The sequence below is a fragment of the Falco biarmicus genome, chromosome Z (assembly GCF_023638135.1).
Source record: "Falco biarmicus isolate bFalBia1 chromosome Z, bFalBia1.pri, whole genome shotgun sequence".
NCBI lineage: Eukaryota > Metazoa > Chordata > Aves > Falconiformes > Falconidae > Falco > Falco biarmicus.
The window spans coordinates 11,204,513-11,614,207 of record NC_079311.1 but is presented as its reverse complement, the minus strand read 5'-3'; the positions used below and the strand labels follow the sequence as shown (position 1 = coordinate 11,614,207).

The window sequence follows — 409,695 nt, the reverse complement described above, 5'->3', positions numbered from 1 at the left end:
TGACCGTTCGCTTCGGGTTTTAAACGGTGGCTCTGCTTAGTGGTGGCTTGGTGCCTGCAAGGGAGGGGTTCGGGAGCAAGTGAGAGGGTCATGCGTGGATCACGCTAAGGGGCCTTGGGGCATCAGCACAGTTAAACGGCAAAAAGAAAAGTGGAAAGGTTGTGCCACTTCTTCATCGCCGCCGCGCAGTCTGAGTTTGAACACAGCAGGAATGACTCTTCAGCATGAATTCCAGAAGGGGTTGTGCATCCATGTTACTAATGCATGTTTTAGTTTTGAAATGGCAAGTGATGGCTTTTCAAATGAGAGTATCTTTTCTTACATGATCAAGTCTGTCCTGCAGGATAAGCCTTAAATAGCACAATTCGTGATTTTTTATTTATTTTTTTTAGTGTGCTCGTGGTCAAAACACTTAACTTTGACACAACCAAGCTGAGTAGTGATGTGAACTGTGGCCCCTAACAGCTGTACCTCTGATCATAGGTGGGTAAAACCAGTTCTTGAGAACTGCAATGAATAAATAACACAGCAGGCCGCGAACAGATGGGGCCAATCTGGCCAGCCAAGAAACCAGTCACACTGCCTGCTTAATTTTTATACCCAGGGGTGGTTTTAAGGCAGTAAACAATTGTCATGCAATAAAGGCCCTTTTTCTGAACCAAATTTGAAAAGAAGTACAGAGAACCAGTTACTTTTTTCAACGTAATTTGTAGTTCAAGGTGTCTGTAGTTAGAAACGCTTTTACTGCAGGATATTGAACTTCTTAGTACTGAGATTTTGGTGATGTATGTAACAGGTGTTTCTGAACAAATGACACTTCATTATGGCAAGGGTGGTCTTGGAGCAAACATCCTGTACACTGCAGGGCATTTAATTTCATCTGCTTCCTCTTCCATCAACTCTTAAAAGTTCATAACCTCATTGCTCTCCAGGGTTAAAGGAGAAAAACAACTTATTAAAAAACGTTGGTTTTCTTGCGAAAGAATTATCTACCTTGGTAAGGATGTGCGCAGGGTGTACGCAGTGTGAAATGCCACACTAGTCCATTAGCTCGGACAACAAAATATGTACATACTTTTTGAGGACAATTAACAATTAGTAAGATCTGCTGCTGCAGCCAGCTATTCTAGATGATGTAGAAAGAAATTACATTTTTGAGATGGTACGGAATGTATAAGAATCCTATCAGTATCCATAATACTTGATTGATTTGACTTAAACCAGTGTGCACTAGTATTATGCATACAAATTCTGTCACATAGACTTCTGCTAGCCAAATATGCTATCTGTCCATGCATTTATACTTTTTCAAAGCCTCACTAAGTGTGAAATCTGTAAAACTGATCAAATTTCTGTCTAGAGACTTGTAACATCCAGATTTAGAATTTGGTTACCTAGATTGTTTGTCTGGTAAAGCCTATCTCTGTGCATTTGCGTGTGTGTTAATGAGAAAATCCAAAACAGCACTTGAGCAAACAGCAAACTCTGACAATCTCAGGGAGTCTTCTGTTTGCTTTAAAGCCCTGTCAGTTACTGGAAGGCAAACATCTCAGCCTTTCCAAAATAGAGGCATTGTTTTCAACTCTTCTCTTTATCTGAACAGCTGATTGAGCACCTTCTTTCCTTCTGATGTTTTGGTTTTGGGTGGTTTTTCTGTAGGTTGGTTGGTTGAGTTTTTTTCATTTTTGTAATTTCTTAGTGTGACTTGAGAACTGTCATATGTGCTTCCCCCCACCCTGCCACCCCCCCTTATTATTATTCTCTCTTGGATGACCTGAAGTCCATTTTTTCTAGACATCTCGCTCGTAATCCTTGAGTGAAGAGCAGCGCAGTGGTACATTTCCCTGCATTGTCATGCCAGGACTGGGCATGTAAGTGGTTCGGAAGAGCTTCAGTTTGAGACAGACAGGCTTAGTGGCTAAGCTCTTCTTTGACACAGCTAACACTGGCAAGAAGAATTAAGAAGCGGACAGTGGTGCTTGGTTGGGGATTGAGGAAGAAGGTAGAAAAGGAAGAGAAGTCATCAGCAAGAAGACTCAGGTGCAGAAAGGTTGGGACTCATAAATTCTGCAGTTCTATACAAGTGGGATGAAAATTAATCACAGCAGAGCATCTCTATGGAAACATAGTCCTGCCTCAAGTCAAATGACCCTTTGGCTCTTGAAGGAGTGTCATATCAGTACATTAATTTCCTCCTTGGGATGTAGAAATGGGAAAAGAGTGTAGCTCTTGAAAGGAAGAGAGTTTAATCTGTCATGCATTCGAATACTTTGATTTTCCCTGAAATTTTTCCTTCTTGTTCACTATAATCAAATAAAAATTATAAAATACAGCATTTATAGCATGTCTGTTAGAAAGTCATTACAAAATCTTCAGCTTAAAAAAACGCTGTTCTTCAACATTGCCTCACAAATCTGGCCATGCTGCTTCTTGAGGCAGTAAAATGCTATTTTCCAGGCTGGCTGTTCTTATCATCTTGGTGTACAGGGAGCTGTGTATCTCATTAAATAAACAAAAGCTCAGCTGAATTGGATGTGATACTGAATGATCATAGACTGCAATATCTCAAAATGGCCACGGACAGTTCTATTCACCACGGTTTGCTTGCAGTTGACAAAGCTGAGGTAAAACAGTGATTTACTCTCCACCCGCTCCCCTCCAAATGAAAATGGGCTGTGTGGGATGTCTCCTTGGCTTGAGCCAAGATCTTCCAGAATGCTGCTGTTATTTCCAACTGGCAGTGCTACTCATACAGATCCATTCTAAACCCTACCTTCTATTTCTATATTTAATTTGCATGTCACAAAAAAAACTCAAAAACAAACAAACAAACAAAAATAGAATGTTTTGAAGAGTCTTTAAACATTTTACTTGGGTTATTTTTTTATATCCAGTTGCCTCAAGATACTGTGTCCGTAGCTGTACACTTTCTCCACGGTGGGATTTCTGATTTTTCATTTGATAGCCATTTAGGACAGACTTCCACTTTCTATCACAAGTGCCCTATCTTCCCACAATCGTGTTTATTGCTTCCCCATCAAACTTGACAGCTTTGAAGGCTTTTGATGCAGCAAAAGCTCACCCATTAGCTTAAATGTGTGCATCAATAGTGCTGTTCACTTGAAAGTGATCCCATCTCTGTACAGAGTCAATGCAGACGTAAGATTTAACTGGGTCAGGTCAAAAGCCTGCTCTCTTCGGTCACTGTGGTACAAGACATGAACTGTAGCAGCATAGAGAAGGAAGAACTGTTTTCCAAGGGCAGCTGGATTTTATTTTTTTTACATCCTCTAGAATGGTCTTGTTTCATACTAGTTTCATATGCTGTTATGTGCAAACAGACACAAACATTATCCTGTCCAGGTAGAGCATGAGGGAGAGAAGGTAAAGGGGTCAAGGAGAGGCTGTCAACAGCGAGGTAAAAAGCTTTTACTGCCACTGACCTGGTAAACCAGCCAAGCCTGACAGCATCACAGTCTGGCTTGTGTGGCCTCCAGTCTACCTTATTGGTTTTTGTCTGTACTGTGCTATACAGAGTGCTATAGAGAAGAATTCTATAATTTATGCTTTAAATAGAATGAAAATATTAATATATATAAATAAATAGAATAAAAGATAAGTATCTATAAACTGATGAAAAGCAGGTGGGTTTTATGTGTCTGATTGAGTAAATAAACTCAACCTGAAGTTAGCCTTCTGATATTCATTGTAAACTCTATTGCCATTTTATGTCTCACTGTCTGAGCCAGAAGATGAAGATGCATTACAAAAAGAATGTTATGGAACAACTGAGAGTCCTTTTCAGGCTCACTATGAGCACTTACAAAGCCATCTGCCATGATAAAAACATCTTGAGTAGAATTATTGGAGTACCTGGCACTCCAGATCAGAAAAGCCATAAAACCGTGGTGCTGTTTATCTTTAAATTTGTAAATAGGTTTTTTAAGAGGTGATCTTCTGTTAGTATTAAGGAGTTGCTCGAACCCTTGCTTTGAAGAAAAGGACTTTGCCACAACATATTGCTGGCATGTAGTATATTTGCTGCTTTGCTGCTGTCTGTAACATCTGTCAACTTTAAAATTAGGAACTGTATTAAATAAGAAAATGTGGTTTTTTAGGGGATTTAGACAGGCAATAGAGAAAGCACCTGGATCTCAGACCCCACCACCAAACTGCTTCTATACCAAGAACTGTAGGTATGTCGTATATAATGCAACTCAATAGTGCTACATAGAATCTCTTCAAAATCCCTGTTCTTGCTTATGCTGACCTATCCCTCACCCTTGGCAAAAATGACAGGAGAGAGCACATACACTGAATGATTTCCAGTTGCTGTGAGAGATGCTTAATTTTAATATATATCAGCTCTAGTTGAGAAGATACAGCTAACCAGCAGAAGTAATAGGAGTACTTCCTGAACCAACATTGCCATAATGGAGGTGCAAGAGCAGGGGTCCTCAAACTATGGCCTGTGCGCCGGATATGACCCTCTAGGGTCCTCAATCCGGCCCCTGATATTTACAGAACCCCCCCTGCTTCCCCCTCCCCCCCCCCCCGCCCCCGCCAGGGGTTGCAGAGGGGGAAACCAAGCAGCCGCAGATGGCTGCCTGCCACTGCATCCACGCCAGCCCCTGTTTAAACAGTTTGAGGACCCCTGTGCAAGAGTATGATTGAAAAGGCAGGAGAGAAGGCAACCTGTAGATCCTTCCTCTCTCTTTCTATCCTAGCAACGATCCAGAGAGGTAGTCTGTAGGCCTTTCATTTCAGTGATACAGAGGCAGAACTATTTTCTTCAGAAAAAAAAATTGTGAAACTGATGACCTTTGTCTTGAATTGGTGAGATTCTTGATCCCATGGTTGACCATCTGTCGTCTTGCCCAGTTAGTATCATACACACACCTATTCTGTTGTATCTCTTTTCTCAGCTAAAATGATGTAAACATAATAAACAGGATTTTTGCTAGAGGAGCATCCCAGTTTTTTCAGGCTAACTTGGGTTAAGAGGTGGCCATCGAATAGCAGTATCTCTTCAGCCAGTCACTGATTTTGATTCTCATTGTGTATTTTATTCTGCTGGTTTTGTGTTCCATGTGCTGACTGGTTTTAGCAGTCAATGTTTAACAAAAAGAAAACTATAAAAAAAAAGTCAGGGAAAGTACTACAGTCATAAAATTATATCAACCTTATAATTTCTTAGCAGAATTAAGACATTTATTTCAGTGCTGCTACTATTAGAAGAAATGGACACTTCCCTTCCTCAGTTTTTGCTGTACATTCCTGTGCCTGCTGCTGGAGCCAGATGACCCACATGCTGATGCATGTAGAAGTTTTCTATTTGTGCGAGGAAAAAGTTTTCTACAAGAAGTCAGCTACTTAGCATACCTTTTTTCTGTTTTGTTTCATGAACAAAAGATTTGGAGTTGTTTATGACCTCTTAATAATGCAGGACTAGTTGTAATCAAAGTACAATAATTTGCTCCTAACTCTTACTTTTCAAATGCAAATCTTAAAATGTTTTATCTTCTGTGTTTCGGAAGTTACAGCTCTTGAAATCAATTACATAAGATTGTCATCTTCCATGTTAAAAAAAATAAAAATAGGTTTCTGTCATGGCTGAAGAGGAAGCTAGAAACTCGCCTCAGTCTGTGGTACAAACTTGCAAAGACAGCTAAGAAAAGGCCAGCCAGCTGTAGAGATTTTTCAGATTACAAATATAAAGTAAGCTTCATACATTTTGAGGTATGATTCACAATTTTTTAACTCTTCTCTTTCTCCGTATTATAGTTTTGCTTCTGCTACTGATGGTATGTATCATTGTTAAACCTAGGTTGCCGCTTATACAGATATTCACAGACTTAGTATTGACTGAGATCAGAGGAGGACAGACATCTGTCCTTAGTCCTTAAGAGATTTACAGATACCCTAACCCTGTCAGTTTGGTTTCATAAATGCATGTTATTATCAGAAATGGGTTGTAGCGAACATTTATGTTGAAGTGACCTAAGGATCAATATAAGAAAGGAAAACTGAGGGGTCACCTCACATCGCTTCAGAAACTAGACATACTGCTTCCACAGCAACGAACATTATCTGAATCCCTGAATCATTCAGGCTGGAAGGGACCTAGGGAGGTCTCTGGTCCAATCTCTGCTTAAAGGAGGGTCAGAGATGAGATCAGACCACACTGTCTTGAAAATCTCCAAGGGTGGAGGCTATATAACCTCTCTCCACAACCTGCCCCACTGCTTGGCTGTCGCCGGGGGAAAAAGTTCTTCTTAATGTCCATCTGGAATCTCCTGTTTCAATTTATGTCCTTTGTCTCTTGTCCTCCTGCCATGCACTGCCGTGAAGAGCCCAGCTCCGTCTCTTCCATGCCCTCCCTGGGGGCTACTGGGGGCTGCAATTACATGCCCTTGAAGCCATGGTGGCTCCAGGCTGAACAAGCCTTGGCCCTCCAGCTTCTGCTTGCAGGGCAAGTGCTCCAGTCACCAACCATCTTAGTGCCCTGCTCTGAACTTCGTCCAGTTTGTCTGTGTCTTTCTTGTGTTAAGGGGCCCACAACTGGACAAAGTATTTCTGCAGAAATAGTAGAGTGATAAACCCTGCCGTCCATCTGCTGCCTGTGCTGCTTGCTGTTTGGGCAGCCTGGATACCGTTGGTCTTTACTGGAAGGGTGCAGCAGGCTCGCTGTCCCCCAGGCCAGTAGGTTTAATGAGCAGAAGGTCATTTGTATCTGCACAGCGTGGGAACGCCCCGAGGTTTCCAACTGTTGACAGCGTTTGTGTAAGCATCCCTGACAGCCTTCCTTTGGAGAATTGTTCTGAATTGGAACACACTGGGTGGGAATGCTTAAGGGAAAAGACAGCAAGAGCTGTTGGTAAGCTGTAAGCCTTCAAGACACGAGCTTTCACAAAACTGAAGGGAACTGGTTCCTGAGCAGTGCAGCAGATGTGACCCTGCCTGCTGCTTTATCACAACAGTTTCCACTTAAGATTTGAATAGTCTAGAAGAAAGCTGGGGTGTCTATGCTGGCTAATTTGTGTTGTTTCATTTTTCTGAGCAATAGGTTATTGTTTTGGAAGCGTAATGAATGAAGTATATTTCACAGTCTCTTTCTCACTGCAGCCTGGGACTTGGTTGGGACTTTTGGTTGTTACCAGTGTGATAAATTGTGAACAGTTTGTTCATCAAACTTTGGCAGAATAATGGAAATTTACGTGAAGTATGCAAGGTCAGCCACCAGCATCCGGCTATGTAAACCCGATATGCAGGAATGCTAAAGAGACTTGAGAAAGAGAGGGAGTTGGGGTCTGAAACTTGAGAAAGAGAGGGATTTAGGGCCTGAAACTTGAGAAAGAGAGGGGTGGGGGACTCATGAAGACGAGGAGTCTGTGATGTGAGGAAGACAAGGAGCCTTCATCCCCACGACCACCAGGAGGAAGGCAGCGAACGATCCCCTTAGCAACAAGCCGCGCAGATGCAGAATGCACCATTAAAGAAGACACATATACTGGAAGACGAAGAGTATAAAACCAGTGACTTTCGGGAAGTGAGTGCACGCCGTTGGTGGAGCAGGAGACTCCCCAGACACCCAGCGCTGTTTTGCTTACTTGTCGCTTGCTTTAATAAATTATTTTTTTTAATTTGGCCAGTCTCTTGTCATTTAATTGGACAGGTAAACTATAACAACCAGCATTCAAATATTATGTAATACTAGGTATTTATGTATAGTAAGGATTGATTCTTTCATAGCTTTTTCCTATGCTGAACAGAGGTCCACAATGTTGCACTCCCCTGTGCCTGCTGCGTGGCACCTGGCACTGACACTTGTAAAACTTGTGAGCTTAAGCTTCAGGTGGTGGTGCTGCCCTTTTGATTCCCCTTGGAAAAGTTAAACATGAGCAAAAATGTTTACAGCATCCCAGTTCTGTTTGGTCACGTATCTGTATATGCATTTCTGCGCATCTGTATCTGCATTTCTGCATATCTGTATATAGCTGGAAGGGATGACAACAGTCTTACAGTGACCCATCTCTTCCCCCAGTAGCATGCTATTCTATTATGTCTAATTAATGCCGAGCAAATTATTTGCAAAGAGTAACTCATCAGACAAATGCAGTTGCTTTATTTGCTCAGGGAGTATCTTAAACCAGGCTACGATTTCTGTCCTATTTATTAATTATTCAACAGTCATCAACAGTTTTTCACTGTTAGCTGTGGACAGATTGTTGAATTTTTGCAATTGATGCATGCCATTAGACAAATTCATATGTATCATTTTGACAGAACTCAATGTAATCTTTCAGCTCATTTTAGCAAACTGCAAGGGAGCCTGAATTTAAGGTTGCCTGAAAAAATACATTCTGTCCACACAGGGTCAGAGTGAAACTTTTCAGCGCATCTTCTTTAAAATTCGGGTTGTTTTCTTTAAATGTAAAGAGAATTCTCTACCACAAATTCCAGCAGCTTCAGGATGAAACATGACGCTACAAGAATGTGAAACCTCTCAGGCGCGGTGGCAGCGAACACGCGGCAGAGCGCGCCTGCCCGTCCGCAACGCGTCCCGCTGCGCGGTCCCGGGGGCGCCCGCCCGTGCCGGCAGCAGGTCCCGGGGCTGGGCCTCGGGCTGCCCAGCGGGGCGGGGGGAGGTCCCGCCGCCGCCCTGCTGCCACCCCAGCTACCCCACGCCGGCACGGCGACCCGCACGGGGACTCGGTGTGTTTGCAGTTTCCCTTCAAACGTGTGAGCAGTTCGAAACCGGCGAGCTGCGCCTGGAGAGGCCGAGCGGCTGCTTCGCCTTTCTGGCGTTTAACCGCCGTTCGACACGGGCGTTAGCGCGGTACCCGGGGGCCACGCTGCGGCTCACGCAAGGGCGCGGGCGGCGGCGCCTACCAGGCCCGCCCGCAGGCTGCGCCGGGCCCCGCCGCCTCCCCCGCTGGGCTGTCCGGCCAGCGGGCCCGCCCGGGCGGCGGCTGTCACCGGCCGGGCCGGCCGGGGGCGCGGCCTACGCCCGCCTCAGCCCCGCCCGCCGCCGCCGCGCTGGGACGGCCCCGCGCCTTCCGCTCGTGCCCCGGGGTGGGGCGGGGCGGGAGGCTCGGCGGGCGCCGCCGCGCGGGGCGGGGCGGGCGGGGGAGGCAGGTGGCGCGGAGGGCGCTTTGTAAGGGGGCGGGCGGCGGTGGCGCGGGCAGGCGCTGCTCTCGCCCCTCCTCCTCCTCCGCCTCTTCGTACTCGGCCGCTGCTGCTGCCGCCTCCTCCTCCTTCTCCTCCCCTCCTCCTCGTAGTGCGGTGGTGGCGGGCAGGCTCCGGCCGCGGCCCCGCAGCTCCCCGCCGAAGCGGCGCGGCCTCCGCTCCCCCCTCCGCTGGGTCCGCTGCCCAGCGCCGGCGCGATGTCGGGCGGCGCAGCAGGCACCCCCAAGCCTCTCCCGTCCTCCGGGCCCAAGTCGCTGCGGGAGATGCCGCATCCCCTGGCCCCGTCCAGCAGCGAGGAGATGGGGCCGGCGCTCACCCCCAGCCCCGACCTGCTTCTGCCCCGCAGCATCGCCGACAAGGTACGGCCCGAGGAGGGGGCGCGGCATTTGGGGGGGTGTCGCTGCTTCTGAAGGGGAGCACGGAGGGGAGGGAGAAGGGCTGTGCGACTGTTTCCCGCCACGTCCGGGCTGCCTCCCAGGCTCGCCGCGGGAAATGGAGCCCTGGGGTGCTGCTGACATCCATCGCAAGAGCCTGCGGCTGCTCGAGGAGGGGCGGGGGGAGAAGGCACCCGGTGTGGGGTCTGCGGGCACGGTGTCTCTCCCTGCGAGGGAGGGGCCGGGACGCCGGTGCACCCGCTCACACCGGCTGGGTGCGAGGGGTAAGGCTTCGCTGGCCGTCTCCCTTCCCGCGGGCTCGTACCCGTGCGGATGGGTCCGAGTGCTTCAGGAATTACTGCAACTCCCTTGCCATCTCCTTCCTGTCTCCCTCACGGGGAAGGCTTGGAGCTGCCGCTGTTTCCTTACTACTGAGCTTGCCATCAACTTGTCTGTGACTGTTCTTCCCAGACCCGAGCTCCTGCTCGCTTCCTCACGTTGGTGCGATATGGAAAGGATGCTGTTGCAGCAGTTTCTGTGCCTGCTTTTCCTTACCTGGCTCTGGCACGTGCCCACCGGACACCAGCGGGCTTTGTAAAGTGCCTTGCCCATGTGTGGGCCTTGGGTGTGATAATCCCTGAATATTACCGCAGCGGCAGTGCTGCACTGCTGATATGTTAAGTACTCTTTCAGGGACATAGTATCTCTGTGGGCAGACTTCCTGAAATGTTTTAAGGTAGGATTTCCTGGAAGCAAGGGTTGCAAAGGGTGAGACTGGTTTGGAACTTTATAATAAGCAGTTCTGGGCTGGCTGGTGCTTGTGCAGGGTGTTACAGAGCTGCTGGTGGCAGGAGGTGCTTCCTATGGCTGTTGTCCAGGGGAGCGTGGAGCTGCTCCAGGGCAGGACAGATCTGCTAGCCTCCAAAAGCTTTGGGGCTGCCAGCGCTATCTGGTCTGATACACTCCCGTGCTCTAGGGGAATGAGTCAAGGTAGTCTGGCCTCTTCCATGTGTCACCTTCTCTTGCCTTGTAACTGTGCTGTACAGATTTAGTACTTGTTCCTGCCCATGTAAGGAGCCCTCTCTTTAAATGTTTGCCCACTGTTGCTCAAGTGAGAAGCCAGGCTTACCTTCCCTCTGGGATCAAATACCTTCATCTAAGAAAGTTGTCAAAGAGTTGATGGCCCTCCAAGACAAGGGGGTATGTGACTAAGGTTGGAGTAGGACTTGTAGAGTTCTTCTGTCTATGATACAGGTTGGTCAGACAGCAGCCTAGTTAGATTGGATTTACTCATGTATCAATAGCAGAGTTGGCAGCTGCCTTTGGGGGTCTTCTCGCAGCTCAGGAGTGCGGTGGGGGTACTGTACCCATCCTGTTAGTGCTGCCTATCCACACCGCTGTGTGGCAGGTGAGAAGCTCTGTTCTGAGGAGTAGCACACACCCTGTAACTTCTTTGCTTAGCTGTATTTTTTTTTTTTTTTTTGCTTTTGGAGCACAAGCAAGCTCCTCTCTGCTTTCCTGTTTTGAGGTGTCTGAGTGTATCAGCATCCCCGATAACATAGGAACAGAAATACCTCTCTAGCCTTGGGCTGTGGTCAGCTAACTTCTTGCCAGTAGGGAAGTCCCTGCCCAGTTTTTCCACCAGCAGCACAGGTGAAATTCATCTTCTAGTACCTGTATGTAGTATTGGCCTGTTCTAGGCACTTGGCGGTACAGGAGTACTGTAAAGGGGGCTGAATTAAGTGGGTTTTAGACTTGAGAGCAGTTCTGTGGTTGACCTGGAAATGACACTAGGATAATGAGCCTTGATGAATAAAATGATTTCCAGTAGGAAGAGAGCAGCATGCTTTCTTTTTTTCTTTCTAGCTGAATTAGCAGAAAAAGCCCAACATCTGATCCTCCTGATGTCCAGCAGTTCTACTCTGAGGGATGTCCCTTCTTCCACTTAATACCTGATGCACTGGCAAGAAAAAAATAAGTTTACTTCTTTACCACCTCAGGAAAAAACTTCAGCAAACAGATGGGTGTTTCTAGCTTTAAGGCAGTAGTAAACTTCAACTGTTTGCACTGTGTATTGAGTGTTCTGGGGAATGAGTATGGTTAAGTGGAGATGAATAGGTAAAACCACCATTTCGGTGGTTAGTATGTTTCTCGGTCTTAATCTCTGGTGGTGGGTGATTAATCTTTTGAAAGGCTGGCTTACTGTCAGCTACCAGTGTGTGGATAGCTCTGATAGCTGGCTAACAGAGGGAGGTCGGAGTCAAGTCTGACTCCTGGGCTTAAAAGCTCTGCAGCTGTGCTTTATTGATAATAGGAGCTATGCTCATCTGCTCTCTCCAGAGTGGCCAAGAGCCTGGTGGAGATTGACATTGGAGGAGAAGTTTGGATCAAAAAGTCTTCTGCTTCAAAGTGGCTCTGAGTCACCAGGCTTCTCTTAAGGACCCATTGTTCATAACCAGGCCTGTACTAGGACATCCCTCTGGCAGAGAGTTAGTGCCAATGGCTGACCCATCATTGTGAAGTGGACAACTTGCTTTTTCTGGTTTCTTACCTGCGGTGAGTGAATACTTCCTAAATGCTGCTGCAAGGTAAAAGTACCTAAGACTGAAATCCTCTGAGGGGAAAAAGTGCAGAAGTAAGGGATGATGTCTGCCCATAAAGCAGTGCTTCAATTTCCACTGCCACAGATGTGCAGCCTGAAGTGGCTAAACTTCTGCCTTCAGTGCTTTGCATACTTTCCTTGCTTTTTTTGGAGCTGCTGAGTAAGAACACTACTTTATCCTGAGTCAGAGGAACCTTGAGTGTGGGAACATTGCCTGTGTGTGTCCTGTTGGTTTTTGATTCAAACGTGGGAGTAACCTAGTAGCTTAGAACCTGTCTAACTCTGAAGTCTCAAACCCTTGGCTGCTCTTTTAAGAACAGTGGCTAATGCTACTAGAGCAGTAGGTCACTGGAAAGGGAAGGAAGACCTTCTGTGCTGTTTTCTGTGGCTTCCTTTGTTCTAAGGCCGTTTAAATAGATGAGTCTCAAGTTTTCTGTATCTTATGAAGAGGGCTGCAGAGTTTTCATTGTCTGAAAGAGTGTCTTCATCCTCACTAGTAGGAGAGAGCTGTTTTAGGAGCCAGGAAACATTGACTTCTGAGCAGCATCTAACTTCTTAAATGAAATGGATGTTTCTGGCTAAGTACTTGGCTTTCACGGTGATTCTGCAGCAAATATTAAATACTCGAGTTGTAGATTCATGTCTCTGAAGCATTTCTGTATTGCCTGGGTCTTTCTATAAAAAACCTTCTGTTTCTCTCAAGTCTAATTGCAAACATTGTTTGTTCTGATATCTGACCACCGTCAGCTTTTTTGAGCTTATTCTCCCTTTACACTTGCTATATCCTCCAAATAAGCAGACAGCTAAGGCTGAACCGAAGTAGTACTGACACCCCCCCCCCCCTTTTTTTTTTTTTGCCATCAGGTAAGAGGGAAACAGTCCCACAGAATGCATGGCAGGGTCCACTGCAGATTTAGCTATAAAACTGAGTTCTTCCTCTCTTACAGAGCTTTTGGAAGGCATGCAAACTAATTGAGATCTGCTTTTCAGAGCAGATCTCTGCAGAGGAAGGTAAGACAAATGGGGAAGTGTCAGTGTGAGGGGTTTTTTCCTCTCCTTTTCCTTTAAAAAAGTAAGTTCTGCTTGCACGTGACTACTTGACTCCACTAGTTTGTCATGTTAGATAGCAAATCTGGTGTGTGCACTAGGGTAGATACTTTGACAATGAGGAGAAAAGGGATTATTAACGAGTTCAGAGCAGAGGTGAGAAGCAGATGATATTCTGCTGTGTGATTGTACCCAAATGGTTGTAGGAGTATGATAAAACTCGGATGCAGCCCCACTGTGGCTGTACAGATTTAATAGCATGCTGCTAAGTGTTGGGAGTACCAGGCTTCACAGAGTTATAAAGTGTTCTGTATGTCTTGCTCCTGTTCTCCTCTAGTTGTGGTCCTTGTGGTCCCTCTAGACTTGCTGTGAGACTGCCTTCCGAACAAGGTGATGCTGGCTGTTCTTGCTATTGTTCAGCCTTGAGACTGGCAGCTATCTGATGGGATCCTGACTCTCCGTACGGGTTTCTTACCTATCACTCCAAAAATTTTCATATCCCACCTGTCCTAGGGCTTAGATTCCCTTGTCCACTTGCAGACATCTCTGACTACCAGGTACTGTACTTCGGGCCAGCTACCTATAACCTGTTCAGCTTTTCTTTGAAGATGTGCATGCTTTCTGTTTGGCTCTGTTAACACTAGACAGCTGAAGTGAGGTTCAAGGCTCTTCTATAGGTAGTATGTCAAGCAGAGTTGATGTAGAATACCAGGCTTGCAATGAATGCATAGTTTGAATTTGCTGACTCATGGAGATGGACATTAAAACTACTGCGAACTTCTGGTTACTAACTGAAAACTACTCCTTGCATGTGATTCCTTACTCATCTGCTTCCAAGCTACCACCCTGGTGAACCCTTAGGCCTGTATTAGCACCTGATCGAGTGAAAATAACTTGATGTGTTTGCTAGAGTGCTGTTACTTAGCACTCATGTTCTGGAAGTGAGCCTAGTGGCTCTTCAACAAAAAAATGTATTGAGAGTCTGGAGCTCCACTTCCAGCCTCCTTGGTTGCTAGTTTATAATTATTGCTTTTAACTTCATCCACCCACAGATGAAACCAGTTTGCAGTATAATCTGAAAGTTTAAAATAGATCTGCCTGAGCTTCTACGAACATCTTCCTTCTCTGACTAAAGGAGAACTGTTAGACCAGCAGCATGTATGGCTTTTAAAGCAAGCTGGAGGTAAATTCTCAGTCCTGGGAGAGACAAGAGGACTACAGAGTTGGGTAGTGAAGCTAGTGACCTTGTGAAACAGTGTCAGTATGGATCAATTGATCTTGGTTCTAATCTACAAGAACACAAAAACTGACAATAGCAGAGTTGAGGCTGGAAGGCACCTCTGGGTATTTTCTAGTCCAACCCCTTGGCTCAGAGCAGAGTTAGCTAGAGCAGGCTGCCTAGGATGCTGTGAAGATGGTTTTTGAGTGTCTCTGGGCAACCTATTCTGCATCCAGTCACTTGCAAAGTAAGATTCCTTTCTCATCTTCAAGTGAATGTTCCAATATTTCAATTTGTGCCCACTGTCTCTTGTTCTGTTGTTGGATCCACTGAAAAGAGTGTCATCACCTTCTCTACACTCTCCTATCATGTATTTATCCATATTGGTAAGATCCCCTGAGCATTCTCCTCAACAGGCTGTTGACCTTTGCCCTGAGCTATACCTTTTGTTTGCTCATGGTCAGCTTTTCCATCAGTATCTGTTGTGTGGTCGTGTTTCTTTGTGTGTTTTTTTTCCTTTCTGCCAAGCTGCTTTTCAACTGGTCAGCCACCATCACATACTATACGTGGCTATTACTGCCAGGTGCAGGACTTTGCATTTCTTTGTGATGGATTTCATAAGGTACCTGTCAGCCCATCTCTACAGCCTTTTGAGGTCTCTCTGAATGACAGCACAACCATCTAATATATCAAACACTACCCAGTTCTGTACTCTCAGCACAGCTGCTGAGGATGTACCCTGTCTCATCATTTATATCATTAATGTGGGTATTAAATAGTAGTGGCCCTACTACTGCCTGCTGTTGTACTCTACTAATGACTACCCTTTGAGTGCAGCAGTTCTGCAAGTTTTCAGTCAGCTTTGCTGTACATCTGCCTAACTTGTACCTCATCAGCTTGTCTAGAAGGGTGTTATGGGAGACAGCGTTGAGATGGACCACATCGAAGCTCTCCTTTTGTATACCAGTCGTATCTTCATAGCAGGTGTTGGGTTGGTTAAGCATGACTTCCCTTAAGTCCATGCTGACTTCTCATTATGTCCTTCATGTGTTTAGAAATAGTTTTCGCTATTTTCTCAATTGCCTTTCCAGGGACTAGGTGAGGCTGACTGGCCTGTAATTCCCTGCATCTGCCTTCTTAAGTGACACTTGATTTCTTCCAGTCCTCATGAACCTCCCCTCATCACCATAATAAGGCCAAGATAACTGAAAGTGGCATTGCAGTGGCATCATCCAGCTCCCTCGGCACTTGTGAGTCTACCTCATCATGGTTTTTGTCTGTCCTGTTTGCTGAAATGGTCCCTAACCTGGTCCTTCCCCACTGATGGTGAATTTGCCTTGTTCTGTGCTTTCCCTCTGGGTTCAGGAGCCTGGGATTCCTGAAGTCTGGTCATCTCTATAAAGACTGAGGCAAAGAAAGCACCAAGTGCCTCAGCCTTATCTGTGTCATCAGATCTCCTGCCCCATGAGGACTGCATTTCCTTTGTTCTTCATTTTGCTGCTGATGTACCTGTAGAAGCCTTCCTTGTTGCTGTTTTCATCCTTTGCCAGACTTAGCTCCACTCCACTAAACCTATCCCTGCATACTCAGTCTTTCTATTCCTCTTGGGTCAGCCGTGCCTGGTGCTGCTTTTTATGCTTCCTTTTTATATCTGAGTTTAGTCAGGAGCTCTGTGTTCATGCATACAGGTCTCCGGCCACCTCTGCTTAATTTCCTGCTCATTGGGATGGATCTGTCTTGCAGCTGGGGAGGTGTTCCTTGAAAATCAGCTAGTTCTCCTGGATGCCTCTCCAGGACCATGTGCCTGCCTTCTAGCAGATTCCTGAAGAGGCCAGAGTCTGGGGTTGCAATTCTGCTTTTTGCTTTGCTCCCTCCTCTTGGGATCCTGAACTCTACCAGCTCATGGCTCCTGTGGATGAGGCAGACCCCGACCTTCACATGCCTGACCAATTCTTCCTTCTCTGTAAAGTTCAGCAAAGAATTTGCCCTTGTCACCTTATCAGTCATCTGTGTCAGTTGACATCAGTGCACTTCAGAAGCCTTCTGCACTGATGTCACCTCTGCTGTATTGTCCTTCCAGCAAATGTTGTTGTGATTCAAGTTACTTGTAAGGACCTCTGAACATGGGACTTCTTCTAATAAATCTCTCTCCTTGTCTGGAGAAGAATGGCCTGAAGGACACAGGAGTGTTGCTTTCTACCTAGGATAGTAGGATTGCTAGTTTGGTTGAACCGTCTTCTAACTGTTTTGGAATTCACTTATTTATGAAGCTGTTCTCCTGGCTTTTGGGAAATCGTGTGGTTCTTTTCCCCCTGATCACTGCACTGAATGGGGAGGTTAAGTTGCGTAGTGGATATGTGTTATATCACTGAACCCATGATTCTCAGGCCAGGAAGCTTTTGGGTGCAAGCAGTTATCTGCCACATGCTTCATAAGTGGGCTGTCAGCTCTCAAAGGCTGAGCTTAGTTGTATTCCTGTTCAAAGGAGCTGCTGTCTCTTCTGCTGCCGCACTGTGTGCATGTGTGTGCATGCGACTACTTTTTTCCAGGTTCCTAGTTAAAAAGAGCTGACTTAAACCTAGCATGGCTTTCAGTTTGCCATCAGTGCTCTGCCCACAGCCAAGCTGCTGGCTGAATCTAGTTTCCCATCTTTCATAATGGTGGTAACCAGGAACTTGTTTCTCTAGCAGTTTCATCTCTCAAACTCGTGGTATCACTTGGATAGGTTAATACCATGGTATCTTACTGAAAAGGTAGAGTGCTTGTCTCCTTTTTGCTTGTAGCCACTCAGGTTTGATGGTGTAGAAGCACATAAAACAGTAATTTTATTGGTAAGGCTGCTGTAATGATATCTTACAATGTAGGTGCTCTAGTACTGTCATAAAACTGTACTCAGTGGTCTCCTTACGATCCACAACTTCCCAGTACAGGAGTTTCTCTGGAATTGGCAATTCCCATCTCTTCTGAAAAAGATGAAGGATAGCTAACCTTAACGTAGGACAAACACTTGCATCAGCATAACTGTCTTGGTACTGTTACTTTTTTTAATCTTTCCATCTGGTAAAACTGAACATAGCTTCTACTGTATAACAGTATTATTACTTTGTGGTTCTTACTTCAACTTAATGGAGGGAGGGGTATACTTTGAGGTTAAACTCAGTGTTGCACAGCTTTCATAATCCCTTCAATAGGATTGCTTCATACTTAACGAGACAAGTACTGAAAACAGATATTCAAAATGTATGTAGAGAAACGCGGTTCTTCAGCTGGGTTTCAGAAGGGTGAGTCTCGACAATAACTTGTCAGCCATGGTGGAAAAAGTTATGCGTGGTGGTCGGAAAGAATCCTCCAGGCTGCCTGTGCTGGAATGTGTCAAGCCTACCCAAGTTGCTGGAAGCTTTCTGAGCTCCTGCATGAGGAGAAGAGGATAACCAGACTGGTTAAGAAGGTCTTTACAGCTGTGTGGGCACATCATTCTCCTGTTGGTGCCTCAGGGGTTTGTAATAAGCTTCAGGCAGCAGATGACAAAGATGGAGGCATCAGTTCCTAGGTCAATGTGCAAATTGTCCTGGTGTCTTCTAGCATCGTGGACTACTGTGATAATCTCAAACGGACCATCTGGCTGTCACACTACCCAGTCTTTTCCTTGCCTGAGTGGAGAGGCTGATTTCTGTAAAGTACGTCAGGAGACAAGACAGGAGCTCTTCAGTGCAGTGAGAATTAACTCAGTACTGCTTCATGAAAATCTACTTGCAATGCCTAAACTGCAACTTTTAGAGTGTAACTTGCACATGTTTTCAGTCTGTAGGAGACAATATACCATTTAAAAATGGCATTTGATCTTGTGTATTTCTCAGAAGTAACTTGGCTGAGGCTTGTTCTCTACCAGTCTTGAGCAAGATCTTAAATGCTGAGCTGTACTGACTCTTTAAGCTGTGGCCAACTTGACTGCCCAAGCCCAGGGTTGCAGTGCAATGGAGATTCCAAGCTCTTGTGACTGGGGAAAACTACTCCTGTCTCTGGATGAAATGGGGCAGAAAGCTCCAAACTCCACCTTGGAGACGGTGGCAGCTGCAAACCTGAGGTAAAAGGTGAGTGAGTTTACTCTTAGTAAGAATTTGCTCTTAGTAAACCATCAAACTGTCGGGAACCTTTTTCTCTTCCAGTTACAAAGGGCAGTAACTGGCAGCAAGGTAGCTACAAGCAATGCTGCAATGACCAACTGAAGATGGAAAGCAAATCCATTGAGGTGTGACTCTTAATGAATTAACATTTCCAATGCCTGTCCAACTTAAATTGGTTATTGACAGATGAATTTGTGACACGTTTTATTCTGAATTGGGGTGGGAGGGCAGAAAGAGGTGTTGCCTTCAGGTGTAGGTGATGTAGTGCCAAAATTGTTGATTCTCAACCAGATACTTCACAGAAATCATGAAGTATTTATCTGAATAAGCATGTAGGTGATATGGGTTAGTGGAACTAGCTGAAATTGCTCTGAGAATAAAGAAATAATCCAAAATTCATATAACAGACAAGGAAAGAGCTCAGCCAAGAGCTGTATTTAGAGTGGCCCTCGGAGCACTTCTTTGGAGAATGTCACTGCCTTACAGCCATGTTTAAGAGCTTCTACACTGATGCTTCTATGAAGCAGTAAACAGTAGGTGGGAAGTTACTCTGGAAGTGAAAGTGATGGTGTCTCTCAACCTCTAGAGATGGGCTTCTGCTGGACTTGGGTTGTGTTTTATGTATCTTGGGTTGGAGAGAACTACAGTGGCGTGTGGGAGCAAAGGCATCATGAAAATGTGTGGTACTCTGCAGGAAGATGAATAAAGTAAATAGTAACTGGCTTTACTTCTAGATGATACACTCAAATTAAGGAGTGCACACATACTGTGAAGATGACAGCCTTTCAGCCTGTCCTGGAAAGTAATAGTTGCAGTGGTCTGTCATGTCACTGGTGAAGGGATGGCTTACAGCACTGAAGCATAAGCTTTAAACAGAGTGATTCTTAGTCTGTGCTCGAATATCAAGCTGAACCCAAGTCTGAAAAAACAAGCTCTTCTAAACCATCCTAACACTGCCTATCCAATGAGAGCAGGTAGTAGTCTGTCAAAGCCAAAGTACTACCAAGGGATGAAACTTCTCTGTCACATCTACCAGGAAGCTGTTAACTACACTGGTTCAATGCTCTGTCTTATGGGAAAGTGTTGCCTTACACTGCCTGAATAGAACTTGCTATAGCCTTCTGAATGGCCTCTTAGGCTATAAAAAAGCCCCATCTTAAAGTCTGTCTGCACAGTTGGTCTCACTTTTCCATTGAGCTTGAATGTCATGATGTGGTTTTGAAAGGAATATGCTGCAGTGCGGTTGTTGCTCAAGGGCAAAGGAGCCTCTTCCCTCAGTGCTGCAGATGGTGTTAGTTAGCAACAAGCTACTTTTGACTAGCTCAGTGGCAAAGGTGCTGACATGTGGGAAAGGTAAGTGATAAGACTACCCCAGACAATCCTCAAACCTATGCTTATCTGGGTAGAGTTGGCACCTTTGCTGTAGTGTTTTTAGATGCTAGTATAAGGCAAATTGTATGTGAAAATCTTGGATACTGCCAAGACAAAGTTGTGCTTTGGATTGCTGCCAAGAAAATCCCTGGGAAATCTTAGTCTGTACTGTTTATTGCCAGTGATCAGCCTGGCCTCTTTGGATTTGTATGCTGACTTTCAGTGTGCTGACTAGCTCGCTCCTGGATCAGTATATTTCACTTGAAGCCGCCATGTGTGCCCGACACCTGTAACGTGCTGCAGTGGCTGTCAGGGGCCTAAGCCATATAAGTAAGGGGTGATTCTGTAGACTAATTAGTCTGTAGATCTCTTGGCTTGTTTCTTCCCTGCATCGGTTCTGTATGCATATAGTTTTCAAATTGTGAGAAAATAACTGCATGACTGCTTTTCCTCACTTGCTCTCCTTAAAGCAGGGAGTGAAGCAGTTACACTATGTAGTTTTTGGTGTGTTTCTTCTTTTTCCTTCCAACAGTTACACACTGCTTATTTCACCCTTCTGGGAGCAAATTCTTTCTGCTGGAAAGGGTTTGAGCTGAAAACATGCTTTCTTCCCTTTGAATATTTCTCCCTCCTTTAGTTAGTGATGTCTTGTCAGTCTAACTTGCTCTCATGAAACCTCTGCTGATCTTGTGTGGCAAAATGCTAATGCAACTCACTTGAAACAGTGACAATGAGGAAACTGACATTGCAGTGTGATATGGAAGTGTATTCTTGTTTTTTAAACTAAGTAATCATGGGGATACTACAGTGTTTTGCAGCCCTCTATCATCTCTCTCCTTTCTGTTTTTTCTCTCTGCTTCTCCCAAATCCTTTGCATCTGTTCACATTTAAAAATTATGACTGTTTGCTCCCAGAAACATCTCAGCCAAATTGGCACTTTGGTGACACTGGATATCCACATGACTGATGCAGCTAAACCTACTTCTGGAGCATGAACAGGAAAAGAACTGCTACACAGTATGTCTGCAGAGCTTTAACACAAAGCTGTGTGTCTCTAGGAGAAAGTTTAGTTTGGACAAGCTTAACAAACTGTTCCATCTATAGTAGGATATGAATCTGGCTGCTTGGATTGGGAATGACTCCGAGTCATATGCTGGATTCAAGTTTTCCTGCTCATGGGCTGAATCCTGGCTGCTGCTTTGCTATTTAGAAGGTCAGAGCTCAGGTTCTGAAAATAAAGCTTTAAACAAAACACTGGACGTGTTAGGCTCGCTCATAACAAGATGCTCTTTAGCATGTTAAAATGGGTTGTGATGTTCCTGTGCACATAGCTGCAGAGCAATTCAAGTCTCACAACAGTGTTCTTAAAACAAACTCCGTGCAGATGGACATGGAACCTAGCAGAGCTGGAGGAGATTGAGAGACGTGACTCAAAAGATCTGCATTTTTCTAAATGTTTCAGAAGACACCTAGCTTTTGTATTTTGTGGAGATCTTTGAGATATGAAGATAGAGTGGGGTTGATGCCTGTTGCCTTCTGCTGAGAACTGTAGAAAGAAGAACGAACCTTAAGCCCTGCTAAAGGATGCAAATCCAAGTCTGCCCACATGTAAAACTCTCTTTCCTTTGGGTCACAGGCTCTCTTCTGCTGCTTTCTACAGCTTAAGCATAATTGAACCAATCTTGTCTATGCTTGCCAGACTGGCTTTTTGCTTGGGAAGATCGATGAAGCTTCCCGTGAGGACTCTATTGTTTTGTAAACAGATGTAGAAGCTAACCTTGGGTCTGGGATTCTTTCTTCCAAGAGAACAGCTCATCCTGTGGATGTGTTAAAATATCTTTTTGCATTTAAAAATACCTTGCCACAGTAAAGGGGCTATAACATGTGGCAAGCATCCAGTTCCTTCTCACACTTCTCTTCCTGTTCAGAGGATATGGGAAAGTATGTGTCAGGGTGGTGAGAGTTAATAAGACAAAAATATGTCTTGGACTTTCACATTTTGCCTAATTAACATCTGCTCCAAATAACAACCTATTTTATCTGCCAGTTGCCCTGCCCCCAAAGCCTTTTGACCTTCTGTGCACAAAGTAGCACAGTAACATGGTTCCTTACTAATATTGAAGAACTTGTGTTAACTGCTGTAAAACATCTGCGAGATGCCACTCATGCTGCTACTTTTCAGAGTGTAACCGGAACCACATTCAGCTTTACTGTGGTGGTGCATAGTTCCCCTTCTGGACTAGGAAAAGAGGCCACCCCCTTGAGGATTCTGTGAGGAGGTAGACATATATTCAGACTATATGAACAGATGGTCTGATCTGGTACTTGACAACTTCTTGTGACGCCCCCCCTTTACCCGTGTGCACAGGAAGGCTGAAACTGAGCCATACTGTAGCAGAGTCCCTGAAGTCTTTGGCAACAGAGGTAGGAGATGGCTTGTTGCTCTTGCTGCAAATGCTGTTTGCAGGAAATGCTTATATGCCTTCATTCTTGCTCTGGTTAGCCTAACTTTGACTTATGGGAAAACAAACCACGAGGTATAATAATACATCCTATAAAACTTGGCTGTTAGCTTCAGAAAAGAGGTGGGACCTGCATGAGAAGGTATGGAAAGTGCTTGTGTTAATTATGTAGTGTCTCTGTGAAGCTTGTTCCAGGGTTTCTCTGGCCAGCTGAAGTGCAAAGAAACACTGTTCCAAGTATGGTACCTTTTATAAACAAGAATGGTCCCAGGTCTTGAGTAGTACCAAACTGCATGCTGTTATGATCAGCTGCTGCAGATGAAATTGAGTTTTTTTCCAGGGTTATGGAGGAGCCTGCCTCTAGGAAACTCTGACCTACACAGCAGAAATACTAGTTTTGAGTGATGAACTCCAGAACAAAGCCATCAGACTCATAGCTTGGCAGCATGTGGTACTCTGACACTTACTTAAAATGCCCTGAGAACAAATTGATCTAGTCCCTACCTAGTGGGTTTTTTGGTTAGATGGGCAGAATACCAGTGGTGCTGTTGGAACTGTAGAGGTAAGGCTTGGACCAGATGTGGTATGCATGCCCCCTTGGAGTTAGGAGCTTTCCACCCAACCTGTGGGGCCCACAGACTTGCTGCATAATGCCCTCAAGGGCTAGGAAGTAAAAATCTGGGCTTGTCTGTAACACCCAGTACTGTCCTTCCTCTGCTGACATGTTCCCAGGTAAGAGCAAGAATTCCTTCTGATGTGGGCTTATTCTGTACTGCTCTTAAAATAGCCTCAACCTTGCAGTCTGATTCTAGATTATTAATACAGTGGAAAACACTGACCTCTTCTGAGGGTATAATCTTGCTCCTTGTCAGTACACCCCACAAACTGGACTCTTCCCCCCCATTACTGGAGAAAGATGTCAGGAGCTGGTGTATATGTAACAACTTACGCTTTCCCAGGAGGCTAGGTCCAGCCTTAGAAGTCGAAGTTCTCACAGTTCCTGTCAAACTACAACTTAGCGCTGTCTTGTTCGTGGATCAGTGTAGAGAAGTGGTACGTCTTCCTGAGAGTGAATAAGGTTTTCAGTGTTTAACTGTGGGGTGTCGTTTTGTTTTTGTGTGGTTTTTTTCTTTTTAAACCTTGCTGCCTTCTTACTTTTCCTTCCCTACTATGTTTGGAGCGTTCTCCCATCTCTGCAGTGCGGACCCCACTTCAGTCACTCTTGTCTTAAAGTAGCTGCCTCGGACAAGTGCAAGAGGATGAGGCATGCAGTATCTCATATCTGCTTCTGATATGTGTGCAGAAACAAACCTGTAGTAGACTAAGGATGATGCTGATGCCTGGTAGACAATGCAAATGAATGTATATAAAGGGGAGGGAAATGCTTTTTCCTTTGTTTTCTATCTGAAGAGAAGTTCAGGTGTTTGTCTGCAGCTGGTATTGGATAATAGTCTTAGGCAGACTGAGATTTCACTATACAGATGCTCAGTGAGATCTTCGAAGTTACTATACTGTCAGTGACAGATGAACTGATCTACATGGACTGGAGGATGGAAGGGTGCTTCTCTAAGCAGAGCTTAGCTGTACAGGCCAGTGGCAGAGAACTCTGAACAAAAACTACCTGCGTTCAAAACTTCTGGGATGAGACAAGTAGTGCTATGAACAGGTCTGTGAAAGCCAAGTTAAATGCAAGCTTTTGTAGTCTTCTTGGAAATATTTATCTAGACCATTTTAGTTTTCCAATGACCAGCAGCGATTCTGCTATGGCTTGTTGTTGTGTACTGAGGGTATGAAGGTAAGACTGTTCCAGAAACCATCTGCAATAGTTGTGTGGAATTGTTGTCCCCTTGATACAACTCTTATCTGTGGTTGTGTTTCTCTGGGAAATGGATGGCAGAAAAGCAATGGAATGCCTCGGAACACAAGGAGAAAGGTACAGCACTCTTAATTTCAGAACCTAAATAGTGAGTCTCTAAGAGCAGTACAGGCCTGGCTCTAAGGTCCCAGAGTCAGGCAGGGGTACTTGGGGTTAAGTGCACCACTTGCCTCTAAACAGCAACTTTTCTGAATGTCTCTTACTGTCATCTAATACTTGTTGCAAGCACATTGCTGTCATCTAACACTGGATGGTTTCAGGCTAACCTTTCCCAGTCATGAGCTTATGTGTGCTTGGAAGACCTAGCTGAACCATGTCTTCCACTTTCCTTCATGGACTGTTGTTTAAGGTAGCAAAGTTGTCTTGTTAAGCTGTGCACTTGCTAAGGCAGGATAGGTGAAAACTATCATTTTGTAGAAGCTGCAGTATTGATGAGCTGCACTTAACTCAGCAGGAGCCTGTATGATCTACACTTGACAATAAACTAATACCTGCAGAACTTTGGACCCTTTTTTAGCCTTCCAGGTTGAATCCTGGATGCTTTCTCTGATGTATACTACTGCACTAGGGGAGGTGGTTGCCATCCAGAAAACTGAATACCAAACTCCTGAGGCTTACTTCATGTGGATCCAAGGTGTTCTGTCAATCCAGAGTCTTGGAAAATCTCCTGGGAGAATGAAGGAGGGAGTAGATGACATCAGCTGGAAACTCCCCAACCTGTTTAGAGTCTCACATGCAGACTTCAAGTTTATGAAGCTCAGCTGAATTTTAAACTTGGATAAAGTGAACTTCTTGATAGATCTAGTGTCTGTTTCTGGGCAGGCGAACTAGTCAGCATGTTTGGACTGCATAATGCAACAGTAGAGTATGCGGCTGCTTCCTTACCAGGTAGCAGCCTGCATAGTTGGCAGGGCTTATGCGTTTCCAGCACAGGCAGTTAGTTCCTGCTTGCCCTGCACTGTAAGATGCCAAAGATGTGCTCCTAGAATCATCTGGTGTCATGTACCCATAAATTTGGGTGTCTTGAAAAACTTCTTACAAAGTCCATAGGAATGCATGAAGAGTTTGCCTGTAGGTGGTTATACAGCTGTGCGCACAGCCTAGTACTTAACCAGTAGGTCATGATCCTGAAAGTTTGAATGTACTGTTTCTGCTATAGGTTGTGATCCAGACCCTGCTAGACCTTCACCCAGCCTGCTTCAGCAGGTGACAAAGCTCTAAGAGTGGCCTGAGAAGGTGAGGGACAGAGGCTGAGGCTCTTTGCTCCTGACTTCCTCGAGTTTCAAAGCTTTTTCTAAGGTATTCATGGATACTCTTTAAGACTTGGATGTCGACAGACCTGTCCTCCATTCTATCTGCCTGGGTGCCAGAAGCCGCTTCCCCTCCTTTCCACTGTTGGACTGCTCACATTCATGGCAGGCTGGCAGTACTGTGAGGAAGTAACAGGTGCTGTGACAAAAAGGCTTTTCTCTAAAGAGCTTTGTGAGCAGTAGGCACCTGCTGAGACTTGGATTGTGCTCATCGTTAACACAGCGGATGAGCAGCAACTTGGTGCACTAAAGATGAAGCTGATGGATGAGTCCCTGGCACTGAAGTCAGACTTTGTTACATAAAGTGTTTAATACTAGTCAGTATTTCAAATGCTTATGGGTATGATAGCTACACTGACAGGTAGAAGTGCAGATGGCTGCAGATCACTTGCTGTTCTAGGCTCTACAGGACATACTTACCTTTCTGTGGTGAAAGCAGAGTAGAACAGATGGTGCAGTCTTGCTTCCCCAAGTCCCATGGAAGAAAGCCGGTGCCAGTTAACATGATGAGGAGGTGCTCTGCTGAAAGATTACAGCCTGAGACATCTTAGATTGCTAGGCCATCTGCTGTGACACTTCAAAGCCTACCTCTTTCTAGCAATAGCGTAAGACTTCAGCAAACTGATCCTGCTCACTGATAAATGGAGATTCAGCAGTCATAAGCATTGTTCCTTGTGCAGTCAGCTAGGTGGCTCCACCATTAAGAAGGACTAATAGTTAGCTTCTAACTTGGCCTTTAGCTGCTGAAAACTAGCCAAGTAGCAGGGCATGATGCCAGCTGTGATTGCCAGGGGAGGGTTCTGCCATGGCAGATGAGGCAGTATTGCATGATGATGCTTCCAGTGTACGCATCCTCTGTGTGTCGCTCCCCCACCCCAAGCTAACAGTGCTCTGGTGAGTCTAGAAGTTTTACTTAATGTAGACGTGGTTGTTTCATCCAAGGCTAAGATCAGGTAAAACTATCACAGCCTTTAAGACCTGAGACATCCCGCAGGAATTCCAGCCTTCACAAACATCTGCCCTGCTTAAAAGGTGCAAGACATGCTAGTATGATGCTGTTATCCCAACAGAATTGGTGAGAAGTCACTAACTTCATGGAAGTGGCTGGAAGTTTCATCTTTGGTCTTTCTTCCAGTTATTCTGGCACCTTGATGCAACCTTTTCATATTTTAAGTAGATTCCATGATATTTTTTAAGCTCTCTTTCGGAAGGTTTTTGCTACAAGCTTTTGAGATCTGTGCAGCCAGCTTAAGTTGTTTCTGCAAGTTAACTTGTTTCCACATTGGAAGATTAAAATTTGACTGGCTCTAGTTCTGGCACAACTTGTCTTATGCTAATGCTTACTGCACATGGGCAGTGATGAGCTGTTGTTTCCTTTTGGAAACAGGTAAAATTGTCTACAGCTACTGCAGCATCCCAGGGTTTGCTTTGATCCTTACTCAGTCAGCCAAATCCTTCTGTCTAGCTAACAGCAGATTTTATGAAGCCATCTCCTGTTCCTCATCTTACACAAGCAGAATAAGCAGAAGACATGGTAAGTCCAACAGAACTCCTTATCTGCTGAGTTGCTGTAGCATTGCTTTTTCCTGTTGTACACACTCCTGCTATGCTGAGTCTGACCCAGATGTTTGTGTATTTCAAGCTGTCTACTGCATTTGTGAGCTGGCAAGCTGTGTCATGCTCATCCTGCTCTTTTGCCCTCTTAAGAGAAAGAGTGCCAGCCTAGTAATACTTGATCACTTGCTAGTTAAATCTGAAATTTCTCATCTGTTGGCAACCATTTCTGAGCATTAGCTGGCAGAATGCATCTAACCTGTCGGGAGACAATAGTTTAGATCACCCCTTTCCCAAAATGTCTAGGCTAAAGCATTAGTCTCACTAAGACAGTTCTCAAGGTGAAGAGCAGTACTGCCACAGTTCTGCAAACTGCAACAGGCAGAGAGAGGTCTATCTATAAAACCCAGTACTCCCATGATGGGTTTCTGACCAAGACCAGTAGGACTTTATCCCTGTTCTTAGCCATTGTCAAAGACAGACCTTGGTAAACAGCTCTGTCTTGAAGCTCCTGTATGTAATTCTGAACCCTTTAAGCAAAGGAGGACTTTGGTAGACAGGGACTACCCTTGTCCAGCTGCAACATAAACCACAATTGCTTAAGGAATACTGATGGATAAGGAGGATCTTACCCGAACAGGATTGCTTTGCTAAGATTACACATTTCATATAGCCACTTAAAGACTGTGTGGAGCTGGGGCTAAGCAGTCTTTCTGAAACTAAACCACTTCTAGTTAATGTGCTGCTTAGCTGTAGTGATGTCTCTCTGTTTAGCAACCAGAGGAACCTTTGTCCTTACAGGGGAAGCACCGTGGATAAATCCGTTGTTGTGCTACTACTTAAAACAAAAACCCCACCCTGCCTCTCCTCTCTGAAAAGTGCAGCCATGGGTCTTCAGGACTTCCTAATACTGCTGTTGGATGTTCCTATATATTGTACAACTTGTCATGCGCTGTCAGCTCCTTCTGCTACAAAAGCAGAGCAGAGAACACATGTGAAGTTGCTGTGATACTTATGCAAAATGGAGTAACCACTAGCTCTGTGGAGTAGTTAGCTTATATCAAAATGTGGGAATGTACCAGGCTGGCTATAAAGTTGTTTGTGTTTTGTTTGAGGTTTTTTAGCCCCTTGCTGCTGAGTCAGTTTCAAGGAATTGCAGACTTCTGAAACCCCGGTATGTCTCTTCTGAAAATAGCCACTTGCTGGTTCTTTTCGCTTCCCTAGGCACTGGGTGACACTTGTAGAGTTGGGAGGGTGGGAATGAGGACCTCTCCAAGCAAAACAGTGTTCTCATTGGCCTCAAGACTCTAAAAGGGAGGTGTGCGTACACACTGGTACTGGAGTGTATAATCTGAGGTCCTGTAGTCTGGAAGTTAATGGATTGGATGGGAAGCCTCTGATACAAGTTTGCCCCCCTTACTGTACTACGGGCGTCTCCAGAAGCAAAGACTGACTGCATTCCAGTCAGCTGAACTGTTGCTACTTTGCCTGAAGCCTGCCCTGTAAGTAGGTCTCTTGATTTGCCTAGCTGCTTTGTTTTCAGAGTGAGTTGGTTCAGTCTTACCAAGAACTGTTGGTTCAGCAATACTTCTGCTCCCTCATGAATAGAAACAAAGTTGTGCCATACTAAGGGAAGGTGTGGTAGTGCTTTCTCTTCAGTTTGTGGAAGAGCAGAACAACCTAATGCTCAAAGCCCAGACCTTAGAGGATTGCCTAGGTGTGCTGGAAAAGGGTGATCCTCGGAGCTGCTGAAATAAATAGCCCTTGTAATATATCAGTGAAGCTTGTTAGTGGCATCTTTGAGAATACTGTGCTTTACAGTAGATCTGTTGACTTGCTCTTTTTTCCTCTCCAATACAGGATCTCAGTCTACCCAATGGCACACCTGTGGACACTTCTAGTCCAGCCTCCTCCTCATCTCTCCTCAACAGGCTGCAGCTGGATGATGACTTGGATGGGGAAACTAGAGACCTCTTTGTTACAGTTGATGACCCCAAAAAACATGTGTGCACAATGGAGACATACATCACATACAGGGTTACGACAAAGGTACAAAGTGACATTCTCCTTTCCTTCTACTTTTTTTTCTTTGGGAAGTGTGTTTTAGGGCATGTTCTGGATGTCTGTGCCTTGTGTTGTATTTCTTAAGGACAAGAACTTAGTGTCTTTCAGTACCTTGTGAATGTGTTGAAGGTGTGACTCCTTTTAGCAGAAATGTTTCTGCTTCAATTTGTGAAACTAGACAAAACTTTAAATGTGTCAGCTTAGATACTTTTTTCTCTGACTTTTAAACAGAACTGTTTGTAAACTTGCAAGGCCAGTTTCCTTCATTAACTTGAAAATTTGTTCATACAAAGTAATGTGACACCCATTTGGTTTGAGTTACCTCCCCTGAAGGGGAATGTGCCATGCTGATTCACTGTTATGTCATGCTTTGTCTATCTCTTATGAAATGCTTTAAGCTTGTTGCTTTGTTTACCACATTTCCTTTATCAGCCACTTAACTAAACCATAACCTTGATCCTCAACTGTAAACCAGCCTCCGTGAAGTTGGTACAGAAGGCTGTATAGCTGCTCTAAAACTTAAGTAGCCTAAGAATGCTACTGCCTACCAAAAGAAATATGCTAGAGATTTTTTCAGCATGTGTTGTAGTTCAATCATTAATGCAATCTAATTACACTAATAAAAAAAGTGATCTGAAAAGTCCACTGTACTCCCAGCTGGAACATTGCTTTCTGTTAAATAGCTCATTCTCATGAACATCAGCTCCTAGAGGTTGGTATCTGTTTTGGGCACTTGTAGTTACCTAAGGCAAAAAGTGTTCACTAGGAGTATACTTCATCCACTTGTCCGAAAAGATTAACATTCCTCTGGCCTACCTAGATGGCACTATATACTGGAGAGAGTATTTTCCATTAAAATAAGGATGCCTTTACAGCCACAGGTAACTTTTTTCAAAAGGTCTACTCCAAAATTCCACTTTCAGGCTGCATGGGAGAAAATATGGTTTCTCTGAAATAGTAGTTACCTCTTAACTACACACTTACTGTGGGCCTGTCATTCTTTTGTTGCTCTAAGTGTCTAAATCTCGCAAAAAAAAAGCTGTATCTTTACTACAAGAGAATGCTGAGGGGTATTGTAGGAAGCTTTTCTACCTGGAGCAGCCTAACCTTCAGCTGTTGCGTGATCAGAAGGAATAAGAAGCAGAAAAGGAGGCACAACTTCGCCCAGGCAAATAGTTAAATTTGGCTAAAGTTTTTTTCTCTCTTAAGACCTGTGCAGTGGTACCCTAATAACATTTCTCTGGTTGGAAACCTGTGCTCATACAGGGGTTCCCTCCCTTCTTAAAGCAGATCTCAAGAACATGTGTAATGTATTTACTGTAATTGGATGAGATGTAGTACCCAACAGTGTCTTTTTTAAATAAAAAAACCTTATCCTGTACTTATTTTGTGCATCTACCTACCTGTCTGTTAATACTTGTTTTATTTGGGATCTCACTGTAGCACATAAATCCGCTGTAGCACAGTGTTACAGTACCATTGTGAAACAATGTGTAATTTGTTATGATCAGTCACCATGAAAGTCTTGCCTACTTTGATTTGTGATTCTTGTAAACTTCTGGCTAACCTCTAGGGTCTGTACCTCTAGCACTACCTACTATTTTTTAAAAAAAGACTAACAGGATTAATGGTCTGGCTCATCTTGCCATACAAATGGGGCCTCTTTGATGCCAAGCTAATTGCCCAATCAGACACTGTAGCCGAAAGCAGTAATTAAACATGGGGGAAAAAGGAGGAGTAATCCCTAGACAGTGATGAGAATGAGTGTTGATGTCTGCACCTCCAGGTTGTAGGTCAAGGTTCTATAGCAGACCTTGTTCCTATCAGCAGTGTAAGGCCATGCCTTCCCACCAGCTCCCTTGCAGCCTTGCGTGAGTGAGGTTTGAGACCTGTGAAGGGCTGAAAGGGTCTCTGTGGTTTGTCTGGATGAGGAGGCAGGGGTGGCTGCTTTTTTTTTCTTTATCCACTGAAGAATACTTTGGGAACCTTGGAGGTTTGGGTAAACATAGGTCCTAGAATGAGTTGTGCAGAATACTTCTTTGCTGCATCACTAGGAAGAGGGAGAATGTAATTGCTAGTGCTGTAATGTGCCCTTGTGGCTGTGACTGGACACCACTGTAGAGAGGAGTGTAACCTGACCGCAGTATTTTTGTTGTGTGGTTTTTTTCCTTTTTCCTTTAGAAAGGTCCTTCATTGTAACAGCAAAAAAGAGCCTTGCAGTATACCCTAGACTTATCTACTGATATCTTTGTCAGCAGGTGATGGTGGCAGCTGAGAAAGGGTCCAAAACATTTGGTCCAGAACAATAGCTTGCAGGGAAGCTGAGAAGAAAGCTTAGTTTACTTGGCCCTGCTGGTGTGCCTGCTTTCACAGCTTCCTAGTAAGAGTCAGGAAGCGTTCCCCAGCATGTGTTCTGAATGAACACACTTAAAGAATATAATGGGAATCCCCAAAATAATGGGGACAGTGATTCAGGCCTCTTTTGACTCTTTCATATCCTGTTTTATTTCTTGCTAACAGCAGTTTTCTTATATGGGAGGCTAGTGAAACCAGAAAGGTGGGTGAAACTTGTTCTGGAACTTAATTGGTCTTGTCTGTGATGTTGAGGTGTCTCAGATGTCCTTGATAAAATTTATGCTCTTTATATAGACTGAAGGGATTTTATTGAGCAGATCTTTCTGAGGGAGGGGGAAAATAAAGCTTATGTACTCATCTGTCTGGGGGGAAAGATAAGTAACTATACTTCTAACTTTGCTTTTGTTGTACCTTCTGGGATAGTGGAGCCTTCTATGCTTTTCCTGTGGAGGTCTGAGCAGCTGTGTGCCATTCCTCAAAGTCATGCAATTGCTCTGCAGTCTTGAAGGGAGAGGATTTCAAACCAGTCAATACTGAAGTGGAGGTCTTGTTTTCTTTCCCCTGCTTCCAGTGTATGCATGGATTACCTGAGCATGTGAAAACAGTTTGATCCCTAGAGAGGAGCAGGTGTAAGTGCTATGATCTGTTTTTTGAACAGTCTGTACTGTTTGAGGCAAGTGAAACTGAGCTGCTAAGAATGCCAACCTTACACCCTCCCTGCCCCCCCCCCATCTGCCATTCTCCTGTTACTCTAGTTGAAGACTTTGCCCCAAACTGAAATAGTTACATGGAGGGGAATCTACAATCAGGTATAGTAAGAGACTAGAACTAGGGCACAAAAATACTTTCACATGGCCATCACAGGTTAGCTTTAGCCTGGCTGCTGACTCCTTTCAAGAAAGACACAAGAGCCTTAGACAAGACCAAGGCTTGGTGATTGCCTTAATATTGCATCAAGCCAAAACTACTCCAGCAATAGACGTAGAAGTGTCTGTGGTCCTGCCTGTTTTCCAGCAAGTAAAACAGCCCAGAACACTGCAGTGCTGACTTGCTGGAACTGTGCTGGAGTATTCAGTAAATCCTTGGAATTGTCTTGCCTGTTAATTTTGGGAGGTTGAGATCTGCCACTTGAATTTCTCAGCTTCTTTTGGGAGAGACACATGTCCTTGTAAGATGACACTTGTGGATCCTCCTAAGAAAGTAGGAGGAATGTAGCTGTGTCAAAAACAGATACATGTCACTTGCCATCCTTGGACAGTGGCGAGATCCCTTCCCTTTGTGTGCAGTCTGGAAAAAATAACTTGTGCTAAGCTAATGAACAGCTTGATCTGAGATCCAAATTCTTTCAGCATTAGTGAGGGGTCATTAAAACTTTGAAGGGCCCTTATGCTCTGTCTACATTGCCTTTGAAAAGTTTCTTTGCTGTCTAGATTGAAGGCTGTACAGCAAACACTGAAATGCTGATGACTGTGATGTGTTTTCTGCTCCCTCTTAAGGAACAAAACCTTTGCAAATCTTCTAACGTTTGTGCACTGGGACTTACCCTGCTTTCTTATTTCTAGACTAAATAGTACCTATACAGTTTAACTGTTAGCAGAATACTGGTTAATAAGGCTGTCATTGCTAATAGATAGGAAACTGCTTTCATCCTCCTGCTACAGGGTAAGACACTGTAGTGTGTATACATCCTGAATGCCCTCATTCACTCACGGTCTGATCTCTTTTAAGAGGCCTTTGCCCAGTGACAGCCAGTTCACAAAAGCTCTCCCTACTACTAAATCATCACTTTTTTTTTAATTTCAGGTTGTCTCCTGCAAGGCTGAGCTATAGTTAGCCTATTAGCAGAACAAAGCAGTTAGTGTCACTGGCTGGTGAAGGCTTATCTACACGTGTGTGAATTACCTTGTTCTAATGTAACACTGTTCAGTCTCTGACTCAAAACAAGTGAAAATGGTTCGTACAAATTTTCAGAATTTTCATTTATAGTGTGGCACTCAAACATGTTTAATAAGCTGGTTTTAACTCTGGGGTGTAGCTGAATAAAGCATGAATCTGCAGTGGTTGTCTAGGTCTTGGTGGTCCCTCGTCTACAAACACAACTGCTCTGTTGGTGGGCATTCATTATGTTAGTTCATGGACTAACATGTGTCTCTCTTACCACAGCTAGTGGGTCGAAGCGGGGAGGTGAGCTTGATTTCTTCTTTTTGCATGTATTCCTTTTCTAGAAACCAAAATTTCATAGGTAATATCACATTATCATGCTGTTCATAGTATACTAGAGCCACTGTTCCGTTAGTGTCTTAAGGCTGCTGGTTTCCCCTAGAAAGAGATTTCTGGCATAGAACTTGTACAGGATCCTCACTGGGGATCGGTGGGAGTAGCATGCAGTAACTGAAGAGCTGGAGCCATTCAGAGAGCAAGTGGAGAGGTGGATGGCATTTAAAGGCTGCTACTTGTCTCTCTCCAAATATGTGGCCATTGCTTTCGGTCTGGAAGTAAATACGTAATGTCTGCTAGAATTTAGCAGGCAGTTGTGGTGGCTAGGAGCAGCAAGGCAACCTAGCACTGGACTCTGTGTCAGTTCAAAGCTAGGAGAGCTGGTGTGTTCCCCAGAATGCAGTGGTTTTGATGTCTAGGTGTAGACAGGTAGTGTGCTGGTGCTGTAGCATCAGCTTCATTGCAAGATGGTCTTGATGCTGCAAGTAACTAAATATAGCTCTTTAGACTTCTTTATGTCCCAAAGAAAAGTACACAATGAGGGCCATCTACCTTCCTATCAGGGCTATGGCTATCACAATTCCAGGATCTTTGGCAGAGACTCCTAGCTGGTACACGGTTTCAGTAGTACTTTTAGGCAGTTGCAGTATGTGCTGTGCAAACAGACCCATGCAGTCAGCTTTACAGGCTATGGACTGTTTGACAACTGGATAAAATGTTTGTCAGCAGTTTCTCTGCATACTTACCTTCTGTCTCAAGCTTGCAGTGGCAAGTTCAACTCCTTGCCCTAAAGAATGAAAACTATGAATATCTAACAATACTGATATCTCTAATCAGGCATGCATAAACTTACAAACTTGTTTCTTCCTCTCAGAAATCAACAAAAACAGTCCTTTGGCAAACTCGGCAATGTCTTATGTTCTAATCTTTTATCCTTGAAGGAGTGTAGTAAGTGTGCTGCTTCTAGAATACTGGGCAGTGGTGAAACATTTTTTTTTTCACCCAGGGTTAATGGGAATAAACAAGTCATTAAATATCTTCGCTTTTAGTTCTTGATAGCTAAAATAGTCTTGTCTTTGGAATGAAGATTTCATACAGTCTTCCCTGCAGACTTTTAACTGTCAAGAAACACTTGGTGCGTAGTACTCTCTTCTCCACAGGCCTCTCCCATAAACTTTATCTGAGCAGAACATGTAATGAAGTACAAATAGATCTTAAGAACACGTCAGCTCCAAGTGATCATTTTCTTACTGCTGGGTTTCCCACTGCTTGAAAGGCCAGAGGATCTTTCTCTTATGCTGACTGCAAACACCATTTTGGGGATGGATTCCCTGTGCGAGGCTTCTCTGGCCTTGCCCTTGCCAGTGACTGCTGTACTGCATTTGCTGCTAAGTTCTGAAGTGAGAAGTTTTGGTGCATGCTAAGTATATCCTGTTCTTCTTTTCCAGACCACGCGAGCAGAGTTTGATTTGCCAGAGTATTCTGTCCGCCGGCGGTACCAAGACTTTGACTGGTTGAGAAACAAGCTGGAAGAATCTCAGCCAACACATCTCATTCCTGTAGGTAGTAAGCAAGAATCTGCTATTAGAGTCCTGTATATGTCTTCCAGGGGTGATATTTTGGTGATTGTCTGTCTAGATTTAAATACAATACTCATTCTTTTCTAGTGGAGTGGGAAGAGCTTCCCATTCTTGACTCATTATGAAGCTTAGACTTTTCTTGGGTCGCACACGTGAGAGGTGAGCTTTGACAGCCTCCTGTAGGGCATTATGCACAGTGACTACATTTGTTGTGACATAAATGGAACACGCTTAATCTGTTTGCTCAGTTATTACATCTAGATTTTCAAGTATCTAAGGCTTATGAAAAGCCACACAGGTACTTTAAGTCCCAGTTTCAGACAGGTTTCAAGATGACCTTTTGAGCTGGTTTCAAAGAGTATTTTAAAGCTATTTGTGCTAACATTTAATAGCAGACTTACAAATCTCCATGAGAGTAGCTAAACTGCTGCACCCCTTGTTGCTGAGGCTGGCAATGAGACTACCTTAAGTGATATGAAGAGTTGATACTGATCTTCAGCAGTCTGCTTTTTATGTTGTACAAGATGTGAAAGGGTAGGAAGCCTGTGAGATTACCACAATCAGATTTTTCAAACAAAGAAATACAAAAAGGCCTCTAGGAGTTGAATTGTTGGGAGACAGCAACACCGCTAGTGTACCTTAGCTTGCCTGCCTGTGTTGGTGGGGAAGTTTCTCTGTTTTGCCTTCTTTAGCAAGGGCTAGACTATGTGAGAAGTATTCAGTTAGGCTGTGCCAGGGTAGAGAGCTGTTTAAGTCCTTAATTACTCTGGGACTTGCGTCTAAGTGGAATAATGGCTCAGTCTCTCAAAGATAAGAAGTACTTCACAAAATCATGTGACGCTGCTAACTGGCAGCAGATGTTTACTGAGGGCTAGGGAAAAAAGTGAGGGTGAGCTTGCTTGGGTAAGGTGGAGACGTGTTAGCTGCCCAGACCTCTTTTTCTTCTTCCCTATTCTCTGAACAGCTGGAACTATCAAAGTTAAACTCCTACAGATTCTTGAGTGTGCTAACAGGCTGCCAGTCCTGCCAGAAGGCTGCAAGGGAATAAATAATGGTCTAGTAGCAGAAGGTGAGTCACAGCCAGGGAATCAAGCTGCTTTTGCTGTGACCTGGAATTTGTTGCACACAGAATGGCAAATTTGGCATAAGTGGCTCTAATACCAGACATGAAATCAGCTGAAGAGCAAGATAATCTCTTAAGTGCCTCTCTTCTAGAAAACCAGGAAGCGTAAGGATGTGCTGCTGTCTTCTGTCTGTCTATGCGCAAGTTAGCAGTTACAGAATCTCCTATTAATCTCCATGCAGTGGTATGGCAAGGAGATTGCAGAAAGCTTTATGTATTTATTGCCTAGAAGTAGGTGGGGAATAGAAGCAAAAGGCAGTTCTAGGTGCACTGTGACTCAGGTGTATTCTGAGAGGATGTTTCAAGCCAGTTGGAGGGTATCTGTATTTGTAACTGGAGATACTGCAATCCCTGGAGGCCTTCAGTCTAACAAAATACAGAAAGGGGGTTGTCTTCCTCATCTTGGTATAGTGACTCTGCCTAAAATCTTACTGTAACAGATGATGTGTCGTCTTAGTGCAGTGAGTCACGATGGCCTACACTTAGGAGCCCAGACTAAGCTGAATTCCTTTTCATGTCTTTATTTTTTAAAATAATCTGATTAAACTAATCTGTTCTTTCAAACAGTAAAAATGCGTTCACATCTGTCTCTAGATGACAAAGGTAATATTAACATGGTCAAGGATCTTGTCTTTGGATAGTGATGTTTGGATACTTGAAGCCATTTCTGACTGCTGTGAGTTCTGCTCGTGTATCACAGCAGGGAGAAGTAGACTACTAAGCTGGAGGGCTCTAAGGTAGATAAATAACTCACTGTTAGAGCAGGGTATCAGTTGCTAGCTACTCACTACTTGGGATGGACCTCCAAAGGCCTACCTAAAATGTGAATGACTATAACTACTGCGATAGCTAAACCCAGGTTAAATGGCAGAAATATCTGTAATAGAAGTGCATCCTTCTGTGGGTCTCAAATGCTTAAACTTGATTACTGAGTGCCAGTTTGCATCTGTGTGGCTGAACTAGGGTGCTCTTAACTATTTTGCCGTCTTGTCTTTTTCCCTCTGCATGTGGTGCTGAGGTAGTGACTTCCTAAAGTATAGAGTCGCAGCTAAAGTTTACAAAGCAAGGGAAGAGTTTCTTCCTCTCTGAAGACTACTGCACTAAATGTCATTCCTCTGAAGTCTAGAGTGTATGTTATACTAGTTTAACCAGAATGACTGATCTGAATGCTAATTACTTTTTATTACTAATTACAATTACTTTTGTCACAGTTTTCAGGTGACATAATCTTTGCATAGGAGAGCTCGATTCCTGAATGGGGTGAAAATGGCTGTCACTGCTAGCTTGAGAGTGAGCAGATTATCTGTCTGGGTGGACCATTTCGCAAGAATAAAAAGCAAAGCACAATTTCAAAACTGATACTCATTTTGGAGTCCATGTTGTCTGGAGAGAACAAAAGCTGATCTAGTGGCAGAGCCAAGACTAAACATGCTGAGGCTTAAGTAGTTATCTTCCATCTGAAGCTGTACTTTGAGGTCTGTAGACTTAAGTGTAGCAGGAAGAACTGCAGAAGTAGCAAGTCTGGAGGCAGACAGGGTTACATGTTAAACTGAACTCAAGAAATAGACTGGTAGAGTCAAAATAGGAATAAGACTAAAGAGTAGATATGTTGGCAGAGCTTTGTTGCTTACACAAGCATGCTCAGGAAGTCAGCTGTGATAGATGACTGAGTGTGCAAGTGCCTCAGGAAGGCTTCAGCGTGGACTACTCAACCGTTTGCTGTGTTGAATCCACTATTTGTCTTTGCTCAGTGTGGTGCTATTACTAAGACTATCAGCCCTCCACAGAAAGACCCTGCTCAAGAGCTCTAAATTGTTTAGAAGTGGGGTGGGAGTAAGTAGAATTGTAAAATTTTGAGTTTTCTTGGACTGAGCAGCCTTGCTTCAACATCAGTGTGCGTGTGCATTGCTGTAGTGAATAGTGTGCAGCTTTGCTGTCACCTCCTCTAGCTGGTGCTTGAACATGAATAGTGGTAGGGAGAAACACCCTAAGCTATGGTAGAAGTACTTAGTGTATCTGGGCTGTGCTAGTGTGGCTCTCAGCTGAAGCCACTCAGTAAAATTGCTAGCATTAAGCCAGACCAGCTAAAGAGTAATTCCGAGCAGGGATCTGCATCCTATCTAGTGTATTTTTCCTGTTAGCAAACAACACTTCAGTTCCTGTTTAAGACTGGAGTTTGATTGCTTTTTTGTTTCCAAGTAGCAGAAGCAAGTTTTTGGTCTTTTGAATCTTGTGTATTTCGCTTGTCTCTGACAGCCTCTTCCTGAGAAATTTGTGGTGAAAGGTGTTGTCGATCGCTTTTCTGAAGAGTTCGTGGAGACTAGGAGGAAAGCATTAGACAAATTCTTGAAGAGAATAACTGATCACCCGGTGCTTTCTTTTAACGAGCACTTCAATGTGTTTCTCACAGCCAAGGTAAGCCAGTAATTTCCAGACACATTTGACAGGGACAAGACATATGCACCTTTGCAGCCCCTCTTGAAATGAAGGTAAAAAGGCATTAATTAAACTACATGTCAGAACTTCCCCTAAAATGTCAGAGTTATTGGGGACCCCGAATGTTCTGTGGGATAGACCCCCCTGTGTGTGACAAGCATATGGGTTCCCTTTGCTTGGAGTGGTGGTCTGCAGATTTTACAGATTGTTCTCCATACCTGCTTGTTTTGTGTTCTGGTGTCCAGAATATACTCTTCTGATGCCAGAGAGGTTCAGATTAAAAACTGTGGACTCTGTAAACTCTTCCTGTGGGGGAGGAAGATGGATATCTCTCGCACAAAATCTTACAAATGTCTTGACTTTTTTCTTGTCTGTACCTTCTATACTGCTCACATTTGTTGTCTTCAAAACAAAGCATGAAAATCTAATTCTCGTTTATTCTTGGTCAGCAGCTTCATGCTCATCTCCTGTGTGATTCATCCAGCAATTTTCTTTGGCTGTCTTTTAAACTGCATTTTAAATAAGACTAGGAGGACCTACAGTCATGCTTGGGTTTGACCTGATATGTGAGGAGAGCTGTAAAAGCACGTTTTTCCAATGTCACGTTATGCTAGCTCACTCAAATGTGACAGTAAATTTGAGCTCTCATCAGGCTCATGCTGTGCTTGCTGGTAACGTGAGACTTAATCTCCAGTTCCCTTTTATTTCCCCTCTGTGTTGAACTTGACTGCTGAAATAAGTCAGAAATGCAGAATTTGTTTAGCACCTTGATAGTTAAATGTCAGATAGCTTTGTTCTTTTCAGCTGTCCAAGCATGATGTGACTTTCTTAGCTGCTTGTCTTCTCCCACCTCTGTAAAATGAATGGTAAGGGCCTCAGCATCCTCAGCTCTGGCAGGGCTTGCCTTGAGAATAGAGAGCAATCCAGGGAGGCTGAGGAGAAAATGGACATGTTCTTCATTTCTCTCTAGTTGGAACTTGCTGTATTGCAGCAGTGAGGTGTCAGTTCAGTGCGTTAGGACTTCAGAATGTAGCTACAGAAAGTCATGAGACCGCCTCCTGGCTGAAAAGAGAAACCAGCCTTTCTCAAAGTTCCCTGTTTGGACCAGTAATAGACCAGAATGCTTGTAAGAGCCAGTGAGTAATTTTGAGTTAAAGGGTCTTTTTCTGATGCCTGCTTGCAGGTAGCACTTAGGACAGGCAGAAGGCAAGAGTCAAGGAACCACTGCATCTAAATGCAAACAATTAACATTATAGTAGCTGCTAAGATGTCAGGTTCTCTTTAATCAGATTTATGTATGAGTACTTGGACTACACTTGACTTGTAAGTACTTGGAAAGGATATCATAGTACGTGTTTTGAAGATGGCTGTTGTGTTGGGTTTTTTTTAAAGAATGCTTAAGCTTTTGGTCTAGTCTGTAATACTATGTTTAGATTGTGGACCTCTTCGGGTCTGCTTGGTTGGAACACATCTATTCCTCGGGCTGTATAGGATAACCTAGTTACAGCTCTTGAGCCTGCTTTGAGATGTTGCATAGTGACCCCTGCTGGAAGGAGTAAAATATGAAGGGGACGACATTTTGGCTAACTAAACCGAGTTTTTTTCTGATGTGCTGTCAGGGTGAAACCCCCTGAAGATTGTAGGTAAACGACCTTGTTAACATAGGTTGTATGAACGTTGACTTATGTAAACGTTTAAAGTGTTGGTGAGGAAGTTTAAGCTTCTGTGCAGGCAACACAGCTGCACCTGACCCAGCCTGAGCTGCAGTCTGTCTTGCAAAGAAGCTGTCTCCCCAGGCTACACTTCTGTATACATTCTTCCTCTGCCTCCCATTTGACCACAGAACTGGTGTGAGAAGGTTGCTGACCAAATAGGCATGCAGTCTGTAGCTCTTGTACTAGTTCATCAGGGGCAGCTGGTGCATTTGCATAATACTGGTATTGTGGGCTATGACTTAAAAGTATGTGTGGATGAATGGCATGAACAATATTGGTGGAAACAGATCTGTTAATATCACTACTTCCCTGGTGACAGTACAGGAACATGGGAAAGTCTGGCCATGTGCAAAAGTGGGTCACTTTCTTTCTTACGTACTTCTACCATTCTCCTGGCTAGCCTGTTTCCATCTAGAGGTATTCTTGAAACTGTGCTCAGCTATAGAACCTTGTACAAAGTGAAGTTTTGTCCAAGGCTACGGGTAACTTCTGGCCTTCACATGATGTGGTCTTGACTAGAAAGTATTCTTCATTGTATTATTCTTGCATCATGCAAGTGAAATGTTTTCAAACTTTTTTTAACTTCCTAGGATCTTAATGCCTACAAAAAGCAAGGAATGGCATTGCTGTCGAAGGTGGGGGAGTCTGTCAAATACGTCACAGGAGGCTACAAATTAAGAAGTCGGCCACTGGAGTTTGCAGCCATTGGGGAGTATCTAGATACATTCTCTCTAAAGCTTGGTACCATTGATAGAATAGCACAACGGATTATCAAGGAACAGTTGGGTAAGGACACAAGGTGCTCTGTCTCAGTACTTCAGTCTGAGTGCTCTGTATTTTGTTGTGGTTGATAGCATGACCAAGACAACTTGCATCAGTGATTCTGGCCTGTAATGAGCCACATGCAGAGCAAAATCTAATGCCTCTTGCAGATTTAAAATGGGCCCAAAGCCTAACATGGTATTTTATCTTAGCTGAACTCTCAAAAAATTTTTTGAAGTTACTTTTGTTATACCAGTTTTCTTAGTAGCTATTTTTGGACAAACTTCTGGGAGCATCTGTAGATCCCATCTGGAGGAGTACAGCTGAAATTCCTGGACACAGCAAACCTTTACAGACCTGTCTTAGTAGAGCTAACTTTTATATATATTTTTTAAAAAAAGACTTTGGCTACTGCACAGATGGAAGCATCTTTGTATTGGAAGCTTGTAGGAATGGTGAGTTTAGTAGGAAGCAACCTGGACTTGTCACCTGTACAGCCATAGAGACCTGACTGTTAAGCCTTGTGTTGTATTAGAATCTTGACTCTTGGGGAAGTTAATGTTTACTAACTTGGTGCATAGTTTCTCATGTTTAATATTTACATATCCTTGTGCCTTACTTGTACTCTGTTAACCTACTTTACCATGTACCTCTTGCAGAATATTTGGTGGAACTACGAGAATATGGACCTGTTTATTCAACCTGGGGAGGTCTGGAGGTTGAGCTATCGGAGCCACTGGAAGGGGTGTCTGCCTGTATTGGAAACTGCTGCACGGCTCTTGAAGAACTCAGTGAAGACATGACAGAAGACTTCCTGCCTGTGCTTAGGGAATATATATTGTACTCGGAGTCGATGAAGGTAAAGAGAGCCCTGTGGCAGAAGACAGTATTGTATTTATGTGGAATGATGTATCAGTGAGTTCATTATTTCTAACAGCAAGAAGAGTTGATGGTGGGAGAAGGGGTAAGTAAATAATACATTCAGTAGGAGCATGTTGCCAAAACAAAACTAGTTATATTTAGTAGTGGGGTACTGCATGGGTAACATTATTTATCTGCTCTGCTTTTCAGTCAAGCTAAGGGATCAGTAATGTATACAAAGTGTTGAAGAGTTGCTTCTTAATCAGAGTTGTGGGTGGTACTGTATAGGAGACATTTTTTTGACTGCCTAGAATCTTCTGTTTGAATTGTTAGAAAATCAGTTGTGGCTCAGCTCTTTACTACTCGGTCAGTGTCTGGCCCTGTAGCAAAGATAGTGTTGGCAGCTTCTCTCACTTGTGGATAGCAGAGTTGGGTGGCAGCTTTCTAGAATGCTGTGTCCAAACCCTGTGTTCTGAGTTGAGAGGCAATTTTCACAAATGTAGCAAGGGGAAATTTTTTTAAGCTAAAAAGCAAGGGTTTCTTCAGCTGAAGAGGTACTTCAGGCAGTTAAACACCACTTACCACAGGGAGAGCAGCATTAAAGACTTTCAGCTAAACTACCTGTTGGCTTGGAGACTGCACTTTGCATTATCTGACAAGAGCCTTTTAGAATGGGGCTGTCTGCAAGCCAACAGGTCTTCTAGTTGCAAGTCTTTAATGCTGCTCTCCCTGTGGTAAGTGGTGTTTAACTGCCTGAAGTACCTCTTAAGCTAAAAGGCAAAGGTTTCTTCAGCTGAACTTTTAGAGTGACTTGACTTTCTAGTGCCCTAAATGAGTCGCTTTTCCTGTCAGTTATTCTGTGATAATGGACTGAATATACTCATTGTGTTGGTGCTTTGGAGTTGGTTAGATCTAGAAGCCAAGCTTGCAAAGTAGCAGTTAAAAGCAAATAATTATTGCTTGAGTACAGATAGATGTTGCATTCAATATTCTTACAAACCTCAGTCCATGGAAAAATAGGACGTCCAGGTTACACATCTCATTAGTTTTAGTCCCTAAAAATCAAGAATAAAACCTATTGCTAGCCAAGACAGACGGTTCCTGTTTTCCTTCCTTCCCAGTTGCCAAAACTGAAATCTCTCGGGTCATACTGTCATAGTTCTAAGCACCATGCAGCTGTTTATCCACTCCCCCCTCACCCAGAGGCATGGGGAGGAGAATCAGAAAGGAATGTAAAACTCAAGGGTTGAGATAAAAACAATTTAATAATTGAAATAAAACCAGACGAACAATAATAGTAATAATATCAGTTATAATGAAAAGGAAGGCAAAGGGGAGAGGAATGAAAAGAAAGCAAGTGATGCACAGTACAACTGCTCACCACCCACTGATTGATGTCCAGCCAATCCCTGAGCAACAATTGCAGCCCCAGATAACACCCCCAGTTCATATACCAAGGATGATGTCCCATGGTATGGAATATCCCTTTGGCTGGTTCAGGTCACCTGCCCTGGCTGTGTCCCCTCCCAGTTTGCTGTGCCCCTCCAGCCCTCTTGCTGGCAGGGCCTGAGAAACTGAGGAGTCAGTGACTTAGTATTGACATCACCCAGCAACAACCAAACCATCAGTGTGTTATCAACATTGTTCTCACACCAAATCCAAAGCAAGCACTGTACCAGCTACTAAGAAAAAAAATTAACTCTATCCCAGCTGAAACCTGCACACATACAAAGTGTAGTTTTCTTAGGCTAGAAAATACCAGACTGCTGCTATTTCAGCAGCAAACAGCTACGTAAGTATCTTCCCAGACTTCATAAATCAAAGCAAGTAACTGTAAAGGAGGCCACTCGTGGAGTGCAGGAGGCTTTCTGCTGAAAGGGCCCTCGTCACTAGTAGTGCAGTCCTATTCGTCAGCTGCTAGGAAGCCTGTTTGTGAAATTGAAGTCTGTTTCTGTTTTCAGAACAAAGCTTTTAGACAGGTTACTTGATGGAAGGTAAGTTTTTAGGTACTAGGAGTTCAGTGCAACCTGGATAGCTTTCTTCTCTGCACACTGTACCCCAGGTATAGGTGTGGGAACTTGATTTGTAGAGCAGTCTCTAGCTGGGTGAACGTCCCTCAGAGTAAAGAACTGCTGGGTTATGTTCACTGTTTTAGAGATGAATGTTCACTTTAGTGTCTTCAGGGGCACTGTGGTACCTGAGGGAGCCAGCCTGGAGAAACTGCGCTTATGGAGGCAAACCATAAGAAATACCACACAAAAGGTGGTATTTTTGGTTCAAACAAATACTGGCTGACTGCAGGCTAGGCCCTGTCTCTGGATTAATTTGAAAGACTTGCACAGGTGAGGAGAGACAGGCATTGTGGCCTTGAGTTAAAATGCATGCTGGTAGTGCCTAGGAGAGGCCTTGTCTAAAACACAAGCCATGTATGAGATGGCCAGGTGACATCTTGCATCAGATGATGCAGTCCCCAGCTGTGTGCTTGGACATTACTTTTAATGCATATTTAAAGCAAGCACCATATGAATAGCCAACTGTCTCTCTAAAGGCATGCAGTAAATAAGGACCATCTTGTGAGGTCTAGTCATAGCAGGAAGCTATGTGGTGTGCAGATGGTATAGGATTGCAATCTAAGAGAGGAGAAGGACCTGCTTCACTGAAAACAAGCCAAGCCTTGCTTGTACAGGGACTAGTGGTTTAGTTCTGTCCCCAGATAACCGAGATGTGGTGTGTGAGTTTTTGCTGTTTGGTGTTGGTTTCTTCCAACTTTTTTTTTAATTTTTAATTTTTTTTTCCTCTAAGTGAGGCCTTAAGTAGCAGAAGTGTTGCATGTGCTGTGGTAAGTCCAGTGATACTTGGTACAGAGCTTTTCAGAGAGACTGCTAAAGCATTAATGCATTGGTCTAGAACTTGGAAGGGATTGTCTACAGGTGCCAGAGGAAACACTTCCTTTCACATATAGGAGAATTGAAAGGGAAGGAAATATTTTTCTTGTAGCTATAATAAATATTTAGTATTATATTACATATATTTACATATTAATATATAAAATATTTATAACTGTATATTTATGTCTAAACAACTATACATATTTAGTATTATATTAGTATAATACATATTTATGAATACATACTTATTAATAGCTGACCTGTATTATGTATTATAAATGGATGCTTAAAGCTGTATTCAGAAGCATGTTGTAAATGGTCCACAGTGGGTGGACTTGAGCACTTAAGGAGAAATAAGATAAGCGCCCTTTGAATCCAGTCTGCCAATACCTGTTAATCATTGGCTGTTCCTGGCACAGATCCAGTTTACGGGGCTAATCCGGGCTCCTAGAGGCTGAGTGTAATTGCTGGAGGCAGTTGTTGTTCTGAGAAGTTTCAGTTGACTGAAGTTCAAGACACAGTACAAAGTAGAAATACCTGTTAAATCTCTCAGACTTTTGTTGCACTGGGTAACCTCCATCACTTAAGGGCTATTCCACATAGTTGCTTAGATTGCAAAAGGAATGGGAGTACTGTGGTTTTCCAAGTGAGCATGGCCAATGACATGCTTGCTTACATTCCTTTGGGGACAAAAGGGAGGGTTAAGCTGCTGAAATTGAGTTTTTCAGTCTTGCTCCTTTTTTTTTTTTTTTTTGCCTAATCCGATAGCAGCTTTGTGGGTGGGGTGCCATTCCCATTTATCATGGACTGAGGTTGTAAGAATATTGATTGCAACATCTCCTATCTGTACTCAAGCAGCTGCACTGGTGACTTTCCCTTGGTTTAAGAGGGAGGAGGGGGGGACGTGATGATTAGTAGATACAGGGTTTGTACATGTTTAATTAGGAAACAGATTGTGGCTCAACTGACTCTTAAGAGCTCTGAGAACTACTGTTTTTAATCAGGTGTTTCTGTAGGCAGCAGTGCATATGATGTAGTCCTGCTTTACTAGCTTTTGAAGCTGTTAATGACTAGTTACCTCCTTTTGACTTAGTGGGGCAATTTCTTCTGGGTAGCAGAAGGGAAGACAAAGCATAAACTGGTCAAATTGGCTGCAAGAGAAGTTCAGATTTACAGATGCCTCAGCAGTGAGTGTTGGCTGACTTCCCTCTGAGCATTTTTAAGAATAACTTTGCATCAACTAAATTATAAAAAATTACTAGTTGCTTCCTTGTGAAGACTGAAGAATTGAGTTGCTTGCTCTTGCAGACAGAACTGCATGTTTTTTAGTAATACGTTCTTAGAGAGGCTAATTTCTGTGGTTGTTTTTAAATTGTAAGACTGTAGTGTAACCTTGGTGGAGATCTTGTCTTGTGGATGTAGTACCAGATAAAGGTAGCATCTTTTGTTCTCTATTCTGGGAATACTCTCAAAATGTTTACTGCTTTTGAAACTCACCCAGGTAGTTCAGTGCTTTTCATGTCAATTGTGCTTTTCATAATTTCCTCTTTTAATTAAACCAATAACCAAACCCCTGCAACTGATCCAAAAAAAAAAGCTTACTTTTGTTCTGACATGAGAATGTAAACAGCTTGCTGTAAAGGACTTTGAGGAGCCTTTATAAGTGAAAAGGGACATGTAATACCTTCTGTGGTGGCTTCTCTGTCTCTGAGCCCACACTGTTGCCTGGCTGCTGCTTGAGGACATTAAAAGCCTTGTAACAGTCCTTGACAGCTTTGGTGCTTTTGTTTGTATCCTTTTCATGCTAATAATAGGTCAATGGATGAATTGAATTTACTTAGGGTTATACGCATGGTTACATGACAGCTTCTATCTTGCATGCCTCCAGTTTGTCCATAAGTTGAATTATATCTGGCACTGCCAGTTGCTGGAGACAAGTGCTCCTCGTTTTTGAAAGCTGCTCCCTAAAGACTGTAAAACAGGACAAAGTAAGTCTGACAGTCTGACTTTGGACTAAACTAGCACTTGAGCTGTATCACTTTGCAGTTTCTTGCAGGCTGGGAAGGGAATGAACAAGAGGGTCCCTCTCACAACTGTCCTTTCTCTTGCCCACAGAATGTGTTGAAGAAGAGAGACCAAGTTCAAGCAGAGTATGAAGCAAAACTGGAAGCAGTAGCCTTGAAAAAAGAAGACCGTCCAAAGGTTAGCACAAGCTGTTTTATAGAGTAGTTTCAAATGCTTATATTACTTCCTGAGAAGAATGGAGGAACAGAACTTGCTTTGTCTGGGTCTGGCAGCTGCTTTGCAGTATAAGCAGTTCTGGCAGAAGCTTCTTGTTGGCAAGCTGGTATGAAATAGAGGCCTAGGTATGAACATATATAACCTGTCTAGCAACTTCTGAATAGTGGGAGATTAGTAATACAGAGCAGGATGGCTCTGACCTATGTAAAAGTCAGCCAGCAGTCAGCTGGAGTGTTTAGTGACACAGACTAAAGCAGTGGTAGAACAGCCCCTGGTGGTTTAGCCGTATGTCAACTAGCTGAGTTAAGGTCCTAACCCTGGCATTGGAGAACTGTGTTGTGGGACACCTGCTTGACTCTGGAAGACTCCATATTTTGCCCCTTCTGCTAGAGAGCTCTTCCTGTGTGATGCTGAACAGACACAGCAGGTGTTACCGGGTGACAGGTTTTGGGTGGACCTTATGCAGAAGCAAAGCTGCAAACTGGCGTGCTTACACTGCCACCTGCTTTCTGCATGAAGCAATGTGCAGGAGCCCTATCTTAAATCACTGCGACTTTGACCAACGATGACAACAGGTTTTGTTCCCTTCCGCCGCTGGGTTTCATTTTTGTTCTTCTTAGTCTCTGTGTTAACACTGGAGAGTCATCCATTAGTTATTAGGAGTACTGTACAATAATCTTACAGGAGGTTTCCATAATGCCTTTAATCTAAGAAGCTGAAGAGGATCAGAGCATAGAAATGAAAACTATTATTCTAGTATTTTTCTGATCTTGTGTCTGTCATGGACTCTACAGATAGTGGTGTATTGGGTATCTTGTGGTGCTCTGGTATTTTGGTCTTCTGCCTGCTACGCTGCTGGCTGGTGTGGTACGTACTCTTACTTCCTCAGTGTAGCTTTGTATAAGCAGGTATTCTAAAAAGTTTTGTACAGGATGGAGGGAACTGTATGTCACATATCTAGTAAGCCAGTTGAAGGTTTCAGGCATTTGCCTTTATAAAGATGTTGATGCAGTGGAACTGCTGAACTTTGCTAATGTCTTGCCTACTAAAAGGCTTCTGCATCTTACTTTTCAGTGGGATTATTATGTAAAGCACAGCACTTAAATAGCTGTCTTAAAATTTTTTGAATACTTAACATCTCTCCGGAGTGTAAGCATATGTTTTGGCAATTTCTTGTACCTTTTTTCTAATGTAAGTCTTTTGCATTGTTTACAAAATGAAGTTGTGCAAACTAATCTAACTCCTTGCATGTTCATAAAATACTAGCTTGCAGTTTTCAGATCCTTTCTGCCTGGAGGGAGTGTCCTCATCTGTAAGAGCTGGTAGCTTGGAGCTATGACTAGCAGCATACCTTGCCTCCATGAGGTCTGCTGGCTGACTTGCTGGAAACTAAAAGCAGACAGAGGGGTCATGAGCTGGGTTGTGCAGTGAATGGCATATATGTTCTTTTTAGCATATTTAGCTGATATGACAGAAATTATGTAGAGACCAAACAAAACCTTAGGGGAAAAGAGAGCCTACTACAAAACGAGGGGCTGTTGTTAATATCTTCCACTGGAGGGCATTCTGGGACTTGCTGTACACATGAAGCCAATCTGATTACAAAGTTCTGTTGGTGCCGTTAGGCCATTCTTATGTTGAGATGATCAGCTCAGAACTATGGCTGGGCGGCCAAAACCATAAAATGTAGTGGTTTTTAGCACTAACATAACAGTATTAATGTGGAGCCTCCAGCCTTTCTGTTTCTAGTGAGTACAGCGGTGAAGCCCTTTACCCATTCTGGACCCACACTGGAGCTGGTTTTGCCACAGTCCAACCTATGTAGTAAAGTACAGGCAGTTTCCTTATGGTGAGATTAACATCTCTGACCTAATTTATTCTGTTTGCCTCAAGGCTTTGCAGTGTCGTGATCTACAGGTACAGTAAATATGGCAGGACAGAACTTGAAGTTGAAGGTGACCAGGTGTATTTACAGGGGAAAAAAGACTTGTAACAGTACATCTTTCTGGAGAACTAGAAAGGTAGAAATATCATATACAGAGATTAGTTGCTTAATAAATGCTGGATTTGTTGTGCTTCAGGATCATTTGTTACATGGTAATGGTGTGGTATTGCGGACATGGTTATGCTGCAAGTGATGCCATCTGCATTTGACCACATTAAATTCTAGATGTGAGGCATACGTAGACTCTGGTTTCTTTGAGAACTATGAAGAGGAACAGATGTAGGTGTAGAACTTTGTATCATAGAATGAGATGACCAGACTCCTGAATATCCAATTTTATGCTCAGTTCTTGTCTGCATGTACATCTTCTCCGTTTGAGCTACTAAAGTTGTGATGGGCCTTTCCAGAGTGGTGGAGTTTGGGCCAGTTGTCACTTGGTTTGGGAGTTTGGGTTTTTTTGAGCTATACAAGTAGCTGAGAGCAGCCATCAGTGAGAAAGCAGCAACTTCCCCCAAAGTCCAGTCTTCCTCCTCAGTTCCTAGTTGCTAGCTAATATTCAGTATCTCCACTGGTAAAAGCAGATGAAGGCATTAGCATTGAGGTTTCAACTTATGTCCAGATTTGATGTTAGAACTATAACATCTCTTTTTCATTAACCTTACAGTAGATATAAAGTGCTTAAAAGCTGTTCATTAACTGAAAATTGTTTCAGCTCCAGAGTTGCAACTTCTGTTCTGGGAAGCTTCCAGTTTTGGAAGGAAAGGTATTTTCACTCCCCAATAGGAGTGGTGCATGTGCAGACACTGCCTTCATGATGCCTGTGGAAACTTTAGTTGTAGTTCAGTGGTGTTGTTCCTTAATTAGAGCATATGTGACCCATTTGCTGACCACTGGCGTGTCCCTCTAGCTCTAAACTTGTACAGCCCTCTCACCCTGACCTGCAGGAGAGCAGGCTGTGAGAAAGAACAGATTTTTCTTTTTCTGTAGCTTCATTGTGGTTTCAGATCCTGGCAGAAGCAGCAGGAAGCTGGTGAGTGGTTAGAAACTAACTTAATTGGACTGGGAAATCTTATGTGGTTTTGCTTCCCTTGTGACTTGTGACTCTCTCTTGATAGCTTAGCCTTTTCCATTAAGATAGCAGAGTACTTACAAATATGACAGAAGGCATTCTTGCTTTGAGGGGACCATCTTTTAAACCTTCCAGCTAGTGGCTTGGTAGTTAATCTCAAGTGTATGAGAGAACTTCATGTCTGCAGCTGTAGCAGATCTATAGCCAGAAGCGTAGTGCTCAGAGGGTGGGGGAAGTGTGTAGGTACTGAATCCCCAAGCTGCCTGTAGTGTAAATCCAGTTGTGCAAATAAAGGGGTACTCAAATGCTCTAAGTATGAAGAAGGTGCTTCCTATGTCTCAAACAGCTTTATTGGAGAACAGATGTACAATCTCTTCTGAGTCTATGCAATACTGCAGTGATCAGCTCTAATCCACATCCTGGAGAAGACTCAGTCTATATGTTTCTGCCTAAATAGTGTACCTTGCCAGACTGCAAGGTAGTAGCACACCTCTAGCTTCCTCTATTGTTACCCATGAAAAGCTCCTTACAGAGTCTGTTCATCCTCTTCCTTCCTTCATGCCCTTCAAAGAAAAAGGGAATTTCTTGAAAGTATCAAGTATGAGAGGGGCCACAAACTTCTATTACTTCTTCTACCACAAACTTCTGTAAATGTTCTTCATTCTGCCTTTTCCCTTTGTGCAAATCACAGCTTCCAGAGTGGAAGTTAATTTCTTATATTGGTGCTAGAGCTCAGCTAGACCTCTTTTGAGGTCATGGGCTTTAGTCTGCATGTCCTTACAGGCTTCCTGTCTGTATGGACCATGCAACACAAGAAGGGAGATAAAAGTGTTCATGCCTTTCCTGCTTGAAGAAACATTTGTAAATTGTTCCTGTAGTTGCCTGGTAGTATACATGATGTTAGTTAAAACATAAGCAAAGAACACTAACTTCTTTGGCCTAAAGTGCATCTACCTTGGTTTGGTGACTACTGTCATAATCTGTTTAAATCTCTACCTAGACTTGGAATATGCTGTCCTGCAACTCTTCTCCCATTGCTTATGTGTGATTGTGTCCAGTGTTGGGCCCAAAGGCTCATGAGCCCATCCGCAGCAGTGATCATCAGTACTTTGCACTTACCTTTTTTTCAGGCAGCCTGTAAGGTTAGAAGTAGAAGCTAGAAACTAGAGGCTTACGGATTTTATTCTGCAGCTGTAGCTGATCACTGCTGTTTGTATACTACAGTCAAGAGAATCCTGAGGTCTCTTATCCAGCTCTTTGACAGACCTAAATGTTTGTTTCATACACACTAGTGTGAAATGAGAAATGCCTAGTGCAACTGTTAGTCGGAAGAAGGAGAGAAAGCTTGTTCTGGCGCTATAACCAAGCTGCTCAGTTTGAGAACTAAGAACTGAGCCTGGGCACCCAGCACTTACACCAAATGGTTTTCCTCTTCATGTGCCTTCAGCAAGCGCTTCCTCAGTCTGCCTCTGTATCTGGTGTGGAGACGGACAAGCACAACTACCCACTGCCTTAAACAGCAGAGAACAAACTAAGCAGTCCTGCCTCATCACTAATACAGAATTGGGGCTTTTCTCCATATGGCCATAACTGAGTTTATTCAGGGTAGCTACTGGACTGTTAATTTGCCCTTTCCTCTGTAGCTTTGCTCAGTGAGCTTTAAGTTAAATTCATCAGTCTTGCATTCTCAGTGACAGTTTAAATTTTCATTTCTTTTGCTGCAGGTACCCACAGATGTTGAGACATGTCAAGACCGAGTAGAATGTTTCAATGCTGACTTGAAAGCAGATATGGAGAGATGGCAGAACAACAAAAGACAAGACTTTAGGCAGCTACTCATGGGGATGGCAGATAAAAACATCCAGTACTACGAGAAGGTACGTGGCGCTGCTGGAGCATTGACAGGAAAAAAAAAAAATAGTCTGTTTTCCTCTGAGGTGGTGATAACTCTTCAGGAAAGCTTCACACTGTCCTGAAGGAAAGAGTCTTGGGCATCTAAATCAGTTCTCTAGTGCTGTGGAAGCTGCTGTTTGTCAGCAACTTGGTGTAATCTATTGAGTTGCTAGTCACGCTCAAGTGATCTGCATGAGACTAGTAGTCTTTTGCAAGGCAGCCCTGGGACAACATTTCATCCTGGGTGCTTGTCTGTCTTGCATTCTTGAATTGAACAAGCAACTGAGCAGCAGTAGTGGCAGTGAAAGACCAAAATGGCATGTTCTACGGATTCAACTAGACTAGAAAAATCTTGACTCCGCCTTTTGTAAACGAAACTACATGAGTTATTGTACATAAATGGATCCATATATAGATTACACTGTTACACATAAATTAGTCTAATCTCTGTCCCTTTGTGCGTAGTTCTGTCCTTTGTATGCTGGTCTTGGAAATACCTAGTCATGTTCCTCTGCCCTTTTTCAGCTGATGCATTTTTACCTGAGATTCAGTGTCAGACTTTGGGTGAAATACTTTGACATTTAACTGTGTATTCTGCCAGCCTAGTTTTGCTTCATGCTAGGACAGTGCTGCCCAATGCAGTGCTTGATATATTAAACACTAATAGGCTTATGCATGGTGGCATACTCCCATCCTCTTACCTGTTGTATTTTTTCCACATCTACTTTACAAACTTCTTCCTGTGCTAGGTTACCTCTCTATGCAATGTTAATATGCACTTTCTTTGCCCCTTCCAATGTCTGTCTTGTCAGTAATTCATACCTAGTCACACAGAACTTTCTTCACCCTGATGTCCTCTTCTGAGGCTGCTGTGGACGTGTGTGGGGATATAAAAGACTCCACTGAACGTCCAGCAGTGCCTCTGCAATTGATGGTTAAATCTGTACATCTGGCTCTGCTCTTAATTGCAGCAAGGAAGCTTTTTGGTAGGGAAGTGTCTTAACAGCTTCAGCACACACAACTAGAAATACTCCATTCACCTGCAGTACAGTGAGCAAGATTAGAATGAATATGGTTGACAACAGTGACTTGTGGATATAAGATCTGGAGATGTTTGCCCATTCTGAATTTGATTTTGTGTTTCTAATATGTATTCCAGTCTGTATTTGTCCAGTTTTATTTCTGGACTGTACACGGTTGGAGGACAGTAATTATACTTAACTCCAGTCCTTGTGCTGTGTATACATGTCTGGGGAGATGACTCCAAAGCCAGTAGTGACTTTCTCGAATCTAGACTCTGCATTTATTTTACTGTACCAGGCTCTACCAGTTCATCATGTCCCCGAGATGTACTAGAGTGCACTGTGTCTCTGAACTGATTTCCCTAAATGCAAGGGATTTTTCAAGTAAGTTAGCTGGAGGTAGCCTATGATAGCTGTTATGTCCATATCAGCCCTCCTCAGCAGTTATACCACAAAGATGTGAATTTCTACTAGAAACAGTTTGTCTGCTTAGCTGAAAGCTGTGGTGTTCTTCAGCTTAGAAGAATCTAGTTTGATATTTGAAAATCCTGGGTATTCTAATGATCTTTAATTGCTTGGGCCAGCTGGATGAGTTTGGAAAGCTTTAATTTGTTTTCCTTGTTTGGAAATGGTAGCTATTCTTTCTGAACACTTTCTTGCTGTTTGAGTTTCCAGTATTTTTCCCCCTTCTGTAATAATCTATAAAGACCTAGCTAGCCTTTCTTGAACTTGCGTTCTGTTGGTCTGGAAAGGTTGGCCAAAAGTTACAAGAACTAAGGTACAATCCGTTGTTTAAAATGTTTGTTTCTTTCTTCAGTGCCTTACAGCGTGGGAGTCAATTATACCACTATTGCAAGACAAGCCAGAGACCAAATAAGACGTACATTCATGGACAGCCTAGTGCTTCTGTGCTCAGTACCACCAGACATACTGGAACTGTATGAAGGACTCCTTTTGTCAAGTTAACTGAAATGCCAGCTGCACTTAGGCTGGAACAGATGCTCTGAAAACTATTTGAATTTTTCCTCACTTTCTGTGTTTAAATTGGGGTATGTTTCATCTTTTTCAGTTATCTTGAATGGTTCCTTCTTTATCCTATGGAGTGATTGGGGGTTCGTAGTGGAAGTGCACGGGGATCTTGATAAAACTTACCTCTTTAGCCTGGAAGGAACTGATGAGTGGAACACTAAAAAGATGAAAATAAAACTCTACTGCAAGGTGCCAAATGACATCTTTACCATTCTGTTTTGTTTGCTTTAAAAATAAAAGATAATTATTCCTATGATACAGTACTCCCTAACCAATCCTTATCCCTTTTTTTGGATGGGCAGGGAAAGGCTGGAAACAAATATTTTCTGTTTTACAACCACCCATATGCTCCCACCAAATAAAATGGTTTCTGGAGACTTTCTGTGTGGGAGTTGGGCTGGTCCCAGGCAGAACACAGCAACATGACCTGCAGGGAGCCTGTGATGCAAGCATGAACTGTGGTTTTTGTGAGTGTGGCATGCTGTTGGTTCATACTGAGTATCCTTGTTTACCTTGGTGATTATAAAGTAATGTCAGTTGACTGAAGCGTATTTGTGACTGACGTGGGGATCAAAATATGGGCCTAGCTGCAGGAGTGAGTTGAACAGCAGCCTTTCAAGGTGCATGGGAACGGTGGAAGCAAGTACAAGTCTTTAGTGTAGTTTTTTCCTAAAGCTAGCTCTGGAAATTGCGTAGTAGAATTCTCTTGGTCTATGCTTTAAATGCTTTTTGGGATTTTTTTTTTCTGAACTAGAGCCACTTTAGGCTTGGTCACTTAAGGTGCTTGTTGTAGTAAAGGTGGAACTCTGCTTTCTCTCCCCATGTTTTTTTTTGCAGCAGCCGACAGCCAAAGTGTGTCAAACGCTTGCATCCACCAAGCACCATTGTGTGTGAAACTTGCCTTAAATAGGTTGGTGGGGGTAGATTGGTACCCTGTTAGATACAGAGTTCACACCTGTCCCTACTGAATCACGTGGCAAGTCTTTTAAGACTACTTCTGGTACAGATCTATTTTCTCAGTAGTTCTTGCTGGTCTTTAGAAATGTAACTGCTGTTGCAAGTCCCTTTTTTCCCTTTCTCTTGCAGTCCAACCTCAAGTATTGGTGTTAATGGCCTTAGGAATGCTGCTTAGGATTCCCTGGGTCCCAGAGTCTTGATTTAACAGCATGCAGATAAATTCTTTTAACCATCCTAAGTGAGGGGGATTGGGGCTAATATCAGTGTAATATTGGGATCTGAGGGAATAAATAACTCTGAGCACTTACTGCTAAACTTGAATGACTACTTGATTTCTGGCAACTTTCTTGCAAAAAATATGGGCAGCTTTTGTCTTCTCCTTGACAGCCTACAGATACCAGTCTGGTTTGGATTTCGTCCCTTCGTAAACCCCAAGTACACCTGAAGCCCCCTTATTCAGCTTGGTGGCTTTATAACAACTTTCAAGATGAGTTATTGCAGCAATGTGGCAGCTGTCAGGCTAATGAAACAATGCTCTCTGGCTACAAAAGTCAAGTTTAAGGCATTTTTAAAAGGTCTTCCTTTTTGACTCAGCCTCCACTGAAGCTCTGTGGTTCTAAACAAACTATGCTTTTTGGTTTAAGCTCATAGTTTGCCAATACACACTGACGTGGTGTAAATGAGAACTCTGCTTTAAGTTGCTGTTAGGTCCAGAACGACAAACTACTGTTATGAAAAGGAAGCGCTTAAGGGGATCATCTTGAAGCAGTAACCATGTGTTTTCCTCAGTCTTTCCCTTCTAAAATAAGCACTTGCCTACCATTTAACAGTCTGACCTTCATGGTTACAGTCTTTCCAGTTTCCCACAAACTGAGATCAACATGCTTTTTTTTGAGCTGGTTCCTGTGTAGTAAGTGGAATTTTGTCATTGACTCTGTAACATCACTGGGAGCCAAGCAAAATGTAATTTGAACTAATATGTAGACAGTCTACCTATTCTTTTATAAGGTAAAAGTGAAAGATGAGTAGAAAGGATGGTGGGTTTTTTTCCCTACAGCTGAGTAGGTTTCATGTAATGCCTTACACACATTTTTTATGTCAGACTGAAGTGTGGGTATTTGTTCTGGGGGATTTAGGAACTGACATCACAGATGTTCATGAGAAACATAAAAGGCAATGGAAAGTATCAAGTGAAATTCAAATCAACATGTAATGGTTGAGGCTGGAGCTGCTGGAGATTAGCTTAAATTTTCTTTAATCTGATGCCACTGAATCTGTGGCATGGTTCTTATGCTTTGGATGAGGACTAGTTTTTTTAATTTTGGGTAAATCCCTTTCTGGCTAAGCTGTTGGAGTTATGTGGCTCTGTGGCACCTGCAAGTTGATTTGGAGTGGTTGGAATGTGCACCTTGGGTTGTGGCCACCAGTAGGATTTCTTACGTGATCTGGAACACTAAAACCTCTTAAGCCCCTACAAAGGAACGAAAACTTAACATTCAGAAGAGGAGTCCTCTGCAAGAATTGGTGCTGTATAAGAAGGGTGTTTAGTGATGGGTCTCCCAGCTCCGATGGCCTGCGGAGGAGTCTCTTTTTATAAAGAGCTGCTGTAAATCACTAGGTAACTGTGGGAGAGGCTGTGAGGTGTGGGGAGGATCTTAACTGTGAGGTTTGGGGCAGCAATGCCCAACAGGAGAACTACAAAATAGTGGGAAACTCCTGTAAGATGTAGTGACACTTAAAGAGTGTACTTAATTGCTGCTAGTGGGAGGTTGAAATATGAACGGTTAGTGAAACTCCTGATATGTTATCCTGTAATTCTTACAGAATAGGAGTCTCTCCTTTGGATGGCCCAAACCTTGTATGTGGAAAGTAAAAAGGTGTTGGTGAAGTGAAGCAGGAGTAGTGTGGGAATCTCATCTCTGAATAACTTCTTGATTGTTCCATCACTTAAGGTCACTGTCTACACATGCACTAAAATGATGTCAAAAGTCATTAGCTGCACTTTCTATGAGGCTATGTAACATGTGGGTCCTTCAACAGTCCTTAAATTAGCTGAATTTTCCTTGTAATCCATAGCCGGACCAAGTTCCCTCTCAGGATTCACTGCTGTCCTGGTTACTTCTGTGTGATTTCTGGGATGGTTTTTTTTCTCTGAACTGGCACCAGCACAATAAAGAAGCACTGAGATCTTGTTTTCATGCTCAGTAATGAACTGTGCATTGTTCATACCTTATCTTTACCAGGTTCTGACTCTTGCAATAAACACAGATGTTGAAACAATTATTTCAGGTATCTATTGAAAAATGAAAATTTAATAGGTGCAGCCCTAAAGACACGAACTTTTTTGAGTTGTATTGAATTAACTGTATTCTTCACTGGAGTCTACTTGGAGTTTTGTCGCACTGACATGTGCGGAGGATGGAGTGGTGGGTTAAGCAGTAGAAAGAAACATCTGCAAAGCATGAGTTGCAGAGATGTTTCTGCTGGAGGTACTGTGAGGTAGCCTTGCAGCAGTGGCTCTGCATAACCTCTTTGTGATGCATATTGCTTCAGGCGTTGGTCCTGCAGATGACAAGGTACAAAACAATTCCCTCCCAACCCACCAGGGTCTGTTCAGTGTTTTAACAGGAGCCGTGTTTTTGTTAAAACTTGCACAATTTAGCTTGAGTGTGATTAACATTGCAGACTGTTTAAAATCCTGGTGCTGATAACCACTGAGCAAAATTGCATAGACTAAACTAGCTCACTAGATGTTCAGCCTTCTTAAATTCTGAAGGTAGAACAGTCTTTCTGTTGATATGTTAACTTATACTACAACAACCAATAAACAGGGAAAAGGGGATCTTTTTTTAAGGTAGGGGAGTTGCTACCACTTCCCAGATTTATTTTTTTTTTTGTAATTTGAAACTGGGGATCACAGGAATAAACTTGCCTTTTGGCAGTGTGAATGTTGCATTTTAAACTTTCTGGGAGTGCTTTTGAACCAATTTTACAGAATAAAATGGTAATGCTTAATTCTGTGCTTAGCACTTTGAAGTATTGCTGGGTATCTGACTTTTACAAAGTACTCCGTAATGAACTGGGCTGGTTTTTAAGGTTGTGTGGCTAAGGCACAGTACTTGTGCAGAAAATAATGTGCTTCCCAAAAAGGCATAAGTAGATCACCTGTGTGTAAGTGGCATGCTAAAACGTTAAAGGGTAGTCACTGTCCTAGACTACTTTGAAGGCCTTAGTATTCTATGCTTTGCAGCTAAACCCATTTCCTTAACTCTGCTGCTGAGATATGTATCCATACCTTCAGATCAAGCAGCAAGGGTTGGGGCCGGTGCCACATTCCCACAGCACAGGAGGGCAGACAGCAGAGGGACAGTCTCATGGTAGCAAACAGTCAAAGGGCTTTTGTCTTTAGTATATGAAAATAAAGCAGCACCGTCCTTGTTCTCTTTTGCTCTGTGCCTGCATCCCTCTGTCCCTCCTTAAGGTTTGGAGAGTTGGGCCGTGCAGGAGGTAAACTGGCTGTGAGTGGAGGTGGATCTCATCCCCCCTCCTTGTGAAGGTGTCAGTACTGGGGACCAAAATGATGCTGGCTCATTGCCCAGTCTCCTCTGCTTTCAACCTCTTCAAACCCACTCACAGGATCTAGTCACTGTTCATGCCATTAAAAACCAAAATGAAAGCTGTGAAAAGACTTGTCTGTGTGAATTAGCTAGTAAACAATTGAAAAATAGGAAGGAGGCTTTTGTTTCCTGCATTTGACCAAATCTGGCAACTGTGCTCTTGTTCAGACTCGCAGACTAGGAAGTGTTGTCTTGCCTTCTGGTGCTGGCATGTTTCTATACTCTTTCATGTATCTCTGTATAAATATACTTTGTGTGTTTACTATGGAACTAGTATTGATGGACAAAAACACTTTGAGGTAAAACTGTTTGTAATTCTCTATTAGTGTGTACATTTTTTTAAGATGCGCCATTTGTTTACCTCAATTAATTTAATGGAATGGACCAATAAATGTATTAAATGACGACTCCTTTACCTAGAATATAAAGTTTCATTTTTTTTTGCAGCCTTTGCCGTTGAAATGTGTGCACTCATTTTGTTGGGCAGCTCATCATACTGCAGAAATACTTCTCCCTTAAGATTTTGTTCCACTGCTGATTTAATTAAAAAGTAATCTGTTGCTGTAGTACATCTGGTGTTACTCAAAAGTGAAGCCTGGAGCTGAGGAGAGATTGGGGGGGTGGGAGGGGTGGGAGCAGGCCAGTGAAGGAAATGGGTGATAAGGGTGGCAGCAACTTCCTCAGAATAAAGGGTTGCCGAGTGAGCAATCAGCCTCTACTTGTTGCATCCTGGGCTCGAAATGAAGCTGCCTGATTTGCTTCCAGTTTTTCAGTTACTGAAGGGCTTTTAACTTGCCTTTACTTAGCCCAGGATCTTGGAAGCCACTTACATGCTAATTGAAGTAACAAGATTTAAGACAAGAGAGTAAGTCCTGATCCCTCTGGAGCATGCCAGCCTTTTGAATCGTGTTTGACTTTAGCTAACATCATCTCATGCTAGTTGCTGTATTGTATGAGGTTGCCTTTGGTAGGGGTTTCACCCCAGCATAAAGCTGGGGTAACAAGCTGACTGTTAACGGGTGTCAGTATCCCTACATCTTTGTGAAGCCTGTAGAAGTAGTGTGCTGCTGTTACCTGTTCTTAACGTGTTACAGGAGTAGTACATCCTGGTGATGTGAGTTGAAATGCCAGTATCAGCCCTTAAGTTGTAGGTGGCCTCCCATGAACTCTGTTGAAGCACTGCCAGGGACAGTAGGACAATCCTCCAGAAGTCAGGGGCACGAACATCTGTTCAGGAGTGTTTTATTGTAGGGATTACCAAAAATGTCTTAATCTTACATATTTTTTTTACAGTGGTATTTCTGTATTTAGCGGTCTTCTGCATAACATTGATCATCAGCTGGGCTGACACATCTTCCGTAGCACTTGGAGAGCAGGTGTGCCCTGCTGGCAACTGTGCATGTGCAGCACACAGCTTGTGGACCCCTGCTTCATCAGCCAAAGTCAGAACTGCCCTGAGGTTTCTGAATGAACAGACAAAAAGGAACTAATGGAAAACTGATCTTCTGCTTTCCTCTTCCACATTGAATGATGAGTCTAGAAACACTTATTATTTTTCTACCCTGTTCGTGTCCCTCTGCACTACTGCTAACCAGCCTAGCAGGAAAGCAAATGATCTCAAGATTGCTGGTGTGCAGTAGCCAATGCACATACTCTGCAAGACTATGTACTGTAGAAATCTCAAGGCACACTTCTTTGTCCTGGGTGAGCTCGGTGGCTGAGAGGCTGTGGCATGCTGTGAAATGGAAACAAAGTAAGATGCTTCCTGTAATGATGATAACCGTGGGGACTAACGCTTGGCAAACCTTCCACTGTGTGGTAGCTCAGAGAGCTGACAAAAAGCAAAAGATGCTTTAGCTGGTACAGCCTCTGTCACTTGGTCAGAATCTCAAGGGAGCCAGTGGTTGAACGTTGTTTGATGGCCACAATGCTGTAAAGAGCAATAAAAATGCAGGTTACAAGAGAGCTAGCAAGCTGCTTTTTCAAATTAGTTTGCTTTTTTTCCCATCAGTTCTTTAGGTTAAACTTTGCTGAGGCATCTGGATCTAGCTGTGTGCTTGCATGATTCCTCTCAAGGATCTGCCAGCCTCTCTCTAAGTTACTTTTGTGTACAAGCAAGCGCTGTTTGTCATCTTTCAGACTTAAAAGTCTTAAGTTGTGATTGTGCTGATAATCGTGGTAAGTTCTATTTGGAGCCTGTATTAAAAAGCAGTTGAATAGCTAGCAGTGACTTGCTGTTAAAACAGCAGGGTTGTGCCTAAGAAGCAAGTCACTTGTGGCTGGAAAATACAAGGTAAGCAGAGCTGGGGAATGACGAGTGTGACGTAGTCTTTCCCACACTTCACACTTGTAGTACTGCTGACACCAAGTGTCAAATGTGTTCACAAGCCCAGAAAGCCTACGGTGCTCTGGATGAGGCAGAGCTGATGGTATAGGAGCTTTCTGTAGTGTTGCTTTTTCTTTTCCTATCTAAGTGATAACACTGAAGTTGGTATACATAGCAGAAAGTCTAAAAGCACTATTATTTAAGAAAAAATATATAGCAAAACTGGGCAAGAATTTTGCCTCGGATCAGACATCAATCTGTCTAATACCTGCCTTATATATGAATGAAAATGTTGTTGCAGCATGGATTAAATACTGACATTATCCCTATTCATTTTAATATTCATACTAGAGGAGTCTTGCTGTTTCTAGTAATGCAATGAGCTGGAGTGTCTTGGAAGGGGGCGACAGTCGAAGTGGGATATGGAGGGAGATTCTTCAAAAAATCTGGAAGAGTAGGTGGAGCTGCTGTTTCAGCTTTCTCTCTTCAAATAAAGCTGGTTTTGTGCTTAAAACTTGTTCTTGAAATTGCACCTCTCAGTCACTCTGTAGCTGTACAGTTGGGCAAATTCACTGGGATCAGAAAAATAACCATTTCCTTCAGTGTGGTAATGATTTTTCTTTGAAAGAAACACCCGAGGGAGACTCAGATTACTCTTTTCTATCACAATGAGTAAGTAACCTGTAATGGATTTTGTAAAAAATGTTTTACTTTGTGTGGGATTATTCCCTCATTCTACTGATTACTGTTTTCACAATATCAAGCTCTACATTTGTGTGAAGACTTTGTCCCCTGGGGTTATCAGCTCTTAAACTCTGCCAAACATTCCTCCTACAGCAATTCATATTACATTAGACAAAAAAAGATCAAAAACATTGGTTAGATCACTTGCAGGTTTCATTCTTTGAATCTCCTTGATATTTGTCAACTCATTTCTGTGAGATTTTTTTCTACCGATCTTTGTTCCCCTGTTTTTAAATTTAAAGAATGTTTTATTTTTCTTATCTATATTACACACTTTAGACCTAGGATCAGGAAGCAAGGAGAAAATACTGTATGTCCTTTTGGACAAAACCCTTCCTATCCCTTACCTTAAAGGGAGGAGACTCAGGCAGCCAACTAGAAAAGACAAAATGAAACAGAAGCTGCTGTACCAGTTCAGTGTGTTTTGATAGATCTTGTTGTAGACTGTAGATGTCACTACTCCTGTCGTGACTAAAGACAACTGCAGCATGACAAACACCTTACCTGTAAAACATGAAAATAGTTTGTTACCAGGGAGAAAAAACCAGCTCTGGTACCTCCCTGACAAATGCAGGACCACCACTGTGTGGAAGAGCAATGTGGTCATTGCTTCGCAAGTGCCAGATGGCACAAGTTTGTATCTGCTTCTGTTCTACACCAGAATTAAATGACTTTTCTCTCTTTTAAGCATAGAAACTAGAAAATTATCTGCTTAAACAATCTAGATGTAGAGGTGGCTGCTTGGAAGAGCAGCAATGAACTGAACAATAAGTGCTCCTTTTCCTAGGAGGTAGAAAAGCAGTCTTGGGCTAACATCTTTAGGACAGGAGAGGTTTTTAGTTCAGAATCTGCTTCTGCCCAAAGCTGGAAGAGTGGTCCACTGGGTTAATGTGGTAACAATGACTGAAACTGGGAGGTGAATCTGATTTGTATCATGTTCAGGGCAGAGGAAAGACAGAAACTGAATCCTAGTTGCAACAGCCTTTTTTTGCTGAAGTGCACCCTTCCCTTTCTGTGATGGTGAATGGGAGAAGGGGAAGTAACCCAGCTCTGCCAGGACGTGCAAACTGGCAGCAAGGTCAGGGCTGCATGCCAAGCTTGCTGCCCTGGCAGTCTTCTCCAGCTGCAGAGCACTAGTGCAGCGCACCACCTCACTTCAGGAGGCAACACTGCTGTCAGGGAGCAAGGGCTGCTCTGCCGCCTGGGCCTCAAGAGCTGGTCTGCTACTGTGATCAGGTACAGCCTGTATGGCTTGTGGTGGAGATGAAAAACTCTGTTATGATTAATAATCATGATTAATTTGGGGTGTGAGCTATGGTGTTTGTAGAAGGTAGGTGAGACTGCTACAGAGCACACTGGGGAGCTGAAGTACGGAGGCCTAGCAACAGACCCTGAGCCAAAGCTGACTTCTAGGTGAACCCACCAACCTAACATTATCTATATTTAGTATCCAATCATTAGCAAAATAAGCATAATCATTAGTGAAATATGTATGATTATTAGTGAAAGATGTAGCTTAGATAAAATATAATCATTAATGAAGACACAGTGAGTGCGTCCTTGCTTAGAGGCGGGTGGACAAGGCTGTGAAACCAGATGTTTGGCTTTGTTTGGAAACTGGTGGTTAAAATTCAGTAGATAAAGGGAGCTCCCTTTGTTCCTCCCTGAGCCCTGGCCAGTCTTCGGTGGGATCTGAGAGGAGAGTGAAACCAGATGTTTCTGCATTTGGAATGATGTGAGCTTGTTTATTCAACAGTATAAAAGCTGGACCCTCTTGCAGCAACTTTGGAGACCTCACCTATGAAGGGACGCCCTGCGTGGGACCTCCCAGTGCGGGGACAGGCTCTCCAAATCCTCGCTGCAGCAGGGGCTCCCCAGCGACTGCGGATCTGGATCATGGTAATGTATTAGGGCAATTGGCAATGTATGTATCTTAATCACTGTACCTAACCGTGAGTAGTAATGATTGGGCACGTTGCCTCGCTTATCTGTTCTATTGCTTGAATCAGGCTATCGTAGGCTAATCCTTTGTGTGCGTGTATATTGCCTTATTTTCTATGTTAATTTGAAATAAAACAGTAAATCAAGGTTATTTTCTGTATTGGGGTGTGTGTGTGCTATCTATTGACCCCGTTGGTTGGCAGAACAGGAGCACAAGCAGTAGGACTGAACTGGTAACAGAGCAGTGTTGTGTTCGTATGGCAGAAGGGAAAACGATGAAAGGATGGCTGTGGGAGCATGCTTGGAGGAGGCACGAGCAGTCATGGGCCTGAGCTGCTATTTGAATGCATGGCAGTCCCATCTGTTGTGTCTAAACCCAATGCACTGGGATAAAAATGGTAGCCTTCAATATGTTGTAAAATACATACATTTTACGATTTTCTAATATATTTTTAATAGAAAATAATTTCAGCTCCAGTTTACTAAAGAAAGTCAATTTTTATGCAAAGGCTATTTTTTGTTGGTTAAATCATGGTCAGGCTGGAACAAATTGCGAGGTAATGCTTGTAGATGTGTAGAGAACGTAACTGAAAAAAGAATCTATCCCTCCCAAAACTGGAAGTAAGAGCAGCCAAACATAAATGGTGTGAATATCATAGTGCTTCAACCCAACATCATCTTCTCTTGGTTTTCCTTGGAGTACTGTTGTTTTTGAGCAGCACCTCAGACACTTTCCTTACCTTTGAGCTGCATACCGATAGTAATCTGAAGCACGAGCTGAATATTTTGTGTAGATAAATGATGATGATGCAACCAAGGGTGAGAAATTTGGATGTGACAGTCTTGTCCTGCAAGTTTCTTAGCTCTTCCCTTCCCATTTGTGCTACCAGCTGTTCTGGTTTTATTACGCAAAGCACAGATTGCAGCAATAACTTACCTTTTGCTTTGTACCTTAGGCTGAATGGAGGGATTTGGGGTTTTTTTGATCAGTAAGGTAACCAAAGTACTTACCATAGGAGGATCCTTCAACGTGCTTGGATATCATGGACCTGATAGTTGGTAAGGGTATGAGGGCAAAAAGCATCACTGCCCGTGCTGCAATGCAATGAATATGTCATTATCATCTGTACCTTCAACAACCACTGCTTTTGAAGACCACATGCCTCTGGCTTGGGAGGGCCTTTGCTTCACCTTTTCTTGTCTCTTGAGTACCAGAAAGAGGTATAAATTTTTGGTAGGAGCGTAGAGTCTCACTTCATCCAAACGATGGTGGATAAGCCACCTATTGCTCCCACTAGCAGAGGTACTTTGCCCAAACCAGCTGTGGTCTATAGCAGAGTCCTCTGAGACCCTGAGGCTGACTTGAGTCTACCCAGCGGAGGGAGCACCCCATGCTATAGGGCTTTGGCAGATAACTTCATAACACTACAGCTGTTTTCTGTCTCGGTGCTTTTGGCCTGCAGTTTTTTAGGCTTTCTCTAGTATGGAAACTCTTAGGGAGCTGGAATTAACTTCCTGTCGGCAGAACCGGCCTCAGTGAAGACCTGGTCCATGTCTAGCGTACCAAGTTGTTACTGCAATGCAGGGAATAAGCATCCTGCAGTGTAGCAGCACGTATTCGTAGTGGACTCAATATTAAACAAGCATTTTTTATTTTATTTTTTTTATCTTTTGTTCCCTAGCCTGATTGCTTAAACAAAATATCACTCAATGTTTGCTTTAGTACGCAAGTATAATATCCTACCGTCTTTCCCTTTAGAATAATTTCCTTTGATTTTTCAATTTCTCATTCCCTGTAGGAGCAGACAGAAAAATCACTTCAGGCCATTTCTCTTAGATAATTTTCTCACTTGCAGAAGCAAAACCTCAAAGCCACGCAACACATGATACTCTGTCAGATATGAATAATCCATTTCACTGCCACAATGGATGCAGTTCTTGGGGTTTGTTTTCTGTGTTTCTGCAGAGGTTACCTCCCAGCAATAAACTTGCCTTTCCTTTATTGTGGGATGCTGCCTCATCTATTGTTACCTCTGTCATTTATGTAGTGCAAGGTTTGTACATGACATTATTATGATATTTTAGTTGCTAAAGCAGCTCCAGTGTTTCACTGTTAAGTTTCCTATTGGCTGTAAATACCTTAACGTAACAAAAATAAATCATACCTCAAGATGTTTGCTTAATAGGAAACCTTTGCCAATTTATTTCTGTTGTAGCCTTAAGCCTTTCCTCACAAGAAGCAAGTGCTTCCCATTAATGCAGCAGCGTTTTCCAACTAGTACAGGGAGCCAGCAACAATTCCCACTGCCCCGTGGTGTGAGCGTTGTTCCCCTGCTCAGATCCGGGTTATGATCAAGTGATGAATTACAAGTCAACTGACCTTAAACTAAGCCTCAGCAGGAGCGCATGCCTTATCTGGGTATTGTAGGGTGCTGAGTCTAAGAGTACAAAGGGAGATATGGGGAGAGGGGAATGATACTAAAGCTCTTTCGGAAATTGTTCCTGTGATGGTCTGCTTAGCTCCCTGCTCCCAAACTCCTGGTGAAGTAGTGAAAAAGCTCTCCTCCTGACACCAAAACACCCCAGCCCCTTTCTCAGGGTGCATTCACTTGTGCAACTGGCTGTTTGACTCACCGATGTAGAACATGAACGTCCACTGCATGAAGGCCATGATAAGGATGCCAGCGCTGAAGGATGCCACTCCAATCATGACCATAGTAATGTCCCTCAGGTATTTGGAGAACACAAATACCCCTAGGAAGCTGGTGACAAAGATCGCATACCCAGCAGCATTGCCATAGCCAATCTCCACGGCATTCCAACTTAAAGGCTCCCTGAGCAAGACGAGTGGGAGTACATTCATTGCACCAACCACAGCAAGGTCGTAGAGGACTGCTGCCACAAACAACAGGATGATGATGAGTTTTGAGGGGGATACTGAAGTGGAGCTGCCGCTCTCTGAAGGCTGGGAACTGCTTGCTGCTGCTACTCCTGTGTGGACTGGTAGCTGGCTGCCTACCTCCTCTGCACTCTTAGCTTTGGCTGAGCAGGAGGCTGCTGGCTTGGGGACTATCAGGACAAAAATGCTGTAGAGGAGGCAGAAAGCATAGCAAGCGATGCTGCAGCCCACCAGCACAGTGCCCTCTTGATAGTGGTCACTGAAGCCAACAAAGAGGTAGCCAGATGCCATGCTTCCAAGAAAGCCAGCAAGGCCATACACCAGCTCAATAATGGTGAGCCGCAGAGACCTCCTGCTCTCGGAGGACCCCAGGGATCCCAGAGCCATGATGCCTGCCCAGAGTGTGGTGAAACCGCCCATCAGCCCATCGAAGGCAGCAGCCCCATACATCACCTCTATCGGCCAGCCCAGCAGGAGCAGGAGGAGTAGGAGAGTTTTGGAACCCAAATAGCCAAGAAGAGGGAAGCAGATGGGGATCTTCCGATGCATCCTGTCCCCCAACTTGGACAAACCATAGGCTGACATCAAGGGACTCAGGCCCAGGACTATGTTGTAGATGATATAAAAATTAGAGATAGCCTTCTGCTGAGCATCTTCCAATGCATGTGAAGGAGTGGTGGTGTTGGTCTGGTTGTAGTAGTTCTTCACCACCAGCAACAGTGCCGTGTCATAGAAGGCGCTGGCCACTTGGGAACCTGCGACCACTGGCTCAATCCATGTCCTCATCACCGTCACCCCCACCATGCTGCTGGCAACTGCCTCTTCCTGGGAACGGCTGTTGTCAAGTAGAAGCGCGGGAGGAAGGGCTCTTCAGAAGCTCAGCTCTGGACACATGCTTGGAGAGGAGCAGTGGAGGTAAAAACCAAAGTCTGACTGGCTGCACAGAAGCAGAGAGTTGTGCAAGAGATGATCTGGCTGGGAGGGTATTTGCACCTCACCTTGCTACGTATATGCATGCCTGCATATCCTTGTGCTGCTCTGATCTTCGGCCCACACACGAGAGACTTCTGTACAGCTGGAGAACGCCCTGCACTTGCCGACTGCTGCTGCTTCTCTTCCTGGTACAATTTCAAGAGTCAGATGACCCAGGAGGATTTCTCTCTTCCAGTTTAGGAAGTGAAAATGCCATGACCAAGTACTTGCTGCAATTTGGGGTGGTGATTTGTTTGTTTGGGCTTGGTTTTTGGTTGTGGTTTTTTTTTTTCCTTTTGACACCCTTCATATGTCAGAGGACTCTCAAGGTGACTGCAGGGTCGAGGGATGGCTGTGTGCTTTTTTTGTCAGGTAATTTGTGAATTCCCCTTACTGCTAGCTCTTTTTCCTTTCTCCTACATAAATATGTTGTTGGCTCTTCTTGCTTTTACCTGATACTGTCTGCTCTGTTGCTGCATCGTGCCCCTTATGTCATTGTTTCAGTAACACAGTCAGGAAATTACACCAAAAAGAAATTAAAAGGGAAAAAGCCTATTTTGGAAACCAGACTCCCACTGCTGCTACTTTGCCTGCTATGTCCTTTGGCTTTACAATGTGGGAATTTCCAAGAGGAGGAGAAAAGTCCCAATTTACTCAAAGGCATAGGTGACTGCTCCACCCCAGTCATCAGCCAACTGAGCTGGAGGCTGAGGTGGATGGGAGCCCACCTCCAGGGAAGCATTTTCTAGTCTCAGCTTCTCAGGGCCGTGGCTGTGACTCTCTGCAGTTGCTGATGCCACATAAAGCTTTGCAGCTTGAAATCAGCCTCTGATTTTGCTGCTGCCCAAGGGGATCAAGCAAAACAACCCACCTCAAGTGGCTTTGGGTCCTTGCGGGCACAATGGTGTGGCTGGCCAGAGGCACAAGAAGTTCTTGGAGCAGGATATGGTGCAAGCAGGCCACCAGCTCCAAGGAAGATGCTTGTGGTCACAGCTGGAGGAAATACTTGGAGGATATTTGACAACCTCAAAAATGCTAACTTAAATGATAATGATCTCATTCTGCAATGGTTTAGTGAATCATAACAAGCAGGATAACAATCTGTTCTATGGAGAGTTATAATGATTACTTTAAAAAATAAATTAATGATTAATTTGCAAGAGCAATGTTAAAACCTCTAACTGTTGCACTCTTGATTCAGGTGACATTTACCGAGTGCCTGTGAACTCCTGGCTCAAGAGTTTAATTTTTAACACTCTTAGTTCAGTTGCGCAATATTTTTTGGTTTATATTTCAATTCAAGGAAAAAGGGTCCCATGAACTAGGAGGGAAAAGAGTGGTGAATGGACTGCTAGAATGATTTGTGGTTTCACCAGAGAGTTTGGTTTTTTGTCAGGCCAAAAGACTCCAAGTCATCTGTGAAATGTAATATGGCTTGTTCCAACAGCTGGCTTTTTTTCTCCCTGATTTTCTGCAAAATGTGTCTAGTTTCTTTAGTTTTTATTCAGAAGCGGGACAAATCTTTTTCTCCAAACCCTGGAGTATTTCCAGAGGATGAAAATTCCAGACAGCCTTACTGAAAACCCCAAAGCATCAGCCTGTGACCAGTTAAATCAACAAACGCAACTAGAGGAACTGCCACATTTCACTTCACTCAGGGAGCCCCATGTCTTCCACCAGATATTAGAGGCAAAGATAAATGACGTTGTCCCATTTAAGATTCTATTTGGGACATTAGTTATCTTGGAGTGCAGAGGTATGTTACAGGCACTACACTTGAGAGACTGCAGATCTGTTCAGCTCTTAAATAAGGGATATTTCCCCCCTACACTCTGTTGCACGTACAGGCTGCCTGGCCTATTCATCTGACACACCTGACATTTCAGTGGTACTGTGTTATGCTTAATGCTACTCAGGCCCAGATAGCTAATGAACTGTGCTAAAGGCAATTAGTGATCTCATGAATTACATATATATTTCCAGGACATTCTGAGTGTTTGTTCACATTAAATGTATTTTAGAGCTAGTTCTTGTGAAAGCATATAATTCCATGTCAGTAATTGCAGAACAGTGAGTGCTAAAGTAAGAGTTTAACCCAGGCTCCACACTATTTCCCACTGCAAAATACTTTTCATGAATATCATATTCATTTGATGCCACAAAGACTTCAAAATTACTATTCCCTAGCATCAGCTTTTCCATGGGGCCCAGTTCTCATATTACTAATATTTATAGGGACATTTGCATCCACTTTAAAACATGTTTGTGCTCCATAAACACAGTGGAGCCTTAAAAGCCTTAAGAGAGTGGCTCTTGACATTTTAAAAAAATGCACCTACAGAATCACTGAGACTAGCCTAAAAGCAAAAATACACTCGTGTAGCCTGCTGGAAAAGGAACACATTGTTTTAGGACATGCCTCTCTAGACTTGTCCTGTCTGCAGGCTCATTAGAGGCCCAGTCAGCACCATGTTTCACCAGCTATTGGACATTTGTCAGTTTGGCTGAATAAAGGTGTTTAATGTCTCCCTGGGGCAATATTATACATGCCTATACAGTATTGCTTTTTCTTTTTTTATACCATTTATGACAGTTAAACCACTTTTTGCTTAAATCTCAGTTTTGCTGTAGGGATTTCAATATGCTGGGGCAGCCAAGCTTGGCTGGTACCAGCATTGTGGAGCTTGGTCTTCAGCATTCCTTGTCTGAAAAGGTTCTTTTGACATCTAGGACTGCAATCCAACGTGGGTGTGTTAAGCCCTCTTCATCTCCGTTGCCTAAGCCTGCTGATGGGCTCTGTGATTTACAGTCTGTGGCTGGCAAGACAGTTCACCTCCAAGGTGATAAAGCAGCTCTGTAGCTCCTTCTCTTCCTTGGTACGTGCAGATAGTCCTGATGCACGCTGCAGCTTCATGGCAGTAGCAAGGCAGGGAGACACAACTGAGGACTGGGAAGTGCCCAGTCTGAGCCCAGATGGAATTGTGGTTGTGTTATGGCACTGGAGAGAGGGAGAGCTGGTTAAAAACACTGGGGAAAAGCAGTTATTTCAGTGATGACCTGTTTTCCTTTGGAAAATATGTCTTTGTCATAAATGACCACAGACTGCAGTGCTCAAGGCATGCTCTTTCTCTTTGTGGTTTCGGAGGCTGGCTTCCTCACTAGCTGGCGTTTAGTTATATATTGCCCCCGTCCTCACACGGTGCACGGTTCTGCTCACAGAGCAGGGGGAGGTGGAGAAGGACCGGAGGCTGCACAGAAAGCTGAGTGCATGGGGCAGGTGGAGCAGCTCCTGGCAGCCCTGGATCACCACAGGGATGTGACATCCTTGTCCATCAAGGCAGTTGTCCTGTGGGATCCAGACCTGCCAATGGTAGACACTAATGCCTGGATGTAAAAGGCTACCCCAGCAGCCTTGTTGCACTGGCTCTGGAAAACGACATCCAGGCTGTTTGGAAACTCATGATGCTGGTGCCAGTGTCTGTAGCACAAAGCTGTTAATTTCAGCACTGGCATAATAAAATGCAGGACCATGCCCTCAAGGGTGCACCCTGAGGTGTCTCAGATACTGAGATCCCTGGGCCAGCAGTCTGGTGTCAGGAGCTGCAGCACCACCAGACATGTTGGAATCACCTGTGGGGAGATCAGCTCTCCTCTGCTGCTCCTGGGAGGAAGAGGAAGCCCAGGCCACAGGCGGTGTGAGCATGTGGTGCCTCGTTCTCCCATGCCTGGGTGCCGCACTCTCTGTCTCACACGAGCAAACAGGCTGCAGAAAAGCTGGAGAACAGATTTTCTCCATGGAGAAACCTCATGGGGTGCACTGAAGCAAGGTGAGGAGGGGTGACCCTGTGCCAGGGCAGGGGAGGTCAACCAGCCTTCCTTTGGAAGAAGCTGCTGCTCCCTGTCACTTTGAGAACAACATGGGACAGCAGTGAGGAGCTGGAAGCAGCAGCACTGTCCAGTTTCCTTTGGGACAGATGCTGGCTGACCAAGTAGCACCAGAAACCTGTGTTGTCTTGCTTTCACCCTGAGGTGTCACGTTTTTGTCTATGTTTCTCATTTCAGAGTTTGCTGCTTACCTGGTTTGTCTGAGTCTCCTGTGGGCTTCTCCCTCTGCTGGGAAGACAAAACACAGCATCCTTGACACACTTTTTGTTGATCTGGCTTCTTTTTTCTTTAGCTTGAGGAATTTGGGCGATCAACATTGCTGACAGCTGTGTACCTTAACATTAATCCTCTCCATGGAAGCAGGAAAAAAAGCTTCTTGTGGTACCTGGTGTCTGCCTGATCAGCTGGAACACAGAACGAATCCTACTGTTCTTAGATAAGCCCCAGATAATCCTGGTGCTAAATGATATTTTTTGTGTGCATATCCTCCTTTTCATTAATATTCCTGTGTTTTTTAAATTGTTGTCAACATATATGGCTTTGGCATGGAAGCATTGCAAAGTTCAAGAGTGTGCAGGCAGCAATGGAGTTGAGAAATGGGATGAAATAAACCATCCTAGAAGCATAGCTTAAGCAACCCTACGTTGAATAAAGCAAAATTGGACAGTCTGGAAAAAATGAAATAACCATAGCAAAAATATGACTATTAAAAAGTTTTACTACTGGACGAACTACAGTCAATAATCTGTAAAAACTTGGTTCAAAATCAAAAACTGTCCTCGGCTTCCAAAGCGTTCTGCAAAGCTATTTAGAAATAATTTTGGTTGTCTGCATCACATTTTCATTTTTTATGTAGGTCTAGAAACTTTTATGGCAATGGTGAATGGGTACCAAAAAGATTTCAAACAGATTTCAATAATAATAAATCTGTGAAAAGGCATTAAGGGTGATTAAAAGCTCAGTAGAAGAAGGAGTGTGTGAGTAAATTTGACTTGGGATTTATAAGATTGGAGAGAAACTATCTGTTAAGTGTGGGTGTGAATTAGAGGACGCAGAGCATATTGGAAAGGTTAATGTGGCAGAATAAGGGAGGAAAAAGAAATAGTAAGCTACCCATCCATGTGGAGTGAGCAGGGAGGGAGAAGAAAAGAAGAGCAAGGGAAAAAGGAGCACTAATTTTTTCTGAGCTGGTAAGACCTTTGCTAGATAACTCAGCCCTAGCCAGGTATAATTAGAGGGAGTAAGTATCTTTCCATAAGCCTGCAGCTCCATGGAGGTGAGAATAGCAGCTGGCAGAGGACGTCGGGGCAGTGGAGAGAAAAGGGATGAATCCACTCCATTTTCTAGGGTGAGAGATGGAAAAATTCAAAAGCATCATAAATGCTTAAAGGTACAGGCTCTGCTTTGTGCATTGTGTAAGGCATAGTGCTTTTTGAGGAAAGGAGGGAAGATAAGCTATTCCTTTAAATCTTAGTTCTTCTGGAGGCACCTTTGCCTGGTAATCCAGCTGGTTTTACTTGACATATCTCAGATCAGCCCTTTGCATGGCTAAATTTACATTTTGAAGGCAGGTAAACCAAGCGCTGAAGCCATCACCTGCAGTAAGTCCTTAGTGACACTCACCCCAGACATTCAGAGCAGGCAGATGGTAACTCATACTCTGCTAGGCTAGATCCTGAGCACAGGAATTGGCAAGAAAGATTAACTATGGTTTTAGTCACTTGGATCTTTAAATTTTCCAGGCTATTTTATGCACAACGTCCTGACAAACATATTCAGGTCGTTTGTTTAAAAAACCCTAAGAAACCACATGCATGACTGAAAAGCTCCAGATGCTGCAGCACACTCTGGTGACATTTATGAGCCTTGACACCCTTTTTTGCCATGTGGCAAGTCTTCCAGTGAGAAGTGTTTACTGGACCTCTGCAGCTCAGAAATAAAAACCACAAGAAACTTGATAACAAGCTCTCGAAGCACCATCTGTTCAGGGCCACGAAGGTCCTCCACGGGCCACTCACAAGCTGCTCAGTGCAACTGGTGGTGGCTGCTGAGCCCAGCCCAAGCTGGTTTCAGGGTGTGAGGTTGCATGGCAGTACCTATCACTGTTTGTCTCACTCCTCAGTCGATGCTGGGGACTTCCAGGTGACCTGGTGTCACAAGGCACAGCAGGTAACAGGGATAACCCCATTTTTTTAACACGTGCTGCAGCCACGCCTGGCTAATTATCCAGATGGCAGGCTGAGCATGGGGGCACTTGTCTGGGGCTGGCAGGGTGGAGAGATCCCTGGGACAGTAGGGAAAGGTGTCAACATCCTCCATGAGGGTGGCTGGGAGGCTATGGGGGACCATGTCCATACCCACTTTGCTGCAAGGCAGTAATGGAAGAAGACACCAATGGTAATTTTTTTCAAGATGAGGGAGCAGGCAAGGCAAGCTGCAGACCCCGCACTGGAGGACACCTCCCTGGAAAACAGCAAGGGCTGCTGAGGCTCTGCAACCCCATGCAGAGGTGTCGGCACTGCTCGACCCACAAGGAAGATGTGTCTTGGGTTCCCCAGGCCCGCAACTCTGCATCAGACAAGGAGGAAGCTCCAGAGTCTGGAGAAAGTTCATGTAGATAGGGCAATGCAGGTCTCTTTGCATGCTACTCAGGAGAATTTTAGCTAGCACCCTCCTAGGCAGCTAGTGGATGAACAGTCTTGGCAGATTTTGTGTATCCTTAGGACTCTGGTATGTGTATAAAGACATTAATGGGACTTAAATATTGCACATTTTCTCCTTCCTCTGAAGGGTCCCTTTGTATCTGCAGGAAATTTTGGAGTTGAAGAGAGGTATTGGGTAAAATGTACCAGGGAAACAAGAAAGTCCAGGCAGCTTTCCAGCAATATTGTTGCTGCTAAGTTTTTCCAGGCTGCAGTTCTTCAATGTCTAGCAAGCATGAATAAATACATATACAGTTATACATTTTAAGCTACGTGGCAAGACCGCTGCTGTTACTGGTGTTTACTATATTCCGTTGCCCTTTCATTTCAGCACTCTGGGGTATTCAAAGCTTTGCTGAGCTAAGACTACACTTTTATGGCCTGTTGCATAGCCCATTGTTACATTGCCCATACTGTTCAAGAGCAGCACCGCTTCTTCCCACTACAACCTTCGCATTTCCTTGTGAGTTCCTCTGAGTGGTTTTGTAACTCCTGCTAACTGCACACAGTGGGTGGAGAGACATGTCCCAGCCACTTTACCCATTTCAGCATGCCTTTGTGCAGTGCACCTCAGTCACCACCTGAGTGCTACTGATGCCCTTGAAAGGAAGACTGCCAGCGGCAGTCACCTCCAATGGACTGCTAACACCTGATGAACTTCCCAGTTGTTGCAGGACCTGAGACACTTATTTGAGAAGACACAGCTGAGGGCTTTGTCAAGTGCATGCTCTTCCCTCCAGAAGACCTTGTTTTTCTTGTTCTGCTGTAGATGAGGTTGCTTTGCTGTTGCGGGGCTTGGATCATGTGCAGATGTTGTGGCCTTGTGCCTCTCGTTGCCACATGTGATGCACTTCCACACCATCACTTTACAAGGGGCAGTATCTATCACTTTCAGGGATTTTGTGTTGAATGTCACCTCCAAGATGCCAGTGGGAGTTGTTACCAGCTAACAAGTCCTCCTGGTCATAACCTTTCTGGCACCCTCTGCAAGGACACATAACCAGGGCAGCCTAGGGCAAAGCAGGTAGATGCCTACAGAGTAAACCAAGACAGTGACCTCTCTGACACTGATTTCATACTTCTGTCCAGGAAGGGAACAAGCAATTAAGCAAGATTTGAAAAATAAAGCCTTTTGGGGCACTGAAATGCTGTTTTGATCTTTTAGTGCTGGGGCATCCTGATAATAAATTCCTTGGAAACAGCTTGGAAAGCTTAGACAGACTATATTGATTTATCTTTTAATTTATAAACTCAAAAGAATCTTCATGTCGATAAATCACAGGGCTTATGAGCAGTGAAATTGTTCAGCTATTTCCTGGCTCCCTTCTGCTGAAGTCTCAGCAAACAGTGGCCAAGAAGGACAGCTGACCTGAATGTTGTCCTGCACCACCGTAGTCTGGACCCGGCAGCATGAGAGACCCATGCTGTAGCTGGCAGAGTTTTTTGTCTGGTTAGACAGCTTGTGTAAATATGCTTTTTGCCATATACCTTCTCAAACGTCGTCTGAGCGTGCTTTCAGTTGGCTTCAGAAATGCCTCCCTGCATGAAAAATTCCCATCAGCAAGATTTTCCTTTACTTATCTTTCTTTTTTCCACTGTTCGTACCGCTCTTCTCTGACCTGCATTACTTACCCCTCCTTTCCCTCCATTCCTGCCAGAAATTCTTGCTTGCTTTGTACATCAAGTCCTACAATTTGCAATTAACTTACTCTTGAAAAACACCCTCTCCACCTCATGCAAGCTCAGTCTACCTTTCCTGCAGCACTCCATGGCTGGAGCTTGGCTCACTTGTTTTCCTCAAACACAGCATTAAAAAGAAGCTATAGTCATGCCCCTTTTGACATGAATAATGCAACCAAAAGAAGTTTTTTTTTTCACCTGGCCCTCCCCCCAACACCATTTCAAGTCAAGCCCACTAACATACCCGCATCATTTTATAGTGCATTGGCACAAGCTCAATCCATGGGCTTCCAGCTGAGGTCACTGCCAAGTAGCCCTCAAAGAACACAGTCTTTAGAGGTATTTAGGTATCAAAGTGCTTTGGTACATTTGGATCTGGTCCACTTAAGGTTCAGCTCCTGGGTCTTGGTGTATCCATCTTCCATGGGGTGCTTTGGCAAAGAAGTGTAAATCCAGTTGAATACCTGAGGAGATGAAACCGGCCTGGGAGAGACCCCAATTGGAGGCTGATGGGGCCTTGCAGTGGTGGTCAGTCAGGACCTGTGGTTGGGGACTTGGTCTGATAGAGGGTTTTTTCCATCCCTTGAGGCTCAGTGGAAGCAGAGTGAGATACCTGTGCTCATGGAAGTCATCTAGTCTTGCTGCCCAAAACCAGCCATGTTTTGGATGTGAGTAGCCTCATATCAAAATGAGAAGGGAACAGCACAGGGCAAGGAGATGGCAGGGAGCAGGAAACAGTAATACTGTGAAGGTGTGGGTCCACCTTGGGCCGGTGCTGTACCACAAAGCTGCACTCCTAGAAGTAAACAAGCTTTACCAGGGAGGGAGCAAGCGTCCTACTTCAGCACCTCCCTTCTTTTGCTCCAATTAAGTAGGGCTGAATACTTTCTGGCTCCTCTACACAATGTGGGAGTGACAAAGCTCCCTGGCAAGTTAATTCCCACTGTATATCAGGAAAATCCACCTTTCTGCATGGCAATGCTGCTTCGCCGAGACACGCACTCTCACCCTCCTTTCTAATGACTGGTTAATTTGAAGCCTTACACAAGTTCCGTGAAATGCTGCTTCACAAGGGTTATGTCATCATCCATGTGTTTTTGCTAGCATTTTCCTGGCTTCTTGTGTTTCAGTTGCAGCTTGAGGACTTGATGCTCATTTTAAGGTAAGGCTGAGAGAGTTCAGCTTTCCAGATACAACAAGAGGAAGAAGTGCTTGCTGGGGCCCTTTGTACATAAGCGTCCTGCCCGACTCTAAGCCACAGCCTCTTGTCAGTGTCACCCCAAGGGGGAATGCACCACCCTGGTCTGTCTGCTGCAGACCAACATGAAACCCTCCTGTCTTCATGAAGCTGTTTCCAGCTTCCTACTCTTCCCCCTCGCCCTGCACACACCTTCCAGGTCAGCAACAGTCCCCACAGTGAGTGTTTTGCATGCCCAGTCACAGTCCTTCACCAAACTGCCTGCTGAGGCAATAGAGTTTGCAGTTGCTCCCAACAAGGACTGGCTGGGAGGTCTGGTGCACCCCAGGAGCTTGTACAGTAGGAGGAGGCATGCCTGGGGCGCTGAGTGAGCATGCTAAGCACAGCAGCATTTTCTAGGGTCCCCATCCCAGCCGTCTCCCCCTGGGAAGCTCATGAGATGTGCCACGGCTCTTCTCCTGATCCTTTGCTCATCCCGAAGGGCTTGCTGTGTTAGTAACACGGGTGCTATCGTAGCGAGCTTAGCCCTGGTAGGCGCTGTGACTGGTCCATCAGTCAGCACATCTATCCCAGACACTGGCTTCCAGGGGAAGTCCTTGGAAATTAAGGTCTTCCCATGGTCAGTGCGATCCATCCTCCAGATGTCACTGCTGCTGCACAAATCCCTGCCCTGCAATCCTCATGCAGTTTGCTGTAACAGGCTATATAATAAAGTAGCTTTGCACAATTTTTTTTCTTCCTTCGTTAGTTTTTCTCACTGCTACTGCCACATTCTAGGTTGGAACAAGGCCCGAAACATTTCCAGCTTCTGGTGAGACACCACCTTGGATTCACTGCAGAGATGACAGATGCCTGGGACTGGGCTGGAGTGCTCACACTGATGCCACATTCAGTGCTTACTGTAAAAGCCTTCTTCCTGATGACCCCATTGATAAAGCAGTGGGTTACATTTCCAGTTAATCAGGGCTCAGCCAGAGCTAGCAGCAGACCCTGAGATCTGGACGTCCGGATGGCATTTTGGGTATCTTCTGTTGCTTCTTAGGTTTTTTGGTTGTTAGTTTGTTTTTTAATTTGGTGTCCCTGTCCATCCATCTGCCCTGCCCCACCCCCCTCCCCCCGTACTATTGCTGATGTGACAGGATAGCCCCTGCCCCCCTGGTCTTGCACCACTGAAATGCTGGGATGCTGTTCAGTCTTTAACTGACTTGTAACTAACCGTAACTCAGGGGGAGGTTTCCTGGACTGCCTGTCCTAGTCAATTCAATGACTAGGACATAACTGAAAGTCATCTTTAGTGCTAATGTCCACACTAGCATTAATAGCTCTGGTCCTGCCTAGTCCTGTCCTCCCTTGCTACAGTTTGTGGTGCTCTGACTCAGCTTCCTTACACTACAGACCTTGTTTGTAGGTTTTTTTTTAATCTCCTGCTCCCACTCACAACTGAAAACACTGTACTGAGTGCTCTCCCTCCTTTTAAAGCCATTTGTCAGGCCTGCCTCTGCAGAGATCCTTTGCCTCTCCATTTACTTTTCTGTTGTGCTGAGGCCTTTTGAAGCCACCTACATCTATTGGAGGTGCAATATCCTCACCTTATATGGGACTATGCCTGAAATGATGGATAAATGGCTCTTTTATAGTGCTTCACTACTTTGTAGAAATATTCTAAAGCTTGGTGCGTGCCATTTTGATGACAGGGATTTTAGATATCCTACGTGTGTGTTATTAAACAAATACCAACAGCTGGTAACAGCAGAATGCATTGCAAAACTTCCTGAGCTGCTGCCACCCCCTGGTGTCACTGCATTACTTTGGCAACGCCTAAACGCTCCCCTGCACATGTCCCATTTCCACTTTTAATTCTCATAGAACCCAAAGGAGAGGTCTGGAAGGGGTTCCCTTTCCCACTGTGTGCCAGCTAGTCCAATAAGCTATCCCTCTTAGCACAGAGCAAGGAAAGGCAAAGGAAGACAGAAAGCCTCTTCTGTGTTGAGAAGACAATAACCTCTTTTTCTTCTTAGAGACCAGGACTGGGGGGTAAATTTTCAGGCTTGTTTTCTAATCCATTTTCTGACTATCAGCAGGATATTCTAACTGCAAAGGAAATCCACATCTGATGTTGAGATGAGAAATGTAGGCATTTCTTATACTGCTTGCACAAGGGAGAAGAGGGCTCATGGCTACAGAGAGTGCAGGCTGAATTGCTGCACTTGGCTCTAGCCAAGTCCCACCAAATCATCGGAGTCCTGCGCCTCCTCCTGTGGGCTGTGGAGCAGGGTTATATTTTAAATGCCAGGCTATTCCCAGCACAGGGAGGAGCAGTGGCATGAATCTGCCCAGTTCCCAACAGGTCCCTGTGGCTGTTCTGCAACCGCCATGTACCTGGCACCTTTTAGCTCTCACAGCTAAATATGACGGCAGCTTGGTCTAGCTGACGATGAAAGGGTGGTGAGAGGCTGTGATAATGGGCAAGCTGCTGGTTGCTGCAGCTGAGCATGTGAGAAATGGATGACTGGCTGAAATGATGTGCTTTGCCATGTGGGATGGCAGGGCTTCTGCAGATGTTAAGGAAACAAGGTAAGAAATCAGGTGCAATTCATCACAAAGCAGATCTGGCCTCTGCAACCCTCCCCAGGTACATTAATGGGAAAGAAAAACTCAGGGATACTCTTGTATCTGCAGTTGACACCACTGAAGGGAGGAAAAAAGAGATCTCTCCTGCCTCTAGACAGATAGATGGACAGAAGCAGAGTCAAGAACTGGGGCAGAGATCAACCAGCTACCTTGGGAGATGGGACACAGGCCACCCTCCACCAGCTGCATGCTGCTTGTGGGGGTACACCTTTCTGCAAGAACATGAAGAAACAGGCAGCTTTATAGAAACACAACACAGGTTTCTGTTTTAATGAGAAAATAATTATATACTTGCATTGTAGGCCTCACAGTCACTATAAAACAGAAGCAGGATAACATTTAAGTGGTTAACATACAGAAAGCCAGGTATTGTTGAAACTGGTTGATAAGTCATGATAAGGATGCTGACTTGGTTGTCAAACACACCGATGTGACTGTATTTTCCTTCAGATAATGTCAGTATGGAGCAAGATGAAGCCCAAACTGGCAGCTTTTAAAATGAATTGTTCAGAAAACCTGCACTGTAACCCCAAACTGATTATAATCACAAAAGCTAATGCTTAACTATTTCTCAATACACAGTTTCATTAAAACCAGTCTTTGCCAAGGGAAAAGGATCTGAGTGTTTCTTTTGTGGAGACAAAGTTAACTCTGCAATAGTGCTCTTTTGTTGCATTTGATATAGTTATATATAGATAGATATGTATTACTGGCGTATACTTATAAACACCTAAGCTTGGTAGCATGCAAATGAAATAACAGAGGCAGGTAAACTGTATCGCACTCGCGTTACCACAGCACTGAATGTGTGCTGCTGACTATGAGTGTCCATAATTTCTGGAAGAGAAAAACTCTGCTGGATGGAAAGTTTGGCTGTCCTGGACTGATACATGCAAATATTTTTGCCACAGAAACTGCAAGCAAATGCTTCTAGCACAGAGGACTCCTGCCTGGCCTCTCCCCAACAACACATCCCCTTTCTAGAAAAGAAAGGTGCAGGCTCCTGGGAAGGCAGTTTCAGGGAGCAAGTCTGAAGAGCATCCTTTGGTGCAAGACCACATCACTGTAAGTACAGGGGCTGTCTCCTCTGCTTAGGAAACCCCTTTTTCCCAGTCTCACTTAAGCTTTCCTAAAGGATGGACGGAGCCAGGACTCCTCTTGTTACAGATGCACAGAACTCGTGAATCTGGCTACATGAGATATGGTCTCACTAGAGTGCTGCATTAGTGGCGTTGCTTTTCCTAGTCTGATGGTAACGACCTGCCTGCAGACAGGAATCACAGTTCACTGTTGATTGCCATGTCTGGACAATGGGTCTACTTCATCAAGTATGTAATTCCTTCACAGGCATGGTGCCTCCCCATGCACCTGGGTTTAGAGAGCATCCTTGAGCTAAGCTTGCTGCCCTTATCACAGTGAACACTCGGATCAGCAGGGTTTTCATCTGTCCAAGAGCACTTAGGGAGACAATTGACAGAACCGAGTTAACGGGTATATGTAATTGTATTTGCTACAATTCCCTGAAAATAAGCCTCAAAATGATAGTGTCCAGGGACAGAAATCACATGCTGGAGGAACTGAAGTGTGTGTGTGGGGAATAATTTGGTTGCAAGCTCTGTTTAAGAAAAGCACCAGAAATATGTTCACAGTATCGGTACTCATTTTAAATAAGCTCACTGTTTCAGGATCAAACAGCACAGCAGGTCATAAAACCAAGGAAACGCTTAAGGGAGGACCAGTATCCTGGCTGATGACTTTTTAAAAAGATGTCAAAATAAGAATTTTTGTTTATAAAAAAGACAGATTATTTCATATAGAAAAAAGCTCCGTGTCTTTTTTTCTGTCACCTCCCAAACTTGTTGGTTTCTAGTCCAGAAATTATGGTTCCCAGCTGTAAAATACTCTTATTGTATTGCTTGCGTGAAAACAAAGAGTAAACCCGCAGCCTCTATACTACATACAAATACAAAGCACAAGAATAAATACCACATTTCTTTTCCTAATTGTCAGCTTACAAAACTGGTCAATACTTTGCAATTGTGACTCATGCAAATACCATGTTGGGTCAAATTTTAATATCACAAATACTGCATTAACTCAGTGCCTTGTTTTTATATCCCCTTTCAGAAAAAAAAAAAGAAAAAGAAATTAGCACTCATTCCTATAGCTGATACAACAGCTTTGGAGAAAATAATCAGTACATGCACTGCCATACACTTTTTGGTATGCCAGCCTCATGCACACGCCTGCACACACACACACACACACGCGCGCACGCACACGCACACACACGCACACACCCATGCACACGCACACACAGATCCATACTAATCCTTCACTGCTGATCCCAAGCCTAAGCAATAACTAAAGGCTCTATGGTTTGCTTGTAGCACTGAAAACACTGGCTGAACGGCAAAAATTATGTTTTCTTCCCTTGTCTGCTCTTCCTTGTTCACTCCTTCCAACACATTATGCCCTTTAGCTTTTTTTGTTGCCTGGAGACGTGAAGACTTCCATAAAGCACTCTACTTCAAAGGCTTTTTATGTTGTATAAATATAGTTGAAGACGTAACTATCTTTCTTCTTTATTTCATACCTCTTTCTAGGCCACAGGCTGGCTTAGTTCACTTATTGCCTCATTTACAAATTAAATGTCCTTTATTTGTATCCCTTTCCCACTACCTTTCTACTTCAAATTATCCATCTTCATAGAGTTTACACATATGCCATTCTTTTCCCTCCCCACCATCAAAAAATAGTTGTCATCCACTAAATACAGATTTTCTATTTAGAAACTTTGTTATGTAAATATGCTCTGAGAACCTGGAGCTCAGGTGATATTGCAAGCATATAGGATCCTAAAGCTAAGGTAATCCATTTGGCTTAGCTCTCATCCCCATCTATTCCACTCCTAAATTGTGATGGCTTGTGTTTGCAACACAAGGACTGTTGTACTGAGTCTACTAGATTGTACATTTGCAATAACTGTCTCCCTGTTTGCTTTTTTTTTTTTTTCTCCTTTGAAACAGATAAATTACTAGAAAGAGGAGCAGAATCCATCCTGCCCAAAAAACACCCCAGTCCCAAACCCCAACCCTTCAATCCTCTCAAAGAAACAGCAACAGAGGGCAATATCGTTGTTTTGTGGCTGGATAAGAGTATGCCGAAGCAACACTGATGGTCTCAGTGCAGCAACTGTAGGAGGCAAAGGAACTGCAGGAGGGTCCAACAGGAGCGGCTGGGGTGACAGGGGTCCCAGGGGCAAGGCAGGGCTGTCGATTCAGTCAGCAGGACGCACGAGGACAAGCCCTGGCCATAGGCTCCTCCACGTCGACCTCCCACCATGTGCCTGCAGCCTCTCTGGTACATGGGGACAACAGCCCCCTTGTCCCCCACCCCCAGGGTTTCCACCCCCTGCACCCTCTCCATTGCATTATTTCAGACGGGGGATGGAGGGAAGGAGAAGGGGATATTTTCTAGGTGGGCTTTTCCTGTTGTTCTAGGATTGCCAGGAGCTGGATCGTTTCTGTGTCTATGTGCATCGAGTTTGTTGTGTATTTAATAAATACTGGACTAAAATGCTGCTGCTTTCGTGGTGGTTTTTGTGTTGGTTTTTTGTCTTTTTCTTCCTTCCTTTCTCTTTTTTTTGGTTTCGGTGTGCCTGGTCGCTGTCTTCACACTGCGGTGTGGTTATTCGTCCTCCTCCCGGTTGGCATAAATGCCGGCTTCCCAACGCAGTGCCAGAGCACTCTTCCTGCGGTTCACCCTGGTTGCCTCAAGGACCTGGTCAGGAGAGAAAGGGAAAACACATCACATCACTCAGCTACCTGTCTCCCATGCCGGGGTGCCCTGCACTGTGCACCCAGGCAGGCGGGACCAACGGGGCAGGCAGGGACCAGCTGGGCCAGCCCTTCCTGCTGGGCTCCCAGTGCCGCACCTTGTGCAAACTGGGAGGACTCATGCGATGAAGCACTTGCTGATGTGAAGGTGCAGGGGATGGCACATGAGAGCAAAGCCACGCCACGGGAGGACAGAAGTGGTAGGAGCTGTCTGGCAGAATTAGGGAAGCCCCAGCTGCCCCTTACCAGCCTAGCTGCACATTGCCTGGTCCCAGCCTGGGGAAGGCAGATGGCAGAGCCTTGGTCCTCTCCCCAAAAGGCAGCTCCGTACCACCAGCTTGCAACAACCCAGCAGAGGCTGCTTTGGAGCTGCATGTGCAGCCTGGAAAGCGGTCTGCTGCTTATTTCAGCACATCACCCCTGCAAACAGGACTGGGCAGTTCCCGCTGCATCTTCTCGTGGTCTCTGGCTTGCAGCTATGCCAATGGGAAAGCCTATGCACTGCAATCAAAGCGTTCTTGGAGTGAAAAATCACTCCATGCATACGGGAAATGAGGATCTGCCAGCCTACAGAGTCTGGTACAAGATGGGCCCTTAAAAATTTATGTATTTTTCATGCACACACAGAGTCACACACACAAACGCATATAAAAACAGTATACCCACACATGTATACACAGAAACAATTAACGGAAAAAAGTAAAAAAAACCCCAACCAGTTTTAATGAGGTTTAACAACATATGAAAAATAATCAGATTAAACCAAAAGGTGTTATTGTGACATGAATCTGATGTACTCCTCGGCCAATAATGCATGCCACTGGGTGGTTTTCTCCCAGCAGAGTGAGATGACATAAAGAAGTCTGTGGCCTTCTAACAGAAGCACATAGCAATGTTATTTTCTGACCGACACTGAATAACAGTTCTGTGATCAAACTACAAAGCTGCCAACATCCACTGCCCTCAATGTGTTTTAAACCAGCCCTCCCAGAGAAGCAGACTTTTGAAAAGTTTAAACAGTCAGTTAAAAAACATAACTGTAAAAAAAGACCCCCAACAAGTATGTGACTGTTCACTGAAACAATGCCTGCCATCCCTGGTCCCTAATGCTTCCTGCAAGCTGCTCTGCACACTCCTCCGCTGCAGAAGAGTAGCTGGCCTTTTGAGAAAGGATGATGCTATATTATTTTTCTGCATAGAAAGTCAGATGCAGTGAGGACTTAAGCCTTGACTAGAATAAAAATAAATAATATAAGACTAAAGGAACTCTTCTTACAGCTTGTGACAAGCTGTGGTTGGAAAGCTACACAGGTACTAGGGGCTCCTGTGCAAGTTATATTGGGAAATCAGCTCTGAACTGTCAGATGAAATTACAGGGCATAACTTTGCTCACCTTTCTGCATTTACGCTAAGACCCAGACCTCCATTCAGGAGGTGAAGGTAAGGTGGAGTTTTGCCAGCTTTATTATTTCTTTGCCCTCCTAATTTCGACTATGACTGTGAACAAACCAAAGAACTAAGTGGAAAACCCAGCCAACAGAAAGCTAAAGCTCCATCTGCTTCCCAGCAGTGACCAGGGCCACAAAGCTGGTCCAGGTTCACTGGGGGGGATTTTTTTCTGAAATTTTGCCCAAAGTCATATTTCCTGGTTTTGTAGAGTAATCACAGGAAAGGGGGAGCAGAGCTGAGCAATTTCTTTTTTACCCAGTAAGGGCAAACATGCTCACAAACGTAAAAATTAATCAATTTTTTTTAAAAAAAATCAAAATCAGTAAAAAAATTCCTTCTGAGACATCAGCCTGTAAGCAGCATACCAAAGCTACTCCCGCTGCAGGGATGAGGACCAGCAGCTTAAACTGCGTTTGGGATTCTGAGTGCCTGAACCAAGGAAAGACAACCCAAACCCAGCAATTGAAAATGGGACTGGATATTAGTGCATCACCTCATTATCTCCTCAGAATAAGAAATGACAGTGGCTGCTCCAGGGTTAGCAATAGGGGGTGTGGGTTGGGGAGGAACAGTCATTTTGTATTTTTGGATGGCAACAGATGAATGCTGCTAGACAGAAGACTATCAAGACCAGTATGGAGTAATAATTAAGTAAAGCAGGGAAAACTACTGTTCTCCTCACTGGAACTTGAAATTTACATGAAAAATCAGAAAATGTGGCATAAACTTCAAACCCAAATTGCCACAGTCAGAGTAGTGGTATATTCAACTGAGGCCTGCTGAATTTGGCCTGAAGATTTATGCCAGCTGAAAATAAACTGGATTTTACATAATTTACAAGACTCTCCAGTCAGTGTCTTCCTTGCTGGAAATTAAATCATTGCAATGGTCTCTGGTGATGGCTTGCACAGTCAGGACCCTTAAACTTTGAAGATTTCTGCTTTGAATCGGTCAGCTCGTCTTTATCTCAGGGCTTCTTCTGTTTATCCTCTGTCTGCAAACGTGCCTAGAAGCTTGTCTACTTCTGCAAACTTTGCTGGTTGCTCCAAGGAAAACTGCTTCCAGAATTATATCAGAGACACCATGAGGGCACTGCATGCAGACTTAGCCTTTGCTGGAAAACAAATATTAATGTCTGGCTTAGTATTAATAAACAAGCCCTCTAAACAGTAGAGCAGATACTAATAAGCTAAAGGTCCTTTTCAATAGTTACTCTGGAATTATTCTTCTAATCTACTGAAAAGAGTGTTTGACCTAAAATAACCCTCATTTTTACTAGGTTGTGTCAGTTCTACACCCGCTAGAGGAAACAATGGGGTAATTATAGCGTGCAACTAGAATGACTGAGTAGAGAATTGGGACTCCTCAATGGAGCATTGAATTCACAACCCAGGAAGCAGCTTGCCTAAAATAGCAAACAATCTACCTTTTAAAATATTCTTGGCAGGTATCAGGGCTGTCTGTGGGCCCTTCATGAGTCCAGCACCCAGAGGCTCTCCCCAGCACATCAAAGGAGGGAAAGTCTTTTGCTTTTGTTGTTGTGGCTACTTTGGGTGTCTGTAACACACCATATTTTGGACACATTACAAGATGCTACCTCAGTGCTTCGTGAGTGTCCTCCCTCATGATGCTCCAAAATCAGCTCAGCCGGTACAGGCAGAGCAACCCAGGCAGGACCAGGCTTGGGTGGCCACGGCATCCTAAGGTAGCCAAGTTCTTAACTGCTTGCAGAAGGCATATAACAAAGATCAGAAAGATGACGAAGTAGGTGGTTCATTCAAGCTTAGGCTGAAAAACTGAGCTGGCCACATCCTAGTGGTAAGGCCACATCAGTGAAAAAAGCAATGTTGTTTAAAATGTCTTTTTTGGGAGGGGCTGTTTGACTACTAGTTGCAATAGAAGAGGAAGAATTTGGAGAGCAGAAGTAGGTGTGAGGGAAAGACTAATGTACCACGGTATGTAGGGCTGTAAAAACCACTGCTCACCTCTCTTTGCACAAAACTGCTGTGTGGATCTCATGGTTGCAGCTCTGGAGTCTCACTATGAATTGCAGAGGGTTTTTTCCTGACAGATTTCATCTATATTTAAAGATTTTGTGGGGGTGGGGGAAGGAAAAAAAAAGATTGCAACAGCTACCACTATCAGGTGCAAGATTAATTTACCTATCCATCCTAGAGATGGACTAAACTGTCCTGATCTTCCCTTCAACAAATGTAACAATAATTGCTCTCTCACTGGCAACAAGAGAATAAAAAGCAAAATACCGATATGCTTCAGTCCAAAGCATATTTATCCCCACCACCGAATGAAACTGACTGCTATCCAGTACAGGCTAGTTTTTGTTGAAGAACAACAACGGCAAAACTGATGTGGAAGCAACATGATTTTTCTGGAGCTTAATATTTTACTAATTCTTCCCATCCAGACCTGGGAGAACTAAAAGCAACAAAAACAGAGATTGCAAAGTTCTGAGTGTCTAAAATCTACAGGTACCATGCAGGAAAGTTACTGTACAAGACACCTCCATGGAGCACACCATGCACAAAGAGACAGAAGCACAAGGTCAGGGAACAGCTGCCTGGTTCTGCATTCCTGCTCAGGAACGATAAACTAAACACTTTAACATAAAACTGGAACTACTAAGGGACGAAGAACATCTATTCCTCAAGTATAAAGGTATTTACTGTACCTACTTAATGCTATTCACTGAATACACCAGACCTCCAGTGAGCACAGTGAGGAGCTGGGTATCTAAGACAAAAATGTGTTTACCTGAAAAACAGCATTATACTGCTGCTGGTCAGTATTAAAACATAATGTGTTTCCTCTGCCATCAAATCTAGTATATTGGTTTCCTGTTTCGTAACACAAAAACTTTCAGCAGTAGCCTTTAATATCACATCAATGTCACCTTAATGCAGTATCTCCTACAGCATGACTGCTGTTAAGCAAACTCAGGATAATGCCCCATAAATTTGAAGATACGTATAGCTGTAAGGCCAAGAGTGGAAGATTTCGAGGATAAAAACAACCTACACATGTGCAGGCACATAGTTACCTGTGGTTTCTTTAAAACAGTGGATTAATGTGCTTTTAACACAGGCCGCAGGCATTTGAGGGTGATAAACCACAGCGACCTAATGAAGCAGGCTGTGTTTTGCTGCATGTAGCTTAACTTCAGCAGTGACTGTACCCTGCTGGGGGGTTGCTGCTTACCAGAGCGGAGCTGGCAGGCTGGTTGCATGGAAGCCCCGGCTCCCAGCCAGTGCAAGCATGGCTGGGTCAGCTCCAGCGTTGCTGACAATTAGAATTGAACCACCTGCCTGCATCGGAGTGGGTTATGGAAGGCTCTGGTGAACAGGAGACACAGCTCAGCTGTGGGGTCAGTAGAGAGCTGGGGGGCATCATGACTGGAGTTTTGCTGTTCCTTCCAAAACCACTGCCTGGCTTCAGCTCCTGATTTCCAGTGAGGACCAAATGGTTTCTTCAGTCTGAGGCTTAACACTGGGATTAGCCAGATGGCATACTTTCACCTGCATACAGAATCGCTGTGTCCTACAGTCTTTTTCATCTCTACCCCTTTTCCCATCCATGCACATTCATTCCCAGCTCATTGCGTCATTATTATTTCACGGAGTGAACACGCAACCCTTCCCAGCAGAAGGCCAAGGGCTGGGCATGTAACATCTACACCTGAGCTTCTGCCTCTCACACAACATCAAACGCTCTGATTGCTACTTACCGTCCATAAATCATAACTCAGAATACTGTGAAGATATTATGAGGGAGAAGAGGTCTAATCTGTATTTAAACCCACATCTCTGAGAGCACACTGCTTTTATACTGCTTAACTCTTTATACAAAGATCAATCACTGGCTTGTATCAGTGAGATAAAACCCACACTAAATTATTTAATGAATCGGAAATGGAATAAACTTTACTTTCCAGGACAGAAAATATTTATATACTTGCCTTGAGGTAGCTGATGTGGTCAAATATGTCATGGAACAGGGCAATAGTGGAAGGTTCATGTTTATAAGAAAAGATGCTGACGCTGGACAAGAGTGTCAGTCATTACCACAATCTGTTTGTGTCTCTTAGAGATGTCCAGATTTACACTCATTTCTGCACAGAAAATTACAGGCAACTGAAATGTCTGCATCCTGTTTCTAACAAACATTGCAGAAGTATACCTGGTATCAACTCTCTGCTCTTAAAATTGTTGCCTTTGGCAGAGTACGGCTTTGTAGGGAATAAGGACTGTGCAAGTTATTGCCTTGCTAAAATACCAAATGCCACTGTATATGCCCATTCTTTAGTAGGTCTGGGTTTCTTCTACTCTGAGACCAACACTGATGCTATGCTGTGGGACTGTGATCAGTCATCACATCACAACAGAAGACAGGGACAAGGACAGGTTACCAAAATTCACAAGACGGAGGCCACGTGCTTGGATCTGACTCTCTTCTTCCACAGACGAAAGGTTGGTGTGCAGATTCTTTACAAAATACTAGGCATTTTGATAGTGCTAAATACATTGTAATCAGAGACAAAAGAAAGCCACATCAGTTTCGCTCAGCATGTGAGGGTGCTTGGATCCCATGCTTAGCTTTGCCAGCTGAACAGTAATAGGGATTAAGGAGAAGTTCTCATTTCATGCCTCAGGAATGCTCCAGACCTGGGCAACAGCTTCCATCCCTTTAATTACAACCCCTCCTATGCCAGAACTTGTAAGTAGAATCCAAATGTTAGAAAACGAGCCACACAAATATTGTTGATGAGAGATACAAGGGAATATCACACACACACATTTGCATCCCAGTTTTGATATGAAACAGCACTGGCACACAGTATGAAAACGCAAATTGCAGTGACATGCAATTGGAATCACCATGCAAGAAGCAAAAATAAATAAGCAGTTAAAAAGTACCTCAGAAGTAACCTTGCTAGACAGTAATTTACAGGTGTACTGGTAGAAAGGGAAAAGACCAGCATTAGTGCATTGAATAAGCATGTTGTAACTAGGAAACAAAACCAAAATAAACTGCAAGAACTGGCACATCCCAGAGTATAAGAAGTCAAGCAACTTGGTGTCTTAAGGAAACAAAAAAAAAAAAAAAAAGTCAGGCGGTTTTTTAATGGTGTTGCTTGGCCAGTCTCAGTCTTGTTTACTATACGTGCTTGACCCATTTTCTTGCTGCTGCTTTTTCTCTTTTTCTCACCTGTTGAAATCTCTACTGTAATACATGCTCTTTGGAAGAAACTGCCCCCTTGCCTGAGCAGTGAAGTTCTTCCAAAAGCAGATGCACTTGATTTGCCCTCTGGTTCTGAAAGGCAAAGCCTGCAAGCCCTGGCCAGAGTGTCTGCGCTGTAGCCACTGAAGCCAGACATAAAACAGAAGGAGGTGATGTTTGAAGGAGAGACAGTGTAGATGTCCTGCTGAAACCACCCTCCTGTCTTTTAGTATGTCATATGTAGGGAGAAACTGAAGCTCTATACGTCAGTACTGCTGGTGTGCTCAGCATGTGAGGGGGAGTTTCCATGCACATCAAACCTCTCCACAATCCCATTCAGGAGACCGTGGCTGCTGCCTTCTGTCTCGCCAGCAGTGCTGGCTCTGTTCAGCCTTGGCTGCCACAGCACCCTGGCTGCTCCCAGTACCCAAGGAAGTCTCTGGTTCCCCTCACTCACAAAGAGCAATGCTGAGATATGTTCAGCTCTCAGAACTTCATGCTCCAAGTGGCAGCTGCCTGTCTGGTTGTCATTTATGCTCCTCCCCTGCTACATTTAATGTATTTTTAAAAACAAGCCAGTGATGTGGTCTTTTGTTTCATTATTTACAGAAATCTTTTTCCTGAGCACATGGTCAAATGTCCTCTGCTGACAAATGAAAGCTATTTGTTGTTTAAATAATTATTGCTTAGCCTGGCACATAAAATATTAGCTCAAACCAACAGTGGTATGAGTGCAGAATTTGTTATTTGAATTATCTTTCCCCTGCCAATGGTGGGAGCCGTTTACAAAAGGAGAGCAGAAAAAGGCAGGGAAGAGAAACAAAACACTCCTGCTGGTCTGAGGAAGCTCTCCCTGGGCTCTGCAGGACACTGCCCTCTAATAGGATTTTGGGTAGGCAGCATCAAGAATGTAAATCTTGTTTGGCTGTATGCAATGGGCTTACATGAGAAGAGAATGACAACAAAAAGCAATGGGATTTTGGTGTGTGCTGGGGCTCTATAAATTCACTGGAGCCTTGACAATTTGTCCCAGAAAAGGATTCTTTCCGCAAGTTGTCTAACGAGCACTAATCCTCTGGGAGGGCATTTTCGGGCAGTCAGAGACAGGGCAGCTTTAGCAGCAGCGGACAGCTGAGCTGGCATGCAGAGCACACCTCTTCAGTGAGATGTTGCCCAGACCGGGGTTCCAGTCAGGACATCAAGGCTGCCTTCAAACTGCAGAAGACAGTATGTAACTGTGGCCAGCCTGCTTTCTAGGGGACACATGCGCAGCTCTGCAAGTACCTGGGGAGTTGCACTTGGGTAACTAAGCAGAGGGAGTTACGTCTAATGACATCTTAGATGTCTTTTGCCTGCTACAACTTGTATGACAAACAGCACATGACCCTCACAGCTGTGGGAGAAGATTTCAGCCACAAGCCACTGCTTCATGGCCTGGGCAAGTCACCTTCACTCTTCACAGGGGTGGCGGAAAAGCGCAGGCTGAGGACCAGCTCAGTGTAATCTCTTTAGCAGAGCAGCTTCACCACTGTGCCAAGGTTTCAAGCCATCGGACTGACAGATGCTTGCTGTGGGACTCCAGAGGACCAGTTCTGGTTTGCACAGCAGGAGTTTTATAACCGTCTTTTTTTGAAGTTCCTCCTGCCTTCTGCAAAAGGCATGAAGGTGTGACATGTCTCTCCTTTGGGGAGATGCCAAAAGACAACACTCACTGGAGCAGGTGGAGCCACCCCATTTCACTGGGTGCTTTTGGGGGAGGGAGGGGAAACCAGAGACATGGTTCCCAAGGACATGTCTCCTTCCCAAGACATGGCCCCAGGATGCCGCTTCCAGAGCAAGGCATGCTGCCAAGCATGAGCTGACCTCCTGCATGGCAGCAGGAATCTGACAGACAATGAGTTCTTGGTTTTCGACAGCTTCAGTAGAAAAAGGGTACCAGAAAGTTTCTGGTGTGCAATGGAAATTAGTCTATTTACATTTTGAGTCAGGTCTCCTACTATGTTTTAGTTAACCGGCAGAAATACAACAGGACCCCTCCACATTGCATTCCTTCTGATATTAAGTTATCTTTGGCTATTGTGCAATATTTACCAGTAATGATTAAAAGCTGCCAGACTAGGGCAATATTCACATTACAAACCTTCACTCACTCCCATACACCTAATAAAACTGTAACTTTTATGAATATTTGTTTGGAGCATGAACTCCTTGGTGCTGGAGTCATCACTCTGACATCTCTGCGAAATGCCTGGAGAACCGAGGGTGCTTCAGCAAACAGTGTCTATTTAAGAAGTTTTATATCACACTTATATCTCACTACCTTCTGCACTCACTGCCTACAGTAATAATTAGTCTGAATAAGAAATACCTCATGCTTTGTTGGGAAACAGGTTGTAAAACAGTTGCACTGAATTTTGATGCTTCCAGCTATGAATTCATATCTCTTCTTATTAGTGCCTCCAATAAAGAACACCTTAAGTGGATTAAACTCCACTATAGTAATGACTGAAATGCAGGTACTCATTTCACAAACTGAAATTCTGGCTGATTTTCTGTTTGTGTGAAAGACAGATAACAAATCCATCGGGAAAGAGCATGCTGCCCATTGATGGATCCAAGTTAATTTCTGAGATGTTCCAAATCCAGTTCTGCAAGGAGTGGTTTCAGGGGAAGTTACTTATACTGAATCCTGAGCACACTAGGACAGGACTTTGGGGATCTACAAACACAGATGTGAATACATGCTTGATCCACAAAGTTCAAAAAGCCACTGAAATAGCCCACTGGAGGGTCTTGGTGATGTTTGAGTTAACAGAGTCCGCCAACTGCAGGGCAGCCACCCACTGCCCTTGTATTAACTAGCTTAATTAATTAAAATGAAATTTAATTTGAGTTGCCTTTGATATTTGCGGTGACACTCTCTCTTCCTCTCCGCTGGCCCTCATTCTTCCATTTCAAACATACTGGCCCTTACAATGTGTTAAAATCCTTACACACTTGCAAAATGATCTGAGTAGATTCTTGGGAAGTAAATATTTTTGTTATCTGGATGCTGGTCACGGTCTCTCTTGCGGAGCAAAAAGTGAAAAGGAAAAGTGCACTTACACTGCTGTCATCCATCCTTTCTCGTCTCTTTGTTTTGTGTGTTTCATAATCCTCCATGAGTGTCTGCATCAGATTCTTAGGTCGCTGGGCTCCCGTAGGCTCTTCAGGTGGTGGGTCAGACTGTGAGATGGGGCCTTCTGTGGTGGGGGATGGAGGAGGCTTGATCTTCTCTATCTTTCCTGCAATGACATGAAAAAGAATGACCTTTTCTAAGCTGAAGCACTCATGAGTTGTTTCCAAAAGATGGCAGCTAGAGAAGCATTTTCAGTGAGGTTTGAATGAAGAAACAATTTGGAATGAAATCTATGATCTGGTAAATCAGGATGGCCACGGGCTTGTAAAACACTCTCCCTCTTCCTGAAACCCACTACACCAAAACATCACAATATCTTTTTACAAAACCTAAAAGAGTTATCAAATGATACAAGACAAATTGAACCCACCACTCTTTTTTACAGTAGTATCTGGCTGAATTACCCTCATTCCCTTCTACAGGACACATTCCAGTGTTCTGGAAATGTTTGCAAGATTCTGGAAAACTGCATGATATCTTTTTTCTGTATCAGACAGTACAGTGCACAGGATGCTACCACTATATGTCAGGGACCACATGCTCGACATCCACAGAAGGCATCTTGTTAAGTGTTGCTGGCTTCTTCTCTTCTTCCAGTGCTTTTTATCTGCCGTGTAAGCATGAGAGGCTTGGGGTTTGTTGCTGGTACCACTCTTCCCTGCAGCTGTTTCCTGCAAGTCACAGAGGGTGCTCCTGGAGGGACACCTGTGACAGAGCAGGGTGGGGTCTCTGTTCCACACACCCCTTGTTTGGACAGGACCCTTCAAGTCTCCTGGTGGGAGGAAAGTCAGGGAGAAGTCAGGCTGCTCCCTGATTGTGCCCATTTCACCCAGGGAAGGCTGTTTCAGGCAGAGTGACCTCAGCTGAAGAGGTGAGTAGAAGGCAAGGCACAGCAAGACCACTGCACTGAGCTGTGTGACAACACACACTTCTCCAGGGAGGACGGCTTGTGTTTCTCACTACCAGGCATGGATCCAGGTGAGCCTCCCACCTTGTCTTGGTGGGAAGAATGAGCACAACGGTGGCATGGGAGTAAGGTGTGTGTGGGTCCTCAGCTACAACAGGAGAAAGCACTACTCAATCAAAATCAAGTTCCCTTTTCCATAGCACATCAGCTCTTTGAAATAAGATGGTTCAATCGATGGGAAAGAAAAAAAGGAGAAAAAAACCCCACCCCAAACCCCTTACAAATAAGTGAAGTAATACGGAGGATCGTGGAGATTTTCATGGAACTACCTGTTGCTGAGATGAAAACCCTTGCTGCTCCTTCAAAAAGCATCGTGACAGTGGTAGCCACTAGGGAGCAGCCTTGAAACCTCCTGTAAGAAGCAGCAAGATTGATTCCTGAAGGAAGAAGTGAAACCTGAGCCAGCACTGCAGAGGTCTTTTACAAGAAATCCCCTTGCCAGGCTTGTTTCATTTCTGCCCAGTATGGAAAAACCCAGCATCACTAGTTTCTTGTTACAGGCTTGGCTTAAGCTGCCCGGTGCAGGGATCAGGCCAGGAATTCATCCCCCTTAAATCACCCCACCAGAGACCGGAGAGGGACTTTCCATGGGCCCAGGCTCTTCTCTGGGTTGCACCAGCACCAGCTCCGCAGACCATCAGGAGACATGCTGCCAAAGCAGAGAACAACAGCAGGTCCTGAACTGCCCAGCTGCACCCATGTGTGACGGCTTGGACTGCTCAGCAGGAGAGAGTAAGAACAACTGTCACCTTGCCCATTAGGTACAGTGGGTAAAAAAGTCTGCTGAAAATAAAAGGTCTGATTAAGGGTCAGATATCTTGCTGCATTACTTCATTCTTACACTAGTAAGTAACTATCTTGGGTGTATGTAAGTAATGCAGGAAGAATCAGGCTTCTCAGATGTCTGCCCAGCTTTTGCTTTCCCCTGGGGATGCAGAAGCATCACAGGATGCTCAGACCTGTGGACAAACTTCTTGCCTGAAAAGAGCCCTTTGTACTCTGCTTCCCCTGGAAAACAATGTAAACTATAGGCTTTTGGGATCTGCATTTTAGAAAAAGGATACCTCCACGCAGATCTGTCCTCCCTGGGTGCAAGGCACATCGGTTTCCGTATTGTAGCAGTGACCTGCAGCAACACACAACTTGTTCTGTGCACGGCAGGCAGTGTCACTGTGAAGAGTGTCACAGTTCCCTTTTCATAAATAGAGAAGCCAAGGTAGTTAAGGAGATTTGCTCACAGCAGAACAGTGGTTTGTTGGTTTGTATCCACAAGAAATTACACTTATACAACAATTTTCTCTGTGTAAGTGCTTGAATTCCACTAAAAACTCGGGAATTCACAGCATCAACCACTTCTCATAGAGAAGTGTCTCTTTCAAGTTCCTAAAAATTTTGTGAGAACAGGTAGGCAGGTGGAAGAGAGAGATCCTACCAGTGCCAACAGTGACAGAAAGTCAAGCAACCAGCACAACCATCAGTGAAGTTGTAGTTAGAAGATGGGGCTGCAGGGCTCTCAATCACGACAAAAAACCCCTCTGTGAACCCGATGCAGAGCTCCAGTCCAGCTCAGACCTGTTCTGCCAGTTTGGACTGTGTTAGAAATGTTGCTGGGTTAATTGTCTTCTGGCAGATTTTCATCCAGATAAGGTGCTGTTCTCAGGCAGGTACTCAGGCAGAAGGGTCATTCAGCATTAAAAGTACCATAAGACATGATGATCACAGGCACTTTGTATTTCCATGGTCCCATACCCACACCTGATGCACACAGACACCGCTGGTGGTCCTTGCCCAAATCCTAGCTGAGTAACAAAGGAATTGTGTTCTGATTCAAACAGAAATAGGGCCACACTGTGGGATATCAGCAAAACCTGCAGCCTGATGGTCACACTTACAAGTTAACAATAGTTATCATCAGTGCCTTCCCCTCCAGAGGAAGGCAGTCCCCTGAGGTCACATTTAGAGATATTGCAGGATACTGAGTACAGGCTATAGCACCCCAAATCTTCATCTACACATTTACATTTTTCTCCTCCTTCAAAGGGCCTCCAAATAATGTTCTGTTTCTTCAGTTCTGGTGATGGCTTCTGCTACTCTCTGGCTTCAGGGATCTAGTAGGGCACTCCTGCAATTTGGGTTCTCTTAATTAACTGCCTTTCATGCTATTTGGGGCAGGCAGGTCCTGCTTCTATAGAGAAAGCTCTTTCTCAGCCCTGGGGAGGGTAAGGTAAAGCTCAGGGAAAGGGCAGCTGCTGCAATGTCCTGGTCTGAGGGCTGCAAGACGTTGCCTGACATGTCTCTGAAAAATCAAAGACATGTAAGAGCTGGGGACAAATTAATCAAAACCTCTGTACAGCTCTGGGGAGCAAGAGGGGTTGTGATGGTGACTTAACCACCCTGTGGACTTTGTTGGGTGTCCAAGCACTTGCTGCAAGCTGAGGATGGATGGTCAGCTGATTTGCCACAATATCAAGAGGAGTGACCAAGGGGAGGCCCTGGGACAAGGGCCTGAGTCACCACTAAGTAACCAGTAGGTACCAATGGCCATCACATAGTGTTAACTAAGGCACAAAGGAGATGTGAAGAGTGGGGCTTCATGCAAGGAAGAGCAACTGTTTGACAGATGCTGTTGGCATTTTTTTAATACACCTGCACTGCAGAGAAAAAATTTCAAAATAAGATAGTTCAGCAAGAAAAATTGTTTTGGGAGACTAGTCTGTGCTGGATTCAGGGGATAGCTCAAGTATGCCAAAAAATGTCACTCTGGTAATATGGAGCCTCATTACCACTCCAGGTGAAAGGTGGGCTTCTTTGGTCTTCTTTAACACCAGGTGATCAACATGAATATGCAAACACACAAACAAGAAAACATTAAAAAAAAAAACCCACCTCTTGAAGACCCTCTCACTTCATACACATTCTTCACTAGAGAGGGAATAAGAGAGCAAATGACACATGAACGGGGTTAGTATGCTGTGAAGGCACTCTTGGAGGTGTTTGGGGATGAGTGATGAGCACACCAGAGGAATCCTTGAACAGAATGATGAACTTTGCTTTTTTCATACCATTGCTTATGAAGGGGTTAAGGAAACAGTATTTTCCATAAACTCAAAGCCTTCATTTCTGCTCCAGCTTTTCTCAAAATTCTCATTTTAAAAAGAGGTTCATGTATATGTATTAGACCTGATCCTTATTCTTTACATGTATACACGGTGTTAGAAATTTTGTGATGGCTACAAATATGAAAAATACTTTGCAACAAAGTTTCTGCTTCTTCTCCCACCATACAGTACACCATATCTTCAGGCTGCGGTTGAATCTGAGAAATTTCCTTAGTGTAGGTATTTACTAGTGAAAAAAGTAAGTGGAAGATGGTTTTCAGGCTGAAGGGGCTCCTCTGACAGGCTTAAGCTCCACAGCTGTCACTCAGGAAAAGAAAGCAAGGAGAAGAAAGCGAGGAGAAAGCACACACGTGTTCCTTACTATTTGCAGGCAATGTTTAACTGAAATTTAAATGTACCTGATCACTTACATCTCTAAACTGCAACTCCCCTGCTGGGCTTTTGCCATCCACTGAAATTCTCTCATCTAGTTCATCAACTGAGTACAACAGAAGATAACTGCTTGGTGGGCAGCTCTCCCAGATGCATGTGCAGATGGGTCTGAGTACCCTGCAGAATGCTGGGAGTGCAATGTGCCTTCTGCCTCACCTGGCAACGCTTTGGTAACAAACACCAAAAAGGCAGATGTGGCAGCTGCAGGAAAGCTTCTCCCAGGTATGGCTTCTTATGTTAAGGATTTCCCCATGCCTCATCATGAGACAACAATTTTTTACAGAGGGTTTCTCTCCCTGCAACAGGAAAGCCTTCACAGAATCAAGACCTCTCATGTAATGATTTTCACACCTCCTCTGAAGAACAGGATTACTCGAGCCAGACACTACAGGAAGTTAGACAAAAGTTCTTCGTAGTCTAAGTACTGCTAATAAAAGGAACATGGGAACTACACCACCAAGCATACATGGGATCCTCTCTCATGTCACACTCACCACCCTGTTCAAATAAACTATCTAATAGCCCAGCTGCTCTGCTTAGGAGGGATGGTGTACTCCCTGCAGACTGGAGAAAACCACTGGCTTGCTCTGCAGCTGCTCAGCACCTTGCCAAGTGCACCAGGTACTGCAGCAAAACAACACAGGAAATGCTTGAATTTAAATACGGCTCCACAAATATTTTGGGATCCACCATGACTCCATTTAGCCATGTTCAAGCATTTTTTAAGTCTTTCTTGGGTTTCCTCATGCAGGAAACTCAATTTTTTGGGAACGGAGCTGGCATAGGTTCTTCCCTTCAGCTTTCCAGAAGTACTCTGGAGAAGGTCTTGTCTAGCATGCACGCAACACATAGTTGTCATTCCACTGAAATTACTCTATGTCTTGCTCCAGTGATCTGAGATGGGTTAAAAAGCTGCTTCGAAGCATCCCAAACAGCTTTAAAAAATACTTTTTAGCATATGCAAGTTTATTACTAGGATCCATGTTGGCTTGTGTTGGGTGGCTGGCAGACACCAAATTCAGCATTACTGTCAGTTGTATTAAAGTTGTGTGTCAGTCGGGTAAAAACAGCCTGTTTGCTATCTAAAGCAGTTTGAAGTTATTTCACACGTACACCCACATGAATTGTGTTAATCTTCCAAACTTCATTCATATTAGCAGTTCAGTTCACTGCAGTAATTTTCTGTGGTTTGTGTTTATTATCCACAGTGAAGTAGGGCAGGAATAATAAATAACCAGGGACCACCAGGAGCCCTAGTAAAGCTACTCTGCCCAGTCCACCACCAAAAAGCAACCTGACAGGTAGATCATTGTTTTTTAATTACTGTACCTCCTCAAAAAGAGTTACAGTGAGTTTACACTTCTTCACTTAAGGTTTAGCAACAGATTTTTCAAATTTAGACTTGACCCACTAATACCTTTCTGCTGAGGTATCCTGATGTTAAGAGTGCCAATTCTTTCTTTGGGAAGGCAATTCGGTGACAGAAGTACCTCTGTTTCTTCTTTTCAACATTGTCACCAGTAGTTACGATTTTTACTATTATTTTTCTATGTGAAAATAGATATTCAGGTTACAGTATCAGACATGTTCTACAGCATTTTCCTTACTGTACCTACCACAAATAGATTTTCTTTTCTGCTCTGTATATCACGTTTGTAACTGGCTGCTGTGAAGCTTTGCAGCCAGATTTTATTGCCTCTGCTGAATCACCTTTTGCCCCTGTTTTTGTAAATATTGAAAAGATGCTGTAAATATTACAATAAAAGGACAGTTGCTGCAATCTGCCAAGAGATTGCATAGTATCCCTTCTCCCTGTTTTTAGGGTTGTCTGCAAGCTTTAACTGTCACACAGATGGATGAAGGGACAGCAAGGATGAGATGAGGTGAGGGTACGCACCCTGCAATGCTAAGGGTGCCAAGCTCATTTCCGCCAGCTGAGAGCTCTGCTGAGTACATCCGCTGTTTCAAAAACACTGGAAGTAAAAGATTCAAGACTGACTTTGGCAATGCTCTTTGTGGTTTTTTTGATCAATGGCATCCTTACACATTGCCACATATTCATCTTTTCCTAGAAATTAATTCTTTGCCTTGTCACCAGCTGCAAACTGCAGTAGCTTGAGTCATTGGTTAATAGATCCCAATTTTCTTTCTTTAACGTACAGCAGTTGGACATTTAAAGGAAACTGTCTGGAATGATTCATTACAAATGTAAGTTTATCATTCTCACTGGAATGTAATTTACAACAAACATTTTAACATCAGACACAAAGTAAATGCCTTGTCGTGTAGAGAAATAAGAACAAGCAGAAGTACACTGTTTTCCCAGATGCTCCATTAAAACAAGCGTTAGTGTCAGCAGCCCTTCCAATATCACTTGTGAGTAAAAAGCAACCACTACCAGCCTTATTTCGAGCAGCTACAGATGTTGCCATTTTTGAAAGTGGTGATTAGCACACCTTTAGACAACGAGTCTTCCTAGCTGAAGTCTGTGGTGCCATGACTGTGACATCTTGTCAGATGTTGCTTAGAACACCTCAGTTCATGGAGACTCCCTATCAAAAATGCTGTTCTATAGGATAAATAGATATAGATATAATAACAATAGCACTTCAAAGAAATTATCAACACCTGTTACATTTTTTGGCAAGAAACACAGGTTAAAATCATTCTCTTTGCAGAAGAAACAAACCCAAGTATTTAAATGCTGTATAACTCTCCAAGTTCACAATCAGACCTGGTAATGGACTAAATGCAGACCCTATCCAAGTTTGCCATGACTTTCAAAAGAAAAGGATCACCCTGCACAATTATTGGAAGCACCTCTAGCCCAGATTTACATCAGTGGAAATAAGGACAGAATTTAAGTATTCTGGGCAAAACTAATACTTCTTCACAATGATCACTATTAACAAAACCTTCCAAGTACTTGCAAAGCATGTGTAGGTCTATACTCATAAAAAACATTACACAGAAATAAGCCTGGCATGTGTTTCTAATTTTTGTTTTAATTTTTTTTGTGTGTGTTATATTAAGAAGGCATTAATTGATTTATTTTTTGCAAAGGGAAGGAGGAGACAGATAAGCTGTAACTGCCGTGAATGCCACCACAAGGACCCTAAAGCTGATCAGTCAGAGGACTTCTACCGAATCTATTAAGCATTTTGTTTGTGACACCTGTTTAATTCAGCAGTGAATGACACCAGCTGAAATACATGCCAAATCACAGCTCTGGAGATCTTTTCACCAAAGTTCATTAAGACGACCAAGAAATACCTGAAAACAGAAAGCATAATATACACAAAAAGAAATCTGATGCAAACCTCCAAAGTCTGTAAATCTCCATTACCTTTGCACTTCCTCAATGACATGCAAGAGAACAGAAAGCCTGTTAAAAAAGGCTTTGTATATCTGTCTTTCAAATAGTCTTGCAGCTGCAAAGAACACTGCTGTCCTGCCTTACGGTGATCCTAAATTTCAGTGGGTGATCTGAGCAATGCTGCAGTAGATATGTCATGATACAATGTGGCAACGGATGAATAGAGCACAGGGATTCCTAATGATCATGAGTGGGGTATGCAAGTTAGGTCTACCCTACATTTGGGGAAAAAAACCGCACATCCACAGGTGTGCTCACAGACAGAAAGTTAGGTCATCCCATGCCCTCCTTCTGCCTGCCTTTTCCAGGCACACAAAGTCATGACAACGCTCCTGCTCCCTGCAGAACGACATAGTCAGTCACGATGAAATAAAACTGAATCTGACCTGACCCTTCAGTCACACTTCACCTCCCCTCTGACACTCTGGGCTCTTACCTGGTGCAGTTTTATAAGACACAGTTCTGGTGGGCATGGGTGGTGCACTCTTCGTAACAGGGCTTGGTGCCATCTGCAGACCTTGCCTCTGCCTTTTCAGCTCCTCTTCTCGTTCCTGGGCAGCTCTGATCTCTTCTTCTATCATCGACAAAGTCCGCTGCTTCCTTGACCGTAACTTGAAAGGGCCCACAGTCACTTCAGGCTCCTGCATGGCTAGGATGGAGGCAGTGCTCCTCAGCTCAGCTGCCTCTGAATACTTGCTGAAGTAGCTGACTTCGTGCTTGTGTTCCTCCACAAAGAATGGCTGGCTGGCTGAGTACACAGGTGACTGCTGCAAACTCTTCCCTTCCCTGAGTCCTGAGTCTTCCTCTTTTGAAGTCTTTGGTATGCTGTCCCTTTTTTCTTGAACAGGTGAAGACACCTGGGGTGGCTCAAACATTGGGTTCTGCTGCTCCTTGGAGGCTGGAGCTGGCCTGGTGGTGACAGGCTGCTCTTTGACTGAGATCTCCTTCTCTGCTTGGATTTCTTCCTCCTTGCAATTTGCTTTATCCACCTGCTCAGCTATGGCTTGTTGGATGGCATTTTGAACCAGCAGGCCAGCATGGTACTCCAGCTGGTCATCAATCAGCATGGAATCTGCCAAGGCAGAGGAGGGCAAGTCACAGCCCGGGTCACTGAACGACTTGGAGATGTTTTCTTCCCTGCACTCTGCTGGGGTGTCAGCCTGCGGGGTCTGTGGCAGGGAGAAATCAGCCAGTGAGCTTTCCTGCAGGGCGCTCATGGTCTCATTGGAGGCACCACTGTCACTGATGTTATCCATGCTGAAGTCATTGGAAAGGGTCTCCAAGACAGTGGTATCCTGAGACCTGACAGACAAGTCATCCAAACCAGAGTCAAGCTCCTCTGGAGGGGAAGAGGCGCTGCCTGACTTCGGGAACTGGTCTAGCATGCCCTGTCCATCATCCTTCACCACTGTGAAGACTGCTCTTGCACTCATGAATTCTCCATCCTCTGCCCACAGTTTTGAGGCCTGTCCAGCTCTGGGGCTATCACTGCATGGTGACTCTCTTACTGGGTCAGCAGTGGTAGTCTGAGCATTTGTATCATCTTCTATGCTACCAGAGACCTTCTGTGCTTTGACAACAGTGGCATCATTACCTTCAAGCTGTCCTGTTTGCCCACACACTGAAATGGGTCTTGTCACAGAGGACAGCTGCTTGTCTACTTGTGGAGAATTGAGGCTTTTGTAGAAGGGTTTGATGGAGAACATTTTGGGTGTTCCTGACCGCCTTGGTGGGGCCTGACCCTGAGACAGACCTGAATGCTCCATCAGCTGGAACTGCTTTCTGGCAGCTGAGAAGTCAATTTGCTCTGTGACAATATCCTCTTTCTTGATATTGACTGGCTCTGGTGGTACAAAGGAGCAGCTGACCTGTTTGGGGGATGTTGGTATTGCACCTTGCTGCTGCTGTCTCTCCTTGCGCTCCTTGTACTTCTTGTGGGACTCTAGATGCTCTTCATCTAGCTGATCCTCCAGGGACTTCTCCTGGGGAGGGTTCCACCATTTGGCGGCAATGTTAGGGTTTTTCTTGACAGCCTGGCTTTTAATGAGTTCCCTTCTTTCCTTTTCAAGTTCCATCATCTCCTCTGATGGTCTCACTTTACGTACCCTGTATTTTTCCTTTTCTTCTTCATCTTCAAAAAGCTTTGAGGGCTTTTTATCTTCATGGAAGGCTCGTAGTTCAAACTTAGCCTCTTTTTTAAGGGTTGTAAGAGTTGTTTCTCCATCCTTAGAGGACCTTCTAGAACTGTTTGAAGATGTGGGACTTCCTGGCACCTTCAGACTGTCCCTGGTGTCTTCTTTCACTGCACCCAAGGAATGGCCATTAGATTTCAGGTTCTCATCCTTTGCACTAGCTTCACGTGGTTCAACTACCAAGGGTGCCTGCCTGTTGGCTACAATTTCTTCTCTTTCACTGAGTACTGAATCATTACTGACATTATCAGATGCCCCCGAGCCATCCATAATGGAGACTGCACTTGGTTCAGGGGAGGATGTCCCATTAAAGGTATTATCTGCAGCAGAATCACAGCAATTTGCTTCCAGCACTTCATCTAGGTATCTGATCTCTTTAGCAACTTCACTATCCAGAGATTCGTGCCTGTCCTTAAGTCCATTGTGGCTGGCAGCAGGGGAAAAGAAGTGGGTTGGACTGTCTATGGGATGTGGTGAAGCCACTGTGGTGATACTTTTATGTTCAGAAACTGGAACTTCAATTTCCATTTTCTCTTCCTTTGTAGCAAGCACACTAGCTGGCTCCAGGAAATTGGCACAGTTTTGGTCTCTGTTTTTTCTCAACCTGATGTCATCCTCAGGGATTCTGGAAGATTTCTAAAATAAAAGAGAAAAAAACTATGATGAAGTCCTAAAAAGCAATGTTTTATTTTTTGCAAAGTAAACACCATCTGGAAAGCAAATCCAAGCACTGCCTAAATGTGAGATTAAAGCAGCCCCTCAGAGTGTAGGAAGGAAAGCAAGGCAAATCATTAACGCAAAACCCAGAAAGTTACATTACTATAAGCTCGACAAGGCACTAAAACAGCAACAAGGTTTCACATAAGTATCTCGCATCTGCTTACCATCCCCACTTTGTCATTATTTCATGCCTGGCTCCTGATTTGCCACTAAAAATGAGCTTTGGATTTCCAAGTTATTAATGACTTGGCAGTTTACGGTCTTCAAAGGGTTGCACATGCAGCACACACCACCTTATCAACTTGGTATTTTAAAAATGCTTTCCACACCTAAAGGAAATCTCATAATGCTTCTGCAGATGAAAAGTATTACTGCCCCCGCTTTGCCAAAACAGATGCTAACACGCAGGAAGAGTAGGTGATTCATCCCGAGTTAGGAAAAAGGATGTGGCAATAGCAGAGAACGCTCAGTTCTCAGTGGGTCAATCTTGGTCATCAAACAGAGGGTAGAATTACACAGCGCTGGAAAGATGTGGGGTCTTCATGCAGCCCACACGGAAACCCACATGCAACTGGACCTGGGAGACAGGAAGTGTTTGTAACTCCCACGGCATGAAGACCACCACAAGGAGCATGACAGGGACCAGAGTCATGGTCTCCTCCCTCCCACTACTTTGACCTGCAGTGCAGATGGACTGGATTCATATTTCTTACTGATGTGTTGCCACTGCCTTCAAGCAGGGTATTGAAAGAAACACTATTTATGTTCACACATGAACATATTTTATTGGTCAAGCAGCCTAGTGAACTTCCCATGAGTAAAGTCTGAAGGAACTTCTGATTAAGCTGGTAACATGTCAATGAATTTTTCAATAATTCTTTACTGCTGAAAAGCAGAAAAAAGGAAACACCAAAATAAAAGATGAGGGCATTTTCAACATTATTCAATAACAACTTGCTAACTCTTGCTAATTCTTCCTAACACCTGAAAACCAGAACTGACACATCTATTCAGTTTGACTAACATTTCAGAACAGAAGCTGGATACCTGAGGTCTCCGGCTCCCTTTCCACACACAGCGTTTCTATGTGTGAGGCATGGACCTGGGAAGCAAATGGCACTGACCAAACCCTGTGAACTCAGTGGCAACCCAACAAGGGCACCTGTCATCTGCTAGTCACCCCTGCCCTTGCTGTCCCTTATCTTGCATGCTGTTAATACACACAGCAGCAGCAGATGATCAGCTAGGAGCACAATGGTACTTGCCAGTGACCTGAACAACGACATAGCCTCTGGATTTATACAGGCAGTAAAACCCATTTGACAACCTTAAGGAATTATACCCAGCCAGCCAGAAGAGCTCGCTTTCTAAAAGCACTTTGAAAGAGTTTTCTGTCTAACTATGTAGCTGTACACAGTTGAAGACAATGCTGGCTTCAGCTACAAGGTATCTGCTTGTTCGTTGTGCTTAAACACTGGGAAAAACCTTTAAAAACAAACAAAACACCTGCTTTTGTCTATATATTTTACTTTACATACTTGATTGGTTCTGATTGCATTTCACTTTCTCTTGAACCTAGAAATTCTCTACCTGACGTTTCTAGTAGTACTTTTCTTAAAGCATATTACATTTTTCACTATTTAAATATCTAAATGTGGTCAGTTTCTTCTTTAGTCCCATTGGAGATATCTTCAACAAATCAGATCTTCTGCAAACAAATAAAGAACAACCAGTATAAGAAGTCCCTACTTTCTGAGTGGCACAGCAGGAATGAAAGAAAAAAAAAATTAACCTGAAAGGGCAGGAATCACTCTTCAATTCCCTGCAGGGCTCCAGGTATCAAGACGCAATGGGTACTCAGGTGACAGGACTAACCAATACCTTTCTGGTATTTGGGTTTAAATCTCCCCTGCATGACTTGCTGGTGCAAAATGGCAGATGTTGCTACCTGGAGCAGTCTGTGCAAGGAACATAAGCATCAGTGCAGCACTACTGGCTGTCCTTTTCACACAAACCATGAGCATTCCCTCATGCTCCTCTAGCATTTGCTTCTAATCAGATAGATCAAAGCCTCTAGTGACATTGGTAGCTAACTACATGTCTTCTGTCGCCACAAGAACATATCTTTGACACAGCAAATCAGTTAACAAAACTGTGCACCCCAGCCACTGAAATACATCTCCCTGCGGAGCCAAAACAGAGTCAAAGGGCTCCCCAGTCCCCACATTCACTAAAGCATGTCAACTTTCCACCACTGCTTTAATGGACGAACTATTTCAGATCACACCATGTTTGGGTATTCAAGTTAGGGAACAGAACCACAGGTGCAGTCTCTTACCAATTTCTTAATAAGAGCACATCTTATCATAGCTGCAATCTGAATCTCACAGTTAAGGCATCTACATGTAGCTGTCTGATCAGGGCATACATTTATGACAGTATGTATTTCTGAAAGTACGTATGTCTGTGCAATTAGTGTGGCACATGTAATTATGTAGTAAACCAGACAATTATGCAGTAAAAAGTATGAGGAAACATTGCTACTCATGGGCAGGCGCCTTTCTTTGCTGGGAATTAGTAACTGAACAGGGAGAAGGGCTCCCAGCAGCGCTGAGAAGCCAAGGAAGAACGCTAAAGGACACAAAAAAAACCCCCACCCCAAACAATTAAGACACCCCCACCCCCCCCAGTTTTTCTCTCCAGACTTCTGGCAGAACATGGGGACAATTTTGGAATGCCATGTCAATAAGAGTACGCTTCAGATACTCCTGTGAGGACCAGAAGTCAAACTACTGATGAATTACCTGAAGAAGATTACTGAGATCATAAGGATAGAAGCAGCTGACAAAACCAAGCTTTTCAAGACATTCCAGGCCACAGAGCCTGTCCAGGATAACTGGCTAGGTCTGGGAAAATGGCACATATCGGGATAACAATACCATGAGTGGGAGGAGGCTTGGAGGAGAAGGAGGAGGGTGGTGGGGTGCACACAGACCCCCTGCCTCAGTCGCTTGGCAGCAGGAGGCAAGCCTGCCAGGGGGCTGCTTTTGCTCCTTGGTGATAAGTATATACCAACAGCTTTGTATGTGCCGCCTACAGGGAGAAGGCTTTTCAAAGCCTCTGCCATTACAAAGGCCTGTAAATGGGAAAAGGGCTGCATTCAGTTCTGGCTGCAGTCAGCAATACAGCGTTCACAGTAATTCCCATACACTGCTCAGCTAGACCCAGATTTTCCAGAAGTCACCATTACTTTTACACAGTCTCTGAATGTGCATTCATTTCTGTTTAAGTCAAGATGGAACTGGGTAATTACCGTCATTTCTACAATGCTGCTGCACTTTAGTAAACTGCAGTTACTAACAGCTTAGAGAATTATTAGCATATTTCCTCCTTGGTTGAATTCTTTGTCTACAAAAGTGTAAGTGTTTGGGCAACCAACTCTTTTAGAAGGAAAAAAATGTGGGTGTGCTACTAGCAAGACCCAGCAAATGTACTGCCAGTGCTTCCTTTGTCTGATGTGATGCAAAATGCATATGACAACAAGTGGGAGGCAAGCCTTCTGAGCCACGTCAACATTCTTCTGAAACAACAGGGAGGTGGAGGAGAGAAAGGAAAAGATTAAACAACTAAAAACTTCATGGTTTAAAAAACCTAAAACACAGTTTCCTCATTGTGGGCATCTACCAATCCTTACAGCCAAGTTTCAGGACCGCTGTTGATGATGTGGGTCTCCTGGTGTCATCAGCATGCTGACTTCCCATTTCTTCAGGTTTCATCTTCCTTTGGAGATGCCCTGCTTCTCCTCCCACTGCCTGATCACCAAGCCAGTGATTTGTTCAATACTTTCCCCTCTGCTTTTCGATCTGTTCTGCCTGGCACACCTCTAGCAGTTTTAGTACAATAGCGTAACTTAACGTGACATTTGCATTAGGTTGACTGGCTAATCCACAACTCCCTGCTGATGTCAGTCACCTTCTCCCTCTTCACCTGCTGTCTTGGCCTGCCTCTCTAACGTCTCTTTGTAAAGGAGAAGGAACCAAACCATGGATTTTCTAGAGAATTGACTGGCAAACCTTCAAGAGAGCAGCTGCTTTCATTCAATTCACCCATTTGAAGAACACAGTCACCACCTGCGTCACAGATGGAACCAGTCCTAAGCACTGCAAAGATATAGACATCATATATACCTGTGCTTTTAGACGGCCACCCTGTCCAGTGACAAAACCCCTAGCCAACACAGGTATTGCTCTGCTCTTGCCAGCAACAGAAAGTATTTCTTTAGAGAAGTCATCTTCTGTAGAAGAATCGTATGGCATAGAAGTGTTGGAGTTCTTAATAAGCAAGAAAGGCAATTCAGACAAGGTGCTAGCATCCATCCCTTGCAGCTCACATTCACTACCACACAACAGGTGCTCAGAAAGGTGCCACTATCCCATGTCATTCCAGACAGGAATGACAGCCCAGACCACTGTCCCTTCCCATAACAGCTGGTGCACCTCCTCGCTACCACACCAGGCTCTTGTAGGGTGGCTGCCACCCTGTTCACCTCCAGAAATGTGGTGTTCCCCCTTGTCACTGGCATGGTAAGAATGCTCCAGGTGGGAGCCTTTGCAGAAAGCACTCTGAAGAAATGGGTTCAACACTGTGTTTTGGAAATTTTCTGTTCAGGTGAGCTAAGAGAAAGCAGAGGCAGAGAATTAAAAAAGATTCTGGAGCTGGGGAAGAAAAGGGATACTAGTGGATAATGCAGAGCTCAAGAAAAGGAAGGAGATTTCTAGTCCCATTGTCTACAGAAACATGTCCTTTCATTAAAAAAAAAAAGAAAAAAAAAGAAAAAAAAAAAAAAAGAAAAAAAAGAAAAAAAAAAAGAAAAAAAAAAAAGAAAAAAAAAAGAAAAAAAAGTCCCAAACCAAAGCTTAGTCTCCTTGCTTCTGTCTGAACAGGTCCCATTTTCCCATATAGTATTTTCATACTGACTCCTAAGGATTTTAAGAATACTACAGAAAGTGTTGTCCAAAAAATTTACAATTTTTCACTTGATGAAATTGGATAACATTCAAGTTTCAGAAAAGAAAATAAATCCCCAATTCCTGTTGCCGAATTTTGTTGAATTTAAGACATGTGAGGCACTTGCTGGCACCACCTTGAATAGTTCCATTCATAATCCCACTTGCACACAAAAGCAAGACCTGGCCTGTTCCTCTCAGTGTAGTACACAGTGTCTTCAATATGCAAACAGAAACCATTTCTGATGATAATGAGAAATTTTTAGCACTGAGTGTCACAAGTGACAGTCTCCATAAGCAGCTCTCTATGGTCTTCAGTGACTTGTCTGAGGTAGCCAGACAGCACAATAGGCACACTTTCTTTATAAAAAGCTGGTTTATCTTTTTTTATCTCCTTCGAAGCACTTAAGGAATCGGAAGAGTATAGTATAAAAATCAATGCAATTTTATACTACGTCCCCCTAAGAAGCAGTGGGGGACTCTTCTGGAATACAGACAGTAGTAAGGGATGGGGGGATACAGCGCATGAACAAGTGGCTGCTTGGAGAACTTGCTGTGTGACATTTTCTGAGTGTTTTTCTGTATGTCCTTTTTTTTGCCTGTTTTAGAGAAGAAGTTGTGAGTGCATATGCTCAGAAAGCACGTGAAAGTCCTTGCAATATTCTTTTTTCATTCCAGTTGAGCCACAGGCTTCAGCTTCCCCATGTGATACACTATAAAGCTCTTTTATCAAATCAAAGTCCAGTCTTCTTTTGTTGCTGCAATAACTTGATTGCAATAACAAAAATTAAGATTGAGAAAAACGGCTCAAAAATAATGACAAACATATACTATATGGTAGGATATTTTAATGATGTATACCTAATGAATGATACCATATTTTTCTAAACAGCTGAAGTTTTTCCTGGGCAAGCCAGGAAATAATAACCCTTACTGCTTCCCAGTAACTCCAAAGTATATGTATTGTAAGCAGTTTTCTAGAGATAGGAAGCCACTTGTTCTTTTATGCCTGTTATTTTCTCTTGCTCCCTAAAAATATAGACCTGTTCTGTGAAGAATTTACAGCCCTAATGACCGGATTTCAACTATTGCTACAGAAGCAAGAAAACCAGATATCCTCCTTTTTGAATTAAATGCTTGTGCAGCTGTTGTAAAAAACAAAACAAAACAAAAACAACCTAAAAGGCTAACAACTTTTTATTAAATATTTTCATACCCATACCTGCAAAGAATTGTAATTGCATGAAGCACCTTCATGGACAAAATGATTTATACAGAAATGAATATTTAGGGACAAAGGGCTGCTGACTTCTGAATTAAAAGAAATAACACCTCTGATAAAGAAAATTTACCACAGAGGTTATTAGAGGATGAAGATTACATAGCTGGCACCAGGGAAAGCAGTATATGTTCAAGTGGTGTAGACTTGGATACTACAGTGTGTGTGGCTGGTTAGTTTTGCTGTGAAACCTCTGTTCAGTTCTACAGTAATCAAAATGCAAATGTGAAATTACAGTAAGCTGTGATTAAACTTTCATTCAGAAACTGCAGCACCATTTGGTTCAGCCACATTCCCCCCCTCTGATGCCCCCACCCCCACCTCCCCATCCCCCCATTTTCTATCAGCATCCAGATAAGAGGATGCCCTGAAGAGCTCCAGAATTGCAGTTCACACACATAGGGAGAACTGGGAGCTCTTAGTACTCAAGAGATCTGTAAATTGGTGATAATATGATTTCAGGTACAAGAACCTGCATTCAAAAGATCATTCTTTTGTTCTCTGCACTGCTGGCTTCTTGTAATGTAGGTCAGCTTGAAAGTGCAACTGAATTAGAGCAGGAAATGCATGCATAAGAGGTGTTTCATCCAGAAAAATGTGGTTTTCTCATCACTCCCATCAGTTCAAATCCAACTCCTGATGCTCCTTTCATTTCCAAATTGTTTTCCATCTCAAAAGAAAAATGCAGAATTAAGTATTATTTCTTCTATTGCTTCACTAAGTTCCTGAGGACAGAATGACCAGAACAGCACACCCTGTGTGAGGGCATGGGAATGCTGCAAAGAGACAATACTAGACTCAAGGTCAATACAAATGTGTCAGCGTATTAATCAACCACACCACCACAGATACTCTAGTACTTTTTAACTGTGTTAGACACTTTTTCTAAGGCTTGCTTTTCTGCGGCTTGTCTCTAAAATCTGTCTGTGCTTAAAGAATGAATGCATCCAACAGCTGGGACATTTGATTTACAGAGCATGTGGTGCTAAGTCACTTAAAATGGTAAATACAATTTCCTGAAGCAGTCTCCAGTGTTACCTAAGGAAGTGCAACGGTGTGCTGGAGGAAATGAAGAGCATTGGATCCCACTAATGCATGAGGAATATTAGAAATGAGGACGATTAGAAAATTGTCCACTACCTGGCAGGGAATACAAGGTATAATAAAATCCTTAAGGAACAGAAGGAGATTTTCCTCTTCACAGGTGAAGGTCACAGATGAGGTCCAGTACCATGAACCATTGCATGTGCAGAGTCCACTTGGAGAGGCACCCCTCAGTCTGTGCTGCTGGATGTGAGCTCAGAGCTCACGGCTCTGTTGTTAGTAGCACTCTTTCACGTTCTGCCACTGGTTTGATGTTAAGTGAAAGCCAAGAAATCCCAGTTGAATAAAGACAGAAAAATGTTCAACTTAACAAAATGTCCAATATGGATACTGAGCTGAGCAGAATGTGGCTTCTGAATATATGCAGGAAAAATCACTGTTTCACAAAATGCTGCAGCTGAAATCTGCCCAACACATGTTGAGGATAGAACAATTGCTCTGGTAAAGCGTGACCTAATCCCAATGGGGAGGGGAAAGGACGCTAAACTAAGCCTTGCTTTTAATACTCTTTAACCCAGATAGATAATGTCAGCACAAGGAAAGGGTGACCTTTACGGTCACTTGCAAAAAACCAATGAGACAAGGGGATTTCCAAAATTCCTCAGTCTTTTCATCAGGGGTGGGAGATTCCTCTTCCACCTAAAGAACAGAGATACAACCCTCCTCTGTAAATACGAGATCTGGAAAAAAATACTGGCATATTAATAATTTTGGTGCATGAGAAAGGGACGTCCTGAGGAAGGAATCTGGGTTAGGCAGGGACAGGAGGAAGGCTGTAAATGGAGACAAAAGGCCACACAGTTTACTTCTTCTCTGAGCAGATCTTACGGCTGCTAGGAAACTGTTTTAATATATTCAAGGAACCGAGATAAACCTGCCATAAGCACACAAGTAGGCTTTCTAAGATGTATTAGTATTAAATTAAAGTCTTCCAATGATACAGATTCTTTCATTGGCTGATACAGTTCTACAAATCTTTTGTAAGTGGCCTAAACTACAATTTCTGAACAAAGACACATGATCTCTGCTGCAGCACTTTCTCCACTTACTTTCCAGGGCAATACAGTAGAAACTGAATGCTTTAATTGATGCAAGCACCTAGAAACCTTTGAAAACACAGCCTAAACCAGATTATTTTTCACTTCTCTGCTTCACAAACACCAACTGCCAGAGATCATACTACTTTTTCCTAAAGCCTAGTTAATATTTGCTACACTTCTAAAGGGCATTGTTGTTCAAGATCTACTGGAGTTTGACAGTTAGGAATGATGACGCAGACAGGGCTGAAGGAACAAATTCTGCTCAGATATGGGGGGTAAGGGGGAATGCTGAACATCTATTTTTCTTTCAGGGCTGGAGATTAAAAATTATTATTGATGCTTTGCCTCTTGCCAGTAGAACTTCTTACAGCTGCTCTCATGCATTAGCTTAAGACCCATCACAGCAAAATCTCCTTAAACAAAGGTATGCCTAGGTAGCCGTGCATGGTGCAGCACATCTCACCTGATGGTAGCCTGCTCTGCCTGTAGCACCAAGAACAGGACAATGTTTATCTCACTACAAGCAGTGAGCCTTGGGAGGGTCACAGTGCCAGGGCTGTCCAGCCAGTTGGCTTGAGCACTCTATAGATTGCCGCCTTCCCAGTTCTTCAAAGAAATGGTGTTGTTTTAAAGCTAGAGACCCCTAAAACTCACTATAAAGACAGTGCCATAGTGGCTTAAAAAGGCCCCAATTTATATTTAGTTTCACCTAAAATGTGAAAAGGCTCTTACCTCAGGCAAAAGCAGATCACCGGGTCATTTTCAAAGGAAAACTGAGAGGACATCAAGAGGAAATCTAGCTTAGTCCTAGCTCAAAAATCACTTGAATTACATAAGTGGAGAGTGGGAAAATACAACGGTGATCAAAGGATGTCACTGAAGTCTCTGCCAATAGCTGTGTTACACACACAAGTGTGTAGGGGAGAGAAGCCACTTCCAACAAGAGCCTGACACACCACCTCTCCAGAGTCATGCTCTCCAATGTGTCACCACGTTCAGACCCCATCAGAAAACCACCACACAAAAATGCTTTCACTCCAGCCCCCTTTTCCAGAAACATACCACAGTGAAAACTGCATTTGAGATAAAAGCTAGAGGTTTTATGGAAGAGGCAAAACCTTGTAACTCTAGTGGGCTGCAATTCACAGAGCTTTTCCTCTAAGGGCATGCATGTAATTTAACTTTCTGGATGGTTCAGGTAGAGAAATACCCACTCAGAGAAATAAACCCACAAAATGAAAACCGCTGTCATTAAATGATGAGTCCAATGTAGCCAACATGATCTCAGGACTTAATGACACACCATTTCAACAAATGGCCAGTGAATAAGTAGTATTTAATAGGAAAAGAAGTCAAATTATAGGGCCTACAGAACAGTTTTGCTAGTAAGAGGCCAAATGTGTACAGTCTTTAAAAAAGAGGATGTTGCTAAATTCTCCACATGCCACTGCTGTCCCCAGGCTATAAATATGACCTGCCATGTGAGTTAGATGTTGTGAGCAGTTAGCAACTTCATCTAGGCTTTGCTCGTAACACAAACTAAGCACTACAGTCATCTCGCTGTCTCCTGCAGAGTATTTCATTGAAAGTGAGACTTGGACAGGATTTTTTTCTAATTCTTTATTTGGGAAAAAGGCAGTTGAGAAGTCCTGGGGAATAAGCCGTTCCCTTTCAGCACTTACTACTTCCCATCCCTCCGGTCCTGCTCCCCTCCCCTCTTCCAACCAAAGACTCATTATTCCTTCTTTTCCTGCTGAAAAGCTACTGATTAAATGACCTAAAGCACATCTGGACTACATTAGGATATTATTTGATTAAGGCATTCATCACTTGCTCTTTCAGCAAGTGAGGAATTAAGATAATGGTGGCGGGAAATGGTGTTAACTGAACTGGTTATTCCAGCTCAAACTGCTCTGCTTGAAAAGTTTGGTTGCTCCAGTCCCTTGGTTGTGGGTTCTTTTTTTTTTCCTAATTAGAGAAAAATGAAATAAATATCAGTTAATTAATTTAATGTTGGCAAGATCATTAACGCCAAGTAAGCTGTTACATTAAGGGGTGCTGTCATCTGTATCTCTCAGGCAACTTGCTATCTGATAGGAAATGCTTGCTTGGAGGTATTTTAAACAGTTGTAAAAAGGCTCCCCATTAAACTGCAAGCAGCAGCTCACATTTCTGTACATACAGAAGTTTGACACATTCCAGGTCAAGTTGCTTTAGGGGAGAGAGGGAACAGAAAAAAATGGCTTAACTAGATCTGCTCAAAAGAGTATTGTTTACTAGCCCATCACACGAGCAGTAACTCTATTTTCAGCATTTGAAGTGACTGCATGAGACTTCAGCTACGGGGCCTGAACACATAAAACCCAAAGCACAGGCTAGAAGGGAAGATCATGTCATCTTGGCTGTTAGATTCTTTACCGTAAAATGTCATTCCTCATTTCTCACAAGCTAAAGGATGTGCTATCCTGGTGTATGCACAGAGATATGAACTACATGTTACCGTGTGCATCAAATGCCATAGGAACAGGAATGCTGTTGCTGCTAAATTTGACTATGCACAGTACTATGCTTAATTTCCTTCAGTGCTAAACAAGTAAAAGATGAAGCCGAACAGACTCCCTTAAAGCCTTTTTATCAGCTGAAGTTTGCTTTGCAGTGTCAAGAAGCGTAACGCACTCAACTACTGGGAAACATACCCCTCCAGAACAACTAAAAAATTCACCCAAAAGACTTCACAGGTGCTGCCTAAAGAATATAGACACTGAACATGTGGGTGGTTTTCCTAGTTATCACATGCACAGGATATACAAAAGTACATTTTCTCCCTAGGAACAATATTGTCCTGTGTTACACCTAAGTAGAAAGTTGTAAATTCCAGAAAGATCTGCCTAACGTTTACAGTGAACAGACAAGCCAGAAAGTGACAAATTCCACAGACATCATAAGGAAAAATGGTATTTTAAATACTCCTCCACTATCAAACGATAAAGGCTCAATGAAGATAAAAATCGCAAATCAGAAACCTTAGCTTACCCTTTCTCTGTGTTCCCGAAAACTCTAAAGCAAACCCCCAAAATGTTGTTTTTAACAAGAGCCTTTGACTTTTTTTGCTCCTTAAGTCAAATTCCTTCCCCAGCTCCTAACAGGACCACGATGTTAGTCTGAGGGAGAGCTGGTTTAAAAAAAAAAAAAAAAAAGCAGCCCACACCCTCAGCCCATTCACACAGAGGCTGTTTTACAAGGAAAACGTCAGTTCACACTACTCAAAAAGAGCATGACTTCACTTAACCTGTAAGGGAACCACCTCCTTAGAGATCCCTTCAAAATCATCACGTTAGCAAAGGACCTAGAGATCTGCTTTCAGCTAGCTTAAGCAGGGCTTTACTGTTCCAGGTTTTTTGTTTTGTGTTTTTTGTGGGGGAAGGAGGGCACAACTTAGCCACACAGCATGTGGCTGGCTTTCTGCTAGAAAGGAGCAATTACACAAAGGGCTGCTCTGAAATACACAAGCTCCAGCCAGTAATTAGCAGTAATTTTTACCCACTAGGAAACAAAAGAAGGATTTACTATATTCTTTCCACTGGAGAGGCTTAAACGTTAGCTGAAGTGCTTAGAGCACCTTTAGTAACGTTCTGCTTCAGAAGACACAGGTCAGGGCAGTGGTGTCCAGCCTGTATGAAATGTGTTGGCTGCATTGAAAACAACCCAAGACAGGGAACATTAAAAAAAAAAAAAAATTGTAAGGAAGGGTAACTGGGAAAAAAACACAATGTTTTCTACAGCACAGTACCTGCTCATTACTGCTGCCTGTGGGCTAGTGACATTTGAGTACCCCTGGATTAGGTTTCCTGGAGGCTTGATAGTTAAAGCTAAAAACATGGGATATGCTGACAAAGTATACCCTGCGACGGCCCTCTGGACTTTGGGGTAAAATGGCTTGAATTTAGTGCCATCTTACACATGTTGCTATAGATGCCATAGCTTCAGTGTTGAAATAGTTTACTTTAGTCACCTGCAGAATTATGAAGAGATTAATTTGCTTTCTCACTACTTCCAGGGCATCAGCAAAGGGAAGGCATAGCCAGCCTCAACTAGCAGTGATGAAAAAGAACAGCAGTGGTATTTTTGATGCAAGAACCCTTGAAAGCAGTGGTAGCTCACTTCAACCTATGCTTGACCACCTGCCTGAGCCATGTTACATTATGCAAGTCAAGCCTCTACAGTTTAAAAATGGGTAGGTAAGAAGCTCCTTGTCACCTGTTGAATGCATCTATGAAAATAGAATAGAAGTAAGGTTCATACAGGAAAAAAAGAAAAGATAATCAACATCCTTGTCCTAAAATAAAGAGTGGCTTTGGTGAGCCCATAATGACAGCAAATACTGTGTGCTTTCATATACCACCTCTCATACTGGACATGGGGCAGATAATGTAATACACCGTTACAACTTTTCTCATATTAGCTTTTTTTCCCCCTTGGATGATCCAAGAATTCTATACTATGATGAGGAATAAATGCCTCACGGAGAAATTAAATTTTGTATTCAATTGTATGCATTTGAAGTGCAATTTCTTATTGATTAAATATGAAGTTCAAGTAACCCTGCTTCACATGTGGTTACTGAAGGAGCAGAAGGTCACAAGACATTTATCTCATGTACTCTCCCTGCCACCGTCTAAAGCCCCACATGCCCTGGAGGTCACTGGAGGACAGAGCTGTAACTGGAACACTACCCAGGTGTGCAGGAGATGGTGCTCAAGACACTTTTGTGCTACAGACTCACAGGCTTTGCCCACTTGACATGCAAATGCTCAGTTTTCATTGAAACCTGAAAGAGTTGCACTAGAAAACAGCTTTTATAAAAAGTCATTTATTTCTTATATCAATTAGTTTTGGAAAATGGGAATAGCAACATTTCCTTAATATACTTGTATGTTGCAAGAATTAACTGGGCTGTCAGTAATCACAGAATTATAGAACGTTTGGGGTGGGAAGGGACCTCTGGAGATCATCTAGTCCAAGACCCTGCTAAAGCAGGTTCACCTGGAGCAGGGTGCACACAATCACATCCAGGTGGGTTTTGAATGTCTCCAGAGGAGGCCCCACAGCCTCTGGGCAGCCTGTCTCAGTGCTTTGTCACCCTCAAAGTAAAGACATTCTTCCTCAGATTCAGGTGAAACTCCCTGTGCTGCTGTTTGTGACTGTCACCGGGCTCCACTGAAAAGAGCCTGGCCCCATCCTCCTGACACTCACCCTTAAGGTATTTGTAGTCATTGATAAGGTCCCCTCTCAGCGTTCTCTTCTCTAGGCGAAACAGTCCCAGCTCACTCAGCCTCTCCTCATAAGGGAGATGCTCCTGTCCCTTCATCATCTTCGTAGCCCTCTACTGGGCCCTCTCCAGCAGTTCCCTGTCTCTCTTGAACTGGGGAGCCCAGCACTGGGCACAGCACTCCAGATGGGGCCTCACCAGGGCAGGGTAGAGGGGCAGGATCACCTCCCTCCACCTGCTGGCCATGCTCCTCCCAATGCCCCCCGGGATCCCACTGGCTCTATTGGCCACCGGGGCACACTGCTGGCCCACGGGCAACTCGCTGTCCACCTGCACTCCCAGGTCCTGCTCTGCTGAGCTGCCTTCCAGCAGGTCACATCCCAGCCTCTGCTGGTGCATGGGGTTGTTCCTCTCAAGGTGCAGGACCCTCACTTGCCTTTGTTGAGCTTCATCAGGTTCCTCCCCACCCAACTCTCCAGCCTGTCCAGGTCTCGCTGGATGGCAGCGCAGCCTTCTGGTCTGTCAGCCACTCCTCCCGGCTTTGTATCACCTACAGACTTGCTGGGGGTGCGCTCTGCCCCTTCAGCCAGGTCATGGATGAATAAGTAATGAAGGTCTTGTATACATTATAGCAGTGTAGCTTCATAGTAAAAGTAGATACACCCTGTTAAACCCTCTTCTGCTAGAACTGGCCTCAAATAAACCACCTTTTCTCTCCATCAGGAATTCAGACCCACCGTTACTGTCAACTTTAAATAAGTTGGGTTTTGTCAGTTTTGTTGTTTGTTTGGGGTTTTTCCTAAAAGCTTTAGTTCTGTCCAACAGAACCTGAATTTTATTTAAAAAAAATATTTCCAGTACTCTTGGTTGAAGTGAAGAATTTGAACAGAAACTTGAAATGGCTAAATGATCAAGAAATAAAAATGCTAAAGTCTACCTCAAAGTAGTCCAAGAATATTTTCAAATGATTCCTTTTAACTTTTTGAAGTGCAAAGATTCTTGACATTGCCTGCATTTTAAACCACCTCTCGTGCATGACTATCAGCAGTCCCTGGGTCCCGTATATCATGGCATACTGAAAGACAGTAGGAGTACCAAGACTGAAATGTGGTGGAGAATCTGTATGAGTATCACAGACCCACTGAACAATCAGGAAGTGTTGTCCTCTGGAGGCATGAAGGGCAAGATTATAAAAGGCAGAATGATACTGGCCCCAGAAATCTAAGAAAAAAGGTCCATTTCAAAGTCATTTACCTGTTTCAGGCCTCTAATCTTCCAGATTTGCAGCACAAATGCACATTAAAGCAAGGATGCTTGTACATCCTTACGATGTAGCTAAATCTGTGCATATGAAAAGCTAGTGTGAGGCAGGCAACTCCTATTTTTGGCTGCAGATCTAAGGATCCTCAGGTCTGCAGCCAAATTTCTCTCTCAGAACAGCAGGTCATACGCAGTTTTAGTGCTGAATGGCCACAAGACTGCTCTGTTCATGTCAGGAGGCCACCTGTAGAGGCTGATGAGATGTGTAAGCAAGAACTCAACCAGCCAAAGAAAAAGATGTAGGTAGGTAGCACCATGTTCTCTGTAAGGGCCTCATGACTTTGGGAGACTTCTTTAATTCAGAACAGCCCTCCTCTGTGAACCTTCAAGACAAGTGATGAGGGACAGGTTGTGGGGCACAGTCTATGCTGTGTTTCTGAAAGAAGCCATCTCAGATTTTAGCTGCTAGTTGCAACTTTTGGTTATGGTTACACAAAGCAGGGGCCCCAAATTATAATATGGCAGAATCAAAGATCTGCAGTGTTATACCTCCTGATTAAGCAGTAACAAAACTACAGCAGTCATATAAACTCAAGCCCCTTCAGCTACCTCAGGACACAGATGTTTCTCTGTCACCCCAAAGACCTTCCCGTGCTGGAGATAACTGCACCATTTGAACCACAGGGTCATTGTTACAACCTGTTGCAAAGGACTGATTCCATTCTTGAAACATGTGCTCAGAGAGAAGGAAGGAAAAAAAAAATAAAGGGGGGGGGGAGTGCGGGGAGAGAAGCTTCTTTTTATGGAAAGCGTATAGCAAGTTTCAAGTCTGTTCAGGGAATAATCACCCTGCCCGACTTTCTGAGCCTGTTGGGCTAGCACACTTATGTGACCACTACATTCAAGATGTGCAACAGCAGAAGAAAAAACAAATAGCAGAAGTATTCCCTTACGTCCTTCTGTACAAACAGTTTTGTCATGAGACATAGCTCATTAGAGAAAGTTCTCTCTCTCTTCTGTATCACAGCAAAGTTGCCTGCACACAAAGGAAGGTCTTATGGGACCAGAGTCACCATTTCAGCTCGTTATCTTCAAACTATATTATCTCCACAGATATCTGTCTGGGACTGTAAAATGAAAAGTGCCCCATGAGGCTGGCTGTTGGAGGGAAAACTGGTGCTTAAGCATGCAACTGCTGAATTTTGCTAAACATTTTAAGGATGTCCTTCTCATTTTTAATACATCCTTCACAAGCCTACCCTATCAAGCCAGCAGATAGTGAACACTGGAGAATGGCATGAGCAAGGGAGCAGAGTAAAATGACAAAGATACAGGAGATACGGTAAGGCTTTTAATGCTAGCCCTGTCACTGGCTGGTTTGGTGGTTTTTGGCTTTTAAGTTAATTGGCCCATCCTTCAGCTTTCCCTCCAGGTAAAACATTTCTGACTTCTCTGTGTGGTCCCACATGGCAGGAGGAGATTCAGGGAGCACAGGTCAGGAGAGGGAGGCAGTTTTCTGTGCAGGTGCCCATTCACCCAGGATGCTGGTCAGGTCACGCCTGCTCACAAGCCAATTTTCAGTTTTCAGCAGAGAGAGCTCACAGCAGCTAGGGAAGCTGATCTGACAGAATTCTTTCTGGCAACAAACACTTTTTAAAAATAAATAGTTTTCTTGGACACTTGCTAATGTTTAAGTGCCTACTTGGTAACCACCAAAGAATATAATCTGGTGAGCAATCTTAATTGTTCTTCCTCCTCCTTTCGTGGAAATCACATGCTTTAAACCCAAAGGTCACTTCTATTTATTTTATAAGAACAAATTGGCTCTGTCAGTTTAATTTCCCCTGGTGCTGTAACCAGACCTGCTGTTCTCATAAAGACAACTGGGATGAGACAGAAATAAAACCAGTTTCTGAGGATAGGCTGCATGGACAGCTGGTTCACACCTCAAACCTCTGCAGGGCAGAACCCCCACCTGACACCCACGTTTCAAAGTCCTGTCTGCTGCCGCAGCAGTAGGAGAGTAACTGCTCAGCATGAATTACCCAAGGATGGCCACCAAAACAAATTTCCAAGAGGAAACTGTCACATTAAACCTTGATAGGGAAGCACAGGGCTCTTACATTTCACTAGTGCTTTGCATTTTCTGGGAGATTCGCAATGGGACGTGCAGCACAGCTGCTTGCTGCTACCCAGTTTCACAGAGGAAGGGACCAGTGCCAGGCGCTGTCACAGCTTGCTGTCAGGACTGTGTCATCTCATGATGGAGAAGGACTACACCTTCTTCAGAAAGAAAATGCCTTTGGTGTGTACTTGGACTTGCATGAATGTCTAGTCATGCTGGCAGCAAGGACTGGGTAATGTATGTAGGACTCACATCTCAGAAACATTTAACCCTGGTGAAAACAGAGTTTATGTTCAACCCAACTCGAAGAATACCTGGAGGCCCTCTTTTGATGCTGCTTGGGTTGAAATTAATTTCCAAGGCTATAAATGTTCTTTATCCTTCTTATTTCCCATGCTGAACAGGTAAAACTTCTTAAAAGATGTGTTCACACTTGCCTGCTCTGAAAACTGGGGCTTGGGGGCATTCCCCATTCAGAAAGTGGCACATGGCATGGTTACTACTCAGAGCACAGCAAATGTAAAATACTTGGTCAAAATTCCAAGAGCTGAAGCCATAAATGCCTACCAGCTGACAGTGCAACATTTCTCAAGATGATGACAGCTGGAAAAACAAGTGAGAAAAATCACACCGCATCCCACTTGTTTTCCTCATATACTTACAGTTTATGTTTGGCTGTTCATCTCCTTACCTACTTTGGCAAGCAAACAAGGAATTGGAAATGACAAATTACATATGTCTGTTGCAAGCCATATAAAGGGGGAAAAATTTCCTCTCCTCTCTTGTCTTTCCTCTGCTTTTTCAGCACCTCTCAAAAGCACTGGCTTCGGCTGTATGTGCTGAGGTGGGTGAAAACTGCAGTCCACAACCTGTGACAGCAGATGTGATCACCGCCACACAGTGGGGTTCCTGTGGGTGTGTGCTGAAGCCACTTCACAGTAAACTTTTCACCTACACTCTTCCGAGGTTTAAAAGTCTAAAGCTCATTTCATCGTCTCTCGCTGGAGAGGTATGCAAGCAGATAGATGACCTTCTCCTTAGTGTTAAAGGTAAGGTAACTGAATCCGACCCAACCTGCGCTCGCAATAGGAGTAGGAAGCTACTTTGCCCTGCTGCAAGTCATCTTCAGCTGCTTCGTGTTCCCATGTGTTAGGTATGCACACACACCGAAGGGGTAACTAAGCAGTCCCCTATCAGCTGCCTGATGGGAATGGTCCTGTGCAGGCTCTTGCCTCTCCGTAAATGCAAGATGGATTGAAGAAGCCCCCCCAGACTAATTTTAAATATTGTTAGCTCTTGAGATGACCTGTCATTCTACATGCTGAGGCTGTTTCTCTGGCAAACACAAAAAAGACAAAAAAAACCCAAAAACAACATTCCACAACCACCCAAGTTAAAACAAGCTATTTATTGTGGTAGCAAGGAATCTGTGCACAGCATTTGTTTTGATTTGTTTAGACAAGGTGACCGGAAACAAAGATCCTTGGGAATTTTGAAAAAGCTAACAGAAAAATGTTTGTTTTAAAACAGAATAAAATGTTTAGGTAACTCCTAGTTCTGCAAGTTGGGATTATGCCTGTTAATTTCTATTCATACAGCCTAAATCTAAGTGTTTTAACTCTGGTGGTGTCTTGCACCATATCCTGCACAGGCAAAACAGAGAGGATAGTTCAGGTTTATGGGAGTCAGGATTCCTTCAATGGAGTCAAACCTTTTTCCCATGTTCATAGAAAACCTACTGAATTTTGAGGGAGCTAGAAGTCTGAAGTCAGAGTGAAAATCCTTCAGGCTGTCTGCAGTTTCCCTGGGGTTTCAGAATAAAGTCAGGTCTTACCAGAAGAGCCTCCCATTCCCCTCTGTTGAGTGTGTTAAATAAAACAGACTTAGAGTGAGTTCCTCTAAGTGTAACCCAAGAACGTACAGGGTTGTGGCAGATGCAGCATTGCCAGTAGCTTTGAACAGACACAGCACTTTAACTAAACATACCGAGAGAAAATGAGAAAAGAAATCCCAGCAGTCTGGGAAGAAAAGAACACGTGGCTGCAACTATAGCACCCACTGCTATCTGCTGTCTACCTAAAGGAGACTAGTAAGAAGCACAGGGCAACTCATCAACATAAACTGAATATGACTAGCCTATTACAAATGAAGAATCAACAGTACAAAACGTCAAACAGCCCCAAGCTTAGAAAAGTTGTGTATATTTCAAGTTGCATTTAATGGTTCTTTTGCTGTAATTACTCAGCTGTCATTTCTTCTATAGTTAATATTGGCAAATGTCAAAAACATACCACATTTTGTTCTATTACAATTGATTTGTTTTATTAATAGGGTATCTTTTTCTTAATAGGGTAGCTCTGTTTATTAAACAATAATAATAAAAGCACTTTATGGAAGGGAAAAGACCATCCAGGCTCCTTTTCCCTGACCTCCTCTCTCCCACCTCACACTCTAAGCCCCTTCCTACCCCTCACCATCACCCAGCACCAACAGAGTTGGGTGTTCAGAGGGAATCCTGCACAGCAGCAAGATGATGCTGGCTGGTCAAATGACGTTAAGTCTCTCCTGACAGGCAACAGTTTCTGAGGCTAGACTTCATAAGAGTCCAGGATTCAAAGAATTGCATTTTCCTTTAAAAAACATCCATACATAGCTTAGGAGTTATAGGCAGGCTGTTTCTGCTTTACAAACCCAGCTTAATTTTATTTCACTAAAATCTTTCAGAAATCCACAATCTTGCTTTCCTCTGACTCCAGAAAGGTGTGGGAAAAGTAAACTACAAGTAACATGTCTGCTGGTCACAACCTAGATCTTAGACACCAACAGAGCATGATGCTACCCAGCAAGACTCCAGGCATACAGACAAAGACGAGCACTGTGCTACTTATCAAATGAACAAGGACATATCAGGAAAAGTTAAGGTATCTTTAATTACAAAAGAAACATGAACATGCATTCTCAAGTTGCAGTGATTTTCTAGTATTTAGAGGCAATTATTTAAAACTTTCTAGGAGTGTCTTACCAATAAGCTTGTGTTGAGGCACTGGCTTATCTTCCTAGCCATTATAATTTTCTTACAATGCTCCCTGCTATAAAATTGAGCTTCACTGAATTAATGGCTGTGTGCAAAAAGATACAGATATGATAGCAGTACAACATTCTACATAAATTCAGCTTTAAAACTTAGTTCATTCTTCAATTAATTCTTCAGTGCAACTAAACAGTTACTCTCTAAGCAGGTGAAACTGTGATACACCATGAATTCTGGGGTTACAGAATCCCCCTGAAATTCTATTGCCTTCTGAGACACAAGATTCAACTATAAAGCTCAACAGGAGAAAACAGGAATGAGCCTGCCAACAGTGAATGCATTGAAACAAGCACCATGTTCCACTATAAGCATACTCCTCCTGATGCAATAATATTTTCTTACTTTAAAAAATCCTGGGTTGGAAATATCTGAACTGCCTTTCACACTTTGAAGAGGGAGGTGAAGGAGAATGCTGAAGGAGCTTTTCTGTATTGGGGCAGAAAAACCACACAAAGACAAGAATTTTCCAGGCAGCACAACTTGTCCTAGACAAAGCAGATGCTGAATGCTCATATAATTAGAAGGCAAGGCACTCTTGACAGTAAACACATGCATACAGGTTTGCACATCCTGAAATGTATCTGAGACTATGAAAGTCATGTACATTTTAAAGGAAATATCAATTTAAATAAAAGATGTGTAATACCAAAATCTTGTTAAAGAGAGGGCTACAAGTATCTTCTATTTGTGTGCTAATTGGTTAATTCATAGAATATATGGCAGAGCCTATTTTTTACTGTGCAAGAACATTACAAGATGATTTCTCGATGCCATGATTTTTATTATATTGAAATTATTTTCTTGAAAATTTACTTCTCATATAAGGACTGATGTCAAAGAGCTCTCTGTAAATCTGTACTCTTAGGTGAAATGCAGAGAGCTTATAGGCCTGTTGCTGATACTGCATTGTCGTATTTGTCAGTTTCTTTTCACTGGAGATTCAACATAGGCCTTCAAATACTGTGCTGTTTGTTGAAACAGTTTACTAACCTCAGAATTATCTGGGGCAACTGTTTATCTCCGCACCACCACCCCACCCACGCCAACACACACACAGGGTTGATTCTCCTTCACACCAAGACTTGTCTACATCTCTTTGACAAGATAAAAAGACACTGCAGTGGTTGTGAACACAAAATGTTCATTCTGAAGATCTCTCTGTATTCCTAATCCTCATTATCTCTGTTTGCAGGATCTAGCAAATGCAGCTGCAGCACTCTGCCACAGATGAGAAGAAATAAGGTGGCTCTGCAACTACTGAAGTCTGTCCTCCAGGTGCTCTGCCACATCCATGTGGGGCTTGAGCACTGGGTGCACTGTTGTAAGCTACATTTATTAATGAAGATGTTTGCCACTGACAGAAGACTTGCCAACTGTGTTCCAGACCCTGAGATGACAGTCTGTGATACGAGACCTCCCACTATTATGTTACTTAAAAGGAACTTCTTCCCGGGCAGCCGAGCATCACAGTGACTCCGTGGGGGAGGTCTGGCAGAGATCTTCCCTGCTCCAACACTGCTGATAGAGAAAGGAGCTGCTGCTTCTTGGAGATGGGAGAACTGGCAATGATAAATACCCACATAAACCTGTGTGTCCAACATTCCTGAGTTTTTTTCCAGAATGTTTTATCTTCCTTTTATTGGTCTTTGTTTTTTCTCAGACTTTCTTTTGTCAGCTACCCCTCTTCCTCCTCTGGCTTCCTTTATCCACCACCTGTTTGCATCTTGGTAAAAGAGGTCATGATAAGCGCCTCACACCATGTTCCTTCATGCATCATCTTGTAATAATGAGATCCCTGTGGTCTGAGCCCATTCATCCTGCCTCTGCCCAAGCTGACTCTTGCTAAGGTTCTGTGTATGGATCCCATGTTGAATGCAATGCTATAACACAACTCATCAACAGCCCGGCAGTCTTCCTGCTTGGCATTTTCAAGTGTTCAGCTACAATCTGGGGTAACATATCAGTCTCTAAACCAATGTGCTCACACTCCAGGCAAACATCGGCACTGAGACTTCTGTTTTTAAATCCCTCCTCCTATTACAACAATAGCAACAATAAAATCAAACCCATGATGATTTCTTGGGCTCAAACCAGCTGCTCAGCAAATTAAGGCTCTAACAATGACAAGGATGCAGGGTTTTGGAAAGCAATTCCAAAGTCGTACTAGCCTGTGTCCCCTGTCTGCAACTGTCTTTGGGAGCGCTGGAAAGCTCTCTCCAGCAGTGATACACTCAGAAATCAGAGTGATCATACCTACATGGAGAAGGAGCACATCTCTTCCTCTTCCTGGCACTATTATACAGCTGGAGGGAAACAGAGAGGGAGCAGCCCTCACTGTGGGGTCATAGGATGACTTTATGACGAGCTTCATCTCGTGCATCTATGCATACACCAATATATGCTATCTCATTGCAGATTCTAGGTCTGGGAAAGGCTGCCTAACTTAAAGTGTCTTCCCAACCTGTATTCCTATATGATTAATGTAACAGTCTGCACAGAGGCAGCTGGCACAAGAAGAAACCCATAAAGCCCATCTGTATTTCTTTTGCTGTTACAGGGACAATGGACAAAACACCCTGCTTATCTTTAGTCCCACCAAAGACCTCAAACCACATTGTAGGCACCCAGGTGCTTCATAACGTGCCAGGAAATTTTCTCCATTTTACGAAATGATCTAAATCAGTATTTTTTAAAATGTCTTCCTTTCTTAGAGACTGCCCTCCTCGTACAGTTCGGCAAAAGTGTGGAGGTTCAGCCCCCAATTCTTTCCAGTAAGCCAGCCACCATACCGGGACAACCATACTGGGACAACCTAAAACTGGAGAATGCTCGAAAACCAATGAGCGTAAGCAACATGTCAAATGTCTGACTTATGGCAAGGAAACAAACTTGCAAATCAGATGCTTGGGCATTAATGTCTTAGGTATGAGACTACACCCAAGATGCTGTAAAGCCTCTGAGATGTCTCCACTCTGTTTTACCTGGGAGCTACTGGTGAAAAGCTCTATGATTACACCTGCCCTCTCTCTCATGTATTAAGTCCTTTCCTGCAATAGGGTAAACTGGGCCAAAATTTCACCATAAAGTTGCAATAAGATCCAGTGGGAGAGGCAGAGTTGCTTCAGACTCAGGTAGGAAGGGCTGGATTACCATCCTGTGAATTAGTTGTGGAGCACCACCAAGTTAAAGTAGCCATCAAAGGGGGAAACCACATGAATCACACCTCTGTTCTCAGATTTTAACCCTAGCATGAAACTCAAGACAAAATTTGCTCATTTTAAAGACTCCTCCCATGACCCTGCACACAGACAACCATAAGGAGGGCAAGGATGGTTGTCAGCAAGATGCAGTGTGGGACTTATGAGAAATTTCATATGACAGCTGTCCTCTGTCCACCAGAGGAAAACTAAATGCCCGTACTAGCATCAACCCTTTTCAGGGTTTTATATTGATCCTCCTTCCTTCCATAGCTGAACACATACCCATGGAGAAGCACAACAGCGTAACTGTGGAGGACTCCATAGAATCTCTGGCACTGTCTGCCTTTCTAGGATCACAACTTTAGATCTAGTATTAGCTTCGCTTTTATTTCTCATTGCCACTTGTTTGACCAACTGGTTAGTAAGGAGGGGTTTAGCTTGCAGGAAAGGGTTAACACCAAGACTTCTTTTACATTATTAGCAGTTACTGTAAATGTACGGGGACGGTAATCACTTCTAGACTGAAAGCCTGATGTTTGGAGCACAAACTGCATTTGTTTGGTGTTTGCAAAGATCTTGTCTGAACAGGATTGTCCGGTCATACTGAGATTTGGGACAAACCTTAGCTGTTTACTTCCTTAGGAGCAGCCACAGAGCTGAGGGAAGGGGCCAGGGCAGTGGCAGCTGCCTGCTGAAGCAGCTATGTGTGCCTGTGGCATCCTGTTCAAAACTCCCTCCCCTCACCTAAAACTCCTTCCCTTGCCTTAGGCTCCTAAAACATGCTTAAGCACCTGTCTAACTTTATTGCCCCCAGGTGGCTTCTCTGGTTTTGAAGCAGGAGCTCAGGATGCTGGGAAAAATCTCACTTGATTTTCACACAGCAAAAAACATGCAGTGCTGCCCCCCACCCCCAACTGAAAGTAAGTTTGTGTGGTTCCCCTTTCTGACTGACAGGTTAACATGAACCAGCTCATTCAAAAATAAATTTTATAAAGAGAATAAAAAGTGCATTTTAATTTTCTTCTTACGTACTTTACAACTCACTAAATGACAGACAGCAGCCGTGTGTACTCTATCAGCTGAACACCGTTTATCAAAACTGACACATTCAAAATAAGGCAAGGATCTAAATTAGTTGTCATAACTAGAAAAATAAATACAAAGCTAATCTCAGAACTCAATTTGTATTCTTTATGATGACTTAAAGCTGGCAGTCCTCATCATGTGAGATCTGTGAGCTATAAATAAACTTAGCTTAGAACAAGCAAACATTTTTTACATGCAGCACTTAATGCATTACAGTTTTCTGGCAGAACAAAAAATAACACCATACCAAAACCATGTCTCATTTTTAATGAAAAAACAACCCAGTAAAGCAGACCTCTAAAAAAGGAAATCTCTAATCTACAAGTGCAAGTATCCAAGCATGTCTCCAACTCTACTAATTCAGTTTAATAATAGAGGAAACCAGGCCACCAGAAGTTTACAGACTAATGCAATTACAGGGTGGCTCAATAAGCACTCATTTATCTGTTATCTGCGACACGTAACATAAAGCTATGCTACCAGGTATGGTTTTCCTTTCACAAAGCTGAATGCCCACCAATTAATTTATCAGAATGGATGTTTTTCATGGGGTAAAGTAGCAGTCAGTTGCTGGAAAATACATGAATGACCACTTCTTAAAGCTATTTTTAAGATCCATTAACTAACTGAATAATTGGATTTACCTATAAATAACAAATGCATTTTTATCAGACAGCATTTAACATTACTTACATCACAGGTGAAAAAAAAAAAATCCTCTCGGCAGGTCTAGAACTAAACAGCAAATAAAATTAAACCCATAATCATAGCACTACTTCAAAATCACCATGAACTTTCAACAATTCTATGAATACAAGGATACTAATGTACCATTCAAAAGTCATTCACTAAAAAAAAAGCAACTTAAAGAAAATCAAATTGTTTTGCTGTTTGCAAGTGGGATGAACACGGGAATCAGCCTCTCTTCTGCAATGGTGAGCGGCAGACTGCACACGGACAACAGCAGAGAGAGCTGGACAAGCTCCAGATGTATTGAAAGCAGAGCTCATTGGTTTTTGGAACCACAAACACTGCAGGCCAGACTCTGAAAACAAAAATGCTGGAACCCTGCTGCTTAAACTCCCAGATTCAGTTCCTGACACCTTAAAAAAAGTGGTTTCTGGGGCTGATACATCTAGGCATTACTGATTTGTATACATTTAGATTTAAATGCTGAATTTCAGGTATTCAACTTTGCAAATTAGGGATTTGTCAAAGGTCCCATCAAGGGGAAAAATAAAATATGTGCCAGGAGGCCAATGTGATCACTAACATAATTTATAATGCTTGGGAATCTGAGATTCTGACAGTGCTACTTTATTTTCTTCACAACCTCAATAAGAAAGTTACCCAGACTACTTCAAAAGTCTGCTGATGTCAAATTTAAAACACCCACACCACAGTCCAAGAGCTGACATTTCTCCAAACCAAGGACAATCATTATTCACATTGTTGACCAGGAGAGGAAGTACCCAGCTTGCCAAAGGGTAATTCAGCTTGATCTGGGTGGGAGCTGGGTGGGACTTCTGAGCTGTTCCGTCAAGGCATGGAAAGAGCATGTTCTTCCACCCAGAAATGGTTTTCATAGCACTATGGTACTCTGCTCAGTGGGCACCATCTTGCTTGGCTGCACCTTCCAAATCTGAATGCTGTATAGACATGCATACAGTATTTTATACTATGTCAGCTGGTAACTTCCAGAAACACATCTGGACAAAGATTCACTGAGTTAAGTCAGCTAAGCAGAATTTACCCAAAGGTAATATATGCCTTCAATTAGGGAACTGTGAGCATCTCGGCAATTAAGTAACAGCCTGGCTGATACGCTTATTGGTCCATTAGCACTGACATCTCTTCTCACCACCTAAATTAGTGTGTCTCAAAAAAGATAAAGAAAAGATCATAGCTTTCTGAGGTGTGATAGCCAGCTGTTACAGAAGCACTGCCGAAACCTGCAGCGTAATTAAGGGTACGTCTTCAAAGTGGATCTCACCCAGACTCACACCTGCATGTTGCAACCCATCACCACTCTGGTTTGTAGACAAACCTCATTCGTCAGTTTGGCGAAAGTACCATTCTAGGTTAGTAACACAGGCTGGAGTCCACATGGCTCCTGCGTTCACCTCTAAACCTGCCTGTTCTGCAGCGAGGGATGCACGTGATTGCCGATGGTCCTCATCTGATCCAAAGGATAAGGATGCATATCTCTAATGTCAATACACATTTCAATTTTGTAGTGGAAACAGTAACGTAACTACAGCCCCAAACTATGCAGAAACAACAAAAAGAACTCCAAACAAGACACTTCACCTGGACCATGTATTTCATCAGGAAATCTGATTAATGCTCAGAAGCTCTAGGCACAGTCCAGACATAGACCTCAATGTACTAGACACTATTCTACTTTTAACACAGTGATAATAATCTAGTCATAGCCTCCAACCAGAGCCGACAAAGAGGTGGACATGTGAAGGTAGGGTGCAATACCCTGTGACAACAAGGTGGAAGTAGTATGGATAAAAAGTGGAGGCCATGCACACACCATCAACACTACTGTTCCCAGCCACAGGTGCATGTTGGCACCACAACAAGGGTGAGAGTTGAAGGAAGATGTTGAGAAGGTTTTTTGAATGGTTGGACGGACTGTAATTAAAGCCATAAATCAGAACTTCTTCCAAGCCCACAGGTTATGCAAGGAAAAGCAATCACTCAACAATCTTCAGACAAAGCCAACTCCTCAGAGAGGAAAGGAGCACAGGACGTTTCTGTCTGCATGGGGAGTGTTCAGGGAGACCAAGAGTTAAATAATGCATATCTTCTAACAGGAAGCTCTTAGCAGTGAGTATAATTAATGAAGGCACAATTTAATACAGGCTGTGGTGAATGCTCTCTTGCAGGACATGTGGAATCAAAACTGGATGTTTTTCCAGAAGATAAGCTCTAATCCAAACAGAAGTCAATTTAGGGAAATCCAGTGGTCTGTGTCACAATGCCAGTCATAACGGGATCACAGCTGACTGTTTAAACCTTATAACCCAGGAATATAATGAGTCATGAATACCAACAGTACTGTTCCTTCCTCCAATGAAGTGTCTGGTGATATGGTGCCTGGATGTGGGTGGGTTAAGATTAATGATGTATTTTACTGTGACTTTGCTCAAGAACTTTTTTCCCCAATGACTGTCATGGCCTCGGCAAGTTCTTCTTCCAGGAATTATGATAAAAAATTGACGTCAGCAAAAGCTGCATTTTTTGTCCTTAAGTCCAGGTATGCTTTCCCAGCACAAAATCTTTTAATGGGAACTGGAGCCAAGTTTTAATTATTTAGAATGGATACCAAAATGGCTCAGAATAAATTATGAACACATCATCAAAATCTGGTTCTTATTAGTGCCAGAAAATGGCAGTGAAGGCATACAGCTGCATGCTTACACATACAGTTATAATTGTCTGGAGAAGGGGCCCTGAACATCTTTCTCACTGAATAAGGACAGTGAGCATGGTAGCCAGATAAAAACAGATTAAGAGACTTCTGCTGGCCAGCTTCTGGTTACCGGTCAGGGAACCTGCTGATCCATCACTCTCCCTCAGTTGATCATTACTACCTTTCTTCTGCCTTCTCCAGTCTCTTAATACCAAGGGCACCAGGACCTTTATTTCATGTAAGGCCTTCCTATACTTTCTGTTCCCAAATGGATGCGTTTCTTTATCCCTTATGTTCTCCTCCCTTTGACTCAGGTCCTTCCATTCTTCCATCATTTCTAGGGTCTGCTGCCACCATTATTTCCTTTCTGCCCCACTGGTGGACAAGTGATCAGAATGCAGAGTGTTGAAGATTTAAACCCTAAATCCAGGCTGAACTCAGCTGAGATGAATGCATGATATTCTGCAAAATTTTATGAATTTGTTGATGTTTGTAGTAAGTTCTGTAGATGTATGGAGCTCCCTTCTCTTGGCTTCTGGTTTCCTGATTTTTATTAGCATCAGCAAAATTCATGCTTCAGTGTCTAGACTATTCCCTGGATTTGCTCTGATGTCGCATTCAAAAATCACCTAGCAATCTTCAAGCTGACTGATGCTGATATACTGAGGACAGTATTTCTCATTTGGCCAACAATGGTGCTCAGTATCAAAGAAGATACATTTTACAGTGAAGGAAACAGTAAGAAAAGTCAAAGGGCATTTAAGGCCTTGGGAGAATTGCAGATTTAGGTTCTGAAGTGCGCAGTTAAAATTACATTGCTAAAAATTAGCAGGGACTATTATTACAACCTAGAAAGTAAGGAATTCTAAAAAGAATCAGGCCTTCTTATTGTTAGAAGATGCTTCTGTAAATTAGATATTGGGATCCTGTATTAATTATTTCAAATTAATGTGGTTCTGTCATTTGTATTTGTTTAATTTTGGAACAACATTTCTTGGTTTCAGATTGCTGGGCTACTCAGGGACAACCAGGTAAATATCACGAGACCTTATCTCTTCCACTCCATTAGTTTTCTTTCATTTGAAGCATGCTTGATTGTATTTTTGCTTTATAACCCCTAGGGTTTAAGTTCCAAGATATGGAACGTATGAGAAAAGAGCAGCTGTTTAAAATTTTTTAGAAAAATGGAAATGCTTAACAAATAACATTGCAGTTTTCAAGAGTAAACAGAAAATGTCTTCTGCTGAACATGCAGCCTGGAAACAGCATCCCAAAATCCTTAAATGCCAACAATTCAAATCCCATTCCCACAAGCCTTCTCTTCAATCTATTAAAAATTTAATAGTTTGCTCATTGGTCACAAGAAAAAGAAAGGGCAGTGAATACTTCTATAACTTGAGCAGACCTGTGTCGCATGGCGTCAACATTAAAAGGCGAAGACTAAGGGAAAATGGAAGTGGAAGAGAACCTAGAGCACTTTTGAAAGGCACAGTCATGGACCTTATGTAGCAACAGAAACAACAAGCTAGAAGTGGTTTAAGGCACTTTGTAGCTGAGTGACTACGAAGAGCAGAGATAAAATGACCCATCCAAGTATATTAATATGCACAACAGGTACTGCTTGCACTTGATGGTACTAAACATCCTTAATCATATAGCAGTAACACTTATTTCACTTGCTTAGATGTCACTACTGAAGTCCCAGAAAGCCAAGAAGTGCATTTAAAAGCACTACAATGTAGCTAGATAATCCTTTTTATTTTCCTCATGCTTTTTAAGCCCTCAGAGGTCAGTCTTTTTTTAAGCTCTTCTCTGCAACCAGAAAAAGCTAGAAACTTTTCTTTAATTATTTTCAAAGCAAACTGAAATTCTTCTATGCTCCTTCAACTGCATGAACTGAGTTTCAGAGAAATGCCAACTATTCCAACACACAGAACAAAACCAAAAAACCTGGAAGTACGGAGAGGATAGAACCACTTACACACAAGCAACTACCATCCAGCCATGCCGGGCACCCACTGCCATTTCTTCTGTTTACTTTGTAGGAAATGTAGGTGCTTTGCTAGGACCTTGAGAAGAGGACTGGCAGTACCTGACCTGATCTACGCAATCAGAGCCATTTTCGGCTACCACATAATGTTAAGCCTAAGTCAGCTCCTCCTAAGATGTTTTGGGATTTACTTGTTACCAAGATATAGTACTGGTTTGAAAACGCCACTTCAGTTGTAAGACAAGATGATTTTTTTTTTACTGTCTTGGGCTATTTATTTGCCTGGTAACACAGGTTTTTATAAGGGCTGGAGTGTTATGTTAGATAACACTCTCATGAGCCTCCTTCCTGAAAAATGCCAGGAAATTTTATCAGCTCTGTAGTCTGAAGAGAACAAGCCATGAGTTAATTCATCTGAATCACTGAGGACATAAGAATGGTTTTGGTTAGGTATGCAGATTTACTTGATGTCAGTGCTGGAGTTAATAGGTGGTAGCTGGAATCTGGTAACCATCAGCTCAAAGCAGATTATTTGCATGTAATCAAAACTTGTTATTTTTTCCCAAATCTTGCCTTTACCACATCACCTAATAAAGTAATAAAATCTAGAGATGCTAGAACAAATAAATAGCTGTATATATAAAGGATGAACACCACCCAGTCAAGCAAAATACACCCCAATGATATTAAAGGACTGCATCTACCTTTACCGACAAGATCTTTTCATTTTTATCTGATCTTAAATTCAAGATGATTTAGTGCAAACATACAGCATCCAACAGTTCAGCAAAATTCAGAATGCCAAATCTTCCAGAGCAACTGCAGAATTCTAATGATCTACAGTCTTTATTTGCTTCTGGTAAGGCTTATGAGGTCCTTCAGTCACACACCTGGAAAGGCTGTGCCTGTGGTTTAGGGAATTTATGTTCCTGCAGTTCCTCCTTAGTTCCTAAGGGCTGAGCACAGATTACAGCTTTTTAAATGAAAGTATTCATTAAATCAAATTACTAGTAATACCGCACTGCCTGAATGTGCCCCTAATTAGTGTTACAACAGTTTTGCTATTTACCAAGAGACTAGAGGTGGCCCTGTCTTTTCACACATACCTGTGCTAACTACAAAGCCCCTAGCAGTAAAGTTTCAGCAAACCTTCTCCACTTTTGATATCACTATAAATAGTACCTTCAAACTACTGTCACTTTATTTTTGTACATCCAGCCCTGCACCCATTCAAACCAAGGAGAGTTTTGCCGTTGACTTCAGCAGGAGCAGGCTATAAGCCTGAATGTTGACCACAGCTCTCATACAAATCAAAGGTGAGCTGTACAGTCTTCCAAGTATGAAATTGCTGCTAAATGGTGATTTTGGCTGGACCACAGGCTTACCTAAGAGTAGGCATGAAATACTGTAGCCTTCATTCAGAAAGGTCAATGGTATACTCTCATCAGCTGTTTAATTAATATGATTTCATAAATATTAACGTACAACAGTGCCTGCACAGGCAAAAGGTAATGTGAAATTTATCACTGGCTTGACTGAATTAGCTCATTGCAATAGAGAAATGCAAGTAACTTACAAAACCAAATATTTATATTAAACTGTACTTGTCTGTTTTCAACAGGTACAAGGCAGAATTGTAAACCAGGAGGTATGGACAGCTTCCACATCATTGCCATACTTGAAGTTTCAAAGTATCCTAGCACTACTCAGAGAAAGTCCTGTGGAATTTACACTTTCTAAGCACAGCTATATGTAATACTTCCCAGCTTGATGCTGGACAATTGGCCATGCCCACGTGTAATGAACGCATGCTATCTGGACAGCAGGCTATGACTTCATAGCCTGGCATAGCCATAGCAGGCATGACTTCATCCATATGGGGGTGCAGTATCACTTATTAGGGGAAAGCCATCTCTGCCAGTTTTTGAGCAAGCAATGAAAGAAAGCAAGCCGAAGGCACCACTTACTTCAATGAAGTAGCCATCTCCCTGATGGATTTCAATTAGAACAGTAATATAAATTTTCCTGCTTGAGCTAGTATCACAACCACAAGACTGTACTACAAGGACAGTAAAGGCATTTAATCTTTTAACTTTTTTGACAGAAAGTAGGCACCTGACTTCATTTGACGTGAGAGTTCCCCAGGCACCTTATTTAATTTTTGGCTTAGGCAACACCCTGAACTGGAGCCCAGAGACTGAACTGCAGCCAACGCTGGCAATTCTGCTTTCTGACACCTTAATGCGTTTGGATCCAAACATCCAAAATTTATTATCATTGCTCTAGTACTTGAACAGCTCTGCACTGCATACTATTCAATGAAGAATGCCAGCCTTCAGGGATCCGCTGGACACATTGCCAAATTTTCTTTTCATCTACAGCTTCTGGTAATATACTGGGTGTCTCAGATACGCTGTAACTTATGACTGCAGAGCTTCTACATTAAAATAGAACCAGGCCAAAAAAGCACCTCATGGACTTGGTGAGTATTATTTTTCAGCAATGCTTGATTAAGACACCATGGGGAAAAAGAAGGGAGAAGCTTTTGCAAAAACACAGTGTTAAGAGACTTGCTAATTGTGAATGTCAGTACCACATATATTGCAGATTTGTATGTATCCAGAAGTGAGCTTTTATAATGTAGCACAGATTAGTTAAAAAACTAAAATCTTTGCAGAAGGAAATCCCACAACCATTCCAGAAAGGCCATTCTGGGGGCAGGGAAGGGGGAGCGGAATTTGCACAAATACCAGCACTTTGGAAATCCTGGTGCCACCCTTTTGACAGCATGAAATCCTACCTCAATCCCAAAGAAGATTACATAATGACTGATAAATGATCTATACAATCTGCATAGTTTCGATCCTTTAAGATAAAAGGATTAGAAAAGGAATAGTCAAAATGGACTTAGCAACAACAAATGCAAGCTATCCTTGCACAGAAAAACAGCTGTGTAGGCAGACCTTGATCTTTCCATTTCCAAGTATGCACTTTATATAGAGACTGATAAAAGAAATCATTCTTCAAAATCATAAAAAGCTAGTGAGACACAAGTCTTGCAAGTTGTGAAAACAAAATAATAAGATCAGCATATTAATTTTAATTTGCCTTATTTGGGGGGAAGGGGTGGCAGAACAAGGCAGATGAGGGGGTAGTATTTAAAAGCTGTATTTATCAGTATTTCTTTGCAATTTTTGAAGTTAGAAACCTATTTTCAAAAGTTAAAGGTATTTCTGGCATTTGGCATTTCTTGAAAGAAAAAAACTAGCAAATATTTCAAGAGTTGTGATAAAATCCGGAGAGCTTTGGAAATGTTAATTGGTATTTTTGAATTGTAATGTAACTCTTTCATATTAAATGCTGTCAGAGGCTCGTAGACTGCTTTCACAGAAAAGAATACTGCAATGTATTGTGAGAAATAATGACAGGCCAAGTTGATTTAAATTTACACTTTTCAGATGTCAGTCTTGCCCATAGCTATTCTGCTACAGTTAATTGTACTTTCATGAGTCCTCAAGGCTAACAGTCTTGAAGAAAATCCAATTTAGAAGACAACTAACAGATATTAAGCAACTAGAAGGACTTAGAATCAGAAGATCTGGATTTTGTTCTCCTATCTGCTGCTGACTTGCTGCATGACCTTGAATAAAATACTTAAGTTCTCCAGGCTGCAACGCCACCTTAACATCCATTTCCTAAAACTCCTACGAGGTTTACTCCTTCTCACTTGTTCCCTCAAGTAACAGCAACAGGGAAACACACAATGAAGGAATAAACACTGCACATCCCTACAGGTCCTTCATTTTCTATGTAGGTAGCTTTGACGCTGCCTCCCTTTTACAACACACTCTTAAGATTACAAATCATGCTTTTTTAACAATATTATGAAAATAAATGTTTCTTACCCTCAGCCCCTGTTCCATGGACAAGCAGAGGACTTGCCAGGGTGCTGTGTACCTGAACATGTTTGGCCCCTTCTGCAGACAGTCTAAACAGCAAAAGGCACGCAACTCTCTCAGGTCTCCTGGTTGCTTTTCATCTGAGGGATGCTTAAATCAGAGAAATCCTTTAGTTGTACTCTTCAAGGGCCCCCCAAGCAGACTCTAAGACAGCGTTACAGCCATTCCACTGGCCCCCTGAGGAACTGAATAACTAATTCAATAAGAGGCTTTTTTTTCTTGGGAAGAGCTTAGCTCAAACTCAATTAGCATAAATAGCATGGTAGCCTTTGAACCTCCCACTTCTCAGAGGAGCCGATGGTAGACAGCACATCATGGCAGGGTCACTTCCTCCCCTGCAAATCTAGAGTTTGTGTTTCCACTGCTGTCATTCAACTCTGCTTCAGAAGTCCAGAAGCAGCTATCAGAGACCATCTATAGCTTACATTTTTTTATTTCTGCTGTTATGTTGTAGCCTGGCTCAAAGGAAATCCCTTTTCCTCCTGTCAGGAGGGATTCCCTTTCCTCCTGTCAGGCATCCTGATCTCTACGTGGCAACTGGCATGATTTTGTTAAATAAATTCACACCGGAGCTGCTACTCTTATGTTAAAACCATGATATATAGAGTATAAAAAGTTACCACCCTAAATGAGTCTGAAAGGTTTTCTCCCGAATACTCTGAAGTGAGCTGTTTGCAACGCTGGAAATATGGTATGCTGCTGCCTTGCTTGTGGTTAAGTGTTCCTTAACAGATTGTCAGTTTTTCAGTCGAAGACCAAGATCTAGTCTCCAAGAGATTAAACTGATAAAAGAGTAAAGGTCAGTTATTTTCTACATTTATCTGATTTCAGCGATGAACTGAAATGGTACTTCTGTACCCTACTGCTGGTCAGAAAATGGTGGGATGCTGTGTCCACACCATGGTCACATCTGCTTTCCTTTTACGGCAGTTGTACTCACAAACCATCACCAATGTAAATCCAGCCACACAGATCGAGTAACTAACTTAACCTGGCTTCCCCTCCCTGCCCCTGCCTTTGGTAGAGGAAGAAGTAATTTTATGTTTATGTTGACTCAGATCTGACTCAGTGATCCTCAGTATCTTTCACCTCCAGTACCTCTGCTGCTGCAATCCCACCAAAATACATTACAGGGATGCAGGAAGAACTGCACAAGACTTGTCTCTACAGGTACTTCTAGCAGAGAACTGAGGTGGCTGTGCATAGTGCTGCTCCCCCGTCAGTGTACTGAAAACACTCCTAATGCTGCTCTGCGATGCTCCTAATGCTGCAGCACGAGTACCAGCAGAAGCACTCCAACACACTCAGTGTTTGTTAAACAGATTCTCAAAGAAAATGTATCTCTTCATATTTTGTCTTTCTTGACAGTGAAGTGATGGACAGCCACGCAAAAAACCCTAGACAACTAGTGAGGTAATGATTTCACCAAGTACTTGCCAAACACAGATCTGAGCTCTGGCTCAGCTCAGAAGTTTGTTACTATACCCTTATTTTTGTACGTACACAACCAACACAGACATGGCACCAATTCAAAAAATGTAAACCTGCAGATCTGTTTAAAATTATTGAAATTATACACTACACACATCACTTAGCCGTGGCTTTAGCAATGTCTATACAACCTCAACTACACAGCACATAAATCCTTGGCTTGGCTCAGCTTACTGAGGTAGCTTTGCCTGACAACCAGTCATGGGAACAACTCAGTTTTCTTTCATGTTTCTCTGTATTTTGACCTCTTACGTTGACACTTTTGAAGTAAATGTTGGAAGCAACAAATGACTTTGGTCATTTCTTTAGTAACCAAAAGTGATTTAAGCCAGAACAAACATAGGTACCATAGCTAATACCTCACCAATTATGTTTTTTTTAACAACCAGACAAAGATCAAATTACAAACCCTGTTCCTCAGAAAGAATCTGGACATGACTCTAAAATGGATTACAGGAGGACTTAGGTTACAAACATGGAATAGATGAAGTGCCTTCTGCTGAAGTAACATCAAGTTACTTTGGTACAGCCAAGGGTAAAAATGCAGATTCTGGTGAGAAATAACCATTCCACACAGCCTTTGAACACTCCCATGGCCAGATATACAAACAACTGTCATGAAATGCAAACAAACCTGTCTACGTGCATCTTCACCTTGTAGCCTCTTCATATCTTCTTTTTTTTGTTAAAGATCATGTACCTTGCTCATTATCTACATGATGAAATCTGTATCACAGGATGTAATTCTGAAGGTAAATAAAAATATAGGTACAGAAAGGATCAACCTAAGTACTAAGATAAAATTCTGCAGACTTAACAGTGAACTAAGTCTGCCGAAACATCTGAAACCTAAGAGATCCCATGGAACATCCTAACGACAAAACATTTTGGCCCAATACAGAACATTAAACAAGCTTCTTAGAAAGAAGACCTCTGATCTTTGATTTTCCCAGTGAATGAACTAAGTGCTCTTGAATAGCTCAGAAACTGCTAGCAAAAAATACTGTGGTATATCAGCCATATTTAGGATAGTTAATTAACTGGGAACAAGACATTAAAGACACTTCCACATCTTTTGTATTAGGAAATACTCATTGTGGTAAATGGTTAAAAAGACATAATCTGAATTTTTATGACCTTGCACCCATAAAAATATAACCTGCTTATTTTCTACAGAAGCTAGCCTTCTTTTTCACCTCTCATTTTGGGCATTTCCCCCTCTCCTTTTAATTAAAAAAACAGGAATACTGAAACAGCTTTCCCCCATAGCCCATTTCAAATGAGAGATCACAGAGCCACTGATGTCAGGAAATTAACATAAACATTCCCATACCAAGATCAGAAAGTTAATGCAATTGTTGACTTGTCTTCAGGGAGACACTGTGAGCAAACAGATATACTAAATGGAAGCCAGAAAGATGTGACTGTGCCATCCAGGCAGGGTCTATTGAAACATGATATATGCCAATGAATGCTCACTGTGTTGAAAGCCCATCCTTCTTCCCCCTTACTAGAAATCATTAACACCAGGTGAGAGCTTTCCAGGACTCAGTCAGAAGTCAAAATACTAACCCTCAAAGCATTTCTCTCCAGTAGGTTGTTTTCAGAAGAGTTAATGTTGAAATCTTGGAAAGGCATAGGCAGGACTTACTGTACTGATGTAAAATGCAATTGGTCCTTGCAGAAGAATGCAAAGCACATACCAGTAAATAACACAGCCACATTTGTGGTCTGTGTTTCCCAAGCAAGGGTCATTCGACTTCCTGTGAGACTCCTGACGGCACATGATTTACCAGTGCTGCCTTTCTACACCTCCTTTTACTTCCCAATAAATACAAAGCCTTTGGCTAAGGTAAAGAACTTACTCAAGCTGATGAAGCCATAAAAGTTGTTTGTCTTCCAGTGGTCCATGAGTAAAGAAGATGAGACACTGCATCAAAGAGATGAAACCTCTTGCTGTGAAAAATGAATGGGGCTAAAATACTAGACTGGAATTTATGAGATCAATTCCAGTTCCACTGGAATTTATGAGATCAATTCCAGTCCCAGGCTCTGATGTCTTGGGAAAAATCACTTAATCTCACCATGCCTTTTATCAAAAAGGTGTTTACAGCATACTTTACACGTTATTTGCAAAAAGTATGTTTATGAGGACATTTGATAATCATTTATTTCCTTCTTAGAAGAATGCAGAAAAATATAATCTTTTCAGCATGTAAGATAAGTACCCACAGTATCTTTTTTTGTTGTTGGTTTTTTTTTTTACTTCGTATTCAAAGAACCCAAGGTTTTCAATTTTAATTCTACTCCCCATTAAAATGGTTCCCTCCATTTTTTTGGACTCCTAGTGCTCCACTGAAATGCCACATCTCATGCAGCAGAATGTATTGCAGATACAGTCCCAGGAGTGTGAGGAAGACCTCAGCCCCGCTTCCTCTGCTTACCACTTCTGATATCTGACATTTGACACAAAAGATATTTGCAATTTCCTGGAATGCGTTTGGTTTTGACCATGCTGTATGCAATGTGCAAACACAAAACTGGTGTGAGAATGCATCACTGTGCTCTGTCTTTCCCTTACAAAAGGTAGAAAACTGGATTCTTACCTGTTGTACAGAATGTAGCCTGGCTGGCATAGGACACTACTATATAGGAGCCAGAGGCTCTGTCAGTCCTGGAAATGAGCACTCAAAGACTTCAAGTAATTGCAAGGTTTGGCAACAGCAAAATATATGGTTTGATGGTCTGAAATTTAGGCAAAAGTACTCAGGATTCTAATCCTGCCTAGTCTCAATCTGTAATTACTGAACTTTATGTGCAAAATATTGCAATAACAAGAACTGCAGGACTGAATAAGAAAGCCTGAGAATTCAGCCTGGTGAGCTCCTCTAGTACAAATACTAGAAGACAGCTACTTCTAGTATTTGTAGCTTATTTATTATTATTTTTACTACTTTTATTATGGTTCTGCTGTACTGCTCCTCCCTCCCTAGGGGAATAGTCCTCCTACAGGAACCAGACTTGGTTTTCCATTCCTACCTCCTGGATGGAAACAAGCGAGCTAGAAATTTTAAAGTGGCCAGTCTCTAAATCTCTTGGTTTAAATTTATCACTTTGTTCATCTTACCTCTTCTCTTCTGTTGCACATAATTTTATTATCCCCATTTTATAGATGACACAATAGATCACATTTGGAGTTATCTCTACCACCAGACAATTTATGCAAGATCTCAGACAGTTCACCAAAGATATGCAATGTCAGCAATATGAGGAGCCTCTCTTTTCCAATCACGTATCCCAAAGGCCAAACTTATTTCCATACATACATGGAAAAGCTTGGAAAAAACAGCAGAGTTTTATCTGGGGCCTGGATGGGAAGCCTTGGAGCACGCAAATCTGGAAAACATCCTCTTACTTCATGCAAGAAAGTCAAGTTATCATGCACATGAGCTGATGATTGCATGCTGAGCCCAAAACATTGGTCTTTTTTCTTACTTGTTTTGGTCAGTCTAGTAAAAGGTATTGCTTCCTTCTACAAAACCTGTCACCCTTGTTGCCTGGTAAACCTCTGTGGATGCAACACTGCTATTATTAAATGTCTATCCTAACAAAAAAGTGCCATCTCTGGGAGAACACAGTGTGTAGTGATACATCAGCTGATGCTTGGTGCTCCAAGAAGTAATACTGTAAGGAGTATTTCAAGAGACAAGCAGTTGCTCAGTACCAAATAATTTCCTCAATACTTAGAAAAGCTTATCCCATCAGGAAAAAAAAACTTTATTCTGAAAAAGAAAGGTGGTGGTAGGGGAAAAGGCTAACTAGGTGACTACGGACAGGACTAACATTATCTGGAAAGAATAATTCACTTAAATGGCAGATACATGAGGAGCACAATTTTCTACCTTCTGTTTGAAAGGAAAAACAGTAAGAAAAGGTGTAAGAAAAAGGCAGTCCAAATGCTCTGCAACACAGCTTTACATAAGTGTGGCTCTTAACTACATTTTTCACCAGGAATGCATGAAATCATGAAGACTAAGATGTTATCACCCACTGGATGCAAAACTTCTCTTGAATACATCAGCGTACTGCATACAACTAGTGATGATACAGCAGCATGAATTATTTTCACATCATACAGAAAATGACTTGGCTTGGTAGAAGATCTGTAAAAGATTACTAGCATGTTTCAAACAAATCCTGCCACCAAAAATGCAGGAAGACATTTTGGAAGCCACAGACTAGCTCTGGGATCTCAGCAACCCATGCTTTCAAGGCATGGCTCAAAACACATGGAACTAAATGGGTATCTAAATGTAGAGTGCAATGAGCTTCGGACTGTGTTCATTCACCGGTACTCACATGGCTCTCCCTAAGCAGGAAATCCTGAATTCTCACTCATATTCTTTTCAAATCAGATCCAACTGCTGCTTGGCCACCTTTTAACCTCTGAAAGACCAAAAGCCAAACACTTTTACAAGTGGGAAAGATGACAAAAATCCTGAAACAATTAGCAGAGGAAACTTAAATTCTTCACTGTAACCAGGAATTTATATCTATCTATCTATCTGTATCTTCCTAACTCAGCATCTCTGAGACACCCAATATAAAAAGAAAAAGAGGAACACATACACATCAGAAGGTAGTGTGCAATGGATGTAAACTGGCTGTCCTGGAAGATACTGAGTGACTGCCTAAGAATTCTCCTTCTCAGGTTTTCTAGGGTGTCCTTCTGTAGGTAACATGTCAAACTTGTCCCCGGGCTGTCTACATTAGAGATTATGCACTAATCATGAAAGTGCAACCTCTTGTGGTTTGGCAGAAAATATCACAAGCACTTACATAACTGCAGTCAGGATCATGTGTAGCATCACCATGGAAAAACAGCCTTTTCATTAGCCCAACAGCACTTACAATGGTGCTGGCACTGTGGTTTGATAACTGACGCAAGAGCAAGTGGCCACAGTCACACAGCAGTGCAAGCCAGTCCTAAAAGAGTTGCTGTAATCCCTGCTCACCTCCTTCTTAACCGTGCTGGTTTCGGTTGTCTTGTCTGGTGATATGGCTGAAAAGTATTCCCAGTAAAAAGGAAAAAAAAGGGTGATTCATGTCTGGCTGAATTCAGCTTCCAACTGAAAAAGCACAAACATCACCCAGCATAAACTGGCACTGCAGTTTTCTAAGCACCTTGTTTACCTTGGGTGGTCAGTTACCAAGCCACTGCTAGACATCTCCCTCCCAATCCCATGAAACTTGTTCAGCTCATAGTTTGAAATACCGTTTGTGTACACTTCAAATCCATGAACATGTTGTCCATTGGAGGTATCTCAGGCTCCACTGCAAAAGTGCTGCAGGGACTTTAATAAAGCCATGTTGTGAATAGACTGATACAAGGAGCAAACAAGATCTCCTGCGTCATCCAGTCCCATCATCTGTTACAGCAGGAAAGCATGTCAGCCTATCCTCTTCATGAACTTAAGTCAAGCTTTGTCTTTAAAACAGCTAAGAAAATTTGTCACCACTGTTGCCATGGGAGTGTTGCTCTAACACCTAGGGGCTGGCTTCTAGTTTCTAGTCTACGTCTACTAACGGCTAGGTCATCGCTGTTTGTTCTTTTTCCAGTACAGACCATTTGGTGTAGTAACCTACTGCCCTTAATGCTTCCTTCCCTGATGCATATATAAACTTCTGATATATCCTGGTCTGCATTTTCCTAGACTAAACAAGTAAAGCTCCTTTAATCTCAAATTGCATGTCAGGCTTTCATCTCCTTGCTGTCTATGCAGACTCCCGCACTTGCATCCACTGCAATGTCAAGTCGTGTTTTTTGAGCATGAGTGGCTAGAAATGCATACGGTGTTCCAGGTATGGTCTTCCCAGCAGTGTCTACAACACTGTTCATGTGTCCCCCACCCCTTTTGGAAATGGCCTGATTGGTAAGTAATCATTGCTGGAGAGGGGAGAAATCCTCTTTGTATTGCCACATAAGCAAAGACAGCCCTCCAAAGACTCCCTGGGTACATAAGGGAAGTATTTATACAAAAAGTGTAACAACAAAAAGAGTGCATGACACAGGAGCTGCTGGCAGTCAGATGATAGTGCAGGAGATGCTCACAGTTGGGCTACTCTCATCTGACAGGATTACACTAAGTAAAATATGACAAAACCTGCAAGCAGATGGGCACTTCAAATACTGATGTTTTCTCCAAAACTGGTAGCAGCAGCAACAGCTGTGCTGGAGAGGCAATGAGCTAGCACACGAAGAAGCCCAGAAAATGTGTCATCCTTCCTGAACCAGCTTATACCTGCTCCTCTCAGACGAGCTGACACAATTTCTTACCCTCTATTTGTCTTCCAAGCTCAACCGACACTGAGCTAATGAGTGAATGATTAAGCACCAGCCCATGCTACTCTATGCCCTGGATACGATTACCAAAGTTACAGTGCCAGGCTAAACACTTGCAGCTCATTTCCTTTGCATGAAATGGCATCAGAAGAGAAAAATGAAACTGAGGATGCTCACACAACTGGTTTGTTTACACAGGAGAAAGTTTCAACAACCTAGTGGGGAACTCAGGGAGAAAATCCCTTTTCCCTTCACACTGCGCTCTTTCTAACACTTTGTGTCGGAGCAGTCTGTAGCACCACAGCCACAAAATCAATCACCTCTCAGACAACCAGGCACTGTCCTGCCAAGTTTTATTGCAGAGTAAATGCAGATCCAAGCCTCCCTGGATCCAGCACCACACCCCACTCTGCTACCAGCAGCACCCCTGCCACTCCTGCCCTGCTACTAGCCCCAACCATCCTGGCACTCCACTCCCCGCTGTGCTCCAGCCCCTCTGCCACCACCTCCTCTGCATGGCCGAGCACAGCGTGGGCACTGCTGGCACAGCATCATGCGTGGGTGAGCAGCGCTGACGCTGTCTGCAGGCATTCAAAGGCTGTTTGCCATGTTGATTTCAGGGCTGTGAAGCAGAGAAATCCACACTGGCCTTCTGAAGGTTTAAGAGAAGTTATTCATGCATGGTGACACGGGTCTCGGTGCTTGCAGAACAATGCATGTTGTCATGCTTTTTGCTGGGGCTGCGAAGCTGGGTATGAGGAAAACTTCGTATGCTCGCTCAGTCTCCCCCTCCCTCCTACAATTCCTCGTAAAACCTACATCTGGGTCTCACGTGCATTTATTTTTTCACTATAAGAGCTCCAGGAATGCAAAGACGGAAAAGGGAAAGATGCAGTCCCAACTGGAAGGTCTTAAGCAGCCCCGGCCACATTAAGTCATTCCTGTTCACTGGTTGTGTGAAGATCACCAGCTGTATGGTATGGTGTATTACGGCTTCTATGTTACATTTTCTCTTTTTTCCTAGGGGACAGGAATAACACCACACATATTTGTGCCAAATAAAGTGTTAGATCACACAACTCATTGGAGAAAATGCTGGCAGTGTGAAACATGAGCCTGAAACTAATTTGGTTTTCCCTGGAGCAGGTAGATTTTGCATCCATATGCAAAAAGTACAATAAAAAGTAAATAAATCTCTAAACATAATTTGGGTAAATATGGGGAGCGGGGACCAGCTCCACTCAATCCAGAATCTTAGAAACGTGCAGTGTGTTAGCCTCATCCCTCCTAATTCCTTCATGCCTTCTACCTACCTTGTTTCAATCTTTCATTTTATTGCAAAACTGTGTATTTTGTTGCCTAGATCCTGTCCTTCCTGCAGTAAGCTGCTATAGCTAATGGCCTGTGCCCTACTCAGGTCTTTGGAAGAGAATTTCTGACTCCAAAGGATGTATTCAGGTGCTGTATCTTCAGATATCCTCAGGTGCTGCAGAACCACTGGTGGGTAAGGAACAAGGGTCCATGAATTCACCCATAACAAGGCTGTGTGTAGAAATGTGTCTCAAGAAGAAGAGATACGACAACACAATTGCCTTGGCAGGTTGGTTTTCACAGGGGTAAAAATCAGCTGGACACATCAATAAAAATCCAGCTGTGTCAATTTCTCCCACCATTTCAATTAATAACTGTTCCATTTATGGAACTCTGGCAAAACGTCTCTCCAGGTGTGTCAGGCATTTTATGTAGTTTTGATGAATGCTCAGCATTGCCCTACCCCACCCTCTTTACTTCTCAATTTTCTATCAATACAGAAAGTCTCATCCTATTTTAAACCTCAACAGCTACAAGAGCCTCCCAACATGTGCAAAGCACTCAACTGCCTTAGGGCACACTCTTTTCCTCGTTCTCCAGTACAATGGTTCTTTTCTTCTGTGTTTTAGCCCAATCCTTTAAAAAGGGAGAAATTTTGTAACAGGATTTGTATAAATCCCCTCATTTTCTGCCCATTAATTAGTTATAATGAAGCACCATTTATATATAAGCTATGAAAAGTTAATGCACTGCCTCTTGAACCCCTAAAGAAATTCTGACACTGAAGGCTTTCTACTAAAAGACCATCTCTGACCATAATTGCGGACAATTGTTCATATACCTCCTGCTCCCATCCTCTGACTGAGGCTGTGAGACAGCAGCTGCTATTTAAGCACAGCATTTCCAACATGCAGCACAATCTGAGTTTTCTTTATGGCAACTGAAGGTTTCCCTTTATGGCATTAATTGAGCTTAATGAGTGTCTGCCCAGAGCAGATGGAGGCCATGTCAGAGGTTTCTCTTAATGCCAGATGTCGCTGCTGTAGGGCACAATTACAGAAACTAACCTTTGCAGGGGGAAAGAGGAGGCAAAAGGCTGTGTGGGAGCACACACCCAGTAACTTATAGATGTCTGTGTATACTCACACACAGACACAAACATGTATGTATCTATAGTGGTGCACAAAGAAATGTACTATGGCCGTGTGGGCACATGGTGGGTCTCTGGTGTGGCAGTATGCACTTATTGTTACCAATAATTTCATGTTGCTTGCGCAACATTTTACCTTGTCCCTGCCAAGATGGATAAAGGCCACTATTCCACAAGAGTGTCACTTAAGATACGGAGCATTTTCAAGGATGAAAGCACTCCAGGCATTAGCAACTGCCTGGAGACCCTGCAGTGGGACTAATTCCCTGACTAATGCCATGCCATGATGCCTTTGCAGCATTATTAGTTGCATGCTGCTTTTTTGCCCACACTGAGTAGCCGCAATGCATTACGACAAAATATTTGCTACCAGTATTTACATGGTGGCCATATGGTTATTGCACCAGCTTCTCCATCTAGCTGGCTGGGTGTGCTGTATGGGTACTAGGAATGGCTAGTCATTACACAGCCACAAAGGCTGCTTTGCCTCCAGATACCGAGAGCAGCTGTGCCTTCCACAGATGAGTGTTATGGCTGAAACACTGTCATTTGAGTACATGTGAAGAATGATGTTGATAGATTAGTCTGAAATCCCAGATTCAGTTCAAGAGGTTGCTTCTGTGCATGCAACAGTTTTGGGCTGAGGTAAGGTGTTGTTTGCAGGCCTTTTTTATCATTGCTTGCAGCTGCCATTCAGAGTTATGGGCATAACGTAAAAAGATGAAGATCTGCTATATTAGAGCAATTCAGATAGACTGATCTTACCTTTCACAGACAACCACCAACATTCAGCAGGGATCTAAACTTCCCAGAACTGGGTGGTGCTGCTGTTAAGTGGAGAGATAAGTCTTGTCCTTAGAAAACAGCTACATTTCACTTCAAGGTATCTTCTGAAGTGCAACACTGAATAACTGCTACAAACCAATTCATGAAAGTCAAGATTCGTGCACCTAATCATGCAGCTAGCGGTATGCCCTCATTCAAAACCAAACACATGTATTTTAAAATCTGGTAGCTAATACAATAATCATAAAGCATGGCTAAAGTATAAGGTAAGTATGAGGTATATGTGATCTGGTTTTCAAACAAGAAAAAGGTCAATTCACCGATTTCACTTCCTTCATCTTAAATGCAGCACTGCAATTTTGCAGTGGCCCACACATTCCTAGTTCAGACACTCCTGCCCTCATGCAGAGGCACGCTGTGTGCTCCTAATACTACTGCTGTTGGCAAGGAAAGCAAAACATAAACACTATCTCTCTACCCTGCATAGTCTGCAAACAAAAGCAAAGGACAGGTGAGAGGCAAAGATGCATGGAAATGGATGCTTTCACTAACTGTAGCAGCTTTGGATGTAGGGAGACAAGGTGCTGGCTGCAAACAGCAGCCCACCTCTTGAAGAGTCAGAAGCAACATTTAAAAGGAAACCCTGACATTGCTTGATTAGTATTGTTTAAGAGTGCCTTGTTGAGCCAGAAAGGAAGCAGCCATTTGGTTTCTAAGGAGCACCACCAAAAAAATACCATCAAAACAAGATAGACGTTTCAGCCTGAACAAGTTTCTCAGCATGTAACTCCACCTAGGAATTTCTTGTATGAAATCAGGCTCCTGTGCTTTCGGGTCCACTCACTGGGAAAGACCCAGCTTCAGGAGCTCCACTGCTGCATTACTTATTTAAATGGGCTTTGTGGAGGTATGCACGGGTTTGTATTTATTGTAAAGCCTGCACACCAGACTCTGACACCCAGATAGTGCCTGAGCCAGCCCTTGCAAGCTGAAACAGGGCAGAAAGCCTCTCCCTCGACAGAGATCATCTGAAGAATCCTCCTCACAGCAACCCCCCACCACGCCCCGCCCCCACACCCCCCATGCTCCATGGGCACTGTTCCAGAGTGCTGGGTGGGAAGAAAGCATGGGCAGCCCAGTGTTGAGGTGCAAGCCCACACAAAGGCTATCCTGAAAGCACAGCAACATTTTCACCACTTCTCCTGCCCACCCATTGTTATTCCCTGCCTCAGGGTCACAGGCTTCCCTCCCTGGTACCCCTACACTGCTTTCCAGCAAGGTATTCTTCATGAAGCACGTCTTATTATGATGATGCATATGGCCTAGGAGAAATGCAAACTTTTTGTTCCTTACAAATCTCTGGTGGAAGCAGATCCATAGAAGTGAGCTGCAATGCATAGCACAAGTTAACAATGCCAGCCTGTGAACTAGACAGTGAGAGCAAGGAACCACCTGCATATTTACAGACAGTAAAATTACCTTACTGCTATCATCTTCCCTTTCTGAGATGCTGTTCCAGATTTTAATATTGCTCCAACATTTCTCCCCTAAATTAGGAAACAAGACCCTTCCTGAAAGACTGTTCAACCCCATTTTATGTACCCTAAAAGCCTCAGAGATTATGCTTGAACAGTTTTCATGTTTCTCTTTTCCATCTGTATTTACTCTTTAAACAGTTGTGACTTGGTTTTAATAGTGCTTTTACTCCTGCATCTTTTGTATTAAGCGTGGCAAAGGAAAGTCAAGGTCAGTCCAAGCTTCTTCATGCAGTTAATTGAAACACTTTTCTATTACAGTCAAGCAGTAAGGTGTCTCCCTTTAACTGGTACTGGTGAGAAAAAGCCAGAAATGGAGGCACGTGAAACGCAGCCGCTCTAATTTCTCTTGGAGCACTTCTCCATGGCTGTCATTGAACCTGGCTTACTTCCTTATTTCTAGTAGATTAAGCATAGAAATCTTCCTGGGAAGGAAGGTTGCAAGAATGGCTCAAGAGCTTTCTCTTAGGTTTATACCTTACTCCACAGAACAATTTCAAGGGTCTGGGATGCTGTGGATGTTCTGGTGACACCTTTCCCTGCATTCCTCTGGAGGTCCTGATTAATGGGTGGAGGCAGACGGAAGTATTACAGAAAGGTTAAGGTTTAATCTGAAGAATTTAGAAGTAGTCACGTATCCTAGGTTTGAACCGTTAGTGTTAAGGTACCTTGTTTGTTTGAAACTAATCTTTGTATACACGTAAGCAGTAAGTTGAGGTTCTATCAAAGAGGTAGCCCCGGATGATGAAGGAAAACTGGCCTGAGGCCAGCAATTCCAAGCCAAGAAAGAGACCAAGATCACCTGGTTTAAGACATATATGGGCACTACAAAGGAGAACTCTGGCCAACTGAATAGAGGAGTTGGTGAATTTGGAGACCCTTGAGACCACCGAAGACACCCTGCTCTGGACAATTGGGCATGTGTGAGGGCGAGGGCAAACATTAAAATTAGTTTTGGGTAATCTTGTGGATACGTATGTATTTTCTGGGAAATCTGTTCAATATATATACATGTACTGCATAAAAGGAGCTACCTGAAAGAAGGAAGCCATGCACATTAAATGGAGCAATCCACCGTACATCCAGTGCTGCAATAAGAATGCTTGCTTCTTAATGCTACATTAGTGTTAAGGAGCTTGCTTTTTTCTGATTTCGGTGACAGAGGTCACTGAAACTGAGCCAAGCATCACAGGTGTGGAAGAGCCAGATGGGAACAGACACAGCAACTTCCCTTCAGAGATGAAAGCTGATGCTAAGACTGTGGAGGTGTACAAGCAGGCAAAAAGGGAGAAAGATAACTAATCAAAAGACAGCATTCATAACATCCAGTTTTGTCAGTATATGTAGTCTTCACCAAGCTATTAAAGAATTCCAGATAGCTGGAGAGAACCATTTGCCATTGCACAATCAAGCTAAAACCAAATGGAAAAGCGGGGAACATATTTCACTTTGTGTCTCTTGGCTAAGCCTTATGTATTTGTAGTTTTTATATATTTTTCTGACAGTCCCACTGCAGTTTTCCCTGGTAATTGCTTGTGCTGAGGAGATAACTGTTTATGGTCAGCAGGAAAAGAAACGGAAAACAGATTAGCACAAGTGCTTACTCTGAAGGTATTAATGAAGAGTAACCTATTGTGTCTGCCCTTCATACATGTTAGTGGGAAAAGCCCCCACCCCTTGCTTACAACAAACCTTTCCCCCTGAAGTACCAGACTAGATTATTAGCATAACTAGATTATACATTGTGTTACTGTGCAGGTGGAACTGCTTGGCATTCTTTCCTCTCATTAAAAAGCATTGGTCGTCACCCAGCAAACACCACTTTCAGCAAGGCCACCATTTTGGGGTATTCTGTTCCCAGTGCTGGAAAGGACTCAGGGATGATTTAACTGAGCTGATGCAAATGCGGAGCACATCCGTGCTGTAGGCAGACTGGGCACTGCCCAAGTCACTGGAGTAAGGGGGATGTGCTGTTCAGAGGCAGAGCAGGCACTCAGAAGAGAAAGGCAAAGCCTTTAAGAAGGTGCACGCATTGCGAAGAGCTGGGGTGGGAACGTGTTTTGCTTATATCCTCTTCTTCATGATGGCTACTCAGCTGCACACAAATAATAGTACTCTCACACAGCTGCTCTGTGGTTAAGGATGGCCTTGGGGCATCATGCTACAAAGGGCAGGGACTCCTGCAACACTTTACAAGCAGTTCAGCCACCTGCTTAGGAGAGGCTGTAAATACTTGAAATTGTAACCTACCTGCCACATAAAGTAAGTCTTCCAGCTCCTCCTGGCACTCTATTTTTCACACCATTGTTACCTTTTCACAACTGGCTTATCAGGATCAAGGACTTGGAAAGCACTTCATCACACTTGATAATGAGTACTATCACCCCATGTTGAGCACAACCAGGTCTGTCTGCTGAGTCAAAAGGAAAGCCATTCTCTTTCACTCCAAAAGACAATTATCAAAGAAACGTTCATGCAAAGGGAAGACTGGTTATTTGCACTGCATGAAGGTGCAGGACTCTGTCCTGTGTTTATAGACAGCAGCTGGAGGTGTTATTCCCCTTGTCAGGCAAGCTAAATTGTGAGCAAGCACAGAGATTTGTCCCAACTTAATCTGGAATGGCTGGGTGCATCTGGTGTGACAGAGACCTGTCTGAGAAAGAAACAAGAAATGCTGCGTCCCAGGACTCCCAGCCAAGCTCACTGAGAACCTGTCAATCCACCCCATTTTTCTCATTCTTTGCTGCTCTCCCTACCAGGAATGTTAATCCCTCTGATTTCACCAGCTTTTTCTTACTGCTTAGGCAGAGGTCTCTGTCAGAGATAAAGAGATGCTGTCTGGTGCATCTTAGAAGTAATATGGGAGTAATTATTTTCAAAAGCAGCAACACTGGCCAATTTTGCCTAATCCATTAATCACAGTTTGTCTTATCAAAACTGGGTGCAGAACTTCACCTGACTTCAGTGGGAGCGAAGCAAAGGCCTGGCTGATATGTTAAGCACCTTTGCTAAACCCACACCCTGTTTCACACCGGAGAAGCAGACAAAGGCACGACGAATTCCACAGTACCCATTGCACTTCTGAGGCAGATCCACCCCATGTTATTTCCATATGAAAGGAACACTTAAAGCAAGATCCTAAAAGCCCTTTCTGAAGATCTACCAGAAGAACTAGAGGGGATCCAAGCAGCAACCCTACTTCCCCTTGCCTGCCTCTTGTCAGAGGTCAAGTCCTGGAGGATACTGGTTTGTGAACCTTGCAAAAGGACAGGAGGAAAGGCCATCTGTGTTAGATAACAGCATGTACCCATGGCTTTGTCCTTCCCCACATCACCTCCTTATGCTAAACACAGTTGTGTGCACTGAATTCCCCACAATGGCTGTGCAGTGCGCAGTGCAAAACAGCCCTTCCCTCAATCTACAGGCTGTGACTGCCTCAACGGTCAAAAGAAACTAAGAAAGCATTTTTAAAGTGTATTACAACATTTTTATAGGTTAATTACAAAGTAAGTATTTTTCGACTCACAAGGGTTGATCTTAGTGATAACTGCTCTACTGTTCACTGATCTCATGTTGCATTTCACCTTTGGCATCTTCTATGATTCCTTAAGCTCCATTAAAAGCTTAATATGCGTATATTATAGTTATATTAGTTAAAAAGGATGTTGTTGTGTGCCTTTAAGGAAAAAACGTGCTGTTTTTAAAAAGTATATATTCATGGGGGTAATTGGTATGAAAAGAGAAGGGTATTTTGAAAAATTACGTGAAGTAATGTATGAGACAAAAGTTCTTACTTAAAAGAGTAACTGCATAATCTGAATTGTGACTTTGTCTATATTAAACTAATTCATGGACACAGGGCGAAAAATAATCCAGGAAAAGGATGGGTCTTCTTGAGACTGTTATTGCTTTGAAGACACAGAACAGTATGACTAAAATGAAGTAATTCTGCAGAAACATTTATATTCCCAGACATGGTTAGGATCTCGAATCAGTTGAACTATGAAGCCTAAATGGCAAGGTTCACTGTTTCTCACAAACTCATCAGTTGTTCTAGGAAAGCATTTTCCTTTTTCATTTGTTATTTTTTTCTCTCTCCTTTTGGGTGGTATCAATATAATACTTAGGTCCAAGAAAACTTAATCTCATATTCTCTGCCCCACCTCCAATACCTATCTTACCAGCACTACCTCAGGAGAAGCAAGTAAGTAAAGTCCAAGAAAGACAGGAGAAATCTGCCTGTTCTTGAAGTGCACTGCTGGTCCTTCCTGCCTGGCCAGGTGTTTTCATCCACTGTTCCTGAAGCTGAAAGTGGTATGATACAGCTAACGGACTTTTTCCCCCCCAATATCCTTATTTTCCTCCTTGCTCATTTTGCAATCTCACTCTGCCTTAGACTGTACACTTGATAATGGTGTGTCTGCTTCAAAGTAAACACTACTTGGAACTGTAAGGGAAGCAAAAGTGCATGACTGAAGCACAGCACCACCTCCCAGTGAATGGGGTGGAAGACAGGAATGGTCTAAGTATTTGTGTCTCAGAATAACATCCACAAGGACAAACTGATCTATATTCCTCAAAATATCTCTCTTGTTTTGAAAGTCCTTTCAACAAGGCACAAGTAATCAAGGAGGCTCTGAAACTTCCATGCTTTGGTGCTGGTATGTAAGTAGCTTTTGTAAATTATTTCGTACTTCTTCTGGCACACATATTAAAATCCCTTACCTGGAAGGAGGTGAAGTATCTTTTAATACACTTTTAGATCTTGCATAACAATGGGCACATACACATCTCCTGACCAGGAGGAAGTACAGAGCTCAGCTCCAACTTGTACTTGCTGATACATAGATGCTTATGAATATCTCCTTCCTCTAAGATAGCGAGATAACAGAAGCATTTGCTTGCTGATTTTCTATGCAATCTTTTGTATATCTGTAAATGAACCACAATCTTGAAAGCAAAAATGTGGGCTCTGTGCTGAGAACAAAGACTGAAATGAAAGGTTGGTTGTGATCCGGCTGCCTTGCCTTAAAGCTCCCTGGAGAACACCATCCTGTATGAATTAAAAGCCTGATAATTTGGTTTGATAACTCAGCAGGATTATTTTTTTTTGTACTGTCACTTATCTTCTTCTAGAGTCAGATCCACTATAATAAAAAATTTAAAATAATAAGAATAATAAAAAATATATATGGACAATGACAAGAAAGCTATAGATACTCATGTAAGAGATTCCAGAGGACCAAAAGATTGCATCAAGCCATCCAGACAACCTTCTGCCTCTGCCTTGCTTGAGTCCACTGACAGTAATTGAAAGTATTTTTAAAGTTTCTGATATTTCAGTGTCTGATCAGCAGCAGTTATGCTTGTTTGATCTTCACAAGACACAGGAAGATAAGCCTCACTGAACACAATACTCTGAATATGGCAAACTTATGTTTAACTCTGGTGTTACCCAAATTCAGGAAACTTCTTGTTGTATGAAGCACTGCTAGCAAGCTGGCATCTTCCCATAGCTCTCCAGCACACCACCATTCCCTACATCTTCGTACCACTCCCATCCACAAAGAGCACTTTTCTCACCAGCCCATTAGGTGTATTTCAGAAAACCAAATTTGCTTGACAGAGATCTCCAACTGTACCTTGGTGTCTCTTGCACTGCTTATGGTATTATCTTTCCATGAATCTTAGTCCTGGTAGTTGCTTTTCTCTTCCCTAGACCCTGTATCACTCTAACTTACTTTATGCTGCCTCTCACACATGAACAATCACCCAGTGACGTACAATCACCAAAACACTGTTCACTTCAAAAGCTCCTGGAAATTTACAGTGATTCCTGCCATAACAGTCCCTCATTCCACCAAATCGATGAGCAACAAAAACCCACTTCTGCAATGACCATTTGGAATAAAGACACATTTCACTGAAGTTTCTGCCTGTTCTGTGTGAACCTTTAGTGCTGGTAAGCACTATGGTGCGGTGGTTACACCTTTTTTACTGATGTTCTGTCTGGGAAGTAGCTGTAAGTACCTACACACCACACAAACATGCAAAATACAACCGTTAGCCTCAGCTGGCCTGCACCCTCTTCACTTACAAGCCCAGAAGAGTATGCATCACATAATGTGCACTCTGGCACACAGAGGAAATGCATATTTACTCTTACAACAAAGGACATCTAAGTTTTGGTGATGTGATAGATAGACTTGCAGTTATGTGGCGGGATATATATTCTTGCAATCAACAGTAAGCTACTTATCTTAATTAACTTGTCTCACCTCTCCTCATTCTATTCTTACCTGTCATATTTTGGATGTATCTGGGCATGTGAAAGACCGCATAAGCATCCCCTGTCACCTAACTCCAAAAGGCTGAAGTGGCACACGTGCACACAGAACAGAAGGTGAGAGGTCTGCATTATGTTTTATGACTGCCGTGCTTTGAGATATGTGACAGGGAGTCTATGATCCCCCTAGATGGCAGGGTTCAGGCTGTCATTCACCCATCTAAAGGGGAAACGCTGGCTGTACAATGCCATGAGTGCCTCCAAAGGAGGCATCGCACCCCACTCTTGCTTGAACCACCAGTGCTTGGGGGCCAGTCTTGAGCATTCCCCCGGTGAAACTGAAACGGTCAAGCTCTCCCTATTCAATCCACTTTATCTGCCACGAACCCCATCTTTTGCAGAAAGGGTCAACTGTAGGTTAAGTAGATGATACTACCAACTGCTCTAACTGTTGATGGCATTTAGTCAACCCTGAACTCATATGATATTTAAGAGCCCTTTAAAAACGGCTCCACACCCCTGGAAGCAGGCACCAGGAAAGCACTGCTCTTGGTCTGCCAGGAGCAGGTATCGTATTTGTTGAAAACAACTCAAAGGCAAAAGATCCATTAACATTCTTGCACAAATCCAGCAGTTTGCTTTGACAGACTTATAAAACCCTTCTAAAAAAACCCCAATAAATAAAGCAACCCAACCCCACAGGCAATTAAGTCCTGCCTAAGGAGACATTTCCATTGCTGCGTTTTTTAAGCGATGTAAGAGAACACTGAAAAATTTAGTGGACTTTACAATTTCCAGGTGTAAATCTAGTGTAATAACCAGGCCATAAATCCTGGAGGCATACAGAGAAAAAGTAAGAAAATACGTTCCATATGAAAACTCTGAACTTACCTGCTACAACAAAGTACAGGAAGTTTATTTATCTTTAAGGTCAGCTCAATGACAAGTTATTCTGTTCTATTTAAAAATACCCTGTTTGTTCCTAACCAGAAATAAAATCTTCTGCAAGGCATATGCTTCTAGTATGCCTTAAATTAAGAGGAAAATCTTCATGTGCATCAGGACTACTTCATGAACACCAAGAAATCAACAGCATGTAGTTGTCAGTGGTCTCTGTATGGCCAAGTTTAGCTCCCCAAAACCAAAATGTGCAGCTCTCAAGTATGCTGATAACAGCTGAGAATGCTGTATGCAAAAACAGAACATGACCCAGAAGCTGTAAAGGTAATACTATGGAATAAAATCAAGTTTATAATATTAAACATATGCAACCAAATGATTAGTGGAAAACCCGAAGGCAAAACATTTTGTCTTGACCTATTTTTGTTCTCAAATGTATTTCAAGAACCCTTCTGGCTGTATCTTTAAGTAAATTTGGAGATCTTGGTTATGTGCAGTAACTCTGGGTCTCCTATTCCAAAGAACAATACAAAATGTACATGACAGGATTTGTCCTGAAAGTCCCCAACAGCAATTCCCACCTCTAAATGGTGCATAATACTGTTATTTTAACAAAGTTTTCTCCATGGATTGAATAAGACAGAGGTAATGAGCACGAATTACCTGGGAGGGCTATCTCATTGCCTAACATTATGATAATATTTTGCTTCTCAATTCTGCTCCATAAACACAACAAAAACATCCAGTGCATGTTCACCATCTGCCCTATATGACAAGTTGCCCTGAGTTCCTGTATCCTTGAATCAGGAGCATGGTGTGATGTTTTTCTGTTTGAGGGACACTTGCAACAAGACAAACTAGTATTTCACTAAAAGAATGCAAAGAGGGTTAAAAATACTCTGTGCATGCCACATTAATTTTGAATTATTCATTAAAAGTTCTAGGTTTGCTTTCATCTCAGATAGTGGTCACTGCCTTTGCAGCATTTTTCCCTAGTCCATATTTGCAGTCACAACTTCCCCAGGAGGCTCCCCCTGTTGCGCTGAAGGAGCTGAAAGACATATATAGCTATCTTAGTTATCAGGTGTATCAGATGCCAAACTCGCCTCTTCTAAACCTGCCACACACAGCCTGTGCACCGCTTTTCTTGGAGTGTCCCATTGCACAGGGGACTGTTTGGGGGTAGGGTGGGAATGACCGTGCTGTGTTCCACTCTGCAAGCACTGAGAAATGTCAGCAAGCTCATATATGGTCTGCTTGCAATTAAAAGATCAGCCATCGTGGTCAGTGACTTTTCTTGCTCAGGTAAGATTCTGAGTAGATGATGCTGGACTGATTACAGCAATACATAATTACAGCAGCATGCCAGCTTGGCCAAATGTAAACTCTTTCTGCTGCAATGTCTCTTCTGTATCTGTGTGTTTCTGTAAATTCCAACCAAGCCATTAACTGTAGAAGAAATAGGCTGATAAAAAAACCCGAAAAAACAAACCGGTAACTCACAAGGGATTTCCATCATAAAATATGCACTGCTGTGCAAATATCTAAACACACCGAAATGAAAGCCTCTGTCACTTGATTAGTAAGAACATGTTAGCAGCTAGGACTGCAGGAAAATGAGGCATGACTCAGCAATTACTGATTTTGTCCCCCCATCAAATCTGTATTCATTTAAGTTTTTTTAAGGACTGCTGGCATTTTGGTGAAGAAGGAGGTACAGGGACTTTAGATTGGTAAAACCACTAATGGCACATGGAATAGTCATAGTAGTGACAGACAAAAAAAAAAATAAAAATCACAAATTTAGTATTCTCCAAGCCATGAAAGGCATTAATAGAGTTTTTAATTTTGTTCTTGCTACTGAATTAAAAGTGGGATACAGAAAAAAAGATTTGTTTTTCCCTTTGCAGAGCCTCATGGATCAGATTTTAGTTGTTAAAAATTAAAACTGAAGTATATGTCATCTTGCTTCCTCCCTAGACAGACTCCTGAAGTCAATGAGATTCAGAGAGTCATCACTTAATTTTACTCACTTCACCATCAAAGTAATTTACAAATTATTTGAGACTTGCAAAGACTAATCATTTGGAATGCTGCCATACAAGAAAGTCTGACTGCAGATCACTGTATTTCTTAGTTTTGCCACAGTCCCTGAGAAAAAGGACATCTGAGATCAGTATTTCTAGACTTACTTAATCTTTAAATAGTAAAATAAAAATGTTCCAGAAAACATGCATTCTCTAAGTCCTAACCTTTATAAAAAAAGAAAGAAAAAAGATGGCAAGCTGTGCAGGAAGAGAGCAAACTGTTTTGTGTTTGCACAATACAAAACACATTTCTTTGAGCCTAACAAAAAAACATAATATGATTTCCTGTGACAGGTTTTATCTTGCTTTCTCCAATATATGTAAGCTGATTTTTTTCCCTTTTAACTAATAAAAAAAAAATATTTTTTAAACTTAGAATAGGCCTTCTTCTCGGAATCGGAGCTGAACAATCTAAGTGGTGCACAGCACCAGAAAGGCAACATGGTAAGAACAACAAAATACCCAGAGAAATGCAACAGGTGATATTCTGGTCCCAGTGGAGTTGGTGAGGTATCTGTCATTAACTGAACTAGGGTGAGGGCTTTATCCAGTGTTTCTGTCAGTCTCCAGGGTCATGGAGCAGGTCACAGACTCAAGAGTTTGCATGTAGGGAGGCTGGGCAGGTTCCTCTGGCTCAGGGCTCGCCCGTCTCCTGCCTTTCTTCCTCTTCAAAATGAAGTGATGATATTTTTAGGGGTAGGAGGAAAAAAAAAAACCCAATACAGTATTTTGCTTTTAAAACCTGCTTTCTAAGCATTCATTTCTGAAGTTCCCACTCTCAACTTCACACAGACAGACATGTAAGTCCCAGGGACAAGGACGAGAGGCTCAGGCTTGGTACAGGTTTGCATTTAGTTTTGGACTGAAAGGATACCCTGGCACTTAAATTGTCCCAGATAACAAAGATCATTAGCTTTATTTTCTTCCCTCATGAACAGCTGTAGCTTCTGTCCTCACTATATTTAGTTGCCTTTATCTTCTCTCATGAAAGGCACATCAAGATGGAAAAGGGCCTCTCTCAATCTCAAGACATTTTTAGAGCAGGACTGTGCTATTATCGTGCCTTGGTGATAATCCTCAAATCTATTTCTTGCAGCACTGTTAATGGAACAGCATCCTATTTGTATGAAGGCAGTTTTCAACAAAAGCAGAATCTACCCTCTGGGATTCATATGCTCTCGCTTTAATTAAAAAGAAATCCCATTAAAACTTGCCATTGCCACAAGTGAATCAAATTAATTAAAAAAAATAAATTAGAAGACAGGAACAAAACTGTTTTCAGGAGGCAACAATTCAAGCTTAGATCTGTACACTTCTAATAGTATAAACTAGAACTTATGACTTAGTACTATTTTCCTCAGGTCTGAGGAAATCCACTGAAGTGTTGTAACAGTGGGTAACACTTGTGACCACTAAATCTACCCCAGAGAAAGGAATGCTGCTTATTTTTAGGCCCAGTTCACTGAAAACTGCACACATGCTAATGATGGTCATAAAATTTTTACTTCAGATGCAGAAAACATTTAAATATTTACTTCCTTAAAAAAAAAAACCAAAACAATCAAACAAAAAAAACCCCAAACAAACCCAGAAGCAGAACAAAATCAGTCTACTTACAAATGAAATCACATTTGGGACATCTTTGTTTTAAAGCTTTCAATAAATGAGGCACAACATGTTTGCTTTCAGTTTCCTAGTATTAACGAATATGGGCTTAACCTACTGTTGCAGATAAACTTTGTAAGGGCGTGCAAATGAGCTAGGTGAATGATGGCAGAAGATCAGACACAAATTAAGTGTCTGCTGGCTCTGCTGATGCTCAGTTCTTCACCTGTGCTGCAGAGCCAAAGAGACAGGGTAGTGGCTATGCCTTGCTTTGGGGGCTCCTGTATGACTGTAAACAGATATGTTCCAAAAGACCGCAGAAGGAAAGCATTGCACTAGCAATAAAACATCAGGTTTAAAAAACATCCAATGGTCAGGTTAGCAAACCTCTGCACTTGCTGGGGCAGGTGTGCAAGCCGTTTGGGTAAGCAAGAGTAAGCAGTGCTCCCAAGGCCGAGGCAAAATGGAGAACCCAGATGTGTTCCCGGAGAGGAAGGCTTACTTCCCCCTCAGCCCACCCTAACCCCAGCGGCGGCCATCAGGGATGTGGGAGAAGATTCACAGGGTTCCCACTAGAACACAGCCCAGCATGAGATCATGCCAGACTGGGAAGAGGCTTTCCTTTGGCTCCAAGGGCAAACTCAGACTGACATGGGCATGTGTGCACAGGGCTTCAGCCTCTCAGCCGCTGTTTTCTTGCTCATTCCTCCAGCTGCAATGATGGCTGTGCTGCGACAGCTGTAGCCTTGGCACAGGACAAGATACTAACTTAATTGAGCAATGCCTTGACAGTTGTATCTTCAGCGCAGAACAGTGTATTAGCTTAATTAAGCAACATATTACTAAACCAGATGAAAATTCTGATAGTGATCCAAGCTCTGTTGCATTATCAAGCAGCTGAATAAAATCCCCCTCTAACTTTTGTCATGGAGGAGAGAGCACATAGGAGGGGTGGGGACTGTAGGAGTAACCTGTTCCTTTACATTACTGGAAGTGGATGTTTGGAGTGGGAAGATGCTATTTGCACCTTGGCAGAGATGAAAACCTCTGGTTGTGATTTCTGAGCTGGCTCCAGCTTTTGTCAGCTCAAATGTCAACCCTCATTTATGTTCCCACCTCCTTCTTGAAACTCATGGATACCATGACCATGGCTTCATCTTTTCTGCTCTGCCCAGGTAGCCAAAGTATTACCAACCTGCCTCATTTCCAAACTTTTTTGGCCTCTTCCAGTAAGGCAAAAGCAACCATGGGAGCACGCATATTGCCACAACCCAACCACCCCTTCTCTAGCTGTTAAGTTGTCTCCCAGACACTCCTCCCTGGATGATTGTCTGTGTTCAGTTATGTGTCGTGGCCATTTTCATGCTCACTTATGCTTCCCATACATGCTCTTTGTGCTAGATTTCCCTGCAGGCAGAGCGGATGACTTCCAGGGTAAACCTGAGAATCACAGATATTGTCCTTAAAAATATTAGTACACATAAGGGCATTAAAAACCCCACACCATGCAATATATATATATATATGAGGAATGATTCAGTAACACACTGGAACAAAAAAGCCAAGTAGGAGAGGGTGCTACCTCCAATTTTTGTCTTGGCTAAATAGGAAGCACTGTTAAGATTAGCCAGAGGTCATTTGGACTCCCAACTTTTGACAGTTTGCCCAGCTGTCCTTATCTTCAGATGGAAATGTTTTTACTTCTCTTCCAAAATGTATGCAAACTACGGTTCCTCAACACATCACTGAAAACAAGCAAACACTGGCAATAAGCCTTGGTACCAACTCACTGTGGGAAGCAGCAGGCTGCAGACCTCTCAACTCTGCCTCTCCCACCACTGGCCATGCACTCTTGAAACCTCCCACATTTTAGGAAAGCTCCCACCCACTTTGAAAAAAAATAAAAATATGGACTGCTTGCTCTTACCTTCCTCATCATGTCCGTCTGGTTTTGCATCCTTATTCCTGAACACATTCATGGTCAAAACCTGACTGTGACTCTGGCACATACAACATCTGTTAGAATCCCTCTTACCTTAAGAGCTCTGCTCTTGAGGTGAAACAGAGTCATGCCTGCCTCCCTTATGGGGTAAGGAGGATAAAACCCAGAATTCTGGCAGGACAGTGGTTTTCCATGTAGGCTATCACTGTTGCAGCAGCATTCATGACAAAATAGTACAGTTACGTTAGATCTGCTCTTGTCAGTACCTCCCTGACAGGGCTACTCATCTGATTTGGGTGGTGGGGCTGATGCTAGCTGGGTCATGGAAGCACAACCAACAGCAAAATCGGACCTGAATAATCTTCATTATAACTGGCAAAGGATCCTGCCTGCTCCACAAGACCTAGAGAGTGCTTGAAGGGAGAAGAGGCATGTAAACTTACAAAAGTTTGACAGAGCAATGGAAAGGATTCCTATTGGCTCTCAGAGCACATGCCACAGCTTTTTCCTTTCTGACCTTGCATAAAGGCAGCATTAGAGAGGCAGAGGGGAAAGCAGAGGGGGGCTGTTCATGCCTGCCAGAAGGCCCAATCAGAGTCCTATGAACAGCAAAAGAAACATGTTATTATCACTCATTAATGGATCAGGAGACATACATGATCGTTTTTGTAGAGAATGTGGATTATGGACCATCTGTTGATCTGTTTCATCCCGAGCAGCACATGTGAGCATTTCTGATAGATGTAAGGCTGGACAGCGTGCTCAGGCTGCATTCCTTGACTGCCTTGCTCCCCACGGAGATGCAGCTCATCTGGGGTGCGAGACATTCCCTCCCATCCTGTGCAAGTAATTTTTCATTGCTATCAGCTATCCCTTGACTGCTTGAGATGACAAAAAAATGCTTGGGGAAGGTGTGAGCTTCAATCCCAAGGATTAAGACTTGGCAGTGTTGGACCTGTGGGATAAGTTTTCAATATACACAGAAGCGTAAGGAAGCACAACCTCAGTCAAGACATTATTTTCTGCCTTCTGCAGATTTCAAATTATTCTCTCTAGTTCAGTTGGTAAAGAGTATTTGCAAAATACTCTTTGAAGTATTTGCCTTCTGCAGATGAAGAATGAACGATTGCATAGCCCGTTTTGAGAAGAGCTGGCTGTTAGCAACTCACTGCTCTCTTCAGATCATTGACTTGAGCAAGAAAGCATTTCTGTCCTGCTAACGCCTTTCTTTTAGAACTCCTCCTTCTTTCTGTCACCCAGTTGTTAAAGTCTACCCCTACACCACAGGTGAGTTAATTCAGACCCAGAGACCTCAGGCAGCTTGCCAAAGTCATGCTAATTAGTTGGCTGAGCAAGGAGTATGTTAGTTTTATAGCAGCACCCAGAGACTTAAGTTGTACCAACAAAAAAAAAAGCTGTCACATGAAGCTGGAGGGCATACATGGTAAGAAATCTGTGTGTAAAAACGAGCAACAGAAGGTAATTCACTGATCAGAAAGACTCCAATTAATGGTGACCAGACCAAACCAAGCTTTTACTACAAATGGATTCTGACCAAGATACTCTTTACCAACTGAACTAGAGAGAATAATTTGAAATTCAAGTGGACACAAACTCAGATCTTATTTCAAGGAGAATTTCCACATGGAAAAAATGTGAAGAACTATTGATAATTAATGGATGTATTGAGGGCTAGTAAAATTCCGAGCTGGAAAATGTATGCATGACAATGGTGAAATTTCCAAACCGCAGAGGATTAAATCTAATTGGATTTGAAGTTGCTGATAAAAAGCCTTAAGTTTCAAGGCAAATGAAACCTTGAGCATTTGAGTAGAATCCTATTCATGGCTGCATTATTTCCCTAGCTGAGATAACTGCTGAAGCTACATGTTTATGAGCCCTTACTGATTCAAACTTGTGTCATTCACTGCTGTACCCCTGGGATTTTCAATCATTTATGCGCAATGCTGTCCCACATATTTTCCATTTAGCTTCTGTTGACAGATGTCAACCTTTAAGATCCCTTTTTTCCCCTGCATGTTCAATACTGTCCTAGTTCTGCATCACTAGGGAAATTTCAAAAATTTTCCACCAAATTGTCTTAATTGACTAAAAAATAGGAAGGGTCATATAACAATATTTTATCCTGGCTTTAGATTCTTCCTATAAACTTGATCAGCCTTATTTTCTCATCTAGAGCACTGACAGATTGATCAAAAGCAGCAGCACAGTGGCCCTAATCAGATTTTAAACCAGGCCGCTTCTCTCTCTCTCTCTCCCCGCCCCCCCCCAGCCTCTAATTTCAGCTTCTTATCTTGAATCAGTCAGGCCATCTGTAGGGGAATGGCAATTAAATCCAAATCTACCTGAAATCGACAGAAAACTTTTTGCTGGCTTCATTGCTTCTGCACAGCCCCCATTGTGCCCCATTGCCTGGCAAGACTGCTGGGAACACTTCCAGAGTAGGACATACCATGGGAACAGTTTGTTAGGCAACTCTTTCTTTAGTGAGAAGCAGGCTTTAAAGAATACGTTGAAATGGGTATTAAATCAAGGAAACCATAAATGCTGCTAACCAAATGTTTGGCATACACATCCCTTCCCAATTACGTGAGTGTTCTGAAGACCCAGCAAAATGGTGCACACCACACACATGCTTTCAAATCAAAATACTCATCTGCATCTCCCCAATTAAAAAGAAAACAGTCACTACTCAACAGCAGGCATACAAGTAGAAACATCTGTCTGAAAAGAGATGCACTGACATGGAGACCCCTTTACAAACCTGCTTCATGTGGTCCGCTTTATGAAGATGACGAGTGGATGCAGAAGTAAAATGTTTGTGAAAAAGCCAGAAGCCACTCACATTTCAGGACAGTTAGCTTCTAAGAAGAAAAGTAAGGGGAAACTTACTCTGAAATTAAGTAACCCTGTACCCTCCTTCTGCAGACCCCCTTGCAAATTGTTCTAGCTAAATCTCTGAGTCGGATTCAGCCTCAAAATCCCCATGCTTCAGCACTTAAGTCTATTTTAGTCAACCTATCTGTATATGCAATTAAGGTAACTAAAATACACCAATTTGAGAATATAACATGTCTAAAAGGCTAACTTTTGTCTGGTTTTACTTGAATACATTCGTGTTTTTGCAGGATATAGGTGATGTTCTACAACTGCTATACTAAAACCAATGCCTTACAGTTAACATGCCATATTCCTTGAACTTCTCTGCAATAGATCATCTGGCCAGAAAATAGACATGCTTCAGGAAAGCTGTAAGAACTAAGTACAAGGTCTTTTTAAGTCACTTATCTATGTGCCTCTAGAGAGGCTACTGCAGATTTGAAAGTTTGTCCTACCACTGCTCCACTGAAAAGCAATAAGGCCATCAACTCCCATTCTGCTTCAATTATCACCACATACAGCAACTAAGTCACAGGCCAAGCTAAAACCAATAAGCAGGCAGGTGACTACTGCCCCATGAGTCAGTGCAGCTGCAGCACAAGGCATTCTCACCTCCCCACCCATGTCAACTGGGGCTGCATGATTCAAGCTAGCAATTAAAGAGTACAAAACAATTATTCTTCCTGACAACATCCCAGCCTCAGACCGTGAGAGCTTCCTTTTGCTGTGCCCCTGCCTTGCTGTTTCCTTCAAGCACTTCCCAGGCTTCATCTTACATCAGTTTCAGGGTGGAGTGACACAAGTCCAGAACCACCAAATCCACTACACATTTTAAACTACTAATATTTGTTCCACCTATAACCAAGGAATACTAAGTCCTAGCAATGCAAAAGTCTGGATAAGCAATATGTCTGATCCTGCCCTGCTGCAATGGAAAAAAAGCTGGTAACTTTGACGGCTCCTTCTAACTTCTGTGACCACCTGGGTCCTGCTGAGGCAATACAGTATGACTTCTAAAAGTATGTCCAGAAACAGTGAGAGTTAACCTAGGAGACTGGAATTAAGAACCTACCCCACATCCTTCTTCTCTTCATCTGTGGTAGAGGAGCTGACTTGTTACTGAGAGTCAAACCAAGACTTGTAGAAACTTCAGCCTATCAATCACAACAATTAAAAAATGTTTTAGATTTGAATTTTACTGGAACTAGTACGCAAAGAGACAGGATGATTTTGTTCTTTGCTGGAACTTGGCAGCTCTGTGGAGTCTGTTGGTAGCAATGCTGTCTACTGAGCAACGAACTATTATCCACTTTATTGTCTGTTTTGCCTACTTAAGATTTTGGGACAGAAACTATATCTTATAATGGGTTTATATAATTACTTAAATCCAATTTCCAATCTTAATTAGGGATGCAACAAAGAACTATTAATAATATTCAGAGCAGCATTAACTTATCCCTGCTATTTCACTTGAGTGGTAACAGGAACTAGACCATCAGGGAAATAAATTAAAGACAACGTGAGTTTTGAGAGAAATGTCAGAACAAGAGCTTGGGATCTGCATTCCTGCAACAGCTTGTGTCTCTGGGAAATCCCACGAGTACCAAGGAAAACAGGAAAAGGTGGGATGGTGGGCCTACTCACAATCTGATAAAGTAAAATAAATGCACAGGACATCACAGGATTCAGACCTGCTGCTGAGCATGTACTTTAATAAAAGTAACTCCAACACAAACTAAAAAAGACTAGTGTTAAACCTAAGTTTAGGCATCTTGGATGATAAATACAGAAATGGAATATACTTCACCCCACCACCACCACCCCTAAAAAGCATTTCCCCTTCCCTTGATGGGAGTTGGGCTGGACCAGGAATGAACTACTTGCACCAGGTGTCAGAACCCAGTGATGCTTTACTTGGTTAAGAAGCCCCTAATAAAAGCCAAAATGCTAAATACATAATTGCTACTGACTGACAAAGCAAGTTGTAGTCATACTCCTCAGAAAAAAACACAAGACAACTTTGCATGGCTTCAGTGTTTTGCCAGAGCAAATTCAGTTATGTGCTCGAATAATGACCAAACTGATTCATAAAAAGCACTGTAAAAAGATTTTATTCTCACTGAACTATAGAGTTACCCAGAGGAATCTCTGAATCTTCAGAAGGCATGTCTTTTGTGGAAATTAATGGAATTGACTATCCTTTCAAATGAAAAGCAAATAACTACTTTTTCAATTCTGAATGGAATTACAGTGACAGTTCTATCTTTAAAAGTTTTCACTAAAATCACATGGTAATATCCTGAGGAAAACTGAAGCCTTGTTACTTTTTTCCCTCTCACAATAGCAGTTTACAGCTCAACAACACGAGGGTGGAGGAGGAAATTCCTTTATTCTCACCTTCCAAAAAAAAAAAAAAGTTCCTTTTCAACAAGCTTTAGTACAATGACTTTGTCATCAAATGTTTGCAGGAAACATCTCACATTTTTTCCTTCTATGCAATGAGTTTGATCCCAGCAGGTTGACTTCAGTTTATAAAGGGAAAAAAACCAAAGCCACATATAAATGAAAGGCAAAGGACAGGTAAAAGCCAGTGTCATGTAAGAAATCGGACATGCCACCAACCTTAGCAAAAGTACCCACACAATGCCCACAGATTCAAGCAACGTATACACACAAGACCAGAGCAACTGGAATTTAAAAGTGAAAAAAGACATATGTGACTTCACCAAATAACATAACAAAAGAAGCAAGCAGCAAGACCTTACTCCATTCTGACAGAGTGCCAAATTTACTACCACAAGGAAGAAGAAGGTAACAGCAAAAGGGCAGCATTCCCACTATAAGCCTCGACTAACAGGTATTCACAAGTATCTTTTTAATTTTGGTTATTAAAAAGGTGGTGCAAATCAGTTGTTTGGCCTGTAGCAACAATGTTGCAGCACACAAGGGCAAGAACTTAAGAACAAAACCTAAAATCTTTATTCATACTAATTCCCTTCAAGATGTTTTCTCTAATGAAAAGCTATGCGATGCAGCTTTCCTTTGGTAACTTTCACTGATAGTGAAAAAGCTGATTGCTGCTTTTGCTTGGAAAACTCTGCTCTTTCTTTGAAATAATCAATAGTGATGCAGTAGCTCACAGCTCTTTCAGAGAAAGTAACACCCTAGAAGGGAAGGCATGGATGAATTGTGCTTTTGGGCTGCTTGCATTAACCCCTGCAGAAGCTTGTGTCAGGTGAGACCCAGAGGCTTTCCTCCCCAAAACCTGGGCATTGCTCCTGGTCTACCCTTTGTAAGAGGAAGCAGCACTGTGGGAAGACACCAGAAGTAAGGTCAAGCCTTCAAGACCTCCTCCTGACTTCATGTTCTGAACGAGTGTTATGCATGCCATTTAAACATATTTAATGTTGAAAATGCAGATACAGGATGTAGCAGCAAAATGAAAAGCCTTGCCTAGTAATTGCATTCCAGGAAGGCTTTTGTAAAGGTAGGCAGTATCTCAGGAGCAAAAATATCATTCAGTCAAGCTGGTCTAAGGTACAACGCAAATAACTGTGGTTAACCAGACTGATGGACTGTCATGGTGACACGGATCAAAATCTTTTTCGCTGCCACACCACAAGATCTGTATTAATTCTCCAGCAGCTGGGGCAGTTACTTCCATTCGCTGATGCACAGCTGGCAGCAGAATTTGGTTCAGCTGATAATGTCGTGGGTTCTCCTACTGCTCTGGTCACAAACCATGTCACTTTTTGAACACATAGCTTACATGTGCAAGAAACCTCCAGTCTTTCAATTGGACACTTAGAGCACTCCTTTGAAGAAAATGAATAAACATTCCTCTCAAATTCACATAAATCAGACAGTGACTAGAGCTGGGAAGGGTTTAGGATATGTACATTTTAATCTTGTTTAGACACTTGACACCCCATGGCAGCAAACACTTCAAACAGAAACTCATAAAACACTGAAAGAAGAAAAGTTTTGAGGTGGGTGCAAGACAAGAAATAGGTTGAAGGTGGAGGGAGGAGACACCTTGCCCTGCGCAACAAGAGACCGGAGACAGTGCTGTTTGGGAAGGTAAGGGGAGACAGGGCAAAGGTGACTTAGACTGGGAAATATGCTGGTGCAGGAGCTGCTTGCTCCCACTGAGTAAGGATGTGAGACAACACCACAGTCCTGGCCAAGCTGACTCCACCGGTGTGTCCCCTGAGCAGTCACCTGCTCCAGGGGAATGATGTCACCCCCCATCCCTGCACCTCCTTCCCATCACAGACTTCAGGAGAAGTACAACCCTGCCCTGCAACTCCAAGGACAAATTTTGTTGTTGTTACCTTTGCAAGAGCCAAACCAAAGAAACCCTGGCAATGCTGCCACAGACTGCAGGACACACTGAGAGAGACTAATAGCATATTTCTCTGTTCATGTGTTTGTTAGCAGACAGGAAAATCATAGGGTGTTCTCTGGCCAAACCATATCCATTGGCGTTACTGAAAGCTTGGGCCTTGGGTTTGAACAATTTGGTGTTTTGGAGGAGGGGTAGCTTTTATCAGAGCTTTTCAAAGAAGGGTATAAACCTCAGCATTTTGACAAGAACAAAGGCTCCAGAGAAGTCATTCTTTCCGATTCTTCTGATCTTTACAATAGACTTTAATTCTAAATGTTTTTGTTAGTTTTTAACTCTTCAGCCCAGGAGATGTTCTGAAACTTTAAAGATTAAAAAAAAAAAAATAGTTAACAAGCCAAAACTTGTTATCAGTGAAGCTGCTTTTTTAGTTAAATTAAGAAAGGATTTTACTGATTCCTTAGGGCTTCTTGTAAGCTAAAGAAGAAAGTAACTTGATTGTAGTTTCCTTATGAGACTTTTTTTCTGTGGAGAAATTTACATCATCTATAGCAAGCTCCGTATCAAGCCCACATAATCCAAGTAAATCTGAATTTACTGGAACTATGAATACTGTTCTACAGCATGAATTATCAGTTACTGCTGTGTTGCAGCTTACTGATGTCCAGCAACAGAATATACACACAAAATGTTGCACCAGTCCAACGCTTTCCCTGTTGCCCAGCATCTGGTCCCAAATGTGAAATGCAACAGAGCAGCAGAGGCCTGTTCCCATTCTGCCCAGCTACGGAAAATGCCTGAAGCCTTGACCAGGAGAGGCCTATGAAATTTTGTCAGCGTGACCCTCCACAATGGATTTCTTCTGGTGCTGGAGCCCACCACTATGTTCTTGAGGAATGAAACCATCAAGTCGCTACAAAACCCTGGCATCATGCCTAGCAAAGTGAAGTCCTCCTGCTGTGAAAGTGCATTGCCTTTTCTTTAAAAAAATCCTTTATCCTTTTTCAAACTCACATTTGCCACAGTAAGAACTGCAAGCCCTGCAGTGTCTCCTTTTTTATTTCTCCCCCTTCCTTCTGTCTCCCAACGAAATTATAAAGTATTCTTTAGATCCACCAGCTAGAAAGAAGATTTAAACAGCATGATGCATTTGCCAACACAGCTGCTCTCTGACAGACAGCTGATGCCAGTGGGATGTTGGGCTAAGCAGACATGCACCTGCAGGCCTTTCAGCTACAGAGTCAGTCCCCATCCATAACATATAGCTGTCCCACAGTGCACTGCTGCTACACTCCTACTAAACGCACAGGTACTCGCCACCTACAAAGACATAGCCACAAAGGTAACTCTGCATTTTGGTGTTCATATGTTCACTGCTTGCTCCGCCAGTCTGCATCAGCAGCTACACCTGTGCCTGGAGAACACAAACCATCTAAGAGAAGGTATGAGAAGAGACCCTTGGTCTGACTGTGTCATTTTTTTTCTGAAGAACTGTAAGCACCTGCAATGAGTAAAGCAATGAAGAATCAGCATCTCCCAAGAAACTGAGGGGGGCACACCTTCAGTCCAACCTTGCCATCCTCCAGAGACCATGCATCGTAGTGTGAGTGCTGTCCATGTATCACAAGGATAACGTGAAGGCACAGGCAGCATGTGTTACATTGGTAGAAGTGCTTTAGTCTTTAATTATCTTGGATTCTCTGCATCTACAGGTGAATGCTTCTGGGCAATGCAACTTGACCACGGCTTTAAATGCCATCTGGCTCTTGACTTAATGAACACTGGTGTAAGTAACCTCCTCTTACTCACTTTCTTCCACACTCAGCGCTATTTTTAATAAAAACTGAGTTGTTGATGTGACAAGGCTTTTCTACATACTTTTGCTTTTTTTTTTTTTTGCCTCTGGGTTGCTTACCAGTGCCTAACAAGATGACAGACACACCCACTGTAACATCTGCACCTGCAGGATCCCAGTTTATTTTCCATTCTGCAAATACATGTCCCACAGGCATGGGAAGAGGAATGCTTAAAAAATACCAGGCATGCCCCTCTGCTCCTGCAGATCTACACCCCAGGCAGTTGCTGATCAGCTGGCAATATCCTCTCGGGCTGTCTTGGAAAGTCCCTTTTTTGACAGTTAACACTGCTGAGAACGTAGGGTGTTGGCTTCATTTCCCTTCAGAAAGCTTTTGATAATCCAGAGTCTTGGAGCACACAAGAGAACAGTCCTATCATCCCTTTCTTCCAGAAAGAAAACAGGTTTCCAGCAGGAGATGGTTTAATACAAACCCTATCCAGCCCATCACAGAGAAGTCACGTCCTCTACCCAGGCCAGCAGGATACACTGACTTGCCAGAGTCAACAAGAACTGTAGGCAAGGCATGCCTGAGAGCAGAACTTCTGGGTTTCCCGCATATCCCACAAGAAGCAGAGAAGAACAAAGAAATTTTGCTAGTGAATCGTTGCTGCTATACAGATGAGAGCCCTGAATTATGGAGAGGTCTGGGGAATGAATGCGAGGCAGAAGATCCAAAAAACATTTTATTCAGAGCAGAAGGCACCTGATGACATGTGACAGAGACAACTGCAAGAAACCTCCCTACAAGAAACATTAGTTTATCACAGGCTTTTCCTTTCAGCACAGCTTATTCTGAAAGACTGATTTACATACTGGTCAATCCCACTCTGACTCAAGCACCAAACACTATTTGGGATCCAAACATGACACTGGCCACCATCATACCTTCACCCACCTCCAGGAAATCAGCAAAACCTCTGTGGAATAAACTGCTGCTCAATGCTAAATTCTGGCAAGTCTTGCTTATGTGCTAGTAGTTTCACAAACTGATGCCATGACTCTCTAAATATGCCCATAGCTATTGTCAGCTTTGAAGCGACAACTCCAAATGTGAATTTTTTCCCCCAAGGTTGATCCTTCTAGAAATTTCAAAATTACCTGAGCTCCCCATTGCTGTCTCTAAAGTAATTTGATGGAAAAAGATTTGCAAGAAGTTTAAGGGCTTAAAATATAACCTGGTCAAAAATGTCAACTTATTAAAAGGTATTTTTAATTTAAAGTGAGAACTGTTCCTAGATGTCTTTGTCAACATACATACTGATTCATTGTACCATGCCACTTCTGCTCTCATTAACTAAGTTGATAATACACCATGATAAGCATAAATCTGGGCCTCACATATATATCACCCTGGAAAGCCAAACAGGCAGTAGGATAGGGGTGTTGAGAGTGCCCATCAAAAATGCTGTCAAAATGCCTCACTTTCAGAAAGCAAATGGGCACTTCTTCAATCCACACTGGCTCCTGTTCTAAAACATTTCAGGTGGAACAACCCAAATTCCAAACAATTCCCCAGAAATCTGACTGCTGCTCTGCTTTGTCAGAGCTGCTATTCACCAGGGATTTGGAAGGGACTCACGTGAACTCAAGAACTGAAGAGGAAGAACAAGAACATCTTGGCAAGATATGTGAAGGAAGCTAATGTACCTCTGTTGGACATTCTAAATTAAACAAAGTTAGGAATTGAACCAGAAGAGTGTAAGTGGAAGTACAAACTACAGGCAGCCCAAAGATAGTGATCAGAAGCATTGTGGAGAGTAGGGAACATCAAATGGATGCAGGACAGACTCAGGCTCCTATCAGATGAAACAACAGCATCTAAAGCCGGCACAGGTTCTTCTGTGCTACTCTTTCAGATCTGACTAAATGACCAAAAAAGTTGGGTTCAATTAAGCCAATTTCCATAGATTCTATATATCCACTGCTTTCACAACAGAAAAATACAGAATTGCTGTAAATGGTTTTATAGTTGGACCTTAAGGGTCTTTTCCAACCTAAATGATTCCATGATTCTATTAAAATACTGAAAATATGCAGAAGAAGGGAGAAGACTTAAAAGAGTCACACAACAACTTTGGCTGATTTTTTCTTTTTGATGACTGCACCAGTAGGAGCAAGGAACAGTGAAGGACTGGACTAGTCTCACTGCTCTGTCAAGCTCAGCCAAGCTACATAAGACCAATGTACTGCGAACTTGCCCAGGTGTGTCCCTGCCCCAGCTGTGGGCTGTGAACAGTTGAAACAATGCAGTGTTGAGACCTGAACATGTTTGAACTCTTGTGGTTGCATTTCCTCCTCACACACCTGGTCCTCCAGCCACTCCTTGAGACTTTGGCTGGCCAACAGTCCTCTCCCCAGTGAGAACAAGCTGTGCCAGTAAAATGTGTCTTGAAAAACATAGGAACAGCTGGAACATCAAACCATGGCACAAACCACAATGGTCTGTTACCTTGCATGTACTTTAACTGTTTTAAAATCAGGTTAGAATGACTGTACATTTATTGATATTAATTACCATACCAACATATGGGTTCTCAAGAGTATCACCAGCAAAAACCTTTTCTTGTGCTTACTCTTGGGGATGGGTAGCAGCTAATAAGGAACACTAAAATTGGAAATAAAATCATCTATTTACAAGGAAAGATGATAGCATAGTATTTAAAGATTTGAGATTGGCTTCACACTATCTTTCTTTTAAAGCTAGGGGAGCACTGTAATAAATTCCTAATAGAACATAACTAGAGAAGCAAAAGGTTTGTACAAAAATTGCTGGTTAAATTCACCTGCTTTAACAAAAATAACCTTTTCTTCTATACTTGTGGCAAATTCACAACTTTTATTCGTAGTTTTATACTGTTTTAATTAGTTTGACAGTGGGGTTTGGTGCAGGATGCTAATGCAGTTGTACATTTCAGCTGGTTCCTATTTCTGGTCTAATGTCTTCCTGAAGCCTGCCCAAGAAGAGTTATTAAAAAAAAAGGGAACTTCTTAAAAGTGAAATTTTTTTTCAAAGATGGTTAGATCTCGTTTGTGTATTAGCAACCCTATTAGGGCATTATTCTCAGCTGGTGCTGCTAAACTTGCCCCACATTTAACAAGACACAGAAATGGGGCACTCTAAGCATGTATACAGATGGAGCTGCATTTCTCCCCGGAATACTGGGAAAAAACAGCTGCTACTAAGCTCAACTCAAACAATGCTGGTGCCACTCCCCCAAACAATAAGGCACAAGCTGTCCACTTGAACTCTTGGATTTACTACATGAAAAATAACAGCTGTGATGTCAGCTATTAGTCCCTGAGAAGAACTGTTAGGAAGGAAGCTACATATGTCCTCACGTGCATTTGCATTTGCACCCAGGCCCAGTCAACAGAATTGTCATACTTACTAAGTTACTCAGTGATTGAGGCAGTGGTGCTCGTGGTTTTGGTGGGCTGGCATTTTTTTTTGTTCTATTTAAGTCAGCACAATCCTAATGTGTCGTCAATTTAAAGATATTTTGCGATTATCAAGACAGGAGATAGTTTTTCTCACTACTTGAGTAAACCAGTGAACTTTAGCTGCTAGAAAGGGAATAAATGACACATATGTCACCTTTTACTGGTAGTACTACGCTCACTACACTCTTAAAAAGTTTTCTTAATTCATACGTACATTATACAAGCAGATGTTACATAAAGCAATACAGAAACATGTAGAAAAAAGCTAGTAAAACATGGAGAACCTTTCCCATCTGAAGTACATACAGTGAATGTGAAATAAGCAATTTACACACAGGACATTTTCTGCTCTTTCTCCTTTTTAACACCTAGAAAATGGTAGAAGAAGGAAATGTCCAGAGCCACAAAAGACATCAGTAGAATTGACAGATTCTGGAAAAAAAAATCCAGATTGTTAAAAGCACCCTTTTCCCCTGAATCATGATTCATCTCTTAAGTCAGTTAGATAAGCTGGAAGGAAAATTCTAAAATGAACAGAACAGGCTTTCATGATTCAGTGGCACATACCCAAGTTCTCCCAAGTGCTTATACAGTTTTTTTTAAGTAATATTCCTATTCCTTCTGAAGATGTGTGTAAGTTTTAAGTGAATTTGCTCTACTTTGAATGCATCATTGTTTTTTTCTGTTATGAATAAGGGATTAAAGAAATCATTCTGCTAAACAATACCTAGGGAAAATCCTTGTTTTTGCAGTATATTGCATGTAAGTATCATATCAAGTGTTTTAACACTTGAGTCTTGTTACATATCTAAGTATTTTTACCACATTTCTGATAAATTACTCTAAAGGTACAGTTCTGCTTTCTCCTGTAAACACATTATGTTACTGTCATCAAACAAAAAGTGTCTCATTAATTATAAACTTAAGTCAAAGGATCTTTTTTAAAAATTAAGGATGGCATGACTTACAGGTGTAATGAACTACTGAAGATTGCTCATCACCAAAAATTTGTATTGCTAACTCAGAATTTTAATATGAAAAATGTATCCTGTGTTCTGTTCATTTTGTCATAATACCAGAACAACAAGTATCATGTAAACGATTATTTGGGAGATAAGAAAAGGAATGGCAAAATCTGTATTTCTGTGGTATATAATTTTGAACAGTAGTTATGATTTCTTTATAAACTAGAATGATTCTTCCAGTAGCAGCTGAAATTTGAGTTTCAACACACTGTGCTTGAGCAAAGACTGTAAAACAGCCCTTGAAGATCCTCCAATGTAGAGAAGAAAAAGAAAGACACAAGCCTTCCATTTTACATCTGGGAAACTTTTGCACTGAGCATTGAGACTTGTTTTTCAGGAAGGAGTGAGATACACTCATGGTTGCCTAAAGTTACTGTGTGCAATGCATCCTTTTTTTTTTGAAGTGTTCTATACATCTCAGTACTGATTTACCATAATTCTCACTTGATCACAGAGAACAGTATAGGAAGGGCCCTGAGATATTATCTTACTCAACATCTAGGTTCATGCAATCAACCTCAATGGCTACTATGACAAGTTACCATTAGACTATTTTGGGAAAATTTTCCCAGCGTGAGATTTATTAGATGACTGATTCTCTGGAAGCAACTTCCACATTTCTTGGACCACAGAGGTAGTTTACATTACCATCTCAAACTGAACACTCATTTTCAGATGGCTAAGAAGAAGAAAACCAACTCTAATTGACCTACCCCAGGACAGAGGAATATTGCAAGGTTTGCTTCCTCATTGAAGACTAAACTGCAGAATCATTCTCCCAGTCCCACTCCATCAAGCAGTACTGTGAAGTCTATTCTTAGCAGCAGAAGAATCCCGGACAGGACAGTTCAGAGTATGGACTTTGCACAACTGCATTCGTCTTGCCACAAGTCATTAGTATTTATCCTTCACAAGGATGAAAAAGACTGATGTGCAATAGTAATTTACCAGAGCAATGCAACCCAAAGTCTTACAAGTATTTAAGCAGACATAACTTAAAATTTTGGAGATGCAGAAGGTACCATTGTGGAATATGGCTCAAAAAGAATTACATAAATTATAGCTATAACTGAATTTGTTGGCATTCATTCAGTGCTGCTGTTATATTTCATAATGAAAGTTAATTTTATAGAGATGTACTCTAGTGGTCTAGGTCAGCAGTCAATTAAAGAGCAGTGCTTTATGGAACAAACACAATACTTATGTAACTAAGCATTATCATAAATAAGCAGGCCAACTTTTTTTTCTCACATAATTTGAATGTCAAACTATACCTATCAGCTTCAATGGATTTGCTACTAGTGGATGGGAGTATTGGCAAGGACTTTTCCTCAATGAATTTTGAGCCCAGAATTTTGCGAGGGTATCTACCTTCATTAACTCTTGGCATGGTAACAAATACAAAGTATCATCCTAGAAATGGGAAGCAAGCAATGAAAAGTAACAAAGTAACACAGGATTTAGGATGTACTTTAGACAGCCAAACAACAGGGCACACATGAAAACCATCATGTGTCCTTCCAGCACAGACTACCAGGTGAGGCAGCTGCCAAAGCTTTTTATTTTTTTAAGTGGGGCAAGGGGAGGGAAGAGAGAGACACAATTTTGGCAGCTTGAGGAACCCTGTTTACCCCACAACCACAAATGAACTAACTGTCGGTCAGCTGAAGTCAGAACTGCCAGAGAATCGGTAATTGCAGCACGCCAGTGAGAGAAAAATCACGCTGTGAATGGTAATAATGGTGATGGTTCTAGATGTTGCGTTATGCAGCTCTTCATGTCTTGCTATAAATGTAGTATCAATAGCACTTGCTGAATCAGCAAGTGTTTCCAGTAGCAAAAGTGAGTTTTGCAGTTTAGACAAGACAAACCAGGCATGAATTAACTTATCCCATGACCAAAGTATACGTCAAACCGCTCAGGATTCTGCTGTGTATATGATCCTGTATTCTTCACTTAGCCAAAACTCCGGCTGAAGTCAACAGGAGTTTTGAGTAATTCAGAAGGACCGGGAAGTTATGCACACATCCCTTAGTACAGAAGCTGCACATCCACAGAGAAGGAACATAACCATCAGCTGCCACAAAAGCTACTTCTTAGCAGCACTAATATGAGACATCTATAAATATGGCTTAATTTACTTAAGAGCTCACCCGGGGCCTGTACTCTTTGGACAGGAGATTGAAAAGGAACATGAAAAACAAGGTAGCGGTTAAAGCCGATATTGGTATGTAACATTTTACATTTGTGCAAACTTCCTTTGGCAGAGACTATCAAAGGACAGCAAATGGACTGACATTCAGATACAGAACGAAGATAAGAAATAACACTCAATACTAACTGATCAGAAATACTTACAATGAATACACTTCAATGAACACAATTCCAGTATAACTTCATCCTCTGCTGTGTGCAGGGACATAAAAGCTATGATCTAAAAATACAATAAATACCTGGCACTTCTTAGGAAAAAGAAGTCATGTACTACCACAGATATCGATGTATATATACCTTTCTTGGGTTCCTGATGCTGGTGAGACCAGAAAATGTAATTGTGAAAGTGAAATAAATCCCTGTCAGATACGCAAAACCTCTGCAAAACACTTACACAGCATGAATACAAATTGACATACCAGAGCTATGAGACAATGCTAGAATCAGAGGATATCATTACAACATTGAACTGTTAATCGCAGCTCAAAATAAAACAACACGTTTATTTCACTGGTAAAAAAAAATCACAGCTGGGCATCTGCTATACCTCTTCCAGCTGGGTAGGTTGGGCTGGTACTTATTGCCCTAACATACCTCTTCTGAGAGCCGATAGGCAATTCATCTTAAGATGAAAAACAAACTTCAGTATGATGACCACTTTTTATGGCTAATGATTAATGTTATCAGGAACTCAAACACTGATATTCACAGTAGCTGCCTGCCTGCCCACCTCAGTAATAATTTCAGTAACTTTTTAGGAAGAGACACCCGTGTTTGAGAAGTTTACATTGCAGTGATCCTAAGCAGAAGCCAAATAAAAAGAAATAAAATATTTTAAACTCATGCTTCGCTGTTACTGAGGAATCTAAAAATAGAAAGGCTTGAAACAAAGATAAGAGGGAATTTTCGGTTCAAACAGGGGAGTCCAGGAAAAATTGAGATGGCCATGAAAAAAACATGCTGATTAAAAAATAATTACGTCACGGTTTCTCAGGATCTTGCCGACCCCACTCCACGCCGCCCCGCGGGCTCTCAGCCCTCCCCGCGCCCACCGGCCCGGCCGGCTCCCGCGCACGGCGGCCGCCCCCCGGGAGGGCTGCGGAGACCGCCCCGGCCTCGCAAGCCCCAGCCGAGGCGGGGGAAGAGCCGCACCTCCACCTGCGGACCTCGGGGGGATGCGCGCACAGAGACGGCTTTTCCTGCCGGCCCGCCCGCCCTGTCCAGCATCCCCCGGCTGCCCGGGGCTCCCCGCACCCCCGCGTCGCCAGCCCCTCCCGCCCCACGGGAACGTGCACGCCTGGGGGTCCCGCGGGCACACCTCGCGTGGCCGGAGGGCAAGGGCAGGCCCAGCCCCGTAGCGCTCCCCCTTCCCTCTTCCCTTCCCCTCCCCGCATTCTCTTTCTACCTTCCCCTCCCTGCCTTTCCACCCTCCCTCCTCGCCCTTCCCCTGGCCCTCCTCGCCCTTCCCCTGGCCCTCCTCGCATCCCTACCGACCCCCCCCTCACCTCCCCCGCCCCTCTTCGCCCACCCCCCCCGGCCGCAACCCGCCAAGGGCCAACTTGCCGGAGCCGCCGCCGCCTCCCTCCGCTCGGCGCGCGGAGCCGCGCTCACGCGGACGCACGCAGGCAGGAGGGCGCGCGGACACACGCGCAGCCCCGCGCACGGAGCTGCCTCTCCAACGCGCGCACCGTGCGCCGCCAGCCCCGCGCGCAGCCCCGGCACGTCGGGTCCCCCTTCCTCCTCCTCCTCCGCCTCCTCCTCCGCCTCCTCCCCCCCCGCCCCCTATCGCCGACGCCCTCTATCGCCGACGCCGGGGACAGAGGGCCGAAGCCGCCGCCCGCCCCGCCCCGCCCAGCCCCGTCCCGTCCGGTCCCGCGGGGCGACGCGCCCCGCACGGCGGCTCCGCGCATCCCCCGCACCCCCCGCCCCGCCGCGCTCGGGTTACCGGCCGGCTGCGAGCCCTCTCCTGTTACTGGTGCCCGCGCCGGGCGGGCGGGGGGGGAGCCCAGCCCCGGCGGGAGGCGGCCCGCCTCCGGGGGGATGCACGGCGGGAGCTCCCCGCCGCTGGCAGCTGCGGGGGTTTCCTGAGCCCTGGTTGCCGAGGTGGTTTTGCTACGGGTTGGGCGTTTTGTTTTCCTTTCCTTTTCGGTTTGTTGGTGTGGTTTGGCTTTGGGTTTGGTTTGGGGTTTTTTTTCTTTGTCGTCCCGTGTCCCCCCTCTTTTGTTTTTTGGGTTTTTTTTTGTGGTTTGTTGGGTTTTTTGTTTGTTTGGTTTTTGTTGTTGGTTTTTTTCCCCAATATATTTTAGGTGGTGGAACTCGCTTCCATAGGCTTCTTCAGTGTCCCTTGAACCCAAATGTGCTTGCAGCATTCGCAGTAGGCTTTGGCAAGGATTTCCACTGGTCTGCCATGGTTCCCATGAAGATCCTCTTTTTGGTGTCAATACAAACTTACTCATCCCCTCAGATCCCACGCTGGAGGTGAGGAATAGATCCTAACCCTCCCTATGAGCTGCTCATGGGTTTGCAGACCTCCACTGTAATCCTTCTACGTCATTCCTTCTCCTGGCTGAAAAGTTGTAGGCCGCTTATGGGGGCCTTTGTCCATAGACCATTCTGTACCTCTTACCATCCATGATGCCCTCTTGAATATCATCCTGATCTAAGAGATCCGATTTGAGATAAAGAAATACACAATATTTAAGATGTGGACAAAACATGGATTCATACAGTGGCACAATGATGTTTTTCTCTTCACAATATTTTATAAAGAATTTTTGCGCACAGGGCTGATATTTCTGTGTCATAACCCTGAGATTTTACTCATGCAATGGCCAGCTCAGAGCCCCCATTTACATTATTTTTTCTCCATATTCTTTTGCATTTACCTACATTGAATTCCTTACATGGCCCGGTCAGCCTCATAATGTCCTTGTGTAGTTCTTTCTTCTTATTATTGACTTGGGTGAATTAATACCATGGAGGAACTTTGCTATTTCACTCCATTTCCAGGCAAGACACGAGTACCCTGAACAGCATCCCTGCACTGACCCTTGCAGAACCCCACACCATCCAGCACCTCCCTCCATTGTGAGAGCTGGTCATTTATTCCTGTACTTTGCATTTCATCTAAGCAATTACTGAGCTATACCAGGGCTTTCCCTCTTGTTGCCATTGCTGCTTAGTCTCCTTAAAAGCCTTTGTCAAGAACATTTTAGAAACCCAGTGTGATTACGGAAATTAGATCACCCTTATCCACGTTTTTGTTAGCCCTTTCAGAGACCTCCAAAAGGTTTGTTTAAGGAAGGACTTTACAGCAGCACCATGTTGACTCTTCTCAGATAGATTGCATTAATCCAGGTGTCCTTTAGTTCTAACCCAATTAGTATCTCCGTGTTTGCACAGTACAGGCACAAGGTTTGCAAACCTCTAGTTCTCCAGAGTCTGTACTGAAGTTTAGTGTCACATATGCCATCCTCCACTCTAGATGCCCATGTTTTAGATGAGAGGTTACATGCTGCTGTTGATAATTCAGCTGCTGCATCCTGTGGTGAGAATTCAAGGACACAGATGCTCACACATAGGCACATTGCTACCTGAATGCCGTGACAGTGAAAAAGGCTTATAATAAAAGCTAATGGTATAATATACATATATATATATAACTGCAAAGGGGTAAGCTGGTGCTATTAATGTAAGTAAGAAACTATCTGAGTAATTACCTACATGTGGCCATGGCCCTCTTTGCAAACATATGTATCTGAAAGCACACAAGGTATAGTACAGACAAAACCCCTCCAAGGTCTTTCACCCAGGAAATGTGTGCCATTCTCTGTATGTCCAGCCATCTGTTTTCTCTCTTTCATACTTTGCTGTAAATTCTTTGAATCAAGTATGGTCTTTTTTAATGTGCATTTTTTACTTGCTACTAGCATATGGCGCAGAAAGGAGGAAGGGGGACCAGCTCTGAGCAGGGCTTTTTCAGCTACACCATCTAGGAATGTTCCCAGGAATGTCTGCAATTCAGTTAGCTGCTCAAACACAGGACTTTGTCCTTCTAGGATACCATGCTACTGTGTAGGGCATGTGCTAGAACTGCAGTGCAGCTCTGTTCAGCTTATTTGCAGGGGGTAGTCAGGGAGTAAAGGAAAACTGCACCTCCGACACCTGACTGAAGCAACTGTGCATGGATGTGCATTGCTGCTTATGCCCACCAGCCTACTCCACCAGTGTAAGACTGTACTCCCGCAGAGAAGTATGCCATCCAAATGGCCAGGTGGGGCTGCGGAGAAAGGAGAGGAAGAGGAGCATGAGCCTGCATTTCTTTGGGATGTTTCACAGGTCTATAATATGTTATTGGGTTTTAGAAACTTCAGTTGTTAGAAACAGAATAAGCCAATTATCACAAGGAGGGGAGGGAAGAAAATAAATTAGTCTTCTTTTAGTTGCAGAAGTCTTCAGAACCATGCAGAAAGTCCCTTCCAGACCTCAGAAACATAACTAAGATAAGCATAGTCCAGTCTCATGCTTTTTGAAGGCCTCAGGCTTTGGAGGCTGGCAATACTGCATTGGCAACCAAAGATGTTACACTGCCAAAGGGGAAACTTCAGAGGTCTGCTTCCTGGGTTCCCACCCCTCTGTCCTTTTGTTCCAACAAATACCTTTTGCTCCTCTCCTGCTTACTGGCTTTATACAGGATTGGACTGAACTGCATGACTGCAGCACAGATTTTGTTCCGCTAGATAAAGCAATATCACAAATGACACTGATACTGTTCGAATTCTTTTTTTTTTTTATGACAGGGATGCATTTACTTAGTATTAGATAGCACATGACTAAAATACCACAAAGGAAATCACATGTTATTTCACTGTGTATATATTAATGAGATTTGCCTATTGCTTCTAATTTGTATTTTCAACAGTTACAAAAGCAGAAGAAAATTATGTCTTAAAAGTTTTGTTTCAAGGGTGTATTTTGATAATGCTCTGTAATTTTTTTACAGAATTACAGAGGGCTTCAGGTTGGGGGAAGAAGGAATTAATCTTTGCCAGAGTGCAGCCTCCCCTAATTCTTACTGTGAAGTTAAAATACATTTATCTAAATAATGAATTGAAAAATTAGTTGGTATTGTCCTAGAAACTCTGAAAGTAGGAAGAGTATAAAGATCAGCTGCATTAACTCACTGTTTGTCAATGAAAGCAGTTATTTCTAAGAATCAAATGACAGTTCCTTGCCTGTCATTCCCTTTCAGGCCTGCTTTATGTGCCCTGTGAACTGAAATTGGATATGTCACCCCCAGTATTATTACCTCATTCCTCCTCCAATGACTGACCATCATGCATCCCAACCCTGTGCTGAACACATAGGAAAACCCAACAAGAACAGATCCTCAGATCAGTGTGACATCCTTGGGAAAGTTCAAGGAAGTGCGACCATGTATCTGAACTACTGCTTGTAGGGGGCTGCAAAACTGAGGATGTTTTTCTATATGCATAGCCTGTGGATAAGAGGGCTAGTGCCACTGAAGTCATTGGGAACCACCGACATTCAACACCTCTGACAACTGGGCCACATGCCCATGTGAGACCTTGTTATTATATCAAAAGGCTCTTATTTCTACTCTTTTTTTTCTCTGCCACACAAGCTGACCTAGTTTACAATCTGCCTCTGTACAGATGTGTCCTCTTCCATGGGCATAAAGAGGACAGAGCCATGCCAACAAAGAGTGCCTGGAGTTATGAAGGGGAAGAGATACAGAGCAGCTTGGGATGGAGAGATAAAAAGAAGGAAATGAAAGACAAAGATGTTTGGAGGAGAGGAGGGAGAAACAGGGAGAGAAGAGAGTGAAGCCATGTCCGTATCAGCTGCTGCTGCTTTATCCAGGAGACAGAGGAGTTACTCAGACTCTCTGCTGTGGGACCTTGTTGGTATATTGGAGCCTAGTTTCAGTGATGCAGATTTTTATTGTTATGCAGTGAACCTTCAAATGGAGAATAATTCAAAGGGGATACCTCCTCCTATTAAGAAGACATTCTTTCAGGCTGCTGTTTTACAGCCCAGTATACTGTTCTTGTTCTCTGTGTACTCCCAAAGATTCTGAGAGCAGTGCAGAATAAAGAAAGGAAGGAAAATACTGTGATAATGATACTGGATATGCCAAGCACATTTTTAACATTTATAACATGAAATGCAGTCCTGAAAGGTGATGCCTGATTTGGTAGCCTCCACACTGAATTTCACTGAGTATGAAAAATCAGTTTTGCTTGGGATGCAGATTTTTAAGTGCTTAGATTAACTGTCAGAAATTTTGTGATTAGACTCGTTTTCCTTTCCTTGTGGTTCCGAGTATTTCTCTGACTGCAGAATAGCATGCAAATGAGCTGGATGAAGGAATGCACTGGCTTGCAGTAGTGCGTGTGAGATGAAAATGGTACTTCTGTGTATTCTCTGTGCATTTATAAAACTAATGAATGCAGAGATACATCAGTCAGCAGAAGAGCTATGGGAAGTTTGGAGGTCATGTTCATAAATGCTTTATATTCAGTATGGGGATGAAATGTTGAGTGTTATAAAGGCAGGGAGCTGCTGGTAGGGAACTGACTGGAGATCCATGTTCTGTTCCTGCCATTGCTGATGACCTGTGATGTGACTGAAGGCAAATCACTTCCCCTTTATTTGTCTATGTGTGTTGATGAGACAGGGACTGCCTGTTAGTGGGTGTTTGTAGAACGTAATGGGACCTCAGCTGTGGTTAGGGAGTTCATGCACTAAGGTAGTATGAACTTTAAAATTATTTTCTTAAGTTATTCAGCTGACTAACAGACTCATTTACACATCTCTATTATGTGGTGGAGTAGCTTGGCAAGATTTCTATGGGCACCTAGCTACATGACTAATCTCATTGACTTAAACGTGACTCCTTGAGTGAGTAATGTTTTAGTACTGGATCCATAAACTGTTCTAGTCATCATCAGCTTACAAACTATGTGTGTAGCCTTGCCAACACTTACCACACAGTGTAGTGTATTTTACTGCAAGCAGGTCTGTCACAGATATAATATCCAGTAGTAACTGTTTCTGTAATCTACACCCACACGAAGAAGTTACTCTGTTCTGTAACTGCAACAACAGCCGAGTTTCACTGACATCGTGTTCTCTTTGGTTCATGGAAACTGTTAGTTCCCCTTAACAATAAATCCGAAGAAGTAGTCAGTACCTGTGATGCTGTGAGGAGGAATGTTTTTTTATTGCAGCTTGTGAGGATACAACCGCATAAGTGACTCACAGCTCTCCCTCCTTCTTGTGGAAAATGCGGTCATTACAAATCTGGAACTGTAAGGTTTCGCTTAAAACTCTTTACAGTCTTACTCCAACTAATGTTTCTGTTTTGATTACACCTGTCTTATCTTAGTCTTTTTGTACCCTCTTCCACAATAGCCCCTGTTTCTTTCCCCTGCTGTGGGCTTTGTGTTCTCCTTTCATCTGTTCCTTTCCCTCAGCGCAGAAAAAAATCCCTTTCAGTAGTATCCCTCTTTTATTCTACAAATCCCTCTTTCAAGTATGCTTCATCAATAACATCCACATAAGGCAGTCCTGAAAGATGGCTTGCCTGTGTCCAGCTTGTCTGATTGAGCCTGAACATCCGCAGGGGCAGGGAGCATATTTCTATATATTTCCTGAATTACTGCATGCATAGGAAGAGCCATATAAATATAGCACTACTTTTTTACCACAGCATTACGTATTCAACATTTATATCAACTGCTGGGGCAGGATAATCACATACTACAGTACTTCAACAACTATGTACAGTTGCATATTCCTCCAACCAAACAGGCACAGCAAAAGAGGCTTAAAAAACGACCATTATTTCAGAAATAGGGAACCTCTGTAACTCTTCTGAACAACACTTGAATGGCATATTCTTACAAAGAGCATTTGTTTGTGAACTAAAAAGCTTGATCCAAAGCTCAATGGAGACTCTTCCAATGCATTCAATGAGCGTTGGATTAAGTCCTTCCTGAGGAACAGATGCAGGGTTTTATTCACTACCACTAGAACAATAAAAATGACAAGACAAAGAACAAAGTTTTCTACAGAGTATAAAGCAGTGTTGTCCTGCAGCAGCTTAAATATGTTAGGCTCTATAGTTAATGTCCTGTAGAGTTAGCAAAATTGTTTGTGTAGCCCATTCACAAAATAGACGGTGCAGAAATGTTTAAATATCTACACATGAACACCCACAGTATTGAATTTCTTAGTACTTGCAAGGACTGAGTTATAAATGTAACTACAAATTGCAGTTGTGCAAACAAAGATAACACAGAAATAGTTTGCTGCCATTGATCATCAAGACTATGATGGAAAAAAGAGGCTGGAAATTTTTTATGCTATAGTTCTCAGGTGGATCCAAAGTGTTTACTGAGACCTCGACTAAAGGCAGGCTTTCCTTTAGTAAGTTTATCTCATTTAACATAATGATTTCTTATCTGGCTGGTAGATGTTATCAAAATGTAAGCAATAATGAGTGTTAAGGAGCAGAGACATTTGCCCCTGCAGGAAAAACTGGGGCCAGAGTCAGCCCAGGAAAAAAAGTCTGACAAGGGAGATGATAAGCAGCTGTGTGAGACACAAGAGACTAGATTGAAGTAAAAGGGGCAGCAGATGAGAAGAACAATTAGCAGAAACTAAGCCACATGCAACCTGGGACTTGCACCAGAAGCAAAGTATGAAGGGAATCTGATCAGAGGCTTTCAAGATGTCTGGGTAGACCTTGTAAAGAGATCTAGTGGGAGAGGGAGAGTGAAAGCAGCAGTCAAAACAGGCTGTTCTTTTGAAACATCTGCATGTAAAAAGTGGAAATTGGGAAAGCAGCCTGTATTAGAAGAGGCTGCAGTCATAACAAAAAAGACCCTTGTGATGAATATGTGGAGAGAAATGTGGATTTTGAAAGACCTGAGGAACTGGCAGGGTCTGGTGGGAGGAAGTGTGATGAGCAGAGAAGGACCTTACACAAAACTTTTTATACCATGAAAGAAAGAAGAGAATCAAAACCTGACAAATAATAATACACACAACTGTTTCTGTATCCATTAAAAATAATCCCATTTAAATTTTGGTAACTTTTTCAGCTAACGAGTAGCAGCCTCCGAAACAAGTCAGTGTTCTTAAATCCTGCACATTTAATTACCAGGTAAAGCCAACACAGTTCTTACTCCAGTTCCAAACATTAACTAAATGCAGAAAGGCACAATTTGTCACGCCATCTTTTTCTGGAGGGTTGCCACAGGTTTGCTTTGACAATTATGGAGAAGAGAAATCCTTCTGTCTTTACTTTTACTCCCACACGGGGAACCCTATCAGCCTCCAGGGACTGAAATCCCTACTACATAGAACAGTAAGACCCTCTTGCCATATGCCTAACATCTCCGCCTTTATGTTGCTACAGCCTTAGTGAGAGGTCCTGAAAATTCTTGATACCTTCTGAGTTTTGTATGTTGAAGTACAAATCTTCAGCAGTTAACCTGCCTTTTCCACACATTTTAACTGAGCCCTCCCTATATTCAAGGCTAGATGCTCGTTCCCTCCAGCATAATTGCAATGGTGTTAAATGCCTCCAACTGGCATGTGTCATTTGCTGCAGGGTGGATGGCAATACTAGAAATGACTGAGAAAACCAAGCCTACCTGAAAGTCCTCAGGAAGTCAGAGAAGTGGATAATATTCAGAGAAGAAATTCTTAGCCTCATGACAAAATGCTTTTTCCCTCTCCAACAACACAATCACAGTTTCTTAAAGATATGTCTCTTTCTTGAGTTAGGAAGGGAACAGGCCCACTGATGAAACCTGTGGCCAGTCTGAAGGACTGGCTGTCCCTGCACTATGCTGAGCTCTTAGCTTCACTGCCTTTTCTGACCTTCAAAAGTGAAATCAAGGCAAAATGAAACTAATGAGATGACAAGACAAGCTGTTTATAGGCTTGCTAATTAAAAATACACAGTATTCTGTATGGAAATCCAATTCTGCACTACAAAATTGCTGTGCATTTTAAAGTCTAACTCACATGGTTGGAGCAGGGAGTCTTATTTGTCTTTGGATATGAAGATAGATGGACGTGTTTTACACAGGCACCGCAGCTTGACCGTCTTGTTACTTTGCTTTGACAGTTTCCTTGCAGAGCCACAGAAATAAAATTACAATGACGGAGGTCAAACATAATGTCTGTGATCACTTTGAATGACTGAAGATCCTCTGGCTTCCCTGACCAATGTTGCCTGCCTTGGTCATGATACAAAGACACACCTGAGGGCAATTAGCAGAGACCATAACTGGAAATGAACTCTTAACTGTGTGCTGTGACATGCGGTTCAGTAACCCAGATGAATCCCCCTCTCCATTACCCAGCCCAGCTCCACTGACTTCAGCATGAGGTGAACTGTGGCCAGGAACAGGGATGGAGAGTGCGGCCTGGGAAACCAGTGATGAAAGCTGGCAGGAGTCAACTGCGGAAAACGTCAGCTGCAGAAAATAAATTATTTTACTCCTTGAAACTGGATTGTACCTTGCCTTGGATTTTTGCTGCCTATCTGTCTCTGAATTGCAATAGTGTCCCTCCGTGGGTGGCATGGCAGCAAGACATGTCCTAAACTGCCTGAAAAGTCAGGGAGGAGGTGATATATGGCTATCCAGGCTGACACTCCAAAAGATGACCAGGCAATTTTGCTGCCTGGCCTCACAAGCTTCATATACATACACTGTACAGAAAAAGCATCTCCCTTTTAAACCGCTCCAGAGTGCTGAAAACATCAAAGCATCCATCATTCTGAGTTATCTGTAAAGTTTTTGGCCACAATGTATTTATGGCAGCAGGAAAATGAGGAGGATGAGGGGAAGGGGTTGTATCCTGGATCATTTGAATTTTTTTGTTGTTGTTTTTAAGCAGCTGCCCAGTAAATTTAATTAATCTTTCTAGAGATTCCTGGACTCACTTAGGTTCTTCTGTTATACAATCTTTCATAGAACCAATGAAAGAGTAAATGGAAGTTCTATATCTCTGATAAAACATTCCAGCAAAATAGCAGCATCTTTTTGACTGCAAGACAACTTTTTTTCAGCCTACTGCTGATCCTTTTATGACCATAAAAATTTTGCTGAAATTAGAAGTTGTCCACCAAGATAATCTCCCAACCTCCTGTACAGTAGTGTTGCAGAGAAGCCAAATGGTGTATATGTACATCTTCTTCCTTGTTACTAATCTGCAGTAATGATGGTGGGAAAATAAAGAAAAACAGCTGCAGTTTGTGCTACTCCCACACACACGTGTTCTCCTTTTTGCGCAAAAGCTGCAAAAATGGCTCAATAATAGAGTATGCGGTATTCCGAACCTGCACTCCAAAAAGAGCTGCAGGCATAACAGGATGTGTTTTCAATGTAACAATGCAACAAATTCTATTTAGAAAAGAATGAAAACACATTAAAAAATCCAAGATTATTCATAAACTTTGGCTTGTTCAACAGTTGGTCCAGTTTGGCTAGTTCTGAGGACTTTGCCTTTTGGGAGAACCATATTTTTCCTTTCTTGTAAGGCAGATTATTACTTTGCTTCATGACTAGGATCAAGTGTTAACATTCATTTATTGATCCATATCCTATCTTCACTGGTTGTGGATGTCATTACCTATTAGATATAAGAATATTTTATACTGTATTGAAACCTATGCAATTACCATTGACTTGAACCATACAGTCTGGACGTAGGGGTAGCTGGTTTCTTGTTTGTTAAAGCTGAAGGGAACTTTGTGATGGGTCTAGGTCTCCACTTGGAGAAAGTAGGCTGTTGAAAATAACAGAGATATGTGGATTCCTGTTTCCTGATTTCTGTTGAGAATCTTTCTCTTGGTATCATAAAAAAAAAAATAAAATAATTGCAACTAAGTCTGAGTAGATTCTTTCCAGACTTAATCTAAAACTGATGGTTTTCTTATATGAAAATTACGTTGCCCATCTGAATGTTCAGCAATAGAAAGGACAATAGTTTTATGTTTGTCTCTCTTAGCAAATACAAGCTCAGATGAGCTTATATCCAGCTGCCTCATAGAGTTTGCCTCCAATACCAGGCTTCTCCCTTCTACAAACTGTTAGCAAGTTATTACAGAAAATTTCAAGGCTTTTTCATATGCTGTGACTAAATTAATTTTCTTCCATGCTGGTAAGGAGACTTTCATGGACTTTATTGACTTTCCTGTGCTAGCATTTTGCTGATTCTGCTCATGCTGCATCAACGGTAGCACTGAGTCAGCCTCCCTCTTACAATGTTCTACCATTAAACCTCCTCCTTCAGAAGGGGGTGTGTGTGTGATTATTAAAAATATGAGACATCTTTTTTAAAACCAAGGAGAAAACAATGCTAAGTCAGATTTTCTTCTGTATGCTGTTACACTCCCAAGCACTGGAAGTACTGTGTTATTAAAACAAACTGCATTCCACAGTCATTGAACCTTTTTTCCTCTCTTCCTTGAGTATGACCTTAACTTAAGCCAGAGAAAGTTAGGGACTGATTAAACTCTAGCTCAGAGCCTTCACAGCCATCCTACAGGTCCTGCTTGCAAAAGATGACCTGCCACAAAGCGATTCTACACTGAGCAGAACACTGATAGCAACATGTACAAAATGTCTGGGAATGCTTGTGCAAGTCCATTCTCCAGCTGCAATCAGAATGATTTAAATATCTGATTTAATGTTAACATGAAAGTTTCATTTTGACAGTTTTGCATTATCAACTTGAACCTTACTGTTATTGTTTGTGTCGTAAATTATTTGCCTAAAGAAAGGTGGACTGTCACTGACAGATACCTGTGAGGACATGTTTGTTTCCTGCTTTATATAGATTTAACCTCAAATTTGGTCATTGTTTTTAATAGCCAAGTGTATGAAATCCTTGCTATATTGTCATTCTAAATTATTAACCACATTTAGTCAGAATCATATTTGTTGTTTATCAGCAGATCTGTTTCATTATTTTTTTTCTTTAAGCAACAGTTGGTCCAGCGGTCCAGCCACTTTTAGATTTTATTAGCACTTAAATAAAAACTGTGGGAAAACTGGATTTTAAGAAACTTAGTAACTGTTTTTTAATGATAAATGAAACTAGTAAATATGATATGAAAAATCTAAGACAAGGTTTTCAAATCCTGCTTTACATTTACATTTTCTTCATTTAAAAAAGTTTCTGCAGATGCTGGCTTTAACAGATTAGTTACCATAGCCTTTAAGATCTTAAAGTTAGCTGATCTGAGCTTCTCACACCAGTTCTTACTCATAGGCCAGAAGAATATATGAACTTGCTGCATTTTTATCTTTAAATGCTTCTCTAAATGAAAGAGTTAGTTATTAGGCTAAATTTAAGTAAGTGTAATTAAAGAAAAAAACCCTCTGCTTTTATAGAACTCTGAAATGTGCTTCATCAGTTTCATCTGAACCAGTTTAACAGCCTTGATTACTATTATAATTTAATTTAAATTAATGCAAAAGTTTAAAGTAAATTTAGGCATTAATATGGGCTATGTATATCCAAGTTTGCATCTTTATTTAAAAATCCAGTTTTTGATGAAAAGTTGTTGGAGAGGTCTTTAGTTTTTAACGTGGTTCTTTTTGTTGTTAGATATATGTGCTTCACTGTCAGCAGTGTCAGGAGTCCTGAAGATGAGCATCTTGGTCCTGCAGGAATTCTCTTGCTCATTGACTCCCTTTCCACTCCCAACATCTTACTGACAAATATATGTGCTGCTGTTAAGAACACCTGGCTACACACATTCACACCAGGAATGACAAAGAAAAAGGAATATCCCCATCACACCTTCTCCAGCAAAGCATCATGTTTCCATGCACCACCCAACCACACGAGGCAACCAGGTGAGGGTGACATCCCTCAGATGCTTGCCCTCATGCTGACAGCTGCTTGCCTGTGGGTTTCCAGCAGATGAAAGGAGGTGGGGTAGCAGTAACCACAGAGAGGCCTGAGAAGAAGAGAATGTGCAAGGGAAGACATGCAGGGGATTGACTGATGAGGAAGAAGGACTGAGCACTGGTTTAACATCATCCTGCAGTGAGTTGCCAGGGTTATTTAATAAGACCTCCCAAGAGATGCACTTTTATTGAAGATCCTCCTAATCCCAGCTGTTGCATTGGGCTTTCAAATATTTAGGAGGAGACCCTGTGGTAGTCAAGCAAATTCAGTTTACACCAACAGGGTCTGGTGTGCAAACTACTCCCACCACGACAACCTCCTTGCAGCTGAAGATGTGGCCCATCCCACCAAGTGCGAGGTGCCATCAAGCATTATGTCTGAGCACAGCATGGATCCCTGTGCTTCCCACAAGGATGCAGTGGGAGGAGACTTACCCCTGCACCCTCCTTGGCTTCGGGACTTTCACAGGAGCACGGTCCCAGCGGGTCCCTCGGCAACATATCCGATCCTCCTGTGCCTACAAAACCAAAGACATTTTATTGCCCATGGGGGAATACGCATGGCTGAGAGTCTGCTTTGCTTTGCTTGGATCCATTTCTACCAGCCACGCTCTGTTGCCAGCCTCATCAGCATTGTTAGAGAAAGCAGAAAGGATACAAAAACAATGACTGAAAAACATCTTTGCCAGCTGGAGATAGCTTTGCATGCTGTGGAGAGGCAGCCACTGCTGGGAGAAAATGCAGTGGGTGCTTAGCAAGATAAGCATGCCATGGCACAGGAAGGACATATTTAATTTCAGCCCCCACAGCAGCCATCCCTTTTCCTAGGGTGGTGCGCTGTGTCAGGGCTGGGGTTGTCCTGGTCCCTGATGGGGTGGTGGGATGGCCTCGGCTGCCAGGTCTGGCCTTGTCATCCCCCAGGGAGCACCCCAGGCACTGTTTGCTCTGTGCTTGCCTGTGTTGCTGTGCTGAAGGTATGCCTGTGCTCGCATCATCCCTGGGATGAGCTCATCCCATCTCAGGGAGAAGCCAGAGGATTTTTCAGCATTTCTGGGCATCCCAAGTGAAGGGTAACTAAAAGCATCTAGGACCCTAAATAGCATCTCATTAGTGAATTGAGAGCGGAGTAGAGGGGGAGAATCACCTCCCTCAACCTGCTGGCCATGCTTCTTATCATTACTTATGCAAAAGGATCTGTGCATCGGAGATGTCCTTTGCTTATTTGTTGCACCTGTGGAAAGTGGCACGTACTAATAGTGCTAGCTTCAGCTGTAGTGTACCTTTGGATACATGGAGGCACTGACTACACACCTGAATCTTTCTAAAAATATTGGCTGGTGGATTTTGCTGCTTTTTGGCAGCCTCACATAGACATCTTTTGCTGTGGGAGAATAATATGAGAATGTGTCAGTGCGACTTATGGGCCAAAATCATGTAGGTGCTTTTAACTTTTTCCAGGACAGGTTCTTTGGAGCTGATCCCTCCGCTTCCCACATGATGAACCATGGTGTCCATGTAGTCCACAGAGCCAACAGGTAGACTCCAGCAAGGTTTAAAGACTGCATTTACACCACTGGAAGTGCATAATAACAGAACTGGGACCTTTATTCCTTGTCATGCTCTCAGCACTCTGGAGAAGTCCACAAATCCAGAAGTCTGACACTTGGCCACAGGATTGATTCCTCCTCTGCATTCTCATTCATCTTTGCTTGGGTTCCCCTAGAGCATTGCAGCTTTGGAATTGGTGCTGCAGAAAAGGCATCTAGTTTATTCTGCCCTGATTTATTTTTTCTATTGTTTTTTTCTTTCTTTCTAGTTCACTTTGCTAGTGTTATTCATGCTAATCTCAGGCCAAAAAGACCCTCCTCATTATATGTCTGTAAAGCATTTTAGCATAGTGGGCATCTGGTTGTCTCCTCATACCTATATGCTCTCCTGCTATTCAAATACAGATGTAAAATAGAGCTTTGTGCCTTTTTATACCATTTCGCTAAAGCGTCCCTTCATACTCAGGCCATTGTGCACCTTTTTCTGCAATGTATTTGGAATTGTGAAGCTTTCAGCATGTTGTCCTTTGTGGATGTCTCTGCATTAGCAAGTAGCTGTGAAGTAGGGATGGCACAGAGAATGGGAGTAGTTGCTACTGACACCTCTAGATCTATATTGTACATATTTCCAGGATTTATTGTCAGGCTAGATTTAGTCTGATTCCCTGTGCTGAATGTTACCACAGTGTCAGAAGGAGTAGTACTTGATTAGAATATTTGTGTTTCCACTAGTGTCTGAAAAGTATTTCATGTGACCCTGCAGAAAAGTTTCTGGTGGTTTTCTCAAAAAGAACCCTTGCCTGCAACTCAACAGTCTCACCACATAGTGTGAATCACTTCACATCTCAACCAGTTGCAAATGCGGTTGAGGAAAGAGGGATGAGTTCACTAAAACCATACTACAGCTCTCTGCCAAACTGCTGATATATATACAGCCTATGCCCACCAAGAAAGAAATGTCTGGTGACTAGGATGCTAAATGGAGAGGTGGGTTGCCTGATTTCATACCTGTGTTACAATTAGCATTCTGCATAGCCCTTGATAAGTAATGATATTTATCTAAGTTGTCCACCTGTAAATGGTAATTCCCATTGGTGTGGCAACACATGAAAGACTGAGAGCATTACAGCGGTAATACTTAACTGAAACAAAAGTAACGAAAGTACAAAGCCTATAAATTAACATACGTAAGAAAAGGATAAACTTCCCCCAAATCTCACAAACTTATAACTACCATAAGCCTGAACAGATGTCATCTCCACACTGTATTTGGTGTCAGGCCATATATGCTACAGCATTGGCCTCTAACTTGATCTTCAATGAGGACATAGCAACTATATAATCACCCTTGGATTAGAGAAAAAAAAAAATCCAAGCATGTTCACATCCATGGACATGTTGTAAAGGCTGCACATAGTACCAGTTCATGCTGCTATTAACACAGCTGAAGTTTTACATCTATCATTGTCTGTACAGCAACGATGAAGTAACTCAACCAGAACAGCTGCAGGGCAGCCCCATCAGCACTATTGGGGCTCAGTGGCTTTTCATCCATCTCTGTGCCTGCTAGCTTCACTTCTGTGTAGCGCTATGCTGACTTATTTGTTTCCTTTTATTTGCTGTTGATTTCAGCTGTGAATAGAGTTTGATGGATGACAGGAGTTTAACAATAAAGAGGACCAGACAATACAACAGGAATGAAGCTGAGCTAACAGTCTCTTTCCTTAAGAGACTTACCCATGCAGACTTGGGAGACAAACCGAGGTGCAGCTATAAGAAGGAATTTGGACTTTCAGCTTACCAGCATCAGCCAAAAGAGAAAGAAATGGATGTTGTCAGGACAGGAAGGATGAAATTTAACGGCAAGAGGCAGATGCCCAGTTCCTGGTGAGGTAGCTGGCAGTGAAAGTGCAGAATATGGATGAAAAATAGAGGTACTGATGAGGGATCTGTAAAACTGCTGTGCACACCCACTCATTGCTCTTAACAGACAAGGGGAAACTAGCAGTTCATTCTTGAATTACGATTCTCCATGGTCAGCACTGTGACAGTGGGGAAAACACCTCTGCATTGCTTAGCAGTGACCTGGGGCAGTACACTCATCTCAAGGGTGCTTGCTTCATCCATCTCAGTCTGTCAACCCCTTTGGGTTTCTGCTCTACTTCTATAGGTCCTGGACAAAGCCAGGAAGCTAAGGTGCAATTCAGCTACCAAAGAATGTGAACTTTCTACAGGGGCCCACAACTCCTTTAGAAAATACTTCATGTGCAACAATTACCCAGAAACCAAAGACTTAGGGTCTTAATTTTGCTATTTGTTTTAGCAACAGTTCACCATATAGATTCCATTGCTGTATTGTTAAGCTGGTGGGAAACAGCTTTGAGCCCTGTACCACACAACCATTAACACTGGAGTAGACTGTATCCATGTGAAACCTGACAGCCTACATCCTCTGTCAAAAGAAATTGGTGCAGCAAAGGGGCAAACGGTAACATAAGAGGTGCTGAATCAGGAAACATCTTTAGGGTAAGATTTGTCTTCTCGGAGGAAAAGGTAGATAAAGCATTTATGACTATTCACCAGGAAAACTCCTGCAGTGATCAAATCATACTAAATCAAGCCTTCTTCATGTCTCACACGATACTCACACTTGCTACAAAAGGTTAGGGCATAGTCAAATGTTCACTTGCAAGGCAGCTGGAGCAATTTAAGATTTATTACTCTCATCCACTGAGGCAGGTTGTCTGTGGGAGCACTTTTAGTGCTTTTCAGACTTCCTTTCAAGGAAGGTTGCACACATGTGCCAAAAGGACATGTTACTGCTCCCCATTTGGCCCTCTGCCTGCTGGAGGGTGCTGCCATATCAGATCTACCAGCTGGTCTGCTGCTCACCAGAGTGCATCCTGCTCTGTTCAGGCTGGAAGAAAACAGGTCCAACCACATAAATCCTGGATCGTTACTAAGCTTGCATATTTGGTCTTGAACAGGTCAAAGAAGCAATTTATTAGAGCAAGTATTTTCACTTGACTTGAACCACAGAGATCCCTATGTTTCTCAGTCCAGTTTCTTTCAGCTACATGTAACTTGTCAATAAAAATGAAAGCCAAACCATGTCCTTGTGTTGCTATCTTGGCAGTGCCCCGCTGAGCCAGCAGACAGATGCCATGTTAAAGTACAAAGTAGAGTGTGCCACCAATTACTCCTGTGAATAATAAAAGTCCATTCAGAAAAAGAAAATCCTCAAAGAAGGAGAGGGAGAGGGGAAAAAGAGACACAGTCTAGGAAAAAAAAGACCTTTCAGCAAGAGTGCTGACATGTTTATTTACTGAACCACTAAATGGCTTGGTAGCTTCAGGGTATTCAGATTGGGAGAGGTCATGTATCAGGATGAAGACAAAGGCATTACTTAAGTGTTGAAGAAAACCACTCATTTATCTGGTTTTTTGCACTTACTTTTCCTCTAATATATGCTATGTTTAGGTATTGCAGCCTTGCTACATTTTGAAACAGTAAGGAATCTTTCTGATCTTTTTAACCATGCTTTGAAGGCTCACCTTGAAGTGCTAAGAAAATATTCTAGTCTTAGTTTCCAGAGAATCTTCAGTCTTAGAAAAACTATTATGAAGAGTGCTGTAGGTGCCACTTCTGTTGTGATGTGAGTGTCTCTCTGACAGCAATTGTCATTAAGAGCATAAGCTCATTTAATCTGTTTTTCTGCACCTGATAGCAGTTTTATTCACTGAGGTGGATGCACAGGTTATAGAGCTAATGGCACAATTCTCTTTTGCTGATTTATTTTTCTGTTCCAAATGATTAATCTTTTTCAGCTTTCACACTGTGATATAATTTGGAATTTGGACTTAAATACTAACAAGGCAAAAATCTCCCTGCTAGGGCTAGTAGGAGGGAAGTCACGCCTGCTTATGCCCCACTAAAAAGGAGCCTTGGCTGGTGTCATTCCTCAGAGGGTGCTGGCCAGATTGTGGCCATGCCAGAAGCACGGTGTTGTGCCTGTACTAAAAATAGGTGTTGAAGGTTCAGTCTCCAAAATTCAGATGGACATTTTATTTGCAGATGTAGCCTGACACCGTTCTAGGAAACACCTAAACAGACTTGTGCTGTTGGTTGCAGGTGGAGTAGTTAAAGCCATTGCAGATCTCCATCCCTAAGGTAGATTAGCTTTCTTTAGCTCAGTCAGGCTTTCAGGAGTGATTTGAACTAGCCCAGGCTAGCAATACTCTGAGATGGCTTTTGCATGCTTCAGTTGTGTGGAAAGTGTTGGCAGCTTGGGGGAACAGTTATATCTTCAGCTATTCACTACAAGGTCATGTAACACCAGTGTCAAAACTTGTCCCTTATTTGTTCTAATCAGGAATTCTTACCTACCAACATCATTTCTGGTGAGCAGCAGTGGTGAACTAATGTTGGTTCAGACTGTGCATGTATTTTCTCCCGGATTTAACTCTGGGTAAAACCCTTTCAATAGTAGCATAACTAAGCTGCAAGTGTTCTGTGAAGCTCACCATTTCTGCTATGAAGCAGGCAAAAGCCCTCAAAACCATAACCTACAGATATTTTGCAATGAAATCTTAAGTATAGACCAGTCCTAAGGTGAAAGCTATTTTAAGAGATTGCAGTGTTACTTAGAAAATTGCTCCCAATCTCAGCAATCTTGTTCACAGTGAACAGTTCATGAAGAAATTGAGAGAGAAACACTGAAGTTTTTGGAGGAAAAAATGTCTGCAGGAAACAAGCTAAAACTCTGACATGAATTGGGAGGCATAAAAAAGCGAAAAATTGTGACTCTGGTTTCTCCTACTTGTAATACTTTGCCTTGGAGTACATTCTCTTGTTTGGAAATGCCAGGTAATAATTGTGATGTTCCATCATTAAAAGAGCAAATTGCCTCCTAGCTTTGCCTAGAGTTAGTTCCTGTATGTGGCAGCAGTGCAGCCAAACAATGAATTCATTGCCTTGCACAAGGGTTTAGAAATGGCAAAGAACTCCTTGAATGATATAGAGAAGGGAAGCACAAGTGACTCATGCAAATTCTTTTTAATCATGACATATTAAGCTCAACCATAGAAAGAAAGCAGAAGGTAGCAGAAAAATTATCTGCTGCCAATAACCATTTTTTGCCAGAAGAAAGAAAAGCCATCAGTTATACAAACAGTGCTGAAAATGCATGTCTGAAAAGCAGTCAGGGAGACAAATAGCTTGTGGTGCTCCACCTAGATGTTTTCTTGCCCCCAAGAAATGCATGTGCATAAATAACACAAAGATGAACTTCTAATCCTCTCAGCAGAGCCAACTGAGAGAGCTGCAGGAGCTGTGTCCCATTTCCTTAACTGCAAAGTAAGACAGTTTATCCCCTGTCTTCATCACACTAATCTTGCCCACACTGAAGCAGATGAGGCATATTTTTATGTCCTTTTCTGTTACCTGGAGTTAGACCTGTATATGCATGTTCCGACAGTTGGGAGTGCTACAAGTATATGCAGAAGATGCTATGGATGCATCTCCAACAGTGATGTTATACATATCCAGTTGCACCTAATTTCCTCTGGTGGCTTTTAGCAGCAGGCAGGACGTTCTCTGTTAGTGGATGCTACTGCTGAAGTAAGTGGCCATGCCTTTGCAGTGCATCTGGTGTGGATGGGAGGAAAGCAATCTCCATTTTTCAGCAAACTGTGTCTTCAGATGACTCCTCCAATTATGCTTGTCTGTTTTTCCTTGTGGTGAGGAACCAGTCTGGCTCAGCAAGGTATATCCTCATATGCATCAGAATGTATTACTTTGGAAGAGGAGGGACAATCATACACCTCTGACATTTAGCTGTAGGTAATAGTGTGCATATGAGAGAACCTATCACTGTCAATTTTCCTCTCACACCTCACAGTCTGCTTCAGGGGTGACATTTTGGATCTGGTTTTAATTATAATTTAAAAGGCTCACTGAAGGCGCAGTAGAAACAATTGAACCACACACATCCTAGTGGATTTAGGAATAAATAGTTATAGTTTATTCTAAGAAGCCTGCCAAAAAAGCCATATGGGAAGATTTTCACAGTTAACCCAGGAGTTAAACAGATAAAGCAAGGAGGTTTTACAGCATAAGACCCTGAAGAAGTATTTCAGTCCTTGGCAAGGCAAGAGAAAGACCCCTGAATAGACAGAGTGGGCTCATTTGCTTGATAAGATTGTAGCTGTTAAGGGCCAAACTGCAGTGAGGCATTCCTAGCCCAAACCGTCTGGACTGGTCTAAGGTTAGACCACCAGTTTTGCATACCTTTGTGTTAAGATTGTACTGTCAGTTACGTTGAAGAGATGTGCAGTTTTTATATCAGACAAATTCGTATCAACACTCTATTGCCAAGCCAAAATTGCCAGGTTTTGCTTGACAGAAGATGGTATTAATTAATGCCTTGTCTCTATCTTCTTTTGTTGTAAAGAGTAATGTGCCAGGTATGGAAGAACCCACCTCAACCCTGCATTTGTACCAGACACATATGTTAGTGCAAATCCTATAAATTCTGCAACAGTGGAGTCAAATCTTGCTTTTCCCAGGGCAGGCACATGAGAGTTGAAAGGTACAGGTGAGCTGGTGTTACCATGGCATGATCCATGACACAGCTGGAAAGTCATGCAATCCATGAGAGTGGGCACTTTCAGGCCAGATATTTGGTTCCCCTAAAGCTGAGAGTAGATCTGTTATCTGCAAGAAGACATCCAGATCACTGAACAATGTTAGTAACTGTATAGTCAAAGTAAAATCACTGCTTGATGTAAGGTTGATATAATCTGAGTTTTAGCAAAAGGACTAGAGATAAGATCCAGACGTTTAAGGATGAAGACACCTGTCTTCATGTAAATTTAGCTGTGCTGCATGGTAATCAGTTTCAGTCATTTTGGAGGCAGTACTTAAAAAGTAAGTTACTGCTTAATTAGAGAAGATGCATCAGCCTCTGGCCTCTGTGGATAAGGTTGGCAATCTTAAAAAAATCACATATAATTAGAAAAAATTATAGTGTTTGCTTTCAAAATACTGTTTTCTCAAAAAAGCAAACTGACAGGCCAACATAATATCCAGATATAGTGTATCCTCCTCAGTTATTCACACATCACCTCCCCAGAATTAAAATAGGCAGTGAAATGTTTCATTTCCCAGACACAACATTCAAAAGAGTCATGACTTGTTGGTCTAAACTCCAGTGATGTGTCTTATCCAAGCCATATGCTTGAGGAGTTCAATAAAGAATTGCTTGGCTCTCGAAGTAAGAGAACAAGTGCTTTGAAAGCAAAAGCCAAACTAAAAAGAAAATATTTATTATTTTGGTGTCACAGTATTGGGCTATATTTTGCACTTAAAAGGTTTAATGTTTAAGGAAAGATCACAAATTAATGTGCAACGCCAAATGGTCCACATCCATCACCTCCCAGCCAATACTTCAGGCATTATAAGAAGTATAACAAGCTGCGTTTCATAAGTACTTTTTGAGTCCTGCTGCACAGAAATGGGCTAACTGGATATAACTTTTCAGGCTGTCCCACACTTTGGGGACTCATGTAAAGATGGCATCCTGAAAATTAAAACCAGGATTCTGCCTGGGACTCTGACCAAACCTCCACATTAATAAACTTGACAGAAGATTAAAGAGGTGCTTTCTCTCTCTGCTTCCTAAATAATCACAGCCAGCCATGTATTTTCAAGTGGATCCTGGCTTTGTCCTCACCCAGTTCTTCAAAGTCACAACAGTTGCTTCTGAAAGCATGCCCTGCTGATGCAATGCAAAAACTCTGACTTGTGTTTGTGGTATGCTAAACATGGCTCTTCAAGGGTAGAACAAACAGCTATGGCAGAATCCAGTCAGTCAGAAAATGCTCATCAACTTCGGCAGACTTGTGGAAATTATCAGCTGTTTTACTTAGTGCTATACTCTCAGCTTCTTGTCTGTCCCATGATGTGCGTTGTTTAAATTTGAAATTAAAAACATTACTGAGGCAATGAACACCATTAAGCACTTGCATTCCACGGTGCATCAAAGAACAGTTAAAGCTAATGTTTCTCCTTGGATAGCTATGCTTGCACTCAAGTTTTTGGAGCCTCGTGATTTTAGCTTACAGCACCCTTACCTGCTGGGGCAGAACTCATGTGCAAAGGCAGCTGGATGGTGTGATAGGTTTCCCTGCCTTATGAGGCAGTCATCCGTGCAGGCTACACCAAAGTGGAAGCTGTTGCATGGACAGTATATGTGACTGGGCAGTTTTTGCAGAGCTTGAGCCCTGAGTCTAGCTGGGGGCAAGCTAAAGCTGTGATAAACAAAACTGACTTCCTCTTAAAATGTAGCTTCTGTAGTGTACATGCCACTCTCATTATCTATCCTATTTCTTTGCCTCCTCCACTCCTTCTTGGCATGAACAATGAGGAGCGCTGATTCAGTAAAGTGTCTAAGAGAATTAGCTACCCCTGAGAAAAAGCAGAGTAGAGCATGTAGCAGGGTACCAATAAACATTTTTCACAGATCTCATCTTGACAATAGCCCATAATACCAGTGGAATAGAGCATGAAGAAAGCATAACATTGCATTAGGGTTTCAATTGCCTTTTGTATTACCTGTTACTCAAATACTTATTGCTTCTTTGTTGGAGTTATTACTTATTTTTATACGATTTTAAACGGTAGCATTTTAAAGAGGCAGCCTGCCCTGTGGAGAGATTCAAGCTTTGAAAACAAATACAGATCAGGGAACTTCATCATCAGGCTGCACTGCACATTTAGACCTGTCCTGTTGAAATCTAGCAAGCTAAGATTCTTGTGAAATTTCTAGAAATTAGAAAGGTATCAGAAAGCCTCTTTTTGAAAGAACCACTGTACTTTCATGTCAAGTCTTACCTGGAACATGAAATTGTGGGGACATAATGAAAAGATGAGAGGTGGTTTTTGATGGTTTTGGTTGGTTGGTTGGTTTTGTTGTTTGATTTTTGGTTTTGTTTTCTATATATGACAACCAAATTACTTGATCCTCAGCAGCTCTCAATTTGTGAATAGTTCAGCCTGAGTTTAAGTTAAGATCAGTGCTGCTTCTTCATTCAGCCTATTCAAATACTCTCTTCACAACCTGTACTGAGTAACAGATAAAAATAACTGTCATGCTTAATTTATTTCAACTGTGCAGGTAGGTTGTTTGGATTTTCTGCATTCTGTTTCTGAGAACACCAGTGAGTCTTCTCCTAGCTCAGTAAAAGACAGTTTCTAAGAACACAAGAAATGCCCTGCTGGACCAGACCAATGGTCTTTGACAGCAGCAGTAAGACACTTCATATATGGAGAAAGTCTGCACCCAGCCTGTATCTTCAGGCTTTTCCTGTGCTTCCTCCAGCATCCACAATCACTAGATTAGGGATGTCATTGGACATATCTCTGCCGTGTCCCTTTCATATGTTTTCTGGATTTGTTGTCCATTGGTTTGTTAACATGGAGACATTTATCTGCCAGGGTTTATTTGTGTCTTGTCTCTTTTCTTTTTTTCTTTTCTTTTTTCTTTTCTTTTCTTTTTTTTTCTTTTCTTTTCTTTTCTTTTCTTTTCTTTTCTTTTCTTTTCTTTTCTTTTCTTTTCTTTTCTTTTCTTTTCTTTTCTTTTCTTTTCTTTTCTTTTCTTTTCTTTTCTTTTCTTTTCTTTTCTTTTCTTTTCTTTTCTCTTCTCTTTTCTCTTTTCTCTTCTCTTCTCTTCTCTTCTCTTCTCTTCTCTTCTCTTCTCTTCTCTTCTCTTCTCTTCTCTTCTCTTCTCTTCTCTTCTCTTCTCTTCTCTTCTCTTCTCTTCTCTTCTCTTCTCTTCTCTTCTCTTCTCTTCTCTTCTCTTCTCTTCTGTATAAAAACATCATCTTCATGGTGGAAACTACCATGTTTAGTACTGCCAATTAAGAAACCTTTAAGGAGGATGGACAATGAATCCATGTACTATTATAAGTTATGATCTGCTAAATGACTTAGTAATTTTGCATGTCTAAGATATGACTGCAAAGAGATTGAGTGCTCAGGAATTTAAACATTCTTAAGTCTGAATTTCAGGCTACCTTAAAAAAAGCAAAGGCTTCTTTTCCGCATTCTGTTTCTGAGAACATTTTATTGTATCCAGAAGCAAAGGCCGTCAAAGTAGTCATGACTTTCAGGAATCTTAGCCTCTAGCAATGTTTGTTGCACAGAAAGGATGGGCAGAATAGGTTAACATTCACCGTGGACACCCTATTTAATAACAAATTAGGTTAACAAAGAAAGACAGATGGAAAGAGCAGACAAGACAGTTTGAAACCCAAGGCCTAATTCAGTTTTAACACAACTACACTGAACGCCTACTGAAGTCAATGAGATGTTCACATGTTGATATCAGGTCAGAATTTGTTTCCCTGTGTTTAGCAGAAAGATGTGAATAGTTGAATTCAGATAGAATTTTTTTGTTTGGAAAACAGGGATGGTCATATGAAATTTTCAGTGCTACCCTAAAGCCTATACTTTAAAAACTATTAGACTTTATGAGCAGAGATGTTTCCTACATAATGCAAATACAGTTGAGAGACTGTCTGGCCTGAGGCTTTGTATATACATAATGGAAATAAACAGATGGAGGCACAAGCAGAGGCCTGTTTAGTGCAACCTAAATGGAATGGGGTTATGAATCCTTGTTCCCTGAATCTGAGCTAGTTCTCTAATTTTGGGATTTCTACAAGAGTCACTGCTGGGTGCCCAGCTCTGCTTAGAATTATGATGGGAAGTATGTATTCATTCTTTAAATAAACATTTGGAGAAGGAACACTGGAAGCTAGTATTTCACCATTTCTGCTTTTCCCTTCTATCTTGGTGCTTTCAGTGACAGCAGATCTAAGAAACAATGCAGGGAGATCAAAGGGGTACCAAATAGTATCCTTTTGTCTTCTTCTGGGTGGCTGCTCACCTTTTTCTTTTTAATGGATCAATGGTTGCCAAATGGTTCCTGCTTTGTAATTTGCTATTTTATTTTGGCTGTAAGATGAAAAGGCAGTTCTTATCTTGCTAAAATGGGCTATTACTTTGCATTTGTTACTGTATAATGACATCTCTGGCTATGGTGGTTTAAGGCATATTCATTGCGCTGCCTGTCTCTGTCAGGGTGCTCCTGCTGAAAATTGGTGACTGAAGTAATCCTCACCAGAAAAATGTGTACTAGTTGAGAATGAGTTACAGAATGTTGCAGAAAATAAAAAAAGAAAAGAAAAAGAGAAAGGAATACATAGCATTTGTGTTCCTGTGTTTTATTTCTGCCCTCCAAAAACATAGTCAGCATGCTGTTTGTACAAGGCAGCAGTGAAAGATGCCTCTCTGATGGGAACAGTCCTGCTTCTACTATGTAATGCCTATGTAGGCTTTTCTCTCCCATCCCATATCAGTGCACCAGCACAAAGACAGCCATAATGCAATGGCAGGTAATCTTTCTTTGACTCTGTGTAAGCACACCCTCTGGAAAACAGCCTGGTCTATACAATAAAAAGAATTTGCCTCCACACTTAAAAGCTCCCAATGCCAATGATGTACAGTTATGGGGCAGCAGATGCTTTCCTCGTGATGGTTGTTAGGTCATTGCTAGGCAGTGTTATCTGCTGGGATGTAATTGTACACACAGGAGGTTTTGGGTCCATAATTTTTCCCACACTGGGCACAGACTCACCCTGTGAGTGTACAGGTTTATAATAGGGCTCGCTGCAGCTGAGAAGCAGAGTTACCCGCCTGGTAGCTTTTCTGTTCATGACTTGTCCCCACGCAGATGAAATGTGGGTGTATGGTAACAGTGAAGAGCCACATCAGCATCAGAAAATCTTTGTTTCTGAGGAACTGGTTGGGCTTCCACATAGTTTGCAGCCACTTCATTTCCTTCTGCCTCAGTTCCTCATTTTTTGTATAACAATGGTAGCACTTCTCTGCCTTAATGGGATGCTGTAAAATTTCACTACATTGAAACCTATGAAGTGCTCAGACATGGCAGTGTCTCAGGCTGGGTGAAAATGTTGTTAGCTATGCTATACCCATGCACTGGGTTGAGAAGATTAAAACTGGCAATATGACAAGGATGGCTTTCATGTGGTGTAGCTGCATGATCTGTTAGTTATCTTCAGAAATACACCAAAACCAGCCTCCATCAGAGACAGCAAAACTTCAAGCACTAATCCCAGCAAGACCCAGACAGGATGTCCTAGTATGCTTGTCTCTGGAGACAGGTATCCTCTATCTTTATATGCTGTGCAACCATTCTTTGGGTCTTTCAGGGATGAGAAACGGAACTATTTCATTGCTTTCTTACTCTTTTTTGAACAAGCAAACTACATTGTATGACCACAGGAATTTAATCCAGTTCATCTTCCTTTGAAACCTAAGAAAAACTTTAGAACATGAATTATTTTAGTGCAAATATTCAGGAGTGATTTGAAGTGCATTTTAAACTACTCCGACTCTTATTCCACACAATGGTCATAGGCACTAACTCTTATGGTGAGAAGCCATCTACCTTACACTTAAATAATAACGTTGCCTTATCTTAAAATGCACATCAAATTTTAAAATACACATTACAGAATCTTTTGTACTTAATTCAATTCTTCACTGATTGCCTGGAAATAATGAGGGGTGTTCCATAAATACTTAGGTTGTTTGGCACTTTAGTAAAATAAAGTGTATCAAGTCAGTTGCACAAGCCACACATGCTATAATGCAAGATGTTATTACTTTGCTATTAGCCATATTGACATTAAACTTGTTATGATTCTTGAGGGAGGTCTATATTTACACTCTGTCAGCTGCCAAGCTAAGACGTATACATGTAACCACCTTGGATTTATTACTTTATCTGAAAACAAAAATTACAGTGTCTTGGAACCACTTGTTATTTCTAAAATGTAGTCACTTTCATAATGCTAATAGTTTTTGATATAACAGTTTCTGGGAACAGTTCTGATGGTTTTATTTGTCCTATAACCCCTTGAGTTCACTTCTACCAGCAGCCCTACTATGTCTAATACATCAACCCCTTATTCCCAACTATTTTCCTAGATGTTAATCCTGTTTAAGATCTGTATACATTGCAGTTTAGACAATATTGTCCTCTATCTTACTGATACATTCATTCACAGTACTTTATAAAGACAGTTTTGGTTCAAAGACAAATGAAAAAGAGGAACTCTAAAAGAAGAACTTGTACTAAACAACACAGCTTTGCTGGTAATTAGAACTAATCCAAACATTATCTTAATTTCTCTTTGGACAACTTGTATTTTTGGAAGCTTTGGAATTTGAGCTTGCTTATCTCAAGCTGGGCATGCACAGATGTCACTGCAAAATCTTGAAGGTGGGTCAACAATTCACATAGGTGAAAGTCTATATAGGCAGAGTTTTAAGAAGTAAGCAAATGCTAAGTAAAGTTCTCTATGTATCTTCAGTAGGCTATCCCTCATGGCTTTGCTGGAAGTTCTGTTTTTTATATATTTTTCATAAATATTTGATGTCCAGCCTGAACTCTCCTATCTCTTTACTAAGGGAAAGGGGTACACTACACACTGACTATATTCATAGCATTTTAAATGCTTTTTTTTATATTGGGAAGCTTTACAGGATATTCAGGACTTTATGGCAGCAGAGTACTCTTTTCTTTTAAACTTAACCTTGCTCCACAGAATGCAGGTGTTTGTAATACCAGTATATTGATTTGAATTTATGGCTTATGTAAAGTAGTACATCCTTCCATATAAATTTTTTAGGATCCAGGCCTGCAAAGATTTACACACACAGAGTCATTGTGTATCCTGGTCCCAAGAAATCAGAAACAAGACTCCCATTGATTGCAGTGGAGCCAGGACTCCTGCTGCTGCTTCCAGGGAGAGTAGCACTGCACGGCTGAAAGTTTATGAGATTTTGTAAGATGTAGGGTCTGAGGCCAGCTTTTTGGCATGAGATGTCAGAACTTTTCCACCTTTGCTCTATTCTTCCCACATTCTGGGATACTTGTGATTTATTGACAACAACAACAAAAAAATCCTTCTGTCTTAGTGACCTTGAGATTCGATAAATTTGAAAAACCCAAAGGCAAATACTGAGAAAAGGATATGCTATTTAGAATTCATACCAAGTATTTTTTCATAAACTGTAGCCTGTATTTGTTGTGTTAGGAGAGGGGGAAGTTGTCTGCACATACATGAACACACATACACTTATATGCAAGTCAGAATTTCTGCAAGTACAAAACTTCATGACTGTGACATCTGTCATCAGCTCAGTTCTGAGTTTAGCATAAAGCCAATGCAATCTCTGAGACTGATTGAAGCCTTCAAGAAAAAACTGACGAGGGCTGATCCTGCCACAAAGACGATTTTCTGCAGAGACATTATTTTTAAATCTAAACAGCAAATGGGACAGAAGTTCACATCTGGAGACCTGAATGCTGTAATTTTTATTCTGGTTGAAGCTGACCTTTTGCCATGAGGTCTGGGAATTTGTCTAGATCAGGTTTGGTTGTTCTCTGTTTGAAATGAAATTAATGTAACGTAGACATTTATCTCTGTCTGCAGGTCTGGTTAATAGTGGGTATGATGTGGACATAATGCTCTGTACAGCACAGCCCTGCAGAAATGACCCTGATGGATTCATACCAAACCACAGGTGCTGGCTCGCCCATTTTCTGGGGAAGCCGGGACCTAGGTCCAGCTCTAAATCATATGGCTGTCTTTCACCATTGAGCAAAACCTGTGCTTTGCCTAGCCGCGAAGTTTAGGATTGGCTTGGCTCCTGATCTTTGCGGTGTATGCTCCTCTCTGCTCTGAATTACAGAGACAGCAGACCTGTGTTTGGGCTGTGGTTGTTCTGACCCAAGGAAGGCTTGCAATAGGCTGCGTTACAAAACAAAAAAGTATCAAAAGCAAGCTTTCCAGGGTGTTTCCCAAGTTTACATTTGCCTGTTGACTTTTTGTTTTTTGCAGACTAGATGAGGTGTTGGTTGCTCTCAGAAAATAAAGACCCTGATTTGTAAATGGCATGAGGTTTTCCTGATGAACGTGCCAAGCGGGTTGGAGCATAGACCCCATGTTCAGCATTGGTGCTGTGAAGAATTGGCTTTTTGCCCACTTGCAATTTATTGTGCTGCCTGATGCTTCCCTATCTCCTCAGGCTGGAGAAAAGCTACAAATATCCCCCTTTTCTCCTCTCACAGGACTCCCTTCCACCAGTAGGTCTGGTTTCTCCTTGACTGATTTGCCTTCAGCTCAGATGAAGGGGGGATGTCTGCCATGCCTTGCTTAGCTAGGCTTGTCTGTCTTTGCTGACCTTCACTGCAATAGCCAAAGCAGGAATCTAAGTGTGCTGAACTAAAAAAATCACCTATCCTACAGTCTGCTGTGGAATACTGACACCACTTCGCTTCAATAGAAAGGGAATCCCATTCCCTGCCAGTGCCAGGAGCAATTTTCTCATTTAATCCTCTTCATATGACTAATCCACACACGGGCCTTGAATTATCTTGCAGTTGTATCAACACTTACACAGCACTATGTGTTTATACGGACAGAGAGTGCCAGCTTACCTCTGCCAAAACACATAGATTTTGTTAATGAAAGGATTTCTCCTTAAGGGCAAAATTAATTGAACAGAGCTAGCAACTTTGTTTTGGGAACTCTGTTCTATTCAGTGTTAATTATTCATATTGAAACAGGCAGAAACCACCAGAACGGCTTTATAACCTGGAGATAGTCCCTATAAACACTAATTAATGATCACATTGTTATCTTAAGATGCACAGTGTTTCCACCTGAAAAAATAGACAGCAGATATGAGGGAGAGAGCTCAGGTGACTTGAGTAAAAGATGCAGAGACCAGTGTCTCTGAGCAGTGACCACATTCACAGAGTTCCTAGATTTAAGGATGTGTATTCTCTCTGGGGAGTATCTGATTGCTTCTCATCTCTGAGACCTCTCTGGAGGGCTAGGGGATCTGCAAGAAAGATATTTTTTCACCAAGATCTTTTTGGCACACACATATCATATTCTTGCCTCAACCTGTACTACCAGATTTGAGCTTTCCTCACTTTATGCAGTGGACTTAAGAAAGGGAAGGCTTGTTTTGGGATCAGACATTATATCTGGCTTGAAGTCTTTTTTTCCTACAGACATCAGTATTGCCTAGGTTTTTCTTGATGCACAAATGGTACTGGAACAGTGATTTGTGTCCAGGGGAGGATGAGTCCAGTAAAAATGATTGCTCCCCGTCAGATTTTTGTTACTGGGAAGCTTTAGAAGCTGTTAGAGAGCGCACTATTTTTCATAGGCATGACAATGGATGTTAGACCAGAGTCTTTCTGGTCTTAGCATCAAGCTGGATCAGAGTGCTCTTTCACAGACATCCATACAGTGAGCTGTACTCAAAGGAGTGCATATATGCAGGTGCCTAAAGGGAAAGAGGCAGCAGGCAGGAGCTGGCCACAGTCAGCAGAGAAAGGAGCATCATCCAATGCTGACCATGTATAGCTGTGGGTCTGTTGCCCATGGTTAGCTCCTCATTATCACATACACTTGACTTGAAATTGTGGTATCAGCCCTCCAGGCTTTAGCTAGGAGTGCTGTGCTGGCTGGAGCAAAGGGAATTTTTTCTTTGAATCTCAACAGCAAAATTTCTGGAAAAGAAATGAGCTTTAATAGAACAAAATCACATTGAATTCCGCTAATAATAATTTTGGATTGGAAAAGTTGAAGGGAATGTTCTGATAATGTCAAAGCAATATTTTAAAAGTAATCTAAAGGAGATATTTGTGGGGAGTACTTTTGTTTGTTTGTTGGGATTGTTTTTTGTTGTTGGTTTTTGGTTTCCTTTTTTTTTTTTTTTTAAAGGCCTCCAGCTGGCGCTGAAACTTCTGAGTTTGAAAAAAAAAAAAAGGTTTCTTCTTAAACAGTTGGTCAATTCAGAAAGTTTCAGTTTGGATTCAGCATGGTAGAATCCCCTGCTCCACCTTTGATTATTCATTTTCACCAGTGAATCAAAACAGTATTATTTACTCTGCTCTAATGCTGGCAGTGTTCTCAGCCTCTTTCAGATGGAACAACATGCAGCAATAATTTTTGCCTCCTTCCCTTCCCTGGTCAGCACCATTACTGGCCACCCATGGTCTGTAAGGATCATATGTGGCTGGCTTCTAAGCTCACTAGCAGTGGAGGCCCAAGGAAAGTATCACTGAAAAATCAATTAATTTGAAGCACTTGACTTTCATTTTTACCATGCTCTCTGCCTGACACTGTCTAATAACCCCATTGTCCAAAAATGGTGTTATTTCTGGTAGCATTTTTAGTGCTTTGTGGCAAATGTCTGCCCTGACTGACTTCCGACACACACAGTCTGAGTTCACCACGTTGACGCAGGGTGTAAGGTCCTGATCCTGCAAGCACACATGGATTTTTTTCTAAGGGATTGGTGGCCTTGCTTGCAGTATTTGCAGATGTGCTGTGAAAGTTCTCCTTTGACATCAGACTGAATTTATCCCTTTTAGTCTATAGATTAGAAGAGGATCCTTCTTGATGCTGGATGAGAGAAAAGAGTTGCTTTCCTTTTATTTCCACTTTCAATTAGAGCTTTTAAATAATCTGAACACTGTCTACAGCTTTCAGCTCTGACATTTCCTCTGTAGGAGTTGTAACGAGTAGACAAAAGGCAGACAAGCAGGCTACAGCCTCCGTGGTAGGTCCTGCGTTTGTTTCTATTTGGCAAATGTTTGGCACACTGTGAAGACAAATCAATAAAGTAATCACAGTACTTCCAGCTTTGTGAATTCTAAACCCTGATGTATAAAATAAATGAAGAAAATAAACTGTGTGTGATCTTTCAGTACCTCCTCCATATGTCTCATTATAATTTCCTCATTGCATTCAACAGTGCTTAAGAGTAGTGCGTGTAGTCCTTTAAATACTACAGAAAAGGAGACCTAGAGTATCACAGCACTGCAGGGCTTGCACATACAGTTAGAGCAAGTATTTTCCGGATTTCATCCTCAGCCAGGAAGCCCAGAAACTACCGTTTCTCTTCTTGTCTCTTTTAAATGATAGCAAATACTCTCTCCAAATTCTTTGACTCCATGAGCTGGAGATTCAAAAAGGACCCCAAATAGCACTAGATTTACACCACAATCTGTAGCAGCAAAAATCGGAATATTTTTTTATGTTCATTTAAGGGCTATTTTCTTCCCAGGTTGGTGTAAGTGGAAACTATCTATCTTAACTCTCTCAGTTTACTAACCCCTTGACGACCTCCAGCTTCTGTAACAAAAAATACAGACTGAAATAGCAGCAATAGAGAATTTCCAGATGTCAGCCCTGTTCTGGGTGTGCAACTACATGTGGTATTTAACAGCTTCATCACTTTACCCCATCTCACTGGTAAGTTAACAATACCTAACAATATAAAATTTCCTAACCTGGTCAGCAGAAGGAAGCATTTATCCTGTATCCCCACCAATTTGTTTATGAACCCCTATTTCTTCAGTGATAAAGATGCTTCTATAACTTAGTGTAGCATGTTAACATGAAACCTCTTGCAACGTAACAAAAACTGAGCAGCATAACAATGTATTAAAAAAACCTGTCAGTGTTAAGTAACCCCATTTGCTTTAAATCGAACAACAGTTGTACTACCCTCCAGAGAAATATGATGATGAAGACCTTCTGCTGGTACTAAGCAGTATCTTTCCTTTTAAGCCATAGGATGCTTACAAACCACAATGTAATGCTGTCTAGGGTTAATCACACTGGCTAAAGAGCAGTACAGTCATTGTAGTATGGGGTTATGCTTGAGCAAATAGATAGCATCTTTCTCAGCAGGGCTAATTAGCTTAACCAAATCCCTCCTGCCCCCAAAAGGTACCATATTGCTGCCAGTGCCGAAGTAGACTCATCCATAGCCAGAGGGAATCTGTAGCTAGTGATGCATTACACACTACTGGAATACTCAAAAAGGAAGCTGAACTTACTTGTCACGTCTGAGAATGGGACCTGTTTTTGCATTTGCCTCCTCTTTTCCCTCCACCTGTTCTTCTCCCTTTGTTCTCCCACCTACGAACAACCAAATGTTCTACTGCTACACCTTTTTTTCCTAAATCACGGCAAACCTATCATTCCCAGCAAATGCCTGACTGCTGTGAATGGCAGTGCTGTTACAAAGTAGAAACTCTGCAAAAACTGGAACATTAAGAAGACAGTTTGTGATGCTCTGTACCCAGAGTATGGCCCACATTTTTGTAGTTTTGTGACAGACACTAACAGATGCATCACCACAGCCCCATGAAGCAGGGTAATGCTATTTTTCCTAAATTACAGATGTAAAACATACGAAAAAACTTGGACCCACAGTTATTTAGGTAGGTATACTTCCTGTCTAAATCAAGGGGATAACATCTCTGCATACCTTTGTAGATCTGGAGATGAGGGACATTTTGTGCGGTCATGCTCAACCATGTGGAGCAGCACAAATTGGAATACCAGGACTGGAGTGGAATCTTTATTAGTGCTCAGTGAGTCCAGACAGCTTGCGTGCTTACACTGGGATGAATTGCTGTGTATAAAAGACAGAAGCCAATTCCCTTCTTTCTGAGGCCCTAGGTTTGCAGGCCAGTGTCTGAGCAGCAATACAGCTTCTCTCTACCATTGATTGGGAGTGACCCAATCTCTCTCTCTGCCAGATGATTATTCCCTTTATTCTTTTCTGCATTATATGCTGGGAAGTTCCATCCTTCAAGTCTGATATAGCAAACTTCATTTCTATGCAAGTATCTCCTCACAAGTCTCATCTGAGAAGGTGTCTCACTAGACTAGTCACTGTCAACTAGACACTTATGACAATCAAGCAGGTACTTTTTCTGTTACAGGTAAATGTGGATGATGTTTTGCACAGCTATGCCATATTTGGTGTTTTGTAAATTCCTTTAGGGACCAGCCTGTGTGTCCCCCATGAGCAGTTACAGAGGATTCATATGTGACTGTGCACAGTGCAGTGGACATCTGAACAGACCTTTTGCAGCAGATGGGAGCTGAAAATGGAGATCTTGGGACAGCAAAACCTGTTGTTAGTTTCTTGCTCCTTTTTAGTTTTTAACTCCTACAGTTATTAGCCTACAAGGTTTCTTCCTGTAACTCAAAAATACCATAGTGTGAAGTAAAAAGTGTTGCTGAGTTGGTATGAATTCTGAGGGACCAAGGGCAGGTTGCAGAGGTCCTGTGGGAAAGTAAAGGACTGTCTGAAAATGAACTGCTCCTACCCCTCAGTAAACTACTGGCACACCTTCTATTACCAGAAGGGTACAGAACTACTAAAATATAGGGAAAAGACCAAAAACCCTCGAGAGGGCTGGCCTCCCACATGCTGAATACACCCTTAACCCTTTAAGTCATAGACCTCCAGGAAACCATTCCAAAAGAGTTTCAGGGGAGTGTCACACTATCTCACCAGCTGCTAAGAATTTGTTTTCTTCCTACATGCTATGAAGGTGGGTGGGGGGAAGAAAAGCAAAGCATCAACGTTTCATAATTTTCCCTAGAGATTTAAAAAGTGTAGATGCATGGAAATGTTTTGTTTCTGAAACTTTAGTAACAACAGCGGTATCAAAAATGTCTAGTCTGGTTTTGGTGTTTTCTTGGATGACTCAGTTCTGTGCAGTGGAGGAGTTTTCAGCTGAAAACCTCCTCATTGCTATACAATTAAATGAGGTGGAATGAACATAAGAGTATGTCACAGGCCATGGTATGCACCAGGAAATAGAGTATGCACCTGATGTGTCCAAGCACTAAATTAGTCACACATGATAATGCTGTTGTCATTTCATGATCTTCAGACACTTCTGCTAACTCAGGGTTATTATCCTTTCTTTTGCCATGTCAAGACACCTTCTGAATTAGGAAGGTCCTTGAAAAAACAAAGAAATTGAAATAGTTATGATCACTTCTCTCAGCTGAATCAATTCTAGTCCTTCAGTGACAGTAACATACCAGTTCTCCAGCCATTCACAGAGTCTTCTAGAACAGAAAAAACTGCCTTTTGTCAAACGCAAATAGGAAAGAAACAAACGCTGAAGCCCTGCATACTGCAAAACTTTCAGTACTAAATTACAAAGCAGCAAAGCAGGGCACATGGCCGTTTTCCCTTTCTGTGATGCTAAAAAGTACCATACTGCAAAGGCTCAGATACATACGTGTGTGTGCATGTACTTTATTTATCTGTATGGCTACTGGGTGAAAAGAGCAGAGGGAGGGTACTTACATAGCAATGGGCAATTTGTGATGAGTTTCTTAAATGGTTGAGTTTAAACTGAATTTTTAAACTTCCAAGAATGAGGCTTATAATGCCTGGCTATGTTACCCATCCTATCACTGTTCTAAGCTCAGGTAAGTATAATGTCTTGGGAAAAAATTACATGAGGGGGTTTTCTTTTTTTCCTTTTTCCTCTGCAAGTCAGACTACGGCAAGCTGCTTCCAGTCCTCAAATACAGAGGACACTGTCTGTGATAAGCCCTGGAAGAAAACTGCACACTGTTTATTTTGGCAGTCCTTAGATTCTTTAGTGGTTATTTTTCAGGAATTATATATGTCATATAGAATACATTCTTCATTTAGGAAATTAGTTGACCTGGGACATACTGCCTTGCTGAACAAAGCCAATCCTTTATCTTCTGCAAATATGAAAAGATGCCATGTGATCCTAGAGCAACAGGATCCTAGAGCAACAGGTAGTTGGCAAAGTATCACATGAGAAGGAAAAGGAAAAGAGAAATAAGACAGTAACAGATATAAAGAGTTAATATGTGTTGAAGCATCTAATAGAAATAACAATCAGAGTAGCACAGCACAGCACTGGAGGAAAGGAAAAAAAACCCAACTGTGGAGTTAGTACTTTAATTCTTTTAGTGAGAGAGGCAGCTCCAGTGTGGTACGTCGGTGAGATCACAGAGCATCTTGAAGAGTGGTAGTTAGAGAGAAACACAGTAAAAAGACACAGAAGTAGGCGCAGTGAAAAGGCAGATTTATTTACTAGTAATACTGTACAGAGAAAAAAAAAAGAGAGAAGCCACAGTTACAGCATGGCTGTTGCTGGCAGTGTTCTTGGTTTTTTATTTTTGTTGGGGTTTTTTTTGTACCCATTTTTTTAATTTGAAGAAAAAAACATAACAGTCAAAAAAGTACACTTCAGGTTACAAAGTACAGCAGCTATCCCCAGCAATTCTAATTCAGTGTTAGCACAGCAGTTTTTCCCCAACAAAATGGGATTTTATTTACATTAGCTCACAAAGAAAGTGGGAGACTAAAGCTTAAAAAAAATCTCAACCACAACCTACATTCACCATAAAAGCTGCATTTTACACAACATTTTCTTGAACCCCTATGAAGAGTCATTCTTCATCTATGGAATGAACGTAGTCAAGAGGGGCAGGACACCTTTAGAAATGTGTTCTTTGCTTTTGTCTTGACCTGCTCTTTCTTGGCTACCTTTGCTGCACTCAGATTCCAGTGGCTACTGGAAAAGCAAAAAGCTTTTATCTCATAGATTTATCTCCTGTACCTGCTCCGAAGCAGTGCTTACATCCATACTTGCAAAACAACAGGGACAAAATTTGCCCCCATCATCAGTGAAGCACCTTAATCATAGATACAGCCTATCTTAACATCTCCTGAAATCTATCCCTAAGCACAGTGCTTAAGTATGTACTACACTTCAAGCAAGTGCTTAAGATGAGCAAAGCTTACGCACTGCATTTAATTGGGACTTTACACAGCTGCACAAAACTGTCTTTATTTTTGAGTTTGCTTCTCTGACCAGCAGATTTTCTTGGAGGAAGACCAGTAGCTTCTTGGCAGCTGATTTTACTGAGAATGCCTTTGTGTGCTGGATCAGTCTGTGGGGAAGTTCACGTTTTCTCCTGGCTCCATAAACCTGCCAATAGCAACCAGACAATTATGGGGTGGCTTTACTTCTGCTCCTGTAAGTGGCTTCTGGATGCTGGTATTTTATGAACTTGGGTATATCTAGCTCATACAGGCTTAGGGGAATTAGTGTGTCCCCATAGGAATGGGAAGAGGCAGCAGTTTTACCTAAACAGTAAGATTTTAGTGGAACCCACTAAACCCATGGGCAACCCATGGGATGCCGGATCAATAAATAGCGAGAGTGCTCCTCTATGTCCAATCAATCTGCCCTAGGAATCTGGAAAAATGCAGGAAGGTGTCCAGACACTGAGGACAGGATACCATAATTTCTTTTCAGTTGGGAGTCACACCAACAGGCCTGAGGTGAGGTTTTTAACTCCAGTCTCTCTTTTCTTCCCTCTGTCTTTGCTCATAAGAGACTTTAAAAAGGGAAGCAGAGAAAGAAGAGAGAAAGGAGTAGCTAAGCAATGGTGTCCAGAATGAGAGCAAATACAGAGACAGGGAACTGGCAGAGTATGGAGCCGAGGTATGCAGAGGGAAAACTTTGGAAGAAAAACTTACAGTACCTCTTCTATGTTGTGTTCGTGTGCAGGTATGAAATTCAGCCCCCACCCTCTTCAGGCACTGGGAGTTTTGAGAGTTCCCAGAGGGTATTTGTCTACTTTCAAACACAGTCAGCAAAGAGATCATGCTCTAAACCCACCTCTGCAGAAAAGTGCACCAATTTCACAACACTGTTTAAAAATCTATCGAATTAAAGGAATGAGAAGACACAGTTAAAGCAGCAGCATAAGCCTTGCTTGTAGCATATTGTTTAAAGACCAGGCCCTATATAAGCATTTGTGCATGTGCTTAAATTTCAGTTTTCTGGGTCATCCCATTAAACTAACAAGGGCTGCCTGGGTGCTTAGTTTTATGCTCATGGGCAAGTCTTTTGGTCTTATAGACCTACTGAATAGATATGCAAGGTCTAAATTCAGATATGAATCATTAACATACCAATGCAAGTTAAAAATGTACAAATATACCCAAACTGGTGGACTTGGTTACTTAGCTAATTCTAAAAAATAATTAAAAAAAAAAGTTTTTTTCTTTCAGTTGCTAAAGTAAATTAATTCTTAAAACAAACCCCTAAATCCTCCCTTGAAAAGAATTTGAGAAATAATTGCAGGAAAGCTTTGCAATACAGTAACAGCAAACCCCCTCAAAATAAAAGAAGCTTTTGCAAACTAGAGGAAGGGACTCAAAATTCTTCACAAGCTTGCCCTTAAGAAAATTGGCCTATGCTTAATCCACTGAACAACCTAAGTGAAGCCACCACAGGAAAAAAGCTATAGATTTTGCAAGACTCTTTGAACCCATGAGGAAAAAGGCTCAGTTTTATAATGGTTTGATTTTAAGTACAAGTGGGACATTTTTAAGAACTTCATGCACCCTTGTCACTATTTACAAGCTAAGTTATTATTATAAATTTATATTACAAGTTTGATTTATATTCTCTTTGGACTAGATGTCAATCCATTTATTAAACTGAATATATTCAGCCATTTTATACAACTTACTCTTTTACATACAAAAATTACAATCCACATTTTTGTTGGATATTGTCATAGCCTGTGACCTCTGATTAAGCTCAGAACTCGTTTACTCTTGTTACCCAGAAGATTCATGAAACGTCATCTGAGCAAATCCTAAACTTCCTGATAGACAGAAAGAACTGGTTGAAACTGAGTGAGTTCAGAAAAAATAGAGACACCACAGCTCAGCCTGTGGGGAAATCCTCTACTTTGTCTAAATGATTTTGTTCTACTCTTTCCAGTGGCACTGTCTCTTGGATTTTGAAATCTGATGTTGGAGAAAGTAAAACAAAGTGAAAAAACATATAGTTCTCCTATTTAGCCATACCTCTACTGAAAATAGGTAGCTAATGCCTACCACGTTGGCCTTCTAGATAAAGAAGTGTGTCTAGCTATAGAAAGCACAGGTCCACTTTTTTCTGTGAAATACGTTTACTCATTTAGCTGTGTTTGTAGCAGGTATATTGGATTCTACTCTTCTAACTTTACTCTTTAAAAAGTGTTGTGATCCTGCTTCCTAGAGAAAATTGTGGTTAGGTCTACAAAAGATCCCAAGAAGCTGAGCATTGTCATAAACATATGAAAAAGTTCAAAGGCTCAACGTAATGGGAAGGATGATATTCAGAAACTCAATCTCCATTTAGGGTTTGTATCTCATTACAAAAATATTTACTCCTTAAAAAAATACATGAATGTAAAATACTACATTATTATATCCCCACTTACTTTCCAAGTATGCCATTTGGATGTTGGACTAAATAAAAAGGTAGAACACCTTTTATTTCTCTAGCAACTCCGTATGCTATCTATCTTCTCCAATTAATTTGTATCTCTGTAATTTTAAGCACAAAGAATCAGTAATGAACTTAGGTGCTATGGCAGGGGTCTAATATATTAGCTGTCAGGGAAGTGCCACTTAGTATTTGCCTGTGGATACCACTGCCGTGATAGCAATGCTGACTTGGGAACTGATCCTACCAGATGGTAAGCACCATTTCATTTTGTGTTTTTCTCATCAGAAGTAGCAGTGCTCAGAGTTAGCCTCTAGGATTGGAACACCCTGGGCAAACTCAGCAGTGCGTAAAGTTGTTAGAGGTACACAAATAACACCCAGACTACACCCTGTTAATCATTCATGCCCTGGTCTTGCAGACACCTACACACATTCTCCCTGTGAGTAGTCCTGTTGACTGAAATAGGTCTATGCACAGCAGAATTAGGTGTATGCATTTTTGTTTGCAGGGCTGAAGTCTTCTATTGCACCAGTAGAGGTACGCTTCATGGAGAAGGGGCTTCTGCACACTTCTCTTGCTGGGGATTGAAAGATAATGTTGTGTTTATACAGCTTTGGAATACAGCCTGCACTTTTTGGAAAAAAATATATAAAGGAAAGATACAAAAAGAAGAAGGAAACCTAAGAGTGCTAAGGCAAACTGTCAAATGGCACATCATACCTACTTTGTCATTCATTTAGATAACATCACAAAGGCAGACCAGAGGAGTTCTGTAAACATATACCATACAGTACATCAGCCACGGGAAATTAAAAAAAGAAAACAACCCTGTAATTCTTTTCTTTCTGTATTGATGTTCTTGTAATTGAAAGAGATTGCCTAGCCACTAATCATAATGCTGTGTTTTTTGATTTGTATTTTTCTTCTGTTAAAAAAAAAAGAAAGAATGGAAGTACAATGCAGTGGTTTGCAAAAGAAACAGTCCCTGAATGCAAACGAGGGACGACATGGTAAGTGAGTTCATAGAAACTTAGAAAATACAAAATATAAAAAAGTTTTGTAGGTTACTTTTTCCCAGTCTAGGAAAAGATACACTGAAAAGAGGTTTTTTTTTGTTTTTCTTAAAAAAGTTAAGGCGAGCAGTTTGTTGTGGCAAAATGCTATCACTGAACCAGTTTCTGAGTCTACTTTTTTGCATCCCCTCATGCTGAAATTGAAAATGTACATGTGATGGCATAAGTTAAACAGACAGGGAGTTTGCTTAAAACAATAAAAAAAAACCCCGCCTGTAATGATCCTTACAAAAATCTCTCTCTGCTTGACCACAGAGTGGACCTCTTCCTTCATGCCTGATTGTGCATGAATTTCCACAGGCAGCTTCCTATCTGAGGGTGAGGGGAGAACTGACCCCTTCAAAGCCCAAAGCAGCCCTGGAAAACCAGTTTACATTCATAAGCCTAGGCTAACGCATCTGAATTCCCCTGTAACTTGGCTGCTGGTTAATGGCTAGAAGGGACAAGCTGAAGTCCAGGCACGGCTCCTGTGCTTGTGGAGGTGGATGATTGGAGTAAGCGTGTTTCAGCTGACATAGCTAAGGCCCTCTGAGTTCAGACTGATTTGCTCCTGTTTCACATTTTTCCTAACCTCAGACATGGAACTGCCCTTGACCCGTAAAGACAAACCCTATGCAGACAAACCTTAAGCTTTTCTGAATCTATCGGGGCCCATTAACCATGGAGTTCATATGAAGACATAAAAAACACTGGCCTTCCTAGGCACTCAAATGTTAGCTACAAGTATTGAGCAGTAGGTATTCAACAGGTTTAAGGTTTAAGGCTTGTGCTCTACTTCTAACCACTAAAGGGCCACTTCTGGACTCCTGCCTGTCACCATCTCCCCGCCACATTGTGCCTTAGATGTTGCAGTGGTCCCAGACATGTTCTGGTCCCAGTCTCAGCAAACATCTCCCAAAGCTGGCCACTGAGGGAGTCATCCCCAAAATGCTGAGTCTGTGCTGAACCAGAAGGTCATCTGACGGGAGCATGTGGCTGAAGAGGTGCATGGACAGAGTAGGTTAGGGTAAAGACGACACCCCAGATTTCCCGAGCAGAAGTCTTTGGGAAAAAATTTCCATAGGAGAGAGGAGCAGCAGAAGGAAAAAGGTTGGGCTGGGAAGACACTGAGAAGCCAGGGTGACCATGATGGTGACATCACACCTGGAGAGGAAAGGGTGGTAAGCAACGAGATGACTGGCCAGACCTGGAGGAGATGGCTGAAAGGTTTGTTTTGAAGTGTTACCGGTGAAGTGAACAGGCCCCAGAGTGAGAGAACTATTGCAAAGCATGCCCGGCTCCCAGGGTAGAGGCAAGACAGAAAGGGCTTCACCCTTCACATTGCAGTGCTTTGGGGTCCTAAACATGCCTGGGGACAGCCTCGCCAGGCCACCTTAGGGTTGAAAAATCAGGGTCTTGTTTTAAGAAATGTTGCGATTTGTAAATGCTTAGACTTTCTGGGAAAAAAAAGGAAAAAAACATACAAGCCAACCAAAAAAAACCCAAAACATGGGTTGCTATTTTCCAACAAACAGCCATCAGACCTATTGTCACAACATGGGGCTCTGCAGCCATTCCTCTCTTTGATAAAACTTAACCACCTAAGCCTGAGTCAAGAGATGATGTGCAGAGCTTCTGTGGGTGAGTTTGGTCCTTCTCCCATCCGAAAGCCTCCAGAGGAAGTGGAGGGAGTGTGAGGAAGTCTATTAATCTGGCCAGGCCACTGAAGCAGATATGGAGGCCAGCAAAATTTCTGCAGGTGTCGTACAGATTGGCTGTCCTTTCCTGCTCTCTGCTTGCTTTTTTTTCCTGACTGTCATCTGGGCAGTGGTAAAAAGTTACATCGACCAGCTCCATACCGATGGCTGAGTGACCTAACACAGGAACTACTTTTTGCATTTTTTGTCTGTGTATGTTTTCAGTGTGCCTCATATTACCACCACCATGACAAGTGTCTTTTTTACTGGCACAGAAAGAAAAGAGTACAGAGCAAGAACTCTGTTTAATCAGATGCTCTGAACTAACAATGCAGTAAAAGCACCATCGAAGAAAGAACAGAAATACCATAGGAACCACCTCAGACTGAAAAGAGGCTTTTTGTTGTTTTCTCTTTTTTCTTTTCTTTTTTCTTTTCTTTTTTTTTTTGTTTTTCTTTTTTACTTTTTAAATTTTGTTTTTCAGTTGCTGTTACTGGGTTTTGGTCTGATAGTTTCAAAGACACTTCAAAATAATCTTCAGTACTTTTTAGCACTATCAGAAAATATAAATCCTGATTTTTAATCTCACTTTTGTAGTTATAAATCCAGACCAACTCCACTAGAACAAGTGAAGCTACACTTAAGCAAACCTGGTGTGAGACAAGAATCAGGCTCATAATATATTACCATGAAAAAGCTGGCTGCTTTTTCATTGTAGTTAGAAGAATCAAAGGACCAAGGAACAAAGAAACATCTACTGATTCTGGATGCCTTCACCTTTTTACGTTTTCACCTAGAGTTGTTTTTAACGGGCCTGATTTTCAGAGGGCTGATGAGGAAAAAAATACTGGAAATCAGGCCTCTTTGAAGTGTGCCACACCAGAAAATGGAGCATCCAAAACCACCAGCAGTTTCTGAAAATGTTAGCCTTGCAGCAGTAGGATCTTCACCTTAAACAGCTGCTCCAATAAAACTCCAGTGGGCCTCCATGGAAGCTTTACCTGGGTAAGCAGGGCAGGATCAGATCCATTGCCTGTCATTACATAGGTGCACTGGAGGTACACTGTATGAGAAATTATGCTTCCCTAAGAATTACAAAATAAAATTGGCCCTGCCCTCATTCCCAGGACGGAGAATTTTGTCACTGAATCCAGTGGGAACAGGGTCAGACTGTGAGAGAAGTTCATTTATATTCTAAGGAAATAGAAAACACTATCTTTTATCTACTGGAGTTCAGCAGGAAAACTTCATGTATAAACATTGGCAGAGTTACTGAAAGGCAAGTAATTAGATCAGTGACTCCATTTCAGTTGGTGTGACAGCTGCATCTTTTTCATGTCAAGTTAATTTCAACTGTAATTTGGGGAGATGAAGTACACATACAATACTGTAATCTGGAAGATTTATATAAGGCAAAATCATCATTCATACATTTTCTAGAAAGAATAATTAAGGTCCACTTTTGGTATCACCAATAAGCAGAAATGGCTGATGGGTTTTTCTGACACTGCAAACTAAACTGGAAAGTTACTATGAAACAAAACTATGTGAACTTTTTTTGGAAAGACTTGTCTGAATTTTAGCTAATTAAAACAGTGAAATGATCTAAGCCTTCCCCCAAGAAATAAAAAATCGGATCTATAAAATAATGTTTAAATGTGATTTTTCTTAAAAAAGAGAAGCAACATTTTTTAAGGCTCTCATATCTGGCTGCTGTGAAACACTCCCACAAAATCCTAGGAATCTGATCAAGCCCGCCAGATATCCAAAGAAAAATGTAAAAAGTGTTTTCATTATATATATTATATATATTATATATATAAATCAAATAAATATGAAAACATTTGTTCCATTTCCCATTTATCTCTCACTCTGCAATATTAAGGAAAAAAAAACCCCCAAATCAGCAACAACCAAAAAAAACCCCCCAAAACTCCCATCCCCTCCCCAAACCCCGAATAGTACGTCTGATGGGAAAATAACCATGCGTTCCTCTTCCTGAAGAACTAGAAAGCAAAGCAACCCAACTGCAAGGCAATGGAGGCATTCACTTCCAGTTCACAGTATTGCAGTTAGAAGTACAGTGAGGTCTAGGTAAGTGATGGAGCAGGAGCTGCCTGGAGGAGGGAAGGAGGAGGTGTTCACATGACAATACAGCATTGACAGCGCTTTTTCTTTTGTGTACCTGGGGCAGCTTCCAAGGGCAGGCTCTCTTCCTTCCCTTCGGGAGAGGAGGGCTCTGTCGTATCCGACAAGGGCCTACCGGAGACCAGCTCAGCAGCGTTTCCATCCATTGTGGAGACATCTGTCACTGTCTTCTCCCGCAATGACTTCTCATCGTCTTCATCAATCAGGACGAGCTCTGCCTTGATGGTCTCGTCATAGCCCAGCACTTTCTTCGTCTCCTCCTCATCATCAATGTTCTGGTAGCCCATAAATATCATTGTCACTGGCTGCTCTGCACTGGCCTCTGGGGCTTTGCCACCACAGGGTTTATCTTGGGGATGAGGGTTCACAGCATGCCCTTTGCTGGGTTTGTGTACCATTTCCAGCTTTGCCTCCTTGAAGAGCATTTGCTCCTTCATATGGCTAAGGTTTCCATCAGCTACCACATTTCTGTCTGACACAGTCACTGTTTCATACCCTCCTTTTACATTTGATTGTCCAGCTTTTTGCATAAGTTCATCTACGTCCTTTGAGCTTAATTTATGTACTCCATTTTCTACCACTGTGCCACCAGAGTGAACCTCATAGACTACCTTGGTACCATCATCATAGACTTTGAATCCTCTTTGATGGGCCTCATCTGGGCCAATAGGTGAAGCAGAGACAATCTTGGTCTCTCCTGTCTGTTTGTCTTTCTCCACATTAATTTCCATGGTGCACAAAGCTTGAATGAAAACAAGAGAGGAAGTGCATGTTACAACAAAAAAAGCCAGTGAATGGTTAATTGCCAAATAGACAAAGAAAACTACTGTGCCCCTTTTCCTACCTCCTGCTTCTAAAGGGCCAAGCATTCTGCGTTAGAGGTGGGATGCAACTCTGTGGACAGCGATGGTTGTTACACCACAGCTTTTTATGCACCTGGAGGCTAGGCATACCTGTGGCAAACAGGACCTAGTCTTCCAGCTCACACCGTGTGGAGATGTCTGATCAATTAGGAGCGCCAAGAGCACTTGGGTTAGGTGTGTTTTAGGCAAACGGAGGTGACAGCATGCAGGTTGCCCACAACCTTTCCATTCTGAACTTGCCTCAAATTCAGAGAGAAACTCCAAGAGCCTTTCTAGTCTCTTTTCCTTCTCTGCCCTCAAACTGCCAGTTAGGTGGTAATAACTTTTGTTTGTTGCAAGTAACACATGGACTGCTTTATTATCAACGCTCATTCTTGCTTAACTCTTCCACCTGTAGTATTCAAAATGCTTTAGAGAGGTGAAGAAACATTTTTTACCCCTGTTCTACAGGTAGGAAAACAAAATCACACAGGAGTGGAATGATTTCTCCCACAGACGCATGACAAGGCAGCTGTCTCAGCTTCCACACCAAGGCATTAACCATGACCTCTGCTTGCAGATTAAGAGAATGTACAAAACGGCCAAGAAGTGCTCCCTCATTTATTTCAATTAGGCCCTAAGCATCGTTGCCAAAGTTGAAGAAAAAAGTAATAATGAACTGATTTTCAAAGTGTCATGAAAAAACTGGTAAAAAAATGCATGTGAGGGATGCTGCTTTAAGATAGCAAAGAAGCTTTTCTAGTGATTCAGAAGGAAACAATAACAAGATGAAGACTGTGGAGACCACACAGTAGGAATAGACAAGCAGTCTACACCGCCGTAACACCCATTTTAAGATACCGTGTCATCTCACTAGGCAGCTTTTCAAAGAAAAATGTGCAAAGGTGTCACAGATTTTCCAGAAGTAGACATCTGTTTAAGCATTCCTTTTATGCAGATGAAGACATTTTGGCTCCCCGACAGACATCCACAGACACTTAATTACAAATTACCACAGGCAGTGACAAGTGTTTGTGAAACTTAGGGTGACCACATCCACCAATGAACCTCAATGGTATAATCACAATTTGTCTTACCTGCAGACACTACAAACTGACATGTTTTTTCTTTTCCCTGACTTATTTTCAACTGAGTACAGAATATCCTTGCCCGAGAACCGATGTAGCTTGGTATGCTTGTATTTATTAAATCATGATTAAAAATTACTCTTACTTTAATATATTCCCTCAGTCTTATTATTCACACATAGTAGAATTTTTCTTCTGTATCCTTAAAGCAGAGTATTTAATCATCAATGGGAAGTTTATCATGACATACATCATGACCCCCCTTATAGCTCTAGACAGAAAATTCATGTGTTGCTTAGTGGGCAATCTATTGCATGTATTGCAGACTGGCCCTTGAAGTTATCTCCTCTGGCCCCCAGGAATGCAGTCTGGAAGGCAGCCCAGCCAGATGCAGGGTCTGGACATCTACATGCTGTGTGCATCTGCTCAGACCTTGATCAGTCCAGCAGGGCTGTTTAGGTGAAGTGCAATGCCACACAAACACTTGTGTGGAGCAGGAGGATGGAGGTGCCAGTGGTTGAAGGAGCATTGCTACCTCTGAGAGCAAGGCATTGCTGAAGGCTGGAGTGGGCTGCAGAACCAGGGACCTCACCCTGGCCGTTGCAAACTATGGGAATATGCCTAAGGACTGTGTTTTACCACTGCTTTGGGGAGGTTTATGGACCCGCTGTGTCCATAGCTGTCATGACCCTGAGCACAGGATGCCCATTTCCATAATGAAGTAGGGATGTCAGTTTTCTGATCTTCCTCGCCACGCTGGAATTTTCATGCCTGGCTATCCCACAGCAGCCTGAGCAGCCAGGAGGAGGCTTTAGGAGTGAGAGCTGGGCTCTGCTCTCAGCTGTATGGTAGCAGACTGAGGGGCAGCCAGCATGGAATGAAATAGGAGAGATTTATATAGGCTGAAAATAAGGAAAAAAGCTGTCACCCCAGGGCTGGTAGCTATTAAGCCCTGAAGCAGGTTGCTCTGAGAAGTTGTGGCAAGCTGCACCGTGGTGCAGCTCAGAGAGCAGCTAGGATGGATTACTTACTTGGGACCATCCTAGCACAGGAGCTGGTAGACAAGTGCCCTTCAAGTCTCATGCAAGTACCTCTGCCCTGAAACCTTTAATCTAATTTATAGAGGTACTGAAACAAAAAGATGCAGGTGCCACCACTAACACTCTGGAATTGATTCCCTTCTAGGTGCAGTTTCTTGGGTGGATGTTAGGGGAAGGAGGAAAGGAAGAGGAATTTTGTTTATTGCCTTGGCCTCTGGGCTGTGGGTGAGTGGGCTATGAACATCACTTGATCTTGCTAGGGGTGCTCAGGCAGATATTGTTGAATAACTTCCCACATTTCAGAGGTAAAAATAGAGGTTGGCTAGTCTATAGGGAAGATGCTATAACTGCCACACTGGCATGTTTTTGAGTGGTGGACAGCTGAACTGAAGTAAAGCTGAACTATCAGGGAGCAACAGTATGTCCAGAAAATCATCTCTGATGTGCAGTGGTTCTTGATTTGTTCTGAGCACCACAGCCCTGCACAGAGAGCACTGCAAGCCTACTGACTGGCTATCTGCTACCTTCTTGGTGAAAAGCAGCATCCTGAGCAACCCTGGATCTCCTGTGCTTCTCCTCTTTGAAAAGTAAAAATACTATCTGGGGCTTGACTTTTCAATAAAGGCTACTGATTTTCCTGTGAAATAGTTGAATGCCATGTCATTGCACATATTTTTAGTGCAAAAGAGGGTGCAATCTGCCAGACCCTCCTTGTTTTGATGAACGAATTTTATTCAGTAGTGTGCATGAAAAGGCTTGTTTAATGGGCCTTAATTAAGAATTCAGAAGCCAATAGGGAAAATCTGATAGTTAAATCACATGGACCTGGCCATATTTAGGAAGAGTTGTAGGATGCATCTTTTTATCAATGGTATGGAGTACTGACAAGTAACAACATCTTACTTATTAGGCAGACTTTGGGCAAAAAGTTCTAGTATTGCTTGGAAGACTCTGTCCCGCTGGCTGATCTGATCTAGAAAATTAACAGGTCTGGTCCTTGTGTATTTTATGTTTGGCTAATTTGCTTAAGCATTTGCCACTGTCAGTGTTTTCTTTTAGTTTCTTCTACCATGGCTTCAGCAGTAGTGTTTTTAGATACTGGCATTACATGTAGTTTATGACCTGCCCCAGGTATCATATTAAAGTTACTTGTGCAGGTAAATGCTTAAACATACATGAGTGTCTTAGAAAGCTGTTCACTAGTGAAATGCATTGCCATGGGAGGAATAATAGAACATGGCTTATCTGCCTGTATGCATACTGTTTGTTCTCTGCAGAAAAATTTACCAGCCCAGCTTGTCAAAGTAGCTGAAAAATGAACTAATGTTTATTTCTAAAAGGTCTTTAAGCAGAGCTTATTTACTACAAAATGTACTCTATTAACACAATACAAAACTGTCTGACAATGGAGTTGAAACTGAAAGCAGTACTTGAAGATGACAACCTGTATTCATGAGTACAAGTTTTCTGCACAAGCTTTAATTACAGTGTAAAATGATGCAGTGCTTCACAAAAACCAGATCCCAACATGCAGACAAAAGCATCTAGCTTCTGCCTGTTATGTGGATTCAGAGGCTGTTCTTTAAAAAAAATAATCTCAATATACTTTCAGTTTTTTAAAGATGTATGCTTACAGTCTATCTTCGAGCACATACACTGTTACCTTTTGTTTAACCTATTGCACGCACATGATACTCTTACCAAGGACCACATGAACAAGGCTTCTTGGTCAGCTGAAGAATCAAAGAAATTATTGCTTCTTTGGTGTTGACAAAATGGCACAAAACACACAGGGGGAAACTTGCTTTTAAGACAGATGAGGGTAAGCATTCATGGAAGGAAAGCTTTTGGAATGGCTTCTGAACAAAATGACATATTCTGTAGGTGTGCACAGTGTCTTAGCTGCAGACATTGCTTTGCTGTGCTTGTTAACCTGTTCTTCACGTAAGACACCTTTCATTCCCACTCCTTGGGATACCTCTTAAATAGCCACCAGCAATCTGGTCTTGAGATAGGGAATACATTGTTTAGAAAAGAAGGATATTGAAAATAAGAAAAACTTACAACTTTCAACCATCATGTTGTTACATTTAAAACACATACTCAATCTGAAAAATAAGTATTAGAAAATTCTTTGTATGACTTCAAGCACAAAACATGCCACAATTTCCCCACCTTTTCCCCAATAAGAAAATGGCATACAAATCAGTATAAAATTACATAAACATTTGAAGCATGTATGGGGTTTTGTGAGTGTCTCTCTGTTTCATTCATTTTAATGGGAGTTGCATGGCTACAACAGACGAGACAAAACCTTGGCCTAGATACCATGTATTTGTATCAGCAGAGATGGGAAGAGCGGAATGTTTCCACGCAAAAAAACCCAGATGAGTTTCTTATGCTGCTTGTAAGTAGTTCAACTACATTTCTTTGAGAGTACTCATTGCTGCTCAAAAAGCCTTGACTTATTTACAAAATACAAATCAAGCAGCATTTCCTGGCATTTAAATGATATTGGACACCATGCCTATTAAGGTAATATAACAAAAAAAGTTCATGGCTACTGGACTGGTATTATAATACTTTGTTCCTTGAGACTTACCAGCTACTCTGCTTGCTCCGTCCCACCCAGGAACTGGATCTGCTGTTCGTGAATAGAGGGTTGGGAGTTCAGGGATCTGGGAGTAAATGTAATTTACTGCATCTGGTGTCAGAGAACAGGAAACAGTTAGATTCGTGCTACGAGCCCCAGTGGCTTCATTGCTTAGACAGCAGAGTATTGTCAGCCCTGACAATAGTCACTGGAGCTTTGTACTAGATAATTGGATCAAAGCAAACAAAGTGCAAAGTCACCGTCGTGTGATTGGTGTTCAATAGACTAGCTGAGGCAGGAGGGAATGGGTCCAGATGACTCAAACCTTATGTCAGTTGAACACATAAAATTATTTGTCAGGAGGTTCTGGATTTATCAAGTCTGTGACCTTTAAAATGGAGGGGAGAGGCAGGGAAGGTAAGGAACAAATCTAATCTGATACCCAGAATACATGACATTTCAGATAGAGATATAAAAGCCTAAAAATGCTAGTGTTGATTGAATGGGATGAAAGGCCAGCTCTTTTGCGCTGTCTGTTTCCGATATATTTGAACCGGCACTTGGCTTTTTGTTCTTAAAGCTGAAATTTAGCTAATAATGAAATCATGTGTAGATGTTGATAGGGTGGCCTGTCGTGACCTTCAAGTAGGTATTAAGCACCTGTCAGTTCTGCAGTGCCATCATTCATTAACAAACCCTGAACTGGTAAAAAGCAATCTTAAAGGAACTGACTTGTTTTACATATAAGCTTATGGTTGTTTAGCATAAGCTAAGTACGTTCTTTACAAGATACATTAAGATATTTACAGTTATTTACCTGGAGGTGTTTTGGGGCAGGGTTAAATATAACAAGATAGCATATATAACTCTGCAAGGATTCAGGGGCTGAGATAAAAGCAGAGCTCAGAGCAGAGATGTGCAAATAACTGACTGGAAGTTCAGGCACCAGACCAAAACAAAGAAGAAAAAAAAATTAAAATCACATTTTTATCAGCTGGAAGTGTTTTTAGTTTTGTATGGAAGTGGTTAAATTTCTGTTCAAATATAAGATCCTGTCTGGTGTAAAAAAACCTCCATTTTCCTCCAAGGGTACTTTGCTGGTATAATGTATAATTTAAGTCTTTGAGCCCTCAGTACAGCCTGGTCCATGTGTCAGGGTAGGAGGCAGAATCTGCCTTACTTGGTGCCTCTTGCTGTTACATAAGCAGGTGAAAGAAAAATACCAGTGCAGATCACAAAAGTGAACTTGTGAGAGTGAAAATGAAATGTCCTGTTGTAGGCTGCTTTACTGTATCTGGTGAAGGGAGGTGCTTTCATCACATTCCCTATGGGCTAACACCCATACCAGAAAAAACCCTACACCTGGCAGCATCCTCAGCAAAGACATGGTGTGCCACCTCTAATCCCAAATCTGCTCCTTTGGCAGGAAAATTGGGCCTGGTATTAGTGAGATGGTTTTATTGAAATGGCAGCTTTTACTTAATAGCGTGCAGTGGCCACTAGTGCTGCTGGGTGCAGGAAGACAGTAATCACAGTTCTCAAGAAGATATTCCATCCTTCCATGGAGCATTGTAGGTGACTCAAGTAAGGAGGTCTCCTTTCCCCCTTCCTGTGCCAGAGGAGGATGCCACAGAGGCACATGCAAATTCATTCTAGAAAGCCAGGAATTTAGTATAGAAGTTCAGTCTGTAACAGAGGAGTTTGAAAAAAAACACCTTGTTCAAGCAAATATTATTTTATTTCATATTTCAGCGCACAAATGGCAGGCTTGGCAAATGGACTTACATATTTTCAGTGCATACTGTCTCCTCGAAGTGTTTTATTTTTAGAAGTAGAGCCTAGAAGAAATAATTGTTTAGGACACAGCTGACTAAGCAGTGGCCAGCAACTGCTGCTTTCTTTTGCAGGGTTTCTTGCCTCTGATGAGAAACTGGTACAATGTTTGCTGCTGTTATTCTGGGAAATATCACCAGCAAATGATCAGGCCATTATTGAAAACTGAAGTAATTTCTCAGAAGAAAGAAGAAGTGGGGACTGTGTTTCTGGGCCAGAATAAGAACACACTTTGTGCTCTGGAAATGGCAGAAGTTCAGTAATTATTCACTCCGTAGAGTGTACTGCTGTAACAGTAGTTTCAGCACGCACTCCTCCAGCTACTTGAGTGACAGATGTATTTGTACACGCATGGTTGTAATCGATGCAGACTTGTGCTGCTTAAATAGTCATCCTGACTTCTTTTACAGTCCATGAGACTGTGAAAGACCCATGGATAGGGTACAGTTCTCATCCCAGGGCACTTCATGTGGCAAAAAGCCTTTGCAAGTGTTTGTTTTTCCCCAGTGCCTGTACAGGGAACTGAGCTGACCACTCTGTCATCTAGCATTACTGACGTCTAGCAGTAAGCAAGATTGGTTGTACATTTAGATGGTGAAACTCTAATTTTGATGGTGTATGTGTCTGTAGACCTTAGTAAGTTGGGGGTTTTTTTCTGCTTCTGCATCAGGAGACAATACCTAGGTGTTAGGTGTTAACATTGACTCAGTTCAGAAACTTCTCTGGATGTTACTTAGAATAAAATATTAAAAAATTAGTTTCAGGGTTCCTGATAATCTCTCATTATTGTCCTGAGAAGGAAACACCAGGGTGGAGGTGGTGGGGGTGGGATTCTCATGTACTCTTTCTTCTGAAGCAAGTGGTGGTACCCTGTTGTCAGAAATGGGGTATTTGACTAGAAGAAATTGGGGCTTGGTTGATTCTGCCAGTTCCTGTTCCATCTTCCCCGCGCCCCCCCCCCCCCCCCCCCCAATGAACTTGCTTTTTCCCGTTTATCTCACTGGCAACAATGTTTGTTTCATTTAGCACCTTTAAAAAGGATGTAAGAGAACAATTTTACAAGGAGCTGATGAGATACAAATTAGCATTTCATTCTCGTGAGAAGTAAGACATATATAAATTAAAGCATTTGAACTGACTGCATTCAATATCTTCTTTTCAACTTTGGATGAATTATTAATATCTAAGGTTGCCATAAAACATGTCCTGTGGCTCTTTGTACTACTTAGAACTGTGTTTTAGGACCAAGGCACTCTTCCATATTATCAGACAAGTGATTGGGAAAACATAAGAGGCAAAACAATCCTTTGAGGGTGCTTACACAAAACCAGATGTTCAAGTGCTCAGAATAGTTCCCACACAGATGCCTGTGGCCAAATGTCAGACACGCTTATTTTCCAAGGACTGGATTATCTTTACAAATTCTGACTACCAGTAAAATCCGTGGTAATTCTTCTGCAAATAATGGCTCCCAGGGTAGGGTTGTTCCACCTGCAAACCCCCCTGGGGGTCCATGAAGCTACAGAACAGAAATTATGACCCTCCTACCATGTTTGTAAGACCAAGCAGGAAACTTTCCTAAAGGCTGAATAGGCTGGCTCTGACTTAGTGAATCATGCTTTAAACTAATGAACTTGGAGGGTAGGTTCCACAACTGACATCTGTATATCCATAAGCAACATGGTGGATGAGTACACCTGAAAAACCAGTAGGGAATGCTCACCAACCCTTTGCAAAGGCAAGAACCCTAAGTTCAGCCACCTCAAGTGCATGTATACCAATGTATGTAATCTGGGCAACAAGCAGGAGGAACTAGAGCTCTGTGCCCAGCCTGAGAGATGTCAAGAATCACAGAAACTTGATGGGAAAACTCACATGATGGGAAGACTATAATGGATGGGTACAAACAATTTCAGAAAGATAGGAAGGGAAGAAGAGAATGTAGAGTTGCACTTTATGTGAAAGAGAAATTTGAGTGCATAGAGGAGAGCTCTGGAGACTATGCCAGTTCTATTGAATGGAAGCCTTTGGATGAAGATTAGAGGGATCATCACCAAGGGGGATCTTATGTTACGAGTCTGTTACCAACCTCCCAATCAGGATGATGAAGCTGACAAAACCTCACTTTGGCTGCTCAAGGAAGTCTCAGGCCAACAGAACCTGGTCCGCATGGGTGGCTTCAATTGCCCAGACATTTATTGGAAAAAGTAATAAACTGGTGTACAAGCCATCCATCAGGTTCTTGGAATGCACTGAGGATTGTTTCTTACTGTAGATGCTGGGCCTGCTGACTAGGATCAGCACATTCCTAGATTTACTGCTCGCAAACCCAGAAGACTTACTTGACAACAAAACTACCAGTGAGAGCCTTGGATACAGTGACCACAACATTGTGGAGTTTAAGATCCTGCTGAGCTGAAGACTACTACCGAAGACCAGTAGTAGGACAAAGTTCCCAAATTTTAGAAGAACTAGCTTCAGTATGTTCAGAACTTAGCTGTGAGGGATTCCATGGGAAGCATCCATGGAGGGCGAAGGAGCTTTTGAGTGCTGGGAGTTATTCAAGAGCGCTTGCTGAAAGTGCAAAAATGTTTCATCGTCTACAAAGGTAAAGAAAGAAGGCTGAATAAAATACCACTTTGGCTTAACAATGAGCCTTTAGGTGTAATTAAAAGCAGAACAGAAGCATACAGACTATGGAAAGGCAGCCAAATAACTATTGAGGACTACAAGAACCTTGCTAGGGTGTGTGGCAGTCAGAAAGGCTCATCTAGAACTGAAATTGGCCAAAGATGTCAAGTACAACAAGAAAGGGTTCTTCAGATTTGCAAGAGGTAAGGAGAAGCACAGGGAAGACATATGCCATTACTAAACAGGGCAGGGAAACTAGTTACTAACAATGTGGACAAGGTAAATGTTCTCATTACCTTCTTTGCCTCTGTCTTTACTGGTGTAGCTGTATCCCAGATCACGAGACAAAGTAGCTATGATGACCCATGTGTTGACCCACCAGTAGTGGAGGAAGGGCTGGCGTGCAGCCTCTTGCAGGGGCTCATTCTACATAAATCCCTGGGTCTGGTTGAAATCTAGGGCATCAAGAGAAGTGCCTGGCATTGTTGCAAGGAGACTGTCTATAATATTTGAACTTCACAGAGATCAGGGAATCTCCCTGATGACTGGAAGAGGGAAAGTATCATACACATCTATAGGAAGGGACCAAAAGAACGCCCAGGAAAAAAAGAGTCTTATTGGTCTTAATTCAGCCCCTGGGAAACTGATGGAATGAGTCCTCCTAGAAACTATTACAAATCAAATGAAGCAGGTGATGGGGAAATGCCAGCATGGATTTACCAAGGGCAAATCATGACAAACCTGATCACTTTCTACAAAAAAATAATGTCTTCTGTTGACATTGTGAAAGCAGTGGATGCCATTTACTTGGCCTTGAGCAAAGCTTTTGACACTGTTTCCCACAGCCCTCTCCTGGACAAGCTGGCAAGATACAGATTGGATGAGTTGTCTGTGAGATGGGTAGGAAATTGGCTAACAGGCTGCACCCAAAGGATGGTGATCAATGGTTTTTACTCAAGTGATCAGAGGTGCTGTAATTGTGGCAACCATAGATGCAGACCAAATAAAAAAGTTACTTTAAACTCTACAATTGAAAAACAATTGCTGATGAGTTTTTACAGGACATGTGGAAAGTACTCTACAAAGATCTGTACTTGACTCCTCTAAGGACAAGCTCATCTGTTTTGCTGTTGGGCTGCACAGCTGATCAAGATCGGAAGAAGGAAAACCAGAAGAGTCTCTAAGTAATGTGCTGGAAGCTAAACAATCCAGGCCAGGCTAGGTTTCCACAGCCACATCTTTACCAAATATATGCTAATACATACCAAATTCAAACAGAGGCTTATGCAAAATGTAGTTACTCTAATGGTGGCTTCTGTATATTGGCTGAAGTAGCAGCATGTAGTTTGCATACAAATGGCCAAAGATTGCAGAGGATGAATTTACCCCTGAGGCAAATTCAGCAGTCAAGGGATTTATACCAGATCTTAATGTGGCTTTTATTTTATATATACACTGAGCCATAAACACATGCGCACGTGGAGTAAGAGCTCTCTCCATTTATTCATGATGATGTGCATGCAGCATAGCAGTACAGCATGCCTGGTTTTGACTGCAGTCTTGAGCAGTACCAGAGCAGTACCAAATGATGTCATTCCTAGCATCTCTCAGGCCTTATTTAATGAAGAGCTTGTCAGTGACAAACCACCAAGGAGATGGCAGGAGCATGGCTGCAGGTTACAGGGCCACAGCCCACAGCCTCAGCTTTTCTGCTCTGCTTTCTCTCACAGGGTAATCTACAAAGGCAAGGTGTGTTCATACCCTGGAAAACACGGGATTTGTGTTTATTGTGCCTGGATGACTTCAGGCTCAGAAATGCTTATTGCTAAACACAGCTATTTTCTGGGAAGGCTTGGAAGGACTCAAAGAATCACTTGACCAGCCAACAGTGCTCACCACCACTTGTCCCCTTCCCTTGCAGCCTTAATCTGGACCCTTCTGGTTTCTGAACTCCGCATAGCAGTGCTTTCTGCACACTCAAAAGCTCTGTCACTCACATATATATATGGAACAAAACCATGCAGAGGAACACAATGGTAAAATAAATCACTTCCTGTACCATGGTAATGTTTAGAATAAAGGGAGGGATGGACAAAGAGCAAACTAATGTGGTATTTATGGACTCCCAAGTCTTTCAGGATGTGTCAGCAAATGAAGAAATTGCCCCGACAGGTCGATGTTGGTTTTCATCTGTGTTTTACACAGCCTTCCTGTAGTGCCCAATGGCTCCTACCATTTCCCTCCACAGCATGTGTTACAGACAGTTGCTAGACAGATGGCTGATCTGCTGCAACAAAGCAAGTCCTATATGTTTCTAAAAGAAGGAAAAATCTATGGTACCAAAGTGCTCACAGCTAGCTATGTACATGTTTTCTTCCTGCTCTGATCAGCTACCCTCAAGACTCTTGTCAAAGGGCGGAAAACAAAGGACTTGCTCAGCTTTCACCCTGTGAAGATATACAATCACATTGTGCTCACAGTAGGAGGGCTCAGAGGGCAGTTTGCAGCCTTGGTCATCCCTAGAGAAGAAGAGTATGGTACTGCTTAGAGGATGACCAGAGACCACCTCAGCCCACAAGGACCAGCTGCCAAGAGGAAGAGAGAAGATATATAAAGCAAGTGGCCTGGAAAAGAAGAGGTACTGGTTAATTTAGCTATAACCCCTGCTCCCTCTGATTGCACACTTATTCCAGAGGCGCTCTCCTGTCTTTGGCATAGTTTTGCAGTTTTCTGTTACCCTTCAGAAACCATGAGCTATCCTTGTCTGGCTCAGCCTGTGAGGGAGGGAACCCCTGAAAGCAGGCAAAATCTGGAGAGAAGTGAGGTTCTTCTTGAACCCAATGAAATACTACATTGCTACAATAAAATACCTTTGGGGAAACCACCACTTTGTACTTGCTAGGGGCTTCCTTTTGTTCCCATTTAAGACAACGCACTTAAAGAGGCAGACTGTATCTTGCAGGAGTCATAAAAGCTCCTGCACACTTTGGGGGTTAATTTCTGTAGGCATCATCCTTTTTTTTTTGAACTTGCCAACAACCATGGTGAAACTCTTCATAGGTACAAAATATGTGCCATTCTGGATCTTTATTTACTTTGTGGTAGCTGATTTCAAATGCTCCAGGAGGAAGGAAGAGTAAGCAGAGCATCCTATCTGGGACTTTTTTTTTTTTTTTTTCCAGTGGGAGTTAATGTGAAACTTGGATTATATTGCTAACAGAAGTGAAATTTTCAGAACTAGAACTTTGAATTAAGAAGAAAACTCTCTTACTAAGTAATATTATCATCTCAAAAAGAAAATTCCAAGTCAGCTTATATGCTACATATTAACCTTCTTTTGTATCCCAGTGCCTTAATGTTAGGATCATCCTACATATTCCTCATCTATACTCACAGTACAGTTGGGCATAGCTTTGTCAGCAATTGGAGGAGGTAGTCTTGACCTCAAGTATTTTGAATCTTGCCAGTTCAAAGACATGTACTGAGAATGAGAGTGTGGAGCATAGATTTATCTGCAAATGGATCAGCATGATATCCTTCCTGGGTCCTAGGGGTCTTGGAGAGGCACTACAAGGGTCTTTCTAGCTTCCTGTGACTAAACCGTATTATTTGCTCACTCAGAAAACTAGATTTATAGTTCAGTATTTAGACTGATCATACATAGTGTGACGCTGAGTTCATAAACTAGGAGTTATTACATCCTCATCCATCCATGCAAAGTTTTCCTTCTGTAAGAATCTTCATGCAAATAATGTCATTCATCAGTAAAGTAATCTAATTTTAATAGTTGTTCCTGCATGTTAGGAATAGTCCTTATTGTATTTAAGTGTTTATGGGCAGAGCATGAGTGCATAAAATGAAGAAGACTGACTACAGAGAGGTTGAAAGGAGTCTGCAGTGCAGGGCTATCATGTGGTGAAGGGGGTCAATAACGTAGAAGTTGTACAATGTCTGTTTTAAGTAATCCGTGCTGTTCTTTCCCCTTGGTTGCACATAAGAAGAGGTGGAGCTCTGCCAAAGGAGTACTGTTTCACCACAATAGTGACGTTTGTGCTTACAGTTCCAAAGAAAAAAGTAATAGTTCTAGCAATAAATCAGAAGCATACAATGAAGAAACCCCTTACTCTGTAAACCTTTGCAATAAAGCTATAGTAAAATTCTTGTTAAACCCAAAGCTATACAGTAATAAAAAGGCACTTACCCCCATCCTGGTGTGAGAAACTCTGTGAAGGGAAAAAATAAGATGTTTGGTTAAACCTTCTATATTGTGGGTATAATTTGCCTGAAGTATTGATATTTAGGCTAGGCTTGCTTTTATGGTTCTTTGTAATTTTTTAAATGGGTAACTGGGGGTATGGCTCCTCAGATTTAGGTGCCATTACAGGCTAAGGGAGAGGGACATGGTGTAACTAAAAAGAGAACTCTGCTGTTTGTTGCAGGCTGTAATGTTCAGAAGTGGCATTTGTAGTGAATGCCACTATCTCTGGGTGCCACTGGGAGCAGGGAAGTTTGAGATGCCTTTCAGGATCCTGCTGATGTCTTTCAGTGGGGATGAGAGCTCACATTGTTTCCCTGTAGATAAGCTAGGGAGATAGTCTCTGAAATCCCTTTTTTAAAAAAAGCTGGAGTGGAAGGGCACATCCAAATAACCCAACCAAAATAGATCTGACACCTCTACATCTTTTCTAGCCTTGTTCATCCTGGTTTGAGATACATGCTCTGCAACCACGCTCAATCTTCCCGTAAGTGCATGAATTAGAACTGTTGCTTTCAAACAATGCCAGAAGTCTACCTTGGTTTCAAACTGTGCCTGCGTGGTGGTGTGGTATTTCATTTTTTTTTTTTTTCTTAATACCTTTTGCAAGTTGTCGAAGGATTTCTCAGTTTCCTTCAGTTTCTCCAAAATTATTTGTTCTTTGGCAGATATTTGGGATTCCTCACTTTCTAATTTCTGTATTTCTTGTTCCAGCCTGTGGAAGACAAATACAGGACATACACACAAAAATAAAACATGTAAAAATGATTTCAACAAACCATAGTTTCCTAGGTATTAATTAGCATTTCAAATGTCATCAAGAACAACTTTCACTCTTGTTATCCACAACAGCTTTCCTAGCACATGAAGTGCACGTGAATTATTTGTAAAACATACAGATCTATTTAAAAGAGAAACAGTAATTCTCTTACTATCCACTTCTGCAAAAGCAAGTAAAGATTAATGAAAAATATATCTTGATATCCCCTCACCTCGATTCCCCTACCATTTCTCAGATATGGACTTTCATTTTAGAAATTACAGTACAGGATATAACCATAAATATGCAATAACAATTAGAGGACTAAGTGTTTTCTAATCTTTTGTACTCTGGACAATGAAACTGAAAACGGTTGGAAGCTGTCAGTCAACCAGTTGTGTTAGAAGTTTCTCTTGAATGGGTACTTTGCCCACTCCTGCCTATAACACTTTGAGATATCCATCCATGCTTTCTACTGTTATTGCATGATACAATGCAATATCCTCTGGGGGAACCCAGAGGCTTTAGGTAATAAAATACACAGGATACTCAGAAAATAAACTGATTTTGCTAGGTGGTAAGCATTCCGCACTATCGTTTCTCTTGCCAATACTTAATGGCACACACTCCTTAAGATGTGTTGATTGTGATTTGGGATGCACTTTAATCAGGGTTAGATTCTCCATTACTTTAACTCAAACCTCCTTTTACTGACATGATTTATTCTGGTGCAAGCATATTCCCTCTTTTGCTCTCTATTTTTATGTATGTGACCATATTTATTTTCTCACTTTTGATTAAAAAAATAATCTGTGATATGACCTAAGATGAACACTTTTGAACTGGGATAGTTACCTAAAACTGTCTACAGAAAGAGTTGTAGCTGCTCACAGTTTGTTGGACCATATTTCTTGGAATGTGAGAGATCAGCATCGCCCAATACTTTCCTTATGTATGGCTGCTTGACCCCACCTTTCTGCCACCACTTCTTAGGTGGATCCAAGCTGAAGTGACACATTTTCACTCTTTCTGAGTGCTGCACAGCACAGGACTTCATTAATGTGTATTTGATCACAAGGCAGAGCGCAAGAAGAAGATGACAGTGAGCAGGTAGGGAGGAGGGAGGGAGAGATTGCTCCTTTCAGGGGATTGACAGCTTGAGTTGCTTGTGAAATTCATGTTCCTAAATATAGATACAGGGATCTATCTTAAGGCACCCCCCTTAGAAATTTTTCCCCACTTTTTAATTGTGCAAGGATGAAAAGATGTGTGGCACTTGCTGACAATGCTTTTCATTAGATGGAGGCAAAAGTGTCACAGCCTCAAGCTGCTGCAGATAGAAAAATGTAGATTTTGCTCTTGTGAAGTATGTGCATACTTAATAGTCTTTGTTAAAGGCAATCCCATCATTTCCAAGTTGAAATGGCTTAACTGCAGTGATTTTAAAATGAACTTTTGGAAAGTACTTATCCAATCCACTTAATGTTATCTCCAAAGACATATAAAAAAAATGTAAATTGCAAAATATTTTGAAACAAATGTTTGAAACAAAGTGGAACAATTTGATACAGGATATATACCCATCCCCAACCCCCCCCCCCCCCCCCCCCCCCCCGCCCCTTGTGGTTCTGGGAGAAAGACTTCAAAAAATCATGTTTCTTCCCGATTCTTCCCAGGAAAATTTTAAAAATACCTACTGAAATGACAAAATAATTTGTCACTGAGGTCAGACATTGCCATGCTCCTATTTAATTAAATTAGAAGTCAACAGGAAGGTGGCTTCTTTTCCTTCCCTGTCCCTGGGAACGATTAGCAGACCTACATACATTTATATATTGCTGATACAGACATTTGAAATATTCTCCTGTGCTGTCTGGTGAAATGTCTGGTGGAGCTGGGTGAGTTGGGGTTTACTGATATGTTTTCTTTTCTTACCAAGTGAATCACTAAGAAGCATTCTCAGGATACATGTTCTGTAACCTGCTACATTTTGCTCATTAAATGATCCAGAAAGAGACTGTACAAGTCAGCAACAAGTCAGCAACAACAAAATATACAGGAATAAAGAAGTCCTTTTTCTTTCAAATGAACTGGACATCAGTTAATAATTTATGACAATGAAAAGACTGTGAGTATATGTGGTATGAGGCAACTCCCTTGATGTTGGCAAGTTTATAAGCAAGTAAGACTCCTTGTAATTTGGGGTGAATGTAAGTGAAACATTTTTTGCACACCACCTCAAAACTGTGGAAACTTTGCCATTAATTGTTGATCTTTCAGAGAAAGTTTGCTTCTAAGGATGCACATATGCACTTGTACATGCACACCCAGCCATTGATTTGATTTAGATTTTCATATTTTCTGGTTACTTACTCTTTTGTTTTTACATGTTTATGTCTCTTTTTATCCTCCCCTCCTGGTTCACTTCCTCAGTTTCTGCTTCCTTTGTGCCAGCCTGCCCTCACCATTAAAATGCATTTGGCAGATACAACATTAGGTTGCCAAATTTCTACAAGCAGCTTGATATTTTTTTTCCTGAATCCCTTCTTCAGTTCCTTTTGGAAGTGGTATTAACAACAACTTAATGAAGAGGAAAGGGATGGGGGCAGAGCTGCCAGAGTTCAGAAACATGGGTGAAGCTGGTAGGACACCAATTTCTTATGTGACACTGAGTAAGAATGCATACAAACTCATCCAGTAGGTGCAAATTGCCCTTTTTCCACTAAAATCAATGCAGGCAGGTCTCCCAGGACCTGTGTAGAATGGGTCTGAATTCCTAATTGTGTCAGGAAAAATACAGATAATTCAGCCAGAATGTACCCGTTACATAGCACAAGAGTCATATACCAAGCATTAATATCCACAGGAGATTGCTTTATACCTGTTTGGTTTTTACACCACTCATGTCTGAACTTTCTAGGCTTAAAAACTGAGGTAATGCTGCTGAGTTACTGAGGTAACAGAAATACTCAAGGGCAGAGTTGCCATGTAAGCTGTTGTATACATTCATCAGTAAATCACCTGGGCACCACAGACTTCCCTGGAAAATTTGGATCTAGTGTCTTCACCACTTCCTTTGGCTGCCTTTTTACATAAGGGCCAGCAATGCAAAAATTAAAATCTTAATGCAAACCAAAGGTTATTTTGCATGCTTTATTTTTTCAGTGAGCTTCATATCATCAGAATTGCTGAGTGATAATGAGAACTGCTTGCTTTTTTGGTAACAAGATACAACATAGATATGCAAATTTGGTCTGCAAAACAAAATGCACTAACATCACATCTGTTTTGAGCAACATGCTATATAATGGTTTAAAGAGTAATAAATCTTTTCAGAGTGCACATGTACATGTACGTACATATACAAAGTGCTTACATTCTTCCTGTGTAATCCTGTTAAATATTGAATAATGTCCTTTTCTTCTAGCCCGTTTTAAAAAGGATGTGCCTTAATTGTCATTTGACACCTGGCAAGGAAACCTTATAATTCCCTTGTTCCTGGTTTATTAGTGGATTTCAGGCTGGTGTTTGAAAGATGGCCACAACAATAAATCCAGTTAAATAAACAACTACAATATCTGGAGTGCCGTAGGGAAAGGAAATAGGAAAGAAAACAGAGATCCAGATGAAGCAGCAGTGGTGTAAAACAAACCATTTGTATTGCTGCTTACTGGTCCAAGAAGTTACCCGCTAGCTGGGATTTGCTAAACTGTTTATATAAGGAGAAAAAAATTGGTCAGAGAGTCCAGAGTTGCTTTGGCATGGGCATGCCTTTTCAGTGGGTGCACACAGTGCTGTTTCCCCAAATATCAGAGACAAACAGGGGAGATTTTGCCACTCAGAAAGCCAAGCCTGCCTTGCTGCTAGCCTGTCTGTCCCACAGCTTTCTTTAATGGATGACTGCTGTAAACATCTGAGGGTATAACAGGATTTTCAGGGAGGCTGAGAAGAGCTGTCCATGTAAGCAGATGACCCTCCTGCTCATGTTAATGGTGCTGTTCTGCTATGAAGAGAAAGAAAACACAAACAGCCAAACGGATGGTATCTTCCAGACAGCATTTTGCTGTGATTTGGGTGCACCTTGATTCCTTGGTTAGTAAGATTACAGGCTGATAAGATATTTCAGGCTGGAAGTGACCTTGGGAGCTCTCTAGCCCAACCTCCTGCCCAAAGCAGGGTCAGCTGTGAGATCAAACCTGGATACTCATGGCTTCTTCCAGCTGGGGTTTGAAACTCTCCAAAGATGGGAGGCGAAGAATCCATTTTTAAGACTACACACAGGCTTTCTCTTTTATAATCTAGCTATCAGACATCATACCCTGCAAAAACTAGACCAGAACCCTTCAGTAGCGCAGGGCAAGGGGATGCAGTGCACTGCTAAAGGAAGTGTGGTCTGTGTGTTTGCTGGGATTTCAACGTAACCAGGTGGGCACATGAGTGTAGGCAAGGAGGGCAGGGCAGTTTCCAAGAGGACTGGAGGCAGAATCAGCAAATGGACCCTCCTGCAGAGATGCTGGGATCGGGGACCAAAGGAGGTATCAGGCAGCACAGAATACTTAAATTTAGGTGATGAAAGGGAAGTTAAGCAGGGAGATTTAAGTGGTGAAGAGGCAGAAGAGGTTTGCTGCTGTGGTGCATATATATGTGTGTTTACATTTAGCATTTAGCACTCAGTACCCAGCAAACATTATGTTTGAATATAGGGCTCTGTTTTGTGCTCCAGCTTGAAGGTACTTTCTCTATGTAAAGGATTTCCTCTGTTTCCCATGCTAAGATGTTGAAACCCATGGACCTGGGCTGTCATTTTCCTCTGTGTTGAAAGACAGAGGCTGTTCTGGCACAAGGTGCTTTTACCTTGAACTCAGAAGGAACCTTGAGGAGGATCCTGCAGGATATTCATGCAGCTGGTGCAGTCACACTGCTTTTGCAACAGGAGCACACAATCCCAAGTAAGCAGAACTATGCCTGAAGAAAACAACCTCCTCTATCCAGCTAATTAACTCTGGCAGACACATGATTTCTAGAGATGCTTACATTTGGCTCAGCAGTGTTTTGTTTTTCCAGGGTGGGATGGTACCAGCATTATAAACAGGGAGAACAGCAGCAGGTTTATGGACTGGTTGAGAAATAGTCATGTCACTTCTGCAGTGAAGATAGAAATGTAATAGAAATTAAGACTGCAGCATACACACTGACATGTCAGTGGAAAAAAAAAGAACATTCATCAGCATTAATAAGGAAAATATATAAGTATTCAGAACTTAAGAGAAAAACAGGAAAGACCTAATCAGAGTAAACACTCAAAGGGAAAAGGATGCACATGTAGAGTGGGGGATGGCTCAGCTGTAAACTGATTATTTTGCTATTGCTTGACTGATGCCCTAAATCAACCTGATATAAAAGGCACAAAGAAGACATAGGCCTATGTATCAGTAGTTATCTGTCTCAGAGTTGAACATCCTGAGGTGTTACAGCTGGTATTAAAATGGCAGATTCACAAGCAGAGAACTGCAACAAACCCCTCTGATGCTTACTAAACAGAAAGTTAAACAAACACCATGTTTAGGGATTACTGGACTTGTTGATCTCTGCACAAACTATGTACCCATCTCAAGGCTCTGGTCCTCAAAAAGCTTTTCACCACACAGCAAAACCAGAAGCTGTAACTTAAGGGGTTGACACTTCTGCCATACGCCTTTTCCTGCAGTGCAGAAGAGCTGCACCCCATGGGCCTCTCATTCCTACTTGTTCTTGGCCACTGTAAAGGTTTTTGGGGCAGCTGTGTACCTGTTAGGTCTCACAGGTTCAGAATAACCTTGGAAAATGAATTTGCAAGGGGAAAGGGTTCCCCCTGCAAGATATGTAAGTCTTGAATTTTGGTTTTTTAAACCAGCACAACCAAAGAAGATATGGGGAACTGTACCCTAAATCCCAGTCCAGCATCTCAGACCTTGACACGCTTCCTATACCCCTTTATCTACTGCCAAACACCGGTAACCTGGCTGTAAACCAACATGCCTAAGAAACTGGATCTGAAACCTACATACCACAGCTGTGAACAGTTCCCTTCATCTGTTGTAGAGGAGGGGGAGATCACTGACTAATACTTTAGTTTCCACATTGGCTTAGTTTTCTTAGCAAACACCAGCAGTTGTGCCAAAGCCAGTTGGACCATTTGTGCATGTCACTGTATATCGACACACAGCCAGCGCTGATGGCAAAAAACCTGTTGATTTCAGGTCTGTTGCAGGATCTGAAATGGGATTCCAGAGCTGAGTAATTCAATGCCTTTTAGTTTAGTCTTTCTGCAAAGCTCATCCTTTTTGAACGGCTCACCCTGAAAGAGGAAAGCTGGCAGTGCACATCTTATGATTTCCAAAAGGCTGTTGTTTACAGAGTGCAGCTGATAATCAAGAGCAGAAAAGCTAATTAGCATCTTTGAAAAGGCAAAACCTCTGTGACTTGAAAGACTGGGGACACATTATCACCTATCAATGCCTGGAAATGAGATTCAGGCACAATGCTGAATGAGTTTCTCTGGTAATCTATATGAAACTTTTCTGAATACACAGGAAGGGGAACCATCCCCTCCACCAAGCAAAATTTACATTCTAGTGCCAACTGATGAACATGGGAAGAAAGGAAAACCTTTCTATAATTCCCTTTGATATTTAGAGTAAATGCGTGTACACACATGCATAGAAAGAGAGTTGTATGTTGATATTGTACATCTGCCTGGTTTAGGACCAGATTAATCCCTGCTAGGTTAGACAAATCAAGGCCACCAAATCAAGCACTGGCCACAGGTTTCCTTGAGCTAAACATGATGAGGAGTAAAATGCAACAGTCAAGACCCTGAGTTAGTAAAATGTTGCCTGCCCACGTGTAGAAGGCTTAGTGTCAACATAATGCAAATGTTTTGACCTCCAATTGCAGAATTTATATGACTGAGTCCCTTTCCTTGCCAAAGCAACACTGTTTGTGTGTTAATTTTTATCAGTGCTTTGCCTGATGCAGTGTTAAAGCTGCCAAGCAAGGGGACCTTTAGTGCTCATTGGGGTGACTCTTCCTCCAGCTAGAACCACTTTTTCAGGACTGGCTTTTTCTCTACTTTAGAAAGATGTTATCTCATTCCAGTATCAATCGCTCATATCACCTCAACATGCAACTTCTTGCCCCCACAGCATTCCAGGGCCAAGTTCTTCCATTCTTCTTCAAACAGGATATGTCTCCAGACTGGATGAGATTGAAACCTTAAAACCTTCCCATTGCCTCAGGAGAGGGCAGATCACTGACTGGAAATAAGTGAATTACTATGCCTTGGATGCTTGCCCTTACAGCAGAGGAGCACATGGCTTGAACCTCCTTTGGGGAATGAAGGGGAAAAAATAAATTAAAAAAAAAAAGCCCTGGTCTGAATCCAGTCTGCTGGCCAGTGGCCAAAGAGGTTAAAGAGCAGAGTCCATTTATTTTCTCCCTGTCTGCTTATACGGGAGTGTTTGGATCTTAAAGCTTCCAGTTATGCTCCTGAGCAGTGTTCAGGCAGGACCTGGCAGATCTGACCAAGTTTCTTTATTTCCCTGACCAGCTGAGTAAAGATCCTGATAGCTTAACCCGCTCTGGTAGTCAGGCTTTTGAATAATCCAGCTCTTGGAGGACTTTTGTTTAAAACAAATGGCACAAATTTCCTGGTTTCTTGGCTCAGCCCAGTGAGATGAAAATGGATATTCAGGCTCCTCTTGGTGAAGCTGGGTTTTGTCTCCTCTTGGTGAAGCTGGGTTTTGTCTCCTCTTCACTATTGCTATAGTTTTCTTCTTCCCTCCCAGCTCAGAAAGAGGACAAGCCTTCTGCCTCTGGAGCCTCTGGGTCCAGTGTCCAAAACTTTAAAATGAAGTAAACTGAGAGCCACAATTGATGTAAAATGCTCAGACTGCACAAAACCAGACGCACAGCTCTCCATGTTCGGACAGACAGGGAGTTGCACCAGAAAATGTACGGGATTTACACTGCAAGTACAGGGATGCATCGCCTATGGTTCATTGTTTGATATGCACTGGGCTAGCAGGAGAAGGGTAGGGAAAGCAAAATAGCCACCTGAGAGAGGGCACATGTGCTGTATTTTGTAATTAGAAGATGAAGAAGCAAAGACTCAGGGAAGACACTGAACCCTGCAGAAACTTGCTTACTTTCCCATGACTTTAAGTAAACTTGGCAGGACAAGCACCAGGAGAATTGTCCCTAGGATGCCTGAGGACACACAAGAGTACAAGGGACAAACATGCTTGCTGTCATGAAATCCTCTCCACCTCCTACACTGCATTTTGCTCCTATTTCCTACATTAAGGTGTACTTCAGGGAACTGGCTGGGCGGTTTGAGCACTGGAAATAGGCTCCAGAAAGGTCACAACAGTTGTGGTGGGACCTGGGGTCAGAGAGCATGTGTTGCAAGATGTGGTCCAGGTAAAGGAGGGTCGCACGTGCGGTTCCCCCAGCACAAAGTCTCTGTACAGGGCAGCACACCCCCAGAGACTAGAAAAGCAATACAGGTGTGGCCAGACCTGTGAAAAATAGTTTGCTGGCACATTGCAGCTATGCATGTGAAAATTCATTTAAGTTTAGCAACAGATGCCAGCAGTTCAGCTGTACAGTGGACTGTTATTTATATCTTGGGAGAGGTCCAAGAAATAGAGAGAGAGCAACTGGGGGATGGCTGTTGAATGCTCATTTTTCCATAGTGCAGTAGCACTGGCTACTTCACTGTTACCCAGGGTAAGTGTGGATGTACGATCAAAATGAATGTGTGACCTTATGCAGCACCCATACCACAAGCTGCCAAGAAAGGAGGATGCTTTTGTGCAATTCCTGAACGTACTGATATACTGGAGACACACATTCAGTTACCTAACAGCATTTACAGGGAAGGCAGGAAGCCTGGGAAAGGGTTTGAATTTTACCTCCATTTTCGTTTTTAATGAAGAGAAGTGAAAAGAAAGGAAATTACTAAAAGTATTTGCCCTGAAGAGGTTCAGTCTGCTATGTACAGACTGGGAATACATTTTTTGTCCCTGATTTACAATGTCAGCTGAGAGATGAGCTGCCAAGGGTCATGGGGAGCTCGGGGCAGAGCATGAGCCAGGCAAAGCTGCCTCATGGAAAAGGACCCAGGGGTGTTGGTCAGCAGCTGGCTGACTATAAGCCAGCAGTGTGCCCAGGTGGCCAAGAAGGCCAACACCATCCTGGCTTGTATCAGAAACAGTGTGGCCAGCAGGACAAGGGAAGTGATTGTACCCCTGTACCGGCACTGGTGAGAATCCTCTGGTGAGTTTTGGGCTTCTCACTTCAAGAAAGACATTGTGGTGCTGGAGTGCGTCCAGAGCTGAGCAAGGAGGTTGGTGAAGGGTTTAGAGAGCAAATCCTGTAAGAAGTGGCTGAGGGAACTGGGCTGTTCAGTCTGGAGAAAAGGAGACTCAGGGGGGATCTTACTGCTCTCTACAGCTACCTGAAAGAAGTAGTAGGCAGGTGGAGGTCGGTCTCTTTTCCCTGGTAATTAACAATAGGACTAGAGGAAATGGCCTCAAGTTGCACCCGAGGAGGTTTGCATTGGATATTAGGAAAAATTTCTTTACTGAAAGGGTGGTGAAGTGTTGGCACAGGCTGCCCAGGGAGGTGGTGGAATCACCATCCCTGGAGGTATTTGGAAGATGTGCAGATGTGTTGCTTAGGGTCACGGCTTAATGGTGGACTTGGAAGTGTTAGGTTAATGGTTGGGCTTGACAATCTAAAGGTCTTCTTTAACCTAAATGATTCTATGATTCTATGTCACTGAATTTACACCCTTGAGTTGCAGCAAAATGTCCACAACTATATACCCTAGCAGCTGCTGCAAGGTGGGCCCTGTAACCTCCAGGTTAACTGGCTGTACACAGCAGAAACTTCAGGCAGGCATTGGCTGTTCATTTTCTACCCTTATTGAAAACTACAGTTGCTTCTGGAGGGGCTGCAGCAGAAATGCAATGAACTTCTGCAAGCTTGGAGTGAAAGCAGTGCTTCATTGGAAAGTAAAACACATGGAAGGCTGGGTTTAAAGGTAGTGCCGTTGGCTAGGGCTGCAGTGGGCTGTTTTCTGCCTCACTGCAGCTTTTTCTTCAACTGTTTCTTTGCCTTCCTGCCCTTGGACCACAAGACCTGGGGATGTGCTCTTCATGTTCCTGTCTACTCTTCCCAGGGAGCTGATGAGGGTCTTGCACAACAAGTCTTGCCCAGACCAGTGCTCCTGTCTCTCTCGGTCACCCATGGGCCACTGCAGAGGGGACAACACAAGAGAAGTGCCTGGCAGATCTCCAGGACATCAGGACACCAAGCTCTGTGATCTAGAGTAGTGTTTGGGGGACTTGGCACTGCTTGCCTTCTCCTCAGCAGTGGAGCACTCTTGTACCTGAAGTGCCCACAGGACATGCTCAGGCAGCAAGCTAACTGCAGTTATTTCTGTGGAACACAGGAGTGAAGGGCAGACGCTGGATAGTGCCTTAGAAGTATGACAGGTTTTCCCAACTCGCTGTGAATCCAGCTTTGCTTTCTGGAGCTGCTCAGCCCTGACTCCGCTCTGACTTTAATAGTTCTTCCAGTATCTGCCATGCCGCCAACCTTGTCGATCAACCATAGCTGCATTCTTGCACCAGAGAGAAGTGTTGCTGTGACTTGCTTTCAGTTTCAGGCAACCAGAGACCTACAGGTTCCCTTGATCTAAGCTAGCTCCTCAGCCTTGGCACACTGGTAGTACCAGTAATTCTGCTAACACAGTGCAGAAGACCAGAGGACAGGGAAACGTCCTAAACCAGCTGTGTCCATCTCCTTTTCTTTTCTTTTTCTTCCACCTGTTTTCTTTCCTCTTCTACCTCCTCTTCCTGCTGCTTACTGCATCCTCCTTCACTGCTGTGCTGTCATTATTCCTGGTGGCTCCTGTGCCCTCATCACCCTCCCCCATGCCCCATACCTGTCCTTCTGAAACCTCCCGGCCACTCCTGCCTCCCTGAGACTCCCCTGCTCCTTGCAGCCAGTTTCAATTTGTTACTTCTCCAACTTCCTTTACTATTAAAACATGTGTACTGTCTCTTCATTGCCCTTTCTCTTTTCCTCCTCTCCCTCACATAAGCCAAGGGTGTTCACTTTTGACTGTTCAATCAACATTTGTATCTGTGGGCTGACTCTCTTGTTCGCTTCATGAAAGGTTGTACTTCTCAGTAAAGAGGTCTTCAAAGCACAGGGGACCAAGACTTTTCCCAGCTTCTAGGGTGAAGCATGTAAACAGCTTTAGAGCTTCTGTAACCATCACAGAAAGGGGAAAATCTAAACATTAGGTGCAGATGATGGGAACAGTCACACTTCAAAGGATGAAGTCCATGTGTACACACACTGCACAGTGTTAAATATAACATATTATATGTTATTTTATGTATATATATACAAAACATAACATAACATATATTATATAACTATAATTCCCCAAAATATTATCTCTCACCTTCTGGTGCATTTCTGCTTGTCATAACTACCAGGAATGATAATGCACACCACATAAATGCTGCTGTTGATGTTGAGAGATGCCTGACTGTACTACCAACAACGGACATCTTGTTAGTACAATGTAATTTTCAGTCCATGTATAGGAGACTTTTCACCTGAAAGGGCCTGGGAAAACATCTGTGAGTCCACCAGAGTGAAAACAAGCTAATGGGTTTTGGAGACACTTGGCAATATTTTTTCCCCTACATCTTTCCCTGAGCTGTGTCTGCTGCTTTTTTGCTCAGAGAAGAGTGAGCTCAGAGGGACAATGAAGCAAGGGCTATGAGCCCATGCAGTGCGCAGCACTCCCTAGGCTGTGCTGATCTGCAGCTCTGACTACCTAGGGTGAAGCAGTGATGTAGGGTGTGCATTACTCAGCCCCACCACTGAGGTGCTCAGAAAAGCCATTTTGACAGTGCCATAAAATTACTGGCAGAGATACATATGTCCAAACTTCCTGAGGAAAAGTCTGGGAGAAAGCCTGCCATTTTACAGAGCTAGCAACTGACCTAACGAAAAGACTTTCTCTGTAGCCAATCTACATACGGCAGACAAAAGTGTGTGCTGCTGTTCCCTTCTGAATTTTTCTCTGAACTGCATTTTTCCTCTCTTGTTTAGCTTGTAGTGACAATTCTTTCCACTTGTTTTCAGCCAAAGATGGTTTTTTTTTCTTTCCCAATCTCAAGGATATAAATATTTTTTATGTAAATATTATTCATCCTCTGAAGTACCTATTACTTGGATTGCCTGAAATGGATGCTATTACAATGTAGCAGTGGTTACATCAGTATTTGCTTGTTTCTCTATAGTGCCACATGACTCTTAGCAAACTCAAGATCTTGGTTAAAATAACTAGTAAAGCTGTTGAAAAAAAATATCACAGACAATTCTGATTTTTCTGGCTGTGTTGATAAGGTGCAGAAGTTCTTTATTGCCATGAAGTTGTGCACCAAAGTTTCACTCTGGAACTCATTGAAAGTATTGTATTTCTTTTGGAGGAATTATTTGAAATGGTGCAGTGAGCTACATGATAGTATCTGTGATTTTACTATGCACACAAGGTGTCTACCTAAAGACCAGTACCAAAAAGCACAGTATTATCAACCTACTGCAATGCCCATTCAAGTCAATGAGAAAATTAAGGGATGTTTAAGGAAAGTATATACTTGTTAATATATATGTTAGATCTATTACAGTTCAAGCCTAGCCAGGAATACCCGAGAGCACACTTGAAAAGGCTCCAGTTTGTGGATTTCCCCTAATACATAGATATGTAGATACGTGCACACTGAGTGAAAGGCAAGCTTTTTCCTGGTCTAGCCGCCCCCCACCCCCCCCCACCCCCCACCCCCAGTCTTTCTTGTCTTCCTTGAATTTCTGCAAAGGTTATTTTCACACCAGACTCCACATGAGTCTTCTTCCTGTGCTGAGGCAGAGCACTGGCTCCATCCAAAGTCAATGGCAGCTTGTTCCCTACTGCTCACAAACCAGGATTTAAGTCCTTGCAGGTTTCACATTTGGGATATTTTAGATCCTGCCCTGCCCCTGTTCTGTGTGACTTTTAGCAATTTAGAAGAACATACAAATGACTCCTTCATATGGCAGTCTGATCATCACCGAAAAGGTGCTGCAGTTACTTACTAGAAAAGCGATATTGACAAAAATAGCAATTATGATCTAGAGTTGTCTGTTTTATCCCTGCTGTAGCCTTCAGCAAATCACTTCATCTCCATTTCTGTATCTTGATCCAATACATTTTGCCAGTCCTATACAGCCCAATTATACATCAGACTGTGCTTATCCCTGATAGATCTGTTAGGTGTTGTTACTTATTACGCTCACTGTACATGTAAGGTTTCTATGATTTGGGTTTGACTTGAGTCAGTTTTGCTGCTAATGACTGCATGGACTTTGTAATTGACTTCTGGTGCAAACAAGGCATTATCTGTTTCCTTTCTGCAGTGGTGGCTTAAAATGTGCTCTTTCAAGTAGCATGGTACTTACAAACCTACTTGGCATAAGCAAGTGTGCCCAGCACCCAGCACTCTGACCTAAGGTACCTCCTGTAACTGATTGAGTATAGTCTGAGAATAATACTGAAAATTAAAAGGAGCTTCAGAGAATTCAGGCTGTTACACTGAAAATGTGAAAATGCGAAAACGCAACCGAAGTATTATAATTGGTGTGATTACACCTTCCTCTCTCTCCATCCTGGCTGTCACGTGGCTGTTAAAGTACAACTAACCTACTACCATGGAAAGCTGCAATTTACAGGGATCCTGTCTGCCTCTCTTGGACCTTTTTTAACAAAGCTTTCCTTGCCTTTTGTGCTTTAGTCACAACTGCCTGAACATGTAAGTGCCCTCAGAAGCCCTTGACAGAGGACTTAGATGGGTATGTGCAGCTGACAGTCAGCATGCCTCAGGCACTGAGCTTTATTAGGTCCCTTTAAAAATTCTCCATATTATATTCCCCTCACAAATACACAAATGTTGCCCTGTACTGCTTGCCAAAAGTGACTTGGACAGCAGGGACAGAAAAATATCAGCGGGTCAGGAAGGGGAACACCCAGTAGGAGTCATTACTTGTTTTGTTTGTTTCTTGATGCAAACAGTTTCTTGGATTTGAGCTTTGCAAATCTGTCCTCTGCTGTCATTCACTTACAGGAACTCACAGTCCATTTTTCCAGGGTGAAGGCTGATGCATCGACACAAGGAGCGTGTCCTGTGGGAATGGGCAGTCTTTCTACTGGGAGCAAAGGAGGGATGTTACAAGACGCTGCCACTAAGCACAATGACAGCAACATTCTAACCCTGCTTCATCCATCTGATCTACCTTAGAGCTTTTATGTTGTGTTTATTTATTTGTTCTTAGCAGCAAGCATCCCCATGCCAGAAAGCATTGGAACAAATGTGGCTTCACTGGGGAGAGGTTTTGCACTGGTGGGATAACTCCAAGGTTATTCGAAGTGCTCCTGCAGAGGCAAATCAAGCCAATCAGGAAGCCCCCTGAAACATGGGCTGTGCTCAGTTTGTTGTTTCCACCCTTAGACATTTCCTGCTATTGTTCTTGTCATTTTCTCTGAGTGTCCACTGGCTGGTGGGTGGTGCTGCTACCGCCAGCAAGGGTTTTTGGGGAGGCCTCCAGTCCTTTTGGGCACATGGAAAGGTCTGTGCTGTTCCTTTCACAGACTCCCAGCACAAATTTCCGGCATACAAGTGCAGGGGAGGTGAGGCTGTGGTGGTAACTGCATCCCAGTGAGCAAAGCAAATTGCCTTTTCTCACTGGCTGTGCTCAGCTGAGCAAGAATGAAATCATGCCGTAAAATGATGAATGAATTTTAGCTCAAGGAATTAAATGCTTGCCACCCCAGGAGAAGCAGAAGGTGGGTGGATAGAAGCAGCAAATCCACAGCATCCCTGGATTCACTGAATGCTGTAGAAAGCTGAGGAAATACTGACTGTACTCCATAAACTGACTGCTCTAGTTTTGTCTCTGCCACCCAGTGCCTGGTTTTCTCTTGCCAGGAGTACAGGAGGTCACCTGTAATGGTCTAATCCCATCACACCATTAAGAGGGCTGGAGGAGATATAACTATCCAGGTCTCCCAGGGACAATGCCCTTATCTCATCTCCGAGTTTCCTGATTACATTTTTTTTTCATCAGATGCATCTCACAGGTTTCTACCTTCAGTGAGAAGGACTGAGAAGAGCTGGGTGTTGCACTCCATGTGCTCCAGTCTCAGCTGCAAATCACAGCAAACCAGTTCCTAGACCCCCACTACCTGCTCAGGTAATCATGAACACATCTTTAGTTTTCATCTACAACGTAAGACAACTTCCTGGCTGTGGATAAATTGTGAGATCAAATTTGTGCTTGGACAGCATCTGTAATTCTGCAGAGAGATCCCTGGAAGTGCAGTGTCATTTCTGAGCTATACTGGTAAACGGAGCCAGAATACAGAACTGTGTGAATGAAGAGACGGGTGGGAAAAAGTGCTCTGAGTGTGCTTGGGGCTTACTTTTCCAGCCCTTTGCTCCACATTTCCTAACATCAGCCACACTTGAATCATTGCTGTCTAATTCCTCATAGTGCTGGAGTGCAAGTTAAAAAAAAAAAAAAAGAGAGTTTAGTAACACAACAATGCCCTCATTTTTATTTTCCATGATGGATCATAAGCCCTTCTTACTCCCTATAGGAAGTTGGAACGAGGCACAACTTTAATTGTGGGAAGCTGAAAAGTTTGTCTTGATTTTGCACTGCATGTTTGTGGTAGGAGTCAGCTGATGGCTTCTTGCCTGTATGGGTCTTGGACGGGTGAAATTCTTGACCTCTGGGCTTCTGAAGAGCCACAGAGTTTCCAAGTCAGGATAAAGCAGACATCTGGGCTGATTTGGTTCAGGGGAGAAAAAACCACGCAGTAAAGCATTTGCAGCCCAAGGCAGGTTAGAAAAGGGATTATTTTCTTTTTCAAGAGACCCTTTAAAAGCATACCAGGGTCTATGTTTTGATGTTTGGCCTGAAGTTATCCCTAGGGCATAGCAGAGAGGTGGCACGGGACTGCATATCTGAGGGTAAATATTATATAGGAGAACCTCAAAGCCATCTAGCTGTGAGGTAACCTCCTACTTTCTAATACATTACTCTACACTTAGTTAATTGTTCTTTCTGCAGCAAGCTGGTGAAAACTGAACATAGCCTGATGGGTTCCTGGCTACAGTCCCAGGGAGGGGCTGGCTGGTTTCAAGGAGCTGGTTTGCCTTCTGTGGTTTCAGTGGATCCCATGACTATGCAAAATGTCCTCCCAGGGGTCTCCTTGCCTGTGTGAACAATCTCTACACCTTGAACAGTTGTGCTGAAAGATGGGGTAGCAATGGGAGCTGCTCCATGTCATATCTCTGGAAATTCCTGCTCTGTCATTGGGGAAAGAAGCTAGAGTTTTGCAGGACTTTCCTAAAGTCTAAATAGTTTATTTTGTCTTCTCTTGAGTCTCACAGTGATCTTAATGCTCAAGGATCCTGGGCTGGAGAAAACCTCAACTGGGTGCTGGCAAACCGGTGAACATTCTTGGTTTTACCTAACTGACCCCCTTATCTCCTTCCTGTGTCTGTTGTGTTTTTTATGTTGGTATTTGAACTAGGTATTCAAGTAAAATAAGTTATTATAAGAATGGGCAATAATAAATGTGACACCATTGTGAAAGTCTGCTTGGGTTTACAGCACTGACAGAACATTTTAATTTGCCTTCTCTAAAATTTCACTACAACATCAGACCAATGCCAAAGGCTTCACAGATGCCCATGTTATTGAGAAGGCTATATATAATTTCCCATTTTGCTTCATGCAAGTAAATATATACACCCTCAGGGCATGGGAAGTTAAGAAATTACTGACTAGTTTTTAAGTTACGAAAGATGTAAGTAGGCACCTTCAGGGATTTACAAAAAAGCTTAAAAGTGATAGAGGTCCTCCTGAAAATGGGACGTAGGTACATCTGAAAGTTTGTCTCCTGTGATTTCTGTGCCAGTTGGTGTATAGTTATGAATACTTTTCCAGCTTTATTGTTCAAAGGGTCTTCATCTATGGATGTTTATAGTTGAAGTGATAGGGCAGTAGATGATAGAGCAGTGTTCAAAGCCTTGAATTAAAAAAAAGAGAGATAAACAGGCATTAAACTATACGTATGTATATAGTTCCAATCAGACAAACTGACACGCTTGGATATAAGCACATGTTGAAGTGTCTCTCTGATTCAAGGCTTAAAGAGTAACTACATTAATCTTCCAAAGACAGCTTAAATGTAGGAAAGTTGTCCCAGTGCTTTGGAATGCGTAGACTAAAAATGAAATTAAACTAAGAAGACCTTATTTGAAATAACACATAGAAACTGAGAGCAACAACAGTATGCTGGGAGCTGGAATGGCATTAGCTGCATTACGACTACCACTAGGCAAGGGCAGCTGGAAGTGGAGACTGTCAAGATGACTGGCCAAAGGGCTGGCAGGTTAGTCACTAAGCGCCAGATGGACACCACCAACTGTCTAAATGCTTTCTCGCTCATTCGTAATTGGCCTCATGTGTGGCTGATCTCCCTGGCTCTGCTTGCAATTCTCAGCTCTGCTGCTGGCAGCTCCCTTGGTGTACGCCCTGCAGCCAGCATGCAAGCTCCCATTAGCGTGACAGTCCCTGAAGGAGCTGTGAGTTTGCCAGTCATGCCCTACTCTAACAAAATTTGCCCCATTAGCAGTGTGAAACGCCCATGGCATCATTTCTTTCCACTCTCCTCTACTTTTTTTCTTTTTGTCTTCTCATATTCATGTCAGCTGTTGTGATTAGCTACAAAGAGGTGCTTTGTGATGTTGGTACAGGACTGCTAGTATTTGCCATCTTATGCTGTGTCAACACTGGTAAGCATGAACTGTCTAAAGATGCAGCTTTGTGCCCAAGCCAGTTGTGCCTGTAAGCCTCCCTGGCTTCTCCCTGATGATCCAAATGCAAACTGTGTGGTTTTGTTGACTTCTGGCTATAAGGTTGCGTGGGGCTATAAGCTATAAGCAGAGACCATGCTTCCTGCTATGTGTCTGGCACTTGTAGCATCAAGATCAGGAAGCCCCCTTGCAAGAATTCCTCTGCACTTGCTTATTCCTGACTTCTTCACTGGTATGTCCTCTTTGAGAAGTACCAAAGTCATGAAGCCAAGAAGTGCTTGGCTCAAGGGCTCAGTTTCTGTGAATAAGGGAACCTGGGAATGACCTTGTGCTGAGCTCCAAAAACTCTCCGTGCATTGAATTGTAGAAGGAAGTGAACCACAATTTATGTGGGGAAATGTCAGTTGCCTGATTCAGGCTACTTTTGGATGACCTGAAGTTTGAACATAAAGATGACAGGATCATCTACTTGCCTTGGAAAGGCTGGTATGCAACAACCACCAAAGTGAAGGGTCAGCTTAGAAGGTGCTTGCTGTCCCACACAGAGCTCGGTGGACACTGGTGCTGCAGAGGAAGGCTTCTGCCAGACCCTGCAGCACAGCTGTCACCATCATGTTTTCACGGCATTATTTCTGCCTATGGCTGGCCCAGGTGGGTGTCATTGAGACAGAAAGTTACAAACTGCTTCCAAAGGTACAAGGCAAACTGCCTCACCAACTGCTTTCTTGGTGTTACAGTCAGCTGGGAAAGAAAGTAGAGGGGTGCTGCTAATTTTGAACAGGTCAGTACAATTAGCAAAGTGAAGAGGTCCAACAGTCAGTAAAAAAAAGTTGCAGAACAAAGCGGGAGAGTGATTTCTCTGATAGCACACCAGCAGGAGCTGAGGAGAGCCGTATTCAGTTTATCATGTCCATGCACATGATGTAGGTAATTGTGGTTGATTATTTTCACTCAGGAGTGCTCTCAAAGGCTGTGGCCAGGGGGACCAATAAAATACTGCAGATAGATGCAACTTCTTAATAGAAGGTGCTAAACATCCAGTACATCTCACAGCCTACAGCTGTTTTCTCTTTTCTTACTTCCCCTTAGCCCTACTCATGCATTTCTCCTTTGCTGAGACTTGGCTCTTGCCATAACAGATTGTGTGGAGTCGCATATCACAGTGTAGGAAATGCTTGTTTAGCAGAGTTTTTTCCCTAATAAAAATAATACAACCAACCTTCAGACGTATATATACCTCTGTGGACCTAAGGAGCACTGCAGAATGGCCCCAAACGCTGAACTTCACTTGTGTTCACGCACTGGTTTGTGCAAAGAGGACGTGGTATCATGAAGGTCACATTGTTAACTTCCCTTTCTGCTTCCCATTCCTGCTGCGCGTTGTGTGGCTGGCTTTGCTAATTGGAAAGGATTGCTCTGCAGACAGACCGCTGCTGCCCGAGGTAGGTCTACCACAGCAGTGAAGAATCAAGGGGAGGGATGCAGGTCCAGTTATTGAAAAACCAGGAAAATGGTAATAATAATAAAAAATCCCTACCGTTACATGCATCCACAGATGTTAGAAGGCGGGATTGCTGGAGGGAGAGTCCCGGTGCAGTGCTCGGGGCCACCTGGCGAGCTCGGCCGTTATAACAGCCCCGCTTCCCCGCGGCGCTCCGCCCGCTGCCCCCCAGGACTCAGGCGCACACGCTCCCTGTATTTAACAGCATTTTCCACTGCAAGGCGAAGGGAGCAAAACCTCTGCAGGAGGGGAAAGGATGACAGCAGAAAGGGTGCGACTGATGCCAGGGAGCTTGACGTGCTGGGTTTCTGTGGGAAGTCAGAAATCCAGCTACTCTGGCAATGGAAAGGTGGTGTGCAAATTTCCACCGAATGTTGTCCTCAGACGCAAAGCTGGTGATGACTGCTCAGCCAGAGGACGCTGCAGCAACTCGGGCAGTGATAAAGCCTTGTGAGGAGCAATAAGACAATGCCTTCTCAGTGGTTTCCCCAACAAACATGTGATGAGGGGCAAGCGAATGGGAAAGTGTTAATAATTTCAAGAACTCAGAAAACTGATGCTTGTAGTTTGCATGATGATAGTCCTGGAAGGGAAACTGCTGCAATGCAAAGCCCACAAAGTCCTGTCACCATGCTTTGCCTCTGGACTGGACTGATTGCCTGGGGGTGAACATGCAACCAGCTGCACTGCCCGTTCAGTCTCCAGCATCTCCTGTGAGGCTGCCAGATTATCAGAGCAGCAGTAGACAACTGGCAATTTTGGTGTTTTTTTTGTGGCTGCTCTAAGAGCCCTTGAACACACCTGAACCTATGGCTGACTCTGAAACCTACAGCCAGTGTCATACTGCTCTGGTACAAACTATGCTTGCTCAGCCAGGGGTATAATGCCAGAGGATGTGAGCATGGGATGGTATTTGGGCTTCTCAGGTGCTAGCACAACTCCAGCCTCCCCAGTGACACCTTCCACTTTCAGCATAGACAGAAATGTTTTTAAGCAAGTTTGTCCTTTGCATTAGAGGTACCTCAGAAAATGAAGGGAAAGGTTGGAAGATCCTAATCTAGCCAATGTCAGATTAATCTCCTCAAATGCTCTGAGTCAAGTAAGTACATGGTACACTACTTCATCTATCTTCAGAAGAATGAATGCAATGAATTCATTCAGTTCCTCATCTCTTGGACAATTATTTGACCTGCCTAGACCTGCCTCAAGGGTGAACTCTTCATGTCCAACATCCAGTCTCCAGAACAGGTGCAAACCTGGAGTTTGGTAATTGTATTTATGACAAATTGTTCCATGTTGTCCTGAACTGCCATTGAAGCCTTGACCTGCAAATGTTAGGATACCAAACTGGCTTTCAGAATATCATTATTAGTCCCAATGAATATGAGTGTGCACATCTGGAAGAATTTGCTATTTCAGGATACGTCTTTGTGTGTTAACACAGGCTATGGGCACAAGAAACAAAATATAATTAGTTTTGTAGCCCTGCAGCCCAGTAAATACACTATTGGCATTGCTAGTAGCAGGTCCCAAGTTTTGTAATAGCTTTGCAAGGTCCTTAGGACTTGTCAGGCTCTGCCTATACTTGCCCCATTGTCTTCTGTGCATATTTGTGTAATCATACAGTGTAGCTACAATCCTAAAATACAGGGGTCCTCAAACTGTTTAACCAGGGGGCTGGCGCGGATGCAGTGGCAGGCAGCCATCTGCGGCTGCTTGGTTTCCCCCCCAGCCCCCGGTGGGGGGTGGTGGTGGTGGTGGTGTCTGTAAATACCGGGGGGTGGATTGAGGACCCTGAGGGGCTGTATCCGGCCCATGGGCCGTAGTTTGAGGACCCCTGCTCAAATAGCAGTGCAAAGCATTTTTTTCTGTAGAAAGAAATACTTAGGACCCTGCTGGAGTGATTCAGTGCAGAGGAAGACAGCCTTGGTGCCACAGCTGAAGCCTGGAAAGAGAGACACAGGTACTGCAAAGAGGAGGATGGGATAGGATAACAAGATGGGGCACAGGGTGGTCCCGGGGACCCCATGGCTATAAGCAAATTCCCAATGGTCAAATAAAGACATGCAGACCTAGAGCTGGATAAAACAGCTTAAGGAGCCACAAAGAGAGCAAAGAAGTATTAAAAGCAGTATGGCCAGCAGGTTAATGGAGATGATTCTGCACCTCTGCTCTGCTCTGGTGGGATCCCGCCATGAGTACTGCATCCAGCTCTGGAGCCTTCAGCACAGGAAAGGCATGGGCTTGTTGGAGCGGGTCCAGAAGAGTCCATGAAAATGATCAGCTGGAGAGAATACCTCTCCTATGAAGAAACGCTGAGAGAGTTGGGGTTGTTCAGCCTGGAGAAGAGAGTCCAGGGAGACTTTATTATGGCTTTTCAATACTTAGAGGGCTTGTCAGTAAGACAGGGATGAAATTTTTACTAGGGCCTATTATGAAAGGACAAGGGGCAATGGTTTTAAACTAAAAGAGGGCAGATTTAGACTAGATACAGAGAAGGAATATTTTACAATGATGGTGATGAGACACTGGAACAGGTTACAGAGAGAAGCTGCAGATGCCCTGTTGCTGGAAACATTCAAGGTCAAGTTGGATGGGATTCTGAGTGACATGTTCTAGTTGAAGGCATTCCTGCTTATTGCAAGACGGTTGGGCTAGATGGCCTGAAAAGGTCCTTTCCAACCCAAGCTCTTCTATGATTCTGTGATTGCACCTGACATATATATAATACACCTCATATAAAGCAAATTTGTATCTGAAATGGAATGGGACAATGGGAATTACAGCCCCATGAAGAAAGACCAAGGCACAAAGGGTGTTAGAAAATACATAAAAATTGACTCAAGTGCACTTAAAATTGAGAAGGAAACCGTCAACATCTATATCACATTCCTCCTGGCAAAGGTAAGAAACCCTCACTATCAACATAATATTTGTCCTGATGAGAAGCTTGAGATGCTGACGACTTGCTGTACCTTTTATCTCTCTCCAGGACTGATCCAAAGAGGATGTGGAAGAGTGACTGTAAGAGCAGAGAAAGAGGCAGGTACTAGGAAGACATAACAGTAGTAACTATTACTCTGGAGACTTTGTATGTGATACCGTTCCTTTTCCCCCTCCTGTAATACTTGGAGACTAAAAATAATTGTTGTTAGATTGGTAGGATTTTGATTACCTTAGCAATTACTTGTTTTTGCATAAAGAGTGTGCTTGTTTTTCCTCATGAGAAATTTCGGAGTGCAACTTCATCATATTGCAGATGGGAGATGGAGATCTATCTAATTCCCATCTCAGTGCAGTATATACTTCCTTGTTTTTTTCTGTGATCAGATGGGCTTTATGGAGAACCTTCAGAAGAATCTTTGTTCAAGGGCTAATTTCTCCACAGATAAATTATGGACAGAAATACAATTTACTTGGTCTCGAATTTAAATTTGTTAAAAAAATTCCCAGATGTTGCAACAATACAACATGTATGGGTTCAACATTATTGAACGTGATGGCAAACATTATTTCACAGCCTATGTGAAAAGACCAGACCACACCAAAATGCCAGTTTTAGATCAAGATTGGATCGCTGGTTGAGATTGCTAAACTAGAAGATTAGGAAATAGATGCAGGACAGTGGCATGGGGTAGAGGAGGAGGAAAAATGTAGGTGGTGCATAAAAATGGAAAGCTTTTTAGAAGAAAGGCTAAATAGAAACTTTTACTACAGTTCACTTGAAAACATGTCTTTGTTCTCTTTATAGATTATGTGCTGTTTAAGTAATGCTTCCCTATACCTTTATTTCTGAAATCACTATAATTTTGTAGCAAAACCAGGTATTTTGAAACAACAAAGTGTTAAAATATAACATTTCTGCATTAGGAAAAAACCCCATACTTGTCTATTTGTTGAATTGACCAGATGATTTTGATGTACCTCACGTGGTACTTTTTTCATATTTATGGAAAACAATTGCTTGGCTTGAATCAAAGTTCTCATTTCCTGCTCCTTACAGCATCCTCAATCAAGGAAAGATGTTATACAGATGTGAGACTTTCAGATATGCCAACTCATACAAAAAGGCTATGTCATTCTTTAAAAGAACATCAGTCTGATCTTTCAAAAAACAGAAGCAACTGTGAAGACATGAGACCAAAAAATTCTTATAGAGCTTTTTTACTCATTTAGAGAATGACTATTATAGCCTTATAATTATAGTAGCATTTGTTACATGACAGAAATTTTCTATCATTGCATGTTAATGAATAGAGAACATTTTCTGTAGCACTGCTATGAAATATCCAATCTTTGGATTATTTCAGTGCAGGATGGATACATTTGTTTCTAGATTACAAACTGGAAACTATGATATAATAGTAGTATTATTTGCACACAAATAAAATCCAGATTTTGTCTCAAAATTCTATTCTTGTTGTTCCACTTCCACACACCCTCACCCCCTCACCTCCACCAGACCTCCACCCCGCCCTCCCCCCCCAGCCCCGAAGGTTTTATTGCTTAAAATCTTTCAGGTGGTCTGTGAGTTCCTTAAGCAGAAAAAATTGCTTTATTTCTTTAGGAGTCTGAATGTCCAATTCCTGAGCATCATTGTCTAGGAGACTGTAGCATACATCTCCAGTGGATGGACACACATAGACATAAAAACTTGGCAGATTTTAGGAATGTAGGCCTCTCTGGCATTGGTACTGTAATTGTATGCAATTTTTTTTGTTTTAATTTAGGTAGAGCTGCCTTCTTAATGTTCTTTCTAGTATCCATTGCATGATAATCCAATGCAAGCCACATTGTTATCACAGCAGAAATGAAGAGGGCATAAAACATGGTCTTTGGGACCATATACTTGCACTATTGAACAAATAATTTTTGACATCAATCCATCTAGAGCTTTCTCCTGCAGTCCTCGCATACATCAGCTTTTGCCTGGCAAAGAATAAGACTTTCTCCTTTAAAACGTGACAAACCCAGAAAGCCCATGGTTTCATTTTCCTTTGGTTACATTCCCTGAACTTCTTGCCCTGAAGCATTCCTTTATGGATGCTTTGGAAATAGGAAAGCAGAAATTACTTGATTAATAAATGGCATCTTCTTTAATCTTAGTGAGATACCAGCTGCCACTGTGTTTCACCAAATTAAAAGGAAGATTGTAAGCCACCCCCCCCAATCTACTGTGCAGGTTAATAGCTATGAGAAAGTCAGTAGAGCCTTCTTTACTGCTCATGTTGTGAGTCATCCTCATGATTTCTGCAAGTTAGAAACACTAAAGCAAGCAATGTTTCTGTCAAGAGAGGCATCAGAACAACTACATCTGGATGACTTCTCACATGCTCCCTTTCACTTGGAAAATACAATTGAAAATGGTGATTTTTGCATAAGTTGTGCTTCCAGTTCTTACCTAGATCTCCTTGATTTAAAAACAGCTAAACAGATTATGCATTTTTATCCTATGGCAAGGAGAAGGCTATTAATAGCTGTCATCAAAACTAATCACACATTCCAAAATACAACATTGCTTCTTCCAGCTGTAAATGTTATAATAGGGAAGAAGCTGTTCCAGAGTGGAGTTGGCCTATGAGCTGGCAATCTATATCTTAACCCTCCAGTGGTTGCAGTCATGTAGAAGTGAACCCCTGGGCTGTGGTGATACCAGAGCACTGGAAATTACATGCAGCATGCTGAAAGCTCATGTTAAAAACCCAGACAGTAAGCAGAAAGATGTAGTGGTGATGTGAAACCCTAGCCTACTGCAGGGCTGCTGCATTGTGAGTTATGGGGGTTCCCAAAAGGTTGGAAGGAAATACTTATTAATGAGAATTTTAAAGGGATATATTAAATACAATGAATTTCCAGAGGTCTGCCAAAATGAGCTGTGATATCTGCTAGGCACACTTCAGTGTAACGTTTGTTGATAATCTGGTCCCTGGTGTCCATCAGGCTTTTATCTTTAATTTAGTCACAGAATTTTTAAGAGGGGAAATAGCCCAGTGTCATTGTGGGTAGCTTTTCGGAGGCATCTTGGTCCAGTTGGTGTTATTTGTGGATTCCTCGTTTTGGTCTCGGTTCATTAAAAACATTTTTGATTAAGGAATACATTTAAAATGTGTTTAACCCTGGCAGAAACCTATGCTGAAATGTTCTCCTGACCTGGGGCCAGGTGCAGCAAAGCTGTGCTGTTGTGCTCTTTGTCTGCAGACAGGCAACAGGGTACGGCAGGAGGGCTCTCCACTCTTCCCCAGGGCTGGAGCAGCAGTACTTTTTGGTGAGCCTGGATGCTCTGTGCATCAGTGAAGCCTGTTCCCACGCCACACTGACCGGTAGGTGACCTGTGTGTTCCACATCTGAAAATAGATGAGATGTACAGCCTCCTTCCAGTTTTAGCTGAGGATGTGAGTGACATAAAAATACTTTTCTGTGGTAAACCAGAGCCTTCCCAGGAATGCTTCCTGATGGTTGCAGACAGCTGCCCACTCTCTGGGGTGGGATCCTGACATTTCACGAAAATTGGGTTATATAAACCTCAGTAGTTTAGTTAACTATTTGCATTTTGGATCCTCCAGTCAGAACCTGGTCTCCAGTAGTTAAAAAAAAAAAAAAAATAATCCAAGCAAAAAGCATGTATTTTGCAACATTACAATTCATTTCCATTGGGAAGCAGATATGGGGTCAGGCTTCTCTCTGGCCCTTTCCACATGTCCTCAGAAGGGGTTGTGGTGAGAAGAGATTGTTTTCTGTACAAGAAATACTCTAGGATTTTGTTATTCTCAACTTAAAATGAACAGTTGATGGAAGGTGAAGTGTTTAGACAGAAGACCACTATGCAGAAATAAATGAAGACATGAAAGGGGGAGGCAGGCAGTTGTACTCTTAGGAAAGGTGACCTGGTAGCATTTAGGTCACAGGAACCTCTAGAGAAATCAGGCACCATCCCATCATGGTAAACACCCAGCACTCCTTGTGGAAGCCTCTCTCCTTGTTTGCCAGTGGGCATGCAGGCTGTGGGACACATCCGCCTGGCAGACTTGAGAAGCAGCATATTCTCCCTCTGCGTTTGGGACAACATGCATTCTCACACTGTTTTGCTTCACACTTAACATGAAGCATGGCAGGAGAGCTATTCTATGTATAAAATCTTCTTTTTGGACAGGACAGATCAGGGAGCAGAAGTAATTACCGAACACAAGCCCAGTGAAGATCTCTCCTCTGGAGGGAGGAAGCCTTGTGATGCTTGAGTGGCTGCTGAGCGGTCGCCCATGCAGCATTTCTGGAGTCCACAGTACTACGGCAGCGCTAAGTCAGGAATGCCGAATATGTGTTTTGGGACCTTGAGGGCTGCTTAGTGAGGGGGTGACTAAGGGGCAGAAGGAGGAGGAGCAGAGGAGGCATTTCCACACCCTCCACACTGCAAGGTGGGATCAATCTCAGCTACACTATTGCTAAAAGGAGAGGCAACGGACTGCCTAAGAAGCGCCACAGATGGTCCCTGGGTGGAGGGACTGGCAGCAGCAGACAGAAGGCTGGGCTCCCCTCCCTGCTTCAGCATTGACCCCTCCTTGTTCCCCATCTGTGATGTGCCCATCCTGCCTGCACCAACACCAAAGGCACTGGGGCAGGACCTCCAGGTGCTGCACCCACACAGTGCTCAGCACACCAGACTCGTCACAGCGGGGTGCCATAGAGTGGCTGCTGTGACAGCAAGATGAAGGAAGGGAACTGTGATTTGCCAGTGACAAGGTTAGCAATATCATACAGATTAGGCAAGTAGCTTAACAAATTCCCTATTGCTTTAGATGTTTAACATGCTGTATCAATAGCAGAGACTGGAAAATCCTCTTGGCATTTCTTGGCAGAAATATGGAAGATATGAAATGAAGAGATACAGCAAACTACCTAAGGGAAGTACAATACTCATAAGAGCCATTTGTATGGAGCAACTGCTAGGACAGAAAATGTACCTGTTTCATTCTCCTCACAGATACGATGTAATAAATACCTGCTAAAAAAATTATGTAGCATTCTTATGCAGTATTAAGCAGCTGTTGCTTTACTCTTGAAATACCTTTATGTCTGCCTGACCATAGGTTATTCTTCTCTTTGCTTAGAAGTATAAAATATTTAGACATTTGTGGGGTTAAAGGACACTAGAAAATGACAGCATATGGTTGATGACTTTCCTAAGAAGTATTATTCCTTTGGAAAACATTGACTTAATTAAATGTAAAATATTACAGGAATGTATCCATGTCATGATAATCTGACAGGAGATTATAGCAATATTTTGTTTCCATGAAGCAAACATATCTGCTTTTTACATTACCATTTAAACTATGAACAGATAAAGTGTTAAAGTGGCAATGCTGATAATGTTTCAGTCTTATCAGAAGAAATGTTTCCAGGAGGTCAAGCAAATAGTATTAATCCCTTTCTTTCACAACATCTTTAATAAACTTATTTTTCATCTGTATTTGAGACAAGGTGAAATTTCAAAGTCTCAGAATTTTCTGTAAGATGAAAATTGAAAGTTTTGACCCATTCAAGTCATCACTTTATGCTACAATTTCATTTATAGCTTCAGCTTTTCAGCATCCTGCCCTCTAGGGTCCAAGAGTCTAAAATTTATACCTTCTGTTCCTCTTCACAGATGTCTATTCTGACTCCAGTGACAAAGGATGAAAACCCACAGTCTGTCTTAGACTAATCAAACAATATAAAATTATTGGAGAACAAAATCTGAGCTCTGAATGCAAACCAGCAGATTTATTTATGTCTTCAAATAAGAATTCTGAAACAAATGACCCCAACACAGAAATATGTTGCCAGCTACTGAGTGGAGGGGGAATGGAAAGAAAACTTCATCATGATTTCAAGCAGTTGTACTGGGAGCTGGCAGGCTGGTTCACACTGGTAGTCCATCCAGTTCTGTGCCTGGCAGTGGCTGTTTCCAGATATTTCATGGAAACGTACCAAAATTTCAGGGTCAAGTTACATGCAGGAAAGTTTCTTCTTTAACTGCAATGCTAGAAGTTGGCTTTGTCCTACCCTGTAAAAGCCAACACCCTTTCCTAAACACAAACTTACTCCATAAATCTCTGGAGACCCTGCCTTGAATTTTGCAAAATACACCACTGTGATGAATCAACAAGTGCAACAAGCTGATTGTATGTAATGTAAAAATTTGGGTTCCCCTGTGACCAGATTTTTAGTTTCCTGGTTTTGGTTTCACAGTCTGTTATTTGTGCTGGTAAAAAGCAGTTCCTGATCTCACTTATCTGTTTCATTTCCATACATTTTTAGCACTTTCATTCTATAAGAGATTTAAAGAAACAGAAAATCATGCAGCTGTGCTCCTTACCTCAAAAAAACCCTGTCAAGCCCCCTTCTAAAATTGTGGGGGAACAGAAATCCCTCTGTGCCAACTGCCAACCTACTCGATTGCTTCACTGCATTCTTTTTTGGAAGAGGTTTGGGGTAGGAGTGCTTGACTTTTTTGTAATGGTCTGGTGTTCTGGCATCTTAATTCAACCTCTCTTTTCTTTGGAATTTATTCCCCTCATCTTTATAGCTATTTTCAAACTAGTTGTAGACACTATCATGTCCCTGTTCAACTTTCTTTTCCATAAATAATTAGTTTTCTCTTGCAGGTTGTGGATCTTTCTGATCAGAAACAGGAGGTAAAGCTTGGGAGGTGGCTGGATGCAAGTGCTGAGCCCCAGCAGCTCAGGAGAAGGTGTCTGGGCAGGTCCTTCATGTCCGGCTGCATTGGCTGAACACTACAGAGCTGCTCCTGATGACTGTGTCTCTGACCTCATCTCAGAGACCCAAATCGATGGAGACTCCATGGCATCCCCAGTGCTTCACTGTCCTGATTACAGGAATGATTTCCCTAACGAATTTTCTTTGCCAACACTTGCTCTCGGTAGTTGTCCTTTCTACTGTGAACACAAAGAACAAGTTATTCCTTTCCATCACAATAGCTGATGAAATATTTGAAGACCTACTTTCTGTCTTATACTGAAAGTCTAACACAGAGACAGCACGTGCCCCAACCACTTCCATTTTCTCCTGATTTTCTGGCAGTGTGCACTGTACTTCCAGTGCAGCACTCCAACTGAATGTAAATCCAGCTGAGGCCTTATTAATGATCAGCAGAGGTTTCTTTTATGTCTCATTACCTACATACCAATATGTCTTTAGAGCACAAAATCCTTGACTCACGTCCAGGTTCTTATTTATTCTAGCTCCCACATGCTTTTGAGAGAACTGGGCTGGCAGCCACAGCCCACCCTGTCTGCACAGCTGGTTATGCCTGCCTAAAGGTAAAACTTTGCACTTGTCTTCTATTGAGTTTCTAAAACCGTCTCTGATTTGTAATGATCATACTGTTCTTCACTGTGTGCCTCCAGGTTTAATGTCTTCAAGTTCAATGAATAAGACCTCTACTTATATACCTTCTCATCACCTAAGGTGTTAATGAGAAGATTAAATGGTTTGAGACCCAGCATAAAGTCCATCAAATCTTTTCCTTCAATTTTGACTAAACAGTTTCTTGCCAGTATTGTATCTGCCTTACAGAAGTTTTGTTCAAACCATATTTCTACCACTTCATTATAAAAGTATCACTCTTCTTACCGTCCAGATGATTGGCATCCTCAACCAACTTAGAGCTCTCAAAGAAGCTTCTGTATCTTAACAGGCCTCATTTGATAAATTCAAGTTGTTTATAATTTACTATGTATTCTTCTAGACAACCACAAGTACTTCTTTTAAGGATTGATGTTTGGTTGGTATTCCTTAAGTCTTCTTTTTCCTGTCCCCTTTGTAAAGTTAAGCATGGTATTGCTGTTCCTATAAAAGGCCATTTTCAAGATCTCTAAGAGAAAATTCACTGAGACTGCTTCAGCCAGTTCTCCAGTTTGGGGGCAGATCTCACCACTCTCAGGTGATCTGAACTCGGTTTGATTTGTCTCAGTACTCTCCAACTTGTTATTCTCAGTTCTGCTCTGCATATGTACCTTGTGTAACTGCATTTGCCATCTGATTGCAACATACCTTTCCAGTGGAGGCTCAAGCACAAAAAAAGGCTCTTCTCTCAGTGCCATCTATTGTCTTCCCTCTTTGTGTAACAGAAGATTAACATTTTCCTTTGCTTTCTACCAGTAATGGTGCCACAGAATCATTTTCATTATGCCTCTGCCTTTTTGGGTTTTGTCCTCACATGCTTTTGCAATGTTGTTCAAGTTATGCTTAGAGCTCTGAACTAATGTTCCATTTTCTTTGAACATTCTTCTTTGCTTAAAGCCAAGGAAAAGCCAGTGATTCAGTACAGTGTGTCTTTTACTACCATCTTTTACCTTTTGTCTGGGCCAGTTTGTGCTTTTATGGTCATTTACCTTGTAGAACTCTTCTATCCATCAAAACTTTTAGTTATGAGTTCTCTTGAGTGTACTGAAATCGGCCTACACAAATTCATACTTTTTAGTTTGCTTTTCCATTTGTAAGTCACAAGATTTTGTCATTTCATAGTCATCCTAGAGGCTTTCTAACCTTTCCATCTTGAGGGGTCTTGTCACAGACTAATCACTCTGGTAGAGCTTGTGAACTTCCTCTTCTGTACACTTAGCTTAGAAGATAAGTTCATGCTCCAAAGTTTTGCTTCCCTGTGCAAGGTGACATTCAGAAGATTATGACTGATTTTTTTTTTATTATTTTTTTTTTTAAGCAGGGGGTTTTAATGATTTGCTCTTCCTGTGTTTCTTCCACTGGATCTGCGAGGGGATGTTAATAATTAGATGAATTTGAGAATAATGAGTGAGCCCCAGAATCTTTTCCAGTATCATTAGGGTATCTTAGAAGCTTTTGGTTATGAGAAAATTAAAATGCAAAAGCTATTCTTTCCTCAGTCAAACCACAGCTTCTTTTTAGATAAGGAAACAGTGAAGCTACAGGAATGGTAATCAATTTGGGACACAAAGAACAAAGACTTTCCCTCTCTTCTGCAAACCTACCCTCCCACTTAATTAAAAAATAGTCTCCCTTGGAGGATGAAGAGCAGAAAGAGGAGAGTGGGGAGCAGAAGTAGTAAGAGTCAGAGAAGAAACCTGTGCTGAAACAGAAGGTGTAATTTTGACATTTCCTGATTGCTTCTAGAATTAAAGAATCACTCCCATACCACCTGTGATCCATTTTTATGGATTAATAACATCGATCTGTGTAGCCCAGTCCTCTGCCCAGCCATGCTCACACAGTCTGAGAAATGCCTGAAGCCCATCATGGTCCCTGCTCAGTGAGCACAGATGACATAGCTGGCAGACGCACAGGCATGGGTTTGCAGATCCCTCACTTTGGGATCCTTGGGATGAAAGGAGTCAAAGAGGCTAGGGCTAAAGCCTGGGAAATCTTGTTGCACTCACTAGTGCATGCTCTGCTGGAGAGAGCAAGAGCATACCTGGCTCTAAGGCAGATCACCTTACTGGGATGTGAGAGGAGAGAAACCTGTAAAAAACAGCTGTTTCCAACAAATCCTTTGAATTGTGATGTTGAAGAAGCTATAAAACTCTCAAAAATAAATCAACAATAATAATAAAATAATAATAAAATAATAATAAAATAGATACTAGAGGCTTGGCAGAAGGGGGAAAGATTGATATGAACAGGAATTAAAAGACAAAACTGTGGGAGCTGGTAAGGACTGGGCAACTTTAATAGCCCTGAGAGTTCTGCATCCTTATGGTTCATCTTACTGAGAAAAAGCTAAATTCACCCAACTGCAGCAAAAACGGAATGCCTCTCTGCTCCTCCCCTTCCTCTCATATGTCCTTGCTGGTGAGGAGGGAAGAAGGACAACAAACATTTCAGTTCCTAATGAACGACTGGTGCATGCTCCTTAGGCTGTATTTCAGACAGCTCACAAACAGTACCCACTGCATGAAGTCAGCTTGGCTCTGAAAAACAGGAGTGCAGCTAACCACTACAAGGCAGCTACTTACAAAAAAAACAGCAATGGGAGCTGCTGGAGCACTTTTGGGGATTGTGAAGGTGATGCTTTTTCACCTCAACTTGATTCTCCTTGGGAAGCTCTTTGCCTGCCAAGATTTCTCAGTTCTTTATTAAAGGTATATTTTCATCCAGCAAAAACTGGACTCTTGGAAAAGCTGGAGAAAATGGAATTTTCAAGACCCTCATTAGGCAAACCTTCTCAGCACAGTCTCGCAAAAAACATGATTCAGCATCCTTGGGGCAAATGAACACATTAACACACTCTGGGCTATTTCCCAGCTAGCATTCCTCCCACGGTAGAAAAGGAAAGAAAATTCTTCAAAGAATTGCTTATGATTGGACAATGTCCAAAATACATGTGTTCAGATGAAAATAATAACTCCTTCTGAAATATGCATCTCTACAAATTGTTCTCAGTACATAGAACAGCATGAAATTTTCACTAGTAAATCATAAACCAGGAAATGTAGGTAAAACCAAGATGTTCCAAGTCCTATTTTGCTGTCTAGCTACTATCAGGAAAAGCCTTCGTTATGAAAAAGTCAGAGCAACCTGACAGAGGTGTGTGTAAGGGTTAATTTGCCCCAAATACCTAGGGGCAAAATTGGTATGTTACTGGCTACTAAAACTTCTGAGAATCTTGTTACAAATTTTTGTGCCAAATGGTAAACAATTTCACTTATTTCAAAGAATAATTGAATGAAATATCTCAGATCTCCGTAGTATATATCATTTCCTTAATGATTGTTCTTTGAAAGGTCATTTGCATTTAGAAAAAGGACTACAAAGCCCACTTACAACCCATTTTCAGTTTTGTTCATGCATAGTCACTTAGGCTATGTATATATCTAATAGAATGGCAAGCAGTTCAGCCAGAGATTGCTAAACACAATCTACCTCTTTCCTAATCAAGCATCAGATGTCATTATTTCTTTCTTTTGTTTTACTGAATCCATTTCAGCTCAGCAGCGTGAAAAGCAAATACTAATGAATGAAGAATCACCTTTCAGAAATGTTTGGTCATTGCATCGTATTTTTCATATGTCTTCTATTTGGGAGATGAGGTGGCTCAGCAGGGGCTGTTAAGATGGAAAAGTCTCAACATACTCCTTGTCTTATTCAAGATGCCTATGTGATCTTTGTAGTCTGTACTGATTCAGTGTTGAGTGTTAAGACAAGCCACTTAAGGCAGCTGTGCAAGGATTAAATACCACTGCTTTTAATGTGAAAAAGATGTTTTCAGGATAGGTAATTTTTCAGTTACCCCCTACAGACATTACAGATAACAAAGTAAGTACTGGAAATGAGGAAGTAATATCAGACACACTACTTTGCTTTAAGCGTTTTGTTTCACATCTATTGCTGTATTGTTGATCTTGTATTCTTCCAAAAGAAAAGCTGTACTATCTCATTCACGAAGGAGGAAAGTCCAGGACAGGTTCACTGAAGCAAGCAAGTTTGTGATTTAGTTAGAAAAACCCAACAGCCCTCCTATGCCACATAAAGCAAATCTGGTGCCCAGGGGAGGTCTGGTGGTGCTTGCTAGGGCCTGCTGAAGCACAGGTGTCTGCACCAAGGAGCCAATTGTAAGAGACATCGTGTTCAGCATATATCTTCATTTGTCACACACCCTATTTAAGCAGGTGTTTTCACCACCCATGGACCCACAGAGCACTCCACTGTCCTCTGTTCACCCTCAAGAGGGAGAAATTCTGTTATTTCTTTTTTTAAATGCTTGAAGAGTGAAATAACTGCCTAAAAAATGCTGTGCAACAGCAGTCATCAAAAAAGTTGTACCCTGCAGGCAAGAAATTTGTTTGGTCCTGGGATCCCTGGTAGACTTGGGCATCAAGACCATGATGCGGCTCTCATGTATATTCCTCATGGCTTGCAAATATCAAAGCATTTGTCAGCTATGACATTCCCAGTCCTGAGAGTCCATGGATGAAGGGAAGGACATTTCTCAGTTTGAGTTTAGTTCTGAAGTTCTTTTCTCTTGTATCTGCTGCAAGGATTTTTTAGCTTTCATGTGACATTTCAAGCCTGTCTTTTCTGCTAGGAAAATGACACAAGGCTTAGAGAGAGCAAGTCCTCTTTTGTGTGTGTGCAATTTTGGACAACTTGTACATGGTGGACATTGGTCTGATCTGTAGGGGTTTGATAATGTTTTTCTGTTGATGCTCTGTGAGTTTTAAATGGAAACATGTAACAAGCCAGTGGCAACATAGCAATGTCTGTAATGCCTGAGGTTTTGCAGACCTTAGGTGGTGCCATTTTGATTATACCAATCCCTGATAACTGAAGTCCTCTGGGTAGAAACTATGTACTGTCACAGCACTCTCCAGACTACCAAGCTGCATCAAGGTCTTTCACCACCTTATACCAGCATACTCTTCATACAGTCCCTCTGCTGCCTTCTCCTTGTCTCGCCTCATCCAGAGCACGTGTTTTCTCTCCTCTTGCTTCTTCCTCAGCTGCTCTCCCTTCACTGGCTGACCAACCACTTACCAGAACCAGCCACAGCTGCACCTTACCTACATCCGCCAACCCACCGCCCCTGAAGGCAGCCCACAGCTGTATGTTATCAACGTTAATTAACCCAGCTTCATTCCTCTACAAGGTACTACTGACATTAAGAAAAAAGAAGCTAATTAAGAAAAAACCCAAGTTCTCAAAAACCTGGTGTGAAGCAGACTGCTATAACCTGTTTTCAGTCCATCCGTCCAGAAAATTTATACCATTTTCAGAGACTGCTGCCCTCACCAAGCTGGACTTTTTACCTGACGCTTGATGTTACACAACCATGAAAGACTTTCCCTGATAGCCTCAACAGGAAAACAGGATGATTCTTCCGTAACATAACTTCAGTATGATTGATGATTTGCATTTGTCAAGCTGACATTAAGTAGCAAAGACTGGAGAATTACGTGGCTTTTTTGTCTGTAGGGTGGTTGCTCCCAAAATTGCTTGTCCAAAAGATGATACAAGGGAGTACTGGCCACTGCTGCCTGCCTGAAATGACTACTTAATGTTACCTATAGCCTTAAAACTGGGCTTTCAGTGGTCATACATGTTACATAAGTTACACCTGACTTGGTGGGTACTTACAGACTTTGGCATGTGGTAAAATACTTTACGTCATACCTAAGTGAAAGTGCAGCTATTGCACATGAAGAAAATAGAGCTGAGGATTACCATGTTCTTGGCACACTGACACCCTGCAGTTGTCTCATGCTGGACACCAGTTGTGGATACCACAGCTCTTCCCAAAAAGTGATCCCAATGGGGTAAGGTGTCAAAGGCATAAGGCATTCCCCTTGCATGTTTTGGGACACAAACACAGTGCACATGTAAAACCTGCGGTACCTCCATTGCTTTCTGCTGCTATAACCTTTACTCAAGTCAGAACACTGTTACAATGGCTCTTTTAAAAATACTATCATTTATTTGTTGTCTTAGCTGAAAATCCTATGTCATCAAAACTGGAATGCCAGTGTAATAGATACAAAACATCTCCCCCTGGGCCGGGAGTAATATCTCAAGCTCCTGGGAGTAACGTGTGAACAGTGGCCTTAATTGTCCTCACAGGACCAGATCAGTAGCTGGCCCCATGTGACCCATCCAGAACAGTGTTTGGAGGGTGAACTGGCTTCTCTGGTTTCCCAACCTGGATGCTGCCAGCAAGACGAGGTTTACAAGCCCGGCTCTGCTGGTGACGTACTGCTGCTCTGCAGTAGCTGCTGCCTGAAATGTATTCCTAAATTTAGGTGCGCTCTTTCTGAGTCCATTCCAGGTGTGTCAAGTGACAAAGCTCAGAGATCATCAGACAAGTCAGAAAACTCTTAGGTTTTTGCTGTGACTTAGTAGTATTTCATTTTCCCCTTCTATTCTTTTAGAACAAGGAGGTTTAGCTTCAACTAAAAGTATTAACATATCTTCTCTAGGTTGTTATGGACCTAAAGAAAAACATTTCACTGCACACCAGGCTGCCAGCCCATTTCCTGGTCGCAATGTGTGGTTTTGGAAGGATCACTTGTATAAAATTGTCCTGATTAGTAAATAACCTTAAATTTAAATAGTGAAAGGGATGCTAAAGAGGGACTCATATGAAGAAGTTGTAATTGACATTTAAAAATGCACAAAAATAAAACTGAATGGAAAACTTGTCATACAAGGCTTAGGGCTCCAACACTTAATTAAAAGTTTTTTTCTCTGCTTACCTCTTTGACTATAGTGTTACATGCTCCCATACACATACACGCTCTTACCTATCACCAATAATCCATGTTTACTAGGATTATCTGTTATATTCACATTTTGTGCAGTTAAGATTCTGCAGGCAAGCTCATGTTTTCCAAATGGGCTTCCTACCCTTACTGTAACTCCACCACAATAGGTAGGACATTTTCCCTGGGCTGCCATCAAAGATGACAGGGTCTGTGCTGGAATTGCCTTCTCTCTCTGCAGAGAACATGCTTCACTTCTGATGTTAAAGATCTGTGTTACAATTTGATTCCACCAGTTGGTTACAGACTTTACTTATCTACAAGGCAGGTCACTCAAGCTTGGAAAACCTAGGCTCTAGTCTATGCTTTTTGTCCCCACTTCCATTTCTAGTGATTGTTTGGCTCATTAGCTTACATTATAAAGTCGTCACAGCAAAGAATGTGTATCACTGTGCACATCATCTGGTGGGGTGATGGACCCTAGTTGGACATCCAGTGGGGATCCAGGATTCCTGGATCACTGCATACAGAGAGTGATGGCAGGGGAAAAAGAAGCCACAAGAATCAATGTTTCATCGGTTTGCATGGGAAATTATGAAACGCATTTGCTATTTTCACTAACCGTATCCAAAAGTACTGTGGATTTAGTAGACTGCAGATTTTTCTTCTTCACACAAATGACTAAAAGGAGCACTTTCTGACATAAATAAAACAAGCCCAGTGGTTAATGGGCAATGATAAGAAAAACACCAGCACATTAAAGAGATGAACTAATGATTTGGGAACAGGATTTTGACAGCTGAATTAAAAAAATAAAACACCCCCAGGAATTTTCAACAAAAGCTACCCATTTAATTATGGAGCTGTGTGACTCCATAGGCCTGAGGCACCTCAAACTGTGTCTTCAGCGTCACCAGAAGTATGAACTCAGCACCAAGGGATGTGCCCTACCCACCTAGAGCTTGCACTGTTTGAGCACTGCTATGGGTGAGACTGCAGCAATTTAAGACACCAGCTCAAGCTAGTCGGCTGAGCGGCTAGGCAGACCATGCTGCAGCTTGTGCCCATCCTGCACCAGCTACCTATAGATAAGTGGAAACCACCACAGCCACTGGGGTTGAAGCCAGTCCTTTGATTTTGATGTAATTTTGCTGCAGTGGTAGAAGTCTACACCAGTTTCGGTGCTATCAACACAGTGTTAAGCCACCTGAGCTAGCTGAGGCACCACCAGCTGCCATGGGAGTGCACAGTCAGCCACCTGAGTACTTACGGAGCTGCTCCATTTTGCTGCAGTGCAATCAGTACAAAGGCTCAGAACTAGCTGAAGGATTTTGTACTAAGTCAACACCAGAGCCTGTACCCAGAAGATGCTGCTGAACATTTAAAATTTGTCTGTCTCTGTGTTTTGCATATTAGAGTTAAAGCATGTTTCACACCATGACTGGCACACACCACCCAAATACTACCTTGCTTGTCTGCTTTCAAATCATGCTGCTTTGATACGTGTGAATGGTCTGACAACCAAGAGCCAGATTTATAGTCTTAGCAAGAAGCACAAGTCCAGCCAGTGTGAATCACTTCGTTCAGGGAAAGGCTTTTTTCTGCTTTCTCTAGAAGCATGGACCATTTGTGTCAATAATAATCTATTTCTTATTTGTGCTGCCACTGCAAAATAGGAGAAGAATGTGAAGAATGAAAATTTACTCAGTATATCTAAGTGGCACCAGTGAGGTTCCCTTTGTATTGTGAGAAGCAATTAATTCCTGTAGCAAGGACCTCAGCTCACATGAAGCTAAAAGTGTGGGAAAATTACACAAATGAACACTGGAATAGGAGATACGGAAGAAGCATTGAAGTACCTTCCTCCAAGTCATGCAGGAAGTTGGTGGTAGAGGCAAAAGTTTAACCTTGGGTAATTGTGGACTTAATCCTGTCATGGCTGGTTTCCTCTTTTGAGGCAGTTCCCAGGGACACACTCTACACGACTTAGATTGTCCAGAGGAATGCAGGATGCAAAGATCTGGTCCCTGTGTCTCTCTCCTGTTACTGACTTTAGACTATCCCACTGATATGGTATTGTTGCCTAAAGGGTATATTATTTTAAAACACATTTTATTTCAGTATGTAATTATACAGGGCTACAATAACCTCTGCCTGTAGAGTTCATTCCATTTAAGCATCCATACTTTCTGCTGGTAAAAATTGAATTCACAAAGGAAAGCTTTGCTCATGTAGCTGCATTAGTGAAAAAGTTCTAGTACAGAGTGGGCATAATTTAACAATCTTTCACATGAAGGACTAAACATGCTTTCCTGGGCATGGGACAGCATAAGCATGGCATTGTTCTGTAAGTTCTTCTACACCAGTTACAATCTACAGCATGTTTTCACAGCTTTTTGAAATTTCTATCTCACCAGTGATCCAGTTATTCAGAATCAGCTTCATCTTTTGCAGAGCATCTTTTCCTCAGCAGTTGCTTTGTTTTTTAATTTAGTTGCCTTTTTAGGACTTTGTTACCATATTGAGGTGAATCTGTCCTGAGGCAGACTGACAGCTACAGAGAAGGAAGAGCAGATCCCCGTTCAAGTCCCAGCAGCCTCATGTCACCAATATCTAGGGTATATCAAACCTTGGTCCACAGATTCTTTTACATGGGCAGTATCCAGCTGGACTCGTTTCAGTATATACTTCTCTTCCACTGTCTCATAGCTATGACTCCTTGTATAACATGTAGTCTTCTTCAGCTGAAGGAATTCTAAGGAGAAGCAAGGACGTTGTCCAAGTCTGACTCTAATGCCTTGTAAATTGGAATTTACCTTCCCCTCCAAATATTCTTTGTAAACATTAATGATATTTTAAGGTCATAAGTCACTCCAGTTGCTTGACCTTGCTGACCAAACTTTGCAACATGCTGTTTGTTCAGGAGTCCTAACTGCAGCTCTGGGTGTTGATTACACAGGAATCTGTGGTAAAGCTCTATTTTTTATTGCCTTGAACTCATCTTTTATGTTGTTGGTTTTGCAAAATAACTTTGATTTTTATTTTTCTTCTTCTACTGCCTGAAAGGACTCTTGACATCCCTGTCAAGTCCTTTTTCACTTGTGGCAACAACAGGTCACAGCAGATGCCGTGCAAGCCTGACTTTAATCCATGTGCATACATTGTTTGATTTTTCCTACTGTTTCCACTTAACATTCCCTCTCTCTCTCTCTCATTTGTTTCATTGCCCCCCCTGCACATTTGTCATACCAAGTCAGTTTTCTAGTTCGAGTTCTTATAGCAATCTGCTCTGGGACCTGATTCCTCAGTGTCTTACACTATAGAGTCATATATCACTTTGTCCTTCAACGCCCATATTTGTCCATGGCTTTGAGGGTGTTTTACATCTGTAACATGCTGATCAGAGTGCTCTGAATGTCCTCGATTGTTGATTTGACCGTATCATTCATGCGCTATATTCCTGGATGGATACAAGCATTTTTCCAACGCACTGAGGTTCCTTGTTACTACTTATTTGCTTTTCTGTAGTGAGATCATGATACATGTGCCAGCAGACTATTCTCTGTTCCTGAACGTGCCTTCTTGGGACTTTTCTTTTTTCTTCAACTGCAACTGCTCAATAAAATCTGTTACAGCTGTCCCTTTCTTATAAATCATGATTCCTGATTGCACATCCAGTCTTTGTCTTCTATGGACCACCAGCTGGGATATGCATTATTTTTCGCTTTATAATTCACATACTGCAGCAGTTAAAAAACCCTAGAGGGAAGGCAACGTGCTTTTCAGACTGCAGATTTTTAAAAAAATGAGGCTGAGACTTGCAATGCCCACTGGGTGGCTCCAGACACTGCACCTTGCGCCTCCTCTATCTATCTCTCCTGTTCAGAGGTAGCTCAGCCCTGTAGAAATTCGTGTAAATGCTGACTACCAGCAAAAATGACAGGGCAGGGCCAGGGGTAGCAAACACATGATGTACCAGATACATAATTAATGGATATTAATGACTATTTGCATCACGGTGGTGCCCAGAGGCCCAGTGGAGGGTGCCTGTGCAGGGAGTAACATTAATGCTTATATTCCACCCATTGCACTTGAGGTACTTAACTAAGACACCTATACTCGAGAGAGAGGTGGGCTTACACAGGCCATGGGGGTGATGCTCTTTCCTCACTGATTGCATGGGGGCCTAGAGGAGATGATGCTCTAAACACAGGTGACATTTAAACTCCTGCAGTTATAATGGATGAACCTGACCCTTTGGGAGAAGTGGGCTACTGAGGAACAGAACTGCAGCAGTGTCTTTCCTAGCCCTGTAAGCATATCTGTGTGAGCATGTGTGTATGCTGCATGTTTTGGCTTTCACAGTCACAGCACATAAAGAGAAGTTTGGAGGGAAGAGGAAACTTCTCTGATTTAAGGTGAAGACAGAATAAATAATCACTGTAAAGCACCAACACAATAAAATCTACCAAGGCTGTTGCCTAACTGTGCCTTCTCTTCATAAATACACGCCAGGTTTATCACCTTTTCAAAGTTGTGCACATGCATGTCACTGCCACAACACATGTCTTTCTGTTACAGAGTTTCCACAGTTTTATTTTTTCCATCCACCAAGCACTATACGGACTGTGTGAAAGGAGCTGTTTTGCCAGCACTGCCCTGTGGTGAGGTTGGCATATAAGGAAAGTCAACCAACCAGACAACTCCAGCAATGGTAAGCATAACAAGGAAAGGAATGAAGAGTAGTTGTTTCTGTTGCAGGCAACAATCCCATTTGGCCCATTATTAAGATTTAATTCAGATGTAATGAAGTCAACGAGTTCTGCTCTTTATGCTATACCACAGTTTAGTGCTTCAGGAAATCCCTGTCAGTTCTACTAGGCTTAAAAGTGTGATGATCTTAGATAGCTTTGTATACAGAGGAAGTGTAGTGATTCAACACAAATGATAAATACATGTGTTATGAAGTGATTTCCCCGTCTTGCAAATGGAATCACACGGATAGTCATGTGAATATTTTAGCTTTGAAATGTTAAAGCCAAGGAGAATCTGAAATCTTGCTCTTGGTAATCTGTCATTGTGGCTCACCTAGTGTAGCAACAGAAACCCAGCCTGGTGCGGAATGTCCATTTTAGGGAAAGGCTGCAGTTATTGGAATTGTATTTTTCTTGCTGAACCTGGCCCAGAGGTAGCAACTGCCCCTTTCACAAGGGGCTGTAGCACGTGATCTACTGTGTTAAAGGTATTAATCTATTTAGAAATGGATGTTACTTTACAATGTGCTAGCTTGCCTAAATAAAGTGTCCTTAAAAAACTGCTTCTGCCCACATTGAATTTAAGCCTACATTTCCATTCCTTCTTGAGGACCATGTCACTAAATCTATAGCACACTGACATGGATGAAGTGTCAGAAGCACTTGATGTGGAAATTCCCTGATATGTAGAGATGGGGCTTTGGAATTTCTTCTAATATCTTGCTCCTAAATTAGGCAAAAAAAGTTTCTTTACCAAGGTCCATGGTACAGATAGTTGAGGAGAGCAGACATAGCTGGAGTGGAGGGAGAATGTGCTCAAATTGAACAGTCAATCTTTTTGCTCGCTTTGTAAGATGCATAGGCATCATTAAATAATTACAGCTAGCAAGGTCTAGGAGTAGCGGAAGATCCTGAGATTCCTACTCCCAAACCCAGAATACTAACATTTAGGCAACTTCAAAGTACTGTCATCCTGCTATTTTGACTTGAGTTTCAGAACTGAGGTAGTAAGCTGTGTTACTATTTTTAGGTGGTTTTTTTTTTTTTCTTTTAAAGTGTTACATCTGAATATATTATAACATATGTAAAAACCTCAAACCCATTACCACCCAGCAACTTTTAACTCACTGCTTTTCTGAGATCATCCTGCGTATCCTGAGGAATCCTTTAATCATACCGCAGAGTGGGTTCCTTTGGAAATATGAGATTTCCTGTTGTTAAGGCTTTTTGCCTGGTTTTGTTTTGGTCTTTGTTTTGCTAAGAAATGTATCACATATGAAATGCACCCCAGCAAAAGCTTTATGGGGGGTAAAGGATGTGCTGTTCTGTAAATGACAGTCCTTACAGGATGCCAAAACTGAGATCTGTGGACCTTCAGCAGATGAGATTTGCTATTGATCAATCTTAGTGGAGAACCTGACAGAGGGCTTGAGAATGAACAGCTGCTCCTGTGCAGGAAGCTTGACCTTTCCCTCATAAGATGAGCAGAATTTGGAGAGATTGCCTAGCTATGAGGATTTATTTTTGCTGTTTCACTCTTAGGGAGCTCACCCAATGCAACTGGTTGTATAGGGTGTGTGGAGGCAGACGGAGGCCTTGTCTACACCTTCATCTGGCAATTAGGTAAAACCAAAAATGCTGAACAAACACTGTTCCTGTTAATTTTCTCCAGCTGACATCAACGTTGCCAAATGTTCATGCTCATGTGGACCATGCACTTTGAAGACACACTGTTCTCTCCACTAGCATATGCTTCAGCAACTGTTCATGTCTCTCTGGAGGCCACAACTGAAGAAAAATGGATGGGACCTTGCTGTGGAGAGGTTTATGGCACCTCTGGTCTGGGCTTGCACTGTCTTCTCTAGAGGAGGTCTGAGCATCTGTGTTTCTGACATCAGGTGATCCTTCTTTTAAAGGAGTGCACTCACATCTGTCTTTCGTGTTCTTTCCTTCTCTGTCATGCAAAGAGCATCAGTGACAGTCCCAAAAGAGACTGAATTATAGCCAAAATTCCCAGTCTCAGACATACCAAGTTTTTATCCTGGGAAGAAGAAGCAGGAAATAAACCTTGGCATTAGAAAGAAATGAAAGAATGGACACTGGGAGGAGAGAAAATGGTGACGGTGCAGCAGCCATTGCAAGCTCAGCTGAACCACAAGTCTGTGTTTGCTGGACTCTGTAATGAGAAGAAATTTTAGTGTAGACCCCATCTAACATCACAGATCCATGAAGCACTCAAGGCCTATTAATAAGATAGTGTATTAATAAGGTTTTATTTTCTGCATATCAGATCAGCCTGGTAACAGTTTTCTTCTCAGGGCCTAGCCTAGTCTCTCTGACAATACTCAGATCTGAGCATTTACCTGGAAAGATTCAATTGCAGTACTGGAAAAAGAGGAAATTCTGCCAGCTTTGGAGCTGTTTCTACCTAGATTAGGACTTCTGTCTAATAGCTGGTAAGCAGATATATGTCGAACACAACCAAGGCACCTTGTGCTTGGGAGAAATGGTGTCATCCCTCTTCCTCCATCCTTGGTCATCTCTCTTGTGTAAGCTTACGTTTGGCATCTCTTTTGGTCCATCAGGCTAAGTACTTTCCTTGGATGGAGTTTGTGCTTGTCCTGCAGTCTCTCTCACAAACATTTTTGAGTTCAACACTTCTTTAAAATACTTTCCAAGGTTTTGGAAGAACAGCAGCACTTTGAGATGGGAGCTACTGGGAGGGAGTGAGTTTTGACACGTATCTACCACCTGCCCACATCAAGGCAACAGCAATTAGCAAAGACGTGCTCATCTCAGGAAAGAACTTATGACCTAAGGTCCAAAAAACAGACCTGCCCCTGCACCTCCATGCTGGACCACCATGGAAAAGCCTTCTAGAAGTGACGCAGCTGTGGCTCACCACCAATATGCATGAGGGTGAAGCACTCTACAACCTCAAAAGGCTTTTGCAAATGTCAGAAGCTGGATGGGCTGACAGCTGAGTAGCCCAGAGTAAAGAACAGGTACAGTAAACACGTACACCTTCACAGCCATCCTTCACTGCCTTGCCCCCAAGAGCTGCCAAAGTGCCAAATGCTGCAAGTGTCTCTTGGCTGTGCTCTTCGGGGATCCAGAATCCACTGCTCTAAACTGTCTGCCTGGTTCACATCTCCCAAAAGGCTACTCTGCTAAAGCCATGATTTGTCTCTCCTCAAAGTTGATGGGCACCTCCTCAACCAACGTCAACAGATGCCCTGTCAATTACTAAAGGCATATCCCACTTTACAGAGCATTTAGTTCTGTAGATTTCTTTTTGCCAGGAGCACAATTCCAGTCCTGGTATCTCATGCCACTGTCAGTCACCAGGGAGGGATATATGTTGTCACGGAGTATTTCATGTTGGCATGCTACATGAAAACTTTAGAGCACAAAAACTCTTCACCTTTTGTAGTAAACACAGGCTTCCAGCACGTACTATAATGTCATCTAGTAAAACAAACTAATTTTGGGAGCCTTTCAAATGCTGTGAAGGAACAGCAAGGCTTTGGGTGGGCTGCTCTGCTCTATGAATGCTGCCTGTTAATACCCAGATGTCGAATGCCAATTTTCCATTCACTGCTGCAAAATATTAGACTGTCATGTGATAAAAATAACCATGGGAGGCATGCAATACATTCCAGTGCTCGTTTCACCTACATCACACTACCAGAAATTCGTCTATGGAAGTTCACTGGGCATCTGAATCAATGCTATCCCCAAAAACATGTTTCTGTGATTTGGAGAGTAAGTTTAAGGGAAAGGAAATGTTTTTCATTCATTTTTTACTCCTTTGGTCTCATTTACCCCAAATGTAAGACAGCTGCAGAAAACAGGCGATCACTTTCTCTCTGTATGACAATGAGAAAGAAACTCAGGAATGGCTTCTTTCCTCTGACACTGACCCAAGATCTTTAGAACATGAAAAGCTAACTAGCTTTAAAGCTTCCTATGTCTAAGGACAGTTTGTGGTGAAAGATATCTTAAATCCATGCTTGGCTTCACTCTGCCATTGATACAATGGTACCATCAGTCTTGCAGTCGGATTTCAAACATTTAATAATACAGCAGTGCCTTTTCATCCTTCCCACTACTGACAGATTTCCAACCCACTTAATGATGGTTGAATAAGGGCTCCAATCTTCTTGTTAAGTCAATTTTTTTTAAAGAAATGCAAGACACAATACCGAGTTTTTTACATGGGGCAGGATAAATCTTATTCTTAAGACCCAAGTTAAGCAAGCAGGAATGCCAGGATTACAGGACCAAACTTCTTTCAAATCTGCTTATTCTTCTATTTTTACTTTACATGCTTAGCTACAAAGACTATTTCTAGTGTTCATACATTTCAAAATCTCTAGAAATATTAAATTATTTCCAATGATAAAATGATTATTCTATCTGTAACCCACTGTTACACTGTTCATATGCCTGCATCTTGTCTCAATCCTGCATTCCATGTTTTTTTAACTTGTATGTGCAGCTTGTACTTCTCTGTCCTCCTGTTGGTAATTATCAGCATAATGACAGCATTTGATTATTTGTATTACATTCTTTGTTCTGTTTTATTTCTAGTTTTGTGATGCAGATATTTTTCCAGTGGCTTGGCATGAAGTGTGCAGAAATGCTGACTAACGTAGGCATCCTTCTTCCAAATGATATTGCGGATGAGGAAGCTCATTAAATCATTACACTTACTTATGTCTAAGCTTACTCATATGCACATATCCTTGCAAGCTACAAGTTGAAGTATGTGATTTCTTGTATCATGATAACATGGAAGTCTAATAAATAAACAGCAGTCTGCGCACTCATGCATTTTTGCTGCTCCAGTTCAAATTAAACACCTCCCACACAAAGGAGAACTGGTTACACTAGCTTAAGAGTAAACACAACAAGCATGTGTACCTCTTGCAAAACATCTGATTTTAGTGGGAAAGTCACTTAAAACTGAACTAGAAAAAGCAATTCTCAGCTGAAGCATTTGTGTTATGTGCAAGGCCATTAAGACCATCTACAAACCTATAGCTAGCCCTACTATTTCTCTTGAGTATATTTGCCGCCTCTGGACATCACAGACCTGCATGAGCCCCTTCTTCATTTATGAATGTTAGTATGGTTTCAAACACTACCTCCTTCAGTTTTCTGTTCTGTGTTACAGTTCACTCAGCTTGTCAGACCTACTGTTTACAACTGGCCTGCAAATAAAGATGGATGCTTCTCTTGTGCTATGGCTCTTCATGCAGTAAATACAGAAGTAAATGCGAGAAAGGGACCTTCCCAAGTGCTTCTGTGTGATCAGAAGAAATGGTGCTCTCTGCGATGATGATGGAATGCCCTGCTGCCAGAAGAAGTGGATGACTGCACATTCCCTCTTGTTACAGCAGGGACATGGGTGCTGGCTGCCAGCAGAGGTTGGAAATTGGCCTTCACAATTAAGCTTCAGCCGGCTTTTAGAGCAAATATAAAACACTGCATCTTCCTAGCAGGGACAAATGCAGCATGTGTGCCACAGAAGTCCTTCACAAGAGATGCCGAGAGCCTGGAGAGGAACCACAGGGCAGTGGGCACCTAAAAAGCAGCACAAAGGAATTCCAGCTGCTCCAGCCAGTGAGTAGATTCATTGGGGGCCCAATTTAAATGCCTCTATGCAAACACACATAGCATGGGAAAAAAACAACAAGAATTAGAGATGTGTGCTTCCTTTCAGGGCTATGATCTGACTGGCATCACAGGGATGTGGTGAGATGAATTTCATGACTGCAGCGCTGGAACTGAAGGATACAAGGTCTTTAGGAAAGATAAGCAGCTGAAAAGAGGAAGGGGTGTCACCCTTTATGTCAGCAACCAGCTGGAGTGCATAGAGCTCCATCTAGGGATGGATGAGGTGAGGACCTGAGGGAGATCTTAAGGGTCAGGATTAAAGGGACGGCAGGAAGAGATGACATTATAGTGGGGGAATGCTAAAGGCCACCTGACCAGAAAAATGGAGCAGATGAAGCCCTCTATAGACAGAGCAGAGAAGCCCTATGTTCACAAGCCCTGGTCCTGAGGGGGCACTTCAACCACCCCACTATCTCTTGGAGGCACAGAACGGCACGGCACAGGTAATCCATGAAGTCCCTGGAATGCGTTGATAGTAACTGCCTTTTCCAAGTGACAGAGGAACCAAACGAGGACAGGTGCCATGCTGGACCTTGTTCTCACCACCAAGGAGGAGCTGGTGGGGAATGTGAAGCTCAAGGGCAGCCTTGGCTGCAGTGACTATGAAATGGTGGAGTTCAGGATGCTTAGGGCAGTAACAGAGCAAGCTCATTACCCTGGGCTTCAGGAGAGCAGACTTTGGCCTCTTCAGGGACCTGCTTGGTAGAGTGCCCATAGGACAGAGCCCTGGAGGGAAGAGGGGGCCCAAGCAGGCTGGTTAATACTCAAGGATCACCACCTCCAAGCCCAGCAGCGGTGCACCCCAGCAAAGAGGAAGTCGGGCAAAAACACCAGGAGGCCTGCATGGATGAACAAGGAGCTCCTGGACAAAGTCAAACACAAAGAGGAAGCTTACGGGGGGTGGAAGCAAGGACAGGTAGCCTGGGAAGAATAGAGAGAAAGTGTCTGAGTAGTCAGGGATCGGGTTGGGAAAGGTAGAGCCTCGACAGAATTGAATCTGGCCAGGGATATCAAGGGCAACAAAAAAGGCTTCTAGAGGTATGTCAGTGATAACAGGAAGACTAGGGAAAATGTGGGCCCTCTGCCGAAGGGCACGGGAGATCGGGTCACCAGGGACATGGAGAAGGCTGAGGTGCCAATGACTTGTTCGCCTTGGTCTTCACTGGCAAGTGCTCCAGCCACACCACCCAAGCTGCAGAAGGCAAAGGCAGGGACTGGGAGAAGGAAGAACCACCTGCTATAGGAGACGGTGAGGTCTGAGACCACCTGAGGAACCTAAAGGTGCACAAGTCCCAAGAAGGACCTGATGAGATGCATCCGCAGGTCCTGAAGGAACTGGATGGATGAAGTGACTAAGCCATTATCCATCAGATCTGAGAAGTCGTGGCTGTTTGGTGAAGTTCCCACTGACTGGCAAAGGGGGAATATAACTCTGCTTTTTAAAAACGGAAAGAAGGAAGACCGGGGGAACCACAGGCCAGTCAGTGGCAGCTTGCTGCCCGGCAAGATCATGGAGCAAGTCCTCCTGGAAACTCTGCTAAGGCACATGGAAAATAAGGAGGTGATTGGTGACAGCCAACATGGCTTCACTAAGGGCAAGTCATGCCTGAACAAATTTGGTGGCCTTCTACAGTGGCGTTCCAGTGTTGACACATCAGGGAAGAGCAAATGATATAACCTACCTGGACTTGTGCAAAACACTTGACGCTGTCCCACATGACACACTGAACTGGGGAGACATGGCTGTGATGGGTGAACCACTCAGTGGACAAGGAATTGACTCGATGGTTGCTCTCAAAAGAGTTGCGGTCAACGGCTCGACATCCAAGTGGAGGTCGGTGATAAGTGGCATTCCCCAGGGGTCTGTACCGGGACCAGTGCTCTTCAACATCTTTGTTGGTGATGTGGAGACTGCACCCTCAGCAGGTTTGCTGACAACACTGGGCTGTGTGGTGTAGTTGACACACTGGAGGGAAGGGATGCCCTTCAGGGGTACCTTGGCAGGCTTGAGAGGTGGGCCCGAGGGAACCTCATGAAGTTCAACAAGACCAAGTGCAAGGTCTTGCATATGGGATGGGGCAACCCCCAGTATCAATACACGCTGGGTGGAGAATGGATTGGGAGCAGCCCTGAGGAGAAAGTCTTAGATGTGCTGGTGGGAAAAAAGCTCAACATGGTCCTATGAGTTTTTAAGCATATTGTTTGTTTCAAATCAGAGGAAAACACAAAAAAAGAGGACAAATGTCAACTCAGACTAGAATAGGAAACTGATAAAAGGAAAAAGTTCTAACACCCAAACCTTGATTCTGAAAGCAGTAAATATTTGATCTGCTGGTGGCATCTGCTGTTGCATTTTGAAAAGTAATCTGCACCAGTGAAAAGTGAGTGCAAAAGAGTGCTGCCCTTCTTTGAACTCCTTTTAGCTGTGGGAGGTGTAAAGCAATGGAGAATCTCTCAAGTGTTGATCAAGCCATACATGTGCATCTGAAGCGTGAACTCATTCCCCCTTTAGCTCCTTCATGAGATAAATCCATTAAAGTCAATTAAACACAAAGATACCATGATGACTTTACCTTGCAAACCATCCCATCTGGGAGACAAATTCTGAGCATGCTTGGCCGTATGTATGCCTGCCTCTTAAACTGTTCCCTGGACAGCTGCTGTCAGCTGCTGCCAGAGATGGGGTGAGAAAGGTCTCTAGCCTTAATTGGAGGGACTGTTCTTAGGCAAAGCAAAGAGAAACTGTCCCTACCTGTGTATGTTTTCTTCCAGCTTTTTCACCTTCAACTCATCCTCTTCTGACTGCCTCTTTCTGGCTTCTTCCTCTTCCGCGGAGCCAGCAGGAATTCCCTGTAGCAGCCATTTTTCCCGAAGAGCTTTTGACTGTAAGGTAAAAAACCCGAAACCTTAGGAACAGGCTGAATAAATACCATCTGAAGACTGAGAACGAGCTGCCTCCACTTCTGAATATTAGATTGTCCCCACTGAATTTCTAATTACTTCTTTAGACACTTGATTTCAGCTAATCCATCAGCTGTTTGTCCAGATGTCAGGTCTTTCAGACTTAGGAGTGTCAGTTTTACAGTATATACTTTATCCATCATCAATGTCTTCATACGAAGTAATTTTTAATTCCTAATAAAAAGAAGAGTTTAAATCACACAAATTAGCCAGTCCTGCAAGAACTGAAATCTTTGAATGGAAGTGTGGATCTCTTGTGAATTATAAGTCATGTGCTGGAAGGATAAAATCATAAACTTCTTAAAGCTTCAGAATCAAAATGCTGCATGCTCTAAATGTAATGTGTTTCATGAAGGATAAAATCAGTCTTCTATTATATTAATGAAAGATGTTATTTTGATTTATATCACAAATATCTTCATACACTTACAGGCATAAAGAGAGCATGCACACGTATACATTCATAATGGCATACACATCACCTCTTAGCCAGATACAAATTAAAACAAAAAGTCTTCCAGAAACCATGGGTATCCCAGGGCACAGAAACACTGTCACAGAAAGCAGAAATAGCCTACATCCAGCAGAATTATTTCTGGGAGTTTTACTGTGCTTTCTGTACCAAAAAACTTGGCTACAACCTCACCTGGCCACTGTCTAATCCAGCTGCAGCTCACCCAGGGCAGTTCACCAGTGGACGAGCACTGGTTGCAAACAATCCTTTAAATAGCACATCAGCCTGTGCATCTTTGGCCCAAATTCTGCCAGAGGGATGCCACAGATCAGTTGGCAGACAGGACAAGCAACTATTGAGAGGATCAGGAGCCCAAAGCCACACAGGACTTTGCCCTTTGGCAAGAGGGATATGGACTTGGTGGAAAAAACAGCTGAGGAACGACCTACCAAAATAGTCCCTTGCATTGACCAGAAAAGGGGAGCCTTGGTTTTGAATTTGCAAAGTGATTGGCAATGCTAGTTCAGGGAACCAGCTGTGAGAACATGTATACCCTCCAGCAAAGAGGAGCTAATAAGGAAACCATCAGTTCAAAGACACTGGGTTTTAGAGGCTGCCCAGACGTGCAGTATCAGTCTTTTCAATGCCTTATTTGTTGCTGGAATGGAACCTGACTTGTGCAAACTATGTATAAAGGAAAAACATTCACCACCAAAAGCAGGCTTCAAACCCAGCCCAAAATAGAAAGATTTTTGACATGAATGACAAGGCTTACTTGTTAGTTTTTGAGTGTATATATAGACTTAGTATCTATGCACAAACTATTCTTGTCAATCTACAGCCTATTTGACATCAGGCAGTTAGATTTTAATAAGGCAGCAGACAGAAAGCAATACAAAACACGCAAGTGAATTAGGCTTCATAAATGACTCCATCTTTCACTGTCTTTTAACTGTGTTGTGCACCAGCAGGCTTCTAGTGGGTTTCAGGTGATTTCTATATGAATTAGGATTTCTGCTTGACAGAAAAGTTCTTGTGCTCTTGTACCATGCAGTCATGATCAACAGCCGAACCTTCTAATACTCAAGATGTACTTCACCTGACTGGTTTGTTCATAGCCTCCAAGGTATTAGTTCACAAAACATTAAGGATGGCTACCTTCAGCCACAGTTTCTGTAGTTCACTGCTCCTTTTTCTGCCACTGCCATCTACTAGTGGTTTCTGTTGCACTTTGTGGACTGGTAGTGAGACTTCTCTGTGGGACCTTTGCTTTCCTGTTCAATCCAGCTGATTACTGCCCAGGAGTTTCATCAGCTCATTCAGGCCCAATGTGCTATTGAAATGTCCCCTCAGCAGAGGAGTCCCAGCTCATCACATGCCCCCAGCAACAAAGTAAGACAGTCAAAGATGAGACAGTCAAAGACGGATTTACAGGTCCTGAGATGCTACATATGTAACATGTGCTTTGGCATTTAGGAGGTCTCAGTAGCACAACTCAGTTTGTACCTGTTGGGCTAGACCCAGTGCAAAGTTGCTGTGAAGGCTGATTGCTCTTTAGAAAATTGCTGTCTTTAAAAAGAAATGTGGCCAGTTGCATGAGGAACTATGCTGCTACATGTCATACTCAGCTGTGGTCTCAAATGTGAAATCCCAAGTGATACTCATTCTGGATGCACCCACCCACCACCCAAGTTTCTAAAGACCAAACTCTAAAGATGAAGGCAGCCTTCTTTGTTTTAAACTTGTTTTAGGTATGGCTCCAGCAGTTCTAATAAAGCCTTTGGCAAAGTTTTGCTTGGACAGTGCTGGAGACATTCATTTAACAGTCACTCCTCATTTGCTTCAGGAAGACAGATAAAATTCAGGCTTTTTTCAATGTGCTTTTAGAGAATCTCCATTCTGATGCTGAGATGGGGAGAAGCCAGTCTCTTCAATACAATTGCTGTACGTGAAAAAGAAGATATTTTGTGCAGCTTTTGTTTTGGTCATTGTTTATGTGAAACATTAAACTACAAAATCACATGACTTCTTTCTCCCAGAAGCCTCTTTTGTTTTTTTTTGATCTATTAATAGCATGAATTTGAAACTGGAAAGAATCAATGGGAATTTTTAAAAGACATATTCAGAAACAAGAATGCTATGATCTACTAAAAATCCCCCCTCTTGGGTGAAATGTCAGCATATTTTATCTAAAACAGGAAAGCTGGTAGCTTTGATGTTTCTGGCTCTCCTTTTTAAGATGAAAATTAAGGCTTTTGTTAAATACTGCACTGAGGAATCCCAACAAGAAGAGACTGAGAAATGGAAACATTTATAAGAAACATTTTTTTAAAATACAGAGGGTCTATTTGCCAAGCTATTTAGGTTACGTATATTTATACAACCACTGCAAATACAATAAGCAAACGGGCAGGCACATGTCGGGGGACTGTGTGCAACCATCTTGCTGTCCAGGAAACATTTTCTCTCTTGCCAGATAGCTAGCATAGTGCTAAGATAGTGGGCAGGGGTAAAATAATCTCTCAGTTGCTTTGAGCAAACCTTTCCCATGGCATTTTCATCAGAAAGCTGGGGGGAAGGCTTTGGCACATGCAGGGTGCAATAGGGAGGTGGTGGTAGAGCTGCACTGGGTACTTGGGCACAGCTTCTGGATACGAGGCAGTCTAGTGAGGCAGCCAGCATCAAGGCAGTCCAGCCAGATGCAAACTAGAGCCAGATGTGCGTTGGAAACAAAAGACAGTTTGCTGCCATCTGTCTGCCGCAGCTACAAAATTTAGGTTATGTTTCTTAAAGAAGTCTTGCAAAATTTTATCCCGGGAAGAACAGGAGGTGTTTCTCACATCTGCTAAAAGGAGAATGCTTGCATGAGGATGGAAGCCAAAAACAGCTGCATGAATTGCCTCTTAACAATGTTGTGCATTTGCTTTACTTAACAGTCTGATTAAAATGGCCACAAGCTAGTATTTCAGCATTGCTCCTCCTTCATTGTCTGTTATGAGCTTTAACTCTCTACTTCTTTATGGACCAGAGCTGTGCTGCATGATTAGTAAATTTCAAAATGATATAGGGGTCCTAGAGTGGTCAGATATACCATTGTAGAAGTATAGGTATTTGCACTGCAATGTGAATATGCTGTATTTTCAGAAGGTACCACTTCAGTGGTACAACAGCTTATGATATGTACAGTTTGGTATAAGTATGCCTTCATTTGATGCACGAGTACAAATTCTTCAGGGCTAAATCCTTCAGCAGAAATTAGATCATGTCATTAAAATGGCTCTCTTGCTGAAGTGGAAGGGCACTGGGCTTGCAATGCTCTGTGTCACCAGTGCTGTCAGGTGGTTTGGTTTCTCTGCACACAAGTGAGATTGCAGAGGTAAGTGGCAGTTCCATATTTATTTTGTCAAAGCGTAGGAAAACAGAGTGACTTCTGTACCATGCAAAAAAGAAAAAAAGAACCAGGTCACAAGTCTGTGAACAGATCATGGTGAGGACAGAAGTAAGTGCGTAGATGTTGGACAGGACAGAAAGAAATAATACCAAATGTTTTGAATGCAGTAGACAGTGATGGCCATAAATGTGGTGCACAGCTCCCTTATGTGCTATCTATTCCAGTTTCATTCTTCGGGACAGTAAAGCCCAAGGGCTTTAAGTTGTTTATATTTAGTGCTAGCAAGGAAATAAAGCATAGCCTCTCAAATGCACATAATAGAATTGATGCTGCATTGAAAAGAGAGTATTTTATTTTCAATGCTGCATTTTGCTTTAATGTTGCATCAAAAGTTTAAGTATCAGGAGATATTTTATTATAGCAAGTTATGCCCATTACATGCCACCTCTGGATTCCCTGCCTGTGAAAGGTGATTAATGCCAACCATCAGTCTTGCTGATTTCGGACCTACTTCCATAAACATTGCTTATAAAGAATAACACATTCCTAGTTCCACGTGCAGTGTGGCAGTTTCTTAACCTGAAGCCTAGATGCATTTGCCGGACTTGCCATTTGACTCCATGACAACAAAACAGCCAGTTCTTGCTGTGCTGCTGCCTTTTGAGGTAGTTTCTTCAAACAGTTTGGTTTTGGGTTTGTTGGGTTTTTTTGTTTTGTTTGGGGTTTTGGTAGGTTTTTTAATTTTTTTTTTTTATTTGCAAGTGGCTAGAGTAGCAATCAGCATCTCTTCTTGAGAGCAGTGCTTACTGAAGTGCAGCACCACTCTGGCTGCTGAGTAATTTTCAAGAAAGCTGATAATCTTGAGGAGAAAATTCAAAAGTTGACCCAAGGCAGCCTCCTCCACTAAATTGAGAAACACTACTGGATATGGACTATTCAGGGTAATGATGCTTTTCTGTACCATGTGAAATAAACAATAATGATCTCTGGTATAATTCTACTGAAATTAGTAGTGCTACATCAAAGGCACTTTTACTGAAATCGTTGCCAACTTGAAATTTTGCCAAAAGTCTTTGGGTTTTGAGGCTTGAAGACCACCAGACATTAATGATTTAGGGCTGGAATTAGTTAGAGTTATGAAATTATTTTCTCCCTACATACATTCAGTATTTCTGTCCTGGAAAAGAGGTGAATGCTGGAGGTTGTTTTCTCATATTCTGAAATCTGAATATAACCAGCCATGCACTACTAAAGGAGTACAATAAACCTCTTCCTTCACCTCACAGTGTGGGAGTCGGATATTAGCCCTGAACACTCCCATTAGGATGCTAACATAACTGGCTGCATTACAGATTTGCTCTTTGCATTTCAGAAAGCCCCCTTAGTACAAAAAGGCTGAGTTTTCCAGTCAGATCTTGAGCTCTGGAGGCCGCAATGGGCCTGGCTTTGCTGTTCGGCAGCTACCTGGGGCACCCCCTCCCAGACTGCAGTTTTGTCAGCCAGTGGATTAGCTACAACAGGGAAGTTTTCCTGGAGCAGCACAGCCTGCTCTGCCTGTGCATGCTCCCAAGCATCTGCCCGGGCTGATAAAACTGAATTTTCAAGGAACACAAATGCATGAATAACCACCACTAAAATGCGTCTGGGATTCTTCTATTTTCCTTTCTACCCTGGTCCTGTGGCTGCTCTGAACATTGCATCTCTTGCGTGCCATATTTTTACACAGCTTCCCCTGCTGTCCAGCTGGCCCTGACGCAGCTAGTGCAGGTTGCCCAGCAGGTGTGGGTCTGACCTGGTGGTGTGCAGCACAATTGCCAGCGTTAGCAAAGAGGTTACTGGGACATGTACTAAGACTGTATGAAAACTTGTTCTTTTCCTAGCAGACCTTCCCTTGCCTTCCAAGAAATAATAATAAAAAATTTGCATGGTTGTGTGTGAGCAGGCACATTAATGTTAGATTCCCTTAACCACAGATGAATAAATATGCAAATGCAGAGAAGGACTGTAGACATAAGCAGTACGACAACTAGGTCCATCTCAAAACAAGCAGCTCCTCAAGGTGTACTGCTGAGTGATGCTGTAGTATTTTGTTTTCTAGTAGGTGAACGAAATGGTCTGACTTCACCCAGACTGATGCACAGTTTTCCTATGCGGGGTTTCAGTGTGAGAAAGTCTGCTTGTGAAATGGAAAACAGGCATGGCCCTTGGCAAACACATGAGATTTTACTCTGCTTTGCTGCAAGATGGATGTGGCCTTTTATGGCATGACTAGCCCTGGAATAGAACAAGCACCCATTTTCAGCTTGCTGGTATGATCAGCTTTTGCATAACAGCAAAACTTTCTGTTGCCTTTCCAGTCACCTAAGACACTTGTTCCAGCCGAAGGAGCATGTCTGCATGGCACACGGATTAGACTCAAGCATTGCCTAGATTAGGGAATTGAGTCATGCTAGAAAAACTTGCAGCTTGATTGTAGTCTTGACTTCAATCACAACTTTACAGCAAATATAATACAACAAAATAAAACTTTGTTAGCTGGTGGAGCTTAGGCAGCCCAAGACCGAATAGCATGTTTATAAAGCAGATTAAGTATTATCCTGTAGAGTTGTAAGTTTTTTATCATTATTCTTCAATGATAAAGAATTTCTTCTTCAAGAAATGAACAAACCTTTTCTTAAAAGTATCTTAAGGAAGTGATGTCTTAAATTTTTTTTTAAGAAGCAAACATTTAGACCAAGAGTCGTAAAATTTTTCCAGCAGTCAGTTGATGTCCATTCATCACGCAGAACATTAAAACACATTACCTAATTGTTTTCAAGCATGTTAAGGTTTGCCCACTGTAACAGACAACCTGCTGTGACCAGGCATTTGACACTGATGGCTCAATCTGTTCCAAAGTCTCTTCTCAGCCGCACAAGTACAGGCCACTGTGTCACTTGCCTGACTTCTCCCTTTTCATAAAACCCTTACTGCAGGGACCCCTGAACTCAGGATCACTGGTTCTCAGGTCTTGTTTCAGAGCTGCTTGAAAGTTTCCTGGTGCCTCCACGGCAGTCTGCTCATCCAAGGGACTAGTGTCCTGCATGTCCCCAAGGAGCCTGTCTCCTCTGTAGCTCCTGGAGTGACAGACGTTTTCTACAGCACCAGTGACTCACCACGCTAGGGGTGCAAGGTAGGTGTATGTGGGGAGATGAGTAAATAAACAGTAAATAAAGTAAGTAAACAAGAAAATAAAAAGAAACGATGGCCACTATTATAGTAAGCACCACCTGGAATTATGGCAGCCAAAAGACTGCAGAGATAACCTTTCCCTCTTGTTTATTTCCCGTAGCTGGTACATTTGACAGCTTTTTAGCTCCCATGAGTATTTACTCAGTCACTGCTCTTTCTCAAAGCACGTGTTTGGCACAGCAACAGAGTGGACAGGAACATGTTAAACAGTGCAATGTGACTGCAGAAACAGGTGAGGGAAGACTGAGATGGCTGGCATGAGTTACATTCACTTGGGAAGGGCTAGATGTCAGCCTGGTGACCCTGTGTTAAGGCAAGGAAATGCGAGCGCATGGCTGCAGTGTAAGCCATGTGCAACCAGAGCTGCAGATGCACAGGAAAAGCATGTCCATGGCAAGCTATCTGAGGGATCAGGATGATGATACATATAGCTCCTTCATGAAGGTCTCATGCTTTGCCTGTTTAAAAACTCTCAGGAACAGAAATTGCAGCTGTACAGATAGAGGCCCAATTAAGAATGTTTTGGTGGGGAAAAGCACCGATTGTTTTATGTTTTCAGAGTAAGCCTCCCATTCATTAACAAGATCACCAGTGCAAATATTTTGTGTGCATTTCTTTTAAATTGTTCAGGTCCCAGATTTTATTTAACTTTGTCAACCAAGCAGACAGTTGTTTCCATACAAAGACAAAAAGAAGAAATAAAACCCAGGCACTTTCAGCTGCAAGGAAACCCACCACAGCAAGAGACATTGTCAAGACTCTATGAGAGAAGACGCAAGGTTTGTGTGTCTCTTGCTGGGATCATTCGTCAGCTACAGAGCCCTGGTCTGTACAGAGTAGTTTCACTGAAGGGAATCATAGGTATGGCCTGATAAAAGGTAAGATTTCCTAGTATTTTTTAAAATTTGAGATGACATTGAGACAAAAACCAGTAAGATGAAAGATAACTTGAACATAGGCTCATTTCTACATCTATTTTCTAAACATCTGGGCTACCAGAAAGTTCTGCTTGAATCAACAGGTGAAAATAATCACACTGATACCTAAGCTGGAGACTTGGGGTTTATTTTTCAGTATCTCTCTTTAGGAGGTCTATTTAAGATTTCAGACTTCTTCATGGCAGGATGATAATGGTGGGTCTGTCCAATTATTTGGCATTTTGCTTGTGGCAACATTAAGTGCCATAATAAGAATAAAAAATAACCAACTGCCAGTGGCTGCTGTAGGGGTGAGGGGAGGGATAAGGGGCCCAGTGTGTCCCAGCAGGGACACAGCAGCAGTGTGGACACACAACTTGCAAAAGGAGATGCTGCAATGAGGGCACACATGGTCCTCAGGATGGTGTCCTGACCTGGGAGCAGGTTTCCCTGGGGGCTATGGCATCTCCATCTGGGACAAATGTAAGGGGATGAGGATGGGCATGGAAGGAATGTGCTTCTGTTGGTGGGGGCATGAGGAGACCTCCAAGGTCCTCTCACATAAATTTTGACTCCATGGGAATGTCTCTGTTTCCCAGGGAATCTTGGAGCTGGAGTAAGAAATAGATTCAAGCTAGCTGAAGTTTCTGAACTTAGAGTGGTTGGACTGAAAAACTGAATAAGACCTTCTTATACAGATACACATACAAAAAGAGTTTGATCACACTTTTAACTCCATGAGCCAGAAATTTAAGTATGCTTTCATTTTCCCTGTAAGTACTTATTCCATATTTTCAAAGGAATTAAAGCATAGTTTTGAGGGAAATAACAACTGTTTTTGGAATAGTTTACCATCTCAGATTTAAAAAACTAGCAACCCTCTCCCTCCCAAACAAATAGCCTTTGCAAGTTTTCTTCATTACTACACAGCTACAGTTTCTTTTACTATTACCTTTTGAAAGAATAATTTCCTCTCCATATTCACTCAGTCCTCAGCTTCAGTTTATCACTCTTTCCCACATACACACATTAGCTGAAAGTGGCAAACCCAAAATCTAGTTTTCAAACATTCCTTTCTTTTCTGTCTTAAATGTTCTTATATGCATAGTCTTAAAAAGCTGAATTCAGGACATGTGAATACATTTTTTGAGCCCATAACATGCCATTTAGGGGTGACTGGGGTTGAAGTGAGCTGTAAACGTCCTCAAGCTACTTTGAGAAAGTCTGGCTAAAACAAAAGCCGCTGGAGTGGCAGCGACCTGCTTGAAGAACCTTGTCATTAATTGAAACGTGAGTGCCAATTTTGATGAACGGACTTGTGCAAGGACGACCTGACTGCATGGGGAAGCTTACCTACATGGTTATCCCCAGATAACTCTACTCCAGTTTGAAGTACAACTCACATATCAATAACTTTTTCCTAAATAAAAATCCTCTTTTAGAGGGATTATACCAGAATAATTACAGTATATTCAGCTGTGTACTAATGACTTTACAACAGATAAGAATGATGAGTTGAAGGATTAAAGTTCTCATCTCTTTGAGGTAGTTAATTTGTGTAGCTGGCACGGAGTAACTATTCTATTATGGCTAAAAGATTTTAACTGGGGATGTATACTTTGTTGTCTGATTTCTTGAAAACAGAACGTATAAGGATTTTTGAAATTCCTCCTATCTCTCCTAACTAGCTCTTAACCTCTCCATGCCCCAGAACTGTGGATGAAGCCCTCTATAGACAGAGCAGAGAAGCCCTATGTTCACAAGCCCTGGTCCTGAGGGGGCACTTCAACCACCCCACTATCTCTTGGAGGCACAGAATGGCACGGCACAGGTAATCCATGAAGTCCCTGGAATGCGTTGATAGCAACTGCCTTTTCCAAGTGACAGAGGAACCAAACGAGGACAGGTGCCATGCTGGACCTTGTTCTCACCACCAAGGAGGGGCTGGTGGGGAATGTGAAGCTCAAGGGCAGCCTTGGCTGCAGTGACTATGAAATGGTGGAGTTCAGGATGCTTAGGGCAGTAACAGAGCAAGCTCATTACCCTGGGCTTCAGGAGAGCAGACTTTGGCCTCTTCAGGGACCTGCTTGGTAGAGTGCCCATAGGACAGAGCCCTGGAGGGAAGAGGGGGCCCAAGCAGGCTGGTTAATACTCAAGGATCACCACCTCCAAGCCCAGCAGCGGTGCACCCCAGCAAAGAGGAAGTCGGGCAAAAACACCAGGAGGCCTGCATGGATGAACAAGGAGCTCCTGGACAAAGTCAAACACAAAGAGGAAGCTTACGGGGGGTGGAAGCAAGGACAGGTAGCCTGGGAAGAATAGAGAGAAAGTGTCTGAGTAGTCAGGGATCGGGTTGGGAAAGGTAGAGCCTCGACAGAATTGAATCTGGCCAGGGATATCAAGGGCAACAAAAAAGGCTTCTAGAGGTATGTCAGTGATAACAGGAAGACTAGGGAAAATGTGGGCCCTCTGCCGAAGGGCACGGGAGATCGGGTCACCAGGGACATGGAGAAGGCTGAGGTGCCAATGACTTGTTCGCCTTGGTCTTCACTGGCAAGTGCTCCAGCCACACCACCCAAGCTGCAGAAGGCAAAGGCAGGGACTGGGAGAAGGAAGAACCACCTGCTATAGGAGACGGTGAGGTCTGAGACCACCTGAGGAACCTAAAGGTGCACAAGTCCCAGGAAGGACCTGATGAGATGCATCCGCAGGTCCTGAAGGAACTGTATGGATGAAGTGACTAAGCCACTATCCATCAGATCTGAGAAGTCGTGGCTGTTTGGTGAAGTTCCCACTGACTGGCAAAGGGGGAATATAACTCTGCTTTTTAAAAACGGAAAGAAGGAAGACCGGGGGAACCACAGGCCAGTCAGTGGCAGCTTGCTGCCCGGCAAGATCATGGAGCAAGTCCTCCTGGAAACTCTGCTAAGGCACATGGAAAATAAGGAGGTGATTGGTGACAGCCAACATGGCTTCACTAAGGGCAAGTCATGCCTGAACAAATTTGGTGGCCTTCTACAGTGGCGTTCCAGTGTTGACACATCAGGGAAGAGCAAATGATATAACCTACCTGGACTTGTGCAAAACACTTGACGCTGTCCCACATGACACACTGAACTGGGGAGACATGGCTGTGATGGGTGAACCACTCAGTGGACAAGGAATTGACTCGATGGTTGCTCTCAAAAGAGTTGCGGTCAACGGCTCGACATCCAAGTGGAGGTCGGTGATAAGTGGCATTCCCCAGGGGTCTGTACCGGGACCAGCGCTCTTCAACATCTTTGTTGGTGATGTGGAGACTGCACCCTCAGCAGGTTTGCTGACAACACTGGGCTGTGTGGTGTAGTTGACACACTGGAGGGAAGGGATGCCCTTCAGGGGTACCTTGGCAGGCTTGAGAGGTGGGCCCGAGGGAACCTCATGAAGTTCAACAAGACCAAGTGCAAGGTCTTGCATATGGGATGGGGCAACCCCCAGTATCAATACACGCTGGGTGGAGAATGGATTGGGAGCAGCCCTGAGGAGAAAGTCTTAGATGTGCTGGTGGGAAAAAAGCTTATCATGGCTCAACAACATGTTGTTGCAACCCAGAAAGCCAAGTGCTTCCTGGGGTGTGTCAAAGAAGTGTGGCCATCAGGTGAAGTGGGGTGATTCTCCCTCTCTTCTCCACTCTTGTGGAGTACACACCAGCAGTACTGTGTTCAGCTCTGGAGCCCTCAACACAGGAAGGGCATATACCTTTTGAAGTGAGTTCAGAGGAGGGCCACAAAGATGATCAGGAGGCTGGAGCACCTCTCCTCTGAAGACAGTCTGAAAGAGCTGGTGTTCAGCCTGGTGAAGAGAAGGGTCCAGGGTGACCTTATAGCAGCCCTGCAGTACCTAATGGGGACCTACAGGAAAGCTGGAGATGGATTTTTTACAAGGGCTTGCAGTGACAGGATAAGGGGTACTGGTTTTAAAGTAAAAGAGAGTAGATTTAAATTAGATATTGGGAAGAAGTTCTTTACCGTGAGGTTGGTGAGGCACTGGCACAGGTTGCCCAGAGGAGCTGTGGATGCCCCATCCCTGGCAGTGTTCAAGGCCAGGCTGGATGGGGCTCTGAGCAACCTGGTCTAGTGGACGATGTCCCTGCCCATGGCAGTGGGGCTGAAACTAGGTGATCTTTAAGGACCCTTCCAGCACAAACTGGTCTATAATTCTATAATTAACTGTAGTTGGGAGATGGACATTGCGTGGTCTTCCAGTCTTACAAAGGTGTGCTGGGATCCAGTAGTACATTAAAACCAAGGTTAGCCTGGGACTATGATAGCAGACATCACTAGAAAGAGGGCTTGATTATTAATAAGAATGGGGTTTGGGGGCTATTGCACTGACCCGGTAGAGAATGGAGACTGTCCTTGACATCGTCATACATTTTTTGTGTGCTTGACTGACTCGCTATTTAGTTCAAGCGTTAATTTACTTGAAAATCATAAAGGTAAACATAAAGGATTAACAGGATTCCTTCCTTTGCAAAAGTTATCTCTGTTTTTCTGCACTGTTTTGCACATATATATATGTATATATATGGATAAATACCTTTATTTACTCTCTGACATCAGTTATTTTAAGGGCAGAATAAATTGAGGGTAGCAATATAACAGTGGAGTAATAAAATTAAAAATTATTTATAGACAAAATAGTTTCAGCTAAAACCATATCCTAACAATATCTCTGTAACATACAAAGGCGTTCTTTTCCTTCCTTTTCCTTCAGAGTAAAGATGTAATTATGTTATAGATTAAGTGTTCATGAACTGCAGTCTTTAAGAAGCAGATGTTAACAGAAATAGGTCCCTAATATTTATACCACTCCAGAAATGAAGTAACTGTGGTAAATGGATTTATTGTAACAGTTAGAGTAACAGCAAAGAAATAATTTTTCATTCAATTAGGAGGTTTTATGCTGTTTATTTTATTACCAACCACCACCAAACAGAGCTACAGTCAACAATTATAGAAATTCTGTTCAACTAACAACAGAGGCAGCCAGATCTTGGAAGAAATACTTCCACCCTAGAGTTTATTTGACATAGTAAACAACTCCATTAAAACAGGCCTGCCTGTTAACAAGTTCTTAAAAGCAGCTGTTGCTTCTAGGTTTTATCTCCAGTGGCACTAACCAACCAAAATCAATTATTGCTTTCCTCAAGGAACCACATCATGTTGATGGATACTGCAGACAGTGTGTTTACATAAGGTGAATTTTGCCCACTTCTCCAATTTCAAACTATAAAAGCTGGCAACACCTCCAGTTCCCATGGATGTGCAAGCCCTTTTTTTAGGCATATGGCCAAAGAACTGCCAAAATATGAAATTTAAACCATCTAATGTTAAAAAACACAACAAAACACATCTTGTATTACATGAAAGAAGGATTATTTTGGTATTAAGGATTAAAGTTAAGTGGGAGTTAAGGGGAGCTGTTGTAAATTGCCTCTTATTAGAGCACACCAGCATGTTCAGTCCCCAAAACTGGGTCTTCAAAGCACCTTTATACCTTTACCAACACCAAAGACCTTTCCAATGAAGCATCTGATTGTACCATAGACAAATTCACCTCCTGCCTTCAACAGAGTGCCCTGATGGCCCAGAAGTACCACACGGATGCTCCATGCCCACCAGCGTGCCTACTTTTCAGTGATTCACAGAAGAGGTGATATGGCTTTCATTGTCAGTAACAAGGGAATGCAGCTTTTAGAGCCTGCACTACTCTAGACTCTCTTACTGCAGAGTTTCACACTTGATTAACTCAGAAACTCGCACAGACAATTAATAAATAACTGAGCCATGTTTTGCCCTGCTGTCCTCAGCCATAAAGCCACTGGCCTCATTCTCATGAGCCTTTGCAAAAAAGTGTTGCCAAAGTTCGTCAATATTCAGTGCTGACATTTACTAACTCCAGAACTTGCTGAGTTCTTCTGCCTAAAACAACAGGTCAGCAGTTGCCAATCCCTTATTTTCAGCCAGATATGGAACAAGGGAAAAAGGAATGAACTGATAGCAGAGTTAAGTCATTTTGCCAGGCATCTAATTGGCATCAGCAATTTGAAAACTGTAGGTAATCCAGCATAAACATTTGCAATAAACTATTCCTATTGATATTCATCTGATGTGAATAAAATTGTCTAAAATTAACAGAACCCTGTAGCTTCCAGAACCTTTATTAGGTAACCAAACATGCTATTTTACACAGTGTATTCTAAAAAGAAATTTACTCTGGCATGGCACAAAAATTAAGCAAACACATTGAATCCTAGCATGAATGGGTTTGTGTGTTACACCTGTGGGATCAACCCAGACACTGCAGACACAGGATTAACCCAGATATTATTTTCAAAGTTTTCTCCACAGAATATTTTAATGAACACTGATATGAAGTCCTTACATTCAACACTGACATCAACATCCTCACAGCATTTTCAGTAAATACATGGGCTTCCTAGGCAAGACTCGTCTTTTTGACCTGGATTTGTATCTTCAGTGGAAATCCATATAATTCAGGAAAGGAAACATAGTCTACCTAGCTCTTCTGAAGGAAAATGGATGCACTTATTTTGGGCTGTATGAGCCAGACTGGGGAGACATAGCAGACTGGGGGACTATATTCATACAGACTTGGAGCCCCTGGCTTGCAGAGGCTCAGAGCAACAGGGTGAGGTGAGGGAGAGTCTGGGGGAGGAGTGGGGAGGATGCACAGCTTTTCCAATGAACAAAGCAGCCTTGCAGGCCAAACACCATTTTGCTCAGCAACCCAGTAAGCAACCAGAACATTGAACAAAGCCTGAAAACAAAATGTTGGTCTGTCTCCACAAAGAAAGGGAAATACCATCATCCAGTGCCCTTTTTTATTTTTTATTTTTAAAGCCTGGGGCTTCCCTCTTTTTAGGAAGGGCCTAGCAATGAAGGTGAGTGCTGCAGTCCCAGACAGACCTCTGCTATCACCTCATCCAGGTCTCCCAGCAGACCGTTGTTTGGTGGCACGGTGAGATGATACAGGCAGCTCCAGGAGCAGCCATCACTCAAGCAAAAGCAGCATATTTCTCCTCTGATGACAGGTGATGGCATTAAATGGAGAGGCAGAGAATCTCCTCTCATATCTTGATGCTCATCATTGTACCCAGCACTACAGACCTTAAGTGAGGCTGTGCTTTTAGCTGAGAAAGCTACCATTTTAAATTTCTGTGCCCTGATCTCCCCTCAGCTTCCTGTATGATTACTGCTCTTGCTCCAGGCTGTAAGCTAAATAATAAAGGGAAATAGTTAATTTTCATGTGTGTCACTGAAGAAATCCATGCAGCAAAACTGAATCTCTGCTAGTTGCAATCAGCATAGCAGGGCTGAAGTTAGTACCAGTTTACACCAGCTGAGGGGCTGACCCCACTGTACCACCCTGAAGGTTTTACTTTTCCCTGTGGATGATGGTAAAATTAGGTTTAGCAGTAGCTCTATCACATAAATCAGATGAAGTACAAAATTGCCAGAACTGGCTTTCCAAAAAGCTCTGCTTAAAGAATTTAATGAAAAAGCACAATTCAGTTACCTTAGAAATAGTTAATGTGATAAAAGAAGTCCTCAGCTCTGCAGCAAGATGAAAAAAAGCAAACCTCATGAAGGCGCTGGAAAGGCATCTTACTGCCCTGCTGCATCAACCAACTGTCATGAGAAGAATTTCTCCCTTGCCTGTACTCAGTGACAGCCTGAACGAAATGGCAGTTCCTATTGCCCCACAGAAATGCAATCACATCATCGACTTGTAACACCAAAGAAAGACAATGTGTGACATCCACAGATTTATGGTGAACCTGATGGAGTCTTTGTATAGACTGCAATCAATTACTTGGTCTTAACTGCATCATTGGCCAGAAAATGAGGAGTAGTTTGCAGAATATAATGGCAAGGGCTTGGAGAGGCAGAAAGAGGATTCTGTCTGTAGCACAACTTGAAGCCTAGTCTTCAAGTGCATGCGTGGTAGAGAAGATATTCTGCGCACCGTCTCCCCACGCAGGATGCACTGTTCACACACACACATACTACTGCACAAGCAACCTAAATATCTTATTTTTAAAAACACAGCCCAGCTCATTTGCTGCAAGGATAAATGGTCTAGTCTTGATCATCTTTCTCAGATATTTTAATCACTGAAATTCCTTGGGCTTCCCTACTGAACTAATCTAATGAGATCTGACCCACAAATGAGCACTGGTTACAAAAAGATCACATGTACGTTTCTGTTCTTCTCTTTGCTATGCACAAATGTTAAGAAAAACTCTCCTACTGACAGGAAGGATAAATGATAGAAATAACCAGGATGGCTTTCAAACGATGCTATCTGCAGCTGTCATGGAGTCCAACAGGGACTGGAACTGCTCAGCACCCTGTTAAATATCAAGGTGCCTCTCCATGTAGACATGCACATATCCATCAACACCCTCCCTGCATGTTCATACGTGCCCCTCTGCAACACACACATACACACACACACATGCACACACGCACAAAACCTAATGACAGGCACCAGAAAATTCAACGCAGCTCTGCAGGCAGAAAGTGCTCACTGAAGCCATGCGGTACACACCCAATCCACAGTGATTGGTGTCTTATCATTATGCATAATAAATAATAGTGTTTAATAATAACAGCACTGCTGTGCTGCCTATGCTCACACTCTCCCGACTCCATGCTCCTAAGCCGTTTTTGCAACACGGTCCTGTGCATGAAACGCACAGAATGAAAAGCAGGCAGGACATGATCACTGCAAGAAACAGGCTCTGGCAGTGAAAGCTGCTTCATGTTGGAGTGGGCTCCTCACAGCTTTCAGACGTGTGATCTGCATGTCTAATAATGAACAGATTTAGTCAATCCATCATTTCTGGCATCAGTCCCTTACCTTGAAATGCTGCAGCTGAAGTATCTGGTCCTCAAGCTGTTGTCTCTTGCCTTCTATTTCTGTCTGCCTTTTTCTTTTCTCCTGAGAGAGAAAGCGAGAGGGAGAGAGGAGAGAGGGAGGGAGGGAGGGAGGGAGGGAAGGAGGGAAGGAGGGAGGGAGGGAGGGAGGGAGGGAGGGAGAGAGAGAAAGAGACCTCGTCAGAGAAACGGAGGCTTTCAGGGTAGCGGATTCGTAAAAGCATGTAAGCAGTCAAACACATCTGTACAGATGTCACTAGTCCCATTTCACCTGCTCCTCTGTCTGCTGGTATGCAAACAGCAGCATGCTGGGAAGATGCCAGCCCCAGACTAGCCAGTCGCTCACCAGCAGGAGTAATTCTCCTTCGCTCCTCACAGTCGGAGCAGCAACAGAGTGCACAGTCCCAGAGGAGGGCAGAAACAGGCATAACAGCTGAGAGAGAAGCTAAAGGGACAAAGCCATGCTTTTGCATTTGAGACACTGGTCCAAAAGCATTGATTGCATTGTGCAATTGTGCAACAGTAAGGTGACACGAAAGCAGTAGGTGGCATCATGGAGGAAGGGAGCTGGGTTGCAGACTGTCTTTTTCCTGGGTGAAGTTGGTGGTAAGGCTTTCCTTGGGCTCAATGGAGAGAAGGTGTCTCAACCAGATTGCATGGGATTTACCTGCAAAGCAAATGGGATGGATAACCCCCAGCTGGCTTTGTTTAATATTCAAGCCACCAGCACACACCAACAGCTGGCCCTTACTGCCTCCCAGAAGCTGGGCTGACCGATTCGCACCAAGGACAGCACGGTCATTTCCACAGCTGAGGGCTTTTATGGTCACGTTTATGAACATGCCACTTGTCTGTGCCCAGCCTGCTCCCTTCAGCAGGCAGCAGACCCTCTCAGGTGTTTCAAGAGGAGAACGACCTGCTTTTCTCCTCTGCAACACTTTCCTCTTATGAAGAATCAACTTTTTGCCTTTCATCAGTCTTCTCCACCTTGTAAGGGGTGTTACTGCTCACCCATCCCCAGCCTGGATCAGATTCGCTCTCCTGGAGTTCTTTTTTCAGATTTTGCAGTTAAGACAGAAATACTGAGTAGTAAATGGAGGCAGTTGAATAAGCATACCAGCCTCAGTTTTTACTGGAACAAAAGTTTTTATTCACTACCTGTGAAAACACATTTTTGTTACTTAAGTATTTCAGTAGCCGTAAGGTTGGGCTTGAAGACATTTGGGGATTCATTAAGCCCTCAGAGTAACTTTTTTGTCTCATTCCTAGGTGCTGTACTGATGCTCTGGAAATTCTCTGCTTTCCACAGATTTCAAACCTTCATGCCTCATCCTCAATGGGTATATGATAAGATGTTGCCTATGCAGAAATTAATTGTGCTTATACTGGACCTCAAACCAGGGCATTTTGAGTGAAAGCATTAAATTTACAAGGAAGATCAGGAAAACTTTTTTTTTTAAAATGTCAGACTCACTAAAAAACAAAGTAAAACACGAAGCTACATAACTGTCTGGACCACTCCTGCCAAAGAGTGAGACGTCAGAATGGTGATGGGAGGGCTGGAGTAATGAACCCAGAACAGTCAAAGCAGACAAATGATGCATATGTCAAGCAGTTCTGTAAGACAATGCACACTCTTACGTGCTGATTGTTTGTGTATATCTACATCTACAACTACGCACTCCCCATTGTGAAATATGTAAGAATACTACTGCTGAACAAAAATATTCTGCTGAGGTTACTTTGGAATAGGAAAACTGGCTTTTTGGATAACTAAAATGTCACTAACTGCCTGTCTTCAGCTGAAAACTTGATGTCTCAGTGTACACACAGAAGATAATTCGCATTTGTGTACACACAAGATTAAAAATTTATGCATGCACCTTTAAAAGTCCTTCTCTATACAAAATTGATAGTCTGTGGATCATCCCTCCTATCACTCCTCCAACCCCCATCTCCCCTTTTGCATTTTTGAATGGAACAGGATATTGGATGGCTCTTCTTCATTCTGCGATATTAACAGCATACTTTGGAGGCTGAAAAACAGAATTTGTTATTTCCTCAGATAGCTGGTCAGCCATGGACTGGAATAAAGCAGCTCTAAAAGCCATTCCAGTTAATGGCCTAATAGTCTCAGAATAATGATAATTCTGCGCTTTGTGCCAAGCTGGCCAGATGACGGAATGTTTGAATTTTGCATATGTAGGCATTAACACCCCACATTGGACACTCCATAGGACAGCATAAGGCACCTACATCTTCACAGTTAACTGAACGACATTTATATGTGTTTATAGATATATGTATATTTTTGTCTATCTATATGTATTCTACCCTTCCTAAAAGCCTTCTCGCTAAAACACATGATGGAAATCACTACAGTACCTCCTCTGGCTGGCTGTGTCGTGCTGTATAATGGATGTGACAAGACAGCCTTATAAAACATAGATGGAAACTTCTTTTCTTTGTGAGAAAGGGAAAGCACTTAGAGTATTTTCCCTGTAGGCAGCAACACAGCAGGCACAAAAATACTTGAACTACTTACTAACTAGTGGGCTTCTGTGGAGTTAAATTGGAATATTGCTCATGTTTCCATTTCACTGGTTTTCAGTCAGCCTGACTGCATGCCTCTACCCTCTGATTTTGTACCACAGTTATGGCTAAGTAGTATGACAGCAAAAGTACCTTTTTTTGCTCTGAAGATTACATGAATTGCATCATTGGTGATTAGCTACCAGGGCATTTCATCTTTAGGTCACTAGATCATATGCAATTTAGGTTTCTCCCAGTCACTGAAGGTCATGACTGTGTGTTCCTGGTTTACATGGGTGTGTTCTGAAAAAGTGTGGTAGAAGACTGGACTGGCTGACAAAAATCCCACCAAAATAAGCATATCAAGGGTTTTAGACATTCAGTAGATGAAGCCAGCCCCAACCTGGGAGGAAAAGCACATGCTTAGACTTGAGCACTCATTAAGGCATTTTTCTGCGTTGAAGCTGGTAAATGTTCCTTATTACTCTGTTCATCTACTTACAGATGTCTTTCTTCCAAGTATGCATGATAAACTGTGAATTTACCAAGGGTCCTGGCACGAAGAAAACATAGTGCTTACTCTAAACAAGCAGGTTCACTCCAGACATCTTCAGTTAAAGTTATGTCTTCTTTTTGTTCCACAATGCAGGGAGCAATTTATCACTGCTTCAGCCAGTGGTTAATACTAATTGCCACCTCCAAGAAAATAACCCCCAAGCGCATCCTTGAACTCCCCTGTTCAAAGATGCACAGAGCAGAAACCATAGAAGGAGGGCAGGAGCCAGGAGGATGCTCAGGCTTAAATAGGATGACCAGATTTTGTACAGTTCCTTGCACCTTTTTATGGGGGTAGTGAAAACTGTCAGCTGGGATGTCAAACACACACACACCCAGTTCCTTGAAGCTATGCTGTGGACAGTAAACTTCCCCCGCATGTCCCGTCCCCACTCCCCACCCCCCCACCCCCCGCCCCCCATCCCCCGCCCAGAAGTGAAGGTTTTGTAGAAACTAGGTTGAAAGGAGGTGGAGAAAACAGGCACTGAAGACAGTTTTAATGTGAGTGTGGTAGGTTTAAAAGAAAAAAATTGTACCTATCTGAGTTGTGCTGCTTTTGTAAAAATACAGATAGTCATCATGGATTGTTACCTTTCCAAAATGGTAGAGAAGAACATAGGTCAAATGGCAAGGTTACTCACACCCTAAAACTGTTCAATGAAAAATGAGATTTGTACTCAGGCATTTACATGTGGATGTGCAACATGGAAACCATAATTTTATTTCCTTTTCCAAGAAGCTTGAGTTTGGAAAGGAGGAAATTACTTCTTAGCCCTAAAGATGGCCAGTGCCGCTTTCCTGTTGTTAAAATCCAAATATATCAGAGACTTGGTAAGACCCCATACACTTGGAAGAGAGTGAAATGCCAGAAGGACAAAATGAAGATCTGTAAAATCATGAGTGGGGGCATGGAGACAGCCAGTAGGCATTTACTGTTCACTCTGTCTTCCACTAGAAGAAAAAAAAAAAAGGCATTAGGTGAAACTGGATGGGGCAGGTTTGAAGCCAAGTCAAAGGTCTGCTGTGGAAAACCCTGTCTCATGATGCTGTGGGTGTTAGAATGTGATCAGGGTCCCAGAGGAGCCTGGGAACTGCCAGAGAGAACGAATACTGTGATGGTTACTACACAAACTGAAACTACACGTGGTTCTGGATGGTTTTAAGGATGTTTGCTAAGTTACATTTGTCCTTCTCTCATGCTCACCCTAATACTGCTGATCTTTCATTCATCAGAGAAAGGGTGCAGGACTTTTTTTGGAATAGTGTTTTACATTTGATCAAAATAACCTACAGTCAAGTATGACACTTGTCAAACTGTTCCAGTCAAAAAGCCCCAAACAACCACAAACCAACAACTAAAAAAAAAAAAACCAAACCCAAAAAACCCCCAAAACAACCCAAGAACAAACGAAAGCAAACATAAGATCTTGAAAAACCCAAGTTATATCAAAATTATATCAAAATGCTTCTCTGTGACACTGGAATCACAGAATACTTCAATTTCCCATTACAAAATATTTTTTGTTCTTGTTTAGAAATCGATCTGTGCAGTGTGGGACCTGATACAGAGATTATTCAGCTCACAGAATCATAACTGTCTGCAGATAAATGTGCACCTCTAAATCTGTGTAAATCTTTGGGGCAGTAAAGCCTTGGTAAAACTCTCTGCTCCCCTTGCACTGGCAGCAGCACCTGATTTCTTTGGTTTAAAGCCAGCTCAGACATGTGCAGAAAGTACTCCATGGAGTAGCACAGAAAATAAATGCTATTTGATTGATCTCACTGGGAAAATACACACACAAATCTAATGGCAAGCTAAGGCTTATGGAAGAAGTATCCAGAAGAAAACAGTGGGAAAACAACAAAAAAAAAAATCCCCAATTTCATAAAAAACTCAATAGGAATCTTGTGACCCTTGAGGAGACGAGCAGCATGACAGTAGAGGAGCTACCACTGGTAGTTTTAGTGCAGAAATTTCCCATTGGCTTCATCCTGCGTGCAAAGCAAGTGTCCAGCCCACCATGGCGGAGCAGGTGGAAGAGGGCAAGCTCCTGCCTGTCATACCAAAGCAAAACCAAATGCACTCAAAAATAGTACAGGTGGAGGAAAATTATAGTCTGCTTCAAAACAAAGAAATAGTTACAAAGATTTGTCTCCAAAGAATCACGTGAATTTCTTCAGCAAGACAGTATTTTCTCCACTCTGCACAGTTGGCAGATATTATTCCCTGTTTATTTAGATGTCACAGATTTTTAGGGCAGCAAGTAAGGAAACAAATAAGCAAAAGAGCTGCTGACACCTCAGTTTTCTGTTGTTAGTTCAGGGATATCCACAATTCTGGGGAAAAAGGAGCATCTGGGTTCTGCTAATGATTTCAACCTATGGTTAGCATAATCCCAAGATATCACTTCTAATGGAAACTGAAACTTTCACCAGGGTGGTAGTTTAAATGACCAGCTTTGCTGTGGTGACTTCATATCTCTAGGCAGTGAAAGTAAATCTGTAAATTTGTTTCCTCTTTTGCAGTTCAGTAGTAATGGTTCACAGGAAAGAAAAAAATTAAGAAGGAAAGCAGACTTACTTTCCCCCTTTTTTCACCCTCTCTGCACCACCCCCCACCCCAGCCTTCATTCCCATCTGGTCAATTTATTTTCCTGTTGTGTTTAAAGTGGGAAACTCCTGACAGCAACCACCCCTACCAGTTGCAACAACGCAGCCTAGTACTGGCAGCACTTTGCAAAATCCAATTTTAAATGTTTTCTGCTGTTGTAAACAACATACAATAGAAAACATGGCATCAGCAGAGTCAGGATGCAGAATCAAAGCAGAGACACTGTTATGGCAGAAAAAACACACCTCGAAGGTTGGTGGCAGGTTACCTGCTCCTTTTGAATTGTCAATGCCTACTTTCTTTACTTGCTGCCAGTACAAGAAGGTGGAGCCCATCATCCTGCTAAAGTATATCAAACTAGATTACTGTATGCAGTGGCACGACTGTGCTTGGTGAAAATCTTGTTGTTATGGGTAGCCACATTGCCTCTGTAATTGCAAGCTAGAGGCTTGTCTGATATCGTTTCGAGTGCTAGGAAATATGTGTTGTTTCAGGTTATGGGAAATGATTCCTCCTGCAGCTCCTCTCCTATCCTACTCCCAGAAGAATCGAAGTCTGTACTTGTCTGTTTCTGAGATCCATTTTTCTCTGCATTTATACCATCAACAAATTTAAGTGTAAGCTGTTGGCTTTGCTCCCTTAGGCATTTTCCTGCAAAATCTTCTGCCCCAGTCCCCTGAAACCCGTGGGCACCTCGCTAAGCTTTGTTTCACTTAAAACATGTGGCAGGGACAATTTCCCTGCATCTGTATACTGGAATCCACTTTCTGAACTTAAGGAAACTGCACTCTGTGCTGCTATGTAACATCTAAGAAACTGCTACCCTTTTTCACTTACAGTCTCCCTGTGCAGTGGGCTTATTACTTAAAGCACAGTTTCATTATTTCAAACGTCCTCTGTGCCTTGGACCTTAGTGGCTAACATTCCTGGACCTTTTCCATACCTGAACAAGGAAAATTCAATGTTGGAAAGCTCTAGGGGTATAAGATGCTGCTGAAATGCTTTCCATGTATCTTCCATGTACCCACATATCTTATGACTAAGCTGTGGCCATTCCCATCACTCCAAGCACCCAGCAGATGGGTTATTTAGGAATGAACAAGAGGAGTTCCCAATTGCACAGGTGCAGCAGATAAATGCCTGAGGGAGCAGGTGAAACCCACCTAAAAAATAAGGGCTTGGGTTTAGCTCCCTTCCTCATGATTGTTCCTTCCACTTGTATGCACAGCAGGAAGCAAGGGAGAGGTTGTAGACAAAGTGAACAGTTAATGTTCACCTCCTCTCTTGTGAAACTGGTTTAAACTAGAGACTGCTGCACAGGGGTTGATTCCCATTAAATAGAAAGCTTGCCACAGCATGCAAGAAATGTCTTGGCATGTTGGTTTTGGACACAGTACAGACTTAATTCACAGATGCAGAGCATGGTGTGGGAGCAAGTAGAAGACCCTGGAAGTTATGGAAATGCTGTGTTTCTTATATATTGAACAGGCTTCTGCCAAGATGAAGGCAGAACCACTTGCAGAGAGTTGAACCCTCAGGGTGAAGAAAGAAAATGCCCTCAGGCCAGAAATACACTGGGTTTTGTTGCAACTTTGCATCCCTTTTCTCCAGTATTGAGTGTTAGAGAAGTTGTTTGCCTATGCACAAGAACAGGGTGGTTTGAGAGAGATAAAGAGATACAGTTCCCTAAATAAACTTAAGCACTCCCAGTGAAGGAGCAAATGTTTTGGTCTGCAGCCCCTTTTCTTGCTGATTTTGTTACTTGCATGCAGAACAACAGTTTTTGCTTGGATGGTGAAAACATACTTGCAAAATTAATTTTCTCCATTTCATCTAAGACTCAGGCTACCCTTGCATGATGTCAAAGGATGGGCTTCTCCTGTGCTGACCTGCTAAAGCAAATAGAATGGCTTTGCATCCACATGTGCATTGCCCACAACTCAGGATTCAAGTAAAAGAACTGTAATAGTCATTGCATGTGTTTGGGACATTATAGGAGGAGTTCCTCCACATGGAGCCCTGTAGGATTAACTCCTACTCAGGGCTTCTGAATATGAACATATCATGAGTGTTACAAGCCCACTGCCAATGCCATACCTGAGACTATGCAGGACAAAGCTGTTCAAGAGGAGAAAGGATCCTCTCTGGTGAAGACAACAATTTGCTAAAGGTTTATAGCGAAAACTTCAGCTGCTGTGCACACTTATAATTATAGCTCCCTGGTCACCGAATGCAACCACCACAATGCACATACACAACGACCGCTTAATTAAAATCACCATGCATCTCAAACAACAAATAAAAGGATGGCACTGCTCCCAGAACAACAGCTCTTAATGAAAAGTGATGAATGCAGGAAGGAATTTCCTTTTGAAAAGCTTCCTCATTAGCATTTTCAAAAGGGGACACAATGGAAAAATGTCTCATTGAGATCATGAAGTAAAATTATTTTAGGAAAAAACATAGTTTCTCTGATATCCTATGGGGAAATTCCCACTTTGATGGAGCTGTAATTGCCATTTTGATGCAACTAAGATTTTAGAATCATAGAATCATTTAGGTTGGAAAAGACCTTTAAGATCATCAAGTCCAGCTGTTAAGCCAGGACTGCCAAGTCCATCACTAAACCGTGTCCCTAAGCACTGCATTTACATGTTTTTTTAAACACTTCCAGGGTTGGTGATTCCACCACCTCCCTGGGCAGCCTGTTCCAATGCTTCACCATCCTTTCAGTGAAGAAATTTTTCCTTATATCCAATCTAAACCTCCTCTGGTGCAACTTGAGGCCATTGCTTCTTGCTCTATTGCTCTTTACTTGGGAGAAGAGGCCGATCCTCCCCTGCCTACAGTCTCCTGTCAGGCAGCTGTAGAGATCGATAAGGTCCCCTCGAGCCTTCTCCTCTGCAGACTAAACAGCCCCAGTTCCCTCAGCCGTTCCTCATAAGACTTGTGCTCCAGAGCCTTCACCAACCTCATTGCCTTCTCTGGACACGCTCCAGCACCTCAACATCCCTCTTGCAGTGAGGGGCCCAAAACTGAACACAGGATTCGAGGTGTGGCCTCACCAGGGCTGAGCACAGAGGAAATACCTTTACCTGCAATATCCTTTACCTGCAATAGCCTCCTTTCACCGAATGCTACTGGATCCCTGGAAGCAGTGTTTCAGTTCCTACACAACCCATATGCATTTTTGACTAGGCAACTACCATAATGAGTCCTTGAAGTATAAAAAGGTTTAGCTGACTTTCCTTCTTTCCTCCCAAGTCTGAACTGAAACTGAACATGGGCTGAGGCCCACAGATGCTGCTTCCCTTCAGTTCTGGACAGGAATAAAGCCACACTTTCCTATGCATTTACAATTTGATCAAGGGTGTCAGGCTCTTAAATGGCTGCTGAGAGGTGACCAGGGTCACTTGATTTTGAGTATCTTTTCTGTGACATGCAACAGTGACTCAAAGAGATGTCCTACAAATGCCACTTTCCCACTCATTATTAACTCCACATTAGCACTTCTTCCAAAACTTGCCAGTTTTTACACTAATCCTGAAAATGGTAAGAGCTCACGACCACCTGAGTCCCATAGTGACCTCTGTGGCATTTTTTTCTGGAAAGCACTCAAAAGGCTGTATGGAGTACAGTGTTAGTACAAATAATGAAGCAGACATTTCCTTATTCTGGATAATCCTTAACACCAGTCATAAATGAGGGGCACTTGCACATCATTACCTTGCATCTACCACAGCTAGCCTCCAAGAACATTTGTATAGCTTGCTAACACTGACCCAGTTCTACTGCAGCCTGAGCTAGATGGAAAATTCAGTGTCTTCATCTCTTCTTCTAGAAAATTATTATTTTTTTCCTAAAATAAGGTGGACTTTTCTAGATATATTGTGTAGAACAAATACTGAATCTTCTCTTTTCTCTAGAACCCAGAAAAATTCTGAAAGAAGTTACTTTAATCAACTTTTTTTTTTTCTGTATTTCTCTTAAAAACGTATTTCAGTTAAAGAGTGTAAAGCAGACCTTGATCTAAGTTCTCCTTCATAAAAATACACAACAAGGAGTTTTCTTTAGGCTGAGTAGACTATTTGTAGAAAACTAGTTCATTAACTCTCCTTGCTCTCCTGTTGCCAGTAATTGGCCTTGGTTTAAATCCATGTTGTTCAATGTACATCCTGTCACTGCTCTAAAAAGGAGAAAGACAGGATTTGGTTGGTACAGACTTAATTTAATCACATTTCCACAGCTCCAAAGAAAAGCATGTGTTTCTTTTTCACCCTCATGCCTCATACACTCCTTAACTATCTCTTCATGCTGCCAAACAGGACATTGGGGAAACATCTCTGATTGCAGCAAGATGTTGAATGTGCAAAGAAACACCTGTACAACACTGACGTTGACCTACAAAGCAGGTGCTGATCATAACATTATGATAATCATTGAGGGATTTCTAACTCTTGTGTTACGAAATGAAAAATAAATTACTAAGATTTCAATGCAAGGCATCAAAGCTGCAGCTGTGATTCCTTATTCTGTTTTCCCCATAAAGAAGTGAAGATCTCTATGCATTATTTTTTACTTGGTAAGAACTTAGATTGGAATTGCCAAGACTTTGATTTTAGCAGAATTTGTTTTCCCTCTTTATCCAGTTTATTGCACACATGACAGACATCTTCACTTCAATAAACTTCCCCAGGACACAACATACGAAGCCTGAAGAAGACACTGGATTTTCTGCAGTGGAAAGGGAACAAATTGGTCTGGCTGGTCAGCATGGAGCAATGGCCAAGACCTGTAGGGATGACAGTGGTGTTAATTTTGGTACTTGAATCATATCCAGGTTTTTGCTTGCTAGTGGTAGAAAATACCTAAATGAAGGAATTAATACTTAAGAGTTGGGCTTTGTGTTTTAATCCTTACAGCCCAGCTGAATTAGCCAATTATTTCAGAGACTCAGTGCCTCACATCAAAATGTTTTTACTGAGGCTTCCTCCCTTAGCTTGTGAGCTTGGCAGCTTGCCTGCTGACATGGAGGCTTTTGGCACTGACCTGCGTGGCAACATGCTGGATCTCCTGGTGTCACAGGACTGTGCTTAGCAGCTGTACTGTACATGGCTCCTCTGCTGCTGAAAAGCATTTCTTGTCATTTGAGAGGTAAAGTTACTAGCTCAAAACCCTTTCTTTAAGCTTTTGTCTAATGTTGATAGTGAGCTAAGGATACTCACATTGTCTAGATGCTCAGGTATCTGCCAACATAAGTTGTAGTTGCTGGTGTGTTTGAGTCCTAACCTCTATATTCAGGAAGGGAAAGACTGCCTTGTTTCACACTAAAAGAAAGAGGGGGAGAATCTTCTGTACAAGCACAGGCACATGCAACTGAGAGCTTGAGACTTGCCACCTTCCATTCTGGCAGTATCCTTCCAGACTGGTGATGCTAACAAGACGATACACCAGTTGACAAACCACCGTTCTAGGTAAATTTCCCTTTCTTTCTGAAGAGGCCATAAGGGGTTGGGTCTCTTGCTTTTTGACTAGCCTTGAAGATCTCATACTTTTATACCTTGTGAAGACCCACACAGATCTGAGAGGGCACCAGTGCCCCTCTTCATTTAGGGGGCAACTCCCTACTGAGTCCCAGACTCCAATGAGGCTGCTGGACATGCCATCCCTGCCTCCTCTCCAGTTCATCAGCAGAGTGACGTTGTTCCAACATGACACCACAGAAACACCAGAGAACATAAATGATGAATTTGATTGTGACTGAGAGGGTGGATACATCTACATGCTTGGAGAAAAGCATGCTTAGTATGTGATTTAGATATGTTAAAAATCCTACCCAGCCTTGGCAACTTGCCTACGCAGGACATAAAAGAACTGGCTTCATCTCCAACCAGTTTACACCTGGAAAGCTTATTTAATTTGACAGGTGGAGGATCACATGCCGCAACACTGAACCTTAGCAGTATGTGGGAGGTATTACTGCTATGTCATTCCTTTAGGTCAGGCATCCCAATCCTTTCATTGTGAATAACAACGGTTGGGTCGCTATGTTATGGATTGCACAACAAATTAATCTGCCAACCTTCTCCCTGAACCATCAAAGGCAGTCACCACCCTGGGTCCTGGTAACACGAACAGACCCCACAGCAGTTTCTCACGACCAGCATGTCACCTTAAATAAAGAGGAATGGATAAGCACACAAAGCCTGTGACATGCATGTTTGGCTCTGCAGGGACGAGTCAGCTGCAGATGCTCAAAGCAGGGTGCTCACACATGCAGGTCACAGTGGCTTTGGGCAGGATGGAGAGGAGTGCACAGTGTCAGTCTGCTACACTGATGGAGGTGACCCAGGGCACTGCAACAAGAAAACAGTCTCGATCTGACTGCTTTACTGCTTGGGTCCAGAACCCAGATCCATTTATAGATGGGAAAATTTCTGCCATGTCATCAAAGGTTCCCCCCCCCTCACAAAACTGCCTACATTCCTCTATGATTTGCATCCCTGCTGCGAGGTGCATCTGGGAATTCGCAGCTTCAAGGTCATCTCAGCAAGCCATACAGCTGCTGTGTGGTTTGTGCAGTTTTGTCTGCACAGGTGCTCAGGGTGCGTGGGGACTTGAAAAATTTGGATGAATTTCGCACTTAGCTGACACACCTGACAAGTTTATAAAACTGTGAACCATTTGAAAAGCTTCATAAATGCAGCATACATCATACAGCAACGTAAAAAAAAACCAAACCAAACATGCAGATACCAGAAGAAGATTCAGGGATGTGGATTGATTCCTGCCTCCTCCTGCCTGCCTCCTCCAGTCAGATCAATGTGGACTCTTCTGAACCTCAACAAGATGACATGTGGGTACTGCTTTACTGCTTCTGTGCAACTCCTCTGTCTTTGCCTGGGTCTCTTGTAGACCCCTGTGCAAAACAGGTCTTATTTTTTTATAACCTCAGGTTTTGAAACAGCTCCTATCCATCTTCAATGGGGTATTTCTGTTAGTTTTGCTCTTCTGTTAGCTCGTAAATGTTTCTCTGCAGCAATTCCTTCCAAGAAGGTGAAGGAGGGAGGGGATACACCTGCAGATAGGTCCCTTCCCAAAAAGTCATATTCTTTCATCCTCCTATTGTTACTCCATCCTGACATATAAGACACATTATCTTGCACACCTGAGTTTCCTCAAAGAAGGTCAGATCCTTCTCTGAGGTTTCTCCAGGAGGTTTATCACCCTTGCTTCAGGCTTAATCTTTTTAAGATGGGTAGCTTAGTCACCTCTAGGATATAGGTGATGTAAAGTCAGCTGTTGTGTTCAACCTGTTGCTCTGGATGTCCCTGAAGGAGCCCCTGGTGAAAGACCTGTTTTCATCCAGATCTGTGTGAAATGTGTATTTCTCTTCACTCAGCTGCTGGATTAAGGTGCAAAATACAGCTTCTGGGCAGGTTGCAGTGTTTTATATGGTTTGTACGTTCTGGTATGCTGCAGGAGCTGGTAGAAGTGAAGGTCTGATCTCCTAAGCTGGCTGTGCCATTGAAGCCATAGTGCAGCAGAACAGCAGGCTCTGAGGAGTGTACCCCACCACCTCTCCCTGCAGCCTCTCTTCAGCCTGAAAGACAACCAGAAGGGATATCTCTGACCTTTTAAATGGAAAGCCCTTAAGAAACATGCTTAAAAGGCAAAAGCTGTTGAAGGATGTTGGCCAAAAGAGATGGAAAACACCACATAAATTCAAGCACCTACCTCCCATATTCTAGCTTAAGGTCACTTTTTCACTGAACTCAACGCTGTATTTGCTGCATGCTAAACTAAATCAACACCATCATGTATGATCTTTGCATTTAACAGCATGGTAATAATTTTGGTGAGTAAAAAGCTACTTTGCTTTATAGTCTACACTTAATGGGATCTGCCCTTGGTGACCAGACTGCTCCACAGTTTCTGAGGTGATGCTGGCTTTGACTTAGTAGAGTTGACTCTGCCAGATTATGGAACAGATATATATTTTCTGCAAATATATACTTCCTGGACATGTTACTGGCACACCTCCTCAAAGATACTCTATCACATTGGTACAGTGTTCATATTGTCTCTTTTCTCAGCTAGAGGTAAAGGAAAAAGGACAGAGGTAGACAGACACGGCTTCCCACCTACCTAACAGAGGACATTGGCCAGAGTGAGGTGAGAATCTTTTTATTTGTTTCAAGCTAACAAAAAATCAGCTTTGTTGAGAAACACCCGATGTTTTTTCTGTTTTTCATCTTTTCACATTTTCAAGAAAACTGCTGGCTCTCCATTGAACTACTTACATCGTCCACACAAAGCTAATTACTGTTTAATGACTGTGCTGCTACCTGAAAAGCTGGATCATTGCGGAGCCCTAATGGGACACAATTACAGGCTTGGGCATGATGTTGCACACAACGGACTTACATGTCTTTGTGGGGATCTGCAGGAGTGGATGTAAAGCCAACACTTCTGTTCTACTAAGAAAAGACATACCCAATGTTTTTCCAGGGATGACAGGAGAGTATATATGAGTGATGGGACTTTTTTTCCAGGTAGAGAAGAGAGGATGAAAAATCCCCTTCCTCTGTGCATTGGCATTTGTATGATATGTAATTCACTTACTGCTCACAATGAAGAAATCCGAGGGAGGTTTTTCTCAGAGGTCTGAATGTTTGTGGACCACTTGTCCTCCACAGGGAGAGGCTGCTCATCTCCGTACAAAAGACAATTCCCACAGCTCAGGTTATCATTACACTTGGCTCAACTTCCCACAGAGGAGGGGACCAAATAGTTAAAACAGGGAATAGACTTAAAGGCTTCGGTAAGGTCAGGTTAGAAAGGTATTTTATTTTTTTGCTCATAGAAAGTCTGGCAAATCAGGCTTGGGATCTGGACAGTGTATGGAGTTTTAAAATATTAACTTATTGTAAGGTCATTTAAAAAGATAAAAGTATCTCCATCTTTTACGCATGTATTATATCTATGAAGGGTGAAACACAACCTTATCTGCAAGGAACAGCATAGCATTGTGCATCTCCAAAGGCAGACCAGGAGTCATGGCTCCCGGAATCAGAATACAGTTTCCTATCTTAGGAGCTCAAATGCTCCCACTGATTCCCCTTTAGAGCTGGTGGCCTCTTTGGGTCTTTAAATCTATGGCAGAGACAGCAATACCCACTCGGTCTTGATGAGGCCTCCAATTGCTCTGCCAACAGAGATCAGAAACCTTATTTAGTCTGCAAGTCCCTCATGGCATATACAGTCTCTCTGTTCTTTATTTGCACAATATCTAACATCAAGAGTTACCAGTTCCTTCTTGGGGTTGTTATGTTATGACAATGACAGTCTTGCAGTCAGACGTAGCCACTGTGCACAAAAGTTCTGTGCAAACTAAATGGATTCCCAGATTCTGAGCCCAGACGGATCAAAACCTGACACTGAATTTTTGTGGTTCAGATCCTTAGACTGGTATCTCGCAGAGATGTAGCATTGTTTCTCCAGGAAGAAACAACCAGAACGTACGGAGCTTTTCCTCCTATCTCATTTCAGTGTGTGAGTACAAGCACAGTGGAAACTCAAGGAAGAGCACATAGTCTTTGTCTTTAAACCCTAACTGCATTCAGCAGTGGATGGACAGTGATGAAATCGGGTTATTTTCTGTGAGGGGAAAAGATTTCTGAAATGGTGGCTCATAAGATCAGGTAAAACCAATTTTCCAGAAAGACCTGCTCATGATTTCTAACTTGTTGATATGATTCAAGATTTGCTGTGTTGAAGGACATTAGTTTGAAGCCCTATCGAGCTCTAATAGTATAAGTGTTAAATAAAACAGTAGTACTGTAAATATATTATCACTGGGATTGTCAAATGACTTCAGCCATTGTCTTTAATATGAACAGAATGAGGTCACTGTTTGCACATCTGCAGTGCATGCACTTCCAATGCAGCAGAATAACTTTACAGACTACATCACTCATCTGGCAAGCATCTGCCTGCTGTACCCCTGAAATCATCTGCAATCTACTTTTGATGAGGGTCAGCTTGCTTGCAAACTTACCCCTCTGTGCAGCCCCTAGAAACAACAGATTTTCCTCAACTGCAGACTATAGTCACAGCAACTAAAACGTTAAAACCAACAAGCTGCAAAACTAGGTACATATCACAAAGAAAAGAGGGCACAGCAGTAAGCTTTTACAGCAGGCCGTTCTGCTTGACAGAGCATGCACACTGCCACTAAAATCAAATCATTGCAAGACTGCTGGTAGTGATGCTACTGAATTACAAGCTTTCTGTTTTTGAAATGCTGGGAGTTGCCTAGGTATCCCTCCACTCAAGCAAGGACCGATTTACAGAAGTGCTCCAGGATGAAGACAGTTCATGATGAGTTCACTGTTGAGCAAGTTGCTCTGTGAGGTGAATGATGCAACCTGAAAGCAAGGTGCTATTGATCAGTACAAGCCACTCTGTCTGTGCTCTCCACAGTCCCCTGAAAATCAAATGTACAAAATTCGTTGTTGCCAAGAAGGGATGGAGACAGGGAGACTCTGTGTCACCTTTTTTGTCAGCAGAAAGCCTACAACATCTTATAAGATGGAATCCCCATGAGCATGGTGAGGGGATGGAATGTGCTGGTAACAATCAGTAATATCAAAAACATTTTCAAAATATTTATGTCTGGAGTGGCAAATTGATGGATTCCACTAGAGAAGAAAGTGTTTCACCTGCAGATGCCCACACTTTCCAAGTCTGGGTTGGTGGGAAGAAAAAGACCTGACCCCGTGCCACCCTCCAAAAAATGCCAGACTCAAACCCCTTTCCATCTAGCTTTTGCTAGTGAAAACAAAATCAAAGTCGTCATTTTCCCCTGCTAGTGTCATGTAGGGCAAAATGCAGTTTGTAATTTAGGCTAATACTAAACCACCTGAAAGGAGAGCCTGGAGAGGGCAAGAGTGTTGAGTTTACTTTTGCCAGGTGATAGAAGAACTGTAAGCATCATAGTATCTAGAGGGTCCTTGTGGAGATGTTTCTACACAGAATCTGGCTCATGCTTCTGCTCTGGGAAAGAAAATACGACTTAAACTTCTTCCTGCTCATCTTAGAAGGAAGATTTTCAATCAAAGTTTAGGAAACTGGTGCCTTCAGGCCTGAGATCTGCTCTGCTCTGTACTGTGGTAAGCACCAGTTCAGCAACACTACTGAAGACCAACAAGACCTTTCTGAGAACATTTCTTTGGGTCCAAACAACACTACACAACCACACACACTCCCTTATATGACTTCTTCCTCCAGAACCTGTTAATCTTAGTTCCCATGGTCCTTGCTTGTTAAAAAAAAGGTAATTGTTTAGTGTAACTCTGCAATGCACATATTCAGTCAATCATTTGACTGTAACAACTCTGCAGAAAAGTTACAGGCAGCTGAAACACAACATGGTCTTGCTTGGCCACCCGCAGAATATGTAGTTTGATCCCCATAATCTTTTCTCCTTTTCTTCAGGAGCTTCTACTTCAATGGCAGAAAGCCAAGGGAGAATCCAGAGCAATGCAACACAACACTTTGTTATTACTGGCTCCTTTGCCTCAGTCTTCTGGGCATGAATTACAGGCGATTATGTTGGCACAGTGGCTGGTTTTGTGGACCTCATGCCACTTCTCTGGAGCAGGAGTATACCCCATAGCACAGCTGGTCATTTAGCTCTAGATGACACCTTGCTAGGCTGTTGTGACATTGTCAGAAGGGAAAGTGCTTGAGAAGTCTGTACTTTTTTGCACGAGTTATTCATGCCTTGGGAAGTTGTAAAAGGTGAGAAAAGCTGCTGGGAACTGTGCTGAACTTTTCATCACACAGCAGTATAACTGGAGGGAAATACCCAGACACATCAACAGTGCACAGAATTTGAGCTCTAAAGGGGAATCAGTGGGAGCATTTGAGCTCCTAAGATAGGAAACTGAAATTCTGATTCCGGGAGCCATGACTCCTGGTCTACCTTTGGAGATGCACAATGCTATGCTGTTCCTTGCAGATAAGGTTGTGTTTCACCCTTCATAGATATAATACATGCGTAAAAGCAACAAGCATGATTTCTTCTGATCCTTCCCCTCATGATTATTCTTTAGGACCTGATGTAGTTAACTAGGTTGGAGTATAAAATTATGATCCATAGTCTGCTTCCTGCTGTTGGTTTAGCACTTCTACTATTTTTAGCACTCTTCTGAGAACTGGAAATGTGTTTTGATAAAGAAACCATCTTTTAGGCAGGGCCACAAATAGTGAATCAGCCTATTCATATTAATGTCATGAGAATCATCATATCCAAGCCAGTGCAGGGCAAAAGGTGCCTGTAATGCATGTTTTCTGTTTGTTACCAACAATTTATTCTGTTTGTGTAAGGCAATCAAGGGATCGGACTAGATTCTGAGGGTGTTCATATCCACACTTTAATCCCACTGCCAGGGTTTATGCCTCAGGTCTATACTTCACAGGAAGATGGCTGTTTGTTTTCCTGTAGCTAGCTATGGTCAGAGATGAGTCGTCTATAACTCATGTGGCTCACTGGAAAGGCATTTTGTGAGATGCAATTTGCAGCAGCAATATCAAAGAAAATTTCCACAGGCAAAAGATCCTGACGCTCTGCTCAGCATAACAGGTGCCTATTTTGTGTTAGGTTATTTGTATTTGAGGTCCTTCAAGTTTTGGAAATGGTAAGATGGGTAATATAAAAACACTTTCATGAGCAAAACGTTCTGTATAGACAAGAAAGGCTGGCAGATATGCTTGGATTACAAACATCTATTTTACAGCTCACATCTCAAAATAATATTATTCCTGAACCTACCGCTCCTCTTAGTCTTCAGACAACCCCCTAGCCTCATAAAACTTCCTAACAGAAGAAAAATTCCCATAGACAAACACACATTGCCATTGAAGAAAAGCATATAAGAACAGCAAATGAAAAAATTACCAGGATATGGCAAATTTCACAGAACCTGTCAATTTTCCCGGTGGCCCACACGGTAATTCCTTTATTTACACTGAAATTCAGTTCTGGTATTTGTCTGAGTAACGCAACTCACAGCAGCAGGTCATACATAGCCAGAAGTTTACTACTTCCTTTTCCCTTACCAGAATAAGGTCTTGTCTGTTTTTATTCTAGCAGTATCAGCTGGCCCAGTAAACTTTGCCTCATTTCCTTCTGATCTGTGGATGTATGTGTACGTGTTCCTAAATAGAGACATAGAAGCTGTCAGAAAAGTCCTTTTGCTGACTTGCAGAATTACTGTCCACCTATAAAATGCTGCAGTATCAGCTTTCTTCCTTTTTCATATGGGCATAATTAATCTCTGATAATCTGCTTTAAATGCTGAGAAAAACGACTAATAGTCTGCAATGTAAGACAACTATGCTGACTTCTGAGCACCCACCTTTGTTCAGAAACCACTGAACTGACACTAAACACAGCCAAGGACTGAATCCCTTTTTGCAAATGGGCCTGCACTCATAGTGTTTAAAATAATAATAATAATAATAATAATAATAATAATAATAATAATAATTAATAATAATAATAATAATAATAATAATAATAATAATAAAGGAACCTCTCAAAAATTCAAGGCTTTCACTTTTTTGATCATACATTTTCAGCGTGGCCCTACTTTGGCTAAAAATGCAGTGCATTAGTGTTCCCTGAGGACACCAACACTGAAGTACCCTATGGCATTCTTTACAGGCCACTGGATGGCACTAGCATCCAAATACTGCTGCCAGCCCAGCTTTTGTTTGGCCAAGAAAAAAACCTTGTTTTTTTAAAAAACACTCAAAACGACAGCCCCTTGGCAGCCTCAACTCTATTTCCATCTCTGACGAAATTGCACAGGTCAGAGGAAAAGTGACACAAACCACTGCAAAATATGTCTCTTAGTTTACAATATCTGTACCTCAGGAATTTGGGCTGCACCAAATCTCTTGGATTTTATTGCCATAATGCTGTACTTGAAGAGTCATTTAAGAAATGGATTAATTTTGCTGTATGTTGGATGGATGCAGCTCCGTATGCATTGGGTTAGGGGAGCAGGGAAGAAACGAAAGCAGTATGCCACTGTCTTCTTTTGATCCATGCATTAGAAATGATCCACCTGCTCCTGCTATATTAGTACTTCTATCAAACCCTGTAGTTTTTTTGTAAGCAAAGATGACATTGGAATGTGGGGGAAATTATGCTGGACTGAAGTGAAAGCAGGAGCCTGCTGCTACCCATGCTCAAAATGGTGTTGATGGAGACGCTCACAGCAAATCTTCTCACTAACATTTGAAGAATCACGCTCTATACTTTTATTTCAGTATCTTGCATTAGCAAAGGTGCTTGTTGCCTGACTGAGCTCTGTCCTTGATTTAGGGATAAATTGGGAAATGTAGATTATTTTTCTTTCCCTGCAGCACTGAAGATACTCTGGAGATGCTAGAACTGGGACATCTCCCTTCAATGATCAATACAGCATCTCTAGGGGGCTGGTGGAAATTATTTTAAACGTGGAGTCTGCAGAGCAGTCATGGCAGACTGGCAAACTCTCTTCAGTACGTCAACAGATCAGGGCCTCTGCCAAGTGCTTAAAGCTCTGGGAAAAATCCATTCTTTCCAGCGAAACTGCAGCCAGGGCAGCAACACGCCACCCTTTTGCACCCACTCAACAGGAGTCATTCTTCACTTGATATGACAAATAGGGAAAGCTGCCTTACATTTAATATTCTTAGGATAAATGCTAAGTCCCGGTGAATGGCATGTTTCAGAGTGTGAACCTGTCTTTTAGCTACTACTTTGCTTGTAAAGATCCAAAAGTAGGGGGAGAAGGAGAAAGAAGGAAGGGTGAAAGAAAAGATGGTAAATAACAGTTGAATCAGACAAAAGAGCTCTGTTTCTGAGTGCAAATGAAGCACAGCTGGTTTACAGCTGCACTGTATTCCCCTAGAAGGTATGGCACTGCTGAAATGCAATAATGCTTTCATTACCGTCAGGATGGTACAACAGACTGGATGGACTGAATGGCCCTTTTCTCCAATGCCCATAAAAATGATAATAAACCCCCCATTAGTTCCCTGCAGCCATGTGCGTCCCAAGACAGGCTGTCACGTGGAAGATGGTAGGCAGAATGCTGCTTTGCTTTCAAGGGATGCACAAGCCGAAGGTGTAGAGGAACACCCCAAAAACTGATTTTGAGGAGTGACCAGAAGCATTTCAGACAGGTATTTGGAGGCAAATATGAGGATATAAAAGCCTGCTGCAAAGAACCTGGAACTAATGGCAAGCTTCCCTTGACTTCGGTGGGCTTGCCTTCCAAGCCTAGTCTTCCAATCATTTTCTTAGGCTCAGGACAGCAAAGACCGGCTCTCTACTTTTTTTCATCTCTACCTTCTTCCTTTCCCACCTGATGAATAACTGAATGAGCCTCCTGAAGGCTGCACATCGATTTCATCCTTGCCCTTCTCTCTTGCTCTCTTTTCTTGGCCCACATATTTATGTCAATGCCTCTGTTTGTCATTTCCTCCTTCCTTTAATTATACTCGGAATTTGCTGGGATAAGACGTGATGATTATGTGTTCAAAAGCTTTTAACAACAAGAACCCTGCTGCTTGTCTGCCCCACTTAAGGAAGCTCTTGCACATTGTGTGAGTCCATCTGGCCTCCCTGAGGTAAGTGTCTAGCCGCTGCTTAAAATGAGGCCATGGTCTGTAAGTTGCAGTGGCATCAAACCTGAAAACAAGCTCCCTGTGCATGTTGTCTAAGATGACAGATGAAAAATGGTAATATTTATTGAGCAGTAACTACCCCTTAGACGCAAAAATCATTGCTTCTGCAACAGAAGTAGCAGAGAAATTTTAACTTTTGCATCAAATCGAAGTCTGGAGGCTCCTCCTTTGAGCTATTTAGCCTTTAGCACTATTCCTGATGTGATACAGTAGTCTCTCTCTAAAAGGGCTCAATAAGACAAGTTCTACCCGCTATAAAAAGCTTCAGAAAGCACTGAATGTAATTTTTTCCCCACCAGGAGTACATCATGAGCCACTTTGAGCACGGATGTCAACAGCTCCTTTGTTGCATTCCTCCCAGAAGACTCAAAGCTGGGAAAAGTCAAAAGCACCAGCTTCCTCCTTCTGAAGTTGTGCAAGAGCCTTTGAGGTTTTGCTATTAGCAGCCTACTTTTGCAAACTGTTTATTGCAAGGAACATTCATTCCCCAAGTTAAGGTCAACCAGGGGTTTACTTAAGGCAGCTGAGCCGTTGCCATCTCTGCTGTGAGGGCCTGGAGGGAGACGTGACTCTGAGATTGCTGTCATGGGCATGTGCTGGAGATGTGGCACAAATCCAAAATCTAACTCAGAGCATTGTAGTGCCAAGGGAAGATCATGTTTGACTCCAAAGATAAACAATTGCTTTCTGATAATTTCCAAGGGCAGGATAGCCATCTCTATGACCCCCTAAGCTCATTAGGGAAATAGTTGGTTTATCTTCCAATAGGAAGAAGTTAACACATGTGCTAGTAACTTATATACTTAAAAGATGAACTTGAAGGCTTTTTTCTCCGTGCCTTTCACACAGTATGGCTGTGTGAGCAGCACAGCATGTGATAGCAAAACTTTTCAGGTAGACATTGTGATTTCTGCCACAGGCAGATTTGGAGACTTCCCTGAAAACAGACCTTTTAAACTAAATTAATTGATTAAGGAATAATGAAAAACCCATTTCCCCACCTCAGTTTCTTCATAAATGAAAACATATAATGAGATTTCTTTAATGTAATTTCTCTATAGCTAGGAATTTAACTGACACAGAGCTGGAGTTTTCTGCATTAGGGGAATGTATGGACAATATAGATAGCGGCATTAGGGATAGTCATATGGAAGCAGAAAGGCTTGAACTACTCTGTAGGCTGACAAAACCAGCAGGTTTTGCAGGGTTGTCATACAGAGAAGTTGTCTGACATCTACCTGTGTGTGAAACACATTTCCCTATAAATAATAACCACAAAGCACTTTTTGCTGCCCAGCTTAAGTCCCAAGTCTTAAAAATGGCAATAAACCAATGCAGCTACTGCAAAGACAGGGTATCTTCTAATTTTCTGTATTAAGCTTCCTCCACTGGTTCATCTTTGCAAATAATTTCCAGCAATGAATTACAAAACAAGTCTGTGGCACATTATCTTTTGCTTTCTAGATGTTCCAGTCAAACTAACAATTGACTCTGTCCACCTCCTTTTCTCTTGCTAAGTTTTATTATTTGGGGAAGTCTTCACTATATGTTGGGTAAAGGTACTCATGAAGAGGAATGGTGGATGCACAAATCTTCTGGCAATCATTTGAACTCCATTTTATACACAGAGGTACTGATAGCATCCCCAGAGCAATGAAAGAAAATACTTTCTCCCTTTATATTTATCAAGCTTGTCATGTCTGTTTAATCTTTTAAACTTATTATCTAGGAACAAATGTTATCTATTAAGAAATCTAATGTTTAAAATAAAATTTGTCAGAATTTTTCATAAAGGTTCATGCAATAAATGCAGAACATTCTAGATACATTTTGCACAAGACTCATAGGCCTAGGGACCTCAGTTCTCACCTTCCAAAGCAACTTCCAGCCACTTAGGATCTATGTCTCAGTGCAAATGAAGGCACAGGCACATACCTGCTTTTCAAAGGACTTCAATGTTACAGGAAATTGCTACTATCCAGCTGCTTGAAACTGCCTTCTTACCAGAAGCTACATTGTTCTGCAGCAATGTTTCTGCTCTGAGGCATCTGCTTCGGTGCAAGGTCAGCCACATTAGTTTAAGTGCAGGAGACAGGTTTTCTGCTGACTGTGGAGCCTCTACCAAAACATGATGCAGCATCTGAGTGTCGTCACCTCCTCAGGGCTGCAGCTGGGTCCAAAGCAACTGACTATATGCCTTTGCTTTTACAAACTTTAGTTGCATCTGCATAACAGGACTAATACACAAGGTATTCTTGAAAATGCTGATCATAATTCAATCCCACCACGTCTTTGTGCTCAACCAAATGCACTGCTGGCCCCATCAATTTTGTGCAAGAATTTTCTCCATATTGGTTCGGCTAGAAAGATTTTTAAAGCCTGCATTAAGTTTTTCTAATTGTTATTATTTAAACCAAACCAAACCAAACCAAACAAAACACTCTTCTACAGTGAACCAAGCACAGGGTATATGATCTTCAGTTAGCATCAAAGAAATATCAGAGTACCTTTTACAGCACACATATGTACTACTGTCCATGGCATGGCTTTCCAGTTTACAAAAGAGGGATTGTACAGGCTTGCTGTTTTACCCCATTGACTGTCCCTTTTAAGTCTTTCAACACTGTGTTCAGCCATCCCATGTGATGATGAGAAAATAACAGCAGGTGAGCTAATAGGTGCTTGATCTTGGTTTCTTGCACCAGCCTTCTGGAACAAGCTGGCGACCACAGTCTGACACCATTTGCATCAACAGCCCTAGCAGCAGTGCTGCCTGGGGTATACGCCACACAGGTTCCTGCTAGCCAGAACGAAGATGAGACCCTCTAAGCACATTTGCATTCATTACTTCCTTGGATACCATAAAATGGCATGTTTGCTATTTTCTAATGAATACCACAGATTTACAACAATTGAGTTTTCCACTATTGCCATTCCAGCCTAATCCTATTAAAAATTAAAAATTAAGCAAATTTTTCCTTCATTGTAGTCTTTGATTTATAAAAGGTTGGATTTGCTAATCTGCCTGACCTGCTTTCTTAACATCTGCCAGTTCCTGTCTAACAGGAAAGCAAAATTGCATTAGAAAGGGACAGTTTCTAACCCAGAATGTCACCAGAATTCAAAACAATGGACATTATGGGGTTTCTGTGCCATACTGAACCATCATGGCTGGCCACTTTGTTACCAGACCTGCTGGATCTCGCTGAGCAGATATTATGCTACTTTTAAGGTCTGTTTCAGAGTCTTGTCCCCATTACAGGAGACTTGCCACAGCAGACCTGCAAAACAAACTGGTCTGTGGGTGACATACAGCCCACAAACACAATTCTGTGTTTCATTATATGGTGCTTGCACAGCAGGGAAGTTAGCTATGTGGCCATCTTATATGATGGACTGACAATGAGGAGCTATTAAAGACCACACAGTATGACTCAAGGAGGGGAGAGGGGCACTGCAGGAATTAAAAATTAACTTTTTTACTTTTAAGCTATTCCACAAGCCATGTCTGCATCTCATAGTCACAATGTCTAATCAAGTATTAATTAGAAATAAAGCATTTTTTTAGTACTAAATTATTAATCTGATTAAAAGGAAAGATGAGCTTTTACTTTTGGTACTTTTGGGTAGTCTTTCCTTTTTTTTTTTTTTTTTTTTTTTTTTTTTTGAAAGGACATGTCAGAAACTTTGAAATCCTATAAAGTGAGAGGAATGCTCACCCTCTTACCATGTCTAGCCACCAGACCACACATTTTAGTTCAAGAACACACATAAATTATACAGCCCTTTCCTGCAGCTGCACAGAATAATAAAAGGAGCTGCAAAGAATAATTTATTCACTTTTCCATAGATTCTTAGAAAGGACAAATAACACTAATTTTTTTCCCACCCAATTACAAAGCCTTATCTTCTGTACATTCTTTTTTTACAGAAACATCTCCCCCTTCCACTTTCTGATACTTCACTTTGCTGTTTATGCATTCCAAATAAAGATTTTCTTGTGGTGGCTTTTAAAATCCAGTCAGCCAGCTGTGAATGGCAGTGACTTAACTGGATCAACACAAAAAGAAACAATGCCAAATAGTCAAATTCACTGAACTGTATGTTGCATGTTGCATCCTTTCATGCTCTGCTGTGCCTCTGTCTCCAACAAGTACCAGAGCTGCAAAGGAAGCTGAACTATCTTCTGAGCATCAGGTCCCAGCATGTACAGGGGGACAGTGTGCCATGAGCGTGTGCCCTTGCGACTGCTCTTCAGGTTCTGCAACACCTCTGTGCCCAGCACTTGTACTTGAGGAAAATTCTTTGGTTCTTGCAAAAATGTTATGCTGAGGATGACAGCAAATACTAACATTTCCTAATGGGTGTCAAGAAAACTTTGCTGATGGCACAAGTCCTTAGCCAAGAGTCAATTTGCATTACTCAAGCTCTCACATTGGCACAGCAAGGGCTTTACTCAAGGGGCATCCCATCCTGGCTCTGTACCAGTAGCCAGCCTGAAGAATAGGAAACACATTGATAAAGGCCTTTTTAGGTTGTCCCTTGAGTACTCCCAGGGTAGGTGAGCAGTCAGTCACCTCACACCCAAGTGACAGATAGTTCATAAGAGCTATCTAGCTTTTAAACAACAAGGCTTTCCATTTCCCATGGAGAATTAAGTGTTAAGTGCCCCACCATTTTCAGTAGGAACAGAGAGCTAACAGACCTTTGTGAGTCTGGAGATATATATATATATATATATATATACATAAGAGGGTGAGTTTCTCTCATTGCCTGATGGTCTCCAAATGCTGTGAAGCTCACTATACACCTACCACCTTGATGCCACAGACCTAGTGCTACTTGACTCTGGTGTGGGAGGGAAACACTGAGGAAAGCAATACTAATCTGAAGTGTTAGATTATACCTCCCTAACACCTCCCTCTCTTACTTCAGTGATATGTTATCACACAAAAAAATCAACCTCTTCGACCATTGATGGTTCTGGTCAGATCTGAGCACTTCTGCTTACACCATCTCTCTTCTGTTTATCTCGGATAAAAGAAAATACCATAATTACTGCCTGTCTCACTGCCCTGCCACTGCCATGCCTGTCAAATCCTACGGACAGTGGATGGCATGAAATTCTACAGGACCGCTTTGAAACACTATATGATTGAAGGTTGTCTCAGTCTTCCTGTTTCACCATTCTGCATTACAGCAATGCCCAGAGGACCCTCAAAAATTCTGGTTACCATGTGCAGAAAATAGCAGTTAACCAGTTATGCAAAATTTCTTGTAGAAAGAGTGTTGTGCTTTCCCAGAGCCCCAGTAAACACAATAGGACAGGTCTTGTAAAGCTCAAAGAGAATTTAGACTGGAATTTATTGTTTTTTGAAAGGAGAGATTCCTTTTCTACAGGACATAAGAAAGCATGATGCTCATTCCTACCACCTCCATCTCCCTTCCTGAATGTGCAGTGTCATGCAGTGTTGTCATGGCTGCAAAGTTGGAAACCATTCCTGTGCCAGTTATCTCGACATTCAAACCACACTTTGATGACAGAGAAGCTGGGGTGACATCTTATGGGAAAGAATCACCTGTACTCTACTAGGAAAGAGCCAGTTGTCCTTGCATCACATGTGAAAGGCACTTATTACTCTGGGTTAGCTCTGTGCATACACAAAACTATCTGATTTGTTATAGGAAACCTTTATTTCTCTGGTTCTTCCATATCACTGCTATGTCCCTGCAGAGCCCTGCAAAGAGTCTCATATGCAAGGTGATACACAACAGCCTTTTTCCCAGTCAGAGTGCAAGCAAGGACATACTTTGTTATGCTAAATCGATACTCTGCGAGAAAAGTGCATTCATCCTGTTATGAGAAGATAAATGGGATCAGGGAGCAGAGTGCAGATGTATTAGCTTAATAAAGTGCTGCTAATTTTTAAAATCAGACTTATTGTCATCATTTATTTCATGTGCAGGAGAAACAAGTTTTGTAAGAAAATTTTGAATTACTTTGAGGCAATGGTGAAGCTTATGAGTACTAGGTACTACCATTTACACTACAGTAGTACCAAAAGGCCCCAGACAAGAAGCCAAAACTTAAGATTCAATTGATATATAAACTATCAAAATTCCATGTGGAGATGTACAGCAATCTTTGTTCATGTATAACATCCATCATTGCTGCAATTTAATTGTGGTATTTTGTGCTGCAAAAGCTATTTTTTAAGGGGTGGCCACAATGAAAGAAATGAAATCTTCTGTCAGCTGTAGCTGCAGGCTCTCCATCTTAAATTTGCATCTGTTCTCAGTTTAGGCATCAAAGGGCAAGTTTCTGATACTTAACTAAATCTCTCCTTGCTAGAAGCAGATCACATCCTCTGCAGACCTGCTAGTAAAAGTCTTGGATGTCACTGTGGGCTGTACACAGGAGGAATATCAAACAACATTATAGCGAGCTCTGTTTTGCCAGCTCTTGTGATTTTATAGCGTTTCACAACATCTCCTGTTTTCTTAAAACCTTAGGTATAGAGTTATGTGACTACATGGGAATCTTAGCTTTCATATAAAAAAAGGAAGTTATGAGTCCTTATGAATGCAGGGAAAAGGTGGAAGCATGATCCAGCTGTGGAAAAGAATAAAAAAAGAAGTATATAAAATATTGCAGTTTTTTCTTATTATCTGTATTTTACAATCCAAACCTCCACTTCATTATGGAGCCAACATATAATCATATTCTTCCATGCCCACCAGAAAGGATGAACACCTCTCTTTTATTGTACTGTAGGCTGTTTGTGATACCTTTTGCTCCCCCAAGTAGCTGTAATGTTATGACTCCACAGCTCCAGCTGGACACTTTGGTGTATATCAAAATGTCAAAGGCAGATAATTTCCACTGGATGACAATTTATTTTCTAAATCAGTAGCATCTTTGCCATCAACTTGAATTGATGTCAGTAACACATTGTCATCAGGGAACAAGGATGATGAGTTTAAAGCAATAGAGTTGCCAAGGAAGTGACTAAATGCAAATTAAAACTTAACTCTTACTCAGATCTACTTGGTGTTCTTTTTCAAATGCCCATAGGCTTTCTACAGTTCCTTTGCATTGGTTTACAGTCTGAAGTTGTAGAAGGCAGTGTTTCCTGCAGAGGTTCCCCTCCCATCTCATTTTCTATAACTATAAACTACTTTAAGCAGTATTTATAGTAAGCTCACCAAGAATTTCCCTTTGGAAAATTTCTTCTAACGTCATACAAGAAGATTTAGCTAGTAACTGCTATGGATTGTTGTCATCTAAAGTGTATTGTAGATGACTCTCCAGAAGCAGAGTGGTCTGAAGAGATTGGATTACAGGGGAAAAAAGTTATTGGCATGTAAGTACAAGAAGAATATATCTTATTTACCCTCTTTGAAAGGAAAACTGAAAGACAGAGTTTCAAATGCTGATAAGAGAAACATGAAAGTTAAGTTTTGAGTGAAAAAAGATTTGGGAAAAGAGCTGAATTTCAGTCTTGGCATTTGCATAGGCAGACATTACAAGGAAACAAGAAGCTTGGATGGGATGTAAGGTACATTTATGACTTTCTTTTCCTTTATTTTGCTGAAATATTTTATTTATAGTGTGGCAAACAGATGGGATCCACCCACCAGGAGTTTATTGTAGACATGTTCACTACATTTAGAGGTATATTCTGAAAACATAACCCATTGCATAAGAAATAGTAAAGGGTAGCACAATAGAGTCTTTATTTATAAGGGTGCACCTTTCATTGAAACCCTTTCCTATTGTATGTTGCATACTGAATTCCTCTGCAAATCTGGGCAAGAGTTTGCATTCTGCAGAAAACCTGCAAGCCAGGTTGGTCGTGGGGGAAGAAAAGAAACATGTCAAACAGTAAGGAGTGATATAAAAATGTGCAAGTACACACATGCCAAGGATGAAGCAGCAGCTGTACAAGCTCCTCAGTTTTCTTATCAAGGGGAATGAGAAAACCCTTAAAGAGAAAGACAGCATAGTGCTGAACAACGGATTTTTCCACAGTAAAGTACCTTTTGGCAACTCTACATTGCTACTTGGTCTTTTCTATGCTGCATCAAGCTGGGTCCTGACTGCCACCCAAATATGACAACCTTTGAGACGCTGGAACCATTAAGCAATACTGCAAGAGATGACTTAACTTGTCTCCACTATGGCCAGCTGTCATGGTAGAGCACAGCAGGAGACTGCTACACTGCTTAGTTCAAAAGCACACCAATGTCAGAAGAAGAAAGTCAAAAAACCTCTGATCAAGTCAGTTTGTTTCATAATGAAACAAACACAAGTTCAGTCACATTCATAAACAGTTTAACCTCTGATGCTTGATAATGATATGTCAAGTAGAGGTCAAAAATTTAACCTGCATGGATTCATTAAAAAGGGAGAAGGCTTAGAGATACTTTACTAAACAAACTGCTAACAGCACGTCTTGGCCCAACATAGAGCATTCAGTGGGAATGGCAGAAATACTTCTATCTCATATTTACAAAAAGCCTCTATCATGGAAAAAGATGTAGAAAAAAATCTTATTTTCTGATACATCTTATGGAACTTTTGCCAAGTCAAAGTCTGCCAAAATGATCTTTTCTTGCAGTCCTGTGCTGAATAACTGGCATTCATACTAATAAAATATGACTCTTTAACCACTGCTTGTTGTGAGGATGTATGTTTGTTGAGCAACTGTCTGTCTGATAGTCTTGATAACTGGCAGTGGTGGAAAAGGCTGTCTTCCTTCCAAGAGGCATGCTAGGAAACCAGCGCCAACAATTTCACCTTTTTGGGTTTTCTCTCTGAATCTTAACAGCAATAAAATCTCAGAATTTCCCACCACCTGTCCAAGATCACAGCTTGAAAGGCAAAGGCAAGAAATGGTCCATTCCACTGCTACGGTTTTCAGAACACATGCCACAGCTGTGCGATTTGTAATGACTTGGACAGAACAGTTTTGTACAGCTGAAAATATTTCCATCTATGATTTTCCTTCCTAAAGCCACTCTTTACACACAGCGTAAATGATTTTTTCTTTCTAAGGGTTATTACTTGCCCAGGGACAGTATCTTTGGATGTGTGTGTGAATTAAAATAGAAAGAGGGGAGAAATCAAACTATGTCTATAGGTTATGTTGTTGCAGAAGAGGAAACACAACTTTTTTATCTCCTAAGTCATGCTAGACTGTGAAGGGACATCCCTGTTTTACTTCCCTGAAAATAAAGAATGTGGTATTTAAGGGGGCAACGCTGTACTAGCTATTCTGTGTGATGACCTATCAGTTTCTAAACTGTCTCTGACCCTCATTCAAAGGTACTAACAAAACCTGCCCCTATACCCTCAAATTAGACCAGGAGATCAATAACAGTGATCATGAACATAAGCAAAAGCAAGAACCATCAGGTCAGCAGGGCTGGATCCAGGTTCCTTCCCTGGCTTCAGGTACCTCTGTACTGGAGTCAATAGGCACATGTTTAACACAAATTCTGATCCCGAGACACCTCTGAAGGATCTCTGATAAGAGATCTGATCTATTGGTAAGTCTGCTTGCATACAGGAAGGCAGTAAAAAAGAAAACTGGTGGACTAATTGATTGCACACACTGTAGTCACACAATATATGCAACATTGTTGAGGAGCAGCACTGCAGCACGTGTTGGAATATGGAGTCTGTTGATGGCAGCTAACCAAATTGCATGAAAAGTCTATAGAAGATCTCTGCTGAAGGCCTTGCTCACATGGTTTGTGGACATGGTGGAGATCTTGGGCCACCAGAGTAAGAGCATCCTGCAGGGAAGAAGACAGGTAAGACAAGACACCTGTGCTCAGATGGGCCTTCCTGCACATGTAACAGAAGCAGTTCAGTGGACTGTGAGCTTCACTGCAGGGTTTGAACCTTTGACCAGAGAAGTTAATGTGGACACAAAGAGTGGGATTCAGTGTGTAGCCTGCCAATGTTGCAGTCAAAAGAGGTATCTACAGGGTTCAGCTTGCTGAATGTCCCTGGTTAAAGTATTTCACTTTCTGTTCTCATTTCTCTTCTTCCCAGGTCTCTGCTCTGGTGGAGGCTGATGTTGGCCATGTGTTCACTGTTGTGCTAGCACAATGAGGCATAGACTTCAGCTGGCATTGCTCTAATACCAGTTATGAACAGTAAAGATTCTTCTCCCTGCCAAAACAGAACGAAAGCTACCCTGAAACTATTCAGAAGGTGCATAATGGGGTTTCCTTTGCCTCCCTTGTAGTATCAAGTTTCATCAACTTGATAACGGAGACAGAATAATAAAGCTCTGGGAGGCACTTGTGCCTGAAGCCCCATCTTTAAAGAACCAATTAGACTTCATGTAGATGGTTTTCAAATTGTTTCTGTGCAACAGTAAGGGCCACAATCTACATTTGGCAATGAAAGATGGGGACGCAAGTTTAACGGCGCAAAAAATCCTACAGGATTATTCCGTGAGAAAACCCAAATTAAATCTAGTACAGAAAGGTTTCTGTGCTTTTTTTAAAAATTTTTTTTTCTTGATAAATGCTGTAGTCTCCAATGGATGTCCTGTATTCCTTACTATTTAATACTCCTCTCTTTTATCTATGTTTCATGGGAGAAAACCAAACAAATATTGATTGATTGAATTTTAAAAGCACAAAGACTAATGATGCAATCAGTCTTAAAAGGGTAAGTAGGTGCAATTTTCCTCTATTACAATCTGTGTGCTGTTTTTCAATTTGCCACTTGTGAAACTGGTCAGTTGCCTCAGGAAAAACTATTTACCCTCTATAAAATGCTCTAAGCCTCTTCAGGCTAAAGCATTTAAAAAATACTTGATTTGCCACAATACAGATTTGCTTTGGATGTTTAGCAGATGCAAAAGTCAGATGCACTTAAGTTTCACAACATCTTTTACATCAATACAAGAGGTATTCTGGATATATGAAGCATTATACAACAACCTATTTTCTGAAGAATGCAGGCTTCGAAAATGTCTGATGCTGAGTGTTAAGAGTTAGTGCATACTTTTGAGAGTTTTTCTCTTACTCATGTGTCAGGAAAAGGTGGGGAGACAGGTAGCCCTTATCAGAACAATGGAAAAAAAAATAAAATATTGAAGTTTGTGATGATGGTTGTTTGGAAAAAAGTGTCTGAATAAAGACACTAAGAAGAACAACAAGCAATTGCATCACCTTCTTTCTGACATAGAAGTTTAGGCTTCATGTAGTTTACTGAATAAGGTTCTTTGGCATGTATTTTTGAGTCAGATATGGAGTTCATGGATGCCACACACCACAGCACTGTGCAGAGGCAGCTGTGCTCATCCCAACTGCTCTGTGCTGAACCTGGAGCAAGTTATCAGCTTGCTTCCATTACCTTTGATATCTGTTGCACATCTATTTCAGTAAACATCTGATTTACCACAGTGAAGACTCATTTTGGATACCTAGCAGACCCAAAAGCCAGAGGTACATCTTTGTACATATGTAGGTACTTCAGTATACTATTTAGACATGCCCTAAAGGATCTTAATTATTCTTTTTGTGCCTTTTAGCCAAGGAAAACATTTCCAATATTTTGTAGATGGAATATGCTATGGTAACCTTTGAATGGCAATACAGCTTGAATTGCCAAATGTCATTTACACAGCCACTTTTCAGAAAGTGGCGCATTTCACAGTAAAAAAAAATCCCAACTCTTGGACCAATTAAAACCACTGTTGACACTTCTCAACTAGCCAAAATAGGTTTTTATTTTGTTTTTTAAAGGGAGTAAAATTGGTCTAAAAGGAAAAAGTTAAGTTAAATCACAGGCCAATGTGACAATTGTAACAGTTTAAAACTCAGGAGGTAATTTGTGCTACAACACAGTAAGAGGTTGTCACCAGCTTTGCCACCCAATATCCACAAATCTGGATCACCCGTGGAAACATATAATACTTCAGCAATTTATCCACAAGGAAACTAGTTGTTCATTGTTCATGGTTTAAGTCCAGTTTTAAGTAAAAAAAATCTGCTAAAAAAAGGAGAAACTGCTTGAAATGGAGTGTAATATTAACAGCACATCAGCAGTGAAAGGTCTCTTGGCCAGTTTCTTAAATACCATGTAAAGTGCCTTAAAACAAAGAAATAGAAAAAGATAAATCTATAAGGCTGTGCTATATTCTAAGCACCTGTTGCCCTACCAGAATGCATGCTGAAATGCTTTCTGCACATACAGGTTAAAGTGCAGCCACAAATAAATCACCTGCCTTATGCTGAGCTTTCCAGAAGCCTTTGACCATTCATTTGCCCTACAGATTATGTATGAATCATTTTCCAGCCCACAAATATGTCCTAAGGATCTGCTCCAAAATTTCAGCACAAAGTTTTGCATTGATTTGCAAGAGTAGCTTAAAAACAAGTTAGGTTGGACAAAGAGGATAACAACAAAATTTGACAGTATTGGCTTGATTTGCTTCTGCTACCATTATTTTACACTAGCTGAAAGGTTGGGATCTCATCTCCTTTAATTTTAGGCTACAACATCAGGGAAATTTCAGCTTGTTAAGCCTCCACAGTTTCTCACCTTCCAGCATCAACAAAGAAACCTCAAACATGATTTCCCTGGAACTGAAAATATCTCCTCCTTTCCCCTGCAACTCCCCCCCACACCTCCCCTTCATCTTACTGAGAAAATAAGGCTTACTAACTTTTTTTTTTTTTGCTGTTGGTAACATTTCAAACAAGAGAAAAGCTTCCTATTGGAAGGAAGTTTCAACTGAAAAAGCACCTCCTCACAAAGTGCAGGTAAAGCTTGGGAAGCTTATTCCAGCAGAGGTTATTAAATATCCGGACTCTTGGTAACATACAAGAGAAGTCAAGAGCAGCAGCTGTTAAGAGACCAAGGTTCTCAGAACTGGATGTCTGCTGTGGATGAACAAGAACATGTGAAGTTTAAATTCTAATCATTTTTGCACATGCAACTTTCAACTTCTGATAGGTGAGTTTAGCAGTTTTCTAACTGTGGCTCAGTGCTACTAATAAGGATGTGTGATGACTGGCAAAGCATGCACCTCTCAAGTTTAGAGGAATGGTGGATCCCACTGTCTCTGTTTACCCTCAGCTTTACAACTTGTTGCCCTGGAAAGTCTGATTTAAATGTATGATCTGGCACATATCTGGTGCTTTTTATGATGATAAAGGGTCAGAAATAGTGTGAACACCTCTGGGGATAGTATGGGTCTTTTCCTTCTCACCACTGAAACTAAGAGCACAATTCCTGCTAACTTGCTTGGGCGCAGGACAGAGTCCTACTGAAAGAGAAGAGTATAGGGACTGGTGGTCTAAATCCAACAAGAGGTAATTTTATCTACTTTTGCACGTGATCATGTTACTCAACATATCTGAACACATCACTGACTACCCACATGCTTAGCCTATCCAAAATGCAAAGTAAACCATCCCAGCTTCAGTCTTCTTCCACTGCCATTGGATTAAATTTTTCTCCTGAGTCTCCAAGCATCCATGTGTCGCCTGCCAAGTCTCATGGAAGCATTGTGCTTGGCATCACCAGAAAAGTGACCAGCTGCAGAAGAACCCTTTAAATTTAAGATACTTATCACCAACTGAATGAGCAGCATCTGAGCACAAGCAAAAATACTGGTGATCCACCCTAGAAGAAATATGGAAAGATTTTCCCTACCCTTAAACAAGATCATCTAAACCTCGGTATTTTCTTCACTAAGCCGGACAACTCTGACCTATTCTGTCTTCCCTCAGAAGTAATTTTCCTTCACTTCTGAAAATTGCTGACTCTCCTATACTCTTCTCCATCTGGTGCATTTCTTCCTTGGAGACTTGAATCCAGCATGGGTCTGAGCAGAGAACCATTTCACATGCCTTATAGCAGCATTCCTGTCTCTATATACACCAGCCTGTTTGCCTTTTCCACAATGGATGAGACTGCTGAGCAATGTTCAATGGATTATCCACAATCACCTTTTCTTCAGAACTGCTATCCAGCAATTGATTAGTACTAGGTGTTAAGAATCTTCATCTGTTTTGGAGTCACCATGTGAAAAAGGTTAGTAATCTGTCAGTACCATCTTAAACTTTTTTTTCATGTGCATTCACAATCCCTTCCAGCAAGAACCAGTCTACAAATACAGTGACTGCACTGCATTATCTGATCCAGGTTCATGAAACACTGTCTAAAACTGGAACAAGGTCAGTCTAAAGCTGGACATTCTCTGGTACAGGTTTCTGCTGTAACAACTGGTTGCTGGTATACATGCTCTTGCTTCAGTTCTCCAACCTGTAAACATCACCTAGACAGAGATGTGACCAACACAACAATGACAATGAGAAACCAAGTCTGCCTTTTTCTCATTGAAACCTCCTGCTCAGTGGGCTACTTGCAGCCAAAAGGATGAACCATGCAACAAGCACTGCAGGTGTGGCTTCTTGGTCAGTGAGCTCATTGGCATCAGGAGAGCTTGGGGAAGCACACAGCCCCAGTACCTCTTCTGTCTTTAGTGGCACATCACATTGATGGAGCTTAGTTAAACCACTCTCCAATCCATACAGATAGTGACAATATATAACCAGGGCCACACAACCTTTTTGGATCTTACTGCTTTGCAACCAGCCACCTATGACTTGCCCACAATCACATGGTCAGTGTTATCCATCAGTGTAAACTGGATTTATTTCACCAAGGAACAGGTGTTTTCAAAGTAACAGAGACCAAAGATTATTTTTTGTGTGTTTAAGCGAGGGCAGTGGTTTGCCTACAATGTCACAGACTAACATGAAGTAGAAACTGGAGCTGTAGATACCTGGACCACAAAAATACTAGTCTTCTTTCCTTCTACATGCTTTTCAGGACTGCTTTCATGGGTTGTCTGTTCTCAGGCAAGGAAGGATGGTGCAGCATTCTCCTGAGTGTCAGGGGCCAAACGCAGAGGGGAATTCTTCCCAGTGCCCTGAGATCTGTGGCAGAATTGTAAAAGGAACCTCCTACCAGCTCTCTCCGGTTCAGTAGTGCTGTCCATCCCCTCCTTCTCAGCAGTGAAATCTTTACAAGACACCTTGTCTTCTTAATTATGAATTATTATACTGTTTTAAAAGCCCAGGGGAAAAAATCATCATTAATATAAAGAGTTGTCTATACTGGAAACTTTATTGATTTTGGAACAACTCCTTTGTGGGACATTCAGTCCTGTGAATTGCTGAGAGATTCACAGAGGCAGGGGTCTGCACTGTGCAGTGCCACATCAATCTCATCAAAACCTTTGCTCGGCATTGTATGCAATGTCACACATGGTAAGGACAAAGATACTTGTAAACCACTTACATTTCGTTATTTTTCCTCTGGAGATTAGGAAGCTAATAAGGAAAGGCATGAAAAGTATGAACAGATTTCTTTTGCATACATGAATTTCAGATATCCTATATTTATTTAAGTCTAAATTTTATACTTTTTGAAACTTCAGCAGTAAAAAGTCTAAATTTAGCACAAAGAACTGATATTGCTCAGTGTCTCACTGATACAGTGACATAGTTCTTAAAGATGTTATGTTTAGACTGTTCTTTGTTTCATTTTTAAAAAATTGGAGATTATTTTTCCTTCTGGCTGCTTAGAAGTTACCTCCTTAACCAGAACAATTTGCTAAGTTCACCATGATGCTGGGATGAGTTTATGTACATTCCTAGTTCAGCAGTTATCCCCACCACACGGAGCTGTCTTAAAGGTGCAGATTAAAATGCTGGAAAATGAATCAGCTTTCTGCTCGAGTCTACTTCTCTAAAGTGCAGCAAGTGCTTGCATATGCTTGTGTCTATTAAGAACAAGTATATGATTAAACAGAGCCTTACTTTTTATGTCAATGTAGGTAGGAATTCAAAATAGATAAGGAATTAACTCCCAAACACTATACTATGTGCACAGACCTGCCAGAACTTGCAAACACATCCAGGATCGTAATTTTGTACCAAAGCCAGTGTATGAGACAATCCAGTGCCCTGTGCTGCAGTTATTGTAAACCTAGTGACACCTTGTACGCCAAATGCTTGCTTTATGCTCCAAATGGGAAATAGTTGGATGACTAGGGATCCTTCAAAAACCCATGGAGTTTTCCCAAGGACCTGACACATGGTGCAGCGCATCCATGAGAGGCTAACAAGTATGTATGTGTATGTGTGTGTACTGCAACGCCTTTCCCTTTCAGAAACCCACTGGGAAAGACCAATCAGTCCGATGCTGGCACTGCAGCATGTGGCACTCAGCTGGTTAATAATGAGACGCTTGCATTTAGCACTGCTATCAGCTCCTGAGTAAGCTCAGCTCTGCGCTAGCTCCTGCTGCTGCCATAAAGAGACTGCAGCTGTGTGACTCTGCAGCATACATTACAAGTTGCTCAACTCTTCCTCCTCTAGCAATACATTACGCGGAAATCTGGCTTCCAATTTCTGTCTGCAATTTTCAGCCTCTTAATAGGGGGTCCTTAGCCATTCATTACCTGCCCAGGTTACTTCCTTCTACTGCAGTGCTGCTTATAGCTCTGCATGGCAAAAGAACATGGCTGAAGCAGAGAGGCTGACAAAGACATGTCCCCAAAAGGCTGGAAAGCACCTTTTATATAGCTCTCTGCTGATAAACTGAAGGGTTTTTTTCAAGGTGTGTATTGTTTAAAATCTGAGCACACCTCTGCTGTCCCAAATCTTCAACTGCTTGTCAGTGACTGCTATTATTAGGCATTGCAGAGGGGCTGAGCCCCACCCTACTAACTGTTGTCTGCGGATCCTGACAAATGATGCTGGCAGCTCAAATTAAAACAATCAGAGCACCGCTTAAATCAACAATCTGAGCTCTGTGCTGTCTGGAAAGGCCAACAACTCCTAGATGAGAGCAGGTCTGTCTCCTTCCAGAAAAAGCTGCCCAGACTGCATTGGTTGTTGGCCTTTTTTTTTATGCACAGAGAGCATTTGTTTTTACTGGTGAAGAGGAAGAAAGCTTTACATGCCTTCAGTGCCTAACCTCGTTGCAAGTCAGCTAAGTAACAAAAAGCATCTGTGTGTCAAGAGCTACATAGGTCTGGTGTGCAATTGCCAAAAGGCCATACCAGTTTCACTGCCACTGGGCTTGTCAGGTGGTGTTAACCCTTGCAAGCACGTGGGTGTCTCAGATAAGAATTTGCAACAGAAAAGGCTTTTATATGCTAGGGAAATTAGGACCAGAGGCAGGTGTAGCATCCCTGCATTCCCATGTCCTGCTCCTGAAAGGCATCCTCAGACCGAAAGGTGCTTCGGCACACACAAGCTCAGCGTGTGCTCATGTGCCATTCATGAGAAGGCAAGGTTTCAGATCACATTTCACTGCCATCCTACCTAAATAAGGAAGCATGTGATTAAATTCGAGGTTCTGTTGGTTTTGCTGGTGGTAACTGACAAACAAATCCCTCGATGGAGCTTCATTTCCCTTGTCAATAAGCAAATATACTGAAATCTTTGCAAAATTCCTCGGGACCCACTCACAAAGAGGCTCAGAAGCTAAATACTGCTGCTGTGAGGCCTCATAATTTACTGCACTTGCACAGTCTGGTGCTTTCCCAAATACATGTTGCAGACCAACCAGCTCGCTGGTGACTGTACTTTGCAAGTGTTCAGCTGATGAAAGAATACACTTCATTCTGTACAGGAATGAAACAGTATTTGTAAAATGGGTATGGATACAAGGAATGACTCCTACCAGAGCAAAAGTGCTCAAGCAGAGACTGAGCATCACTGTGCACCCCCTTCAAGCACTATCTCACCCTCATCCCAGCTACCCAGCTATCCATCACTTCTAGCACAGCATGTAAATCCCAAAGTCTCGCCTCTGACTTCACATGAACATCTACCCCACTGCTACCATGGTGTGTGGTATTTGTCCCTAAAGTTACACTCCAGGCTAGAGCTGTTCAATAGTTTCCAAAAATGTAAATCTTTCACAACTATTTTACTTTTCCAGACAGTTAACAGCAACAACAAGAAAATCACAAAAACTTTTCAAACCCATTTTCAACTCCTTTTGCAAAATACAATTTGAAATGCACAAAAAGAAATCTAGTATCTCAGCTCCTTGTCTGTGCTTAAGAGATGCTGGTGATGTGTTAAGGGCTAGGAATGTGCTGTGGAAACAATTCTAAATTTAAACAGTTGAGTTTGGGTAAGTCTGGAGACTGTCTAGAAGTTTCTCAAGAGCAAGTTCATTTCTGGTTTCTGCTCGTTCCTAGTTTTCACTGATACCTTGAAAGCAATATTTTTCATCATATTTCTGCTTCTCTTGCAGAGAAGATAATTTCATGTAAACATTCCTAAAGCAAAAACACAGATAAACCCCAAGACAGTATTTTCAGACATTATAGGCATTTTTCTTTCACTTTTGGCTTGGAATGGGCAAAGGCCATAATATTTCTTAAACTGTGTATGAACTCTCACTGTTATATATGCTCCAGAAGTCAAGACAAGATACACCTGTGCTCACATGGGTTTCTCTGTGCAATACCTCCCATGAAGCTGACTCATGATATTGCTGCAGTCCAGGGCAGGGCTGCAGATTTGTGTGCAGGGAAATCTTTCTTCATCCTTTACAGCAAATGCAAATGTAACGCTTCCTCTCCCATGGCTGATTTCCACTGGGGTTCATAGGAACCTCACAGGTTCATAATGTGCTCACAATTTTGTTTTCATTTAGTTTGTGATAATCCCTAGTTTACACAAACTAAACCCATTCCTGGAAATACTACATCAGGACACAGACTCTTCCCAGCCCCTTCAGGTCTTCTGCACCGCAGAGTACTCTGGAAATCTGTTAAGGTCACATTAGCTCTCAAGTTTTTTCAGCTCAGACTATAAAAGGAGGACAGCTACAACTATAGGAGGATTTTCTGTTTCAGGTACTTGAATGTTAGGCCGAGGAATGGTTGTGATTAATCAGAGCTGTAAATACAATTGGAAGTAGGATAATGAGGGAAAGATGGGAATGGAAAAATTGGATTAAACTATGTAGCAGCAATATTCAAATAAGCTTCACGATCAATTGCAAGGAGGGCTTTCTTTAGTGCTGAAACTCGGGAAAGTACTTAAAGACATGGTTAATCCAGGAATGTGTTTGAGTACACAGGATGGCTGCACTGTATCAGACCACCTAGCCCATGTTCCATTCTAGCACAGTGCCTAAAGCAGAAGACCTCAGGAGCATGGCAAGAACACATAAAACTTCCCTGTCAGCCTCTAGTAATTTGAAGCTTGAAAATTACTTCTGGTAAGAAAGTCCTTCATGTATTCTGCTTCCATGAGCGTGCTTGGGTTCTCCTCAAGCCTAGGTGTACTCCAGCACCCACCACATGCTGGAAAGCAGGGCTTTACAGCTTAACAATTCATTTTAGGAAGACTATGTCTTTGGGTTTGTTTTGTCCACAACTTCTGCCCTCCTCAGACCCCAACTAATTCTTGTGTTAAAAAGTGTGAGTAGTATTTCCTTATCTCATCTCTCCCTAACAGTCATGACCTTATAGACTTCTGAAGATTCTTTTCACTCAGTTTCCTGTTTTCCAAGTAGAAAAGTCCCAGCCTGCTTACTCTTTCTGTATCTTGCTGAACTTCTTTTCTGCAGGCTTCAGGTTTGAAAACAACAAAAACATTACTTCCTAAATGAAGGCATAGGAAACTAGTGTATTAAGTCATCACTACAATCATAAGCTGTTGATTTAATCAATTTGCAACACCTTTCTATGTGATCCCCAACATCAGAGATTCCAATTTTCATGAACAATGCTATGTGGAAGGAGTCACAAAAATTTTGGAGACATGTTACAGTAGAATGACCTTCGACATGAGATCTACTAGTCATGAGTTTTAATTTTGTAGGGTAATAGACAATAGCTGAATGGGGAAAAAAAAGATACTGGCTTTTCTGTGACTAAATTTTCTGAAGTTTATGGACACCACATGATGCTCACTGCAGCTGCTGAGTGTCAACCCAGAAATGTAGAATGGCTAGGTTACCAGCAATTGTGATACTGAAACTATACTAGTACTATCTTTCCAAAAGATAATTGTATTACTTTTTTCAAAGATGTGTTGAAAAATTAGTGCAATTCTGTATGTAAACATATATGTACGTGCCTCATTTGTTGGGAGGACTCCAAACCATCACCTGGTGTAAGCTTTACTAGTGTACAGTCACAGTGCCATAATCTTACTGCAGTTACAGAGACATGGTGGGAGAGCTCACATGACTGGAATGCTGTCATGGATGGCTGTGTACTTTTTAGGAGAGATAGGCCAGCAGTGAGGGAGCAACTGGAATGTATTGAGCTCTGTCTAGGGGTGGATGAAGAATGAGTCGAGATCTTATGGGTAAGAATTCAGGGGCCGGCCAACATGGGTGATGCTGTTGGGGGTCCTCACTACAGGCCACCGGATCAGAAGAGGGAGTTGATGAGGCCTCCTACAGACAGCTGGAGGTACCCTCACCGTCACAGGCCCTGGCTCTCGTGGGGGCCTTCAGCCACCCTGATATGTGCTGGAAAGACAGCACAGCTGGGCTCACACAGTTCGGGAGGTCCCTGCAGGGCATTGATAATAACTTTTTGCTGCAGGTGGTGGAGGAGCCAACGAGGCAAGGTGTGCTTCCAGACCCTGTACTAACAAACAAACAAGGGCTGGTTGGTGGTGTGAAGGCTGGAGAAAGGCTGAGAGAGCTGGGCCTGTTTCACCTGGAGAGGAGAAGACTGAGCGGGGATTTTATCCATGAACACAAATATCTCAAGAGCAAGTGTCAAGAGAATGGGACCAGGCTCTTTTCAGCGGTGCCCAGACGCAGGACAAGGGGCAACGGGCACAAAGTGAAACACAGGACATTCCACCTGAATATGAGGAAAAGCTTCTCTGTTATGAGAGGGTCAGAGCACTGGAACAGGCTGCCCAGAGGCTGTGGAGTCTCATTCTCTGCAGACATTCAAAACCTACCTGTGTGCAGCCTGCCTCAGGTGAACCTGCTTTAGCAGGGGGGTTGGACTAGATAATCTCCAGAGGTCCCTTCCCACCCTGACCATTCTGTGATTCTGTGTGAAACTAATCTTTGCAGGACAACCATCCCCTCCTCATCCCTGTTGAATTAGCTCCCATGCTAGTTCTAGTCCCTTGCAAAAGGCAGCACTGCTCAGACTGCAAAGCCCTCTTCTGAGGTGCTGGCACTGTACTCCCTTGTATTTGAATGCACAGTCCTGCATTGGCCTCTCCTAACAGCAGCTGCATACAGGTGTGAACAAAGTCTTTAAATGGAGGACCCCATTTACCAAATAATCCAACTTGTTCTGCAGGTCTGCTTTTTGTTGTTGTATTTACTCCTCCACCACTCCTCATGCTGTCTGCACACTATCAATTTTGATTTTTCATTTACATCAAAGTGCTAACAGAGGATGTCTTCAAGCCTTGAAAAGCTGCTTCCTATAAGCTCTCCCCTGCCTTTGCTCTTGAGGAACAAGGGTCTGTTCATCAGTCTCCCTCACTAACAGCAACTTTCTGAGACCTGTCAGTTAGCTAGTCTTAATCCAGCTAAGGTAGACCTCACTAATACAGGAGGGAGCTATTTTTAAACAAGTGCCTTACCATACTAAATCAAATACCTGATGACATTGAAGGAATGTTAGATACAGCTCAACAAACTCATAATCTCATAGAAAAAGCAAGAATGGTCTTGTTCGACAGGAGGCATGTTTTACATGGCTACTTCGATATCAATAATTTCTTTAATGCTTCCCTGAGCTAATGGTTCTCAGAACTGGGCACTGATAAGCAGTAACCATCAGTACCGTTTTTTTTTACTTGCTAAGAAATCAGTAAATTTTAGTAGTTTCCCAGTTTCATCTGTGCGCTGGACATCTCCTTAACCTGCATATCTCCTCCAACTCCTGTGCTGGTTGTTGCTTTAGTGGATGATTTCTCCTCAGTGCTGTCCCTCAATGATTGCCTTTAATTTACCTGATATATGGGTGACACACGTTCACTGGATCATTTGCGCACTTGTACCCCAGATGCACTGATACATACTCAATGCCCTTGCTTCCCAGCTTTATGACTTCTAGCTAAGGGACAGGAAGTATTTACATTTCATAAATGCCTGTCTATGTTAGATCACTAGCTAGTGGTGATCTCTGCAGTCATAGAGAGAGGGGCCATATAATAAATTGTGGAGCCACACAGTTTATTTATCCAAAATGTGATAAATTATCTCAGCTTACCTGTCCCTTAGCCACTGAGCCTGCTTCCTCTGGGACTATTTGCATTCCAAACTTCTGAGCAACTCGCAGCAGGCACATTTTTAAAGCCACAAAAATGCTTCCTTTTTCACCCAGAATTTTACCCACCACCCCCCTTCAGGAAAAGAGCAGACACAAGCAATGAAGTGTGCTACAGGAACAAGCCAAGAGAGAAGATGGCTTCCAACCACCTCTTTTAACCCCTTGCCTGCCTCCTGCAAGGTATCTTCTCACACTGTGCAGAGTGGGCACCGCTTGGCTCCATTGGTGGTAAACCAGCAGATCAATGTTGTGGTGATTTAAGGTCGGGCTCAAAGAGATGTTGAGCAGTGTGGCATGACAGAAAGATTTGCCAGTATCTGTGGCATGTATGATGTGGGTAACCTCTGCTCAAGGAAGGATCAGAAAACTAATTGCTCCTGGCCATGATCCAACAAGGACACAGAGTTTATGTTTTTCTCCCAAGCAGAGAGAGCTGGCCTCCACTTTTCAGTCGTTGTCTCGCATTTCCCCACATCTCAAACCAGACTGCCACAGTGCTCTGAGACTTGCTATAGTCAGTTTGTGAATTTTAGGAACTTCAGAAACAAATACCTAAAAATCACAGTTTAAGCATGTACAATGGTATTAAAACCACATACATTTAAAGTGTTTTTTTGGGGTTTTTTGGGTTTTTTTTGTTTTTTTTTTTTTTTAAATCATAAGTTATCTTTCCTAAAGACTTATTTAGCTGCTTCATGCCCTGGTAAACCATAGCATCCAAGTTCTCCTCAGTCTTGTATGCAGTCTTGTTGCTACTCTCTGAGACAAGGCCAAAGTCCATTATTCACAGTTTACGGATGGAAAAGGACTGCACAGGCAGGCAAAGTACTTGTGGCTGGCAAAATAAGTGGCCAACTCACGTTCATCAAGGTTTAGATTAATGTCCTAACAGTTAGATCCCTTTTTGCCTCTTCCCATGATACTTGCCTATGTGCCACATATGCGTATATTAAAACTGTGATTAATCAGAGTAAAAAAATACAAAAGCAAACTCTTCAAAAAGTGTCAGCCTTCTGGTATGAATATTCATATTTCCATGTTTGGATTTTGTTTTCCTTAAATACACTTCAAATTTACTCTGCTTGTCTTCCTGGCAAGCGTGGTGATTATGGAAGCAAGCACAAACGTACAGGCAACAGTGTATAGGAGTCCCAACAGTAAATGGATTTCTTTCTATATGCCTAGCATTCAACCAGCTTGATTGGAGTGCTGGTGTAAGCTTCTGCTCATCTGAAGGGAGATACTGCAGCTTGTTAAAAAAAAGGCAACACCAAGCTGAATTCAAATGCAACCTTTCTGTCTTCTAAGAAAGGCCATGGAGCTTCTGAGGATTAACCTTATTTTAGCCAACTGGTGGCAAAAGAGAAATGCCTAACTTGTCTCATGCCACTCATCTTGATGGAGCAAAGCTTACACTAAAGATAAACTTCTCTGCATTCTGACAAACATTTGCAGCAGCCCAAAGACAAGAGGAAAGTTACCTAATGAGATTATATGGAAAACTTGTTGCACTCCTGAGTGGGTAAGCAGACAAGTTAGTTCATGGACTCACATTCAAGCTTAAAATAAAGCTGAATATTTCTGATGCTGAAGTAAAATTATTTCAGTCTACTTCACTGCACACATTGCAATACTATGTGTATATTATTTTGTGCCAGAAATAGAAACCGAAATGGTAATATATATGGAAAAAGAAGATCCAGATTCTCAAGGCCTTCTCTCATACTAGCATAAACCTACTGTAAAAAGCTGCAGTACACATCTGATAATTTTACATCCATAATGGCATCATTGGTGTGAAATGCAAAGCATCAAAAAGCAGAGGACCTGAACTACTCTGGTGAAAGGTTTAAGCCGGAGTGGAAATGGGTGCTGCTTGGTTTTCTGTTATATAGTGGTCAGAAGAAGCGGCAATAATATAAACCATTTTTTAAACACAGAGATAGAAGTTTTTCAGAGGTATGCACTGCAGCAATGTGTGGAGCAGCTCTGCAGTGTGGTTCTGCTATATAGGACTCCCAAACCAGGGGCAGTGGTGAGGGTTGCCTCTGAGGGAACGTTCCCGGTGTTTCCATTTGGAGATTTGGCAATACCTATGCTGACATAAAACTGTGAACCAGCTTAAAAATATGCATCTACTTTCCGCTGCCTGAAAATTAAATGGTTATAGCTTCTACCCTGTATCATATGATACCATTTGCTCTTTTTCAGGAAATATTTTAGAGAGGAAAAAACCCCAATCTATTTGTTTTACATCTGGTTATTTTTAATCTCCATTGACCTGTTAGCAGAATAGTGGACTTAAAGAAAACAGCTTGGAACAGAAGCAGCAGCCATTCCTCATAATACAAAAGAAATCTGTAATCTCTGCCGGCTACAGTAAAACATAGCATCTGTTGATCATTGGGGGAACCAGGGAAGGGAAAATAAAACCCATGTGGCTCTGCTGTCTTCTGTCATTTCCCTTCAGACTTCCAGGTGTGCGGTCCCCGGCACCCTCTGTGCCATCTGACTGGGACTGGCACAGCTGCATCAACATCTCAGCATGGAGAAGAAGAGCTGGGTGTCACTCAAACAAGGGCAGGCTGTGTGGGGCTGGCAGACTGGCAATGCCCACGGAAACACAAGCCTTTTGACACAGCGTCTGTGCCATGCTAGAAGATGAGCTGGCAATTTCTGTGAGCCAGGATGATGGTGGTTTTTAAGCACCCAGGCCCAGTCCTCACCAGGTGTCACTGCCCACGATCCTCTGAGGTCTGCAGCAGCTGAGCTCATGGCTTACTCCAAATTGTAACATTAAGCATGAAAACAAAAGTTTTAACTAAAATGGGGCAAAACCCTGCCTAGACTTTACCCCTGGCAGGACGCAAGTCAGCAGGGAATTTATCTGAAAGCATATGCTCAGCTATGGAGCTGAGGTGACAGTTTAACTAGTAGATCAAATAATTACATGATTTTGATAATGCTGTGTTTGTATTCGATTATCTTAAAAATTAGTAATATCACAATTATTTTCTACAGTAAAAGCCACCCTGCAGCAGATAATTTTGTTTAACTTCTTAATCAGCTAAGCTAAAGCTCCCACTGTGAGAAAATATCTTTTCAGCAGAGTACTGATTTTCTCCCGCAATCTCCCCTCCTCCTCACTTATTCCTTCTTTTCTTCTCCATCATCAATCTTTCAAGCGTGCCACTGTGCATTCACATTTTTCTTTCTGCACGTGTCAGCTCAACGCTCTTCCTCAGAGCCCTCTTTCTCTGCCAAATCCTGCAAAGCAGACTTTAACCACTCATTTCCCGAACAGAGAACTCCATGCACAACTTCGCAAAAGCCAAGCTCTCCGGGCGCTTCCCAGTCACTGTGCCAGAATCCCACCTTCCCTCTGCAACCCGCAGCTATGGACAAAAGAGCGAGTAAAACGAAACTGACTTACTGCTATGGCTTGGAGCCTTTCCTTGTGCAACTCCGCTTCCGCCATCCTGGAGTGAAGGACACGGGAGGAGAGAGAGGGAGACGAGTGGTGGTGGGATGTGAAAAAAGAAGAAACAAAAAGGCAAATAAAAACAAAGCAGAGCACACACTGCCGTTACCCGGGGCAGGGGGGGGAACTGGAGTAATTGAAAAGAAAGCCGAGCTCCTGTGTAGTAGTCAGCCACTTTTGGAGACACTGCAGGCTGGCTCACGGTAGGATCATTTTAGTCACTGGACCAGTGCCTGCCTTGCTGTCTGTCTCCCAGCTGTATTGCTAACTGCATTTCATTGCTGCTTCTGTGTGCTGTTGCTGTCATACAAGCCATGTATGCACTCTCCGAGCAGCTGAGCGCAGGGATAGCTTGCATGGCTATAATTTTTTGCATTGACGTCTCAGCTCATTTGCTCCTCCTATGGGGCGCTGGGTCACGACAGGAGCTCCACATCAGTAGCGTGCACAGTAATCCAAACCTGCATGACTGCCGCAGAGGAGGCAGACAGCTGTGCCACAGCATGTCCTTAGCGAGCAGCGTGGCAGGGAGGGAAGGACTGTGGCACATGGCGTGGTGAGTGGGATCTGCAGCAGGGAGGCAGGCAGGCAGGCAGCAGCTACAGCCCCAAGTTAAAGCAGGTTTGGCTAAGGAAAAGGACAGGGCCAGCAGGAAGAGGGAGGACACGAACAGAGGAGGAACAGCACAGCGGCTTGTGAATGCAGCGGTAACATGGCATGCTGCAAAAGGCTGCTGCTGCTGCTGTAGGGCAGCTTTTAAGAGCAGCAGTGAAGAACGTGCATGTGGCGAGGAAGAGGGAAGGTGTCCATGCACCCTGCACATGTATTGTACATGCACTGCATTGACATCAGACACTCAAAAGGGACAAAGCTCTATGTAGAAACAGACTGACTGTAGACTCCAGCTGTGTTGTAAATAGGGAAGGAGGCAGGTGAGGAAGAGAGGTGTGTCCTGAGCCAGTGTTGTGAGGGTGCCCTTGATTTCAAGTGTGGCTTTTGCTTTGCATGCAACCTCCTCACTTTTTTGGAGGGTGAGGGGGTGTTTGGGTTTTATTTTTGTTGTTTTTTTGTTTGTATGGTGTCCCATCTGCATTGTTTTCTTATAAATGGCAAAGAAGCTCCTGATTCTCTCCTGGCCAGGTCCCATGGGGTGCTACTGCAACGGTGAGTACAGGGCTGCCATGGCAGAGGGACACCCCCGAGCTGGGAGGGGTGGCGGGGCTGAACATGACATCCTGCTGCTGCCCTGCTGCAAGGAGCAGGAGTGCATTTTACAGCATATAATTTTGGTTTAATAATGCCACGCTGACAGGACAGGGAATTTCCATTGTCTTGGAGGAAAGCAGTCTGGAGGTTACCCTGCTTCCCCTGTGCTTGTCCTTTCATGTGCCACCCAGCCTGGCATTTTACCTCTCTGTCTTGTCTTCCAGACACCCTCCACCATCATCCTGTTTCCAGCTCTGGGATGTGCTACTTGCTGCAGGCTGCTTTTCAAGGCAGCTTCTTTTTCAAGTGTTTCCACCTCCTGGTCCCATTTCCCTTACTAATACCCAGCCCGTCTTGTGACAGCATGTCAAGCTGACTTCTTGCTTAGCTTTGCCTCCATGAAAGAGGTCCTTTGTTGTATAGAAAACTCATAGAACATTATATAATTCCAATAGTCTCTGTGGCCAAAAGGCAAAGTTTTATTTCTGTATCCCAAGCAAGCAGTATCTGTAAGTGGCGTGTTGGGATGGGCTCACAGCTAGGGGAAATGCAATGATTCTAGCTTAAACTGGGATACTCTTTCAGTCTTCCAGCTTTAAGTAATTTGTTGGATGGCATCTGTCCTGTAGCTTATTTGGTTCTTGTTGTTTTTCTTCAAAACCTCTCTTTTTTGTTTTCGGTCACCACATAAAGGTCCGTGTATTGCTGCTTATATTACTACAGCTGGTTTTGAAAACCCATCACACAGGATCCAGACATCTATACTCCCACATGTGCATTGAGAATGTACATGGGCAACTCCTACTAAGACTTGCAAGCTATGCAATTAAATCCCTTCAATACCCTTCTCATATTTTGCCGTTAAGTCTTGCCCAGGGGAGGAATTTTGCTACAGGCCATATCCAGCAAAGGCAAGGAAGGGTATGCCTCAATGCTTACTGGACCTGGGATGGGCAACATGTTCGCTCCGCAACCGATAGCCACGTTAGATACTGCCAAAGTGGTGTGTGAAATGCATCAGATTTGGCCACCCCCTCTGTCCTTCCACTTGGCATCCACTCAGCGAAGCATTTAAATATACATTTAAGTGCATTCAGTGTAGTCATATGTGCATGTGCACATATCACTTCTGATACGAAACCTCCTGATGGTTCGTGAAGCAGGGTAACTGTAGCTGAGCTGAACACTGTGTTCACCCCATGTTCACCCTCCCTCCCATTTAACTGCAGTGTTTGTTGCAGGTGATGGGCAAGCAGGGTGCATCCTAATGAGTGCTGGGGAATTCCTGGCCCCAGTGAAACATGCTGCAGGACTGTGCGCCCCTCTTCAAGTTTAGCAGGCCAAAGAAACACGGATCAGCTCTGCTGTAGCACCCCACGCTGTTGGCACTTTATGACTGTACAGCCATGATAGAGGATGCATCAGCAGTGGGGCAGTTCCTTGCTGTGACTAGCAATGCAAAGGAAAGGCTGGAAGTCATAGAATAATAATAGCCATTAGTTTCTCTGCAGTGTCTTTCTTTTGTATAGCCTGAAGCCTGTGATGCAGTGAGGTGCGAGTCTTTCACTCAGGTGGTTCACAGAGCATACCCAGGTGAAACGACCTCTATAAGATGACTTACTAGGTCATGACAGTCTGCAGGGCACAGACCCCATAGACATTTGGTTAGTGAAGTCACCTTTAAATGAAAAAAAACAAACCCAACAACAATCACCCAGTTCAATTTTACACATTTTTTTGTCATGTTGGTTAAGATTTTTTTTTTCAGGATGTTTTGCTATGTTGGTAAGGGACTTTAAGAAAAAAGCCAAGAAGTTATGTTAAGCCTCACAGGTTTTTAGTTTTGTTTTACTTTAGTTTTGTTTTACTTTTAGGGCAGGAGAACAGGGCAGTATTTCCAAATTTTGAAGCTACTATGAAAACCAGAGAGGATGGAGGGTGTAGGGAGGAGCAAGAAGATTCTAGAAAAGTAGGTAAGCAAGAGGAAAAAGGTATTTTAATATACTTTGGGAGTAAAAATGGAGAAAAAGGAAAAATGTTTGTATTATTTTTCAAATGTCAGTTAAACGGTTGTTCTTTTCACTGCAAATTTTAAAGAAACAAACCTGCTTCATCTTAATAAGTGTGAATTTCATCCCATTTCCATGAAAAACAGATTTTTATTTTAATTTCTTTGGAAAAATGTGTAGGAAACAATCTGTAGTTCCTGCTTAATGCTGGAGAGGATCCTGAAAGTGCTCTGATCTATGTGTAGCCTGAACTTCTAGTAGTGAGACAGTTTTGTTACATGTTGGAAAATCAGGTTTTTGTCTTTGCCATGGAGCTGAGCTGGATTAGGAAGGGTACTAGTTTAAATCACCTGTGTTTTTGACAAATAGCTTTCTTTTTTTGATAAACCTTTTTTTTTTTTTTTTCTTTTTTTTTTCGTTGCCCCGTACATGACCAGAACCCTTCTGCATGATGCCGGGCATCATGTCATCAGGGCAAAACCTTTGGCTTCCCACCCTTCTGCCTGTTGGTAGGACAGAATCACTCTAAGAAATCAGACTTTGGCCTGAAGACTGCATAAAGAAAGGCACTCACACACATGAAGGTTGGGATTAATGCCTCAGCCATTGACATATTTTTGCAGTTACAAGTTAATGGTTGGATCCTGGCAGCAGTTGTCAAGAAAACACAGAGTAAGGAGGGAAAACAGGCTTCACATTTGCATTTCAGATTGTTTAAGAGGAGATACTTCTGGCTTTTAAAATTATCACATGCCAGCATGTTGCATTGTGCTGCACTAACACTGTTCTGGCGTCCTCAATATTGTTGAGCATTCCTCCCTAAGGCATATTTGAACCATAGTATTTTCATCTCAGTTCAAATTCTGAGGTTTGATGAATCTGTTCTTTATCTTCCTTACTAGAATCTGGCCTCAAATGCTAAATTAAAATAGGCCAGAAATGAAAATTTCTGATTCCTGACCCCATTGTCCATGTTCACTATTCGGATTCCCTCAAACACAGCCTTTGAAATTTTTTGGCAGTGGCACCAGTCACCATTTCCAGGAAAGGCTACTCCATCTGCAGTTTTAATTTGGGCTCTCAGCCTCATCAGACAAGAGTCTTTTGCTGTCCTGCTCCCTCCTGTTCCCAGGGTGGTTGCTGGGCCAGGAGCACAGTGGCTGCAGCTCCAGGGGCTGGGCTCAGGCCACTTGGAAGCTCACTGCTGTGAGCTGCGCCTGAGGGACTCCCATCCCAAGGAGCCATGACTTCTCAAAGGCTGTCCTCATCCCCAGGCATGTTAACCTAGTCAGTGGTGGCTGCATGATGGGGGCTGCATGTCCAAGGCCTTACATGCTCACCTGGGTGGCTGGTGGTGGTGTCACCCAGCCTGTTGTCACTCATGACTTGTAGTGGTGAAAGTGAGAAGTGGCTGAACACACAAATATGTGCCCTTACCCCTCTGCTGCAGGGTGGCAGATGGTAGCTAACACTGGTACACCTTCTTCATCCCTCATGGCCCCTCATGCAGCTTGCCATGGGCACAGCCCCCAGGTGGTACATGCTGGTGGGAAAGCCATCCCGAGCGACAGGACAAGCAAAGGCTGGGATCTCCCCTCCACCTCCCACAGCATTTCACATCTGGAAAATGCAGATGAGGAAACCCTAAGTGACATGTCTGAAGATAAACAGGAGGGCAGTGGCCAGCCTATATGTATAGTCTGTGCTTGTAGTCTATACCTATACCTCTGAGTCCAGTTCTGTAAGTGCACAAGAACATTCTTTTTTAATCAGAACAAATCTTTCTATGAAACTTGGTTAAACTGAAGTTGTTTCCTCCCACCTTTTTCTGTTTCAGTTTTCCCACTTGCTATCAAGACATAGAGTTGAAGCATGCACAACAGGAGATGGCATTGTTTAAGAAATCAAAAGCTAGAGCACAGGGCTTTGTTTTAAACCTTCCCAAGACAGCAAGCTTATGAATAGGTAAGACATAATTTATTAATAACTGCAGTCTGTTGGATTTTTCCGTGTTTGCTTGGTTTTGTTCTGCAGCCATAGGGAGCTTGCACTGAGAAGTCCTCTGACTGAAGGCTTCTCCACCTGGTCATGCCAGCAGCAGGACACCTCTCAAGGGACCACCAGATACTGTGGGTGGAAGGGGTCCTCAAGAGCATCTGCACAGAAGAGTTCTCCTGGCTAAATGATGTCTCTTGTCCATAAACTGTTGCTTGTAAGTGATTCTGCTGTTATCAAGGAAAAGAAGCAATGGCTTTCTGAGACCTCTTGCCCTGCCAGCCCATGCTGTGCTTCAACAGCCTCATGTTAGCCTGAGATTTACCTATCACCCTCAGTCCTTGGCAGAAGCAAGCCACAGAGCACCCCCTGTGAAAGCCTGCAGGTCCGTAAACCAGGGGATACTCTTTGCGGTGACTTTTTTTGAAGTAGGGAAGAAGAAGAAGATATGGTGTACACTTTTTGTCTTTCTTCCTTCTCTCTTCTTCTGGTAGCTGGGGTTATTTGAACTTCCCAGGCAGAGGAAGCAGTCTGTGTCCTCTTGGGATTTCAGTGCTGGCTGCTGGCACTACAGCTCGCTTACCCAGCTAACTCCTTGCTGCAGGAGCCTAGCCTGGCTCCTGGGGAGCAGAGGGGCATTGGATGACCTGCAGAAGAGAAATGTAAGGCAACCTTTCTCAATTTCCATTACTCTCTCTGAAATTACAGAAAAAGAAAATCTTCTTTAGTCCTTAATTTCCACTTTTTATTCTCAGTGCCCCCCCTGACACTTTGTGTCCAGCTGGGGCAGAGAGGGATGATGAGAGCAACACTCCCAACACTACAATGCAGGGCAGGGATGTATCTGTGACTAGGGCGACTCTTCACTAAAAAGGGAAATTTTATTGAATTTCTGTTCTATCAACATAATGATGACACTGAAATGGGTCACTGTTCCTTAGCCGTGCATCCTTCTGTAGCTGTTAATGAGCTGAAATTCATGTGTACACTAGGACTTGTGTTATCCACCCCATTAGAAACATTTTGTGGCATTGAGTTTCATGAATCCTGACAACTCTAATGCTGATGGGGAGTAAACTCTTGCCTGTCTTGCCCTTAAATCTGGCTTGGCTATTCAAATCTGAAGAGATTTTGGAGAAGAGAAAGGAAAAAAAATGTAGATCTTTTTACTTTGGATTTGAGAAACTAGAGCTTGGTTCCTGCAGATTCTGGCATGTCCCTCTCCTCTCTGTTCAAACAACCCAGATTGCAGCAGGAAAGCTTCTTTTAGCAGCATTTATTTCTGTTCTCGTGCTGCTGATCATCCTCCACATATAGTACACAGCTGAAATTACATTCCCTTAAAAATAGCAAAATATTTACTGCTGAAGTTTGTGTTAGTACAGTGGATTTTGCTTCAGAAGTGAGATAGTAAAGAAAAGAAGTTACCTACAGCCCAACTGGCAAAAGCTATAGAAGAGGTGAAAATAAACCCTTGCCCCAGAAGGTAACTGGGGCCAGAATCTGAATATCTGTGTTTTATTGCTACTCTGATCACTGTGTGACCTTTGCTTCTGTTGCTCAATGTATGAAAAAAAGGTAACTCTTTTCTAAACACGCTTTTGGCTCCAGATGCTCTAGTCCATTCTGTTTGGTCTCCTAACAGGCTCCTTAAAGAAGGACATGGGGACTGGCATTGTATTTGCAATGCCAAAAAAGTAATAAGGTGTCCATTCTGGTCTACAAGGGCAGTTTTTGTTAATGACAAGCTTTCATCTGAGGTAAATAACCAAGAAATTTACGGCAGCATGGCTTCATCCCCTGTAGAGTGGCTGCCCAGAGAGGTGTCTTCAGCTTGTCTGCGTGGAGGCTGCAATTTAACAATTGGCATTTCAGATCAATCTACCTCAACTCCAGCAAGTTATAGCAATGAAAGGGTTGGAATTTTGATTTTACCTCTTTGATGAAGAGGATTTAAATCTATTCATTCAAATAAGGGGTCTGACAGTACTTTGAAAGAGGAGTGAGTCAGATCAGAGTCAGGTCTACTTATCACAGCCTGTTGTTCTGAAGATCTCCAGAAACCAGTCATGTAGCCTTTCAGCCTGCTAGCTAGTGGTGCCAGCCCTAAAAAAAGGACACCCTAATGACAGATTTTTCAGCATATACTATCTTTTGGTCCTCTGACCTAAAAAAATTGGAAACCTTTCACAGAGAATTCACCTCCTGCCCTTTTGGCCTCAGCTTCAGATTGTGGCAGAGTCACACAGAAGAGTCAAAGAATAAATGGCTACTTTCTGGATCCATGCTGGAAGTTTAATAGGAGTTTTTGATCAGTCTACACTACACTCAAATTGGTACATCCAACTTTCTCTGTTAGCTAGGGAATTCATTAAGCTTTTCACAGCTTGAGGCAGCCACAAGGTGCCAAAAGTTTGCCTTGAACCAGCATAACATGCAGTATGTATTATGCAAAGCCATGGCATTGCGTATGTGCAAGTGATTTCTTCCAAGGATCATTAAGGCTGTTCTTTCTTCTTCATGGTCCCACTTCAAGTGCTCAACTCAAAGGCATGCAAGCACACTGTGATGTCCCTTTCATGGGAAAGGTATCCCCACTGGTTCCTTGCTCAGGGACACTGCAAGTATCTAGTATTCTGTCTAATGCTTTTAAGAGGCTAGTGCTATGGACAGCAGCAGTAGTTGCTGAGAAAAATCATAATCAGGCTCCCTGAGGAAAATGCAGGTTCTACCAGCTTCCCATTCATGTCACTCTAATGGTATTATTTTATGCTTTAACAATATAAAGTACAAATTAAAGAACTGTTTGTCATTATATTACATACCACATACAAACCTCAATCCAGATGAATTACCATTAAACTGCTATCTCTGGCATGCAGCTAATTAGGAAATAATCTTTATATCTTGCACTTCTAATGTACAAATGTGTTGCCTGGTAAGCAGCATTCAGAAGAGACATTATTCATTAAACCTAGTAGTCAGCAGATCCCAGGATGAAATTTAATGCTGATTTACAAAGCAGTCTAAATGATTGACACTGTCTTCCACTAATTTTAGTGGAAAATGAGTCTTAATCCTCTAGACTGCTTAGAAAATCCCTGTCAACATGTCTACATTTTAAGCTTCTGCATATATTCCAATTTTGGAACCTGGAAGAGAATACAATACATGATTGTTTCAATACTAAGCAATCCCTCAACCTTTTAAATAAAGATATTTGGGAAGAAGCCGAATGCTTTAACCCTGAAAACTTCTAGTTATGTCTTAATTTAGTACTTAAGCAGTTTTTTCCATCTTTCTCCAACTTGCTCTGGTTGATATGTCTTGTACCAGAGAATAATAAAACACAGAGCAAGACTGCAGATATCCTCAGCCTCACAGTAAATTCATACCTCCTTAGAGACATCTGAAGGGATGTTCATCTGCAGCTAGGATAGTTACTGCGAGGTGTGCCAGGAATGAAAAGAAAGAGGCTCCCTGTGAGGATGGGTTTGGTTTACAACAGCCAAGTAGCATGACAGAGCTCACTGTAGTTATGTGCTATAAGCACTAATTCATCGTAAAAGTAACCGTGTAGCAGGGCCCTCTGCACAAATGGAGAAGAAGGAGACATGTCAGGTTGTTAATTTAATAAAATAAGCCTTTTTTTTTTCTTGAGTAATTTTTGTGCAGAACTAGAGCCTTGCAGAGTTGTCCTAGGAGGTTTGAATCAGTTTAGTGAAGATGAAGAAAATCCATTATTTGAAGCTTGCTTCTGCCACTGCCCACTCTTCACAGTGTAACAGTCTGACACACTTTCACAAGGATGGTAGAGGAGCATTACTTTGCTTATAATATTATACACAGATAAAGAGGTGCAGCTAATGAAAAAAATGCATCTCTTCATGATGTTACCCAATGTAATAGTCTACTCTTTTCTCATAGAAAAGAAAAATAATCTCCCTTTTCCTATGTTTTTTCTTGATTTCATTTGATGACTCATTTATTTTGGTCTTCTGATGTTATGAGCAATACAACATTTGCAGTTTGGGCACTCACTAAAGGCATGGAGAGTGCTATACTCTCTGTCTGCATTGGATCTATTCAGGCAACTCAATTTTCTCCACATGTTAGACTGTTCCTATAGTGGAAAAATACACTTTTAAAAGACTGATAAAATACTTCCAGTTGAGATTTGGCAGAAGACAAAATGTTTGTTGATTCTAGTGCCCAGACAATCACACTGTGGTTTTATAGCTGTTTCTGGATACTTCTAGCCTGTGTAAACTTACATACGTATGTCTACAGCAGATGCCAATGTTGTATCTGATGTGTGGTAGCAATGAGGTGACAGGAGCCCTGGACCTGTCTGTTCAAACAACATCTTCAATAGATCTTCTCCTTGCCAAGTTACTAATTGCTAAGCCCCAATCCATCTATACTAAATGCACATACATCCATGTTAATGTGAGTCCCATTCAAGGATGACAGCACTTTTCAGAAAACTTGGACCATATGAAAGAAGGGCCTATTAAAGTTGTAATTTTAGTTCTCACATTTCAGATCTATCTAGGAATTTCAGTATTGGTTTTCCTTGAGTTACAGACATAGAAAGATGTAGAAATGTAATAATGTTTGCAGCTTATTTCACATGGGACATGTAAGTGACTCTTTCAAGCCCAAAATATTCTGTTTGAGTAACAAACTTAGGTGTCCAAATCAGCAACACTACTTACAAAAGAAACTGTAACCTAAGCAACATTATATGTTTTGATTTAGTAGAGTAGATCAACAAGTAGACGTTCTGTAGATGTGGTTAGTAATCAAGTCCTGACAACTTGCAAATCACCTTTGCTTTCAGGAAGGTGTTTCCTTGCCTGCCGTCTTCTTGTTATGTGAACTCCTCAGTACTGGGAGTACTCAGTGTGGTGCTGCTGAAGGATGACGGTCAGTGAAATTACATCTGGCATTGCGATAGATGCACCTAGAAGAAACTGAGCCAACATTTAGTGCTTAAGAAGTATCATTAGTGGCAAAACAATGATAGTTTATCTAATCTTGCTTACACAAAAGATATGCATTAATTTTAATGAAATAGAAAACTAAAAATCACTCTCATTTTATCTGATGGATTTCTCAAAAGGTTTGATTTTTTCCTAAAGTTAAGTAAGATATGTTTTGAGAAAAGCACTTTAACCATTTTTTTTTACTTTTTTATGGAGTAATGTGGGAATATACACTTGCAAATGATGTCATGTATTTTTATTTTTTCTTAAAAAATGATTTAAAATGCTGCTTATTACTACCTTCAAAACAATACTGGTTTGCATGGGTGATCACAATCAGCTTGAAGAACAACTCTGGATTTGATTTCCTCTTCAAAATATCCTGTTACTGTACCATGTTGCACTTGTTATCAAGCTTAGTTTCCAGCCATCTACTGATTTATAGTTGGTTCTGACTGTCAGTGGTATATGGTTAGCTCCAAACATTAGCTCCAAAAAGTGCTTCTTTCAGTATCCTTTTTCTGTGTGTGTGTGTCTTGGTTTCACTGCACCTGTTATCCAGCTATCAGAGTTTTGATCTAACACTCTAGGCTGCCTATCGCATCACATGATGAATGTGTACCAGCTGTGAAATTTTATAATGGGAATAATTCCTGCAATTGATATGAGCACTTTTCCCAAACACCACAGAAAACCAGCTACTGTAGAACCAAAGTGTAGCTCATAATCTGGAGTGAGGCAGAGACGAAGAAATATGCAAAACAAGATGAACATTCTTGATACTTTGAAGAGAAGCAAAGAACACAGTGAGGAAAATGAGTTAATGATGTAAAAACGGCAGGAAAAAACAGGGACTACCTTTAGATCAGAGATGCGGTATGCATTGTCAAATGTTTCAGGGGAAGCAGAACAAGTATTTTAGTCTGTTGTTTTTGTGTAGATTCTGCAACAAGCTTTAGCTTGGATTTTGTTTGCCTTGAATGAGCTGCAGTTTCAGCAGCTACACAGCCAGAAAGTTAAATGCGTTAAATGCAGCATTGCTGCAAGTAGGAAGCTGCAAAAATCTTCTGGAAGTGCCCATATTAGAGAGGACAGTGAATAACAATTGGTTTGGAAGGCTTTAAAAAGTGGTTTAGTTTGCTATGGAGATGGGCAGATGCGGCTTTAATCTTTATATGGATGTGCTCACCTGTATAAGGAGCTCCACATGCAACCTAAGAAGTTATACTTCCTGTTGCTGAAAAACTCATTCTGTTGTACACCTAACTCTGAGCAACCTAAGGACCATGGATACTGTGGTTATTGCAGTGTGAATGCTTAATTAAATTATGATCTTCTGGCTCTGGATAAATCACTGTGTGATGACAAATACTGGCTATGACAATGCAAATGACATACAGTGGAATGTCTCATAGTAACTTTCACCCCAAGAGAAGATTACAAGCCATGGTTTCTATTTGGAGCCCTTGAACAGATGTCCAGCAAGTGATAATCCCACTGCAGTCACACAAACCTCTGCTTGCAGTGCCTATTTTGCATGTTTTGCCCCATACCCAGTCTGGATTTGCTCCTCTGCTGAGTCTGTGTAGGTACAAGGTGCTGCCATTTGTAGGTGCTACCATTTGTAGGATTTTGACCCATGGAAGGCTTTTTTGGGTGCAAAAAGGGTATTCAAATGGAGTGGGGTTTTTCCTGCAGAAGATGAGATAGCCTTCTGACACAGGACTGGGGTCCAGGAGGTCCAAGGTCTGTTCCTGGCTGTTTTGCCCCTGCTGCGTCACCCCCACATAGGGATCCTTCTTTCCATAGCTCCAAACATTTGCAAAGGCCAGTGTGGTCCCTGCTGTGGCTAAGCCATGATGGGAATGCTGCTGGGAGCTGTGGGAGAGGCTGAGAGTCCTCCTGGATTTGTATAAATGGCTGTTTCCCATGGCTTACAAATCAGCCAGCTTTCAGAGAGGATATTTTAAGTCAAAGCAGAGCACATTCTGCTTCCAGTGGTTTGCATTCCCCATTTCAATACTTTAGCCTAATGTGCTGATGTTTCAGAGCTGCTAAAATAAAACATACACACTGAGAAAAGGAAAAGTGAAATTGTTTCTGCTGCTCTGATACAGAGATGCCGCTACCATAGCAGCTACACATCCTCACTGAGCGGGAATGAACTGAGAGCAACTTTTTAACTTAATGCTCATTCAGCTTCAGGAGAAGATCTGATGTCTTCCCAAAAGCAGCACACCGCCCCTGCCTTACCATTGAAGAATGTGTATCAATGGTAGACCACCAATCTTGCCAGGGCATCACAGCTGTTAACCAAACTCGGAGAGATACACGTAAATACCTTGGTACATCTAAAGCAATTCAACCTTTGCGGCAAGGACATGCACACAGGCAGAGTTATTCTTTAGCCCTCCCCACCCTTTACCCTAAGGCCCCATTTTTATGCTGGCTGTTAGGGCAGGGGCTGGAAGAGTAGCAGGTCAAGGCAGAAAGGACAAACGTGGCTCACTCAGCAGAGAAAACTGTTGCTGTGATCTGTTCCCAGCAGGCTGACACTTGGAGGGGTTGTCATGTGCCTGTGCTGGAGTTAAAAGGCCTTATAAGGCAAAGCCTGAACAAACTGTTAAGCAGTCTGAAGTGTTCCTCAGTGCAGAAAAATCTCCAGGGAATGCACAACATAACCCTGGCAAAGATTACAGCATATTTTACAGCAAGCTCATAGAGTAACAAAGCAGATATTGTATCTTTGAATTTCAGGCTCTGCAGGCTACTCTCAGCAAGAAAATTAAGATCAGGTCCTCTTCTTGTATTCATTTTCCTGCAGTGGGACAAGCAAAGTGTCATTCATTAAATCTGTCTTTAAGATTTCATAAAGTCTTCATCTGGAAAGATGCTCCACAGCAGAAAACTTATTTGGAGGCATGTGAGCTGATGGCTGGACAAGCCAGATCTGTTTAAGCTGTGGCAGTAGTCAATACAAATGACAAAATGAGCAGACCTTGCTCATGAAATCTCCACAGTAAACCAGCCCTGCTTTGCCACCTATCAGCTCATTTGGGGTCGTAGGGTATGAGGACTTCCACTCCCTCCTCTTTTCCAGTGTTTCAGGAGAGGCTGTAGCAGAGCTGCCTTGCACCCTCTTCACAGACCTGCAGGAAAAGCACTGCATGCTTGGATGAAACATGCAGAGAAAATAGCTAAAGCTTTGCCCTGCTCCAGCTAATCTTGCCCTCACCAAAGCCTCAGAGAGTAACATGAGTGACAACAACAACAAACTGTGAATGAAATGGCTGCAACACTGAGGGGCTCAGATCAGAGCCATTCTGCTGTGGCTGTGAAGTAGGCACAGCTGTGTCACCCCTGTGCATCAGAGGCAGGGATGAAGGTTCAGTATCTTCCCCAGAGGAGGCTGAAGATCATCCATCCCTTTCTGCTGGAGTTAAAAGGCCTTGGAAAGCAAAGCCTGAAAACACTGCTGGTTTTCTGCCTTATGCTTGGTGGTTACAGCTAGCTGCAGCTTCTAGTATTTCTCAGTAGTTTTCCTCTAATCTGCCTCTGCTGAAGCTCTTCAATACACTTTGAGGTGCTTATGCGCTTACAGAGCAGCTGACTGTGCCAGAAGACATGGACCATCTCATTCCCCCATAAGCCAGATCAAACTGCTGTTAGTCTAACAAACAGCTGTGCCAGTGGATGCCCACAGTTTCTCTGACATTTCTCTCTGTTGGTTCTGCTGTTTGCATTCTGTTACTGAAGCCTGTTTAATGTTCTAGACCTTTCCTTGCTATTTTCTAATATTTTAAAATAAATCCTTTTTAATTGTTTTTTTTTCTGTTTCTACCCAACTGCCTATTTATATTATGCAGGTTCTGACCTAAATCTCACATGGGTATCCAGAAGGAGAAGCACATTTAGTCATCTTTCCAAAGTGACTGTGGTTGTTCAGAGCACCTTTATTAATTATAAAAGTAATAGAAAGGTGTGATTGCCAGTGCGGATGACTTTCAGAAAGCCAGACCATTAAATTAAGATTTGTTTTCTTCTTCCTGGAAGGAAGCTGCATGGAGGTGGTCTTGCTCCAGCTAAGGAGGAATGGATTGGGCATTTGTTGGGTACCCACTGGCTCCTCCCTCATACAAGAATGCATCCAACAGATCTCCATGCAAGAAGGGCTTGCAAGCACAGCTATCATCTGCAGCTGGTACCTTGTTTATGGATGTCAAAAACAGGACTGGGAGTACGTTGGACATAATGGAAGAAATTATGTGTAATGCCAATTGGTCTGAGAAAGCATGCTCTAGGCAGTCAGTCTCTTCTCCCAAATAACAAGCAATAAGACAAGAGGAAATGGCCTCAAGTTGTGCCAGGGCAGGTTTAGGTTGGATATTAGAAAAAATGTGTTCACCAAAAGGGTTGTCAAGCATTGGAACAGGCTGCCTAGGGAAGTGGTTGAGTCACTTTCCCTGGAGATATTTAAAAGACATGGAGATGTGGTGCTTAGGGACATGGTTTTGTGGTGGATGTGGCAGTGTTAGGTTTACAGTTGGACTCAATAATCTTAAAAGTCTTTTCCAACTTAAACAATTCTATGATTCTATGATTTATGTCTGTAGTCTGCCTCTCTGTCCTGAGACGACTTCAGATATACTGCAACTTAGTTACAGTGAGACACATTATCATGGATGCAAAAGATGCATCCATGCGTCGTTACCTCATACTAACAACATCAGAAGACATACTTATCCTACCTAGGTTTTGATAAAGGCACTGGAAAGTGGGATACATCCTCATCTGTAAATCAATCCCCCAAAGGTAATATGGAAATCAGCAGCCAGCTAAAGTAACAAGGGTTTAGTGAGGAGCTGATAGCAAAGTTAGTCATCTGCAGATAACAACTGACAGTGACTAAAGAGGGCTGCAAAGTGCCGTTTGTCCTGTAACCATAACAAAACCCGAACACTGTGTCTGTAAGTATTCAGACTTTTCAGCAAATTAGTTTTCACCATTAACCCAACATTTTGTACATGGCTTTCTAAAAATGGAAAACTAATTGAATTGGCAGGCACATCCATAATGACAGAGCCTTAAATTAATTTTGCAGAAAATCACATTTGAAATCCATCAACACAAGTGCATTCCTATTGAAGACATATGATCTCTAGGAAATGCCTTCTCTCAGCTACTGAATAGCAGGAGCTGGTGACCAGAAAAAGCCAGACTGAGGTATAGGGCTTTTTAAAAGACTGCTGGTAAAGGCAAGCAAATAGAAAAAAAAACTATAGAGAAAAGCAGTGTAAGCAAATATTATGCATAAAAGAACCCAAACTCACTCAAAACAGAACCAAGTTTGGGGATATCAAATGAGTGCTACAGCAAAAGGTCAGAGGAATCAAGAGTATAGAAATGGACACAAATTCTCCACTGGCCAAGGCAGATATAATATGTGGGTCAAAACTTGTTATTAAGGTTGGTTCAGGCCAGTGACTTGAAGTATGACTCAATTTGGTGTGTAACATACATGACTGCTTGTGTCTAGCTAAGGGCATGCAAAGCTTTCACCAGTATCCTGGGGCAATTGTTTTGTGGTGTAAAACAAACTCTAGGCTGACATAAACTGCTGACACTGGAAACCTCCTTATGTCCTCCTCTATGTTTTATCCGCAAACCCCACATTTTTTTTAATCTTCAGCATCTACAGTAGTAATGAGAAAAGAAGAACTTTAATGATTTCCAGAGGTTTTAGGAAGAGGTGGCTGAAAGCCAAAGAAACCTTTTCAGAAAATAATATACGGATGCTGGGGTTTGACTTTGCTTAATCCCTTAGTATTTACAAATAAAGAATGCCAAGGAGGTGAGCTAGACAGTTCAATGTTATACATTTGACCCAGAACAGATCTTTGATAATGCCACCCTTGACTGATGTCAAAACTGTGTATTCAGGAATGATCCAGAAGCTCAAATACCACTATCTAACCTTTGCATGTTTCAAAGATAATGCCTATGCTGCCAATGACTACCCTGTAATTTTTGCTGCATAGTTTTGAACACAGATGTTCCCAAAGGCTGCTGGTTTTTTCTGCAGAGACCCATGAAAGCGAGAGGAGCAGAGCTTGCAGAACTTAGTATTTTATATCTATACTATCAAGAAATGAAATTCACCAATGAGAAAAACATTTTTTACAATGTGCCTGTGTGTGATACCTTTACCAACTGAAAACTCTCACGGCCAAATGGTACAAAAAGAAGATTTGGCCTCTGACCAGAAACTTTTTCTTAGATCTGCTCAGGTCCTATAAAAACTGAGTCAGGTTGGTGGGTATTCTGTCCTGTTGATGAACAGCTTGAAGCCTGTGCCTCATTCAACAGGATTTGTACTGGTCCCGTCTATTGAAATGAGTTGAACAATCATTTCCAAGGTTACCCTGGGTCAGAGACTGCTAATGAGCATGTATCTGGTAAGGGGAACTCGGATTTTTGTACCTGGGATTAAATTCTGCAGAGGTACAAAACTGTTTTATATTATGGAATAAACCTGAAAGTACATTATCCTCCCTGGTTAGTGTGGGATTAAGGGCTGAGTGATCTGACTGCAACCAAAATTTTATTAAAAATACCATCACTGAGCTGACTAACTACAATGTTATTAGAGGGAAAAGCTGCATGGAGGGATGAATTGCTGTTTGTCTCCTTTATGATTCATTCATCAGATTATGCCAATCGAAACAATTTGCTGCAGTGTCTTTTGTACACAACCAGGAAACACAGAGGCTCTCAGAGCTCCAGCAGTTCTCTCATTTTCATATGGCTTGGTACCATTTCAGTCAACCTGCATGTAATTAGACTCCAGAGTGTCCCCCACCACACACAGAGGCACTTTTCTTAAACAAAGCAGGCAAAGCCATATCAGGTCAAATTTGCCCAGTCCATGTAAGTCCTGTGCTGCTGGAAGACTTGTAGGAAACAGGCATGCATGCTTTTGAGATCAACGAAATCAGTGGAGCTGTACTGACTGAATGTGGGCAAAGATCCCAGAGGAGGTAAAAGTTTGTGACTATGAACTTATGTATGTGGCTGGTAGAAACCCAAAGGTTTGAAGTTGTTCTGTCTCTTTGTCTCCCTGGGCAGTGATCTGGCGCTGAGTATGCCAGTAAGTCGCTTGTCATGAAATATTACAGAAAGCCCTAGGCACGTGCAGCCTTGTAGCTAGCTGGCTCCTTCTCTTATGACTAGATCTTTCCATGTGTCCTTGTTCTTGCCAGATAAGAGCAGAAGATCTCTTTTAAGTGCTTCTTGGCTGACACTGACCTCTCAATAGACAGATAAAAAGTAGAGAGATTTCCTCCTCCTGTTTTTCCTCCTCCCATCCTCAATTGTCACTTATCTCTCCAGCTAAGCCAATTATAGTGCCTCAGAAGTGTCCCCACAAAGAAAGGGAAGCAGCCAGCCAGACACCAATTGAATTTCCTACGGGCACTATACAGAGGTTGTTTTGTTCCTGCAACAGAGCCATTACTCCCTTGTGCCACTCCACTGGTGACTCAATAGAAGACTGAGCTCTGTGAGACAGTAAAAATGACACAATATTCCTAAAAATACAGCAAGGACTGCAGATACAGCATGAAAGTACTGTTTTCATTATCAAGGAGTCCAAACTGCACCCTAACCTTTAGTATTTCAGGAAGCTGCAAAGGGGGAGAAAAATAAGGGAAGAGGAGGAGAGGGCAGTGGAGGGGAGGGCAGCACAGGGTGGGGAAGGGAAGAATAAGTGATCATGCCTAAACTCCACTGCCTTTGTATGGATGGCCTATTCCATTTATTACCTAGTAAAAAGGAAAAGCTGTCATTATTTGGATATCAGTAGCATCCTGGCCATGAATAAAGACCTGCATTGTGCCAGGCACTGCATAAATGTTGAACAACATAGTCTAACGATGTGGCTCCTCTGCAGAAAGGAAAAGCAGGTCTACTCTACCTTAAATCTGTATAAATCGGGTAATAATGTAACAGGGCCTTCACAATACAAACCGGAGTGTTGGTTACCTGTGCAATTCAGTATCCAGGGTAAGATTTGCACAAATGTTCTGCTGCTACCCCTGGCAACTAACACAAAGCTACTGTGGGCCTGCTCCTTATGCTGCAATCCTACCTTCCAGCTGCAGCTCAGATAACACCTCAGTAAGAGTGGGAATGAAGAGCACAGCAGGGACTCAGCAGCCTACCAAGGACAGCATTCAAACAAGCTGTCAGTAAGCCTGATGTGAGTTTTAATGAATGCAACGTATTGTCAACTGGGAATTGAAGTCCTAAAGCATTGTCAGGTCTATGCTATAACAAACCCACATCAGTACTGTTTTGTTAATATACTTGAATAAACAAACCTATACCAGTAAAAACTGAAGAGCTAACAGCTGTACCTGGCAGAAGTGTGCCCTGGTTAGAAGAATTTGCACCAGTATTATTGTGTGAAACAAGATCTTGTACATAAGGGATTTTGCTGGAACAGCAATTTTGCAGAGCAACCATATCTATTACCAATAGAGCGCTGCTGGCAACATTTTCTAGTACAAGACCAACCAGCCATAACTCCTTTAAAGTTTGTATTTTGTTGAATGTTCATGATAGCTTCAATATATGCATAAACTAAGTCATGTCTATCCAGCACTGCCATCCCCTGAATACTGTTCGATAGGGCAGGAGGAAGGAATGTAAGAAGAAAGGGAAAGGGAAGAAAATGATAGTTTTACCTCTGTCTTCAAAGAAAAAAACAGAAAACTACCATTTTCCTAACTACTTCAGATTGCTAGCTGATGGATTTAATTTGTGTGCAAATCTGTGTAAGCGATATTTTGGATGCAGATGTTAAAAGCATGTGAAACTTGTGTAAATATGTATGTATAATCTAATATGAAAGTTGTGGTGTGAAAGATACATTGCTCTGGCTGTCAGCACTTTCATATGTAACTAGTGACAAAGATGAGGCAACAGGCTTTTGCCCTTTTTAATGTGCTTAAGCTGGGATCCGTTGAAGTGCCTAATCTTCAGTACATCAAGCACCCTGTTGTTTGAAATGAACATCTCATCGTCTCGTCTCGTCTCGTCTCGTCTCATCTCATCTCATCTCATCTCATCTCATCTCATCTCAAGAACCTTTCACTGGAAGACACCCCTCACAAGAATATCCAATCCCACAGCAAAACAGTTTAATTGCATCAGGTGATTGTCATAGGGATTTATTTTACCCAAGGAATCAAACTCCTTCCTACAGCCTTTGACATGACAAGGGTAAAATCTCTTTTTCAAATCCAGTGAGAAGGTATTATTAAGGTATGCTATTATTTGGAGAAGTTGTCTCATGTTCCTCCTGGGGCACAGCACCCAACAGTTTCAGGAATGTGTCGAACAACTAGTGGAGGTATAGAAGTTCCCTAGTTTTCAAAGTAAAACTCTGGCCCAACATTTGACAATCAGGACTGATTAAAGACAATTGGGGATGATAAAAATTTCAATGCCTGAGTAAAAAGCAAACAGAAATCTGTTTAGTACTTAAAAACAAAATTAATGCTATTTTGGTGACTGCTGTAGTGGCTGAAACATTAGCACTACTAATCCAGCTTGAGGAAGGCACTTCTAGCAGTCTAGGTTTTTCTTAATTCCTTGTTTCAGCACATGCCATGTGACGTGCAAGCATGTTTCTCCTTGCCTGATAGATCAATCCAAGGAAATCTCTGTATTAACAGCCTATACTTTTTAATGACAGAACATTAGCAGACTTGGAAAAAAATTGTGAATTCACTGCATCTACTGAGACCAGGTGTTTCACCCTCAGATAAGCATGACTGTGGCCTTTCCCTGTATGTACACATCTTTCTCAGATATAAACACATGACTTTGCAAGTATCCTGGTAAAGACTTATTGATTTTTCAGGGTACTTTGGGGTGTTTGTGTTATTTGTACTGCTTTCACTCGTTCAGACCTCTTTCAATTAATTCAGCACCATTCAGTGAGAATGTTGCCAGCTGATGTTAAGCTAGGGAATGGACACTTGGCTTGCTCTTCCTAGTCCCACTGGAGGTGTTGCTGCATGGAGTCTTCAACCATATCTGTGAAAATCATCACTCCCCTTCATTTATAGGAAGATACAGACTTCAGATAATGACATTTGACAGTGCAATCTGATCATCTGATACCTAAAATTCCTGTTTCCATTTTTAAGACTAAGCTTCCTTTTTTCTCAACTCCAGAAGTTTCTCTCAGCTGTGATGGTAAAGGGTGATTGAACCCTGCTACAGCATCTGGGTACTTCATTGTTCTCCTTCCAAGCAAGGTGTAGCAAACATGCTTCTCTACAAAGGATGTCTTACCCTCCCATCCACACTCCTTTTCCATGAGGTCATCTTCATTCAAACATCAGAAGAAAATTATTTCTTGTTGAACACAGCAGGTTAGGAGTAACTAAGGCTAAATGCTGGTGAGAGCGTAAAGTCTTAAAGACCTTTTAGATGTCTCAGAAAATGTAAGTGAGCAATGATCACATTAGCCAAGTCCTTGTGGTCCTTTCTTACTTTCTGATCTGCACCTGATGCAAAACCAATGCTGTCTGATGCATTTCAGAGCTGCTTACCTGTGGTGTACCCTGAAGATTTTTTTTTTGCTGCAGTGCTTCATGACTTGATTGACCTTCCATTAATAACTACTGATGAAAGTCTTTGGAAAACGTAGCTGCTATGATGTTTATATGTATGTTTATAAAAAAGATTTAAAAGGTGTGAATTATTAACCACATTTATTATTTTTTCTTGAATTCAGCTGTTTCCCAGCTTCTGAGAAGCAAGATACTGTTGTGATTTTTACACCTGCTTACTGCACCATCAGTACACTGATAGTGGAGCTCTCACATTGAATGCATAATAGAGGGATTTTTGTTCAGACTGCTAATGTTTGTGTGCTTAATTGCTCTAGCCCGTCAGTCTCACTGAAATAACTGTTAGTACAACACATGCTTTGGAATCAGGGAAGGAAGCATGTTCTTTTGGCGTATTTCCTAGGAGTGAGTCTGGCATCCATCTTTCCCAAAGGCAATAGTTATGTCTTCTCCTTCTTCTTCTGTGGGAAGCCTATTAGCCTATATTAAAAATAAGAGTGAAAATAAAACAGTATTTCAGGGCATATAGAATTGAAACAAACAATTTGAGGCAGGCTTAGAGTATTTTGGAAATGAGGATCTTCTGTGGTGTCTCAGGTTAGTCACACAAAATCCACTGTCATCACTGTAGTGATGTTATGTAATATTTATGTCATATAAAATCACTGTAGTAATTTTAATTCAGTATACCAGTATTTATTCCCAACAAATATATTTATCTTCTTCCATGAAATAAATTATTCAATTTGCAAGAATGTCCTGTGTTCTTTGCACTTCATACTCGTGTTGATGGCAAAAATAATTATTCTGGGTAGAATCCAATTATTTAAAAGGTTATATTCTGTTTCCTTGACCTATTTTTAGTAAAATAAGACTCACTGCTCTCTGCAGCTTTGCATATAACAACAGTCCCAAGGCACAATGCCTAATGAAGAATTAAATACTTCATGTCCTGTAGCTGCAATATTAAAAGCAATATAACTGTTACTTTCCACTCTTGTCCTTGATTTCCATAGAATTCTTAAGAAACCATTTTGTTTATGGAGGAAAGAACAGTCAGATCATCTGGGCAAGCTTACAAGTTACAGCCCCAAGGAAGTCATAAATACAAGAGCAACTGTACCATGTCAGACCAAAGAGCCATTGCCTAGTGGGCCTTAGCAGGCCCTTAGGGAGAAGAGTATGCATTAGAAAAGCAATCATATATATGATACTTCCTCCAGGTGTTCTCCCAGTTTTCAATCATTTAAGGCTCAGAGACTTCTTGAGCTGGATATAACACCCCTTGGACTTCACTGCACCAGGCTTGTACGTTCACCTTTTGAATCTCAGTAGCCCTTTAGTATTCACAGCATCCTTCAGCCAAAAATGCCTCTAAGTCATTCATGCTTCATAGATTTCTACTATGTTTCCCCCAGTTAATCTTTTTCCAACCTCAGTGTGCACAGCCACCCCTTGCAAGAAATGATGACTCCATCCCTGTGGTCATCTTTCCCAGCCTTGTCTTAATCTTCTTCAATTAGTGGCAATATTTCTTTAATTCTTAATCACAGGTTATCTCCATATCTCTTTTTTAAAAGTGCCATGGCATCTTTGCATTTCCATTTAAGCAGATTCCTCAAAGTGCTGAGTTTTCGTATCATGTTTTGTCTAGGTTGTGTAAGCAAATGAATTTAGGCTCTGAAGTAACAAAGCTTTCCTTCCACTTTTTGCTGACCTAACAGGGGACAAGTAATCCCATTGCAGATAGGCATGTGTCAGGTCTGTAAGGGTCTGTTTGGTGAAAGGCAGCGTTCATCCTGCAGCCTGGCTGTGTGATGCAGCTCTTACAGGGGATGTGGAGCTACACTTACTACCCAGAAGGGCACTGCCTAGGTGTAACACACCTCATTTGTTTGTGCCCTATGTTTGTTTCCTATGTCCACATAAAATAAGCTTGCTGTATTCACAATGAGAATTCCATGACAGTGCAATATTCCCTATTATGAGAGTGAAGAACCATTTCAAAAACTCGTCCATGTGAGATCCTGAAGGAGAACAGTACTATCAGTAACTAACAGTAACAAACCCACTTGTGTCTGCCTGATTGTAAAGTATGAACGCTGTCACAAAGGGACTTTTGCTGAGAAAGACATTTCTGCACCACACCTCGTTAGGGTCATCTTGTTTTAGTTGCAGCAAATTGAAGCATTACTGACTGCATTGCTTTAGACCAATAGTGTTGACCTTCAGCAAAGGGAAACTCAACTTCTTCACTTTACTCCCGATTTATATGTGATCAATAGAGAATCAGCAGCTTCATATACTACCACAAGGTGCTAAGTTTTTTATTTTAGCATTTGTAGGTATGTAGAAAAGCCAGAATATTTGTAATCCTGCAAACTGCAGTTTAGCTGATGGTAATGCTCATGGGATTGTATTTCATTATGGAAAAAACATATTGTGTCCCTCAGTCACTTCTTAATTTTCTTGGCATAATTTCTTCGCCTAACTACGGGGGGCATGGTGCAGTGCACTGTTGGCATTAACTTGCTGGCCCAAATATGGGTAAAGAAAGATTATTTAAAGTGTATGGAGTATCAAAGTGTTATATAAATGGAGGGTGGCATCTTAAATGGATAGAAGTGCCACTGAACAGACAGGATATGATATATGTGTAAGTGACAGAAACAGTCTTATGCTCTTCTCCTTGAGAAAAAATACGATGCAAGTCCATCTTACAGATGTTCCATACAGAACTGGGAATAGCATCTCCACAGCATTTGCCATGGCAGTCTACAAGTAGTGCTTGGAGTCATACTACAGATAATATGCAGTAACACATATCTGACTTCTTTTCTGAGCCGCGGTTGCCCAGTCAGAGCCTTGGGCTCTACTGTGAGACATGACTCATGACAGGACAAACGACCAAGTAAACAAATCCTAGTTTTTAAAATCCTTCTTGGTAGATTCTTTTCCCAAAGGAAATGCCTCCCCTTTTAAGAGAGCTATTTTTGGAAGAAGGAATGGCTGTGTTGTAGTGTCATGCATGGCTAGAGTAAGACTATGGCAGAATCAGTATTTTCAATTCTCAGTTTTCTTTGTATCCTCTGAAAATGCACTCCTTTAGTCAAGACATTAGAAACAATTTATTCATGGCTGATCCTAGTCTACAGGCAGGAGCAGCACTCAAAGCTGCTGATTAGGGCATAAAAAGCTGTAATGATATATAACTACCAGTCTGTGAAAAATCAGCTAACATTACTGCATTATGTTGCGTTATATCTCCATAGCAAAATGTTCCATTAACCACTGAGTCCAGATGCTGATTTCGTTTGCTGACTGTATTTAATCTCCCTGTATTAGCTTTCAAGTGCCCTAGAAATTATTTTGTCTTTGGTTTCTGTCTAGTACAAATTTACAGAGAAGGATGATGTAGTTTATGAAGGACTCCTACTGCACTTTCTGCTCAGATTATGTAATTTTTATGGCACCTTGCTGGTATAAATGATCCAAACTTGTATTCACTGACTGTGGGTTTGTTAGCTGAGCTTTGTGCCCTCACTGCAAACATCACAGACTGTGATAAAAGTGTGTGAAAGCTTACAGAAAAATGAGGAAATAGAAACAGGATGAAAACAACATCAGCACACACAGGATCACTGTGAAGAAGTGCCAGGAACCCACAAAGGTCTTCGTATCTTGTACACTCAGTAGGAAAGGCTGACCACTTTTTGTTCCATTTGAGTAGCACAGTAGCATTCACTGTGTTTTAAAATCCTTTAGAAATCAGAGGAGAAGCTGTCAATGGGTGTCAGTGATGAGAAACCAGGACCTTCTAGTCCACACCTGTGTTCTGGGTACCCCCCCCCCCCCCGAAAAATGCTGCACAAGCAGGCTCCTTTGCTGCTGCTTGGCACAAAGGAAATCTAAACTACTGCAAGATAGATGTTCATCATGGAAAACTACAACACAGCACTCCCATCATGATGCTTCTATGCAAATTAATAAGTATCATCCAATGCAAAAAAAACATTCCAGCCAATATTCAGGTTTCTGATACCATGCAGCCTCTTTTCCTGGAAGACCACTCAAATCACCACCTATTCCTGCAAAAGTGCTGCTGTAAGACCCAGCCCCCTGCATACCCCCCTGCAAACTGAGCTACGTCAACCTCAGGAGAATAAGTAGGAGCAGAAGGTCTGCCTCATCCAGGAGCAGGATGACTCGTGGATATTTTCCCTCCCTGTTGTAACGCTGAGAAACCTACCTGGTCAGCATGTTTAAAAACACTGTGTTGAAAGGGAAGTTATTGTATCCAGCTGGGACAGACAGGTTTTTGTCAGATAGGAATCCTATTTATTTCCCTTTTTGCTACTATGGCATGGCAAGAAGATTTAAAATAATTATTTGAACTACAGAAAAGTCATTACAACTGGGCAAGATGAAGAACACCATGAACTGCAAGTCTAACTCAAGGATTTGTGTCTTGACTTCATTAAAAGCTAGCGTGCTTTTATATATATATATATATATATAATAAAGTGGGAAATGCCATTTTCTTTTTCTTTTCAAGCTATATGTATACACATAAATGCATGCTCAATTACTTCACAATCTTCATCAGTTTCAAGGAAACTACACAGCCATGTTTTAAGAGAAGCTTCTAGCAAGGATAAGTAAATAAGAGGTCAAACTATTGGAAGCCATACAGGGATCTGTGCTAGCCAACATACCCAGAAACAACCCAGAAAAGAAGGTGCTGTAGGATGGCAACGCTGAGGGTAGCAAGTAGAAGTGTTGAGTGTGAAGAGCTGCAGAAAGGTCTGAGTGAGTGGGTAAGAAAACAACATGAAGTTCAGCGTAGGGAAATTAAACATCAAGTGTTCCAGAAGGGGAAATACAGAATCTGAACTTTCCACGTAAAGTAATGGACGTTGAGTGGATGATGACTTCTTAGGAGAAAGGTCTTATGGTTATGACAGATAGAGCCAAGAAAATGTAAGTTCAGTGTGAAATAGTAGTCAAAAAAAGACAAGTCAAAAGCTAGCCAGGAACAGATTAAAAATCAGAGGATATCATAGTGCCACTGAATACATTGGTGTTTTGCTCACCCTTTGAATACTATGTGTACTGTAATCCCAGAACAGATATAATGGGAGTTGGGGCAGGGTAAGTCAAGGATGTTCCAAGATAAGGAATGGTTTCTGTATAGTGCACTGCTGAGTAGATGGGGACATTTCAACCCGCAAAAGAGAAATTTAGGGGTTACTGTAAACAACTATTTATAAAATTGTGAATACCAGAGAGGGCCTGATTGAGTTCACCGTCATCCAGTTCTACAACAAAGGGGCATCAAATTCAGAGAGTGGGAACCACATTAAAAACAAACAGTGTGAGATGCTAATTCAGGCAACAGATTTGTGAAACTCCTTGCCAAAGGATGCTGCCATAGTGGCAGTTTTACATGGCCCAAGAGCCACAAAGGTGAACTAAATATACAGAAATACGTGCAAGTGCAGGAAACACCCTGAAGTGGAAATACTTGGAGACTGGCAGAGTATTAAAGAGAAGTGTCATCTGTACTCAGCCTGTGCATATTGTTTCATAGGCACACACTTAAAGTAACTGCTGAAAGCAGCATATGAAACAAGTAGTGTGGATGGCCTCAAGTACATCACTTTCCAAATAGGCTCCTGCCTCTATACTTTCAGGCTGTGACAGAGCATGGAGTTACTTTTCTGTGTACTTGTGGCTTCGTAAATAGTGCTGAAGGATGGAGAGGGAAAATAGGTGTGTCACCTGAGGTAGCTACTTGTATTCATCTTGGTGATGTAAACCCAAGAGTATTCTTTTTATTGTTGGGGTGTGTGTGTGGTGGTGGTGGTGGATTTAATTCTTTTTATCTGCTGTAATTTCTCTCACCATTTCTTGTAAAGACTTCCTTGCTCAAAAGTTTTCTGAAACAATCCAGCACAAAGTAGAAAAATACACTGAAAAATCACGACATGCATTACCTGTTATTTAAGCCCATCAGCATCTAAGCTATTAATCTGTACATTTATACTGTATAACTGAACTCCACCTCCTGAAAGGAATATTTGTCTTCATGTTGGGGAAAAAAAAAATAATGAAATTAAGTGAGAAAAAACTTGTTACAAAGAGTTGTGGTCAAAGTCTTCCGAAAAATGTCTTAAGCAGTGTCTCCTTTTCTGACAAAATGTAGGTTTTGGAAAAACTCTAGGAGACTGGGAAGTTGAGGAATATTGAATGCAAGCTTTCCTCTTTATAGCAGAGCCCTGAAACTTCACCACTGATACATACCTGGGGGTTACTTTCACAGCAAGTTTGAAATCTGTCTAAACCACAGCTGCTGCTGCCACATGCTGCCACGTCTTGCCACATAAGACAAAGTTTTCTCTCCCAGTCTCCTTCATCAGTCTGTATAAGCAGGCAGTAAGCCAGTTCAAGGAGTTTATCAGTCACAAAGCTAACCTGGCATAGAAAAATGGCTATTTTTGGATTGTATCATTTCCAACATGCACAAGAGACAGGGACAACGCCAGAAGATATGGTCTGCCTGGTCAGTCACTGGCTTGTGAAGTCTGACTGAGATGAAAAGGTTGTTTCCTCTACAGAGAATACTGCTTTTTAGTGGTTTGTAAAGGTAAAATGATAAAGGAAATACTGTGGAGATTTAGTAATTTCAATATTTCAGTCTGGTTCACTGTCCTCTGCCTAGTAGAAAGGGATTTCAAGTATCTCTTCTGCCCCTTGGAGCACTTTTTCTTGTCAAAGGCTTTCCTTACACATAGTCTGTCAAGGTTGTCTTTCTCTTACTCCTTCTTTTGTACCTCTGTTCTACAACAGTAAGGAAACTTGGGAAAACAACCCTGATAGGACCCCTGCCTTTCTACTAAATGTGTTTCTTTCTCTTCTTATGTATAGATTTATGTACTTTAAGACACTGCAAATCAGCCCTTAGCACTTCCTACTCTCTTAATCATGAAATAAATATCTTACCTGCTCTGACCTCCAAAATCCAAACTATCCTGGGAAAGGTGACTTTTGATTACAAATTGTAACCACATGTGGTATTAAAGAACATGTCAGAACTGATCTCTTTGCAATTCTCATTTGTGCTAGCATCTAGAATAATTTAAATTATAAATAAAAACCTGACCTCTGTGGTTAGCCAAATCAGAAGACCTGAAAGGCTTCATGTTTAAAAAGTAATTTGATTCCTAAACAGATCTAAAAGTTGGAGAAACCAAAATCTGACCAACTCCTTCAAAAGGAAGTAAGTAGAGGGAAAAAGAAGAAGAAAGAAGAAAAAAAGAAAAAGGAAAAAAGGAGACAAGTAAAAAGGAAAGAAGAGAAAAGGAAAGGGAAGGGGAAAGGGAAAGTGGAAGGGGATGGAAAAAGAAAAGAAAAAGACAAAAAGAAAAAGGATTAACTGCTGAAAAGCTAGACTATAGAGCACAGACCAAAAAAGAAAAAAAAAAAAAAAAGTAATGTATACATTCTGCCAACACTAAATAATGAGCCTGCCTAGTGACAATTTCAATGACGTACTTTAACACATACCTAGCTTCCTACCAAGGATTTACTTGAAAATTAAACACATGCTTGATGTCTTTGACAGGAAAGGATGGGATTATTCATGATGTTTAATGTTAAGGGATGGATTGAACTGGGGCTGTATGTGGGGGAACATAATCCATAAATGCAAAGTTTCTCATTGAACAAGCCTCTGTTGTTAGGACTGCAGGTACTGAGCTCCTGTGGCTGCCAGCCCAAGCGCCCCAGCCCTGCACCAGGTAGAGGGGAGTTCAGGGTTAGGCAAAAACTGCATGAGGTTTGGAAGATTTCCAATGTTTTTCTTCAGTTACATGAGTAAGAATTGTTAAATATATGCAGTCAGCACTGTGTGGAGCAATTCTGCTGAAAAATGCAATATCCTTTCCCTTGATTTAGGCAGGGGATTAATTAAAAACACATATGCTTTTACTGTCCTGCCAGAACTCAAGTTGATCTAACTAGGTCGGCACTAAATTTGACCAATTCCCTAAGCATCTATCTGAATTAGCATAGTATGTTGAGAGGGATGGGGTTACTTCTTTCTTTGGCCAAAATTTCTTGAGATCAGAGAAAGACCTTTAGCTTTTAAACAAAAGCAAAGTTTACCAGATTATGTGGACACATGAGGATAGTATAGCAGGGAATGCGGGCTTCTCTACAAAAGTGAGAACTGTAAATGTCAGCTCAGTACACCAAGAAAACAGCCAGCCTTATGAAGCTTAAGTTATTTTATGATGTCAAGTAGAGATTGGCTGTCTAGTATATATCCTGGCTATTTATTCTGTAACAGTTTTCTTTAAACGTGTAGTAAGGCAGATCCTCATTTTACCATTAACCAAGCATTGGATGCAGTCTTAAATCCTCTGTATGACAGGAAAGGACAAAGCTTAAATTCATAGGCAAAATTGCTGCATAATCACTTCTCAGCCTTTAGAAACGAATAGTCTCATAGCTTGCTATCAAATTAGTAACTTTTTTTTCTGAAGAGGAAAAAAACCTGAGTGGCTATAAAGAAATAAATCATAAATTGATGTTCTCTGCTGTAAGTATAAAATCACATAATCTTGTCTTTCTCAGCAGAGGATACAGAAGAAGTGGTTTCAACCTTAGAGAAGAGGCCTGCAAAGAATAAATTTAATGAGCACTGTATAATTTAATATTTCAGGAAAAAAATATGTCATTCGCATGGAGACTTTCCCTAAACATCTAGTTCCTGCAGTATTTTTGAATTACACATTTCATTTGTTTTATAAGACAGCTTACGGAAAATTGCTACTATAGAGAAAGAAGCATGGATTTCTAGTAAAGACTAGGAAACATGAATTCTGTTCCTGGCTCTGCTATAATTTTCTGGATGACCCTGAGCTATTTTCTTAACAATCATGCACACTCAGCTGAACATACTAGCATGTCTTTTCCCCTCATACAGTCTCTGCTTCTCTGACTCAGTAGCAAGCTCCTTGGAGCAGACTAGTTCTTACTATACACTATGCAGGCCCTGTGACAACGGATATCCGATTTTAACTTTTACCAGATCTGTTCAATGAATAACATAAAAAAATAGAAATAGAAGCATCACAGAGGGGAAGGAATCAGTGGCATGGGCAATGCAGGGAAGTTATAACTTTATGGGTGGAGATGGAAGTAAACTGAGCTGTGATGTGAAGGATGAGGATGGAATAAGGCTGTTGAAATGCATGTAAGACATAAAAATGCATAAACAAGACATAAACTAGACTCCCAAGACAAGAAAAGTCCACCCTATTCTTTTCCCCTTTCCTCTTTCATTTACTGTTTTGGGAGATGCCCCTGGGAATGTGCTCCCCCCCTCATGCTGCAAACCACAAGCAGGATAAAAAAAATGAAATAAAAAGCAGGCAGCTCCTCATATATTCGAGGATTGCTCTGTTTGTGAAGTTGCAAGAGCAGGACACAGCGCTATATCTCCCAGTCTCCAGCTATCGTAGGCTTAGAAACAAAATCACCAACATTTTCACAAGGAGTAATGCTAATCTGTAAAATTTGCCTGGAAATCACTCAGGGGTAACATTCATTTCATTACTTTATAATCGAATTCATTCCTGAGGGTAAATTGAGTGCAATTTTTCTTTTATCACTACCCCTTCCTTCCCCCTGCCCGTGAACATGATTACTGCTATGAAAAATCACAGAGGAAAAAAAAATAATTCTGAGATAGCATATCTTTAAAGGCTGCAGCCAAGTCTAGAAAGCTTTGTTCCCAAAATGGAAAATATTTCTTTGAATTAAATCATCTCAAGGCTCACTTTCTGTCATATCATCTGCTTTTCCATCCTGGCATGTTTAGTTTGAGTTACCATGTGGATGTTGCAGTGGTGGGTTCATACCATGCAGTGATACCTTACCTTCTGCCTTCACCTGATGCAGGGGCGGAATGTGTCCCCTGGTAACACCTTGCAGCCTAAGTGCCTCCTCAATCCAAAAGCGTTACTAATAAATTGGATGCTATATGTATATAAATATATAAAGAATATCTATATCTATCTATATATGTATATAGATAGTCTGGTACTATATATGTCATAATAATAATAATATATATAATGAAAAAGAATAAGATACTAAAAATGGCTCAAAAAATCCCTCAGCCTTTACCATATATGACTTTCCCAGTGTATGTAAGCCCTCAAATCCTTCCCTCTGGCACAAACAAAAAAGATTTTCACTTCTATATGCCGTCTGCTTCTAAAGCAGACCCACAAAAATAAACAAGCACACAGCTTCCACTTGCTGCAGAGAAAAGCATGAGAAAGATGGGGCAAAAGGTGAGATTTGCAACAAGGTGCAACTCCTGCTTTCTGCTACTAAGTGCCACAGAGCTCTTTTCTTTTCCTTCTCTCTCCTCTGGAATCACTCTGTCCTTTCCTGCTTCCTAGATCCCAGCTTCCAAATACGAAGAGTTTTTTCTCCCCTCTGCAGCACAAAGAACAGTTACAGAGAGAGGAGGAGTTTAAGATCCTACCAGTCTTATGGGTAGAAAGATTTCTTAGGTAGCTTCTTGACACGTCTTCCTACTGCATTTTGGACTAAGCTGACAGAGTGGTTTGGGACTAGGGAATATTCCCCCTTCTCCCTCAGTTCAGCCAGGACTACTGTCTCTTTTTCGTGTCCTGTGCTTCAGAATGGGACAGGACACAGCCCACCTACTCAAAAAAAAAATATCTACTGTTGCAGGGACATTGGCAATGTGCTCCTCCTGTCAGCCTGCAGCACTGTGCAATTGGGTTTTCTGGTCATTTTCCATGGATCTGACATAGCGCACAGCTCTGACCAGTGTTTTGAGGCTTGTGTCCCAGGAGGCAGGTTTCCTGCAGTAACTGCTGGATGCCCTGGAAAGGGATGTCCAAGTCAGAGAGGTCTTGGACTTTGCTCTGCCCATGATCTGGCTGCCTGAGGCTGCAGGTAGTGCTTGAACACTGAGGTTGTTTCTGGAAGTCCCTCCATTCCTGCATTGTTTCTGTTACCCTATGAGCAGAGTGTGAGCTCAGGAAGATGGAGATTAGTTAATTAGCTCATTAATAAGAGCACTAAGGTGCCATTTTGCTTTTCACAAATTAACCTCCAAATATGAAGTAGTTTATAAGAGAAGGGATGTTGTCTCTCCCATTTTTCAAGCCCTGCTACCTCTAGTCCCTTGCAATGCAGGTGGGTGAGTTGTTGGATGTCACCTGTCCACAGTCTACAGGAATCCTTACATGCCCCAGGCTTGGGGTGTGACCTCACCATACCGCAGGGCTTACATGGGTTCAAGCAGTCTTTCACTGAGGACAGCAACCAAAATGACCAATACAACTGTGAAGAGTTTATTCTTAAGTGGCAGGAGCACAGCACAATCAATGTTTCAGGTTTTAACTTAAGCCTTATGGTGGTCTACTTGGTCTCCTATATCACAACTGCTAGGGCTAAAGAAATAATTATTCCCTTGCAATCGCTATGTCTCTCCTCCCTGCCTGGCACTCTTCATCTATTGTGCAGTCCTCCTACATCCTTGCTAACTGGCCATTTATACAGCACACAGTCTGGGAAAAAAGATGTGGACTTAATTTAGTATTTGCTACATTCTCTGGATAATATCATAACACTATTTTCATGAATAAATAATGCAACAACAATCTTTCTTTTCCTGTGCATTGTAAATTAGCTATTTCTGGATAGAGAAGAATATCAAGAAAGAAAGACTCAGAAGTGCTGTTGTGACTTCATCTCTTTTGTCACAGAAAATCTTCAGTGTCAGGTCAGAAATACCCATTTCAAAAGGAAAAAAAAAATCCTTTTCTATACAGCAGGATGTAAGCTGTAAGTGTAAGAACACTGCCTCCAGTAGCCAATGAATTCCCTAGGTGAGGGACACTGTTCAGACAACATACACCACCACATAATCAAGACCAGGCTAACCTCTCTGTAAGCCTTGTTTTTTTGTTTTACCAGACCACAGCAGTGACTCCATCAGGAACCATTAGGAAATTTACATGGCTCAGAAAATGCTGTTCGCTGTTTGCAGGTACCTTCATTTGCTGAAGCCTGGTAACTTCTGTATTCACCACGTCTGCTATGGGGCACAAGTCCCATGGCTTATAAGCAGCATTGCAAAGCCCAGTGCCCCTCCTCAACCAATGACTGGGGAACCCCAAAGGGTGAAAAAGGCTGATTAAAGAGGCACCTATGGTCCCAAGCATCCACATGGCAGCAAGAACAGAGGGGCTGGGCTGCCAGCTTTTGGATGTGGGAAGGAGTACAAACAGCCATGCAGAGAAAAGCAGTTTTTACTGGGAATCACTGAAGGGCAACAGTGGGAATGAACAGAGAGCAATGAGGCTTCTTTCTATTGCTGCTTCTTTCTACAGCTGATCAAGAAAGAGGAACTCCACCCAGACAAAACCACATTTTTTTCTAAATTTGGCATTTATTTCCCTTCAAATGTTCATGTGCTGGCAAAAGCTGGAGGTCAAAATGTACTACTTTTCATCTTCATTCCTCTAATATTCTGCATGTCGATGCATCAGAAGCACCCCAACAATAACAAACAAGGCCTTCTCCACATTGTTTTGTTGCAACTCAATATCTCCTTTTGAAAAACTGTGGAATAAAAATAACCATTTACATTAGTTTTTGACTGGTTCTTACACTGACCTTGATTGCCTAAGTGCAAAAGCCTAAGACAACATCTTGGTGTGGTCAAATATCATGGACCATGAGGTGATAAAAGAAACAAATAACTTTTTCTGGGTATGTTGAACTGCAATGTAACAACATTACCTCAGCTCTGAAGAGCCTGGAGTATTCTGTTATACCACACCCATCACCCACCTTGATAAGGCAGGTCTTATTGCTGTGTTGCTGCATCCAAATGAAAACATTTTTTGTCATTTGGCAGAAGAGAAATTCTAATTAAGGCAGAATAAGTGTACTAACTGAAAGGCAAATATCCCTCATATTTTATCTTTCCTCCAGTCCTGGAATTCTGCACTGAAGCTGGGGATATTTTATGAAGGTTAAACAAAATATTTGGAGAAAAGTCTGCTTTTTATAAACCCTGTCTCTGTCTAACCTTTCACTCTCAATAACATGAAGAAAAATATACAGTACTGAATGTCTGGCGGCAGCTCCCAGCCACTGTGAGACAGTTACGCTGCTGCTAAATCACATCAGCTGGAAGTTTGCGAATGAGATATTCTTGAAAGTTTTGCGTCTGTTCCTACACAGCAATGTTTGGTGTGAGACTTTTGCTTAAAACTCCCTTTGCATAAACCTTTCCCCATTATTTATGGGGATCATAAATATGACCATCTGTTTTACAATGATGCTTTTAAAAGCTGTTGATGAACAATCTTTCTGTACTTGCTGTTCTGCCTTAATGGAAACCTTCTGAAATCGTTCCAAAGTCCTCTTTGGTCTGCCTGCCAGATAAAGCCTGTCTTTGCCCTCCACTCCATTTTTGTTTTTTAAATTTAGCTCTGTTTCTTGATTAGGTTCAAGTCACTGAACAAGCTTTTCCTGGATGATGTACACTTACAAACATGTGCTTGTTGCAAGTTAAAACAAGCTACTGGATGCTTATCATCCCCTTAGTAGGCGAAAAAAATCTATAAATCAATGAAATGAGGTGAAAACAACTCCAAAGGTAATAAATACAATGAAACCCGCCTTTAAGGCCTGATATGGTGGTAGACAAATTCTATTTTTGTTTAAGATACTGAAAGACTGTGAGTGTAGTAAATCCTTTTGAAAGAATAATTTGAAAATAGCTGGATAAACATTGCTGACATAGAAAAATCAACACTCTGGTTCTGCCATGGGCCCAGCATAACACTTAAGCTGGTGCTCAACTTTAAGGTGCTGCAGAACCAGGGCACTGATAATGGTTTTCTTTTAGTTTTAGGGAGGACAGCTTTGTCTACTTTTTTTTTTTTTTTCCCTTAATATGGAGGTTTTGTTTTTTACTTGGAGCACTGGATTAGATGTCTTTGTTGAACTCCTGTATAAATCTAAATAGTAAGTGAAATAAGAATAAATTATTTTGGCCAAAGTCTTTCTGCCCGTTAATAGTCTGATGAGCCATGTTTACTTGCTCTCCGTTGCTCTGTGTGCACTGTAATGAAATCTATACTCAAGAAAACCAAATTGCTTCTATGAAGTCTCCATTAAGATTTATAATGCCATTAACTATTAATTTTCTAGCTTTTCAATGCTTTTTTTTGATAAAAGTTGGCATCACATAGCAATATGAAAGGACCCATCCTCCTTCAATCCCACAGAAGAAAGTTTCCGTGCTAAGACTCCTGCTAGATCCTGAAACCACGGCACGGCTTATGCTTACCTGCTCATTGGTGTGATGTATGCTGTCCCCCAATGGAAGTCAGGGACAGCTCACCCACCAGCATCTAGGACATCATCAGAGTAAGATTAGTTATGGTCCAAAGACCAATGGATCTGGCACCAAAGGAAAATTCTTCTGAGGGCCTTCCCCTTGCCTCCTTTTCCTTATCGTCCAAGAAATGTTCCTCTATGTCCAGGGATTGTGCTGTGATGTCCAGAGGTCTGGACCACACCCCATTTATGATTGGACTTGATGATCATAAGGGTCTTTTCCAACCTAAATGACTCTTATGATTCTGTGATTAGTACTGCTAACATCCTCAACTGTTCTCACCTGTCACTTAGCTCCTCAGATACACATTTCTCATCCATTTTTAAATCAGAGGCATCCAGGTAAGTGATTAAAGAAATAGATGCATGTTCGTATTTTGATCAAACATTTGTTTTGTGACTAGTAGGTAACTTTCAGGTTTTCCACATATGCGTGTTTAAGAGCAATTTAAGTAAAAATAGCTAAATTAGTGTAATGAGAAGAATTACTGCATTATCAATTTACTTTTTAGTGGGCAAAGAAAAAAAAAAATCCTCTGGAGTTAAATTTTCTAAGACAAGAGAAAAGTCTGTGGATGTGATTCAGCAGTAGTGGACAACTGGATTACAAACATGCTAGAAAAAGTACAATGTACCAACACTTAAAGTGCTTATGACAAAGCCACTTTAGCTGTCCAGATTCACCATCAACAGATATTAAGCACAGATATTATTGCTTGGTAGTGCAGAAAACATCCAGTTTATACCAGCTAAAGGACTGGCCCCAAAGCACGATACATTCACCTCATTTTAAGAGAGAGTTCACTGGTATTCATCAGGATGAAGAAGACCTGCACCAAGATGAGAAATAAGCTGGATCCCACAGCCAAAAACAAGTGGTCTAGCATCCTCCACACCTCTGTGCATACAGAAACCTCATGGAAGGAGGTGGTGTATCTCCCACCTATTATTTTAGCCATTTAACTTATCTTCAGCTCTCAGGAAGCTGCCTCAGGGAGGATACCAGCCACAGAAATACATATTACCATGGTTTGGTGGCCAGCAAGCCCGTTAAAGGCAGAGGAATTTCAAGCAGAAAGCCCTTAGTGCAAGGCTGTTGTTGGATCCCCCCTGACATTAATGGTGACCTCGGTAATCCAAGTAAAATTAAGCGGTGGCAGATCAAAGTCCTGCTGCTGTCTCCATTCCCTGAGCTCACCAGTCAGATGCAAAGCCAGTCTCAAATAAAAGCCAGATGTTGAGCCGGCTCCATTTCCTGATTAGCTGAGATGTCACTTTCGAAGCCAGCCGCTCTGGTCCTATCCTGAGATTAAACCGACATTTCCAGTAGAACATCAAGGTAAATAAAATAAAAGCCACACAAGTGGTGTTAGTGGTGATGAGGACAGATTATTTCTTAGAAAGTAAGTGGTCCTCTCACAGGGATGGGGTTGAATTGCTGCAAGGAAAGTAGCTGGCTCCTCCAGTGCTGCATTACGTCATCCTTTTTTAAACCAGGCAATCTGCAGAGCAGACACAAGCAATGCTTGTCGTAGCTAATAATACTAAACACCAACAGGGTCCCATAGTAAAATACATTGCTCTTGGTCAAAGGCGAATGAGTCAAAGGCAGCCTTGATCCTATTCCTGGCAAGGCTGATTTACCTGTACTTTTCTCTGAGAACTAAGAGCTTGAAAAAAGTTGATCAAACTTGAAAAAAAAACAAACAGAAAAATAATTCCTTTTTTTTAAGCTTTCCTTTTGAATGTATGTTTTTGAAAATCCAGTTTTGTTTAAATTTGCAACATTTTGATTGTTATTAAAATTTTTCTATTTGCAATTCTTGTACAGAAAGACTGGAAGTGCTTTTTCTTTCTCAAAAACTGAATTTTCTAGAAAAAAAATACAACTTTAGATTCTGGAAATTTTGTCTCCATTCTGGCAAAAGTACCTTGCATTCCTGTACTTTAGTATGCAAATATTGCGGAAGTTAGCTCTCCTGAGTTATAACCCTGTATCTCTTGAAAAGAACCACAAAACCAAAACTGTGATAAAATATGTTTATATCAATTTTGTCAGCTAATCTTCTGCTTCCCCATCACTGCTTTACATAGGCAAAACTCCTCCAGTCCATGTGCAGTCAGTTGGTTTAAGCTGTGGAAAAGATGTGTTGCCAGGCCAAGTGCTCGATTTTAACACAGCCCTACGAACATGCACTCCTTGCACTGACTTGGTGAAAGCTCAGCCTCAGACATCCACTTTAATATTTGTCCAAGAAATGGCTGATATAAAAATTAAAATTCAGGATTTAACTTATATTTTTCAAAGCATGCTGACTTTGCTTTGGATATGTAGCATTAGGTGTGGGCAGCTGTTTTAGTTCACTACCAGCCCTGTCTTGAAGCAGAAGTACCCCTGGAAAATGGTTTTATGTGGGCTGAGACCCAGCCCTTGGATTTCAGCATTAATTTGTTTGCTTGCATTGGAGTCTCAGCAAGCTGAATGGATGTGCTCCTTACCTGAGAATATGTACATTTCACAGTTGTTTATTCCTTGGCCATGGCTCTCCTTTAAGAGATCCTACTGTAAAGTCTTCATTTGAAATTCTAGCCTCACACTCACCTCTCTGGAAACTGACTGGGCTGTAGAGAAGACTTCAGAAGGAGTGGCAAAACTTTGTAACCCCCAGTTTCAGGATTAACACCAAAGAAAATGCCAACTGTTCTGCAAAAAAAATGCTTGTTTATAAATATATGTTCCTTCTAGCTTGTAGGTAACATGCATGAAAGTCATCTTACAATTACTTATTTTTACTTTTTGCTCCCTTTAATTCTGTGAGCTCATTAACAATGACTGTAGACATAATGACCATTAATTCTTTAAGATCTAAATTCATTAAAAGGTCTGGGATGAACTCAGCTGCAAGCTATAATGGTAAATATTAAATGCCATAACAACAGAAATCTTATGCTGTTAGTTTTCATTATGCTGATGGTTACTCATGAAAGCAGAATCTGCCACTGTATTTTAAAGAAAGACAATGAACTGCAAAATATGAAAACATAGTATTGTGTCCTTTCCTGGAGGGGAAAATACCGCAATGGTAGAAAAGGTTGCACCCTCTAATGCCTTTTTTGATATCCTTTTCTAAAAAAGTTTCCATTTTCATTTCAATATGTCATTGTGCTCGCTGCCCCCCTGTGGCTTCTTACAAGAGGGATTTGGCTGTGCATGGGAGAAGGTCTCATTTCCAAGGGTCCCAACCAGCCCACTAGAATTTTCAGACTAGAAGAACTATTCCTGCGATACAGAATGACAAATACTCCCTCCTTCTCCCCATTGGCCCACAAAACCCTCATGGTTTGAATGAGAAGTAAGCTCCTTCAAGCTCTGGAGCAGTGATTTAGGGATCTGCCTGCCAAAGAACCAACATCGTTGGGAAGAAAGCATGGAATAGGATGTGGAGTGGGGACATGTTTTATCCTGAGAAGGTTGTTTCCTCATCTTCTTTGAGTGAGGAATGAAAATATAATTTAAATCGAAAAAAGCCTCCACATTAAAACAAATTACAGATTATTTATAACCTATCTTTTTACATGTACACTTCTTCAAAATAGGTAGCAAATGCCAGAATACAAAAGAACCACATAGTGTTGCAGTTTCTAATTTAGAATTATTTCAGGAGAAGGAGCATCTGATGCTGGTAATGATAAAAGGTTTTGCTATACTGTACATAGCATGCCAAGGGTTGAACGTGCAGTGGATTCAAAGCAGCAATAGAAGCATTTAAGTACCTTCCACCGAACTTCTCAATCAGCAGAGAACTGCAGAAGGAATTGCAGTTTTACTGCCCTTATGAGTTTGTGCTTCCCTATTAACAAAAATGCATACTTTTGGTGTTGGGATAACAACTGGCTTAATGAAATGCTGTTGAAAATGAGGAATGTCATCATCGCACACCACCAAAAGGATATCAAAAGTAAGGTGTAGTATCACTGCAAAATGGCCACAGCAATTCTGTCTTTGAACTGGTTTTCTCTCAGAATAAAAAGAGTAGCCCTACTTTAATTTATTTAAATCTAATATTATTCATTTTTGTTCTGTTGTATTTATATTTTCTTCTTCCTTGTTTGTTGGTTTTGCTTTGTGGGGGGTATTTATTTATTTATGTATTTACTAATCTTTAATCCTTTTCAGCGTGGACTCCTGAGAGAAAGAGATGACTAACTAGAGTCCTCTTCCTCAAAGGCCCCATGATATTTCCAGAAACCAGATGGGCTGGGAGTACTCAGCACACTCCCACACTGACCCTGGGTCCAGCCTGCCTGGGAGGATCAGCACTGGTATGCATAAACCTGGTCTCCAGCCCCAGCATTGCGTAGCAGAGGAGAGGAGGAAACTTCTGACCTGCAGACACCTGCAGCCTGTGCTAAGGATGGTGGTGGCTGAAGCAGCCGCAGGAGTCAATTTCGGTTTAAGCTGCAGCCTCACTTTTTCTATGCCCTACTTCCTGATCCTTCAGAAAAAAATGGGGAAGGGGGGCGGATTGGGGGCAGGGGGGAGGAAGAAATGGAAAAGAACTAAGAAATTCAAGGGGCAGCTCACCAAATCCATAAAGAACGTGCCACCTCTGGTACAGTAACCTCAGTTTCTCTGCTCTTTTCCTCTCTGTGTATCCTTTCCCAGCTCAAGATACCTCCCAGATGATTGCATTTTGTGGCTGGCCCAAGAACTGCTTTGGTGTCTACTTCCTTCATGCCAATGCATTGGCAGAGCACTTGTCTAAACCTCAGTAAAATGGTTTAGAATAACTGTAGCTGTGCCAAAACGGTACTTCACTGATGCATCTTAACAGCCTTGATTTGCAGTGATTAATGACGGTGTTAATTGTCTTGGTTGCCTCATTACACATTTGGGTGCTTTCATTTGACAACATTTCTGCATGATTTGTAAACAGCACTCTGTGTTCCTGCTCATGTACAGGTTGAAGTTGAATATTTTATCATATAGTTACATTTTTCAACTGCTTTACAATGAAAGAGTTTTGCATGCAAAGTTCAGAGTTACTGTATTTCTTTTTCAATGACAATTTAGGAGAGTGGTGAGACTGATGTGTTTTCAGCAACTTAGCAACTTAAAAAGCTTTGAAAGGTAGTATGTCAGAAACCATTCTGCTGAATTCTGAACTTCAATAAAAACATGGAAATTAAAAGAATTAATGGTTCACTTTTTTTTTTTTTTTTTTTTTAAACAATGCCTGGCTGAATGACATGCACTATTAATCATGTGAAAGGCCAGAAGCAGGACACAAAAACGAAGTTGCTTTAAAAATGAGCAGTACCATGTGGTATTCCCATTCAAGAACACAGGACCTCAAGTACGAGGCTTTGATGTGCTTGTCGTTTTACAGTGAAGATTTGCTGTGAGCGTTGGGGCTTCCATGCTGAATGAAGGGAGCACTATATCCCTTTGACGCTGATGTCTTTGGAGCAGGACCCCAGTGACCTACCCAACTACACCTGGCAGTGCACACACCTGCACAGAGCACCAAACACATGAAAAGAAAAAAGTGGGGCTAGATTTTGCACAAGGCTCCCTGCTAACAATTTTTATATCCACAAAATCTGTCAGCTTGCAGCAGGAGTCCCTTACCTGGTTTTGAGCTATTTGAACTTGTTTGGTTTCAGGGAATAAGTCAGAAATGAGATTGCATTGAGGCTTTATTCCTTTTTGGAAAACAGCAGTATCTATAAAAAATAAGAAGGTCCCACAGTAGAACTGACAGACTAAACCCAAAGCAGCTTCCCATATACAGAAACATGGAGATACTGAAGAAGGGGAACATTCCCCTTGAGAATTATATACTGCATTCAGGTATGTTCTTGCTTTTGTGTATCAACACGAAGAGGGACAGATTTCCACTGTGTGAATACTGGGGCTTCTGAAATCTTTAGTCTACCCTGCAGCACACACATATGATGATTTAATGGGCCTTCTGTTTAGTTTATAGCCCATCCACTCACCCAGAAGCAGAGCGTAATGATCACAACCCAGGACAATCGTAAAGCATATGTGGAAGGCTTTTCAACCCTAAGGCTCTAATCTCTCCTGTTAGCCACCACTACCATGTGGTGAGGCTATTACCATCCCTGACTCTGAAGCACAGTTCATAAACTACTTCCACATGGTTTATGCAGACCCCTACAAGGCTGTGCTGTATTGTTCTGCAGGCAAGAAGATGCATCAGTCTTCAATTCCCCTCTTCTCTTCTAAGCCCGAGAGAAAATTATTTGTCAGTGTTCATTTAAGAAATAGTAATGGAATTCTTCTTGTGGTGATTAAAGAAATGACAGATGTTGACACTTACAACTTAAATGGAAACAAAATGCTGACCAAACTAGAGCCATGTTGGATGGACCACTTTTACCTCCTGATGCAAACTACAGATTCCAGATGAATCCCAGATGCTTGCTGAAGTATGCACAGAGGACTGTGTTTATTGTCACTGCATGGTTATCTCAGTGGTATATCCAATGTAAAATAATGAAATTTGCTTTCCAGCTATTTATCAGAAGAAAAAACAAACGAAAAAGCTCAGGAGTCTAGAAGGTATCTTGACTGACAAATGGGAATTTTAATAGGAAAGATATTGAAAACTCTTTGAGTTTAGACTCATTCTTGTTGAAAAGGGCCTTTGTTTATTATATTTACTTTTTTTGTTTCTCTTCACACTTTGTCAGTCTTTCTAACTAGGCTCTGCATCCCATTACAAGAAGAGTATGAGAACTCTCTGAGGAGGAATCCAAGCTGTTATTTCTGTGGTTCATCGCATCTATGCTTTAAACTTTAAATGTGAAATGGGAACTTTAAGGTGAATTCCATTGTATTTCAGTTTAAAAAAAAGTCATTTAAGTTTTCACAGAAAGTAGAGATTTTCTAATTTAAAAGATTACTAAGGTTGATGACTAACTTTTTTATCTGTTAAAAAGACAGCTTTTATGGAATTACAACCTACCCAACTCTTTCATTTTTCTGAGCCAGTCAGGTTAACTGTAGAAGCTTTAGTAAGTTACCAGCAATACAGGGGGTTTGATAACATAAATCAACAAAACTTAAACATTCAGGATCAGACCTCCTCCTGGTTATGACTGGAAGAGTTCTGCAGATTTACGCTAGCAGAGCATCTGTTCTGTAAATTTCTCAGTTATTTTTACTACGTAGAGAAAGCAGTTACAATTTTATTTTTTATTCTTAATTCACACTCTACACAAATCCCCACCCATAGCTTACAAATCTAAGGTTTAGGATGGAGCACACACTTAGGCACCAGGAATGTATTTTAGAGAAGAAAGCTTTTACAATGGAAAGGCTGACATACTCCAAACTATTCATGGCAAATGCAATGGAAAACATGTAAAGAACAAGATGTATTCTTACAGGAAACTCAATGAGAAATTGCATTCCAGTCAATAATGAATATTCTCAAGAGAAAGCAATTTAGCTTATTATTTTTCTTGCCCTCTAATACCTTATTTTCATCAAAACTGTGTAACTCCTATGTTTGGGTTTTTTGCACAGATACCCTTCAGCAGAACTGTCATCTTAAGGTTTGTTTTCCATGACCAGTATGCCTGGTATTTGATTCCTTCTTCCTTTTGTGGGATTTACAGTCAAGCTGCAGAATTTAACCCAGTTCAGCTTCCAAGATTTCTGGAGCAAAGCTTAGCCTACCAATCAGAAGACTGGAATGCTTTTGGGCTATGTTTTCCTGTACTTTGTCTTCAACTCAAAGGTGCTCATTAGCAAGGTATTGGAATAAAGAACTGCATCAGTCTGCATTCAGAGATTTACTCAGATTTTAAAATACAAAACTTACAAAGAAATAAGCATGCAAATGTTTGTCAGTAGCAGTAACTGAATAACAATACTCATAATCAAGGATTAAACCAGAAAAAAGATTTAAAACTCCACTTTCCTTTTCTGTTCAAAAGGCTGGTCCAAGTTATCAGGACTGTATTAAAAAGAAAAAGGAAAAAAAATACAAAGAATTGCAGATTACTCCCTCCTCTAGTATTCCTTCTTAACCTAAGTAAGATAATGAGGGCTGCAATTCTGTTAAAATTTGAAACCAGTGTTTAGAAAATAATCATTCTGTATGTTTGCCTTTGTATTTTGTAAATAAAAATGAATGTCTGGGATATTTTAGTTAATTACTACATAGATCATCAATTAAATATTTGGTTTGAGGAATACATTTTGTATATGTAAGTCCTCCTCAGGGGGACAGTGCTATTTCTGTTTCTGCATTCTTTCACTTTTATGAAAAGACTGAACTAAATAGGAAGGGGGAAGCGTGTTCCAGGGATTACAGGTCTTAGAAGATCTGAAGTGTCCAAATAATTGCAAACTCTTGGGAGTGCAACTGACTGAGTTAAAGTCAATCTTATACAGATGATTCTGAAAGCAGATTGTAGGTCAACAGCCAAATGCAGCTGCAGAAAGAAATCCTCATGAGTCTGTAGGACCACTGAGCCTCGGCTGGAGAAGAAACATGGTGTTTTGCCTTGCTGTAAGAACTGAACTAGGCCTGCCCTTTGATTGTACTGGCAAAGTTGCTGCTTGCTAACCACCTCTTCATGCCCCTGCTTTGTCCTGATTTGTCCAGCTTCAGCCAGCCCAAGTAATTTGTGCTGTGTTTTGGTTCTCCCATTGCTGATGCATAGAAAACCTGATCTGCAGATGTGAAACAGACAAGTGAGCCTGGACAATGCGGTAGACATGTCAGTGGGGAGGAGAGTCAGAAGATAATGGGTTGTAATGGACATGGCAGTGAGAAGGAGAGTCAGAAGATAATGGATTAGCAGTTTAAAGGAGAAGGTACTCCCATTAGCCATGGAGAGCATTTTCCATAGCAGTCATGGACATTAATAACACTGTCATTTACAGCAATTAACAGCCTTCCATGGTAATGCAAGTTACAATTAGTAGGAACATTTTGTTAATTAAAATTTGAATTAACCCCAGTATCAGCTAATTAAATTAGAACTGCAATCAGTTTACTTTAGAAAAACACATGTAAAGCTTTTTTCTCCCATCTCACCCTCCATCCCCTCCTCCGCGCCTCACTCCCCCAGCTCTGTCACTAATCATCATTCTCCATGCTACCATTTCATATGAGCCATGCACAAGGCTTGCCTGTGCTGTAAGGTTGTTCTCCTATGATTAGTCTTGTTGGCTGTGCTATCAGAACCTGGTAGGAGTACAAGGCATGGCATCAGATTTTTGTGATTCTCATTTTTGATTGAATCAAAATGATTCAATCAAAAATCATCTGATCTGATGAGAAAAGATTCTCATTTTCTAATGAGGCATAGCTTTCTAATGAGACAAAGTAAGGTGAGCTGACAAAAAATGCCTTCTGCTGGCATAGTGACATTAATAATGCTGTTTTTTCTGTTGGGTTTGTTGTTGTGCTAAACTGGAATAGTGTTGTTAGCCAAAGGTGGGTATTTCCAGCTCAGACCCAATATCATGCTGTTGGTGAACTTGGTAGCATTATCTGGGTCTGAGACTTTCTTATGAAATTTGAGGTGATGGACACAGGTTTTTGATGCTCAACTTTCTTCCACCTTTGTGTATTTTATTCTTGCACTGCCATTCTCTAGGAGCAGCATTTGAGGGCATCACGGGAACATCACACACCCTGTGTTCTGGCCTGCCACTACATGATTATGGCTAATTCATTCTTCCCCACTCCCAATTTAATCATATTTAAATCAAGACAGTGGTAACAAGCACATTTTTAAAATGCATGAAGACAGACAGGAGAAAAGTGCTATTCCCAGTTTCTCTTTTCTATGCATTTAGAAATAACCATGGAATAATAAACAATTCTCTCATTGAATTAGATTTTTTTAACATAAAATACTGCAGAGTATTACAAATTTGCATGTGCTTATCACACAGAAGCAACAGGTGCAAGAAGCAGGATTTTAAGGTTTGCATAGTTAATATTAATTTAAATAAATATAATCAGCCAGTTTACACAACTGTTGGCTCAGAGGATGAACAGGTGTCACCAGGAAAATGTTCAGATTGTCCCTTTTTATTTACTTCACATCAGTAAAAGAATACAACTGCAGTCTCTAAAACATTACAACTATAATGTATTTCAGATTAATATTGGGAGTGGGAAAGTCTAATGTTTTTCAGAGGCAGATTCTTCATTTGCCCATCAAAAGATAAGTTTTCTCCCATTTTTAAAAGAAAATGTAACTGATGTTCTGTATGTTTGTGACCTGTTCCACTTAGCTAGAGTGCCTGAAATAAAGCACACAGTGAGAGAAAGGAGAATGTGCTTTTCCAGGAGCTCTGAACTGAGGAAGATTTTAATCTTAGAAGCCATTTAGATACTACAGAGATAGTTACCATGACATCAAGAGTGTGTCAGATGGTATACGTGTTTCTCCTAAATGCTCAGGGAAAACTCGTATCGCTTTCCCATCATGCCAAGAAAGCACAGCAATTAAATTACAGACATGCTTGGGCAGATCCCTCTGTGTACAGTCACGGGTCCATAAACAAACAGGTGCCTAGGTGTTATGTCTTCTCTTTGAAGCCAGGGCCTTGAAGGTTAGCAAGGGCATGGGATTGCTGTAATAGATTAGTGGAGGAATTCCTTGCTGTTGGGGGCATGCTGTCCTTGATGGCCAGAAAACTTCTGTGTCCAACCACTATTCTTTCAGGAGCTTCACCCAAACTTTGATCATACTGGCAGCTTGTCAAAGGAGCTCTTTCACGGGGCATATTGAAGTAAAGGTCTCATCTCGCATTGGATGGACGTGAAGAAGAGGGAACTGGCCTGATGGTGTGGTATTCTGGACTCTCCCTTGTTCCACTGACTTTGGGAAGAAACACTGAGAGATTGTTGTTAACATTTGTCAGAGAAATTGCTCCAATTTCATATTGCACCAGTACATCATGTTTTGAAGTAAAACAGCCTTGAAAGGATTGGTGTGTGTCGTGTGCTTTGCTTCATGAGTTGGATAAACAGTTCATGAGTTTTCATAAAGGTATTAGTGTCTTCCTTGTCTTCCTTTGCCCATTTACAGTAAAAGCAGTGGAATGTAAAGCTTTTTCACAAAATAGAAGTTGTCTCTGAGGTGGGAACTGGCAGATCTGAGCATGGCTTCCCTGTCAGTCTGAGCATGCACCTCATACTTTTCATCCTGATGACAGACACTGGGTTTTCAAGCAGTTATGCTTGCTTCCACTTGTTGCCTTATCTAAAATCTATTAAAGTCAAAAAGAAAGACTCCTACTGATTTCACTGATTATAGCATCCTAGCCTTTCTCTTGTAAACGCCTAGTCCCTTAACTGGTTTTAATTCTGAACTGGGATTCCTTACAGTGTGTTAAATCAAAAGATTTAGACAACCTCACTTTGTGGAGCATAAAATTTGAGACACGATGAGGGAAAATGTACATGTAAGTGAGAAAATCAGATATATTCATCCATTACAATTATGCCCTTCACTAGTTCTATGGGAGTTGCCAGAACTTTCCCTTAAATGATGAAAGGTAATTAGAAGAAAGTCTGACTCAAAACAATGAGCTGTTTCAAAGCAAAGCTGAATTCCTTGAGGTTAAGCAGCAGTAAAATTGGCAATAGGCACACAATTGAGAGGTTTAGATACGCTTGTTGTTTTGGCTGATGTCCAATTATAAAAACATTGTCCTTGAAGCTTAGCAAGTAGTGACTCTAGGAGTAATTCCACAAAGGATGATGTCCTTTAGACGAATAGGGGGAAGCTGGGAGGGGTAGAGGAAGGTTGCCTGCTAAACAACCTACAGACAGAGTGAGTTCCTTCAGAGTAAAGGTATTTATTGTTCTGCAGGGATGAAGTAGAAAGGAAAGGGCTTTTTCACTTTGATTCACTTCTGAAAACATGTACAGAAGCTATAAAGCTGATTGAGGTAACCATGCTGGTAAACTGCCCTGGTCCCTCTGAGACAGCCATAAACACATATCAAAGAAAAAAGTCCTTTCACAAGCTCTTGTGTGGTGACCGACTGAAAGAGTATGGCATGAGTCGTGTCAGTGTTTTAGGTGGCTGTGGAGGCGATGAGAGCCATCCTTAGTCACAACGGGCAGGAGGACTGTTCCCAGGCAGGCAGGGAGGGCTGGGGAAGGGTGTGCTGGTGGTTAACAGAGGAACAAATAAACTATGGGGAAGAGATTTCAGGGTACTCAGTTTTCCGCCCTGGGGAGCCTGTCAACACAGTCCTGTAACATGGAGCCATTTTGTCATCCATCCCAGCAGCACTACTCCTGGATACCAATTACAAGATATTCCCTTAAAAGGAAGAATGAGAACCTGCTTTACTCATAGGCATTAGTTTGGCTGCTCAGAGAAATTTAAGTTGGCCTTTTTAGAGCAAAGGCAGATGCCTGCAGACACTGGCATAATGGTGAGTTCAACCACCATGAGTCAGTGATCTCTGTTCTTCTCTTTGTGCATCCCTTTTTCATATCTTCAGTAGAAGTATAAAATGTAGAATATACCTTGGAAGACTAGATCATCTGCCCTTCATTAAGATACAGCCTCACCGAACTGGCTGAAGTTAGTCAGGTTGATTCTGGGCCGTTGAGTGGGTGAGACTATATGACTGATTGGATCAAACTGTCCAAAAGGTGTCAAGACCCACTTCTGTACAGGTCATAAAAGAAATCAGGCAGAAATAAAACTCAGAAAGAAGCAAAGTGGAAATAGGAAGCTTAGCCTCTGTTGTTTTACATATTTCCATATTTCTATACCCATCACTGGGTATGGCTTCCTATGAAAGCTTTGCTTCTCTAGATACGGTGTTTTCCCAGCTTGGAGTTCAGGTGTGTTTAATTATATTAATCTATTACATCTTTTTCTCCTGTTCTATGAAATCGGCTGTTATTATTATCATTACAATAGTTATTTTTCCTGCAAAATGCGTAAGTTGTGTCAGAGGGAAAAACCTTGAGCTGTGTTGTGCTTTCATGGAAAGCAGCACACTGCGCGCTTGCTGGTCTGCTGAGCCTCAAGGTGTTCAACAGGACTGAATGGTCTCTTTCTTACCTATGAACATGTACCTATCTGGATGCCAGTTAGACAGCTGAAAATATCAAGAGACAGTTAACTTTACTGGTCAAAAGAGAAACCACTTGGATATTGAAGATGGAATTAGCATTGGAAGATGAAACAATTCTGCAAAGAAAATGTTAACACTACATCTATTCAATTTCTAAAATATGTGTGCCTAGTTTGGACTGGTTTTCTCTTTGTTGATGTAATCTTCCATCTTTTGTACATCTTATCCAGTCTGATTTTCAGTTCCATGTGAGATCACAACACAGGAGTGCAAGAGTGGCTGGAATACATCAGACTGAGGGTCCATCTACTCTGATATCATTCAATGGTGACCTAAATAAGAGTGAAAACAAGGGCAGGAGTAAATGATAGTTCCCACAGCAGCCCCCCAGGCATCAACTACTTTCAGCTTAGGTTGTTCCTGGGTCAAATGAAGTCTCTCTGCTTGTAGTAAATCATCCTTTTCCCTGAACCATGAAGAGCTTATAGTCTGCCCTTGAAACAACAACAACTTTCAAAAGCTAAGATTGTCAACTTTCTGTTGGAATCTTTCAGCTTCTAGTTTTAAGAGAAGATGCGTTTCACGTCCAGATGTTCTCGTGAGGCTTATTCCACAGTACGGGTGAGTGCCAGGGCTTGACCTGTCTCCTCTGAGCCAGTCTATTTGGGAAACCTCCATTCATTAGTCATAGGCTTCCAAACACAAGGAAGCTTCTTTACATTGTCACAAAGTACCAATGGGGAGATACTGGGTATTGCTAGATCCCTTCACCCTAGGACAGTGGTCTATTACATCTTCTCCAAATGCTGTGTGCCATGGAGAGAAAAGATAGGAAGACCCAGTTCCTCAGACTATGAAGGAATGGGAGAAAGAACCCTTACAGGGTCCTGGTCTTTGGGCTTTAGAGTCCTAAATACAGGTGGATGAATAAGCTCCCCTTAGAGGAGCTGGAGTCATCAGTGTTGATGACAATAAGGTGGACTCTGTGCAGGGAATTTTCTCCTATTGGATAACACTTTTAGGAAGGAAAAAACCCAAACATTTTGGATGGTTACTGTCATGGCTAACACATACTGATGTAAAGAGTCAGGATTTATCCCCTGGGATAAACATCCCCCTACTGTTTTTCATAGGTAAGGGTGAATGAAGGAAACATGTATAATACAGCAGATTCTATCAAGGCTTCTGGAAGAGGGGGGAAGGCTAGACCTGTGCTGAAAAAGCCTCTTCTACCTCAAAAGGAACAGAAGCCCTGCAGAAGGATCTCGATGCAATCTTCTTCAAAGAAATTCCCACTGTTAGTGTGGTGCTTCCAGAAATAGAAGAGGGTGAAAATCCAGGAAGGAAGAGAAAGTAGGTCTCCAGTTGTTTAGTTTGGACACTACTTTAGCTTCTTGTATTTCTGGCACTAGCCCATCATATTTCAGATCTTCTCAGGCTGGAATTCCTTTGACAGCATACTTCTCATGGTCTTAGTCCAAACTACACCTGATGTCCAGGTAAATTTAGGCTATTGGGCTCCAGTGTGGTCAGTTTAATGGCTTTCACTGGCATTGACTTGAGTATGAAATATCACACTTTTGAAATATATACAATTTATATGTCTGTATATGTTGAAACAGTCCTTAAGTTAAATAAAATGCTGCACAAAATGCCGACATCGGAATGATTATCTAGCTGAGACTGTTTTATGACTTCAAATATTTTCCGCGTTATCACATACTTCAGACTGCATACCCACCTGAAATTAGTAGTTATTTTTAAAGGTTGTAATTTCCTTTCCTCTTTTTTATTTTTTTAAATAAAAGAAGACCAAAATAAGGAAGTAAAAATGTATTTTTGCCCCCACTGAATTAGAAAGATTTACATTGTCCAGGAATCTACAGTACAAAAACCCTTGAAAATAATAGTTATAACTGCTAACTGTGAATTCAGCACTTCAATGCTGGAATAGCTGACTATGATATAACTTCTGCAAAGGAACACCAGTCTCTTCTTTTTGTGGTTATTCCCACTTAGTGAAGTCATTAAATTACATATCTTTCTATAGGATTTGAATTAACATAGGATGCAGAAATGACTTCAATTCAACATCTTATGAGCCAGAGAAATTTGGGCTAAATTATAAGAATAGTTCTTTCTGGCATTCAAAATTTACAAATAGCTATCTGCTTCTCGTGATTTCTTAGGAGTGAAATTTGGCTTTTTGATTACAGGTGTGTAGCATTGGAGTGTATGGTCTCTTCAGGCAGACACATATAAAATCTGGCACTAATTAAGTATTGGCTCCATTATTAAACTCAAACAGAGTTTAAAATAACACTTTTGGTCTGCTAGAGATTCTGTGTAAGTCAAATGCCAATTACATAAATCTGTAATATTACACTTTAAATACTCCATACCATGAGTTACAGTATAGTAAACTACTTGTTAGTTGAAAAGCATGACTCAAAAACCTCTGAGCATATACATAATACCTTTTTATACAAGATATCAAAACAGGCTTCTATTAAAAAGACCCAGTAGTTTACTGTGGATATAGTGTCTCAGGTAGTATGGGATTAGAGACCCCTCTGGAAGGAAAGAAAGTTTAGGTGGCTTTGCTTGTTTTGTTTTTTTCCTGGCATGGGGGAGGGCATGAAACAAACCCTGATTTCTTCAAACACTATAAAGGTAACCAAATGATCATTAAATTCCAGAGCCATTTGTCAAGCTCTGCTCAGGCACAAATGCAAATGAGAATGACTGGAAATTAATTCCATTTATGCTTTATCACAGAAAAAAATGCTATCTCAGTAAAAGCAAAGTAAGAGCCAAATAATAGTTGTGCTGAGCTTTATGGGAAAATTGCAAGTGTTTGATCTTTTCTCCTCAGGAAGACTTTTTAAGTATGGTCATTTTGAAAGGGAAAAAAAAAAAGAAAAAAAAAAAGAGATGTACAGATTTTTGTGGCTGCAGAAAACTATTTGATTTTTTTTTTTTTTCGTATGGTCATTTTCAAGCCAACTTTCTCTAGGGCTGACGTCACCTGCATGTCTCATGACCCCTATTTCTGCAAAAGCAGAGGTTTGTACATTTTCCTGTTGTTACGGAGCTGCCTCCAGACTGAAGTCCTGGCTCTGAAATGCCTCCTTAGTAATGATCACCAACTGTTCTTAACACCTGTGATTGACTGAAGTGCACCTGAACCTGCAAGAGCTCAGACACTTGAAGCAGGAGAGATAAAGGTGCATTTGAAGTATGCAATGCACAAGAGGTTGAAGCTGACCATTAGAGCCTTAAGGTGAAGCCCAGGAAAAATCAGTCCTTCATTAGCAGGTCTCTGCAGCTTTGCTTCCAGAAATAGCACAGAGTTGGAAATTCACTAGCATGTAGACTTGCCTTAGCCTTACTATCCTCATCACACTTTCCCCATCTTTCTCTCCAGTTTCAGAGGTCATAGACCTTCTCAGGTGTGGAGAAATTTTGGCACTGTGTGCAGATCCTCAAGAAGGATTTAAAGTTAATCCCAGGGGCCGTTTGCAGTAGGCCCACTTGTACAAAGAGACAGGAACAAAGATGAACTGGGCCCAAAGTTTAAGTCTGGGGCTCTTTTTCCTTTTTTTTTTTTTTTCCATGAAACATAGTGGAAAAAATAGCCAATTGTTGACAGTAATTTCACCCCTGAAACATATATAGATATTATGTAATTGTAGGAGTTGGACTGTTAGTTAGAATTAATTACCTTGCTGATTGGAGGAGTTTCTGCAGCATTCTGGTGTAGAATTCCCCTCTGTGGTGCACTACAGCAGAGTGATGGAATATTTTTGCATAGGAGCCAAGCCTGTTTTTTTCACCAAAGCTAGAACTTGTTTGGTCTGATGGGAAGCACCTGTCTCTCACAGGCTGATACTAGCTTGCTGGAGAGACTCAGCCATGCTTCAGTGGGCGTCGTGGAGGGGGGCTGCTCTGCTTGGGAAATGTCACACTGATGGAGAGGAGACAGTGCTTCTCAGGATGTGGATTCTTCCCTGAGTTAGGGCTTCACTCATCACAACAGGATGGTTGTTCCAGCAGGATCTCATGCCCTGGCCCTCTTTAGGTGCAAATTTCCTGGAACAAACCCAGGATGTGATGGTTTTAACTAATTCTCTTTTAAGTCTGTGGGTTGTTTTTTTTCACTTGTGAATGTCCAGAAGACCACATTCCTCCTTCTTAATCAGTTGTAAAGCCTGTGACCCAAGTTAACTGAGAAGTGAATTTAGGTTCAAACTCTCCCCAGCTACATACCTAGGTCTTCATACAGGTTGTTGCAAATGTTTTTTATGGCTTTGGCTATTGGAAGTTATTTCTGAAAAACATCCCAACCATGCCACGTGTGCTCAAATAAAACCTTCAGAGCTGTTCTGTAGACCTGCATAGAAAATGACTGTGGAAAGCAACTATGACCTGCTGAATGGAAATTACAGCTTTTGGCCCTGGCTTGAAAATAGACTTGCTGAGAAACAAGACAGGACATCAGCATCTGTACGTGCAGGCACTCTGAGACTCCCCTGGCTTCCCTCCACCCCCAGGTTTGAAGGGAAGAACTTGTGCCAACACAGAACTGCTTTCCCATATTTATGATTTTTTATATGTAATGCAGCATCATGATCTGTGCACATGGAGCAGTAACAAACTACAAAGTTAGAGAAGCATGCTGCTCTGCACATAGACTATAGACCTCTGGGTTGCAAGAGTATTTCTCACACCAAGCCATTTCAAATGCACAGAGAACAGCCTCAGAGCAACCTTCTGTTTGGGCTGTTCTCAAAATGCAGTACAATTAGGCCTGATCTTCATCTGCACTTTCAAGCATCTCTGCAGAGATCCCATACAGATCCAATTGTGGAATCATGATTGTAATTAACCATCTCATTGTATACTTGTAGACATTTGTAGCAGCTGTGGAGGGGAAAAAGTGAATACGTTGCCTAAGTGGAACAAAAATGTGTGTCCTGTCAGGCTTCCTGACCATTTTTCCCAAGCTACATTTAAACTTGAAAAAAAAAATCTTCATTATAAATCAATACCTCCCTCATTAGAACAAACTGAGCAGTTGCACTAATGGCTTGCATTTAATTGACATAACTGGGTAAAGGAAATTAACAATGTACCAGAACCATATTGGATTACCTGATGTCATTAATCCTGTTTTAAATAAAGGAGCTTTGGAAAACTACTTTGGGAAAAATAATTTGTGATGTTAGGTTTACTCACTGTTCTGACCAATATAAAATGACAGGGTTTTTTTGGCCATTATCATTATATCAGACAGGCACAGAACTTCTGGTAGGGGAGATATATAGAGGGGATAGATGGAAAGGCTCATTTCTGACTGTGGAAAGACCAGGTATTGTGACAGAGTCACAAAAAGGCAGCAGCCCAGCAAACTATGGGGTTGAGTCTGCACTGTGGGCTAGCCCCAGCATTATGAGTTGTACTGCTCACATTATGTCTAGTTAAGCACAGCCTAGGGTTTTTTTTTTGCTTCTGTGGGAAATGGTAGTTCAAGTGTTACTGATTCTGTACTACAGACGCCCAGTTGAAGCTCACCATAACTGGTGTGTTACTCATAGGAAGTGTGGAATCCAGCTTCAAGCTGGTCACTAGTGGGGAATCCTGTTGCAAGAGCATTTTTAAATCTTTTAGTCCTTAGGGTATGGAAAGTTGCTAGTAGAAGAGCTAGTGGGACATTGTCAAGCAAAGAGTTCTATTTTAAAATCTTCTCTTTAAATACTGTTTATCAAACATTAAATAACCCATCATATAACAAATACTTAAATTACGTGGCGGACAATACAATTATTAAATATATTAAATAAAATTCCTTGAAGAACACCTAATAATTTAAATATTATTTTTAAAACGATTTTTCTCTAAATCAGCTCACAAACATTGCTCATCGTCACACTGTGCCACATCACAGTGGCACAGGTCATACAAACTTTGTGAGCAGGATGGTTCTGAATTTTCTGTCTGTTTTCCTTAACTGAAATGCAGCCCACAATGGTGCATGATCTCTCATCTTCTCTGTTAATGGCTTATTTTACATCCCAAGCTCTCTCTTATGCCTTGCAGTTGTGGACTTGTTTACATGCATGCAGACAAGTGTAAAGTGCAGACCTAATAGAAATAGCTCATTTTGGCACCTCCATGTTGACAGTTCCCATGTGGTCTAAGTTTTTACAAGGTTAAAATGGAGGTTAATTAGAACATTGAAATTAAAATGTATATGTTTATGCTTGGACTCAATGATCTTTAAGGTCTTTTCCAACCTAAGTGGTTCTATACGAGATAAACTGGAAAAGGTTTTAATGCTGCGTTCCCAGCCCAGGCCCACCTTGCTCTCCAGGACTTTTTGACCTTGACTGCCCCTTGTGTCAAGAGATGCGGAAATAGCCTGTGTCGCAGGGGAGGTGCATAGCATAAGCTGTTTGCTGGCCATCCTGCCCCGGCTACAGCAAATGCTGAAGTCACTTCCCTGCTAGTGATAAATAACCACAGAGCCACTGCCTACTGGGACCACTTGCCACTCACAACTCTACCTATCAGGAATGACATCTACTCCTAATTGTAGGGAATGTTGAAATGTCTAGGAATAATCGTATTGCATGTGTACTTAATGCAGGTAGATGAGGAAATATCAGCTTAGGAAGACAACAGACAGCCTCCATGTGATGGAGCAGTTCCAGCGTAATGCAACCTGATTTCATGCAAACTAAATTTGTAAATTAAATGAAGGGTAGGGGAGGCAGGGGTTAGCCACCCAGGTTACCCATGCCCCCTCT

At 42.3% G+C, this 409,695-nt stretch overlaps 3 protein-coding genes across 7 annotated transcripts; 1 reads left to right on the top strand and 2 right to left on the bottom strand.

Annotated features, from left to right (window-relative positions):
* The first annotated feature begins 9,167 nt into the window (after positions 1-9,167).
* On the top strand, positions 9,168-54,584 carry SNX30 (sorting nexin family member 30). The gene is made up of 9 exons (XM_056324999.1): positions 9,168-9,548; positions 28,989-29,177; positions 35,213-35,323; positions 38,724-38,882; positions 41,209-41,404; positions 42,040-42,239; positions 47,245-47,331; positions 52,109-52,261; positions 54,117-54,584. The coding sequence occupies exons 1-9, from the start codon at positions 9,387-9,389 to the stop codon at positions 54,174-54,176; spliced, it is 1,317 nt and encodes a 438-aa protein (XP_056180974.1). The 5' UTR covers positions 9,168-9,386; the 3' UTR covers positions 54,177-54,584.
* A 5,544-nt stretch (positions 54,585-60,128) lies between these two features.
* On the bottom strand, positions 60,129-67,927 carry SLC46A2 (solute carrier family 46 member 2). Of its 2 annotated transcripts, XM_056325735.1 has the most exons (5): positions 67,811-67,927; positions 66,548-67,707; positions 64,925-65,008; positions 62,320-62,476; positions 60,129-60,832 (listed from the first exon to the last, which is right to left on the bottom strand). In XM_056325735.1, exons 2-5 carry the CDS (start codon positions 67,614-67,616, stop codon positions 60,775-60,777), a joined length of 1,368 nt encoding a protein of 455 aa, XP_056181710.1. In that variant the 5' UTR covers positions 67,617-67,707; positions 67,811-67,927; the 3' UTR covers positions 60,129-60,774. The 2 variants fall into 2 exon arrangements, with proteins under 2 accessions (XP_056181710.1, XP_056181711.1); XM_056325736.1 differs by lacking the exons at positions 60,129-60,832; positions 62,320-62,476 and adding an exon at positions 65,658-65,706 and having other exon boundaries at positions 64,920-65,008; positions 66,548-67,927.
* A 12,192-nt stretch (positions 67,928-80,119) lies between these two features.
* Positions 80,120-354,811, bottom strand: PALM2AKAP2 (PALM2 and AKAP2 fusion). Of its 4 annotated transcripts, XM_056324615.1 has the most exons (11): positions 354,427-354,811; positions 307,198-307,278; positions 290,068-290,198; positions 240,004-240,118; positions 239,350-239,371; positions 230,694-230,795; positions 225,159-225,863; positions 193,840-193,922; positions 101,912-104,303; positions 93,509-93,687; positions 80,120-83,663 (listed from the first exon to the last, which is right to left on the bottom strand). In XM_056324615.1, the coding sequence occupies exons 1-11, from the start codon at positions 354,469-354,471 to the stop codon at positions 83,571-83,573; spliced, it is 3,948 nt and encodes a 1,315-aa protein (XP_056180590.1). In that variant the 5' UTR covers positions 354,472-354,811; the 3' UTR covers positions 80,120-83,570. The 4 variants fall into 4 exon arrangements, with proteins under 4 accessions (XP_056180590.1, XP_056180591.1, XP_056180593.1 ...); XM_056324616.1 differs by lacking the exon at positions 225,159-225,863 and having other exon boundaries at positions 354,427-354,806; XM_056324618.1 differs by lacking the exons at positions 193,840-193,922; positions 225,159-225,863; positions 230,694-230,795; ... (3 more) ...; positions 307,198-307,278; positions 354,427-354,811 and adding an exon at positions 181,004-181,175.
* Between the last annotated feature and the right edge of the window lie 54,884 nt (positions 354,812-409,695).

What these genes read in the sequence shown, in the direction of transcription:
- SLC46A2 (XM_056325735.1), bottom strand. Translation starts at nt 67,616, where the DNA reads ATGGTGGGGGTGACGGTGATGAGGACATGGATTGAGCCAGTGGTCGCA. An exon ending in GACGTTCATGTTCTACATCG is followed by an intron (nt 65,009 to 66,547) that starts GTGAGTCAAACA and finishes ATTGCATTGCAG; the next exon opens with CACGGGCAGTGATGCTTTTT. An exon ending in CTGAGTCTCCTCCCTTTAAG is followed by an intron (nt 60,833 to 62,319) that starts GTAAGGGATAGG and finishes TGCTCTTTACAG; the next exon opens with CATTGTGGCCATCAAACAAC.
- SNX30 (XM_056324999.1), top strand. Translation starts at nt 9,387, where the DNA reads ATGTCGGGCGGCGCAGCAGGCACCCCCAAGCCTCTCCCGTCCTCCGGG. An exon ending in TGTACTCGGAGTCGATGAAG is followed by an intron (nt 42,240 to 47,244) that starts GTAAAGAGAGCC and finishes TCTTGCCCACAG; the next exon opens with AATGTGTTGAAGAAGAGAGA. An exon ending in AAAAAGAAGACCGTCCAAAG is followed by an intron (nt 47,332 to 52,108) that starts GTTAGCACAAGC and finishes CTTTTGCTGCAG; the next exon opens with GTACCCACAGATGTTGAGAC.
- PALM2AKAP2 (XM_056324615.1), bottom strand. Translation starts at nt 354,471, where the DNA reads ATGGCGGAAGCGGAGTTGCACAAGGAAAGGCTCCAAGCCATAGCA. An exon ending in AAGCCAAGGAGGGTGCAGGG is followed by an intron (nt 104,304 to 193,839) that starts GTAAGTCTCCTC and finishes CTTTTATTTTAG; the next exon opens with AAATCTTCCAGAATCCCTGA. An exon ending in AAAGGATGGATGACAGCAGT is followed by an intron (nt 83,664 to 93,508) that starts GTAAGTGCACTT and finishes TCTCCTGACCAG; the next exon opens with GTCCTTGAGGCAACCAGGGT.